At 41.9% G+C, this 576716-nt stretch overlaps 1 non-coding gene across 1 annotated transcript; it reads left to right on the top strand.

Annotated features, from left to right (window-relative positions):
• Positions 1 to 150755: 150755 nt before the first annotated feature.
• On the top strand, positions 150756 to 150830 carry Trnat-ugu (transfer RNA threonine (anticodon UGU)). The gene has a single exon. It is a non-coding gene; the product is annotated as a tRNA-Thr (tRNA).
• The last annotated feature ends 425886 nt before the right edge of the window (positions 150831 to 576716 follow it).

Here is a 576716-nt window from a genome sequence, read left to right as displayed (position 1 = left end):
CGTGAGACAAGGACGTCCTTTCTCTTCTTATAGTTAACGCTTATACGCAGTCCGTGAGACTGCTGAGGTGGAGATCAAAATTAATGAGCAGAAGATAGATTTGCTACGTTACCCAGATAATAGTACTGAGATCACGGAGACGAAAGATGATCTAGAGAACTACCTTAGCACAATGAAAAGAATTTTATACAAGTAGTATATTTTGAGAATAAATAATTAAAAGTCTAAAGTAATGGTATGTAGTGCTGAAAGACCGTATGAACCAACAAAAATAGGGATTGGGTGAGAGGAGCTACGAACAGTAGAAAAATTTTCCTATTTGGAAAGCAATATCCCAAGAGATGGCAAAAGCCCGAAAGAAATTGTAAACAGAACTCAGAAGGCTAAAACTGCATTTAATTTGAGGAAGAGCTTACCTCCAACAACATCAATCTGGAAATAAGGAAAAGAGTCGTGAAAAGCATTTGTTTTGAGTGTGGTTCTATAGGGGTGCAAAACTTCAAGAATAGGAAAACAAGAGAGAAGACGGCCAGAACGTCAGGAGATTTGGTGCTACAGATGGATGACGAAGATAAGCTGGAAAGACAGTTACTAATGAGGAAGCACTGAGAAGAGCACAGGAAACAAGATTTCGTGGAAATAAAGAAGAGACAAACTCGTAAGACACAATTTGGGACACAATAACATCATTAAAGTATCTCAAAAGGAACTATTGAGGGAAAGAATCACCGGAGACGACCAACGATGTCATTGATACAACAGATCATGAGTGATGTGGGATGCACTACATACGTGGGAATGAAGAGGAAGACAGACAGAAGAGGGTTCAAATGGTTCAATTGGCTCTGAGCACTATGCGACATAACTTCTGAAGTCATCAGTCGCCTAGAACTTTGAACTAATTAAAACCTAACTAACCTAAGGACATCACACACATCCATGCCCGAGGCAGGATTCGAACCTGCGACCGTAGCGGTCGCTCGGTTCCGGACTGTAGCGCTCAAACCCTCACGGCCACTTCGGCCGGCACAGAAGAGGGATATAACGTGCCACTGCAAACCACACTCAGGGTTGAACCCTAAAGAGAGACAGAGTTAAGAGTATAGGGTCCGAGTTTTATTATGAAATGGAGGGTCTGACACAAAAGAAGAATTAGTGACGGGCTGCATCAAACCAGATATAAGACAGATGACTTAAACAAATTAAAAGTATAATTCTGTTAACTTCGAGAAGCATTAATTTACCCACGATGACGGCACCATATAAAATTGAAAAAAGAATCTGAAACTTACAGAACAAGAGACAGCTCCAGCAATCAAAATACTGCGGACAAAAACCTGGTACTGATGCAGACGTAATGTTACTATCTCAGCTGAATATAGGTGAAATCCAGAAATCATCTTGCCATAGAATCGTAAGAAATTGGCTGGTTGCTGTATTACTACAAGGAAATCAGCAAAGCTGTAGGTGGTAGGTTTCCCAAAAATCATCTCAGGTTTCCCCTAACCTTAATTTCCGTCAAGACAGGAAGAAATCAAGGGAGGTAAATGAATTGAAAATAGTTATGATAAAAACAAATACGAGATTGATTGTACATGACCGAGGGGAACAACACTCTATAATCCATGTGCTCAGTTAGCGAAGAACAATGGAACTTTGTTGAGTGTAACAAACAAAATACAATAACAGTTTCGTGGGATGCAACTCTGCATCATTCGGCGTAATCTGACAAACGATCAGTGAAGCACTGGAATGTCCCAGTCAGTGCACGAGGATGTTAGTGCGTGGACGTAGTCCATGGTGATAGTGGCCTGCGAGGCACAGACGAGTCGGAGACGAAGCAGTGAACTGTGGTGGTGTCCAGCTGATGCATCGTTAGGTGCAGCTGGCGTAGAGCATGCGGCGTAGAGGACCCTTGGTGGAACAACCCCGACTGATGGACCCCTGGGTGCGACAGGCGTAGAGGCTGGAATGTAGAGTGTGCTCAGCGAAGTAACTCTGTCTGGGAAACATCTGTCTGCAGTCGACGTAAGGGACACTGTATGAAATGACTGCTAAATACTCGTCTTGGAGAAGGATGCTGCATGTGACTCTTCGAAGGGAGTTGTGCTGTTATGGCAGCTCTGTTAGTTGCGATTTTCCCGACACTGCCGGAGAGGCTAGCTTCCCACAGTACCAAGGCACCAGCTGCATTTCGGGCATATACAACTCAGCATATTTGTGTGTTGCTGCGGATTGTTTTCGTCTGACAAGGAGTCTGTCTGCCAATCGGATTTTTGCAGTTTTTCATGTTTACGATACGTGAAGCTCAGAACTCAGATGTCAGTCAGCGAAACCAAGGCAATGCTACTCTAAAAATTTCTCGTGAAAGTCGACTTTGAAGGTTTCCGAGCAACGTTAACTCACCAAAGTTAAGGCGGTTGGCATAACAAGCCACTTAGGTCACTTGATAGTGTTACAGAATGTTTATCAGATATTAAATGAATAGCTGTTTCAAACCTCTCTACGGTATTTTCTTTTCAGTTTTTTTTTCGTCCAGCTCTGAAGCGTACATCATTTAAATCTTAAATTCGTCAAACATATTTTAATCCAGACATATCTAATCATCACTTTTTATGGAAAATATAATTCTTGTTGCTAATTATGTGTATGTAACACACATTGCAAATATTGATCGTTAATCATTGATCAGTTAAAATTAACATCTTTTGTACAATATCTATTGACATTAGAAAACGGGAATTTTGCAGCGATCGCAGTTTGAAACAAGTACATGACCAACATTAAAAACATTCTGTCTGTTAATTAGCGCATATTTGATGAATTTTATTTTTAAATGATGTAGATACATGAAGTGAAGGAAAAAATATAACGAGTAAAAGAGCAGGAGCTAGACTTGAACCAGCAACAGGTTCATTACCAGGATATAAGTCTTAAGATGCTACCCAGTGAGCGACGCGGTACATTGCAAAAATCGTCTTAATTGTAGTAAATTACGCTTTCTCTGAAATCTTCAGAGTCGACTTTCTAGAGACTTGAACTGCTTTTGCTAAAATGGTATTTGAATTATAAACTTTATCTACGATAATCATAAAATATTACAAAAATCTGATCGCCAGGTGGTCCTCTTGTGAGCGGTGGAGACGGTTTCTTTAGGGCGCTGGAGTTGCGGCAACCCGCGTTACACAACTGTGGAGCTGGTAGCAGGGGCGCCAGGTAATACAGCACGATTCGTACTTCATTGTGAACCTCTGTTTACAGTTGTATCGCTGTACTTATATTTCAGCCTACCTCAGCGAAATATTAATATTTTTCTTTTTCATGGGTTTGAATCTGAGTCAATGTAATTTTTATTTCACGATTTTTCAGCGGCTTTCCCACCTCCCTTCGTCAAGTAAGCTGTCGATGATCAGTGCGTCACCTGTGAGCGTGAAATTAAATGATAAGATACCAACTTCGTGGTGCACGGTCCGTACTTTTACGACAGTACAATAAACAAGATTCTCTAGATTAGGGTCACGGGTAATTTCATTAACGAGGGAGATGCTTCAATGTAAATAAGGCGTCAAGTTCTTCGCTCGTTATCCTGAAATGAGAAAGTAAAATGTAGACTGTTCTTGAATTTTCTCATTTTGAAAAGACCTAAGGAGGGACCTGTTTACTTTCTACATACATTCAACAGCCTAGATTGCATGAATATATCTTTATTTAAGGCAACCGGCTTCGACATCTTTTGCTGTCACCTTCAGGTCTAATAAAATCTTATTGTTACAAAATGTTTAAATTTTGTGTTGGCCCTCACGCCAAGACAACATGACGTGAGTTTCAGCCTAAAAAGAACGCGATTTACAACAAAAAGAGTTTTTAAGACCTGAGGATGACAGCTAAGTCTCTATAAACCAGTAATCTTAAATAAAGAAATATATATGCAATTCCTCCTGTTGAATGTCTTTAACTTACCTACAAATTAGCGTATATTAAAAATTTCTTCGGTTATTTTGACATTGTCGTTAGAAAAGAGAGCAACGAATGATTAGGGTTTAACGTCGAATTAACATCGAGATCATACGAGATGGGATATTTAACATAGTTGTGTTCGTACGTAATATAATATAGAATTACTGTTACTGGAAAAACTAAGATAATCTCCTGCCTTTTCAGTCGTCAGGTAGAGGTAAAATCTTGTTCATTGGAATCATTTCCGAGCATCTTAAAAGTAGTTCATCAGCAACAAATCATTAATGGAAAAACGCTAAAAGAAAAAGTAAACTTAACAATAATTCCATTTTAACGTACCTAATCATTAGATATTTATATTTCATGTACAGGATGTCTCTCCCAATAGTCGTCAGGCACATTTTCTCGGTTGTTTCGACAGATATTTGTAAATCTGTTTTTGCAATATGTACGGTTCAACTTAAACAAATTCTGCCGAGCAAAACTTTCCTGCAGTGTTTAGTGTTAACGGAACACGTCGGTTTATTTCCGGTTACAAACAAGAAGAGTTGAGAGGAGTAGAATTTAACGAGCCCATTCTACATAGCGGTCTCAAATTAGTGTAGTGTGAGACTCGTTTTATCGATATATGTTGAGAGCGACAGCAAAACACGAAGAATAACCAGTAATACGCCAGCGAGTGACCAGCACAAAGAGCGCGGCTGTGGCAGACAGCGCGCGCGAAATTGCGGTATCCTAGTCGTGGCAATCGGGTAAGGAAGACGTGGCGAACAAATTGTTATCGTTCTGAACAAGCGCTGTAAGACACTCTCGGTCTTCTTATCGCCACACCGCGCTGCAGAATACATGTTCGTGCCTTCAGAAGCAACAGACATGGTTTGGATAATGAGTAAGTGCTGCTAAGATTTTCTTGTACAAGCTTCAATTTTAATTGTTATTGAGGTAGTGGATCTTTCTGATGAACCACCGTCCTACGAGTTGTACTTGTTTAGGCATCTGTAATGAGATCACCAAAGAGGCAGCTCGGGAGGGCGCACGAGTTGGTAGGCACTATTGTGTGGACACATTTCGGACTGCAGCATAACGAGCTGAAGAGAGATGTGACATGCGCCTGGTGAAACTTCAGCTAAGTAGGCCTGTGCGAAATGTAAATAATGCCATTACGTTGGATATGGTACACACGAATTCATACTGCAGTACAAGGATGCTCTATAGGATGATACAAATCTCACGCTGCACGGGGAATTGCATTTTCAAAGACTTAAACACACATACACACACACACGCCCCTCCCCCCCCCCCCACACACACACACTTACACACACACACCGATGACATGTGAACCAGAGTTTTCAGTGGAAAACAAGAACAATCATCTAATCTTCTGTAATTGGGCATGATGCTAATCTATTGAGATTATTTTTCTTTTTTTCATCTTGGTCATCAGTCTTCTGACTGGTTCTATGCGGCCCGCCACGAAGTCCTCTCCTGTGCTAACCTCTTTATCGCATAGTAGCACTTGCAACCTAATTCCTCAATTATTTGTTGGAGTATTCCAATGTCAATCTTCCTCTACAGTTTTTGCCCTCTACAGCTCCCTCTTGTACCAAGGAAGTCACTCATGTCTTAACAGATGTCCTGTCACCCTGTACCTTCTTCTTATCAGTGTTTGCCACATATTCCTTTCCTCTCCGATTCTACGTAGAACCTCCTCATTACTTATCAGTCCACCTAATTTTCAACATTAGTCTGTGGTACCACCTCTCACATGCGTCGATTCTCTTCTCTTCTGGTTTTCGCACAGCCCATGTTTCACTACCATACATTATCAGAAATTTCTTCCTCAAATTAAGGCCGATATGTGATATTGGTAGACTTCTTTTGGCCAGGAATGCCTTATTTGTCATAGATAGTCTGCTTTTTGATGTCCTCCACCTTCCGTCCGAAATTGCTTAGTTTATTCACCAGGTAGCAGAATTCCTTAACTTCATCTGCTTTGTAACCATCAATCCTGACGTTAAGTTCTCGCTGTTCTCATTTCTACTACTTCTCATTACCTTCGTCTTTCTTCGGTTTACTCTCAGTCCATATTGTGTACTCATTAGACCGTTCATTCCGTTCAGCAGATCATGAAATTCTTCTGCACTTTCACTCAGGATAACAATGTCATCAGCGAATCGTATCATTGATATCCTTTCACCTTTAATTTTAATTCCACTCCTGAACCTTCCTTTTATTTCCATCATTGCTTCCTAGATGTACAGATTGAACAGTAGGGCCGAAAGACTATATATCCTTGTCTCACATCATGTTTAATACGTGCACTTCATTCATGGTAGTCCAATCTTATTATTCCCTCTTGGCTGCTGTACATGTTGTATACGACCCGTCTCTCCCTATAACTTACACCTATTTTTTTCAGAATTTCGAACATCTTCCACCATTTTACATTGTCGAACGCTTTTTCGTAAAGATACCCTATTCAAAGAGGAGTCAACGTTCTGGAGAACGGGTATGCCATATCGTGCTGGGAGACGCTACTGAGTCTCCGTGAACCCCTTTGATTGCGCGAGGCAGATCATCAAAACCGAAGGACTGTCAACTGTTGGGGTGGTATTATCCGTAAATCTGTTGTTGTCTAAATATTTTTGGAGGCGGTTTGCACGGGTTAACATAGCCAACTTCCTTCGGAGCGAACTTCTTGTTTTGCTCGACGAAACTGATTTAAGAACGAGGCAAGTGAAGTGGATGCAACAGAACGGTGCACCCAGCCACTACACCGCAATTCGGTGCCAAGTACATACGATATTTTTACCACTAAAATAATAGACAGACATAGGGATGTTGAATGGACAGCGAAGTCATCCCATATGTCTGACCTGGGCTCCTATTTCTTGGCTACAATAAAAGATATGAAGTACGCAGAACGTTAAAAAAGCAGTTCGAAATGAAAAATTGCAGCAGGCAAGTCTTCTCCGCAATTGATGGGTCATACGACGTACTGCGTGCTACAGCTAGCAACCGCCCTAGACTGCAGTGGTCTCGAGAACAAAACGGCGGTTTCGGTTATAATGGACACATACGGTCAGGGACTGACCCAGTGAAATAGCAATTAATTTTGGTATCCTCCTTTTCTGTTTCCCTGTTTCTTCCATTGTTTTACTCTAAGAATTAGTTGGCTATCTTTCGAAAAGTGGTAGGATTTTTTAAATATTACGTGGGCTGTTAATGGGTCAGGGGTCCACAACGATTTTATAGTAAAGTATAAAAATAATCTCACTGATAATCAAGGAACGTAAATCAGTTACAGAAAATTTCTTAGTTAGCAACTAAACAGTTTATTGACTGTTTCGTTGCTCAGAGATAACAGTACCTCTCATTAAGTGCAGTAGCTAAGGTAAATAAAAGGTGTGTCGTCTACTTTATGTTATTAATCTCAAACCTTCGTGAAATTCCATAGATATTATTCTGTTAGGGATATGGAAACTAAAACACCTGGCTTCCATGAATTCGTCTAGAAAGTCACACTGTATTGCGCTGTATTACTAGCGTGGCTAGGTCGTATGTTCTCAACCGGTCTGTATCACATTAAATTGGGATCGTTAAACATTTGTTCGCTACGTCTTTCTTGCCCGACTTCCCCTTCTCGTTTGCTGCCCTGCAACCCGTACTCTGTTACCGCCTTGTGACAGCGCCATTCAGGCGCTTCAGGAGTACTGGTTTGTCTTCGTGGTTTACGTCCCTCTCAGTATCAGTCGATAAACTGAATATCACGCGAGACTCATTTCGGGCCGCTCTATCGAAAGGATATGTTAAATTTCACTTTAAAAAATCATGTTCATCACGCGAAACAAACTGATGTTTTCCGTTGGTACTACACATTGCAGGAAAGTAGACCTGGGCAGCATTTATCTGCGCTGACTTCCGCTACACAGTGAAACGAAAGTGCAAATATTTGTTTAAAAATCGGACAGAATGCACCCTGCGTATTTCAGTAAGAAAATACAAAAAAATTTACTAATACATTATGCAATAAAACAGTAGTAGATTTACTTGAAGTAAAAATCAACGTGAAATTATATAGAATAGTAGAGAAAATTGCATAACTAATGGAGAAAAAGGAAGGTTAAGTTACACTGTCATTTTTATTAAGGTCCCATTCTCCTCCTGGCTTACCGTAAACTTCAACCCTCTTAAGAAAATATATAGTATGGCGCTACAGTAAAATAAAATTTAAACTTAAATATAATTTGCTTAGGTGGAAATCGCCGTAATTTACGTCGGAACTGTAGGAACACCAACGTTAAGATTTCGGATAGTTTCCAAAACGAAGTAGCATTGGAAAAAGCATGAAACTAACTACTTCTTAAACAGCATCCTTAACCTGCTAGCGACAAAAAGTAAGAAAGTTATTAAAGGTAGGTAATTGATAGTTAAAACTTTAAATAAAGGAGAACAACTGAATCCTTACGATTACTTAGGTATAAATACTGCCTCTGATACACGAAAATGTAACAACGATATTGAATTTCGCGGAATGTCAGAGAACTGTTGCGAAATCGTAACAGCTGTCGTTGATTGCGTTTACGTTTGACAGCCGTGAGAGCGTTAAACAGTACGTGCAAACTGCAGCCGCCCTGGGCTGTTTCATTTCTGTGTGCTGTAATGCAGGTTCTATCAACATACGTCACGTTCGCAAATAAGCAGTGACACGATTTCACACTAACTATATATTGCCTCTCATGGTGAGGACAGCAATGAATCAGGCTGAATGAACCAGTAAACTGTTGAATTTACAGTTGGTCAAAGCACACAGCCATGATTCCAGACCAGTGATTCTAAATTAGATCTACCTGAACAACAAGCCATCTAACGTAGCTGTGAAGCGCGATTTCTCTAAGCACGCCGTTGCAGTTACATTTAATTTCGTGTCTGATCTCTCAGCCTGCGAAACCTTGACTTAATCTTAGTGATGGCTATGAAATGGGTGCTTAGAATCACATCAGTATAACGTATTTCAAAAACATTATCTTCCCATTACAGAAATTTCATTAACAGTACCAGAACAGTAAACAGCATTTTATTTAAATTTATTTACAAAAACTCTCTGCAATTAAGAAGAAGGAATGAAAGTCAGATTCAATACCAGGAATACATTACAGTAAATAATTGCCACTGAGAACCTTTACACTCTGTGTTCATTATATTGTGTTGTTTTACCTAGCTCAAGTGTTTAAAGATTTAACAAAGTAGTAAAACAGTAATGATTCATATGTGTTAGCTACTATGATTACACCAACAGCTGCACGACTTTCGAAAATTGCTGCAAAGCAAGGTTGTTAACTGGAGCAAACAGAACCAACATTTGCAGTATCATATTTTCTAATATGTTATGTGGTAGAAAATGCATTATGTAGCAGAGTGAATCGTATTTATATTTCAATCTCAGGACATCAACAGTGTGTTCCCATGAAACTCCATCTATTCTCCCACATTTAATCTAATTTTGACCTCGTAGTTACCTCTGAGACACCACCAGAAAAGTTATTACAATTTCATCTCTTCAGAAACACTATTGGCTGATTTTCCATTTATTTGGTTTTAATACAAGTTTGAGATTTATGCCGGTGTTTAGTAAATGAACGTATGGCCTGTTCGATACGAATGCTGTGCACCGCTATACTGCAGTGTTTCTACCCAGGAGAGTGTAGTAACTGTAATGATCTTGGATGGTAGGAAGTTTACTAAATAACGCTTCGAACACCCGCAGTTCATCCAGCATCCACATGAAAAGCCTTTAACGTATTTACTGAGAAGCAAGGAAACCTTCTCCTTTTCCTATGCTCATGAATGGAAATAAAATGCTCGGTCAACAATTTCATAGTTCCCTCCCTCAGGGACAGTGGTGGCGGAACAGTTCAGGGGAGACTTAGAGAAATCTTTTCGTACACCTCCTGGTCACGTTAGAAGAGCATTTTAAAGTATAGGCAAAAAACTGAGAGACTCAGATTATTAGAGTAGTAGGAGTGTAGGACATTACATTGAACAATTAATCAGAGAACCTACTCGCTAAGTTAGCATCTTAAATCTGGTCATCAACAGGACCGAATTTTTCGACTCAGAACACAAAATTAATAATCAGTCATAAGGTCCTTTCAGGATCACTGAATATGACTGTAAACAGGAAAAGATATCTGAGGGTCTGTTATATGTCGATCGGTTTGAATTTAGTAAATGTTGAGACCCCAGAGAGGCAGTTCTTTGCGGTTCATAATGGTAGCAAGACTGAAGAAAAATCAAGACATGTTCATAGGATTTGTCAATCTAGAAAGAGCGATCAACAATGCAAAACCATGCAAAATGTTCGAAATCCTGAGAAAAATGGTGGTAAGCGATAGGGAAAGAAGGGTAGTATATAATACGTATGAGAATCTAGAAGGAACAATAAGACTGGAAGACCAAGAACGAAGTAATCGGATTAAAAAGGTGTCAGGCAGGGATGTGGTCTTTCGCCCCTTCTGTTCGATCTGTACATCGAACAAACAATGACGGAAATAAAGCAAATGTTCAGGAGTCCGATTTAAATTCAAGGTGAAAGGCTGTCAATGATAAGTTTTGCTAATGACGTTGCTATCCTCGGTGAAATTTAAGAACAGCAGGATCTGCTGAATGAGTGCAGAATATGGACCGAAAGAAAATTGAAGAGAGACGAAAGTAACGGAACGAAACAGATACGAGAATAGCGAGAAAATTAACAACAAAATGTGGGTTACCAAGAAGACCAAGTTAAGGAAATCTGCTTCCTACTCAGCAAAATAGCATATCAGTTAAGAAAGCAGGGAGTAACTTCCATGGTACTTGAGGGAGCTGTAGAGAGTAAATAATTGAGGACGCAGGTAGCAAGGGTTACTCTGAGAAGAAAAAGTTGTCACAGGAGAGGAATTCGTGGCGGTTGGCGTTGAACTAGTTAGATGAATTAAAAAAATAAAAAAAATACCTGACAGGTGAACATGAAACATTCGTTCACAGGACGAAAATGTTGATTGTCAATGGATAAACTCGAAGAATACCGTACAATACGATTCGGAGTGGTAGTCTATGTGCCGAAGAAAATTGTGAGGAATGGGAAAGACCCTCTGTTGTTCGACAAATGTCTTAAAAACAAGCTCCGAATGAAAACAGTGCAACACTGTAAATTTGAACGTAGCCACAGACATAAGCTAATCGAATTAGCAGACCGAATTAGCGAAAAGAGAGCCATGTGTGAAACTTCCAACAAATTCGAAACTACAATTCTTTCTACCGCAAAAGAACGAGAAATCATGGTATAGAAATTGAAATGTAATCGCTGAACGGATACCAATTCGAAAGAACTACGAGTAGCTCCTCTTCCACAAGAAGTGTACCGTACGTAGTTTGCTGGTGGAGCGAAGAGTTCCTAGTAATTGGTAAAAGCGAAAGTCGTTTCAATTTTCAAAAAACGGTATCGAACAGGCGTACAAAACTGTAGACCCTTAAGTCTTACATCGGTCTGTTGCAGAAACATGGAATACGTTTTGTACTGATGTGTAACGCTTCTGCAGACCGAAAATTGTCTCTGTAGGAATCGAGATGGGTTCCGAAAACAGACCAATTGTGTGATTGGATTGAGGAGTTCCTAGATAACAGGACGCAGCATGTTATTCTCAATGGAGAGAAGTCTTCCGAAGTAAGAGTGATTTCAGGTGTGCCGCAGGGGAGTGTCATAGGACCGTTGCTATTCACAATAAACATAAATGACCTGGTGGATGACATCGGAAGTTCACTGAAGCTTTTTGCAGATGATGCTGTGGTGTATCGAGAGGTTGTAACAATGGAAAATTGTACTGAAAGCAGGAGGATCTGCAGCGAATTGACGCATGGTGCAGGGAATGGCAACTGAATCTCAATGTAGACAAGTGTAATGTGCTGCGAATACACAGAAAGATAGATCCTTTATCATTTAGCTACAAAATAGCAGGTCAGCAACTGGAAGCAGTTAATACCATAAATTATCTGGGAGTACGCATTAGGAGTTCAAAAAAATGGCTCTGAGCACCATGGGACTTAACATCTATGGTCATCAGTCCCCTAGAACTTAGAACTACTTAAACCAAACTAACCTAAGGACAGCACACAACACCCAGCCATCACGAGGCAGAGAAAATCCCTGACCCCGCCGGGAATCGAACCCGGGAACCCGGGCGTGGGAAGCGAGAACGCTACCGCACGACCACGAGATGCGGGCGCATTAGGAGTGATTTAAAATGGAATGATCATATAGTGTTGATTGTCGGTAAAGCAGATGCCAGACTGAGATTCATTGGAAGAATCCTAAGGAAATGCAATCCGAAAACAAAGGAAGTAGGTTACAGTACGCTTGTTCGCCCACTGCTTGAATACTGCTCAGCAGTGTGGGATCCGTACCAGATAGGGTTGATGCAAGACATAGAGAAGATCCAACGGAGAGCAGCGCGCTTCGTTACAGGATCATTTAGTAATCGCGAAAGCGTTACGGAGATGATAGATTAACTCCAGTGGAAGACTCTGCAGGAGAGACGCTCAGTAGCTCGGTACGGGCTTTTGTCAAAGTTTCGAGAACATACCTTCACCGAAGAGTCAAGCAGTATATTGCTCCCTCCTACGTATATCTCGCGAAGAGACCATGAGGATAAAATCAGAGAGATTAGAGCCCACACAGAGGCATACCGACAATCCTTCTTTCCACGAACAATACGAGACTGGAATAGAAGGGAGAACCGATAGAGGTACTGAAGGTACCCTCCGCCACACACCGTGAGGTGGCTTGCGGAGTATGGATGTAGATGTAGATGTAGATGAATGATCGAGTGCCATTCGGCCTGCTCTGTTTGTCCATGAGCCGCGGGAGTAGGACATATCGGCTTCCAAGTTGATGCTGTTATATTTTATTTCGAGTAGGCGTTCGACACAGCTCCGTACTGCTTCCTAACGAATAAAATACGTGCACTGGAGTAAGACGACAGGTGAGTGACCGAAGAGTTCCTAGCGAATAGAAAACAGCATGAGATTCTTAACTCTATGCCGTCCGGCGACACCACGGTGGTATCGTGCCCGAAATAGCCGTCAACGCCCGGCCACACCACAGTGGTGTCTGCATAGTATCGCTCAGTGGCCGGCGACACCACAGTGGTGTCGTGAGCATAGTACCACGCAGTGGCCGGCGACAGCACTTCCTTTTGCGTTCTGTTGGTGTTTCGTTTAGGTAGCAATAAGTTACACACATCAACAAGTTTTTTTTGTTTTTATAAGAACTTGTGCCCTTTCATCATGGCGGACGAAAGAGACAATAGGATTATTTACGATGAATGCGCGGACGTCTTGTCTGACGTTCCGGACGACTTGGCCGATTGGGAAGAAGACATTGGATATAAAAAAATGAAAGTGAAGCAGAATCGTTGGAAGATAGTGAAATACGCCCAAGAAGAATTTGGCGAACGCTACGGTTGCCAGCTGATTCGGCTGAATCAGACGAAGAAGACTGTGCATAGTGGTCAGACTTTGATTTACCGAGGACCGATAGTAAATTTGAAGGATCCCCGGGTCCAAACATATTTCCCAAAATTACACAGAGCGTTGAGGATATATCGTAGAATTATATATTGGGAACGATCTATTTGAATATATTAGCAACGAAACCAACAAGTACTACAGTCAAAATTGCAGTGGAAGGAAACTGGATTTAAAAAATACCAAATTTGTCGACGTTACGGGACCCGAACTTAGAAAACGGTTTGGGCTTGCTATCCTTATGGGAACTGTAAAAAAAAGCAAGGATCGATGATTATTGGTCAACGACTACGTTGATATTTCGCAAAACGTTGTCCCGCAACCGATTCAGACAAATATTATCATTTTTACATTTTTCCGACAGCAAAAATTAACCGAATAATGCCGAACGGCTTGTGAAAGTGCTATTCGTAATCGATTGTTTTTTCTAAAAAGTTTAAATAAACGTTTAATCTAAGTCAAAACATTTCAGTTGATGAAGGAATGACACCTTGGCGTGGACGGTAATATTTGAAAATTTACAATCCGTCGAAAACTACGAAATACGGCATACTCATTCGGATGCTGTGGGATTCAAGTACGGTATACATTTACTCATTCAAGATATATTCCGGAGCTGGACAGCCTATAGCAAAGACAGTGATGGAACAATTGACTCCTTCTGATGGATAGTGGCATCACCTTTGCATGGATAATTATTATAAGAGTATAAATTTGCAGAGAAGTTACTATAAAAGAAAATTCGAGTTTGTGTAACGATAGGGCAAACCACAGGGGAATGATAACAGTTCATCATATATGCCAGTTCTCGAGTGGACTGACGTGGTTCATTGTGGTTTAATGCGTTCAAACAATCTCCGAAGGTGTTCCTAAACGTGGAAAATCAGTAATGTCGAAACGACGCTCCCAGGTGACAAGCAGCTGGCGACAAGCCAGGTAATCCGAATTAGCGCTGCCGGCGTCAAGCGAATAAATTTGTACGTGACATGCGGACGGCAAAGTGTTAAAAGATAGAGATTTTCAGATGTAAGAATAAGAGTTCTTACCCCTAAGGAGCATTATAAGGTCTTTACTTTTCACAATATATATACCCGCTCTCTATCCCAAGAGTCTCAGGCGCATTTTTCTGTTGTGGCAGCCGGAATCAGCTCTGACACGTCTTTCGTGCGACGCCCATTGTGAAGAGAAAGCGTCGGTTTGCTCCCATTGCCAACAAAATGATTTTGGACGTGGACGTTTACTCGCCCATTGGATACAAAGGACCCAAAGTAGTCTAGTGTTACATTTTTTTTTGTCGACACAGTATTTTGAGAGACAGAAAAACACAAAGACTAAAATGCAGTCCAGCAACGACTCAGTAGCGCTGCATTCTTGGTGGTACACTGATGAGCCAAACAAACTGGTAGACCTGCCTAATATCGTGAAGGGCCCCCGCGAGCACGCAGAAGTGCAACAACACTACGTCGGATGGACTCGCCTAATGTCTGAAGTAGTGCAGTATGGGGCTGACACAGTGAATCCTACATGTGTTACTACCAAGTAACACTGCTCGACGAACCTTTGAGTATCTACACAAAGAACTGCTACAGTATATTAGAGAAGGTAACTGAAGGAAACTCGCAAAGATACTTTATTCAGATAATAAATTCGTGAATAATAACGCATCGTTTTCCACGTTCTTAATAACGCATAACACAGGCTTCAGACATCAATAATATATTCTCCTTCACTATTTACACGAGTCTGCCAACGCTGGTGTAACTTTTTGATTCCTCGACTGTAGAGGTCACGTGGTTTTGAAGCGAGGAACATGTAGAGCCACGTTCGGAGCGCAGCTTTATCCTTGGTGGTTGTTCGACAGGTAGTGGAACAGGCGAAAATCTGGGGATGCAGGATCAGGTAAATCAGTTGGGTGAGGGATGACTCCCCAACCCAACTATTGTATAGTGTTTTTTGTCAGCCTAGCAGAATGTGAACGCCGTTATCGTGAGGTAGCATCACTTCATGCATCTTTCCCGGTCGTTGTTCTTGGATTGCGTCTGCAACGCTTCTCAGTTGTTGACAGTAAATACCAGCAGTGATACATTTCGGGGAAGAAATTCACATTAAACCACATCGTCGCTGTTCCACCAGATGCGTAGCATTATCTTTTGTGGATTTCGCAGGCCTTCGTCGGGGAGTCCATTCTTTGTTTGTACTCTAGCATTCCATTCTTGGTATAAGGACACAATTTCTCGTTACAAGTAACGATACTGGATAGGAATTGTCGGTACTGAGAAGAGCCGACTGATGACGAGCAAGAAGAGATGCGCATATGGCTAACCGCTGTTTTGTTTGATTTTGGCTTAGAGCATGCGGTACTCATACACCCAATTTTTTAACCTTGCCTACTGCACGCAAATATAGCTCGATAGGGGAATGATAACGGTTCGTCATATATGCCAGTTCTCGAGTAGACTGACGTGGTTCATTGTGGTTTAATGCGTTCAAACAATCTCCGAAGGTGTTCCTAAACGTGGAAAATCAGTAATGTCGAAACGACACTTCTTAGAACAAGAAAACCATTATCTTGTCCTTTACTGTCCAGTGGCTGTATCCTCATTATTGCTCTTGAGGTGGTCTTAAGTCCAGAGACTGCTTTGATGCGGCTCTCCATGCTACTCTATCCTGTGTAAGCGTCTTCATCTCCCAGTACCTTCTGCAACCTACATCATTATGAATCTGCTTAGTGTATTCATCTCTTGGTCTCCCTCTACGATTTTTAACCTCTACGCTGACCTCCAATGCTAAATTGAAGATACCTTGATCCCTCATATTATGTCCTACCAACCGACCCCTTCTTTTAGTCAAGTTGTGCTACAAGTTTCTATTCTCCTCAATTCTATTCAGTAGCTGCTCATTAGTTATGTGATCTACCCATCTAATCATCAGCATTCTTCTGTAGCAGCAAATTTGGAAAGCTTCTATTCTCTTCTTGTCTAAACTATTTATCGTCCATGTTTCACTTCCATACATGGCTACACTCCATACAAATACTTTCAGAAACGACTTCCTGACACTTAAATCTATATTAGATGTTACCAAATTTCTTTTCTTCAGAAACGCTTTCCTTGCAATTGCCAGTCTACATTTTATACGCTCTCTGCTTCGAACGTCATCAGTTATTTTGTTCCCCAAATAGCAAAACTCCTTTACTACTTTAAGTGTCTGATTTCCAATTCTAATTCCCTCAGCATCACCCAATTTAATTCGACTACATTCTATTATCCTTGTTTTGCTTTTGTTGATGTTCATCTTATATCCTCCTTTCAAGACATTGTCCATTCGCTTCAACTGCTATTCCAGGTACTTTGCTGTCTGTGACAGTATTACAATGTCATCGGCAAACCTCAAAGTTTTTATTTCGTCTCAATGGATTTTAATTCCTGCTCCTAATTTTTCTTTTGTTTACTTTACTGCTTGCTCAATATACAGATTGAATAACATTGGGGATAGGCTACAACCCGGTGTCACTCCCTTCCCATCCACTACTTCCCTTTCATGTCCCTCGACTCTTATAACTGCCATCTGGTTTCAGTACAAATTTTAAATAGCCTCTCATTCCTGTATTTTACCCCTGCCATCTTCAGAATTTGAAAGAGAGTATTCCTGTCAACATTGACAAAAGCTTTAAGGCTACAAATGCTAGAAACGTAGGTTTACCTTTTCTTAGTGTATCTTCTACGATAAGTCTTAGGGTCTGTATTGCCTCACGTGTTCCAACATTTCTACGGAATCCAAACTGATGCACCCCGAGATCGGCTTCTACCAGTTTTTCCATTCTTCTGTAAAGAACTCGCGTAAGTATTTTGCAGCCGTGACTTATTAAACTGGTAGTTCGGTAATTTTCACGTCTGTCAACACCTGGCTTCTTTGAGATTGCAATTCTTACATTCTTCTTGAAGTCTGAGGGTATTTCACCTGTCTCCTACATCTTGCTCAGCAGATGGTAGAGTTTTGTCAGGGATGGCTGTCCCAAGGGTATCAGTAGTTCTAATCGAATGTTGGCTTCTCCAGGGGCCTTGTTTCAACTTAGGTCTTTTAGTGTTCACGCAGTATCATATCTTCCATTACATCTTCATCTACATCCTCTTCCACTTCCATACTATTGTCCTGAAGTACATCGCCCTTGTATAGACCGTCTATATACTTCTTCCACCTCTCTGCTTTCCCTTCTTTGCTTAGAACTGGGTTTCCATCTTAACTTTTGAATATCATACAAGTGATTATCTTTTCTCCAAAGGTCGCTTTAATTATCCTGTATCTTACCCCTAGTGTTATATGCCTCTACATCCTTACATTTGTCCTTTAGCCACCCCTGCTTAGCCATTTTGCACTCCCTGACGATCTCATTTTTGAGACGTTTGTATTCCTTTTTGCCTGATTCATTTACTGCATTTTTATATTTTCTCCTTTTATCAGTTACATTCAGTACAGCCAGCGCTAACGATTCTGGCTGCACCCGCAGCGTTACCCCTCTACCGAAATCAAACAGAAGAATATGTCGGAAATGTTCTGATTCTTCCAATTAGCACTCCATATGCTAGCGTCCACAGTTCCACTTATTATCTCCAAACGACAAAATGACAGATAACTCAGACAGCAACAGGGAACTACAAATAAAAATGACAATCCATAAATACTCACATAGTAACCGCTATACAAACGTGCAGTAAGAGAGATGAGAATACGTGGAGCACCCAGAAATGTTGTCGAACATGATGGTTTTGTAGGTGAATGTGTTAAGGCGCAGCGAAGCATAACGTTCCGTGTGCGCACTGACCTCCAAATAGTTGATCGCGGTACATTCACAGATCCACGTTTCATTACGACACTGTACTCCCTCAATAGGTGTGTCATTTCAGAAATGCGTTCTGTACAGACTTCATTTTTATGGATGACAATGCGCGACCGCTGAACGCCGTAGTTGGAGGAACTCTTCGAACGAGAGGAAGTTCAACGAACTGACTGGCCTGCCCATTGCCCTAGTTAAATGCCATCGAGCAAGTGTGGGATGCAGTGGGGAGACATACTGCACAGCGCCCACGTGCACCAATGGCCATCCATCTGTTGTGAACCACACTGGTGGAGGAATTGAAGGCCCTACCACAAGAACTCCTTACCAACCCTTTGGCGAGCATGGGGGCACGCTGCAGACCACGAATTTCTGTCCATGGTGATCGTACACCCTCTGAAAAAATCATGTCCCATCTTTCTTAGTGTCCTAGAAACCGGCATGACTCGCAATAACTTCAATATAATTATTGTACTCAACTAAATGTATCATTTCTGTATGTCGCATTGCCTATGTCTATCAGTTAGCTTCTGTACTGTACAGTAGCAGTTACTTGTCTATGTAGTCTATATTCCATCAAGCTATGTTTCTCTGCAATGGCACTACATACGAAAGTTATTTTAGTCATTAAATATTGCACACCAGTGGAATAAGGTTAGGTATTTTAGATCTGTAAACAATGACTAACAATATTGATCCACGCCAGTAAAAATGCTCCAGTGAGGGACTAAAATGATCACGGTATTTGAAGCGCTGATGTTGAAACGTGATAGATAGTCAAGGCCAGGCAGGATTCGGTTACGATTGAGGACGGGGCCGTAATCAGTTACTATTGGTTGCCTTTTACAGTAAAATACAATTTATTTTAAACCAGAAATTCCGGACTCAGCAGTAAATAAAAATACCACACGTTATTAACGAAGGAATAAACAAGTATGTAAATAAGTGACTTACAATTTAGCAAATCACCATTAAATACAGATACTACAGATAATGTTTTCAAAGCAAGCCACTGCGGTCTGGGCAGAAGGCCTTACACGCCAGGAATGGCAATTAATTAAGAAAATTAAGAATTGTTTAAATCTCGCTGCAATTTACAAATTACTGGTATTGAAATGTTAAGGGCAAGTCGCCACAAACAGAGCAGAAGACATCAGACTCAAGGAATGGCAAAAAATAAGGTTTTAAAGGCTTACTGCGTAAATACAAATACCAAATTACAGTTTTAAGGCAAGTGACCACAAACACGGCTAAAAGCCTGACACGCCAAGAATTGCAATAGTGTAAAAAATTTAGAAACCGCAAATACAATAGCAAGGGTTAATTAAAAAAACAAGCAACCCATCAACAAACGGGTGAAATAAGATGATGATAAAATTTGTAACACAACCCTTAACATCCACAGAACACTACACTGCTAGGTTTATTCCAGATGGCAACCACAACTATTAACTAGACATATATAACCTTTAATGTAGGCACTACAAGGTATTATAATAAATAATACAATAATAGAACACAAGGACCAGCACACAAGTTCCTTAAACGGTACTGAGGCAGATTATACACGCAGAAGGCGTGAAGTGAAGGAGCGTTACACTGAACTACTTGGCATCAAACTTCCCTTTAGAACACACATGTCTTACAAGAACCAAAGGGCCACAGACGGTGCTCCAGAAATCGTCCTCTAAGGAGGTCCGGCAACAAACACTTTCGCGAGCGATGAGATAAGCATCCAAGAGTTGCATTCATTTCACAAGATGGTAACTCAAACTAGTGGCAGTCTAACGAATGACTAATGATAATCTTGCTGAAGCTACCTGACGTCCAATAAACCAAATGCAACGATGGAACAATACGCCAAAGCCGGAACCGATGGACTGCACTACGTCCCCAGAATACTGTGCTTAGAGCGCCCAGAACGAGAAAGGAATCACTAACACCATAGTAGAAGAATCACCAACTGGCCCCCATGGCAGGTAACTGGAGCGTTAGCGGCCACCAGGCAAGAAAAATTACCGCTGGATAAGCTTAACAAATTGTAACAAGGTGCACGCAGTAAATAGTAATAAGAAGTCGAGGAAAGCTAACCAGATCCGCTTTCCGCAAGCACTCCACTCGCTGCTTTTCGCCTCGGTGACACTACGAGCATCAACACGAACCCAAGTTACTGGAGAATCGCGAGATATCACAACGGTGAAGGTTCCTCTACTCGAATTGAAATGCACTCATCTTAAAGCTTGCTGGATCCGGTTTACGACGAGGTAGTGCACCCTCGTGACCACAGCCCTTCCATCTGGCAGTCCATGCGTGCTGCCAGGATTCCCGGCGTATTCTCACACTGCGCGGACTTGGCTCCTCCTGGGTCGCCATCCCAACTCGCCTAACTCACACGACAAGGAAAAAACAACGTCTCCTCAAAGATAGGGCGGCAGTTACCATATTTCGATAACCGCTCCTGCTGCCACTAGCGGACAAGCAACACTTGCGAATCTGAGTGGTGCCAGTAAACACGAGAAGAAGACAAACAACCGCAAGCCATGCCAACAGCACCAACGCGAGCCGCAGCACGGCTCAACTTTATATGATGAGAATGGTTCTTCCTAACAAGCTAATATCACTTATTTACTCGAGTCAATGATAATATTTAGAACATACAGAAATATTCATTCGATTTCACTAGACATATTTTTACGTGTATAAAGATAGATGGCTTTAAAATTACGTTCCGGGGCTGAAAGTTTACTCTGGCCCGAGTTATGTGCCGGCCGTAGTGGCCGAGCGATTCTAGGCGCTACAGTCTGGAACCGCGCGACCGCTACGATCGCAGTTTCGAATCCTGCCTCGGGCATGGATGTGTGTGATGTCCTTAGGTTAGTTAGGTTTAAGTAGTCCTAAGTTCTAGGGGACTGCTGACAGCAGTTAAGTCTCATAGAGCTCAGAGCCATTTGAACCGAGTTATGTTGGCGGTTCATGCGGTTGTCTGTCGTTGTCTCCCTTTTGCAGGGCGTTCATTCTCTGTTTTATTACCCAACGCGCATCGAAAATTATGAGAAAATGTCAAAAACTTCATTTTACTATAGGATTATGTACCCCTACACTGCTTCTGGGTGCATTTATGAACAATCAGCTTCCATGACGATTGATTGGTCACAAGAACCATACGAATCTCACATTCTCTATAGGCTCCCAATGTTACCTGATTTTACAGCATGTGACTTAACTATGTCCCCTTCCAGCAACTTTGAACTCTAACTGCGACCCCATATAGTGTTAAGGCAATAGTTAAATATATATTTCCTTTCAAGTATCATCGTCGACGGAAGTCGATAATATTCTGTAAACATGAAATGAGCGTTGAAGAGACTCTCAACGTGATCCGATATCACCCAGTACTCTGAACAGTGTTCGATATGTAATTAACATTAGGCTGTAGAAAACTAACACCCCTGATTTTAAAGTGTAATATCATTTCTAATACTGAGTTAACGTTCAAACATCTGAAACTCGTGCGTTTTTTGTACATGTTTCACTAAACCAAGGAATAGTAGGTCACTGTGGCGTCTGGTTTTGCTTACTCGTAACAATCCTTTATTATATTTGGTTTAGCGTCCACCACAGTACATCGTAAGTCATGCCAAACTAGTTCTGTTTTTTACTTTTATTTTTATTGCTACCACATTCGAAGGTCTAATTTTAAATCTGTAAGCTATGACCACTGGAATTTCTATTCTTAATATTTCATCCAATAATAGTAATAATAATAATAATAATAATAATAACAGAAGTACGGAACACTCAGTCAAACAATTATAGTTCAGTTTCATAAAAATCAGTATACACTATGTTGCCTACTAGAGATACCGTGTATTATACATCAGCCCGAATTTCACAATCCGAAAATGTTCTTCCAATAACAGAAATTAATCTTAGAACCTATGGATTTCCTTGTCAGTTATCGAAATCAGGAAGAAAGACTTACTATTAGAAATTATTACTTATGATTAGTGCTAACTACCACATTTGATTAAGAGCAAAAGAGATAAATACAAGAGCAAAAGGCCTAGAGTGCTATATAAGTTTTCAAAGCCAAGTTTTAAATGTGTATCATACTGAACTACTACAAACAGTCCTTACGGCCAGTTTTTAATCAAGACAGGCCTTTCAAAGTATGTGGGTGGTTCAGACGCAAATTATCAGTAGAGACAGGAATTTAAATAAATAGTTAGGGACGGAATGGAACACGGGTTTGTGACAGTGAAGAGTAAAACTGGAGCTGAATTGGACAATAAGTAGGAAGATGGACGGTAAATGACCAATGGAAGTTGTGTTATGGAGAATGGAAGGTAGGTGGATGACATCTGCAGATACGCAGGAACAACATGGATTCGCATACTGAATATCTCAACTCATGGAAAAATCTAGAGGAGGCTTTTATCTCGCAGTAAGTGTGTAATGGCTGATGGGCATCTACCTTAATACTGACGATAGTGATTAGGTTTCTAAAACATTTGTTATCACTAACTGCTTATCAACGCCATTTCGTTTGAGCCCCTCAGAAAGTTTCATTTCACAACTCGTGACGTAATTATCCCAAGATTGGAAAACACTGCTGTAAAAAGCACTAACGTCGTATTCACTCAGTTGAAATGTTTTCCTATTTACGAAGAGTAAGGCGACGAACGCATTGTTCCGGTATTATGCAAAAGATGCCGGAAAGAGTTTGTCTGCCATTACATGACTTCAACCTCAAAAAAAAAAAAAAAAAAAAAAAAAATTCAATTCTGCCGTAATACGAAAAGCTGTAAGACAAGTGGCATTGTGACGAAATTGGAAATAAGTATCATACTGTTTCATTTGTGCAATAACACAAAATAAACAAAAGTAAAATTTTTAAAAGTTTCTCAGATTTTTGCAAAATATATTAATCATATTTTGAGGGTTTTTTCCCAGCCTTGTGTTCTGTATCTGTGATTTTACAAAACTTTGTCATTGAGACGTCAAGCAATTTGAACACAAATATTAACGATATACTATATTTGAAAAGGTACCTGCACAATAGCCAGACCATTACTGATTAGGTGAAGAGGAAACTCAACTTCAGACGTGTCCGGAAAAGTACGGGATAAATTTTGGTAACAATCTAGATCAGGGGTAGTCAACCTTATGTACCTACCGCCAACTGTTTTTTTATCCCTGATAGTAATAAAAACTTTTCTAGCCGCCACCGTTTCCACAGCAGGAGTTATTTACAATGTCGGGGAGTAGTTTTACTTTATAAAATTTATAAACTACAGTTTCAGTAACTTAAAGCATACAACAATAATTGATAACAAAATATTTTGTGCCAAGATTATATGAATAGATAATTGAGAAGTTTTTGAAACCCCTACCGCCTACAGCCCACTGTGAAAGCTGCAACGCCCTCTAGAGGATTGATTACCTTTGGGCTAGGCGTTCGTCGTGTATCCGATGGAAAGCACATCGAACGTCTCTAATGAAAATGTGAAACACATATCATTTTAAAATCGTGTGGTTATTGCGACACTAAAACCTATGTAGGCCTATCGGAAAGCTGAAACCCAACCCAAGTTTCTACATTAATTTCTTATAGGAAATGTGATCTAGTACAATCATATGAACCTCTTTGAGGAATTAAGCAGAATATGTTATTGCAGCATCTCGGCGCTCATGTCCTCCCTTTCTAACATTCCTCATGGGGCTCCTGTTATTATCGCACAGGTTGTTCGGTAGTTACAACGTATGTTACGCACATGTTGGAAATGAATCACGAGCTGCTACCGAAATTTCAACCGACTTAATTGTATTGGAAAATAGATTCAGATGCTCGGATGTGCTACGATCCTCACGTACGCAGTTATTACAGTCTCAAAACGTGCGTGGGCGATTGCGTTACACTACATATTTTGCTGCTCCGAAAGAGAAAAGACTGGTGGAATAAGATCAGGAGAGAGAGAGGGGGCGTAAATTCTTTGAGATGATACGTTCTACAAAAACTTTTCCACAGTGTTGTTAGGTGCGTGCTCAATAGCGTCCTCTTGTTGAAACCATAAGTAGATGATTTCGTCTTCCTTTACCTGGTCAATGAAATTGTGGATCATTAAAGAATAAAGTTCACTATTCCTCAAGAAATAAATGTTCAATGATGCGCCTGTGACTATTGCCACCCACATTCAAATTTTCTGATCACGAGAAGATGTTTCTAGCACATCACTAAGATTCTCCGTTGACTGTAAAATGTGTTAACATGAACAGAGAGATGGCGCCATACCTCGTCTGTACAAAAAGTGACACAAAATATCAGTCATATTACTCAGAAACCATTTACAGTATCAGATTCGCTCTTCGTCATCCTAGCCCTTCCATTCATATTGCGCTGTAACTTCCATTGTTCTGTGTTCTCCACTCCTGCACAGATGGACCAGCTCCACACCAACGGTTCCAACGGCATCAGCGAATGTAAGATCTGAAGATAATCTGTCTTAGATGGAAAGCTGTAATCTAAAAACAAAACTTAACAATTTAAATGTGATCACGACTTTGTGTATTCAAATAAGTTTTGATGTTCGCGTATTCACTTCATGCGCGGTTGAATGCTCGCTTTTTCTTCCTTGGGCCAATTTTGACTATGATTCTGCTGACTCTGCTCCATGGAATCAGAAATATCCAACAATTTCTGTTTGCTCGATTTGTGTGGTCTTCGAGTTCTTTCGGCATCTGACAGTAAGCCTGTCTATCGAAATTTCTCAGTAAGTCTACGAACCGCACTACGATGAAGTATCGCTGTTTCCGGGAATTTGTCAGCAAATGTATCTTGCACTAAATCTCTGTATTTATAGTCTAGTTGAAACACATTTACAGCCTGAAAAATACGTTCCTCTGCTGAAACAACCGTAATCTAAAAACAAACTGAACAACTAAGCCCGCATCTCGTGGTCGTGCGGTAGCGTCCTCGCTTCCCACGCCCGGGTTCCCGCGTTCGATTCCCGGCGGGGTCAGGGATTTTCACTGCCTCGTGATGGCTGGGTGTTGTGTGCTGTCCTTAGGTTAGTTAGGTTTAAGTAGTTCTGAGTTCTAGGGGACTGATGACCATAGATGTTAAGTCCCATAGTGCTCAGAGCCATTTTTTTTAACAACTAAATGCTACACATTATGATCAGTAACTCTCATCAACTGAACCAAACAGAACCGCAGGACAAATTAAAAAAAGCAATTCTTTCTCTGTGGAAAACCAGTTCTGCCAGTTTGCGCTACCTACCTTGTTTCTAACTTCCACCGCGTTCTATACCTGTAGTTCGTAGTCCAGTGCGCAACTATTTTCACAACAAAACTACAACAACCTGAGAAAGAAAAAGCGTCTAACTTTCGGAGCTATATCCGCTATTGCATATATATCCCAGTGTACTGAGCGCATTACCTCTGAACTCTCTTCGCTGCTCAAGTAAATGCGTTATCTTTGATTTGGGAAGCAAGTTGGGAACGGAGACACTGGCGAACGCGATCAAAGTTTGGCATCCACCGGGACCCCCGGACGTGTAGCAAACGAAACTAGTTTGTGTGTGTGTGTGTTTGTGTGTGTGTGTGTGTGTGTGTGTGATCAGGGGATGCGGCCGGTAACAGCGCCTCTGGGAAACGCTATCAAACTCCGCCGTGCAGGTGCGCCGGCGGAGCCTACATCTGCCATTCAATTACGCCTATCCAGATCGCGGAAGGCGGCGGGCAACAGCGCCGGCGTGGGATCGCTCCTGAAAAAATCATACGTGCGCCAGCGAAGAAAGGACAGCGCCGGCAGGGGTCGGGCCTCGGGTCCTGAGTGGTTCCATTGAGGCTGCGGGGCAACTTGTACCGAATATCGGCCCTGCGGGTCTGCGGCGGCCGATAGGCCCTGCACAGTGCCTAGCCGAGCCCTTCATCCACCGGAGGGCAAGGGCCCTGCCCCTCTCGTTCGCCAGTGAGGGTCTCAACAGGAGCACGCCAGCCGTCGTGCGCACGCAGAATCGATATTCGATTAAAGCTTACGGACTATATTTTAATGCGTCTTCCCGCCTGCCGTCAGCAGGCATGCTTGCTTCCTTTCAACCCACGCCGTACCTCCCCGCTGCCCGCCTACCAAGACTTATCACGCTCCCAGCAAATCAGAAACCCATCACCAGCCCCATGTCAGACAGCTAACGTTTTTAACATCGCTGCTGCTAGGTCGTAAATGCATAGAGCGTGCGCGCGCGTGTTTGTATGTGTGTGTCTGTACGTGTGCGTGTATGGGTGTGTGTGTGTGTTTATCTTACAACAAAACTGTCTGTTATTTAACTGTTTACAAGACAATGCCGAGTGATTCAGAAAGAAACAACAGATTTCAATACTTTGCAAAAACAGACACAATGTCTGCTGGGATACCGCAATCACTTTTTATACACTGCTACTTATAATCCGTCTTCGCTGCAAATTTTTTTTTATTCACATGATCGGTTTCGGTTCCTCTAGAACCATCTTCAGATCTGAAATGGCAATGATAATAATTTACTGTTTCACAAATGCAAGTCTGTTTCGTCCTACCCGATCAACATTAAGTGTACCATAACGTACCTGCAATTTCGGTTACAGGAGTAACCCGTCCACACTCCGCAAACTTCAGATGCTGCGGCGCATTAAATTCGTTGGCATAATGCACGACATTTATATTAATTACAAAACTCTTACCGACAGGTGGCGTCTGGTACATTTGTTACATTACATATGCACATACTGTATTAAATAGATTTTTCTAATTTGCTTTTATCTCTAAAAATACTTAGTTAAGATCTATAGTTGGCAAGGTAAATATTTGTACTTGCCAAATTTAAAATGCACAATAAAATTATCGTTTCTGTACGATCGAAAACAAAGGACGCTTTCTATATCCATGGCGCTGGTGCAGACTTGTTTTCCTCCATGGTCTGCTTCCGTGGATCCCGCTATTTCAGTGTTGTGCCGCGAACCGTTCAGTCAGCTGATGTCCATCGCCGTGGGTACGAGGGCCATGCAAGAGGGCCTCGTCAACGACGCTAGGTGCGGCACACAACTTCCAACTGTTTCACCGTGCACCATCTCCCATCCTTCGGCTTCGCCTTCTATACGCAACTGATCATTTCAGTAAGTCGTCATAAATACTAAAATAGGCATTATGATTGAACTCGCTTTCGTCGTTCAGTATTAAATCCGGGACTTTCTTTTTGTGGGTGTATATTTCAACTTCTTGTAAAATGTTAAGAAACCGTCCCTTATGAGCTCTATGTAGGATTTCTAAGTTTTATTCAATGTTCCTGACTGAGTGCTTTAAGGTAGCCAAATGCGCCCCAAACGATGTTTTCTTTTGAGAGTAGGTGTGCTACCTGAATCTAGTTTCAAAGTTCCTACATAGTCTGCCAAACGATGTTTTGTTTTGAGAGTAGGTGTGCTCCCTGAATCTAGTTTCAAAGTTCCTACATAGTCTGCCAAACGATGTTTTGTTTTGAGAGTATGTGTGCTCCCTGAATCTAGTTTCAAAGTTCCTACATAGTCTGCCAAAAGATGTTTTGTTTTGAGAGTAGGTGTGCTCCCTGAATCTAGTTTCAAAGTTCCTACATACACTCTTGGAAATGGACAAAAGAACACATTGACACCGGTGTGTCAGACCCACCATACTTGCTCCGGACACTGCGAGAGGGCTGTACAAGCAATGATCACACGCACGGCACAGCGGACACACCAGGAACCGCGGTGTTGGCCGTCGAATGGCGCTAGCTGCGCAGCATTTGTGCACCGCCGCCGTCAGTGTCAGCCAGTTTGCCGTGGCATACGGAGCTCCATCGCAGTCTTTAACACTGGTAGCATGCCGCGACAGCGTGGACGTGAACCGTATGTGCAGTTGACGGACTTTGAGCGAGGGCGTATAGTGGGCATGCGGGAGGCCGGGTGGACGTACCGCCGAATTGCTCAACACGTAGGGCATGAGGTCTCCACAGTACATCGATGTTGTCGCCAGTGGTCGGCGGAAGGTGCACGTGCCCGTCGACCTGGGACCGGACCGCAGCGACGCACGGATGCACGCCAAGACCGTAGGATCCTACGCAGTGCCGTAGGGGACCGCACCGCCACTTCCCAGCAAATTAGGGACACTGTTGCTCCTGGGGTATCGGCGAGGACCATTCGCAACCGTCTCCATGAAGCTGGGCTGCGGTTCCGCACACCGTTAGGCCGTCTTCCGCTCACGCCCCAACATCGTGCAGCCCGCCTCCAGTGGTGTCGCGACAGACGTGAATGGAGGGACGAATGGAGACGTGTCGTCTTCAGCGATGAGAGTCGCTTCTGCCTTGGTGCCAATGATGGTCGTATGCGTGTTTGGCGCCGTGCAGGTGAGCGCCACAATCAGGACTGCATACGACCGAGGCACACAGGGCCAAAACCCGGCATCATGGTGTGGGGAGCGATCTCCTACACTGGCCGTACACCACTGGTGATCGTCGAGGGGACACTGAATAGTGCACGGTACATCCAAACCGTCATCGAACCCATCGTTCTACCATTCCTAGACCGGCAAGGGAACTTGCTGTTCCAACAGGACAATGCACCTCCGCATGTATCCCGTGCCACGCAACGTGCTCTAGAAGGTGTAAGTCAGCTACCCTGACCAGCAAGATCTCCGGATCTGTCCCCCATTGAGCATGTTTGGGACTGGATGAAGCGTCGTCTCACGCGGTCTGCACGTCCAGCACGAACGCTGGTCCAACTGAGGCGCCAGGTGGAAATGGCATGGCAAGCCGTTCCACAGGACTACATCCAGCATCTCTACGATCGTCTCCATGGGAGAATAGCAGCCTGCATTGCTGCGAAAGGTGGATATACACTGTACTAGTGCCGACATTGTGCATGCTCTGTTGCCTGTGTCTATGTGCCTGTGGTTCTGTCAGTGTGATCATGTGATGTATCTGACCCCAGGAATGTGTCAATAAAGTTTCCCCTTCCTGGGACAATGAATTCACGGTGTTCTTATTTCAGTTTCCAGGAGTGTAGTCTGCCCTATGTATTGTTTACAGCAGTCATCACATTTGATCTGGTACATTTGATGTTGATAGGCTAGGACGAAATAGGCTTGCATTTGTGAAATAGTAAATTAGTATTATTCTCATTTCAGATCTGAATATGGTGCTAGAGGAACCGAGACTGGTCGTGTGAATAACAAATGCCGGCCGAAGTGGCCGTGCGGTTATAGGCGCTGCAGTCTGGAACCGCGAGACCGCTACGGTCGCAGGTTCGAATCCTGCCTCGGGCATGGATGTGTGTGATGTCCTTAGGGTAGTTAGGTTTAAGTAGTTCTAAGTTCTAGGGGACTAATGACCTCAGCAGTTGAGTCCCATAGTGTTCAGAGTCATTTGAACCATTTGAATAACAAATTTTCTGCAATCAAGACGGATTATAAGTAACAGACTTCAATACTCCATTATAGACAAACTTCAAAAGGTATAAACGCAGTGAGCATGTCACTGGATAGAGGGAGGTTCACAGTTTTGACACAGTTACGCTACTGTTTGATTCTGGCAACTCAGCAACTTGTGCGAAGCCAATCTATTATCCTAGGGCAACGTACAATCCTCCCTCAATTCAGCAAGAAGGCACCTCTGCACAAGCAGATTTATGACTGGCATACAAAGTTGTTAGAAGTTGGTTGGTTATGCAGTGGGAAGAGCACCGATAGGCCACGCACGTCTGCCGAAAATGTCGAGCGTATCCGAGATGCGTTTACATGGAGCCCCCAGAGGTCCACAAGACGGGCAGGCCAGAAACGTCAACTTCCTCAAACAGAGGTGTTGCCTTGTTATGAAACGACCCCTGCATACGAAGCCTTACGGCTGCGTATCGGGGACCATAAGAGAAAGTACAAATTTTGTATTTCACTTCTGCGGGAAAAGGCTCATCTTGTCGGACGAATCGACGTTTCGTCTATCGCATAAAGTAAACCGCCATAATGTGAGAATTTGGGAGTCACAAAATCCTGGCGTTGTCGTCGAACATGAGACTCACCGAAACTGAATATATTTTCTACCGTTTCTGTTCACAAAGTTTATGGACCTTTCGTTTTTGTGGAGGGAAGTATGACAAGAATTTCATTTCTGGACTTGCTCCAAAATCGGTCGTCTCCCCAACTTCACAAAGATTCCAATGATATCATTTCTGCGCATGTCGGCGCCCCGTCTCACATTCACCGTGAGGTGTGACGTCATCTGAATAACGTAATCCCACAATGTTGGATGGGAGGAGGTGAAAAGCAAGAGGTTCTTCATTACTTTTGGCTTCCCGGGTCAACGAACGTCATATCTTGCCATTACTTCTGCGGGAGTGCATAAAAAAAAGAGTCTTTGTCATACCTATGGCAGCAACTCTTCAACAGCTGAGAAATCGAATCATTGAAGCTGTCGGTTCTATGGAGAGAGACCTGTTGATTCCTATGTGGAATGACGTGGAATACCTTTTCGATGTTTCTCGAGCAGCGAATGGTGCTCGCTTTGAATGTATAGTTTAGTGACTGTACGGACACTAACTTTGAACATGCGCAATGTGGTTCTGTCTTTCACAGTTTATCTGTGATAGACAACTGAAATCTATTCATTATTTTGGTTTCAGCCTGTATAAGAGCGCAGGTTTCCACTAAATGTCACTTTCAATAAAATCTTGTTAGGTGTTTGGACGGCGTCATTATGAAACACTACATCAACTATAAAGCAGTCGTTTCGACCATCACTTTAGAAACTTGAAGAAGATCGCTGAAGGGTTGTTCAAATGTCAACTTTATGCTTCTTTTATTGTATCATGACTATTACAGACAGACTCAACAACTAACAAGAAGATAACATTCTACGAGTCGGAGAGTGGAACGTCAAAAGGTTTGAATGTGGCAGAAAAGCCAGGATTTATGAAAAGGGAAATGGGAAGCTCAATCTACCATAAAATTAGTGTAAGTGAGCTTAAATGGAAAGAAGAGAAGGATTTAAGGTTAGACCAATATACTATAAGCTAGTATCAACAGTAGTAGAAAATAGTGTAACGGTAGTAAGAATCGTTGTAAGTAGGAAGGTGAGACACAGAACAAATTTGCTGTGAATGGTTCACTGTCCGAGTTGGTGTCATGAGAAACAGCAGAAAATGAACATCAATGATAATATTTCCTGTATTCTTGCTGACGTCACAAGCAAAAGATGAAACGCTATAGAAGAGAAGATATAATCGTGGACTTACTGAACGGGTAATTCTGTAGACATAGAGAAATGCTAATGATCATGGTAGGTTTGATTATAATAGTGGGGAAGAAATATAAGACAGAGTTACAGGAAAATGTAGGGTAGTTAGTGGGAAGGAGCGAAAAAGCTACAGAAAATGTAATTGTGAGGATATTGAAAGGGTAATTCTGTATGCATAGGGAGATTCTAATATTCATGGTGCATTTGAATATAATAGTAGGGAAGAAATATAAGACAGAGTTACAGGAAAATGTAGGGTAGTTAGTGGGAAGGAGCGAAAAAGCTACAGAAAATGTAATTGTGAGGATATTGAAAGGGTAATTCTGTATGCATAGGGAGATTCTAATATTCATGGTGCATTTGAATATAATAGTAGGGAAGGAATATAAGACAGAGTTACAAGAAAATGTGGGCTCATCGGTCGGTATGAGGGAATGAAGTATTGAGTTGTGCTGTAAATCTGTTATTAATAGCGGATATACTGTTCAAACAATCACAAGAGTGGGAGTTTATAATTGGGGCCTTATTCGGAAGACTAGTTTGATGCAGCTCTTTATGTTACTCTATCGTGTGCAACCCTCTCCATCTCTGAATAATTTCTGCAGCTTACATCTTTACTTTATTGTCTCTTTAGCTCCCTCTACAGTTTGTACCGCACACACATACCTCCAGTACTAAACTGATGATCCCCTGATTTCTCAGAATGTGTCCTATCAACGAGCCCTTCTTTTAGTCAGGTTCTATTCTTCCCAATCGTATTCAGTACCTCCACATTAGTTACGTGATCTACCCATCCAGTCGTCATCATTCTTCTGTGGCACCACAGTTAAAAAGCTTCTATTCTCTTCTTGTCTCAACTGTTTATCGTTCCACTTCCATATATGGCTACGCTCCAAATACTCTCAGAAAAGACTTCCCAGCACTGTATTGTATATTCGATGTTATGAAGTTTCTTTTCTTTACAAACACCTTTTTTTGCCTTTGTCAGTCTGCATTTTATATCCTCTACTTCAGCCATATCAGTTACTTTGCTGCCACATAGTAAAACTCATCTACTTGTAAAGTGTCTCGTTTCGTGATCTAATTCATCACCTGACCTCATTCGACTACATTCAATTATATTAGTTTCGTTTATGTTGATATTCATCTTATATCCTACTTCCAACTCACTGTCCATTCCGTTGATTTGCTCTTCCAGGTACTTTGAACTTCTGACGAAATTTCAAAGTGTTTATTTCTTCTCTATGAACTTTAATTCCTACTCCAAATTTATCTTTTATTTCCTTTACTGCTTCCCCAGTATACAGTTTGATTAACATTGAAGATGGGCAACAACCCTCACCCCCTACTTAACCACTGCTTGCTTTCTTGCCTCTCGACAAGTTTAACTGCCTACTAATTTCTGCGCAACTTGCAAATAATCTTTCAAATCAAATGGCTCAAGCACTATGGGACTTAACATCTGAGGTCATCAGTCCCCTAGACTTAGAAATACTTTAAACTAACTAACCTAAGGGCATCACACACATCCATGCCCGAGGCAGGATTCGAATTTGATCTGCGACTGTAGCAGCAGCGCGGTTCCGGACTGAAGCGCCTAGAACCGCTCGGCCACAGCGGTCGGCAATAATCTTTGGCTTCCTGTATTTTACGATTGCTACCTTCAGAATGTCAAAGAGCGTATTCCAGTCATCACTGTCAAAAGCTTCCTCTAAGGTTACAAATGCTACATAAGAGTAGGTATACTTCGGGAAGTCCCGGAGACACTGGGAGATTACAGCTGGTGTAGATAATGGTCACACTGAGATTCCACTATCAGATATCGGATTTTAAGGCGTACCCAGGAGGTCTTTAAGGCCTTGGATACAGTGACACTGAAATATCGAAGACCACAGGAGCCAGTTCAGACGAAGAGGAATCGACAACAGTAAAAAGGGCATTAAACATATTTGGTACAAAGAAGATAATGGATAACGAAAATTCGGCAACAGAACAAATCCTTCACTTGAGTGACGAAAGAAGAAAGTAGAAAGGTGTTCCGGAAAGTACTAGCACACAGGACAGATCACCGACATTGGCAAGACCTGGAATGACTACAGAACCTGTATAAACAGGCTGACCCGCCGTTGGCGTCACAGCGAGTCGTCTGAGAGAAAACGGTTGGATAATAACAACGAGAAAACAACAAACAATGGAGGTGGCAAAGCACAACAGCAAGTCCAGCAAGTAAACCAAGCTCAAAAACCTAATAGGTAGATAGGTAGTGAGCTCTGAACCAAGACAACGTCTTGTAGCGAGATTAATACAATAGCGCAGATAAATTACGACTGACTGTAGAGCTTCTGCGACTCTGCATTTAACCTTTTCGGCAGATTTGTTCACCTTAGTAGACGATTTCATTTTCAGTCAATATAGACGATCTAATGGTTTGTAAGCCACCGGGCGCAGCGTACTTTGTGATAGACATCCTTTATTCCAGTTTCACCTTCTGACTGATTTTTGAACTTCCAAGGCATGCGCAAAGTGTCGGTCGTGCGAGGGTTGGGACTGAGTGTGACGGAACGAAATCTACCCAAGGGATCCACTTTGATCCCTTGATCATCTTAGCAGATGTAGTGCCCATTTGGTCATTAGTTGGATGAGACAGCCTCTTGAAAACTATTGAATTTAATTTTTTTAAAATAAATACCATTGAAAAAGCAAATGGGATAAAACACTTCAAACAAAAGTTCTATTGTTTTTTTGTACGTTACAACAGTGAACCCAGATTCATCGAAAAAGTAGAATTTTTTTTAGAAATCCCCATTCAACTCTATTTTGTTTTTCATTTCGACTTTTGACTTGCAACGAAAGGTGTAATATCGTCACTACCAAGTTCAGTCATATATGATGAAAAGACGCATTTGTTAGAAATAAGTTAAAAATATCTCTATATTACTGGAAGCACTCCGTGTGCGCTTTAATGTCAATTGTTATATGTAATTTTGGCTTGTTTAACGAGTTTTTCCCAGGTATATTCAGAATGTGTATTCTACACACACACACACACACACACACACACACACACACACACACACACACACATATACAACTGCAGATTTCAATGCAGGGACATCAAGAAGTGACAGCGTGCGAATCATTCAACGAAACATCGTCGATATGGGCTTTCGGAGCTGAAGGCACACTCGTGTACACCTGATGACTGCACTACACAAAACTTTACGCCTCGCCTGTGCCCGTCAACACCGAAATTGAACTGTTGACGATTGGAAAGATGTTGCTGGTCGGCCGAGTCTCGTTTCAAATTGTACGGGGCGGATGGACCTATACGGGTATGGAGACCGTAGCCCGCATGTCAGCAGGGGACTATTCAAGCTGGTTGAAGCTCTCTAATGGTGTGGGGCATGGGATCCCTGATACCTCTAGATACGATTTTTACAGGTGGCTCGAATGTAAGGGTAAGCATCCTGTCTGATCACGTACATTCATTAACGTGCATTGTGCATTCCGACGAACTTGGGGAACTCCAGCAAGACAATACGACACGCCACTACAGAGTGGCTTCAGGAACTGAAGTCTGAGTTTAGACACTTCCGCTGGCCTCAAATTCGTCAGGCATGAACATTATTGAGCGTATCTGGTATGTCTTACCACGTGCTTTTCAGAAGAGATCTCCACCCCCTCGTACTCTACGGATTTATGGACAGCCTTGCAGGAGTCTTTATGTCAATTCCCTCCAGCACTACTTCAGACGTTTGTCGAGCCCATACCACGTCGTGATGCGGAATTTCTGCGTGCTTGCGGGGTTTCTACACGATTTTAGGCAGGTGTACCAGTTTACTTAGCTCTTCAGTGTATGAAGACGTTCACCGTGAAGTTACAGTGTCGTCTGTAGTGGATGATCCATAACTTGGACAGTTCAGTCTAGGCTTCTGCTATATGGACAACTTTCTAAAAATAAGTTTTTCTTGGATAAAAAATTACAAAATGTGTATCCCGTAAATAAAAAAGAATGACTGGAGCGGTTAAAGGGAGCTGCGGGTGCTGATGGCCGGCAAGGTGGGCGTGTTCTCGCCATGGCGCATGCGGCGGTGACACCGGAGCCTACACATATAGCAGTGTTGTGAAGCCGCTGTCATCGAGTTCTATACCCTCCGGCGAATCTGCAGACTCGACTGGGTAGAGATAACAAACAGACTGCACACGCCCATGAAATAGATAGGATGCGGAAGGAAGTCAAGGAGAAATGACTGCAGGAAAAAAAATGTGAAGGACTTGAAAAAGGAAGGAAGGGTCGCTGGAAGGACTGATTCGGTATGGAGGGAGGTCAAAAGAACAATCGGTGAAGTTGTTAAGGCTTTCGTGGACACTTGTTGACAAACTGCCTATTGACTTCTGTCTCGGGTTCTTCGGCCGACATTCATCTAATGATTTTACTGACGTTTCGCCAGCACGAGTGGCTGAGACAGAGGGTGTATAGAAAACCGACTCACACGGACCGATACCTGCACAAACTATCAAACCACCACCCGAGCCAGAAAAGAGGCTCGTAACGCGAGCAGGACGAATATGTGAGCTGCAGAACCTCAGACGTGAAATGCAACACCTGGAAAGTGTTCTGAGGATCAGTTGTTACTCCACAAATTGTATTAGATGTGTAACAGAGCCAAACACTCGGCAAAGTAAGGAATCAGAAAAAGAAATGTCGGTTACGGCCTTTCTGAGATACATTCCCAGAGTGTCGGACAGAACCGGCCGTCGGAGTGACTAGATGAATCAACACCAGGATCAAAGAACATAAGCGACATTGCAGGCTAGGGCAGGTGGGGAAATCGGCCGTGGCATAGCACGCACTTAGTGAGACCGACCACGTACTAAGAGTCGCCGACACGGAAATCCTGGGTGTAGAGAAGCACGATGACGCGCGCTTGTTCAGAGAGGCTGTTGAAATACAAGAACACGAGAACAGCTTCAACAAGAACGAGGACAGCCTTAAGGTAAACAGATCCTGGCTTCCCGTACTGCAGCGAACGACCGTCGCAGGTAGAAATGGGAGAACCGCACCGGAAATGACCGTGAAGAAGCCTTCGGACGTTGGCGCGCCAGGTGCGTATAGTCTGCGGCCGCGAGCTCGGCTCCAGTTCACCACCGGCAATGGAGGGTGAAGCTTTGACAATGCCAGCCACTCGTGGTGGCGAAACGTTAGTAAAATCATTACATGAAAGTCGGCCGAAGAATTTGAGACACGAGCCAATAGGCACTTTTTCAACAATCGGTGAACTGAAAAGACTATGTTGCAAGAACGGTGGCAATAAATTTCTGAATATGACGTTGGGTCGGTACGTATATGTGACCGAAAAGACGGTCAAAGTTCATTCTGCTGTGGATAAATATTGGATTAGTACTTCGTAGTTCAGCAGTTTCTATTTACATCAGTTTAGTTACAGTATTACTAAATATTTAATAACTAAGTGGTGTATATGGTGCCACTGCCAGAGCAACAGCCAACCCGACCAGACGGAATGATACCTTACTTGTGTAAGAGGAGACTATTGGGAGGGCTTAAGTAGAGTTGGTTCTGTATCAGGAGGCTCTCTCCCATTTAGTTCCTTGCCAGTTTTCCTCAACAGGATGGCAGTGACCTGTGGTAGCCGAAAGATTGAGAACTAGTTATTTATTTCCCCAAGAAATGGCATCGTCTGTGAGTGACCGCTCAGGAACCGCGTCGTAAGCGGTCTTCAGCCCGCTCAAGGCAGCTGTCACCGCACACGTCGTCCCAGCTGCATTGGCGGTTCGCCTCTTGCGGCGTCCCCGGCACCGTCTGCACCGCTACACCGCGGCGGTGAGTGACATCAGCACGTGTATTGAACTTACACAAGCCGAATGTGTAGTTGCTCTGTTCCCTCCCACTCATGGCCCTCCTTCGTCATCCGTCGTACCGTGATGGCGGTTGCAATGTAGCGGTGAAGTTCGACGAAACTGCCTGCCATCCAGGTAGGCCCTGTACAGTCCGTCGGACTGTCAGGAACGCTGGTACCACTGGTCCTGATAAGATCTCCAGGTCTTCCAGTTTGCGACAGAGGCAGACTGTGGTGTTGAACTCCGCTACTGGTGACTAAGGCGAGGTGGCCATCTCTCCCCGTAGCAGTTGTTGTTGTCCGTAGCATGCAGGAAATGTACAACAGACTTGTGCCAGACATCACTTCGCTGCAATCAGGAGATCGAGTGCGAACGTCACGTACACCATCGATCGTCTGACCGACAGCCTCACGAGCTAAGCTGGTGGGGTATTTATGGATCTGAATGGTGGCTAATGTCTACCCATGGTCATTCCTTATGGCCGCATAGGAAGGTATCAGCGATTTTCCTTCTACAGTGCTTGCTAAAATTGTTTGTAGTAGTACTGGTTCGTAAAAGCTCCTGGTACCGTTTCTTGTATTCGCTTTATCCAGTCTTTCGTCACATAACGAAGGTAAGACGACCCTGTTTGGCTGCTCTGACCCACTACATTCTGTTGAAGTCTGCTGCCTGGCTCGCTAGAAACCCCGATGGTGTGTTTTGCCCTGAGCCAGTCTCGGTAGCGAAATGTTTTTATTGGGGCCACCTCGTGCCGACATTGCCGTAATGTAGCGAGATAACTTCACTCAGAGACTTTGAATTTTTCACACATTTTACTGACCTATACAAGGTTGGCATGCAACACCTCTATGATTTGGATGCAACAGCTCAGTGGTTCCACGTATATTGAATGCATTTAGCACGTACAAAGCAGCACAGAGACTATTCTGTTCCTGTTCCTACGCTAGTATGTGTGCCATGCAATACACTGTTGGCCATTAAAATTGCTACACCAAGAAGAAATGTAGATGATGAACGGGTATCCATTGGACAAACGTATTATACTAAAACTGACATATGATTACATTTTCACGCAATTTGGTTGCATAGCTCCTGAGAAATCAGTACCCAGAACAACCACCTCTCGCCGCAATAACGGCCTTAAACCCCTGAGCATTCATTCAAACGGAAGTGCTACCCACGCAGCTCCAACACGGTACCACAGTTCATCAAGAGTACTCACTGGCGTATTGTGACGAGGCAGTTGCTCGGCCACCACTGAGTAGACGTATTCAGTTGGTGAGAGATCTGGAGAATGTGCTGGCCAGGGCAGCAGTCGAACACTTTCTATATCCAGAAAGGCCCGTACAGGACCTAAAACATGCGGTCGTCCATTATCCTGCTGAAATGTAGGGTTTCGCAAGGTTCGAATGAATGTTAGAACAACGAGTCGTAACACATCTGAAATGTAACGTCCACTGTTCAAAAAGCCATAAATGCGAACAAGAAGTGACCGAGACGTGTAAGCAATGGCACCCCAAACCATCACATGGCGACGACGAAAACAAGCTTCCAATGTGCGTTCACTGCGATGTCGCCAAACACGGCTGCGACCATCATGATGCTGTAAACAGGATCTGGATTCATCGGAAAAAATGACGTTTTGCCATTCGTGCACCCAGGTTCGTCGTTGAGTACACCATCGAAGGCGCTCCTGTCTGTGATGTAGCGTCAAGGGTAACCGCAGCCATGGTCTCCGAGCTGATAGGCCATGCTGCTTCAAACGTTGTCAGACTGTTCGTGCAGATGGTTGTGGTCTTGCAAACGTCCCCATCTGTTGACTCAGGGATCGAGACGTGGCTGCACGATCCGTTACAGCCATGCGGATAAGTTGCCTGTCATCTCGACTGCTAGTGATACGGGGCCGTTGGGATCCAGCACGCCTTTCCGTATTACCCTCCTGAACCCCCCGATTCCATATTCTGCTAACAGTCATTGGATCTCGACCAACGCGAGCCGCAATGTCACGATATGATAAACCGCAATCGCGATAGGCTGCAGTCCGACCTTTATCAAAGTCGGAAACGTGATGGTGTGCATTTCTCCACATTACACAAGGCATCACAACAACATTTCACCAGGCAACACCGGTAAACTGCTGTCTGTGTATGCGAAATCGGTAGGAAACATTCCTCATGTCAGCACGTTGTAGGTGACGCCATCGGCACCAACCTTGTGTGAATGCTCTGAAAAGCTAATCATTTCCATATCACAGCATCTTCTTCCTGTAGGTTAAATTTCGCGTCTGTAGCACATCATCTTCGTGGTGTAGCAATTTTATTGGTCAGTAGTGTATTTAGTGACCCTGCAATGGTCCGTCGTATCGGCAGAGATTTTTACTCGTTGCCGCTGTTTTCGCAGAAAACCCCGATGCAGATTATGTCAATAGTCCGTTGAATTTACTTTTCTTTCTCCCCCCTCCACCTTCAATTTACATCCATCAGTCGACATCGATTCTTACATCTACATGTTGTTGCTCACAACTCCTGACTGATGGCGGATTCCTCGAAATGAAGGAATCCACTCTTGATAAGGCCATAGGTGAAACGCACCTTGTCCTCATTAGTTGGGTAAGGAAGTGTCTCTTGTACACCATCGATCTGGTCATAATATCAGGTGCTCCACTTACACGTAGACAGCTAGTCCGAGGTTTGGCGACTTCCTATCACTCTGTTCACCGCGTTAGTAGGAGCGCTTTTTATCCGACACTGCAGATATTTCTTCCGATTACATTAACAACAACACCAGCGCACACACAGGAGGAATAGACTTTCAGAACAGTCTTTTCTATCACCAGCTGTATATAAGTTGCAGTCATCACAGATGTAGTCCAGAAAGATTAAAATCACAACAAAGCTATTTTTAAAGGGTAGAATAGCACTAGTATGTTAGGACTACTACTTACGTTGTCGATGGCTTACGTCGAAATGGAAGCTTCTCTGTCACAAATTCGGAGGACAAAGGAAAAGTCGTTCGCTCATAACTTTCTTTGTTAACACCCACGTGTCAGACAAAATATTATTTTCACAGTGCCGCGGGACGGCAGTGCACTGGATAAAAAGAAAAATCACTACTTGGCAGGGAGTTTCGGTCTTTTACGTTTTGTATAGAGCTTGTAAGTAGCCTGCGAAGTTATTTTAATCGTAGTAAATCCTGCCAAGGTAGTCATTTATGCTAGTAGCCTGTGCCATTTTATAAATCAAAAAGAGAGAAGAAATCTTGGCAAGCGACTTAGCAATTCAATTACTTAATAACTCGATAAAGGGAACCATTACGCGGGTTGTGAGTTAAAGTAGTAATGTGTTGAGGTAAAAGCACATATACACACTTCAGCACTCAGATGTTACCTTTTTCATGAGCAGAAAAGATGAAATACGCTAACTAATGCGGTGCTTTTCAATTCGAGCGCAACATAACAAGATCGGCGTTTATTTCCGTGATCGTGCGCTATGGATTGGGTGACAAATAACACATTGGAAATTATAGTGAATTTCACTGTACAGAAATCCAACATCCTGTGTTTTTCTGATGGTTACACGATACATGATGCACACATTCACGTCAAAAGTCGTACCTTGCAACTCCTAATGCGTCATGACACTCTTTTACTAATAGTAAGGACAGACACGAGGTCCAGACGCGCAAGAATAGGACGTAAAAAAATTTGACGACTTTTTCACTGACGCAGCGGTGTTCGCAGAAGCTACCTGTTATGGTGACACAGAGGTAGGAAAGCATACGAAAGCTAACGCATTGCATGTACAATACCTGTACTTATCCAGCCTAAACCGAAGTAGACCATCGATCAGTTCAAATTTAAAATTATTTCATGTCATGGCGTTACCCCTGGCGCCCCCAGGGGCTCAGCATTCATTTGCTGAGTACGGGCTTGGCGACCCCGGGGTCCTGAGCTGGGGACTGGTCAGCGCCGCCAGTCTCCTGTCACCGTAACCCCCGGACATGCTTCAGCGACCACCGTATGGCGCGGCGGTGGAATGTTGTGTGCTTCGGGGAATGGTAATCTTGGCTTGACCGCCTGGATTGCGAGGAAGGACAACCTCTATAAAAACCCCTCAATCTTCCGGTGTGCTCCGCGCCTATGAGATGCATGGCTGTTGGGGTGGAACAGTCGCAAGCGGGCAACCTCTGGGGCACCTGCCGCACCCCAGTTGTATAAGGCTTACTCAGGCACGCGGGGCTCTGTCTGAGCGGACCTTTAGTTCCCTAGCTGCTCGTGGGACCGCGATGGACCCTTCGACCTCTACATTTCCCCCTACCAGTGGCTTGGGTGGGCCACTGGTAGGAAAACACACCCCATCGAAGAAGCGTCTTCGTGCTGCGAGTCCTCCAGCGCCTGGTGTTGATCGAAATTTATCAGACTGTCGTAACAGAGCACATGCTGATAATCAGAATGTGTTTTTGATTATTAAACGGAAGGAGGGTAGCTTTGAGAGGGTTTCTCCCTTTTACATCCACAAGGGTCTTGAGGGGATTGCAGGAACACTTAAATCTGTGAAGCGACTTTGCAATGGGACTCTGTTAGTTGAGACTTCTAGTTCCCGTCAAGTCGCTTCTCTTCGGAAAGCAACCTGTCTCGGAGAGTATGCTATCGAGACCGAGCTCCACTCCACTCTGAACTATAGTAAGGGTGTTGTGACATGTAGGGACTTGGTGGATATCCCCACAGATGAGTTAAAATCTGAATGGGCTGATGACGGTATTGTTGACGTGCAGCGTATTATGAAACGAGTCGATGGGAACCTAGTCAAATCCGACTCGTTTATTCTCGCGTTCAGTTGGTCGAGACTCCCAGAGCATGTTAAAGCGGGGTTCTTATGTTTGCCAGTAAGGCCATATTTCCCCAACCCAATGCGCTGTTTTAAATGTCAGCGCTTTGGGCATACTACGTTGGGGTGCAATGGGATAGCCACTTGTGGTAAATGTGGTCAGCCTGCCCATGAAGGAGCCGATGGTTCATCGCCTGTGAAGTGCGTGAATTGCTCTGGGAGTCACCCTGTCTGGAGCCGGGTCTGCCCCATCTATCTCGAAGAACGGAAGATACAGGAGATTAAAACATCTAAGCGCATCCCCTATGGTGAGGCCAAGAAGCTCTTTAAGGCCATGCAACCTCCTGTGTTTACTACATCTTTCGCTTCCGCTCTGAAGAAACCGGTACCAATGGCCACTGTTGCTACGCAAACGGAGGTTGCTAGTGTTAGCACTAATACCTGCGTTTGCCAGTGCACTTGTGCTGCTGCGGTTGTTTTGCAACCTGTGGCTCTCCCTGCAACGTCGGACAAGGCTGTGGTTGCTGACATTGGGGTACTTCCTGCCCCTCCCCCTATGGCGCCTTCTGCCCCGGCGAGTAAAGCTCCTCCTGTAGACAAGGCTCTGCATTCTAAGCCCTCCAAGACAAAGACGCCGAAGGTGAAGGTTTTGCCACCTGAGGAGACTAGTCAGGGTCGGTCCGATGACGAGGCCATCGTACTGTCTGACATCTCCCGTGGGTCGTCATCGGAGCTGATGGACATTGATGTCGACCGGGGGCGATCTTCTCGCCCGAGGAATAAATCTCCGGCGGGTACGGGCTCTCCTCCGAAGCCCAGAGGAAGGGTGAAAGTTCAGCCACCCTAATCACTGGCTCCCATATTACAGTGGAACCTGAATGGGTTCAGGACGCATGTGGCCGAATTACACCTCCTTGTACGAGAGTGCCCTTTGTGCTTATGTCTCCAAGAGACACATTTTCTGGCCACTGATGCTCCTTCTTTACGGGGCTATACCGTATATCGGAAAGATGATCTGACGGGGCAAAGGTCAAAGGGTGGTGTTGCGGTTTTTGTCCGTGACATGCACCCCTCATCTGAGCTCCCTCTCGTTACAGACTTGCAAGCAGTTGCAGTTGACCTTCTTGTGGGTCGGAGGATCACAGTCTGTTCAGTCTACTTACCACCTCAGGATGTGATAGACTCTGAGGCTCTCACAGACCTTATTAGCCAACTCCCCCGCCCATTTCTTCTGCTGGGGGACTTCAATGCTCATAATGTCTTATGGGGCTCTCCAACTACTTGCCCCAGGGGTCGCATTCTGGAAAGCCTCATGATGTCTGAAGAACTGTGCATCCTCAACTCTGGTGCTCCCACTCATTTCTGTACTGCTTCCGGGTCGTCATCGGCTATTGACCTTTCCTTTTGCTCTCCAGCACTCGTGGATTCTGCTCTGTGGGAGGTTGTTGCTGACCTCCATTCTAGTGACCACTTCCCCCTTTGAATTCGCCTCCTGGATGAGGCTGTGGCATTATCAGTGCCGCCTCGGTGGCACCTCTGCAGAGCTGACTGGACACTTTTCAGCCAACTGGCTCTTTTGGAACACCGTGCCAGCGTCCACGAATGGGTAGACCATGTTACAGCCGTTATCTCCCATGCTGCTGAATTGTCCATTCCACGGTCATCCGGTAATCCCAAGAGGCGTCCTGTCCCCTGGTGGACCACTGAGTGCCGCTCCGCCATCCGAGCCCGCCGTGCAGCTCTGCGCCGCTTCACGTGCCGTCCCTCAGCTGACAATCTTGCGGCCTTTCGGGTGGCAAGGGCCAAAGCGCGGCGAGTGATTAAAGAGAGCAAACGACGGTCATGGCAATTGTTCTTGAACTCCATCTCCCACTCCACTAATTCTACGAAAGTATGGGAAGCCATCAGGAGGATTTCCGGGGAACGCAGCCAACTACCTGTCACGGCATTGCTGCATCAGGGATGTCTCCTCACGGCGCCGAGAGACATTGCCCAGACACTGGCCATGCATTTTGCGGAATCTACCGCCACTATTAACTGTGATCCAGATTTCTGCCGCTACCGAACTGCCATCGAGAGGGGTCACTTGGACTTCCGGTCTCCAAATTCTGAACCCTACCACTGCCCCTTCACAATGTGGGAACTGGATTCGGTGCTGTCTGTGGCTCATGATACTGCGCCTGGTCATGATCAAATCCGGTACAGCATGCTGCAGCACTTGTTGCTGCCATCCAAGGAAGTTTTCCTGAGTTGTTTTAATATGATATGGTTATCCGGCACATACCCTGACTCGTGGAGGGAGGCGGTTTTGATTCCTCTCCTCAAACCGGGGAAGGACCGCACGCATACCAGCAGTTATCGAAGTATGGCTTTGACGAGCTGTGTCGGGAAGACGTTGGAACGCATGGTCAACCGTCGCCTGGTTTGGCTGCTCGAGACCAGGCAGCTCCTTACCCCTCTCAGTGTGGCTTTCGGCGATGTCGTTCGACTGTAGACAACTTGACCCTGCTGGAGGCGGCCATCCAGCAGGCCTTCCTACGGCACCAGCATTGTCTTGGTGTCTTCTTTGACATTCATAAGGCGTATGACACTACTTGGCGCCGCCATATCCTCAATCAACTCCATGAGTGGGGCTTTCGTGGCCGTCTCCCCATCTTCATTCAGTCCTTTCTTTCCCACCGCCTCTTTCGTTATAGGGTTGGTAATGTGCTATCTGATTTGTATGTGCAGGAGAATGGTGTTCCTCAGGGAAGCGTTTTAAGTGTCACCCTCTTTGCCGTCGCCATTAACAGTATCACGTCCACTATCCGGAGTCCTGTCCAATGCTCCTTGTTTGTGGACGATTTTGCTGTTTTCTGTTCTTCCTCCAGTCTTGTCACTGCTAGTCGGCAGTTAGAGCTTACGATACAGCGATTAGAGGCATGGACTGCGCAGACGGGTTTTACCTTTTCTGCAGACAAATGTGTGTGTGTTCATTTTGATCGTTCTCGACGTCTTTTTACCTCCCCTGAATTGCGTCTGAGGGATACCATTCTTCCTTTTAGCGACACTGTGCGGTTCCTGGGCCTCACTTTTGATTCCAAGTTGTCGTGGTTGCCTCACCTTAAAGACCTCAAGGTGCGGGCCCTGAAGGCACTGAATATTTTGAAGTGTCTGAGCCATCGGTCCTGGGGAGCAGATCGGGCGCGTCTGCTGCAGTTCTATATGGCTTTCGTCCGATCGCGTCTTGACTATGGTTGCACCGTGTATGGGTCAGCAAGGCCTTCGTATCTGAGGATTCTTGATGCAGTACACCATGAGGGTATCAGGCTGGCCACTGGTGCCTTCCGTACCAGTCCCATCCCCAGCCTGTGTGCTGAGGCAGGGGAACCGCCGCTCGCCATCCGGCGGAAACTTCTCATGGTGCGACGGGTGTGTCAATTCCTTGCCTGTCCTACCTCCCCTGCGTACCCTACCGTTGCCCGACCGCCTATGGAACGTCTCTTTTCCAGTCGTCCCAGGGCATCGAGACCATTTGGGATTCGTGCCAAGCAATTGCTTGAGTCCCTTGGTGTGGAGCGTGTGGCCCCCCATCGACAAGGTTTTACTCGCCTGCCTCCCTGGTTGCTCCAGAGGCCCAGCGTCCTTTTAGACTTGTCAGAGTACCGGAGGAGCTGCACTCCTGCGTTTGTTTTTACCTCCTTATTTTATGATATTTTAAACCAGCATCCCGACCATGTACCAGTATTTACGGATGGCTCTAAACAGGGGGAATCTGTTGGTTGTGCTGTTGTTATCCCTGATCGAATCGTCAAGTAACGGCTTCCTGCGGCGTTTACCATCTTTGATACCGAATTGTTTGCGATCTTGCGGGCATTGGAGCAGATGAGGTGTGTTCCCAGTCTTAAGTTCCTCATCTGTGCTGACTCCCTGCGTGCCCTTCAGACCATGCAACACTTGTACCCAGCGGATACGGTCGTCCACAACATCCATGATGCCCTCCTCCACCTGCAACGGCAGGCGAAGGAGGTGTCCTTCTGCTGGGTGCCGGGGCACGTGGGTATTAGGGGAAACGAACTGGCGGATGTGGCTGCCAAAGATGCATGTTCCCTCCCTCACGTTGTTGAATGTTCCGTCCCCCTCCATGCTGTTACCTCCCTCCTGCGTTTTCGTGTTATGCGTCAGTGGGAAGAGGAGTGGCTGTCAGTCGGTGACAATAAGCTGCGTCTGGTCAAGGCTACCACGCGGCCATGGCGTACGTCCTACCAATCATGCAGGCGGGATGAGGTTCTCCTCACTCGCCTCCGCATCGGGCACAGTCCCTTAACGCATGGTTTTTTACTCCGGCGGGAGGACCCCCCAATCTGCAGTTCTTGTGGCGTCCAGATTACTGTCCGCCACATTTTACTTGACTGTCTTTTATTTTTATTCTCTGACCAGAGGGCGGTGGTTTCTTTGCCACCGGATTTGCCCTCTATTTTACAAGATGACGCAACGACTGTAGTTAAGGTCTTACGGTTTTGTGTCCTGTCCAATTTGTTGCCTCGGATTTTAGGGAGAGGGTTTTAATGTGCTGCTGGGTGACTGGCTCATCCAGGTTTTAGGTAAGAGGTCAGCCAGTCACGATTACCTTCTAATTTCCCTTCGGTTTCTCTTTTCCTTGTGTTTCCTTTCCTTTTTAGTGTGTTCCTTCTCCTCTTGTTTTGCCTCTGTGTGTGAGGATTTGGAACTGCGTCAGGTCTGTGTCTTTTAGCCGTTCTCCTTGTTCGCTGTTTGTCTTAGTCCCTTCACTGCATGTGTTCCTGTTTTTATGCGTTTGGGCGCTGATGACCACGCTGTTTAGCGCCCTTAAACCTCAAACACACACACGTTACTCCTGGCCCGTCTAACATGGTACAGTCAACTTGTGTTTTCAAAGCACACCGCCAGATAATAATCAATTAACCCAATAATCTGTACTAGAATGGCGTTATATGACATCCAGAGAAGAAAAAGGAACTTCCTGGAAATATTCATTCAGTCTGCGAGGTTCCTAACTGGTTCAACACGCCCGTGACTTATAAGACAAAGAAAGTACCCGAAGACAAGCAATTAGTTTAGCAGACTACGTAAAATTATCAAACCAACCCTTCCTCCAAGATTGTAAAGAGAAAATGTCATCACTGTAGAAGCAAGTATCCTACTTGTAGTGTATCAAACTCACACAAAGCCAATGTAGTCAGGCACACAAAATTTAACAAAATCATTGAGCGATCTGCGTTAGAAAAGCAAGTAAAACCGCTTCCCAAATATTCTGAAGAGAGAGAAGGACACTACGACAATATATAATCGACACTCACTTGCCCACAGTTCCCGTGGATCCTCCCACAATGAAAGCATAACAAAATTATGTCATCATTCTGTATTGGTATAACAAGCGAAACACTTCTTTCGTATTTTGAAAGGAAAAGAAGACATTATGAAATCACTTATTCAGCATATGGTACATCTGACCTAGAAACCACGTGGTCCATAACGTAAAGAAAGAATCATAAATTGTAGAATTGCCTCGTCATCTGTGTCAAAATAATTGTCGAAACAAAGTTTTCATCACATTATAGAAAGATAATTTCGTTAAAGAATTTTAGACAACACCATGATATAACCGCAAAAGACACATCTGCTTCTTACAGATCCTGACACACGAAGCATGTGGCCGTATGGACGCTTCCTTCTGCTCCCAGTAGCCCGTAAGCGACAGCCCGTCTTAAGTGTTCACGGTCCCTGTCTCTGTCTTTACCATTACAACTCAGAAAGTTTTCCCAGATTCGATTACTTTCAACCTTCGCTGAACGATACAGCGCAACGTCTCTGATCAACGACTACGAGCGAAAAACACGTGACGAAAGACACACATGTCACTTTCTTCCAGACTACTGCTGTGTTAATGACTGAAATATTTGCACAGAAAATATACCGAAGCTAGCTAATTTCGTGTGTGCGCTGATAATCTTCTCATTGAGCACCTCCAACTCAAACACACACTAAACACAGTACGCGACAGTTGACAGCAGCCTACCTGTATTATTGTTTTAGAAATTGGTCTGAGTTCTGAAGGAGATAAACACCAACAAAAGAACTTTAATTAAGCATAACCAAATTAGGTAGCCCAGGAAATTAAATTAAGAAATGAGACACTTAAAGTAACAGATGAGAACAGCTGTTTAGGCAGATGAGTATAAAATGTGTAATCTGGCCATAGCAAGGGAAAGTATCCCGAAACAGAAAAGCATAAGACAAAATACAAATTTAACAGGAAAGAAGTCCTAACTTGAAGTATTTAATTGATTCGTAGTGTCATAGGAAAGGGGAAAGAGGAAGATAAATGGTAAAGATACTGAGAGAACTGTTATACATAAAATGAAGATTACAGGAATTGATGTAATGATTATTGAATTGCTGAATGGGAACGGACCAAAAAATTGCACAAATTTAACCAAATGAAGAAACAGGTTGTTAAGATATATCCTGAGGCTTCAAAATACACTGAAGGACAAAAAAGTGCCATACCAGGAAATAATTAATTTAGAGAAATGAAGTTTTTGAGATACATTTGTATAGGTAACATATTTAAGTGGTTAACACTGCAAGGGCACAGGTTAACTCACTCGCGAGATAAACCTCTGAAAATGTGAAATGCTGGTACATTGATAACCAGTGTAACCGCCGGAATGTTGAATGTAAACATGCAGACTTGTATGCATAGTGTTGTATAGATGCCGGGTATCAGTTTGTGGGACCGAGTTCCATTTCTGTTGTACTTAGTCGACAGAGGGGCGGTTAATACCGTTTGTGGATGACACTGGAGTTGTCCTCCGATTGGAAACAGATCTGGTGATTGAGCAGGCCAAAGCAACATGTCGACACTCTGTAGACTTAGAGCATGTCTGGTTACAACAGCGCTGTGTAGGCGAGTGTTGTGCTGTTGTAAGATACTCCCTCAAATGCTGTTGATGAATGGCACCACAACAGGTTGAATTACCACACTGACATACAAATTTGTAGTCGGGGTGTGGGGGATAACTACAAGAGTGCTCCTGCTGTCATACGAAACTCCAGGGGTAGGTCCAGTGTGTGTAGCACACAGGTTGGGTGCAGATCTCCAAATTCCGTCCTTCTGACCAATACACGGCTTTCGAGACAGAACAGGGTTTCGTCATAAGATACAACAGACCTCCATTCTGCCCTCCAAAGAGCTCTCGTTTGACAACCTCCGAAGTCACGTGAGGTGGTGCTTTGGGGTCTACGAAATGCACGCTACAACGCGTCTGCCTCGGAGCTGTCCTTGAAGAAACCTGTTCGTTGTGTCGCTGTGTTGTTAACAACTACTCTCATTGCTGCTACAGCTGCTGTACGATTAGGCAATCCTGTCGATAGTGCCACGCGGTCGGCCGGAGCCCAGGTATTCTTGTGGGCGTACATTCTCGTGTAGAAACACGCCTTCCAACTTCCGTCCATGTCATGTTCGCGTTGCAATATTTTTCTATCAGTGTAGTTTGGCAGTGGAGAGTAGTGTGAGCATTATAAATTTTGAAGAAATGGATGACGGTTGCAGTAGCTACGTAAATACGAAGAGACTAGTACAAGACATACTCGTGAGGAGATGTCGCCGACAGCAACAAATGATATCATCCCCGTTGTGACATGTTACTATGTCGTCATCTGAAGTCTTTATAAGTAGAGTAAAAGGGGGAAGATAGGTCCCTGGAAAACTAACTTATAGGTACTAAAATACGTTACAGGTGCTGATGAGCCAAAACACTATGACCACCTCCTTAATAACGTGCTGGTCTGTCTTTGTAACACAGTATAGCAAAGATTTTACATGGATGGATTCAATAAATGGTTGGAAAGTTTCCAGTGGTATGTGGCACCAGATGTCTACGGAGAGATCATGCAATTCCCGTAAACTACGATTCATTGGTTTCCGGACGGCAAGCTCGCGCCCAATAGCATCAGACATGTGTTTCATCGCCTTAGAATCAAGCGAATTTTGTGGCCAAGACATCAACTTCGAATGCGCTGTTATGTTCTCAAATCACTGTAGCACATTTCCGGCAGTTTGACAAACAGACAGTTATCCCACTGGAAGATGCCGTCGCCGCTGGGGAAGACATCAACCACGAAGGAATGCAGATGATCCAGTCATATTCTAGTAGTGTACAACTGTCATGATACTTGCTATTACAGGTTCCATCAAAGCCATTGAATCTGTCTCCCATAGGGCAATACTGTCCCCACCGTCCTGCATCCGTGGCGCGGTGTATGTTCTGGAAACAGATCGCTTAAATGGCACCATATCTACACACGATCATCAACTTGATGTAATAATAAATATGATTCATCCGACCAACCGGCACGTTTCGGTTCATCCAGGCCCAGTTTCGACGATCCCAAGCGCACCACAAACGCAACTGTCACTATCCAGTATAGAAAGGATCGACTCCCTGGAAACCTAGTTCAACAACAAACGCTGAACGGTGTCCTCCAGAGTACTTGTGCCTGCACCCCAGCTTTTTACTCTGTCATCACATCTACCACGCTTTGTAAAGGGGCTTCAGTGGACACCTTGCCACTTAATAGTGGTCGAACTGCCCCTTAGGCATTTTCCAGTGATCTTCGCGGCAATAGCGAGCCAACAGCGATTTGCAGGATGTTAATTCCCATGCTCCAAGCAATAGTAATTTGCGCTTTTTAGAAGTCGCGTACGTCATAGGACTTCCCCGTCTGTAGGCCTCATAGTCCCTACAATGATTCCCAATCGGTCTTTGGTCTTCCTATATACTTTCCTCAACGCGTTACGCGTCCGTATGGCCACCAAACGGCATTCATCCTTGCTGTGGGCGGTGGTCGTTACATTTATTTATTTATTTATGCATTTATTTTACTTGCCAAGATTAAGGCCTTCAGGCCCTCTCTTACACCTAACCAGGCATACTCAGATTGAACGAGTTACAGTTTCTACAGAACAATAAGGACATATAACGTGTTATACAGTATTAATGTTAAAGAAAAAAGAAATAGAAATTATAACAGTAGTACAATGATAATTATAACAGTCGAAGAAATAATTATAACGATCAATAATAATAATAATAATAATAATAATAATAATAGTAATGACTATGTATATAAAAGTAAACATACTTTTCTTTTATGAATGTCAGTCCTATTGCTAGTTGAGAATTTCTCGTTATGTTCTGCCAGCTTGTGAGTTATTCTCTTCGAGCAGAGATATAAGACGATAGAATGGGGTGAAAGAGATATAGAAGAGGTAGATAGATTAGAGGAAGAGAAATAGAATGGTAAAATTCGACGCTATGATGGAGAAGAGAAAGAAAGAGATGAGAGGGGCACAACAATGGTGGCTATACCGTCCCTAATATGTAAGTTTTGAGTTCCCTCTTGAATGTTGAGTGGTTCTGTATAAGACGCAGATCACAGGGGAGCGCGTTCCATAGTCGTATGGCTGTGATGGAGAATGACACGATGAAAGATTTTGTGTTATGTAAAGGTACAGCCAAGATGCTAGACGTATCCGGTCTGGTATTGCTGTTGTGGAATGATGAAAGGTGATTAATGTGAGAAGATAAGTATTGGGGGCACCAGTGGCTAAGAAATCGATGAAGTAAGCACATCGTGTGGAGATCGCGTGCCTTATGTGGGCGTATCCAACCTAGCTGGGAGTATGAAGGACTGATATGATCATACAACCGTATAATGCACACGTATCTAACGCAAGCATTCATCACTAGCTCGAGGCATCTCGAATTTTCACTATTGGTGCCGTGTTGAACTACATCACAGCAGTAAAGATTAGGCAAGACTAGTGATTGGACTAATTTTTGTTTAACATGGGTTGGAAATATTTTTCTAAATTTTTGAATTGCATGGAGGGAGGAGAGCAATTTCCGGCAAGCTGTGACTGTTTGTTCTTCCCATTTTAGGTGTTCATCCAATATTATTCCAAGGTCTTTTACTGTTTTTTGGTATGGTAGTTGGGTACCATTGAGGAGTATTTGAGGGACTGTTTCGCGAAAGTACCGGCTGATTAACTTTGGATGCGATATAAGTATGAACTGGGATTTCTTGGGGTTTAGTTTCAGACCTAGGTTCTGTGCCCATCGAGAAACAGAGCAAAGATCTGTGTTCATACTCGCTACTGCGTCAGCAATGTTCTTAGGGCTTGCACTTATGTACAGTTGGATGTCGTCGGCATATAGATGGTAGTTGCAGGAGTGAATCACTGAAGAAATATCATTAATGTACAGTGAGAAGAATAATGGACCAAGGACGGAGCCTTGGGGAACTCCAGAGCGCACGTTTTTCCATGATGACTTTTCCGACCCACAAATGACTTGTTGACTTCTGTTTTTGAGGTAGCTGTGGAACCAGTGTATTGCGCTGTTTGAGAAATTCAGCTGTTTCATTTTAATTAGTCATACACTCCTGGAAATGGAAAAAAGAACACATTGACACCGGTATGTCAGACCCACCATACTTGCTCCGGACACTGCGAGAGGGCTGTACAAGCAATGATCACACGCACGGCACAGCGGACACACCAGGAACCGCGGTGTTGGCCGTCGAATGGCGCTAGCTGCGCAGCATTTGTGCACCGCCGCCGTTAGTGTCAGCCAGTTTGCCGTGGCATACGGAGCTCCATCGCAGTCTTTAACACTGGTAGCATGCCGCGACAGCGTGGACGTGAACCGTATGTGCAGTTGACGGACTTTGAGCGAGGGCGTATAGTGGGCATGCGGGAGGCCGGGTGGACGTACCGCCGAATTGCTCAACACGTGGGGCGTGAGGTCTCCACAGTACATCGATGTTGTCGCCAGTGGTCGGCGGAAGGTGCACGTGCCCGTCGACCTGGGACCGGACCGCAGCGACGCACGGATGCACGCCTAGACCGTAGGATCCTACGCAGTGCCGTAGGGGACCGCACCGCCACTTCCCAGCAAATTAGGGACACTGTTGCTCCTGGGGTATCGGCGAGGACCATTCGCAACCGTCTCCATGAAGCTGGGCTACGGTCCCGCACACCGTTAGGCCGTCTTCCGCTCACGCCCCAACATCATGCAGCCCGCCTCCAGTGGTGTCGCGACAGGCGTGAATGGAGGGACGAATGGAGACGTGTCGTCTTCAGCGATGAGAGTCGCTTCTGCCTTGGTGCCAATGATGGTCGTATGCGTGTTTGGCGCCGTGCAGGTGAGCGCCACAATCAGGACTGCATACGACCGAGGCACACAGGGCCAACACCCGGCATCATGGTGTGGGGAGCGATCTCCTACACTGGCCGTACACCACTGGTGATCGTCGAGGGGACACTGAATAGTGCACGGTACATCCAAACCGTCATCGAACCCATCGTTCTACCATTCCTAGACCGGCAAGGGAACTTGCTGTTCCAACAGGACAATGCACGTCCGCATGTATCCCGTGCCACCCAACGTGCTCTAGAAGGTGTAAGTCAGCTACCCTGGCCAGCAAGATCTCCGGATCTGTCCCCCACTGAGCATGTTTGGGACTGGATGAAGCGTCGTCTCACGCGGTCTGCACGTCCAGCACGAACGCTGGTCCAACTGAAGGGCCAGGTGGAAATGGCATGGCAAGCCGTTCCACAGGACTACATCCAGCATCTCTACGATCGTCTCCATGGGAGAATAGCAGCCTGCATTGCTGCGAAAGGTGGATATACACTGTACTAGTGCCGACATTGTGCATGCTCTGTTGCCTGTGTCTATATGCCTGTGGTTCTGTCAGTGTGATCATGTGATGTATCTGACCCCAGGAATGTGTCAATAAAGTTTCCCCATCCTGGGACAATGAATTCACGGTGTTCTTATTTCAATTTCCAGGAGTGTATATCAAAGTCAACTATATCAAAAGCCTTGCTAAAGTCAAGCAGTGTTAGGATGGTAGCTTCACGTCTGTCCATAGCATGTTTAATGTCATCAGTTATTTTGATTAATGCAGTTGCTGTACTATGGTGCTTTCGAAAGCCTGACTGATATTTGTCATGGATGTTATGAGTTTTGAGGTAATCCATCAGCTGTTCATGGACGATGTATTCTAGGGCTTTAGATATTGCAGGTAGTATGCTGATCGACCTGTAGTCACCTGGCGACTTACGGTTGTCAGTCTTGGGTATAGGTTGAATTAAACTTTGCTCCCACTCAGTACGATATGTACTACTGACAAGAGACAGGTTGAAAATGTCTGTGATAACTGGAATAATAGTGTCTACGACGTTCTTGATCATGCCAATGCTCACTCCATCATTTCCTACTGTCTCGGAAGAGATTCGCATAATTGCCTTGTGTTCTGTGTCGGTAGTGACATGTTTTAGGAAAAACTTGTCTCTCGAGAGACTGATATCTTGGGGCTGGTAATTTGTCGCTGCGTGGCTGTTTACAGCTGTTGAGAAGAAATCGTTTAATTCTTCTGCAGACGCTTGATAAACAGCGTCATACTGACTTATCGATGTGCGGATATAAAAAACTACAAGACGATTACTGTGTTTCCATAAGTCAGAATGTCCTACGTATGTAAGAAATTGAAGGAAAGAAAGAACTTCATCAACAACAGCAACAGCAGCAACAACAACAACAACATTAAAAACAACCTCAACGACGACGAAGACGACGACGACGACGATGACATCGAGAACAACAACAAGAGAGGGATATTCAGTAGGTTGTGTAGAGGTTAAGACAGAAGACGATAAGGATGACTCTCATGTACAAGTAAACAACGTAATACCACCAAATTAACTAACATCATTAAAATTCAACTATAACAACTGATAACCCCCAATCGGAAAGCACATCTGATGCTAAAGGATTATCACTTTGGTTACTTTGCTACTAATGAGAAAGACGCACGTTCCGCTTCCAGCGATGAAGACACTATAAATGTACAGATAAGTTCCTTAGGACATCGAGATCTCGCTCTAAAGAGTAAGTGTCCGTTTTAAATATGAAACTATATCTGTGCACCGGTCTATAAGTTACTCTAAGAAATATGGTGATGGAATGGGTAAAACAGTAGTCTGGTTTTTGGAGGACGCCGATACAAGCCACTGTCCAGCCATTCGAGATTTGGTTCTACGTGGTTTCAGCGGATTAATTAAGCAAAATGCCAGGAAGGTTCCTGGAAGAGTGGTAGAGCGAGATCAGTTAATGTAGGCGGCAGCTTACCACCCGAGGGGCACGAAGGTGTCGCAGCAATAGCCCGCGAGCGGGCGCAGCGCGGGGAAGCACATAAAAGGTTTTCAGCTGCGACTGTAAAAGTCTTATGGCGCTCGTGGGGCGAACTGCGCATATTTAGGTGGGAGGCGGCCGTGTGAGGGAGACAGGGCCGCCTCTCTTGACTGGGACTGCCCGGCTGCGGCTAGAACCCCTCGGCGCTACGGAAGTCTGCCGACAGACGGCTGAGTGAAATCTCGTCATAAAACGCAAGCGCTTTACCAGCAAAAGCGCCAACCTCGAAGCGGACCAGTGAAGGTCGGAGGTAATCCGAACATAATAAACCATCTCAGTAACGTGTATTCCTCTACGGCTGTAACAGACCTTCTTCCTATTCCCTATTACACTACTGGCCATTAAAATTGCTACACCACGAAGATGACTTACTTACAGACGCGAAATTTAACCGACAGGAAGAAGATGCTGTGATATGCAAATGAGTAGGCTTTCAGAGCATTCACACAAGGTTGGCGCCGGTGGCGACACCTACAACGTGCTGAAATGAGGAAAGTTTCTAACCGATTTCTCATACACAAACAGCAGTTGACCGGCGCTGCCCGGTGAAGCGTTATTTTGATGCCTCGTGTAAGGAGGAGGAATGCGTACCATCACGTTTCCGACTTTGACAAAAGTTGGATTGTAGCCTATGGCGATTGCGGTTTATCGTATCACGACATTGCTGCTCGCGTTGGTCGAGATCCAATGCATGTTAGCAGAGTATGGAATCGATGGGTTCAGGAGGGTAATACGGAACTCCGTGCTGGATCCCAACGGCCTCGTATCTCTAGCAGTCGAGGTGACAGGCAACTTATCCGCATCGCTGTAACGGACCCGTGCAGCCACGTCTCCATCCCTGAGTCAACAGATGGGGACGTTTGCAAGACAACAACCATCTGCACGAACATTTCGACGACGTTTGCAGCAGCATGGACTACCAGCTTGGAGACCATGGCTGCGGTTACGCTTGACGCTACATCACATACAGGAGCGCCTTCGATGGTGTACTCAACGACGAACCTGGGTTCGCACTGACGGCACTTTGAACAGTGGACGTTACATTTTAAATGTGTTACGACCCGTGGCTCTACCCTTCATTCGATCCTTGCGAAACCCTACATTTCAGCAGGATAATTCACGACCGCTTGTTGCAGGTCCTGTACGGGCCTTTCGGGATACAGAAAATGTTCGACTGCTGCCCTGAACAGCACATTCTCCAGATCTCTCACCAATTGAAAACGTCTGGTCACTGGTGGCCGAGCAACTGGATCGTCACAATACACCAGTCACTACTCTTCATGAACTGTGGTATTGTGTTGAAGCTGCATGGGCAGCTGTAGCTGTACACGCCATTCGAGCTCTGTTTGACTCAATGCCCAGGCGTATCAAGGCCGTTATTACAGCCACAGGTGGTTGTTCTGGGTACTGATTTCTCAGGATATATGCACCCAAACTGCGTGAAAATGTAATCACATATCAGTTCTAGTATAATATATTCGTCCAATGAATACCCGTTTATCATCTGCATTTCTTCTTGGTATACCAATTTTAATGGCCAGCAATTTACTGAATAACTAAATTTATCTTTTCCCTCTACCACCAAGCCCATGTTTCCTTACAATGGCATTTCAATTCCCCGTGTTTATTAGATTTTAACTCCACTTACGCATATTGGATTATATTAGATTTCTGGATGCAGTCACGTGTTTATTTTAAACTTCATTTTGTAGTTGTTCCAGCAAAAGAACACTGAAATTAGTCATAGAGTTTTGTATCAATGAACAGCAGATGAAAATGGTTCAAATGGCTCTGAGCACTATGGGACTTAACATCTATGGTCATCAGCCCCTAGAACTTAGAACTACTTAAACCTAACTAACCTAAGGACATAACACAACACCCAGTCATCACGAGGCAGAGAAAATCCCTGACCCCGCCGGGAATCGAACCCGGGAAACCGGGCGTGGGAAGCGAGAACGCTACCGCACGACCACGAGATGCGGACGAACAGCAGATGAAACACAGTAAACAGGTACTACAGAGGTGGAAATTTCTGCTCCCGTCAGATCTGTAGATTGGTTTTGTTCTTGTTTTTCCTTTTGACAGTAACAAAAACATTTATTTACAGCAACCCTCAGTGGCCATTTCCTGCAACATTACGTTAATGATGGTTAACACAAACAGCTGGTGAAATCCAGAAAAAAGTTCTTGAGGACGCAATTCACCCAGTTGAAGACAAGGGCGCCGTGGAAGAAAATAAAAGTGATTGACACAGTTTACTGCTTTAGTTGCACGTATTGCCTAATGTGCAGGGTGCTTGCTCGCGAGACACGGAGCTGCAACAGTCCGAGTTTGAATCTGCTTCGCGGTATAACGACCGTTCATCTGCAGAAATTCTTCACGGACTTCATGCCAGATGAGATTTTTATGTAATACAATAGCCTGTAAAAGTTAAGGATGCGCTAGATAAAATAACGTAACGTATTAAAAACTCGGTGGAAATGAATGGAAGTGTGGGGTCGTGTTACCAGATGTATCGCAGTCGCGCACAAAAAAGCTGGACGTCAAATGGAAGGAGATCAGCGTGACTACAGCACGAAATACGGCTCACATCACAATACGATGTAACTGAAGAAACTGGAAACGATAGTGCGTGCGAATCAGCGAGTAATTGCGGTGCACTGTGATGGAGTTCTACGTTACATCATGAACCGGAGACATTTGCATAACTCAGCCAGGAAGAATCATATGAAAACGGGAAGAAAGACGAAGTGTTTCGAGCATAGCTCAGGGCGTTCGGTATTGCTCACAGCACCGTTTCACGCGCATTGGTAGCGTTCGGAATCACAGGTACCGCTGCCCAAAAGGGAGGAACTGGCCGACCACGGTGAACTAAAACACAAGGCGACCGATACGTTGTGCGACAGACAAGAAGAAGGCCACGTCGAACAGCGGGTGCAATAGGATCCACAGTTAACACGACTGCAAGGCAAGCAACCTTACGCTCCATATTTATTTTATTTAATCGTATGGCTCGGGCCCCCCGTCGGACAGACCGTTCACCGGTTGCTGGTTTTTCAGTTTGACGCGACTTCGGCGACCTGCAGTCGATGAGGATGAATGGATCATGTTGAGAATAACACAACACCCAGTCCCTGGGCGGAGAGAAGTCCCCGACCTTGCAGGGAATCGAACCCGGGCCTAGAGGATTGATAACCCGTCACGGAGACCATTCAGCTACCGAGGGAGGACTACGCTCCATAGCGGTACAGCGACTGCCTGGGGGCGCTTCTTTGTCCGACAACCAGTACTTTGTGTTTCGTGGTCTTCCGCATATCGCCGGAAACGTTTGCGACGGTGCCAAGAGTATAGGGGTAAGAACAACCATGAGTGGGGTCGCCTGCTCTTCTCGGTTAAAACAGATTCAATCCGAGTAGTGATAATGGACGAGAAAGGTAGGTACGACTAAGGCATCTTGAACGCTGTCGAATATGATCGTCTTGGTTGGCCAGGTATTATGGTGAGGGAATGCATAGTGAAGCGTGGATGTACTGACCTCGAATGGCCCGTGTAAGTGCATGGACAGGAATGGCGAGTATAAGAGCAGACATAATATTGTATGTGGTACCTTAATATGAACACACATCATTGCGTTGGTTGGTTTTTTCTCTACGTGGAAAATGTTTCCCACAAACACGTCATAACTTACTGCCTGATGTTTTCTGCACGATCATAAAAGCTCCACTATGTGGACTACGCCTGTGAGTATAGGCTGTTTTGCGTCCATGTGTCGACTCTTCTACATCTGACATGGCTTGATTTTGCCACATGTAGCTAGAGGTACTGCGAGCTAATATCCCAAAGACGTTCGGGCTCATATACGGTTCCTCTTCGTCTAAATGTCTTGGCTCAGACTCGTCTGGGGGTTGAACCGCACACGTCGCATTACATACACTAATTTAGACGCTTGTGACCCATTGGTTAAATTGTCTAGCTGAGGGCAAGTTTGCGAAATACAAAGTCAACATAAAATATAATAACGGTAATAATAATATCGGGAACTAAATTAAAGACCCATAAATGATGTAGATCACACAGTTGCGATTTGGTCAGAATACTGTTTATCCAGAAAGCAAAATAATAGCGAAAGTGGTGGTATTTAAAGTTACTGTTACATAACCATTTGACACACAGTTCGATCATTCATAATCTCATCTCAAAATACAAGCCATCTACGCGGAAAGTTAAGAGTTCACACCAAGCGCGCGGCTGCTTACAGCTCAGAGGCTATGTACCGCGATACCACACAACGCGAAATTTTCTAAGACGTTTCTTTTCCTAACTGCCTAAAGACCGACCGTCTGCTTTCGCGTCTGCATCCGAACTGTCCACTTTGATGTCTCCAGCCGAACTGCTCTCTTTGGTGTCTCGACCAGAACTGTCCTCTGCCCGTCTCCGACCGCGTTTCCCGCGCGCCGAACATCTTCGCTCAACTGACTTGCGCAGTTCCCTTTCCTGGAGCCGTCCATCTAATTGGTTACCGCTTATTCTACATTACTTTACATTTTAACATATTTAAATAATCAAAGCCTGACAACTTTCACGCTATAAATGAAGTAACAATAATGTCCATTACATAGTAAACTTCAAATTCTTTTACGTAAAACCAATATAATTTCCTTCTTAACTTTGAATGTCACGGCTAGTAGCCTTGCACCAATGTGCTTTCTGGTAAATAAATAAAAAACAAAATTAACTATTAGGCACTAAACCTTACAACTAATATTCTATTTGCTAATGTTTCATTTGTCATGCTATCATCGTTCGATGTGTTTTATGTGGAGAAAATGATGATCTGACACTTAACTGAAAAAACTGATAGGTGAAATTTATTATATCTTTTAAACAAATAAAGTTACAGAGTTGAAATATACAACGTTCGTCTTTTTAATGACTCTCTTCTATATGAAATATTGATCGTTAAGGTCGAACAAGGTATTCAGATTTTGGCATTCAGGACTTTTGTTACAAATTCTGTTAATTTCAGTTTAACAGTAAATACTGAACTATTGTAGATATGAACGATATTGACGTTTTATTGGGATTACCATGAAAATTTATGAAGGATGTCAGATTAAAATTACTGGGGCTTGATTTCCTGCACTACTACTGAATTGAATAGTTTCCATATATGTTTCCCTTTATGGTCGATCTTAGATCCGCCATGTTTAACACTGCTACGTCTCCTTGACCACAAAAGCCTTCTGCTGGGTTTCCCTATGAAGTAGGTTCTCGTCTGTCTCACTTGCACATTACAGGGTTTAGGCCTCAGTCGACAATAGACGACTGTGAGTTTCCCAATCTCGTGGTGAATCTGCGTCCTTTATGTCCTGGACGACAGAGTTCGTTTCACAGTTCCTGAAGACTGACTCTTTCGGCCATATACTTAAATGAGAGCCAAATGGTCGTTAGCTCACTTTTTTTTTCAGTCATCTGTCTTCTGACTGGTTTGATGCGGCCCGCTACGAATTCCTCTCCTGTGCTAGACTCTTCATCTTAGAGTAGCACTTGCTACCTACGTCCTCAGTTAGCTGCTGGATGTATTCCAATCTCTGTCTTTCTCTACAGTTTCTGCCCTCTACATCTCCGTCTACTACCATGGAAGTCATTCCCTGATGTCCTCATGTCCTGCCATCCAGTCCCTTCCCCTTTTCAGTGTTTTCCACATATTACTTTCCTCTCCGATTCCTCGTTCCTTACTTTATTAGTCCACTTAAATTCCAACATTCGTCAGTAGCTCCACATCTCAAATGCTTCGATGGAGATACTAACCAACCAATAACCATACGACCCCTAATAACTATAATTATTAGTTTACAAATGAAGTAAATTCTGTTGCAGTGTTTTTCAGTACGCATTTGCATGTCACCAATAAAATTTATTGTGCTGATACCTGTTACACACTGTGTACTGTATGGGCACTATTGGCTGTACTGTGACACTGCTAAAACATAGGACCGCACACGCCATTTCAGTTTACTTGGACGGATGATGTGGAAGTACATTCTAAGAACACATGGTTGCAAGGGAAGTGACCACCAAATTTTAGTGTTTTTATCTATATTTTTATTTTCTTCTGTGGTATTAGAGTTTCTTGTTCAATAATTCCCATGTAGGTTTGACTTCGAAACGCGTCAATTTTCGTGATTTTACAGTGTGAAAAGGTAGTCGAGCAGACATTTGAACATTAATAGTACTTCAATTTATTCAGCATTTCCCTTGCTTTCAGATGATCGCACGTTCCTGATCGCTGGAGACGGGTAGCGTGGACTACCTCGCGACGTCCACGTTGCCCTCGGCTGCCGGTTGAGCAGCATCACTGCAGGAGAACTACGAACGACGTTCGTCGCCGCAAATTACACTCCGCGGGGCGGACACCGATTTATGGACAAGCAGCATTAATTACGCAGTAATCGCCTATTGTAGCGTCGGCGACGGAACGCCCGCAGCGCGCTATTATTGCGGGCTTCACTCAGCCCCAATAGCATCCCTATAGGGCAGACGCACACACACACACACACACGTAACCCTGACAGGAACACGTCCCAATACAACGGCCAGGGATGTGATAGGTTAAACGGGTACCCTGATAGGGTGCCGCAAAACAGGGTCCGATTACATTACAGCCTACGTCCAGCTCAGTACTCTCAGCACGAAACTGTGATTAATGGTCATCTTTATTCTAATGCGAACCAAACGTAACTCAGCCACCGGTGAAGTATTTTTCTCTTTCGGGCTACGCGTTCCGGTCACTTATGCACTGCATCATGATAAGACAGAAATTAAGACATTGAGCTACTACAGTGTTTCTTAAGATCCTAATCTATTATTTTTCACACTGCACGGTGAGATACAGATACGTACCTCGTTCGGTCGAATGATAAGTTTCTCAGCACTGTATAAGAGAACTGGTTTAACCACTATATGAAACTGAGATGCAAACAGTCTCAATATATACGTCAGTAGGCTTCTACATAAGACAAAAGTTTTTTCAGGTTTCAGAGGCGCGTCATATTGTAAAATAATTGTGCATCTACGAAGGTCATGCAGGAAATAATGCTTTACAATTATTTTTCTTAGAAAGTACACTTTGGTAACAATATCAAACAACATTTCTTTTCACACTTATTAAAATAATCCGGCCTTTCGAGCCGTTGTTGGATGAGCTTCATAATGAAATCCAATGTTTTGCCCCCATCTGCGGAGAACATCTTCGAAGACTGTTGTTAGTCCGGTGCACACGCTGGCTTGCTGCTAATTCAAGGGAAATTCCGTTTCCTCGTGTTAGGGCACAGAGGTGTGACATCGTGTGTTTCGAACGCTCGAGCACAATTGGGCGCTGTCGGTAGCTGTCGCCCGCTGTTGCTGCCACACCTTGGTGGAACACTGCTGCCATATTCTTCAGCAAAGCAATCCACACATCATTCACTGTCCTCCTTACAATTAAAATTACTGGTATGCTTAGCAGTTTCTGTGGCCTCTCTGTGTTCTTTTTCGTGGTACTTTCTCGTGGCTGTTTGTGCCTGAGTTTTAATAATACGATGGTTTATCGGCTGTAAAGGACTTTCCACAACACATGAGCTATACGTTTCTCCCTTTCTAGTTTTTGGATCGTTATTTTGGTAATACCCATTTACCGGTCGTTACAGGTATACGCAGTCCTGTAAATTCCTGCGGTTTCCAGCAATCTGTGAGTATCATTGGCCGACGTTTGGTGTCCCTCTGTCATTCAGGTGGCTTTTTAGATTACAGAGATATTTCGTTTCGTCAAGATCTCTCCTATGCTCTCACTATCGTCTTTAATGAGTGGATGATAACCTTGGATTTCACAGACGCTTTGATATTCTCGTTATTGCCTTAACGCAATGGAATATTCGCCTGCTGACATAAAAAATAAGTGTACTCATAAGTTAATTCTACATCTGTCGATCACTCGACAGCCAATATAACATACTTCGTTCTCCCTATCATTAAATCGTCAATACAGTCACAAAATCCATCTTGTACCCCATATGATCATACTTTTGTTGAAAGGAATCGGCGTAGGACTGAGTTAAATGCATGATGAACATGAAATGTACTCGCAGTTTCGAATATGAACCAGCTGCAGTTATATAATGGAATGACAACAGTGAAACTTTCTGCTGGCCGGGACTCGGAAGCGGATTTTCTGCTTTGCACGAGCTGTCGCCTTAACAGCTTCTTACTGTTATGAACATGGCTGTTATCAGCACCAGTTTACTAGATTCACTGTATGATTATACAGCCAACCGGTTGCACACAACTGGTATGTACATTGACCTAGGTATCAACGCCTACTAGGGATGTCTCTATCACAATGAAATTTTGCTAAATGGTAAAATTACATTGCCAAAAAGCAATGGTCACAATTTAGAGCAGCTATGCTGAAGTCAAAAGTGAAATAATACGTTCTAGCCATTTTTCACTTTTGACTTGAGCATAGCTGCTCTAAATTCTGACAATTACTTTTTAGCAATGTAATTTTACGATTTAGTAAAACTTCACTCTTATGGAGACACCCATAGTAAGCGTCGAAACCTAGGTCAAAGTTCTTACCAGTTATGTGCAACCAGTTGGCAGTATAATCCTATGTTGTTAACCGGTTCTGCTATACTAGAACGATCAGGGCGAGACCCATGTTCCTTACGTTGTCATACATGAATCATATCTGGAGGAGGAGATTAGTGTTTAACGTCCCGTCGACAGCTAGGTCATTAGAGACGGAGCGCAAGCTCGGGTGGGGGAAGGATGGGGAAGGAATTCGGCCGTGCCCTTTCAAAGGAACCATCCCGGCATTTGCCGGAAGTGATTTAGGGAAATCACGGAAAACCTAAATCAGGATGGCCGGAGACGGGATTGAACCGTCGTCCTCCCGAATGCGAGTCCAGTGTGCTAACCACTGCGCCACCTCGCTCGGTGAATCATATCTGTACGCGTACATACCATTAACGTCATTCCTGTACAGGAGAGGCTTATTAATTTAGTACTAATCGGGAGTTAAACGATCTGCGGAAGTTAAGAAATACTACATCTACTTGACCGATATTTTTGGAATCAATGCTGCTTTAAGTTTAGTTGCTCATGCTGTTCGAGATACCTCGTTATGCATGAGCCCAGAATATGTTTCAGTATTCTACGACAAAAGGGTTCCAGTGGCACAGGGACCTGGTTTTGTCAATCGCTTCGTTTCCTTTTTGTGGACGTTCGTAACTGTGCTTTCCTCTCATTAATAGCCACAGTTTTGTATTCGTTGGCACTACGGTACGCTATTGTTAAAATAAAGACTAAATTGGATGAAGGTTCTGAACAGAATCTGATAAGTATACCATCGAGCTTTGTTGCCTGCTTCAATTTTAGCGATTTCAGCTGTTTCCCAACTCCGCTGTCACTATAATCGATTGGAGATGCGGCAAGAAGTCGTAAATGAAGCATGAGATCCTTTTATATAACTGTAACAGTGCTGCACAAATGCTGATGGGTCACTTATTAAAATCATCAACATCATTAAATTTATTCATTCAGCAGTTGACGAAGTTTTATTTAGTGATGTGTTGAGTATTTATTCACTGCTGTTCCGATTAATATCCGTTTTACTCATCTCGGCAGTGAGGCGCGAATTAAACTATGGAAGCCCTCTTAGATTTTCAATTGATAGGCACCATTTGAACTGATTACCCATTGTTTATGATTTTATTTGCTATTCTCGATTTTAGTTTTTCAGTTCCTTTGTCATCTACAGCTGTTTGCATATTAACATTGGTGCTACTGACAGCCTTTCCTTATAACTGGAAGATCTACGAATTTTTTGAGAGGTCTTTCAGAAAGATTTTGTACGGCAGTTAGCGGCTTCACGATTTGTCTTTTTGAAAGCGAAATACGATTTTCTTCTAGCTACAGCGTTTTGCTTTGTTTAAGACATTTTATGCAGTAGGTACAATTTCTTCAAAATTTTGCTTTACACACACTGTATTCCATAGAACATCTCCGGAATCATGAACTCTTCTACGAGGGGGGCATGCATCCTATACTTTCTCATCATGTTGCTTTAATCTTGAGCCACACTTCCTCTGCATGCTACTACCAAGATCTATATATTTCAATTTCATCCTTGATATATGCCCGTACTGCAGTTTCCTCTAATTTAGTTGCACTTTATACCATTGCCACAACTGCCTCATGTTCACTGACACCAGTTTCAATGTGAAAATTCTCAAAGCAGTTAGGTTTATTTGCTACCATTTCCGTCACGAGTACGTTCAATAGCGCAGCATATCTTCGCCACGCTCACCGCTTACAAAACGGCATCCCAGTCGAATGTCAGATGACTGACGTCTACAGTATCATTTGGGAACATACATACTTAGGAGGTTAGATTTTCATCAAATCACTAGGATATATCTTGGCGTCAACCTGGCATGCGACAGAACAATCAAGTTTATACATACACTTTTGCATATACATGTAAGCCTTCTACATAAGCTCGAGAATGAAGTCTTCCGATAGACCTTTCCATATGAGTACCTTATTGTTCCAACCGGGAACACACTTTTATCGGTCTGAAAGCCTAATTTGATGGGTATAGTCTGCATTTGTACATATATCTTTCAGTTCACAGTTTTTCCTCAGCTGCGGATTCCCCATTTCCTTTTATGTATAATCAGTTGCACGTGTAGTCTGAAAATTCCTTCACTTCCAAAATTTTCATATTGTAAAATACTGGAAACCTGTGTCCAGTACTATACTTGCTAAAGCCTCAATAGATCCTATTTTTTTCTACGTGAGCGACGAAAGTAGTCGTTAATGTACATATTGTTTCGGTAATGTTATCAGGCGATTACAGATTGGGAAATAAACAACACGATGTGAAACGTTACCATGCAGTGCCCACGAGCACACACAAATTTCGGCTGCGTTTTAAGCTGAGCGTGTCCGTCGTAAATCAGTTAAGATAAAAGGTAAATGGAACGTCATGTCCTGTGGACCGTCCGACAAGCTAATGTGCCTTTCAGTCAACATATGTGTTCAGCACACCCGCAGTCGGCGCTTCGTTGGATGATTTATAAAGTCAGATTCTCATTACAACTGTGGGAGTCGCTCGCAAATTTTCCTCGTCACACGGTGCCACATTAATATTAGTTGGCGCTCGCCAGTGATCGAATACTCTTAAATCTAGAAACCAACCTCGCTGCTGACGAAATACCGAATTGTCATTTGTGTAATCAGTAATTGAGAAATATACTTTGGTGTCGAATATACGATTATTACATTAGCTATGTCGTCTCACTAGCCCTTTATTCACTTATGCTAATGGTCATAATACGCTACACACCGGCTTTGTTTCCGCAAGGTTGGGAAATTAATACCATTCACATAATATCTTTTCCAATGAGTACTCTTTTTTTCATTAATAATTCTTCAATATTCATATAGGAACATAGACTGAAGAAACAAGGAGAACGCTTCAGATTATGAGTTGATGATTTCAAATGATACTAAAGTAGGTAACTCCGTGACCAGGCCAATTGGGTCAAGCAGTGAAACATTTTCTGAGAGCATTATAGTATGCAGTATTGGAGAGATACGACGTGTGTGAACCCTACCAAAGAAATTTAATAAATAGTTATCAAAACTGATGCGCTATCCGTATAGTTCTGAAATGTCAACTTGTAGTGTGCAATTTGTTGATACAGCATTATATGTGCTAGCCATGAAGTACATACATGCCTTTTCCCCATGTTACTTGATAACCATCAGGTTCTCTTCTTTTAGTTATTACTTTTAGACAAGCAACACACTGTCAGGCATATTTTTACTGTAGTGCTTTAATGCATTCCATTACAATGTGTAGCACTGAAGGCGTCCATACTGCACAACCAGACAAAAACAGTAATTACGAGCAGTGGCCAAACTCAAAACAGCGCCCTGTGGTCTCAAAAGCCTCTCAGTAATAACATTGCTAGATCTGTGTCATTTGTATCTACGACAAAAATCTAGTACAATCTCACAATGTGCCCCACATGAGTCCTTGCGGCCAAATACTGAAGTGCCTCTCTCTCTCTCTCTCTCTTCCTCCCTGCCAACACTGTGTAAAACTCTTTTGGTGTATCCATATAGTGGATTCGTAAGCTAAGATTCTTCATTTCATTAGTCGAGTTACTTTTAACTTCTCTTGCTATTCCGTAACACACGCTTTTATTACACTAAAATTAACTACTACATACGAAAAAGATTGTTCTAATATAATTCAAATACAGTGTTCATCCTGCCTGTATCTCCTGCAGTCTACATTCTCTGTGTCATACAGGGACTTAAATCTTAAACTCCCCCACTTCCTTCTCATGCCTGCCCACTGCACATTATCAGCGGCAAAGAAGGCGAGATAAGATCTGCATTGACGACGACATGCTCTGGAAAGCACTTCTGGCATAATTGTTGGTACTTTCTCTCTGTTTTGTCACACGGACGCTACGAATATACTCACACTAGTAATTAGATCTAAGTTTGACAGAAATAACTTCTAAAATCTAGAGGGTCACATATTATAACGTAAATAACGACAAGACTATAAACCTTAAAGCGAATCTTGTGCTAAGCAGACCTCTGAATGTACATCATTTGACAATGACGTGTAGAGGAGGACAGCTGACAAGAATAGTAATGCTGAACTCCGCCTCTTGGAAAGAACATACAAGCAGACTACTCAAGTAACGAAATGACTAATGACATTGGAACCCATTGAAACTCAAATTCCAGATGAAAAAGATAAATTTTCAAAATCTTAGTTCACTGCATTTAATATGGGCATATAGTGCCAGCTGTTCACCACAAAATATTGCCAACATATAAGCTGGATCGCACTGCCAAATCGATATATTGATTTCGTGACTAGAGCAGACAGTATATGGGTCAGTGCATCGAAACTCAGCCTTTTCTTCAAAGGGCTTCACGCTTAATGACTGAACTTCTCAGGCACGAGCCACTAACTGTCCTTGTATCTTCAGTTCTGATAGCACGTCTCTCTCTTACTGTCAAATGCTTCGCAGCAGCTCACACTTCCCTACAGGGTGACTGATTCATTTGGAAACCATCCTTTAGCCCGTGGCCAAGCCATATCTCTTCCTCCATGAAACCTTGTCCTTAAGCGTCTATAGAAGGGGTACTGGCGAATTTAGAACTATGGGAACGAATGTTGATCCTAACATTTGTTGAAAAATCGCTAAGAAAATAATCCGTGGGTTCGAGTTCTGAGCCGGTGCATGGTTTTATTGATCCATGCCGTTTCAAAGCAGTGCACACTCCATGGTAGTGTAAAGACGCTACTGCATGTACACGGAGTGCGACAAGGATGAACGTTGCGACACTACCATTCGTTCTGCTGATTAATAATCACCTTGTGATGACAGTGAGGTGTTGAACAGAAACAGCCGAAATCGCGTGTAATAGCTAGTCGCAACTCGTCAGTATTCAAAAATCATGGAAGTAAGGGACCAGTAACTTCTGGCACTATATCTTGTAGTTTAACCATAAACTGACTATGACTAGCATGACACTATACCATAGTCATACACATATCGACACTCCTGTCTGACTTCGCACCTTCTCCTACACCAATACAACATGCACAGTACATAATACTAACCAAAATTCATAGAAAAGAGACGCACAGTAATTTCTAGTATAGCTAACATGCTGACAGAACAATGCATACTGTGACGACTTGTTAATAATATATTTGTGACTGAACATTCAACAATAGGTGAAAGTAAATTTAAGAATTTTGAGTATTTGCTGTATCAAAGATAAGTGCGCTGAAACGTTGACGTTGAATGTTAAATAATGCAACTACAACACACGTAACAATATAAAGCTGCTTTCACTCTTATAAGTTTTTACCACAATACTTCTTCTGGAAGACTATGAAATTGAGTCGTTACGCCGGCCGGAGTGGCCGAGCGGTTAAAGGCGCTACAGTCTGGAACCGCACGACCGCTACGTCGCAGGTTCGAATCCTGCCTCAGGCATGGATGTGTGTGATGTCCTTAGGTTAGTTAGGTTTAAGTAGTTCTAAGTTCTAGGGGACTTATGACCACAGCAATTTAGTCCCATAGTGCTCAGAGCCATTTTTGAGTCGTTACTTGTGATAGATGAAGTCGTAGCATCGATCGCAGCTGGTCCAACAAATCTCGAAAAAAGCTGGTTACGTCAACTTTGAAGCAACCTCATTTTCTGATCACAGTATACATTACTTTACTTCTTCCGTCATTATCATATTCGACTGTGAAACATAAGACAATCTTAAACCATTATATATGTGGAAGGTATTTACATGGTACCTACAAAACAAAACGTATGACACCATAAACCCCTACCACATAAGAGATTATTTGTAGTATTTCACAAAAAAGGAAGGAGGGAGAGAGATAGAGAGAGAGGGAGAGAGAGAGAGAGAGAGAGAGAGAGAGAGGGAGACCAACTTTACAGGAACATTGACCAATATGACACATAACAGCGATTTACTTTCACTGCATATTTGGTGTCTCCATCGTAATATTCAGTGTAATAATAAATTTTATACCATCTTCATTCACTTTGTCAGTGGCTGCTGATTACAACGCCAAACAAAAGAGTGTTGAAACACCGGCCTAATAAACTGCTTCTTGTTCTGTGGTAATGCCCACAAAAGACATCTGTGGCTTCCCTGTTAGCTTTACTCTCCCTATAATACATTTGTATCGTTTAACAATATTATTTAAGTCATGTGGAAAGATACATGCTTTAAGGGTTTTTAATATTAGTGAGGAAACTAATGAAAAGAAAGGGGAAGAGAACAAATAATACGATAATAGGTTGTGATAACAGATTGTGATTCCTCACAAAATACATTAAAAAATTCCACCATCAGTGGCAATGCATTTTGCGGTTCGTGTAGACAGCTGCTGTTTCGCTGATCTGAGCTCATTCGTACGGTCCTCTACTTCAGTTCATGCATGTATAGTGAGAGCCGGTAGTTCCTGCGCTCGTAGACTTCGCTGTTAAGCCGATCGCGCAAACAGTAATGTAGTCGAATTAAGTCGAGTGATGCTGAGGGAATTAGATTAGGAAATGAAGCACTTAAAGTAGTAAAGGAGTTTTGCTATTTGGGGAGCAAAATAACTGATGATGGTCGAAGTAGAGAGGATATAAAATGTAGACTGGCAATGGCAAGGAAATCGTTTCTGAAGAAGAGAAATTTGTTAACATCGACTATAGATTTAAGTGTCAGGAAGTCATTTTTGAAAGTATTTGTATGGAGTGTAGCCATGTATGGACGTGAAACGTGGACGATAAATAGTTTGGACAAGAAGAGAATAGAAGGTTTTGAAATGTGGTGCTACAGAAGAATGCTGAAGATCAGATAGGTAGATCACATAACTAATGAGGAAGTATTGAATAGGATTGGGGAGAAGAGAAGTTTGTGGCACAACTTGACTAGAAGAAGGGATCGGTTGGTAGGACATGTTCTGAGGCATCAAAGGATCACCAATTTAGTATTGGAGGGCAGCGTGGAGGGTAAAAATCGTAGAGGGAGACCAAGACAAGAATACACTAAGCAGATTCAGAAAGAAGTAGGTTGCGGTAGGTACTGGGAGATGAAGAAGCTTGCACGGGATAGAGTAGCATGGAGACCTGCATCAAACCAGTCTCAGGGCTGAAGACCACAACAACAACGGAGTAAGATCAGCTGACCTTGGTGGCCAAGAAATGATCAACAGTGACTGATCCAACGCTCAGAATTCATTTCGTTGAGGCACTGCGTCACCAAGTGCAAGCAAAGTGCGCATTGAAATGCTAGGTAAAGACAACATTAAGTACCCTAATGTCGTTATGGTTGTATTCGTATGTAAGCGCTGGGGAAAATGGACACGTGACTGGCGGCAACGATTTTCAAACAGTTGTATGTCGGTTGCGGTTAAGGAAAAAAGATATGTTCATTCGATGTTTCTTGTTCAGAATCATCAATACTACCACTCCTCAAAGCTTATAGCTTTCCTCCTGATTCACCAAGTGTAATTTGCATACTTTACCGTTGATAGCTGTTTACATAATTAATAAATATTTATATGAAATGATATTCTTCTTAGGGAAACAGATCAGCTGATAGTTAACAATAATTACCGCTAGAGATTAGATGCTTATATGTTCGTCTGCTGCGACTGTGTTCTCTCCAGTTAACTTCAGTGACAGTCACCAGTTGGTGCAGGCATGCGCAAATCTGTTATTGATGATAACATTTGCCTTGAGAGAACTTATCTCGCTGGTTATTAAAATAAATATTTAAAATTCTGTCACAATCTAGTCATTAATGTGTATATCTCTAGTTAAAGGATTAACATGATAAACAAAGCATTAAGGTTAGCATCTCATGAGGCAGCGTAACTCATAGCACGACAATTTCGCCAACTACGTTAATCCAGTATTTGGGAATGAGAGCTTTTAGCGACTTTCACCGCCCTTTACACGAAATTTAAAACCTTTTCTAAACGTTTGTTGCCTGGCACCCGTATAAAATAATGAAATGAAATACGTTTCTCGAGGACTACATGTTCTCTGTTCATGCAATAAAACTTTCGGCATGATAATTATTACCTCGTTATTACTAAATCTATTCACAGCACATTTTGCAGACATTGTCCACATACACCACAGTATGTGTAAGGTGTCAGACAAATAACACACCGTACACTGAATTCCTGAGACAATTCTGGTTAAATCGGTGTGTCACACGACATAGTTATGTGAAAATGTACAAATTTTATTTTTAGGCAGTTACAATAGGCAAGCCGGAATTTCTTGCATATAAACACTAACACTCACACAAGTAAAAAGTAGTTCAAATGGCTCTGAGCACTATGGGACTTAACTTCTGAGGTCATCAGTCCCCTATAACTTAGAACTACTTAAACCTAACTAACCTAAGGACATCACACACATCAATGCCAGAGGCAGGATTCGAACCAGCGACCGTAGCGGTCACGTGTTTCCAGAATGTAGCGCCTAGAACCGCTCGGCCACTCCGGCCGGCACACACAAGTAATTGCACGCAACTAATTTCCCAAAACAGAGTTATGAGACCCAGTTCTGAAAAAGGGAGAATTTCAAAATGGAAATGCCTGTGCCATGTTAGGCCGAAACCTTCACAGCTAGATATCCGGCAGACATAATACGACCCGGAAGCAAGGCACAGGCTGGCAGCAAAAGCTTTTAACGACGGCTCTTTGGAAAGTCTTTCTACAGGAACATGGCTGGAGATGGCTGATAAACGTCTGGAGAAATCCAACTCAAAACATTGGTGACTCACTGTGGCCAACTGCATAAAACGCCGCATGGATAGAAGCTGTTTATCTCGGTATCATGTTGCGGACGTTAACTCTGCCCTACGAAAGAAACGATGCTTGTGATAGGCCACAGAAACTCAATTGGGCGGAGTTATAACAAGTACGAAAGCTCTGACCAGAAAGAAAACGCTTGGCCACCAACTTTGATATAGGCAAAAGGCAGACAGAAATTAGCTCTCCTCTTGCTGCAAATCGCCGAGTGTTTGAGTAAGGCGACTCGCGTCGTGCTGAGACGACTGCGAGAGTAATGTGAACACTAGTTCACAGGCGCATCTTAACTCTGAAGGAGTTAAGCTGCAAAGTCTCCTAGTAGGAGAATTGCACAGAGCACAGCGAGAGATTTGAGGGTAGCGACGTATGCGGTATTCCAGCCAAATAGCGTGTACCATGCCAATTGACTTCGCTAGGGAACACCTAGGAGTCTCGGCTTCACCGAAGACTTAGTAAATATATCAGACTGCTGTTTAATAGTCGAGAGATATTTAGAACAGATTATGAGCTTCACAGCTCGTGCCGACAGTAGCCACAGCCACTGCCGCCGCCGCCGCCGACGAAAGGTAAACATGCTCGATCGTACTATGCCAGCAAGTGACATTCAATTGACATTTAGGACTGCGGTCGTCTCCGACCTATTTGTTTGTACATTCAACCATGACCTTTAGTTAAACATATTACGATTGTAAGCCTAAACTGAAGCAGAACCACGAGATATCCGATTTAACGAAAAGAATTGATCAGTCACTATAGAGTGTTTTACACTCTGAAGTTACTGAATTGTCTCTTTGTGTACTTCTTTTTAATTGCTCTTTACCGACCACCAATCATTAATTGGTTTCTTTAACTGTGCATTTTCAGCTCAATTGATATCTCTGGCTCCCACTGTATTTAAGTTGTTTGTATTTTATCGCCCCCCCCAGACATGGTCATCAACCATCTTGCTATTAAAGAACCTTAGAATAGTTAGGAATTTCACTTCAGAGTTGTGAACACACAAAATCAATTTTTACCATCCTGTATGTATTAAAATTGTGATTGATATGTCATAAAGTCATACATGGAGTAAAATATAAACCTTAATGCCAAAAATCTAAGATATTCATATCTGGCTAACATACAGCTGGCCGCGGTGGTCTCGCGGTTAAGGCGCTCAGTCCGGAATCGCGGGACTGCTACGGTCGCAGGTTCGAATCCTGCCTCGGGCATGGATGTGTGTGATGTCCTTAGGTTAGTTAGGTTTAAGTTGTTCTAAGTTCTAGGGGACTCATGACCACAGCAGTTAAGTCCCATAGTGCTCAGAGCCATTTGAACCATTTTTTGAGCCAACATACAGCTACAACCGATGGTGTACAGTAAAATCTGCTAACGATAACGTCCCTTTACAAGGAGTGTAGTGGAACCGACATTGAGATTATTGTCTGATTACATCACTGTCCATACTGCTGGACTCTTCTGAACTCTGTATGGTGAGCTGGTGCGTCTTACCTTGCAGGCCGTAAGTTCGACAGAAATTCTTCAAACACTCTCAGAGCATACTTGCGAACTGTGGTAGGAACATACATCAGAACCAGTCCCACACATGTTAGACATGTACCTACAGAATGCATGACACATAGTTCCAGAGAGACTGAATGGGTACTCTAACAGACTCCTTTCTAGTGATACTTAGCTGGAGTATTTAGTTTCCTTTCTATTAATCTAGGAGGTTATTGGCCTGCTGTTTACATAATTAACAGATGCGTGAAAGATTACTATGACAACACTGTGTGTTGTTTTCGGTTTACTATTTTTCAGATCAACATGCTGTGCAATCCTTTCACGATATTTCCCTTCGAGAATAAGATGTATAGTGTGTAGATAAGAGAGAAATTGGACGTGCATTGGTAACTAGAGAATCAGAGTACCTTGGCTTTTTCCTTCTTTGCTGAGGCACGGCAATGTCTTTCGGCTATACCACTATGCCATTTAGCCATCATAAAAACGTTGACAGAACCGGAAAATCTGTGAACCACTGCAGCTTGACGCAGAATTAGAACACCTCACTAATGCATTGCTCAAGATTGGTTATTCGTTCGCTGAGGTGAAGAGAGCTTTAAGTTTACCGCGTAGAAATCGATAGTGATGCACAAGCGCCGGTGAAATCGAACGTTTTCCTGGCATTGAGGAAGTGATTGACCGCATAGAGAAGATCTTGAAATAGCGGATCATCGCAGTAATTTATACACCCACACGGAAGATACAAGCTTACGTAACATTGGCCAATGATGCTCGCCGACTGCTGCAAAAAGCTGGAATTTTTAAGCTTCCGTGTAGTTGTGGGGAGGTGTACGTGGGTGTTACAAAGAGAACTGTCAAAAACAGACTCGAAGAGCATAAGGGCAATTACAGAAGAGGGAAAACTGACAGATCCCCTGTTGTTGAACAATCTTTACAGCCTGGAGACCTCCACATTCATTTTGATGACCTGAGGGTCTGTCAGCTAGAAGCGGATACTACGAAAGACTATACAGAAAAGCCATAGAAATGGCGAAACTCCACTGGGATTTCCGTAGGGAGGAGAAGTACGTGAAACTGAATGAAATTAGAATTCCGGTCTGAAGGAGATGTGTACCAGTAACAGCAGTCGACAACGGCCAATTGCGCTCACTTGTTCAAAACATGTGACGTCACGCCACTGTGCGAAAGCTCGCGGAAGCGGAATTTTGCTTAGTCAGTAGCGAGACAGCGTATGAATCGGACATTCAACAAAGCAACAACAAGCCCCCTTGAAAATATCCTCCGCAGAATGGGACGAAACGTCGCGTTTAAAAGTGAAATCCCTTCGACCACGGCATAATAGCCCGGAATATTTTATTGATTCTGACCGCCATGTTGTAGTTTTTTCCGCAGTTCTTAAGCATTATGTATGCAGGCGTGCCAGGAAAGACATTAGCAGTTTGGGAATCGTTCGGGATTATTAGAATCTCTCCAGTATTGTGAAAGTAGTTCGTAGACCTTTTTCATTCTCCTGTGACTGATTTTGGTTGTGTTCTTTGCTCTTGTAATTTACCTGTCTAACTGGTGTAAATTCTGGGATGTTACAACGGTAGAGAGCTTATTCTGTTTCCAAATGCATCCCTGTAATGGTCCTTGTCAGATGTCGATGTTTATTGCAAATTCATTTCCTTTAAGGAACCATAGTGGTATATTTGTTCTACCTCTGCTTCATAATGAGTCAGTTTGATAATGGGAAGCTTAAAAGGTAATAAATGCAAAACCTCCTAGAAATTAACTCACCACGTGCATTCCGCCGTTTTCCTGCACCCCCTGATCAGTCGCGAGAAATCGTAATCCACATTCCGTCGCACTTTTAATATAATTTAATGGGTCATTTTCTTTTCACGATTTCACACGGCATTTTACATCACTGTAATTAAGACGTAGAGAGGCTCTGCCTACTGGCCAAAAGGAGTAGTCTACATGTGCCAAGTCCATGGAATACGGAAAAAGGGCAAAAGTAAAGTATGTGGACACCTTTGAAATGACCTCACAAACATTGAGATGCGTGAAAAATTAGACACTTGAAAAACTGGATTTTGTTAGAACAGAGCCAGACTATGCTCATCCAGTTTGGTTTCGAATTTTTCATTAGTCTATAAGTGAATAATCCGAAATTAATTCCGGCCGCTGTGACCGAGCGGTTCTAGGCGCTACAGTCTGGAACCGCGCGACCGCTACGGTCGCAGGTTCGAATCCTGCCTCGGGCATGGGTGTGTGTGAAGTCCTTAGGTTAGTTAGGTTTAAGTAGTTCGAAGTTCTAGGGGACCGATGACCTCAGAAGTTAAGTCCCATAGTGCTCAGAGCCATGTTGAACCGAAACTAATGAAACGAAATATAATCAATATTTTGCGTCTTCTACCGTAAAGTTTCTACATTCTTCAATACATGATGTCCAATACTTAGCACATTTACTCATTTACAAAGTACTCAGACGCTTGAAGTTGTTTTATTCATGTGAGTCCGAAGGTGTAAATTTTGAGGGGTGGGGGATTACGTTATCTTCCTACTGTGCTTTATTTTTGCAGGAAAGAAGAATTATTGAAGCCTTAAGAGTAGGCTATGCCTTGCAACTATGGTCCTTAATTGCTTTGTGGTGTCAAAACCGACGGCTGTACTGTGTGTCATTGATGAATCCGACACCACTTGCAGAGGCCGCAACTCATCAATTAATTTTGTCGGTGGCGCCCCAATCTCATCCATTATTTTGTCAATTAATAGCGGCTCTGACAAACAGAGATAGCGGACATCACAGTACAGTTTCTCTCAGTTGACACACAAAACCTCTGTTCCTGGTTTCAGCTGCGTTGTCCTAAGTTGCCGAAATAGTCTCTGTATTTCCATCTTTTTAGCGATGGTCGCAGGATTCAGCTGCTCGATTGAGGATGTCAAATTAAACACCTTTTAGAACCTCAGTTTTCAACGTCGTTTTATTAGGCAACGAAGTTCAGCGCTTAATACGCCATCTTCAGGCCCCTGACCGACGTGTAGGAATAATCTACCGCGCTTTTGATCGAAGAATTGGCCAGAAATACTGGTACTAGTAGATATCTACTTGCTACAATGACCACTTCAAACATCACTTCAAACATCATACCAATATTGCTGGACACTGCTTCAATCACGAGCGAGGTAGATTATTCTTTCACGTCGGTCAGGGACCTTAAGATGGCGTAATAAAGCGCTGGAACTGGTTACCTAATAAAATAAGATTGAAAATTGAGGGCTGAAAGTTGTTTTACATCCTTAAAGCTGCTGAAATAGGTTCCCTTTAATCACAAGATCCAGATAATCTCTTGAATTGTTGATAATGAATCAATTAAATACATTAATTTGACCCGTTTATTTTCTTGTGTGAATCAATTCAAGTACAAACAGGAATGCAAAAAAAATTACAGATAATCATTTTCTTAAACTATAGATATTGCACAAAATCCCAATACGAAGTGACGCACATACCCCAGGCAGAATGCTATTCAGAACTCATCTTTGGTTGCTGCGGTGGCATCAATTTTTTCTTGCACCGCGGCTTGCTTACACTTACCGTGGCTGAGTTAACTAACAAGCGACATCATCACAACTTCATGCCATATGTGGCAGGCAAGCTGATCGGGGAGGGGGGAGGGGGGGCAAGAATAGATAGTAGAGCTGATGCAGCAAGAGTCGCCGCCCAAGCTATGCGAACTTGAAAATACACAGATGTTGGACAAAAATATGGAAACACAGCAGGAATTGCGGGCTACAACATAAACCCAAATGGTAGCCAAGCCCACGGCTGGCGCTGTCGTATTACGACTGTGAGCGGCACTTCTTGAAAATGTTTGAAATGCCAGCTGTGGTCACAACAGTGTTCTGTGAAGGTGTGAGTGCATTACGTCGGAGCCAGGTGAATTTGAACGCGGGCAAATCGTTGGGGTGGTACGGTAAGTACTTCCGAAATGAAGGTAGTCCAGGAGTGTGATGTTTCAAAATGCTCTATATCGACGATTTATACCTCACATGGAGAGCGGAAAAAAACCATCCACTAAGTTACGACGCTGACGGAACGTTGTGTAGAGTGACGTAGCAGACGGTCACTGAAGAGGATTGTGACGAAAAATAAGAGGACGAAAGTTGCAAACGTTAAGGCAGAAGTGAATGTCTTAATCGGGATCCTTTGTTGTTGTTGTGGTCATCAGTCCTGAGACTGGTTTGATGCAGCTCTCCATGCTACTCTATCCTGTGCAAGCTTCCTCATCTCCCAGTACCTACTGCAACCTACATCCTTCTGAATCTGCTTAGTGTATTCATCTCTTGATCTCCCCCTACGATTTTTACCCTCCCCGCTGCCCTCCAACACTAAATTGGTGATCCCTTGATGCCTCAGAACATGTCCTACCAACCGATCCCTTCTTCTGGTCACGTTGTGCCACAAACTTCTCTTCTCCCCAATCCTATTCAATACTTCCTCATTAGTTATGTGATCTACCCATCTAATCTTCAGCATTACTCTGTAGCACCACATTTCGAAAGCTTCTATTCTCTTCTTGTTCAAACTATTTACCGTCCATGTTTCACTTCCATACATGGCTACACTCCATACAAATACTTTCAGGAATGACTTCCTGACACTTAAATCTATACTCGATGTTAACAAATTTCTCTTCTTCAGAAACGCTTTCCTTGCCATTGCCCTTTCTGCTGATAACGACATCCTCTTGAGTAGTCCCCGCCCGGAGATCCGAATGGGGGACTATTTTACCTCCGGAATATTTTACCCAAGAGGACGCCATCCTCATTTAATCATACAGTAAAGCTGCATGCCCTCGGGAAAAATTGCGGCTGTAGTTTCCCCTTGCTTTCAGCCGTTCGCAGTACCAGCACAGCAAGGCCGTTTTGGTTATTGTTACAAGGCCAGATCAGTCAATCAACCAGACTGTTGCCCTTGCAACTACTGAAAAGGCTGCTGCCCCTCTTCAGGAACCACACGTTTGTCTGGCCTCTCAACAGATACCCCTCCGTTGTGGTTGTACCTACGGTACGGCTATCTGTATCGCTGAGGCACGCAAGCCTCCCCACCAACGGCAAGGTCCATGGTTCATGGGGGGGGGGGGCGTCGGGATACTTTCCAACAATTAAACAATCGGAAGGGGGCTCCAGAGGGAGGGAATTCCAGACCGAGCTGGAATTCCGAAGCAAATCAGTGACACAAATGCCCATAATAGGAAAACATAGCCGGCCGCGGTGGTCTAGCGATTCTGGCGCTGCAGTCCGGAACCGCGGGACTGCTACGGTCGCAGGTTCGAATCCTGCCTCGGGCATGGGTGTGTGTGATGTCCTTAGGTTAGTTAGGTTTAAGTAGTTCTAAGTTCTAGGGGACTTATGACCTAAGATGTTGAGTCCCGTAGTGCTCAGAGCCATTTTTGAAAACATGGGTCCAGAGCCATCAGAGCTGGACCTTTGGACCAATAGAAGAAAATCATTTGTGTACAGCTTCATACACAAGGTAATGAAAGGTGGACTATGGAGATGTGCCGCAATTGACGTAGTAACTGGACAGGAGTAAAAATGATTAGCGAACAAGATAACAGAAAAAACAGGACATTTACTTTGCATGTATTTCTCTATCTCTATGAAGACTCATCACATGTAACGCAGCAAGAAATAGAGTCATGCTGTCACAAAGTCAGCAAGAAAGAGGCTACCTGTAGTAAGCACAAATGAGAGAAGTGCGAATTGGTTGAGTGGCTGCTGCCGATCAACCTGTATTGTGGCGGCAGAGGTAGCTCATGGTACCTAGCCGCTGGAGGTGTGACTCAGAGCACATGCACCATTGGGTACGCCAAATCATGCACAGCTATTGTCGGAAGCTTGCAATGCTATTGCCAAGTGTGACGCCTGTGGGATGGATGATATCGACATGTGATACCACAGGTAGAGTCTTATTTCACACTGTTTCTCCCCTGCCCCCACCCTTCCCCCCTGCCGAAGCCAAAGATCAGACCTCTTGGTGCCAAGACTGAAACATGGTGGGGCTTCGGTGACCATTTGGTCAGCCACAATGTGGTTTACCACAGGCCTTGTGAATACTCTGCATGACTGTATTACTGCCAAAGATAATGCTTCCATTTTTGCTCGTAACATCCTTCCCATGATACAATATTTGTTCCTGAATGGTAACGCTGTGTTCCAAGGCGACAGGTGTCCCGTCCAATGTAATGTCAACGCCAGTATTTTGTGTCACCAGTGTATGCGACAGTGTTCGAGATTTAGGAAGTGATGAATATTTTTCTAGAAACGACTTTTAAGTCTATATGTCAGTACTGAGAAAAGAGTTATTATTATATGGTGACTTACTATTATATTCTGAAACATAATTAATTTCCAACAACCATACGTATTATTATTTTTATAACTTGTTGTCTACCAAGAATAATCACGTATCAATAGATAGTATCACTAAAAGAGTGTGTTGGCATTGTATTGTCCGTGAAATTTTCATTCTTCTGTAGATCTCTACGATGTATGAAGCGGCTGAGTTCTAAGATAAGATGAGGTCTGTTGTTTTAAATACACTCCTGGAAATGGAAAAAATAACACATTGACACCAGTGTGTCAGACCCACCATACTTGCTCCGGACACTGCGAGAGGGCTGTACAAGCAATGATCACACGCACGGCACAGCGGACACACCAGGAACCGCGGTGTTGGCCGTCGAATGGCGCTAGCTGCGCAGCATTTGTGCACCGCCGCCGTCAGTGTCAGCCAGTTTGCCGTGGCATACGGAGCTCCATCGCAGTCTTTAACACTGGTAGCATGCCGCGACAGCGTGGACGTGAACCGTATGTGCAGTTGACGGACTTTGAGCGAGGGCGTATAGTGGGCATGCGGGAGGCCGGGTGGACGTACCGCCGAATTGCTCAGCACGTGGGGCGTGAGGTCTCCACAGTACATCGATGTTGTCGCCAGTGGTCGGCGGAAGGTGCACGTGCCCGTCGACCTGGGACCGGACCGCAGCGACGCACGGATGCACGCCAAGACCGTAGGATCCTACGCAGTGCCGTAGGGGACCGCACCGCCACTTCCCAGCAAATTAGGGACACTGTTGCTCCTGGGGTATCGGCGAGGACCATTCGCAGCCGTCTCCATGAAGCTGGGCTACGGTCCCGCACACCGTTAGGCCGTCTTCCGCTCACGCCCCAACATCGTGCAGCCCGCCTCCAGTGGTGTCGCGACAGGCGTGAATGGAGGGACGAATGGAGACGTGTCGTCTTCAGCGATGAGAGTCGCTTCTGCCTTGGTGCCAATGATGGTCGTATGCGTGTTTGGCGCCGTGCAGGTGAGCGCCACAATCAGGACTGCATACGACCGAGGCACACAGGGCCAACACCCGGCATCATGGTGTGGGGAGCGATCTCCTACACTGGCCGTACACCACTGGTGATCGTCGAGGGGACACTGAATAGTGCACGGTACATCCAAACCGTCATCGAACCCATCGTTCTACCATTCCTAGACCGGCAAGGGAACTTGCTGTTCCAACAGGACAATGCACGTCCGCATGTATCCCGTGCCATCCAACGTGCTCTAGAAGGTGTAAGTCAACTACCCTGGCCAGCAAGATTTCCGGATCTGTCCCCCATTGAGCATGTTTGGGACTGGATGAAGCGTCGTCTCACGCGGTCTGCACGTCCAGCACGAACGCTGGTCCAACTGAGGCGCCAGGTGGAAATGGCATGGCAAGCCGTTCCACAGGACTACATCCAGCATCTCTACGATCGTATCCATGGGAGAATAGCAGCCTGCATTGCTGCGAAAGGTGGATATACACTGTACTAGTGCCGACATTGTGCATGCTCTGTTGCCTGTGTCTATGTGCCTGTGGTTCTGTCAGTGTGATCATGTGATGTATCTGACCCCAGGAATGTGTCAATAAAGTTTCCCCTTCCTGGGACAATGAATTCACGGTGTTCTTATTTCAATTTCCAGGAGTGTACTTTAAAAGGTAGTCATAAGTGATCAAAAGAAAAATATAACGTACAGTTTACTAAGTGGAAAGCTAGTGTACGAACCTTTATATGTAGATAGATAAAAAAAATGAATGTTTTAAGTTTTGGGTCAGCAGCAGTCCATATTGTGCTTTGTCTGCTGACATTACGTGAGCGTATGGAGTGGTAATTTCGAACTGCAGAAATAATCAGACATTAATTCTTTCGATCTGTATTACAATATTTGAACTCCGAGGAGAAGAACCCACAGAAATTTATTGTTTTTTTTATTTTAATGTCACTTACAGAGTTAGTGAAACAGCATTTCATTATTTACGTGTTGTGATAAGGTATGACAAAATGATTCATTACAGTGGGCCCCGGCAGCCCAGAAATAAGAATTATTAGAAGTTATTTATTTCCTTCAAATAATACTGTTATTCTTCCTGCTAAATTTTCATACATTTTACATTAACACATACACACCACCACAACAACTTTAAAGAACCAAACCCTGTTACATCACACAGCTCGCATCATCCAGAACTGGTTTTGTTAGCACGGGGACAAATATACTGTTTCCCCTGGGCACCAAAGACCCCAGGTCTCAATATTATCGGGCCTTTGTTGTCTACTTTGGAGAGACGGATATCTGATCACTGTCTGTCGTCGTTACCTGAATTTTTTACTTTTTTTCTGGAAGAATTGCATAAGATTCCTTTCAAAGCCCTACAGTAGCTTTATTTATCCACAGGGGAGGCCACTGAAAGTTGTTTTCAAGAGCAATGGTTTTCCAACACAGTATTAGGCATGGTTATCCATATATTTGTCTACCCCCTGTACATCTCACCACTGCTGACAGTACCGTACACTACTGATGCAGCCGAGGTACACCGATTATGGTTACAGTACTGACTAGCCTGGCAACGGACCTGTCTCTGTCCTACGTGACAAGGGTGCTATGTTTTCAAAATAATGGTGTGATAATAAGCCATAAACACTACCAAATTTTACCCAGGCAGTGATAGTTACTCTCTTCAGTCAGAAACAACACGAATTCTACGACAGTCATCGTTCTGAAATGGGATATCTATATGCTGCAGGTGGATGCCATCTTTACTAGCTGGTTCTATGTCCGGACGGTGCAGGTGGAAGAACACTGGCCAACTGACTTCCCTAAACTGTACTTGGGGGACTGTGGTTCACACCTGAATAGCTGCCTCGTGCGTGCGTAATCTAATACCACCTTGTGCCTGGAGCAGACATTATCGCTACTGGTCCGCTATTTAACACCGCTCGCTCAGGTGCGTCCTGCACTGACCCGTAAGCCAGCGCCCACTAGGGCGATCGCCTTCCCAGAAGCCGTCACAGCTGCATGCTGCGCTGACATTGTGTTTCCTCGTCACCGAATTACCTACGGCAGGGAGCCGCTGCGCAACGGCTTGTGTATGCCGTGAGCTGATGGCTGCAGCCACGGCGGCATGTTCGCCAGGGCCATCATCCGACATATGTCACTGTCTGCGACACCATGCCCTATAATGGGGCAACAAAACTCATGGGATACCGATATGCACACATAAAGGGTGAAGAAAAATTGTGTCACGAAATTTTAACCCTGTATAGCTGATGACTCTAGGAACCAAAACTACTAACGTGGTGTAGGTCGACAACGCACAATTTTTAAACTACGCAAACTTGGCACCACGCGCTCCGAATGGGCACGGGATTTCTCCGTTGCCGGACGCTCTGGACAACGCATGACCGCGAATGCTTTGCTTGCCGGAGATCGCGATGCATGTAAGGCGGTCAGCACGCTCGGTGATAGCACGCCCGCTTTCCACTCTGGGGGCCTGGCGGCGAATCCACCGGGGTCCCGACACATCCACTTTAGTCTTATGATAAAACGTACCGCGAACAAAACCGTCAGCAGCTGTTAGCATACAGAAAGTCTCTTATAAATTGTGTCGGCTCTGAAAAGGGTCTTTCTCGTAGCTAGGACATTGTTTACTTAAAACAGGCGATCGAACTGACAACCGCCTGACGAAACACTAGCTTGGTAACGCAGAACGGTGTTTTGTCGAACTCTTTCAAAGATTCCTAGCATTTCCCTGATGTGACTGGTGGCATGTTGAATGCGATCCATTAATTCCTTTTGTTCCTAGGTGATTCGAGTCTGGGTGGGTGAACTAGAATCCCCACAGGAAAATGTCTGATGGCGTTAGGTCTGGTGACCGCGGGTAGCATGTCCTACCTCTCCCACTTACCCTGCCGCCGAAGAGTTCATTCATATATCCGCGCACAGCACAACTATTATGTGCGCGTGCCCCATCATGCTGCAACCACACGCGTAGCCGTACGTCCAGGGGAACATCTTCCTCGCTGGGTAGAGTTTCTTGCAAAAGTGAAAGTAATTTGACCAAGTAAGTCGAGGACATAGAAGGACCGGCGCAATCAGATGGTCACCGACAATGCCTGCCCAAATGTTGAGCGAAAATCCTGTCTGGTGTCCGTGGACGTACGTGACATGTGCATTTCCCCTTGCCCAGTAATGAACGTTTCGAGTGTTGTAAAGGTCATCCCGATAGCGGGGAAGTTGGGATCTTTAGCAACACGTCGCAGAAACCATCGAAAAAACCCTATCCTGTGTTCACAGTCTGTCACAGGATTTAGGTCTTAGACAGGGTGGAAACTAAATGGATACTGGCCATCGTCCCTCAAAACCTCCCAGACTAACCGATGAGTGACCCCCACGTCGTGTCCAACCGCTCGAGTACTTTTAGCAGGTGCTCCCTTGAATAGCTCGAGAACGGCCTCTTCAAATGCAGAGTCCTGTCGTGTTCGAAGTCTTCCAGCAACACCTTGATATCCACCTAACGAGTCTGTTTCGCCAAGACGCCGGTGAATTGCTGTAAACGTCTGCGTGTGTGAGTGTGATTTTGCTGGGTACCGTTCCTCATACAACCGTCGAGCTCCATGCGCATTACCGTCGGCTAACCCATAAACAGAAACCATATCTCGTTGTTCTTCTAACGAGTACTGCGCCGCCAGGCTTACTGTATAACTAAATCATAGGTGACGTGTGTGTGTGCTCCGAAGTGAAGCATACGTGAGGCGGAGACAAACAGCAAGATCTATTGGACACGTGTGCGTATACGTTGGGGCAGTGACGGGGCGAGCGACGTTTGTATGTGTGAACCGACAACCATAGCGTTGCCCGGCAACCAATGAACGGCAGCAGGTCAATTGGATCGCGTGGCGCCAAGTTTCCGTTCTTTAAAAATGGTGTGTTGTCGATCTACACAACATTAGTAATTTTGGTTCCTACTGGCATCAGCTATCCAGGGTTAAAATTTCGTGACACAATTTTTCTCTATTCTGTATAAGTGGCGGTAATATCGCGTACACAAGGTAGGAAAGGGCGGAGCATTGGCGGGGCTGTCATTTGTATTCATGTGATTCATGTGGAAAGGTATCCGATGTAATCATGGCCCCAGACTTTGAACACAGAATGGTAGTGGGAGCTAGAAGCATGGGACATTACATCTAGGAAATCGTTTGGGAATTTAGTATAGAGATCTACAGTGTCAAGAGTGGCCGAGAATACAAAATTTCCGGCATTACCTCTCACCTCGGATAAGCACTAGCTGACTGCCAATAATTTGGCCACCTAGGTCTCCCGACATGAGTCCCGTCGAACATTTATGAGGTCTAATTGGGAGATCAGTTCGTGCACAAAACCCTGTACCGGCAATACATTCTCTAACATAGACGCCTGGGGAGACAGCGTGCTTCAATATTTCTGCTGTGGACTTCCAACAGCTAGTCTAGGGCAAGAGTCCAGTAAAAGTAATGCATCATTATCTGTAAGTGGTAAAAAAACGTATCGGATTTGATACTGAACCATATTCTCTCAAATTTCTCCAAATTTTCTACATCTACATCAACATACATACTTCGCAATCCACCATACGGTGCGTGGCGGAGGGTACCTCATACCACAACTAGCATCTTCTCTTCCTGTTCCACTCCGAAACAGAACGAGGGAAAAATAACTGCCTATATGCCTCTGTACGAGCCCTAAACTCTGTTATATTTGTGGTCTTTCCGCGAAATGTAATTTGGCGGCAGTAAAATTGTACTGCAGTCGGCCTCGAATGCTGGTTCTCTAAATTTCCTCAGTAGCGATTCCCGAGTTGCTGAAGCATTTCCGTAACACTCGCGTGATGATCAAACCTACCAGTAACAAATCTAGCAGACCGCTTCTGAATTTGTTCTATGTCCTCCCTCAATCCGACCTGATAGGGATCCCAAACCCTCGAGCAGTACTCAAGAATAGGTCGTATTAGGGTTTTATAAGCGGTCTCCTTTACAGATGAACCACATCTACCCAAAATTCTACCAATGAACCGAAGACGACTATCCGCCTTTCCGCAACTGCCATTACATGCTTGTCCCACTTCATATCGCTCTGCAATGTTACGCCCAAGTATTTAATCGACGTGACTGTGTCAAGCGCTACACTACTGTAGGAGTATTCAAACATTACAGGATTCTTTTTCCTATTCATCTGCATTAATTTACATTTATCTGTATTTAGAGTTAGCTGCCATTCCTTACACCAATCACAAAACCTGTCCAAGTCATCTTGTATCCTCCTACAGTCACTCAACAACGACACCTTGCCATACACCATAGCATCATCAGCAAACAGCCACACATTGCTATCCACCCTATCCAAAAGATCATTTATGTAGATAGAAAACAACAGCGGACCTACCGCACTTCCCTGGGGCCCTCCAGATGATACCCTCACCTCCGATGAACACTCACCATGGAGGACAACGTACTGGGTTCTATTACTTAAGAAGTCTTCGAGCCACTAACATACTTGGAAATCAATCCCGTATGCTCGTACCTTAGTTAGGAGTTTGCAGTGGGGCACCGAGTCAAACGCTTTCCGGAAGTCAAGGAATATGGCATCCGTCTGATACCCTTCATCCATGTGAAATAAGAGCGAGTTGCGTTTCGCAGGAGCGATGCTTTCTAAAGCAGTGCTGATGTATGGACAGCAATTTCTTTGTCTCAAGGAAATTTAGTATATTCGAACTGAGAATATGTTCGAGAATCCTGCAACAAACCGATGTTAAGGATATTGTTCTGTAATTTTGAGGATCCGTCCTTCTACCCTTCTTATATGCAGGCGTCAGCTGCGCTTTTTCCCCGTCGCTGGGGACTTTACGTTGGTCAAGAGATTCGCGATAGATGCAAGCTACGTAAGGAGCCAATGCAGTAGAGTACATGTATTACAAGATTTTTGCAACTGAAGAGTCATTTATTAAATTTTTGGTGCTTATTTATCTTGAGGTTCCTGCAGAAAGATAAAAAGCTGCGGAAACAGTAATCCACGAAAACCTGTCACTGGCATTGTTGTATACGAATCTTTCATAGCAGCCACCGACTACAAAGCAACTGTGTGTCTTTCCGCTTAAAATGATAAGGCCGGTTTACAAGCAGTTCTTGTACGAAACCTGCCTGTTGGAAATATTTACATTATTTTGGGAGGGTGGTTAGAAAATTCATGTCCATATCTTCACGTCCTCAAATCATCTACGAATTTATATGTGTTGTGAAAAATCGGTCTGATTTTAGATTAAACGTTGACGAAATTAGAGAAATATTGTTTGGTCAGTATTGCCCTAAAACTTTCTTCGCATGAGTTTCTCTGTAAAAATTCAAGTAATACACCTTTTGTAGCAGCTTTTCACGGAGTCAAGGCCTAGACGTCGACTAACATCTTCAATAGCTATTACAGTGATAAATGTTCGTGGCGGTTGGACCTGATGTCCTGTCGAAAAAGGATAAAATGAAAAGGATAAAATGCATAATAGGTAATATAAAAAAAGTAAATAGAGTTTTTTCGTACGTAGTTCGATGTTTGCACCAATCAGTACTCTAAACAACTGTAGAATGAAAGAATTGCTAAAGGAAAGAGTAAATGTGAGCCTACAAGGTAAATTGCTGAAGACGTGGGATGCAGCATACGTGTGAAAACAATACGGGTAGCTGTTCAGCGACAGAGGGGGAGATTTATATCGCACCAATCCCAAGGTTTCCCACTGAGCTGACAGGAAAAAAAGTAGGCACGAGGTCACTAAGCAGGTGGAAGACTGTGGTACTCAGCTCACGCAAAATATCCTAATATCCTTCTACCAGAAACCAAAAGTTTAAAGGTGATCATTGGTTTGGTGAAACAAAGTCATCCTTTCGGGTGATTATGTAAAGTGGGAAGGGCGCAAACACAGAGAAGAAGACACACACTGGGAATATTACTAACGAGGCCTTAAGCTCTGAGGGTAGCAGCATGGTAAGCGTGGTCTGGTGCGCTGCAGCCAATAAACAGAGCGACTGGCAAGAACCCACGGCCAGTGTACAGCCGGCCTTTGTAATTGACAGCGAAAGACAAAGCGTGTAAGCGAATGCTCTGCATCAACAGTGACCGAGCCGTTGGCTCCGCAGATAGCTCCGCACGCGCTCCGCCGGTACCGGGGGTCACGGAATTATGCACGCAGACAAATACCCTCCACCGACCAGGCTTATTGGCGCGTTCCACGATCCCAGCTCTCAGCGCGAACAATGGCATCGGCCGTCAATGGGAGCGTGCGAGCCGGATGCAGAGACGCGTAACCCCCATCACACCCCACCCCCACCTCATCCGTCTCCCACCCCCTTTCCGAGTACCAGCGTCCGGCAGATGTTCCTTCCTTCCGTCTCTCCCGCCCCTCTCCCCACTTTCTCTGTTTTCCTGTCAACTGAGAGTGCTCGTTTTCTGGCATATCAAATGAAGCGCAGTCCCTGCAACGGGAAATAAAATGCAACGAAATTGGCTCCGATTTATTCTGTTTATTGTTATTTACAGTTTTCCATTACGAGAATCGACGTAGTGATCCTCGCTAGTGGCTGCAGCTTGAGACGTGACGCATCTTTTTAGGCCACCGAAGAGAATGAAGCCGTCCTTATCCGAACAAAACTCTTGTGCAATGCCAGGTTGCATCAAATTAAAGGAGCAAGCTTTCCTTACTAAGGAATTATTTGTCATTCATTCTTTTTCTGCTGTTTGCTTTATAGCTAAAGAAGACTTACTGTACCTTTGAACGTCCATTTCATTTATTGCACATTTGAAGGTCTGCTTGCGGATATTTGAAAAGCAGGTAGTAGATATTACAGTTTTCCGTGTAATAGTACATTATTCCTTCTTACTAGCAAAATTTGTCTTGAGGAATAAGAAAAAGAGTAATAATAATCTGTTACTAAGAAAATTTAATTAGTTGTAGGAAACGGAGTGTTAAAACAATAAATGTTAGTTATTTAGAAGAAAGTTACAGAGAAATGGGAAACAGAGGATCTGCGGAGTGGTATTGAGCACATAAATTACGTGTTGTTCTTGCTACAGGTGGGACGGCCTCAGCAGAAACATCGAGTAGCCTTATCATGCCGCTATGTCTGTCCAACGCTGAGCATGTTAAAATAAAGACACAGCGATACAAATATGTAAAAGGGGAACATTCTTTCCAATAATATCGAAGAGTTCTTCACTGATTTATTTAAAATTTTTGCACTATACTCTAAGAACAATCGTACGGACATACGCTATATATTATTTTAAACAAAAATGTAGAGGTGTTCCGTTAAAACGGACAATGACAAGCAAAATAATCTGCTGCACTGTGGTTTTGTTTTCTTTCTTGCAGCTGGCTATAAATACGATAGCAGGGCATTTAAAACATTAGACAAACTGTTAGCTCTCACATCAATTGTTTCCCGTACATATAATTTTAAAAAATGGTTCAAATGGCTCTGAGCACTATGGGTCTTAACATCTGAGGTCATCAGTCCCCTACAACTACATAAACGTAACTTACCTAAGCACATCACACACATTCATGCCTGAGGCAGGATTCTAACCTGCGACCGTAGCGTATATTTTTAAATAAAAATTGATTGCATCAACGATTGGCTGTTATTTCGTTATCTTCGTCGCAGTCGATACTGGCAGAAAAACTGTTCAAATGGTTCAAATGGGTCTGAGCACTATGCGACTGAACTTTTGAGGTCATCAGTCGCATAGAACTTAGAACTAATTAAACCTAACTAACCTAAGGACATCACACACATCCATGCCCGAGGCAGGATTCGAACCTGCGACCGTAGCGGTCGCGCGGTTCCAGACTGCAGCGCCTAGAAACGCACGGCCACTCCGGCCGGCAGAAAAACTGTATATCACGAAAGTTATATTTATGACTTATTGCCTTATGATCAGAACTGCCATGCAATTTGAATCGTCCGAGACCTTGTAATCCTATCCTTTCACAGTTCAAAACTATGGGAAGTAATACCGTCGAAGCTGCTATCCCTACAGGTACACTAGCTGGCTAGAGCTCTCTACTATCCTTTATACTGATGATACCAATCGATTTTCCCATTCAGTGGAGTCGAATCAAGGTTTCATTTGCAGTAATAATAGCGATCACTCAAGACTGGATGGTCATATACACTGGAATTTGTTTACGATCAAGGTATTTATATAACAGTCTGTTAGCGCCCTTTCACTAATTCTCATCACACGGTTTTCCGAAAACTGATACTGTACACTGTACTATTAGGATGTGGGCCACATATTTATAAACAACAATTTTATGTACTGTAAAATTATATATATATATATATATATATATTATGTACTGTAAAATTATATATATATATATATATATATATATATATATATATATGGTTTTAAACATTTCAACAGGTTTTTCGCATATATATGTGTGTGTGTGTGTGTGTCTGTGCGTGCGTGTGCTGCGCTTAAAATTCCTTTTTTATTTATCCTTGCAGTCGGCTTTAATTATGATAGCAAGGGATGTAGATATTCAGACAGGTTTTTTTGCGTTTTCAAGTGATAGTTGCCTTTTCAAGAACTGCTAGTTCAGAAAACCGATTAATGCACAGTAACCAGGATCGAAATTCGTTGCATATTCTGAAGCTTTGAAATTGGATGGCGTATAAAAAAAATCAAACAGGAAATTAAAAACCACAAACGAAATTAAAGTAATCTTTATCATTCAAATTCTGTGATTTATTATAATTTCTTTTCTACCCAGTGATCAAAAAGTCAGTATAAATTTGAGAACTTAATAAACCACGGAATAAGGTAGATAGAGAGGTAAAAATTGACAGACATGCTTGGAATGACACGGGGTTTTATTAGAACAAAAAAAATGCTAGGTGCGTGAAAGACCTCTTGTGAGCGTCGTTTGGTGATGATCGTGTTCTCAGCCGCCACGTTCGTCGTGCTTGGCCTCCGAGGTCCCCATACCTCAGCTCGTGCGATTATTGGCTTTGGGGTTACTTGAAGTCACAATTGTATCGTGACCGACCGACATCTCTAGGGATGCTGAAAGACAACACCGACGCCAATGCCTCACCATAACTCCGGACGTGCTTTACAGTGCTGTTCACAACATTATTCCTCGACTACAGCTATTTCTGAGGAATGATGGTGGACATATTGAGTATTTCCTGTAAAGAACATCATCTTTGCTTTGTCTTACTTCGTTATGCTAATTATTACTATTCTGATCAGATGAAGCGCCATCTGTCGTACATTTTGTGAACTTTTGTATTTTTTCGGTTCTAATAATACCCCACGTCATTCCAAGCATGTGTGTCAATTTGTACCTCTCTATCTACATTATTCCGTGATTTATTCAGTTTTCAAATTTATGCTGACTTTTTGATCACCTGGTATATGTTCACAGTATGCGAAATCACAACAATGAGCTGAAATTGCATTCTGACACAATTCCCAGAGATACCCCAGATTATGACGTATGTCCAGTCCCCATATGTATATACAGTGAAGCGCCAAACAAACTGGTACAGGCATGCGTATTCAAATATTGGAAATTTGTGGTAAGGTCTTATGGGACCAAACTGCTGAAGTCATCGGTCCCTAAGCTTACAAACTATTCTAATCTAATGGAAACTAACTTACGCTAAGGATGACACACACACCCATGCCAGAGGGAGGACTCGAGCCTCCGGCGGGGGGAGCCGCACGGACCGTGACAAGGCGCCTAGACCGCACGGCTACCCGCGCGGCCGTCTTCAAATACAGAGATATTTATGGCATTTATTGGCTGGGATATACCCTTCGGAGTTCGGCCGCCGTATTGCAAGTGTTCTTGTTGTTGACGTTACTTCGGCGGCTTGTGTGTCATTCATGAAGAAAATGATGATGAACACACAACACCTCGTCCCCTGCCGGCAATCGAACTCGGGCCCCCTTTCGTTGCAGGCGGTAACGCACAGAGATATGTAAACAGGCAGAATACGGCGCTGCGGTCGGCAACGCCTAAATAACAAAGCAAGTGTCTGTTGCAGTTGTTCGATCGATTACTGTTTCTGCAATGGCAGGTTATCAAGGTATTGTAGCCGGCACACGAGTGATGGAACACAGCTACTCCGAGGCAGTGATGGAGTGGGGATTTTCCCTATGACCATTTCACGAGTGTACAGTGAATATAAGGAATGCAGTAAAATATCAAATCTCCGACATCGCTGAGGCCAGAAAATGATTCTGCAAGAACGAGACCACCGACGACTAAAGAAAATCGATAAACGTGACAGAAGTGCAGACCTTTCGCAATTTGCTGCAGCTTCAATGCTTCGCCGTCAACGAGTGTTAGCGAGCGAACCATTCAACGAAACATCATCTATATAAGCTTTCGGAACCGAAAGCCTACTGGTAAACCCTTGATGACTGCACTACACAAAGGTTTACGCCTCGTCGCAGGCCGATCATTCAAACTCAAGTTGTTTGGAATTGTATCGAGTGGATGGATGTTCACGGGTATGGAGACAACCGCATGAATCCATTTTACCTGCATGTCAGCAGGAGACTGTTCAAGCTGGTGAGGGCCCTGTAATGGTGTGGGGCGCGTGCAGTGGGAGTGATTGCGACTCATGATACGTTTACATATGACTCTGACAGGTGACACGTATGTAAGCAGCCTATCTGATGGCCTGGGTTCTTTCATGCCCATTGTGGCTTCCGACGGACTTGGGCATTTACAGCAGGACAATGCGACACCCAAAAAGTCCAGAATTTCTCCAGGAACACTCTTCTGAGTTTATAATTTCTCTGGCCACCAAACTCTCCAGTCATGAAAATTATTGAGCATATCTCGGATGCCTTGCAACGTGCTGTTCAGAAGAGAGCTCCATCTCCACCCCGTCGTCCTCTCACGGGTTTATGGACAGCCTTGCAGGATTCACGGTATCAGTTCCAACCAGCACTACTTCAGACATTAGTCCAGTTCATGCCACGTCGTGTTCCCGCACTTCTGCGTGCTCGCGGGAACCCTACACGATATTAGGCAGGTGTACCAGTTTTATTACTCTTCAGCATATATATGTGTGTGTGTCCATATGTGTGTGTGTGTGTGTGTATTTTAAAGTATGCAGCTTTGAAGAGACGTTAGCTATTTAGTGTATCCTAATTAATAATGAAAACTTACACAGGTGGAAATATGCGATGGTAAAAGCAGAAACGTCTCAGTAAATATGGATATGTAAAAGAATAGTTTTTGAAATAATGAAGACAGTTTGGTTACAGGCCGCCAATGACTTCAGTATGAAATGACGTTATAAGTAGTACAGATGTGTTCGAAACGTAAACATTTCTGTTAACTTCCCATCTACGTTGGCTCAAATTTCATTCATTGACGCCTACCTTCTTTGCGTATGTTCAGCATTCTCTGTTCCTCCTATCTGGTAAGGATACTACTCACTTCAGCAGTACTATAAGGTGGGACGCCCAAATTATTTTGTTAGCTTCTCCTTCGCAGTTTTGTTGGATTACCCAGCAGCGTGGCATTATACTGTCTGTTCCTACCACTGACATATGCGATCATTCAATCTCAAGTTGTTACATTCAGGTATTTGTGCGAGTTAACTATTCTAATCGTCATCAACAGTAGTCATAGCCAAGCACTCGCGAAGTGCGTAATTTGATGTTTCTGTACTTTCAAAGCAAGTTGCTGTGAGCACCTGGAAATTTTACCAGTATTAGACTAAATGTCTGAGCAGATTTTTTCGGACCGTAATTCGTTAATCATAACTACATTAGTGGCGAAAAATCTGAGGTCACAAAGATATATAAAATCAGCGAGAAACCAGCGTAGATCACGATGGTACTGCTGTTTCGGTCACTAAAATCAACTGGCTGTTTTTCGCTTCATCAACTTTAGCTTATGGTGCTGTCTGAAAACGGCCTATGTATAGGCTGAAACCGGTCATTTTAACGAAGTATCGTCACTATCTACACTGGTTTCTCGCTGATTTTATGGAGATTACAAGATCGCTGCTTCCCGAAAATGTACCAAAAAGTTTGACTATTAATATTGTCTGACATTTCATTACGTACCAGCGTGACTTCAAACACTTTGTTACAGGGAATATTCAAAATGTCCTCCGTTAGCGAGGATACATGCATCCACCCTCCGTCGCATGTTGTGTCGTACTTATAAAGGCACATGTTCAACATTACCTTCCTTCGATTGGGCCAACTGGTGGTGAACCGAGGAAGTACAGTACATACTGACCAAACTAAAATGAGCTCTAAATGGAAATTAAGCGTTTCCGGACACATGTCCACATAATATATTTTCTTTATTTGTATGCGAGGATTGTTTCCGGAAAGTTTGGCTGTACCTTTTTGTAACACCCAGTATATTTCCGTAGGAGCTCTGATTTCCCTTGTTTTATTGTGCTGATCGTTTCTCCCTATGTAGGTCGGCGTCAAAAAATATTTTCGCATTCCGAGGAGAAAGTTGGTGATTGGAATTTCGTGAGAAGATTCCGTCGCAACGAAAAACGCCTTTGTTTTAATGATGTCCAGCCCAAATCCTGTATCATTTCAGTGACATTCTCTCACATATTTCGCGATAATATAAAACGTGCTGCCCTTCTTTCAACTTTTTCGATGTACTCTGTCAATCCTATTTGGTAAGGATCCCACACCGCGTAGCAGTAATCGACAATAAGAAGGACAAGTGTAGTGTAAGCAGTCTCTTAGTAAATCTGTTATATTTTCTAAGTGTCTTGCCAATAAAACACAGTCTCTGGTTAGCCTTTCCCACAACATTTTGTATGTATTCCGTCCAGTTTAAGATGTTCGTAATTGTAATTCCTAGATATTTAGTTGAATTTACTGCCTTTAGATTTGACTGATTTATCGTATAACCGAAGTTTAACGGATTCCTTTTATCACTCATGTGGATAACCTCACACTCTTCGCTATTTAGGGTCAACTGCCAATTTTCACACCATTTCTAAATCTTTTTGTAATTGGTTTTGATCTTTTGGTGTCTTTATTAGTGAACGAACGACAGAGTCATCTGCAAACAACCTCGGGCGGCTGCTCAGATTGTCTCCCAAATCGTTTATATGGATAAGGAACAGCAAAGGGCCTGTAACACTACCATGAGGAACGCCAGAAATCGCTTCTGTTTTACTCTATGAATTTCTGTCAGTTACTACTAACTGTGACCTCTCTGACAGGAAATCACAATTCCAGCCACATAACTGAGACGATATTCCAGAAGCACGCAATTTCACTATAAGCCTCTAGAGTGGCACAGTGTCAAAAGCCTTCTGGTAATCCAGAATTACGGATTCAATCTGAAACCCCTTGTCCATAGCACTCAGCACTTTCTGCAAATAAAGAGAAAGTTGTGTTTCATAAGAAATAAAGAGCTAGTTGTATTTCACAAGAACGATGTTTTCTAAATCCATGTTGGCTGTGTGTCAATAGTCAGTTTTCTTCGACATGCCTTCGACAGCCTTTACATAACATCAGATGTTCTTTGAGTTTTCTGAGACATATTTGGCTTAAATTCTGCTATGGTTGTCACTGTGGACATCACGATATAGCATGGAGACTTTTTCATAGGGTAAAGGGGTGATCAAAACGTTTTCGTTGGATGACCATTTTGACAAACAGGCAAAATCGCTGTGAGCATTGAGGCAACCATGCCACCGACGTCCTAGGTTGAAGATACCCTTCTTGGTAAAGTACCGTGTCCTACTGGGTGATGAAGTCCATAACTGCCTGCTGCACATCCTGGTCTGAGAGGAACTGTTGACGCTTCAGGACATTTCCTTAAGGGACCGAAGGAGTGATAACTGCATGGGAGAGATGAGAGATGAGGGCCACGGGTAGGGCGCTCAAGTGTTTCCCACATGAGTTGGCGTAACTTCTTCGTTAAGACATTTACAATGTGTGGACACGTGTTATCATGAAGCAGTACCACCCTTTGTCGCAGTTTTCCCGGATGTTTCGCCTTATTTGCACGTCGTAATCTCTCCAGCATTGCGCAGTACGGTTCCCCACTGTGGACAAAACAGAGCTATGAAAGTCAATAAGCATGTGCCCCTGTCATCAAAGAACGGAACGAGCATCATCTTTCCAGCAGATAGTTAGCTCTTGAACGTCTTGGGGGGAGTGGGTGATTGATGACAACAATGCATCGTCGACGCTTTCGACTTCGGTTTCCAGTGGTGGGAGCAGATTTTGTTGTCCTTATTGGATGAGGCTGGCCTCCAAGATCGTGTCATCGCGACTAGCACGGAACATAGCACACTCTGCAACGGTAACTTTCGACAGACATGATGCTCCAATATACACCCTTCACTGTCCGACCGATATCTACTGGTGTTTGTCCTTCGGCAGCCAAGAAACGAATAGCTGCACGGTGGTCCTCTCTGGAGACAGTCGGCGATAACGTCGACATAGTTCACGTTTTTCGCGTGTTGCACAACCACGTCGGCGAGACAGGAATGTCACCATAATCTGTTGCCCATTTATTGGTGGTTATCTGCCCTCATCAGAATCACGATACATTGCTTATCGCTACAGCAGTAGTCGCGAGCACAAACTTTTTGATCACCTTTTTCATAATGTGTGTTGCGTGGCCACAGCGGCTGTCGGTAACAGTCCACACAGATAGCACTTTAAAATTTATTTCATAATTCCAAACACAAATCCGTGTTACTTACAAAATTCTGAGCTTATTGATGACAATTTCAGACCGATCAATAATCAAGATGCCATAATAGTTATTCGGTTCACGCAGTTCCATTAGTTTTCCGCAGCCACCAAATACCATCAACGCAACGCCTACATGGATGGCCATCAAATGGAGGCAAAGCAGTTTCCCCTTTCTCCACTCGTTTCATGCTTTAGAACCCAAATCTCTTAAAAGTTCCTGGCCATTATGTTTAAACCTATTTCTTAAATGCAAGTGCACATCACTGTGCATCGTCTGAGTTTACAAAAAGCATGGAGAGCCACTCTGCAACGATTTGCTTACTGATCGTGGGTGAGTATACATTGCAGATAGTACGAGTGTAGCAGCTACCGCCAGTTTGGCTCTCATGCGCTGCCTTCCACAATCCTGGGAGAAGCATCGTGTTATGATCGTCCCGTCTGGTCAGCACGTTTCTCGTTAGGAAACACACGGAAACTACAGTGGTTGCTTTAGTGAGATCACGCTGTGTTTAGGCGTGACAATTTGGCATGGCGGTTCCATTGATCACAGTGTGGTAAGTCCTGACGTTCAGCCCCTGCCTCTGTGCACGCAATATTCCATTTATGGCTTGCAACTTTTCGTTTTTCAGTTAAACATTCCTCGCTTAAGATTAGTGGTTTATTTTTGGTATTCAGTGATAATGATGTGAGCTCTCTTTTCTTTATTCGATGTGTCATACTTCATATCTGTACACTGAATATTTTTCGAACAGTAACCTTCAATAGGCGATACGTTACGCCACAGAGATTCTGAGTACAAGCAACAGTGTCCTTCACTGACAGTCCCATTATCGTAACTAGTATACTATTCAATGAAAAGTAAGTGAGAGGGTCTGGTGTTAGTGACGCTGCTGAGCGGTGGAAATAATTACCAAACCACAGAATTGCAACCACAGAAAATGTTTCTTTTTGGAGATAACATTTTGTAAAAACTGATTTGAGGACTGTGAAGATATCCAGGTAATAATATCGCTGCATAGCTTGCTCATGTATGAGGTATGTTGAGTTTGAGAACGCCATATTTTAAGCACGATTTTACTGAATTTATCGAAGTCATTCAATTTGACTGTCGACACGTGATCAAAAAAAAATTATCTGCTCCCGTGGCTTGCATTCAGAGTTATCGTTTCACCAGTCCTTTACCATCTCTATTATACGGCAGAATAATATTTTTCAATAACAAATGAGTTTGGTAAAGATTTTTGTACTTGTTGAGGAATGAGCTTCATTATCCACAATAGAATTTTTGAATGCTAGTCTCCTCTACATCATTCAGTAAATTTCGTTTCTACCGCAGTCCCTCATAAATTTTTTATTTCCTAATTGCGTGTTTGCCGCAATGCACTTAGCGGAACACAGTTGCTCAAAACATAATGTATGATGTGCTTATAATAACTATTTTTACTTGCTCTGCACTTGAACGAAGCATTGTCTTTCCTTTAGCTGGTTTTCTGCAGCGCTGCGTTTCAATTTCACCACTTTCAAGCACTACAGAATTTCCACTGCCAGAAGGTAAGTCATCAAAATTGGTTAGGGCCAGTTATTCATCTCAGTCAGGATACGATTTACAATTATGCCTTGCCTTTCAAAATTATCTTCAGGGACAGTTGAGATAATTATATTTGGGTATATATCATCTGACACTTGGAAATTTATTTAGTCAATTTGGCTACGAAAATTTTCAGGGAATTTTAATAGAAGCGTTTTGTACAGTTTGTCCCTAACAATCTAATGTAGAACTCTTACTGAGTTAGTTTATTCTGTTGGATATGCAACACACGCACTGTGACGTTGCTCATTGTAGAACTGTTCACTGCACTGCACAGTACAGTATTTCACAGGAGAGCTATTCAGTGTACAGTTTTGGATTTCCTAATTATTTTCGGTAAAATGTTAATTGGAATACACTTTTTCTCATGGAAAGATAGCGTCTATATAAGTACACAATTTGTACTGTTCAGGGTCACATTATAACACAGACATACACGAAAGTAAAAAACAGGAAACTAGTTTCCATTAATAAATAAAATAAAAAGAAGCCAGTTACACCTGCTCTCGCTGATGACGTCTCTCATTCGGATTTACCTTTGTGTTTACTGTTCTTTTTCTATATAGCACAATGACTGGCTACTCCGAATTTTTGTATGTTTTCCGGCAATATGTATTGTATTGAAATTTAATTGCATTTACTGACTGGCCTTGGTTTTTAACTTTTCCACTGTCATTTTTCTATAAATTAATCAATTAGACGATGAAACACGTGCCAAATCAAGAAGTCTTCAGGTTATGGGCACAGAAAACTAGCAGGCGGATGCCTCTACCTGTCTTATATGAAAACGGCGATAGGCAGCGATTTCAACTGTTTTATTAGTATCACTCATCAACTACAGACCAGTCGCTACAGTACATTACTCTCTTGACATTCAAACACCTTTCATTCACTATCTTGCCGTCAGCTTAATGTTCCATCTGTCATGTCGATGCTTTTTCAGAAGGTTCTTTATAGTAACGGTATTCATGGAGGGTTGCTCCATTGGGCATATATAAATCCACTGCAAGGTCAGCTATTCTTTTAAAACTGAACCACATGTTTCTGTCTAGAGGTAAACTGTTTTGAGGTTTTCTTTGAGATGTGACGCTGCAGTCTCTTCATCTAGCTCACTAAAAATGTAAACCTTTCAATTTTTTTACCTGGCCTTTTTATTTTAATCAGTACCCAGAACAGTTTGTAAGACGTCGTGGTCTCCTGACCTTCATTGCTTACATATTCCGCCCTCACAATCATATTTCGCACATCAAGACACTTCATTTGAACCCAAACTCGATAAGATAAGATCAATGTTGTATGAATTCATGTAAACGATATGCAATTAACAAGTAAGCGCACCATGGTTGAAATACTCGGAGCTGGTGTACACACATACATTGCAGACACGACGGTCACAGAAGCTTTTAGTTCGGGAGAGAAACCACACAACAGGACGCCGGTCCCTTCAGAGTATGACCCAGCCTATGTCGGCCGGAGACCGCCCGTGTAGCGGACAGTGTGGACCCAAATGAAAAGGGGGAACAACCCCGTGTTTGGCTTAAAAGCAAATTCAGCTACATTGTGTGAGAGCAGCCAGCCTATGCATTCTTTACTCATGTCACGCAGTTTCAGAGATTTTCACATGGAGACAGCAAACGCCAAACGCCATTGCTACAGGTTCCCGGATTGGTCGCCTTAAACGAAACGTCATTCTCCCGTTTTAGAAGAGCAATGCTGATTGGCAAACGATGTTTCTGATGCCTAGAGCTGAAGGAATAATGGAAGAGACTGAAAGATATACCCCTTCACATCCGGTGTGGAGAGGCCGTTCCGTTGTTGCTCTTGGAGCGAGGAACAAGTCTCTCCTCAGCACTTCACTGGGAAAACAACTCTGTGGAAAGCGAATTGAAGTGCTACTCTATATTGAGTCCTTGCAATTAAGCGTTGTTCACTGTGTTGGCCGACACACTTATTGTGCGGTGTGAATGGACAGAGTTATAGTTAAACACCTGCGAGCGAAATTTGAGTGGCATGTGGTGGACTGGTTATCTGACCGATGTACCACACCAATAGTTAGACTAGGGGCGAATAGGAATCCTTGACTTCATCAAGGCATAGGGACAGTTTCATTGGCGAAGGTCAATCCAGACAGAATGAGAGTTATCTCATTTGTCAGCAGCGAGCGGCGCAGACAGCAGTCATCACAGCTTACAGTATTGTGCGCTACAGCTATTGCGAGCCCCACATTTCCTCCACAACAGTACACTTCACTGCATTTGACACGCGACAGCCTCGACCGTACCTAGCAACATTCTAACGGGTAATTATTCAAGTTGAGTAGGCGCGTCTCTCAGCCATTCTGCCAAGTCAACAACCATCTTAAACTTTGTATAGAAATTTCATTAGCGAATCCTATCCTTGAGAGGTAACTTCACATTCCGAAAAGAACCACCATATAACTTGTTCAATTAATAACTAAAAGTGCCATTGTGATTTCTGAGAATTTTTGCAAAATAAATAATAACGTTCGTTAGTTTCATGTTTTTCTTACACTAACTAGCACTACTCCAGTACCCAAGTATCCCACTAGTTACGTAAGAAATTTTGTGAATTTTTGTGTCATTTCTTTATAGTAGATGACACCAGAAGATATTTATTGCTGAAGGTTTCTCAGGCATCTCTCTTTAGATCGTTAGGAACGTCTGTCTGACTTTGTAGTAGTGTGAGGGTGGAAATTGCATCTTGCAGGAGCCACAGGGTAAAGGGTACGTCTCAGATTAATCCGTTGCGCAGAATAACAGAATAACAGATCAACCCCACACCTCAAAAGCTATGAATACCACTTCCCCTAACTGAATTCAAGAGGAATGATATTTTTAAACTAATGAGAAATTAGGTATTTCGTGTTGTTCTACTCTCTACCTGTGACTATACGGTCAGCGAGTTCATTGAACTTTTCTGCATCAGGAGACTACGTTTTATTATATGCAGAAAACAGAAAAACAAACGAAATTATGGTTGTGCAGTTTTCGACCCATTTAGCTTCACTTCTGAGTTTTTTTATTAGTTACGTTTAACTTCTGAAAACTACTGTATTAATACTGAAAGCTGTTGTAAATGTTTAATATCTGCACACCACTGCTTTATACTTGATGGAGGCCATTAACCGTAACGTATTTCCACTTCATGAACGCAAACAGCACAGAATGAAAGCAACGTATCACTAACTCTGAAACCTAAGGCCTGTAAGTAAAAAATTAACCTCTAATACTAAATAATGACAACGTTTCTCGTGTACTAAAGGCAGACAGAGACCAAGAGTACATCGTAGGTCAGTATAGGGGAGAGGAAACGTTCAGCAGCTTGATGAAGGAGCAGGAGGACGTTGATCTGGAATCAGAATGTAAACCACTAACGCAGCAAGAGTTTCATATAGTATGCAGTGATCTGAGATGAAACGAGTCTGCAACGGTCGATGTGAAGCCTTAGGATACACTGAAACCTCTGGGAGGAGTAGAGATTTATATGAATTTTTAAAACATATTAGTTAGGGGCCATACTATCAGTTTTTGAGAAAATGATTATCATTAGATTATGAAGAAGGCACGCAGGGGTAAACGTGGAAACAGGATGTTGCGTGGTTAGTCAGCGACGTCACACTTGTAAACGACCAAACTAAAATACAGACGAATAAGTAAAGAATATGAAGACATACTGGAGTATGATTATTATATGTTCTAAGGGAAGAAAAATGCCAAAAAAGTAATATGTGGACCTTCAGAAGGCCTTCGAAAATGTAAGATGTGCACAATGCTTATAAGATTTGCATTCAGCACAGAGGCAGAGGAATCAGCTACAGATACTCGTATTTTGCTAAATTCTACTGACAGTAATAAAAGAACAACTGCAAAAGAGAAAAACGCTTTTAAATTATTGTGTGTCTGTGTTGTTAGTTAGAGCATGTGAAACCGATACCAGTGCTGTGGCTCTCAGATTGCATGGCCCTTACGGTGGAGGTTCATCAGAGCACCTATTGAAAGGAATGAACAACACCAGTAGCTCACAATATGCATTATGGCTTTTAAAAAAATCTCTAAATCTAGATTTAATGGTTTATAGGACCAAGATCCGAAAGAGTTAGGAATAAGAAACGCATAGAGAACAGACATGAATTCAAAGATAAGGTACAAAAACGTTATGGGTCCAGAAGAAAACCCAAAAGAGGAAAGGATGGACATGGGCTGAAGAAAGGGGATAATAGTAGGGAGCAAGAATGGTTTAGTGTTGGAAGCGAAACCAAGCAAAAGATCATTTCTTTCCTCATTCTGGGCACCATAGTAATGAACCTATCACAAGAAAGTGTCATTTTCATGCAATAATTTTATTCGTTCACGATTAGTTTCAGCCTTCTAAGTCATTCTCAAGTGATGTTGCAAACCTCTACAAAATATAAGTTATTATATTAGTTCTGGGAATATAAACGTAATGATGTGAAGTTAAAGTTATTGCAAATACTAAAACCAGCAGCAGAAAAATATGTCTTATGTGTTGAAAAGGCAGCATTATAATTCTGTTGTATTCGTGTTGCTTTGACGGATTGTCATTTACAAAAGTATTACAGTAATCAAAGAGTAAAGCTAGCCATGGAATAAAGCAAACAATAATTTCAAATGCTATTACTGTAATTTGGAAGCGCAGTTGAATAGAGTTAAAAAGTAGCACAAAATAAAATGGTATGGAAAATAAAGTGTATAAAAATATTAAAATATATGGCAAGGTAAGATTAAATTTTAAATTTTGTTTCGTTGTATGAGTGATTTTTGATTGGCGTTTAACAGAATATGAATGTAGATGCTGAGAGAAGTTTCTTGTTCTGTATATCTTTTTGCTCACTATGAAGTGCACGACTGGTTTTTTAAAAGTCTGAAAATTTCGACTTCTTCTAAGACATTAATTTTTTCCCTTTCTTGATGTAATTCAAAATTTCGAACGTTTCTTTAATTGTTTGGATGTGTGTTGTTTATGAGATGTAGTGCAGAGGCATTTGTATTGTTATCAGTAGGTTTTAAGTTTTTCTGACATACACATTCTCACAATCGTTACATTGATTTTCTTTCATTCCTGGTATACTAACTGGATCTGTTCTACTGGTGATGCGTATATAATATTCCTAATACTTTTATCAGTATGGAATCGAATTTTGATATTTGTCTTATTTAAAAGTCTCAGGTATTGTAGCTGGAACTACGACTTTGGTTTTCTGATTGGCTTCTCTTTCTTGAGTAATCTAATTTGTATGTGAATTTTAATTAAGTTTCTTTATGAATCTGTGCCTTTCGTTGGTTACTTGTGGTTTAAAATTTTTACTTACTTTGGCTATATTTTCTAGTAATACTAATTACTTGTTGATATAACTGTTTTCCAGTTGAAAATTCATTAATCTTCATATCACTGAGCGAAAATAAGCCTTTTAATGGATTTATGAGTGCATTTTATTTTCAATAATATTTTATCTCTTACTGTTTTTATCTCTATTGAAACACACTCATAAATATACAGCCATAGTATATGAAACTGTTGTTTCATTTACTCCCTGATTAGCTGTACTCTTTTATCAATGTAATACCTTCGTAAGTGTCACTCCTTCAAGCGGTTTAATCAGAGAGATAGCAAGTGTGAAACATCACCAATACAAGACACAAATTTAAAGACACCGGCATTCCAATAAATATGATATTAGATTCTACTGCAGATCACTGTATTTCTAAAAAGTCTGCATTCACATTGATACATTTCTACTCCTATAGATAATATACCATGTGATACTTTGTAGAGAATCGTACAATCACTGAGAGTAGCCATGAAGGCTGAAATTAGGTGTGAACTAATAAATTATTACAGCAAATGTGAAATATGCCACTTTGCTTCAAAAGGAAAAGAATACATCACAAATAATCTGCTTCCCGTGGTCCTGAGTCGGCCAAATTAGAAAAATAATAATAGTGATACTAATAATAATGATAGTTCTATGGGGAGAAAGTTCCGCAACGCGTTCATCAGAGGCATAGAGTTGTCAAGCGTAGACTCTGGAAAAACGGACAAGGATAAAATGGAACCGTCTGAACTTTGTACTATGTTGTGTTACAAAATTGACAGTTAAGGAACAAAATGAAGACGCACTTTAAGCGACAGGTGAGAGAGAGATCGATGGGAAACCCTTACCAGAAAAATCGAGAGTTCAATGAGGGATCTACGCAAGCCTAGAATAGTTAAGTGAGTACTATAAGTAGACAGGGAACAATACTTGCAAAAGAAGACTGGAATAAGCTAAACAGGTTATCGAGGATCTTGGGATTAGCAGTTAAGAGAGAATGAAAACAAACCTGGGTGATGGCATGCATGCAACGTAAAAATTACTCCCGCTCAGTTCCAAATAATTTCTGCACTGTTGTAAACAACTACGTCGGCTATTAATCTGACATATGTGTATTATAGATAGATATACAGTACCTTATTAGTAACCGATGGCTCTGAACTGACACAGTCCTCTTTCGGAAGGAAGGTATGAGCGTCACCTATTGTCGGAGATGAGGTTTAGAGAGACAGATTAGAAGCTGGTGTTTTGGATGATGAGTGAAGGATGCAGCAGTATCGTAGTTAACAGCGAATTATGGCACACAGCTGTAGAGCCTTAGGACCACTACTAGATTTCGAAAACAAGATGGCCTGACAACGTTTCAAAAGCTACAACCCCCCATAACACCTCCAGTGTCTTACGAATGCATCATTCGCTTGGTAATGCAGATCGAGCATTGTGGTACATATTTTGTTTCTGGCATTATCTTACATTTATAAACATTTCACTAGAACTTCCACTTATTACACCAGGTGTAAATTCCACCCCAATCTTCCTGCATTTCTTAACTGTATTCCAATGACAAAGCTGTCCTGTAGATAACACCATCTTCACGTACATAGTACTTCTGATCGTATTTGGTAAATGGTTCACCTTCATCCATCTTTGGGGTTCACTCCATGTTACTTTCATGCCTGTAGAAAATTCGCTCTCCAGTGAAACAAACTGGCTTCTATTAGTCATATGTTCTTCTAGTTAATCACATTTTTGCTAAGACAGAAATTAGTGATCGACGTCAAGGTACAGTGTCCAAGACGAAATTACCTGAATCGGTAGTTACAGATATAAATATATGAAGAAACTTTGGAAGAGGAGATGCTTCTTTATAACTGTTAGTGCCGTTTATTATACCCCGCTAATAGCCGGCCACTTCAGCTTCCGGCGTTACACGTCCGAGCAGCGGGTAGTCTAGCCACAGTGTCGCAGGCGCTTCTCCAACAGAGACAGAACACACACAAAGGAACGCAAGTTCAATACGTTTGCAACCCATAAACTATAGCACGCTTGTTGGCACAAGAAATTCCAGCAGGCACCATTGGAGGCTCCAGCCTCGCCCCAAAGCTACGCGTACATCGACGACAGCGGCACTGAAATCGCGGGTACTATGTTGGATCTGCGCGTCACGTGCTCATCAAACGCTCCGCTGATAATCGGCAGACAGATATTTCAGGCACAGACCGAGTGTTTGAAAACAGCACATGAGAGACACCGCATTATATTTTGGAGGACTGTCATTTGCCGGAAATGTCGGCGCAGACCAACCTCGTACACGGACCGAACCGGCTGGTCGTCAACATCCAGTAAAAGACGGAGACCTTCGCTGAATTTTGGAACACCAGTTTAGTACTTCTATTTCAAAAGGTCAGCACCAATGACCATGGAGAGTGAACTAACTGGCGGTTCCCTCATCGGCCGCACGCTTTGATTCCGACTGTGTTTACTTCTATTTACTATCAAAAACACTCTTGATCACAATTTATTTATTATGGCGATCGGTTTCGACCACTACTGTGATCGTCTTCAGACCAATGAGTAATAACCTCCTTCTGCTGGAGAGTCACTAGTAGTTATCACTGTTCACTCCCATAATGTATTCAAAAGTAATGTGTTTCCTTCAATTGCTCCTGAGACAAACTGCATTTTCATTAGAAGGCTGCACTTGGCCCTGATTCAGTAACCCCATCACATTTTTAGCACTTACCCCTGCTGCCATCGAGTACGTCACAGGCATCAACAGCGCCTGTCTTACTGAGCACAATCGCAAACCATGGAAATTGGACAAGGTGATCACTTTGCATGAAAGTACGTACAGTTTCTACAAAAATAAAGTCCTATATCTCTTCTCTGCTGTCCCGGAAAAATTCTCGAACTTATCATTTTACGGATTATTATAGATTTTCTAACGGCCTAAAATGTACTCATCACTCAGCAATTCAGTTTCCGTGCAAATCACAGCACGGTCCACCAAACACTGCGTTCGGCTGAACTCATCTGTTTGGCACGTCAAATCCAGCACAGTGCAGGAGCTGTTTTCTTGGATACAGAAAGTCTTTGATAAGTCTTAGCAAGTCTGCCTTACCCACAAACTTCGACCTCTAGATTGGTCTCTTCATATTGTTAAGATCATTTTCTCCTTTCTCGCCATATGCTTTCCTTTGTCTCTACAGTGTCGTAGTCATCAACGTAACCATCGACGTTGAGGTTCCTCAAGGCTCTTCCCTGGATTCCACGCTTTATTCGGTGTACATGAATGGGATTCCTTACTAGCTGTGGTGACTACTTGTTCCTCTTTGCTGACGACATTACGTCCTACAGGAGCAGCTCTAACTGGAACTGCATTGTTCGGCAACTTCAAGATCATATTCATGGTGCCGTACATCATTGGACTTATCTCTGAAAGATCATTATCTGTAGTTCTAAAACACAGGCTGTTCTCTTCACGTATACCGCAGGATTTCCATCTGACAGCGAACAGAATAGTTACACCGTAAAACACGCAGATACCTCACCATCATCACCAAATCTCTCATGACGTCCCGCCAACATTTCGACTCCATCTGATCCAAAGGCCGAGGCCTAGCCTACAAACTCTACACGTAACTTCAAGAAGTTTGCCTATCCCTCAGGAACGAAAATCCTACTGTTTCATACGCTGTTGGTCCCACTCGTAACTTACAGTTGGCAGATTAAGGATTTCGTCGCGGACAACAATAACAAGAAGTTACACGTCCTTCAGAACCGCTTCCTCCGCATCGTGACGGACGCTCCTAGCTTTCTTTCAAATGTACACACATAAATTGAATTACCAAAGAAATTGATACACCTGACTTATATCGTGTAGGGCCACCTGCAGCACGCGGGAGGGCCGCATCACGACGTGGTATGTACTCGACTAATGTCGGAAGTAGTGCTGGAGGAAACTGACACCATGAATCCTATAGGGCTCTCCGTACATCCGTAAGAGTACGAAGGGGTTCGGTAGGAGCTCTCTTCTAAACAGCACGTTGCAAGGCATCACAGATATATTCAACAATGTTCGTGGCCGGGGAGTTTGATGGCCAGTGGAAGTGTTCCAAACTGGGGAGAGTGTTCCTGAATCGATTCTGTAGCAATTCTGGACGTGTGGGGTGTCGCATTGTCCTGCTGGAATTGACCAAGTCCGTGGGAATGCACAATGGACATGAATGGATCCAAGTGATGGGTGGTTACGTACGTGTCACATGTCAGAGTAGTCGTATCTGGAAGTATCAGAGGTCCCATATAACTCCAACTGCACTTGCCCCACACCATTACACAACCTATATCAGCTTGAACTGTCTCTTGCTGACATGCAGGGTCCATGGAGGTCCCATATAACTCCAACTGCACTTGCCCCACACCATTACACAACCTATATCAGCTTGAACTGTCTCTTGCTGACATGCAGGGTCCATGGATTCATGAGGTTGTCTCCATATCCGCACACGTCCGTCCCCTCGATACAATTTGAAACGAGACTCGTCCGACCAAGCGACACGTTTCCACTCATCAACAGTCCAATGTCGGTGTTGCCAGTCCCAGGTGAAGCGTAAAGCTTTGTGTCGTGCAGTCATAAAGGGTACACGTGTGGGCCTTCGGCTCCGAAAGCCCATATCGATGATGTTTTATTGAATGGTTCGCTCGCTGATAGTTGTTGATGGCCCAGCATTGAAATCTGCAGCAATTTGACGAAGAGTTGCACTTCTGTCATGCTGAAGGATTCACTTCAGTCGTTGGTGGTCCTGTTCTTGCAGGATCTGTTTCCGGCAGCAGCGATGTCGTAGATTTGATGTTTTACCGTATTCCTAATATTGACAGTACATTCGTGAAATGGTCGTACGGGAAAATCCCACTTCGTCGCTACATCAGAGATGCTGTGTCCCGCCGCTCGTGCGCCGACTGTAACACCACGTTCAAACTGCCATTGTATAACACGCTCCACATCCACATAATCGACTATATTGTTAAGCAAAAGGGCGTGACCATCTACGAACGCTCCGCAAGTCACCCTACGACGTAATCCAAGCCTTAGGTACTCTTCCGCCTGACTCTCGGACAAAATTTCCACCTATGCTCACCCCTCGCTAGTTTGATTTCTAACGGCAAATTATCCGCCCACTCTTTTCTCACTGTCGCCTATACATCTTCATACAAGGTGCACCTTCTTCATACCCGTCACATTTCGACACAAGACTGGGTATCCCGGGTCTTGATCTTACATGAGAGTTATACCCTTCAGCCACCGCGGTCGGTTGGTCGAATGGTCAGTAGTAACCAGCCCAGAGGCTGCCCAGAGGCTGCATCTCTACAAGCTCCTCAGCTCGTCCAGTCGAGCCCTGTCTCTGGGCCCATACCGCGCTGAGAAGGCGCTGCAACAGCCGCACGTGGAAGATTCTCAACAGCATCCCGACCGAGACGCCAGCCATGACCCTCGGAGCGTTTGCCTACTCCGACACTGAACATGCCAGAACTCGTTGTCCTGGGACCGGGATTGTTCCGTGGACTTTACAATGTGGCACTGTGTTTAGTATCTACTGTCACGACCGACATTAGCGGAATAATAGACCAGGAGGACCACAGTCTGTGTCTATCTGTGTAGTGTTATGATTATTGCTCTTTACATGTTGTACTATGGTAAAATGTGACTTACGCACTACCTGGGAATCGTCTCACCGTATAGGCGCCAACCACTGGATGACACAAAACTAAGCGATGAGCGAATTACAAAGGGAATGGACATCGGACCGAGAAGTGTAGCTGAGCGACTTGATCACTGTCAGAAGGTTTCTTCTCGTTCGTGTGCACCCACCGTGTGCCTTAGGAGCGACAATTTCCTAACCATGAAGTTGAGAACACACTACAACACACGGCTAGTTTAGCTCCTGTCATTACGTTTATAGCCCTGCTTGTCGTCTCAGTCATCCTCACCGTCCTCGAGAAAACACAGAGGTCTCGATTACTCTTCAATCTCAACCAATTATACAGTATACGATCTTCTTTTTTCTCATAGAACTCGCTTTTTATCTTCCTCCGCCTCCTTCTCAGTTTTAATTTACTAGTATATCATTCCCTTTTCTAAATCGACATCTTATTTCACCGTATATTTGCTGCTTTCCTAGAGTTGGGTGTAGCGGTACTTCATAACACGAGGAAGGCACGATTCGTCAAATATCCTCATCCACGCTTCCAATATTCTCGAGTATCAATTTCGCATAGTCAATTGTTTTCTGAATGGAGATATTCCACCCTCAGTGTTCCTTCCGTTCCCAAAATAGTACTGTTCATACGACCTTTTTTGCTTCAGACGTTTTTTTTAAGGAATTTATTCCTAGGGTATGCATGTTACATAATATTGTGTCTACTATTTTATACGTAGCAGCCGACTGCTTTTTAAAAAATCGGATTTTCATACATATTCCAACGGAAAAATTGTCTGACTGTGATACAGACTAAAAAACTTCATGCACTGCTGCTATGGGTATTCAGTTTTAAGGATAACGAACTTATTATCCTTTATATCACTCATCAACTGGTTCATCTTTTCTATTTTGGCGCAGGTCATTATTTATCAGCTTTCTATCACTAAGCGCGTTCGAACGTTACCGGATACAGGTTGCAAACTATTCGCCCTAACATTACTTGGCAACGAGAAACAAACCGTTAAGTAACTTCCTGGCAGATTAAACTGTGTGGTGGGCTGAGACAAAATCAGGACCTTCGCCTTTCATACGCAAGTTCTCTAACGACTGAGTACTCAAATACGACTCACAACCACTGCTGACAGCTTTACTTCAGTCAGTACCTCATATCCTACCTGCCAAGTTTTCTTACCTGCAATTTTCGAAGGACAGCTTCTGTGAACTTTGGAAGGTAGGCGAAGATCCTGAGTTCGAGTTTCGGTCCGGCGCACAGTTTAATTTTGCCGGCGCACACGCCGCTCCAGAGTGAAAATTTCATTCTGACACTATTAAGTACATTGGGCTACTAAGTAGACTCAGTATGCAATATTCATGTTACAAAGCAACAGGCCAAATGTCTAAGCAAAGTTGCCTCCTCGTGAATCCTGGGGTTATAAACTGATCTACGGAACTGTAATTGGGGACTTTAATCATCTTCGGTATATCTGTCTTATGGCGGTTGCCACTTTCTTGTGTCTTCTGTACATGAATTTATTTAGTTAGTTATGTCATGTCTTTCGCGGTACCAGTTCATTTATCACCTTAGCACCGACGTTTAATTTCTACACTTTCCCACAACCTGTTGCATCACATTTTGACTAAGACCCTTTCGCAAGTCATGTGGTAAATCTGTCAATTAACATAAATAAATTAAATATTGTGCAACTGGGTTTCCATTAAGTTCTACTACCTACAACAGAAAGAAGTAAGTTCTGTTACTCTTCATGTGTATGTCAGAGCAGCGAATCAGTTATCATAACCACATGTTGACAAGTGCATGAACATACAGGTTATGACACTTTATAACCATGAAACGCATCGATATTTAAGTTGAAACAATTTATTACCTGTACTCACAAAAAATCTTCTGATAATTAACTAGCAGGAATCTTCTGCACGTGTAATCTTAGATATGGTATTTCTAGTCAGCCTCAACTTTTCTCAGTTCATATCGCGGTGCACCTACTGTACAACCTTTCCTGTCAGATAGCAACTAAGAACGAAGTCCTGTTCCGCTTGCGTCCACATCGCGATCAGCTGCAATATTTTGAGTTGAACCAATCACCAATCGGCAAATTTTCCACCACAAACCACATTCCATCGTTGTAAATAACGAGTTATTATGTTATTTTCATAAAATATACATCAGACTTTAATAGGATCATGTGTCTTTTAGAAACTTTTTATTACTCTAGATCGCTCATTGGAGTAATAAATCATAATTCACTGTCAGCTGTTTACTATGGTTTCTCTGTTCGTTCAAAACCTCTCTCTTCTTGAGGATTTAGGAAACAGTAACGACCATTCAGAAAAAAAATCATTGCCACGCTGTGCCTGCCGATGGAGGTAGCTTCCCGAGATTGCTGTTATCTTGCAAAATTTTGCGTCATGTTACCTAGCTCAGTGTTTCGTCCTCAAACTGCTGATAACATTGTCGTTTTTTAGTGTCATGCATTATTGCAAGTCTTCGTCTTCCTCTCCTTTCCTGCAAACACCCCTCGTGTAGGCAGTTTCCCGCAGTTATAAGACGGCTGTCCGAAACACTCTGAAAGCTTGTAAGTGTGTTGCACGATAGATTGCGCTGAGAAATAACTGATAAGAAAGTGCTTCGATACGTTGCACCGCTTCCCAGTTAATTAGTATTCATGTTAACCATTCAGACCATTGCGCGCGCTAATTAAAGCGGCACGCCACACATTCTTCGATTGGTTTCCTAAATCCGAAGAGAGCGCTACAAAAATTCTACATGGAACGATAGCGAGGATGAAACCGAAGCAAAAGTCTGAGCAGTCTCGTGCGCTCTCATTTACGCTATGAAAATAACTGACACCAAATGTAACTGGCGAGCCTCTTGACTTTTCACATGGAATGGCCTGATTGGTTAACTTCAGGAGTAATTAAACCGGAAACGGTGCAACATAATTTCTCAGCACAACCTTCCCTGCAACACCCTTAAATTTTTTTCAGACTGTCTCTGACTATCTTGTATGTCCCATATAACATCATTTCCTCATTCTCAACGTTAAGATTATTCTTCTTTCCTCCACTACTCTTAGTAGTACTTAATTCGACATTCACTTTTAGCATTTTTCTCCATTTTTGTATTTCATATCTATCCAAGAATTTCTAACGTTTCTGTTTGATCATTATTCGCAGGGCAACTAATATGGCTAGCATAATAACAACTAAGTAATAGTCATGTAAACATAGGTTTTTTATGTGTGCCTATATGAACTGACTTTCTATACTTATGCCTCACTGATAATAGGTTTCGTTCGAAATCCGTACAGACCAGAATCGGTGTGCCAATTAGGCAATATCATCGTGCGAATTGACGCAATTTATCCCAACTACGATCCAGTTTGAAGATACCCGTTTGGTAAAACATTACGTCAAGCTGCTTGAAGAAGCCCGTAAGAGCCTATTGCGGTTCCTCGTCCGACAGGAATCGTGGACCTTTCAAGGCCCTTCTAAGGAGATCGAAGGCGTGATAATCGCATGGGGAGAGATAGGAACTATAGGGAGGGTGCTCGGGCATCTCCCACTTACGCTCGTGTAACTTCTACATTCCATTTTAGAGAGAGAGAGTCCTCTTTTGTGGAATGGTGCCCGCCACGGATGTTGGCGTATCTTTCGACAGTGGTAGTTTTCTACAGACATGATACCCCATACACATTTTTCGCTGTCCAATTAGTGTCTCCCGGTGTTTGTTCTTCAGCAGCCAAGAAACGAATAACAGCATGTTGGTCCTGTTTGGAGGCATTCAGTGTTAACGTCACGATAGTTCAACATCCTGCATTTACCGTACGCACGTCGAAAAGACGAGAATGTCCCACTAATCCCTAGCCTACACGTCGATGCTTCTATACCTGCATCGGAATCGAGCCACGATGCGTATAAACTGCAGCAACGGAATCTATAGATCGCCCCTTATATTTTAATGGGATCCTACGTTTTTTCAAGTTTTTTTCTGAACAATTTTCACTTCAAATCCTTTACGATTGCGTGTCACTCATTTCTTCACTTCGAAATCTTATGAAGATTTCGCAGCTTCTTCAGACAGTATTTTACATGTAATTTCGTCACGTGTAAGATTCAGATGCCTTCCCACCACTGAGTAATTTTTGTCGATTTCTTATTCCGTAATCATTTATTTCAATAACTGCCAATTCGGTGTTCGTACGGTGACTAAGAGGATTTACCGTAATCAGATAGTTTAGGAACATCGAATTGAATATTTTCGGTTTCGTTCTGTCATCTTACATTTAGGTACCAGTATACCTATAGTAAAACTACAACGAAGCCAAGAAGCTCCCCTTGTGTAGTAGTACATAGAAATTGAGCAAGACATTGCTAACAGGAAACAAACCTGATAAATTTAATAAATCTCCTGGCCACTGGCAATCGGTCCCACCACTTACTAGGCAGAAATGGCGGTAGCTCAAGCCATACAGCAGACGGATATGGTGCACAAAGACAGAGGTTTCTACGAACTAGTATAATAAATAGCCAGACATAAGAAATAAGAGCACCTTTGTATTCTTCAACATCATACAGTTCAGTAGAAGCAGAAAAGGAAACACAGACAAAACATAGTACCATTTACTGTACAGAACAGGAACTGCTTTCTAAGGATTCATGGAATAATCTGACAGGAAAACAGCCAGAAATGGAAAATTGGGACGTCCCTCCCGCAAACAAGGTTCAAAAAATTCAAATGGCTCTAAGCACTATGGGACTTAACATCTGAGGTCATCATTCCCCTAGACTGAGAACTACTTAAACCTTACTGACCTAAGGACATCACACACATCCATGCCCGAGGCAGGATTCGAACCTGCAACCGTAGCAGCAGCGCGGTTCAGGACTGAAGCGCCTAGAACCGCTCGCCCACCTCGCAAGCAAGGCTTTAGGCGAACAGTCATCGTTCCTGAGTATTTTGTCCCGGGCATGAAGAACAGTTGGTCACAATGAGATACTAATTCACAAAGAAAGAGGTATTTTTAAGAGGTTGGAAAGAGCAATGGTATGCAACGAGATCTGGAGTAAAGGCGGCACTGTAACAGCGTGTCGCATTGTGGTGAATCGTTAGTAAAATCGTGATACTATTTTCAATATTAATCTTCTGTAAATTGTTGATCAGCACACTCAGGAATGCATGACTTCCTCTGCTAGCCAAACCTGCTAAGCGTGGGCGTTTGTATCAGAAAACAGACCAAGACTGAAAGCGTAGTCTAATGGCTACTCAACTAACGGGCCATGTCCTTTGTCCCACTCAGTACGGCTAGCCTCCAACAAGATCTAACTCAAACAAAGAGCAGGCACAAATAGAGAGAGAGAGAGAGAGAGAGAGAGAGAGAGAGAGAGAGAGAGACATACCGGGTGTGTTCGCTGTTTCCCGGTTACCTAACAATAGGAGACAGCCTCAGTCCGCACACGACAAACCCGCTAGCACCCCAAAGGCACCAGTTCCTATACCCACCCACCAGACCAGGATGGTAACACTGTAATTGCATTCGGATTGTGCGTGGGGGAGATAAGGCTCAAAAAAGAGCGATGTTCAAACGAACAACTGCCTGCAAGTTATATATTTTAATGAATTACTGAATTAACTACTAATGCGACCAAAGCAAAACTTTGGGTACAATGTCTATTGTACCTGGAGCTGTTACTAACAGTTCACATAGTTCAGTCCCGCAAAATTTGGCCATGAGTTCTGGTTAAATCTAAACTGATTAACACACTAATATTTAAATTATTTCACCACTCTTTTTAAGTTTGGTTAATTAAACGATATTCTAATCTGTAAGGTTACTTACAGGAGTTTTAAAGCGAAGTTCTTTATTTTTGTGCTGCTTTCTTTTAATCATTCATCTGAGGAGCTAGACGTGGCCCACCACCAATTTCTCTCCGGTCCTAAACTCTTCTTATGAGTGTAACTTTTGTATCCAACCTCCTAAAGCATTTGTTGGACATACTTCATTCTTTGCCTTGCCTTCTAGTTTTTACCCTCTACAACTCCTTCTAGTACCATGGAAGCTACCAAATATATGAGACTAATAGACTTCTTTTGCCTGGCAGTGCCACCTTTCCCAGATAACATATTGTGTCAATCTTGGTTCGTCAGTAGTGTGTTATTTTCCTTCAGTGCAGCAAACTTCCGTCACTTCGCCCGAAAGTTACGATCTTAAGTAAGTGGAACTAAGATTTAGTATTGAACAAGATTCCATGTCATGTGTTTCTCTTATATATAGGTGCGGTAGAGGAGCGAAATGATATGGTGCGAGAGAAATCACAAAAGCAAGATTTTTTTACGATTCTTGTTACGAATTTCTGCTTCGGGTTTTGTTGTCATTTCGTTTTCATGTATCAGGTTAAGTGTATAATAACTTAACACGTGGATGGTTTCGTTACTTAGTTTAGACAACAGGAGACTAGTATTTCGGGAAGTCTTAGACAATACAGTGTCTTTTCTTTCTATCAACCACGTAATGGCAGCAAACGTACAAGCGTCTTGTCCATCATTTTCAGGTGAGATGACAATTCTTTCTGCGGGTGGGGGGGGGGTTGCTTTCCTTGGTATTTCGTGTTACTTCTAGGCATTGGTTAGATCTCTCTTTTTTCAGGAACGTCCAGACGTTAACAAAAAAAATGTAATCGGGGCTCGTGGACAGAAAGTGATCGCAAAAATGCTTGTTCTGCTGTCAGACAAGATGGGATGACTGGGTATAAAGCAAGTGAGACATACAATACTCTGGAAAATGCTTTAAGAATAAGGCTACGATTAAAAATACGTGGGCTGGGACCTAATGGTGTTTTAGGTGCATAAATCGAAAAGAAGCTAGCTACGCACATTTAAAAACTGCATGCTGCGTCATTTTGCCCGACAGTGACTAAGCGTACTACCTGAGTGCTACAAGTTAAGCAGAATTTTAACATCGACCAAAAGATGGCCTACAGGGAAACTCCGACATATCTGCAAGAAAAGTTGAGAGCTTTCTCTCACTTAATGAGAAAAATTTAATGAATAAACCAGCGACAACTTATAATGAAACATGTTTGCCTCTTAATAATAAACCTGGCTTTGTTTTTGCTGGTAAGAGCAACTGTGATCTCCAGAAAACGCAGAAAATATCAAAGTTATTGTTGGTTGTTCTGTAGAAGGAAATTTTCCTCCCCTGTCTCCATTTCCTAGGGAGTGAATAAAAAGACAGAAAGGGAGGGTAAGGTGCTTCCTGGATCCTACAAAGCGATGTCGAAAAACTTGTCATGTGTGACTACAGACTTTTTTCTGAGTGTCTAGAATAGCGGTTTATTCCTAGGAAGGCACAAGAAAAATTGTCTTTTGTTACTGTATGGACAGATAATTCGTAGAAGTGTTGACACACTTCTTGATCTGGCTTCAAAAATTAATATCAACTTTCTGTGTTTGTCAAGTAATTCTACCCGCTTTCTTCAACCGTTAGATCGATGTTTTATAAATCACTGAAACATTATTGGTACCGATCATGCCTAACACTCACTCTTTTTCCGACACTCCTAGAGTATTTGATCGAGCATAGTTTGGAGAACTTCTCAATTCAGCATGGAAAAAGACTGGCACTGCACTAATTGTGTCCTTTGAGGCAACGCACACATTTCCGTTTGATCTGAAAGTTATTCCAAGTTGAGCTTTCGTTGGTCCAATCACAGTCCGAGTGTTTTGAACGAACTATTCTCCAATTCTTTACACCTAGATAAGAAGAAAATTTGGATTTTCCTACAGAAGAAAACGCATACATCAATCCAACAAAAATGCTTTAGAAGTTTTCAGTTTTTCCTGTTCATGACAAGCGAAAACCTAGAAAAAAAGGCAAGAAGCTCAACATCCTACATCGCCTGGAGTTATGAAAGAAAAGAAAGCGACAGAAAGAGAAGTTAATGAAGTACGCAGGAACATTTTTAGATTAGAAAGAAGCTTAAGGCAAGGAAAACTAACAAGGCAATTATACTCAAAACTATAGAACAGGAAGACAGTAGCAGCTATCTTTTTCTAATTGTCAGCTGTTTCAAGCACTTGTGGGCAAAACGTGCCTGAAGAGAAGCCACAGAGACCAGGACGGAAGAATCCTCGTCACACGAGAATGTAAATGTAGACCAAGAATTAGATAATAAAGTCTTATGGAAGTTAATGAGAATGACTGTCAATAGTGTTCGGAAGTGAACCTGAGAAAATGTGACTGGATCAAGTGGTTCAAATGGCTCTGAGCACTATGGGACCTAACATCTGAGGTCATCAGTCCCCTAGAACGTAGAACTACGTAACCTAACTAACCTAAGGACATAACACACCTCCATGCCCGAGGCAGCACTCTAACCTGCGACCGTAGCGGTCGCGCAGTTCCAGATTGAACCGTCTGGATCAAGTGCATAGTGTGCATTAGGTAATTACATGAAACATGGTCAAAGTTCGTTTAGAAATGTGCCAAGTAATACGGCTTCGAAGGGAAATCAAGAAAAATGTAAATCACTGATTGGAATGTTACTTGAAAAAGTGCTTTGTAATAGTTATATTATCAATACACTGATCAGGAAAGAACACTATGGCCACAGACCTACAATTGATATAAAATCGTCTAGGCGTTTGGAGCGTCACCTGGCGAGGAATGACTGCTAGTCTAAGACACGCACACTGCATGTAGAATCAGTGAGCGTACTGTCAGTGTGTAGTATGGCCAAGGCGCGTGATCTTTAGCCGAGGGCAAATTATGGTGGCCCAAAGACTTGGCACAAGCGTTTCGGAAAGTGCACGGCTTTTCGGTTGTTCGAGGAGTGCTGTGGTGAGTGAAGACAAGGTGAAACCACGCCCAGACGCCTTGGGATTGGTTGGCCACCTCTCACTACTGATGTCGGACGTCATATGTTGGGAAGGCTGGTAAAATAGTTCAAGCGGCGAACTGTGGCGAAACTAACATCAGACTTTAGTGGTGAGCAGACTGCAAGTATGAACATACAGTGCACCAAAACGCTCCTAGCGAAGGGACTCTGCAGCTGACGGCGTATGATTGTGCCCCTGTTAACGCCACGATGTCAGCAACAAAGGCTGAAACGGATACGTGACCATTGGCACTGTGAAGTTGGCACAGTGACAAAGCGTTGCATGGTTAGATAAATACCGATACTCTCTTCGTCTTGCCGTTCGGAGTGCGCGAATCCGTCACTTGCCAGGGGAACAGCTCCTTGACATTGGAGAAAGGCGACAACATGCGGCGGCTCCAACATGCTCTAGGGAACATTTCCATCGGCGTTCATTGGTCCAGTGAAGCTCGCGCAAGATATAATGACAGCTAAGGAGTATAGCACAGTGGATGCAGACCACGTACAACCCTTCAGGACTGTCGTGTTTCGCGACGGCAGTGGCCTCTTTCAACATGATAATGCCCAATCTCATAAGTCCAGGAGTTGGTGGACTGAAGGAACACAGTGGCGAGTTCCAACTGATATCCTGGCCCCGTAATTCAGCAGGTACGGATCCAATCCAACAGGGATGTAATTAAACGTGGCGTCAGAACTCATCACCCCCTTCCCGGAATTTACGGGAATTAGGTGACTTACATGTGGAGATGTGACAACTCCCTCCAGTTACGTAGGCCTCATTGGTTGAGAGCTACGATGAGTTGCCTCTGTTATCTATGACGAAGGTGCGCATACTGGCTACTAGGTAGGTAGTTATAATGTTGTGACTGATCAGTGTATGTGTTTTAAGTAAATGTGATGTGTTTCACAAAGATATGTGTTTCAGATTTAAATCCCATAAGGCATCTCATCCCTAAGTTTAAAGTCATCTTGCCAGCCAGCGTCGGGGGTAAGACGCAAGAAATAAGCTTAGCGATGATTCTTTTCATCATTTTTAAGTATATTTTTGAAGTTAATTGTATTTTTAATTTTGTGCTCAAAAATGCCAATTTTAAGAACATATCAATGAGATAAAGGCTAAACTAAGTGTCTATTTTTGAAAACGATTAAACGACTATAGCATCTTCATCCAGTGTGCCGCAAATCGCTAATCTCATTTCTGTTCTACCTCATTACTTTGGATTTTCTTCGGCGTTCCCTCACATTATGGTGTGTTCCAATTACACGTCGTTCCTCCCAAAAGGTCCTGCTATTGTTTCTCACTTACGCTGTGGATAGATTTTCCATCATCGAATCTTATCAATGACAACTACACACTGAATTTTATAGGCACTCCTGAACTTTTTCTGTCATTTCCGTCATTAATTTTTCTACGAATAAACTGGAAAGAAGGGACTAAGGACTGCATAGTATTTTAAACCTTCTTTGTCTTTCACTGTTACTTTTCCCTCTTGTTTCTTGTACATATTATATATTACCGGTATTTCCCCTTAGCTAACAACCAATTTTTTGAGAATTTAGAATATCTGGGACGATTTTACACTGTTGAACGTTTTCCTTTCTAATCCACAAGTCCCATGAAGGAATGTTGATTTTTCCTAAGCCTAAGATCCACTGAGTGAAATGCACTTGTCTCACAAACCTCGCCACTTAGAATAAAACACACGAGCTTTTGACAGTTCTCTTTGCCATCATCAACAAGTGTAAAAACCATTGACTTAGTGTTTTTCAAAATGTGTCCGTTAATTCCTAAGGAACCAAACTGCTTAGGTCATCGGTCTGTAGACTGCCTTAAACTAACTCCATCATGCCCTAGGGAGCACTCGAAACTCCTGCGGTAGTGTGCGCGCAATCCTTGACATGATGCCTCAGATCGGGCGGTCACTACCCATGGCACATAGTGTTTTATTTGAGGTGCTGTGGTTAGTATACTGAGGAGGTTTTATTCGGGCAAGCCGCTCCAAATATATGAGCAAACACATCTTAGTTACGTCATCAAGTGCAGCGTTAGTGCTGAGAATCTGATGCCATTATATATCCTAAACGGAACTGATCATCACCTAACAGCTCCTCAACTTTATTTATGTGTGTCACATCCGCCAAATCGCAGACACTTACTTATTATCCAGTGTTGCACATTTTTTCATCTAGTTGATAACCAAATGTCATTAGGAGTTCTACGGCTGTACTCAGCACTTTCATGCAAATTGCCGTGTCCACAGCGACCCTGGAGTGGACGCAGGTTTGAGTGGTGGTCCTAGTGCCGCCGCCGCCACTGCTCAGTGTACGTTAATGAACCTTCTCACTGCTACACGTGTGCTCTCTGCATTCTGTGACGTGGTCGGCTTTTGTTATGGCTGTACTGCTAGGCACGTGGTGGTGTCAGCGCTGATTTTTTGCACGTCTTACAATACGATATCTTCGCTCGATAAACAATTGAATTTCCATTCGTTATTCATCATACTTCCTGTCCTGCATCAAATTAAGTAAATAATTGCACGCAATTCTAAAGAGTTAGCGGAAGTAGAAATGACTTGTGTAAACACTGTATATGATTAGTTTTAGCTCAAGCATTGCAGAGAATGTACACTCCTGGAAATGGAAAAAAGAACACATTGCCACCGGTGTGTCAGACCCACCATACTTGCTCCGGACACTTCGAGAGGGCTGTACAAGCAATGATCACACGCACGGCACAGCGGACACACCAGGAACCGCGGTGTTGGCCGTCGAATGGCGCTAGCTGCGCAGCATTTGTGCACCGCCGCCGTCAGTGTCAGCTCCAGTTGGCCGTGGCATACGGAGCTCCATCGCAGTCTTTAACACTGGTAACATGCCGCGACAGCGTGGACGTGAACCGTATGTGCAGTTGACGGACTTTGAGCGAGGGCGTATAGTGGGCATGCGGGAGGCCGGGTGGACGTACCGCCGAATTGCTCAACACGTGGGGCGTGAGGTCTCCACAGTACATCGATGTTGTCGCCAGTGGTCGGCGGAAGGTGCACGTGCCCGTCGACCTGGGACCGGACCGCAGCGACGCACGGATGCACGCCAAGACCGTAGGATCCTACGCAGTGCCGTAGGGGACCGCACCGCCACTTCCCAGCAAATTAGGGACACTGTTGCTCCTGGGGTATCGGCGAGGACCATTCGCAACCGTCTCCATGAAGCTGGGCTACGGTCCCGCACACCGTTAGGCCGTCTTCCGCTCACGCCCCAACATCGTGCAGCCGCCTCCAGTGGTGTCGCGACGGGCGTGAATGGAGGGGCGAATGGAGACGTGTCGTCTTCAGCGATGAGGGTCGCTTCAGCCTTGGTGCCAATGATGGTCGTATGCGTGTTTGGCGCCGTGCAGGTGAGCGCCACAATCAGGACTGCTTACGACCGAGGCACACAGGGCCAACACCCGGCATCATGGTGTGGGGAGCGATCTCCTACACTGGCCGTACACCACTGGTGATCGTCGAGGGGACACTGAATAGTGCACGGTACATCCAAACCGTCATCGAACCCATCGTTCTACCATTCCTAGACCGGCAAGGGAACTTGCTGTTCCAACAGGACAATGCACGTCCGCATGTATCCCGTGCCACCCAACGTGCTCTAGAAGGTGTAAGTCAACTACCCTGGCCAGCAAGATCTCCGGATCTGTCCCCCATTGAGCATGTTTGGGACTGGATGAAGCGTCGTCTCACGCGGTCTGCACGTCCAGCACGAACGCCGGTCCAACTGAGGCGCCAGGTGGAAATGGCATGGCAAGCCGTTCCACAGGACTGCTTCCAGCACCTCTACGATCGTCTCCATGGGAGAATAGCAGCCTGTATTGCTGCGAAATGTGGATATACACTGTACTAGAGCCGACATTTTGCATGCTCTGTTGCCTGTGTCTATGTGCCTGTGGTTCTGTCAGTGTGATCATGTAATGTATCTGACCCCAGGAATGTGTCAATAAAGTTTCCCCTTCCTGGGATAATGAATTCACGGTGTTCTTATTTCAATTTCCAGGAGTGTACATCCATAGCGCCTGAGATATGGTGTAGCATGACATGCATACACATCCAAAGCAGAAAACTGGTTTCCCTCCTCGGTCCTTGTGCAAACTGTATATTGCACATATTCCTCCCTAGCTAACATTCAGTTTCCTGAGAATGTATAATATCTTGCAGTGTTTTACACCGTGGAAGGTGTTTTTCTGTTCCACAAGTCCTAAAGCGAGTTTTGACTTTTGCTAGCATCCATTGAATGACATCCACCTGGTTTATAAGTCTCGTCACTCAGAACAAAACATTGGAGCTTTCGATATCAGACTTTGCAATCGTCATCGGGTGTGAAAACTACTATCGGTGTGTCTTTATTTGACGTATAGGTGTCACACTTGAAAAATAACACCCAAACCGAAAGTATCAAGTATTTCAAATATTCTTTTCAGTCTAGGGGTGAAGCTCAACACTTTCAGGCAGATTGCTGTGTCAGCAGCAACTAGGGAGTGGACGCTGGATTAAGTGGTGGTCCCGATGCCGCTGCCCACTGTCTGCTACAGACTTCTTTAGTTTATTTTACACATCTAGTTCCGTAGGGCAAAACTGAGGAGCAAATCTCCAAGATCACGGGACGTGTCAAAATGGCTCAAATGGTTCAAATGGCTCTGAGCACTATGGGACTTAACATCTGAGGTCATCAGTCCCCTTAGAACTACTTAAACCTAACTAACCTAAGGACATCACACACATCCATGCCCGAGGCAGGATTCGAACCTGCGACCGTAGCAGTCACGCGGTTCCGGACTGCGCGCCTAGAACCGCTAGACTACCGCGGCCGGCTAGGACGTGTCGGTACATGAAATTACAACTTAAAGGTAATAACAGAGAACATGCCGGCCGCTGTGGCCGAGGGGTTCTAGGCGCTTCAGTCCGGAACCGCGCTACTGCTACGGTCGCAGGTTCGAATCCTACCTAGCGCATGGATTTGTGTGATGTCCTTAGGTTGGTGAGGTTTAAGTAATTCTAAGTCTAGGGGACTGATGACCTCAGCAGTTAAGTCCGATAGTGCTCAGAGCCATTTGAACCAGCTTAAATTTTTAAGGAACTGTGCATCCTGTGCTGATGGTGGCTTTCGTTTTGGCAACGAAGCTTGCAAAATGCTGGTACCTGTGCTTAGAGATGGCATTCCAACCGATATGAAACACTTACCGTATGATTTTTGGAAAACGATTAGGAGAAAAAATTTTATTTTGTATAATTTACATTCTGATATCTACACGCAATGAAGAGCTGAATTTCTTTTCGTTAACCATTACACTTCCTGCGATACATCAACTTAAGTAAAATATTATACGTAATTTTAAAAAGCTTGCAGAGGTAGAAGCCCACGGTACACACTTGGTGTGTGGTTGGTTTTAGCTCATAAATTGCAGCAAATTAAATGAAGATAAGATATCAAATTTAATTTAAAACTGAGAACAGAATATCTCATTTCATCCGTGGGTTATTGGGTTTTATATTCAACAGACAGTCACGCTCGATGCATCCAGTTCCATCAACGCAGACTTGTGAGCTGCTACGGAAAACGTTTCATCCGATTTTAAGAAAACTTTTAGGTGAAAAAATTTTGCACACCTTATAGTCTGGTATTTTTGCTAGGCAAAGGACTTAATTTCTTACTGTTATAAGCAATAGTTGCTGCGCTGAATCAAATGAAGTAGAGTATCCGTGAATTTCTTCAGATTTTGCACAGGTAAAAACTCATTGTGTAAACTTTGTAATGGCTGTTTTCAGCTCATAAACTGCAGTGAATGAAACGTAGAAATAATATCAACATTTTATTTAAAATTGACAGCAGAACCATATCTCATTTCAGTCTCGAGTTATTGGCTTTTATATATGTGGCAGACTGTCGAGTTAGACTCTTCCATCCATGTCCTTGCAAATCGCCAATCATGTGGTCATAAAATTCATATATCCTAAACGATTCCAGATATCGAAAAGAGGTATTTTGTAAAAAAAAAAGGCTTATGTGTTGTAAAACAAATACACGAAACGTTTTATTCACCGGGATATGGAAGTAACTCGTGGGCAGCAGTGAGTGGTTGGCAGCTCAGGACTCCTACAGACATACCTAACACTGTAGGAAAACGCAAGCGGCGCGCATGTACGCCTCCGCAGCACCTGGGAAAGGCGTAGCAGGATTTGTACACACGTCCACATCAACAAAATCTTTTCCCCGTGGTTCTTATACGTATTGCATTTTTCACCTATTTCTCCTTAGCTAATACCCAATCTGATAAGAATTTGTTAACACCCTGGATTGTTTCACACCGTCAAACGCCTTTTACAGTTCCACAGTTCCTTAAATGTATCTAGACTTTTCATAACATTCATTGAACGAAATCACACAGTTTACAAGGCTCGTCACTTAGAATACAACACCCAAGTTTTTAATAGTTGTCTCTGCTATCGTCTTCAGGTGTAAGAATAACTAACTAGGTCTACTTATTTGAAGTGCCGTGACTTGTAACCCGAGAAGGTGTTATTTCAGCAAAGCACTCCGAAGACTCCAGGAACGCACATCTTATTTCCATCAACAAGAGCAACGTCAATACTGCCACTCTGGTTCCTCTCCGTATCTAACACTTCCTTAATTCTATTTTGGGATTCACACTTGCTCATTCTCAGCCACATTCAAAGTATCCAGCATTGCACATACTGTTTTCAATCTTAGGGAGGAACGGAATGTCATTCGAAGTTCTGCGACAGTGTTTAGCACATTCATGCAAATTAATGGACCAACAGCGATCTTGGAATGGATACGGGTTTTAATGGTGACCTCTTTCCGTTAGTTAACCTTTCCGCTGCCACAAACAAGCTCTGTTCATTCTGTACTGAGGGCGGATTCTGTTATCAGTGTACTGCTCGTCAAATGCTGGTGCCTCTGCTGATGGATTATGTTCCAACCGACATCAGGTACTACAATCGCATCTTTCAAAAACTGTTACGTGAAAAAAAATGATTTTTGCTCATATCATAGTCTGGTATCTTCCCTCGATAAAGGACTGAATTTCTTTTCATTATATGTCACAGTTATTGTACTGTATCAAATTACGTAAAACATTGAGCGAATTGTTAAAAATTTTGCAGAGATAAAAACGCATTCCATAAACTATGGTTGATTGTAATCATACATTGTCGTAGATGAAAGGTAGACAAGATATCAGAATTTTATCTGAATTGAGAGCACAACGATATCTCATTCATTCTCGAGTTCTTGGGTTTCACATTTTAAGAGTAGTCATAATCGACGCAGCCATTCAGGTTCCCGAGGATCACGAATGATGTGGTCTTAGCAATCGTCATATCTCATAAACCATTCAAGACATCGAAACTAGGTTTTTTTGCAAATGATAGCTCTCAATGAGACACATACGTTGTATGATAAGTTCTTCATTCATTGAGATATGGAGGTAAATCGTCCGCATCGGTCAGAGGGTGGTGCCCCACAAGTCATAAGATGGCCTTAACTCCGTAGGAAAACTCAAGCGGCACGCGATTGTAGGGCGCGACTGTACACGTCCGCAGCACCTAGAGAGCGGCATAGGAGGACTATACACACACCCACAGCATCAGGTGGGTTTTACCCACTGGCATTTTATATTCTGCTTTCCCTTAGGTAACACCCAACTTCCATAAATTTAGATTTTTTTGGACTGCTTTATATTTTTTAATGTCTTTTCTCGATCCACTACTCAATGAAGGTCTCTTGATTCGTCACAAGTTTAACATCCGTTGAATGGAATCCAAGCCTCGTCACATAGAATACAAAGCTCTGGGTTTCGATAGTGGTCCCCATCTCTCTCAGCAGGTGTAAATATCGGTTGATCAAAAAGTCAGTATAAATTTGAAACCTTAATAAACCACGGAATGATGTAGATAGAGAGGTAAAAATTGACACACATGCTTGGAATGACATGGGCTTTTGTTAGAACCGAAAAAAACAAAGTTCACAAAATGTTCGACAAATGGCGCTGCACAGCAAAACGTCAGTGACTGCGCATGACAATCGTGTATAGAAGGAGCTGTAATGAGAGAGAGAATCAGATGCGCCAGCAGTCGCAGCATGTTGGCGTTATCTGAAAAGGCGCTTTTAGTGAAGCTGTGTTATCAGAATAGGGAATGTGCTAGTTCAGCGTTACGATCCTATCTCCATAGCAAGGGGATTCGAACGGGTAAAGGTCCGTTGACAAATGCAGCTGTGGCGAGAATGATTTCGAAGTTCGAAGCCACGGGTTGTTTAGACGATAGACCCCGTAGTGGCCGACCGAGCACAAGGCGTAATGCTGCTGAGACAGTTCAGGAAGAAATGGAGACTGTAGCGGGTTCGTCTATGCACGGGGAAGTCAGCGCTCGTGCAGTGGTCTTGTAACTGCTACTGTGACGGGTGAGAGGTACGCCGATATGTTACAGAATCGCATCATCCTCAGCCTGGTTGATAAACACCTGCTGGAACGTACGATGTTTATGCAGGATGGCGCTCCACCCCATATTGTTAGACGCGTGAAAGATCTCTTGCGCGCGTCGTTTGGTGATGATCATGTGCTCAGCCGCCACCTTCGTCATGCTTGGCCTCCCAGGTACCCAGATCTCAGTCCGTGCGATTATTGGCTTTGGGGTTACCTGAAGTCGCAAGTGCATCGTGATCGACCGACACCTCTAGGGATGCTAAAAAGACAACAGCCGACGCCAATGCCTCACCATAACTCCGGACATGCTTTACAGTGCTGTTCACAACATTACAGCTATTGTTGAGGAATGATGGTGGACATATTGAGCATTTCCTGTAAAGAACATCATCTTTGCTTTGTCTTACTTTGTTATACAAATTATTGCTATTATGATCAGAAGAAGCGCCAACTATCGGACTTTTTTGAACTTTTGTATTTTTTTGGTACTAATAAAACCCCATGTCATTCAAAGCATGTGTGTCAATTTGTAGCTCTCTAGCTACATTATTCCGCGATTTATTCAGTTTTCAAATTTAGACTGACTTTTTGATCATCTGGTACTAGTGACTGAGCATTTTATTCCAAATGAGACGGCTTGTTAGGCCAGAAGGTTTTATGCAGACAGGCGACTACAAAGACTCCAAGCACCCACATCTAATTTCCATCATCAGCGCCAGTCTCTTGGTGCCTTTACGTATCTGAAAGTTGATGTGATTGTCAGCTAACAGTTCCTCAGTATTGTTTAGGGGTCTCACACTTGCTAAATCGTGCCCACATTGAAACTATCCAAGTATTCTTTTCCATCCGGGGAAGATGGGAGTGTCAGAAGGTCCGCGGCTGCGCTCACCACTTTCAGGCAAATTGCTGTGTCAACGGCGACCTTGTAGTGGACGTACGTTTAAGTTGCGGCCCCGGGGCGGCCGCGACTACCTGCCACCTCTGCCGCTGCCGCTGCTGCTGCCCGCTGTCCGTTAATTAAACGCGCCGCGGCGCCGGAGCGGCTGGGCCGCCGATACAATGAGCAGCCGTAAATGGGATGCAGGCGTGCCAACCTTGCAGCCGCAGTTATCGCCTTAACGCGCCGCTGCCTTCCAATTACCGAACCTCGGGCTTTTGGCGGCCGCAGGGTTTATCCGGCGATGGGAAATGGATGCAGCAAAGTGGCTCAAGTGCGGGAAATTTACTTGCAAGTACTAAGTGCAGTATAACGTCGCGGGAAGTATTCTGAATAACAAGCGTGTCGAGTGGATGCTACGACGTATCGCTGGAAAAAGAAACAGGAAACGTTTGACCCGTATCAATCTATTGCCTTATCCAGTAAAAACAGTTGGCAAAAACAATTGTCTTGTTATTTTGGTGGCAAGTCTTACGATAGATATTTAACACAAAGTACTTGAAACTGGTTAGATCTCGTGCCATGATGGAGCGTGAGATTTCTTGCAGTCTTCCTAATGTGATTGCACTTGCGCCTACTGTTTGACATGGGTCTCTTCACAAGGAGCCGTCATCTGTTTCTTTATTCTACTATCTCCAGTCCAGCAAAATTTGAGGACGAAAGAGAATTTCGCATGATTTTTCACTTCCTTCTGACATAACCCGGCGCAACTTGGAGCACACATACAAAGAAAGGCACCAGAAAGAAATAGCAATGAGACGAGCAGACAGTAAATCCACGTTTTACGGTCATGAGTCTTCTGACTGGTTTGATGACGCCCACTACGAACTCCTCTCCTGTGCCAACCTATCATCTCAGAGCAGCACTTGCAACCTACGTCCTCAATTATTTGCCTGATGTATTCCAATATCTGTCTTCCCCTACAGTTTTCGCCCTCTACAGCTCCCTCTAGTACCATGGAAGTCATTCTCTCATGCCTTAACAGATGTCCTATCATCCTGTCCCTCCTCCTTACAAGTGTTTTCCACATATTCCTTTCCTCTAAGATTCTGCGCAGAACTTCCTCATTCCGTACCTTATAAATCAACCTAATTTCCAACATTCGTCTGTAGCACCACATGTCAAATGCTTCGATTCTCTTCTGTTCCGCTTTTCCCACAGTCCATGTTTCACTACTATACAATGCTGTACTCCAGACGTACATTTTCTGAAATTTCTTCCTAAAATTAAGGCCCACATTTCACATTAGTAGACTTCTCTTGACCAGGAATGCCCTTTTTGCCATTGCTAGTATATGTTTGATATCCTCCTTTCTTATGTCTAGTACTTCTCATTACCTTCGTCTTGCTTCGATTTATTCTCAGTCCATACTCTGCTCTTATTACACTGTTAATTCCGTTCACCAGATCATGTAATTCTTCTTCAATTTCACTCAGGATAGAAATGTCATCAGCGAATCGTATCATTGATATCCTTTCACCATGAATTTTAATTCCACTCGTGAATATTTCTTTTATTTACATCACTGCTTCCTCGATGTACAGATTAAACATTAGGAGCGAAAGGCTACTTCCTTTTCTTACACCCTTTTTAATACGAGCACTTCGTTCTTGGTCGTCCATTCTTATTATTCCCTCTTGGCTGTTGTACATATTGTATATGACTCGTCTCTCCCTATAGCTTACCCCTACTTTTTTCAGAATTTCGAACATCTTGTACCATTTTACATTGTCGAGCGTTTTTCCAGATCGACAAATCCTATGAACCTGTCTTGATTTTTCTTTAGTCTTGCCCCCATTACTAACCGCAACCTCAGAATTGCCTCTCTCGTGCCTTTACCTTTCCGAAAGCCACACTGATCGTCATCTAGCGAATCCTCAATTTTCTTGTCCATTCTTCTGTATATTATTCTTGTAAGCAACTTGGATGCATGTGCTGTTAATCTGATTGTGCGGTGGTTCTCGCACTTGTCAGTTCTTGCTGCCTTCGGAACTGTGCTTTTCCTAAAGTCAGATGATACGTCGCCAGATTCATACATTCTACACACCATCGTGAATAGTAGTTTCGTTGCCACTTCCCGCAATGAATTTAGAAATTCTGATGGAATATTATCTATCCGTTTTGCCTTATTTCATCTTAAGTCCTCAATAGCTCTTTTAAATTCTGGTTCTGATGCTGGAGCCCCTATCTCTTCTAATGTGACTCTTGTTTCTTCTTCTATCACTTCAGACAAATCCTCCTCCTCATAGAGGTTTTCAGTGTACTGTTTACACCTATCCGGTCTCTCCCCCGCATTTAACAGTGGAATTCCCGTTGCACTCTTCTACATCTACATCTGCATGGTTACTCTGCAATTCACACTTAAGAGCCTGGCAGAGGGTCCATCGAACCATTTTCACACTACTTCTCTACCATTCCAGGTGCGAAAGGTGCGTGCGAAAAAGCAACACCCAAATCTTTCCATTCGACCTCTAATTTCTCTTATTTTATTATGATGATCATTTCTCCCTATGTAGGCGGGTGTCAAAAATTATTTACGCATTCGGAAGAGAAAGTTGGTCATAGAAATTTCGTAAATAGATCTCGCAGCAAAAAGAACCGCCTTTGTTTCAGTGACTGCCACCCCAACTCGCGTATCATATTAGTGACATTCACTCCCCTATTTTGCTATAACACGAAACTAGCTGCTCATTTTTGCACTTTTTCGATGACCTCCGTCAATCCTACCTGATAAGGATCCCACGTCGCGCAGCAATATTCTAGCAGCAATATTCCAGCCGAGGACGGACAGGTGTAATATAGGTTGCCTCTTTAGTGGGTTTGTCCCATCTTCTAAGTATTCTGCCAACAAAGCTCAGTCTTTGTTTCGCCTTCCCCACGATGTTATCTATGTGGTCTTTCCAATCTTTATGTTACCATCCTTGCTTTTAATGTCCCCGAAGGTTGTTTTGACTGTCCATGTGCGGGGTCTGTCCTTCCGACAATCATTTCTGTTTATGTCTTCACATTTTTCCTGCAGCGATTTCGTCGTAGCTTCCCTGCATTTCCTATTAATTTCATTCCTCAGCGACTTGTATTTCTGTACTCCTGAGTTTTCCAGAATATTTTTGTACTTCCTCCTATCATCGATCAATTGAAGTATTTCTTTTGTTACCCATGGTTTCTTCGCAGTTACCTTCTTTTTACCTATGTTTCCCCTCCCAACTTGGAAGAGAATGTGGTGCTAAGGACATAGGAAGACGTAAGAGTGTGCATAAAAACGTCCTCCTGTTTCGTGTACAACGGCCAATACTACGATCAGACAGACGGCGTAGCAATGGGTAGCCCGTTGGCTCCAGCTGTTGCAAACCTCTTCATGGAGAATTTTGAGGATATAGTCATATATACTGCGGCATTGAAGCCGAAGTGTTTCTTTCGATACGTTGACGACACGTCCGTCATTTGGCCACACGGACGCGAGAAACTAGACGAGTTTTTGGAACATCTCAATGGCATCAACAGTAATATCCAGTTCACCATGGAGGTGGAAAAAGATAATGCATTGCACTTCCTCGACGTCCTTGTCGACCGTAAACGAAATGGGTGCCTTGGCCACAGCTCCTACAGAAAACCCACCCACACAGACCTGTACTTGCACGCCACCAGCCATCATCATCCAGCACAGAAACGCAAAGTATTACAAATATTGGTGCATCGTGCAAGAGTAATATCAGACGACGATAACCTGCCCCAAGAAATGTTATTTCAGGAATAACGCCTACAGCACCCATCAATTTCAAAAAATATTCAAATGTGTGTGAAATCTTATGGGACTTAACTGCTAAGGTCATCAGTCCCTAAGCTTACACACTACTTAACCTAAATTATCCTAAGAACAAACACACACACCCATGCCCGAGGGAGGACTCGAACCTCCGCCGGAATCAGCCCATCAAGTGAAACAAGTAATTTCTGGGAAATATCAGAATAAGACCACCGATGAAGAGCAGGAAAAGAAACTTGCTTTGGTGCCATTCTGTCGCTCTGTGTCGGGAAAGATAAGCCGCTTGTTGAAAAGACACAAGATCAAATCAATCTTCAGGCCTCCAACGAAAATCCGTCAATTACTGTGACCAGTTAAAGACGCAGTAGCTCTCAGAACAGCTGGAGTCTACGAAATACCTTGTGAGTGTGGCCATAAGTACATCGGACAAACAGTGCGCACTGTGGAACAACGCAGGAAAGAGCATGAGAAGTATTATCGTCTAAGCTATCCAGAGAAATCTGCGTTAGCTGACCGTGCGTTAGAAAACGATCACCACATAAAATTTGACGATACTTCTGTCGTGGCTCGCACTAACGGCTTCTGGGGCAGTCTAATAAAGGAAGCTATTGAAATAAAAATTACCGCAAACACCCTGAATAGAGACGGTGGCTTGCAGCTCAGCGCTGCGTGGGATCCAGCGATCGTGCGGTTGAAGAGGGCACATCGAACACCGACTCAAAACATGCCCATATATGGCAATATCACGGGCACCAGTGACGTAACAGGCGGCAGCTAACGTATATAGGGCGCACTAACAGCCCACTGGCAGTCATACCACTTGACAATGGCCAAGGAATGCTTGGCCGAAATCTCGTGTCGTTTTAAGCAATTGACGTGGTTGGAAAATCGAGAACATTTTATTCAATGTTATCACCGCGAGACTCTACATTCATACATCCACAGGTTTGAATTCTCGATTTGGAGCAAATTGCGAGGGTCATTGAATAATTAAAGAGGCAAATTGGTCTGGGGTAAAAACTGTTTGTAGGAAAAGTTTGGTACTTTTATGGCTTTAAGCTGGCATCATTGGGATGAGCCCTGATCTGCTCATGTGAGCACTGTTTTGTTTATAACCTCAGGAATACATTTCAAGATGCCAAATCCCCTTGAAATGTTCACATTGTTGAGAAAGGTTTACTTGCTGAAGGCGAGAAACCATTGAATATATCGTGTAGAATATCTAAAGTTTATGGTGATGGTTGTATGAATCGTGAAAAATTTTACAAGGAGTTCAAAAATGGTTGCGACTCAGTGACTGACGAACACCGTTCTGGCCGACCAGTTGCAGTTTCAACTCCCTCACTTGAAAGTCGAATTGATGCCATTATCTGCCTGTGGAAATGATAGTTGATAAGGTTGAAGTTAGTACTGGTACAGTTCATAACATTATCTGTAACAAGCTGGGGTACCGTAAAACATGTGCAAGATGCGTCCCAAACGAGTTGACGCGGCTGCACAAGGAAACAAAGTTGAGAGTGTGGACAGAGTTAAAGTACCGTTGTGAAAGAGAAGGTGAGCACTTCCTTAACAAAACTTTAACTTGTGATGAAATTTCTATTATGAGCCAGAATCAAAAAGACAAAGCATGGAGTAGAAGCACACCAACTCACCGGTCAAGAAAAAATTCAAAACCCAGGCATCAGCAGGAAAAGTCTTGTTGACGGTGTTTTGGGATGCTGAATGTCCAGTTTTTGTGATTATCTCGAAGAACAGCGTACAACGAACAGCCAATACTTCTAGGATTTGCTTTTGAAGAATGCGAAGCCAGCCATGAGAGAGAGACGTGGATCTCAGAGGAGAGGTGTGATTCTCCAGCAAGACAAGGCACGACCTCATATTGCTCAACTGACCCGTGAAACCGTCGACAAAATGGGTTGGTTGGGAAAGACTGCCCTTTCACCCCCTTACAGTCCTCATCTAACAATTAGTGATTTCCATTTCTTTGGTGCATTGAAGGAGGCATTACGTGTGAAGAGGTTCCAGGACAACGAGGATGTGAAAAAGTTTCTAGGAAATTGGTTCAAACATCTAGGTAAAGAGTTCATTGTAGCCGGGATGAAAGAGATTGTAGCCCGTTGGAACAAGTGCATAAAGGTTCAAATGGATAATGCTAAAAAGTAGAAAAAGTATTGTTTTGTAAAAATAAACGCTTTTGTCTCTTAAATTATTCTGGAAAGCGAAAAAAATATTTGTACTAGATGTGCCTAGTTGAAAGAAGTAATGGGCAATAGTTTCGCGGATGATTCTTACCACATTCAGAGAATATATGCAGTCAGAGCGACAGCGAGTGGCTAGGCAGCGTCCAGTGGCGACCATGTTGCAGCCTCACTGGCAGTACGTGGGCGAACCACAGGAGCCGCGCAGCATTACGGGTTGGGGAATAGCGCCCGCAGCCAGTCCTGCTGGGCAGATAATGACGTCCCGCCAGGCCATCGCGTGGGACTCATTTCGAAATGGACCACGGAGAGCTGCTGCTAATGGAACTGCATGCTCCGGCCCCCACATTACCACCAGGTCTCCCGATCGCGTAGACCGCTCATTTCACACCTGTCGTTCATTACATATGCCTGAAGTAATATGTTTCTTGCTTGGTCAGCTTTTACCGCTCCTTAGCATTTCGTGAAAACTGTTGCTAGGTGTCCATAGCCCGTGTAGATATTTGTGTTGTAGACATATTTTATTTGATTACTTATTAACATATGCATGTACACTTTTGACTTTAAATAACTTGATAGTTGACACTTCACGCGTTGGAGCTGGTTTCCTCCAATCAGAGCGCTCAACCTCACTCCAGAACCGTTCGACGTTGCTGAACTGCCACGACAGTTGGTCAATTCACTTCAGTTCCTTGTCAGGAACTTTTATTTCGTATTTCGTCACACAGTTAAACCACAGAAATAACAAAACACACACACACACACACCCACACACACAACGATACTAACGAAATACAGACGTTTCACACACGACACTAACCATACACTTCTGTGTACATCCACACAAGACACTATTCAGCATCACATATACAGTTACAGTTGTAAGTAGGCCGTTTAGCTTTTTATGTTGGTAACGCCACGTAGCGCTCTGTACAAAAATCACTGACTGTGCTGTGTGCAGTCTGTGGCTGGTTTGCGTTATTGGAATATTTGCTATTATAGTGTTGGGCAGTTGGATGTGAACAGCGCGTAACGTTGCACAGTTGGAGGTGAGCGGCCAGCACTGGTGGATGTAGAGAGAGAGAGAGAGAGAGATGCCAGAGTTCTGAGAACGGGCGATCTGGACGTGTGTCGGCCAGAAAAAGGAAATTTGTAAAGATGGATGTCATGAATTGATAGATATATATATTATGACTTTTGAACACTATTAAGGTAAAAAGTAATACATAATTGTCCAAATGGGACATTTCACAGTCACAGAGATCGGCTTACGTTAGATAAGCCCAGCGTGAGATTGCGTGAAGCCAAAGTTCTTAAGGCTTCAACTCATCACCGCGACTTAGACATCACCTTCACAAACAGAACTACGTAACCGACCGTAGTCTAGCAGGACAATGGTTAGTGCATAAACGTGATGAACAAAATGTTGTGGCTTCGAATCTCATAAAATCTAATCAAAAGAGTCTAATTAAAATTTTTATTCCGTAAACTGATTTAAATTCTTTTTTTGGTTCTGATTATTTGCCGCTTCATTTTCATCTTCGTATTGATTTTTTTACTTGCTCTTATTATTATTCTTATCATTCTTCTACTTTTTGCAATCCGCTTCTATCACCTATGATCTGCAACTAAGTGCCATCGAGGACTCCGTTGTTAAAGCGGCAGCTCGTGTAGCTAGAGCGAGGATAGTTTCAGGTAACCAATGACAGCGAGAAATTACAGTTCGCTTTTAGCCTCGAAAATAATTTTTTTGTGTTTTGAGTTTGTCCTTAGAGGTTAGCTTTAACGATGACGATTTCATTTTTTCCGCAGATTGTTAACCGTCGTCTTCTCGGATTGCACAATAGGAGGTTGAGGTTACGTAAGGAAATGAGTTTAAATTCAGGGGTATATAGCGCGTCGTCTGCTGCAGTTCGTTCATTGGTCACTTAAAATGAGCTGTCGACAGAGCATCTCCATTTCCTGACATACGGTACCTCTGCGATGGTCCATGGCTACCTCCCGCTCGACCAGGCGTGAGAGGTCAACCTCGGTGTGAGCAGTAATTGGCTGGCCACCGCCGCGGACCGATCGGTAGATTCGTGAGTCGTGCTGGGACGTCCGTTGGATTCCCACAGCCCGCCCGCAACAGTGATAACGCGTCTCCTGCATTCTCAAGTTGCGTTAACTGAAGCCATCACAGACTGGAACTGGGAGCGAAGTGTCACCAACTTGGCTAGCATCCGCACACAGTAATCACAGTTCCTTTCCTCATTAAAGACCTTGGAAAGCTACACTACACAGACAATCGACACATATCACAGAACTCAACTGCAGACACTGACCAAAATGCGAAAACTCTATCTAATAAAGATTAACACGCAGAGTTTCAAAAGCTAAACTACCAAAGAACTCAGGTGAAACTACGTACTTTGCTCCTGATTACGAACTTGTAATATGTCACAAAATTGGTTTACTTTCCAACACCAGCATAAACGCGAGAACTTTGTCTATTAAATACTAAATTAACACCCATAAATTAAAGAAACTATACCACTAAAGCACATAGATGAAACTATATAATTTGCATCTGGTTAGGAACTCGTAAAATGTGATAAAATCGGTTACTTCCCTGTTACATCTTGTGTCTCAGCCGGCTGCTGCTACCAGACTGTAATTAAATAATAGTGTAATAAAGTAATAATGATAATTTTTTTCAGTAAGTTTCCTTTAATTTACGTCAATGGTCACAAACTTTTTGTTAACAGATTACCGGTTTCGATCTATAATGACCATCATCAGATCTACAGCAAAAAGTAGAAAGGAAACTAAACTACAGTGCGCACATTCTTTAGGAAAAGTACTTATAGGATAATGGAACTTACAGGATAATGGAATGTAGTCGAATTTAGTCGGACGATGCTGAGGGAATTAGATTAGGAAATGAGACACTTATAGTAAAGGAGTTTTGCTATTTGGGGAGCAAAATAACTGATGATGGACGAAGTAGAGAGGATATAAAAAGTAGACTGGCAATGACAAGGAAAGCGTTTCTGAAGAAGAAAAATTTGTTGACATAGAGAATAGATTTAAATGTCAGGAAGTTTCTGAAAGTATTTGTATGGAGTGTAGCCATTTATGGAAGTGAAACTTGGACGATAAATAGGTTAGACAAGAAGAGAATAGAAGCTTTCGAAATGTGGTGCTACAGAAGAATGGTGAAGATTAGATGGGTAGATCACATAACTAATGAGGAGGTATTGAATAGAATTGGGGAGAAGAGGAGCTTGTGGGACAACTTGACTAGAAGAAGGGATCGGTTGGTAGGACATGTTCTGAGACATCGAGGGATCACCAATTTAGTATTGGAGGGCAGCGTGGAGGGTAAAATTCGTAGGGGCAGACCCAGAGATGAATACACTAAACAGATTCAGAAGGATGTAGGCTGCAATAGGTACTGGGAGATGAACAAGCTTGCACAGGACTGAAGACCACAACAACAACAACAACAACAACTTATAAATATGGAAAATCGCCTACAATATATTAGGTAAGATTCGTAACGGCGTTAGGAGCACCAAAGTTTGACCTAAAATGTGTCATTGAACGATAGACTAAACACTACTTGTAGCAAATTAATAGAAAATTAGTGTATGGGCTAAAATATGTAAGACACTTTTCCAAAGAATCAGGAGGTAGGTACACTATATTCTTCCATGAATTTCATTAGCTGAAAATGCTAGAACTTTGTGACCCTGGAATTTATTTTTTGATGAAATTAATAAATTTAGCCTTCGCAGTAAACACCAATCCTCGCCTTGCACGCTGTTTTAAATAGTAAATGAAGAGAAGGTTTGTCTTTGAGTAGGCAACCCATTGGCAGCCCACATTCCTGACGTGTGCTTGATGCTTTGTTTCAAGCGATTTACAATTTGAATTAATTTATAAGGGAAAGTAAAATCAGACGGTTGGGAAAAAGTAAGCAAACTGGGTATTATCTCAAGTGTAATAACCGCAAACGTTAATACATTTATCCCACTGTAAGACAAGATCATCAGCGCCATCACTTAAAAATATTTACGATTGAAATCGAAATAGAATTGCATACAGGCATGCAACTTTTTGTTTGAATAAGTCGAAGGCCGCGAATGTCTTTTTTCCTGGCTCCAAAATACGGAAAGTGCATGGGGAGAGTTCAGGACTTTATGAAGGATGGGTAGGGCTTCCCAGCGAAACTTCGGCAACTTTGGCAATATGTGGTGCCCTGGAGAAAGACATTCGTGGCAGTCGATTTGCTTCGGACGAAGAGATGCAAGCCTGGGTGCATTCATGGCACCGTAGGCAACAACAAACATTGCGCTGACCGTCTTGTCTCATAGTTTGATAAATGAAATAACAGTTACGGCTATTACTTTTGAAATAACAAACAGTTTACTTACTTTGTTTCACAATCTGTCTCTTTGTAAGTTGACTGTCCCTTCTACGTCGACACCTTTAAGAACACCAACGTCCACAAAGTATAATGTATCACTGTACTGTTAAGTTCCCCACCTCAAGTACACCCCGGAACGTCTAAGATAACGTTATTTTCTGACGCAGATGAACTGAAAGATCATTGTTCAACTATTTGAGGCCTCTTGTTGTACCGAGCAGGCGTTCCAGCACTGAAGAACTATTCATTGCCAACTGGCGTCACTGTTATTATCTGTAGGTGAGTCATTCCGATTCGAAATGGAGACTGCCCGGTAAGCACCATGTTTTCCAGGCCTTTGTTTGCTTCCCAGACGTACCTACCAATCAAGCTGCCCCTCAGTAGACGTAACTAGGCTTACTATATCACATTTTATTTAGCCAAATCTCCCGTGGCAGTACCAAGAGCTGAGCCTATGTCGACTCAGCTCTTACCTAAATTAATTACGGAATGTAATTGTTAAACTTGTCTTCTCAAATTGAACAACAGAAGTTTCGGTTATCAGTCTGGAGATCTATGCTTAAATCTCTGAAGTGAGATATGTAGTTTCAGAGAATTGACAGTGCGTTGAACTTAAGTGTTACCCCTTTTAGCATCAAACTGATCACAGTCTCCTGCTTGTGATTTCATGCTCAAATAAGTAAATACGTCTGGAAAGGAGCTGTTACGCCGCCACAACATCGGTATAAATCGGCACATAGAAAGTGTATTTTCCTGTTCGCCGGTGCACTTCGAGTGGACTGAGTTTTGGTTATCCTAAAAAACTTTCTTCATAAAATTTTGCAGTTAAACTACCGACTTACCGATTGAACAATGCTCTCGTATTACTTAAATTATCCTTTAGACTTCTTGTCATACGACCCGAGCTCTGTTCTTTTTTTCCATTCGTTACTGAAGCTCTTCTGAACCCAAAGCAAAGAAGCAAAGTGATGTACAAACTGAAGTTTGCGAAGAATTACCCTTACAGAATTTTTCAACCTGTTTCGCATCATCCACGCACACAGTCATTAAATGTACAGCTGCAAAAATGTTTATTTTATCATTTGTACCATATTTCCATTCTTTCCAGATGTTTTACCTCTTTCCTTGCGGGGAATTGCTTTCTCTACTGCTTCTGGTTCTGTTTCCAGAACGTACTCTCATTACCACATATTATTGACGACCACGTTTCGGGTTGCACATTTCTTGGCAATGATTTTGTAAATCCGAATCTAGCTTGAGTAAAATTATTGAGTTATGAAATTTTCAGGAAAACCTTAATGTATGTTATTGTGTAATAAGTGCAAGATCACTCAGTCAGTCACGCAAAACAACTGTGATTCACGGACTGATATGGCGCAACGGTAAGATACTGGATTCACATGCGGAAGGACGTCGTTTCATAATCTCCGTCTGGTTATCTAGATTTAGGTTTTCTATGTTATCCCAGAATTAGTTAAAGCGACTGACAGAATGGTTTCTTTAACATGATACAATCGATTTTCTTGCTCATCCAATTAACAACGGACCACTGGTTTGCCTCTAATGCCCATGCCGTCGACGGAACGTTAAACGGTATTATTCCTTGGTAACACGTAGACTTCCGCTGCGCGAGTGAGTTAATAATAGTTTCCTGGTTATTGAGCTGCGCTATATTAAAAGTAAACGTCTCCGAATAGAAGCGACGTTTCAGCCAAACTTACAGTGGCCCACTCATAATTAGTCGTTGTCGTGTCACTTAGCGCCAAAATGACACCACAATTAAAAAAGACCTGTTTACATCATTAGGTCACTGCAACGGAGGGAGTGGGAAACTACAGGGCTATTACAAATGATTGAAGCGATTTCATAAATTCACTGTAGCTCCATTCATTGACATATGGTCACGACACACTACAGATACGTAGAAAAACTCATAAAGTTTTGTTCGGCTGAAGACGCACTTCAGGTTTCTGCCGTCAGAGCGCTCGAGAGCGCAGTGAGACAAAACGGCGACAGGAGCCGAGAAAGCGTATGTCGTGCTTGAAATGCACTCACATCAGTCAGTCATAACAGTGCAACGACACTTCAGGACGAAGATCCACCAACTGCTAACTCCATTCGGCGATGGTATGCGCAGTTTAAAGCTTCTGGATGCCTCTGTAAGGGGAAATCAACGTGTCGGCCTGCAGTGAGCGAAGAAACGGTTGAACGCGTGCGGGCAAGTTTCACGCGTAGCCCGCGGAAAATTGGCTCATGCCACAACTGGAGACCGACAGCACCGACTTCATCTTTCAACAGGATGATGCTCCACCGCACTTCCATCATGATGTTCGGCATTTCTTAAACAGGAGATTGGAAAACCGATGGATCGGTCGTGGTGGAGATCATGATCAGCAATTCATGTCATGGCCTCCACGCTCTCCCGACTTAACCCCATGCGATTTCTTTCTGTGGGGTTATGTGAAAGATTCAGTGTTTAAACCTCCTCTACCAAGAAACGTGCCAGAACTGCGAGCTCGCATCAACGATGCTTTCGAACTCATTGATGGGGACATGCTGCGTGGAGTGTGGGAGGAACTTGATTTTCGGCTTGATGTCTCCCGAATCACTAAAGGGGCACATATCGAACATTTGTGAATGCCTAAAAAAACTTTTTGAGTTTTTGTATATGTGTGCAAAGCATTTTGAAAATATCTCATATAATAAAGTTATTGTAGAGCTGTGAAATCGCTTCAATCATTTGTAATAACCCTGTATTAAATTCCTGGCGTGGAAGAGGTGGGGATCTGCTGCTGTATGTTGCCCTATTCAGTATGAGCCATGGCTGACAGTCATCATCGAATGAATGTAGATTGCTGTCTTTGTCGTGTGGGACATCGGGCGCTTTTACGCAAAGTAATCTTCCGATTTTTCGATGGTGGTAATTAAAATATCGAAATTAGTACGAGAGTGAGGCAAAATATATTTTTGTAATTTGTTAGAACAACAGCATTAAATTTAGAGTGACATCATTTATCAACATAATGACGTTACCTTTCAGTGCACTTGGACCATCATTGCAAAGGCTTAAGAATACCTCGAGAAGGAAAAGAAAGGTCTTTTGTTGAAGAGCAATCACTGAATGTATACCATTTCCATCAACTCTTCTTCGTACGTGAATGTGTTCCGAAGGACGAAGGTCCAAGTCGTCCTGCCATCCACATTTAGGTTTTCCGTCATTTCTGTAAAGTAAGAGTAATTCCAGGATGGTTCCTTTTAACCCTTCACTGCCGTGGACGTGTGTGCATACCTCGCTGCACCATTTCCCATGTGCTCTGCACATCTATCCATGCAATGCTTGCGTTTTCCTACAGCTATTGATGTCTGTATGCGTCCTGAGTTGCCAGCCTCTCACTGCAGCAGTTAATAAAAATGTTTCTAGTATTTATGGTACATCAGATGTCGCTCATTTCGTGTTACCATGTGCAAACAATCTCATTTCGATGTCATGAATTGTTTATGGAATGTGACGATTGTTATGACCATGGGTTTAAATTTCTCTCCGTTTCATTCACAGTTCCTTATGTCCACTTGAAAAAAACACTTCATGTGTAGAAGTTTATCTTGCAGACAGCTCTCGTTAGTAATGCCGTGTGCTCTGTGAACCAAATTACGGAGAACTTTCAGAACCTGAGTATGATGGTGACAGTTACATTAAATATATGTTTTAGTCGATTTCCTATACACTGTGTGTGTCCCAAGGAGCCATTGTCTTTGCGACGAGCCAAGACATCCGAAACTGGAAGGCATCGCTTCTTTTTGACTTCCATTGCAAACTGACTTCTTCTGTGGATGGAATATAGAAGGTTTAAATATTCCTCCAATTTATTTTCACCGGGGGCCACACTACACACGTTTCCTCAAAATCTCTCAAAAACAACTGTGTGCTCTTCAAACTAGCAAATCGCAGTGGCAACTTCCTCGAATTACTCCTTAAACAAATTGACCCCCAAGGGTGGGAACAGTCTATCAATAGTGAGACCGCCAGTTTGTCCAAAAAAATTCTTTGTTAAATAAAAAGTAAATCGAGGTCATAACAAGTCTAACCAAACTGAAACCTCTTAATTAAAATTTCTGGCAATAGGAGATCCGGATTCCGAAGGAGGAACGTTGGTGAATGAGGAGTGTTTACCAATGAAGTTGCATATGTGATGACCACATTTTGCTCCAGAGATCATAATAACGAGGCCAAGTGTTTGGCACAGTCTAGTTTGATGACCCATGTTATTCACTAATGCTCAATTTATAATAAGACATCGGTATACCTGTATGGATTGACCTAATAGTCACAGATTAAATTTAAACATACTTCTTGTCGCCTTTTAGTGTCTCTGGGGCTTTATGGCCGGATGTGGGATGGTGTTTCTCGCTGGTATAAAATGAGGAGCGAGTGTTGTAGCTCCAGTCTGGCTGTTTAGTCAGAATATTGACAAAAGCATACGACCGAAATATTAGGAGGAATAGGTTTTATGCAATTTCAAGACCGAAATGTAATTCAGCCCTTCTTGTTATGTAGTTCAACGAAATTTCAAGACAGTTACCTTATGTTTCCTACCGCTCAGTATGCAGGTAATAATACGGATTTTATAACCTGTATTATACGTGTACGACGTTAAGTATTTAGTTGGATTATCTTCAATGTCACTTGTGTTGTTGAAAAGCATGATTCGTAACAAACGGATTTTTTTATCTGTTTCATTTTGAGGGAGAGCGCCTTAACACGATGTCTGGGAATCTTCGACACCACAGCAAACGACACACGGCTGAACTCTGCTGTTCACCAAGCGTAAGCCATCGCGCGAGACCTGTCGTGTGTTATCGTCGCGTGATTTCCAGAAGATATAACAGATGTAACTGCCCGTAATAAACATAAAAGTGGGCGATTAGTGTTGTAAATGAAAAAGTGATTATGAATATTTAGTTCCTGTCTTGACCTCGACTAGCATCGATGTTAACGTAAGTCTTAAGTTATAATAAAATCGATCGGTAGAAGTGGAAAGTTGTTTGTTTATGTATCACTTTATTCTGAAGTGGTTGCATGTGTGCAGACAGTAACATAAAATTAAATCCGAATTCATAATGAGACGAATGACTTTCTCATGGTCGACTCTTGTTGAGACTTTAAGAATTGTTGAAGTTGAAATGAATCGGCAGCCGATTGACTTCAGACAAGAGAAGAGATAATGATCCAAATGTAAATTTTTGGCAAGACAAGGATCTTTTATGGAACTGTTGATACGTAAAATGATTGGAATTGTGTGTCTCCCTCTTTACTTTCGAGCTCGCAGAAACTTAATAAATTTCACTGAAGTAATTCAAATTCTTTGCGACTTGCCCTCAGGAAAGGATGTCTGAAACGGTCAAGCAGAATACGTACCTGCAGAATGTTTTAGTCAGCTAGGTGTTAGGTACTACGTTTAGTAATGCTGTATGTTTAAGTAATAATATTAAAGGAAGGGACGCTGCAGTTTGTAGTATAAGATGTCTGATAGTATGAAAGGTCAACCTCGTATCCACTTCGTACAACTGCAGACAAAATATGTATCAAAAGAGGATTAACTTGGCATCCTGTTCTTTCTTCGTCCTTCACGCTTTTGAATTGTACAGTCGACAATGTGCCACGGTAAAATATTGTCTCCGTATTGTGCACAAGATCTTCTGTGGATTTTAGTTCTAAGTACATCTTCGTACCGAAAGATGCGTTTTACATAACGCTGTTCTGCATTGGTGCTAACGGATAGTGGCGCAGCTATATTTCCATCGCAAAAAAAAAGACTGACGTGACAACGCTGCAATCTACTACGAGGGAAGCTGACGAGCGCACCAAGCCGAATTATCAATCTAAATGCGATTAGAATGGAAGCACAGATACCTTCATATTTCGGTATCACAGAAGGAGCGATACGAAAGTACTGAGGTCTCGTGCTGCTGACATGGTTCTGAAATGCTGAACGACCTACATACAGATCGCGCTGCGGCAAGAGCTGACTTACGCCGCGCTTCCACGTACATGCAGAGGACCCGTACCATTTCAGTGGATTAGCGCCCATTCCCACGACACATACACACACACACACACACACACACACACACACACACACTGCCGCGGCCAGAGCAGTTTGAGGGAACGCGAGATGTCGCCATAACGACTGCACGGCTACCGGCCGGCGGCACCCGTCCCAGTATCGAAAATGGCGCCGCACACAATAAAAAGCGCAAATTGCTTTGCGCTGTGTTATTTCAGGCGTTAACGCTGTAAGCGTGTGACGTGTTGCGAAGTGCTGAATATAAAAATGAAAAAAAAAGGCCCGGAAGCGCGGTACAAATTCCATCGTTCCCAAAGGAATTATCGCGTGCGCTGCGAGCTGTCCCCTTCAGTGTTATTTACCTAATCGCTGCTAGTGCACTGCAGCTCCCGTTTACGGAATCCGTTTTTTAGCGTTTGTACTTGATAACTGCCAATGCACGTTTTATTTTCACTGTGGCTGATTTAATTTATTAATTTTAAACATCGTCAGTGGTCTCTAAGGGGAGGACCGTATTAAACAAGCTTCAAAAAATAATTAACGTAAAAGCTATTATTTCCACATGCGCTGTGCAGCCCTACTGTGAAAAATATTGAAATTTCCGAGTTATTGAAACTGAAATATTACATCGTAGCGTTGATCCCTGTAAGCCTACTTTAAAAATATTAATATTTATTGAGACAGACAAGCAAGGAACATCGTGTCTCAAAACCTTGATTAATTTAGCAAAACATTCTGCGTGACATTAATCGTAAGTGGTATTCATAAATAGAAGGCACGACTAAATACATAAATAATAAGAGCTTCCACTGATACACTCTCGTAGTATTTGTCGCTCGCCTAATCTACATAATGCCTCCTATTTATTAGAATATGTTAATGTTGTAAGCCTTCTCTAATTTGATGTCTTTGTTACCTAATCAAACGTGATGATCTGTATTAATCTCCCTCCGCTTTCAGTACGAAATCACATGTTATTAAAAAGAGTCATCAATTTTTCGAGAGGATGATTTTCTTCTCAATACTTCCTTTGACTGGAATACTCTCTTTCAAATTTTGAAGGTAGCAGGGGTAAAATAAACGGAACGAAAGGCTATATACAATTTTTTCAGAAGGCAGAGGGCAGTAATAAGAGTCGAGGGACATGAAAGGGATGCAGTGGTTGGGAAGGGAGTGAGACAGGGAAGTATTTGTATGGAGTGTAGCTATGTATGGAAGTGAAACGTGGACGATAAATAGTTTGGACAAGAAGAGAATAGAAGCTTTCGAAATGTGGTGCTAAAGAAGAATGCTGGAGATTAGATGGGAAGATCACATAACTAATGAGGAGGTATTGAATAGGATTGGGGAGAAGAGGAGTTTGTGGCGCAACTTGACAAGAAGAGGGGACCGGTTGGTAGGACATGTTCTGAGGCATCAAGAGATCACCAATTTAGTACTGGAGGGCAGCGTGGAGGGTAAAAATCGCAGAGGAAGACCAAGAGATGAATACACTAACCAGATTCAGAAGGATGTAGGCTGCAGTAGGTACTGGGAAATGAAGAAGCACAGGATAGAGTAGCATGGAGAGCTGCATCAAACCAGTTTCAGGATTGAAACCCAGAACAATAATAACTTCCTACCTTCTGCTAGTATTTTCATCTCTGTATAACTACTACCGATAATTTGTGCAATTATACCTTTCATATTCTTGTCTTCCTTCGCTTGTAGTAATTTTGGCTTCTGTTCATCCTTCAGACTCTGGAGTGCAGCAGCAGATGCTCCATTAACCTATCATTCTTCAAACAGTTTTCAATAATCATCATTCCTCATATGTTCTTTTGATTATTTCATCATTTCAAGTTTCGTGTGTGCGGCTAATTGTTAACATTCTACGATGACGCCATATTTAAAATGTTTCAAATGTTCTTCGCATATCGAATGGTCCTCGCTTCGTGTTTGATTAAAATTCAAAGATTGTTTTCACCTTTCATAAACGTTCAGTTGGCTCAACAATGGACACTCAAGGAACATCGAGACAGTAGAATCACCCCTCACTCCCGTAGTTACATGCTGGAAGTTAGTGGGCCCCTGTTGATGGTAAAAGGCATCAAAATTAGCTCATAAAACGAAACCTGATTAAAAAATGATTGGAGTGATTTTTTAGCAGAGATACAGTGCGAGCCTTCTCTCCATTTTCGCTATCCGTTCACCTGCCGACCCCTCAGCCGGGGCGTGGGCTTCCCTTCTGTCAGATCGTATCTTTGCACAACGTCGGAAAAAGTGCTTACACGTACTGCTTTGAAAGAGCACTAAGTAAATGCCAAAATTTTAGTGAAACTTGTAAAGTCCGCCACAAATGCCCATTATTTACGGAAACAAGAGAGCGGTGATGAGTGTTTTTAGCAGACTCATGTTTTTGGAGTGGTTTTATTGATTCAGAGGGAGATGGGAGCAGATTGGAGGCACATCTACGGCGACCCCCAACCTCTACAACAGACGAAAACATTGAGAAAATTTCAGAGTTAATATGAAAACGACATCGGTTGAGTGTACGTGAGGTTACTGGTACTGTAAGAATCGATGAATAAACAGTACTGTAAACTTTACTTTAAGATTTGGAGATGAGGGAAGTTTTTAGGGAATTAGTGGTTGAGGACCTGACGCCTGTCCTCTCTTATTTGTCTAACAGCAGGACCGTACGAACTTCCCCTCATCGATTTGATTCATATTCATAGAGTGTGAAGGACACGACTATGAATTCAACATTCGTAAACAGGAAGACGCAGCAATCAAAAACTTTTCGAGAAGTTCCAGTTTGATAATTTGAGTCTTGCTTATATATTTTGTATTGTCGCTGGTATTGAAGGAATCTGCAGCTGATCGAGAAAGAGTTTAGTTTCGTTAGAGTGACGTCTCTGGACGAAACCCCACTCCCTGTGTTTCGTCATTTCCGTTTTCATTGCCATGTATTTGTAACAATAAGTATGTGTTCTACAAGAAATTGTGGAATGAGCAAGAACCGATTTTAAGGTAAGACAAGTCTCTTTTGCAATAGAAGAATGGAAATAAACACATACAGGCAAAAATTACTTATTCATCAAATGTGCTGTATGTCGTGGTAACTAAGGTTTTCCGTGTTTCTATGATTAGTATCATACTGAGTTGTGGAGTGCCCTGTGGGTTACACATTATACTCGTCAAAAATATGGATACAATAACAAAATTACTGTACTTATTTGATTCTTACGTATCGTATTTCTATTTCCACACTCCTCTACAAGACACATTTTTCTCCTTATTTCGGGATAAATATTATGAAAATAATAAATTTGTTGTGAGTGAGAACGAAAAAGAGAGGCCAGAACTACCGCACGCGAGATTCGATCCGATACAGAGACACAACGCATATGAAGCCCAGATCTTGCACGTTCGGCTGCGGATCCCTTGAACATGCAACGTATGCAAGTACGCCTAAAACTTTCAAACCTGATTTTTTTCGAAATCGGCTGAGCGTTGTCCACATATGTTGGAGCCCCAGTCGTGCTCTACACATCCTCGCAATATGACTCAAATTGGTGGGGGAAGTTCGCATGATCCCGTTTTAAACATATCGGTGTTGGAATATTAACTCTATGTATGAGGTGTCACCCCGTGTGACATTTTCTATTCCCCAAAGTGATATATGCGCTGAAACAAGAGGGAAGTTCAAGAAGTGAAAGAATAAGCTACGGAGACCATGGATGTGCTTTCACAAGCTAACTTCAAACTCTGCTTTGAGCAGTGGAAAATTCGCATAGAACGCAAGGATCGTGAAGGGGCGTACTTTGAAGCAGATAACGTAATAGTTGTGAAGTATAGTATAGCCGTTATACTTTTATTTGTTTATCCAACCCTTGTTTTGAAAGGGCAGACAATAACGAGCCAATAATCAGACTCGTCCATACATTAGAAAACATGGCTAGAGTGTCCTACATTCGCTGCTGATGATATGTGACGTTAAACGTGGCTCACACCCAAACTTCCAAATGACAGACACTCATATCAGTATCAAACATTGTACCAAACACACTGTATGTCGACAGAGTACCAGCCAGAACTTCGATCTAGTTCGTACTTGTGCTGTCGCCCAGCAAAGCGGGCGTAAATATTAATTAAAAGTAACACCAGAGCTACGAGCAGAGGAAAAGCCTATCTGTGAGTAACAAATGTTTGCTGATTCCGTGGGGAAGCATGTAGAGCATTACATCGTCTTATCAAAGGTCCTGGTTTCGTACCCAAATGACGACTTTTTCAGTATATTATGTGTGAATCTGTTATATGGAACTATTAATACTTCCCCACGTGTAATGCAGTTGTCTCTGTATTCTACTGCTTTTGTTTATTCTGTGGAGTTACAGATGCAATAGCTGCTTTATCACGATTGGAGTCTGTTCTGTTGCACATGTCTGACAGAACACCGCACATATCTGTACAAATTTACTCTATAGGTTTGCTACTTTCAACTAACGAAGCAAAAGCATGCTTCTAAAGAACATTGCTATAAACACCGAAAAGTCTTGTTACGTGTCCGGAAGATGTTCTCTCATTTACAGTTTTACGCTTAAATGGTTAAAACACGACGACCACATCCTTTATCAAATCACCCACGCGCTATCTACAATACTGTCACTCGCATTTCCTCTGCTCCGTAGCTCAGGTGTTAGTTTTAATTGCTGTTTACGCATGTGCTACCGGACAACTATATCAGTGTTTTGTCTGATACTCTATCTACATACAACAATTGGTTCCTATATAAGTGTCTGACATCTGGAGATTTGAGTGTCAGGATTGTTGAAAAGGGACGCACACAGAGGGAGCATGTCAAAAACCTCACAAAAAAGTGAAGTACCTTGGAGAACAATGGTGCAGTTCGAGATCGATATCTGTCTTACGTTCGATCCTTCGTTGAGGTCTCACTTTCAAAGAATGTCATGCCTCACAATTGTAACTCATTCCATCTGTTTAAATGGAGAATGTGAGACGCAATTTGGCTCACCGCGTTATGGCTAACGAATGAGCGAGCTGCACCGATAGGACGCTTACTTGCGACCACAGAAATCAGCATCTTACATCTGGCGCCAATGTAAACCTTCAGTTCCGTTGCGTAATTAAAAATTCACATCCAGTGTCTATTTTCATTCTGGTAGAAGGTATCATATTCTGAAGTCAAATGAATCTTCTTGAAAGGCTCTCTATAGCAGAACCACGAGTAAATGACATTTAATTAACCATTTCCTCTGTTTTTACAGTTCGACACCTTTTTCCAAGTGTGAAGACGTTAGCACCGAATAACCTTGAGCACATGCCAGTTGTAAAACCGAATGCAGACTTACAGATTCTTTAAAAATTTTCTTTTAGTCTGATGTACTCTTTCGATGCCATTATCCTGCGTCCAGAAGGAATGAGGAACAAATTAAAAGTGGTATGAAGTTGGCATCTGTTCTTTCGGACATGTCCGAAAGAACAGATGCCATCTTCATATCGTTAAGGCTAACCGGCTGATGACCTTCTTCAGTGAGGATGCACACGAATTTCCTGAACTCTTACTGGACTCGGTGGATTATGTGCCGCGAGTAATGGGTATAATGGCATGGACACTACGAATGTAGTGTGTGGACAGCAAGTTGCGAATGTCGGTCTCCCGGGGAGTGTACCAGCGATAAGTCCCTGCAGTCCGAGCATCCTCTGTGCCCTCGGTGGCTCAGGTGGATAGAGCGTCTGCCATGTAAGCAGGAGATCCCGGGTACGAGTCCCGGTCGGGGCACACATTTTCAACTGTCCCCGTTGGTGTATATCAACGACTGTCAGCAGCTAATGGTATTGATTTAATTGTAATTTCAAATTAAAAGTGCGCTTAGTAGACATTACCACCCACACAGCAAGGCAACAAGTGTGAATCAACACTTCGCCGTCTACAGCTTCAAATAGATTTCATGAAAGAGAAAAATTTAGTGGTGGAAGGGCGAGTCAGGCAAGAAGATCAAGTGTCATCAAACTCTTTTCAGCTCCACTGCCCGAGGCCTTTAAATCTGTAAGTTGGGAAAACTTAGAAAATCTGATAAACGACTATATTATCTTAACCACATTCGTCTTGTTGCTTACGTTTCAGAACACTGGGACCAATACACAGCGTACCCCCTTCCAGCAGGAACTCGGCTGTATTTTCTCGCACTCAAATGATCATAAAGGTGCCGAAAGTCCTGCGATAGAGAGTCACAAGTGTTTTGCGCCTTTTGCTGCAATACTGCAATGGTTCTTGCACCATACGTATTCTACTGTCAAGAGATCTGGTGATATTGCTGGCCAAGGCAGATGATATTCACCATGAAGAGCACATTGCGTCGTAGCAGCTATGTGTAAACATGCTCTGTCCTGCTGTATACGAAAGTCACCTTCCTTTTGAATAAATGGCAGAAGCACGGCGATACAACTTCTACCTCTACCATGTAGAAACGCTAAATACCACCGTGAGCTCTGATACTCTCTTCCTCCCCCCCCCCCCCCCCACGACCCAGGCCACTGCCACACACACACTATAAACCCTGTGCGGGCGATGCACTGTGGAATACGCATCTCACTAGTTGTACACCATACACGTGTGCATCCATCACTCTCATACGTACAGAACTGGTGACAACAGAGAGCCATACCACTCTCCTACCAACTCTTTCACGACAGCAGAATAGTCATACTTGGCGGTGTTGTGGGAACAGTGGTGCCACTGTCGAGGTACACGTAATTTGAATTCTGCTGCAAGCAGACGGGTCCTTGTGGTCCCTGATGATACAGCAGGAGCTACATGTGTCTGGATTTCGTCGCACAGTGCGTCGATCTTGAAGGGGTCTGTACTAGGCAGACGTCCAGTGCACATGCAGTTAAATAACAAAAGGAAAAACCTTTACCCATCAAGCTTCCTGCACGATGACTTTGGATAGATGTCTGCCTATTACACATTACACATTACACATTACGACACTCTTCAACTGTCGACGGTCTCTGTTACTCAACAGACGAGGTCAGCCTGTACGCTTTTGTGCTGTACGTGTGCTCTAACGTTTCCACTTCGGTATTACATCGGAAACAGTGGACCTAGGAGTGTAGACAGACATATGACACAAATGACACCCAATCATCTGACCACGTTGGAAATCCATGAGTTCCGAGGAAAGCCCCATTCTGTTCTCTGACGATGTCTAATGAGTACTGAGGTCGTTGGCAGTAGGTGGCAGCACAATGCACCTAATATAAGAAACCTATGTCTTTGTGGGTGTCGGGATACTTTTGACACACAGTGTATGTGTTTCTGAAGATCATGATAAATGGAGAAGTGGAGGGGGAGGACGGCTTTTATCCACTGCTGACGACGGCGACCACTACGACGATGTTGATGGTAATAATGATAGAGCTGTTTGCTAATGAACGTTTCGTACGTTTCAGAACAAAATTAATTTCCTTTTCAGACGTCATTAGAGAAGAAAATTAGACAAATGTGTGTTTGTCTTCTTGGCATAAAATCCTTAATAGTGTGTCTGATGTCAGTACTAACTTAGGTGCACAGTATGTGTTTCATTAATACCAGTATGTAGGACTGTACTTTGAAATTTTTGACAGGTTAGTCATATTACTGAAAACTGAGGGTGCAACGTTGTCTATTTTAGTGCTTCACAGAAGGAAAATAGCGGGGTGGGACATCGCCAGAAATGCGCGCTTGTATATAAATGAGTTCGTTTGCAGTGTTGTATTTGACCACGAACGACGCCTTACAATCTCATCAACACGTTGCAAGTGTCAGTCGTTGTGAGAAGAATCTCTGTAGTTGTGAGTGTATGACGTCACAGCTGATTGAAAGCGAACATGGGCACATTGTTGGGGCTCTTATGGTAGGTACTTCCGTAACCACAGTAGCCAAAAGTGTTTGGTGTTTCAAGAGACACCGTATCGAATACAGGCAAGGGGGTAAAACTTAATCCTCTAGATCAAATTAGTACGAAATTGTAACTGTTGAGTGATCGCGATGACGGTCATTGAAAAGGATTGTGACGATAAATGAGGAAACGACTGAGCCGTGCGCGCCTTGCGTTTATCCCATTTATTGTGATTCTTCAGTTTCTCCCGTCCTATTCGTTGCTCGAACAGTCCACGGGTATACTGCCGGTTCATAGTGTCCAACGGGCACAATATTTCGGCGATCCGACATGTCGCCATCGTCAGGTGCGCTGACGAACTGACACTATGAACCGGCAGTATACCCGTGGACTGTCCGAACTATCCCATTTATTGTTTGTCATCTTCTATTACCGTACTGCCGCTTCGTTTTCTTATTCCATTTACCGGCCTCACAGACTTCCTGCCTTACTTGCCCGTGAGTGGCAGCAGCAGTGCGTATCGATAAGTGCACTGTCGTCCCATTTCTGGAGCGACGGCGACTCAGCAACAGTGAATTCGGGGGACGGAGCGCCGTTGAACTGTCCAGAGGGGGATATTGGAGCGGGACGACCGTTGGTTGGTCGTTCGGTTGGTCGTCTCATCGGCCGACGTATACTTGGTCCTTTCACAGTATCCGGGCCTGGCCACTTGGGTGGTTGGCGTGGACCAACGAGGAAATACCCGCGGCGTGTAGTTTGCCTGCACTCGCTAGCAGCCTCCATGCGGTGTCGAAGTGTGTGGTGCTGTTCCCATTGCTACGAGGTTCGTGGCTCACCGATCCTGGACATGAAATTTAAGTTCTGACTTAATCTACCAGCAATTCACGACACTTCACATTGTGTCATTTGGAGTTAGTTGTCGGCTGTTGGGATATTATCGCGAACAACAACGTGTGTTTTCAAGTGGATAAATTTTAGCCACCCTCCGGTGGAGTTTAACTGTGCTAGGTTATTTGAACTGAAGTGCTCCAGCGGAATCTGCTGCCTTGTGGCCGTTAACGTTCCGGTTACCTGCCCTGGCCGTTGACGTAAATTCAGGCAGTGTATTTTCCTCATCGTGTTGTCACTGTCCAGCACGGTGTGTAGTTTGACAGCTCAATGTATAATTGGTTGTGGGCGCCAATACCTTCTACGTTGTTCCATTGAACTCCCTGCTGTGTGCTGGTCGGGTGAAGCAGACGTTAGCTTGTCGGTGGGTCCGTTAACTGTCTGTCAGTTGGGTTGTCGTTGGGTCCACAATCATGGGGCCGACTGCCTGTCTTACCTAAGCAAGCATTAGTGTTTGAATTCCAGGCCAACCCTCGGAACTTCTGAACGCGCTTGGGTGTACTGCCTTTTCTTGTTTGTTCTTGTTGTTTGTACTTGTATGGCTTCTAGCCGATTTTTAGATTAAGGTTGTTTTGCCCTTAAGGCATCAGATGGTTTGGGCCTTCAGCCTAGTTTAAGAAGTGTTTTACGTAAAGCCTTAGGCATTTTTAAAATTAATGTTATTGAGTCTTTAGTGTTGGGCCTTCAGCCGATTTTGAATTTAAGTTGTTTTACTCTTTAAGTGTCTGATTCTTTGGGCATTAAGCCAATTTTCAATTAAAGTTGTTCTGTTCTTAAGATGTTAGATGGTTTAGGCGTTCAGCCTAATTTAAGAACGGTTTTACATAAGGCTTTTGGCATTTTAAAAATTAATCTTATTGAGTCTTGTTAAGTGTTGGGCCCTCAGCCGATATTGAATTGCTCTTAAAGGGTCAGATTCTTTTGGCCTTCAGCCTAATTAAGGATCTGTTTTAAGATAAGGCTTTGCCTTTTAAATTTCTGATTTTGGTTGAGCTTTAAGTTACTTGACGTTACACTATTGTTCAGGTAAAATGGTTTAAAATCCGCATGAAGACTGTAGAGGACGTGTATTTGTTCATTCCAAGAAGACTGGAATCTGTTTCCAAAGACAACGTTCTTCTGCAAAGTGTTATGCATGGTAATGGGTTTTGAGTGTTGTATGTCTTTTTGCCCATACCCTGTATTATTGCAGGACACTTTTACCTGGAACAGGTATAAGAATTCAAGCTGAATCCTGTTAAGAGTATTTAGTTCTTCCCTTGCCGCGGGAAGAAGACAAATCCATTAGTGTGCCCTATACTGTATTATAAAGAGTATGAATGCTGGATGAAATTATTCATACATCACAGGAATTACGACAGTAGGTTTACTTCAACAAATAACTTACCTACCAATCGAGATCATGGACCTCGTAAGACATTACACAACTACTTTGGTTGATGAGATTTAGGGATGACTGTGAAATGGAAGAGTGAGTGGTATGAAACGTTACTTTCGCTAAGTATAAGGTCACCCACAAATTTAATTTATTCTCCTTCCCCGATAGTTTATTTCTCAAAACAATAAAAATTTTAAGGAATGTACAGATAAGTATTTTACAGCATGGCAGACGGTATAATGGAAAAATGTATGAGCCAGGCTGTAGTCAGTTGTAAGGTAACAGTCTCATGTATCACGTTTTTTGATGACAATCTGTGTGAGTGCACTCAGGCTATTGAACTTTTGTTTCGTTTAATTTTGCTTAACGGAAACTTTAGAGATCTGCGTGAAGCTGTCGAGCACCTTCACCAGTCTATAGTAGTTACACAGTATTAGCTTGTGGATTTCAAGTAGATCCTTTGACGATTCATGAACCGTATAAGTAAGCTCAAAGCTATTATTTTCCATGAAATTTTGCATTACTTAAGATGCATCGTCGTGCAATTAACCTGGAGAACAACTGTATATTTTATCAATCATTGCCGGAAGCTGAACATTCCTTATCAGAAGAAATTTTCGATTAATTAGGTAGTTTTTGTCTGTAACATGAGCTCAGTCAGACAAAAAGTCTTTCAATCCGTTGGGAACAATACGTAGCATTACATTTGCTGTAACATAAACGAAAGACTTGAGACCTTACAGGTTTTACGTCATAAAGTGTACTATCCAAACGTAACAACAACAAAAAAACTACAAAAACTACAGTTCAGCATGATTGAGACGTACTAGATACGCTTCTTAATACACAGCTCTTCTGTATGTCCATAATTTAAGAGGACGTTACCTTAGGAGGAAAATACCTTAAGGGGCTACTTCAGTGGAACACTTTTTTTGTTGTAAGTAACTTGATGCTTCTGCAAAGACTGAACCTTAAGCACCAGACTATATATAAAATTATACTTCATTATTGGGCTTAACACTATGTAGGCCGATGGCTTTCTTATAATCTGTCAAAGCTGTGGTGACCACAAAGTAGAAATATGAATCTGATACAAAACGAAATAAAGAGGAGGCGGAAATAGTTGACAGCACGCCAGTTTAAAAATTGAAACGTAGTCAATAAATCATTCAACATTTATAGCGAAAGTTCCACACTTAATGAAGCAAATATTTAGAATTCTTGGGCAAAAGCAATCTGTATTCAAGATCTGTAATGAATTAGACCATGAGTAATGTAGGAAATTTAGGGTTATAACATGCGTAAGATGATCACAACGTTACTGTAGCTGACAGTGCTAACGGTTAACACAATAATATTTGAATTTACTCCACACGTATCTATGAATGATGGAATAGCTTTCACCGTCTAGTAGGACAGTGATATGTGCTCATGTGTGTCAACATAAGATTTGAGTTTATTCAGGATTGAGGATGCACTTAGCCAGTCATCACGCTTTATGTCAGAGGTTAGAGCTGCAGCTGTGGAAGATACACCTTCATATTATTCTAATATTTGACTGCCAACAAGGGAACCAAGACAAATTAAACATTATTCATGAAATGTTCATGAAATTATAAATGTCTAAGACATAGTTTTGCACAAATATTAGATACTTAGTTAAAATATCAGATACCATCGTAAACCATAATTTAGAGAAATTACATTGAACCCTCCGTTTAGATTTACTATTGCTTCGTAAGGAAGTAGTTATTCTAGCTTTTCGTTACGTCGATGTGACAACAGATAACACGAATGCAAAATTTTGCGATAAAAACCAATTCACACACGTTGTAGTCTTTCTACTATAAGCAAAAACTGTTCCTTGAATTTTTTCCAACTAAACATTTTTCATAATTATAAAAAGAATAATCTAAAAATGTGATAAAACATGCGTCAATGAAATTATTTACTTTTAATTGAATTACCAAACCTATTCGCAGAAAGTTATTTAGTAAACTTAAAAATATGTTTTCTTGGCGAAGGAGAGAAAACGTATGAGAACTTTAATGAATACAGATTTGACAATAACTATTAATACACAATTATAGAAGCAAAACTCATTTACTTTGAACGAGATGTTTTCATTTGCATCCTAGAGTTTGCATAACTATTTATATTTATCATATTTTATACCTTTAGGAAATCCTAGGATTTGGAATGGTGTATGAAATGAAAATCTAAAGGACAGATTTTGTACTCATTGATCTGAAAATAGAAGTTACAATAGTAACATAGTACTATTAATCTCATCATAATTTCTTTTCCAATAACATGTACGTAACAAAGAAATTTCTAATGTTACTGCGATCCTAAGGAAGGAAAGTCATTAAGCTAAAAACATAGACTTTCGTAACCAAGTAATTATTCTAGCTTCTCGTTTCAATGACGTGACAACAGTCAACATGAATCCAAGATTTAATCACAAAACTAACATATTTTCTTTTTTCCCTTCTGCCCACTGGAGAAACACGAAAATAACTTTTCTTATGTGACGTACCCATTAACATACCGATCCAAGTGACCAGGGATGAAGAATGGAGATACTCGAATTCGTTAACATAACCTGTATATTTAGTACCTACAGCGGCATTAGATACGTGTTCCTGAATATATGAAACATGAAATGTGTAATATTTATAAAATAGCAATATCTGAGGAGACTAGAAGAAAGCACAAGCACTAAATTTTAATTATGAGATATGAGATAGCATTCTTCAAAATTTCGCTGCCATGTCCTCAACAAGTACTGAAAATGAGTTGCAATTGGAAGGTGTTTAGATCGATTTCTGGAAAACAGACATTCATGTGTAGTTCGATTTGATAGACAGTACGAACAATTAAATGTGATTTGACAACCATGCAGCTAAAAGAATTTTGAAGCTAGTATTGCAGTGAATTGGTGAAGTGCAAAGAAATCAGCAGGGATGTACTTCAGGAAACTAAACCGGTACGCGCCCGAGACATATCCGGAAGTCACGAAGAGAAATTTGAAACCAATTCCTTTATAATTTTGCAAAGTGTTTTATCACTGTGGCACTTCCCTCCATGTAGCATTGTAAACAATAGCACCAGAAATGTCAATATCTAGTTTACACAACTGGACTACAGGTAATAGTTCCTAGCACGTGTTAAGAGAAGTTCTTCAATTTTATCGACATGTATGCTCGGTTGTTCTTTACTAATATAAGTCTCTTTATATTGGTTTAAATGAAATTACTATATTTTATATATTTCGAAAGGATGAGATCCTAATGTAAGCTGTACTACACTTCTTTTCATAAAATGTGCTGGGAATTTGATGCTGACTTACGGAGATGAAAAGAAAATTCCCGTGTGTGGCTAAAAAGGCTGAAAAATTGACGGATATGTTGCAAAAGACACATTGACTTGAAATAAAGCGATGTGAAAGGCATTTCATTATAACTAAGGTCACAAGGAAGGCAAACAAGAACACAAGAGCTGATCCTCTTCCTTCAACTTTGTTTAATAGAAATCAATACGGATGTATTTTATTAAATTTCGTTTGAAGTACTTCGCTTTCGGTTCAGAAAATTTGCTATTGTCCTGCTTGATTTCAGCTTTAATAGTATCAGTATTCTGCATTCCTGTTTACTGTTGGATCTGAAGGGAACTCTTCTGTCGATTAATTAACGCTTTTCATTTCCCATCGCAGCCGAAGATCTCTCGTCTGAGAGAAGCAGCTGCTTCTATGCTGAGTCGGGAACGTAACGTGATGGCTACGCTGAAATTACTGTTTCTCTTGGATGGTGGCATTTTTTCTCCTTAAAAGATATATATTTATTTTAACGTTAAATTGATTGACACAACACGTTGAATATTTCACAAGGAGGACATGACAGTTCAACTGCCGACCCAAGGCTATCATAAATATCGCTGATACAGTTTTTAGTACAATCTCAGCTGCAACTGCGGCATTGGAGTAGTTACGTCAACATAAAAATTATCAAAATCAAAAAACTGTACCAGGGGTAAAAAATGATGTTCTTACTAATGAACCATGACGCGAACACCAAAATGGTAATTTCGTACATCTGTTATCACCAGTAACTTCACCTGTAACTCCTTAATCGCAAAATATGTATGCTCACAGGGAACACGTGATCTTGTAAGTTGGTAGGTATTTTGATTTTAAGTAAACATTTGCAGTAGTGTGAGTTCCATTCAAGAACGATCTGGGATACCTGATCGAACAATTATATCATCGTTACGCAAGAAACTTTTTTTCTGACCTTAGAATGGCCTATGAATCATTTTTGTGTACTGATTCATACAGTTCTCGGTCTTTCCTCCGGATTTACTAATTCGGATCTCATAGTATCATCGATTTTTCTCTTTTACCCAAATTAGATTGTGTAAGTGTACTAATACTCCTTTCTGTCTGTCAGGTGAATACGCTCAGAGAATGCGGCTGCAGTAAACGTAGCACGTTTCTGACGAAGTTCTCGGATCATTCTCTACCGTCGATCTATATCTGATGGCCGCGGACATAAATTCTCTTTAATAGATTGTATCATCTGCAGGTCTGTCAGTATGCAACGGACTTCAAGTGAATTTTTAAACAACTGTTGCAAATTTTTGCACATTATCGTATTGCATTGGTCATCGTATCTCTTAGAAGTAAATATTCAATTATGAATAATTTTTTTGATGTTGACAAATAGATGTTAATCTTTTTTCGACTATTCATAATTGACAGCTACATAATACTGAAATAGCTGCTGACAATTCAATTGTAGTTACACTTAGCATCTCTAATCATTATCCTGGACGTACAAACCTATTTCGGTGTCACCTTTTTGTTTCCATAGCTGACTTAACTTTATTGTGTACTTTAGTGGTAACAGTCATCAACTTACGAAAATATCAACTTTTATTGCAGCGCAACACAGCTTCGTGGTATCAGCAACACTTTCTTTCAACGTTGAATAGTAGTATCTTTTAGACTGTATTGGTTATCGAGAGAAATTGCAACTTTGTTCGCATGGAGTTCATGAAATTACCTTCCGTGTTCGCTAATTGTGTTTTGGTCAAGTAGAATGACAGTTCCATAACCATTCCAGACCATATATTCAAGTGTAGTTCTAAATAATTTCACCAACTGATTATTTTAATTAAGTACATATTTAATGCATAATTAGTTTTCATCAATTAGATTAAAGGCCGTTATGATACGAAATGTATTAATTACTAGGGAATAAGCTACATGGTTGTAGAAAGGCTGCGGTGACTATATATTGCACTCGGATGGACGAGAATATATTTGGAATATGTGAAACTAATAATTGATAACGTTCTGATTAAGCATAACGCTGATGCGAAGATAAAGACGCAGGAGTGGAAATCGTGTGGGACAACGTCGGAGCAGGCAGAGGACTGATTGAGAAAATTGTCTTCCTAGAGTTACGAGTTCGCATTCCGGAAGGGCACTTTCTATGTACAGCGCTCGATATAGGTCCCAATTGTTTTTTAAACTTGTCTCAACTTACTATGCTGCCTATGTTAAAGGAAGATGTTTCGAAATTTTAACATTTAAGATTATGTTAATAATTACTGTTAATTTACAATATTTCCATATGCAGGCTCGTTACAATACCGAAATACAGTTGCAAATTTCGAAAATGTGAAAGGAGAATCAGAAAAAAGGAAAACATACACTAAATGAAACATACACACAATTATGACCTGTTCCAATACCTCATGGGCCTCGTTATAATACCCGTTACCTGTGCCTTGAGGTTCACAGGAAGTTGCCGATAGCTCTCCGATTATGAAGTTTTACTACTACATACCTGATATAGAAACTAAATTATGTTGCAAACCCTAAATAACAATCAAGCAGCGGAGATCAACCAAATTATTCTTTCTGCTGTGGGCTCATATGGAATGAATATCCGAGAAATCGGCGAGGCAGGCTTTTGTAAATGTTCATATATTCCATGTGTGGCTACAAATACAGAAAAAGCTGGTTCACCATACCGAAAGATCTCAAGGGAATGCGTGCATGCTACAACTTCAAAATCAGTAACGGTTTGCTTTAGGCCCTTATTGTTATCACCATCACAACTAATGTTGTATAGCGAACCTAGGAACAATATATGTTCGCGTTACCAAAGATTTTTTCTTAGACCTGGAATGCATAATCATTCAAAAACCTCTCGTGGGAAGACACGACGTTTTGAATTGTAAATGTTTCATACCACAGTTTTGGCACGAGTGATTTCTAGCCCTAACCATTTTTTCGTGTACCTCTAGCGTTCGAAGTCATGCACTTCACTTGTAAGTACCAAATACTGTAACATGAACGGAATTGATGTGTTTCTTTGTTGACGAAGATATTTTAACAGAAAATATTTCATTACTTTAAATTCAGATTTATACAGAATGTTGGAGACTACTTTTGTCAGCAACTGAAAAAGGTATATAAATTTTCGCTTTGGGATAACAGTCTTCTTTCGTAGTAGAACAACATAATGAAAAATATCTGATTCGTCATGCGACCTTCTAAAAGTGTCACGATAACAGAGGAAACAATAAAATGAATATTAAGATTATACGAGAGTTTAAAATCCACTACCATGAATGAGCACGACAAAATTAATTTGATTTCCGTATTATCACACGCCAACATTTCCCACCTACCAACGTCATTCTCAAAATCTTCTTCCCGAGAATCCTAGACATAAGCGTCCTGCTACAACCCATTCCGTTGACGGTCTGTATAAATGCCGCCATTGGAAATGTACTGTCGTATGTTTTAACATTCCGTTCCGTCCCGGTTGGTAACATCCAACGTGAATCGTTCTTTATGCAGCGCACGTGACTAGGAGACGTTACTGCCACTGGTTTTGGGGCCCAATTTTACGGTAGTGCCATCCACCACCTCCTCTGTAAATAATCCATGCCTCTAGCTACGCAGGCACCACCGTTACCTCCGACTTGTATCAATTCCCGCGGTCGTGAGAACTGCATGTAATTTAATAGGCAAGTTAAGCGAGAATTAAGCCAGCTATCTCGCCCCGCCGGCCATATCTTTGGCTGCAGCGACCCGGACCACCCGAAAACAAGCACGTCAGGCATGGCAGAACGTGGAAATTAGCACGCGGATAATTGCGTTATCCAGGCTACGGCCGACGTCTGTTGCTTCAGTCTGAGTGAATAATGCGATCCCTCGCTAATGCAAACGCGTCGCTCACAGAACGCCACGAACACGAAGACGACCTAGCGTAACTGTCCGAAACAGTTCCTGATTTTTCGACGTTACACTTACGAGTGACTCCTGATACATAATAAACATCTCGCTTACGCAAATACGGCAGATGGTAGCTCCTGAATAAACCGCTAACACAACTGCTTCTGTCACTGTGTTTCTCGTGTTACGTAGCTCTTCGATACAGCAATAACACGTCTGCATATTTTTTCATGCTGAGTGGCGTGCATATTATCCAACTACCATTCATAAGTCACGTGTGCGGAATAACATCTCAGATTATCTACAAAATAGTGAGAAAACACGTAGAAGACGACCTCAGGGAAGATGAATCTTTCACTAGAAATGTAAGGAAATACGAGGCAACACTGGACCAACGACATATCTCAGAAGATGATAAAAAACCTGCATTTAAATGATTTTGTGTTTAGAGGAAGCTCTTGACAGTTTTCAGATGAATATAATATTTGAAATGCGGAAGTTATCAGAGATGAAATATGTGAAGTGTAAGGTTCCATAACTTGTAAAGAGAACACACTGCTGTTACAAGAGTGGAGTGAGAGGAAAGGGAGACAGTGGTTGTGAAGGTGGTGAAAAAGGTTGTATCAATATAATTAATATTCTCTCTGTTATTCAATCAGCATTTAAAGATAAAGGAATGGAAACCCACAAGAAACATGGAAAACAATTATTACTTAGAGGGAAGAAATAGAAACGTACCCTTGCCATAAGAGTTTTTTCAGTATAGTGCCGCGTCATAGTGTTAAAAAGAAATAACTGGAAAAAGCACGTTTCGGCCACGTTAATGATTGCTGAAACTTTGGTTTTTCCGGTATATTTTTTTTATTTGTTACGTTACCGCATGATACGCTACTCAGAAAAATTGTAAGTAGACTGATCAGCTGACTGGGGCCGTGAAAGCCTACGTAGTTATGAGAACGTAAATGTTTGCCAATGACACTTTAGTATTTTACAGACATCTAAGGACTGGTAATATCAGGTGAGCGGAGAAACAACGAAGTCATCGGTTTCCAGACGACAACAAAAACATTTGTCGGACAGTAAATAATTTGAAATGAGCAGTATCCGGCTGCAACATATTGACAGAGATGTTTTTTCGAGCTGCTTTTAACGTAGGATGGATTTTGCCGGTTAGTGGACTTACAGTGTATAAAACCTCGCTCCTTTTGTCAACAATATTGTCACTTGATCTACACATCTGTTAATGGTGTGTAACAATCAGAAATACTTCACGGTGAATTGGGGTTAATTTATAGACGTAAAGAGAAACACGTTTTGAGCTTTACTAAAATTAGATTTGAATTTCACACGTGTTGCGACGCAGAGCTGGCGTAGCATTTGACAGGTATGAAATTCATAAACCGCGCCGATTGAATACTAATGTCAGCGAAGCACTATTAATTAGTTTACTTTTCATTCATGGCCAAGGTGAGTTGTGTGTGAAACAGTCAGTCATGCAATATTTCAAAGTGTGGTAGCTAAATCACTTGGAAAGGGAATATTTTTGATGCGCCACCATGTGAAATTAGTCAACAGCACAGTCCAAATAAAAGATACGTCTTTAACGATTTTATTTCAGCATAGTAAGCGCCGCCATACACAGTCAAGAAGCACTGTGTATCGAAGAAAAGGTGTTTACAATCACTCGTGTTCGAATTAATAGTATTTTCTAACAGCAACAATGACACACATTGCTGTGGAAACTGAGTAATAACGTAACAAACAGAGCATGAGATCCCACCGACGCGAAGATGCGTCCGACAGTGTATTCGTAGATACTGGGTGTGGGACAGTTAAAGCATGCAGGTTACGAAAGACACATAACAGTTTTACAGGAAGTAATGGGAATGAGTGCGGATATTTTTGTATATTGATATGTTGTACACACATACTGGCATATGGATGCTGTTTTTTTTTCTCTGCGTCAAACAGTCTATCAACAAACATGTCAAAAACATTACGTCATGATGTTTTCCGCGTGGTCACACTGAAGCACTTAACAGACTATGACTATCATTATAAAGACCATCAATTTTGGGGCTTCGCGTCAACACTTCAACACCTGATTTGCTGCCCAGGGCAATGTAAGGATTAATGGTGTGCTGTCGCCGAATGTACTTGGAGGTACTAACCAATCTAAAAACAAACGACCTCTAACGATCATAATTACAAAGTATTTGTTTGCAAACACTGATGTAATCTTGTTTAGTACACCGTCCTGATTCACCAATAGAACTATCTTCTCTTACACCAGGAACACTCTGTATATCACGGTACTCAACCAGTAGTAGGAGAGAATCAACTTCTGATCATTAGATCTCTCACCACGTAGCAAAACTGAGGTTAACCGTAAACTTGACACTAAAATCGTCGGATACGAAGCTCACGAAGTACAGAAATACTACTACATTGGAAGGAAAATAGCGGATAACGGACGAAGCTGGAAGGATATAAAACGTACCACCATGCGCAAACAGGGAATTGCATGAATGAGATTTTCACTCTGCAGCGGAGTGTACGCTGATATGAAACTTCCTGGCAGATTAAAACTGTGTGCCCGACCGAGACTCGAACTCGGGACCTTTGCCTTTCGCAGGCAAGTGCTCTACCAACTGAGCTACCGAAGCACGACTCACGCCCGGTACTCACAGCTTTACTTCTGCCAGTACCTCGTCTCCTACCTTCCAAACTTTACAGAAGCTCTCCTGCGAAACTTGCAGAACTAGCACTCCTGAAAGAAAGGATATTGCGGAGACATGGCTTAGCCACAGCCCGGGGGATGTTTCCAGAATGAGATTTTCACTCTGCAGCGGAGTGTGCGCTGATATGAAGGTAGGAGACGAGGTACTGGCAGAAGTAAAGCTGTGAGTACCGGGCGTGAGTCGTGCTTCGGTAGCTCAGTTGGTAGAGCACTTGCCCGCGAAAGGCAAAGGTCCCGAGTTCGAGTCTCGGTCGGGCACACAGTTTTAATCTGCCAGGAAGTTTCATATCAGCGCACACTCCGCTGCAGAGTGAAAATCTCATTCTGGAAACATCCCCCAGGCTGTGGCTAAGCCATGTCTCCGCAATATCCTTTCTTTCAGGAGTGCTAGTTCTGCAAGTTTCGCAGGAGAGCTTCTGTAAAGTTTGGAAGGTAGGAGACGAGGTACTGGCAGAAGTAAAGCTGTGAGTACCGGGCGTGAGTCGTGCTTCGGTAGCTCAGTTGGTAGAGCACTTGCCCGCGAAAGGCAAAGGTCCCGAGTTCGAGTCTCGGTCGGGCACACAGTTTTAATCTGCCAGGAAGTTTCAGGGAATTTCATGTTAAAATATGCCTACAAGTAAGAAACATAGGCTTCCGGAGCACGGTGTTAATTGAAAAGTTGAAAAAGAAGGAATACGAAGCGTTTGAGTCTTAGTGTTTCTGAAGGATAATTAAAGTATAGTGTGCTGAAAAGAAACGAGGGAGTTCGTTGTCGAATCGGTGAGGGCACAGTGATTACAATAAGAGACGGGATGGCACGATATACGTTAAGACGTCAGAGAATATCTGGCGTCATAACAGAGGATGATGTAAAGCGCAAATACTATAGGGGAAGACAGAGATTAGAATATATCCAACGAATAATCGAGGACGTTGGGTATTCTGAGAAGAAGAGGTTGGAAAAAGAGAAGAAGATGACCCACAAGAAATGGGGCTAATAAACAAAGTAATATAATAAACAACAAAGAAGCCTCTCACAAAAAAGAGGGCTATGGAAGTATGCGAAACACTATATGGAAACTGTCAAAGTTAGAGAATTATCGTAACTAAATATATTTAGCGATTAAAGTGGTGGACTGCATTTCCTATAAAGCTAATGCTGTTCCCTTCTTCATGATATAACGTCGAGATCATAGTAATGCACAACAAGAAGTAATTACTGGGTAACACGCCGCATCAAGAGATGTAGTTAAGAATGTATGTTGATGACATAACAGTCTTTACGCTACAGCTGATTGTGATTCTTAATAAAATTTGAAACATTGCCGGAAAAGTGAAATAAGCGGCACTTTCTATTTATGTACGTTTGCAACAGCTTCATCTGTCTTGCTTTTCGTAACAGATTGCGATTGTATTTACAAAACATTTGACTGCATATAAGTTTACAGTAGTAGTAATAGGAAAAATATATTGGGGACTATCAGGTTTTAAAATTCTGTCAGCAGTGAGATCATTAGAGATGACTGAAGATGGAACAGTCACAATTGTTTTTAATTACCGATTGCTCCCCCCTCTCGTGCTGCCCCCCCCCCCCCCCCACACACACACACACCAAACAGTGAAAGTGCGTTGTAGAAACGATGTAAAACCATAATTTGAATGTTCAGATGGTATGTTGATCAGTATTCGTCCCAAATCCAAGGTCATTATCCACTGTGCAAGTTCGTGTGTAAGTAATAATAATTAAGTGCTAAGGGAAGTCGAAGTGTAGAAACCTTGGGGGTATATTCCATAGTAAAATAGAGGAAAATGTTGCTATACCATTTTAGTAAGAAATATTACTTCTGCGTCGTTAATGAATATACTTATAAGTCGCAAATGTTAGTAAATATGACAGATGCCAACGCTTGTGAAGCTAAAATATTTATTAGACGTATGAATTTATCGAAGATATTCAGCTACCCAGGCACAGAGTTTGTTGTTAAGCTAACGATACACATTCTGTATCCGTTCCTACTCTCGATACATGAGAGGTACCTCAAGTAGCAAGAGATTTGCTTGATCGTTTTCAGCGATAAAAACTAAGTGTGCATGCTCCATTGCAAGCCGGGACGCTCTTCGGTCCAGGAAACCTTATTCAGAGAATTATCAGGGGATACGATATTTTAACAATACATTAAAGACCAGCATGGAATTATTGGCAGCCAGGCTCCGTCTGGGGTTGTTCGGCACCGAATTCACATACATAGGAACTTCACAGTTTGTCAGTGAAACTGGAAGGTATGATGGAGACATTAGGAAACGCGATATCTGTAACAGGGCCATTGGGAACTAATTGCAAGTGAAGACATGATACAACGCACGACTTCATTTGCGTCCCACTGAATGTTGTGTTTCTGCAAACGAACAGCGCACCTGTGACGGGTGTTAATTCCTTACGAAGCCGGATGGCTGCATGCAGGAACCGCGTCGGTATAAGTCGGAAGGTATTTGAAAGAGTAGAAAGACATTAGGTATTTGGGGCAGTTCGAATAGTTGAAGTTTGTACACAAAAGAGATACGTTAGAGTTTCCGATCATTGACAAACTGCCTACTGGCTTCTGTCTCGGGTTCTTCGGCCGACGTTCATCTAATGATATCATTAGATGAACGTCGGCCGAAGAACCCGAGACAGAAGCCAATAGGCAGTTTGTCAACAAGTGGCCACGAAAGCCTTAACAATTTCCGATCATTATTTGCTAGGAAGTGTCATTTTGTCTTGAATTCCTAGCAGGTTATGTTGCCTGAAGGGTTTCAGAAAGATCAAAGAATAACTATGTTGTTTCTCTAGGGCTTGTTTCATCGGCTGATGGCGAACTTCAGCGAGATGCCACAAATGGGTTTTAGGTTAGTTGATTCAAAAAGTACCTTTTCTGGCTTCTAATTAATGAAGTTCATCAGATTTCCTTGAATCTTTTGGCAACAAACATGTTACTTTAGTTCAATAGTGGGTTTTTGTGAAAAGTGACATCTGTTTTGGTGAAAGCATGTAAGCCGTAACCGTAATAATTTGAAATAGGCAGCAGTATTTTTTGAATAAAGTAATGTAAAACCAGATTGTGACTGGCTGCTGCTGTATACCAATAATTTGTTTTAGATTTCAGCCACTATTTCCGACAATGTCTTTATTTGATAAAATTCATCAGGCTCAATTGGTGTCACTAGAAAACTAGCGTCTTGCATCATGTGCACGGGCTGTTCTTAAAATCCAGAGTTCCTGTTATCGCTAACGAATCAGTTGGTTACTATATCAAGCATGACAGAATTGAAGATTCTGATTGTGGTAAGTGACATAGAACTTGTTTTAGGATATAGAGCACCACAAATTAATACAATCATACTTAAAAATGTAGACATTCGCTGCTCCACATCTGTTAAATATGAAAAGAAAGTCATTCAGGAAGCATTAAGATTCATCATTTCAATTTATCAGTTTCGTTCACAAATTATCATCATCAAAAAGCGCTCAATAGATAAACAATCACGACGGAGATAGAATATCTACAATCTGTGTTCAAAAAAAATTGATACCCTTCTTGAGATGTTCAAAAAGCACTGCTCCCTGTTGCGCGTTAGAGGTTCCTGAAGAGACACAAGGTGAAACGCAAGAGGTTGCACATTTGCCATATGTTGGGCCGATATCTGCCAAAATTAGCAGAATTCTCCTCATACTTAACAGTAAAAGCGTATTCCATTCACCCACCAAGATAACGGTTCTGCTAGGGAATGTGAAGGATGACTTGCGTCTACAGAAACCGGGCGTTTACCGCGTACTATGTGAATGTGGTACGTCATACATCAGCCAGACGACCAGGACCGTTGACACCAGGTGCAAAGAACACCAAAGGCACACACAGGCAACCAAGTCAGCTTTTGCCTAGCATTTTGTAGAACTCAATCATTTTATGAAGTATATTGATGCCATAATTTTAACACAAACGTCGAGATACTGGGACAGCGTCTTCAAAGAATCTATTGAGATTAAGATCGCGTAGAACAGCATTAACCGGGATACCAGTTTCCAGCTGAGCTCGGCTTGGAACGCAGCACTCGATCTTCTAAAGACGCAACGTAGGCAACATCCAGGCCCCATGGGATACAAGTATCGAGATGGAATTAAAAATAACAGCCCAGTACACGTAACAAAGGACGTACGTGAAACGGTACCTCAGATAACAGACACAATCTTCCGAGGCTCGAGCGACAATTTGAACACAAGCTGCCTGAAAATAGCACTGCAGCCGCTCCTGGGAGCAATAACTTCGGACGGAACGCTTAACACGGCACACCACCGTAACAGAACGTTCTAATTCACAGAAGGACTCAAATGACGACAATCGGAAGATAAAACGTCTAGCTCAGCTTGGACGCCATTCAGAACTTTGTTCAGATATACTGACAACGGGTAATAACCACAAAGAACGCTCGCAGCCTTTGGAACAGCCGCGGCTAGAAGAAAACGCCACAGCCCTTGCTATTGGTCGGCCCATACAACGGACAGAGCGCCAGACGAGGCGCGGACCGCAGAGGGAACGCCTAGCGCAACGTAGGCATAAATACCAGACACGTTACACACTGGAAGACTCGCACACGCACAGTGAACATTCGCGCGCCGGAGGTCATTGCCATCAGTGTCTCGTGTGTGTGTGCGCCTTCGTTTGTGTTTAGTGTATGTTCGCCGTCACGCCGCGACTGTTCACGTGTACCGTCGCCGTCATCCATGTCTTGTGCGCCGTGTCAACTAATGTCAGTGATGTTTTCTCGTCCAGCGTGAACGGCTCCGTGTTTTTTTTTTTGTTTTTTAGTGTCTACATTGTTTTGCCCGCCGTTTTCAGTGTATTCTCAGTGCCCCCTCTATGTATTACTTATTGTAAACCTCAAGGCTGAAGAGCGGCGTACTCAGCTGCTGACAGCCCGCCTTGTGTAAGGTGATAAAAATCACAATAAAGAAAAAAAAAACACACTGGAATCAGTATCGGGCAGCTCCTGAAGAAGACTGTGAGTCACGCAGGAAAGACGCGAATAACCGGCAGAAACCCGATTAATCAACATGACAATTTCTCGCCGGGAAAGCCTGAAGAATTTCAATACCTGTTGTGCGTATACTAACTTACTATAAAACCAAATCTGTTTCAAAAATTTTAATTCGGTATAATAACATTTGTTAAGCTAAATTTATTGAAGGACACACGTAATTCGTCGCAGAACGATTATTTCCAATGACACAACTGTCTATGCCTTGAGATGTTAAGGATTGTGACTCTGAGGATGACTTTATGAACGAAACTGGTACCAATGAAATTGATTGTAGCTATTGTGGATATTCCCAGCATGGAATGAGTCGCGAAACCATTAAAATTGGTAACAAACCTGAAGCAGGAAGCGTCTACTACACAACACAGAAGGTGGATCGGCAAGTGAAACTTCACGAATGTTTGCGGTTAGCTACTGTTATGAGCAGGTAAAACTATAGCGGAGGTACACCAGAGATTCGTAGGTGGTTTGTTAACGGCTGAACCAGCCGCACGTGCATTACGTCTCCAGTCTAGGCGTCGACTTGCATCTGGAATCGGCAGTAATCAGAATCTTTCCGTTGGTAAGTCATGCGCGACCATGCGATTTAACTGGAAGAGAACGTGAGCCTGAAGGGCATGCATCCTGTTTCCAAAAAAACAACCAGCACCTTACTTCAGCTCCCCTTAGATCAGTTAGTCCTCTATGGAGAACACTAACATTCAACAACTCGTCGGGGCAAGAAATGAATTGAAATTCGAAAAATCTCTAAATGACAATAGTGTCCACCAAAACATAAATAAGTCGCGCTGATTCAACAACTGAGGCAGAATTTAAAAAATGGATTTAAAAGAGCCTTGACAGCAACAAAATACTTACTTGCAAAGTAATCTTTACATATAAATATTTTATTGCTCTCAAGACTCTTTTTAATCCTTAGTTTAAAGTATTTTAATGAGACAGCTATTTTTATACACGAGAAATATCCTGAAAAAGCTCCGGGGCTGGATTGCTTCGATGATAATTACCGTAGTACCTATCGAGCTCATATTGGTCCTTTGCGCATCAAGGACCCATGGAAATAAGTGTATTTCGGAGTAAGCAGATCTTTGGGGCACTCTTACGATCACTCACGTATTAAAAACTCACGTAATTGCTTACATAGCACCAGCTGCTAATTATGTGGCGATAATGGTGTGTGAGGCCCACGAAACATCTTAAGTATGGGAAATTCAGGGCATTCAACATTTTCTTGCCCTCTCTCTTGCTTCATATGTCACCCATACACAGCTGAAATTTATATACATGGCACTCTGCGCTTTAAGTGCTGCAACGTAAATCCTCCAACAATACATCAGGTATACTATACATAAGTTCAGCTGCCCCTAACGATCGATTTTATGTCACCCGCAGCGCCTTCATATGCCATCTACGAGAGTTTGATATTCTCTCACTTGCAATGCCCAAACTATTATTTCTAAAAAGAAAAAAATAGACAGCAACTTTTGTTGAAAATTTAACGTAGTTAAAGTTTGTAGTGGGATACGTTTCCACTGGAGACCACGTTTTTCGAGTTATTCGAGACAAACGTCTATGAAGGTCAGTTTCATACGTTTTCTTCAATGATTTGAAAACTACGTCCTCTGGAGAAAAGTATCACAGCATAAAATTTAACTACATTACATTTCCTGTAAAAATGTTCCGTTCATTTTTTTCTTTAGGAGTAATATTTTGGGGGTAGCGAGCAAGAGAATATGAAAACATTGAGCATGGTATTTGAAGGTGTTGCGGGTTGCTTAAAATCCAACATTAGGGGCAGCTGAATCAGCCTGTACATTATAAAACGAATTACAAAAGGTTGTACATATTTTTCAATTAGCTAACCGCTGTAACGATCATCGTCTGTGACTCATACGTCCGAGTCGCACAGCATTTATGCAATCTCGGAATAAACCATTTGGAATTGCTCATTGACTCAGAGGATTGACACAGTTTCCTCAAGACTACACTACGATATAGCGCGTGATTTTCCCACACAATTACCGCTGACGTAATGATTTTCTGGTTATACAGTGCATGGTACTGCTTTTCATTCGAGGCCATCATCGCTTTAGTGTTTTCACAACCAATAGTTCAGGGAATATTACTTCAGATGAGTTCAATTACAGGTAGGTTCTGTGAAGGTGTGGACCCTTTTACGTTTGTAGAGTGTCCCAGAGTTGGAGAGTCTCAAATGGGGAAGAACGCCAATCAATTATGTACATTCTTGTTTTCCCTCTGTTGGATTCAGTACCAGTTTAGGTTAACATTTTATTGCCCTTCAAGCATTATGAGATATCCTTACAGGACTTCAGGGTTCCAAACTGTAAATGATGAATACGTCACAGTGTAAATCAGTGTTTGTATCCCCACAGTGAATCGTTTATAGTAAAATAGCAATCCTAAGCGTACCTCTGGTGCCGGACTGTTCTTATTCATGTGACAAAGAATAAGTTCGAAGTTAAAAGTAGATGTTCACACCTGTGATCATGGCTCAAGAGGTCTTCGCATAGGTCTCTCCCGTAAGATCACTGTCGAAAAAGTTTCCCCCGTCAGGTTTTTCAGTCTCATGGAAGAGCCCAACTCAGTTTTCTGTAGTTTAGCAGGGGATTCAAGGCCAAAGTATACTGTTATTTTTATCTCATTAATATCAAGTCTGAATCGGGACTGCTGCTTACATCGTAACAATCCTTCTGCGAGATTGTCGTTCTAAGTGCGAGACATGTTTAATGACAACATTTTATATAGCATTTACTAATTAAGTTAATGGAAATTAATGAAAAGGAAGAGTATTTTACCTCTGTATCCCGAAATGGAGATGCTGCACCAAAGGAGTGTCAGTAGGTGATAGTTTTACTCGATAACTGTTCCACTTGTATATCTAAAAAACGAGTTGATATATAGAGTCAGATTATACTTTGTTGTTCTTAGACGCTCTTTAACAGTAATCACTGATGTAGACGAGAATAAGTGTCATACACACGAAATGGTTCATTGCTACTATCCGAAATACGTGAATGGGTATTTTAAAGTAAACTATAGGAGTTGTCTCCAAGGCCTGAAAGTCACTAACGACTTGTGGGCAGAGCGGCAACGAAGTTGCTGCTCTGGTTGATAATGTTTGCCGACTGATCTCGTGGACACGGCTGTTAGTCAGGACGTGTTTACTCGCAGAACTAGACCAGCCACAGCCGCGAGGCGCGCGCGATCACAGCCGCTCTACTCTGCCGTCTGTCAGACGACCTGCCGGCGCGGCGCCACCGTTACGGCCTGAGCAGCGGCAGAGCCTTGCCTCCTGAGGCGGCGATGGGCGTCGCCTGGCGGAGGCGTCGCGGGTGCAGGCGCTGAGCGGCGGTGCCAGCCGGGCGAGCGTCGCGGACGCACTGCCGGCAACCGCCGCAGCCGCCGCCGCCGCCGCGGCGCCACCGTCGCCTCGCCTCGCCTCGCCTCTGCTCTGCTGTCGCTGTCGCCGGTCCCCGGGTGCGAGCAGGGGCCCGGACGGGCCGCACCGCGCGGCTGCATCTGCCTGCCCCGCTGCCTCCCAACTCTGCATCGGCTCTCAGTCACAGCAGGATGGTCCAATCTGACATGCAGAAAAAAAGCACTCCGTCTTCAGACCACGAGTGGCCTACCGGGACCATCTGACCGCCGTGTCATCCTCAGAGGAGGATGCGGATAGGAGGGGCGTCGGGTCAGCACACCGCTCTCCCGGTCGTTATGATGGTATTCTTGACCAAAGCCGCTACTATTGGCATCACAAGGCTGATTGCACCCCGAAAAATGGCAACACCACATGGCGGCCTGGATAGTCACCCATCCAAGTGGCGACCGCGCTCGACAGCGCTTAACTTCGGTGATCTCACGGGTACCGGTGTATCCACTGCGGCAAGGCCGTAGCCCGACATGCAGAAACACGTCCCAAACGGCCGGCCGGAGTGGCCGTGCGGTTCTAGGCGCTACAGTCTGGAACCGCGAGATCGCTACGGTCGCAGGTTCGAATCCTGCCTCGGGCATGGATGTGTGTGATGTCCTTAGCTTAGTTAGGTTTAAGTAGTTCTAAATTCTAGGGGACTGATTGTAACGTCCCCTTAGAAGAACTGTATACGAGACTGTGCTTAAACTGACACAATATTTTTAGCGCAACGCAATCTGACTTTCAAAAATCCCTACAAAAGAATGGCCCTGACTAACATTAACCTATACGTTTCACAAATCACTTACCTCACCAAAAATCTTCCTTACTCGAACTACTGCAATACAGCGAGCGCCACTACTGCCAGCTAAATAAAAGATTCAAACTACAGAAGGCACTAACTACTGATAGGGATAGTTAGCAAATGAAAGATTTTAATAGAGGACAAACAATGTTTTTACCTTAATATCATCACAAGTCATAATATATGTAATTTCAAAACTCCGCCATCTCTCTCCTCGCATCCACCACTGCTGGCGGCTCACCTCTAACTGCGCAACGCTACGCACTGTTCACATCCAGCTGCCACTGCCCAACACTACAATGGCAGACAACAATGCAAACTAGCCACAGACTGCACACAGCACAGCCAGTGATTTTCATACAGAGCGCTACGTGGCGTTGCCAATAAGAAAACATAAACAGCCTACTTACATAAAGAAAACATAAACAGCCTACTTACATAGCCCCCATGCTCCCCACAAAAAATTTTACAAATTGTTTTGGGCAGTGGCCAATAATGATTTGATAAAATTTTTCATAATTACAATAACAAAGAAATCAAATGCACACACTTATTGATACAATGTTGGTCAAAAGCTAAAATTTTTCTCACAGTCCATAAAGACAGTCCTCATCATTCATCACAGAAAAACTGCCGTTTCTTTTCTCAAAGTCTGAGCAGTAAAAGACAATGCACACGCAAGTAGTGGATTTCCATGGAGCCTTGAAGAAGTAGTGTTGTCCTTCCAACGGAAAGACAGTGCTGACTCTTGACATGCTGACAGGTAATGGGCCATAACAGAGCAAACCCACCGCAGAGTCAGTCAAAGTTTTGAAGCATATTGGTACGTAGGTCATCACAGAGTAGACCCACTGTAGTCCTGGTAGAGATTACGGTATATGGAAATCGCCTGGTGCAGGTCTTTCGATTTGACGCCACTTCGGCGACCTGCGCGTCGATGGGGATGAAATGATGATGATTAGGACAACACAACACCCAGTTCCTGAGCGGAGAAAAGGGCCACCAGAGGTGCAGACCCACTGCAGTCCTTGTAGAAATTGTGGACAGGCCCACTGTAGTCCTGGTAGAGATTGTGGTATTGGTGGGTCATCAAAGATGCAGACCCACTGTAGTCCTTGTAGAGACAGCCAGCAGCCATCTGTTGCGACTGTGCAGGTGCACAATCACCATCGAAGAGTTTTGCGGAGAATATAGCAAGTCCATAAACCACCACTTGTGCACGCACAAAGTTTTTGAAATTGTCCTTAGAACCAGCAATACTGTTATCCAGTTCCTTGCTGAATTATTAACACACGTGCAAACACTAACAATCCCTACTTCTCACATATTGTCCATATACTATGACCAACAGAAACGTGTGCAGTGAAATGGAACTTACAAGGTAATAATATGATGAACTGGTGTCAATTACAATTTTATAACATAAGAATACAATTACAAAGGTACAAAATACATCATTATAGAACATAACAATACAGATAACATTTGTAGTAAAACAGGCTTTACAAAAGAATAGAAATAGACATATACATCAGTGTTACAGGAATTATGAAATAAGTAAATATTTAAAAGATCAGAATAACTTTCGAAACATCAACTTCACACATGAGCATTAAAACAGAACAGAATAAATAATGTCTAACATCTTTACAAAGAAAATAACATAGTATTTGAAAAATTCTACAACATAAATCTTATTAGCTAAACACATAAAGACAGGAAAAAGACAAATACACAAGGATACATAAACACATAGCGGAATAATACGAAAGGAAAGACAGGGTTCGTTTTCAGAGTAACATTTGGTACTGCAGTCCAACCCAAAACTTCATTCCATAGATCTTTCGTCTTATTTCAACATTTGTTTCCACCAAAAAAAATCCTATCCAAGCCTGCTTTCTGTATTTATATGTTCACATATTTCTTACCTCATTATTTATTTTCCATTATCTTACCTCATCATTTATTTCCAAGAAAATCCTACCTAAACCTGTTGTCGCTAAACCCTAGTTTTTTTTGTTCATATCCTCATTCAAAATACATTTTTGGCCAAACCATTTTCTTACAGCTTCTCAATGCATTTCTTCCAATTCGTCAAACTCATTCTCTTATATAGTCTACCCCCTCTTAAGCTAACTTAAATATACTGAGCTCAGATGCTAAACTAAGGGACGAGGCAATGCAGCAGCACAAAACAGCAGCGGCCTTATCAGTACCGATTACGCAACCGCAACTTGATTTTCCAGCAACACGGTGCAAGTAATACTAGGCACCATGTAGCGCGGCTGCCTCGCTCAGCGGCTAAGTCCCAGTCAAGATCACGCGGCATACGCGGCTACATACATTAAGTGCTACATGCAGTCAATGCACAAAACAATTAACACAAACATCAATGACAAAAAATTCAAATTGTCAAAGCAATTGCAATATTATAACTAATATAAGGCACTCTGCAGCAAACAAGAAAAATAAATCCGTAGTAAAACTGGCTTAGCAGTGTAACACAAAGTCAAATTCAATAACACTATGCCAGGCAAACAGCAGCAGCAAATAAAATAACTTATATCTAAACATGACATAGCTCAAGCAGAAAAAAATATTACACTAAAGACCACACATCAGACAAGGGAAATGTATATTCACATCTTAATGTCTATGTAATTAAAGTGGTGCACCACAAAAACTAATTCTACAAAAAATTACCAAGTACTCAAAAAGAAAATTATATATGCAATTCCTGTTATTAGTCCCTTCTTATTGTTCTTTCCATTCCAAGAGCTCCTTTTTCGAAGAATGTGGATCATAAAATAATTATTTAATAGACCTGTTGACAGAAAGTGTTCACATTAGCAAATGCATTTAATTTTATTTTATTAAACTAATGCTGCAAGACAGCTGGAAACCAGATATCAAATGAAATAACCAACTATGTACAAAGTAAAGCATAAGAACATCATTCAGTAGTCATGAGGCATTTCATAAGTTAGTAGAAAAATCTCTCAACTAGAAAGACAGTAGTCATAATCAGGTGTATAGACATAAAAATATATCTCGTCATTTCATTAGGCATTTCAGTAAATATCAGGAAGTACGATATATTTCCAAGTAATGAGCGTGTCGTATTTGCGGTGCTTTCTATAAAGGAATGTCAATAGCGAGGTTAATGGCCTCCATTTTTTTTCTACCTGTGCCTCTGAAAAGGCACACACTAATGGCTTTTTCTCCAGCCATCTGACACAGATGGGTGCCCACAACGCATTACGTGCAGGTGGTCACTTAACTTTCTTACGGAAATATTTACGACAGTAGTTTCTGCTACAGTGGCAGTCTCATATAAAAATATTTCACAGGTCAAGAATTTGCGTTACAAATCTGTAGAAACAAAATGCTATTGATATAACAGTGTCCAAAAAATTTTCCTCGGCATTGTGATACATTCACGCATATACACACACATTTCATAACTCTTAAAGTACGTTTCTTGGTTTCCAACATCCTTTTCATAAATCAGAGTCCCTAATCACTACTCCTTACTCCTTACCTTACTACACATATACATATTCGTCGACACTTCTTCAATATTTCATCTTAATAAATATGTAGCATAAACAAATTCCTCATTTAACATCGGCTTATTGATCATAAACATACCTCAACAGCATAATACACATCGTCATCGTAATAATATCATAACACCTCAGTCAAATCTCAAAAACATCGTAGCTTTCTGCAATAATTTCAAAACCTAAAGAAAATTCTCTGCTCATTTCAGTAGTGTCATCTTCCTCAAACGTACTTTAAAAATCATGATCTCATACCAAATACATCATGCAAAGCTCTCATAGTATCACAATGGTTCCGAAAAATATGAAGGGTTCACACATTACAGACAAAATACAATTTCATAAGTGTGAAGTTATCCAGCTGTGTAATTGCGTAAACATCTGTCACTGATGTAGTAAAAAAAATGTTTATCTCTCAGTTAAATGATCAGATAGCTGTGTAATTTATGTATTAGAGAAATATGGTACCGATGTGTAAAGTTGTATAAGCAAATACCATATTAGCTAGGGCTCCTTGTGCTTGCCAAACACATGGTACACAAAGTAGGCGTGTACCCCCTGAGGATTAATGTAATTATAACATCAGGTGTAACAGATTACAAGAATGGAATGAAATGTATTACGGAAAACCTTTGTATCATTGTACTTCAAATATCTTTAAAAATAAATGACTTAAGTACAAAATTAATCACTCAAATGCGTGTCCTGTATCGCTAAATGTGTGTCTTGCTGTAAGATAATCTCTGTGGAAGTGTCGTAGTTATTTTCCTCCGAAAGCTAAGTTCTGCAGAAGTCAATGTACTTACCTCATGATAAACAAAAGTGAAATGCTTTGCGTATAGATATCTTAGTTATTATGCTTATTGTTCTGATGAAGAAATTACTGCGCTGTAACGTATTGTTGTGCTACGGAAAAGGCTGTCTCATTGTAGCTATACCACAAAAGTTACTACTAAAACATGTTTTACTTTCCAGAATAATACATAAAACTGTGCAGACATAAAACAGAAACACCGCAAAAGCAACATTGTAAATTGTCACTCATTAGTAGCGTCATGATAAAATCGTGTAGCTGTTACATAAACTAATCACTGTGTCATCTGGTATCTCACATAAAGTACTTTAAATCCAGAATGTATTTTCAAGTAAACCAAAATGTTGCATTAAAATCTCATTGGCAGTATATGTTCTAAGTATGTAAGCCTGATAGTCGTTACATAATCGTGCAACTAACAAGCAAGAATGTACACACACAATAACACTGTGACGTTTGTTCACTATAACAATGCATTCGTAATTTCTGTTTAAGTAAATTCTCTTGGTTCTTGATTTTATATTTAACTTCCAACATTGTTGCATGTTAACAGATTCTAAGTCTGACAAAGCATACTAGCAATGTAAAGTGAAAAGTTATATGGCAAAGACAAAGTTAAAAGGCAGATTATCTTTCAATAAACGGTTTCACATGTGAAATGTGGTGTAAACCTTTACTCTTCCTAGTACGCAGAGTTTCAACTTCAACGCAATTATCATGTGGTATACGTCGGATTCTGTAAGGTCCATTGTAAACTAGAAAGAATTTGTGACTCAAGTGTTTCTTCTTATGTGACAATGAATGAGCTTTAATGAGAACTTTCTCACCAATATATAATTTCTTTGCATTTGCTTTACCGTGTGGTTTTGTCCTATTGTCTGCTGCAGATTTTATATTTTTAAGAGCCAAATCAATTATGTCTTTGTGTCAAAGTTTACGTGTATTTGGGAAAGGTACAAGCTCTCTGATTCTGTTCGGTGGTTCTTCATTCTTTAGTACAAGAGTAGGTGGTAAAGCAGTGGAATCATGAGGCATTTCATTCAGCACATTTTGAAATAAGTGTAAATATCTGTCCCAATGCTGATGCTTTCTGTGACAATAAAGTCTGCAAAGCTTATTGATTTCTTTCATAATCCGTTCAGACGGGATACAATGTGGTGAGTAAAATGAAATAAAAACAGGTTTGATTTTATGATTCCGAAGCATGCGTGACCAAACAACAGATCTGAATTGCGGTCCGTTATCTGAATTGACTTTAGCAACGTGGCCTACTTCACGTAAGAAACTTTTAACAAAGGCGTTGGATACAGACCGTCCAATGGCTTTACGTAACGGAGTGAAAGAAACAAATTTTGAAGTAAGTTCAACAGCGACTAGAACGTACGAAAATCCATTAGATGTTCTGACAAGCGGTCCCAAGAGATCAACAGCAGCAAATTCTTTTAATTTAGAAGGAATGATAGGAAACAGCGGAGCACGTTGGGAGATAGTAGATGGTTTCGCCTTTTGACAAAGTTTACAAATAGACAAGACTCTTCGAATTCTCTTTTCCATATTGTTAAAATAACAAGTCGTCCGAAGAATATGATAACATTTTCGTGGACCAAAATGTGCGTAGCTGAAATGAATGTACCAAATGAGCTTATTAACAAAATCGTCTGGAATGCAAAGTACCCATAGCTTGTCATCAACAGTGCAGCGTTTGAACAGTATGTTGTTTCTCACCAGATAATAATGCCGAATCTGTGTGTGTGTCTTTTCATGCCATTTGCTCTTGATGTCTTTCCAAATCGGATCTTTATCTTGTTCATGAGCAATGTCCTTTAAAGATGTGGTGATGAAGTTTTCAAAGGCGACTTTCTGAATGTAAAGAATACTTAAATTTTTTTCGATGTTGCCTTCTGTGTTACTTTTCTCAAGCCCAGCCGGTGCGCGTGACAGCGCGTCCGCAACAATGTTCTCCTTGCCGGGAATGTAGACTATTGTGAAGCGGAATTCTTGCAGAAACAGTGCCCAACGTTTTAACCTGTCATGATTTAATTTTGAAGACATAAGAAATTGTAATGCACGATGATCACTGTATACTTTTACGTGCTTACCAGAAAGAAAGAAACGGAATTTGTTAAATGCCCAAACGATAGCTAAAGCTTCTAATTCAGTAACGGAATAATTTTTTTCAGATTTTGTTAGCACTCGGCTAGCAAAAGCAATGGTTTTCTGAACAGTAGTGTTATTTTCTGTGGCTTCTTGAAATAAATGAGCACCAAGACCGACTTTAGAAGAATCCGTGCTAAGGCAGATATCTTGTGACAGATCTGGATGAGCTAGTATTGGCGCGTGAAGTAACGCTTCTTTCAAAGAATTGAATTCCAACTGTGCTTGTTCGTCACAGTTCCAAATAGTATTTTTTCCAGTGAGAGAACTAAGTTTTGGTGTAACAAGAATTTACATATTCAGAAAACGACGGTAAAAATTTACGAGACCTAGAAAATTGCGGACTTTTTTTTTTGTGGATGGAACTGGAATGGCTCTGATTGCTTCTAACTTTTCAGGATCCGGCTGAATGCCTTCAGAAGAAATAATATGTCCCAAAAACTTCACCTTTGACCTACCGAATTCAGACTTTTCCAAGTTAACTGTAATTCCAGATTCTGCAAAAATACGTAACACGCTGTTGAGGATGCGATTGTGTTGTTCCCATGAGGCTTCTGCTATCAGAATATCGTCCACATATAAGGTGATGTGACGTTTTAAGAACTCAGGTAATATAGAATTTAGCCCGCGAATGAATGCTGCCGAAGAAATGTTCAAACCAAAAGGAAGTTTTCGAAACTGATAACAAACGCCGAAACAAAGAAAAGCTGTGTATTTTCTACATTCTGGATGAAGTTCGATCTGATAAAAGCTGGATCTGAGATCAATGGAAGACAACACTTTTACACCATTAAAATTTTGAAGAAGTTCTTCCATCGTCTGCGGCCTGTCTGTTTCAGGAATAATGATAGTATTGATTTGTCTCGAATCTAAGACAAGCCTGATCGATCCATTTTTCTTGTCAACAACATGTAACGGATTGTTGTATGAGCTTACTGCAGGCTCAATAATGCCTCGTCAAGCATAGATTGTATTTCTGTTCTAACACGGTCCTATTATGTGCTGGAATTACGTATGGTCTAACACAACATTTAGTATGCTCACGAACACGAAATTGGTATTGAAATCCCTTGGTTGTTCCTGTTTTGTGAGTAAAAACTGTGGAATGTGCTTGTAAATTCTCAAAAAGGTCCTGCCTATCAGTGTCATTACAATTCTCAATTGTTTGAGTTTTATTCTGAATTAACTCATTAATTTCAAATATGCCGTCGATATCATCCCTGTCAGTACTTGCAGAGTGATTGTTAGTGTCTAGTTCCGTAGAAAATTCCGAACTGTTGTCTAACAGAAGGTAAAGCCGATTAATTTCCTCGTCGTGGTTTGAGAGCCAGTCTTCAAATTTCAAAGCTATTGACTTACCTTCTATCTCTAAACTTATTTCAGCATCGTGAAAGCTTAAGATTGCTTTGTATTCATTCAAAAAGTCTACTCCCAGTATAATTTCCGTCGACAATAATGGAACAATAAGAAAGTTCATAGAGAAGCTGTGGCTTTGACAAAAGAATTCTAAGTTGGTTTGTTGGCGTACATCTACACTTTTTCCAAAGATTGCACCTTGTAATTTAATCTTACGTAACGGAAGTGTGGGGCAATCGTTCGATTTGTTGCATTTGCTAAAAGCTGTTTCACTAATTACTGAAATGGGACTGCCAGAGTCAAGTACTGCCGTAAATTTTACGTCATTTACAGTAATGTAAATCACAGGATACGCAATGTTGTTATGTTTTACGTCGTATTCCTGGAGTAAGATGTCCCTAATGTCTTCAATTTTTACGTAATTGCTAGCTACGGCAGCTGCGTCGTCAGTTTCATAAGCACGTTTTGTGGCTGCCAGCGGTATGAGTCATTGCCTATTGTGTCTTTGTTGGCGCGCGTCGTTATTGGGATTTGGAGACCTAACTTCTACAAATTCACTGTGACGAGAGGGCCCTGCTCTGTTTAAATCCCGCCAGTTCTGATGCAGTTCAGGTCTGTCGTTACGATCATATCGTCTGTCGTCATGTCGGTAGATTCCGTAGTTTCTTTCTTGTCCGTCACGTGGTGGAGAATTTCTCCCTGAGTCGTAACTGCGCGCTGGACCGTTGTGTCTAAAGTTATTCTGTCTCCTTTGATAATAATTATTTTGGTTCCCATATTCTCTGTTTCTCTGATTGTTTCTGTGATAGTCATTACCGCAGAGAGGTGATCTTTCCCTGTAATTATTACTACTCTGCCAACGGTTGTCATACGGGTGGTATCTGTTTTGGTCACGATTTACGTTATAAGAATAGCCTTGTCGTGTATTATTTCTGTCATCGCGGAATTGTCACAGATGTGACCTGTAATTGTTGTACTCCTGTTTTCGCGTTCCGCAATTGTCAGTGTCAATTTCCAGTTCTTGTAACAGTCCCTGAAAAGCTTCAATGTCGTCTTTGCAACGTCCTGCTAAAATAATATGTCGTGAATGTTCAGGTAATTTGATTAAGCAAATGCGGATGAGTTTTGAGGGGTTGTATGGGTTTGACAGGTACTGAGTCTTGTGCTACATGTCTTCAAAATATTTCACAAGACTGGAAAATTCAGATTGTTCGAAATGTTTCATCATTATGATGCTATGCTTTACTCAGTCTTGTGTAGCTTGAGACCAATATGCTGAGAGTGAGAGGAAGGCATGATAAAATTCTCCTTCACTGTGACAATCGTGAATGACCGATCGCATTCTTACAGCTGGTTCATTCTCCAAGTAGCCACACATAAATTCTAACCTGTGCTGCAATGACCAGTTGGGAGGAAAACAATGAGAAAATTGATGAAGCCATGCTTGTGGATGAATATCGTTGATAGAATTCTTAAATGTTTTGAATTTACGTGTAGTAATGAACAGCTTATAGTCGAAACCATCGTATCGGCGAGTCGCACATCGCTCATTATTACTTCGTTTCGGCGGTTCCATCTCAAAATCCAATGCGCCTTGCCAATTTCTTTCATAATTTCCGAAGTGTCCTGTGTTATTATTTTGTGGTTGTTCCGTATTTCTATGTCCCTCTTCCCGTACTGGAGCGCGAGTGTTCTCTGAAATATGTAATTCTTGTATTACCTGCGTCAATTGATCTTGTACTTCCCGGATTTCTCTTTTGTACTGTGTATTGATTTGATTTTGATTTTGTTTTAATTTTCTAATGTGTTCCTACTCTTCTGTGTCAGTGAAGGCTACGGGTCTTGTGTCATTCAGATCATCATCTACCTTTGTAGATAAGTTAGTGACCTGATCCGAAAGTTCGGCTACTTTCTCCGATAGTGAACACATTTCCTCAGTGTGTTTTTCTGAGCCAAGTTTCAGAGTGTCCATTTGTGTTGAAATCGAATCTACTGTGTCCTTTAAGTTTTCCTGAGTTTTTGCAAGTTGCGTAACCGAATCGGTAGATGCAACTGAGTCAATTTTAGCCCACAAGGACTCATGATTTTCATGAACAATGGTTTGCAGTTCTTTTATGGCTGCTTCATGATTCTGTAATGCATTTTCATGCCGCGAAAAAATAGGTTGAAAATGCTCACAAATTTGTGTTTTTACGTCATTACAGACTTTTTGACATTTCGATTCAATGTTATGTAACTCAGTAGTTAAATCTTCACGTGTTTGTTCAAGCGTGATGTGAATATTTTGTTCCATTGCGTCTAACTGTTGCTGTGTTTGTCTCTGGTGTTGTTCCATTGTGTCTAACTGTTGCTGTGTTTGTCTCTGGTGTTGTTCCATTGTGTCTAACTTTTGAAGCCTTTGTCCCATTTGTCTCTGATTTTGTTCCATTTGTTGCATTAATTGCAATAATAATGTATTAGTGTCTGGAATCTGTTTCTCTATGCTTTTTGGCAGTGCATTTTCACCGGAAACATTCACATTTTGACAAGCAGAAAATGTGTCTTGACTCATTTGAGAAAACGGTGAGGACGCAAAACCTGAATCTACAGTATTTGCAAAATTGTGTCCTATCATTTCGGATTCCTGAGGCGAGCTGTTGCTGAGCGATCGATCGATAATGCTTCCCTGTTCACTAATTGTTGCACTACCTACGCCATTGTTTACCGCCCGCTCCATTTCCCTATGCACAGTTACCAAATTACTATGTTGAACATTAGTTAATTCATTACATGGTGGCGCTAACACACTACTTTCATCTTCACTGTCATATCTCAGTTTACTTTGGAGCCTAGTATTACGTTTTTCACACACCATTATTGTCACAATATTTCACACAACAACACAGAAAAACTCAATTTGAAGAGCAAAAATAGGGGAATACATTAACATAGCACTGAAAATAATATCTAGTTAATTGCAAGCGCAGCTGCGAAATACTTGGTGCAAATCTACATTCATGCCACAACTGTTTTACTGTACAACAATGAAAGACTGCAACTACAAAGGAGATTCTCAATACAATTACGCACTAGCAATAAACAAAATCTACACTAATTACACAAACTACAAGAAAAAATCAGAAGATTCCAGTGAGGTATCCTCGACTAAGGGTCGACATATGTAACGTCTCCTTAGAAGAATTGTATACGAGACTGTGCTTAAACTGACACAATATTTTTAGCGCAACGCAATCTGACTTTCAAAAATCCCTACAAAAGAATGGCCCTGACTAACATTAACCTATATGTTTCACAAATCACTTACCTCACCAAAAATCTTCCTTACTCGAACTACTGCAATACAGCGAGCGCCACTACTGCCAGCTAAATAAAAGATTCAAACTACAGAAGGCACTAACTACTGATAGGGATAGTTAGCAAATGAAAGATTTTAATAGAGAACAAACGATGTATTTACCTTAATATCATCACAAGTCATAATATATGTAATTTCAAAACTCCGCCATCTCTCTCCTCACATCCACCACTGCTGGCGGCTCACCTCTAACTGCGCAACGCTACGCACTGTTCACATCCAGCTGCCACTGCCCAACACTACAATGGCAGACAACAATGCGAACTAGCCACATACTGCACACAGCACAGCCAGTGATTTTCATACAGAGCGCTACGTGGCGTTGCCAATAAGAAAACAGAAACAGCCTACTTACATAAAGAAAACATAAACAGCCTACTTACATTATGACCTCGGAAGTTGAGCCCTGTAGTGATCAGAGGCATTTCAACCATTTGAACGTCCTATATAGAGAAAGGAAGATGCTGTCAAAATTTTAGCTGCTAATACGCAGCATGTTTTTTTTTTAAACAATTGGAAGTTGTCATATTCGTAGCTCGCCAGGCGACTAAGGAAATATACACCCCAAATGGAGTTGTAAGGTACTGAGCATACGCGACATAGTCGGCGCATACCCTTGGTTGATTGCGCATAGGTAAACAGCTCAATGCGAACGTAATTCGTAAAGCGGATTTCAGAGTTCGCTGATAGTTTCTCTGAAATAACTGTCCACAGTTACTGTTCACTAAATCTGGCAACTCATCTAATACAAAAAACAATTATAAATTGCTTATGTCATAGCATAAGTTTTAGCAATGGGGATGTTGTTGTTGTTTTGGTCTTCAGTCCTGAGACCGGTTTGATGCAGCTCCCCATGCTCTTCCATCCTGTGCAAGCTTCTTCATCTCCCAGTACTTACTGCAACCAACAGCCATCTGAATCTGTTTAGTGTATTCATCTCTTGGTCTCCCTCTTCGATTTTTACCCTTCGTGCTGCATTCCAATACTAAATTTGTGATCCCTTGATGCCTAGAATAATGGCACTAGAGCATATGTCCTACCAACCGATCCCTTCATCTAGTCAAGCTGTGACACAAATTTCTCTTCTCTCCAATTCTATTCAGTACCTCCTCATTGGTTATGTGATCTACCCACCTAATCTTCAACATTCTTCTGTAGCACGACATTTCGAAAGCTTCTATTTGTAAGAGGTCCGAGCAGATGTAATTTCGATGTATTGCTCATGCGCTACCTGCGATATGCGAGGTCTCTGACCAGAGAGCAGTGTTGGCTACAGTAGGAACTGTGTAGCTGTAGCAGTAAGTTGTTGCTAGTCTGGACTTTGCTCTGGTCTGGTGTGAGGCATCGTGTTGTCGCGGTCGCGGTGCAGCGATGTTGGGGCCTGGGTATTAATGTATAAGGTAAAAAAATCAGCCTCGCGCATATGTAGTAATGTTATCTAAAGTCCCATGTAAATGTTTGAAAACTGTCGTAATAATAATCTTCCTCATAAAAAGTAACTTTTAACAACCATTCATTTCAATTTAAAGAATTTACTAATTTCTGCCATCCATGATCATCCCGATTATTGCAATAGAAAAATCAGTTGCTTCCTTTCATAAATGACAGATAGGTCGGCCAACATTGCACAGAGCTATGCCGGAAAAATTTATTGTAAGAGCAGATATATCCGGCGACTTTATTGAGGTAAGAATTTTTCCGTTTTTTATTCGGAATGATCTTTCAGGGCCATGACGTAGCACCAGGTTAAATTCACAGTGATTTATTGAAAAGTCATAAGTGTGCAACAATTTAATTGAGATGTTAGTTACATTGTTTAATTACAAGGTTACTGAATGTGTTTTTTTATTGGGATGTTTTACTGAATGTGAACGACATAATTATAGTTTTTACTGTTGAGAGGTTTAGGAATTTTTCTGTTTTGAGGTTACGCTAAATGTGAATGAATTTTGAGCTTAGATTAAATCAGAAAGAATTTTGTGGGTATAATAAATGTAAAGAATTTTGTTTTGAGGTTACACTAAATCAGAAACCTTATCTATAATATTTATTTTTATTTTGTGGGGAGGTTACCGTAAATTAGAATAATTAACCAATAATATTTATTATTTTATTTTCTGGGGAGGTTACACTTGGCGACAACCGGCCAGGATCGTATTTTCTTTGTGAAATTCTGAGAAGTAGTCACATATCTGCTCTTATTTACTTAAATCTAGTTTGCATCTGGCGCAACGCATTTACTAATTTGTTACTTTTTTTCACAGATCATCGGCAATTTCTTGCTCTTTGTTGTAATTGTGTTTGTTCCGTTTTTACTTCGTCTTTGTTTCATTTTTGTGCTTAATTTTGATTTGTGAAAAATGCCGCGAAAAACTATTAACAGTACATCGCGATGTGCAATGAGTGAAATAGCCGACTCGAATTATTTGACCGATGATACTTGCGACACTCAGTGTAATAGCAATAATCCTCTAATTACTTATAATCAGTGCGTACCGATGACTAGTAATGATTTTAATGCTAATGATGAGCAAACGATTTCATTTGTGTCCTCTGTTAATTTAACGACAATTGATGACGCGGCACGTTCCGTTACAATGAACGCAAATTTTGGCTGGGATCAAGTTATGGCAGTATTGCTACAAATTAGTGAATCGCGTAAACAACTTAGTGAAAATCTCAAACCACAACTTCATGAAAATAATGAAAATCTCAAACAACAACTTAATGAAAAACTAGACAATAATTCCAAACAGTCGAATGAAAAACAAGACAACAATTACAAACAACTTAATGAAAAACTAGATAACAAATCCAAACAGCTTAGTGAACAGATTACAGCCGTTGCCGTGATACTAAGGAACAATTACGTGAGGAAATTAAGGCTTGTGCTAGGAACAGTAGTGAAGAAATTAGATCTGTGACACAAGAATTAAGTAATACACATGCAGCCACAACAAAAATACTTAGAGATGAAATTAGTGCAGTCGCTAAACAATGCTCTGAAAACGCAACACAGTTGCGCAACGAGTTTAAATTAATGTCAGCAGAAGTTTCACGCACACTGGATGCAAAAGTAGACGCGAAATTTGACCAACAGAACAGCCAAATTGACGAACTTTTAATCACCACCTACAAAACAGTGAAACGCGTTACAGTAAACTTATACAGGAACAGAATAAAGTAAAGAACAAGTCATGGAAACAATTACTGCACAGAGACCGGAAGATAAGCGTAAATTGTTTACGAAAGCAAAAACATACGTAGACAACAATATTCCTACAGTATCAGACGAAATCAAGCAATTGAACACCGAAATGCATGATGAAATCTCCGATCTTAAAACAAAAACTGACACACACACATTAGACTTTCAGACAATGACCAACAGACTTGAAAAGTTGAAACTAAAACCGGATCCCGATGCCATCAAAGCAGACGTTAAAAAATTGAACAAAACCACACGTAAAAAACCAAAACAAATTAAAGCTTGCAACACTAAAAACGATGATCACGTAAAAGCACTGACTGAGAAATATGATGAATTGAGCCGGCCGTGGTGACCGAGCGGTTCTAGGCACGTCAGTCCGTAACCGCGCGACTGCTACGGTCGCATGGGCATGGATGTGTGTGTTAGTTAGGTTTAAGTATTTCTAAGTTCTAGGGGACTGATGACCTCAGATGTTAAGTCCCATAGTGCTCAGAGCCATTTGAACTATTTTCCATGATGAATTGGCCAGTCGTGTTGATGTTGTCGAAAATAATACTGACACCAAATCAGACGATACGTCACCGGTTTCGCTTAATCAAACACCCGAATTCCAAAATTTACAGCAGACTATCAGTGAGATAGGTTCGTCCAATAATACATTACGTAGAAAATTTTCATCTTTACAGCAAGAAGTGACGGAGATGAAAAATATTTCAGTCTTTAACTCATCACGGCATATGCCACTTTCCGAACATATGTCAGACTCACACAGCCACTATAATTTAGGTAATTTAGAGAGAGTACGTGAGTTAGATTCCGAACACTCACAGACAAAAAGATTCTCATACAATCCTGAACCTATTCAGACATACAGAGACGATAATTTTGGTTACAAGCACTTCTTATCCGTGAGAAAATTTAAAGTACTTAATAATGACAGAACACAGATTCACGCTTTGGACTGGATACGACAATTTGCTTTTGTATTTTCATCAGCTTGGCCTGTAACGCAGAAACTAGAATTGGATTGGATACAACAACTCGCTTTTGAATTTTCACTGATATTGCCTGTAACGCAGAAACTAAAATTTATTTGTAGCGCGTAATTCACCTCAGGGGATTCATTACACTTCGATCAATATGTGCCGTAGCGTGCACAGGACCCCGAGCCGTAGTAGTGCTATTTCATCTTTAGTTTTCTGCACTGCTGCCTTCTCTTCTACTATCCTTTATATCTATCAGAACAACTCTTCAACTATCGAACTATCTAGGATTACGTATGAGTCAGGAAAACCTGATATGACAAGTTTTACCGAAAGTGACAATTTTCATTAGACACTCCCGAAATGGCAAGCACTATCAGTTTAATCTTAATAAGAAACAAAATTTTAATCATCAGTATGTACAAAATTTTCAGCTATCGCAGACGCATTTTGGTAACAATAGAGGTTTTTCCCAGCAACAGCAACAAAACCAGCTGGTTAGCATAACTAACCAACAATGGAGTCTGCAAGGTCAACCAAGCTATAATGTTTCGCCGCCTACACGTATAGCGTCGGCTCCACCAAACAGTAACGCACAGCAACAAGGAAATCAGTACGTACAGAAAGCACACCATTTCAACTCATATCGCAATGCACCGTATAGAAATGACTATCATGACAGACGTAAAAGTAATGAGCACAATTTTCAGCGTATGTCTAATAACAGTCGGTCTTACCAGCAGCATAATCATCCGCAACAACAAATTATCATGAATGAACCAGACAGTAGATATCATCCCGAACGTAATACGTCAGGGCGAAATAACAGAACAGTACAAATAGTCGAAATGCCACAGCATCCTCCCGCAAATAATAGCACGTCACATAGAATTTGACTAGATACAGTACAGGTTGCATCTTCCAGCAACGCAAGCAATACTTTTGACAAGAGAATCGTGTTCACGAAAATATTATTACTTTTGACGACACCCGAGACACTCTTTTGCGGGAAAGACCAGTTATTCAAAAAACCATTTCACACCCTGTCCCTGTAGTAAAGATTTGATCATCCTAATTTTCAGCAGTAATCGATTCTCGATCACCTATGTCAGTTATAAATGAGAAAACTTTCAACGAATGTATCAAAGAGAATACCTATCCTACGTTACCATTAGGCAAAACTACAGTAAAAGGAGCAGTATCTGGTAAAGGAGTAGACATAAAATTACAGACACACTTATCATTTTGTATTGCAGTTCATACGTTCCACTCAAATTTTTGGATTGTTCCTTTATTGACAACAGACGTTATTTTAGGTACCAATTTTCTGGTACAACACGACGCAATTATTGACTTTCAAAATTCCTATTTAATGTTAAAGGATGAAAATGTACAACTGGCATTAGAATTTCAGCATTCTTTATCTGCAGAAGAAAAAACAATTAATCGGACAGAGGTCATTTCTGCATCACGTAACATAGACTGTCATTCCACATTGTTCACAGATACGTACGTACACAACTATAATACTCCAGACGAAGCCGACTATGACGTTATGCAAATGATTTCCGATAAAATTAAACAGAGCAGTGCAAATACAGACGACGAACGCACGCAACTAAGCATAATTCTTTTACAGCAAGCTCCAGTTTTTGACAACGTCCCTGGTACTATGTTCGGTTTTATGTATGAATTTGAAGTTAAACAGCACGACACATTTGAAGCCAAACATTATCCCATTCCATATATTCATACAGAACAAGTTAAGAATGAATTGCAAGCTATGCTTGACCAAGGAATTATTGAACCGGCAGTTAGTCCGTACATATTGTTAAGAATAAGGATGGTTCACTTCGCCTCGTACTTGATTCGCGTCACATCAATGACATTATTATTAATGAAGCAGATCGCCCTCAAACACTAGAAGAACTTCTACAGAAATTTCATGGTACTGCTATTTATTCCACACTAGATTTGAAATCGGGATTTTGGCCAATTCAGCTCCATCCGAACTGCAGAAAGTACACGGCTTTTCTCTGTTTTGGTGACTGTTATCCATTTTGTAAATTACCCTTCGGTTTATCTATTTCTTCAGCAGCATTTTTTCGCGGATTGAATACTATACTTTCGACATAATTAAAAGACAGAATCACAACGTATGTAGACGACATTTTTATTGCAGAAGCTAATTGGTTTGAACATAATTTGATTCTAGAACAACTGTTACAAACCTTTCGTGCACAAGGACTCACAGTTAATCTTAGCAAATCGCACTTTGGCAAAACTTCTATAAAATTTCTTGGACATGTAATTTCAGCAGAAGGCATTGCGCCTGACACGGAAAAACTTCAAGTTTTACGTCACATTACTGTTCCTACGACGAAGAAATAACTACGCAGCTTTTTTGGTTTAATTAACTTTTTTCGTAAATTTATTCATTACTCTGCTTTAGACACCTCTAGATTATGTCAATTGACGGGTAAAAACACTATTTGGTCCTGGGATAGACAAGCACAGTCTGAATTTGTCAATCTGAAACAAGTTTTGTTGAATGCACCACTTTTATCACATCCAGATCTTACTAGAAATTTTTCCATTGCCACCGACAGTTCTAACACCGCTTTAGGCGTACACATTTTTCAGGAAATTGAAGAAGATGGCTCTACAGTAATTAAAAACATCGCCTTTGCGAGTCGCATTCTGTCACCTGCTGAACGCAATTATTCTGTTACAGAACTTGAAACATTATGTGTTCTATGGGCATTTGCGAGATTTCGGCATTTTCTTTATGGAAGACATACGACCGTTTACACAGACTATAGAGCTATCCAGTTTTTACTTTCAGCAAAATTTACAAATGACAGGTTAAGCAGATGGAAACTTTATTTACAGGAATTTAATTCTACAATTGTTCACATTCCCGGTACACAAAATGTTGTAGCAGGCGCACTATCCCGTTCTCTCAGCAACAATCAGCAAGACATCAGAACAAACTTCTGCCAAGCAAATTTTAGCGTCATGTATATTCAACAAGTTGCATTTGAAAATTTCATTTCGTCGTCATTACGAGATATAGCACAGGAGAAGAGCAAAGACAACGCATGGAAAGAAATTAAACACCTTTGGCAAGAAAGTCATAATGTTACCATTAGAAACCATTACACTGTACGCAATAACATTCTGTTTCGCCGCTGTTACCCTGACAGCAACAATTGGTTACTATGCATTCCTGACAAGCTTGTTAACAAATTAATTTGGTATACTCATTTATGTTACGCACATTATGGAGCCAGAAAATGTTTTCTTATACTGAGACAGAAGTGTTATTTTGCCAACATGGAGAAACGTATTCGACGAGTTTTAGCGTCATGTAAAATGTGCCAGAAAGCTAAGTCAGACACTACTTCACATATTCCTCCGTTACATCCCATTGTACCTGTTAAATTGAGACACATTGCCGCTGTAGACATTTTTGGTCCGATTCCCAGAACTAATAGAGGTTTTTGTTACATCTTTGTCGCTGTTGAACTCACTTCGAAATTTGTTACCTTCACTCCGTTACGCAAAGCTACTGCTAAATCTGTTTCGAATGCATTTGTAAAACATTTTTTATTCCATGTAGGGCATGTATAGAAAGTAATTTCCGACAATGGATCACAGTTTCGATCTGCTATATGGACACGTATGTCACGAACAAGAAACATTTCCCCGATTTATATATCCAAGTATCGCGCTTCTTCGAACCCTTGTGAACGACTAATTAAATAAATTGGTAAACTATGTAGAATATACTGCTATAAAAAACATATTGATGGGACACACACATACTGTCATTCCAGGATGTAATTAACTTGATACCAAATGAATCTACTATGCTATCTCCGACTGTTATACTGAAAAATGTTGAACCACCTAACAAAATTAAAGAACTAGTATCCTTTCCTGCATCTCTTCGACTACGCCACCATTAAACAATTGACATTGCACTCAACAACATCCAACGTGCCGCAGAGCGCCGGAGAAGCAGCAAAAACAGGTTTGTACACGCCGTGACTTTCACATTGGACAAAAGATATTAGTACGCACACATTATTTATCCAACAGAGGAAAGAGTAGATGCAGTAAATTTGAGCTTCTATAGGCAGGTCCATACAGAATTCGCAGCATTCCTCACCCCAATATAGTACACGTCGAAACTCAGAGAACCAGAAAAAGTAAAGGCAATCACCATGTCTACAATATGAAACTCTTTATTGAATGAATATACTCTATGATTTACCACACTGTAATGCCATTTCCTGATTTTTATATGACCAATTATGCAATTATATTTATATGACTACTTACTGATGATTATCACATTTTTTATTGGCAAGTGCCCGGCAAGGTATGGTTAGCAGGTCGCTTTTTCTTGTCGTTATACATCAGACCGTGCACATTTTCCATTTTTCGTGTATGTATGATCGTTTTCCTGTTTTGTCTGTATGCACTATGAAATGTTTAAGATGTAACATACACCAGTTGACTTTGACATTTTTGCTTGTGATATCCCAAGATCTTGACTATTTGACGTTTTTTTGCTACTACATTATGATACTCTGTGTACATTTTTGCACCTGAACACTGTCTATGTTTTTGATATAATACGTTTTCTGTCATGCTATGCTGTATGCTTAGTTATATCACTAGAAACAAGTTTTTATTTCATGGGTATATGATTTAAATGCAAGATATTAATCCTTATTCATCATTTTCAGAAAGCAATAACGTGTAAAAGAAATAAATTAAACAAACCACAGTGGATTACTATGAAATGGGAATTTCACCTTCGGAATGAACGAAAGAAAATGGAATACGTAGTGATGAAGATTAAATGGATCAGAATTAACAAGCATTAACTAGAATATACTATACACATCGTATGATAGTAGTCTTAACTAATTATTTTTCTTTCAGAACACAAGGCGATTGATGCAGGCTGTTAGACAGAACTACATATCTTAATCTTAGTGATGAAATATGCTAGAAATAAGAAACTCTATACTATGAATAGTATTATGAAGTAAATGGTAATATGAATAATGAATAGTGCAGTGTCTATTTTTTGCAGATGATAATAAATGATGATGAGTAGCTATATGAAGAATATGGTAAAATGAATAATGAAGTTTTTCTTTGCAGGTGATGATAGAGATGAATTTTATATGGCCACTTAACGCACCACTTTTAAGTTTTTCTTTGCAGATGAGAATAATGATGAAGTTTATATATTTACTGTTAGTTAAGAAATGCTATGTAGTTATTTTAGTATTTGTTGCAGTTCGTTTTGACAGTAAGTCTTATATCGCATGGTTTAATGACTGAATGTTTTGGAAAGGACAGCTAGAGTACACACATTTTTAGTACACGTTTCATTACCTGTTAATTCAAAGTTCACTACTTTTCAGCATAATATGCGTTTCTTCTTTCAGCTTAATAATCCATTTTGTATTTTTTCCAGGAGAAGCTATTCATGAAATTAATGTGCTACAAGCAGTTAGTTATTAAACCTGTTCTAGTACTTAAATTTTTTTTACTCATTTGTGTGTGTCATTCATGAATGTGATCACGTATACTCTGCTTGTTTCATAACCTTGCTACAGCTGACTAATGACGAATGACGTTATTAATCCTTACTTGCAGCAATAGGTCAAAATCAAATATTTTCATGCCCCAGCAATTAATTATCGATCCCTACGCAATGCATTGCTGGCACAAAAATAATGTATTACCAGTCCCAAATAATGCTACTAGTTTAAGAGATATTTATAGTACTAAATATAATGCAGATTTGTTAGATGTATGGAATCCATTATATCTATGTATTATTGGAACGCAGACCTTGAGTAATAGTTACAGTGTGTTACATTTTAAATATGTCTTATGTCACTTGAATGATGAGTTCTGAGTGATACTGAATGATGTTTTGTAAAAATGCATAAATGCTATGCCAATAAATTCTGTAAATAATATTTTTGTTATACTCTATAAATGCTATGCCAATAATTAACTATCATTTTGAATGATGACTTCTGAATAATACTGAATAATGTTTTATAAAACTATATGAATACTTTATAACTGGCCAATGAATGCCACTGTTTCTTATATTTTAAATTTATGTCACTTACATGCTATTATATATGAATACCAGTAGCTTGATGCTACACTCATTAACTCCTGTTCTGAATGATGACTTCTGAACAATGCATAAAAATGTTTTGTAACTGCTCAATGAGTGCCAATGATTACTATAACTAGATGAATTATGTAAATGGTATGCCATTAATTAACTCTTGCTTTGAATGATCACTTCTGAATAATGCATAAAAATGGTTTGTAACTGGCCAATGAGTGCCAATGATTACTATAACTAGATGAATTATATAAATGGTATGCCATTAATTAACTCTTGCTTTGAATGATCACTTCTGAATAATGCATAAAAATGGTTTGTAACTGGCCAATGAGTGCCAATGATTACTATAACTAGATGAATTATGTCAATGGTATGTCATTAATTAACTCTTGCTTTGAATGATCACTTCTGAATAATGCATAAAAATGGTTTGTAACTGGCCAATGAGAGCCAATAATTACTATAACTAGATGAATTATGGTAATGCAATGCCATTAATTAACTCTTGTTTTAAATGATGACTTCTGAACAATGCATAAATATGGTTTGTAGCTGGCCAATGAGTGCCAATATTTTGTGTAATCGGATGACTTATGAATAATGTTCTGTAATACTCCATACATAGTGCAGAAATATTTAGTAACTAGGCAATGAGTGCCAACAATTACTCAAATAGATTGATAGACTAATGTAATTCTCAATGATGACTAGCATAAGACTTAATGTCCTTCACCTTCTGACCTAATTACCAGAAATTACTGCAATATCCGTTTGTCCTGTCCATCTTCATGATCATGGAGCACTATATTTGGATTTTGCACTAATTCTACGTTGGTGAAAAAGTATCAATTCTGCAGGAGTGTGGTGTTGACACATTATGCTGTCCACCACCTTGAACGATGGAGATGTTATTATGGTCCCACTGTTTGATGTACCTAATGTACTACCAAAATGATAACATTGAATATTAATACGACATTTCAGTGTCTTGTCTACACTGATTAATACTTCAGGTAGAGAACTTCAGATTGTCTCACTTGGTGTTGTGCTTCTGTAGAAAGATATGGACTTACAGTTCAGCTACGTGCAACCTACTGTGCTACACCCATGATGCAATCCTTCCCTTTCCTTTCCTAGTTCTTGTAAAATGGTAGAGACTTATACTGTGCGTGTGCACTTTATGTCATTTATTAATATGTTTTGTACTCATTGCGTACCCTAGTTCTTGTAAAATAGTAAAAAATATATACAGTGTGTGTGCACTTTATGTCATTTGTTAATATGTTTTGTACTCATTGCTTATACATTTTGTCATTGATTGATATTTGTCATTGCTTGATATGTTCTCTACACAATGCATGTGCACTCTATTTCATTTCATGTTCTGCACTTATATATACATATGTATATGTATATACTCTGTGACTGTAAACTTAGTTAATTAAGTAGATTTTAGAAAAATTTGCTGCTCATGGCAAGTCCAATTGACTCACCATCGCTGCCAAATTTTTACCCCCCCCCCCCCAGTGGAGGGTTATGTAAGAGGTCCGAGCATATGTAATTTCGATGTATTGCTCATGCGCTGCCTGCGATATGCGAGGTCTCTGACCTGAGAGCAGTGTTGACTACAGTAGGAACTGTGTAGCTGTAGCAGTAAGTTGTTGCTAGTCTGGGGTCTGCTCTGGTCTGGTCTGAGGCATCGTGTTGTCGCGGTCGCGGTGCAGCGATGTCGGGGCCTGGGTATTAATGTATAAGGTAAAAAAAGCAGCCTCGCGCATATGTAGTAATGTTATCTAAAGTCCCATGTAAATGTTTGAAAACTGTTGTAATAATAATCTTCCTCATAAAAAGTAACTTTTAACAACCATTCGTTTCAATTTAAAGAATTTACTAATTTCTGCCATCCATGATCATCCCGATTATTGCAATAGAAAAATCAGTTGATTCATTTCATAAATGACAGATAGGTCGGCCAGCATTGCACAGAGCTGTGCCGGAAAAATTTATTGTAAGAGCAGATATATCCGGCGACTTCATTGAGGTAAGAATTTTTCCTTTTTTTATTCGGAATGATCTTTCAGTGCCATGACGCAGCACTGCTGTCGTCCAAAATTTACCAGGTTAAATTCACAGTGATTTATTGAAAAGTCATAAGTGAGCAACAATAGAACTGAGAGGTTAGTTACATTGTTTTATTACCAGGTTATTGAATTTATTTTTTATTGGAATGTTATACTGAATGTGAACGACATAATTATAATTTTTACTGTTGAGAGGTTTAGGAATTTTTCTGTTTTGAGGTTACGCTAAATGTGAATGAATTTTGAGCTTAGATTAAATCAGAAAGAATTTTGTGGGTAGATTAAATGTAAATGATTTTTGTTGGGAGGTTACACTGTGAAAGAATTTTGTTTTGAGGTTACACTACATCAGAATCATTGTCCATAATTTTTATTTTTATTTTGGAGGAGGTTACCGTAAATTAGAATAATTAACCAATAATATTTATTAATTTATTTTGTGTGAAGGTTACATATTCTCTTCTTGTCTAAACTATTTATCGTCCACGTTTTACTTCCATACATGGCTACACTCCATACAAATATTTTCAGAAACGAGTTCCTGACATTTAAATCCATACTCGATGTTAACAAATTTCTCTTCCTCAGAAACGCATTCCTTGCCATTGCCAGTCTACATTTTATATCCTCTCTACTTCGACCATCATCAGTTATTTTGCCCTCCAAATAGCAAAACTCCTTTAGTACGTTAAGTGTCTCATTTCCTAATCTAATTCCTTCAGCATCACCCGACTTAATTCGACTACATTCCATTATCATCGTTTTGCTTTTGTTGATGTTCATCTTATATCCTCCTTTCAAGACACTATCCATTCCGTTGAACTGGTCTTTCAACTCTTTTGCTGTCTCTGACAGAATTACAATGTCATCGGCGAACCTCAAAGTTTTTATTTCTTCTCCATTGATTTTAATAGCATTTTTTTCTTTTGTTTCCTTCAGTGCTTGCTCAATATTCAGACTGAATAACATTGGGGATAGGCTACAACCCTGTGTCACTCCCTTCCCAACCACTGCTTCCCTTTCATGTGCCTCGACTCTTATAACTGCTACCTGGTTTCTGTACAAATTGCCGGCCGCGGTGGTCTCGCGGTTCTAGGCGTTCAGTCCGGATGCGCGCGACTGCTACGGTCGCAGGTTCGAATCCTGCCTCGAGCATGGATGTGTGTGATGTCCTTAGGTTAGTTAGGTTTAAGTAGTTCTAAGTTCTAGGGGACTGATGACCACAGATGTTAAGTGCCATAGTGCTCAGAGCCATTTCTGTACAAATTGTAAATAGCCTTTCGCTCCCTGTATTTTACCCCTGCCAGCTTCAGAATTTGAAAGAGAGTATTCCAGTCAACATTTTCAAAAGCTTTCTCTAAGTCTAGAAATGCTAGAAACGTAGGTTTGCCTTTCCTTAATCTAGCTTCTACGATAAGTCATAGGGTCAGTATTGCCTCATGTGTTCCGATATTTCTACGGAATCCAAACTGATCTTCCCCGAGGTCAGCTTCAACTAGTTCTTCCATTCGGGTACACTGCTTAATGGGAACGTATTTTGTAAAGCGAATTACAGTGTTCGTTGATAGTTTCTCTGAAATAACTGTTCACAGTTACTGTTCATTGAATCTGGCAACTCATTTTATGTAAGCAATTATCATTAGCTTTTGTTATAGCATAGGTGTTAACAATGGGGATGAAACTGACTGTGCTCAACGCTATTTTTTAAGTAGTGTGAAAACCCACTTTTGCTTCGCAAAATCTGACTGTAAAAGGCATAAATGGATGATAGACTTTAATGAAGTTATAAATACAAGCCAAAATAAAACTCACCGAGGAAGAAACATTGTCTGAAAGATCTGCAGGTTAGCCACCAAGTCCCGTAACCAATATGAACCTCGAAACTTAAATGTTACATTAGCACATATAGATCTAATAAGTTTTCTCTAATTTCCGCCTATGGACACAAACTTTTTGTTAACAGATTACCGGTTTCGTTCTTTAATGACCATCATCAGACCTGCAGCAAAAGTGGGAAAACATAAATACACTCGCAAGCAGTATACAGTGTAAGAACAATACATAGACCATAATAAAAAGTAGTACTGACAAAATTTACATTTGTGTGCTTTAAATATGAAGAGGCACACCTGTTTCATAAAAACAAAGTCCTAATGTACTGCAGCCATAGTCGCATCGTCAAAGGTTAGATGCGGAATCAGCACCAACGTCGTCAAATACATATAAATAAAATCACATGCAAGAGTCATGTTGTCATTAGTACTACTCTTTAGAACAAGTTGGCTTACAGTAGCCAGAAGATGTTTGTGTTGTAAGTTCACCAGATGCGCTAATGTCGGCATACACTAGTTTTCAATAATTAGTTGAAATAGCGGGAATAAAGGGGGATACAAAAGTTGAAGTCTGTAATAAGCTTATAACGTATAAAAGTCATCACAGCAATAAAAAGAAGAACACGAAGTAATATTGTTAAAAAGAGGAAGAGTTAAGAAACGGTGGTTGACACATGCTCTAGTGCCATTATTCTAGCTAATGACATAAGTATTAAAACCCGCTGATAGTGTAAACAACCATAAAACAAATCGCTAAAGGGGCCACAAATGAAAGAAAACTTCGTGGTGCACATAATCAGCGACCTCTGTTAGCGCTAACGGCGGGATTCCGCACAGGCGGGAAGTGGTTGGAGGAACGTGGCCGGCAGAGGGCCCCTCGTACCCTGCGGTACACAGTTGCAAGAAACGAATGACAAAACTTATTACATATATGGGTCACTGTTGTTTCGCGACGATGTAGCAGCTTGTGAAACATGTAGATCTGCTCGTGAGAGGCAATCCACCATTACTGATGGAGCTCTACGAGTCTGTGGCCTCCGAATCACAGCTGAGAAGAACCCTGCTGATTTCAAGTCTTCTTGGACCTGTCTGAGGAGATGCAAAACGCAGTGATTTGGGTCATGTGAAAGGGTAGAGGTCATGCCGTTAGTTAAATCGTAGCTGACATGGAAACGAAGCTTGTTGATGTCCCTATATCTGTTGTGGCTAACGCCGATCAGTCAGGTTCCGTGAAAGAACAGCCAACAAACACACTTTATTACACTCCTGGAAATGGAAAAAAGAACACATTGACACCGGTGTGTCAGACCCACCATACTTGCTCCGGACACTGCGAGAGGTCTGTGCAAGCAATGATCACACGCACGGCACAGCGGACACACCAGGAACCGCGGTGTTGGCCGTCGAATGGCGCTAGCTGCGCAGCATTTGTGCACCGCCGCCGTCAGTGTCAGCCAGTTTGCCGTGGCATACGGAGCTCCATCGCAGTCTTTAACACTGGTAGCATGCCGCGACAGCGTGGACGTGAACCGTATGTGCAGTTGACGGACTTTGAGCGAGGGCGTATAGTGGGCATGCGGGAGGCCGGGTGGACGTACCGCCGAATTGCTCAACACGTGGGGCGTGAGGTCTCCACAGTACATCGATGTTGTCGCCAGTGGTCGGCGGAAGGTGCACGTGCCCGTCGACCTGGGACCGGACCGCAGCGACGCACGGATGCACGCCAAGACAGTAGGATCCTACGCAGTGCCGTAGGGGACCGCACCGCCACTTCCCAGCAAATTAGGGACACTGTTGCTCCTGGGGTATCGGCGAGGACCATTCGCAACCGTCTCCATGAAGCTGGGCTACGGTCCCGCACACCGTTAGGCCGTCTTCCGCTCACGCCCCAACATTGTGCAGCCCGCCTCCAGTGGTGTCGCGACAGGCGTGAATGGAGGGACGAATGGAGACGTGTCGTCTTCAGCGATGAGGGTCGCTTCTGCCTTGGTGCCAATGATGGTCGTATGCGTGTTTGGCGCCGTGCAGGTGAGCGCCACAATCAGGACTGCATACGACCGAGGCACACAGGGCCAACACCCGGCATCATGGTGTGGGGAGCGATCTCCTACACTGGCCGTACACCACTGGTGATCGTCGAGGGGACACTGAATAGTGCACGGTACATCCAAACCGTCATCGAACCCATCGTTCTACCATTCCTAGACCGGCAAGGGAACTTGCTGTTCCAACAGGACAATGCACGTCCGCATGTATCCCGTGCCACCCAACGTGCTCTAGAAGGTGTAAGTCAACTACCCTGACCAGCAAGATCTCCGGATCTGTCCCCCATTGAGCATGTTTGGGACTGCATGGAGCGTCGTCTCACGCGGTCTGCACGTCCAGCACGAACGCTGGTCCAACTGAGGCGCCAGGTGGAAATGGCATGGCAAGCCGTTCCACAGGACTACATCCAGCATCTCTACGATCGTGTCCACGGGAGAATAGCAGCCTGCATTGCTGCGAAAGGTGGATATACACTGTACTAGTGCTCGACATTGTGCATGCTCTGTTGCCTGTGTCTATGTGCCTGCGGTTCTGTCAGTGTGATCATGTGATGTATCTGACCCCAGGAATGTGTCAATAAAGTTTCCCCTTCCTGGGACAATGAATTCACGGTGTTCTTATTTCAATTTCCAGGAGTGTATTTCAAGGCGAAAAATATTATCTTCTGTAGTCGATTAATACTCCGACACATTCATATTCTACAGTGAAAGTGACAATTGAGAATGGATTATTGTTAGCGCAGTTTTATATCTGTCTTCATGGACCGACGGCCGGAGTGGCCGAGCGGTTCTAGGCGCTACAGTCTGGAACCGCGCGATCGCTACAGTCGTAGGTTCGAATCCTGCCTCGGGCATGGATGTGTGTGGTGCCCTTAAGTTAGTCAGGTTTAGGTAGTTCTCAGTTCTAGGCGACTAATGACCTCTGAAGTTAAGTCCCATAGTGCTCTGAGCCATCTTCAGGGACCTCAAGGCGTATTAGGACCAAAAAGAAAGAATGGTTCAAATGGCTCTGAGCACTATGGGACTTAACATCTGTGGTCATCAGTCCCCTAGAACTTTGAACTACTTAAACCTAACTAACCTAAGGACATCACACACATCCATGCCCGAGGCAGGATTCGAACCCGCGACCGTAGCAGTCGCGTGGTTCCGGACTGAGCGCCTAGAACCGCTAGACCACCGCGGCCGGCGACCAAAAAGAAAAATGGACTGCTTAGTGGAAAAAACCTTATTGTCGACCTATCAAAATCTGGTATAATAGGGAACAAGAATTTTTCTACTTTTTTCGAAACGGTTTTTAATCAGTTGCAGACGTTATATCAATGATTTTGCTGGGCTCTTGGCCTGTACATAAAGGTACCTCTGCCTTTCAGGAGGACGACAAAAAGACTATTGATACAAATCAGATCCCTTGGTGAACAACCAAGTTGACACTAGACAAAGGGAAGGCAAGTCTTTTTAAGGAAATTGTCGGACAATATAATTTCCGACAGCTCCGTGCCACTTGAGATTTATCAAAAGAACTGTATTTTTAAATTACAGCTATTTGTGCTTTGTCAGTTTGCATTGGTACTTTTTACGAATATTTTAAGTATGCTCAGTATGCAGTATAATAAACAGAGCAATGGCAGGATCATTTATTACTCCAACGCAATAATATCTAAATAAAACTTGTAACACGGTGCAGTGCCAGAAAGCATTAATATTTCTTTCGTCAGGTATACCTTTTGTAGGGAAAGTGTTTGTTTTCGTCATTGTCATTCAGATGACACTTGCCTTTGTTGTATCGACTATAGGGAATAAACAAGAAACTCATTGTTGTTAACATATACATTATTTAAAATTATTGTAAGAACAGTGCTACAGGAATGCTTATAAAATGGTGTACCTGTAAGGAATTAATTATTTCGATAAATCAGAGTGAAGACAGATAGGTCACCATTCGTATCTCTGGGAGAGGACTGTCAAGGGGGAGGTGACCATGAGAAAAAGATTGAATTATCAAGGAAGGATGACGACCTACGAGTAGGAAATAGGGATGTCAGAAGCTGTAACGTGATGGGGAAGCTGAAAATAAAAATGCAAAGAGTCAATCTAGATAAAGTAGGGTCAGTGAAGAAACATGAAAAGAACACAGGATTTCTGATCAGATGCGAACAGGGTAGTATCAACAGCAGCAGAAAATAGTATAAAGGGCGCCTGCCGGTGTGCCCGAGCGGTTCTAGGCGCTTCAGTGCGGAACCGCGGGACCGCTACGGTCGCAGGTTCGAATCCTGCCTCGGGCATGGATGTGTGTGGTGCCCTTAGGTTAGTCAGGTTTAGGTAGTTCTCAGTTCTAGGGGACTGATGACCTCAGATGTTAAGTCCCACAGTGCTCCGAACTATTTGAACCACTTATAACGGGAGAAGGATTCGTTATGAACAGAAAGATAGGGGAGAGAGTGCGTTGTTGTGAGTTGTTCAGAATCGACACCAAACCAATACCGGCAAAGATAGTTCAAATGTAAGTGCCGACGTCGCAAAATGAAGATGAAGAGATGGAGAAATTATATGTGGATATTGAAAGGGTTAAACAGTACGTAAAGAAAGATGTAGGAGAAGGAGTTGAAGAAAAGGTTACAGAAGATTATGGGCTTGGCACAAGGAATGAGACGAAAAGAATAATTGAGTTCTATAATGAATTTCAGCGGCTGATAGCGAATACTCTGTTCAAGAATCATAAGACGAGGAGGTCTACTTGGAGGGGACTGGGTGATACGAAAAGATTACATCATGGTCAGAGAGAGATTGTGGAATCAGATACTGGATTGTAAAGTGTATCCAAGAGCAGATACAGATGCAGATCACAATGTAGTAGTGATGTAAACTACGCTGAGGATTAAGAGCTTAGTCAGGAAGAATCAATAAGCAGAGAAGTGGGATATAGAAGTACTGAAGAATGGCGAGATGCGCTTGACGTTCTCTAAAGCTATAGATAAAGCAAAAAGGAATAGATCACCAGGCAGTACAGTTGAAGAGGAGTGGACAACTCTAAAGAGGGCAATCACAGATGTAGGAAACACATGTAGAAAGAAAGTAACTTTGAAGAAACCAAGCTTTTTTTTTTTTTTTGAGTCATCAGTGTTGTGATTGGTTCGATTCGATCCGCCACGAATTCCTCTCCTGTGCCAACTTCTTCTTCCAAGAGTAGCACTTGCAACCAATGTTATTTGCTGGATGTATTCCGGTCTCTGTCTTCCTCAACAGTTTTTGCCTCCCTCTAGTACCATGGAAGTCATTCCGTGATGTTTCAGCAGATGTATTATCACCCTGTCCCTTCTCCTTGTCAGTGTTTTCGACATATTCCTTTCTCTACGAATCTTCGCAGAACCTCCTCATTCTTCACCTTATCAGTGCATCTAATTTTCAACATTCATCTATAGGGTTAGTTTGCATTTGATGTCGTCCTCGCTCCGTCGGCCATTAGCTGTATTGCTACCTAAGTACTAATACTGCTTAACTTCATCAGAAGAAATACTTCAATTGATCGATGAGAGAAGAAAGTACAAAAATGGTCAGGTAAAGCTACGAATACTGAAATACATGCCGCTTAGAAAAGAAAAAAATAGGAACTGCACGTAACCTAAGATGAAGCGGCCCATGAAAAATGTGAAGCTATCGAAAAAAGAAAAATATTTGTCGGAAGGACTGATTTAGCATATAGGAAAGTCAAAACAACCTTCGGTGGAATTAAAAGTTGTGATGATAACATTAAGAGTGCAACGGTAATTCCACTGTTAAATGCAGAAGACAGAGCCGATAGGCGGAAAGAATACTTTGAAGGCGCCTATGGGGGTAAAGGTCCGTCTGAGGTGATAGAAGAAGCAACAGGAGTCAATATAGAAGAGATAGTTAGAATCAGAAGAGAGCTTTGGAAGACTTATGATCAGATGAGGCACAAGGAATTAATAACATTCCATCAGAATTTCTAAAATCATTGGGGAAGTGACAAAGAAACAATTGACGTTGATGTGTAGAAAGAATTCGCTCTAGCGATATACCATCTGCCATACAAAAGGCCCGATTTCGATTCCCGGCTTGGTCAGATATTCCCTCCGCTCGGGGACTGGGTGTTGTGTTGTCTTCATCATCATTTCCCCACCGACGTGCAAGTCGCCGAAGTGGCGTCAACTAAAAAGACTTGCACCACATTAACGGTCTACCCGACGGGAGATCCTAGGCATAGAACATTTCATTTCGCCATCTGACTTTCGGAAAAAAAAAATCAACCACACAGCTCCGAGGAGTGCTAGAGCCGACAAGTGTGACAATTACAGCATAATGAAATTAACAACACATGCATCCAAGCTGTTTACAAGAATAATATACAGGAGAATGGAAAAGAAAATTGAGGTTGTGGTAGATGATTATCATTTCGGATTTTGGAAAGGTAAAGGCACCAGCGAGGCAATCCTGATGTCGCTGTTGACAATCGAAGCAAGATTAAGGTAAAATCAAGGCATGTTTATAGGATTCGTTGAACTGGAAAAAGAGCTGGGAGGTGTAAAATGGTGGAAGATGTTCGAAATTCTGAGAGAAAATAGGGGTAAGCTATAGGAAGAGACGTGTAATATACAATATGCACAAGAGCCAAGAGAGAATAATAAGAGTAGACGACCAAGAACGATGTGCTCGGATTAAAAGGAGTGTAAGACATTGATTTAGTCTTTCGCAGCTACAGTTCAAGCTGTACATCGAAGAAGCAATGATGGAAGTAACAGAAATATTCAGGAGTGGAATTACGATTCAAGGTGAGGGGTCATCTGTGATTCGATTCGCTGATGACATTGATGTCCTGAGTGAAAGTGAAGAAGAACTACACGATGTGCTGGATGGAATGAACAGTCTAATGAGTATAGAATCGAAGAAAGACGAAAGTAATGAGAAGTAGCAGAAATGAGAACAGCGAGAAACTTAACATCAGGATTGATGGTCACGAAGTAGATGAAGTTAAGGAATTCTGCTGCCTAGGCAGAAAAATAACCAATGACAGACAGAGCATGGAAGACAAATGTTTCAAATGGCTCTGAGCACTATGGGACTTAACATCTGAGGTCATTAGTCCCCTAGAACTTAGAACTACTTAAACCTTACCAACCTAAGGACATCACACACATCAATGCCCGAGGCAGGATTCGAACCAGCGACGGTAGCGGTAGCGCGGTTGAAGCCTGAAGCGCCTAGAACCGCTCGGCCACTCCGGCCAGCCAAGGAGGACATCAAAAGCAGACTAGCATCCGCTAAACTGGCATTTCTGGCCAAGAGAAGTCTAGTACTATCAAACAAAGTCCTTAATTTACGGAAGAAATTTCTGAAAATGCACTGTATGGTAGCTGAACGTGGACGGTGGGAAAACCGAAACAGAAGGGACTCGTAGTATTGGGGACGTAGTGGTAAAGACGAATGTTGAATATTAGTTGGACTGATAACGTAAGGAGTGAGGAGGGTCTGCGCAGAATCGGAAAGGAAATGAACACGTGGAAAACAGTGACAAGGCTAAGGGACGTCCTTTAAGACATTAAGGAGGACTTCCATGGTGCTAGGGCGCAAAAACTGTAAAGGAAGAAAGAGACTGGAATTCGCGCAGCAAACAACTGAGGATGTAGGTTGCAAGTGCTAATCTGAGATGAAGGGATTGGCAGAGGAGAGGAATTAGTGGCGTCTGCATCAAACCAATACCAAGACTGATGACTCAAGAAACAAAAACAAAAAAAGAATTGTTGAATGAAAACGTTTTCTTAAAACCATGTGCACTCAAGTTCACGACGTGCCTTCTGGCCGGACTTCTTAGAACTACAATGGTAAGATGCACTGACTTTTTGGTCACTCTGTATTTTTCCCTGTACTTGGACATCCCATTGTTCCGAAATGACAGTGTCACCGGCGGATGTTTTTACCACACTGGGGATTACGTTTAAACTTTAAACGAAATGAAAGTTGAACTGAAACTACAGATTCCCTCCCTGCAGACCGCTGAATATAAAACGCTTTACGCTCAGGACTCGACGTTTTCCATACATAGCGCTGCAAGCGGGACAACAACAGAGCAATACTCACCCACGCACTTATCCATCGTCATCATCATCGTCATCGTCATCGTCGTCATGGTCTAGGTCACAAGCCTACTCCGTTTTCCTTGCACTCAGCCATCTTTTTCTTAGTCTTCGTACGGATCTCTTAGCTAAAGGTCAGAAATTAAGGGCTTTATTTGGTAGTGGAAGATGTTCTAGCCAGCCTTGCAGACTAGACTTGATCTTCTCATTCACAGCATATATCCCAAGCTCTGCTTTTGTGTCTTCGTTCCTTAGTTAGTTAGCCTTGTGGAGCCCTTCACTCCTCTTACAAACTTCATTTCTGTCGCTTTGATACTGCTTTCTTGATATTTAGTAGTTGTCCAAGTTTCACTTTCAAATAGCAATGTGGTTGCGATCATTTTCTTATAAAACTTCATTTTGTGTCTTTCCTCACTTGGTTTCTCCATGTTCCGTTGACTGCTCTGCATATCATTTGAAGTTTCTGGAGTTAGGTGAATGACATACGAAAGGCTAGAGGAAGAAACCGTAATCAAAAATTACTGGCAAGATATGAAGCCAAAAGATGGCCGTGTCTGGCTACGCTGTGGCATTCCGTATTGGGGACTTTAATTTTACTCTTCTCCTTCAAAGAAACTAGTAGGAAGGATTAAACAGAAGACGATCGAAACAGGAAAATGACAAACCATTCGGAATAGTGGTAAACATCAACATTACGACTTGGAATATGAGAAGCCTGCACCTTAAATAAACATTGTTGCGTAGGTACCTGAAACTAAGAAACCTTAATGTTACAAAAATTACAGAAACAAAGAAAAAGCTGATGGGAAATGCTGATTTAGATGGATACCTAATAATTTACAGTGGTTTAGGAAGAGACAAAAGAACGGTATTATAAGGCAACAAATTGGAATCTAAAATCGAAAATTATACGTAGCTACATAAATGACAATCATAACATCAGAATCGATAATAGACCTGGGGCATCTTACTTGAGGGTAGTACGCTCCGGGAAGAGGGGAAAAGAAGAGACTAAGTTTCTTATGATACCCTACAAAAAAGTACATAAATGCAACGGAACGGATCACCTATTAATCTGCGGATATTTAAATGCCAGAATAGGAAATAATACAGTGCCTCTAACAGCGGAATATTTGACGAACAACACATAAATGGTAATGGTAATTCTCTTCTACATTTTTCCTCAAGTAATGGACTGGAAGTTCCTTTTTTTTCAGAGAGATATACGTAAATATGGTTAGGGTGCAACAGATTATGTGATGGGCAACATTAAAACTATTTGAGTTTTTTGTGACCATGCGCCATCCTCTACAATGCATACAGTTGATACTATAAAAATTTTTTACGGGGACATTCTTTTAGACACACACTGTGCCTTAACTTCCAGACAGATCTACTTGTGTGAGAATCGTTTTGACTTGTTTCTAAGAAGTAAATCAAGAGCCTTCGTTATTCCGTTAAGCATCTCAGACGTTGACATTGCTGAACGTGGCATAAGAAGAGTCCGAGAAATGGACTCAATCTGTGGTGCACCACATCACGTTTATTTTTTCAGGCGAAATTTCATTTTGGACCGGTATTATTTACGAGGATATCGTCCTTTTGCTTGTTTCCTACGAGAAAAAACAAAAACACAAAAAACTTATGTTACAGGTAAACCCAAAGCGTTGTGAGGCTATCGTAGAGACCTGCAAACTTCTCGTGTGTCACATACTGTATATAACTGAAGTGTGTCACCGCGATACAGGAGCGCGCTTGCGGGTAGCGGTCTGGTCTAGTGGGAGCACAATGCCACCACCGCGTTTAATTACGGCATCCTCATCGTCTGGCGACGCTACGCGACGCGGCCCGCATACTTGCTGTCAACTATTTGCTTCATTACTGCACGTGGTCTTGCAAGAGAGACGCAGCCACGATTATCACAACCCGGGCTGTCCTCTTAGCGGACAGCTACAGCAGTTTGCTGCAATGTGCTCGCCCTACAATAGGAGCGTATTGTGTGACCCATACCGTACGCGTGGTATTCGATTTGACTCTCGATGTAATTAGGAGCAATTAACCAAATATAGCTTCCGTAGTGGAATGTGTTGTGTCTGTAGAGGCTGAGTACCGTAATAACACACGTTAAGAGAATTACATTTGCAACCCTAGCTACGTGGCACGTCTTGTCAGACGACTGCGTATCACTAATCCCTCTAGTATTCCTGTAACGTGAATGTACACTACAGGCCATTAAAATTGGTACACCACGAAGATGACGTGCTACAGATGCGAAATTTAACCGACGTGAAGAAGATGCTGTGATATGCAAATGATTACCTTCTCAGAGCTTTCACACGTGGTTGGCGCAGGTGGCAACACCTACAATGTGCTGACAAGAGGACTGCAGTTTATCGTATCGCGATATTGCTGCTCGCGTTGGTCGAGATCCAGTGACTGTTAACAGAATTCGGAATCGGTGGGTTCAGGAGGGTAATACGGAACGCCGTGCTAGATCCCAACGGCCTCGTATCACTAGCAGTCGAGATGACAGGCATCTTATCCGCATGACTGTAACAGATCGTGCAGCCACGTCTCGATCCATGAGTCAACAGATGGGAACGTTTGCTAGACAACAACCATCTGCACGAACAGTTCGACGACGTTTGCAGCAGCATAGACTATCAGTTCGAAGAACATGGCTGCGGTTACCCTTGATGCTGCATCACAGACAGGAGCGCCTGCGATGGTTTACTCAACGACGAACCTGGGTGCACGAATGGCTAAACGTCATTTTTTCGGATGAATCCGGGTTCTGTTTACAGCATCATGATGGTTGCATCCGTGTTTGGCGACATCCCGGTGAACGCACATGTTGTTGGTTGGTTGGTTTGGGGAAGGAGACCAGACAGCGAGGTCATCGGTCTCACCGGATTAGGGAAGGACGGGGAAGGAAGTCGGCCGTGCCCTTTGAAAAGAACCATCCCTGCATTTGCCTGGAGCGATTTAGGGAAATCACGGAAAACCTAAATCAGGATGGCCGGACACGGGATTGAACCGTCGTCCTCCCGAATGCGAGTCCAGTATCTAACCACTGCGCCACCTCGCTCGGTAGGGAACGCACATTGGAAGCGTGTATTCGTCATCGCCATACTGGCGTATCACCCAGCGTGATGGTATGGGTTGCCATTGGTTACACGTCTCGGTCACCTGTTGTTGGCATTGACGGCACTTTGAACAGTTGGCGTTACATTTCAGATGTGTTATGACCCGTGGCTCTACCCTTCATTCGATCGCTGCGAAACCCTACATTTGACCAGGTTAATGCACGACCGCATGTTGCATTTCCTGTACGTGCCTTTCTGGGTACAGAAAATATTCGACTGCTCCCCTGGCCAGCTCATTCCTCAGGTCTCTCACCAATTGAAAACGTCTGGTCTGTGGTGTCCGAGCAACTGGCTCGTCACAAAACGCCAGTCAACTCTTGATGAACTGTGGTATCGTGTTGAAGCTGCATGGGCAACAGTACTTGTACACGCCATCCATCCTCTGCTTGACTTAATGCCCAGACGTATCAAGGCCGTTATTACGGCCAGAGTTGGTTGTTCTGGGTACTGATTTCTTAGGATATATGCACCCAAAATGCGTGAAAATGTAATCACATATCAGTTATAGTTTAATATGTTTGTCCAATGAATACCCGTTTATCATCTGCATTTGTTCTTGGTGTAGCAGTTTTAATGGCCAGTTAGTATATCTTCATGTTACGACTACATTCGTAATAGGAAACGAAATCTCACAGATACGTAACACGATAAAAAAGACAAAATCGAAATCGAAAGTAAAATACTGACCTATGCCTACATCCACATAAATATTCCACAGTCCACCGCACGCTGCCTGGCGGCGGATACCTCGTACGACTATTAGTCATTTCCTTTCCTGATACACTCGCAAATGGAGCGAGGGAAAAACAACTATCTATATACCTACGTATGAGCCCTACTTTATCATATCTTACGTTCATGGTCCTTAAACGGTATGTATGCTGCTGGCAGTACGATTGCTCTGCAGTCAGATTCAAAAGCCGGTTCTCTAAACTTTCTCAAAGGTGTTCCCTTTAAAGAATTTCGTCTTAGCTCTGGGGATTCCCATTCTAGTTCCAGAAGCACCTATGTAACATTTGCGTGTTGTTTGAACCTACCGTTAAAAAATCTAGCAGCCGAACTTTGAATTACAGCGGTGTCTGCCTTTAATCCGGGATGGTAAAGATTCCAAACACTATAAAATAAATAAATAAAAAATAAAATAAAATATTAATTATTGTATATGTATGATAGTGATTGGTTTTAATTAATATTTGCTTATCTGGAATGTGGACGTTTAATTAATTGGTGCCAGACGTTTGACAATGGCTTTTTCGTAAATGCAATGTTATTCGTAGTTGACCGTGAAATAAGACTCAGATAACCGGACTTCGTATTTCAATCGTTTCCAAGAACTGGTGCGGTAGGTGCGGACTCAAAATCTCAATATTAGAATAATTTGCCAGCCATGTCAATACGTCGTACAGAGGTGACTGTCTACTAAACATAAAAAAGTTTACACAGTTAGTTAAATCAGATATATTCAACGAATAAGACTACAGTTAAATAATTCAACTTACTTTCCTAAATATAGAATCTTTACGTGGTCGAGTACCGAGTCAGATTGCAACTCGCAGTGTTCTTATATAACATCAAATATGGCGGTGTGCCAGTTAATAAAATATACGTGCTTCCCGCACCAGCTATTCTACTCGACCTACTTCTTGTTAATGAAACATAAGAGTGTCATAATTGTATTTTGTTTTATCAGCGGCATAGCTCTGCAGTTCTGTGCCATAGGCTTTATTTATTAGTCAGAGATTAATAATTTAATTAAGATTTCGCGTTTCCGAGGAAACTCACGCACGGCATGCAAATGTGCCTTTATATTGCCCCCTGAATTGCGAGGCGAAAGCACACACCTGCAGGCCAGCGATACACCTAAAGGCACAAGAAAATCTAAGTTATCTACAACTATTTACATGACATACATTTTACAGTATATTAAATACAAAATTTGAATGATGCGTGTGCGCCGTAAAAGATCTTATGTTGGAAAAATAGAGTGCGTGCATGCGCAGAAGCGTCTATGTGACTTCGGCACTGCCGTTATATCGTAAATTTAGATCACGCGGCACAGTATTTCAGTTCATATTGTTCGTGTGCGTGCGCGTTTCTTAGTCGTTGCGTAAAGAAAAATATTCCACCAAGATTACATATGAAGAGTACATTCTATGACAGGTAACTTAATTTTAAAATTACAATATTTGTTATAATACAATACAACTTTAGATTGTTGAATGTTCTTAGTTACATAGTATTGCATTGAAATCTTCAAAGAAAAATGTCTTTTTGTTTCAGGTGCGTTGACCTACACACATCGTGTCGTTATTACAGTTTATATTCATCTGCTGCACAGTAATGTTTCACAGGGTAGTGTCGCCGTAGTAAAGTTTTTTGATCACAGTAACATAGCTGTATAGCAACGTAATTGATACATAAGCATGTCCATTTCCTGTTTCCATTATAGTCGTTGTGATGCAGTTCGTTGTGACAAAAAGCATTGTTTATTACAGATCGGACGTGACCGGTCGAGTAATTGGTCCATATGCAGTTCGTTTTCGATATTCCGTGGAAGCTTGGTTGCAGAACCTCGGACGGCACATAGCTGGCGTCGATCCTTGGACCGTCCAGGTAAGTGTGTCCGTCACGTTTCGAGAACATTCCATTTCCTGAAATTCGAACCAAAATTCTTCCACTCGTCGTGTTGTTTTCTGGACAGACACTTTGTGACCATTTAATCGAGTTAACATCTTGAAGTTAGATACTGTAGTAATGTCAGTAGACGATGCACCAGTTATGCACTTCACATTTTCAGTTTTTTGCTAAATATAGCTCACCTAAATGTTCGTAGTTACTTATCAAAGAATTCGATCGTCGCGTTTACAAAGGTACGATGCATGATGAATGTCATTAACAGTTTCTTTCACATAGGTTTCTGCGTAGTTGCAGACTTAGTAATGTACGTTAATGTCCGTGAACAGTGGTTTACTATGCAATTTTTTTAAAAGTTTTTCGCATTTTGGCACTCGTTATCGTTCAAATTTTCACATAGCAACAGTTACATTATACATCATTTTTAAAAAAGACATAAGTAATCATACATATACACGTCACATATTTTCTTAGCATAAACATAATACAGTTACACACAACATGTTTACATCATCATTACATAGCTATAAATTATTACGTCACATTTGATTACATGAATTGCAGATATTTACGTTCTCTTTAACGGTTTTGCTGGGATTTTATCGGTGTTTTTTGTGATGTCATCTGAAATTAAGGTAGGTTAGACACAACATTCATTACATCAGTAGGCAAGACCAGGTGTTTTCACTACTCAATAAATATTCAAAATAATAAGAGACGGAAAACTGTTAGAGTCCTCGCGTTTTGTGCGTGTATGTATAGCGTCCGTGTGGCCTTGGCTACTGGTAGATGCTTTTCATGCTGAGAGATGCGCGTCTAATCTATTTCTCGATATAAAGGTCCCTTCACAGATGACGTCTGTCGCTTCGTCAGGTGTCATACCAAGTCAGTGGTACCTACAGTCACAAATGTTCCGTGAAAAATTAATATGTCATTTACTGCTATGTGATCATAAATTTTACCTTACTATTCAGTCTTCTTGGTAGTGCCGCGGCGTTGAAAGGAAAGTTCTTCCGTCTTCAACTGCGTCACTGGTACAGCTGAAATGAAAATTTCTATACTACTTATTATCTATGTTGTAGCTAACAGAGTTTTGCGAGTTGCTTAGCAATGTTTTCATGTATATGACTGACATTATTTAGCATGAAATACTCTAAGATCTCGGTGTGCGTATATAGTTCTTGCCACGTTGAGATAACGGTACGTTATATGTCTTGTGGTAGAAGATCTTTTGAGGCTTAACTTCAGTCTTGTAGACATATGTGTTGATAACACCTAATCGTTTGGTAAAAACTTGTAAATATTTGGATAACACTTCCTGTAGTTTCATACGTTCATGTACACTGAGAGCTGTAGCTTCATTTATCTTATGATCAATCAATGTTTTCAAGTCCATTAGCTCTCTGTCAGATGAGTGTGTGTGTGCGTGTCTTGAATGTCATTGTCAAGTACTAACTGAACTTTGTACCCTGTACAGTGTTTGTCATGCTTTAGAGTTCTCCTGTCCAAATCTATAATAATTACACTGCCTTTATCACATAAAATACATTTACCTTTGGAGAAGTCTATAATGCAGTCCTTCTCACTCATAATATCTAATCCTAATATGCAATTTGTCACAAGGTTTTGTACAACCAGGAATGGCCATTGTACGGTTCCACTACCTATTTTAATGTTTACAAAAACTTGATTCTTAACCCTACATGACTTATTACCTAGAGCAGTAGTTATTTTACAGTTTTGGGCGGGAAACTCAGGTACAGGCTCCAGTTCACACATCTTTTTATGGAAATTAAAAGACAAAACGCTCACAGTTGCATCTGTATCTATGATAACAGTAGTTGTAATCCCACCTACTACACCAGTAGTAGACGCTAAAACAATTTCATTTGTGTTTGAACGACATTGTGTACTGTCTTGCAAAAGTTCAGCTGATATATTCTCATTGTGGTTGTATCTTATAAATAAAAAAGGTAGTTTTTGTTTACAATTATTTGGCATAACAATATTTTGTTGTTCAATGGTGGTGTCAAATAACTGATTAACATTGAAGTCGCCCCTCAAGTATTCTTCAGCCACGACCGGGGGCATAGAAGTGACTGTTTCTAGTTTGTTGGCCTAGCATTTGTCTTAGGAACTGACACAGATTGAGGTTGTGTATCAGGTGTCACTTCTATTACATTCACATTCGGATATTGCCTGTTGTGATCTCCAAACTTTTTCGGTTGTTGTTGCTGTTGCGCATTAATACTTACCTGTCGGTCGTAAGGTATGCTCCAATTTGTCCTGGTGGCTGCTGTGGTATAGCAGTGTTTGAATGGAAGTATTGATCGCTACGAGTTCAGCCTTGATGCTGTCTTGGCTCGTAGTTATTATTGTTTCTGTTTGTGTTTTCGTTGTTATATCTGTATCCGTTGTTACTGTTGTTGTTATTATTATTATTATTATTATTATTATTATTACCGCGGTGCCTTTTGTATGGATTGCCGCATGAAGTGTTATTACTGTCGTAACTGTTGTTTGTAGTGAAATACGCGTGTTGATTTTGATTTCCGTATTGAGACGGCATGTGAGTTTGCTGTTTTTGCTGTAGCGCGCATCCAACTGTCGGCGCGCCAGAATTGAGTTGGCAAGCCTGCATGTTTTGCATACCACTAGTATAAACGTTGTGGCTGCTGTTTTGCCGCGCGAAGCGCTGATCTTCTAGTAACATGTCAACCGAATCTAAAGCTGTTAAAAAATAATCTGGATCGTCATCCGGAATATGTAAGAGTTTTTCTTTAATGTTGAAAGGCAATTTGGCCTTCAACGCACGGAGTATATCACGTGTTGCGACTGGTTCGTCCAAAAAATGTCCCATGTTCAAGTATTTTTCAAAATATCTGCGTAAGTTACCAGTTTTACTGTTAAACGTTTCAGGTTCTAAAATTTGTCTTCTGAGTCGCTCCTGGACGGATTGCGCCCATAATTTGTTCAGAAAGGCACTCTGTGTACGTGGTACATACGTCAGCTTGACTGTATGCCCAGACAGCTGCATCGCCTTGGATGTAACCGACAATATATGAAATCTTTTTCCGGTCACTCCAAGTGCGTGGAAATGCGTTACTAAAAGATTTTTCTTAAATCACCGAATAAATGGTTCGTTTTTCTGGGATAAAAGTCTGAAATTGCCTGTGTTTTATTAAGCTTTCTTCTTCCTTTGCATTATAATATGGATTTGTTCCACTGTAATTACTGTAATGTTCAGATGGCGAGTAATTACGATAATGTTGCTGTGGTTTACCATGATAATAGCTTGTGTTTGTGTTTGCACGACGTGGTATGTGTTGTTGTCGTGGTGTGTTTTGTTCTTGTGTGTTTGTTGTGTGCGGTATGTGTGCGTCATACTCGTATGTATATTGGTTTCTGAACTGTACATTTTGACTGATATTTTCGTTACATTCAGACTGTGGTTGATCGGTGAATTGTGTCATTGGTGCAGTGACAGACTGTACTGCGTCACTAATCAGCTGATTGTTATTAGTTATGTATTCCGCTACGGAGTCGTGCACAATTGTTGGTGAGTTTTCACGTATGCGTCTATCGAAATATTTGTCTTCGTTCTCTACCCAATCATGAAATTCCTTATTAATATTTTGAAAATGAGCTGTGGCATCAGATTGTAATCTGTCAGTCAGGTGTTGTTCAACATCGTCAAATTTATTCTGCACGTCAGTAATTCGTTTTTCAAGGTTGTCATGTAGTGAAGGATATGTTTGAATTTGTCCAGTAAGAGCTTCACACGTGACATTAAGGTTTTTTACTTGTATCTGTAAAAGTGCTACGTCATTTGTAGTCTTTTCTTGTATCGTATTAAGCTTGGAAAATTTCGTACTGAGTTCAGTCATCTGTTTGGTCAGTGTGGCGTCTATAAGTTCCACACGTTTACATAAAGTGTCATTACCTGTCTTGATTACTATGAGATCAGATTTAATTTCGTCATTTTGTGTCTTTAACTGTTCATTTTGTGTTTTTAAGGTTGCCATATTTTCTGCGTTTCGTTTCATTAGCATTTGTAACATGTTGGCAATGTTTACTGTTTGCAAGGCCATTGCCCCCACCGCGTCATTAGACGTAACGTCATGTATTAACATGTGCTCTGACTGAGGCTTTGAAATTTTTGTGGTGGACGGCCTATTGTCAAAATTTCCGTTAACACTTGCGTCAATATTTGATGAATCGTCACTACAGGTTGCTGTCGTAAAGTCATTTTCTAACATTTGTCTCTCGTCCGAGTCGGATTGCGTCTGAATAGTATGTCTTTGCTGTTCCATCTTTGCGTATTGTTTCCTAGTTATGACCATGCCACACGTAAGATATGCTTCAAGAAAATGAAGTTTGACACTGGTTTTAAAATAAAATGCAGTTGAACATGAATCGCTCGTAGCAACAATGGCTGTTTGTTAATTTAAAAATGTAACTTGAATATGGGATTATTGTTAATGGCTGCTGGCCATGTTACAACGTATCGTGTAGAAAGCGGCCAAATTGTACACTCGTGTATTGGTATTGTTGCAGAAGTTATTGTTTAAGGAAAAGCACTGAGAATGAAATTTATCACTGAAAACTGCTACGCGCGAAAGAAATACTACAGAATCTACTAAAGAGCTAATACACTGAATTATGCGTCTGGTCAAGCCTGCCAATGCAAAGATGCTGCGTCTTACCTTATTTTGCTGGAAGCTTCATGCGTCTTCCAGCAAAATTTTAGAATTGAAAAATATCTTCAGATTTTTGTTATTTCTCATATATTCACGTCCAGGTCCAAGAAGTTGATTTTTCACATGAAACAAAGAGAACAATGTAACAAATGACAAAATAACAAAATAACAAGTCCGACACACAGTCGCCAATATAAAATAAATAAATAAATAAATAAAATAAAATATTAATTATTGTATATGTATGATAGTGATTGGTTGTAATTAATATTTGCTTATCTGGAACGTGGACGTTCAATTATTTGGTATCAGACGCTTGACAATGGCTTTTTCGTAAATGCAATGTTATTCGTAGTTGACCGTGAAATAATACTCAAATAATCGGACTTTGTATTTAAATCGTTTCCAAAGACCGCTGCGGTAGGTGCGGACTCGAAATCTTAACATTAGAATAATTTGCCAGCCATGTCAATACGTCGTACAGAGGTGACTGTCTACTAAACACAAAAAAGTTTACACAGTTAAATCAGATATATTCAACGAATAAGCCTACAGTTTCATAATTCAACTTACTTTCATAAATATAGAATCTTTACATGGTCGAGTGCCTAGTCAGATTGCAACTCGCAGTGGTCTTATATAACTTCAAATATGGCGGTGTGCCAGTTAATAAAATATACGTGCTTCCCGCACCAGCTATTCTACTCGACCTACATCTTGTTAACGGAGCATAAGAGTGTCGTAATTGTATTTTGTTTTATCAGCGGCATAGCGTTGCAGTTCTGTGCCATAGGTTTTATTTATTAGTCAGAGACTAATAATTTAATTACGATTTCGCGTTTCCGAGGAAACGCACGCACGGCATGCAAATGTGCCTTTATAACACTCGAGAAGTACTCTGGAATAGGTCGCACTAGCGTCCTTTACAGATGAACCATAGTTTCCCAAAAATTCTCCCAATAAACCGAAGTCGACCATTCGCCTTTGCTGCCAAAGTCCTCACTTTGCAACGTTACGTTCAGATACTTAAACGACGTGAAGTGACGATATGAAGCAGGACACTAATAATGTCATCTCTGAGCATAAGGGTTTGTTTTTCATACTCATTTCTCTACATTTAGAGTCAGCTGCCACTCATCACACCAACTAGAAATTTTATCTACGTCATCTTGTACTCTGCTAGAGTCACTCAACCTCGACACCCCCCTATACAGGAGTCTTCTGCTCAAGTAATTACACTGCTTCATTACCGCATCTATATGAACTCCCTTACAAACGACCGGAACTACACTTTTCACTAAACTGGCGAGATTCAACCAGAAACAAGTAAAAACTTACTAGCAGTCATTTTAAGGGAAGACATTATACAGACTCAATTTCAAAACGATCATGTATCGGGTGGTTACAATTAAACTTTCCTTGTTTAACACGTTGTACCATAGATACTAATTACCATATGAGGATCAAACTTGGTAGCATTAATTTCAAGGACTTGGGAAAGAGAAATAATGCAGAATCAATTTAATTGAAATACTCCTAATGTGCTGCTACAGTACATAATATCATTACGGACCGGTGCCATCACTGCTACAAAAGGGGCTCAATGTGGCCCCCATCAGTGTCCAGAACAGTCTGAGACCGCAGGCTTGCATTCTACACAGCAGAACGAAGCATGTCCATAGGTATGCTGGCTACCTTTCTCGACATGCTGCGCTTCAGATCAGCACATGTGTGAATGTTGCTATGGTAAACCCTGTCCTTCACGTATCCCCACAACCACAAACCAGAGGAAGTGAGTACAAGTGCTCGTGCCGGCCAAGCATTTGGAAACGATCGGCTGATAATTAGATCGTTTCGAAGTGTGTTTCGGAGAAGCAGGTGAAATTCACGAGCGATGTGCGGTGGGGCCCCATCTTGCATGAAAACTGTCGAGTTCAGTGCGTCTCTCTCCTGTAACGACGGATGTGACATGTTAACGAGGCATATCGCACTGAAGCTGGAGAGTCACACTGCACGTCTTTTGTCGTTGAGACTCAGCCTGTTCAAAAAATAATGGGCCAATGACGAACGTAGCCGTGAAGCTACACCATACGGTGACGCATTCACCATACAGAGGAACTTCATGCAGAGTGACTGGAGATGAAGATCGCCACACTCAGCACTTCTGTGTGTTCACCTCACCCGTCAGAGAAAAATGAGCTGTGGCTGTCCATAGGATGATCCAGAGTCAGCCCTCGACAACTTCAGTCCTTGCGAAGTCAAGACATCCTCCGGTGCCCTGTGGTGCAAGCTGCTATAGGATTACGATCTTGTACAAATACCGTTTGAGAATGGTTCGAAGCACCTTCCGTACAGTGGACCAGGCGATGTTCAACTGTCGTGACACAGCACGCACATTGCCTCACGATCGGGAATTGCGTGTAGCGCTGTCTGCCATAGCAATAGAGATTTCATCAAGCACCTTTCGAGCAACCGGTCGTCGGCCTCTTCCCGGAGAGACCCTGTTTTCCAGTTTACTCGAACATCATGCCCCGCAGAGCAGGTGGAGATAGGTGACCCTTCCGTAATCCTTTCAAAAAAAAAAAAAATTAAAAAATGGTTCAAAATGGTTCTAAGGTCATCAGTCCCCTAGAACGTAGAACTACTGAAACCTAACTAACCTACGGACATCACACACATCCATGCCCGAGGCAGGATTCGAACCTGCGACCGTAGCGGTCGTGCGGTTCCGGACTGTAGCGCCTAGAACCGCTCGCCCACCCCGGCCGGCCATAATCCTTTCAGCCGGCGATATTCTCGAAATGCAGCTGCAGCTTCACTATTGTTTTGATAATATACCTTCACCAATAATGCATTCCCCCTTTTGTCCAAGCTCATGTCGACACTTCAACAAGTGCACTGCGAGTGGTTAGGCGTGTCAGCCTACGAATCACGGACCACAGTCACTGGTAGTTATAATTGAAACTGGCCAGTAGCGCTATGACGCATGGAAATAATGCATCCCATACTCTGGACATTAATGTTGCCAAATTTGGTATTCGTACGGTAATTAGTTTCCGTGTGTAAGTAGGCTGTTTAGGGTCTTATATGTAGGCTGTTTAGGTTCTTATATTGGTAACGCCGCCGCCACGTAGCGCTCTCTGTATGAAAATCACTGGCTGTGCTGTGTGCAGAATGTGGTTAGTTTGCATTGTTGTCTGCCATTGTAGTGTTGGGCAGCTGGACGTGAACAGCGCGTAGCGTTGCGCAGTTGGAGGTGAGCCGCCAGCAGTGGTGGATGTGGGGAGAGAGATGGCGAAGTTTTGAAATTTGTAATGCTGGATATTATGAACTGCTATGTATATCATGATTTTTCAACACTATTAAGGTAAATACATTGTTTGTTCTCTATCAAAATCTCATTTGCTAACTATGCCTATCAGTAGTTAGTGCCTTCCGTAGTTTGAATCTTTTATTTAGCTGGCAGTAGTGGCGCTCGCTGTATTGCAGTAGTTCGAGTAATAAAGATTTTTGTGAGGTAAGTGATTTGTGAAAGGTATAGATTAATGTTAGTCAGGGCCATTCTTTTGTAGGGAATTTTGAAAGTCAGATTGCGTTGCGCTAAAAATATTGTGTGTCAGTTTAAACACAGTCTTGTATAATGTTTCTAAGGGGACGTTTCACGTGTTGTAACGAGTTAAATAGGGAAAGTTTACTTACGACCTCCCGGTAAGCCGCCATCTGTGGCCGAGCGGTTCTTGGCGCTTCAGTCCGGAACCAAGCGGCTGCTACGGTCTCAGATTCGAATCCTGCCTTGGGCATGGATGTTTGTGATGTCCTTAGGTTAGTTGAAACTGGTAGCGACAAAATAAATTAAAATCTGAAGGATGGCTGTAGGTGTTTTTAATTTTTGGTCACGATATCTTACATCTGCATCTACATTTTTACTCCGCAAGTCACCCAACGGTGTGTGGCGGAGGGCACTTTACGTGCCACTGTCATTACCTCCCTTTCTTGTTCCAGTCGCGTATGGTTCGCAGGAAGAACGACTGCCGGAAAATCTCCGTGCGGGCTCGAATCTCTCTAATTTAACATTCGGAATCTCCTGGGGAGGTATAATTAGGGGTAGCAATATATTCGATACCTAATCCAGAAACGCACCCTCTCGAAACCTGGACAGCAAGCTACACCGCGATGCAGAGCGCCTCTCTTGCAGAGTCTGCCACTTGAGTTTGCTAAACAGCTCCGTAACGCTATCACGCTTACCAAATAACCCTGTGACGAAACGCGCCGCTCTTCTCTGGATCTTCTTTATCTCGTCTGTCAACCCAAGCTGGTACGGATCCTACACTGATGAGCAATACTCAAGTAAAGGTCGCACGAGTGTTTTGTATGCCACCTCCATTGTTGATGGACTACATTTTCTAAGGACTTTCCAAATGAATCTCAACCTGGCACCCGCCTAACCAACAATTTTTTATGTTCATTCCACTTCAAATCGATCCGCACGCATACTCCCAGATATTTTACTGAAGTAACTGCAACCAGTGTTTGTTCCGCTATCATATAATAATACAATAAAGGATCCTTCTTTCTATGTATTCGCAGTACATTACATTTGTCTATGGTAAGGGTGAGTTGCCACTCCCTGCACCAAGTGCCTATCCGCTGCAGATCTTCCTGCATTTCGCTGTCATTTTCTAATGCTGCAATTTCTCTGTACGCTACAGCATCATCCGCGAGAAGCCGCATGGAACTTCCGACACTATCTACTAGGTCATTTATACATACTGTGAAAAGCAATGGTCCCACAACACTCATCTGTGGCACACCAGAGGTTATTTTAACGTCTGTAGACGTCTCTCCGTTGAGAACAACATCTGTGTTCTGTTTGCTAAAAACTCCAGCCACACAGTTGCACTGATATTCCATAGTCTCTTACTTTGTTTATCAGGCGACAGTGCGGAACCGTATCGAACGCCTTCCGGAAGTCAAGGAAAATGGCATTTACCTGGGAGATGTATCTAATATTTTCTGGGTATCATGAACAAATAAAGCGAGTTGGGTCTCACAGGATCGCTGTTTCCGGAATCCATGTTGATTCCTACGGAGTAGATTCTGGGTTTCCAGCAAAATTCTAAAATTCTACAACAGATCGTTGTCAGAGATATAGGTGTATAGTTTTCCGCATCTGCTCTACGACCCATCTTGAAGACTGGGACTACCTGTGCTCTTTTCCAATCACTTGGAACCTTCCGTTCCTCTAGAGACTTGCGGTACACGGCTGTTAGAAGGGGGGCAAGTTCTTTCGCGTACTCTGTGTAGAATCGAATTGGTATCCCGTCAGATCCAGTGGACTTTCCTCTGTTGAGTAATTTCAGCCTTTCTGTTAGGTAGTCTGAAATCTGTTCACAATTTTGGTTACCACTCCTGTCGCTAATTCTCCAAAGAGCAACAACTTTGTTCAATGGAAACCTTAACGTCCAATAATCTCTCTGTTCACTTTAATATTGTCATTTTTCAGAAACCTTTTACCTTCTAAAATGTTGATACGTTTCATAAAGTGGGAAAGACGTACGATTTTGATGTGTATTTGTTTTGTTCTGTTTGAGACATATCAATAGAATTGCGAATATACACTTAAGAGCCAAAGAAAATGGTATACTTGCCTAACATCGTGCAGGGCTACCGAAACACGCAGAAGTGCCGCAATACGACGTGGCATGGACTCTACTAATGTCTGAAGTAGTGCTGGAGGGAATGACACGATGAATCCTACAGGGCTTTCCATAAATCCGTAAGAATACGAAGGGGTGGAGATCTTTCCAGAACAGCTCGATGCAAGGGATAGACAGATTCGCCCAATGACGTCCATGTGTACGTGAATTTCTAAGGGACCAAACTGCTGAGGTCATCGGTGCCTACTGTTCCTGTCTGGAGAGAATGGTGGCCAGCTGAAGTGTTTAATCTCAGAAGAGCCGCTCTGTAGCAATTCTGGACGTGTGGGGTGTCACATTGTCCTGCTGGAATTGCCCAAGTCCGTCGGAATGTATAAAGGACATGACTGGTTGCAGGTGATCAGACAGGACGCTTATGTACGTGTCACCTGTCGGAGACGCATCTAAACGTATCAGCGGTCTCATATCACTCCTAATGCCCACAGAGATACAGAGACTCCAGCTGCTTGACAGTGCCCTGCAAATGAGCGGGATGCATGAATTCATGAAGTTGTCTCTATAGCCATACACGTCCATCCGCTCGGTACAATTTGAAACGAGACTCGTTCGACCAGGCAACACGTTTCCAGTCATCAGTATTGCAGTGTCGATGTTGACGGGCCGAGGCGAAGCGTAAAGCTTTGTGTCGTGCAGTCAACAAGGGCACAAGTGGGCCTTCGGCTCCGAAGGCCTATACTAATGATGATTCGTTGAGTGGTTCGCATGCTGACACATATTGGTGGCCCAGCGCTGAAATCTGCAGCAATTTGCACTTCCGTCACGTTGAACGATTCTCTTCAGGCGTCGTTGTTCCCGTACTGTAAGGATCTTTTGCCGGCAACAGCGATGACGAAGATTTGATGTTTTACTGGATTCCTGATATTCACGGTACACTCAGGAAATGCTACAACGGAAAAATCCCCAATTCATCGCTACCTCCTAGATGCTGTGTCCCGTCGCTCGTGCACCGACTATAATACCAAGTCCCAATTCACTTAACACCTGCATCTACATGGATACTCTGCAAATCACATTCAAGTGCCTGGCAGAGGGTTCATCGAACCACCTTCACAATTCTCTATTACTCCAATGTCGTATAGCGCGCGGAAAAAATGAACAGCTATCTCTTTCCGTACGAGCACATATTTCTCTTATTTTATCGTGGTGTACGTTCCTCCCTATGTAGGTCGGTGCCAACAAAATATTTTCGCATTCAGAGGAGAAAGTTGGTGATTGAGAAGATTCCGTGATTGAGGAGATTCCGTCGTAACGAAAAACGCCTTTCTCTTAATGATGTCCAGCCCAAATCCTGTATCATTTCAGTGACACTCTCTCCCATTCTTCGCGAAAATGCAAAACGTGCTGCTCTTCTTTGAACTTTTTCGATGTACTCCGTCACTCTTATCTGGTAAGGTTCCCACACCGCGCAGTAATATTCTGAAAGAGGACGGACAAGCTTAGTGTAGGCAGTCTCCTTAGTATGTCTGTTACATTTTCTAAGTGTCCTGCCAATAAAACGTAGTCTTTGGTTAGCCTAACCCACAGAATTTTCTGTGTGCTCCTTCCAGTTTAAGTTGTGCGTAATTCTAATACCCAGGTATTTAGTTGAATTAACGGCTTTTAGACTGATTTACCTTATAATCAAAGTTTAACGAGTTCCCTTTAGCACTCATGTGAATGACCTCACACTTTTCATTGTTTAGGGACAATTGCCACTTTTCGCACCATTCAGATATCTTTTCTAAATCGTTTTGCAGTTTGTTTTGATCTTCTGATGACTTTATTAGTCGATAAACTACAGAGTTATCTGCGAACAACAGAGGACGGCTGCTCAAGATTGTCTCCAAAATCGTTTATATAGATAAGGAACAGCAAAGGGCCTATAATACTACCTTGGGGAACGCCAGATATCACTTCTGTTTTACTCGATGACTTTCCGTCAATTACTACGAACTGTGACCTTTCCGACAGGAAATCACAAATCCAGTCACATAAATGAGACGATATTCCATATGCACGCAATTTCACTACAAGCCGATTGTGTTGTACAGTGTCAAAAGCCTTCCGGAAATCCAGAAATACAGAATCGATCTGAAATCCCTTGTCAATAGCACTCGACACTTTATGTGAATAAAAAGCTAGTAGTGTTTCACAGAAACTATGTTATCTAAACCCATGTAGACTGTGTATCAATAGACCGTTTTCTTCGAGTTAATTCTTAACATTACAATGAAATGAACACCCTTAGCTGCTTACAGGCGTTGAAATACGTCAACGGTGACAGATGAAAATGTGTGCCCCGACCGGGACCCGAACCATGGATCTCCTGCTTAAATGGCAGACACTGAATCCATCTGAGCCACCGACGACAGAGAGGATAGCGCGACTGCAGGGGTTTATCTCTGGCACGCCTCCCGCGAAACCCACATTATCAACGTAGTGCCCCGCCCATTGTATAATGGCCGTTGCCGATTCCCGTAAGAGTTCAGGCACTTTGTGCATTCGCACAGAAGATGGTCAAGTGGCCGGTAAGCCTGAACCATATACAGGGTGTTACAAAAAGGTACGGCCAAACTTTCAGGAAACATTCCTCACACACAAAGACAGAAAATATGTTATGTGGACATGTGTCCGGAAACGCTTACTTTCCATGTTAGAGCGCATTTTATTACTTCTCTTCAAATTACATTAATCATGGTATAGAAACACACAGCAACAGAACGTACCAGCGTGACTTGAAACACTTTGTTACAGGAAATGTTCAAAATGTCCTCCGTTAGCGAGGATACATACATCCACCGTCCGTCGCATGGAATTCCTGATGCGCTGAGGCAGCCCTGGAGAATGGCGTATTGTATCACAGCCGGCCACAATACGAGCACGAAAAGTCTCTACATTTGGTACCGGGGAAGCGTAGACAAGAGCTTTTAAATGCCCCCATAAATCAAGTCAAGAGGGTTGAGATCAGGAGAGCGTGGAGGCCATGGAATTGGTCCGCCTCTACCAATCCATCGGTCACCGAATCTGTTGTTGAGAAGCGTAGGAACACTTCGACTGAAATGTGCAGGAGCTCCATCCCGCATGACCCACATGTTGTGTCGTACATGTAAAGGCACATATTCTAGCAGCACAGGTGGAGTATCCCGTATGAAATCATGATAACGTGCTCCATTGAGCGTAGGTGGAAGAACATGGGGCCCAATCAAGACATCACCAACAATGCCTGCCCAAACGTTCACAGAAAATCTGTGTTGATGACGTGATTGCACAATTGCGTGCGGATTCTCGTCAGCCCACACATGTCGATTGTGAAAATTTACAATTTGATCACGCGAATGAAACCTCATCCGTAAAGAGAACATTTGCACTGAAATGAGGATTGACACATTGTTGGTTGAACCATTCGCAGAAGTGTACCCGTGGGGGCCAATCAGCTGCTGACAGTGCATGCACACGCTGTACATGGTACGGAAGCAACTGGTTCTCCCGTAGCATTCTCCATACAGTGACGTGGTCAACGTTACCTTGTACAGCAGCAACTTCTTTGACGCTGACATTAGGGTTATCGTCAATTGCACGAAGAATTGCCTCGTCCATTGCAGGTGTCCTCGTCGTGCTAGGTCTTCCCCAGTCGCGAGTCCTAGGCTGGAATGTTCCGTGCTCTCTAAGACGCCGATCAATTGCTTCGAACGTCTTCCTGTCGGGACACCTTCGTTCCGGAAATCTGTATCGATACAAACGTAGCGCGCCACGGCTTTTGCCCGTGCTAATCCATACATCAAATGGGCATCTGCCAACTCCGCATTTGTAAACATTGCACTGGCTTCAAAACCACCTTCGTGATGAACACTAACCTGTTGATGCTACGTACTGACGTGCTTGATGCTAGTACTGTACAGCAATGAGTCGCATGTCAACACAAGCACCGAAGGCAACATTACCTTCCTTCAATTGGGCCAACTGGCGGTGAATCGAGGAAGTACAATACATACTGAGGAAACTAAAATGAGCTCTAACATGGAAATTAAGCGTTTCCGGACACATGTACACATAACATCTTTTCTTTATTTGTGTGTGAGGAATGTTTCCTGAAAGTTTGGCCGTACCTTTTTGTTCAAAAATGGTTCAAATGGCTCTGAGCACTATGGGACTCAACATCTTAGGTCATAAGTCCCCTGGAACTTAGAACTACTTAAACCTAACTAACCTAAGGATATCACACACACCCATTTCCGAGGCAGGATTCGAACCTGCGACCGTAGCAGTCCCGCGGCTCCGGACTGCAGCGCCAGAACCGCTAGACCACCGCGGCCGGCTACCTTTTTGTAACACCCTGTATATACTAAGGTGTTATGGTGGTATCTGTTCTTTCGGACATGTCCGATAGAACGGATACCATTTTAGTATATTGGGTACGGATCTTTCGTCGAGCGAACGGTTGTATATGACTGTTAAGTATGGAGCTAATGAGTCAGCATACTCCGAAAGGAACCTAATTGGTATATAGTCTGGGCCAGAAGACTTGCTTGTATGAAGTGATTTAACTTGCTTCACTACTTCGAGTATATTTACTTCTACGTTACTCATGTTGGCAGCTGTTTCTCGATTCGAATTCTGGAATATTTAGTTCGTCTTCTTTTGTTAAGGCATTCGGAAGGCTGTGTTTAGTAACGCTGCTTTGCCAGTACTGTCTTCGATAGTACCTCCATTGCTATCGCGCAGAGAAATCTTTGATCGTTTCTTGCCGCTAACGTACTTCACATACAATCAGAATCTCTTTGGATTTTCTGTCAGGTTTGGAGACAAAGTTTCGTTGTGGAAACTGTTATAGGCATCCCGCATTGAATTCCGCACTAAACTTCAAGCTTCTGTAAAAGATCACCAATCTTGGGGATTTGGCGTCTGTTTAAATTTGGCATGTTTCTTTATTTCTGCAACAGTGTTCTAACCCGTTTTGTGTACCAAGGAGGATCAGCTCCGTCGTTTGTTAATTTATTTCGTATAAATCTCTCCATTGCTGCCGGTACAATGTCTTTGATTTTAAACCACATATGGTTTACATTTGTATTATTAATTTGGAATGAGTGGAGATTGTCTCTCAGGAAGGCGTCAAGTGAATTTTTATCTGCTTTTTTGAATAGGTATATTTTTCGAGGTTTGGGGGATTACAGTATTCAATCTCGCTACGACAACTCTGTGTTCACATATCCCTGAATCGGTTTTGATGCTCGTTATTAACTCAGGATTATTTGTTGCTAAGAGGTCAAGAGTGTTTGTACAATCTTTTACTATTCGCGTTGGCTCATGAACTAACTGCTCGGAATAATTTTCAGACAATGCATTTAGCACAATTTCAGATGATATTTTATGCGTACCTCGGGAATTAAATATGTATTTTCGCCAACATATCGAGGGTAAATTAAAGTCACCACCAACTATTATCGTATGAGTCGGATACGTTCAAAAATGGCTCTGAGCACTATGGGACTTAACATCTGTGGTCATCAGTCCCCTAGAACTTAGAACTACTTAAACCTAACTAACCTAAGGACAACACACACATCCATGCCCGAGGCAGGATTCGAACCTGCGACCGTAGCAGTCGCGCGGTTCCGGACTGAGCGCCTAGAACCGCTAGACCACCGCGGCCGGCTGTCGGATACGTGTTTGAAATCAAACTCAAGTTTTCTTTGAACCTTTCAGCAACTTAATCATCTGAATTGGGAGGTCAGTAAAAGGATCCGATTATTATTTTATTCCGGTTGGCAACAATGACCTCTGCCCATACTAACTCACAGGAAGTATCTACTTCAATTTCGCGACAAGATAAACTACTTCTGACAGCAACAAACACGCCACCGCTAACCGTGTTTAGCCTATCCTTTCGGAACACCGTTAGGTTCTTCACAAAAATTTCGGCTGAGCTTATATCCGGCTTTAGCCAGCTTTCTGTGCCTATAAGGATTTGAGCATCAGTGATTTTAATCAGTGCTTGGAGCTCTGGTACTTTCCCAACACAGCTACGACAATTTACAACTGTTAGACCAATGGTTCCTGTATCTACGTTCTTCCTGGGATCAGCCTGCACAGGTTGTGACTGAAGCCCATCTTTTGTTTGCCAGAGACCCTCTAGGCTAAAAAATCGCCCAGTCCACGCCACACAGCCCGTGCTACCCGTGTAGCCGCCTCCTGCGTATAGTGGACACCTGACCTATTCAGCGGAACCCGAAACCCAACCACCTTTTGGCTCAAGTCGAGGAATCTGCTGCCTACACGGTCGCAGAACCGTCTGAGCCTCTGATTCAGACCCTCCACTCGGCTCTGTGCCAGAGGTCCGCAATCTGTCCTGTCGACTATGCTGCAAATGGTCAGCTCTGCTTTCATCTTTCAAGCAAGACTGTCAGCCTTTACCACTTCTGTTAGCCGCTCGAAACCAGAGAGAATCTCTTCTGATCCAAAGTGACACACATCATTGGTACCGACGTGAGCAACCACCAGCAGTTGGCTGCACCCTGTGCTCTTCATGGCATCCGGAAGGACCCTTTCCACACCTGGAATGACTTCACCCAGTATGCACACCGAGTGCACATTGGTTTTCTTACCCATCTTGTCAGCCCAGTCCCTAAGGTGCCCCATAAGGCGCCTAACGTTGGAGCTCCCAATTACCACCCTTCGCGATTTCCCGGATCTTGCAGGCTGAGTGGTTTCCTCTGAAGCAGGACAGACGACAGCATTTGGCTCAGCGACAGTGTCAGCCACAGACAGCACCAGGAACCTGTTTGTCAGACGAACCGTGAAGGCCATGCGTGCGGCCGCCTGGGAAGTCTTTCGCCGCCTGCTTCGCCCTGGGCCTGGTGCGAACTCCCACTCGACCACAGGTGGAGGGTCAGCCGCAGTGCGAGCAGTAACTGGTTTGGCCACAGGTGAGAAACGATCGGAGGACTGGCGTGCTGGACGTCCGTTGGATCCCCACGGCAGGCCCTCAACAGTGGTGCCCATCCACTGCAGCCTCAAGCTGTGTAACCGAAGCCATCACAGCCTGAATCTGAGAGCGAAGTGTCACCAACTCGGCTCGCATCTGCACACGACAATCGCTATCCCTGTCCATACCAAAGACCGTGGAAAACTAAACTATGCAGATAAAGGAACTATCGGCACGTGCTGCGCTACTCTACTCTAGACCCTGACGGAAACGCCCGAACTGTGTCTAGTAATACGCAGATATTCGAAAACCTAATTACCGAAGCACTCAGGTGAAACTAAATTTGCCCTTGATTATGAATTTGTAATACGTCACAAAATCGGTTTACTTTCCAACGCAAACGAAAATGCGGCTACAACTGTTGCTATTAAATATTAAATATACACGCAGAAACTCAAGAAACTGAACTATTAAAGCACACAGATGATGCAATAAAATTCGCTCCTGGTTAGGAACTCGTAAAAGACACAAAAGCGGTTACTTCCCTGTAGTTGCGTCTGTCTCAGTCGGCTACTACTGCCTGACTCTTGATAACCTGCTATTGTAGCAGCAGTAACCGATCTAACAACTGCGCCAGACACTTGCAGTCTTACATAGGAGTTATCGACCGCAGCACCGTATCCGCTTTTTTATATATGAATACGCATGCCTATACCAGTTGCTTTGGTGCTTCGGGTATATTCCTCAACGATCAGCTTCGTTTATCGACAAGCCTAGCAGGCCTATTTCTCTCACAAGATTAGCAGTAGAGTGACCATTTTATCTGGGATGATAAGAATCAACAACGAACTAGAAGTAAGTTCTCTTATCTCCAAACAATTTTGACCATCTCTGGAGATACATCATGTACGAAATGAAGTGCTAGCGTATATAACGCGGATACGTTGTCTATTTGTCTGCAGTGTCTCTCTGACTTACAAGGAAGTTCAAGAGATTTACGTAAAAACATCTAGGTTTCTTGCATATCCTTTAGAAAAAGCATTATCGTGGTTGAAGCTGAGTGACGTTATCTGTAAATTACCAAAAATTTTACTCGCTGCCGCAACTTTCCTATGCGTATCTCCACGAGAAAACGTGAATTCATTCAGCTGCAGTAATTGGACATACATCAGACGGTATTGTGGTTAATTACATCGCCAATTTTTGCAGTTTTGAAACTGCAGGATTGCGTTAGATTGCTCCAAAATTGCCAATAAAATGTTTCGCCGCTAATATTTGGTGCGCGATATTATTTCCCTATTTTAACGTTAATTAACATATCCTGTCATCTTTCTGAGGAAATTTACACCACGTTACGAGATTGTATGCATGTTGCATTCTGCTGAAAATAAATATCTTTCCTTTCGAATCTATTACTTGTTACGCGCTATTTTCTTCTGTGGGACATTTCCAGTTACATGACTGTTTCGTCAAGTTATTACAAACAGCAACGTTTCCGCCATTATTCCATGTGGCCGGCGTCAGAATGCTGCATATAAAAACTACACTTGGTAAAACACACGTAAACTTCTTTGTAATGTTGGCAGCACCGGCAGAGGTCTAAGTGTGATCTCTTATGGTGTTTAATCCCTTTTGGTCAAGAATCCCTCATTCTAATCATCAATAGACAATAGACAGCAAGTCTGTCCCATAACAATTTCGCTTATTAGCTGATATCTTCACTACGTTTTTATCTTTCTTCCATTCAAAGCTCCTTCCGTGGGAATTTGTATTTGTCGTGTAACTTAGACATCGTTTTTGCTTGTAATAGTTTTTGTATTACCTTTATTTTTGTGTCATCACTCTTCTGATTGGTTTGATGAAGGCCAATGCTCCAGTGCCAGCCATTTCGTCTCAGACCAGCAGTTGCCCCTGCAGCGAGGCGGGGTTCGATTCTCTCCATATTGTTGTCACATTCACACAGTTAAAAACCACCTGCCTCGATCGGCTTCTTGTAACCCCGTTGTCCCTTCACTCTTTTGTAGCAGGTATTGTCTAGGTGGTACAAAGCAGAGAAATCATTACCTATACTTACCAGATAGAGATCGCAAAACTCTAGTTAAAAATCAGATCCTGAAAGTTCATAATAAATATAAGGTTTTCGGGTTCTACCTTCTTGTGGCAAGATGATTAAAGTTATATAGACTATTTATTCCCGCTAAGACTCATCAAATGTCTGTTGAGTCTGTATTTACTTCTGAACTCATATTGTCTCTGCAAGTTTACACGAAAGCAGCCAGAAGTTTGGGAAGCTCGGCCTGGATATTATTCATGATCTAAGCAGTCGCATACCCAAAGCTTTACGCGAGTTGACCCTTCGGTGGATTCAGTGGTCTTCCGTTACAGAAGTGCTCGCCAAAGTGTTTCTCCACGAATGCTAAACATACCACGCGGAGTTTCTAATTTCGACCAGAACATTTCAAACACCGTTATCCTTCACACGAAGAACAAAAATTACGAAATGTTTACTAAAATGCTTCTCAAAGAAGTCGCTTTCTGTTTGCGATAGCCTAACCGAATTTAGGTCTCTTATTCTTCATTTGTCCGACTGTTTTAGGGAAGGAATCCAATGTCACATGTACTGTACGATGATGGTTCGGAAGCGCCTCTCCTAGGCTAGCTCGGGAAGCTCTTGCTTCTGGCTAGCTGTTGATCAGAATGACCAATCACAACACTCTTAGTAGATCATTCTTGCGTCAAAATCCTGTCTGAACCTGTCACAGTTTAGAAAGTAATATTACGTATGGTGTGAAGATTAGCATCTCCAAAACGAAAGTAATGTCAGTGGGAAAGAAATATAAACGGATTGAGTGCCAAATAGGAGGAACAAAGTTAGAACAGGTGGACGGTTTCAAGTACTTAGGATGCATATTCTCACAGGATGGCAACATAGTGAAAGAACTGGAAGCGAGGTGTAGCAAAGCTAATGCTGTGAGCGCTCAGCTACGATCTACTCTCCTCTGCAAGAAGGAAGTCAGTACCAAGACTAAGTTATCTGTGCACCGTTCAATCTTTCGACCAACTTTGTTGTATGGGAGCGAAAGCTGGGTGGATTCAGGTTACCTTATCAACAAGGTTGAGGTTACGGATATGAAAGTAGCAAGGATGATTGCAGGTACTAGTAGATGGAAACAATGGCAGGAGGATGTCCACAATGAGGAAATCAAAGAAAAACTGGGAATGAACTCTATAGATGTAGCAGTCAGGGCGAACAGGCTTAGATGGTGGGGTCATGTTACACGCATGGGAGAAGCAAGGTTAACCAAGAGACTCATGGGTTCAGCAGTAGAGGGTAGGAGGAGTCGGGGCAGACCGAGGAGAAGGTACCTGGATTCGGTTAATAATGATTTTGAAGTAATAGGTTTAACATCAGAAGAGGCACCAGTGTTAGCACTGAATAGGGGACCATGGAGGAATATCATAAGGGGGCTATGCTCCCGACTGAACGCTGAAAGGCATAATCAGTCATTAATGATGATGATATTACGTATGCAAATCTTCAATTAATTGCATTACATTTCATTACATACCAAATAAAGTATGAAATAATTCTAAAATCAAATAACAATCTTATTCGTTCTTAACTTTTTTTGTGGCTAGCTTCTACAAAAGCACGATCACTCAAACAAATGTCACATGACTCGCCGTTCTTTACAGGATTTTTACCCGTGGTTGGGAATTCACATAGCTATTCACAAAATGGAACACTTCGAACATCGTATGTTCCTCATTCACTCTTAATCACTCCCACGCACACCCCTAACAATACGAACTAAATATTAATTTTAAAAGGTCCTAATATTACGTCAAATAAAATTTACAAATCTTGGAAAATGAAAGATTTCATTGATTTTCGGGAGCTGAAATTTTCATAATAGCTCCATATGAGATTGAAAGTTATCTGCTGCCTTAACTAGATCAATTACGAAAGACCTGAATGGTTTTGGGATGTTTAGGTATATTTTCGGTCTTAGAAACAATGAAAAAAACGAAATGAAATTTGGAGAGTTTCATTTTAGCAATAACAAAAAAACAATGTGCAAAGTTTTGACAAAATCGGAGAATAACTAATGTAGTTTTTTTTAGATTCATATGGAGTATAAATATTCGTAGCGTTCTACTGGTAGGCTGCGTCACTACCACAGGCGGCATCTGATGCGCTGTGTTCTAACTAAAGAAAACAACGAACGGTTCTCTTGCAGCTACTGGACTAGAGGATTTCACGGCTCCAAACTCCACTGCACCTAAGATAACACTGAATAACTTGCTGCATTACAGAATTAGCGTCACTATTAGCCAGGTATATTTCAAACTCTGTCTTCCCCCTACAGTTTCTGTCTTGCTTTACAGTTTTACTCTCTACAAATCCCTCAAGTACCAAGAAAGTTACTCTCATATGTACGCCGCCTCCTTGTTAGTGTTGTCCACATGTACCTCTCCCCGCTGATTTTGCGGAGATACATCTCATTTTTTATATTATCAAATCAGTAAATTTTCGACATTCTGCTATTTCACGACATATTAAACGTCTAGGTTATGTTCTATTCCGGTTATTGCCGATTTCATGGTTCACTTTTTTTAGTTTTTCTTGAGTTACTAGTTTGATGCGGCCCGACACGAGTTCCTCTCCTGTGCCAACCTATTCATCCCAGAGTAGCACTTGCAATATACGTTCTCAATTATTTGCTACATGTATTCCAATCTCTATCTACCTTGACACTTTTTTCCGTCTACAGATCCCTCTAGTATCTAGGAAGTCATTTTCTGATGTCTTAACAGATGTCCTGTCATCCAGTCCCTTCTCCTTATTAGTGTTTTGTACATATCTCATTCATCTCCCCTTCTGCTCAGAACCTCCTCATTCCTCACCTCATCAGCCCACCTAGTTTCCAGCATTTGTCTGTGGCACCACAACTCAGTCCATGTTTCACTACCATTCAATGCTGTGCTACCAACGCACATTCTTGGAAACTTCTTTCTCAAATTAAGGATACTAGTAGACATCTCTTGGCCATGAATGTCCTTCTTCCCAGTGCTAGTCTGCGTTTGACGTCCTCCTTGCTCCGTCCGTCACTGATTATTTTATTGCCTAAGTAGCTGAATTCCGTAACTTCATGTCCTTCGTGACCATCAATCATGATGTTAAATTTCTCGCTGTTATCATGTCTGCTGCTTCTCATTACTTTCGTCTTCCGTCGATTTACTCTCAGTCCCTATTCTGTACTCATTAGATTGTTCATTCCATTCAGCTGATCATGTAATTCTTCCTCGCTTCCACTCAGGACAGCAATGTCATCAGCGAATCAATCACTGATAACGTTCCACCTTGCATGTTAATTACACTCTTGAACCTTCCTTTTATTTACCTCATTGCTTCTTGTATATACAGATTCAACAGAAGTGACGCAAGATTGCATACCTGTCTTACACAGTTCTTAATTCGAGCGCTTCGTGTTCAGTTTTCCACTCGTATTACGGTCTCCTGGTTGTCGTACACGTTTTGTATTACCCGTCTTTCTCTATAGCTTACCCCTATTTTTCTCAGAATTTTGAATATGTTGCACCGTTTTACACTGTCTAACACTTTCTCCAGGTCGACAAAGCCTATGAACTTTTCTTTATATTTCTTTAGTCTTGCTTCCATTGTCAACCGCAACGTCAGAAATGCCTCACTTGGCCTTTACCTTTCCTAAAGCCAAACTGATCGTCGTCCAACACATCCTCAATTTTTATTTTTGCATTCATCTACGTATTATATTTGTGAGCTTCGATGGATATGCTGTTAAGCTGATTGTGCGATAATTCTCACACGTGTCAGTTCTTTCAGTCTTTGGAATTGTGTGGATGATATTTTTCCGATTGTCAGATGGTATGTCGTCAGACTCATACATTCTAAGAACCAACGTGAAGAGTCGTTTTGTTGCCATTTCTCCCAATGACTTTAGAAATTCTGATGGAGTGATGTATCCCTTGCGCATTATTTTATCTTAATTCCTGCTAAGCTCTTAAATTCTGATTGTAATACTGAATCCTCTATCTCTTCTGAATAGACTACTACTTCTTCTTCTGGCACATCAGGTGAATCTTCTCTCCCCCTCTCCCCCCCCCCCCCCCAATAGACACCTTCAATGTACTCCTTCCACCAACTCCCTCTCTCGTCTGCATTTAACAGTGGGATTCCCGTTGCACTCTTAATGTTACCACACTTGCTTAATTTGACCGTAGGTTGTTTTGACTTTCCTACATGCCGAGTCAGTCCCTCCGACAGTCATTAATTTTTGTATTTCTTCACATTTTTTCAAACACCTATTCCGTTTTAGCCTTTCCTGCGCTTCGTGTTTATTTCATTCCTCAGTGACTTATTTCTGTATTCCTGAATTCCTGAATTTCCCTGAACATTACTGTAAGTTCTTCTTTCACCCAGCAACAGACGTATTTCTACTGTTACCATGGTTTCTTCGCGGTTACTTTCTTTGTTCATATGTTTATCTTTCTAACTACTGGATCGCACTTTTCAGATATGTCCATTTCTGTTCAACTGTACTGCCTACTGAGCTGTTCCTTATTGCTGTATCTGTAGCTTTAGAGAACTTCTAGCGTATCTCGTCATTCTGTAGCACTTTTGTATCCCACTTCTTTGCGTATTAATTCTTCCTGACTGGTCCCTTAAACTTCAGCTACTCTTCATCATTACTACCATGTTATCTGAGTCTATATGTGCTTGTGGGTACGACTTACAACCCAGCATCTGATTTCGGAATCCGACCATTATGTAATCTTCGTTTTTCACCCTGCCTTTTTCAAGTATACCTGCTCCTCTTGTTATACTTGAACAGAGTATTTGCTATTACTAGCTGAAATTTATTACAAAACTCTGTGAGTCTTTCTCCTCTCTTATTCTTTGTCCCAAGCCCATATTCTCCCGTAACCTTCTACTCCTTCCTCTGAACTGCATTCGAATCCTCCATGACTATAGATTCTCATATCCCTCCACGTACTGCACTGTCCTTTCAATATCCTCGTATACTTTTTCTCTTTCTTCATCTTCAGCTAGCGACGTCAGCATGTATACCTGAGGTACCATTTTCGGTGTTTGTTTGCTGTCAGTTCTGATAAGAACAACCCTATCAATGAACTGTTCACAGTAAGAGACTCTCCGCCCTACCTTCGTATTTATAACGAATGCTAATCAGCGTTATGCATTTTCTGCTGCTGTTGAAATTATACTGTTCTTATCGCACCAGAAATCCTTTTCTTTTTTCGATTTCACATTGGTGGTCCCTACTACATTTAGATAGAGTCTTTGCATTTCCGTTTTCGGATTTTCTAGCTTCCCTGCCATGTTCAAGTCTCTGATATTGAGAGATACAACACGTAGAACGTTATCCTTTCGTTGGTTATTCAAGGTGCTTCTCATGGTCAGCTCCTCCTTGGCAGTTCCCTCCCTGAGATCCGGATGGGGGACAATTCTGGAATCTTTTGCCAATGGAGAGATCGTCATGACACCAGTTGTAGGCAACATGTCCTATGGATTCACGTAAGTCTGAAACGCAGTGGTTTACGTTCCCTTCTGCAACCTCATGCCGCTGATCATTGCCGATTCTTCTGCAGTTTCCTACCTCAAAGCCAAGAGAGTGCTCTGACCTTTTATCAGCTCCTCCGCCTTCTTTTACAAGGTCGTTGGCTGAATGAGGATGACTTATTATGGCGGACGTCTTCCGCCGACAATCATAAATATTAATCAAAATGTAAGTGGTGGCGAGTTTCGAACCTGGGACCAAGCCCGGTTTGGTTACTTCAGCTTTTTCTATTACAGAGGGCAGCTAATCCTCTGGCCGAACACGCTGAGCTACCGTTCTGGCTCCGTAGACAACCGGGCCTTACTGAGCGGCAAAGGTGTTTTCTCCGGAACTTCTCAAATTAAGACAGATTTTTATATTGCATTCCAATTCAAACTACTCTGCAACTGACAGATTGCAGTGGCAAGGGCAGTGTTAACGACGTGTAGGCAGTCATGCTTCACAAAGCGCCAAGTGCCTACAAAAAGGCAACAGGGCAAGCACGTGGTGCTCCAAAATTGCAATTGGATGGCAGTTGGACCCTACCCATCCTTTTCTGGGACCTTTCTCTTATCTTTGTCATTTCTTGTTCGATGAATAGCTTAAACAATACAGGCAAAAGTTTTCATCCCTGCTCAAGCCATTTTTAATACTAGCATCTCGTTCTTTTATTCTTTTTGTACCCTCTACATTCTTGTAAATATCGATTATTACCTGTTTTTCCCATAGGTTACACATAACTTCCTCAGAATCTCGAATGTCTGTACCATATTAAATTGTAGAACCCTTTTACTAGGTCGACGAACGATATTAACGTTACTTAATATTTCTTAAGTCTTGCCTCCGTTATCACGTGTAAAGAGATAATTTTCCTAATATTTTTCTGCTTTTAATACTTTGCATATGAAATTTATCAATAGGTTAACATTCTGATGACATGATATTTTTTATTTCCGTGAATATATATATATATATACATACATATACATATACCTATACCTATACCCGCCTGGTTAGCCGAACGCGTTAAGGCGCTGCTTCCTAGAATCGGGTAGACGCGCAGGACCTGGATCCCATCCGCCCGGCGGATTAACGACGAGGACCGGTGTGCCGGCTAGCCTGGATGTGGTTTTTGGGCGGTTTTACACATCTTCTAGGTGAATACCGGGCTGGTCCCCACGGCCCGCCTCAGACGGCTCGCAGGCATCTAAACACTTTCGCACTTGTCAATGGATTACACTCGTCGCAGGCACTGGGGGTACACTAATTCCTTCCCAGGGTGTACGGGGTGGTAGCAGGAAGGGCATCCGGACACCCCTTCAACTAACATCGCCACATCTGGTTAACCATGCCGACTGTGCGTATCGGCGGAAAAAACGGCACATGGAAAAGAAAGAATTGTCCATTGATACTGACTGGGTCTAATATCTCACGAAATAAGCATCAAATGAAAAATCTACAAAGAACGAAACTCGTCTAGCTTGAAGGGGGAAAGCAGATGGCGCTATGGTTGGCCCGCTAGATGGCGTTGCCATAGGTCAAACGGATATCAAATGCCGTTTTTAATATAGGAACCCCCATTTTTATTACATATTCGTTAGTACGTATAGAAATATGAATGTTTTAGCTGGACCACATTTTTCGCTTTGGACAGATGGCGCTGTAACAGTCACAAAAGTATAAGTAAGTGGTATCACGCAACATTCCGCCAGTGCGGACGGTATTTGCTTCGTGATACATTACGCCTTTTAAAATGGACTGTTTACCAATTGCGGAAAAGGTCGATATCGTGTTGAGATATGGCTATTGTGATCAAAATGCCCAACGGGCCTGTGCCATGTAAGCTCCTCGGTATCTTGGACGACGACATCCAAGTGTCCGGACCGTTCGCCGGATAGTTACGTTATTTAAGGAAACAAGAAGTGTTCAGTCACGTCCTTCAAGCTAGACAAGTTTCGTTCTTTGTACTTTTTTCGTTTGACGCTTATGTCGTGAGATATTTGGCCCGGTCACGATCAATGGACCACCCTGTATGTATATATCACCATGTGACAAATGCATACATGGGTGAAGCTGCACTTAAAAACGATACACTATGTTTTTAAGTGCCACTTCACCCGTGTATGCATATGTCACATAGTGATACTGGACTTATCTCCTATTGCTCCATTGCTCCTTTCTCTGCTCGGCCATAGCCGTAAGCACGCATATCACTAATTCATACTGATCCTACCCACACAACATGAGACTCCCGTAGGACAGCCAAAGGTCAAGTGTTACATATCTCGCACGCCCCCAGCCGCTATCCTACAGAAGAAAGCGAGTTAACGTTGCGGTTGGGAGCTATGATTAAAGTTTCAAGTCTCTAGCTAATCGGGAAGTAAGTTTAAAGCCGACTGAAAAATTAGTACCAAGCAGATAGACCAACAGAGGAGAATGTTGCCAAACAAAAAGATGTTAAATACGAGGCCTGTTCGGAAAATAGGGTCCGATGTGACACTAAATGGAAACCATAGTGTAAATGCTACTAAAATTTTCACAGCTGCCTTGGGCTGTGTTTCTAGTATGCCTGTATATCGCCTCTCGTTGCCCTTTTCAGATCTGAGCACACAGCGAGCATGTAAAGATGCCTAGATACTTAATGTCTTCAACCAAAAATGAAGGTCTGGTTAGCCGGCCATGGTGGCCAAGCGGTTAAAGGCGCTACAGTCTGGAACCGCGCGGCCGCTACGGTCGCAGGTTCGAATCCTGCCTCGGGCATGGATGTGTGTCATGTCCTTAGGTTAGTTAGGTTTAAGTAGTTCTAAGTTCTAGGGGACTGATGACCTTAGAAGTTAAGTCCCATAGTGCTCAGAGCCATTTGAATCATTTGAAGGTCTGGTTAGAGATTTCACCTGATGTCATGCAGCCCACATAACATATAATTGTCATGTGGTTCCTTCTTCATGACTGTTCTCGGTTGCATTTTGCAGTCGTAATGGTCCTCCACTGTTTTCTATGGGAATTGTTTGGTTACCTGCCATACATTCGGACGTGACTTCCTCAGACTATCATCCTATTGCTGACATGAACCGCTTGCTATGAGAACAACATTTTGGCACAGACAGCGAGCTGCAGACCAGCATAGAGAATTGGAGTAAAGTGCAGAGGGATGCCCTCTCTGACGGGGCTATTGGAAGGTGGTTACAACCCTACGTCATAGCGATGATTATTTAGAGATGCAGGAAGGCGTAGCTGACTGTTGCATACAAAAAATTTTAGATTTTCGCAGTGGTTTTCATTTCGAGACCGATCGGACTTCACTTTCCGAATAGACGTCCTACGTGATAGTGCTGTTAGCGAAAATGATGATGATGATTATACTGCTGATGATCATGATGATGGCAGTACACACTCGTAAAGGCATACATGCAGAGAAAGTCTCACTGACTGCGAGAGGAGAAATGTGGTCTGTGTATTTAGAAATGTGCACTGTAGGATTCAATGCGGAAATTTTGATTCTTGATTGCATCATTCCGTTTCATCTGCACAAGGATTTTGCGAACACGCCCTGAAATGGTCTTACTCGTCATTTGAAAATTTTAGCACAAGCAAAATATTCAGATTCGTTCGTGTAGAGTACACTGAGTTTGGAACCAATACTGGAAATTTCCACTTTGCAGAAACAGCAGACGGCCAGGACAGTGCCTTCTTCCCTGCCAGACAGCTAGCCAGCCCTAAGTGTAAACAGGAGGCTCAGCCGCTCACAGAGGATCAGCAAGTGTCAACACCCCAGGATCGGTGCGGTGACACTCGGTTATACCCCGCCGCGGTACATATTGATAGAAGGCTTACTCCGTGCGATCGCTGTCTAAACGCAGACCTTGCCGGCATGGACGATTTTTCTAAGATTCACCACGTATTTTTCCAGCAATCTTTGACATGTTTCTCGTGTGGGGAGAGAAGGCCCGTTCGCTGAACGTACAGTTATCTGACTCGTCCTCGATTGCATGAGACCACACAGCCTCCAATTTTAGGCGATGAAATCCTGTCAACGCACTTACCACATGTGTTGATAATTTTGAGACAATGTGTGTAGACAAAATAAGACGTCTACAGCCTTTCTTACGATATTTTACTTTTTTGCGACCGGTTTCAATGCTTCATGGCGTTATCTTCAGGCTGCTGTTGATGCGGTACGGGTTGATATCATTCCTATATATAAAACATCAGTTGCCAGCATTACTGGATACGGAGATAAGCTGAACCTTGTGTCAGCACTCCAACTTCCAAATGCTGGCAACTGATGTGATATATATAGGACACATATCAACCCGTACCGCATAAACAGTGGTCTGAAGATGACGCAATGAAGCGTTGAAACTGGTTGCAACAAAGTAAAATAAAATTATAAGAAGAGCTGTAGGTCTTTTTTGTCTCAGCAGTAAACGGCCGTAGTCCCAGAGACCTCCTGCCAAAAGGATGGACGCACAAAAACTAAATGTGTATTAACATTTAGTCTCTTTACTACATTAAGTGACTTATTTTTATTTTCACATACACTTTTAACAGACAACTGAAATATCTTTCCATTTAACAAACACAAGTACGATATATAATTAATTTATAAATTTAATAAGACAGTATTTTATTACACAATATTTAACAGCCTAACACTAGAGCTCTTTCATATTCGGTCACAACACGTTTGTCAATACAGGAGTAATATTGAAAATCGTTGTATTGTATGATGTCCATTCTGCTCTGGTTAGCTATTAGCATATACCCTGCTGAAAGGAATTATGGGAACATGACTTTGGGTGTCTGCGACACTCCACTGAGCAATAATTGAGGACTTATCAAATTATACCTTTATATTTCATAAATTAAGTGCACAACAAAAATCATTACGTCTCCTATTGCTTACATAAAAGAAACTGAAATGTCCGACAAGTGCCGAAAAAATGGAAGCAATCATTCATCCTGTCATCTTGGGCGCTTTTCATTGGACTGAGAGCTTCCGTAAAGTGTATGCCCTCTGTGAGCGTTTATCAGTGTCTGGCACTTAAGTTGTACACTCGGTGTAAGTCTACTGTGGTCACCCTGCCGTCCGTTCCCATTCCTTAATGAGAGCCCGCTGGATCTCTTGTAGAGTATATGGTGGAACAGGACGGCCACAAACACATGTGTCAAGCTTCATCTACTTATGCATGATGCGGTTAGGTCGGGACTCGCTGCCGACCATTCCAATATTTCAATGTCCAGGCTTCGCAGAACATCCCTGCTGATGCGTGCCACATGGACGCTGGCACTACAAGAAATTCTGGGCCACCGCCACATGCACCATATGGTTGAACACGATCTGTTCGACGCATTTCCCGGTGGTAAGGCGACCGTGAACAACGACAAGATCAACACTGAAGCCTCTCCACAACAGCACAGAATCTTTTAAATCTGTCGATCTCTGGGAAAACGTTTGGAAGGTACCCCTCACCACGGGTCCCACACAGAAACACGGCAATTACTTTGTGTCAGATGAAATCAGGATTCGTCTATGAATAAGATGTTTTGCCAATGTCAGTTGACAAGGGAATGGCAGAATTCGAGCCCAGCTGCAAGATGTTGTCGTGTCACGCAAGGTACTCTAACGGAAGGTCTGGGTCATACGAACCTTTCTGATCGGACACATCGGCTCCACTGTCCCTCCGGGAATCGTCTTGTGCTCTGGCGGTATCAGTATGAGGCCACAACCCAGAGTCAGCCGGATATCGGTCTTCACGTGGGGTTGTAATGCGTCGAAGACTTTATCCAACTTCGCCTTGTGTAGTGTCCTACCCACTGTACCGTGTCCACAACCAATGGATGACAGTGAGAGACTATGACATCTGCAGATACCTGACACTAATGCATAATATGGCCAGTATATGGCGAATGATGTTGATTGTTGCATATACTAAAAGCGTAGATCTGAAGCCTTGCAGTAAGACCACAGGTACCGCCTATATCAAAATAGATTTAACAAACCGGACGTTAATTCACGTGTTACTGTAATTCTTTTAAATAGTGCGTTATTGCGGAGTATTCAGGCCCAATTACTTTCCATACGTTCTTTGGCTTCTCTTTTTAGTTTGTTTTAGAACAGTTTTCTCTTGTCCCTTCTACGGAATTCATTCCGAAATTTCTGTGCAGGAATGAGATGAGGTGCCTTTTATGCTGTGTGAATGACCTTAAGTCACTTTCAGAAACATTATTCGTTTACTAAGCGGGGTGTACGACTTTAGTTTTATGACGTTCAGATATCCTCCTTGTTTAACCAGATTTAAAACGAAGTAGTCTTTGCATCATCACTCAAGCCATGCTGATGATTTGAAACCAAAAATCTTACATATTCAGAAAAGTTGTGTGTCCGTGACTCCATCTGCGACCAGTAAATAATGCCGCTGTTCACTGGAACTTGGCGCCAACACTTCTTACAAAATTTAATCCTCGGGGTCTTAACTTAAATTGCTAACGAGACGAAAGGCCATTACGAAGCTAGAGATACTTCACTTCTATTTTTAACAAGGTTGTGCAAGTGCTTTACATGCAACCAATTCAAGACAGCAAGAGGTCGAATTTACTAATAATTAGACAAGCAAACTTTCTTCTGCATTTCGTACGACAGACGAGCGTAGGCGCCTTGTAGGGGTAAACATTGTCGAAGACACCGCCTTAATAACTTCTATGGGCATCAGCGAATATGATGGGAACATAATGCGGAGATGCGCAGTCATACATGAAAAACTTACTCAAAATAAGGTACAGGCAAAAGAGGAGACGTTACATTTCCCACATACAACATACCAAAACGCTCCTCCGTGTGATTTGCAGTGGCTTGCAAATACGAGGGCATGAAGGAAGATAAAGCCTCCGATTTAAGTGAAAACTTAAATTTTTGAAATAAAACTAACTTTGTTAACATTCTACATCTTTATTCTTCGTATCTACGTATTTTGCTCGCAACGTAGTCAGTCTTTTGCCCGCATCTCGTGGTCGTACGGTAGCGTTCTCGCTTCCCACGCCCGGGTTCCCGGGTTCGATACCCGGCGGGGTCAGGGATTTTCTCGGCCTCGTGATGGCTGTGTGTTGTGTGCTGTCCTTAGGTTAGTTAGGTTTAAGTAGTTCTAGGGGACTGATGACCTCAGATGTTAAGTCCCATAGCGCTCAGAGACATTTGAACCATTTTTGTTGCACATATCGCAGCTCTCGTGTTTAGTGTGGCATTGCCGTGCTGAAGAAGAGCGTGCTTCAAGTGTGGACGAACACCTCTGTGACTACGATGTCGCTTACAGCCCGCTGTTTCTCACGCACCTGCAGCGTAATGTTACAGCCCGCTGTTACACCCTAGTATTCGCAACTCTTTGTAGGCGGCCGGTATCAGCTTGCGTCAACGAAGCGACAAAGTCGACCAAGTAATACGCATGACATTCATACCGATACTGAGAACAGCATAAAAAATTCGGAGACATTTTTCAGCACGCCCTCATAATTAGCGTGCAGCGTGTCATTTCGCTTTTGCACTACCAGAGTTCTTCCGTTTGCTGCAAATGGCGTATAATATTTAGAACATGCTTCCATCAAGAAGTATGAAATTCATCCCTTGGAAATTTTGTTAACCTGTGACCATCGCGGATTACAGCTTTTTGCCTCAGACTGCTTTGTTCATGTACTATAAGAGCTATTCTTCCCTCTCTAACAACCGTTTGTACAGGTGTGTTATTCACTTGCTTATGGTATTCTTGTCGCGGATACAATGTAGTTGCAGGTGATTTTAATCGAGACTGACGCAATCGTGACTCGTTAATGACACCAGTCTCGAGCAGCTTCATGATGCAGTGTAGAACGAAGATCCACTGCGTTTATCTTTCATTTAGCTTCCTTAGTCACTCTCAGAATTCAGGGTTCCTTCCTTCTAAAACCGTCTTACAGCACCACCAACTTTACTTCGAGCTAACTAACAATACGCCTGTGACTGATATCCCTCGCACCGTGAAAGATGACAACTTATCCTAGTTCAAATGTCGTCCTAGGCCCTATGCCTCCCACTGGTATCTTGTAGCCAAGCGGCAGGACGAAACAATAACAAGTGTGCGGACAGGAAAAAACAGCCCATGTCATACCACGCACGACGAGTATTCACACAAGGAAACTCAAGACATGTCGTTACTTGAACTAATATTAAAGATACATTTGTTTACACTCCTACCAGGTAAACTTTTTAAAATATACGTTTAGTAGCATTTTGCAGTGATAAAATGCTTTATTTTACAACTACTATATGTCTACTGATCAGGAACATATTTCTATGCGTTTGATGTGTAGCGACTGCGCTGACAAAACAGTGTCCGACTGAACATTAGTGACAGCATCTGAAGCTCCAGACTATAATGAGCCGCCTCATTGCTGAATAGTTAAAGACAGATGAAGTTTGGCTCTGCTTAATGCAAAGTTGCAACATACAGGGCATCCTATTTATCAAAATAATACCAAGTACCTTTGAATAGAATTGGGGAGAAGAGGAGTTTGTGGCACAACTTGACAAGAAGAAGGGACTGGTTGGTAGGACATGTTCTGAGGTTTCATGTGATCACAAATTTAGCATTGGAGGGCAGCGTGGAGGGTACAAATGGTAGAGGGAGACCAACGGATGAATACAGTAAGCAGATTCAGAAGGATGTAGGTTGCAGTAAGTACTGGGAGATGAAGCTTGCACAGGATAGTGTAGCATGGAGAGCTGCATCAAACCAGTCAGGACTGAAGCCCACAACAACAACAACAACAACTTTTTCTAGAGACATTATACAAAAATGTTTCATGATAATATTATTTAGCTGTCCGGGGGGCCATTAGCCTGAATGACTGCCTTTCTTGCAGTTTTGTTCATTATAAATATGTTAATTATAGTATGTCATTTTTAAATAATTCGGTATTTTTGCACCAGTGCAAATGTCCAACAAGAGCTGTTAACTGTCGTGGTTCGACAACACTGACTGGATCGTGTCTCGAAATTTTGCTCGATTTGTTTCGCTTTGACACCTTTTCTGGTCTACAGAGATTAGCTTTACGGCTGCTTACATGCAGATGCTTGAAATTATCATGCGACTGAAATCGGGCAGGAGTAAATAAAAGTATTACATGAAGTTATACCCTCAGAGGAAACATGTCTTCACCTAATCTGTAATTGTTGACTGGCAACCCAGTTGTGTAGGGGATTATTGAAATAAAAAAGTTCCAGTGGTGACTTTTTTCCATTACGAAGCAGCGTCTCCTTTATTTCCTGTTACTGATTTGTAGATATCAGAGAATTAAATGTTGCAAAACACTGGAACACGTGTCCTAAAACGATCCATTTCTATGTTAGAAGACATTCAGTATCGTCTCACTCTGACATTGATATTTCGTATGTAGTTTTATACTATGATAGCGTAACTACATTCAATACTTTCATGACTTCATCATCCACTGTTACGCTCTAACCTTACTTCAGAAGTTGCCTTGCCGAATCGGTTGCTACTATTAAGCCACTAAGAGTGATCGTATATATTATTTCTCAAACCAACATCTCTTATTCAACATGCACTAATCAATAAGGGATTAATGAGGTATCGATAGAAATTTTTTTAAACGGCTTCTGACACTGAATGCCGATTTTTTGCTAAAACTTACTACTTGTGGAAAATTTTAACGTAGAAGAGACTGTTAAATAACATAGGAGAAAGGCATCATAGATACACAACTTCATAACCGGATTTTACGTTGCTAAGTAATTAATCACGATTAAGAGACTCCATTTTCATATTATTTCATTACGAATACAATTTTATTTGTGTCAATGTACCTGTTAAAGTGATCATTTGTATACAGCATTATCATAATTACAATGACCACAACGGTAGTTGACTATCTCTGCCCTTCGTATAAGTTCACTTTTCTAAATGAATGTACTTCTCGAAACGAGAAATATCCAGCAGAGTTCTTACATTCATTAACTCCATCAGGGTTACCACCACATAAACTAATACAAAAAGAAAACACTGTCGCTACGTTGATAAGAAACCTGAACGCTAAACAGGGGTTTGGCAACGGAGCACGCGTGGTTGTAATAAAACTCAATTAGTTTACAGTTAACACTCAGCTGACTGACATCGAGGAAACTCTTGTAATACCACGGATAAACTTAACACTATGTTATTCATGTACGCCCCTTCAGTTGACAATAAGTCGCCTATTAAAGCTGCGTTTGTGAGTCTCAGGAGGAACGCTTCAAAGGGCAGGATTGTATGTATAAAGTCCTGTCTTTTTTCACGAACTATTGTATGTAGCCTTTTCAAGAGAAACTATATTAACCAACATTGTTGTATGCCTTAAACAAAATGAAAAACAATAAGTACACGTACATTACTTTGTTACTTCAAATACATGATACTGTACTGCTCTGTTAAGAATTTTGTTTAAAATTATGTGCATGGAATACAAGGATGTATCAAAAATTCGTGGTTATTATTTCACGTGGCTTGGTTCATTTTTTACAGATGTTTTAGCTTCATTTCCACAACTACCCTTATTCCAACGACTTCACATATTCCAGCTAACGTCATTATTTAAAATCATAGAAGTGCGAAAATTTCTCATGGGTGCCCTGGTTTTTCATAGTTAGAATTAAAACCCCAGAATACTCATATGGCGTCGGACGCGTTTGTCAATATGGCTAAATCTAGTCTAAAGGCGTATAACGTGAAATGAAACAGGTGATTGCCACAAATGAGACCCACATTTTCCTTGCGGCGTTAAACGATAAGCGGCCTGGTTGCCGACACTACACTGCACGCAAAATGTGTTTGACTGAGGGTACCCAGGCAATTTCCATAACAAAAATTGTGGTCATTACAGAGGTGCCATATTTTTGCGTAACATAAATCGATACTAGTAATCATCATCATCTTATTCATCAGTGCCTGACAATAGCTCTCCGTAAGCTCAGGTCTTCTCTAGATGATTATACCATTATTTGTTGAGTACTGAGCTCCTCTATTTCTTAATTACAGCTTTCCTTACGTCCTTCTTAACGCCTTCCTGCGCCTTACGTTAGATCTGTCACGCCTTTTGGTTCCTTCGGGAAACTGCCCGGAATATCTTCTTAATCATTCTGTGGTTAGCTCATAGCACATATCCTGCCAGTTCCAGTCTTTTAATATTAATGCAACGGACAATATCTAGTTCATTATACTGTTTCTATAATTAATCGTTGATTGTAATCCTTCAGCAATCAATTTCTTGCGTCTCAAGATCTTTTTTCAAAAAATACCAGGTTGCGTTTCTTCACATTCGAATAGTGTCGCGTTTTCAGCATATTATGTTAGCATCGGCTCCTCCCAGATGTCTGATGATCTATAAACCGGTAAACTGTTTTAGACAAGTCCAGTGCGATCGATTCAACTGTGAATAAAATATAATGACTATTTTTTGTATCAGTATATTACTAATAAGGAAAATATTGGAGGAAAATACTCGTGTTTGGATTTCAGAGACGACGTTCTTATGATTGACTTTTGATGCAAAGTAACTGAAACTACGCATGACATCAAACTGTTGTGAGCGAGTTCTTTTGAATGCGGGTCACAAGGACAATTTTTCTTAGTTAAAGGCGCGCACATAATTTTCCCTGCATTTAACTGTAGGTTCATCTTTCTAGCAGCACAGTCAAAACTTAGAAAGGATTCAGGCATTGTTATTGGTATTCTTTCTGTTATAACAGTACTATATACATTTGCCAGTACCTGAACTGATCGCTGTAGAATAACGATCCTCGCATTTGTAAACTTTTCTACGGATATATGTAACAGAGAACTGGGTAATGAACCTCTCTGTTTTACTACATTTGTTTGGTCATAGCATAACATTAATATCGATAAGAGCGATAATAACGTGGGTCGAAATCTTTTCCCTTTCATTACTAAAATGGGTCAACATACATCACCACGAAAACATTCTTCTGCTGAGCACCCTCTACAATCCACAAGTGAAATATCACTTGCTAAACGAATTGTTCAATGAAATTCGACATTGCCAGATTAGAATACACGAAATATTTTCGAAAGTAATGTTTTATTCAACATTACTGTGTTGATCATGATTAGTCGACCCACAATCTTTTATCATTTTATTAAGAGGGTTTCCCGTCCTGATCATTTATAAAACGGTTAGCTGTTTTGGGAAAGTCCAATGCGACCGAATCAACTGTGAATACAATAGAGCGACTATTTTTAATATCAATATCTTACTAATGAGAAATATATTTCCCCTGACAGTCCATCACTGTGAATATTTGGTCAGTAAATCATGTACGCCGCTTTAAAAAAAATTTCTTTGTTTATTGCGTCCTTTCGACTAATGCCGTCATCAGATACAATGAGTTTAGAGCTTGAATAACGAGATGTGTGTGTGTGAATTCCGAAGGGAGCAAACTGCTGAGGCCATCGGTTCCTAGACTTACACACTACTTAAACTACCTTAAATTAAATTATGCTAAGAACAACACACACATCCATACCCGAGGGAGGACTCGATCCTAAGGCGGGAGGGGCCACGCAATTTGTATAACAAGACTGATATCCGATTAGTCATACCCGATTAGCCGTAGGTTTGTTAGAAATAGGTTTTTAATACTGACACAACCTTTTTTGCTAGTTCTAGGTTATTTGATATCTGGCTGGCCTAGCTGAAGCAACATAATAAATATAAAAAAAATATTAAGCGATGTAGATGATGTTATTCACCAGACATAATTTCCACCATCAGCTGTACTACCTAATATAATTTACAGAACTGTAACTTCGCCAGTTAAGTCACTTTCAAGTGGTTAGAGTGCTGACAAAGTTTTAGTTGGCAACTTAATAGAACAGATAAGTATGTGAGTGTAGGTGGTTCGTGTCATCATTCATCACATAAACCATTGGTATGTAACAGATGGAAACAGATCTCTTGGAACTCGATTCGTGTTTTCTACACATGTCGGTAACGGACACAATAGTATCAAAAACCAGATGGGAATCAGACTGAACTGATTTTTACATTATTTAAAAGTACTAGAGTACAGTCGACGGCGAATGTGGTTGATACGCCCTGATAATCCTGCAGGACAGGGAAGATATTATAAATTGTGGTACGGGGCAAAATAAGGGGCTGTCAGTTACACTGGAACATACAACTTTATTATTTGGTCAAACATCACAAGAGAACAAAAGAACTTTTTAAACACACAGCTTTAATCTTTGGGACTTAATTACCGGCTGAAAACCACTTTAATTTAAAAACGGCTGAAGGCCAATAAGTTAAAAGGAAATACGGAAGCGTCCGATCCCGCCCGTCTGCTTTGACCCATGACGTCCCAGATATGGCGGAAACGACCATAAACAACGATTCCAATATGGCGCATATGAAGTCGTTATGTACACATTGTGAGGACGAAAATACATCGAACAACAAACGCACACACACTTTACACAAGAAGCCTAATGACACTAACGGGACAAGCGTGGGAAATAGGGTGTTTTGGGTGGGGGGCAAACTAAATATAAACAAATTTAGACACCCACCCCCATACGAAACCGCACAAAAAGACGAAAAAACCGACATCACAAAACTTCACAGATACCACTAAACAGTATCATCTGGAATCGGACACTTCCCTTGACCTATATAGCTCAACAGCAGCTCCCGATCCTATACATTAGGATCAAACACTTCCCTTGGCCTATATAGCTCAAAACATCTCCTGATACCAACATACACAGCCACGCATCGGGATCGAACACTTCCCTTGACCTGCGCACTTAATTTTATCGGTCATATCCATTCCTGAAAAAAAAACGACCGATTACTTTTACTAAAATTACCACATGACGTACAGCGAACACTAAATTAACCTTCACACAAAATCGTTAACTCACTGAAACGAATTCCACTACAAACACAGCTGACACACTAACAACTTTGGATAATGAGCAAAAGCAAACTGAACCCATTACACCACACGAACGAAAACCCTGAACATACCACCAGAGAGCACAACAAACCACAACACGACATCTACAAACACGCCACACTCAAACCAAACTCCGCGCCGTCATGACGTCACACAACACCCTTACGTCACGGGTCAAAGCCGACGCGTGGGATCGGACGCTTCTGTCGACCGAGTTAAAACGCAAGCGTAATAAGAAATTTAAAAGGCAAGCGTTATCCTAAAACAGTTCTTTAGTTAGGCTGAAGTAAACAAGTTCAATTCAAATCAGCTGAAGGCCTAACACTTAAAACTCCATAATATTAACCCTTTTTTTAATACCAAAAGGCCTTATGTGAAACAGTTCTTTAATTTAGGGTGAAGGCCTAAAGAGCAGACAACTCAAATTCAAAATCGGCTGAAGACCCAAGACAAAGATTCAACTACATTAAATTTTATAAATGCCAAAAGGCTTACGTGAAACAATACTTTAAACTAGGCTGAAGGTCTCAAGAGCAAGACAACTCTACTTTAAAACAAAAATCGGCTAGAAGCTATACAAGTACAAGCAACAAGAACAAATTAATGAAAATGAATCTGTAGATCTGAGGGCGCTCAGATGTTCGAAGATCGGCCTGGAATTCAAACACTAACGCTCGCTAAGGTGAGACTGGTAGTCGGGCCAACCATTCACGATCCGATGACAACCCAGTCGACTGACAGTCAACAGACCCACCGACAAGATAACTTCCACTTCACCTGCCCCAGGGCACAACAGGGAGTTCAACGCAACAATGTAGAAGATATTGGCGCACACAACCAATCATAAATGGAGCTGGACAGCAACAATGCTATGAGGAAACTACACTGCCCGAAATTTACATCAACGGCCAGAGCAGGTAACCGGAACGTTAACGTCAACAGGGCAGTAGAGATGGGGAATCCGCTCTTGAACTAATGCATAGAGTTGCATCTTTCAAAGGAGTGAACAATCAGTGATTCAGAAAAAAAGAACGGTAGCTCCAAACGTTTCCCATGGCAGAGAGAGAGAGAGAGAGAGAGAGAGAGACGGAGCATATCAGCAGCGCCTCTGCTGGTCAGAGCACAGTGCACGCCACACAACACAGCCAGCGCCGGCCTCTGCCCTGCTTCTACCTTGGCTGCCTGCATTGTGCAGTGCCACATTGGATTTTGTGTTTCACATATGCCGTGCCGTCTCTGTGCGTCGTCTGCCGCCTGCAGTGTCTGGCGCAGCGTAACTTTGCATCGCACTCTGTCGGCGATCGTTTCAGTCGCATGTCCTGCCCTCTGGGCAGTTGATGCGAGCAACAGGTCAGAGAGCCACCTAGCGGATAACATAGGAACTACTTGCAACAACCTGCTCGCAAGGGAACGGACGATTTGTCTCGGAGCGGGTGAATTCACCGCTCCCCCCCACCCTCGGAACTCGCCCGCTCAACGCTCGCCCCACCATCTCGACTCTAGCCAGAGCGTTGAGAAAAGCGACTCAGGTGTTACTCTGGTCTCTGCGGTCTCAGCTCATGCAGTAATACAGCTCGCAGCTCGACCTGCTCGACTCATCGCCTCTGCATCGGAGTTCATCTCTACTGGATATTGTTCTTCATAGTAATACCGCTATGTATATTACATTATTATGTTATGTATACATCAATTGTTTTTATTTTATTTTTCTTTGTTTAAACTGATTAGATTAGGTTCCTGACGACTCCTCTTACTATAGGATTTTTATTATGGACACTCGAATTTACGCTTTAATTACGAGCGAACCGATAAACGTATCGCAAAATGTGATACACCAATATTTTCCTTGTTTTATTCTGCGTAAGGCTATATGCAGCACTTCCGTTTTACAGTCAAATTTATATTTTTTTTTCTTATTCTGGTACGGATTTTGCGATTTTAGGCGTCTTCGGAAGGAAACGTTCACTTTAAAAATATATGGCTTGCGATGTATTTGTATGAGGTTAATGAAATTTTAATACATTATAGCCAAATATATTGTTAATGTAAATCTCAAGTTACAACATTTTCCGATCACCCAAAAAACCATGATAGTGCAAAATAAATCAATAATCCAAAACTTTGTCATATCGTGGAAATTTCAATAAACAATACAAAATTCTTACTCATTATCTGTGTTACTTCAAAATAGGATCAAATAAGATCAAAATACAGGTATAGTACTGGAATAAACCAAGTTTAAAGGGCAATGTGCCTTCCATTTATTTTCTATTGTAAATGAGTGGTGAGTCATGAAAAAGAGCTAATTCATTTCAGGGAGTGAACAGTTCTGATCCAATCTCTGAAAAGAACAGTTTTGCCCATCTCTACAGGGCAGAGGATTCGGCTGGTGCAATTCACTTCAAATAACTTAATACAGTGAAACTCCACCGGAGGGTGGCTAAAAGTTTCCAACTTGAAAACCACATCGTTGCTCGCAGGATTAGCCCAGAAGCCGGCAATGAACTCCAAACGACACAATGTGGGCTTGACTTGCTAGTGGGTTAAATCAAAACTTAACTTTCGTGTCCAGGGTCAGTGAGCCACGGACCACCTCGTAGCAACGGGAACAGCGGCACACACTCCTACAGCTCGTAGTGACCACCAGCGGGCTCGGCCAGACTTGTCCCGTGCAGAAATCCTCGCCACTCCACGCCAACCGACTGACTCCAGGCCCGGATACAGTGAAAAGACCAAATATACGTTGGCCGATGAGGCAATCAACCGAACGACCAACCAGCGGTCGTCCCGCTCCAATCATCCTCGGTCGGCGAGCACTGGCTGTCGGCGCCTCACCGGCGCTCTGTCCCAACTTCACTGCTACTGCATCCCGACCGTGCTGCTGGTCCATCTCCAACTGACTAGCAGACACTCGACGACCCGGAAGTACTATCGGTCGATCCAGAGATGGTGCAACAGTGCATTAATCGATACGCGCTGCTGCTTCCGGTCACAGGAAAGTAAAGTAGGAAGTTAGTGACGCCAGTAAATGGAATACGAAAACGAGACAGCATTACAGTAATTGAAGATGACTAATAATAAATGGCCCGAACACGAGCCGTGCAGGCTCAGTGGTGCAATTTAAAAATTGAATGAGCTGAAGAGTGATACTAGGAACGATTATGAGTGCTATATCTCACATTTGTCAGGAGATCCAATTGGAAATGTACCCCTTTTGTACATAAGTTTACTGTGTTAAGAGTGCCCCTATTTAGTTGAGTGGTAACATGTATGCCTGTCATACAGTGGGTCCGGGTTCGATTTCCGGCTGGGTTGGGGATTTTCTCCGCTCGTGGACTGGGCGTTGTGCTGTCGTCATCATCATTGTCACGTCAGTCACCCAATGTGGCATAGACTGAAATGAGATATGAACGCGGCAGCTGAACTTTCCCAGATGGAGCCTCCTGGCCAACAGTGGCACACAATCATTTCTTTGTTTTTTTCTTTTTTTTATTCAGAAACTGAGAACATGTAGCGATATCACAGAATAATGTCTTCCACCTCATCATAGCAAAAAATAATTGGACAAATAAGAAAATAAGTAATGTCCTAACAATGGTGTAAGTGATTTACCAAGAAACTTACTGGTTCTATGTATAAATAAGAAAGTTTTGTTTCAGTTGCCTTAATACAGAGGCACAACGTTTTGTTTGTGATAACCCAAGTATAGAAACGCGGAGGGGGAGGGAGCGGAGGGTATACTTAAGCTTTTACTACTTTAGCTACTGTAGACAGAAAACTATTTATCTTACTGCGTTCTGCAGCATTTGCAGTGTTAGTAGTGTTAGTGTCATGACCTGCAGTTACGTGCCGGTACTGCTACGGGGGCGTTGCGTTAAAACACGCAGATCAGTGTTCATTACAGTTGGAGACAGTCATCGTGGGTCTGCACAGGGTGAAAAAGCCTATTTCGGTACCGGGGTTGAAGAATATCATTCGGAAGCTCGAATTGATTGTCGATTTGGGAATCGCTCCTGTGAGAGGCCAACGGCTAATTGCACCTCTAATTTTGGAAGATGTTACTAGTTCCAGTGTGCTATCTTCCAGCATGCAAGTGCTGTGTCACGAAGGTTCAACATTCCATTGTTCGCCGTTTTGAAAGTGCAGCAAACAGTTGTCAGATGGAATGCTTACAAAGTTTCAGGCTTCAGTGAATGCAGATGGTCGTCGCATGGAACCATGTGTGTGACCTGGAACCCAAAAATGGTACACAGTCAAAAAGTGTGACACTGTCACATGGGAATTAAGATGTGTTTCTTTGAATGGTTTATTCGTTATCTCTCTTCTGTGTGTCCTTAAAAAATTTTTCCCCAAGGTTCCATTGTCCGACAATTTATCATGATGTCCACCTCAAGTATTGCAAGTTTCATTGTTGCTAACCTGTGCTATAGTAATATCCGATCCACACAGTTAAGACGATAGCAAGAGCCGACAAGTGCCAGAATTACCACATAATCAGCTTAAGAACTCATTCATCGAAGTTGCTAACAAGAATAATATACAGAAATCTGGGAAAGAAAATAGAAGATCTATCAGGTGACGAAATGTTTGGCTTTAGGGAAGGTAAGGTCACCAGATACCCAGTTCTGAAGTTGCCGTTGATGATAGAAACAAGACTGAAGAGAAAGCTGGACATTATCATAGGATCTATCGACCTGGAAAAAGCGTTCGAAATTGTCAAGTGGTCAAAGAGATTCTAAGTTGTGAGAATAATAGGTGTAAGCTCTGGGGAAAGACGGGTAATATACAGTATGTTCAAGAACCAAGATGTAACTAAAATAGTTGAGAACCAAGAACGAGTGCTCAGATTAAAAATGGTGTAAGACAGGGGTATGGTCTTTCACCATGACTGTTCAATATATACACCGAAAAGGCAATGGCGGAAATAGAGACCGTTTCAAGAGTGACATAAAAGTTCAGGGTGAAAGCTCGATGATGTCATTGCTATCCTGAGTAAAAACGGAGGAGAGTTACATAATGTATTAAATGGAACGGACAGTCTCATGAGTACGTTAAATGGATTGAGAGCAAATCGAAGAAAGGTAAAAGATCTGCTACCTACGCCCACGACCGACGGAAGACATAAAAAATAGACTAACGCTGACATTAAGAGGTATTCCTGGCCAATACACGCCTACTAGCATAAAACATTGATCTTACTTTGAGGAAGAAAGTTCTGAGAATGTACGTTTGGAGCACAGGACTGTATGGTAGTGACACATGGACTGCGCCAAAACATGAGCAGAAGAGTACCGAAACATTTGAAACATGGTGCTACAGAAGAATGTTGAGAATTAGTTGGACTGATAAGGTGTAAGTAGGCTGTTTAGGTTTTTTTTAATGGTAACGCCACGTAGCGCTCTGTATGAAAATCACTGGCTGTGCTGTGTCCAGTCTGTGGCTGGGTGGCGTTGTTGGAATTTGCTATTGTAGTGTTGGGCAATTGGCTGTTAACAGCATGTAGCATTGCGCAGTTGGAGGTGAGCCGCCAGCAGTGGTGGATGTGGGGAGAGCTATGGCGAAGTTTTGAGAGCGGATGATTTGGACGTGTGTCCATTAGAGACAGTAAATTTGTGAGACTGGATGTCATGAACTGATATATATATTTATATTATGACTTTTGAACACTATTAAGGTAAATACATTGGTTGTTCTCTACCAAAATCTTTCATTTGCTAACTATGCCTATCAGTAGTTAGTGCCTTCCGTAGTGTGAATCTTTTATTTAGCTGGCAGTAGTGGCGCTCGCTGTATTGCATTAGTTCGAGTAACCAAGATTTTTGTGAGGTAAATAATTCATGAAAGGTATAGGTTATTGTTAGTCAGGGCCATTCTTTTGTAGGAATTATTAAAAGTCAGATTGCGTTGTGCTAAAAAATATTGTATGTCAGTTTAAACACAGTCACGTATAATTGTTCTAAGGGGATATTGCATGTGTCGACCCTGCCAGGATACGAACCTGGAATCTTCTGATTTTTTTCTTGTAGTTTGTGTAATTAGTGTAGCTATTGTTTATTGCTAGCGCGTAATTGTAGAGAGAATCTCCTTTGTAGTTGTAGTTTTTCATTGTTGTACAGTAAAACAGTTGTATACATGGAAGAACCTTGGAGATACTAAAAGGTATCAGATAGATTATATAATGGTAAGACAGAGATTTAGGAACCAGGTTTTAAATTGTAAGACATTTCCAGGGGCAGATATGGACTCTGACCACAATCTATTGGTTATGACCTGTAGATTAAAACTGAAGAAACTGCAAAAAGGTGGGAATTTAAGGAGATGTGACCTGGATAAACTGAAAGAACCAGAGGTTGTACAGAGTTTCAGGGAGTGCATAAGGGAACAATTGACAGGAATTGGGGAAAGAAATACAGTAGAAGAAGAATGGGTAGCTTTGAGGGATGAAGTAGTGAAGGCAGCAGAGGATCAAATAGGTAAAAAGACGAGGGCTAGTAGAAATCCTTGGGTAACAGAAGAAATATTGAGTTCAATTGATGAAAGGAGAAAATATAAAAATGCAGTAAATGAAGCAGGCAAAAAGGAATACAAACGTCTCAAAAATGAGATCGACAGGAAGTGCAAAATGGCTAAGCAGGGATGGCTAGAGGACAAATGTAAAGATGTAGAGGCTTATCTCACTAGGGGTAAGATAGATACTGCCTACAGGAAAATTAAAGAGACCTTTGGAGACAAGAGAACCACTTGTATGAACATCAAGAGCTCAGATGGAAACCCAGTTCTAAGCAAAGAAGGGAAAGCAGAAAGGTGGAAGGAGTATATAGAGGGTCTATACAAGGGCGATGCTCTTGAGGACAATATTATAGAAATGGAAGAGGATGTAGATGAAGATGAAATGGGAGATACGATACTGCGTCAAGAGTTTGACAGAGCACTGAAAGACCTGAGTCGAAACAAGGCCCCCGGAGTAGACAACATTCCATTGGAACTACTGACGGCCTTGGGAGAGCCAGTCCTGACAAAACTCTACCATCTGGTGAGCAAGATGTATGAAACACGCGAAATACCCTCAGACTTCAAGAAGAATATAATAATTCCAATCCCAAAGAAAGCAGGTGTTGACAGATGTGAAAATTACCGAACAATCAGTTTAATAAGCCACAGCTGCAAAGTACTGACACGAATTCTTAACAGACGAATGGAAAAACTAGTAGAAGCCGACCTCGGGGAAGATCAGTTTGGATTCTGTAGAAATACTGGACCACGTGAGGCAATACTGACCTTACGACTTATCTTAGAAGAAAGATTAAGAAAAGGCAAACCTACGTTTCTAGCATTTGTAGACTTAGAGAAAGCTTTTGACAATGTTGACTGGAATACTCTCTTTCAAATTCTAAGGGTGGCACTGGTAAAATACAGGGAGCGAAAGGCTATTTACAATTTATACAGAAACCAGATGGCAGTTATAAGAGTCGAGGGGCATGAAAAGGAAGCAGTGGTTGGGAAGGGAGTGAGACAGGTTTGTAGCCTATCCTCGATGTTATTCAATCTGTATATTGAGCAAGCAGTGAAGGAAACAAAAGGAAATTTCGGATTTGGAATTAAAATCCATGAAGAAGAAATAAAAACTTTGAGGTTCGCCGATGACATTGTAATTCTGTCAGAGACAGCAAAGGACTTGGAAGAGCAGTTGAACGGAATGGATGGTGTCTTGAAGGGAGGATATAAGATGAACATCAACAAAAGCAAAACGAGGATAATGGAATGCAGTCGAATTAAGTCAGGTGATGTTGAGGTTATTAGATTAGGAAATGAGACACTTAAAGTAGTAAAGGAGTTTTGCTATTTGGGGAGCAAAATAACTGATGATGGTCGAAGTAGAGAGAATATAAAATGTAGACTGGCAATGGCAAGGAAAGCGTTTCTGAGGAAGAGAAATTTAACATCGAGTGTAGATTTAAGTGTCAGGAAGTCATTTCTGAAAGTATTTGTATGGAGTGTAGCCATGTATGGAAGTGAAACATTGACGGTAAATAGTTTGGACAAGAAGAGAATAGAATCTTTTGAAATGTGGTGCTACAGAATGCTGAAGATTAGATGGGTAGATCACGTAACTAATGAGGAGGCATTGAATAGGATTGGGGAGAAGAGAAGTTTGTGGCACAACTTGACCAGATGAAGGGATCGGTTAGTAGGACACGTTCTGAGGCATCAAGGGATCACCAATTTAGTATTGGAGGGCAGCGTGGAGGGTAAAAATCGTAGGGGGAGACCAAGAGATGAATACACTAAGCAGATTCAGAAGGATGTAGGTTGCAGTAGGTACTGGGAGATGAAGAAGCTTGCACAGGATAGAGTAGCATGGAGAGCTGCATCAAACCAGTCTCAGGACTGAAGACCACAACAACAATAACAGTAAAACAGTTGTGGCATGCATGTAGATTTGCACCAAGTATTTCGCAGCAGCGCTTGCAATTAACTAGATATTATATTCAGTGCTATGTTAATGTGTTTTCTTATTTTGCTCTTCTAATTATGCTTTTCTGTGTAATTGCGTGAAATATTGTGACAATAATGGCGTGTGAAAAACGTAATACTAGGCTCCAAAGTAAACTGAGAAATGACATTGAAGACGAAAGCAGTGTGTTAGCGCCACCGTGTAATGAATTAACTAATGTTCAAAGTAGTAATTTGGTAATTGTGCATATGGAAATGGAGCGGGCTGAAAATAATGGTGTAGGCAGTGAAACAATTAGTGAACAGGGAAGCATTATCGATCGATCGGTCGGCAACAGCTTTCCTCAGGAATCCGAAATGACAGGACACAATCCTGCAAATACTGTAGATTCAGGTTTTGCGTCCTCGCCGTATTCTCAAATAAGTCAAGACACATTTCCTGCTTTTCAAAATGCGAATATTGCCGGTTCAAATGCATTGCCGAATAGCACTGAGGAACATGTTTTAGACACCAGTGCATTGTTATTACCATTAATGCAACAAATGGGACAAAAGCTTTAAAAGTTAGACACAATGGAACCAAATCTGCAAAAGTTAGACACAATGGAACACAATCAGAGACAAACACAGCAAAAGCTTCAAAAGTTAGACAACACACTTGAACAAACACGTGAAGATTTAACTATTGAGTTACATAACATTGAATCGAAATGTCAAAAAGTCTGTAATGACGTAAAAACACAAATTTGTGAGCATTTCCAACCTATTTTTCGCGGCATGAAAATGCATTACAGAATCCCGACGCAGCCATAAAAGAACTGCAAACTATTGCTCATGAAAATCGTGAGACCTTGCAAGCTAAAATTGACTCAGTTGCATCTATCGATTCGGTTACGCAACTTGCAAAAACTCAGGAAAACTTAAAGGACACAGTAGATACGATTTCAACACAAATGGACACTCTGAAACTTGGTTCAGAAAAACACACATAGGAAATAATTTCACTATTGTATAAAGTAGCTGAACTTTCAGAGCAGTTCACTAACTTATCTACAAAGGTAGATGATGATCTGAATGACACAAGACCTGTAGCCTTCACTGACACAGAGAGGTATGAACAAATTAAGAAATTCAAAGAAAATCAGAATCAAATTAATACGCAACACAAAAGAGAAATCCGGGAAGTACAAGATCAGTTGGCACAAGTTATACAAATATTACATATTTCAGAGGACACTTGCGCAACAACACGGGAAGACGGACTCAGAAATACAGAAAAGCCACAAAATAATAACACAGGGCATTTCGGAAATTATGAAAGATATTGGCAAGGTGCACCGAATTTTGAGATAAAACCACCGACACGACGTAACAATGACCGATATGCGACTCGCCGACATGATGATTTTGACTATAAGCTGTTCATTACTACACGTAAATTCAAAACATTTAAGAATTCTGGCAACGACATTCATCCACGAGCATGGCTTCATCAATTCTCTCATTGTTTTCCTCTCAACTGGTCATTGCAGCACAGATTAGAATTTATGTGTGGCTACTTAGAGAATGAGACAACTGTAAGAAAGCATCGGTCATTCACGATTGTCACAGTGAAGGAGAATTTTATCATGCCTTCCTCTCAGCATATTGGTCTCAAGCTACACAAGACCGAGTAAAACATAGCGTCATGATGATGAAACACTTTGAACAATCTGTATTTTCCAGTCTTGTCAAATGTTTTGAAGACATGTTGCATAAGAATCAATATCTTTCAAACCCATACAGCACTTCAGAACTCATCCGCATTTGCTTAATCAAATTGCCTGAACATTTACGACATATTATTTTAGCAGGATATTGCAAAGACGACATTGAAGCTTTTCAGGGACTGTTACAAGAACTGGAAATTTACTCTGACAATCGCGGAACGCGAAAACAGGAGCACAACGATTACAGGTCACATCTGCCACAATTCTGCGATGACAGAAGTAATACACAAGAAGGCTAATCTTACAACGTAAATCGTGACCAAAACAGACACAACCCGTATGACAATCGTTGGCAGAGTAGTAATAATTACAGGGAAATATCACCTCTCCGCGGTAGTGACTATCACAGAGACAACCTTAGAAACAAACAAAATGGGAACAAAAACAATTATTATCAAGGGAGACAGAATAACTTCAGATGCAACAGTTCAGCGCGCAGTTACGATTTAGGGAGAAATTCTCCACCACGTGACCGACAAGAAAGAAATTATGGAATCTACCGACATTCCGACAGACGATATAATCATAACGACAGACCTGAATTGCATCAGAACTGGTGGGATTCAAACAGAGCAGGGCATTCTCGACAAGGTGAATTTGTAGAAGTTAGGTTTCCTAATCCAATCGATGCGCGCTAGCAAAGAGAGAGACAATGACTTGCATCGCAGGCAGCCACATGCGCCGGCTGGCTCAGTGAAAAATAACATAGACACTAACCTTGAGAAAAATTTTAGTATTCCTTACTGACGTATACCTCATGATAATTGCGTTCAAGTTGAAACTCTGCGTACTAGGAAGAGTAAAGGATTGCACCACATTTCACATGTAAAACCGTTTATTGGAAGATAATCTGCTTTATAACTTAGTCTCTGCCATAAAATTTTTCACTTCACATTTCTAGTATGCATTGAAGACTTAGAAACTGTTAACATGCAACAATGTTTTGAAGTTATCTATCCAGTCTAGAACCTAGGCAACATTTTTAAACAGAAATTACGAATGCATTGTTATAGTGAACAGACGACACAGTGTTGTTATTTGTACATTCTTGCTTGTTATCTGCATGATTACGTAACGACTATAAGGCTTATATACTTAGAACATATACTGGTACTGCTAATGAGATTTTAATGCAACATTTTCGTTTACATAAAAATACATTCTGGATTTAAAGTACTTTCTGTGAGATACCAGATGACACAGTGGTTAGTTTATGTGACAGCTACCCGATTTTATCACGACACTACTAATGAGTGACAATTCATAATGTTGCTTTTGCTGTGTTTCTGTTTTACATCAGCACAGTTTTTCTGAATTATTCTGGAAAGTAAAACTTGTTTTAGTAGTAACTTTTGTGGTATAGCGACAATGAGACTGCCTTTTCCGTAGCACAACAATACGTTACAGCACAGTACTTTCTTCATAATGGCAATAAGCGTAATAACTAAGATATCTATATGCAAAGCATTTCACTTTTGTTTATCATGAGGTAAGTACATTGACTTCTGCAGAACTTAGCTTTCGGAGGACGATAACTACGACACTTCCACAGAGATTATCTTACAACAAGACACACAGTTTAGCGCTACAGTACACGTATTTGAGTGATGAATTTTGTACTTAAAACATTTAATTTTAAAGATATTTGAAGTACAATGATACAAAGGTTTTCTGTGATACATTTCATTCCATTGCTGTAATCTGTAACACCTGAGGGTATAATTACATTAATTCTCAGGGGGGTACACTCTTACTTAGTGTACCATGTGTTTGGCAAGCACAAGGAGCCCTAGCTAATTTGGTATTTGCTTATACAACTTTACACATCGGTACCATATTTCTCTAACACATAAATTATACAGCTATCTGATCATTTAACTGAGAGAGACAAATATTTATTTTACTACATCAGTGACAGATGTTTACGTAATTACACAGTTGGAGAACTTCACACTTATGAAATTGTATTTTGTCTGTACTTTGTGAAATGTTCATATTTTTTTGGAACCATTGTGATACTATGAGAGCTTTGAATGTTGTATTTGGTATGGGATCATGATTTTTAAAGTATGTTTGAGGTAGATGACACTATTGAAATGAGCAGAGAACTTTTTAGGATTGGAAATTATTACAGAAAGCAATGACGTTTTTGAGATTTGACTGAGGTGTTATGATGTTATTTTTACAACGACGATGTGTATTATGCTGTTGAGGTATGTTCATGATCAATAAGCTGATGCTACCGTATGAGGAATGTGATTACATGTTTATATGTATATGAATAATGAATAAAATTTAGGGACTCTGGTTTGTGAAAAAGGATGATGGAAACCAAGAATCTTACTTTAATGAGTTATGAAATGTGTGTAAATGCGTGAATGTATCACAATGCCGATGAAATTTTTTAGTACACTATTATATTTAAAGGATTTTGATTCTACACATTTGTAACGCAAATTCTCGACCTGTGATATTTGATATGAGACTGTCACTGTAGTGCAAACTGGTGTCGTAAATATTTTGGTAAGGAAGTTAAGTGACCATTACGTAATGCATCGTGGGCACCCAGCTGAGCGAAAGTCACCTGGAAAAAAGCCACTAGTGTGTGCCTTTCAGAGGCACAGGTGGAGAAATAAGGAGGCCATTATCGTCGCTATTGACATTTCTTTGTAGAAAGCATCGAAAATACGACACGCTCAAACTTGAAAACATATGATTACACTGTGGAGCTCGTAATTTCTGATGGTCACTAAAATGCCTAATGAAATGATGAGAAACATGTCACATCTATTGCCTTGCTAGTTGAAAGATTGTTTACTGCATTATGAAATGCCATATGGCTAGTGAATGACGTTTCACACCTTGCTTTGCCTATTTTGTTTAATATTTAGTTTCTAGCTGCACTGCTGCATTGGTTAAAATAAAATTTAATAGATGTACTAATATCACTATTTTCTGTCTACAGACCCAGTAAAGAATAATTTTATGATGTACTTTCGTAGGAAAGAGAGCACAAATAGACATTTCCCTTCACAGGAATTGCATAAATAATTTTTTAATGACTTGGTAACTTTCTTGCAGAGTAAGTTTTTGTGATGCATCACTCTAGTGTTAAGATGTGACACAGGTATTAGACATGGCCATCTTTAGTGTAATATTTTTTTTGTCATGTTTAGATATAGGTCATAGCATTTGCTGCTGTTGTTTTCCAGGCATAGTTCTACTGAATTTTACCTTGTGTTAAGCCAGTTTTTCTACCGATTTATTTTTCTTGTTTGCTGCACATTGCCTTATATTAGTTGTAATATTGCATTTGCTTTGCTAATTTATGCTGCTTGCTTTGCCTGTTTCCATTTTTGGTCATTGCTGTTTGTGTTAATTGTTTTGTGCTGCTGCATTGCCTTGTCCCTTAGTTTAGCATCTGAGCTCAGTAGATATAAGTTAGCTTAAGATGGGGTAGGCTATATGAGAGAACGAGTTGTGATGAATTGGAAGAAATGCATTGAGAAGCTATAAGAAAATGGTTTGGCCACAAAAGTATTTTGAAAGAGGATATGAACAAAAAAGTAGGGTTTAGGCACAACAGGTTTAGGTAGGGTTTTCTTGGAAATAAATGATGAGGTAAGACAATGGAAAATAAATAATGAGGTAAGAAATATTTGAACATATAAATACAGAAAGCTTGCTTGGATAGGATTTTTTTTGGTGGAAACAAATGTTGAAATAAGAGGAAAGATCTACAGAATGAAGTTTTGGGTTGGACTGCAGTACCAAATGTCGCACTAAAAACAAACCCTGTCCTGTATTTTTGTGTTATTACACAGCATGAATTTGTGTTTTTCCTGTCTTTGTGTGTTTACCTGATGGGAGTTATGTTGTAGAATTTTTCTAATACTATGTTATTTACTTCGTAAAGATGTTTAGACACTATTTATCTGTTCTGTTTTGTTGCTCATGTGTGAAGTTGATGTTTCAAAAGTTATTCTGATCTTGTATGTATTTATGTATATCATAATTCCTGTAACACTTATGTGTATGTTTATTTTTATTCTTTTGTAAAGCCTGTATCACTACAAATATTATCTGTATTATTATGTTTTAATGATTTTTCTGTATCTCTGTAATTGTATTCTCATGTTATAAAATTATAATTGACACCAGTTTATCAAATTAAGTAACTTGTAAGCATGCATTTCACTGCACATATTTCTGTTGGTCATAGTAATGCACAATATGTGATAAGTTGGGACTGTTAGTGTTTGCACATGTTTTAATAATTCAGCAAGGGACTGGATAACAGCATTGCCGGTTCTAAGGACATTTAAAAAAAAATTTTGTGAGTGCACAAGTAGTGGTTCATGGACGTGCTATACTCTCTGCAAGACTCTTCGATGGTGATCGTGCACCTGCACAGTCGCAACAGATGGCTGTTGGCCGTCCCTACAAGGTCTACAGTGGGTCTACACCTCTGGTGGCCCACTCATACCATACTCTCTACCAGGACTACAGTGGGTCTGCCCTATGATGACCTACCTACCAACATTCTTCAAAACTTCGACTGAAGTTGCTCTGTTGTGGCCCATTACCTGTCTGCATGTCAAGAGTCAGCACTGACTTTCCGATGGAAGGACAACACTCCTTCTTCAAGACTGCATGGAAAACCACTACTTCCATGTGCATTCTCGTTTGCTGCTCAGACTTTGAGAAAAACACTGCAATTTTACTGTGATGAACGATCAGGACTGTCTTTACGAACTGTGAGAAAATTTTAGCTTTTGACCAACACTGTATCGATGAGTGTGTGCATTTGATTTCTATGTTATTGTAATTATGAAAAATTTTATAAAATCTGTATTTGCCACTCCCCAAAACAATTTGTGAAATTTTTTGTGGGGAGCATGGGGGATATGTAAGTAGGCTGTTTAGGTCTTTTAAAATGGTAACGCCACATAGCGCTCTGTATGAAAATCACTGGCTTTGCTGTGTGCAGTCTGTGGCTGGGTGGCATTGTTGGAATTTGCTATTGTAGTGTTGGGCAGTTGGCTGTTAACAGCGCATAGCATTGCGCAGTTGGAGGTGAACTGCCAGCAGTGGTGGATGTGGGGAGAGAAATGGCGATGTTTTGAGAGCGGGTGATCTGGACGTGAGTCCAAAAGACACAGTAAACTTGTGAGACTGGATGTCATGAGCTGATATATATATATATATATATTTATATTATGACTATTGAACACTATTAAGGTAAATACACTGGTTGTTCTCTATCAAAATCTTTCATTTGCTAACTATGCCTATCAGTAGTTAGTGCCTTCCGTAGTTTGAATCTTTTATTTAGCTGGCAGTAGTGGCGCTCGCTGTATTGCATTAGTTCGAGTAACCAAGATTTTTGTGAGGTAAGTGATTCATGAAAGGTATAGGTTATTGTTAGTCAGGGCCATTCTTTTGTAGGAATTATCAAAAGTCAGATTGCGTTGTGCTAAAATATATTGTGTGTCAGTTTAAACACAGTCATGTATAATTGTTCTAAGGGGACGTTGCATAAAGGTAACTAATGATTAAGTTCTCCACAGAATCGAAAAGGGAAGCAATATGTGGAAAACGCTGACAACAAGAAGGAACGAGAAGATAGTAAATCTGTTCAGACACTGGAAGATAACTTCCATGGTACGGGAGGGAGCTGTTGAGGGTAAAAACTGTAGAGGGGGGAAGAGATTGGAATACATTCTGCATATAACTGAGGATGTAGGGTGCAAGTGCCACTCTGAGATGAGAAGGCTGGTACAGGGGAGGAAATCGTGGCCGACCACATGAATCCAGTAAGGTGAATGATCACTCGAAACAATTCTAATAGAACTGTATAGTCAAAAACTTCTATTTGTCATTTCCTTTGGATTTTTCTCAAGAGAATAACAAAATAAAATTTAAAAATTCGGTGAGTTTTGACTTCTGTTTCATACACAGCTCCACACCTGGGATCAGATGTTGCAAACTTTAGACCTCTGTGTTCTGTTGCGGAGGTTTGCAACAAACATACCTCGTCTTTCAGATGAAGTATGGCATGGCGTACATCGTCCACGGTCTTGTCTCGTTCGCATATGTTCACGTTTTTCCGTTCATCTGCTTCGGAGGAAGAATTCTTAATAGCTACGTGTAATGGAGGAGTTTGAAACACTTTGATCACACTACTTTTTACTTTTTAAAACTATTTTTGAAACCCATATTCTGCCCTTCTATTACAAAGATTTTTTACCAGAACAAACAAAAGCTTACATGCACTCCGCTTACGGGCAAAGTTGGCATCAACGGCAAGGGGCGATGAAAAAATATCCATTGGAGGGAGTTTGCTGCAGCATATATGCGACGTAGCGCAGTTCAGATGCGGATTTACGGACTGTTCCAGAAATAATGGTCAATTATTCGTACACTGAAAGTACAGGACGAATGTAGCTACAAAGGTCCAATAAATGTGAGTCCCCAAATCAACGGTTGTCGAGGTACAACACTTTTCTGTTGCCGTTCAGCAGTGTCTAGGATCACGTGGCATCTCTAAACGTGAACGTAGGTGTTAGAAATGTTGTCCATGCTGGTGAATGCCTTATTGAACTCGTCTCTGAAATGAGTTTCGGATCCTCTAAGGCAGTCCCGAGAAATTCTGTAAATGCTGGAAGACTACATCAATTCGCGAGCGTAATTCCTCAAGAGAGTGAACCTCGGTAGTATAGCCCAGGCTTTTGACACGACTCCACACCCGGAAATCCACGAGATTTAAATCCAGAGACCAAGGCGCAGGTCGTCCTCAACCTATCCAATGTCAATCACACATCCGAGTTAGAAGCTGGGTCACTGGTAAACGAAAATGTTCTGGAGCACCGTCATGCTAGAACCATGTGATCAGGCGTTCGTGCAGTGGGATATCATCGTCTACATCTGGAAGTACAGTCCGCAGAAACTGCATGTGCATGTGTTCTCCGTGGAAGGAGGTGTGGTCCAACTACGTGGTGTCAGAGCAGTCCAGCCTAGACGTTCAGTGAATAAGGCGACTGTTGCTGTCATACTCGTGTTGCATTAGGTTTGAGATCTCCCCAAATGTGAGAGTTATGGTAGTTAAAAGTACCGTTAAGGGAAAATTCAGTCTCATCCTTGAACAGGGAATTCAGGGTACACTGTTGTAGTACCCATTGGCAGAAATTCTCTCTAGAAGGGAAGTCTGCTTTGTTGACGTCTTGCAGTTTCTGGAAATGATATGGATAACGTACTCCGCCGCACGCTGCCTTGAACAGGACACGCCCTTGGATAGCAGTCCTGCTTGTTGAAGTACTCGAATGGTCGTGCACAATGCGTAATATGCTTTTCTCAACATCGAGTATTATGGATCCGAGTCGACCTTCTCGTACGTGGTGTACGAAGCTCCCGGTTTCTCTGAGGCGCTGATGTAACAGGCTAAATGTACGTCAGTCGGGGTGCCTGCGGAGAGGAACAGGTTCTTCGTACAATCGCACAACCTTAAGTGCACTGCCATTGGCTTTGCCATACATGAAGTGCATATCAGCGTATCCTCTGTCCATGGTGCTATAAACCTTGAGGTAACAACGTAAATACCGATGTATCCAGGAGCGTTTACAGTTGCTTCCCAACTCGAATTACGAGGCGTGTTTTTTTAAGTAAGTACCGTTTTGAAATTAAAAAAAGAGGTGCTAAGGTAGCTCAATAATTGTATTTTTACATGAAAGCCTGTACCTTAATCTATGCGCTGACGCCGTTACAGTCTGATTGTTCCTTCTTTACGTTGTGTACTGAGTTTTTAAGATGCCTCCGATAATCGTGAGTCCCGCCGACTGTGAAGTACGGGCTGTTATAAAATTTACTAGTGCTAAAGGCCTAAAAGCGATTGATATTCATCGTGAGATCTGTGCAGTTTACGGGGAAAAAATTACGAGTGACGGAATGGTAAGAAAGTGGGTGAGACCATTTAAAGATGGCCGCACAAATGTGCATGATGAACAACGGAATGGCCGTCCATCGGTCGTTAATGGAAGTCTAGTGCAGGAAGTGGACAATAAGGTGAGAGAAAACAGACGCTTTACGATTTCCTCCTTGCGGGATGACTTTCCTAATATTTCTCTTAGTGTTTTGTATGGCATTGTGACCGAGCACTTGAATTACCGAAAATTGTGCGCACGTTGGGTACCGAAAATGTTGACGGATTTCCACAAAACCAAACGTTCGACTTTCCTTGACCGGTACCACAACGACATTGATGATTTCTTAAGCCACATTGTTACGGGTGATGAAACGTGGGTGGCCTAGGTCACACCAGAATCATAGCAACAGTCCATGGAAGTTGAGCAAGGGCATCGTTTTGTTGCAAGACAATGCCCGCCAGCATGTGGCGAATCAGACCAAAGATCTCATCACATCTTTTCGATGGGAAACTCTAGATCATCCGTTCAGCCCCGATCTTGCGCCCAGTGACTACCATCTGTTCCTGCGCTTGAAGAAACACCTGGGCGGTCAGCGTCTTCAAGACGATGACGAAGTCAAAACAGTAGTGATGCAATGGTTAACAAGTCAGGCGGCAGACTTCTATGAGGAGGGTATTCAAAAACTGGTACAACGTTATGAGAAGCGCCTCAATATTGACGGAAATTATGTAGAAAAGAAGGTTAAGGTACAGGCTTTCATGTAAAAATAAAATTATTGACATATCTTAGCACGTCATTTTTCAATTTCAAAACGGTACTTACTTCAAAAACACGCCTCGTATAACTCGGCAACGGTGGACCCATGTGAGCCGTACACGGCTCGTGTTCATCCCATTATCATCTTCTATTACGGTAATGCCGCCTCGTTATATTACTCCATTTACTGGCGTCACTAACCTCCTGCCTTACTTGCCCATAAGTGGCAGCAGCAGCGCGTATCGATAAGCACACTGTCGTACCGTCTCTGGAGCGACCGATAGTATTTCCGGGTCGTCGTGTGTCGGGTAGTCAGTGAGTGGGAGAGGCGCCAGCAGTGTAGTCGCGACGAAGCAGCAGCCGCGGACGCACCAGCAGCAAGCAAGCCCCCGTCGCACGGAGTCGGGCTGGTGCCGCTGGATGCGTGCACGCGCAGTTGGAGTGTGAGGTGCTGCTTGCGAGTGCTACGAAGTTCGTCGCCCACTGATCTTGGTCATGAAAGTTGAGTCATCACTTAACTTACTATTAAGCCTCAACTGTTTACGTTTTTTCGTTTGATCCTGGTTCTCGCTTTTGGGACATTAACGCGAGCAACAACGTGTCAGTATTTAAGTCGGCTAAAATTCCAGCCGTCTCCCAGTGAAATTTAACTTAATCTATTCCCTGTTATGGAAGTTCACCAGCGGTATCTTCTGTCTTGTGGCCGTTGACGTTCCGGTTACCTGCCCTGGTCGTTGACGTATTTCAAAAATTGTTCAAATGGCTCTGAGCACTATGGGATTTAACATCTGTGGTTATCAGTCCCCCTAGAACTTAGAGCTACTTAAACCTAACTAACCTAAGGACATCACACACATCCATGCCCGAGGCAGGATTCGAACCTGCGAACGTAGCGGTCACGCGGTTCCGGACTGAAGCGCCTGGAACCGCACGGCCGTTGACGTAATTTTCGGCACTGTATATTCCTCGTTGTGTTGTTGTTGTCCAGCGCGGCGTGTAGTTCGACAGCTGAGGTGTTGCTGGTCGTTGTGGACGCCAGTATTCTGTGTCTCGTGTGTTGAAATCTTGTGGTCGTTTTGCTGGTTGCATGGAGTGGAAATGATTTAGTTGATTGGTCGGTCGGCTGTCTGTCGGTTGGGTTGCCTCCAGATTAAGAAGTCGTTGGACAGGCCGCCTGCCTCGCCTGAACGGCCGTTACTGTTACAATCCCAGGTTGATCCTTGGAAACTTCTCAGCGCCGTTCCTTGAGTGTTATGTAGCAATTTCCCTGTTTGGATTTTAGTTATTTGTTTGATGTGTGGCTTTCAGCAGAGTATCAATATCTCTTAAATTATAAGGCATGAGATTGTTATATTTTTATATGGGGTCTTCAGCCGAATTTTACTGGAGAGGTTTTAAGATAAGGCCTTTTGCCTTTTAGATTGAAACTCTTTCTAGGCCTTAAGCCGTTAAACATATTTTGTTGATATGTGGCCTTCAGTGGAGTATTATTTCTTTAATTAATATCCTTGTCTTGCCCTTAGGGCATTAGATTGTTATTCTTTATTTTATATGAAATGTTTCAAGATACGGCCTGCCCTTTAAAACTGAAACATTTCTTCCAGGACTTAAGCCGTTAAATTATTTGTTGGTGAGCGGCTTCATCTGGGTTTTAATATCTCTTAATTTAATCTTCTTCTCTTGCCTTTAAGGAATAAAATTGTTATGCTTTAGAATGGGGCCTTCAGCCGAATTTGCATGAAACGTTTTAATATAAGGCCTTCTGCCTTTTGATTGAAACACCTCTTATTGCTTAATATGCGACCTCCACCCTAGTTCCATTTAAATTAAATTACTAAGGCTTTCAGCCGATTAGATTGAAGATTTAGAATATATTCTTGGGTGAAACCTCCAGAAAAACCTTGTATTTCAATTTTGCTTAAGCCTTGTGTCTTGGATTTTGAATGTGGCCTTCAGCCGATCTAAAGTTAATCAAAGGATGTCGATTAAAGTTTTGCATCCTTGTTGTAATGTTGTGTGTTGATAAATAAAGTTTGTATGTTGAGTGCAACTGACAGGAACTCATTTTGTGCCCTTTCCACAACCTAATCCGCTCTGTCCTGCTTGCCCAGGCATTTCACCACGTTTACTGGAGCTTTCCAGCTGCATTGGGCCTGTGCTTTCCATGTGTGAACTATTGATCATCACTTCCGAAACATCTTGTATAAGTAATGATGTGTAGGCGAGGGATTAGTGCGGCATTGGTTCTTTCGGCGCCATTGCGGTAAATTTGGAATCGTGCACTAGTACGGCGTTATTACTGAATGACTCCAAATAGGGCCAACGTGCTATCGTACTTTCCTCAACTTGCGAAAGACAAACACCGGTAGACATCCGTCGGAGAATGTAGACTGTGTACGGGGCAGCATGTCTGTCGAAAAGCGTTGTGGAATGCTGCGCTTAGGGGTGCTGCTGCTTAATGATAACGCACTTCCCTGTACAGAAAACGTCACAACGGAGAAATTACATCGAGTTAGTGGGAGAAATCGGAGCGGTCACCCCAGCGTTCCCTCCCAACGAGATTATCACGCATTCGGTCAATTAAAAACAGGCATTTGGAGGGTCGACGATTCTTGTCGGACGAGAATGTGCAGCAGGCATTTACAGGCTTCTTCACGCAGCAGTGCACGATGTTTTACCAATCGGGTACCGTCACCCTGGTGCGTTGGTGGAATTATTACATGAGTGGTCACCCCGGTTTTGTGTGAGTGGCATACCGACACTGGACTAAAGGCTCAAAGTCTCTGAGCACTATGGGACTTAACATCTGAGGTCATCAGTCCCCTAGAACTTAGAACTACTTAAACCTAACTAACCTAAGGACATGACACACATCCATGCCCGAGGCAGAATGCGAACCTGCGACCGTATCGGTTGTACGGTTCCAGACTGAAGCGCCTAGAACCGCTTGACCACACAGGCCAGCGACTCTGGACTACAGAGTCTTGTAACAGAAACTTCCTGTCGCCTCTTATAGAAGGAGGCGACCTTGACGCATGACACTTGGATTAGATTAGATTGGGTTACATTAGATTAGTACTTGTTCCATAGATCATGAATACGACACTTCGTAATGGTGTGGAACGAGGTGGGTTAATGAAAGGTGTCTATACAAGATATTACATTACAGGAAATATTACATGAGACTTAATATTTTTAATTTTTTTGTGGGGGTTGGGGAAATTACCCACTTACTATATCCAAAAAATGATCTAATGAGTAGAAGGAGTTGCCATTATGAAATTCTTTAAATTTCCTTTTAAATGCTGTATGGACTATATATAGCGTGCTTGCCACGAAGACTATGCCATGTCTAATATTGAGCTTTTCAAACTTCTTTCACATTATTTGGGCCTTGGAAGAAGTTTAGCGACATGCAGCCGAGTACCGACAACAAAAACGTACTGAGGACGCATTTTTGAACAAAGAGAAAACAGAAAACAATAAGGCAGTTGGAACGTTTCACACTTCCACTCTCCATGTCAACATGTCGTTCTTGACGCCGCGCTACGTACTGAAGTTACGGCGCCAGCCGGGGTAAGTGGGGCCGCGTGTTTGCCCACTCGCGGACAGCGGCCGTTCACACGCGGACCGGCCGCCTAACACGGCGTACACGGGTGTCGGGGGCGCAGGCAGCGCACCGGTGGCGGCTGCGGTGGGGCCGGGAACTAGGCGCGCTACGGCACTGTGCGTTTCGCCACGACAAGCAGCCGGCCATTAGTGGACGGCCTAATGGTCGGCCAACTTGCCTCCGACACGACGGCCGGCGGCGCCACGCCCGTGTCCGGCACTCGCCCCCAGCGGTCGCCGCGAAACGAGGAACGGTCGGGCCCCAACCACCGCCGCAAACACTGCACGCTACGCTCGCGTCGATCAAACTTACGTGCTCGGGACCTGAGGACCGCACCTGTTTCCTTCCATCACGAGAGAATTTTCTTTATTTGTTGAATGCACGGGATTCAGACACATTAAATTATATGTAATTTTACAGGGTATTTCCGTAACCGCGTGCAAAAATTTGACAGAATAGAGGATGCTCCACTGAATAATTTGAGGTCGGGAACCTGGGGTCGCAAAAGCCAGTTTAAGGAGATAATATGAATGAAGTCGCACTAGTGTGTACTTTATTGCCGGCCTGAGTGGCCGAGCGGTTCTAGGCACTACAGTCAGGAACCGTGCGACCGCTACGGTCGCAGGTTCGAATCCTGCCTCCGGCATGGATGTGTGTGTTGTGCTTAGGTTAGTTACTTTTAAGTAGTTCTAAGTTCTAGGGGACTGATGACCTCAGAAGTTAAGTCCCATATTGCTCAGAGCCATTTGAACCATTTTGTACTTTATTATTTACATTAGCTACAGTTAACTGGAAATACCGTCCTTCACACAATTAACCTACCTTTTGTATTGTCAGCCAACAAGTTTCTGGAGCACCCTTACAACTATCCCGGGTGTATTTCGAAACACATCACAGGCAGCTACAATTCTGGCAAGTAATTCATCTGCGTCTCCACTGGAGTTTCATACACAAGTGACTTTAGGTATCCCCATACCAAATAATGAAGTCGATTCAGGTTAGGTATAGCACTCCCCTTTCCAATCAAGCCATCAGGAAATACAGCATTGAGATGACTGCGGACGTCCACACTTAAGTGAGGCGGTTCACCGTCATGTTGTATCCACATCCTCTTGAGAACAGCCAAGGGCACTTTCTCCAACTCAGGTAGAACTATGTGCACGAACTTCAATACATGTGGCCATTCAGACGGGCAGATACACTTCCTAGTAATTAAACTCGTCCTCCTTCTTTCCTACCGTGTTTATTGACTTCCGCAAGGCGTTCGATACAGTTCCCCACAGTCGTTTAATGAACAATGTAAGAGCATATGGACTATCAGACCTATTGTGTGATTGGATTCAGGAGTTCCTAGATAACAGGACGCAGCATGTCATTCTCAATGGAGAGAAGTCTTCCGAAGTAAGAGTGATTTCAGGTGTGCCGCAGGGGAGTGTCATAGGACCGTTGCTCTTCACAATATACATAAATGACCTGGTGGAAGACATCGGAAGTTCACTGAGGCTTTTTGCAGATGATGATGTGGTGTATCGAGAGGTTGTAACAATGGAAAATTGTACTGAAATGCAGGAGGATCTGCAGCGAATTGACGCATGGTGCAGGGAATGGCAATTGAATCTCAATGTAGACAATACTCTGCGAATACTCTGAAAGGTAGATCCTTTACCATTTAGCTACAAAATAGCAGGTCAGCAAGTGGAAGCAGTTAATAACATAAATTATCTGGGAGTACGCATTAGGAGTGATTTAAAATGGAATGATCATATAATGTTGATCGTCGGTAAAGCAGATGCCAGACTGAGATTCATTGGAAGAATCCTTAGGAAATGCAATCCGAAAACAAAGGAAGTAGGTTACAGTACGCTTGTTCGCCCACTGCTTGAATACTGCTCAGCAGTGTGGGATCCGTACACTCGCCTCTTTCCCTGACGGCCTGCATCATGAACGTCTTTACGAAAAAATGATTCAAATGGCTCTGAGCACTATGGGACTCAACTGCTGTGGTCATAAGTCCCCTAGAACTTAGAACTACTTAAACCTAACTAACATAAGGACATCACACACATCCATGCCCGAGGCAGGATTCGAACCTGCGACCGTAGCGGTCGTGCGGTTCCCGACTGTAGCGCCTTTAACCGCTCGGCCACTCCGGCCGGCTGAACGTCTTTACGTTCTGCTGCAAGGTACCTGCAGCGTTGCCGCACTTTGCTGTCACGCATGGCAGTTGCGTCACTGCATGAAATTAGGCGGATACCCTCAGTATGAAGCAATATAGCTCGCACATCAGAATTAGCAGGAGACTCATGTGTTTTAAGCATATTTACGTGCTCAATTTGTGCTCTCAACTGGAAAGTGCGTTGGGACGCGATCAGCATTCTTACTGGAAACGTTGACCAAAACCATGCGAGCAAAACATTATCGGATTTTCACTTCGGTTTTAACTTCGCTCTCACCTTGAAAAATGTAGCCCCCGTATATGCAGAAATGTTCATTGGTACTTCCGGAGATTCAGAAGAAGACTACGCTAAAACAACAAGACATACATAAAACTGACACGCGTCAGTGGGGAGAGAGAATGTTTCGATTTGTAATGCAAAGCGTAGCGTAGTTGCAGAGCACACCACTACGATACATGCATAACACAAATCGGCATATAATACAGAGAGGGGTGCATTTTTTGTCCCTGAATTCGCAAAATGACTGTCAGTTTTGACGGTTCATTGGCGATTTCGTACCAGATACTTGGTAAAAGCTTGAACAAAATAACATACAGGGTTCGAACAACGGATTCAATGAAATTTGCTGCCAATGTGTTGTGAAGAAAACACGCAGGTCAGGTCCGTCAGCAGAGAACATGCAGCGCGTCAGTCATCAGGAGGCTGAGGACGTATACGACACATGTGAGCAGGGAACTCCAGATACTGCATCCAACCGCTGGGCGCATGCTGCGCAAACGTCTGCGTCTAAAACCATACCAGCTACACTTCTAACAAGCACTGGCTACTTGGTGAATTCTCTGCTGGAGCAAGACACCTTTTCACAGAAGTTGGTTTTCAGTCACGAAACTACGTTTTATGTGCTTGAAAGGGTGTGTCGTTGTACAATGAAGCGCCATAGAAAGTGGTTAGGTGCGTATTCAAAAACAGAGATATGAAAAGAGGCAGAATAGGGCGCTGTGGCCGGCAACGCCTGTTTAAGACAACTACTGTATGACGCAGTTCTTAGATCGATTACTGCTGCTGTAGTGGCAAGTTACAAAGATTTTAGTGGATTTGAACGTCGTGTTATAGTCGGCGCACGAGCGATGGTATACGGCATCCCTGAGGTAGCGATGAAGTTGGGTTTTTCCCCTACCACAATTTTACAAGTCTACCCTTGATAGCAGGAATCCAGTAAAACATCAAGTCTCCCACATCACTGCGGCCGGAGAAAGATCCTGCAAGAACTGGACCAACAACGAATGAAGGGACTCGTTCAACATGACAGAAGTGCAACCCTTGCGAAAATTACTGCAGTTAATCTGTCGGTAAAGAGGGAGGAAAGGGTTGCATCTAAATGAAACGAAAAATGCAAATGAAACTGGTGGAAATTAATTTTGAAAAGGGGTAAAGTTAATAAAGAAAGTAAATGTGCGGCCGTTACGTTAACAATTAACTAGCGGTAATTAGGTATTTGAGATTTGGGGAAATTATGGTCGCCAGTCCTATGGACAATTACTGTAGTAACTGAAAAAGAAAGGTTATTACACATTTAACTAGCACTAGAAGCGTGGCAAGTGTAGTGTGAAAACTGAAAGTTTGTCAGAAGTAATAAATTTCGCTACTCTCTGACTTAATTTAGTGAAAGAATTAATCAAACCGGAAAATTGAAAATTAATTTAGTGACTGAAAGTAATAGTGAGCTTTGTTTGTGAAGCACATCGAAATTCAGTAAAATACGGTTAGTCTTGGGCTACCTCAACAATCATTTCAAAAGCTACTTGAATCTACGCTGTTTACAAATAAGAGATTTAACTTTGAACTGGAATTAAATGATTCTGGACAATTAACAATAGTAACATTTTGTACATACCAAGCTGAGCTGCAGTCACAGGTAAGCTAAAATATGCTAACAAAACTTGCACTCTTCATTTGCGCTTGTGTAATCTAAATATTGTAGCCAACTATGAATAACGTAACTTAGCTTTGAAATTAAAGCAGTGAAATCGAAAGATATTACTTTAATGCTGGCGTTTGAATTTCAACGACACTCGGGTTCATTCCGGAAAAGGAAGGGACCCTGCTTGGTAATGCAATTGGGACAATGAGCAACAAAGGTTCATGCTACGTTGCTGTAATTTAGTGCGAAAAATTTAACAGTTTGAAAAGCTGAGGTCTGCCATACAGTCCTAAAACTTTACGTGCTACCAGTCTTCCTTGTTGGTTGATTGAAGGTTTGAAGCCGTAGATCGAGGAGGTGGCGACAGTCACTCATTGTTGGCTGTCGTTGTTGCAGAAGCTGGATGTTGGCGCGCCTTCTTCTCGACACAGTCTCCAGCCGATACGGGCTCTTGATGTGTGCCAGCTAACGCTCCCGTCCGCGACACCATGTCAGAGGCTAACATATCAAGTCGAGCGCAATTACATGCTGCCAAACCTCGAAAGCGCGGCAACTCACGGGAGCGTCACACAGCACACCTGCTCCACTGCCCTACTCCAGCTAGACTCACCTCTGCCCGCGCTCCACGCGGCCGAGTTCACACTACCATAAATCCTAAACACTTTGGTTCTCCACTCGACCTATCGATGTATTCGTTCGATAGCATGGTTTTCCGTAGGCAGGACCCAGCGTAAAAATACAAATAATATTTACAAAAGAAACCAATTATACGTCGACATAGATGCATAAATATAAATAAATAAATAAATAAATATATATATATATATATATATATACAAATATTAAAACAATTACAATATATAAAGACACAGAAATGTCTTATCTTCAGGTAACAAAATAAGGAAAAAATTCATAGTACAATAGATGGAAATAGGAGGATGTGCATTTCCGGCGTTACACGTGCCCCACATTGTCTGAGGATGTTGGTGTAACCTAAACAGACTCAGAAAATGTCCCAAAAGGAAAAAAAAAGCAGAGGAAATGCATTTGCTCAAAATATAAAGAAAATTTAGCATTAGGCTAATTAACCATAAACCAATTTTTTGACAATAATAATTGAGTGGGGACACTCCTAATCTTAAAATTTCCTGGCAGATAAAAACTGTGTTCCCGACCGAGACTCGAGCTCGGAACCTTTGCCTTTCGCGGGCAAGTGCTCTACCATCTGAGCTACCGATGCACGACTCCCGCCCGGTACTCACAGCTTCACATCTGCCAGTACCTCGTCTCCTACTTTCCATACTTTACAGAAGCTCTCCTGCGAACCTTGCAGAACTAGCACTCCTGAAAGAAAGGATATTGCGGAGACATGGCTTAGCCATAGCCTGGGTGATGTTTCCAGAATGAGATTTTCGCTCTGCAGCGGAGTGTGCGCTGATATGAAACTTCCTGGCAGATTAAAACTGTGGTCCCGACCGAGACTCGAATTCGGGACCTTTGCCTTTCGCGGGCAAGTGCTCTACCATCTGAGCTACCGAAGCACGACTCACGCCCGGTACTCACAGCTTTACTTCTGCCAGTACCTCGTCTCCTACCTTCCAAACTTTACAGAAGCACTCCTGCGAACCTTGCAGTACTAGCACTCCTGAAAGAAAGAATATTGCGGAGACATGGCTTAGTTACAGCCTGGGGGATGTTTCCAGAATGAGATTTTCACTCTGCAGCGGAGTGTGCGCTGATACGAAACTTCCTGGCAGATTAAAACTGTATGTCCGACCGAGACTCGAACTCGGGACGTTTGCCTTTCGCGGGCAATTGCTCTACCATCTGAGCTACCGAAGCACGACTCACGCCCGGTACTCACAGCTTTACTTCTGCCAGTACCTCGTCTCCTACCTTCCAATCTTTACAGAAGCTCTCCTGCGAAACTTGCAGTTCTGCAAGGTTCGCAGGAGAGCTTCTGTAAAGTTTGGAAGGTAGGAGACGAGATACTGGCAGAAGTAAAGCTGTGAGTACCGGGCGTGAGTCGTGCTTCGGTAGCTCAGATGGTAGAGCACTTGCCAGCGAAAGGGAAAGGTCCCGAGTTCGAGTCTCGGTCGGGCACACAGTTTTAATCTGCCAGGAAGTTTCATATCAGCGCACACTCCGCTGCAGAGTGAAACTCTCATTCTGGAAACTCCAAATCTTATTCCATTCTGTCATCTTACACAAAAGAAAACAGGTAGACAGCATCTTAAAATTCATAGAAAACATAGAAAATTGTTTAGCTATTCTAAACTCGTCAAAATTCCTAACTGTATCAATAAATGCAATTCTATTTACAAAATTAACCAGAGTACATGCTCATAAAAATCAGGTATACCAAAATAGGCAAATTAATAATTAATTACATAGAATACACATTTTATAATACCTTTTTGTAATTAGTATTCTCGTCATGAGAGTCCACTTAACGCTAAACAAGAAAATGATATATAGCAGATCGACAAAAACATAAATATTGACAGCAGAATTCCTTCGCATCAGCTGTCCGAGAAGAAAAACAACTCCGCCTTCCGTACCCCCAAGTACAAAGAATGCCGACAACGGCACAAGAGCCGACAGCGGCACAAGAGCCGACAGCGGCTCCGCCTAGCCTGTGTAACGGCAAAGAGCCGACAGCGGCACAAGAGCCGACAGCGGCTCCGCCTAGCCTGTGTTACGGCATTTCCAGAACCTCCGTTTCACTGAATCCTTTGGGAAAAACTCACTCCCGAGTAATCTCAAGCAGTCCATTAATACTATCAAAGTGGATAACTCAACACTGTCCATCATCACACGCATGTACTAGCCTGAAACTTAAAACAGCGTCTAAGTACATCGGCAGTGAGTAGTAAATCACATATTTATGAAATCTTACAGCTAGTTAAAAAATCATATTTACATTCCTTAATCTACTGTGACTCAACTTCGATTTTTCAATCGATTAACAATCAGTTACTCTTAAATCATTTAATCAAAATTAATTACCTATTAATTACAACTTCTTTCATGTCCTCTTGGTCAGGCAAAAGCATGGCAATCTAGCAAATCGTTAAATCTTACACTCTATATTTACATACCGTACAAATTACCCATTCTGTAGCATTAATCAATCCTAGGTTGGTACAATTTCAAGTCTACAATGTTCCGTATACCTAATAGTTTTCCAGAGCTTGAATACTCTAAGCAATAAGCAATTGTGTGAGGTGTACCAGTGACATTATATGGTCCATTATAAACAAACTTAAATTTATAAATTTCATTGTCTATCTCGCTCGATTTCTCATGAGCTTTTACAAGTACTAAGTCTCCGATTGCAAACTTAGCAAAATGAGCTTTAGCGTCATGACGACGTATGCGAGCATCGGCTTTTAGCTTCATTATTTCTCGCAAACGATCTTTTTTCACACCAATACTAATGTCAATCCGTGGAGGGAATTTGATTATCTCTTCCACTAAACTTTTACTTCTGTCATCTAACAGGATTTCCTCTGGAGAAAATCCCGTAGACTCATGTGTCAAGGTGTTCATAATCCTCTCAAATTCTGCTACATATTTGCCCCATGCCCTATGGTTGTGGTGGCAATAGGTACGGCAAAGTCGGCCTAGCTCGCGCATATACCTCTCAGCGGGATTTCCAGCCGGACAGTAAGCTGATATATGGATCACTTCGAACCCATTATTTGCCATGCCTTTATTCCACAACTTAGAAGTAAATTGTGCCCCTTTGTCTGATCGAATCGCCTTTGGCTTACCAATATGAACAAAATAATCGTTCACAAGCGTGCTATAGACAGCTTTGGCTGTAGCTTTCCTAATCGGGTATAGTTTTATGATCTTGGAAAAAGCTTCTAGCACTACTAAAATGTAGGCAAAGTTTCCTGATGTCTTGGGCAAAGGTCTGTACAAGTCCACGCACAGTAATTCAAAGGTGTCGTTAGGCCTTACACTTTGCATACGATCACGACTCGTACAGTTGGTAACCTTCACCTTCTGACATAAATCGCAAGTTTTCACTCTGTCAGTAACACGTTTTAACATGTTGTTAAAATGCACTACTTCACTCAGCTTCTCCGTACATTTCTTTGGTCCACAGTGACCATACGCCAAATGGTAGTAGTCTATTATTTCCGTGACGTATTTGGTGGGCCAGCATTCCCGCCAAATATTACATATGTACAAGATATGATCGTATATCTTGTAATACTTCCTTAATTTCTCTCCTTCTGGACTCCTTTCGTCATATCGGGTTTTCACCATATTTAAACAACCGTCCTCATTCTGATGGCGATGTAGATTCTTACAGATTTTCACTATTAATTTACGTCCCTCAACTTCTTTCAAATAGTATAATTTGACCACTCCATCTGACTCATCTTTCAATACATCTTGATTAGACTCGGGAAACCGCGATAGCATCCGCTACGCAATTGTCGGTCCCTTTTACGTAACAGATGTCATAGTTAAATTGGTGTAAATACAGCGACCACCTAGTCAGTCTTTAGTGAAGTAGTTTACAATCCTTCAGATAAGTGAGCGCCTTATGGTCCGTATGAATAATCAGCTTACGGAATCGTGCAGTTTCGCTCACTGTTTGAAAAAGTCTGACTTGCGAACGCTATCGTCCTGTGTTCCTTATCCTCTCCTTCACCAACTTCTTATAACAGTTCTACCCCCAGATGGAAGGGTAGCGATAAATCAGGATGAAATAGTATGTTAGATCTTAACAACTCGTCTTTTAACCTCTCGAAAGCGGACTGACACCCGTCAGTCCACACAAACGGAACATTTTTGCTTAAGAGGTTATTGAAATTCTCATCATTAACCACCTGTCCTTTTACGAATTTACGGTAAAATCCTGTGAGCCCTAGAAAACTCTTTAACTCTTTCCTAGACTTGGGTTGAGGAAATTTCCTTATTGCCTCTAGCTTCTCTGGGTCCTTCGTAATATCAGCAGTGGTAATTACATGCCCTAAAAATTTCAGTTCCTGCTTCACAAATTCGCATTTCTTTACCTTTAGAGTCATTCTGCCACGGCGCAATGCTCTAGAAACATCATCTAACAGGTCACAATGGTCATGCCAAGTGGCATTGGCCAATAATAGGTCGTCAACATATACAGTTAATTTTGAACTTAAAGCCGGCCCTAGCACTTTATCCAGGGCCCTGATGAATACGGACACAGATATATTAAGTTCAAACGGCAGTACTCTATACTGATAACACCTGCCCGCAAACAAGAAGGCGGTGTATGGCCTAGATTCTTCTTGGAGTTCTATTTGCCAGTAACTAGCCGTCAAATCGAGGCTAGTCATGAACTTAACGTCATGAAAACGTTGCAAAATCTCCTCCATACTCTCTGGTCTGTCTGTTTCGCGTTGAACGATCCTATTCAGCGTTCGTGCGTCAATCACAATACGCACACTACAATCCCGTTTTTCTACAGTGACCAAACCGTTATTGTATGGACTCGTACTTCTTTCAATCACTCCCCACTCGATCATCTTATCTATCTCCCGTTGCACTGCTTCCTTTTTGGACAGCGGTATAGCATACGGTCTCACGAAGAATGGTTCGTGCGGAATTACATGCAACTTGCATTTATATCCTTCCACAAGTCCCGGTTTGTCTGAAAACACACTCTTATTCCTCATTATTACTTCATACAGGCCTCGTCTTTGTTCGTGTGTTACGTTTGACACACCGTCTACAATAGCTTCCAATTCACTTTCTACACTATTGTCAATGCCGAGATTCCTCACGTTACAGTAGTTCAAATTCATACCTACGTCAATGGCAACCGGCCAGTTAACGGTGGGTAAAGGCTGGTATTATCTATGCACACCATCTCCTGCCTCGTCAAAACTAACTACTATTGTTTTATCTTGTGACGTTTATGTCAAAGTTTTGCTTTCGCAATTAATCCCTGCACGGTACTTTACTAACCAATCCAACCCGATAATTTCTTCCGTAATTAAGTCTGGCACGACGACAAACTCTTGTTCAAATCGTGCCCCACATTGACAAAAATCTGTTTTGTGACCGGTTTACTGCCCTTCCCAGTAGCACCGATAATTTTCACTCCTGTTACTGGCATAACTACGATACCAGGTCTGTCTTTCAGTAACTCAAATATTTTCCCAGATACAGCACGCAGTTCTGCACCGGTGTCAATCAACACGTTTAGTTTACGCCGTGCATATTAACAGACACTACTATCTGTCTACACTTGTCCTCGACTGTTTCTTTATTTTCCCACAGTAAATCCTCGTCTATATCCAGGTCATTCCAGAAAAAACCATCTGGCTTTGATCCTAAATCCGGCTTATCTGATGGCTTTTTCAGCCTCTGTTCACATACAGTTTTAATTTCAACATGTTTGTCCTGAGGCTTTGTCTGTAGCTCCAACTTCAATACCGAAACCTTTTCCAGTAACTCGTCAACTGGTGAGTGATGCTTCGCTATCAATTCACTAATTTTCACCTTCGTTGATTCCTCTTTGGTTCGATTGATCTCATCTGCCAATCTACCTGGTGGAATGTGCCCAGTAGTATCTGCAATTACTTCCTCTGGATCTGCGCAACCCGCACTGCTACCGTCTGACCGTATGTCAGCTCTAAGCTCATACACGTTGTAATCTACGTGCTTTTTTACCAATCGTGTCCGGCTATCACTAAAATTCTCGTAATCTTTCTCCTCAATACCTTCGCAATGTTTAAACTGGAGTTTTGCGTCGGATGGGTCGGCCACTTCCAACACTATAGCTTTCGGTAAAGTCTGCCGGTCAGGGCCAGAACTTTCCGTTACTACTTCAACATCCAACTCTCGCGGTATGAAACACGACTGATCTTGCTCGTGCTCCCCTTTAACATCAACTATTCCTGGTAAATTCTGCCGGATAGGCCAGAACTTTCTATCATTTCACAAACACTATCTTCCTGCTGGACGAGGCGCGGAAAATCCTGCACGCACTCCCCATAAACACTTCTCCAATTCAGGCCCCTATAATCTCTTAGTTCGTCGTATAAGCGACCGAACTGCCTTAACCAGACCTCATCCCTCTCTGCAGCCCCTCGCTCGATGACGGACGTTTTATCCGACATCTGATCTTCTCTCAACACTAGCGAATCATTCTTAAACTCAATCTCCAGTTCCGCTGTGGGTGTAACAGCTGCCACTTTATAATCGTTTTCCGGAACACTGCTGAAAGTGTTTTCACTGACAGTGAATGTATTTTCTGCTGCCGTGTCTACAGCTGATCTACTACTTGTGGACGCACTCATTTCTCATAACACTGGCACAATCTCCCGCCATTGATTATTCCATACGGAATTTTCATAACGACGACACCTCGGTTTTCTACTGTTATTGGGCCGCCAAAATTTCTCCACGCCCGGTCGGCCCCTCAGCGGTGCGGCTAATGGTTCCCCTGTCTCGTCCCAACAGATACACTCCCCGGATGCTGCTGAGGCGGCTGATCACACCCTCTGGCGTTATTACTATTCTGCGAAGCCCGTATCAAGCTAGTATGATACTGGTTTCCGTCATTCCAGTTATTATTTGCATTGTATCAATTGACATTACGGCCCGAACCACTATTGTTATTGCGGCCAAGATTGTGGTATGCATTATTTCCATAGTTATCTGTGGTGCCACTGCCAGACACCACACTTGCTAGGTGGTAGCCTTTAAATCGGCCGCGGTCCGTTAGTATACGTCGGACCCGCGTGTCGCCACTATCAGTGATTGCAGACCGAGTGCCGCCACACTGCAGGTCTACAGAGACTTCCTAGCACTCGCCCCAGTTGTTCAACCGACTTTGCTAGTGATGGTTCACTGACAAAATACGCTCTCATTTTCCGAGACGATAGTTAGCATAGCCTTCAGCTACGTCATTTGCTACGACCTAGCAAGGCGCCGTTACCAGTTACTATTGATACAGTAAAACATGTACCGTCAAGAGCGAGCGACGTTCACCATTTATGGATTAAAGTTAAGTATTCCACCAGCTACGTCAGTATTTTCTAAGTCTAATTTCCTTGTCCTGTTCCAGACCTCACGCCAGACTGCGTGAGCTAAAACGCGTGCCTTTTGGCTTCCTCTAGTAGTACCGGGTTGGCTCTCTTGCCAACCCACAACATTATCATTGTTATGGTTGCTGTGGTACCCGTTGTTGTTACGACGGCCTCTACCACTGTCGCGATTATTGCGCCAATTGTCCTCGTCCTCAACTCTTTCCAGGAAATCATTGATTGTTCTGTAATTGCTTCCAACGTAGCGTTTTGTATCATCTGGAAGCTTCTTGTAGAGTTCCCAGACTATTTCGGATTCCGTGCGGCGATCACACAAATATTCCAACTTGCGGATCCAGCCCTCACAAGACTCCTTCATCGGGCCGCGCGAATTCGCATCGAAAGGCCTCGATACGACAAATTCGCACCAGACACTTTGTTGTTTTTGCTCTGACCAGTATTCAGCCAGAAAGAAATTTTTAAACTCGTCAAAAGTCAGGTTCGTAATGTTGAGGTTTAAGCCCCAACGTTTGGCATCACCAGTCAACAAATCAATAACCGCATTAATTTTTTTCTCATTAGTCCATGATCTGGGTAAAACTCGTTCACAAATTTTAATGAAATCCATCGCGTGTGTGCCACCTTTTTTCAAGGAGTCGAACCGCTCCTCTTTCGTCAACAATTCCGAACTATGTGCAGAGATTGGCACATAGCTCTGTTTTTCGTCAGGTTTCTTTTCTAATTCTGAAATTCTCGTAATTACTTGGCAAGTGGTTGTCGCAAGCATTTCCACTTCCCTCTTTTTCTCATCGCAGGTATTAGCCTGCTTCCTCACTTTGCTATCTACTTCGGATAATAAGGCCCTTAAAGTTTCCACCTTCTGTTGATCCTCTTTTTTCACTAATTGAATTTGTTCGGTCACCTTATTCTCGATGATCGGAGCAACTGCTTCTCCTACACTACTCTCGATTCTGCTAATTTCGGAATCAAAACGAGTATTTATGCTTGCAATTTCTGCCTGATCGCCCATCATTTCCTGTTTAAGATTACCGATTTCGGTATTAATTACAACAATATATTCTTTGATTTTATCAACTTTTGTGTTAACAACTCCAACATTGTTGTTAACAACATTAATAGCTTTGTTCTGATTGTCTAGCTTCCTGTCAATTTTTTCAGACTGAGCTTTAATTTCTGCCGATTGACTCTTGATTTCGTTAATCATAACATTCAATAAATCAGTTAAATTCCCGGAAACTACCGGTTTTACTCCCGTAGCGGCTTCCTCTTTAATTGTTCCCCCGTATTCGTCATTAAGGGGTTCAGATTTGGTTTTCACTTCCGATTCCGAAACATTTTCTAAAGTTTGGAATTCCATTTCTGCTCTTTGTTGCGTTTCGGCGGTCGCATCTTTCATGCTAGCCGCCTGCCCCAGAACAAGGGGTTCGGCGGTGCGCGTTTCCCACTGTTCGACCGATTGTTCCGTACCCAAGTCTACCGAATTCTGGTAATTGTTGCCTTCACTCATTTTACCAATTTTAAATATAAATGCCAAATCTCAAATCTAATTTGGATTCCTCCAACTACTTATTCTCGTTGACGTAACGAGCTGATCGTAAACAGTACTTTGTTACGAGATTTGCACAATGCAAAATTCGTGTCTAGAACAACCTCAAATCCGAAGATTGTCTTGTCACGGTCGCCGCGTATATCCTCCCCCTCACTTATCGACCTTAATTACAGTGAAAAATTAAACCGCGTGTACCTAATGGAAATTGGGGAAAAGCAATCGTCACCGAAGTTAATCTGTCGGTAAAGATGGAGGAAAGGGTTACATCTAAATGAAACGAAAAATGCAAATGAAACTGGTGGAAATTAATTTTGAAAAGGGGTAAAGTTAATAAAGAAAGTGAGTGTGCGGCCGTTACGTTAACAATTAACTAGCGGTAATTACATATTTGAGATTTGGGGAAATTACGGTTGCCAGTACTATGGAAAATTATTATAGTAACAGAAAAAGAAAGGTTATTACACATATAATTAGCACTAGAAGCGTGGCAACTGAAGGTCGACACGTGTAGTGTGAAAACTGAAAGTTTGTCAGAAGTAATAAATTTCGCTACACTCTGACTTAATTTAGCAAAAGAATTAATAAAACCGGAAAATTGAAAGTTAAATTAGTGACTGAAATTAATAGTGAGCTTTGTTTGTGAAGCACATCGAAATTCAGTAAAATACGGTTAGTCTTGGGCTACCTCAACCATCATTTCAAAAACTACTTGAATCTACGCAATTTACAAATAAGAGATTTAACTTTGAACTGGAATTAAATGATTCTGGACAATTAACAATAGTAACATTTAGTACATACCAAGCTGCGCTGCAGTCACAGGTAAGCTAAAATATGCTAGCAAAACTTGCACTCTTAATTTGTGCTTGTGTAATCCAAATATTGTAGCCAGCTATGAATACCTTAACTGAACTTTGAAAATATAGCTGTGAAATCGAATGATATTACTTTAATGCTGGCGTTTGAATTTCAGCGACACTCGGGTTCATTCCGGGAAAGGAAGGGACCCTGCTTGGTAATGCAATTGGGATAATGAGCAACAAAGGTTCATGCTACGTTGCTGTAATTTAGTGCGAAAAATTTAACAGTTTGAAAAGCTGAGGTCTGCCGTACAGTTCTAAAGCTTTACGTGCTACCAGTCTTCCTTGTTGGTTGATTGAAGGTTTGAAGTCGTCGTTCGAGGAGGTGGTGACAGTCACTCATTGTCGGACGTCGCTGTTGCAGAAGCTGGATGTTGGCGGGCCTTCTTCTCGTCATGGTCTCCAGCCGAAACGGGCTCTTGATGTGTGCCAGCTAACGCTCCCGTCCGCGACACCATATCAGAGGCTAACATAGCAAGTCGAGCGCAATTACATGCTGCCAAACCCCGAAAGCGCGGCAACTCGCGGGAGCGTCACACAGCACACCTGCTCCACTGTCCTACTCCAGCTGGACTCTCCTCTGCCCGTGCTCCGCGCGGCCGAGTTCACACTACCAAAGATCCTACACACTTAGGTTCTCCACTCGACCTATCGATGTATTCGTTCGATAGCAGGACCCAGCGTAAAAATACAAATAATATTTACAACAGGAACCAATTATACATCGACATAAATGCATAAATATAAATATAAATATATATATATATATATATATATATATATATATATATATATATATATACAAATATTAAAACAATTACAATATATAAGAACACAGAAATGTTATTTCTTCAGGTAACAAAATAAGGAAAAAATTCATAGTACAATAGATGGAAATAGGAGGATATGCATTTCCGGCGTTACAGTTGGAATTCTGCTGCAGATATATTCAATCATGCTGTCACTACAGCTGTCCAGAACTGCGAAAGTGTGACTGGTGCTGCATTTTGTGCACGTACTGACCTCTCAATTATAGCCCATATGTCTTCGAAGGGATTCATGTCGAAAGATCTAGGTGGCCAACTCGAGTTGTCGAGAGTCCTCTTCAAACCAATCACGAACATCTGTGGCCCAGTAACATGGCGCGCTGTAATCTAATCCCGTAGTTGCTTGGGAACGCGAAGTCCATGAATTGTTGATGGTTAAACAATTCCAGTCAATGATCGGTTTACTAGGACGAGACGACTGAGTCTATTCACGCAAGCAAAAGCAAGCCTTTATGGAGAAATTAACTGCGTGCACAGTAATTTATTGTTATTGTTAAAATTCATGGTAATACCTCCAGCTGTCATTTATTTTGCACAATTCTCCACTAGTTTCAATGACCATTATCAAGTTTACCATTTTGCATGCCTTTGTTATTCTAGTTAAGATGCAATGTTAATCAGAACAACACAGGCACTGCAATATCGTACTTATCTGCTGACACCTCGCAAGCGACATTCAAGTACAACTCCTGACATGTACGGGATTATACATAGTGGATAGTTACGAGTACAGATCGTATACGCATGGTTGACGACATATGGAAGTTTGGGTGGGATTGCGAGTAGTGCACGGATAGCCGACCGGTAAGGCGACATCTCGCTATTATAATCCTGGTCCAGCACAAATTTTCATTGTCATCATCCCATTCTGAAGCTGATGATAGTCCTTATTCGCAGTTGTGATTTCATTTGATGGTGTTATCAAGGTTAGCTTAAAACGAATAAATGAAACTGTTAGACATTACAGAATTTGCAAGGAACTATAAGGTTAGATCTTGGGATAGCGTCTTCTATTAGTAATCAAAACGTTCCTGGTCGCGTGTTCGAAACCCGCCACCGCTTAAATTTTGATTAATAAATATCATTGGCGGCGTTGTCAAAGAGGGTGGCGGAGGACACAGTGGCTCATGGCACTTTCTTGTCCTTGGGGTGGGATACTGCCCCTAAAGTCGGAATAATCAGCAATGAACAACGGTATGAGGATGCAGAAGGCAATGCAAACCACTGAATTAAAGACACATAAAATATATCCACAGGACATGTGGTCTGAAATTGAAAAATTGTCATGATGATCTCTTGGTTGGCAAAAGATTACGGAAAAGCCTCCATTCGGATCTCTGGGAGGGGACAGCCAAGTGCGAGGTGACCATAAGAAAAAGACTGAATAACCAGAAAGGATCATTTAGCTACAAAATAGCAGGTCAGCAACTGGAAGCAGTTAATACCATAAATTATCTGGGAGTACGCATTAGGAGTGATTTAAAATGGAATGATCATATAATGTTGATCGTCGGTAAAGCAGATGCCGGACTGAGATTCATTGGAAGAATACTAAGGAAATGCAATCCGAAAACAAATGAAGTAGGTTACAGTACGCTTGTTCGCCCGCTGCTTGAATACTGCTCAGCAGTGTGGGATCCGTACCAGATAGGGTTGATAGAAGATATAGAGAAGATCCAACGGAGAGCAGCGCGCTTCGTTACAGGATCATTTAGTAATCGCGAAAGCGTTACGGAGATGATAGATAAACTCCAGTGGAAGACTCTGCAGGAGAGACGCTCAGTAGCTCGGTACGGGCTTTTGTCAAAGTTTCGAGAACATATCTTCACCGAAGAGTCAAGCAGTATATTGCTCCCTCCTACGTATATCTCGCGAAGAGACCATGAGGATAAAATCAGAGAGATTAGAGCCCACACAGAGGCATACCGACAATCCTTCTTTCCACGAACAATACGAGACTGGAATAGAAGGGAGAACCGATAGAGGTACTCAAGGTACCCTCCGCCACACACCATTAGGTGGCTTGCGGAGTATGGATGTAGATGTAGATGTAGATGTAGAAGGATAACGTTTTACGACTTGGGGCATGGAAAGTCAGAAGCTACAACGTGGTATGGAAGCTAGAAAATCTGAAAAGGGAAATACAAAGGCTCTACCTATATGTAATAGAGCTCAGTGAAGTGAAATCGAAAGAAGACAAGGATTTCTAGTTAGATGTGTATAGGGTGATACCAATAGCAGCAGAAAATGTTATAATGGGAGTGGGATTCGTTACGAATAGGAAGGTAGAGCAGAGAACTTGTTACTGTGAGCAACAACAATGATGGTTCAGGCATAAAAGTTGACGTCGCAACCTAAAGATGAAGAGATAGGTAAAGTATATGAAGATATTCAAAGGATAATACAGTACTTTAAGGAAAATAAAAATCTAGTAATCATGGTGGACTGAAATGCAGTTGTAAAGGAAGAAGTAGAGGAAAAGGTTACAGAAAAATATACCCTTGGGACAAGAAATGAAAGAGGAGGAAGGCTAATTGAGTTCTGTAATAAATTTCAGCTGGTAATAGCGAATAGCATGTTCATGAACCATAAGAGGAATATGTATGCGTGGGGAAAGCTAGGTGATACGGGAAGATTTCAGTTAGATTACGTCATGGCCAGATAGAGATTCCGAACTAAGATACTGGATTATAAGGCGTACACAGGAGCAGACATAGACTCAGATCACAATATAGTAGTGATGATGAGTAGGCTGAAGTTTAAGACATTAGCCAGGAAGAATCAATGCACAAAGAAGTAGGATACGGAAGTACTAAGAAATGACGAGATGCGATTGAAGTTCTCTAAGGCTATAGATACAGCAATGAGGAATAACTCAGTAGGCAGTACAGTTGAAGAGGAATGGGCATCTCTAAAAAGCGCAGTCACTGAAGTTGGAAAGAAAAACGTAGGTACAAAGAAGTTAACTGCGAAGTAACCATGGGTAACAGAACAATTACTTCAGTTGACTGATGAAAGAAGAAAGTAGAGAAATGTTCACGGAAATTTAGGAATACAGACCTACAAGTCGCTAAAGAATAAAATTAATAGGAAATGCACGGAAGTTAAGTCGATATGGTTGCATGAAAATGTGAACAAATCGAATAATTTATGATAGAATGACTAACTCACCGTATAGGAAAGTAAAATCTACCTTTGGTGAGAGTATAAGCAAAGATGGTAACATTAATAGAGCAACAGGAAGTCCGCTGTTAAATGCAGAGGAGTTGTAGATAAGTCGAAAGAGTACATTGAAGGCCTGCTGCGTAAGGGGGAAGATTTGTCTAATGTGATAGAAGAAGAAATAGGAGTCGATTTTAAAAAAGTAAGAGGATCCAGTATTAGCGTCACAATTTATGAGACTTTGGACAACGTATGATAGAATAAGGTGGAAAGGATAGGTAACATTCCATAAGAATTTCTAAAATCATTGAGGGAATTGGCAGCAAAAAGGCTATTCATGTTGGTGTGTAGAATATGTGAGTCTGGCGACATACCACCTGACTTTCGGAAAATATCCTCGCAATTCCGAAGACTGCAAGAGCCGAAAAGAGCGCGAATTTTCGCACAGTCAGCTCAACAGCTCGCTGATAACATTAATATACAGAATAATGGAAAAGAAAGTTGAGAATTTGCTAGATGACAATCAGTTTGGCTTTAGGAAAGGTAAAGGCACCAGAGCGGCAATTCAGAGGTTGCGGTTAGGAATGGAAGCAAGACTAAAAAAAATTCCAATCTCACTCATAGGGTCGGTCGACCTGTAAAAAGCGTTCAACAGTGTACAATGATGCAAGATGTTCAAACTTCAGAGAAGAATATGGTAAGATGTATGGAAAGACGGGTAGTATACAATATGTACAAGAGCCACAAAGGAATAGTACGTGTGGACGATCAAGAACGAAGTGCTCGGATTAAAAAGTGTGTGTGAGAGGGATCTAGTCTTTCGCCCCTGCTGTTCAATATGTATATCGAAGAAGCAATGATGAAAATAAAAGAATAATTCAGGACTGCAATTAAAATTTAAAGTTAAATCACATGAACGATACGATTCGCTGATGAGATGGCTACCTTGAAGGAAAATAAAGAAAAATTACATGACCTCTTGAATGTAATCAACAGTCTATTGAGTACAGAATACGAACTGAGAATAAATCGAAGAAAGTTGAAAGTAATGAGAAGTAGCTTAACATTAGAATTGATACTCACGAAGCAGATGAAGTTAAGGAGTTCTACTACTTGGGTAGCAAAATAACCTATGACGGACGGGGCAAGGAGGACGTCAAAAGCCGACCAGCATTGGTAAAGAGGGCATTCCTGACCAAGAGACGTCTGCTAGTATAAAGCGCATGCCATTATTTGAGAAAGAAATTTCTAACAATGTACGTTGGTATCACAGCATTGTATGGTAGTGAAACAGTGACTGTGGGAAAATCGGAACCGAAGAGAATAGAGGCATTTGAAATATGCTTTATCTGAAAACTACCTTGAGAACCGACTCGTGGCGATAACATATTAGACCTTGTGGTGACAAACAGACCCAACTATTGGAAACAGTTAACCCAGAACAGGGAATCAGCGATCATAAAGCGGTTACTGCATCGATGATTTCAGCTGTAAATAGAAATATTAAAAAAGGTAGGAAGATTTTTCTGTTTAGCAAAAGTGACAAAAATCAGATTTCAGAGTACCTGACGGCTCAACACAAAACTTTTGTCTCAAGTACAGATGGTGTTGAGGATCAGTGGACAAAGTTCAAAACCATCGTACAATATGCGTTAGATGAGTATGTGCCAAGCAAGATCGTAAGAGATGGAAAAGAGCCACCGTGGTACGACTACCGTGTTAGAAAACTGCTGCGGAAGCAAAGGGAACTTCACAGCAAACATAAACATAGCCAAAGCCTTGCAGACAAACAAAAATTACGCGAAGCGAAATGTGGTGTGAGGAGGACTATGCGAGAGGCGTTCAATGAACTCGAAAGTAAAGTTCTGTGTACTGACTTGGCAGAAAATCCTAAGAAATTTTGGTCATATGTCAAAGCGGTAGGTGGATCAAAACAAAATGTCCAGACCCACTGTGACCAAAATGGTACTGAAACAGAGGATGACAGACTTAAGGCCGAAATACTAAATGTCTTTTTTCAAAGCTGTTTCACGGAGGAAGACTGCACTGTAGTTCCTTCTCTAGATTGTCGCACAGATGACAAAATGGTAGATATCGAAATACACGACAGAGGAATAGAGAAACAATTAAAATCGCTCAAAAGAGGAAAGGCCGCTGGACCTGATGGGAAACCAGTTCGATTTTACACAGAGTACGCGAAGGAACTTGCCCCCCTTCTTGCAGCGGTGTACCGTAGGTCTTTAGAAGAGCGTAGCGTTCCAAAGAATTGGAAAAGGGCACAGGTCATCCTCGTTTTCAAGAAGGGACGTCGAACAGATGTGCAGAACTATAGACCTATATCTCTAACGTCGATCAGTTGTAGAACTTTGGAACACGTATTATGTTCGAGTATAATGACTTTTCTGGAGACTAGAAATCTACTCTGTAGGAATCAGCATGGGTTTCGAAAAAGACGATCGTGTGAAACCCAGCTCGCGCTGTTCGTCCAAGAGACTCACAGGGCCATAGACACGGGATCCCAGGTAGATGCCGTGCTCTTGACTTCCGCAAGACGTTCGATACAGTTCCCCACAATCGTTTAATGAACAAAGTAAGAGCATATGGACTATCAGACAAATTGTGTGATTGGATTGAAGAGTTCCGAAGTAAGAGTGATTTCAGGTGTGCCGCAGGGGAGTGTCGTAGGACCGTTGCTATTCGCAATATACATAAATGACCTTATGGATGACATCGGAAGTTCGCTGAGGCTTTTTGCGGATGATGCTGTGGTATGTCGAGAGGTTTTAACTACGGAAAATTGTACTCAAATGCAGGAGGATCTGCAGCGAATTGACGCATGGTGCAGAGAATGGCAATTGAATCTCAATGTAGACAAGTGTAATGTGCTGCGAACACATAGAAAGAAAGATCCCTTATCATTTAGCTACAATATAGCAGGTCAGCAACTGGAAGCAGTTAATTCCACAAATTATCTGGGAGTATGCATTAGGAGTGATTTAAAATGGAATGATCATATAAAGTTGACCGTCGGTAAAGCAGATGCCACATGGAGATTCACTGGAAGAATCTTAAGGGAATGCAATCTGAAAACAGAGGAAGTACAGTATGCTTGTTCGCCCATTGCTTGAATATTGCTAAGCAGTGTGGGATCCGTACCAGATAGGGTTGATAGACAAGATCCAACGGAGAGCAGCGCGCTTCGTTACAGGATCATTTAGTAATCGCGAAAGCGTTACGGACATGACAGATAAACCCCAGCGGAAGACTCTGCAGGAGAGACGCTCAGTAGCTCGGTACGGGCTTTTGATGAAGTTTCGAGAGCATACCTTCACCGAGGAGTTAAGCAGTATATTGCTCCCTCCCACGTATATCTCGCGAAGACACCATGAGGATAATATCAGAGAGGTTAGAGCCCACACAGAGGCATACCGACAATCCTTCTTTCCACGGACAATACGAGACTGGAATAGAAGGGAGAACCGATAGAGGTACTCAAGGTACCCTCCACCACACACCGTAAGGTGGCTTGCTGAGTATGGATGTAGATGTAGATGCAGATGGTGCTACAGACGAATGTAGAAAATTAGGTAGACTGATCAGGTAAGGAATTAGGAAGTTCTGTGCACAACAGGAGAGGAAAGGAATATGTGGAATGTACTGAAAAGGGGAAGGAACAAAATGGTAGGACATCGATTAAGATAGAAGGGAATGACTTCCGTGGTACTTGAGGGGGGGGGGCAAAAACTATAGATGAAGAATGAGATTGGAACACATCCAGCAAATAATTGAGAACCTATGTTGCAAGTGCTACTTTGAAATGAAGAGGTTGGCGGAAGAGAGGTTTTCAACGTGGGATGCATCAAACCAGTCAGAAGACTGACGAGTCGAAAAAATAGAAGAGAGGTTAAATAGTATTTCACTTACTGTCATTAATAATTTGCTCTTTTAAACCCGGCATGGTGTGTAAGAAATATCTCAAAACTGTAACTGTATACAATAATTTTCGTCAAGAAGCAAGTTTACGTCGACAGCTTGTAACACACTGGCGGATGTAACTATGTCAAACAGTCAAAGAGATAGTCAAAGTCAATGCCACATCAGACATAACACTGTAGCACATGGTAGCAATTGCAGCATCAATTTACTAAGACGTTCATTACAGTCCTTGGTTGCAAGTACATTAGTGAGCTAGATCATGAAACTCCATATACACTAACGTAATACGCCAAGAAAGCCAGACTGGCAACCTTGGTGATCTAAAATATACCGAAAGTAAAATATAAAATATGCCGAAAATAAATCAGGTTAAGCCTTAGGAAACCATTTAATGACATCAATACACCACCCAAAGCCACACCTGCGAAATTTTGTATATTACAATACATCATAATTGCCGAAAAATGAGTTAGCTAGGACATATTATTGAGCTAGTATGTTGTTAGATAAAAACCAGAATCGCTTATACAAGCAAGAAAACATCAGCTCACAAAATGCTGCAACGTAAAAAAGAAAGCCAGCCTCACAGAGTATTCTAAACCAAAATATTCCGGGAACACGCATGCCTCTTGAACATAGAGGTTAAAACTTTATTACGCTTTGGTTCCACATACCGAGTGAAGATGAATGGCGGCGGGCTCGTTGGGCGGTGGGGATGGCGGACTTGGTGAAGTAGTAGAAATTTTTTGAAGAAGAATGTGTACATAGAAATTCAAACTTTATCATATAATTAATTCCACATGTTCAGTTGTGGTAATAGTTGGGGGGAGGGGGGAAGGAACTCTCTAAAAAGAAGAAATTCATCAACGAATATGATATAGAACGCACTACAGACAGTGCTTGGAAAAACAGTCATAATTTTAATTATATATGCTTTAACTTTTAATTTTTTACTCTTTTATCTTTATGTTGTTGTTGACAACCAGGGTCCATGGCTTCGTAGCGTCTGCACCACATTCGAACCCTACCGTCAGCTCTTACGAACTGAATTTGGGACTCATCTTACCAGTCCACGGTTTCACTGTTTAGCAGTCGTGTAGATTTCAACCGACATGGTCACGAGACCAGGGGAGGCGCTGCAGGCGATGTCGTGCTTTTAGCGTAGACACTAACGTAGATCGTCTGCTGCTATAGCCCATTAATGATAAATTTCACCAAATAGTCCTAACGAATACGTTCGTTGTATGTCCCACATTTATTTCTGCAATTATTTAACGTAGGATTGCTTATATATTTTAACGCCGCTGCTCTCGGCCGATATGTGAAGGCTGTCGGCCACTGTTTTGTTCTTAGTGAGAGTTGATGCAAGAAATATGGTTTTCTCGGCACACTCTTGGCACTGTGGATCTCGGAATATCCAATTTCCGAAAGATTTCCGAAAAAGAATATCCCATGCGGCTATCTCCAAATACCGTTCCGTATCCAACCTGTTAATTCCCGTCGCACGGCTATAACCAAGTCGGGAAACTTTTCACATGAATCACCTGATTACAAACGGCGCCATACTGCCACCACCTGTATATGTGCACATCGCTATCCTCTGACTTCTGTCACCTCAGTGGGTGGTACGTGTAGTGTTTTGAAGCTACGTATTGAGTTTACATCCGTCGCGTTTATTATTTACGTGCAAACAGGAGGTGAGTTGCTGGTTTATGTCTGTAGCATAAATCTACATGTGCACCCTGGGTAACGGAGAATAAACTAGCAAGCATTGACTCTTCGATGATCTTGCGGCCTCCTGACCTTAAGACACGATATGCGTAGCTCAAAATGCAAACATGCTGTCAGAAGAGACTAACTGTCACCTCGGAAGCTACTGACCAGAAAACTCAGACCCTAGATCCCAATTTGACATATAACTACAAAAAAAATAAGTTGCTGAAAAAGAAAAAAATCTCTCAAATGTTCAAAGTTTGTCTTCGATCTCGTCTCCATGTAGGAGACAGTTTTAAAATTTATAGGGAAGGGTTGTCATTGAATGAATCTTAAATTTTCAGACACGTAATGGTATGAGTTTGGAGCACAGCAGTGTATGGTATTGAAACATATACTATGGGAAAACAAGACTAAAAGAGATTCGAATTATTTGAGATGTGGTGCTACAGAAAAATTAGGTAGACTGATAATGTAAAGAATGAGGAGGCTCTCCGCAAAACTGGCGAGGAAACGAACATATCGAAGACACTGACAGGAGGAAGGGTCAGGGTGATACGACATGCGTTAAGACAGTAGGGAATAACCTCCATGATACTAAAGGTTGCTATTGAGGATTAAAGCTGTAGAAGATGACAGAGACAGGAATACATCCATCAAATAAATGACGACATAGAGGTATCAGCTACTCTGAGATGAAGAGGTTGGCACTGAAGGGGAGTTCGTGGGTGGTACATCAAACCAGTCAGAAGACAGATGATGATGATTATTTTTGTAGGTCGTTTAAAAGTATAGAGGATGCGAAAGTTATGGCTCCGCTCCGCCTAGGTATTGTTTGCAAGACAGACACGGGTGTGTCATGCCTTGCAACTCCAACTCTGTGCGGAAGTTCGTTAAGCGCAGGAAGGATCAGGTGGACGTGCTGGCTAGGCTACAGGCGAGCTCCCTCTGCATACAGGTACGTTAGGGTAGCATGAGCATCATGCCTCCTTCACATCACGTTGAGTAGCGTCATCGAGACCTCGATGATTGAGCACAGCCATGTGCCTTAACACGTCCAAATGTAGTGGATACTATCTAAATAATCGTCTATGTGAAGCAGAGGCGATCGAGCTTCGTACTCCGTGGCTTCTCATACAAACACGCCACATGTTGGGTACACGTCACGTTGGAAAATGCGATCTGTCAACATTCGGATTTCCTCTGAGACTGCATCGTGGTCCATTGCGCAAAACCGAAGCTCATCTGAGAAGACGAGATGGTGCGCACCTTTTTCTGCTTACGCGAAACGTATTCGAAGTTGTGAACCATTAGTTGTGTAATGGAATGATAAAGGTGAAAACTGGTTCCGAACCAGGACTCGAATCCTGATTTCCCGCCCATCTCGAGCGGTCCTCTTACCGTTAGACTTTCCAGAGCACGACTCACAGCCAGATGCCAACTTCCATGTGTCTTCAACCATGTGTCTCTACAACCTGTACTCGTGCATTCATTCCTGTACAGGGGAGAAACTGTAAATCAAAGTCATTAGCCCGTTGTCGGCGAATAAATACGATATTTCAATGCCTGTGTTGCTCAGAAGAACGATGAAATGCTCTTGCGCACATTCATGTACGCATGCATGCATGCTCCAACAGAGAAATCATCACTGAATTTAATGAAATCATTCAAATAAATTACGTTCACACTAGTTAGATTAAAACTTAACTAGAGTGTCAATGCCTGAGACTACAACAGTTGGGAACCATCCACTCGTTTCAAGAATATCACAAAGGGCGACCATTCAAATTCTCTTCCATAAGCAAATAAATAAAGAAAAAAACAGGATTGCTCGGCCTTTCAACTCCTCCTTAGCATATACAGACCTTTAAGAAAACGGCTCTGCCAGTGGTGTGTAACACAGGCAAACACACGCACAAATAAGAACTTATTCTTTATTATAACATTTTATAAGACGTGAATCGACGTGTTGCTTAGGCAACGATACATTTTACAACTCTCAAAAACAGCACAATCTTCATTTGTCTCTTGTGATATCACAGAACATATAGCTCTGAAGCCAACCTTGTCGATGTCAAAATACTCTCTAACGCATCAACACTCTATGGAAGAGCAACCTGCTCCCACAAATTAATGAGTTCTATCACTAAGTTAGGTACTCTTATATATGATTCCGAAATCAGCACAAGAACTACTGCCACTTACCACTGCATCCCAGCAACGAGTGCCGGCGTGCAGAAACTAGAAACTGCACGTCATTCAAAAGAGAGAAGGGGAGGAGCTAATCGACCCGCAGTGACCAACTACCACAGGTCAAAGTTCTACCTCAGTGTTTAACTTCGCTCCTACCTGTAATCTCTGTTGAACCTACCCAAGAAGTTAGGCTGGCAATGAATCTACCATGGACATGAATCTGTGGCTACACTCAAAAACATGGAAACACGATATTCACATGTAAGCATTCACAATGGACATTAAGGGAACGGACAGAGAAGCAGGTGGAATTTGTATTAGCAAATTGCCCATTCGATCTCCACAGACCGTTGTTCTGCAGATTAGGTAAATTCATATCAAAAGGCATGGCAATCAGAAAGTCCATCAAACCCGAAAAAACGCAGTCAGCCATATAGTGGCCAATATGGTAACCTTTCAGTGTGTTCCTATACCTTCATCTGCATAGATAATCCGCAAGACACCGTACGATGCGTGGCGGAGGGTATACTGTACCACAACTAGTAATTTCCTTTCATGTTCCACTCGCAGATATAGTGAGGGAATAACGACTATGTGTATGCCTCCGTATGAGCCCTAATTTCTCGTATCTTTATGGTCCCTACGCTAAATGTGTGTTGGCGGCAGTAGGACCGTTTAGCAGTCAGCCTCAAATGCCAGTTTTCTACACATTCTCAGTAATGTTCTTCGAAATGTCTTCTTCCCTACAGTGATTCCCACTTGAGGCCCCGAAGCTTATCCATAAAACTGGCATGCTGATTGAACCTACCGGTAATAACTCTAGCTGCTCGCTCTGAATTAATTCAATGTCTTCTTTCAATCCGACCTGGTACGGGTCCGAAAGACTCGAGCAGCAGTCAAGAAAAGGTCTTACTATCGTCCTGAATGCGGTCTCCTTTACAGATGAACCACATCTTCCTTGAATTCTCCCAATGAACTGAAGTCACCATTTCCTATCCCGACCACAGTACTCACATGCTCGTTCCATTTCATATCGCTTGGCAACGTTACATCCAGAAATTCAAATGACTTAACTGTGTCAAGAAGGATATTACTGATGCTGTATCCGAACCCCGTCTGGTTTTCCTACTCATCCGCATTAACTTACATTTTTCTACATTTGGAGCCATCTACCACTCACCACACCAACTAGAAATTTTGTCTAAGTCGTCTTGTATCAATCTACAGCCACTTATCTTCAACATTACCCTGCACACCACGGATCATCAGCGACCAACCGCAGATTGCTGTTCACCCGATCTGCCAGATCATTTATGCACCATGTGGTTATAATTAAATTTTCCCTATTTAACAAGTTATAATATGAAAACTATTTCCCGTACGGGTATCAAACTTAACAGCATTAACTTCAAGCACACGGGGAAGAGAGATAAAGCAGAGTCAAGTCAATTGATCACTTTTTATGTGCTGCTCATACTATTTGATATCGTTATTATTACTGCTACAAAAGAGGCTCAATATGGCGGTCCATCAGTATCCAGTGTCTTGTGTCCAGAAGAATCTCAAAGCGCAGCACAGCAGAACGAAGCATGTTCATAGGTATGCTGGCTACCTCTCCTGATATTCTGCGCTTCAGATCAGCATTTGTGTGTACAGGGTGATTCAAAAAGAGTACCACAACTTTAGGAATTTAAAACTCTGCAACGACAAAAGGCAGAGCTAAGCACTATCTGTCGGCGAATTAAGGGAGCTATAAAGTTTCATTTAGTTGTACATTTGTTCGCTTGAGGCGCTGTTGACTAGGCGTCAGCGTCAGTTGATGCTAAGATGGCGACCGCTCAACAGAAAGCTTTTTGTGTTATTGAGTACGACAGAAGTGAATCGACGACAGTTGTTCAGCGTGCATTTCGAACGAAGTATGGTGTTAAACCTCCTGATAGGTGGTGTATTAAACGCTGGTAAAAACAGTTTACAGAAAATGGGTGTTTGTGCAAAGGGAAAAGTTCTGGACGGCCGAGAACGAGTGATGAAAATGTAGCACGCATCCAGCAAGCATTTGTTCGCAGCCCAGGAAAATCGACTCGCAGAGCTAGCAGAGAGCTGCAAATTCCACAATCAACTGTATGGAGAGTTCTGCGAAAAAGGATAGTTATGAAACCTGAACGTCAACTACCCGAGGCGATGGATCGGCCGCCAGGCAGCCCGTGACAGAGCACTTCATCACTGGCCTCCAAGAAGCCCTGATCTTACCCCCTGCGATTTTTTCTTATGGGGGTATGTTAAGGATATGGTGTTTCGGCCACCTCTCCCAGCCACCATTGATGATTTGAAACGTGAAATAACAGCAGCTATTCAAACTGTTACGCCTGATATGCTACAGAGAGTGTGGAATGAGTTGGAGTATCGGGTTGATATTGCTCGAGTGTCTGTAGGGGGCCATATTGAACATCTCTGAACTTGTTTTTGAGTGAAAAAAAACCTTTTTAAATACTCTTTGTAATGATGTATAACAGAAGGTTATATTATGTTTCTTTCATTAAATACACATTTTTAAAGTTGTGGTATTCTTTTTGAATCACCCTGTATATTCCCCTGCTATACCGAGTCCTTCGGGTAGCCACACAACCAGAAATTAGAGGGACTGAGATCAGGTAATCGTGCTGACCAAGCTTTTGGAAACGATCTGCTGATAATTCTGTCGTTTCCTGTGTGTTCAAATACAGAGATACATAAACAGGCGTAATAGAGTTGCAGTTGGCAACGCCTGTATAAGACAACAAGTGTCTGGCGCAGTTGTTAGATCGGTTGTTGCTGCTACAATGGCAAGTTATGAAGATTTAAGTGAGTCTGAACATGGTGTTATTGTCGGCGAACGAGCGATGGGACGCAGCATCTCCCAGGTAGTGATGAAGTGGGGATTTACCCATACGACCATTTCGCGAGTGTATCGTGAATATCAGGAATCAGATAAAACATCAAGTCTCCGACATCGCCGAGGTCGGAAAAAGTCCTGCAACAACGGGACCAACGACGACTGAAGAGAATCGTTCAACGTGCTGGACGTGCAACCCTTCCGAAAATTGCTGCAGATTTCAATGCTGGGCCATCAACAATGGTCGTCGTGCGATCCATTCAACGAAACATCATCGATATGGGCTTTCGGAGCCGAAGGCCCATTCTTCTACCGTTGATGATTGCACGACACAAAGCTTTACGCCACGCCTGGGGCCGTCAATACCGACATTGGACAGTTGATGACTGGAAACATGTTGCCTGGTCTGAGAGTCTCGCTTCAAATTGAATCGAGTGGACGGACGCGTACGGGTATGAAGAGAACCTCATGAATACATGGACCCTGCATGTCAGCAGGCGATTATTAAAGCTGGTTGAGACCCTGTAGTTGTGTGGGGCGTGTGCAGTTGGAGTGATATGGGACCCCTGTTACGTCTAGATACGACTCAGACAGATGACACGTGAGTAAGCATCCTGTTTGATCACCTGCATCCACTAATGGCCATTGTGCATTCCAACGGGCTTGAGCAGTTCCAACAGGACAGTGCGACACCCCACACGTCCATAATTACTACAGAGTGGCTCCAGGATCAATCTTCTGAGTTTAAACACTTTCACTGGCCTCCAAACTCCCCAAACTAGAACATTATTGAGAATATCTGGGATGCCTCGCAACGTGCAGTGCAGAAGAGGTCTCCATCCCGTCGTACTCTTAAGGATTTATGGACAACACTGCTGGGTTCATGGTGCCAATTCCCTCCAGCTCTGCTTCAGACATTAGTCGAGTCCTTGCCATTTCGTTTTGCGGCGTTTCTGTGTGCTCGCTTGGCCCTACACGATATTAGTCAGGTGTACCTGTTTCTCTGTCTCTTCATTGTAGTTCGGTAATATTCACTGCTGCTTTCTATGAAATTGGAATTCTTACATTCTTCTTGAAGTCTCAGGGTATTTCGCCTCTCTTATATATCTTGCACACCAGATGGAGTAGTTTTGACATGGCTGGGTCTCTCAAGGCTATCAATAGTTTTGACAGAATGTCGCCTTCTCCTAGGGCCTTGTTTCAGCTTACGTCCTTCAGCGCTCTGTCAAATCCTTCAATTCCTATCTCGTCTACATGTACGCCCTTTTCCATTTATTTGCCTTGAAGTCCATCTGCCCGTATAGACCCTCTCTATACACCTTTCACCTTTCAGCAATCCCTTCTTTGTTTAAGACTGGTTTTTCATCTGAGCTTCCGATTTTCATACAGCTGGTTGTGGTTTCTCGTAAGTTCTCTTTAATTTTCCTGTAGGTGGTATCTTTTCCTTGTGATAAAAGTGTGTAAAATCTTACATTTGTCCACTAGCTATTCTCGCTTAACCATTTTGCACTTACTGATAGTCTCAGTCAGACGCTTATTTTCACTTTCGCCTGCTTCATTTACGGCATTTTTGTGTTTCCAATTTCCATCAGTAAAATGCAATGTCTCGTGTTTTATCTAGGGATTTCTGCTAGGTTTGCTACCCATTTGCTCCTTTCCTACTTTCACTAATTCATCTTTCAAAGCTATCCATCCGCCTCCTACGGTATTCCTTTGCCTTGTTCTAGTCAATCGTTGTCTAATACTACCTCTGAAACTTTCGAAAACATGTGGTTCTTTCACCTTATCGAGGTCTCACCTCCTTAATACCCGACGTTTCCGCAATTGGATTTAATTTTAATCTACAATACATAACAAAGAAATTGTTGTCCCTGTGCACACCTGCCCCTGGAAATGTCTTACAGTTTAAAATCTGGTTCCGAAATCGCTGTCTTGCCGTTATATAGTCAGACTGAAACCTTGTGGTGGCTCCAGGTCTCTCCAACGTATCCGACCTCCTTTCATGATTATTAAACGAAGTGCTAGCAACGGTTAAATTATGATCTGTGCAAAATTCTACGAAGTGGTTTCATAATTCATTCTTTACCTCTAGCTCATATTCTCCTTCCATTTTTCCTCAAAAATGGCTCAAAAGGCTCTGAGCACTATGGGACTTAACTTCTAAGGTCATCAGTCCCCTAGAACTTAGAACTACTTAAACCTAACTAACCTAAGGACATGACACACATCCATACCCGAGGCAGGATTCGAACCTGCGACCGTAGCGGTCACGCGGTTCCAAACTGAAGCGCTTAGAACCGCACGGCCACACCGGGCGGCTTCCATTTTTCCCTCTCTTCTTTTTCCTGCTATCGAATTCCATTCCCTCACCACAATTAAATATTCGTGTCCCTTAACTACTTCAATAATTTCTTTTTCCTCAACAGTCTGTTCATCATCTGTAGAGCTAGGTGGTATATAAACTTGTACTACTGTGGCGGGTGTTGGCTTTGTGTGTATCTTAACAAAGGTAGTGCCTTCATTATGCTTTTCATAGTAGCTTACCCGCACTCCTGTTTTCTCATTCATTACTGAACCTACTCCTGCGTCCCACCCGTTTCATGTAGTCTTTCTAACCCTGCATTCATATGATCCTGTTCCTCCTGCCACCCAGTTTCACCAACTCCCACTATATCTAGCTTCATCCTCCTAATAACTTCCTCCTGAGTAGTCCCCTCCTGGATATCCGAATGGGGGACTACCTTGTCTCTTGAATATTTTACCCAACAGGTTGTCATCATCATTTAACCCTACAGTAGAACTGCATGCCATCCAAAAAAACTACTGGTATAGTTTCCCATTGCTTTCAGCCGTTCACAGTGCCTGCACAGCATGGCCTTTTGGTTAATGTTACAAGGCCAGATCAGTCACACATCCAGAATGTTGCCTCTGCAAGTACTAAAAAGGCTGCTGCCCCCTTTGAGGAACCACATTTTTGTCTGGCCTCACAACAGATGCCTTTCCGATGTTGTTACAACTGATGTATGGCTGTCTGTACCACTGGCAGACGCAAGTCACCCATCAACTCAAGGTGAGTGGTTCATGAAGGGTCTTAAATTAGCTAATCTTTTTTTATTAGGCTATAAAGCCAACATGGCAGCACTATTTTCTTTATATGTAAAAATGGAACTGTAACAAGTTTCAAAACAATTCTTGAAACGCAGGACTTAGGGAAAGCACGAAAGGTGTGGACAGGGCCTAATCAGTTACCGTTGGTTGCACAGAAAACACATAAACTTTATTTTTAAACAACAAAACACTCAACAATTATTTTGAAAAGATTTTACTACACTAGCGGCTGAAAGCCTTATTAGAAGAATTGCAAGTTATTGTCGGCTGAAGCCCACAAGCAATGTTACCCACAATCAACAGCTGAAGGCCTGATTAAGAAGGTTCAAAATTATTCGTCGGCCGAAGGCCAAAGCAAGTTCAAGAACAAAAAACTGCTGAAGGTCTGAATTACGAGTAAGGAAGGCCCTTGGATGCGAAAATACTAAAACCTTTTTAAAACAATCTTAACTAACTGTAACAGGCTATAGTGACGGCTGCAGGCCTTATGAAGAGAAAATTGAAAATAAATTTGTCAGCTGAAGGCCACAAGCAGTGTTACAAACATTTAACGGCTGAAGGCCGTAATTACAAGTGGGGAAGGTAATAACATGTTAAATCATTAGTGTAATGTAGTGGATCGACCTGAGGAAGTTGACTACAGCTGTGTAAGCGGTGAGGTCACTTCGACGGGCAGACACACACACACACACACACACACACACACACACACAGGTGAAAGTAGCAGTACGCTTGTATCACTGTCCATTGAACTAGAACTCGGTGAATCCAGTCCTTGACGTGCACTCTCGCGACCACATCTTTCCGTCGGACTGCGCATGTGTGTTGCCAGCGGTCGAGCGAGTACTAGCTGTCCAGTACTGGCTATCGATAACCGCTGCTGCTGCCACTCACGGACAGACAAGGCCAGCAAACGTAGTGGCGCCAGTAAACACACGAAGAAAACGAGATGCCACTATCGCTATAACAAGATGCCAAGGTATTAACGGCATCAACACGAGCCGCACACGCCTCAACTGTAAATTGAAAAGGTAGAAAATAAAAACAGAGGTAGTTCAGAGGCCACCATCTACCATCGTATCAGTAGGGAAAATTGTGGAGTTGAAAATTTAGGGTTATCAGGCTAACGATATTGTAGAGGATAAATAAAGTACAGAGGTACTAACAGATATATTGTGCTCGTTACTAGTTTTTAATTAACAATGATATAAAGAATTTTGTAGTAATAAATGGTGCTGGTTGGGCACTGCTTCCAAAGCTAGAAGCAGTTTTGGGGCAAGCGTTCACTTCGCCGACCACGCTGAGGATATATAAGTAACGGCGTGTCTGCAGATGGAGGTATTTCCATCGTTATCAGTCAAACAAGAATGTACTACGCTCAGCTGTAAACCTGTTCACGTCCTAGTAAGCCTCGGGTGGCTTTAAAGTGGCTGACATCATCGTGTATCGGTCGAATGATATATTACTTATACCTGGTAACCGTTGTAAAAGTGAAAGTACTTGGATTACGAATTTATCTGGAAAACCCGGGTTTTGTTCTCCATGTTACGTTTTTTGTGCCCCTGTTATGTTATAGAAATCCGCGCGGCAAGTGTCCAAGATCAGTCTCCACTTCTAGGGTTAGTAATTAATTTTCCGTAAATGGGAACAACCAGTAGAAATCTTCCATGAACTATTTCGAGTGCTGAGTACGATAGACAACCTATAATGATGTTCATACTTCTTAATGTATGTATTAACACTGATATTGTTTCGTTAAAGGACGGTGTAATTTTATTTTCTGTCGTGGTTCCTGACTCCCTGGCATTATTTTTAGAGGGTCAGAACCATTTGTTTCAGTTGAAGTGAGTTGAGAAGTGAGCCTGTGGAATGAAATGTTTGTGCAGTGCGTTCTCTGCCGCTTTCTGGCTCTCCGCACCTATAGTTCTTGGGCTCTTGCAAAAGGCTGTGGTATCTAAAAATCGCACAAAACTGCAAAACATTTCAACCTGTCAAATTACCCGCAGCCCCACAATAACGACTATTTTTACTAAAGCTAATAAAGCTATTAAGAAGAGCAGGAGAGCATTTATGCCAGAAAAAAAACAGATAAACTGTTGTAAGCATCCCACTTAGACGATGAGTGGATATCATTTAGTTCCAGTACAATGTACATGGATGAATTATGGGAAAAGTCGAAACTGATTGTTAATTGAGCTCAGGAGACGTATGTGCCAATTTCGGAACAGAAGGTGCAAATGCCGACAGACAAAGGTTAGTAAAATTCAGTGCATCAGCGAGAACATCTGTGCACGAACATACAACTACCAGAGTCATACCTTAATGAAAGACGTTGCTGGGAACCCTAGAGAACTCCAGCCGTAGGTAAAATCACTCGGGAGGTCAGCAGTTTCCACGCAGTCACTCTTCGACCAGTGTGGTGTGGCAACAGTTAACAGAGAAAGGGAAGCTGAAGCTCTAAATTTCGCGTTTCAGAAATGTTTCATGTAAGAGTATCGCTGGAGTAGAGAAGTAACTGAAACAGTTGAGAACAAATAAGTTGTCAGAGCCAGACGCAGCCCCAGTTCGGTTTTACAGAGAGCGCTCTGTGGCATTGGCCCTTTACTTAACTTGCATTTATCGCGAATTCTCTCTCCCTGGGTAATGCCTCAAGCGACTCGAAAAATGCGCAGGTGACTCCTGCATGCAAAAAAGGTTAAAAAAAAACGACCCGAACAATTGTAGAGCCATATCCAGAACATTTGTTTCCTGCAAAATTCTTCAACACAAACTGAGTTCGAAGTCAATAAATGACCTTCAGACAGGAACGCGTCTGTCCGTAAATCAGCACAGATTTAGAAAGCATTGCTCTTACGAAACGCAAAATGCCCTGTTCTCATACGAGATCCTACAAACCATTGATGCAGGGCAGATTTCCGGAAAGCGTTTAACACGGTGCCTCACTGAGGACTGTTTACGGAGGTCCAAGCATACGGACTAGTAATGTTACTTAAAATCCGTCTTGATTGCAATTTTTTTTATTATTCATATAACCGGTTTCGGTTGATTCAGAACCATCTTCAGATCTGATATTTCAGTTGGACGGGTTACTCCTGTAACTGAAATATCAGATCTGTAGATGGTTCTGAATCAACCGAAACCGGTCATATGAATAATAAAAAAAAAAAAAAAAATTGCAATCAAGACGGATTTTAAGTAACATTATAAAATCAGTGATTGCTGTTATCCCATAAGACATTATGTCTGTTTTTGCATACGGACTAGGTTAGCAGATATGATGGTGGCTAGAAACCTTTTTGAGTAATCGAACCCTATACGTGCTCTTCGACAGCGGGTATTCATCAGAGACAAGGGTATCATCCGGAGTTGCATGGGGAAGCGTCACCTCTATTTACATAAATGGTTTGGAAGATAAGGTGACCAACAATACTACTGTTTGCTGATGACGCTTTGTTGTACGGGAGTGATCCTTGAGTGGTAGTGTGGAGACAAAAGATGAGTTAGACAACTGCTATATGGTTTGATGTATGAGAGCTTACTCCAAATGTAGAAAAATATAAATTAATGTTGATGTATAGGGAAACAAATCCTTTAACTTTAAAATACAGTAGTAATAGTTTGATGTTTGACGGAGTCACAGCGATTAAGGGGAGATTGTACGTGAAATTCGCTGAAGATTTTGGTGTATAATACATTAAAATCAGACAGTTGGGAGACCTTGCAATAATATTTTCAATGTTGACGTCTGACTGTCAAATTTCGCGGCTACGCATATACCGCCACAGTTGCGCACTCATATCTTGGGAATTACACAGTCTAGAAGGCTGTGAATTGCTTAGTTTTGTGCCTACTGCTACGTCTCAGAAATTGACATTACGACTAAACAAATCAGTCCTTTGTTTCTGATACTGGTTTTCGTTGAAAGACAATTAAATGCTCTGGAAGACTAACGGACAAAGTAATTGGTGAATTACAGGAATATTATGGGAAGGCCATTACAGATAACTGTAACAATTTAGAGAAGATGAAAAGCGCTCTGTGGAGCACTTTCTTTCATCGAATATCAACCCATGAAAAACCATGTCATGTTTTGTGTCCACCTCTACCAAGCAATTGGTGTAGATATAGGCAAGCAGAATTTTCTGGCACCCTGCATGAATTTACCACATAAACATTCTCTTCCTTTGGCAGCAATGGAGTCAATCAAACCTGTTTACAGATATTTGGCAAATCCTGAGCTACTAAATAAGTGTTTACATAAGAAGACCCAGAATTTGAATGAGTCCTTCAGTAATGTGCGGTGCCGTGTGCCTCTTAATGTATTTGTCGGCATTATGACTCTAAAGTTTGCAGTGTCTGATGCTGTAATAACTTTTAATGGTGGAAACTATGAAAGACTTAGGGTTCTGGAAAAGTTAGAGGTAAGATTTGGACAAAACGCAGTTAAAGGACTGCGGGAACTGGATGATTTTCGTGTACGTGGAACAGAGTTAGTTGCTCAGCAAATGACAAAATAAGCAAGAAAGAGAAGGAGGAGGCAAGCACTGGGCTGTTGTGACACTGAAGAAGACACATACTTTGGGTCAGGGCAATTGTAGTGCATAAAAGACCCAGAAATGTAAGTCTGTATATGAATGTGTAATAAAAAAGTTTTAAACCTCAATGTCTCTGAACAACAATTTTTGCAATAAGTGACCCGTTTTCTAAAGCAGTTCTGATGGTAGAGACATTAAATTTTCACAGAATGCCAAGTGCGAGATTCAACACGTATGAAACTAGAATAATTAAAATATCCTGAGTAGTTTTGTCTTTTAGTTCATTTGTTTACAAAATTCTGTCAAAAAATTGACTGTTTGAAAAATATCATGCCCCACAATACAATTTTAGTAATAATTCCAGTTCAATGTATTTAGAAAGGTGTGTTGAACTATCACGGAGAATTGTAAGTTGGCGTCTTAAAACATTTCCAAGATAATGGGTGTCAAAAAACGATAATTTGACATTTGCGGCATAGGACATGTGATGTTCTCTTAAATGGCGAGGCGTTACGTTGCAGTGCGAAACGAAATGGACTGAGCATGTCGGATTAGTAGTCGGGAAGGCGAATGTTCGACTTGGTTTTATTGGTAGGATTATCGTAAAGTGTAGACCATTATTAAAGGCGTTAACGTATAGAACGTTAGTGCAACCCGTTCTTGAGTACGGCTAGGGTGTTTGTGATTCCCATCCGATAGGATCTAAGGAAGACATTTCAGAGGCGGCTACTACAATACTGGTTACTGTTAGTTTCGATCAGCATGCAAATTTTGCTGAAATGCTTCCTGAACACGAATGAAAATCCAAGGAGAAAACACGAAGCCCTTTTTGCTAAGCACTATTGCGGATATTTTGAGAACCGGCAGTTGAGGCCAACTGCAGATCGATTCTATTCCCGTCAACGCACTTTTCGCCTAAGAACCGCGATGATAAGATGACAGAAATTAGGAGGCCTGTAGATAGTAGTTTCTCCCTCGCTCTGTTTGCAAGTGAAACAGGAAACGAAATGTTCCTCGATCCGAATAGGAATTACCGCTGAGCGTGTAGTTTAAACATTCTTCGTTATGCGAAGAACTAGTAACTGTCTATATGCATGAATGAATGATGTTACCTCTCCATGGAGTTAAATTTTTTATTTTCTTGTCATCTGTAATTTCTACGTATTTCAAATTCAACATCGGCAGCAAATTCTTAGGAGACTCAAGAAAATAATTTCACGTATACGGGATGGTCTTAGAAGCCTGTAAGAGTGTTGCCCGACATCCCATCTGTCATTCGTCCTGTGATTCATAGTGAAGGTGTGGAAGTTCCTGTTCCCTCACATGTGCCACGATCAAGCAGTGATAGCGAAGACGCTGAACTGAGATGTACAGCTGAAAAAAATGCAGTCATCTGCGAAGAGCACTTACCCTGTATTTGTACCAACACCGTTATTTAGAGAAACACACAAAATCACAAAATGTGAACTCAGTGATCTGGAGAGAGATTTAGATCTACCAAATTGTAAAGCCAAACTTTTGGCCCCATGACTGCTGCAGTGGAATTTACTAGATGACACAGCAAACGAGTCTGTGTTTCGGAAGCGTCAGAAAAAACTTGAGTGTCACTTCAGAGCTGATGGTGACATTACACTCTGCAGGTCCATTGACTTTTTCTTGGGTACCTGAAAATTAGATACAAACCAGATGAGTGGGGACCTTTTACAGGTGTCTCAAAACCCAACCTGAGGCTGTAATTGATTGTTAATTGTGTTAGTTACAGTAAGCTTAATTGGCTGGTGTGTGAAGATTTCAAAGTCATTGCAGTGCTGTTGGGTTTACAAGAGGGTTAAATTGAGTATTTATGTCCCCTGTGTGAATGGAACAGTCGCGCAAGGGAAATAAATTCACACAGAGGGAATGGCCTCCACGAACACCCTGGTGCATGGGTCAAAAAATATTGCCGAAGATCCTCTACCGAATGCGAATATAGTTGTTCACCCACCGTGGCACATTAAGTTTTGACTGATGGTAGAATGAAGCATCATTTCGGTATTTGTATAAGAAGTTTCCACAACTAATCACACAAAAAAGGACAAAGAGGCGCTAGATGTTGGGGCAAACACTGAGTCTACTGTAACCCCTGCTCAGCTGCATGTATGTCATCGTTTTCGCAACGTGGCAACATTGTTCTTGGAAAACAGCAGAACCGAAATTTACACGGACGTCATGGACGAATTCATTCATATTTATAAGGTCACTTGTTGCCACTCGACCCTGACGATGCATTTCCTTTACTTCCACCTCGATGTGTTTCCAATGGTGAGCAGGACGAGCGGTTCCACAAGGAAACTACCCTCATGGAGCAGTCGCACACATAATGGTGGACTACAGATATGTTGACGAGTTCTGCTGGATGCTAGAGACACAAACCACAAGACGAAGGCAAAGAAGCGGCGCAAATAAGCTAGGTAAGTTCATTTAATATATATATATCCTATTTATTACAGTAGTTAAGTAGCAATATACGTGAAACATAAAGTCCTAATTCGCTTGTTACCCAGAGATATCAGTTTTAATTGAGATATTTGAGCTCAAAGCATCGGAATCTATAATGACAGTCTACTTTAGTTTATACAATACGTCCACAGCTAACTAGTGTTATTTAATCATGACTGTTTATCGCTAAGCGGTCAAATATGTTTAAGCGATCATTCGCTCCTCATATCTGTTTTTGAACTATTTGCTCAAAATAATTTTCGGGGTAATATTTAGTGCAATTTTGGATCTTCTTTTATGCCTAAAACCGATCTTAAACGCATATTTTCGTCAAAATATTAAGTAGGATTAATGTCACAACCGTACCTACCGCAGACTCAAATTTTATTTGAACCCTTGGGAAACTACATCACTGGGGGAACTTTGGTGAAAGAAAGTAATTATTAATTTATTGTGTTTGTTGAGCATAACCTGTACTCACACGAACTCACAGCAACTACCTACTCTAATTTCAATACAAGGTAAACTACTTTGAATTGAAATAAACACGTGCCAGTCAGTTTAATTTACTCTGTTCTTTCTGAAAACCATTGGCCTTGGTCAAAACTTCGGGTGTACGTATCTTTGACTTTAGGTAGCTTTCACTGCCTACAAGGATTTCTACCTTAGTGTTTAGCATATGGCAGCCTTGTTCTTTCTCTACACTTCTATGACAGTTTACAACTATAGTACAGATGTTTCCACGGTCCATCATCCTGCTGTGTTTGCTAAGGTCCCTTTGAGAAGTACCTCAGTAATTTCCGGAGATACTATAACCTAATGAATTGTGCGTATAGCATAATTCGACAAGAATCCCCATCTGGGGAGACTAGCCATCCAGGGGAAGTCCTTTTATTTGATGCAATGTTGGCGCTTTCGGCACAGATGATGATGAAATAATGATGAGGGCGACACACACACGTAGTTTCAAGCAGTGAAAATCCTCGACCCGTCCGGGAATCGAACCCGGAGCCCATCTATCGAAGGACAGCAGAAGACCACAGGCTGCTACACTACAGCCTAATCGTAAAAAACCGCCCAGGTCCAACCCACAAAGGCCTCACTACCCGCGTGGTCACACCATGAGTAATGGACCCCTGTTCAATTCAGCGAACACTCTCCTCTCCCAATGGTGCAAGTCAAGAAATGTGCAGCCTACACGGTCGCAGAATAATCTGATTCAGACACTCCAATCGGCTCTGTATGAAAAGTCAGCAAATGGGCATGTCACCGATGCCATAAATGGTGTATAGCACCGTCTTGCAAAAGAGGCTGGCTGTCTTCACCACTTCAGATACCTACTGTACATCGAAAGGACCTCTTCTGTTACTAAGCGACACACATCGCTGGTTCCGACTAGAGCCACCACCTGCAGTGCTCTTCGCGGCATCGGAAGGGACAAGTTTCACTTCTGGGTTCTCCCCTTGTTGTGCACGTGGAGCGTGCGCTGGACCTCTCTCTTCTCGGCAGCGTGCAGACCCCAAAACTCTTCTGTAATAATTAACAACGACTTTGCAAACAGCAGTCTTCATACATGTGACATGGAAAGCTATAAATAAGTGTGGCCTGGTTGACACTGTGGTTCTTAACTTTTGACAAGCGTTTGAGTTGGTAAACTGTACAAGTTTTGGTGCATTGTGCTTTCTTGCCAAATTTCCGATGACATCATGCACTATTTTCAGATTTCCTCTCGTCTCATTCCTCTCCTTCACACCCTTCTAACTAAGGCCCATTGCCCTGTGTCTAGAATTACGGGAAAGCAAAAATTGTTGTAAATTCAATAATGGCAGAAAATTCAAAACAGCACAGTCGTGCTATAGGTTTTTTCCCACTAATATGAAATCATAGGAGAAGCTGACATGTTGTTCTAAGTATAAATCGTCAGGAAATAAAAAAATCCAAGATGTTGCATTGTCACCTTGCTGGGAAATGAAAAATATTCTGGAAGACTGGAAAAGAAAACTAGTGTAGTTCAGTGATATCAAAATACAAGATGTCGATCCAGGATGGCTGACCAGGGAAGGCACAGCTCTATGACATCAGAATCCAAGGTGGCGATCCTACATCCCTCAGATTTCCTGGGCTTTCTGCAGCTCTCGTGTAAGCTTTAGCTACCATTCACAGCCAGGGTAAATGATGTTTCTTTTCCCTACAGGTCCCAACTTACACAAATGACGTATTTTAATGATTCTGCATTCAAAGATCCATATGTTGCAGAAAGCGGTGCTGGATTAGTCTGCAGCAGAAATACCTTTAAGCACTGTATAACCACCTTTAAGCACCTGTCCTTTTCCATACAACATAAAGGGATGTATGTGGCAGGGAATACGAAATATAACCCCCTATAAGAACACTCACACTAGGCATTATAAAGGTTCTGGATGTTCTGGCAACAATAATACATCACAAATGTTCTCTACCACACCTTTAAGTTTACAAGTCGCCAAGTCCAGTGCTTGTGCTTCGAAATGTTCCATGAAGATTCGTTGTGTGGAGTTGTCGTGAAGAACAGCTCGGTGACTTCCTAAGACACTAGAACAGCATCCACGACAACATAAAATCTACCGTGGGAGTAGAAAAGGACAAAAAACTGCAATTTCTGGATGTGCTGGTCACAAGGGATGGCGAAAACCTTGGACACAGCATCTACCGAAAACCGACACACAGGGGCCGATACGTGCACTTACTATCAAACCACCACCCGAGCCAGAAAAGAAGCATTGTTAATACGCTCGTAACGCCAGCAGAACTAATACGTGAGCCGCAGCACCTCAGTCGCGAAATGCAACACCTGGAAAGTTTTCTGGGGAGCAATGGGTACTCCACAAGCTATATTAGAAGTGTAACACAGCCAAACACTCGGCGAAGTGACAAATGAAGTGAGAAGTGTCGGGTACGGCCTTTCTGCCATACATTCCCAGGAAAACGAACAGAATCGGCCGTTTATTGCGCAAACTTGACGTAAAGACGATTTTCAAACCGACAAAAAAGATCATGGGGAGTCTCAGATTGGCAAAGGAGAAAAGAGACCCACTTGCAATTTGGGGAATATACCGCATACCATGATCATGCGAAAAAATTTTGTCGGAATGACTGAACGCTCAGTCAACACCTGGAACAAAGAACATAACCGACATTGCAGGTTGGGGCAGGTGGATAAATCGGCTGTGGCAGAACATGCACTGGGTGAGACCGGCCACGTAGCAAAATTTGCCGACACTGAAGTTCTGGCTTTAGAGAAGCACTGTCACACGCGCTTCTTCAGAGACGCTATAGAAATAGGAAAACACGGGAATAGCTTCAACAAGAAAGAAGAAAGCCTTAATATAAACAGATCCTGGCTTTCTGTGATGCAGCGAACGACCGTCGCAGGTAGCAAGGGGACAACCGCACCAGAAATGACCCCGGATAAGCCCTCGTACGTTGGCGCGCCAGGTACATATAGTGTGCGGCCGCGAGCTCAGAAGATGAACTTTGACATTGGCAGCCACTCATGCTAGTGAAACGTCAGTAAAATCATCAGAAGAAGGTCGGCCGAAGAACCCCGAGACAGAAGCAAATAGGCAGTTTGTCAATGTATTCGCTGTTATCAGCTGGCATTAACTGCTGAAATTTTGCCTGTCTCCTATCTCATTCTAACTACCAAGCCCATATTCTCCCGTAACTCTTCTTCGACCCTTTCTTCTACAAACTCATTCCAATCCTTCATGGTAACTAGATTTTTACTGCCCTAACACACTTAATTACCACTTTAGTATCCTTCTTTTGGTATCCGCATCTCTTGGCGTTCTGCTTCCCACGTTTGCATGTACACCTAAACTGTCGTAGTCGGCGTTCATTTGCTGTCGAACCTGATGAGAAAAACATTATCAGTGAACAGTTCCCAGTAGTTCATTCTCTGCGTTACTTTCCTATTCATAACGAATCCTACATGCATTATACCATTTTCTACTGTTGTTCTTATTACCTTGCACTCATGTGAAAAAAATCGTTATCTTCAGTCCATTTCACTTCGTCACAATATGAACAGTGTCAATTAGATTTCCTTTCTCAGATTTTGTAGCCTTCCTGCTGCTTTCAGACTGTTGACATTCCCAGCTTTAATTCGTAGCATGATATCTGGTCGTTGGTTAATCCATCTTTTTCCCAGGGCTATCGGCCTCTAGGCAGGCCTCTTCCACAGATGTGAATATGTGACTAATGTGTAATCTGTTGCCAATAGAGATATCATCAAGACACTTTTTCAGTTGTAAGTCATATGATCTGTGGATACATGTAATACATATTTAATGCAGTGGTTTTCGGTGCCTTCTGAAGTGTTTGGAATGACATATTGTGAGGCTACCTTTTATAAAAATGGTCAAATGTATTTGAAATCTTATGGGACTTAACAGCCTAGGTCATTAGTCCCTAAGCTTACACACTACTGAACCTAAATTATCCTAAGGACAAACACACACACACCCATGCCAGAGGGAGGACTCGAATCTCCGCCGGGACCAGCCGCACAGGCTACCTTCTAGAAAACTATTTATAGATCTTATATTATGACATTTGTCTTTTGATATAACACCAGCTATTTAATAAAAATTATTTGTATTGTTTACATTTTCGCATTAAAACTGTCCTGTATTCATAACGTTGTACAACAGGTACTGGAAAATGGTTTCTGACTGAAACCGATCGTAAGATCGTAAAAATAAATTGTACAGAAGCTTCACGTGTTACGCTATGTCATTTCTAACATTTCACACGATTCAGAGACATCAGCCAAACCAGATCAGTGAGGCCGCTGGCTTTTCTTTTGCCTGTTAGCGGTCACGCCTCCTACTACGACGTGTTTACTGTCGCGAGAGGAGGAATTGAGCTGTAAACGCTTTTAGGACGGGCTATTCAGCAGAACCCGCCCACAGCCGCCACTACGTGAGCTGTCTGCGTCGTCCACGTCTTTTCGTTCGCAGGCCAACGCTGTCTTTGCTTATTTACGAATGTATTAACAGTTATGGAAAACCAAGCTAAAGCCAAGGCATAGGACGATGTGGAGCAGTTACTGCGTGGCAAAGTGACAGTGTGAAAATGCACAAATGTTATAAAAATGTATATGTGTGTGTTCCACATCTCCACCCTAACCACAGGACCCATTCCAACCAAACTCCATATACACATCCCTTATAGTCAGACATCACAGGATAACAAACACTTACCTATCACTCAGATGTGTGAAAAATGCTTCATCATGCATGATGCTTTGATACATTTATTCTTTACTACGAAGAAACTCCTACAGTCCAGACGAGGAAATCAATGATACCTGGCAGTGACTTTCGCAGGCATCAACTGCGAAGCGCAAACAGCTGTAGACGAAAACAGTAGCTTCTGTAGAGTATGAAGAGCTGTTGCTATAGAGACGTCTACAGTTCGCATTGTAGAAACTATCTGGGATCATCTGACATCGCGTCGACTGCATAAATTGTAAGGGGAATAAAGGAAAATGAAATTATTTGGATATTACACTACAAACAAAACTCATTTTGTTTTCGATTCTAAGGGAAAATTGGCAAAATGAATACACGGTTAGTGCCGGACTTGTCAGCTAGTTGTAGATACGTCAGGTTCATGATTGTGTCATACCGGTATAACACAAAAAGCGTTAATCAGTCACATCATCATCTTATTACAGTAAATAACTTGATAGGCTAATCGGCGAACATAAAATGTAGTGCCTGTTCTCTTAATGTGATAGCGACTGTAGCATGAACCAACGATAGGAATCAAAGATGCTTTTATAATAGATTGTATTTAACAGGACTCAATGCTTTTCCTTGAACGCCGGAATGTGTAAACAAACATACTGAAAGCAAAGGAGCCCAAGAAATGGTAGAATTTTTGGGACAGTAGTAAAATCAAACACAGAAAATGTAACAAAACACCTAGTTTCACTCCGGCTGGTAAGTGATTTAAAAATAAATTTCCCCACAAATATGAGTTGATTAATCAGCAACAGAATCATTTTTAGAAGAATTTGACTTACAGGAATATCATTTTTACAAGAAGCATGTTGAAGTAACAGAGAAGCGAGTTGAAGTGTGCGAGCACCTTATGCTGACATGAAACCTTAATTTTATTTTCCTGATTTATAAACCTAGCTCTGATAATAAAGAGCTGGCACTGAAGCCAAGCAGCACAGTCGAGATACATGAATAAGGCAATGTTTACGTATGAATGGCATCAACAGTATTCGTTGCACTTCGGACAGAAAGTATGTCAGAGCGCAGCGATGGACTTCTAAACCGTCAGGAATGATAGCTCATTTTATTTGACACGTAGTTATCATCACGTCTCCTTTCCGCGTTGAATTTCACTATTTTGTTGAGTTCTGTTTCCTGCAATAGTTGATCATAACAAATATTATATACGGTTTTTGTAGCCCATATGGTAACTTCCTTATTAATGTTGTTGTTGTGGTCTTCAGTCCTGAGACTGGTTTGATGCAGCTCTCCAGGCTACTCTATCCCGTGCAAGCATCTTCATCTCCCAGTACTTACTGCAACCTACATCCTTCTGAATCTTCTTAGTGTATTCACCTCTTGGTCTCCCTCTACGATTTTTACCCTCCAAGCTGCCCTCCAATGCTAAATTTGTCATCCCTTGATGCCTCGGGACATGTCCTACCAACCGATCCCTTCTTCTAGTTAAGTTGTGCCACAAACTTCTCTTCTCCCCAATCCTATTCAGTACCTCCTCATTAGTTATATGATCTACCCATCCAATCTCCAGCATTCTTCTGTAGCACCACATTTCGAAAACTTCTATACACTTCTTATCCAAACTAGTAATCGTCCATGTTTCACTTTCATACATGGCTATGCTCCATACAAATACTTTCAGAAACGACTTCCTGACACTTAAAGCTACACTCGATGTTAACAAATTTCTGTTCTTCAGAAACGCTTTCATTGCCATTGCCAGTCTACATTTTATATCCTCTCTACTTAGACCATCATCAGTTATTTGGCTTCCCAAATAGCAAAACTCCTTAACTACTTTAAGTGTCTCATTTCCTAATCTAATTTCCTCGGCGTCACCAGACTGATTTTGACTACATTCCATTATCCTCGTTTTACTTTTGCTGATGTTCATCTTATATCCTCCTTTCAAGACACTGTCCATTCCGTTCAACTGCTCTTCCAAGTCCTTTGCTGTCTCTGACAGAATTACAATGTCATCGGCGAACCTCGAAGTTTTTATTTCTTCCCCCTCGATTTTAATACCTACTCCAAATTTTTCTTTTGTTTCCTTTACTGCTTGCTCAATATAGAGATTGAATAATATCGCGGGGAGGCTACAACCCTGTCTTACTCCCTTCCCAACCACTGCTTCCCTTTCATGCCCCTCGACTCTTACAACTGCCATCTGGTTTCTGTACAAATTGTAAATACCCTTTCGCTCCCTGTATTTTACCCCTGCCACCTTTAGATTTTTGAAAGAGAGTATTCCAGTCCACATTGCCAAAAGATTTCTCTAAGTCTACAAATGGTAGAAACGTAGGTTTGCCTTTCCTTAATCTTTCTTCTAAGATAAGTCGTAAGGTTGAATCACGTATTCCAACATTTCTACGGAATCCAAAATGATCTTCCTCGAGGTCGGCTTCTACCAGTTTTTCCACTCGTCTGTAAATAATTCGCGTTAGTATTTTGCAGCTGTCGCTTATTAAACTGATAGTTCGGTAATTTTCACATTTGTCAACACCAGCTTTCTTTCGGATTGGAATTATTATATTCTTCTTGAAGTCTGAGTGTATTTTGCCTGTCTCGTACATTTTTCTCACCAGATGGTAGAGTTTTGTCAGGACTGGCTCTCCCAAGGCCGTCAGCAGTTCTAATGGAATGTTGTCAACTCCCGGGGCCTTGTTTCGACTCTTGTCTTTCAGTCTCTTTAATTTTTCTGTAGTCTGTATCTGTCTTACCCCTATTGAGATAAGCCTCTACATCCTTACATTTGTGCTCTAGCCATGCCTGCTTAGCCATTTTGCACTTCCTGTCGATCTTATTTTTGAGACGTTAGTATTCCTTTTTGCCTGCTTCAGTAACTGCATTTTTATATTTTCTTCTTTCATCAATTAAATTCAATTTTATATTCTGTTACCCAAGGATTTCTACTAGCCCTCGTCTTTGTACCTACTTGATCCTCTGCTGCCTTCACTACTTCATCCCTCAGAGCTACCCATTCGTCTTCTACTGTAATTCTCTCCCCCATTCCTGTCAATTGTTCCCTTACGCTCTCCCTGAAACTCTGTACAACCTCTGGTTTAGTCAGTTTGTCCAGGTCCCATCTCCTTAAATTCCCACATTTTTTTCCAATTTCTTCAGTTTTAATCTACAGTTCATAACCAATAGATTGTGGTCAGTGTCCGCATCTGCCCCTGGATATGTCCTACAATTTGAAACCTGGTTCCTAAATCTCTGTCTTACCGTTATATAATCTAGCTGATACCTTTTAGTATCTCCAGGATTCTTCCAAGTGTACAACCTTCTTTAATGATTCTTGAACCAAGTGTTAGCTATGATTAAGTTATGCTCTGTGGAAAATTCTACCAGACGGCTTCCTCTTTCATTTCTTAGCCCCAATCCATATTCACTTATTATGTTTCCTTCTCTCACTTTTCCTACTGTCGAATTCCAGTCACCCATGACTATTAAATTTTCGTCTCCCTTCACTACCTGAATAGTTTCTTTTATCTCATCATACATTTCCTCAGTTTCTTCGTCATCTGCAGAGCTAGTTGGGATATAAAGTTTTACTACTGTAGTAGGCATGGGCTTCGTATCTATCTTGGCCACTATAATACGTTCACTATGCTGTTTGTAGTAGCTTACCCACACGCCTATTTTTTATTCATTATTAAACCTACTCCTGCATTACCCCTATTTGATTTTGTATTTATAACCCTGTATTCACCTGACCAGAAGTATTGTTCCTCCTGCCACCGAACTTCACTAATTCCCACTATATCTAACTTTAATCTATCCATTTCCCTTTTTAAATTTCCTAACCTAACTGCCCGATTAAGGGATCTGACCTTACACGCTCCGATCCGTAGAATGCCAGATTTCTTTCTCCTGATAACGACGTCCTCTTGAGTAGTTACGGGCCGGAGATCCGAATGGGGGACTACTTTTCCTCCGGAATATTTTACCCAAGAGGACGCCATCATCATTTAACCAACAGTAAAGTTGCACGCCCTCGGGAAAATCTACGGCTGTAGTTTCCCCTTGCTTTCAGCCGTTCGCAGTACCAGCACAGCAAGGCCGTTTTGGTTAGTGTTACAAGGCCAGATCAGTCAATCATCCAGACTGTTGCCCCTGCAACTACTGAAAAGGCTGCTGACCCTCTTCAGGAACCGCACGTTTGTCTGGTCTCTCTACAGATACCACTCCGTTGTGGTTGCACCTACGGTACGGCTATCTGTATCGTTGAGGCACGCAAGCCTCCCCACCAACGGCAAGGTCCATGGTTATTATTACACTTGAAACCAACTGTATGTAGGTAACGTGACCAACAACAGGTTTTATTAAAATTTCAACCTGCGTGAAAAAATGTAGCCTTCATTTACTTGCAGATAACTGGTTAGTGCAGTCGAGTGCTGACACATGGTCATGTTGTGGAGAAAGTGAAATAGCGGTGTGCTGTGTGCGTAAATAGATACACAAATGTGAGAGGTGGGCCTCTCATTAGTTTTTCCGTGCTAATTAGTGTCTCTGCAGCTAGCGTTATTACCGTAAATGCACGCATTACATGTCTGACGAACACACTCGTTGCTGGCCTGCTGCAGATATATTTTCCACTTGTTTAACTAAAAATATAAGATGGAGCTAATTATCAATTAAAAATGCGGATACCTGACAAATGACAGCAAATACATAGCTACACAAGGGATTTTTTGTTAATAATAATTACATTTCTGATTATTACGTTAATTTTTTTAATGAAATTCAGGAAAAACCGACCGACTCTACGATTAATGTCCTATATTTCAGTAGTAAATAACGAATAAAGGAATATTTCTTAACTACTGTATTATTTATTCGAGTAAAGATAGAGGATATTCTCAGTCATTTATTGGTAAGTCTGAGGCAGTTCAGATATCTGGTCATCAACGTGAAATGAATTTTACCTAATTATACACTTTAGCTAGACACAGGAACATACTTTACGATTCACAAGATCTTACTTCGATCCCTAAAATACCAATAATTTAAAGACGTTTTCTGATCATTACTTGGCAGAAAAGCCACATACAGATAAACACATAGCAATGAACGCCCTTCAGCTCATTTTTCTAATAACTTACTCTGTCTTCTTGAATTAAGGACTTTTAAATAATGTTGACAGATACCTCCATTCTGTGACGCGCAATGCAGTGCAGCAATAAATAAAAGATACTGGTCAAAGAAGATACAGTCAAGAAGAAAAACAGTTCTCCTTCGAACCATGAGGAATAAGAGAAAGCATATGCACGTAGTAGTGAAAGACCGTATATCTTAGATTTTTATTTATTTCATCGTATCGGTAGGGCCCCACGTCGGGCAGGCCGTTCGCCGGGTGCCGGTCTTCCAATTTGGCGCCACTTCGGTGGCCTGCAGTCGAAGAGGATGATAGGATGATGGTGAGGACAGCACAACACCCAGTCCCGGGGCTGAGAAAATTCCCCGACCCAGCCGGGAATCGAATCCAGGCCAAAGGATTGACAATCCGTCACGCTGACCATTCAGCTTTCCAGCATCTATACTCCACCACTTTATGTCGAAACTGGGAAATACGGACAGTACGGCTCTGCAACCTGTTGACCAAGCACAAGACATTTTGCCTCTTTTTTCCGAGTTTAATTGGAAGTCCTACGAAACAAATCTAGAGAATATTGTGGATGTGGTGTCACCGCCAGACACCACACTTGCATGGTGGTAGCCTTTAAATCGGCCGCGGTCCGGTAGTATACGTCGGACCCGCGTGTCGCCACTGTCAGTGATTGCAGACCGAGCGCCGCCACACGGCAGGTCTAGAGAGACGTCCTAGCACTCGCCCCAGTTGTACAGCCGACTTTGCTAGCGATGCTACACTGACAAATTCGCTCTCATTTGCCGAGACGATATTTAGCATAGCCTTCAGCTACGTCATTTGCTACGACCTAGCAAGGCGTCATTACCAGTTTATATTGAGATTATAAATCATGTATCAACAAGAGCGATGTTCACCAATTATGGAATAAAGTTAAGTATTACATCGACTACGTACTTTTTTGGCTATATTAATTACATTGTCATTTTCCAGACCTCACGCTAGCCTGCGTGAGCTTAAAAGCTTGCATTTCGGCCTCCTCTAGCTACACGGTGTTGGCTCTTCTGCCAGCACAATAGTGGATGTTCGAACAATCTGAACTACAAATACTTCATCTAACTTAATAAACTGCCTCAAAATTTGGTTCTTCTTAAAGCGTCCATTTTCGATAAATTCGTTACGTTAGCATTAGACAGCTACGGTACAAATCTTTCTCACAGTTAAATGAAACGTACGGAAACGTCAAATCCGCGGTATTCATTCTTTCTTTATGGCCGTCGGATCAACTCTGTCATTCACCGTTAGTCGTCAATTGTCCAAATGTCTATTAAGCTTTCCATTTCCTTATTTGGATGACAATGGGAGCACGGTCTTTACGAAATTATGTCATCCTTCCACAAATTGATGACGACACTGAAGACAAAATAAAACATTTAATGATGTCGCCGTATTATAGTTAATCCTTTTGGCCGAAACAGTTATAAAATGAATATCTTACAAAACAGTGAAAACTAAGAGATTCTGCATCTACATTTGACGCTTGACAGAATATACCAAAATATACAAGAAAGGTCGGGGCTATGAACATCTCTCCTACGCTGAATAACTTTCGTCGTCCTCTTGTGTACTATTCGCGCCAGGAACAGGAAAAGGGGAAACGATCCTGGTACACAAAGCGCACTCCACCACACAACGTAAGGTGGCTTGCGAAGTATAAATGCAGATGTAAATGTATTTTGTTAGAAGCAGTAGCTTCCTATTGTAAACGTATAAGTCTGCCAACCATTTCCCCTGTTCCTAATAAATTCCGACAGCTGTTTAGACGGTAACATGGAGACCATTTTAAATTTATGTGTATTATCTTATTGTCTCTTTATTTTTCTGTCTCAGCTGCCGTCAGAACTTGGGTTAATGGTGACTGGTTTCTTTCTGTTAATCAAAATATGAAATAAACGTCGTTCTTCCCAAATTTCATTCGGTATATCTTTAGTAGTTATTTGATCTGCCCCTCCTCTTAGCAGAACTGTTTATCGTAGACGTTTCAGTTCTGTAGAACGCCACATGCAATACAAATACCTTCATAAAAAGCCTTCCTGGTACTAAAAGTTATGATCGATATTAAAAAATTCATCTTTTTCAGAAACGATTTCTTGTTGTTGCCTATCTGCATTCTACAGTTCCGTCACCACGGTCATCGTTACTTGTTTTGCTTCATAAATAGCATAACTGGTCGACTACTTTTGAGTTCCATTTCGTAATACTGTATAATTATATCGGTAGAAACTTACTTTATTCAATTACGTTCCATTATTCGTGTTTTAATTTTCGTAAACGATAACATAAACACGGTAGTAATAATTAAATTTTCGTTACTTGTGAGGGCTACAATTAAGAACGAGCTACCGTTGGACAATGAAGCTTCGTAGAAACATTTGTTACGACATGGAGAAGAGAAATAACGAATAAACCTATGAATGAAACATAATTTAATTTTCGCATCAGAGGGTATCATTTGTTAACTTCGTACCATGTTCACTTCCCGCGTTTCAAATGTTATTCAATGTGCCCGCCAACTGAATCGACTGCTGCCTGTAACTTTGTACAGATATCATTTGACAATTATTGTTCGCAGCAGTTTTGGAACAGTGGACTACGGAATGTTAAGCTGTCCTGACACATCTCATGCACTCTCTCAAGATGGCACATTGCGTCCAGCACTCTGGCGGTACCTACGGTTACTGTTAAGACGCTCTTCCCGTAGTAGTCCATACCAGCAAACTACTAGCGTCTATATCTCTGATTACTCGTTCTTTAGGTACTTGCGCTATGCATGACTGTATTTAAAAAAAAAATAGCTCCATGCATTCGTAAAGTCGAGCGGCATGCATGATTTCATGTTCCCGCAGCTAATCCGCTGTAAATAATAACTAGTAGCTGCCATCCTGCAGTCGAATAGCCTATGCATTGGCTATAACTGCACATTAATCTATTAAACAGAAATATAAAATAAAAGATAGATGATTAAGTGTTCTATTGTATAGCCTGTGATTGATTTGAACGGCAGAGTTTTGTTTATTCAAGTAAGGACATCTCAAACAAACGGAAAGTGGTCCTACAATATTCAGTTCAAATACAGACAGAAAATACTGTTATCAAACGCAGTAAAGTTATGTTGACACCGTTGCAATATTGGTATCAATATCCGTGAAGCAAATAGTCATCAAGGATACGCAAAAACTAAGTCTATTTTGTAATCACTGTACACGAAATATTGATTAGCTCAAAGCAGTTCAGGGTTCAACGCAATGATTCAAAAATTATAACATATGATACAAAGAACAGTAACTCATACTCTATCTTCCATTGTGTAATACTAGCAAGGGTTATAGTTCGACACCATAGCAGATTGTGGCCTCTCATGATTTAGAGTTCCTTCAAAAGTTATTGTAGCAGACATTCACCACCCACAATCAATCATCCGTCCATAATCGCCCCCTTAAACTCTTCACTCAAACTGTTCGGTCTCCACTTCATTGCTGTAGTGTTGCAATGCTGTCTGCTTTTCCACTGGCTGTAGGCCATCCCCATTAAAGATGCATCGTTCTTATGCACTGCAGACATGATCTAACTCATCTTGATCACTTTCTAGAATAAAATATTACAAGATTACATAAATAATGTTATAAACATTCTGAGACACTCAGATAATTTATAATAATTATAAATAAAACTTTGTCCATTTATAAATATGACAGTATCCTTGTTCAAGTACACTCACCTTAAATGACAACCAGCTGTCGTTAAATACTGTTTAAACATTTATGCCTTCTTGACAGAAGCGACACTCACCTTAAATGACAACCAGCTGTCGTTATTTGTTTAAACATTTATGCCTTCTTGACAGAAGCGACGTTTTGCTCTTTAATTGAATCGTTTGTTTCAGAAACCACCAAAGTGACACTTTTAAGAAAGTGGGGATTGAAGTGGGATCAGTTTTAATCTGCCAATAAGTTTCATATCAGCGCACTCTCCGCCATGTCTCCGCATTATCCTTTCTTCCAGAAGTGCTAGTTCTGCAAGTTTCGCAGGAGAGCTTCTGTGAAGTTTGGAAGGTCGGAAAGGAAATACTGGCAGAAGTAATTCTGTGAGGGGGGGGGGGGGGGGGCGGCAATGAATCGGGCTAGGGTACCTCAGATGGTAGAGCACTTGCCCGCGGAAAGCAAAGGTCCCGAGTTCGAGTCTCGGTTCGGCACACAGTTTTAATCTGCCAGGAAGTTTCAAGTTTCATTTTGATGGGATATTGCTATTTGGAGATAAATGCATAGTTTATCGCAGGCAGCTCTGTAAATAATGTGTTTATTTCAGAAAGAACGAAAGCACCGTCACTTATGTTCTTTCTGAGGTTAATTCATTCCTCCAGTCATGACGGTTGGTGGCCCTGTTAGGATTACGTTTTTCGGGACCCTTGTTTTTTTTTTCATTGGGTTTATTGTTGTTGTGGTAATAAACACTGAGTGATGGAGTGTGTGTTTGTTGTGGAAATAGAGGTGTATTCAGTGATTATTACGTAGTGTGCAGTTCTTAAACCATGTCGGACAGTTCAGAGGATGAACCTGCTCCTAAGCGTTAACGTGGTATGAGACATGAGGAAAAATACAAGCGGAACCTTGTCTGGAAAGCTAGCGTCCTTGGACTAAGGTATGTGTCCCACAAAGGAAAAGATGACACCCAGAAAGCCCCACCGACCATTGTAAACTCTAAGTGTAGCTATAAATGTCATCATCAACACTTACTGAAGAATCTGTACAGGCACTCCGGAATAAATTTTATTCCTTGGAGAGTAAAAACACGCAAGATAACGACTTGCAAACATTGGTTGAGATTATGCCAGTAAGACGTAGGTGTAACAACCCTAACGTAAAGGAACAAGGTCCAGATGAGAATCAAGAAAACGCTGACATGCCTATTAATGGATTACGTAACAACAAAAAATCACACACTTATAAATACAATTTAAAATTGAATGGTGTTCTAACTCCAGTATGTAGAAATGTTTCCCTGCAAGTTTTTGGCATTTCTGACAACAGAATGAAGAAAATCAGTATGTGTTCTGTCCTTAATAAAATCCCAGTGGACAGAAGGGGAAGTCAAGAAGTGGGAACTGTGTTCCAGGTGAGATTTGTGTACTCATTCATAAACAAATTGAGAAGTTTGATGTGAAATTCACCCATTATGTAGGCAAACCCAAAAAATTCCTTGATGCACTACTTGATGTTGTAAAAAATGTACAATATGTTCATTCTAGATAACCCTGATCTACAAGACAGAGTTAAGTATAGTTTCTGCTACAAATACTTCATAGAGAACTTCTCATATTCATTTGGTCGGCCACAAGTTGACGTTTGCTCAATGATAATCCGTAAAACTGAAAGACAAAGCTCTGAGGGAAAACGCTTAGAGGAATGTAGCAGCTGAAATGGTTTTGCATAAAGGAAGATCCAACAAATATTATTCAGCTATGAAAGAAGCGTCTTAGAACAAAGACGATGACACTGTGGCATTGGCATTTGACTTCATGCAAAACCTGCCTTTGCCTGTACAGGTGATATTTTATATGAGACAGCTCTGGTGAAATGTTTTTTCGGTACAGGACTTAAAAACTAATCGTTCGGAACTGTATGTGTACCATAAGGGAGAAGCGCACTAACGTCCAGGTGACGTCTGTTCTATGCTGCAACATTACTTTGACACTGAAATTCCATCTACTGTCAACCACCTCATATCTCTGTGATGGGCCAACGGGTCAAAATAAGAACCACACAGTTGTGCGATTCTTCTTGAATCGGAGTGACAGCGGTCGGTTTGAGACGATTACGCGTAACTTTCCAGTCCGTGGGCACTCTTTTTGCCGTGTGACAGGGATTTAGGAAGTATTAAACTGCTCTTTATACACCACAACTGTATTCTGAGCTCATCGTTAAGGCAAGTGCGTCCGGACGCTTTTCCGTTTATCATCTTACATCGGACGACGTTTTAAGTTTTAAACATTGGTAGCCTACGTCGTACAAGATAACCACAATCTCTGATGAAACACCAGGCAGGGATGTACGAAGAGAACTTAACCTGTCATTCAAGGCATCTAGTTACAAACAGGTCCTGTACTCGAAAAGTCGCACGGAGTGGCCGCGCGGTTAGAGGCGCCATGTCACTGACTGCGCGGCCCCTCCCGCCGGAGGTTCGAGTCCTCCCTCAGACATGGATGTGTGTTCTGTTCTTAGCATAAGTTTGTTTAAGTAGTTTGTAAGTCTAGGGACCAATGACCTCAGCAGTTTGGTCCCTTAAGGATTCACACACATGTACTCCAAAGATACTCAAGGAAACGTTGTGGCAAAGGAGTTTATTGGAGGATTTTCATCTACTTTCACTCTATTGAAAATCGACAGGCCACCTGAACTATCTTCTGAGAAGGCTTATCCATTGGGAAAGGTCTGTTGATTACAGTAATGTTGTAAGTGGGATATAAAAAAAAAACAAAAAAAAACAAGAGGAAATAAAAACAATATTTTGAAGCATTACGAACAATTACTGAGTTTTGCACAAAGTCATTTTTGTTTTAAGGTTCCAGTCAACAAAAATAAACTAGATGACCTGATAAAATTAATAGATTATCCGGCTGGCTGTGAAGAATTTTATGACAGCATCATTCAATGGCCAACAACCGAGAAAGAAACTATCGAGGACATGCCAGAGGATTGATAAAGGTAGAAAGGCGTTTACTGTAAAAAAAATTGTTTTGTGGTTCACTAATGTATGCTTGTTACATGTTTATAAATGGAACTGTGTTACTTACTCAAGCTTTCATCTTAATACATGCAAATATTAATCTATTTACCTGTCTGTTTCTATTTCATAGCTACAGATATTAACAGGCAAAGTTGTTTATTTCAGAAACAACCTAAGTTCAATATTAAAAAAAACTGTTTATAGCGTAGTAAATTTTTTTAAAATTATTTCGTGTTTCGTACACATTTCTAGCACCTTAAAGATTCGTTCAAAAATATTAGAAGGGGATCAGATTTCAACTTACAACGCTACACAGTATTTTTTTTAAATTCTCAACATCCTGGAGAAGCGTACTTACGTGGTTTCTGTAATAAGCGATTCAACTGTGGTGTCCGCTAACACATGCGGTTGACCACTGTTAATTTGGCACAGGTTATCAATAGCATTTCCCCGTGACATTTAAATAAAGTTACTAGCAAAATAGTCAATTTTTCGTTAAAGAAAAACACAAGTATGACAAAAGATGAGGTATTCAAGCTGTATTTACTAGCTGTCTAAATGTGGAGAATACGATGTTCTGACCAACATTTGCGTAATAAGAAATATATAAAAAATGTAAAAAATCAGTAAATAAAACAGATACATAGCTTTCAGGGATGATAGGAAATATGCAATCCTATTACCTGAGATATCATATGCTGAAATAGCATAAAAAGATTAAAAATTGTTAATTCAGAGGTTCAGTGTGTAAATGTTTACTCGCTGTGGAATATTATCTTTTACAGTTTTAAGTATATTGAAATATTGCTGTGTGAGTGGATGCGTCTCATTTATTTCAAACATATTCAGGTAAGTATTAATATTTTATCTCAGCTATTGTTGAATCCCAAATAACTGTAACTTAGCCATCTTTAAGATTGCCTGACACTCCACCATTTCTTGCAGCATCTACTGCTCAAAATACAGGTGACTCACACCCGTCTTACAGATTTTCCCGTTTCCTGTCGCGCGCTCCTAGTCTCTGCATCTTCGCTCGCCTGGGGTCGTGGCGCGACGTCCTCGTCTGCCCAACTCGTACCTAGCCAAGCAAGAACGCCTCAGTACGGATTTGGGTGGAGGAGTAACTCACCTACATACACGTAATATTACAGTTCTCAGCCATGGCAGTAGTAAAGTCTTTAATAATTTGTGGCACAATTGCCCTTCAGCCTCTCCCAGCAGGTATTCCCAAATGGCCAGTAATATGAAGTACCGAATCATGTTTTTCAGTACCAGTACGGGAAGAGTATCCCCTCGTATTCCTTTAATGCATTTGTTCAGGCGAATGGCAGCAGCACTGTTTCTGGTGTTTTGATAGAACAGCCTTACGATTAGCTGCTCATCTTGTCCAGACCCATGTTGACAGTCTGCGACTGTAATGCACACTGATGCTTATGTTTCAGCGCTAAGTCGCCATACCAGTGCCGCCGGCTAGCGGCAAGTCATGACACTAACACTTCTAACAATGCAAATCCTGCAGCACACAGCATGAACAACAAACCTATAGAGTTGGATAACTATTCGGTAAATAATTTTCCTTCTCCCTGGATCCAGACGTGTAAGTTTAATTAAAACCACACTGTAAAATGTACTGACATTATCAAAACGTTCGTTACAAAGCATTGTAGTTCGTAGATGGTTATTGTGCTTATAGAAATATGTTCGAAAAAGGTTCGTTTGAATAGTAGCACCTTTTAAATGTGGAGGAAGGCACAGGCAATATGGACAACACATGCTAGGCAAGGAGTAAAGGGAACAGAGAGCCAGAAAATAGTACAATTTACTTAGAAGGTGCTGTATACGACCGCCACCAGCTTCGATATCTTTTATGTATTGGCTTACGGTATCTTTCCGTACCCTTTGAAAAAGTCACGACATTAGGATGAATCTAGCTGATACTTGTATTCGTGCTACAATATCTCATGGTGACACCATGGGTATCTCTTATACCATCGTTTTCATGTACACACAGAAATGAAAACGCAGTAATGTCAGGTCCGGCGAACGAGGGGGCAGGCTATTGGGCCTCCACGTGCAATCCATCCGTTACAAAAGGCTGATAAAAGGAGTAAAGGGACCAAACTAAGGGTCATCAGTCGCCTAGAGAAGCTGTCATTCAAGTGGCCACATACCAAATTGTGAAAGTGCACTGGAGTTTCTTCCTACTGGAACAAAATGGGACAAATGATCTCCAAAGGCAAAGACCTCTTGATGAATTACAATTGGGACCATCAGAAGCCACACGCATGAGGTTTTGACATGATCAGGAATGAGATCTGCCCATACGTGGCAGCAAAGCAAAGTTGGTCGCCTCGGATACTCAGCCTGTGATTATTTTCTACCATCCATACATGGCTGTTTCTGGTGTTAAACATGGCTTCCGTGGTAAAGGTGTAACATTCTCACAGACAGCACAGTGGTATACATTTTGTAACAAAGATGTATTCAATAGATAACAGGACACTTCATAGGAAGTGAAGATTCTGCCCACTTTGTTGACGTAGCCATTGGTAAAACTCGACGCGACAAGGAAATTCATCCTGAGTCATCGTGTGAGCATTCAGGTGTTTAACCTTTCTTGGGCAGTGTTCGGAGTCATGTGCAATTTTTAAAGGAGGCAATGCTGTAAGTTGTCTGTTGAAATTATTTATTTCACTATTACAATTTTGTTCTTAGGACCATTTGTAAATGGTGCAACAAAAGATTGTGCTTCATCACATGTCATACTTCAAAATCCTTCAATATGTATGTATGTCACCGTAAACAATATGTCTTTTCACTGTGGAAAAAGGACTGATTTTAACGATGACATCTATTCTTGACGGATGATTTTAACTTCTGGCGTATTCTGAAACAAAACCTTTTGCAGTACCACTTGAAAGAGGCACAAAGGCCGAAATGGCAATAGTGAAGTAGGTAATTTCTGCAATAAAAGGCAAATGCAATTCCTTTGAAAAAACTTTATTATTGTATACGGATGAAGGTGCTCAATGTGCAGAAAATTCAAAAACTGGTGTATAGCATGTCTGCGGGCATCCATTGATGAGACTGTGGGAACGCAAGCTACCCGTTTGGCGTAAACGCCACTCCAGTCTTGCAAACATGATGTGGGATGCGTAAACCCTGTTGAGGTAACGTTCTTCACAGAGCCAGCAAGTCTCCCTTGCATTTCTTTCGCCTTCCCCGCGCACTAGAAGCACATCTGTGTACTCTGCAGCTCTTTACACAAGCACCATTGCTCTTTCCCTTTTTGCGACAGCCATAAAGAAGACTGAAAGTCACGTACAGTATGAAACTACCTAAGAAGGCAGCACAGTGCTCTACAGCTTTCAGCTTAAAACTGTGGAGAGATTTGTGTGTCCTGTAACAAGTGAAGTAGTACCGTAACACTGTTAAACAGTACAACCTCATAGTACACAATACACGCCCTCTGGTGCTTGTCTGTGTTGGTTTGTTTATTCACATTCCGTTTCCGAGAATCTGTCAACAGTCCTAGAGCGCTGACAATTTACACTGTTGGCCACCAAAATTGCTACACCACGAAGAGGACGTGCTACAGACGCGAAATATAACCGACAGGAAGGATATGCTTTGATATGCAAATGATTAGATTTTCAGAGCATTCACACAAGGTTGGCGCCGGTGGCGACACCTACAACGTGCTGACATGAGGAAAGTTTCCAACCGATTTCTCATACACAAACAGCAGTTGACCGGCGTTACCTGGTGAAATGTTGTTGTGAAACCTCATGTAAGGAAGAGAAATGAGTGCCATCACGTTTCCGACTTTGATAAAGGTCGGATTGTAGCCTATCGCGATTGCGGTTTATCGTGTCGCGACATTGCTGCTCGCGTTGATCGAGATCCAATGACTGTTAGCAGAATATGGATTTGGTGGGTTCGAGAGGGTAATACGGAACGCCGTGCAGGGTTCAAAATGGTTCAAATGGCTCTGAGCACTATGGGACTCAACTTCTGAGGTCATTAGTCCCTTAGAACTTAGAACTAGTTAAACCTAACTAACCTAAGGATATCACACACATCCATGCCCGAGGTAGGATTCGAACCTGTGACCGTATCGGTCTCGCGGTTCCAGACAGCAGCGCCTAGAACCGCACGGCCACTTCCGCCGGCGCCGTGCTGGGTGCCAACGGCCTCGAATCACGAGCAGTCGAGATGACAGCATGTTATCAGCATGGCTGTAACGGATCATGCAGCCACGTCTCGATCCCTGAGTCATCTGCACGAACAGTTCTACATCTACATCTACATCCATACTCCGCAAGCCACCTGACGGTGTGTGGCGGAGGGTACCTTGAGTACCTCTATCGGTTCTCCCTTCTATTCCAGTCTCGTATTGTTCGTGGAAAGAAGGATTGTCGGTATGCCTCTGTGTGGGCTCTAATCTCTCTGATTTTATCCTCATGGTCTCTTCGCGAGATATACGTAGGAGGGAGCCATATACTGCTTGACTCTTCGGTGAAGGTATGTTCTCGAAACTTTGACAAAAGCCCGTACCGAGCTACTGAGCGTCTCTCCTGCAGAGTCTTCCACTGGAGTTTATCATCTCCGTAACACTTTCGCGATTACTAAATGATCCTGTAACGAAGCGCGCTGCTCTCCGTTGGATCTTCTCTATATCTTCTATCAACCCTATCTGGTACGGATCCCACACTGCTGAGCAGTATTCAAGCAGTGGGCGAACAAGCGTACTGTAACCTATTTCCTTTGTTTTCGGATTGCATTTCCTTAGGAGTCTTCCAGTGAATCTCAGTCTGGCATCTGCTTTACCGACGATCAACATTATATGATCATTCCATTTTAAATCACTCCTAATGCTTACTCCCAGATAATTTATGGTATTAACTGCTTCCAGTTGATGACCTGCTATTTTGTAGCTAAATGATAAAGGATCTATCTTTCTGTGTATTCTCAGCACATTATACTTGCCTACATTGAGATTCAATTGCCATTCCCTGCACCATGCGTCAATTCGCTGCAGATCCTCCTTCATTTCAGTACAATTTTCCATTGTTACAACCTCTCGATACACCACAGCATCATCTGCAAAAAGCCTCAGTGAACTTCCGATGTCATCCACCAGGTCATTTATGTATACTGTGAATAGCAACGGTCCTATGACACTCCCCTGCGGCACACCTGAAATCACTCTTACTTCGGAAGACTTCTCTCCAGTTCGACGACGTATGCAGCAGCATGGACTATCATCTCGGAGACCATGGCTGCGGTTACCCTTGACGCTGCATTACAGACTGGGGCGCCTGCGATGGTGTACTCAACAACTGCGGGTAGTAATCTACACGATTTGATGCGTGAGTTTGCGAGTGTCAAAATATTTTACTTGAATGGCCATCTTCGCAGGGAAAGGTAGACGTCTCAAGTTGAAATTTATGTCACGTATTAAGGCCTATAGGCCCTTGGTGGCGTCATAAATGTAAGCTTCTAAGTCAAAGCAAAGATCATTTAGATAACATGTTCTGGTACTCGTGAACTCACTCATCACAACCTCTAGGATACTTTCGGTGGACCAGAATCATCAAGTTTGGCAAAAGGTAAGGTTTCACAGTAAAAGTAGAGGAAAAAGTCTGAAAATTGTTGATCTTTAATTATATCATACGAAAATATTTCTTCTGTGTTTCTTATCCGACGTCAATTTGAAATTAAAACACTCAGTAGCTCTGCATTCAGGTTGACTGGGTCCCAATGGTTAAAGTCAAAGTCAGGCAAGGAACGACTTACCGCTCGTATGACGCATTTCGGAATTTATCCATCATCAGGAATCCAGGAGAGTCTACTGCACATAGATATGTCATTTCAGTTGTATTTGAAACAAACATTCGCAGACCAGTCTGCGCATGAGTAATAAAGTAATTCCTTGCTGATGTTTGACTTTTACCATTGTGACCCGTCAGCCGGAATGGAGAACTAATGATCATTATAAAAATGGTCGCCTGCGTCCTGCATGACTTTACGTCGCATTCCTATTACTGAAATTACTACACTCTCGAAAATGTTGGAACTCTGTACCGCAGTCGATCACAGGCAAAACTGGTAGAGATTTTCCGTTGCCGGTCTGGCTGTACTATCTATACACGTAAGTTTGTACGCAGCCCTCAGTGCCCGAGTTCTACTAACACCTGACCATTTTTTTCCATCGGTCTCCATTTAATTTGACTGCCGCTGATACACTGGTAAGCCAGAACATTATGACCACCTACCTAATATCCGGTAAGTCCACCTTTGGCACGGATAACAGCAGCGATACGTCATGGCATGGGAGCAATGGCTGGAGGGAGGTGGCACCACATCTGCACACACGACTCATCTAACTTGTAAGAGGTCCGAGCAGATGTAATTTCGATGTATTGCTCATGCGCTGCCTGCGATACGCAAGGTACAAGAGAATCGCTGAATGACTCTGAGCACTATGGGACTTAACAGCTGTGGTCATCAGTCCCCTAAAACTTAGAACTACTTAAACCTAACTAACCTAAGGACATCACACACATCAATGCAAGAGGCAGGATTCGAACCTGCGACCGTAGCAGTCGCGCGGTTCCGGACTGCGAGAATCGCTGACCAGAGAGCAGTGTTGACTGAGTAGGAACTGTGTAGCTGTAGCTGTAAGTTGTTGCTAGTCTGCGCTTGTCTGCGCTAGTCTGGAGTCTGCTCTGGTCTGGTATAGTCTATCGTGTTGGTTGGTCCGATCGTGGTGCAGCGATGCCGGAGCCTGAGTATTATTGTATAAGGTAAAAAGCAGCCTCGCGCATATCTAGTAATGTTATCTGAACTCCCGTGTAAATGTTTTAAAAATGTCCTACTAATAATCTTTGTCATATAAAGTAATTATTTTACAAGCATTCATTTCAATTTAAAGAATTTACTAATTTCTCCAATCCATGATCATTCCGATTGTTGCAAAAGAAAAATCAGTTGCTTCCTTTCATAAATGACCAATCTATCGGCCAGCGTTGCACAGAGCTGTGCCGGAAAAATTTATTGTAAGAGCAGATATATTCGACAATTTTTTGAGGTAAGAATTTTTCCTTTTTTATTGAGAATGTTCTTACAGGGCCATGACGCAGCACTGCTGTCGTCCAAAATTTACCAGGTTACTGAATTTATTTTCCAGTACGAGGTTTAGGAATTTTTCTGTTTCGAGCTTACATTAGATGACAAAAGAATTTTGTGGGTACATTAAATGGGAAACAAATTTTGTGTGGAGGTTAAATGTGAATGAATTTCTCTAGGGATGTTATAAATGGGAACCAATTTTGTTCTGAGGTTACACAAAAATTAAAATCATACTCATATTATTAATATTTATACTAAGTTGTGGGGAGGTTACACTTGGCGACAACCGGCCAGGATCGTATTTCTTTGGGAATCTCTGAAAAGTAGTCATATATCTGCTCTTATTTACTTAAAAGTAGTTTGCATCTGTCGCAACGCATTTACTAATTTGTCACTTTTTCTTTCACAGATCTTCGGCAATTTATTGCTCTTTGTTGTAATTGTGTTTGTTCCATTTTTGCTTTGTCTTGGTTTCATTTTTGTGCTTAATTTTGGTTTGTGAAAAATGCCGCGAAATACTGTTAACAGTACATCGCGATGTGCAATGAGTGAAACAGCTGACTCGAATAATTTGACAGATAATACTTGCGACACTCAGTGTAATAGCTATAATCCTCCATTTACAGACAATCAGTGCGTACCGACCACTAGTAATGATTTTGATCCCAATGATGAGCAAACAAATGCAATTATGTCCACAGTAAACGTAACAATTGATGACGCGGCACGTTCCGTTACAATGAACGCTGCCCAGTTTGACACACCCGGTTTGCAAAATTTACGTAACGAACAGTAAATGTTTCTAACGAAAATGAACAGTGTAGTCAAAATATGTCAGATTTATTTGATTCGAATGTAGCGACCAACAGTGCACATCCGATGGGCAAACCATTTTGTGAATCAGAGAATGACCAAATGGTTACACAAAACGTGACAAATGCAGACACACCAACACACAACATAGAAAATAGAGCCGGTAATATTGGCTGGCAGTATGGCAGTTATAGCAGTATAGCTACAAATTAATGAATCGTACAAACAACTAAATGAGAAACTAGACAACAATTATAAACAACTTACTGAATCGTGCAAAAAACTTAATGGAAGTTTCAAACAGTCGAATGAAAAACACGACAACCTTAACGAACAGATTAAACAACTTAGTGAACAGATTACAGCCGTTGCCGTGCAATGTCATGATGCTAAAGAACAATTACGTAAGGTTACTAAGACTTGTGCTAGGAGCAATACTGAAGAAATTAGATCTGTGGCTCAAGAATTAAGTAATACACATGCAGCCACAACTAAATTACTTAGAGATGAAATTAGTGCAGTCACTAAACAATGCTCTGAAAACGCAACACAGATACGCGACGAGTTTAAATTAATGTCAGCAGAAGTTTCACGCACTGTGGATACGGAAGTCGATAAGAAATTTAAACAACAGATCAGCCAAATTGACGAACATTTTAAAGTGACAGAAATCAAAAATGTTTCAGTCAGTAGCACGTCACAGCATACGCCACATTCCGAACATTTCTCACACTCGAGCAGCCAGTGTAACTTAGGTAATTTAGAGAGAGTACGTGTCTTAGATTCCGAACAGTCACAGACAAACAGATTGTTACACAAACCTGAACCTGCTCAGTCATGTAGAGACGATAACTCTGATTATAAGCAATCTTTATACGTAAAAAAATTTAAGGTGCTTAATAATGACAGAAGACAGATTCACGCCTTGGACTGGATATGACAATTTGCTTTTGTATTTTCATCAGCTTGGCCTGTAACGCAGAAACTAAAGTTTGTTTGCAGCGCCTAATAGACCTCAGGGGATTCATTACACTTCGATGAACATGTGCCGTAGCGTGCACAGGGCCCCGAGCCGTAGAAGTGCTGTTTCATCTTTAGTTTTCTGCACTGCTGCCTTCTCTTCTACTATCCTTTATATCTATCAAAACATCTCTTCAATTATCGATCTATCTAGGATTAAGGATGTATAAAGGAAACCTGATATGACGAGTTTTACCTGAAAGTGACAGTTTTCATTAGACACTCTCGAGATGACAAGAACTATCAGCATAATTTTAATCACTGACAAAATTTTTAATTATCAGTATCGTGAAAATTATCAGCAACAGCAAACGCATTTTGGTAACAATAGAAGTATCTCCCCATGACAGCAACAAAACCAGCCGGTTGGCATACCTAAGCAACAATGTAATGTGCAAGGTCAACCAAGCTTTAATGTTTCGCCGCCTGGACGTATAGCGTCGGCTCCGCCAAATAGTAATGCACAGCAGCAAGGAAATCACTGCGTACAGAAAACACACCATTTAAATTCCTATCGCAACGCGCCGTATAGCAATGACTATCATGCCAGACGTAAGATTAATGAGCATAATTTTCAGCGTACGTTTAATAATAGTCGGTCTTACCAGCAGCAAAATCAACCACAACAACAGATTATCATGAATGAACCAGACAGCAGGTATCATCCCGAACGTAATACGTCAGGAAGAAATAACAGAACAGTACAAATAGTGGAAATGCCACAGCATCCTCCCGCAAATTATAGCACGTCAGATAGAATTTGACTAGATACAGTGCAGGTTGCATCTTCCAGCAAAGCAAGCAATACTTTTGACACAGAGAATCTTGTTCACGAAAATGTTATTACTTTTGACGACACCCGAGACACTCTTTTGCAGGAAAAACCAGTTATTCAAAAAACCATTTCCCACCCTGTCATTGAAGTAAAGATTGGATCATTCAAATTTTCGGCAGTAATAGATCCTGGATCACCTATGTCAGTTATAGATGAGGAAACTTTCAACGAATGTAACAAAGAGAATACCTATCCTACGTTACCATTAGGCAAAACTAAAGTAAAAGGAGTAGTATCTGGTAAAGCAGTAGATGTAAAATTACAGACACACTTATCATTTTGTATTGCAGGTCATACGTTTCACTAAAATTTTTGGATTGTTCGCTTATTGACGACAGACGTTACTTTTGGTACGAATTTTCTGGTACAACACGACGCAATTATTGACTTTCAAAATTCCTATTTAATGTTAAAGGATGAAAATGTACAACTGGCTTTAGAATTTCAGCACTCGTTATCTGCAGAAGAACAAACAATTAATCGTACAGAGGTCATTTCTGCATCACGTAACATAGACTGTCATTCCACATTGTTCACAGATACGTACGTGCACAACTATAATACTCCAGACGAAGCCGACTATGACGTTATGCAAATGATTTCTGATAAAATTAAACAGAGCAGTGCAAATACAGACGATGAACGTACAGAGCTACGCAAAATTCTTTTACAGCAAGCTCCAGTTTTTGACAACGTCCCTGATACTATGTCCGGTTTTATGTATGAATTTCAAGTTAAACAGCACGATACATTTAAAGCCAAACATTACCCCATTCCGTATATTCACAGAGAACAAGTTAAGAAAGAGTTGCAAGGTATGCTTGACCAAGGAATTATTGAACCGGCAGTTAGTCCGTACATAAACCCACTCCATATTATTAAGAAAAACGATGGTTCACTTCGCCTCGTACTTGATTTGCACCACATCAATCACATTATTATTAATGAAACAGACCGCCCTCAAACACTAGAAGAACTTCTACAGATATTTCATGGTACTGCTATTTATTCCACATTAGATTTGAAATCTGGATTTTGGCAAATTCAGCTCCATTCGGACTGGCAGAAAGTAGACGGCTTTTCCCTGTTTTGGTGACTGTTATCAATTTTGTAAATTTCCGTTCGGTTTAACTATTTCTTCAGCAGCATTTATTCGCGGTTTGAATACTATACTTCCGATAGAATTAAAAGACAGAATCACAACGTATGTAGACGACAATCTTATTGCAGAAGCTAACTGGTCTGAACACAATCTGATTCTTGAACAACTGTTACGAACTTTTCGTGCACAAGAACTCATAGTTAATCTCAGTAAATCGCACTTTGGCAAAACTTCTATAAAACTTCTTGGACATATAATTTCAGCAGAAAGCATTGCGCCTGACCCGGAAAAACTTCAAGCTTTACGTGACATTACTGTTCCTACGACGAAGAAACAACTACGCAGCTTTTTGGGTTTAATTAACTTTTTTCGTAATTTTATTCATTACTCTGCTTTAGACACCCCTAGATTATGCCAATTGACGGGTAAAAACACTATTTGGTCATGGGATAGCCAACCACATTCTGAATTTGTCAATCTGAAACAAGCTTTGTTGAATGCACCACTTTTATCACATCCAGATCTTACTAGAAATTTTTCCATAGCCACCGACAGTTCTAACACTGCTTTAGGCGCACACATTTTTCAGGAAATTGAAGAAGATGGTACTACAGTAAATAAAAACATCGCCTTTGCGAGTCGCATTCTGTCACCTGCTGAACGCAATTATTCTGTTACAGAACTTGAAACATTATGTGTTGTATGGGCATTTACGAGATTTAGGCAATTTCTTTATGGAAGACACACTACCGTTTACACAGATCATAGAGCTATACAGCTTTTACTTTCCGCAAAATTTACACACGACAGGTTAAGCAGATGGCAACTTTATTTACAGGAATTTAATTTTACAATTGTTCAAATTCCCGGTACACAAAATATTGTAGCAGACGCACTACCCCTTTCTCTCAGCAACAATCAGCAAGACATCGCAACCAACTTCTGCAAAGCAAATTTCAGCGTCATCTATATTCAACAAGTTGCATTTGAAAATTTCATTTCGTCGTCTTTACGAGACATAGCACAGGAGCAGAGTAAAGAAAACGTGTGGAAAGATTAAACACCTTTGGCAAGATAGGAATAATGTTACCATTAGAAACCATTACACTGTACGCAATAACATTCTGTTTCGCCGCTCTCACCCTGACAGCAACAACTGGTTACTATGTATTCCTGACGAGCTTGTTAACAAATTAATTTGGTATACTCATTTAATTTACGCACATTATGGAGCCAGAAAATGTTACCTTATACTGAGACAGAACTGTTATTTTACCAATATGGAGAAACGTATTCGACGAGTTCTAGCATCATGTAAAATCTGCCAGAAAGCTAAATCAGATACGACTTCACATATTCCTCCATTACATCCCATTGTACCTGTTAAATTGAGACACATGGCCGCTGTAGACATTTTTGGTCCAATTCCCAGAACTAATAGAGGTTTTTGCTACATCTTTGTCGCTGTTGAACTCACTTCGAAATTTGTTACCTTCACTCCGTTACGCAAAGCTACTGCTAAATCAGTTTCGAATTCATTTGTAAAACGTTCTTTATTCCATGTAGGGCATGTATTGAAAGTAATTTCCGACAATGGACCACAGTTTCGATCTGCGTTATGGACACGTATGTTACGAACAAGAAACATTTCTCCGAACTATATATCCAGGTATCACGCTTCTTCGAACCCTTGTGAACGTCTAATGAAAGAAATTGGTAAACTGTGTAGAATATACTGCCATAAAAGACATATTGATTGGAATACACACATACTGTCATTCCAGGATGTAATTAATTCCATACCAAATGAATCTACTATGCTATCTCCGACTGTTATACTGAAAAATGTTGAACCACCTAACAAAATTAAAGAATTAGTATCCTTTCCTACATCTCGTCGACTACGACTCCATGAAATAATTGACATTGCGCTGAACAACATCAAACGTGCCGCAGAGGCCGGAGAAGACAGCAAAAACAGGTTTGTACACGCCGTGACTTTCACATTGGACAGAAGATATTAGTACGTACACACTATGTATCCAACAGAGGAAAGAATAGATGCAGTAAATTTGAGTTTCTATACGCAGGTCCATATCGAATTCACAGCATTCCTCACCCCAATGTAGTACACGTCGAAACTCTGAGAACCAGAAAAAGTAAGGGCAATCACCATGTCTCCAATATTAAACTCTTTATTATTTGAACATCCTTTATGATTTATCACACTGTAATGCCATTTCCTGATATTTTATATGACCAATGATGCAATTATATTTATGTGACTACTTACTGATGTTTATCATATTTTTTCTTGGCAAGTGCCCGGCAAGGTAAGGTTAGCAGGTCGCTAATATGAATAATGAAGTTTTCCTTTGCGGGTGATGATAGTGATGAATTTTATATGGCCACTTAACGCACCACTTTTAAGTTTTTCTTTGCAGATGAGAATAATGTTGAAGTTTATATATTTACTGGTAGTTAAGAAATGCTATGGAGTTATTTAAATATTTGTTGCAGTTCGTTTTGACAGTATGTCTTATATCGCATGGTACAATGACTGAATGTTTTGGAAAGGACAGCTAGATTACATACATATTGAGTACATGTTTCATTAGCTGTTAATTCGAAGTTCACTACTTTTCAGCATAATATGCGTTTCTTCTTTCAGCTTAATAAACCATTTTGTATTTTTTCCAGGAGAAGCTATTCATGAAGTTAATGTGCTATAAGCAGTTAATTATTAAACCTGTTCTAGTTCTTGCATTTTTTTACCCATTTGTGCGTGTCATTCATGCATGTGACCACATATACCCTACTTGTTTCATAACCTTGCTACAGCTGATTCATGACGAATGACGTTACTAATCCTTATTTGCAGCAATAAGTCAAAAGCAAATATTTTCATGCCCCAGCAATTAATTATCGATCCCAACATAATGCATTGCTAGCACAAAAAAATGTATTACCAGTCCCAAATAATGCTACCAGTTGAAGAGAGTTCTGAGTAATACTGAATACTGGATACCAGTTCAATTTTACACAGAGTACGCGAAGGAACTTGCCCCCCTTCTTGCAGCGGTGTACCGTAGGTCTCTAGAAGAGCGTAGCGTTCCAAAGAATTGGAAAAGGGCACAGGTCATCCCCGTTTTCAAGAAGGGACGTCGAACAGATGTGCAGAACTATAGACCTATATCTCTAACGTCGATCAGTTGTAGAATTTTGGAACACGTATTGTGTTCGAGGATAATGACTTTTCTGGAGACTAGAAATCTACTCTGTAGGAATCAGCATGGGTTTCGAAAAAGACGGTCATGTGAAACCCAGCTCGCGCTATTCGTCCACGAGACTCAGAGGGCCATAGACACGGGTTCACAGGTAGATGCCGTGTTTCTTGACTTCCGCAAGGCGTTCGATACAGTTCCCCACAGTCGTTTATTGAACAAAGTAAGAGCATATGGACAATCAGACCAATTGTGTGATTGGATTGAGGAGTTCCTAGATAACAGGACGCAGCATGTTATTCTCAATGGAGAGAAGTCTTCCGAAGTAAGAGTAATTTCAGGTGTGCCGCAGGGGAGTGTCATAGGACCGTTGCTATTCACAATATACATAAATGACCTGGTGGATGACATCGGAAGTTCACTGAGGCTTTTTGCAGATGATGCTGTGGTGTATCGAGAGGTTGTAACAATGGAAAATTGTACTGAAATGCAGGAGGATCTGCAGCGAATTGACGCATGGTGCAGGGAATGGCAACTGAATCTCAATGTAGACAAGTGTAATGTGCTGCGAATACACAGAAAGATAGATCCTTTATCATTTAGCTACAAAATAGCAGGTCAGCAACTGGAAGCAGTTAATACCATAAATTATCTGGGAGTACGCATTAGGAGTGATTTAAAATGGAATGATCATATAATGTTGATTGTCGGTAAAGCAGATGCCAGACTGAGATTCATTGGAAGAATCCTAAGGAAATGCAATCCGAAAACAAAGGAAGTAGGTTACAGTACGCTTGTTCGCCCACTGCTTGAATACTGCTCAGCAGTGTGGGATCCGTACCAGATAGGGTTGATACAAGACATAGAGAAGATCCAACGGAGAGCAGCGCGCTTCGTTACAGGATCATTTAGTAATCGCGAAAGCGTTACGGAGATGATAGATAAACTCCAGTGGAAGACTCTGCAGGAGAGACGCTCAGTAGCTCGGTACGGGCTTTTGTCAAAGTTTCGAGAACATACCTTCACCGAGGAGTCAAGCAGTATATTGCTCCCTCCTACGTATATCTCGCGAAGAGACCATGAGGATAAAATCAGAGAGATTAGAGCCCACACAGAGGCATACCGACAATCCTTCTTTCCACGAACAATACGAGACTGGAATAGAAGGGAGAACCGATAGAGGTACTCAAGGTACCCTCCGCCACACACCGTCAGGTGGCTTGCGGAGTATGGATGTAGATGTAGATGTAGAATGATGTTTTCCAACCACAGACCTTGAGTGATAGTTACAGTGTGTTATATTTTTAAATATGTCCTATGTCACTTGAATGATGAGTTCTGAGTAATACTGAATGATGTTTTGTAACAATGTATAATTGCTATGCCAATAATTTCTGTAAATAATATTTTTGTTATACTCTATAATGCTATGCCAATAATTAACTCTCATTTTGAATGATGACTTTTGAATAATACTGAATAATGTTTTATAAAACTATATGAATACTTTGTAACTGGACAATGAATGGTACTGTTTCTTATATTTTAAATTTGTTTTATGTCACTTGCATGCTATTATATATGAATACCAGTAGCTTGATGCTACACTCATTAGCTCCTGTTTTGAATGATGACTTCTGAATAATGCATAAGAAATGGTTTGTAACTGGCCAATGAGTGCCAATAATTACCACAATCAGATGAGTTATGAATAGTGTTTTGTAATATTCAATATTTGCTAAATGCTTAGTAACTGGTCAATGGATGCCAAAGATTACTATAACTAGATGAATTATGTAAATGATTTGCCATTAATTAACTCTTGCTTTGAATGATCACTTTTGACTAATGAATAAAAATGGTTTGTAACTGGCCAATGAGTGCCAATGTTCACTGTAATCAGATGACTTATGAATAATATTCTGTAATACTTCATACATAGTACAGAAATGTTTAGTAACTAGGCAATGAGTGCCACCAATTACTCAAATCGGTTGATAGACTAGTGTAATTCTCAATGATGACTAGCATAAGACTTAATGTCCTTCACCTTCTGACCTAATTACCAGAAATTACTGCAATATCCGTTTGTCCTGTCCGGCCTTATGATCATGGAGCACCATATTTGGTTTTTGCACTGATTCTACGTTGGTGAAAGAGTGTGGTGTTTACACATCATGCTGTCCACCACCTTGAACAATGGAGATGTTATTATGGTCCCACTGTTTGGTGTACCTAATGTACTACCAAATGATAACATCGAATATTAATACGACATTTCAGTGTCTTGGCTACACTGATTAATACTTCAGGGAAGAGAACTTCAGATTGTCTCACTTGGTGTTGTGCTTCTGTAGAGAGATATGGACTTTCAGTGCAGCTACGTGCAACCTAATGTGCTACAACCATGATGCATTCCTTCCCTTTCCTATACTAGTTCTTGTAAAATGGTAAAAATATATACAGTGCGTGTGCACTTTATGTCATTTGTTAACATGTTTTGTACTCATTGCGTATACTAGTTCCTGTAAAATGGCAGAAATATATACAGTGCGTGTGCACTTTATGTCATTTGTTAATATGTTTTGTACTCACTGCGTATACATTTTGTAATTTCTTAATATGTTCTCTACTGAGTGCATATGCACTCTAATTCATTTTATGTTCTCTACTTATATATATGTATATACTCTGTGACTGTAAACTTAGTTATTTAAGAAAAATTTGTTGCTCATGGCAAGTCCAATTGACTCACCATCGCTGCCAAATTTTTGCCCACCCAGTGGTGGTTATGTAAGAGGTCCGAGCAGATGTAATTTCGATGTATTGCTCATGCGCTGCCTGCGATACGCAAGGTACAAGAGAATCGCTGACCAGAGAGCAGTGTTGACTGAGTAGGAACTGTGTAGCTGTAGCTGTAAGTTGTTGCTAGTCTGCGCTTGTCTGCGCTAGTCTGGAGTCTGCTCTGGTCTGGTATAGTCTATCGTGTTGGTTGGTCCGATCGTGGTGCAGCGATGCCGGAGCCTGAGTATTATTGTATTAGGTAAAAAGCAGCCTCGCGCATATCTAGTAATGTTATCTGAACTCCCGTGTAAATGTTTTAAAAATGTCCTAATAATAATCTTTGTCATATAAAGTAATTATTTTACAAGCATTCATTTCAATGTAAAGAATTTACTAATTTCTCCAATCCATGATCATTCCGATTGTTGCAAAAGAAAAATCAGTTGCTTCCTTTCATAAATGACCAATCTATCGGCCAGCATTGCACAGAGCTGTGCCGGAAAAATTTATTGTAAGAGCAGATATATTCGACAATTTTTTGAGGTAAGAATTTTTCCTTTTTTATTCAGAATGATCTTACAGGGCCATGACGCAGTAGTGCTGTCGTCCAAAATTTACCAGGTTACTGAATTTATTTTTTATTACGAGGTTTAGGAATTTTTCTGTTTCGAGCTTTCATTAGATGACAAAAGAATTTTGTGGGTACATTAAATGGGAAACAAATTTTGTGTGGAGGTTAAATGTGAATGAATTTCTGTAGGGATGTTATAAATCGGAACCAATTTTGTTCTGAGGTTACACAAAAATTAGAATCATATTCATAATATTAATATTTATACTATTTTGTGGGGAGGTTACAAAGTCCAAGAAGGGCAGCGATGAGCTCTGACGCCATGTTCAATAACATCACAGATGTGTTCGTTCTGTTTCATATCTCGTGAGTTGTGCGGGTGTGGGTCAGCGTGTCAGTAGGAGCGCGACACTGTGTTCCTCGAACCACTCCATTACACTACTGGCCTTGTGACATGGTGCATTATCATGCTGAAAAATGCCACTCCTGTCGGGAAACATGATCGGTCAAACGTGGTCTGCAATCGATGTGCGATACACCTAGGTCGTCGTGGTGCCTTGCACGAGCTCCACTGGACACGTGGATTCCTACATGAATGTTCCTCAGAGTGTAATGGAGCAGCCGCCAGCTTGTCTCCATCCCACAGCACGGGTATCAAGGAGACATTCCTCTGGATGACGAGGGATTCGCTCCCTGCCATTGGCTCGATGAAAATGGTATCGGGATTCATCAGACCGTGCAACGCTCTGCCACTTCGCCAGTGTCGCTTGTGAAGTGCCCATTTCAGTCGTACGGCTACAGAGGCCCATCACTAGGAGTGTTGGGTACACTGTGTGGTCAAACACACTTGTACTCTGCCCAGCATTAAAGTCTGATGTTAGTTCCGCCGTAGCTTACCGCCTGGCGTGTATTACCAGTCTGCCCAGCCTACGACGTCCGACATCTGTAATGAGGGACGGCTGCGTAACCGCACGACGACTGAACTTGGTTTCGCCACGTGTTGAAGACATTCACCACAGCACCACTCGAACATCAGACAAGTTGTACAGTTGCCGAAATGCTAGTGCTGAGCTCCCTCAGTCAAACATGGATAGATCGCGCGCCTTCCCCTTTCTACACATTGACAGAACGCTCACTGATGCCACATAAATCTTGTGTATGTAATACTAGAAGTCATCCCTTGTCTGGACGGGTTTATATCGACAGAATATTGGTGGTCATAATGTTCTGGCTGATCAGTGCACATACAACCCAGAGTAACGCCGTAAGAGCCAGTCAAAGGTGGCAGCACAGTGGGGTTACTGCAGCGGATGCCGCCGTATTCCGCTGAACAGTGCCCAGCCTAGGCAGGCGCAGAGCACCAGGGCGAGCGGCAGAGCCGCCAGATAGGGGCGGCCATTTATTCGTGTCGGCCGCTGTTTGGAATCGGCTGTCATGTCACGCGTCCTATCGATGCGGCCGCCACAGCCACCACCACCGCAGCCCAGTAACAGATGACCGGCCTCCGGGGGACGCGAATCCGCGAAAGCCTATCGACGTTGCGGAAAGCGGCGCCTACTCTGGCAGGGGCTAAGCCGGTGCTCGCATCCATTTGCACAATAGCTGACGACTCGGGCAGCCACTTTCCCGTCTGCGTCGAATTGTTACTAAAAATAATTCTGTCGTTCGTGATACGAAGCCTTGTTTTAAAACGGCTGTTGCGCCATCAGATTGTGGGGATAGCTCTGTTAATTTCGGGTACTAAAAACGCAGAGTCGGTTTACCTATACTGCATATGATGAATGCGCTCAAAGTAGCTCAGCCCAGGCCTGCGCGGACGGGATGGTAAGGGAGGAGACAATGGTAGTGGTGAGGGTACGGCTGTTTGCAGCCATCACAGTTCGGTGTCGTATTCTTTCCTGTTGGTTTTCCGAACAAAGGATGCCACATCAGTGGCCGAGGCTACGCCGATTGATTTGTAATAAGAACATCTCTTCAGTTTTATGCAGCCTTAGAACTGGTTGTGTACATAGTAAACATGCCAGTTTATATTCTTTTAGTATTATTACTAGTGAACTCCACAATGCTTTACATTTGTTAAAACACTGACAGGGAAAAAACGCAAAACCAAAAGTAAATAACGTAGAGTAATGAAATTTCGGGAATACATTTGTCTCGGTAACATATTACAGTGATTAACCTTTAAAGATCACAGACTAATGTAATCGCGAGATAAACAATGACAGATATGGAATACTGATACATTAATAACCAGTGTAACCACCAGAAAGCTGAATGCAAACATGCTAGCCTACACGCATTGTGTTGTACAAGGGCATATGCCACTTCGTGGAATAGAGTTCCGTGTCATGTTGCACTTGGTCAATCAGTACAGTGACGGTTATTTCTGTTTGCGGATGGTGTTGGAGTTACCGCTCGATGATTTCCAACATGGGCTCGATTGGAGACAGATATGGTGAACGATCAAGTAAAGGCCACTTGTCGACACTCAGTGGACCATGGCGAGTTTCTACAGCGGTATGTGGGCGAGCGTTACTCTCTTGGAAAAGATCTTGTAGTAGTATTCCAATAATAAACCAATGAGGTGTGTTTATAGTTCCCTATTTCCTGTTAAAATCGACTGCGGGTAAGGGAAAAACAGCACATTGTTGTATATACAGTTTTGGTTTCAAATTATATACAAGGAGAAAAACTTTATGGGAGAAAGTGTTTGGCTAATTGTTTAAATGCACTGCAGTCATAGTTAAACCTAAATGCGAGAAAGAAAAATAAGCAACGCATTTTTCAGTACAGCACAGCATTTTCTTTCTCGCAGTTGGTTTCAAAACGAAACGCGGACATAGTTGCTTAAATAAATACCTGCACTGCGTCTATGTGAACGGTTATCAGAGATTATCGTATAAATATGTAAAGGAAATTGGTCACTATCTTTACGTGGTTTTCCCTCTCAAAGTTTTTGATTTATATCTTACTATTGTTTTAGTGTTCTGGCAATTTACTTATTGTAATTCGCTTTCTTGCTCCCCGCTACAACTCTATTAACTACGAACTGCAGTAACTTCATTTTATACACTCCTTTAGATATTCTTTTTTCATGATTGAACCACTCTTGTGACAAGGAACTTATGCACACACACAGATGGACAGACAGACAGACACACACACACACACACACACACACACACACACACACACACACACACACACAAACGTCCATTAGAATGTTTGTTACAGTCTTGCGTAAAAATTCGAAATAAATCGGTCAAGCACTTTAAGAGATTTTTACTACCAGAGTTTTTCTTTTACATATTACATACGTACTTATATACAATAAAAGTGTGTGCCTCATATCAATCTGAATGTTTATTAGAGTACTGAGTAAAAATCTGAAGTAAATCAGTCAAAAACTTTTTCGAGATTTTTGCTAACAACTTCTCCCAAGTATATGTTATACATATTTATGGACTATAAATGTATGTAGCCTAGGTCCGTCTGGATGTTTGTCAGGGGATTTGTAGAAATTGTAAGTGCATTGGTCAAAACTTTGAGGGGTTTTTTGTAACTGGATTGAACAACACATTTTCATTATATAGTATTAAGAATTTTATGAACATATACTTAATTATCATATTAGTTATTCTCATGTAGCCACTGACCGTCGGAAGGTTTGTTAGAGTATTTTATAAAAATGTGCTGTGTATTGGTCAAAAACTTTTAGAGATCTTTGGTAACAACATTAAAGTATTTATCTTTAAATAGTAGTTTGGGTAATTACAAACAGTATTTCTTTCAATTTAATTATTTTTTATTTTTATTTATTTTTAACCATTTTGCTTTCTGCAACATTACTGCAGCAAATGACTGAACTTCGTGCAGTATATTATGAATTTTATTTTCACATGCAATTTTTTATAAGAAACTCAAAGATTTTTAACATCTTTGATCCCCTAGACTTTATGTGTTCTTTTTCTCCCTCCGTTGTTACCAGCCATGCTTCATCAGGACTATTTGCCGGAAAATGTACCGCTGGAGCAGAAATGCGGTAAAACAATCTGACCTTTTCTCTATCCTAGCAGTCCTCTACTAGTGCTGATTCACGTATTTCCGCCCACGGCAATCAGTTACACATTAAATTTAAACTTGACGGATATGTTTCAAGGGTCTCTGTTTTCATATCTGTAATTTCAGCCATTTCAAAGCCTAGCACGTCAGTTTTCAACGACCAACCAGTCATGTTATCTTTCATTTACGCAAAAAAAATCTTACATATATGTTGTGAATTTCGTCTGAGAGCAAAGCAAATGAAACAGGAAGTACCTTCGTTTCTGCGTCTGTGCTACCAATGTAAACGTGTAAGATCTACAGTTTTTTGAACTGCTTCAAAAAACTGTCAAAAGTCACGTCTTTAACTACAGTTCCATTTTCACACACGATTTTTTCGCTTCTTATCAACCGAACAGAGGCCTATATTAAGTTATCAAAATCTGTTATCTCCAGATAACTTCACAATTTTTTTCGCTCAGATGGATCTCCGACTATTACCTCGGTTCTGGGTCGGCCCGTAAATTTTTTCTTGTTTTACACAGTGAAATCTAGGGGTTCTCATAATAAGAGGTGTTTGAGACATCATCTAAACTTTTATCTTTCGTGTATTGTAGCTCCTCTTTAAAAATTTGGGAAACTGGCACTCTGTTTTCTTCGTGTACTTATTTCCTTCAGTTTGGATTCATGTCTTAATCTACACTTTATTGCGTTATCTACAATGTTGATATTCAGTCATTATCTAGCCACCTGCAATGTTTAAACGGCCTCAGAACTGAGACACAACCAGTACCTGTGACACTTTCTGGTTGCCCGGTAGCGATGACCGTCCTTAAGGGGGCATGTAATGGATTCTGGTCAAACAAATCGATATGTCAAAAATATTATTTTCTTGATTTACACAGTTAAATCTACGTTTTGTGTGAATTTTGTAGTGCTAGCAGCTTTAGAAATGCCTGTAATTGTCAAATTGCATAGCTCTTCACTTGCAGGCACTCCCACCTTTTCCGACATTTGGGAAACTGCTTGCTTTCGCGGAATTTTTGTCAGTGTTGAAACGTGCACTTAGAAAAATTATTAAATGACTGCTTAAACTGACACACAATATTTTTAGCGCAACGCAATCTCACTTTCAAAAATCCCTACAAAAGAATGGCCCTGACTAACATTAACCTATACCTTTCACAAATCACTTACCTCACAAAAATCTTCGTTACTCGAACTACTGCAATACAGCGAGCGCCACTACTGCCAGCTAAATAAAAGGTTCAGACTACTGAAGGCACTAACTATTGACAGGCATAGTTAGCAAATGAAAGATTTTGATAGAGAACAAACAAAGTATTTACCTTATTAGTGTTCAAAAGTCATAATATATATCAGTTCATGACATCCAGTCTTACAAATTTACCGTCTCTGATGGATACACGTCCAGATCATCCGCTCTCAAAACTCCGCCATCTCTCTCCCCACATCCACCACTGCTGGCGACTCACCTCCAACTGCGCAACGCTACGCGCTGTAAACAGCCAACTGCCCAACAATACAATAACAAACAAGAATGCAAACCAGACAGAGACTGCACACAGCGCAGCCAATGATTTTCATACAGAGCGCTGCGTGGCGTTACCAATAAAAAAAAATCCTTAACAGCCTATTTACAGCGTGCAGGCTATTTTTCTTAGATATCTTTGGCTGACATCTATACCTCTGGTTAACATCTATATCTTTGCCTGAAAACTTCCTTGCATGTAGTTTATTTACGTTTTGACAAAACTGATGCAGCTGATCCCAGCGGAGGTTCGAGTCCTCCCTCAGGCATGGGTGTGTATGTTTGTCCTTAGGATAATTTCGGTTAAGTAGTGTGTAAGCTCAGGGACTTATGACCTTAACAGTTAAGTCCCATAAGATTTCACACACATTTGAAAACTTTTTTTTTACAACACTGACACATATTAACCCGCCAGGTTACCCTAGAGCACTAACGCGCTGCTTCCTGGACTTGGGTAGGCGCGCTGGCCCCAGATCGAATCCGCCCAGCGGATTAACGACGTAGGGGCGGTGTGCCGGCCAGCCTGGATGTGGTTTTTAGGTGGTTTCCCACATCCCCCTAGGTGAATACCTGGCTGGTCCCCACGTTCCGCCTCAGTTACACGACTCACAGACATTTGCAACACATTCGCACAATTCAATGGCTCACATTAGACACATACAGCTGGGGTACACTAATTCCTTCCCAAGGGGTACAGGATGGTGGCAGGAAGGGCATCCGGCCACATTTTAAACTTACCATGCCACATCAGATTAACCATGGCTGACCCTACGTAACTGCAGAACAAGGCTCAGACAAAGAAAGAAAGAGAAATTAAGAATACTGACACATATTAGTTGGTGGAAGGTTGAATTCCCAAACTTTTACGTGGAAATCAATATTTATGCATAATTTTTGGTGGAAAATCTGTGTTTGGGAAGCGGAGTTTTCATGGAAAAGGTTTAACAACGGGAAAGAGGAAGCAGCTCGAATTGAAAAACACAACCTCTCAGCTTCAGCATCAAAACTTGGGATGGGAAAATCGTACAGGTACGTGCATGACGTTGATATGGATTCCGCTGGATTCAGACTTATTGATTTAGAGCTTCTCTGCCAGGCTATAAGGTTTTCTTGATCATTCGGTAGCTCTAAAAATACGGAATGCATTATTGTTTTTGAAGAAAGAAGTGTGGGAATATTTCGTGATATTAAATTAATTTGTAATTGTTGTGGCTATGAATTTTCATTTTCCTCCTCCAAAGAAACTGACACTGGGACCTATGAAAGCAATTTTAGGTTATCATATGCACAGGGATGCCTTGGAGAGGGCAGGGAAGAAGGTAATTTATTGTTTGGTTTCCTGAACATGTCTCCACCTTGTGCAAAGTTTGAAAAAATAAAGAAAGAAGTGTGTGATGCTATATGCGATACTGTCAAAGTTTCTGTGAAGAAAGCAGTCGAGGAATTGGTGGAAATAAACCAAAAAGAAATAGATCCTGGGTTGGATATTCATGACAGTGAATCTCCTACAAATGTTACTGACCTATTTGTCTGTCAATGGGACCTGGATGAAAAGGGGTCACACTTCGCTGTACGGAGTCGCATATGTTATTGGTAATGACACAGATAAAGTTTTAGATGTAGAATTTATGTATAATTACTGCCAACAGTTTGAAACAAGGGAAATATCCAACAGTGAAGGCAATGAGAAATTGTGGCAAGACAAGCATGCATTAACATACTGTAAAAATCATAGCGGCTCAAGTGAGGGGATGGATGCTACTGCAGTTGTGAGGATGTTCTCCACATCTGAGGACCAATATGGTGTTAGATATCCTAAATACCTTGGTATTTCAAAGGTATAACAGATAAAAATTCGTACAATATAACAATATAAAAGTTACAATGTGTTGTCCACATCACAAAGACGCTTGGTGGTAGACTTCGTCGCTTGTTGAAAGAGAAAAAAGGTGAGGTACTTGAAGATGGATAACCATTAGGAGGAAAAGGCAGGCTTATTGAGAAAGAAATTGACTCTCTTCAGTTATTTTATGGGAGAGGTATCAGGAAAAACACACGTAATTTAGAGGCAATGAGGCGTGCTGTGTGGGCAGATTTTTCCAGAAACAATCGACTGACCAAACACCAATGCACAATCCGTGTCCGAAAGACGATTGGTGTAATTTCAACAACAGAAATGAGACGTATTCACATAAACGCGCATTATCAGAAGCTGCCTCCCCCCCCCCCCCCCATGAACCATGGACCTTGCCGTTGGCGGGGAGGCTTGCGTGCCTCAGCGATACTGATAGCAGTACCATAGGTGCAACCACAACGGAGGGGTATCTGTTAAGAGGCCAGACAAACGTGTGGTTCCTGAAGAGTGGCAGCAGCCTTTTCAGTAGTTGCAAGGGCAACAGTCTGGATGATTGACTGATCTGGCCTTGTAACACTAACCAAAACGGCTTTGCTGTGCTGGTACTGCGAACGGCTGAAAGCAAGGGGAAACTACGGCCGTAATTTTTCCCGAGGGCATGCAGCATTACTGTATGGTTAAATGATGATTACGTCCTCTTGGGTAAAATATTCCGGAGGTAAAATAGTCCCCCATTCGGATCTCTGGGCGGGGACTACTCAAGAGGATGTCGTTATCAGGAGAAAGAAAACTGGTGTTCTACTGATCGGAGCGTGGAATCTCAGATCCCTTAATCGGGCAGGTAGGTTAGAAAATTTAAAAAGGGAAATGGATAGGTTAAAGTTAGATATAGTGGGAATTAGTGAAGTTCGGTGGCGGGAGGAACAAGACTTCTGATCAGGTGACTACAGGGTTATAAACACAAAATCAGATAGGAGTAATGCAGGAGTAGGTTTAATAATGAATAGGAAAATAGGAATGTGGGTAAGCTACTACAAACAGCATAGTGAACGCATTATTGAGGAAAAGATAGATACGAAGCCCACGCCTGCTACTGTAGTACAAGTTTATATGCCAACTAGCTCTGCAGATGACGAAGAAATTGAAGAAATGTATGATGAAATAAAAGAAATTATTCAGATAGTGAAGAGTGACGAAAATTTAATAGTCATGGGTGACTGGAATTCGGTAGTAGGAAAAGGGGGAGAAGGAAATGTAGTAGGTGAATATGGATTGGGGCTAAGAAATGAAATAGGAAATCGCCTGGTAGAATTTTGCACAGAAGATAAGTTAATCTTAGCTAACACTTGGTTCAAGAATCATAAAAGATGGTTGTATACATGGAAGAATCCTGGAGATACTAAAAGGTATCAGATAGATTATATAATGGTAAGGCAGAGATTTAGGAACCAGGTTTTAAACTGTAAGACATTTCCAGGAGGAGATGTGGACTCTGACCACAATCTATTGGTTATGATCTCTAGATTAAAACTGAAGAAACCTCAAAAAGGTGGGAATTTAAGGAGATGGGACCTGGATAAACTGACTAAACCAGAGGTTGTACAGAGTTCGGTTCTGGCTCTGAGCACTATGCGACTTAACTGCTGAGGTCATCAGTCGCCTAGAACTTAGAACTAATTAAACCTAACTAACCTAAGGACATCACTCACATGCATGCCCGAAGCAGGATTCGAACCTGCGACCGTAGCGGTCGCTCGGCTCCAGACTATAGCGCCTAGAACCGCACGGCCACTCCGGCCGGCTGTACAGAGTTTCAGGGAAAGCATAAGGGAACAATTGATAGGAATGGGGGAAAGAAATACAGTAGAAGAAGAATGGATAGCTCTGAGGGATGTAGTGGTGAAGGCAGCAGAGGATCGAGTAGGCAAAAAGACGAGGGTTAGTATAAATTCTTGGGTAACAGAAGATATATTGAATTTAATTACTGAAAGGAGAAAATATAAAAATGCAGTTAATGAAGCAGGCAAAAAGGAATACAAACGTCTCAAAAATGAGATCGACAGGAAGTGCAAAATTGCTAAGCAGGGATGGCTAGAGGACAAATGTAAGGATGTAGAAGCGAGTATCTACTAGGGGTAAGATAGATACTGCCTACAGGAAAATTAAAGAGATCTTTGGAGATAAGAGAATCACTTGCATGAACATCAAGAGCTCAGAAGGAAACCCAGTTCTAAGCAAAGAAGGGAAAGCAGAAAGGTGGAAGGAGTGTATAGAGGGTCTATACAAGGGCGATGTACTTGAGGACAATATTATGGAAATGGAAGAGGATGTAGATAAAGATGAAGATGAAATGGAAGTTACGATACTGCGTGAAGAGTTTGACAGAGCACTGAAGGTCCTGAGTCGAAACAAGGCCCCGGGAGTAGACAACACTCCATTAGAACTACTGACGGCCTTGGGAGAGCCAGTCCTGACAAAACTCTACTATCTGGTGAGCAAGATGCATGAAACAGGCGAAATACCCTCACACTATAAGAAGAATATAATAATCCCAATCCCAAAGACAGCAGGTGTTGCCAGATTTGAAAATTACCGAACTATCAGTTTAATAAGCGACAGCTGCAAAATACCAACGCGAATTATTTACAGACGAATGGAAAAACTAGTAGAAGCCGACCTCGAGGAAGATCAGTTTGGATTCCGGAAGGGAAGCAGTGGTTGGGAAGGGAGTGAGACAGGGTTGTAGCCTCTCCCCGATGTTATTCGATCTGTATATTGAGCAAGCACTGAAGGAAACAAAAGAAAAATTCGGTGAAGAAATAAAGACTTTGAGGCTCGCCGATGACATTGTAATTCAGTCAGACACAGCAAAGGACTTGGAAGAGCAGTTGAACGTAATGGACAGTGTCTTGAAAGGAGGATATAAGATGAACATCAACAAAAGCAAAACGGGGATAATGGAATGAGTCGAATTTACTCGGGTGATGCTGAGGGAATCAGATTAAGAAATGAGACACTTAAATTAGTATAGGAGTTTTGCTATTTGGGGAGCCAAATAACTGATGATGGTCGAAGTAGAGAGGATATAAAATGTAGACTGTCAATGGCAAGGAAAGCGTTTCTGAAGAAGAGAAATTTGTTAACTTCGAGTATAGATTTAAGTGTCAGGGAGTAATTTTTGAAAGTATTTGTATGGAGTGTAGCCATGTATGGAAGTGAAACGTGGACGATAAATAGTTTAGACAAGAAGAGAATAGAAGCTTTCGAAATGTGGTGCTACAGAAGAATGCTGAAGATTAGATGGATAGATCACATAACTAATGAGGAAGTATTGAATAGGATTGGGGAGAAGAGAAGTTTGTGGCACAACTTGACTAGAGGAAGGGATCGGTTGATAGGAGATGCTCTGAGGCACCAAGGGATCACCAATTTAGTATTGGAAGGCAGTGTGGAGAGTAAAAATCGTAGAGGGAGACCAAGAGATGAATACGCTAAGCAGATTCAGAAGGATGTAAGTTGCGGTAGGTACTGGGAGACGAAGAAGCTTGCACGGGATAGAGTAGCCTGGAGAGCTGCATCAAACCAGTCTCAGGACTGAAGACCACAACAACAACATTAGAAGCTGTTATAAATGCAATTAAGCCCACATTCAATTTTCTTGCTAACCCTGATTTCTTGAGGAATTGTCTTCACGGAGAGACACAAAATGCAAAGTAAAGCCTCAATAATTCAATTAGGATTCGATGCTCCGAAACGACTTTCCTTGGACTTGAAGTATTCAAAATAGGTATCTATGATGCAGTCTTAAGTCACAACAAAAAACAATGGCAGGGTTGAAGTGCTGAAAAGAGTTTGTATAGATCCTGGTGATGCCTTAGAACAGGAGAAGGCGAAACACGTATGGGATAAATAAAGTGACTAGCAGCAGGAAAAGGCAGTTTTATTTACAAAAAGGTATTTATATGCATGCTGCGGAGAATGGACACACAAACAAACTTGTTAGATCCTGGTGTGTTTACAACAAAATCATTTTACACGAGAGCAGGGTCAAGAAAACTAACAGGTCTGTGTCTTATCTGCAAATATAGGCTAGGCAGATTCTAAGAGGAGAGAACAGAAACCTGGAGGATGAGGAGTATCAGAATGGAGGATTTTAAATTTGAGGTAAGATTATTACATGTAGAACTATAAGAAGAAAGCGTTTGAACCTCACTTTCTCTGTTTTAAATTTTTTATGTTATTAGAAGTCTTTTCTTGAAAATGTACATGGGTTAATGCTATGAAATTCTCAGGAATTGTTCGCTACGTGTTGCTGTCTCCATAGAATTAAAAAGTACAGGATCCTGCAATTACATTCTGATTTATAGATGACAGTATGTAGAAAAAAAAGTTAATTTTAGTCGTGCAAAATTTAAAACTCTGTTAATGATAAAATTTCCACCATAAATTAATAGCTGTTGTTCAATGGTCTTATAACCTTCGCAGACACAACAGTAAGATTTTCAGATTAATTGCATGATTACAATTTGAGTTATGGGTTTTTATAAAAATGACAATTAAAAATTAAAAATTCAAATTTCTGGCAATATATCAATCCTCCTTCTTTTATTATATTTTTCCCTAAAAATACAGCTGTTTTGGTTTGCACATGCAAAATTATAGATTTGTACATTAAGAAATATTGCTCTAAAGGTTTTTTAAAATAAATGTTTACATTTTCAGTTACGTCTCCCCTTAAGAAGACATGGGCTCAGTTTCGTTGTTGTAATTACTTGCTTTACACGGAGAATGTGCAGCTTACACGGAGATGAGGAGTGTCAAGATCACTCTCTCCGACGGTGACAACAAAATCGCTGCTGATAAACGACGCGTAAATGAGATGTGGGTGACGCGCTCATCGGAAGACCCACAGTGCCAAACTTCTTCGTTGCAAGTCCTACGATATTTGCTCCGTTTGCAATAGAGTAGGAAACACCATCGTCGGAAAGCCCACATAGCCCACAGCTCGACAGCTAAACCCTGCTCAAAGGCAGAACTGTGTTACAGCTAAATGGTTTGATAATTATCGTATTAAAAGGTTATGCGATTAAAACCAATAATTAGACAAGGCAGTAGCCAGTGACCTGTTAAGAAAATCGGTGTAATGACTTGACCACTTCCAATAGACGAAGCGCACAGTTCAGCAGGTGACATGAAGCTAATGCGGGTGCCTCTCGGAAAGTAAGACGTACACTCGACCAATGGTGAGAACGAGAATGTTTTCCTTCATGTTGGTGAAGCTACTTTGTGAGAGCTGTAGCACATGTTACGGGTCCCCCGTTGCCAGGGGCTCACAATTTCGAGACAGTCTGTACAAGTGAGTTCACCTCTGAAGCTGAGTGTTTAGCGCGATTGACTGTCGTGTTTGGGGGGAAACGGGTCCGATTCCCGGTACTGGCATTGATTTTTTTGTGTGTGTGTGTGAGGACTGGAACGGATGCACTCACCCTCGTGAGACCAGTTGAGGAGCTACATGACCGAGTAGCTGCTGCGTTGCTACTGCTATCCCGACGACGACCAGGGAGTTGCGTGGCGACACAACGCATCTTATTGCGGCCTCTCGGTGGAGCCACTGGCTGAGGATGACACGGCGGTCAGTCGGTACCGGTTGACTCGTCTGAGGCCAGAATTGCGGTCCTTTCCAATTCCACCTTATCTTACAGGGTGTTCGTCCAGTAAACATGGGACCGGAAATGCATGCTTTCTGAGATAAGTCCGAAAATCCATACATTCTGAGATAAACACGCATTTACTGCAGGTGTTCAACGCGGCATTCATTCATGACAATGCATCCCTCTGCCCTCCGGGGTATCGAATGACCCATCGTTTGAACAAAGTATTTTATATTCCGTGCAACCGCAGCTGTTGAAAGGCATGACGTTAGAATGATCTCCTCTCATGGCTGATAAAACTGTTGTTTATTAAAGCACGACCAGTTTCGCGGCTTTAACCCGCATCATCAGTTGAACAGTGTTAAAAGATCATAGGCATACCCATCGCTCCTTGTAACTATTCTGATTACTGTTCTCTGAATTTATTTTTTTATTTAATCGCATTCCTATGGCCCCCCGTAGGGCAGATCGCTCGCTGGGTGCCGGTCTTTCAATCTGACGCCACTTCGGCGACCTGCAGTCGATGAAGATGATAGGATGATGATGAGGACAGCACAACACCCAGTCCCTGGGCGGAAAAAATTCCCCGACCCAGACGGGAATCGAACCCGGGCCCAGAGGACTGACAATCCGTCACGCTAACTATTTTTTTTCAGCTACCAGGGGCGTACATTCTCTGAATAGTAACATTTGACTAGGAGTGACGGGTATCGTTATGATACTGAACATTGTTCACCTGATGATGAAAGTAAAAGCCGCGAAACCGGTAGTGATTTAATAAACGCCAATTCTACCAGCTGTGAGCGGAGTTCTTACTAACATCATGCCATGGTTTTAAGTGTACACAGTTGTTTTTGTACCTGCTGGCACGCAATGAAGACGCGCCCCTGTACTGTTCGCACATCTTTGATTGGCGTGACGTGTAAAAATTCTTTGAATTTCCCTATAACGAAAAGTATAGTGGATTGAGGTCTGGGGAACGAGAAGGCCACAAGGTGTGCCTTCCTCCCTCCCCCTTCCCGCCCCCACCCCACACCACCACTATTCCAGCGATCCTGAAATATCTGCGTCGCACATTCGCGCACATTGTGCCGAACGAAACCACACTTGTGCATGCATCAACCACATTTGTATTCGCTGGTGCAATGGCACGACCTCCAGCAACGTAGGCAAAACATTAATGAGAAAGTGCTCATAATGCCCCCCCCCCCCCCAGTTAACGTTTATGTTAGCACGTTTTAATCCATCGCCAAGTACGCCTGCCCATACGTTGATTGAGAATCGGTATTGATGCCCTCTTCCCTGAATTGCTTGGCGATCTTCATCTGCCCATACAAGCAGGATATGAAAATTCCCAACACCATCTCTTTCAAACCCTGCCTTATCGGAAAATAAAATCTTTGATATGATCAATGGTTTTGCGGCACACTTCTGCAACAGCCACTCCCAAGATGATCCTGCGACCGTAGGAACTGAACGTGCTGTAGGTGATATGGGTACAGCAACTGTTTATGAAGTACCCCTCAGTTAAGAAAGTGAGACAGCTGTTGATAATGATCGCACATGGCCCCATGGTTTTCTTCCACCTAATGTAGATCACGCTCCTCCATATCGGGCGAGCGGACTGCTTGGGGTCTTCCACAGTCAGTTGTGCAATGGTACCGGTGTTCTTTAGACGCTGTAAAAATCCACCGAACAACTTATCTGATGGTACCCTGCACTGTGGATATTTTTCAGCGTACAGCGCAAGGGCTCACAGGCTAGGTCCATTTGCTAAGCCATAGCACAACATGTCCGCCCCCGGTAGCTGAGTGGTCAGCGCAATAGATTCTCAGTCATAAGGGCCCGGGTTCGATTCCAGGCTGGGTCGGAGATTTTCTCCGCTCAGGGACTGAGCGTTGTGTTGTCCGTATCATCATCATTTCATCCCCATTGTCGCGCAGGAAGCCGAAGTGGCGTCAGCTCGAAAGACCGGCACCCGGCGAACTGTCTACCCGACGGGAGGCCTTAGCCACACGACATTTATTTATATAACAGAATATCATAGCCGCCGTATCACTTGCCGAGTAGTAGGCTTCCATTGCTACCAAGTGGTGGAAGAGAGAAAGTATGTCTACTACACCATATATACGTACAAACAACGCAATAACAGAAAACACATAAGGAAATCCGCGTTTGTAAGAAGGTAAAACACCGTGATATGTATCCACGGTTGACAGTACTCTACAAAAAGGCACACAAAAACGACGGAAAATGAAGTAGCCTACAAAACAGCTCTAAGCACACAACTGACTATAGACCATCTAATGACAGGTGTAGTACGGTGAGTAAGATATCATAATACCCTGCCGACACATTGATGGAGCGCCAGTGCCACGACTGTGCTAATATTCACAACCTATCGTCGCGTAGCTCCTCCTATAAACACGTGTTTATCTCGGAAAATTAGGCGTTTTTTGGATCTATGGTTTTAGGACTTATGTTTCTTGTTTCGATGAGTACTACCTCCTCCCAAAATATTCAAACTTTTCTTTGAACACCTCGTTCAAGTCAGCAAGGCAATGGTGGTCAACTGTCTATTCTACTTTCCAGGAACCTGTCCGGTGGTAGAAATCTGGAATAGTTGTTAGCTACCCATACACTTCTCATAGCAAGATTAAGAACAACTTGGGGACATGGTAAAATGACTGAGAACCAAATCTATGTTGTTAATAGTAATTTCTATTTTTATTTCACATCTTTGAATATACACTAAAATCGATCCGAATAAACTTCTTAGTCTTAGGGCAGTGGTATTCTTGCCATAAGCAACATGAGGGAAGATAGTGATTGTCTCCATTATTTGTCAGACCAGAATCTATGTGGATAAATATGCACTCCTGGAAATTGAAATAAGAACACCGTGAATTCATTGTCCCAGGAAGGGGAAACTTTATTGACACATGATCACACTGACAGAACCACAGGCACATAGACACAGGCAACAGAGCATGCACAATGTCGGCACTAGTACAGTGTATATGCACCTTTCGCAGCAATGCAGGCTGCTATTCTCCCATGGAGACGATCGTAGAGATGCTGGATGTAGTCCTGTGGAACGGCTTGCCATGCCATTTCCACCTGGCGCCTCAGTTGGACCAGCGTTCGTGCTGGACGTGCAGACCGCGTGAGACGACGCTTCATCCTGTCCCAAACATGCTCAATGGGGGACAGATCCGGAGATCTTGCTGGCCAGGGTAGTTGACTTACACCTTCTATAGCACGTTGGGTGGCACGGGATACATGCGGATGTGCATTGTCCTGTTGGAACAGCAAGTTCCCTTGCCGGTCTATGAATGGTAGAACGATGGGTTCGATGACGGTTTGGATGTACCGTGCACTATTCAGTGTCCCCTCGACGATCACCAGTGGTGTACGGCCAGTGTAGGAGATCGCTCCCCACACCATGATGCCGGGTGTTGGCCCTGTGTGCCTCGGTCGTATGCAGTCCTGATTGTGGCGCTCACCTGCACGGCGCCAAACACGCATACGACCATCATTGGCACCAGGGCAGAAGCGACTCTCATCGCTGAAGACGACACGTCTCCATTCGTCCCTCCATTCACGCCTGTCGCGACGCCACTGGAGGCGGGCTGCACGATGTTGGGGCGTGAGCGGAAGACGGCCTAACGATGTGCGGGACCGTAGCCCAGCTTCATGGAGACGGTTGCGAATGGTCCTCGCCGATACCCCAGGAGCAACAGTGTCCCTAATTTGCTGGGAAGTGGCGGTGCGGTCCCCTACGGCACTGCGTAGGATCCTACGGTCTTGGCGTGCATCCGTGCGTCGCTGCGGTCTGGTCCCAGCTCGACGGGCACGTGCACCTTCCGCCGACCACTGGCGACAACATCGATGTACTGTGGAGACCTCACGCCCCACGTGTTGAGCAATTCGGCGGTACGTCCACCCGGCCTCCCGCATGCCCACTATACGTCCTCGCTCAAAGTCCGTCAACTGCACATACGGTTCACGTCCACGCTGTCGCGGCATGCTACCAGTGTTAAAGACTGCGATGGAGCTCCGTATGCCACGGCAAACTGGCTGACACTGACGGCGGCGGTGCACAAATGCTGCGCAGCTAGCGCCATTCGACGGCCAACACCGTGGTTCCTGGTATGTCCGCTGTGCCGTGCGTGTGATCATTGCTTGTACAGCCCTCTCGCAGTGTCTGGAGCAAGTATGGTGGGTCTGACACACCGGTGTCAATGTGTTCTTTTTTCCATTTCCAGGAGTGTAGTTTAAAAATTTGCAATGATTACAGGAAGACCTTTATTCGGTTCGTTTCTTCTCTTTTAACTAGCAGCACATACAAACCTGTAATTGATTTGGTTGTTCTTACTTTGTTCCAGAATAGGCTTGCCCCAATAAACCGATCTATATTTCCTTTTATTAAAATTGTACGACACTCTTTCGTTTCTTGGAGGCATGCTGCACTTTTCACTGTTGACAGCCTTGGCTAATTTTTTTTTCTTTTAGAGTTAAGCATAAGATGAAATACACTTTATAGTACTTTACTAACATTACAGCCGGCCGCGGTGGTCTAGCGGTTCTGGCGCTGCAGTCCGGAACCGCGGGACTGCTACGGTCGCAGGTTCGAATCCTGCCTCGGGCATGGGTGTTTGTGATGTCCTTAGGTTAGTTAGGTTTAAGTAGTTGTAAGTTCTAGGGGACTTATGACCTAAGATGTGGAGTCCCATAGTGCTCAGAGCCATTTGAACCATTTGAACTAACATTACAGTCATGATCTATAACATATCACCCAAGGTATACATTCTTTTTCTCCAGGTCACTTCTCGTAACTTAGAATACAATTGCGTAGTAATGTCGACATGTAAAATTAAAATGTGTTTCCACGTTTTCGTAAGTACATTTCCTCACCTCCTGGCATGGGTGAATGATAACACATCTGTGAAACAGGAGAGGCGAGTTCTGTATCAACTAATCCCAGGTCGTTCGCGCTCGTTTCTGCAAGCCACTTTGACATGGGATGTGCGTAGTGACAGAGCTAGGAATCGGAGAGTGAACGTACTGGTGACGTAGTTTGAGGTTCCTGGTGTCTCAACCCAAAGACGTTCACCCTTGTGCGCTTTCTGTCAGGAAATATCGTCCTTGAAAAGTGGACAGGATGGTTTTCTCATCCTTTGAAATTTTGAGATATCCGCATCAGCACGTTTCCAGGATAGTACACAGTTGTTCATGGGTTCGAGATTTGTTTCTTGTATATCTTTTTCTTTATTCCCCCTTTACATTCAATTTTGATATTAGCTGGCAACTGCCCGCATTGCCTTGATTAAAAATTATATGACAAAGAAGCAAATTATTTTCGTGCTTAATATTCCGCAGGTTCACGCAAATATATGAATTGGGTTACGATTTACAGATTTTATGATCTTAGTCATAACACCAACGTTGCATGCACGAATTGTTCTTGAGCAATGAGCATTACATAAAGATACGTACTCGTAGTGGTATTTAGTTCTCACTAATACGAAGGGAAGACTTATTTTATTAACATTCCGGAAATAGGCTATTTATCCGAGCTGTAGGCGTTTACTGCGAGCGCGGGGCCGCGTTGACACGAGGTGTGAACAGGCGACGTCAGCGACCACTGTCGCCTTCGGTAAATGCAACACATTGAGCGAACAAGCACGTGTAAAGTTCGTAGAGAATATCTCGCTATAAAACAGATTTGTTTCTTCTATATATCTTTGTCAGTGGAAAGATAGAAAAAAGAGTTCTATAGTGACGGCTAGCAATCGTTTTGAATAAGCGAAGCAGATTAGCTTTACAACCATGCAACAGAGTCTAACAGTTCAACAGTCTGCTGCACTGTATTGAACAAATAACAAACCCCACCTCATCATTACCAAAGGATAGGAGGGCGGTATATTCTGAAAGAATGCGTGCGTGTTATAACTGGCGCCTTAAACTATATTACCATTCGCTATGTATTCTGATCTCCGCCCCTGCACCCTCCCCTTGTCAATGTATGTTTTTGTCAACAGCTATCAGCAAAGTATTTTGGAATGTGGTATCCTCCGAATAATTTATAAACCTGTAGCTTAGACGTCACAGCCATTGCAGTTGTCGAATTTTTTCACAGTGTGGAAATTAGGTATTCATAGTATTAGATGTATTGAATTTCTAAGTTAATGGATGATCATTTCTTTACAGGACCGTAGCCCGATTCATAATATCAGAGCCGTCCAGAACTGGTTCCAAGGTCAGCTGAGAATAAAACTTCTTCCTTTCATGCCAAAATCACCAGACCTCAACCCCATTGAAAATATGTGGGTGGAGGTTACAAAGTCGTTACCACCTGGGTCAAGGTATTCAGAAACTCTGTGGGAAAATATAGAGATAAACGACCATCACAATCTCTCGAGGAATTTAGCCTTATCACTTCCCAGACGCCTTCGAACTAGTATAGAAAACGAGGGAGGATGGGTAGAGCACTGAAAGAAAAATTAATGCCTTACCAGTTGCGAGGTCCTAAAGTGTTCCGAAAACCTACTAAAGCGAAATGGTCTCTGTGTATTCTCATTAAAGGTGTCACTGCGTGATTCTTAAACATAGCAATTACTAATTAAATTCTTTACTCAAAGAAATGAATAAACAAATATATGCGCAACAGGTAAATGTTTGATTTTGTAGTATTAACCGCAAATTTGGTACACTGTTGATCACCCGACTGTGTTTCAAGAAAACGCGTAAGTAACCGGAATCGTAACTGGACCAGCATAATAACGCCTTCTCCGTTCTGTAAGCTATTTCTTTTCTTCTGTCTTACTTTCATATTTCAAAACATAATAACGGTATTAGCAGTAACATACAGGATTAAATTGCCTAACAGATGATCTTGAAACAACACATATAAACATACACTCCTGGAAATGGAAAAAAAAAAACACATTGACAGCCGGCCGAAGTGGCCGTGCGGTTAAAGGCGCTGCAGTCTGGAACCGCAAGACCGCTACGGTCGCAGGTTCGAATCCTGCCTCGGGCATGGATATTTGTGATGTCTTTAGGTTAGTTAGGTTTCACTAGTTCTAAGTTCTAGGGGACTAATGACCTCAGCAGTTGAGTCCCATAGTGCTCAGAGCCATTTGAACCATTTTGAACACATTGACACCGGTGTGTCAGACCCACCATACTTGCTCCGGACACTGCGAGAGGGCTGTACAAGCAATGATCACACGCACGGCACAGCGGACACACCAGGAACCGCAGTGTTGGCCGTCGAATGGCGCTAGCTGCGCAGCATTTGTGCACCGCCGACGTCAGTGTCAGCCAGTTTGCCGTGGCATACGGAGCTCCATCGCAGTCTTTAACACTGGTAGCATGCCGCGACAGCGTGGACGTGAACCGTATGTGCAGTTGACGGACTTTGAGCGAGGGCGTATAGTGGGCATGCGGGAGGCCGGGTGGACGTACCGCCGAATTGCTCAACACGTGGGGCGTGAGGTCTCCACAGTACATCGATGTTGTTGCCAGTGGTCGGCGGAAGGTGCACGTGCCCGTCGACCTGGGACCGGACCGCAGCGACGCACGGATGCACGCCAAGACCGTAGGATCCTACGCAGTGCCGTAGGGGACCGCACCGCCACTTCCCAGCAAATTAGGGACACTGTTGCTCCTGGGGTATCGGCGAGGACCATTCGCAACCGTCTCCATGAAGCTGGGCTACGGTCCCGCACACCGTTAGGCCGTCTTCCGCTCACGCCCCAACATCGTGCAGCCCGCCTCCAGTGGTGTCGCGACATGCGTGAATGGAGGGACGAATGGAGACGTGTCGTCTTCAGCGATGAGAGTCGCTTCTGCCTTGGTGCCAATGATGGTCGTATGCGTGTTTGGCGCCGTGCAGGTGAGCGCCACAATCAGGACTGCATACGACCGAGGCACACAGGGCCAACACCCGGCATCATGGTGTGGGGAGCGATCTCCTACACTGGCCGTACACCACTGGTGATCGTCGAGGGGACACTGAATAGTGCACGGTACATCCAAACCGTCATCGATCCCATCGTTCTACCATTCCTAGACCGGCAAGGGAACTTGCTGTTCCAACAGGATAATGCACGTCCGCATGTATCCCGTGCCACCCAACGTGCTCTAGAAGGTGTAAGTCAACTACCCTGGCCAGCAAGATCTCCGGATCTGTCCCCCATTGAGCATGTTTGGGACTGGATGAAGCGTCGTCTCACGCGGTCTGCACGTCCAGCACGAACGCTGGTCCAACTGAGGCGCCAGGTGGAAATGGCATGGCAAGCCGTTCCACAGGACTACATCCAGCATCTCTACGATCGTCTCCATGGGAGAATAGCAGCCTGCATTGCTGCGAAAGGTGGATATACACTGTACTAGTGCCGACATTGTGCATGCTCTGTTGCCTGTGTCTATGTGCCTGTGGTTCTGTCAGTGTGATCATGTGATGTATCTGACCCCAGGAATGTGTCAATAAAGTTTCCCCTTCCTGGGACAATGAATTCACGGTGTTCTTATTTCAATTTCCAGGAGTGTATTTCTACTTCCTATGGTCTCTTACGAAGATAACCTTTTTATCACCCACGGTAAAGAATGAAGGATAGCCCACAATGCTTGATTCGTACCGCCACAGCCAGACACTATCACTCTTATTGCCATTGGGCAAAGCAATGATCGTATCTCCACGCGGACTAGTACTAGAAAAATTCTCTAACTTCTTCAGTCACTGCTGATCCCAAAAACACCTTCCACTTATTGACGTGCCTCGATGTTAACTAAGTCTCGCGTGGTTGGAAAGTTCACGCGGTCGCGATTCTGAAATTTAGGTTCCCCTCATACTCGTGCGCGGCACGTTACTGCAACTGAAAAAGAAACCTCCAGAAGTTACTTAGACTGATTTCCTAATTATATCTCGGCACCAATAAATAATATACCATCCAAAACCTCTCCTCCAAAACATACATAAATACACACACAGAACTTTTCACAGTACTTAACAGTTCGTGTATAGCGTGAAAAGCATGGCTACAGGAATTACTGTTATGCAGTTTCCCCTTTATTTATTACAGGAAAGCGATCTCACTGATCTTTCAAATCTCGTTGTACTAAAAATCAGCTTCACACGTTAATATCACAAAAGGTGACTTCTTATTCTTTCATATTAAATTAGCAACCTTGCCTTTATCCAAGAATTTCTGAAACTCGTCAAATTACAAATTGAAACACATGCAAGCTACAAATATCTTCTTTGAAAACTATTTCTTTCAGATCAAAATTAAGAGCATTACTTTCTACCATGAATTTCTGTTAGCAGCTCGATTAGTAATAGCCAAGAGATAATATTTTCCTGCACTTCCACAACAGATTTTGAAACAACCTAACCAAAATCATGAATTTAAATTGACCATTAATGAAAAGAATTACAATAAGTCAACACATTCCTACATATAAACTAATGGTTCCTAGCACTCAGTCATCCACACTTCACCATTTTCTTCGTGAGCTCCATGTGGTGAGTGCCAGGTCTTTAGGCTATAATAGTTCATCACATGCATCCTATCTGTGTCGTACCTGCTTTACAATTGAATTGTAACACTTCCCTGTTCACCAAATTACTCATACGAAATATCAAATTTCGTTAAATTCCAAGTTACTCTTCAAGGTCGCGACATAATATTCTCACATTCGCCTTTTACCTGTCTATAAACAATTTGATTTCCTCCAAAATATTATATTAAATTAAATCTACGCTGAAAGACAAGGTTTCCACGTAAGGTGGAACATTAAAGCCTTAAACAACTCATTTCCTTTCCCTTTGCGGAGAGCATTTTGCTCCGCCACTTCCTTAGTCCATCCGGCTGCTTGAGTCGTCCCCAGGCAAGTGCCGTTCTCTTACCACGCTACCGCTCTCTCCCTACCTACGACGAGGGCGGTGTGCATCCTGGCCAATGAAGGCTCCGGAATTTTAAGCATTTGAAACTCCCGGCTGTCTTCTCCCCAGCACACAATGAAATCTGCCCTCGCTTTTCCACTAAATGAGCTTAACGTAAGAATACAGACAAACCTAGCCCCCTTCTCTCCAATGTCAGAGACAGACCTTTACCACAGAAAACTCTCATGCATATCGATACATCATTGCCTTCCCAAGACTCTAATAATTTCATTTCAATATTCACTCGCATTCTATCCCCATTGCATACCATTTACCTTGCTCTCTACCCAATCGCCGACTATTTAGGATTTGATAAGTGAGAAAAGTGGGTTTTCATAAATTATACCAAAATAATAAACTCATCCAGTTGCTCTGATCAATTTCCTTAAGACAGCAGGTAGGATCAATAAAAATTAACAGCTCAGGTCGAGCGTCTGATACATATTCTGATACCTGACGTAGCATGGTATTCTAGCAATTACATGTGGATAGTAATTCCCGTGTGAATATGCTAATATTTTTGTAGTGACAGCACCTTTGGGTTATCTGGAAGTAAATTCGGAGGAATATGGCCAAATTCAGGGCGCTGCGTTAATCGTGCCCACGCTCAATATGATGAGCCTGTTTCTCAACCTGTTATTTTGTTTCTTTCGTTCTGAAGTGCACCACGAAATAAAATTCTCATCCGCTAAACAATTTTCGATTCTATTCGAGAAGCTTCTCGAGTAACACCGCAGTGAACCTTACATAGAGACGATACTTATAGTTTTTGAAATATGGGCATATATCTAAGGATAACGAACAGTAGTCGAAATTAAACCAGATAATGCTGAAAGAATTAGGGTATAACATGCGACAGTGAGAGTGGTAACCATCGTTTGCTATGTGAGAATCAGGAACCCTGAGGCCTTCAGTAGTAAAATGTATGTAAAATGCAATAATCCTTTTTGATGGGGTAAGGATGCTAATACCATATATATCTAAGGTTCAGGAAACCTTCTCTGAAAGTTATTGACAGGCTTCCTGCTATTATGTAATGTCGCTTGTTTTCAGTAGACATATAGATAAACCATGGCAGGGCTTTCTCGTCATCCGAATCACATAAATGAGAATAACTATCAGAGGGTTATTATTAAATTTTAGGAACTTGGCCACACCACATCAAATTTGGAGAGCAGAATCTCTCGTGATAGATTGGATGTCTGGATCCAATCATGAAATATTCAGGCTCCGAAAACATGTTCTTCTTGCTGTCAGCGTGGTCCAGACTGCAACGTTGCAGGCATCCTTTGGCAACCCTGTTGGCATAACAATGATTTGCAGCTGAGCGACAGATTTTTCCTGCTAAATTCACCTGACATTTTCTTGTCATCTGTATGAATTATTCTGAATATTTTGTGAGTATAGTTTCATGCAGAATCTACCCCTTGTCTCATCCTTCAAGTTGCGAGATATCATTTATCTACGGCAGCCGCGATTATGACAATGACAATGTTTATTCAGGAATTCCTTGGCAGCGTAGTTGTAAGGTAGTGACTTTATAAAATGGTAGTTGCCTCCGAAAGCAGTTCCAGATTTGCTGCAAAAGATGTATCAATTCCTTTCGGTAAGTTTGAAATCAGGTGCTACCTGTCACCTGTCCTAGCAAGCTCGAAGGGGTTGCCATGATCGTAGACCTCACTAATCTTAAGTCACATCCAAATTACTGGCAAAATTACTCAACAGATTCGAAGCATCTGTAAGAGTCACGAATTTTTAATCAACTCGGTCTGAAACAAGAGCGAAAAAATTACAAGGACAGTGACCAAGTTTGTTAGTATGCACTATCTGTGGTAGATCTGGAGGTGAAAACGTACGGAAATGCACAATTGTACTTTTGCGAACTTCTGTTTTATTTTCGCATAAATAGTGTTGTGAACCCACCATCTGGTATCAATGCATTACATTAGCATGCATTATACATAATCCCTTTAATAGTACACCTGAAGGCCTTCCATTGCATCGGAAACTTAGTGCAGCTCCACCGATGGCTGTCTGGAGTAGTGTGGAGATAGCAATGTGAAAGCTGCGAGCTGTCGAAGACGATCTTCATATTCTTAGTGCGTTTGGGACTTCGTATATTCTTGACGACCTTAAGCACCTGTGCGGTCAGTCACCCAATTTCAGATTTCATGTTGAGTAATCCTGCTCAATTCCCATAATACTGTCTTTTTATAATCATGAGTAATCTGGATAGTCGTGACGTTCATGTGCCATCTACATCGCAAATTTAGTATTACGGTCCTAGGAACTAACCTGCAGTACGTTTGGTATTTCATAATCGGAACTATCTGCATTAACCATCATCAGAGCAATGTCAGGGAACAGAATGCAGCAGATCCTTGGTAGCTACTTGGGCACCTGCCTGAGGCGTGTTCGAAGGAAAGGGTAGTTACTGGTTCACATTATATTACACTAGCGAGAAGTACCGACTTTTCTTTTTACGCTGCAATCATCCAGAACTAAAGTCAGTAACAAAATTGTAAGAAGATATTTGCATTGTGCCAACTCAACGATCAACCTGTTTTTATAGATTTTTACTTTCACAACCATTCTCGTTCTGCATTGCAATAAACTTCATTCATTATATGCTTGTTGTTGTTACTATTATTATTGTCATTCTCTCACTCGCAAGAGTTTTCACATCCCTATTTGGTATCGATGCCCATGAAGAGTTGCTATGAAAGAAGGGAATATTGAATGTTACGTCATGCAGAATACACTCATTTACTTCGGCTCCTCCCGAACAACGCTACAGGACAAGTGAGATACATAATGTTGACAATGGGAGGACAGATATGTTGGCACAACTCTGCAACTGCTTCTGTTGTTTTAACACAGTGTTACCAGACAAACTGGTGCTGCGGAATCGAAAATGTAGTACGCACATTGCCACAGTAGCAGAGAGCTGGTAATTTCGGACCATTACCGTGGGTTACCCTTGGGTCAGCTGCTGGTTAGAGTGTGGCAACTGTAAATGGAAGACTTTGTTTGATATTCTCGTGCTGTTGCTGTCTGAATAAATTATGACATTGGATAAAAAACGGTTTAGTTTTGAGACCTAACCCTCGAGGGGGGAGGCACACTGGTCTGCTTCATGAATTCCCCGCAAAAAAACACGTAAAACAACGCAGGAAGGATTCAAACAACTACTTTCATGCAGAGACATGCATTTGGAATCAGTTCATCGTTAAGGGGCCAAACAAGAGGGTAACATTATGGAAACAATGAGCAGTCTACTTAGTATATTACAGAGTATACAGATTTCGAGGAGGAAACGTATGAAGACACAGACTTCCTCATTACCCATATGTGCGGCATATCTCTCGTGTTAACGGAAGTAATATCCCGCTTTACCTCTTCTTACATCTCAAATGAAATGAATGCCATGAGGAATCGAATATTTGTTGCTTGCGTCTCTTCTTGCTTCCATCCCTACCAACATATTTCTTCATTCTCGTGGTAATCATGACATTCTACATGAATACTGCTAAAGATTGCAGGTGGACACAGTCGACATCTAGATGCAAACCGTTTGATATCTTACGTTATATTCAATTCAAATAAGCTTGCGATGTATTTTTACTTCGTATGTATTTTGAGATGATTATGAGCGTTACGGAATATTATCTCACATGCTTTATGCTGAATGAGAAACACTTAATCATCCGTTTTGCCTTCCCTAAATTGAAATGATGTAATGTCGGCGTCAACAGCCACCTTCCACACCGGAAGCTGAAACTTGTATCATTCTGGGCTAACGATAATTTAATGCCTCAAATGTATACGTAGCCCACAAAGGGACGTCAGAAACTATCAGGGGAGAACGCCGCATAAAAAGCAAACGTGCGCGCGCGACTGCCCTCTGAATAACCGTATCGGACAATCATGACAAGCATTTCGCTAAAAGAGCTGCCTCGTAAGAGAGCCGAGAATTGGCAGCGTCATAACAAGTATTTGTCAACACTGTGATAGTGCATTTACTTCCGGGTGTAGCCCGGCATCACCTCACTAAATTCACTTGACATTCGTTTTCCACATCGAAGACTCACACGATATAATCCACTGTAAGATGAGACACTTAGAAAGTATATTTAATTTCTGGACTCCAAGAACGGCGTTCTTTACATAAGCAATAGCTGTTTGTGTGTTTAAGGTTGCCTTTTTAGGCTCAGGTAATATCGTAATTACTATAGTCCGCCCGTTGTCGCCCGTGTGTCGATACTCAGTGGTTCCTTTGTGCGTTGCGATGCTAGTGCTGTTTAAGATTGCAGTTCCAGTATCGGTGAAAGCCCCTGAACACAGCCTTTTATTTTTCATTTTAATTAATGGAGTTGCAAACTGCTAGAAAAAATTCCTTATACGAAATCTGAAGAATGCCTTTACACATCAATCTTCGTGCAATTTCGACTTAGTAAATTATGTTAATGTCATGGAAGTCTGCTTTGCTAATGCCAAGTTGCTTTACTGTAAAATGTTTCCTGAAATGATTCAAACCCATTGTCAACGATACGAATTTGAGCTTTGTTCGTCATATAGGTCTAACGTGTCAGGAGGTTGTTTATGAAGTGCACATGTTGATTAATATAGTCCCTCTCTTCTAACTTTTTGCAGTAGCATTTAACGGCAGACGTTTTCTGTCACCGGCGTTGTCAATTCCTTTCCGTTCTCTGAAACCTCCAAAACGATAAATTATTCTGGTTTAAATCTGGAGACCTTAACTATCATTCCGATCAACGTTAAATACTTCATGAATCCATACATGGAACTCCAAATGTGCAGTGTTCCTGCACTTCTGCAGAGCATGCATTGCAAGGTATTCACACAGTTTATCTCATAGACTTACCATAAGGAATGAAACAAAAACTGTAATACATTTTACAGTACAGGCGCTGACTCTGGCTTGACGAAAACATCTGAATATTGGCCAAAAGTTGCACAAAAAATTGACTTTGAAAGGAAAAGAAACGATGTATGACGCAATTATAAATTCATCGAATGTAGTGAGGTGGTTTAATTTCGTCCCAGTCTATAAAATTAATTTCGGTCCATACTCAGCTCTTGCCGATTAATGTAATATAGTACGCACCTACCAATCTGGGCATCTGTCTCCGTTGCTTTCGAGCGTGAATGGAAATCGTAGAAATTTTCTGTGGAGCAACATTTAATAATAAAGAGTTTTAAATTATCAAAAGCGATGAGCGGTGGCAGGTGCTTTCGATAAAGAACGGGGAAGAGCAAGGCCACTGCTGTCGCCACGGCCGCTGCCAGTAGCCAGCAAATGGATCCCGGAGCCTTGCCACATACGGCGTCCAGAGGAGGTCAGTCTGCAGGAAATCTGCCGCAAAATCGTTACTGGATAAAATTTTGATATCGGTGTGTCAGAAAGCGAAATAGATTGAATCTGCGCTACCATTACATTCACATCTGCAGCATTCAGACTGAAGAGGCTATAAATAATATTTCGTGCCAGCTGCTCTCGATCCACAGACATTGTGAACGGAAACAACGCACGCTACCGCTAGACTTTTTTTTTTTTGTAGGGGGGTGGCGGAGACAAGGTGGGCTTGGGCACTACCCGAGGCCTGGCCACTAAGTCTCCTCCCTCCCATTCTGGGGATGTGGTACAAAGGATGCAGTTGGTGTATTATTGTGAATTTTTTTTGTTATTTTCTTTGTTCATTTATTTTAAAAGAATTTTTATTTTGTAATATTTTTTTAACAGTAAGGAACTGAAAAGTAGTAAGTGCACTAGTTGCGTCTAGTTGGGGACGCACATAACTAAAAACATGCTAACAGTTGTAGAAAAAGGCATAAAGAAAGAGAGCAAAGCGCGGGGCTAAGGAAACCGTGAAACAAAACTGAAGGGTGGAATCCATACCACCATTTACCAGTGCTACATCTTGCACCGGATGGGAAACAAAAACTGCGAAGACTTTTTCGCACCGGGGACAAAAAGAGGCAATGGGGAAATGGCACTGAACACTATGGGACTTAACTGCTGAGGTCATCAGTCCCCTAAAACTTAGAACTACTTAAACCTAACTAACCTAAGGACATCACACACATCCATGGCCTGAGGCCGGATTCGAACCTGCGACCGCAGCGGTCGCGCGGTTCCAGACTGTAGCGCCTAGAACCGCTCATCCACTCCGGCCGGAAATGGGGAAAATACTGCTACAGAGTATGAGTGTACACAACTAAACTCTCCATCTGCTGTATCATCCGGGTATGACTTCTCGTAATGACCAAGGTAGATCCCACGTTGTACCGTGTAGTGTTCTATCATCGTCTTGTAAGTTTAGCTTCTCATACCCGTGATGTTCCAGCTACGTGGAAGGTCGTGGATCGCACTCCACAAGTAATTGGAATAATATTCTCGATACTTTGGGTTACGGAGGATCTTGCAATGTCATTCCTGCAAATAGTTCCAAAAGTCTAAAGTGTCCTTAGTGCCGTCTTGAAACAAATAATGCACTGCATGTCCACGAAGCCACGTCATTGCATTAGTTTTAGGGCGTGGGTAATACGTCTCATCCGGGAAGAAGATAGTCTTGGGGTCAATATGATTTGGCGTTACTCGAAGGAAGTATGCTGACATTTGCCTCCCTAAGTGCCATACTGCCGCAGACTCGCCACAGCTAAGACGGTGTTCATCGTTGTCTTGAACGCCACAGCTCGTGCACGTGGATGAGTCTACCATGTGGATCGCATGTAGCCTTGATCTGGTCACCTGCTTACCGTTGACAGTGATATACTACATCGCCGTGACGTCAGTGTCCAGCGTTACGTGGTGAATTGTCCTCCATACTACTCGCCAGTTGACGTTCGGGTGCTTCCTCTCCACGACGTTATCTGGTCGTCCACGTTGCAGAACCCGATAAACCGTCTTTGCCGTCGCCAGTTGAGTCGCTGGTAAGGCAAGTCGAACGTAACTTTGTTCGAGGTAAAAGACACCGATGTAGAAGAGCGAGGAGGGGACGTGGTGTGTCGGCACAGGTGGCAACAGGGAGGGCGGTGCTAGTTCTTCTAGTAACAAACTCGTCAGACTGTCCGGACGGCGGTGCCATAGTGTGACTAATGTGCTCACAAATAGGGCGACCGCTCTGTCATGAACGTGATAAAGTCCAAGCCCTCCCTGATGCGGGGCAAAGGTGAGAGTCTCATATTTGATCTTGAAAAGCATTCCTGAACTCACAAAGGACCCAAAAACCGCAAGTATACGGCGAGCTGCCATCACCGGTATAGGTAATATCTGGGCGATGTGAGGAATGCGTGACGCTAAATGTGTCCTTTGGACGATGTCCAGGGCTCGTAGGCGGCTGTTGGCAATTCCAGTCCGAATATTTCGTAAAAGCCGTCGAAAGTTGTGAGCAGCGATCCGTCGTATATCGTCTGTGAAATCAATGCCGAGACATTTCAAACTTTCTCTGAGCTGTAAGGGGGTGACACTGTTCTCAGACAATCCGACCACGATCTTCATCGCCACCGATTTGCGACGTTGATACGACTACCAGTGGCCATGCTATATTTCGCTATCCAATTCAGTGCGCTAGCGGTGTCGTCACCATTGCGGATGACTATCACCAGGTCGTCAGCGTACGCTTTACATCGAAAAGTGTGGCCTCGTAACGTCATACCCGTTAGTCGTTGGCGCTGGCCGCAGAGGAGTGGTTCCATGGCCACAGCGAAAAGTAAAGTGGACAGAGGGCAGCCTTGGCGTATCGATCGAGAAATGGTGAGGCGCTGCGTAGATCGGCCGTTGACGATCACATTGGAAGTCGCGCCACGGAGTAGTCGCATGGCGACAGTGACGAATGGCTGTGGGTACCGCATATGTTGGAGGACCGCTTCCAAATAGTCTTGGTCCACTCGGTCGAAAGCTTGACTAAAATCGATTGCTGCCAGTGCACCCTTCAGACGACATGCCCTCGCCTGTGAAATCAAGTCACGATATTCACTCAGTGCTGTTTGAATATTATTGTCGCCTCCTAATGACTTTTGATCGGGTGAGATAACATTTCGTAAGGTCTGGCGTATCCGCGCCGCCAACAGTCGAGAAAAGATCTTAAAGTCGCAGTTCAATAGCGTCAACGGGCGGTAGTCCCGCATTCGTGAGCCATCGGACGGTTTGTGGATAGGAATAATCATCCCTTCCACAAGGGCCGCAGGGAGCGGCACTTCCGGGGATAGTAGTTCGCGACAGATGTCCGTCCATAATAAATATTGAAAAGTCCGGTAAAATTCCAAGGGGAGGCCATCAGGACCCGGAGACTTGTTGACAGCTCCTTTTCTAATGGCGTAGATCACTTCTTCTTCTGTAATTTCTTCCATCAAGGCCGCTTCCATTGCCGGGGTGACGGTGCCGTAAATCGTCTGAGAGATGTCCTCCAGTGCTGTCGGATCAGGGGTTTGAGCCGAATAGAGTTGGGTATAATGATTGTAGAACGCTGTGTTTATGTCTTGTCGCGTGGTGAGGCGACGACCGTCCTCCGTGTCGATGAAGCGTATCAGCGCTCGTTGGCGTCGTTTACGTTCACGAAGGACGTGGAACATTGACGGGCGTTCGCTCGGTAAACCGATCCTGCGTCCTCGAGCGGATGACTACCCCCTCTAGGTGGCGTCGCATATGAGCGATGATCTGAGCCTTAGCACGGTGGACCGCCGTTTGTCGTTCCTGAGACGGCGCCATAGCATCGCAGTCGCGCAGTACCCTGAAGTAAAAGTCGAGTGTATGTCTACGCCAAGTAGCGTGATCGCGACCGTAGGTTATCAACGTTCGCCTCAGTTCCGGTTTGGCGCAGTCCAACCACCAGTGGATCGTTGTGGGATATGCACGGAGGCGATTTTCACACGAATGCCACGTATCCTCAACGGCTTGGCGGCAATCCGGTTACGACAGGTGAGCGATGTTTAATTTAAACGGGCTGCGGCTTCTCCACACTTGTTGCGCCGTAGGGTGACGGCACAAATGTAAGCTGAGTGGTCCGAGAAGACTGCAGGCCACACTTTCGCATCCTGTGTTTCAGCGACGAGAGAGCGGGAGACATAAATCCGATCAATACGACTGGAAGAGTGACTCGTGAAGTGTGTGAATCACGGTCGGTGGCCGTGAAGATGTTCCCAAGTGTCCACCATCTGCAGGTCTCGAATTAGTGTCTCGAGTTCCGAGCACGGATTATGTCGTGGCCGTTGGTCTCTGGGCGCCAGTACGCAATTGTAGTCACCTCCAAACACCAGATGGTATGGCGGCCATGGAAGAGCGGGACGACGTCTTCCGCAAAGAATCGTGAACGTTCGTACGTTTGTCCGTCCCGGAAGGTGCGTAGATATTGATAAGGCGGACACCCAGTATTGTGAGTGCCATTCCTCTTGCCCCAGGCAGAAACAGGATATCGTCCGCCACTATCCCTTCCCGAAGAAGTACAGCGACACCGCTGCCTGTAGGGGAATCTGGAGAGACGCAAGCATCGTAACCATACATGCCTGGAAAGTCGTCGACGTACACTTCCTGGAGAAGGGCTATATCGATGGAAGCAGAGTTCAACATATCCTGAAGCAAGGATAACTTAGCGCGCGTCCATATAGTGTTGATATTTATAGTTGCAACGCGATACGTTTGAGGTCTACCCATAGCACCCGTTTTGGCCACCAATACCCTTGTAAGGCTGTCTCGTCACTGTATCTGATGGCGGAAAAGGATCAACACTGGTGGGGTAAATTTCCCCGCGTGTCGTCCGACACGGTGGGCAAGGAGTTTTCCACAGAGTCGTCCGCCCAGTCGCCATGAAATACCATCGGCTGTTGGTGGCTGTTAGTGGCTGCTGCGGCTCTCGGAGCTGACTCCATCGGCTCTACTGGCTGAGAATCGGCAGCGGCTGTCTGCTTGTGATCCTGCTGTTCTGTGGGGTCGGAGGAGCTGAAGCCGTCACCACGGTGAACTGTTGAGTTTGATATTACAGCGGCCTCTGTACCGCCGGTACCGTCGTCGGAGTGTCCACAGTCCATGTCAGACGATCGCTGCAAACAGTCGTCAGATGGAGCACGCCGCCGTCTCTTGTGTTTTCACGGGGAAGGCTGTTTACGGACGTGTGTTTCAATATCTGAATGTGGGTGGATTTCTGCAGCTGCTCCGGTGTCTGGAAGAAAAGCCGCTGTCGGCACAACCCGTGGGTCAATGTCCATCCTCGCATCCATGCCTTCTGGCAAGGTCGGTCGGTGATTATCTTCAGGTGGGGGCGCCGTTGTAGAGGCTAGATCCTGTACTGCAGAATCCATCATGGTTTCGCTATCGGGGGCGGCTATCGGACTAATGTGGTCAGCATCGGAAAGAGTTGCTGCCCGTGCAACTTTGGCGTAATTGAGAGGAAGGGTCGTCAGCGTAGAAGGAGTCATAGTTTCACCTGTCGGGATTTGAGTTAGCCGTCGTCGGAGACAATCCGACCGGACGTGCCCTTCTTAGCCACAACCAGAGGAAGTGCGTGGCTGACCGTCATACATAATGATCGCCCTACATCCGCCGATGACAAGATACGACGGTACATGTTCGATCAGTTCAATTCTGATCTGTTGTACCCCGTTAAGAACGGGGTACGTTGTAAAGGTGGTCCATTTTTCGGCCATATGGCTGATCACTCTGCCGTAGGGCTGGAAAGCCGCGGTGACTACGTCCGGTGGTACTTCGAAAGGGAGTTCGAAGAAGCGTATCGTACGGAGGCCAAGCCCCGCGTGATCGATAGAGACTGCCCCAATATGGCCATCACAATGTTTAAATTTAAGATCGTTTGCATGTGCGCGCACGATTCTGTTGCACACCTCGTCACTTACTAACTCGACGTAAACAACACTACTCGTGATGGAGAGATGAATACCAATTATGTCTCGCGGTGCAATTTTAACGTCGTCACGTAGAAAACGTTCCACTTCAAAAGCTCGCGGTCGTGCAAGATCGGGTTGAAAACTGCTCTTGATGGTGGTTTGTCTGTATGAATGTGCCATGTTGCGTCGGTAGTGATGGACTCTAAACTAGCGACAACGCAGTAGTAAACAACTACGGGCACTTGCGACCGCGCGGACGGGACGTAAACAAGACGTCCTCGCCTCAGCGCTGCGGAAAGCAGACTAACCTCCAGCGTCCACAGTCTGCGGTTTCTGTATCATGGGACAAGACTTCCTCCAGGAAGTGCCGCAGTCTACAGTGTTGCCCGATTGTGCAGATAATAGGACTTAGAGAATTAGCAAGTCGGTCAGTTTATTTGTCCCATGTCGCGATCGGCGCGGGCTTAGCCTCTGCCGCGGCCGCCCGCCGGTCAAGTTTTATGTCAAAGAGTGTGCCTTCTTGTTCTACACAGTCTGTAGTTAAATATCCTCTATTCAACAGCCGAGTGAATGCCAGCGTAAGGTCTCAACAAATGTTTATGTAAGCCAAATGCAGTGTCAGCAACCAAGAAATAAGGTACTTTCGGGCTTTCTATTCCTGGTAGGCACATCTCTTCCGGTAGATTATGTGAACTTCTTTCAACTGATTTCCAAAGCTTAGTGTTTTTGAAAATAAAAGAGTCTCAGTCTTTTCTATAGCTTCCAATGTTCACGAACGTAAATCGGTACGAACTGTCAGAGATACCCATTAACACAATTGAATAATGATCTTTACAATTGAAGAACATATAGCTGGACACACTAGACGAATGTGCTTTCCATCTATGGCACCCATACAATGAGAGAAATTTGCTATTGATTCAAATCCCTTTTCTGATTCCTCCCAGATTTCTTTGGTGGGTGGTGGTACGCACTCACTTTGCAAAACTTGTCACAGAGCTTGAAAGACCTCTTTAACAATCAGTATTGCTATAGATATTCCAATTCTACACGAATAATGGCGGTCGGTAAATGTGCATCCACTGGCCAAATACCTAAAAGTAAAAGCATTATTTCAGTGTCAATGCACCACTTACATTATAGTTAACAAGTTGTACTTTTTAAATATACTTCCTTATTTCGTCTTACAAATATATTATTTTCAAGTAGAGAAGTCACGAAAAGGTGGAAACACTTACGCGATGATTTTATCAAATCACGAAAAATACAGAGAATCAAAAGCAAGTGGTTTACATGCCTGCAAGAAACAGATCAGCAGGCGACTATGGAATTATAGGCAATATTTTACTTGCTAATTCTCAACAACCAACAAGAGGCACAAATTATACGATCGTCTGCCATTGCCTCCGAAAACAGACTTTCCGCTGTCCTCTCGACCCTTAAGCCTGCCGAAACAAGGCAGCTCCTCCGTCGCTCGTTTCAGCCAATCCTAGCCTTACTCAGCCAATATAAAGCTTCAGACGTGGCTGACGCCGTGACACCAGGCCATGTCTGCAACGTGCCACGCTACAACCTCCACGTCATTCCAACGCTGCATTGTCCCGTTATGTAGACAGAAAGCTTTGCGCAGTATTGTAAAATCTTACAGTGTCAGATTCTTGTTATATAACATAAATGTTGTAACCTGTATTTAACGCCAAAACAAAAGCTTCTGGCTTGTTCTCTTCCCCAGACAAAAAAAAAAAGAATCAGTCAGCTTTATAAGTGCACTGTATGACCCACAGTCAAAATTTTGCCACGAGTGTAGAAAACAATATACTATCACATCCTGCCTACCATATTGAGCGAGACGTGGTATCAAGTCACCTACAAAAAATATGCGACGAGACGCCGGCTCCGTGCTCTCGGATTAACGGACCCCCCACTTTGCTCCGACTGTCACATCCTCGACACCGATGAACATCGCTTCACATGCATGTTGTCGTCCGGCGTTTGGCGACTGACAGAATATCTTGGTTTGTTAACTTCGTGTCAGATCTGACGTGATTGACCCTCACTCCCTATTGGGTATGGGTGGCTATTACTTTCTCTTCGCGAAATATAATGCGATTAAATGGTTCAACGGAATGGCTATCGACTACATCTTCGGCTAAGGGGAAAAAGTGGACCTCGATTACAAGTGGTATCTGCCAAACGCTCATAACTTTCTAGAACGCATGCGGAAATACCTTATACTGGTTGTAAATTATTCACGCAGTGTTTTCGAAAACCCGCTCGCTCGATGGGGACTGCCAGGCTCAGTGTAACGTAGCGCGCAACGTCACATCGAAGACAGAAATGGTTCAAATGGCTCTGAGCACTAAGGGACTTAACATCCGAGGTCCCCTATAACTTCGAACTACTTAAACCTAACTAACCTAAGGACATCACATACATCCATGCCCGAGGCAGGATTCGAACCTGTGACCGTAGCAGCCGTGTGGTTCCGGACTGAAGCGCCTAGAACCGCTCGGCCACCACGACCGGCTCGAAGACAGAATGACCTGAATTGTAAGCAGTGCGAAACGACAGCGACCGGCTGATTCGAGGAACGCTGCGTTGATTGAGGCGTTAGCAATGCAGTATGAGTCCGTTGTAGATATTTCAGATATCTTTACTGATAATTAAAAATGCCAGCGCTATTGGACAAGAAAATTCCAGTTGCACCATATCTTGAAGACAGATTCTTTTAGCTGAAATAGCGCAAGTAGTATTCAAACATGTTTTACTTTATTCTTTAAATCATGTTTTTATTTCTTTTACAGCACTTTCATTTAGACACATTGACAAATTGTAATCACGTAATTAAAATAATGCATCAATAAGAAAACAAATTATAGAGCCATAGAGCCTATTACCTTGGGAGAATTTTTATTAATAGTTAGGGGCAATACCTTGAAGAGGGATAGTTCATATTTTTATGGTAGGATTAAAGTGGCGGTGCCAAGTAGGGGTAGAGTTCATTTTCCTTTTTTTTCCTTTTTTTTCTTTGAGATTAAACTTAGTTCGGTATACGACACGACAAAAAGAGTAATCAAAACTTCCATACTCTGTTCGGGGTTAGAATACCCTCACTGCTTAAATTTTAAATAAATATAATCAGCAATGGCGTCGTAAGACGTCACCCTCATTCTGCCTACAGCCTTGTGAAAGAGGCGGAGGCAGCGACCAGAGATTAAGGGCACTCTCTTACCCCGCCGCCAAAAGTCGGCAGAATGAGCAGTAGCCAATCGCATGAAGATGCAGAAGGAAATAGAGACCACTACGTTAAAGATACATAATGTGTATCCACTGGACACGTGCCCTGAAACTGAAAAAAAATCGTGATGATGTCTCCATTGGCACCTAAGAGAGAGACACCTAAGTTGGTTGGGTTGGGTTGTTTGGGGAAGCAGACCAGACAGCGAGATCATCGGTCCCATCGGATAAGGGAAGGATGGGGAAGGAATTCGGCCGTGCCCTTTCAGAGGAACCATCCCGGCATTTGCCTGGAGTGATTTAGAGAAATCACGGAAAACCTAAATCAGGATGGCCGGACGCGGGATTGAACCGTCGTCCTCCCGAATGCGGGTCCAGTGTTTAACCACTGCGCTCTCCATTGGCTAAAGATTCCCAACTAGCCACCCTGTCGGGCATGAGGGGGATGCTACCGACGGGAAGCTGACCATGACACAAATACTGAATAAGCAATGAAGGGGTAACGCTCTGCTAGACGGAAAATGCAATCTCAGATGTGTAAAATATGGAAACCAGAAAATCTGTAAATGGAAATGTTAAGGCTCATAGATATAGTAGGGGTTAGCAAAGTGAAATGGAAAGCAGGGTTTCTGCTCAAATGAGTATAGTGTAATATCTATAGCAGCAGAAAATGGTATGAGTAGGATTCGTTATGAACAGGAATGTTGGCGGAGAGTGAGTTACTCTGAAGGGTTTAGTGACACAAATGGTTCAAATGGCTCTGAGCACTATGCGACTTAACTTCTGAGGTCATCAGTCTCCTAGAACTTAGCACTAATTAAACCTAACTAACCTAAGGACATCACACATCCATGCCCGAGGCAGGATTCGAACATGCGACCGTAGCAGCGTGGTTCCGGACTGAAGCGACTAGCTAGTACCGCTCGGTCTCAGGGGCAGCTGCTGCACTTGTAAAGGCTGCACATGCGTTTCTTTTACTACCGCATTTCATGTGGATTAAAATATTCAACGATTTGTGTTTTAGTATTCATAACAAATGAAGCGATATAAGTGATTTTCGTAAATATACTATTATGTGATTATTAGGAGCGAATCGGTATTGTCTTAATGTTGTTCTACAAATTGGAATGCTGTGTTGTTAGGCTTATTGCCAAAACCGGTAATACTAATAAAATCCGTTTAATGCAGTTGAAGGTCAGGAGTTTTTTTAAACATATATCGAGCACTGAAAATTGCCTGAAAAAAATCTACGACATTCTGATTGTCTTTCGGAAAAAGTTCGTCCAAATTGTTCCGAAGACTACATGAGCCGACACGTGCTAGAATTAACTCACAGTCGGGTTAAAAATTCAAGCATCATAGTTGCTGACAAGAATAATATGCCGGTAAATGAAAAAGAAAACTGAGGATCTTATGACGTCGGTGCCAATTGTCACGTTATATGCACGTTATATTAATTTATCAGCATGAATCTTTCTCTCAGGGATATTGTCTTTTCTTATCACTTTTACTTACGTGCATAAATAAATATGAACCGGGTTCTTGAAGGGCCTCAGTTATTCCTGTTCCAGCTTTAGATTTTGAACGTGATGACTAAAATATAGTTGCCGTTAACTGAATTGAATGTAATTTTGTTAATTTCTATTTATTGGTTGCAAAGCAAGGCTCGAGAGAATTTCGATTGTTGCCGTGGAGCGGCCAAGAAAAAACTTACTGAACTCATGGAATCTGTATAGTTTAAAAACATTAACTTTAACGTAAATTAATTATCTGTTGCAATTTAAAAAGGTTCTTATAACGAAATCCCTCGCATTTACAGTTACTGTTAACACTTTGGAAAATAAATTAATACTTCGGCGCGTAATGGCCGACCTGAGGCTGCATCGGAAGATGAGCTTCTCGCAGCGCATATTACTAAAAATTGCTTATGAGAAATAGTTAGCCACTGCGAGCATTTGAGCTGACAACTATTACAAAGAAATTCATTTTGTGATAATAATAACAATTTTATTTTAGCAATAAATACGAATAGCTTACATAAAATATGTGTAGCCGCTCAATGGCTGCCTTCCGTACTACGAAGCAAAACAGCGTGTGTGTCATAAAATACTTCCTTCCTCCTCGGCCGTACAATCGCGTCTCTTTTGATCCTTTTTTATTTTCATACACATTAAATAATGATGCTACTCTTAAATTATCGCTGCATATCAGTTGTTTCAAGAACATTAACTATATATTTTACACTAATTATATTCACAAAATACTTTAGTATGGTTTACAACCGATAAAAATGTCAATATTTATGTGATGTACCGTCACAATCTGATGGATGATGATCAGTTTCACTTTAGGAAAAGTAAAGTCACCAAAGAGGTAGTTCTAACCTTTCGCTTGATAATGGAAGTAAGACTAAAGAAAAATGAAGACGTGTTAATAGGATTTGTTTGTCTGGAAAAAGCATTCGAATGTGTAAAAAGGTGCAAGGCCTTAGACACTCTGTGAAAAACCTTGGACTATTTCACCAGGAAAGTGGTTCAGCAGAGCTGGCTTTGAGAATTAACCTTTGGTGACATCAGTACAGTCCGTGGAAAACTGACAGTGAAAGTTTACAAGGTCGTGATAAATAATACTGTGGAGCCAGACAGCAAGGGACACGGGCCGCAACAAGTCCGCGAGGCGGCGGGCAGCCAGCAGGTAGCAGGTAGGGGCTAGCTGCAGGTAGCAGCCCGGCCGGCGCTACGCGTCGCGCCGGTTAATTACAGCGCGGGACGGATCCGGCGTGCGGCCTGCAGCGCTCTGCCGGCGGCGCGATTAATCCTGCGTGATTGTGCCGCGCGCGTCCCACAGGCAATCTGCCGCCGGTGCCCGCTGCCGCTGCCCTGCCCTGCTCTGGCGTGGCCAGCTGCGGCCGGCTCGGCTCTCCTCGCGTGCCTGCAACCCGCAGCGCAGCACACCTTGCTTACCTATGCGGTAACACGACAAGCCCCGGGCCCCGCCGGGGGAGACGCGGAATTACACCGCTCGTGTGCGGTGGCTGTACCGAAAGTAATGCCGCGGTAATAATTCCGTCATTATCTTACGATGATCATCCTGGTCAAAAGAAAGTCTGCTGCACCCTCATGACACGCATGCTTTCTTTAGCAGATCTCTTTTAACCACAGGATACCACTACATACCGGCTGATCAAAAACGCAGTGTAATTTTGAAAACTGCATAAATCACGGAATAATGTAGATAGAGAGGTACAAATTGACACACATGCTTGGATTGACATTAGAACCAAAAAAATTCAGAAGTTCAAAAAATCTCCGACAGGTGGCGCTTCATATGACCAGAATAGCAGTAATAAGACAAAGCAAAGGTGATGTTCTTTACAGGAATTGCTCAATATGTCCACCATCATTCCTCAACAATAGCTGTAGTTGAGGAATAATGTTGTGAACAGCACTGTAAATCATGTCCGGAGTTAGGGTGAGGCATTGGCGTCGGATATTGTCTTCCAGCATCGCTAGAAATATCGGTCGATCACGATACACTTGCGACTTCAGGTAACCCCAAAGCCAATAATCGCACGGACCTGGGAGGCCAAGCATGACGAAAGTGGCACCTGAGCACACGATCATCACGAAACGACGTTCGCAAGAGATCTTTCGCGCGTCTAGGCAATACGGGGTGGAGCGCCATCCAGCATAAACATCGTACGTTCCAGCAGGTGTTTATCAGCCAGGCTGGGGATGATGCGATTCTGTAACATATCGGCGTACCTCTCACCCGTCACGGTAGCACTTACAAAACCAGAACCACGCATTTCCTCGAAGACAAAAGGCCCGATAACGGTAGATGTGGTAAATCCAACCCATACCGTGACTTTCTCGCCGTGCAATGGAGCTTTCACGACAGTTCTAGGATTTTCGGTTGCCCAAATTCTGCAGTTGTGGGCGTTGACAGACCCTCGGAGCGTGAAATGAGCTTCGTCGGTCCACAACACGTTACTCAACCAATCGTCATCTTCCGACATCTTTTGAAACGCCCACACCGCAAATGCCCTCCGCTTCACTAAATCGCCAGGTAACAGTTCATGTCGCCGATGGATTTTGTACGGATAGCATCGGAGGGTACGCCTCAGTGCCAACCAACCGGAATGCCGGTGCGACGTGCGACTGCACGAGCGCTGACTTCCCCGTCCATAGACGAACCCGCTGCAGTCTCCATTTCTTCCTGAACTGTATCAGCAGCATTAAGCCTTGTTCTCGGTCGGCCACTACGATGTCTGTCGTCTAAACAACCCATGGCTTCGAACTTCTAAAATCATTCTCGCCACAGCTGCATTTGTCAACGGATCTTTACCCGTTCGAATCACCTTCCTATGGCGATAGGATCGTAACACTGAACTAGCACATTCCTCATTATGATAAGACAGCTTCACTAAAAGCGCCTTTTCAGGTAACGTCAACATGCTGCGACTGCTGGCGCATCTGATTCTCTCTCTCATTACAGCTCCTTTTATACACGATTGTCATGCGCAGTCACTAACGTTCTGCTGTCCAGCGCCATCTGTCGGACATTTTGTGAACTTTGTTTTTTTTTTTGTTCTAATAAAACCCCATGTCATTCAAAGCATGTGTGTCAATTTTTACCTCTCTATCTACATTATTCCGTGGTTTATTAAGTTTTCTAATTTATACTGACTTTTTGATCACCCAGTACATCCACCTGAGTAATGGAGTTATGAACAAGCACTCTCAGTTGACTCGGCGTTAGTATTTTGTTTTTCCTTTTTTATTTATATTACCTTTAGGCGAAGTGGAGGCTGTTTTGAAGGAGATGAGGAGAGTGAAAGTCACTGACCCCCAATGGTCTTCTAGCGGAGCTTCGGTATTTTCAACAGTGGAATGTCGTAGATCGGCTAACAACATAAAACAGCAACAAACTAGTGGCGGAGCATCACTGTACCAATCTTCAAAAAGAATGGGAGCTCTGCTAAGTGTTCTAATTACTGCCCGATAAGATTACTGAGTCACGTAATGACCATTCTTTCGGCAAAATGATTCCAGAGAGAGCTCAGATCACAAGGATCAGAACAGGATTTGTGAGAAACTGAGGCACAGCTGGCGCAATCCATTCTGTTCGACCGCTCTTTGAAAAGTACCGCGGAAAGAACAAGCCACTACAGCTTGCTTTTCTAGACGTCTAAAAGGCTTCTGATATGTACCACATGACTCAATACGGTTAGTGCTTCGAGTTCATGACATTCCAGTGTACCTTTTAACTGGGTACGGCTTGTGTGTGCAGAATGGAGGGGTTGTGTCCAAGCTGCTGCAGAAGCATCTAATGACTTTCACATGATAGTAGATAGAGTCTACCATTGCTCGGCCTTATCACTACTACTGTTTATTATTGTGATGGTCTTTGTCCCATAAGATCTACACTTGCCACTCCATTTCTCTATGCTGATGATATCATTCTAGCTGTGGAGAACAGAATTGGAATGGCGGACCAGACCAATATGGCCTGAGGCTAAACAAAGAGAAAACTGAGTACATGACATCAGATTAGCGAAAAGTTATGGCCGTCAACGTTGACGGATAAGATATACCGAGAGCACCCAACTTTAAGTATCTCGGTTCTACAGTATCTGGCGAGTGCCAACTTGCAGACTAAGTTACGCAAGGATGTAGGCAGCCTGGATGACGTTGCCAACGACAAAAGTCACCTGTGATCATCTGCAGTCAAAGATCTACCGGACTGTTCTGTTGCTCTCTATGGACAGAGTATTGGCCAGCTATGAAAGAAGGAGAACGACGATTTGGGGTCATGGAAACTGAAATGCTTCTGTGGACAGGTGCCATCACTCGCCTGGATCACGTTGCGAACCGCACTATAACGAAATACCTTGTGGGTAGCATCTCTCCAGAATAAAATGCAACAAAGCAGCCTGTGTCGATTTAAATACGTCCTGTATGCCGAAGACGATGTCCTTGCAGAGGCAGCACACACGTTGGAAGCCATGGATAAGAGACCCAGGGGACGACCTAGAGAACCAAGGGCAGACTCTCTGCACAACGACTGAGGACTGTAAATCTTCATCCAGACATGGTCAACGATCGAACAAAATGGAGACAGCGAATTCACTCAGCGAACATTGCCGCAAGGTAAAACAAGTGCTAAAGAAATGAGAGGTCGTCTTTAAGCAAAATTTGCAAAACTGCCAGCAATAGTAATAACTACGGAATTAACATAAAACTTTCATTTAAAGTAAAATAATGGATTAAGTGTAGCTCTGTGGATGGTACACTGTACTTAGGATATTAAACTTGCCACGAGCCTCTTCTTACGGTAGTTTTGAAGGGACAACGTTATTTAGGACATTGGAAGCCTACATATAGACAGCCAAATTCGTTATTAAAATTTATTTGGAAAACAGTAACTTGAGACTTTTAAAAACAAATATATGTCCTTAATCCACACATATTTAAAAATGTATATTTATCCCACATCTTCACACACACACTCTCTCTCTCTCACACACACACACACACACACACACACACACATATATATATATATATATATATATATATATATATATATATATATATATATATATATATTGGCTAGGAAGAACTACTGTGGGGGTGAGACCCATCGACCTCTGCAAGCGGAGGGTGTGGAATTGAAAAAGAAGAGTAGTCACGACGTGCAGATAACCAGATCGTATTCATTCAGTATTTGGGAATGAGTGCAGTGAGTAACATGCAACTAACTTTGTACATAATTTCAAAATTTTATGACTCATTTTCTCTCTCCCATTCCCACAAAATGGTGGAAAGAAGAATGTTTATCGCTTGCTACATTTTATCTGTTAATGCAGTAAAATTACAGCATCGGCCATAATGGTTTAATTGATTACTTCATTCCTGCTACCTCATTTGCAGAACATTTTACAGTCAGTATTAACACATAACACTGGAAGAGCTAGGAATAATATATCTGTGCAACCATTCTTCTGTACATACGACGCCACAAAAACTACGATGCCTGAGAAATCTCCGCATCATGCATGACGTTTTAATTAAATATTTCTCTACAACTAACGCTATTAGCAAAACATTTCGCCAGCGGTACATATGTACCACTGGATGTATCTGGAAAGTAATTTCATTGTACTACATATAGCTCAGGAAACTGAGCTGCGTGGAAACGAAACTGCTGGGTGAATTTCTCACGGATACATGTGAAAAATGTGTACAAGTACGTAAAATATACGTGAATTGTATTTGATATCTGTGTAAGTGGGCCAACCTACAGGTAAAAAGCTCCTGATAAACCCCAGAATCTATTTCGAGCATACTTGGTACACACACAATTTACTAAAATACTTTTGGGAATTCAGGCAGCAAATCCTTATTGGTTTGGGATCGATCATGTCGGCAGAGGAAATTGGAGGCGGAGATGGACAGAAACGGAGAGGGGAAAATGGACAGAAAGCGAAGAGGAGAAAATGGACCACGTCTGGGGCGAGGAGGAGATTGACAGGGAGAGTGGGGTGGAGGGGATGAACACAGTGAACAGGGAAGGAGATGGAAGAGAGAGGAGTGAGGAGAAAAAGGAGGAGAGGCAGATGTACTTAGAAGGGTGGAGGTAGGCAAAAGAGAAAGGAGCAGAAGTGCAGAGAGGGTTGGAGCAGATAGACAGAGAGTGGTGGTGGAACAGATGGACAGAGAGAGCGGAAAGAAGTAGATGGGCAGAAAGAGGAGGGGCGAGCAGATGGGCAGGCAGGAGAAGACGAACAGAGGGTGAGCATGATGGGGAGGAGATAGTGAAGAGGGGGAGATGGACAGAGAGGTGGTGAAGAGGGTGGTGGACAATGAGTGAGGGGGAGGGGGAGATGGACTGTTAGAAGGCTGGAATAAATACATACCCGCGCAACGTCTGGTATTCAGTTAGTTTAAAATATTCTTAAAAAGGTATGACGTATCATTCTAACCAGGCTGTTTCCATTAGTTCATTTGAGTTGTAGTGCGTTTCAAATTAGTTGCAGCTCTTGACATTAGGCTAACAAGAGAGAAAATGACTATGTTACCCGGTTAATACCAACCACAAATCGGCTTTCCTTACCAATCCGCAAGCGGTTCGGTTGGTAAGGCAACTCTGTTGATAAGCTGTGGGCAAACAGTACAACGTGGCGTCGTACATTAGAAAAACTTACGTTCGTCAGCTCTAGTTATAATGTGGTATTTTCCGACTTTGAAGGGTTCTGCAGTCGTTTGAAATTGTGAACCAGTGTTTTGCGTTATCGTTATATTAATAATAACAGTAAAACGTGTCTGAACACGAGATTCATAATAACAGTACTTGTCCAAAAACACATTAACCTGCTGTCAAGATCTGCTGCAAGATATTTCTCCAAACTCGACAACAGTAACGGACAACGGCCATACTACTGTGTTGAGATGGAAAAGGCTCGAACAATGCAGAGGAGAAAAGTGGATATATTGACAAAGAAATGTTCCATTGGGTAAAGTTGAATCTAGCATGTATAAGGTGGAGCTAATGGAACTTATCATCACATACTGCTTCCCTTAGCACATGCTGGCAACTACGCTTCCGTCCAGTTAATTTGTACTGAACTGTCAGTTCAAACGAAATCTAGCATCGAGTTTAAATATAAGTATGACCTTGACTGTGGGTAGTATGCTACAAAGTTGTACTTGTTTACATCGAAATTTTAGAGTAGCAGAGGTAACACTTGTAGGTGTACAGGATTTCACATGCATCCTTTGACTTAGTGTATGCCTGTTTTACATGCTTCGTGGTTACAATGTCCATGAACTAAAATTTTTATTCAATGTAAACGTGTAGGGTAATGTTTTTCCTTCTGCAGATTGCTGAAGAAATGAGATTGCTTAAGAAGATCCCAGTAGAGGGCTCGAAACGTCGATTATTTCGGAAGGAAATACGACGCACCCTAATAACGCTAAAGACTCTATCTTTAGTGACAACGGCCACGAAAGCCTGCTGATCCTTGTTCCTGTCCCATACAAACGATGGACATCACATGACGTTTACTTAATTTCACATAGTCGAATCAAGGTCAAGAAAATGTCCGGCTACAAGGTCACTGGCTGTCTACCCTTATGTCACTGAGATAGGTGCCACTAATTTATGGCAGACAGCTCTCTTGGTTTAAGTTTGAAAGCAGTGCGAGCGATTAGCGTTAGCTGGAATCGTTCTTCAGTCATGCTCTTCTATACTTGGTTGTCGACTATTTTGATATGTAAAATTCCATGATGTCCTTTCATCCACAGTAAGTGGACGTCAATGTCTTTTTCCCTTGTTCTGCAATGGGCTCCAATCCATACTAAAGAAATCTCTTAATCTGCTTATGGACCTTTGGATAATTTATTTTCTGTATAAAGATTGTAGGTTTAAGCGCAGTCATGTGATGGATGCCGTTAGACAGGTGAAGCATGTGTATCCCACTCCTGCTTCTGTTTTAGAACTGCTTTTGTATACACAAGCGTACTATGGCCAATCTCGTTCAATAAATGGCTCTAGTTTGTTACTGATATCCTCCAGGCATCTTAAATCGTGTGTCAAGTGTGGCAATGGGGCTGTATTACAGAAAACATCAAACACTTATCGAAAGCGAGATAGTTTCGCCTGCCGTAGACTTATTGGTAAAAGATTTTGGCATTTCTAGACAAATGATTCTTCGTATCTTTAGTGGCATTTCGGATGCTGTCACTAACGATGCCTTCGAGGGAGCTGATTTCAGGTCTCCATCTGCAATCGGAAAATGCCTTTGCTAACAGCGGCGGTGAATTCATTAAATGTTTTGACGATGAGAGGGGCAGGGGAGTGACAGTGCACACAGAAAATTTCACGGAACGTGCAAGCAAAACCGAGTTGAAGAGGTTGATGTGTAAAAATCAAGGCTGTAATGATATAATGCTGAGAGGAGTAAAAGAAGAAAAGTGCACCCAACAAACACGATACCATAGATGTCGATAACGCCTAATTAGGCACCAATTTGTTCAATGTTATGAACAATAAAACAAGGACCTATTAAAATCCCGAAATCATGACAATTATTTTCTGTTTACATGATTTGGTTTTCAGAGATGTCAGAATAAACTACTTATGTGAGAATGAGATAGCACATAATTTAAAAATGGCTTACTATATTAAACTTTTTTGTAGAAATGAAGCAACAGAATTCAAGCAGGCAATGAAACATCGACGCATACAAATTGCGCTGTTAATAAGCGGTATAAAAGTGAACCTAAGATGATAGAGTTAATGAGCAATATTTCATTGTTGGGGTGCGCAAGAGATTGGAGTGTAGACGTGTAGAGTCTGTCAGTGATCCACTGGTAAGGAAGCTGCAGTATGTTCTGTTAGGCAACTTTTCTCTGTTTTTCGAGTATAAGCAAAATGGCGCTGCCTCTCTGAAAAGCTCTTAGGTTAGGCTGGTTATATTTCAGTACAGAAATCTCTGTATACATTCATGAACGAGGAAACGCATCTTGTGCGTACTATTCACTGTGTTAGTATTCATCAAAAGATCATTTCGAGTACGGACCGCGTGCCAACTTTCACTTTACGGTAAGGAGGATTAATACAGTAAATTGTCCGTTGAAGTACGTATGCCACAGAGACTTCACTGGTTCATTCATATTCTAAGCCTGATTATAGTTACTTTCCTTGACGCAGAAAACCTTCTGCCCACAAACCAACACGAATTTAGAAAGCAGTCTCCTACAGAACTCAGATTACCGTATCTCACATGTTATCCTACAAATCATGTGTTTAGAGCAAATAGAATAATAGATTCCGGGAATCCTTTGATACAGGTCCGAAAATACGGGTTAATATAGGAAATATATCCACTGTTGCGAATATGAACCACCTATGGTGGTATATAGGAATAAGGACATTTAAAATTAGTGTTGGACTGGAACTCGGACCCATATATCCCGCTTTAGGCGAATGGTCGTCATCTGAGACGAATCACCGCCACACCCAACCTTCCATTTGTCATCGTCCATGTATCACAACCTGCAATCGAACATTAAATACATTCGCGTCCAGGAAGGACGTATTTATTGAGAGTCGAGTGCCTGGTATTGTCAAATAAACACGAAGTATAAGTGCCTGTGTTATCAGGAAGTGCATGCATGTGTGTATAGAGGGCGCTAGTTCAACTTGTGCCACCATCAATGTCAACTTGGTGCTGTGGTGAACAAGCAACTGATTTGACGCTTGCCTGGATGGGACTTTGGCCATGTTTTCTTCCTGTTCGTTGAAGCTGATCAAGGTGAGGCTGCAGTTATTAGCCAGTGACAGCTGCGAGTTTGAGCGCTGTACATGGGAGAGAAGACCACTGTGGAACCGAGCAGCATGATACAGCAGCAGTCTGCAACGGACAGTATGGCGTGCTGCTAGCACGCTACTAGCATCGTCCAGTTGGTTGGTAAATGGTGTCATCTTGCTGGTTCCATGAGAGGACAACAGCTCACAACCAGTGAGGAAGAAGGGTTACGAAGTTGGTTACAGAAACACGGTTCAGAGTATAAAGTGGCTTGAGCTTTTCTGAGCCATATATGTCAGTGTCTAGCATTCCTTGTATATAGCCAATTGCTTTACTGTGTGGCAAAGAGGGCCAGCTTGCGTCTGATGTGGTTGAATAGAGACATGGAGAAGGCCTGAAGAATATTGTCAAGTGAACTGCTGTATATAACGTAGGGGAAAGATGTAAGAGGGTGTAATATTTTCAATGTGAAATGCATGTACACTATAGTTGTACGCTAGTGATAAGTTATGGTGTGCGTACTGTTAGACCTTCGGTACACACACCATCAGATTATTGGACTTGTCGCTCTAACGAAGTAGGCGAATGTCAGCAGTATGTCTCGTGGTCTTATCGTGGCGTGTTTATATTCTGCCGTTAGGTCAGACGATAGAAATGCCACTTGCACGCTTAGAGTAGCAGATTGACGGAGACCAATTTTAAACAGAACTTGATTAATTTTCACATACATTTATGAAAATAATAACAAGCATAAAATTTACTTAACTTGGTTCTGGATGCTATTTACAATTGACATTCTGAAGTTCTTTTGGTACTAGTACGTCAATCTTATTCTCACATATACCTGTGATACTTGACAAAAGTGTCTGTACATTTATCTTAATGGCTATGTACAGGAAAATGTTAATCTTATTAGGCGCAGACTGAATCTTGACTATAGACTGGTACAGACAAATGTAGAAGTCGTACGGGCTGGTACAGACTAATGCAGACTGGTACAGACTGGTGCAGACAAATGCAGACTGACTAATCGGAGGCCTGTACACTTGTTATAATACCTCGCACGTTCATGTAACACTGCGCGAGTGTGATCTGCGAGGAGAAAAGGTTCTATGTAAGCAGCAATCTCATTGGCTGCCTTACATATTAATACGCGGATTGGCGGAAGCAGAATTTGGTCCGTCTCTATGGCAGCGCCATCTTGTAGTGCGGAGACGGACGAGCGCTGCGTCTGCGCTGTTGTGCAGAACTTGTGGGAAAGTTATGTACGAGCTGACTATGCGGAACTATGTACACAACATAAGATATTGCATATATGCTCCATTCCCTATGATCGATGTAGCAGTTAGTTCTAAGCAGTCATGTTGTCATTTGTTGTCGGTCTAGCAGATAGTGAAGACCATAGATACCACACTGAGCTGGTTGTTCTTCTCAGTTATTCACTGTGCTTACATATTGGCCTTGACTAATTGAACAAATCAGTTCCTGTTAGATTACTGAAGTCAAGCAATGCCAGATATGTCTGGTAACTGGACGTGTAACCACCTTGTTGCATCACACACTGCAGGCAATTTATCTTTTGCCTTTCTAGCGAGGGTATGTGGGGATCAGGTGTAAGGTTCCTTACCAACAAACACGAATATTATGGTTTAAATTACAACCTCTCCTCAGTATGTCATGGAGTGAGTAAGAACCTGTGCCATAGTCGATGGTGATCCATTTGTCTGATGGGGACATTAAGCTTGGCTTTTGGAGAGGAGTACGCTTTGTGCCAGCACTGAATTTCATCCTCCCCATTCTCTCTCCATTGTATAATGCAGACATGACGCCACACTACACACACACACCCATTACAGACATCTACGTGTATCAGATACTCTTAACACAAATCGCACTCTTTGTGGAGGAAAAATGGTACTATGCATGGAAGACAGTAGAAAATCGTAAGTTCGGTCGATCGCGGACTTGGCTCCGATTTCGGACGCTGTGCCTGCTCTATCAACCAGTCAGATTTTACCCAAGTCCCATCAAAAGAAACACAAATTGGCGCCTAATTAACGCAGAAATTCAGAATATAGTACAGGAATTTTGCCAGATATCTACCAAGTAGAGCACAACCTTCTGAAAATCATTACAGTCATGTATAAGATTAGTAGGAATACATGTAAAATAGTGTCCTCACTGAGAGAGACTTAATTAAGATAAAGAGAGCCCACCCACACGAAAAAGACAGTAACGCTTGACAGCATAAACACCCTGTAAGACAATAACTGAATTTGTGGGCTCCAATAAGAGTAAATGCTGGGAGTGGGACATGAAATGAGCCCAGCTCATATATAATCGCTTGCTACCACAAAGCCGACGCCTGACGGCAGCCAACTAGGAAGTTGAGATCAAACTTCCTAAGTAACACACATAGCCTGAAATAATGAAAAAAAATTCTATAGTTTTATGAGAGCGCACACGCAATTTTTCCTGCCTAGAGGCTGAAGCGGGGTCAATAACCTTAAGTCTGATATGGAACCGGATCTGAACCTCCAACAAACAACCTGAAAACTACAGAACCTAACAGCACAGTACTGGTACAGGAAATGACAATTACACTTGCGGTTGCTGCCGATGCTCACCTCACTCGCGTCCGATAAACCAAATCGGAACCTCACCAGACATATCTCTCAACAATCCAGGAATATCAGCAGGGTGTCGACACACAACTTCAACACTGAAGAGGTCCGCCGCCCTCCTCGAGGTCCCGTCGGTGATTGAAGCGCACAACACGTTCCTTCCCTCGGTAGGCCCCCCACACGCCCAAAGGTTTGCACCCGGCCGCAACCGAGGTCAGATTGGTTCACAATCCTGGAACCCACCTGAGTGTCTCTTCCTGGTATCGCTGTTACGCTCAGAGCCGGTGACTGTTAACTTCCGAGCCTCTACTAACCATCAACTGTCGGCTCATTACTGGCCTCGCCGCCAGGTTAAAACTCGGACGCCTCAACCCGAGCGAACGGCTCTACCTTGCCCGTCTCACTGCCTCTGCCCTCGCACCTCCGATATCCGTGCGAACCACGCCCTCTTAAGGTAGAGATGTTTCAATAGAGACCTTCCGATCTTCCAAGGCTTCAGACATGAGATCAATGTCATTAAACGCCAAAATTGGACACCACTGCACTGATCCCAGAATGAGATTTTCACTCTGCAGCGGAGTGTGCGCTGATATGAAACTTCCTGGCGGATTAAAACTCTGTGCCGGACCGAGACTCGAACTCGGGAACTTTGCCTTTCGCGGACAAGTGCTCTAGCGTCTGAGCTACCCAAGCACGCCTCACGACCCGTATTCATAGCTTTACTTCCGGCAGTACCTCGTCTCCTACTTTCCAAACTTCGCAGAAGCTCTCGTGCGAACCTTGCAGAACTAGCACTCCTGGAAGAAAGGATATTGCGGATACACGGCTTAGCCACAGCCTGGGGATGTTTCCAGAATGAGATTTTCACTCTGTGCTCTGGAGCGAAGTTTGGAAAGTAGGAGACGAGGTACTGGTGGAAGTAAAGCTGTGAGGACGGGGCGTGAGTCATGCTTGGGTAGCTCAGAGGACGGAATATATAACGCCATCGCTCCTCCTGAAACCAGACGTGACGTACTTTCCGAAATTAAAAACCAACGCCATTAGCTGGTTACTGGGTAAATTTGTTAGTTATGTCATCAACAAATGTAGGTCGGACAACGAGATAGAATTCCGCCTTTACATGAAGTGTGAATACCCAAAAATCAGCACGTATCGCAGCCACAAGAAGCAGTACGGCAACATGCTGAATATCATTTTTGAAAGAATGGGTGTCGGTTAAATATGTGGAACCACTATATCACCTTGAACGAGAACGAACAGAAGATAATTAAAAGTCACTTGTGTTATTATTATTTACTGTTACCTTGCTTCCGAAACTTTTATGTTACACGAAGAGTTTTTTCAAAACATTTTGTTCAGAATTACTAGTGTTCGACTTCCAAAGTATTTATGTGATTCAACAAGAATTGTTTAGTTTTATCAGTGTTCAGTTTCTACTCAGAGAAAAGGTTTCAAAGAAAAAAAAACGGTAGAGCACTTGCGCGCGGAAGGCAAACGTCCCGAGCTCGAATCTCGGTCAGGCACACACTTTTAACATGCCAGGAAGTTTCATTACTGCACTGATATTCGACCGGAAGTCCTAAACGCTTCAGACACTCTTACGGTAAACAAGAAAGGGCTGGCGAAGAAACTTGATGCCAAAGAAAGATAAATTGTGAAGGAAATCATGGGCCACAGCAAAGAAAACAGAGAGAACAGAGAGCGCCTAATCACGAACTATATAACCGCATGGAGGAGGTAGATGACACAATTCGGAACAGAAGGATTTCTACGTGACACGGATGGCCCCTGGAAGGACACTTAAAAGGATATCAACCAATTTTCAAGATAAATAAGACAAAAGGGCACGATTAACAGAAGTTTTACTAGAGACGTTCCGAAAGTAACTTTCGTCATTGGTTTTGAAAGAGAATGTGGTATACCAGGTGACACAAACAAACGTCATACAAATCCACATCCGTTGCGGGTTTAAGGATTAAAGGAGCGTCAGCGGAGTCAGGAATGACGTGTGCACAGAGCGCGGAAGAAGGGAGAGCAGCAGCAGACCGGCGTTCCCGATGTCAGGATGGCAGACGGACGTGTACTGATAACGTGGTCGCCAATGGAAGTGCACTCTGTCATCCAGTATGAATGGCCACTTGGGACTAGTGTGTCTTTCCTCCATGATCGCATACAAATGTGTTGGACTAGTGTGTCTCTCATCCATGAACGCATACAAATGTGTGTGGTGAAGAGATCACGTCTCGCCAAATGGTTGGCTACTGGTGTAGCATATTCAAAGAAAGAAGGCAGAATGTTGAGGATGAAGGTCGAAGTGGGCGCCATTCCACATACACGAATGAAAGTGACACTGACAGTCTACAGGGTGTGGTGTTAGCGGCCAGGCGCATAACAGTGTCAGATGTCTTAAGACACCGAGTTTCTTCGAACTGATTGGACACTATGACAAAAGTCTCAATGTCGGTGGCGGCTACGTCGGAAAATAGTGCAAGTCCATGATGTCAGTGTGTATTTGTTTTTGGCAGAACTGGAAATTTTTCCAAAAGATATTCACGAGTTGGATCGGCTTAATGAAAAAATATTAACACACAAAGAGAAGCCGAAACTGATGGCGCGACCGAAGACAGAAAACAACAATGCGTAAACGAATGCTGGAGCATTGGGCGGCAATTAGTACTCGGGAAAAGGAAAGAGCTGGATTTATATGGTTTCCAATTGGTGTAACCTATGCAAGAAGACGAACAACAAATGCAGCATTTAGTTCGACGAAGGAAACAGACTAAGTCCATGCTTTCGCATCTCTTCATTTGAGCATTACCACATCACGGAACAGTTACCGATAGAGAGCGTGTTACAATTCGCTAAGGTTTCGCAGAAAGGAGAGAGACAGAGAGAGAGAGAGAGAGAGAGAGAGAGAGAGAGAAGACAGCGAGAGAGAGAGAAAGAACGAACTATACGCTGGAGTATCAAAAAACGAGGCAGTCACATTCTTGACATGCTAGGAAGAACGCGCAACGTGCTCAGTACCAAAGCACCTACAATGTACGCACAGTTGCGACAGGCATCCGGATAACAGTAGGTAGCCAGAAAAAGCTTATTAGTCCCTTCCGATGGAAACCAGAAGAGAAAATAATAGAAATGTTTAAAAAAGAATTCCGTAAACTACGTGGACTTACATGAAATTAGGTCCTCTGTAGGATGAGCTAATAGCTGTATTGTTTATACTTTATTAATATGAAACTTCCGTTAGATGTCTGTGTATTGGTGAGTGCCACAGTACAATTACTATCAAATTGAATGAAATGATTGTATGGCATTGATGGCCGGGAGTCTCTACCTGGGGAAGTTGGCCGCCGACTTGCTAGTCCTTTCAGTTGACTCCACGTTAATGTCGACTCCCGTGTCGACGGCAATAAAATGATAAAGTAGGCAACACAACACCCAATTCCTGAGAAAAAATATTCTCCCACCGCACCGGGAATCGAACACGAGACAGCTGCGTGGCAGTCAGACGCACTGACCACTCAGGTAAGGAGATGAACGTCCAATTGTTATGTGACCGTGTAACTGTGATCATGCTGTATGCCGGAAGACCCTCTAGTACACAATTATCCTGAATAATTATGTTGTAAGTGCCGGACGGAGTGGCGGAGCGGTTCTAGGCGCTTCAGTCTGGAACCGCGCGCCCGCTATGGATGCAGTTTCGAATCCTGCCTCGGGCATGGATGTGTGTGATGTCCTCAGGTTAGTTAGCTTTAAGTAGTTCTAAGTTGTAGGGGACCGATGTCTTCAGATATTAAGTCCCATAGTGCTCAGAGCCATTTGAAACTTTTTTTTATGTTGTAAGTGGTGTGTATGTTTGTATGTCCTATCCAGACAGTCTTGCAGTACAATCACACAAAGTCCGCTTGATCTAAAATAATATTTTAGATCTCTTCATAAAATAAATTACAGGATCTCGTCGTTAATTACGATCGTCACTGTTAAGACAATATAGTATGTACCACCAAAGTTAGTAACCTTCATTAAATTAATTTCAACTGCATTGATTCAGTCACTCGCTACCACTCAGTAATTACACATTCACTTCCAACGTCTGACAATATCACCAATCTGAATAAATAATCTGATCGTCGTGCTTTCATACACACAAACCGACACTCAGCTGCGGCAGACCAATCATCCAATTTCTCGTCTCTGAAACTTCGGTGATCCTATTTCTTTTCTTTTATGACAATTTTCCACGCGGAATACATGAAATTGTGAGAATCGTCGTAGTGCAATTACTTCTAACAGCGAAGTTATTTGTAGGCTCATCCACCTAACCAAGAGATAAACACACCTGTTACTGCGGCGAAGTCACAATATCTAATACAATCAGGTGAAATGGATTCATAACTATTTTCATTGACTTGTTTTCAGTGAATATAATATCAGTCTTCAATTAATGATCTGAAAACAGCATGTAGTTGGTTACAAGTTGACTATATCTTAGCAGATCCATGAAATAAGCAGTTCTTTTCTAATGGCACCCAACAAAGCGCTAAAATCTTCTGAAATTCACATCAGGTTTTTCTTGTACAAATCTTCACACGATCGTCATTAAGGTTGAATAACTAAGGCACGTATTTCTATTAATTCAAAAGAATGGTCATCCTGTCAGAGAGGTCTTTGCATTGATGAGCGTCTATCTTATTGCAGACGCTCACTGGCTGTGTCTGCTCCGATCAGTCACTTCCGCACCCAATTCTCTTCATTTCACTGTCTTCTTCATGCTGTGGAGAGCCTCCAACTGATGCAATATTTACAGCAGCTACAAAGTACGCACTGTGGTCCAGACATACGTCTAACTGGAAGAAACAAAAAAAAAAAGCTTTTCTTCTGATGGACACGGGAAGAGAAAAGATGCTGTAAATTACGTGAAATTATATAAAAAGCACTCCAAAGAATGTACTGATGGGCGAGAAGTAATTTGGAGGAAGACTGATGAAAATAAGGGATTGGGTAATAGTACATGCAATTTAACATCGGAGAATAACTGCCATGTTACTACCTAAATAGTGAGAGCCATGCGTCCACACACACACTTACTTTTACGACCTATACTTACGTGATGTAACGGTCCATAACGTTTTGGAACTCTTGCCGTAACGTATATACAGCACTCAAATGTATATTTACTCCGAGAAAGTTAAACATTACCAGACAGCGAAGGAACTTTCCTAATTTGGCCGAACACTTATGTCTAGGAAAACAAAACCAGTTGTGTGTAGGAAACCTGCACACCCGTTCAATAGACAAACAAGCAAACATTCGTATTAATGAGTTTTATTACAAAATGACAAATGCAAATACTTAACATTGATCTGAGAATTCTTTCAGTGCTTTGTACAGATGTGTGGCAACCAAAGGGCAGGGTAAAATAACAGGTATTCTTCAGAATAGACAAATACAAGTAACACTTGTTGTTCTAGCGACCACTTCTTGCAGTCTGTCATCCCAACAACCATGACTGCTGATCTCTAACTTAGCTACGTCGAGATTGCTAAAGGAGAGGCTGCGATGCGTCGCCTATTGGACAGACTAACGTTGAAGCTGCCATTGAAGTGCGCTGCCACCAGTCGGGAGTGGCGCTTCCGTTGTCTTCACCTAGAGGCCGCTGCTGTCACGCTGTCGCCGTGGTAGGATGTCGGTCAGTGTGCGACTGGAGTCAGCCAGCATGAGATTTTCTTCTCACAGCCTTCTCTTCTCTGTCGTTCCCCACTGGCATGCTACAGTGACCTTACGCCCCTCCCCCACCCCCCAAAGCGATGGACAGTCGTCGTATATGGAACGCGACAACGGTTGGCTGTTGGGGGGGGGGGGGAAATCAGGTGTGCGGACGCACTGCTGGCTGCAGGGGACGCCACATTCCCGGTCATACCCCGCCATCCAGCCTTCGCTCTGGTGGAGACGTCCCCCGGAAAAGGATGAGAAGGATACATGTCCACCTCAGGAGGCCCATATGAAGGTGTAGAAGGCGTCTGATGCTGCAGCGTGGATGGGTCCTTCTACATGGGACGGACGAGAGGAGGTGGAGGAGGCGAAGACTCGGTTTCCATGGGGGCGTCCCTCAGGTGCTGTGGCCGCCTTGTCCTCAGGGTCCGTGTATCTGGGGTAAGAGAACAGAAGAATAACCGTGCACATGACAGTGGCGAATTTGATTGTGATGTCGGCGCTGCAATCCGTCTATGCCTGAAATGAGATACATGTAAGCCCCAAGACGACGAAGGGTTTCGCCTCGCCCACTGTCTGCTGCTGCTGAGAGGGATGGACCAGGTGGAGCAGTGTCCGATGTTACCGGCCATGAAGCAATCCGCCGGCGATGGTCCATCTCGTGGATGAGAACGATAGGAGCCGAGGAACATCTGCAATGCTTCATCCCTGGTGTGAACGGTGTGAAGTTTGCCCATCTGCTGCTTAAAGGTTCTGGCAAAACGTTCCACTTCGCCGTTTGACTATGGATGCTACGGTGCATTAGTTAGATGCTGTGTGCCATTGCGTTCATAGAATGTTTCAAATTCATTTGACGTGAACTGAGGGACATTGTCCGACGCCACGACTATGACTTGCGACGCAACAAACAGACGACAACGCCTGAACTGTGCTACGTGGCGTTGTCGAGTTCACTGGCACGCAAAAAGGAACATTGCTGTAAGTGTCTACCACTAAACGGATGTTCCAAAAAGGGCCTGCAAATTCAATGTTCATGCATTGCTATGGTGATTAAGACTTACGCCAAGCAGAGAATTTTTATGGCGGAGCGGACTGATTTTCCGCACATGCGTGACACTGTGATGTCATCTGTTCTATTTGTATGTCCATAACCTGCCAAGTACAGTGTCGACATGCTAATTGTTTCGTGCGGACAATCCTCCAGTGTCATTGGAGACACGCCCGGGTTCCCGGGTTCGATTCCCGGCGGAGTCAGGGATTTTCTCTGCCTCGTGATGCCTGGGTGCTGTGTGCTGTCCTTAGGTTAGTTAGGTTTAAGTAGTTCTAAGTTCTAGGGGACTGATGACCATAGATGTTAAGTCCCATAGTGCTCAGAACCAATTGAACCATTTTGTCATTGGGGAAGTAACTGCAACACTCCTTTTTGCAACGCTTTGTGGATCAACACTCGTCACTGTCCACTGTCATTTTGAACAAGAATCACACCTTGCTGTATAACGAGGCTATGCTGACGTGCAAAGTATCTGCGCATACGGAGTTCCTCATATTATGCAATGAGCGAGTCCAAGATGTGGGAATATATTTTAGAAAAATGTTCAACTCTGAATCAGCTTCCTTGGCCTATGTAATTTTCCTACAGTCAGAGGAAAGGACTGAAGCAATTCAGTATCGTGTGCATCGAAGTGACAAGATCCAGCAGAAGCGTCAAAATCTGTATCAGGGCCAATTCGAAGACGTGAAAGTGAGTCAGTATTACGATGTTTAGCTGTCGGACGATATACAGGATGTTACAAAAAGGTACGGCCAAACTTTCAGGAAACTTTCCTCACACACAAAGAAAGAAAATATGTTATGTGGACATGAGTCCGGAAATGCTTACTTTCCATGTTAGAGCTCATTTTATTACTTCTCTTCAAATCACATTAATCATGGAATGAAAGCACACAGCAACAGAACGTACCAGCGTGACTTCAAACACTTTGTTACAGGAAATGTTCAAAATGTCCTCCGTTAGCGAGGATACATGCATCCACTCTCCGTCGCATGGAATCCCTGATGCGTTGATGCAGCCCTGGGGAATGGCGTATTGTATCACAGCCGTCCACAATACGAGCACGAAGACTGTCTATATTTGGTACCGGGGTTGCGTAGACAAGAGCTTTCAAATGCCCCCATAAATGAAAGTCAAGAGGGTTGAGGTCAGGAAAGCGTGGAGACCATGGAATTGGCCCGCCTCTACCAATCCATCGGTCACCGAACCTGTTGTAGAGAAGCGTACGAACACTTCGACTGAAATGTGCAGGAGCTCCATCGTGCATGAACCACATGTTATGCCGTACTTGTAAAGACACATGTTCTAGCAGCACAGGTAGAGTATCCCGTATGAAATCATGATAACGTGCTCCATTGAGCGTAGGTGGAAGAACAAACTAAAATGAGCTCTAACATGGAAAGTAAGCGTTTCCGGACAGATGTCCACATAATATCTTTTCTTTATTTGTGTGTGAGGAATGTTTCCTGAAAGTTTGGCCGTACTTTTTTGTAACATCCTGTATAATCATGCACTGGTATTGAGTCAACAACTTAGCCCACCTTTGCAATTTTTGGGAGGTTCATACAGGAACCGGCTTCATCAGATGAAACAAGGTCTGCTATGGCTTGTGATTCGTTACTAAGTAGAATATCCTGCCATACAAATTATGATGGAAGAGCCAATGCATCTTTCTCTATTTGTGAATAGTTACACTGACCTGTGTACAAGACTTTTGATGCGGAAACAATAAGCCTGTCTTTATCACCAAATCCAAGCGAAAGCACTGCAGCGATTCTGAAACTTCTAACACAACTAGTTTGGCAGGATCAAAGTGAAACGTGACTCGATCACTGAGCAATAAATCATTAAGTTTTTGAAAAGCTTCTTGGCACTCATCTGTCCATACAAAAGGGACGTTCTTGCGATGCAAGCGAAGCAAGGGAGCTGCGATTTGTACAGTGCATTTTTCCTAAGGCTAACTGCAATTCTGCGACAGTGCGAGGAACTGGCAGGTCTCAAAAAATCACATTTCTCCAGTGTACACTTTAGTCGAGCATCAAAAACCACGCGAAACGAAGTACACAAAATTGCAATGTGTTCTTCAGGTGAACGACCTGATACGACAATATCGCCCAAATAGTTTGAACAGTTTGGTGCTTGGGCAATCAGCTGTTCCAAATACCGTTCGAAAATGGCCGGTGCTTAAGCACTGTCACAAGGCAAATGCAAATATCTAAACAAGCCCAAAAGGGTGTTGACAACACACAGGGTTTGAGATTCTTTATCAAGTAGTATCTGATAATGCGTCGCGCTAATCAGTTTTTGAAAAGTAGTCGCCAGCGCCTAATCTGTCCATGAGATCCTCTTTGCGTGCCAATGGATATGTATCAATTACAGTTTGTGTGTTGACTGTAGACTTAAGGTCAACACAGAAGCGAGTGCGACCTCAACGTTTGGGGAGCAAAACCAGGGACTTGCCCATTGACTAGCTTGTATGGGCGCAATAGCTCCGCTATCTTGCAATTATTTAAGATCACCAGCTACATTGTCCCGGAACAGTTCAGGGCCAACAAAATTTCGGCTGGGCATTGTCTTTCATAGTAATATGTGCTACGTAATTGTTAGCCCTAACTAAAACTTCAGAAAAGAGTTCAGGCAATTCTCTCAGCAAGCCTGCTGCACTGTCTTTTAATGCAGTCACTGACAACACATTGTCATGAATTTAAAAGCCAAGCAAAACAAACGAAACAAAGCCAAATATGTTCTCACAATCGCGTGATTGGAGCACAGTAAAAGTCACAGTTCACGTATGCGAGCGATACTCGTACATAGCAGGCAAAGTACATTTTCTGAGAACGGAATGTCTTGTCCGTTCTAAGCCGTCAGCTGCGTGCTAGTTTTAACAGGCGCGGTGATGATGATGATGATGATGATGATGATGTCTGGTTTGTGGGGCGCTCAACGGCGGGGTCATAGCGCCCGTACAAAGTCTCAATTTCTACGCAGCCAATTTTTAAACAGTCCAATCTAGCCAATGTCACGAATGATGATGACGTTGAAATGATGAGGACAACACAAACACCCAGTCCCTGGGCAAAGAAAATCCCAGGCGCGGGGAACCTAACAGTTCATATGCGTTACGATACAGCAATGTGACAGAGTCACCCGTGTCGAACCGACATTTCATACGTTTTCCACTAAGTTTGAAATGAAGAAAAATTTCGTTGGACTGGCGTAACAGTGAAGAAACTATTTGCCTGCTAGTTTTGCTAATGCCTGTAGGAGGCTCTGAATACACTGCTTTGATTATATTGGCATTTTGTCTAGATTCTTATAGGCGTGCAGAATTCTTATGTTTGTTCCATTGCAAACGTGACCTTTCTTTCCACAAGCGTAACCCTGCGCTTGTCTGCACGGGCAATCTTGGCGTTTGTGCCGTGACTAGTACCGAAGGCATGACTTAAGTCTATTCACTGATGTAGCTGCCTGGTGGAGAATTGTTTGCGTGCATTAGTGCGTCTGTGCTTTTGCTGCCTACTGTGCTGGTCGTGAGCAAGGGACGACTTGACCCGACAAATTGGTGGCTGCTCAAATTTATTGACGGCTGCGGCACCTGAATCACACTGATCTAGAATTTGCACTAGGTGATGAAATGATGGATGCGACTGTTTGAAAATCTGTTCTCTAAGTCTGTCATCAGTTACATCGTACACGATCGCATCACGCCACATAACATCTGAATATAAAGCACCATAAGCATATTTGAATTTGCATACCCTGCAAATATGTTACCCACTCGCAATAAGTTTCTTCCGACTTTTACTTGTAACGAAAGAATTGGTACCTAGCTGTTATCACATTCACTTGTCGCTCATATCAGGTAGTTAGAGAACCTTACTTGGAGCTGCGTTAGGGAACCATTTCTGAATTAGGCGAAAGACTGTACTTCCTACCGTTGACAAAAAGTAATGTAGTTTGACATTACCTGATACTTTGTGGACAATGTTTGGGCTTGATACTGTTGCAACCACTTAAGCCATTCCTCTTCTTTTTCGTTAAAATGGCGAAAAGGCAGTATGGCACTTGCAGCCACACTTGCTGCATGTTGGCCAGGTGGTCGTGTTGCGTTTATTGCTTGGTTCATCAGTAACTGCTGTACTGTGTGTAGAAGGGATGCAATCAGCTGCGTCAGAAACTGAAACATCTGTGTTAGCGGCGTTGCATCTATCACTTGCAGCTGAGGCGCCTGACCAGGGGGTTGTTCAGATGGTTCAAATGGCTCTAAGCACTATGGGACTTAACATCTGAGGTCATCAGTCCCCTAGACTTAGAATTACTTAAACCTAACTAACCTAAGGACACCACACACATCCATGCCCGAGGCAGGATTCGAACCTCCGACCGTAGCAGCAGAGCGGTTCCGGACTGAAGCGCCTAGAACCGCTAGGCCACAGCGGCCGGCCAGGGAAGGGGGGGGGGGCGGTGTTGGAGAGGTGGGTTGCCCATTTTGGAATAGGCAAATGCAACGGACAAACAATGCGACCGATAAAATAAGCACACATGTTAAGAAAATTTGTGCAACGCCCACCTGGGAACACTGTAAGAGACATTGTTAAAACATGTAAACACACCCCTGCAAAGAAAAGACAAGGTAAAAGTAATGCGTCAGCAAAACACAAAAGTATAAAAGTCCTCGATAAAACAAAACAGAGACAACCTTTGGCAGCTGGTGGCTCTGGATTCTAAATGTTAACAGGTTTTCGCTATATTATTGTGCCTATGTCGTCGGCACCGTGTTATTCGTACATCTCGTCACATTGTTGTTGTCTCTAGGAATCCTGCATGTTCGGTTCCCTAGACAAAGAATCAAACAACTCGAGCAATAAAAATACGCCCACGAGTTAATAAAAGTTCTGCAACGCCCACCTGGGAACACTATAAGACACACTGTTAAAACATGTAAACACAACCCATAAAAAAAAGACAAGTTAAAAGTTTCATTACAACAAATACTTAACCTTGATCTGAGAATTCTTGTAGTCCTTTATACATGACCATCCACAAATGCAATTATACAGATGTGTAGCAAGCAAAGGGCGATATACAAAATAGTCAGTCTACTTCCGAACAGACAAACACAAGTAACACTTCTGGTCGTAGTGACCGCTACTAACAGCTGAACTTCAGTGACTGCTGATTTCTAACTCAGCGACCTAGAGATTGCTAATGAAGAGGCTACGATGCGTCGAAAAACGAAGTAGGATGTTGAGGCTGCTATCGAAGTGGGCTGCCACCAATCGGGGGCAGCGCTTATGTCGTCTTCACCTAGGGGCCGCTGCTGTCGCGTTGTCGTCCTGGAGGGAGGTCAGTAAAGATGCGATTGGCTGAACTCTTCTTACAGCCTTCTTTTCGCTGTCGTTCCCGACTGGCGTGCCGGCGGTGATTTTACGCCATAACATTAAGAATCTCAACATTTATTTTCTGATGACAGCAATCCATTTGACCATCAGTACACAAATAAAAATGGTCCTGGTGGCGCACACTCGAATCATAGTGGTTTGGAGGCTTACTTGCTGTGGGATCATCTGCTCTTTATCGTCGTTGAATAGCGATACCTCTGGGTTGTCGTGATATTGGCGATGACGAATAGATGGCCTGTGTCGTAAAATATAAGTGGCATGGAAAACTGTTGGATCCAGAAAATAATGGAACAGGTTCTCTGAATCTTTTAGCGGCGTAGGCTTTAAAAGTGCCCGCCCCTCAGGCACACAAGCCACGTACCTTCTTCTACGCACTGCCGAAACGGATTCTGCCCCAACATGCAGGGACATCCCTGTTTATCCCCTCCAGTACATCATCCTCATCATAATCATCACAAATTTGAATGGAGTTTGCTTCAAGGACTACAATTTACGAAAGATTGTCCTAGCGCAGTTTCGTTGATCCCATGTATTATCCCTTAATTGAGGGTTAAACTCGAATTGAGGACTTGCGCACAACTCCCTGTCTTTTCTTCTATTCGGAGATGGTCTCATTACGAGGTGCTCACATAAGCATACTATGTACTCAGATAAAAGTCTAGTGGAAATATGTTCTAGAAACTTTTATGCCTGAAAACCAGACCTGCATCCTGTTTCGCGTGCCTCAGCGAGAGCAGAGCTTGTACCGGTGCTTCGACAGTTACATCAGCTAATAACATTATCGAGTAACAATTTCTAGCAAGAAACAGTGTAATGGCGCCCATTTCGCCTCTCAGTGTGTTGAGACTTTGTGCAAACATTTCTCCATACCTCGAGTTCAGTGAAGCTAATGGAGACAACATGAGACAAGTCAATTATTCATAGTAAAGTTTCTTTTAACACAACAGTTTTTTCCAACTAACGACATTTTTCCAATGTTCCTTAATTTTGCCATTACTACTCAAGAACTTATAATGGAGCGGACTGACGCGGAATTTAGCTTGGACTGAATTATACTCGTGCTTCAATGATCTTTTCCTCAGAGAGTCATAGAATTTCATGGTTTACATAGATTACTCAAGTTCTGAATTCGACCCAATTCGAAGCTGGTGTTTTTCACACTGTCGCACGAGGCACAGATTGGATACTAACATTAACATTTATTTTACGGCTGAAAGTTCGTTTTAGTTGAAATTAAGTCTTTGTCTTTCCAGAAAGTATTATGTGTGGTCCAGCATACGAGTAAATTAAATATCTAAGGTCGATGATTTCGTAAAACGATCCCACTAAATTGGGGAGAGAATCAAGGTGAGATTGATAATGTGTATCCATCGTGTTACTGGCATCCCGTTCTCTGCGTAGTTCAAATACATGCAGAGCAAGAATGCATCCCGAATTCTCCTGCATTGGTTCATACCGATTTCCAGAACTCTGAACATTAAGTTACTAACATCTTAGCTGTCTACACAGCCTAAATAATACGGTTACTTTAGACAATCTTGTTACATTCCTGGAGCGCTCTCCGTGAAAGTGAGGAGATAAGTCTGTTTTATTAAGCTCTTAATAGCGACCACTGGGACTACTTCGCGCGGTGGCTGGAGTATTAGAAACAATTGCCGCCATAAGTTGAAACTAAATGGGGCTCAGCGAGAGGAGGTTGGGACGATGATGGGCGCAGCTAAGGCTTCTGGTGGCTCTGAGGGTTCACTTCTGCCTGCAGGCAGCGATTGGCTATGACTATGAAGTGGTGCCGCGAGTGCTCATATTTGTTCAGTTTGTAGCGTTATTTCCCTGGAGAATCCACTTGAATCGTAATTTATTTCCTTTTCTTATATCTAATTATATGATATTTAATTATTATTGCTGTTGCTTTTAATGTCTGCTGGTACATGTGACGCGCCACAGAGTTACAATGTCGAATAAGTTATCTTTCTTACGAGAGCATATCCAAGAATGAAGAATTAATATTGTTCATCCTCAGTAGTCGGGCGCGGGGGTTTGTGACAGAACTGCGTATTGTAAAATAAGGTAAACAGAAGCACTTTCTGCATTAAAAGAAAAACAAATGGGGTTTTAGGGAAAGAAGTATGAAAACCATAATTATTTGGAGCTGTATAGCTCGCTCCTAACTTTAAACTTAAGTTAGGGAAAGAGCATGCGTTTGTAAAATAAAAAGATAAAAGCGCGGTGTTTCTATCCATCCCGCAGTGAAGGGTGAATAAACACATCGGTGCTAGATTTATTATTTGTTTTGTTTCATTGCACTCTCACATGCAAGAAAGGTTTTGACATGTTCCAAAGGACACATCAAAACCTGTACTGGATGCAGGAGAATAAGAAACAAAATTTGCCTGGCTCAAAACAGAGTTCCATTCATCACAAAAACTGTTTTCCAAATACACATTGTTGCATCATTCATTACTCAATTGTAACATCACACTGATGAATTCGGTTAGTTCGTTAGTATATTAAATCGCTGACATCACTCTTCAAAATGTGTCTTTGGATCTACAGGTCGAATCCCCAAAAATCAACAAAAATACATAGAACATCTTCTTGATCAAAAATGATACTTCATTTCTTAAAATAAAAGTGTTTAATCGACCTCGTTTTTTCAATTTAAACCAACATAACATTTACCGTCTAAGTGACTAGTTTTACATGTATACAACCTAAATGACTGCTTACTTTCTCCGCAACTTGCATCAGAGCATAAATCTCGGTTGAGAACAGTGCCATGTGATTCTTCGTTTCCGTTAAGCTTTTAGTCTTCTTTCAAAGAGATACCGATGATTACTGTTTGTATTTGCCTTATTTATTCCGAAAAAACAACCCTACATTTCTAGTTATTCGAACCTCAACTCAGATTAAAGTATACATTGACACTGAAATTTCGCTTAATTTAACTGAACTGCAAACTTGTGTACCATGTTAAATGAAAACAATACGGTTTAGACTGGTACACTCTCTTACAAATAAATTTCAAAGTAAGCAAACTGAGCACTACATCCGATGTTTTTCATAGAGGCAAAAAAAAAAAGACGACAATTAACTGCCAGTGTCGCCAACTTTAAATTCATAATTTCACTTTTAGACTGGTTCATTTCCAACCCAGACAAAAAAATCTTTTAATAATGTTTCATTTGTCTTTCGATACGATAACATAGAACTTTTTTGGAAGTTTCGTTTATGTTCGCCCCAGTGTTTCTATTTACTACATTTTACTGTACTTGCGAGCTGCTATCATGGTATCCTGACTCAGCTTAAACGTTGAAAATATTGCCCTGAATTAATATGGACAGCAGGAGGACAGCGATTAGCTCTTAATTAGCAGTGAGCCGCCTCTATCAACCTAATGGGCTTTAATGGGTTGGCGGGTGCTGTGAACTGAATCGTATAGTTGCGGCTGAAACGATGTGTGAATGACAATATAGGTTGTATTTTAACACACAGCGCTAGAATATTCGAGTGGGGCAATGTACAACATCTGGGGGGAAATAAGCAAAAATGTAGTATAGTGGTAAACAGGGAAAAAAAGAATAATTGCAAAAAAATTGAATCTTAGAAATCGTCACTCAGTTAGGTAAACGGAAAAATAAGTTCACGCATGTAACTACATTGCAATAATGCAAGCGTTTTCGAAATCAAAAGTAATAGGGAATTCCACTGCTTCGGACCGTTTATCTTTTCGTATCCCGTGTGGACGATGTATTTAGAACCTCATTATACTCCAAACCCTGCGGAACAGCACCTTTAACTCGTTCTCCTGTGCAGTTGCGCTTCCTCAATCTTAGTGGAAGTGTATCTGTTAAGTAAAACTTAGCTACATTAACATTTCAGTTCATAGTGTATGTACCACAAGGGCGTAAATTGAGCGACAGAGTCCTCTAAAAACAAATGAAAAGTTATAGTGAATTCATGCTGGATGAATTCGGTGAGAAGATTTCGACAAAAATAAAGTTTCAAGATCAGTTATCCTACTGTCAATGGATAGCTAAGAAAATTTCACAGTAATGAATTCAAATGTAGATGTGCTGAATGTAACGTGAATATATGGTGTGAAAAAAGTGAACTATACAAGCACACTCGAAATCAGAAACCTATAAAGTCAGTCAATAGTTTCATGGTTATGCCATCCATAATTGTATACATACAGAAATAAGTGAACGTTCATGTAACATATCACTTCAAACAAGCAGATACTAAATTAGTAATTTTTTTTTTTTGCGGAATGTAATGGTTCATTCAAGGCTGTTAATAATTTAATACATATAGTGAAGAATTTATTTTCTAATTCTAAAATAGCCTAGAAAACTGAAGTGGAGAGGTCAAAATATATCAACATGGTAAAGCAAATTGTTGACATCGTAGAAAGAAATAAAGTTTTGGATGATAACAAAACTACACCCTTTTCAGTGTTGTTGGCTGAAATTTCAGACAATATCTCACATAAGTGCCAGTATATTCTGGACAGGTTTGTTCCTCTAGCTTTGATTAGAATCATCACACAACTTCCAGAACTCATTAGTTTAGACGCTGGAGACTTTTCTGGCGATAAACTTCATATGGCATTTGTAGAATGCTTACTGGCAAAGCCCAATTCAATGACGAGTATTGTACATATTTCGTGTTATGGCGCCAATAAAATAGTCAGAGTTAGATATTCTTTTGTTTATCGCCTTAAACATGAAGGAAATAACGTTATTTTAATACAATGCACCTGACATTCAGCAGCCTTAGCTGCTAGTAGATCTGTGACAAACTCACTCGTGCACCAGAAAACTTTATACGAAATAGACCATCTTACTGGTATCATGGCTCCAAACACAAATCCCCGTTCGTTGAGATCAAAGCGTTTATGAACGTGCGAAAGAGTAAGAAACAGCATCTACTAGATGACAAGAAGTACACCAGTTTGTACGCTGCGTAGTTGATAATTAGTCTGCATTACAGTTCTTTGTCATGTAGCTGCATTTGAAGATAAACAAAAAGCTGCAGATTTCATCTTGAATGAACTAAATAACCTTTACAAAAAAGTTTACCTCTTGTTTATGAAATATAGTCTTAATTTTCACAGCAGTTTAAGAGTTCTCTCCCACAGTCGAAAGATTCTTATTTACTCCCAGCTCGTGTTGTAGAGGTAGGATCCTTGATCAATAATCAGAACGACCTCAGTTCTGAGTCCGAACCAGGCCACAGCTTAAATTTAGGAAGAAAAAAGTCGTTATCAATGATGGCGGAAGACTTCCGACATAAGATATCACCCTCATTCAGTCAACGGGGTATGTCAAAAATGGGGGAGGAGCGAACAGAGGTTCAGGGCACTATTTTGCTCTTGGCGAGGAAAACAGGCCTAAAGGCGGAAGAATCACCTATGATCAAGGGCAATGGGGTGTAGAAGACAGTGGAAACCACTGTATTAAAGTCACTCAACGTGTATCCACAGGACATATTGCCTGTAATATGAAAAAAAGTTCACGATAATTTCTCGATTGGCAAAATACTCGGGACTAGTACCCCAGTCAGATCTTCGGGAGGGAACTGCAAAGAGCCGGTGACAATGAAAAGAAGATTGAATAACCAACTAAAGGATGAAGTTCTGCTAGTTGGGGCGTGGAACGTCGGAAGAGGAACGCGTTTGGAAAGCTAAAAAATCTGAAATGGGAAATGCTAAGGCTCAGTCTAGATATAGAAGGGGTCAGTGAAGTGAAATGGAAAGAAGTCAAGGGTTTCTGATCAGATGAGTACAGGTTATATCAACAGCAGCAGAAAATTGTATAACTGGAGTAGAATTCCTTATGAAAAGGAAGGTTTGACACAATGTGAGTTAGTGCGAACAGAACAGTGATGCGGTTGTTCTTATCAGAATCGACAGCAAACGAACACCGGCAACAGTAATCTAGGCATACATGCTGACGTCGTAACCCGAGGAAGAGGGGATAGAAGAAGTACATGGATACTGAGCACGTAATTCACTACGCACAGTGAGATGAAAATCTTATAGTCTTGGGGTATTGGAATGCAGTTGTATGGAAAGGAGTAGAAGAGAGGGTTACTGGAATGTATATGTTTTGTACCAGGATTGGGAGAAGGGAAAGACTAAATAAAGTACTGCGATGAATGACAAATAGTAGTAGCGAATACCCTGTCCAAGATTCACAACAGGAGGAGACATACTGGGCAGAGGCCGAGAGACATGGCAAGATATCGGTTAGTTGGTCAGGCAAAGATTCGGAAATAAAATACAGGGTTGTAAAGCGTACCCAGTATAAATATCACTGTTTAGTAGTGATGCAGAGTAGCCTAAGTTTAAGACATCAGTCAGGAAAATCAGTGCGCAAGGAGGTGGGATATGTAAGTACTAGAGAGTGAAGAGATACGCTTCAAGTTGTCTGACGTTGTAAATACTGCGATAAGGCATTGCTAAGTAGGCAGTTCATCTGAAGAGGAATTGAAATCTCTAAAAAGGTTAATCACAGAAGACTGAATGGAAAACGTAAGTCGTAAGTACAAAAATGGTAACTGCGAAGGAAACATGGATTACAATGAAATACTCCAGTTGACCGATAAAAGGTGGTACAAATATGCTCCGGGAAATTCAAGAATACGAAAATACAAGTCACTGCGAAATGAAATAAACAGGAAGCGCAGGGTAGCTAAGGTGAAATGACTTTATAAGAAAAGTAAGTCAGCATACAGAAATGTCAGAACAGCCCTGTGTGAAATTAAAACTAAGGGCAGTAATATTAGGAGTTCAACGGAATTCCACTGTTAAATACAGAGGAGAGATAGGATAGGTGGGAACAGTACACTGGAGGCCTCTATAATGGTATGAACATGCGTGATGACGCGGAGGAGGAAGAAACATTAGCTGACAGGGAATAAATAGTCGATCCCTTACGAGAATCAGAATTTAAAAGAGCTTTGCAGACTTAAGTTCAAAAAGGCTAAAGGGATAAATAACATTTCATCACAATTACTGAAATCATGGGTGAACGTAGCAAAGAAACGACTATTTTTAACGGTATGTGGAATGTATGAGAATGTCGATGTGCTATGAGACATTTTGGAAAATATCAGCCATACAATTGCGATGACTGCAAGAGCCGACAGTTGCGAGAATTTTCGCACGATCGTCTTAAAAGGTCATGCATCCAATTTGCTGCAAAGAATAATACACAGAAAAGTAGAAAACGAAATTGAACATACGTCAGATGAAGATCACTTGGCTTTAGGAGTGACAAAGGTTTCATAGAGACAGTTATAACCTTATGGATGACGATGGAAGTAAGACTAAAGATAAATGAATACGATGATAAGATTTTTAAACCTTGGATAAACGTTTGACATTGTCACATAGGGCAAGAAAGTCGAAATTGTGAAAAAATACGTGTAAGCTAAAGGGAAAGACGGGTTCTCTACAATATGTACGGGGAGTATTCGGAAAGTAAAGTCTGATTAGGTGCGAAATGGAAACCACTATGAAAATCCGATGGATCCTTGCACAGATGTGGTGGGAAGTGTCTTTAGTGTGCTTGTCGATCGCTTCGTGTCACTCTTTTCAGTTCAGATCGCAAAGTAATCACATAGAAATACCTAAAACAACAGTGTGTCTCGCCAAGTATGTGGATCTGGCGAGGGATTTCGCTCGGTACTATGCAGCCCACTTAACATAAATGTCATGCACTTCTTTCTTCAGCACAATTTTCAGCCGCATTCTGCAGGGGCAATGAAGACGCTACTGAAACATTTTCGGTGGAAAGTATTTAGTCATCCACAACACAACACTTAATTGGTGCCTCCATTGTTCATCTCTGCTCACATGAACCGCTGGCTACGAAGACAAGATTTGGGCACAAACAACGAAAGGCAGATCAACGTAGAGTATTGACGCAAAGCACATGCGGCTGCTTTCTGTGACGAGACTACTGGAGAGTTTGTACAACGCCACGACAAATGTCTAAGTCGGAGCGGCGACTATTAAGAGAGGTAGCTGAAAGATGTGGCTACCCATTACGAATAAAAATTAGTTTGATTTTCACTGTCGTTTTCATTTCACGACGCATCGGATCTTACTTTCCAAACAGCCCTCGTACAAGAGCAAGACCAAGAACAAAGTGCTCAGTTTGAAAAGAGTGTACGACAGGGATGTCGTCATTCGCTCCTACTGTTCAATATGTACATCGGATAGGCAATAACGGAAATAAAAGAAAGTTTCAAGGGTGGGATTAAAATTCAGTGTAAAAGGACATCAATGAAAATATTCGCTGGTGACCTTGCTATACTTGGTGTGTTCGAAGAAGAACTACAGGATCTGATGAACAGAATGAACAGTCTAGTGAGTACAGAATAAGGATTGAGAGTAAATCGAAGAATTACGAAGGTAATGAAAAGTAGCAGAAATGAGAACAGCGATAAACTTAACATGAGGACTGATGGTCACGGCACAGATGAAGGTAAGTAATTCTGCGACGAAGCACGGAGGACATAAAAAGCAGACTAGTCCTGGCAAAACGACATTCTTGGCCTAAATAAATCTACTAGTGTGAAACATAGGCGTTAAATACAGGAACAAATTTCTGAGAATGTTCATTTGGAGCACAAAAGCGTATGGTAGTGAAACATGGACTATGGAGAAACCGGAAAAGAAGAGAATTGGAGCAGTGAGACGAATGTCAAAAATCAGGTGGACTGATACGATAAAGAATGAGAAGGTTGTCCGAAGACTCGGCGCAGAAAGAAATATACGGAAAAAACGAACATGAAGAAGGTACAGGACGTTAGGACGCATGTTAAGACTTCAGGGAATGACTTTAGTAGTACGAGAGGAAGCTGCAAAGGGTAAAAAATGTCGTGAAAGCCAGAGAATGGAATACATCCAGCAAATAGAAGAGGTTATCTGGTGAATCGGCGAGGAAAGGAATTCATGAAAAACTCTGATAAGAAAGAAAAGGTTGACATGGCCTTCCCCCTCATCTTACCCACCACTGGTTTACTCACATAAAAGCTGAGTAAGTACTGGCCAATCTCCTCGGTCCGTATAAGGCCGCTGTCAACATCAGAGTAAGAATTCAATCGATTTTACCGGGCAAAAGTAACCGTATTGGACTCTGAGAAGGGGAAATTATGATCAGTTTTTCTGTGACTGTTCTTTTTACAAATGTGCGTTTTAAAGACTCACAGGAACTTTGAAAGTGACGTGAACGAACTGCCTAGGCACTCTTGTCATCTCAATTTCTAGACACATACCTTATATCACTTTCGGTACAATGGCTAGTATTATGATTAAACGGACGGTGATGCGATGAGAACCTCTTTAGCTCGAATTGTTGTATGAGTAATTTGTATTTTAACGGGTAGCTGACGATGACGAATCGTCATTATCCCCATGGACGTGAAAACTTTTGGAGTTCTTGAACGTCTCATCAACGTGAACAGTCACATCCATTTCCTTTCCTTGGCGTCCTCTTCAACAAGAAACGAAATTGATGCCTTGACTACGGCATCTACAAAAGCACACTCGTGCCAAAGTGTACTTATAAGCATCAGCCAGCATCACCCAGCAAAGAAATACCTGTGTTACAAACTTTGGACTAACGTGTAAGAACGGTATCAGAAACCAATAACCTGTCTCGTGAACAGAGCCACCAACGCGAGGTCCTCAGGAACAACGGCTACAGCGGTCACCAAGAAAATGAAGTGATCCCAAGAAAGAATAGCAGTAGTACCACAGACGAGGAGCAGGTAAGGAAATTTGCTTTTCCATTCTGAGCCTCCGTGTCGGGAAGATTGAGACGCGTCCTCAAAAGACACAAAGCTAAATCAATCTCCAGAACTCCGTCAACAATCCTAGCATTAGTGAAACCAGTTAAGAATGTGGTGTGTCTCAGGACACCTGTGGTCTGCAACATACCTTGCGAGTGTGAGTAGCCACTGGGCATTTAGATTGCACTGTGGGACATCGCCGTAAGGAACGTTATCTTATGTTAGCGTGAAAATCAGTCTTACCTGGGCATGTCCTAGAAAACGGTCACCGGATCAAATTCACGAAACCTGGTCAGCGGTACTGGCTTCTGGGATTGTGTAATTAAAGAATCCAACGAAATAATAATCACTGATAACACCCATAACACAGACGATTGCCAGCAGCTCAGCGCGGTGGTGGATCCAGCGACGCTAGGTTAAAGGAGATCAACGTATGCCCGTTTGTGGCGATGACGCCAGCACCAGTGACGTCACAGCCGGCAGCTAGCACACATAAAGGCTTACCACCAGCCCATCTACTGTCATTTGGCTTGCCAACAGCAAAGACGGTCTCGGTCGAAAGCTCGCGGCATTTTAAGTACATTCAAACGCTTGACTTGGATGGAAGACCAAGAACATTTTTTTTTTTTCCAGTGCTACAGCCACAATACTATATTCTCGCAGACCTGACGAGATGTGACTCAATCATATGCTTTGGTCATACCGCGTGTAAGTGACTAACCTGGAAAGCACACATAACCAGTGCAGTCAATAAAGATGAGGACCTGTTTAATCAACTGAAACCGCTTCTCAGTAGTGACGTAGTATCAGGTAATGCAGAGCTGGCAGTTTTGAGTGCCATCATACTCACCTGGTAATGTTTCTAAAACTATGGATAAAGGTCACCAACACACACCAACACACACCAACACACACCCAGAGTTATAATGAACGCTTCCCATTGCCCTGTCAACACAAACATTAGCAGCACTTAAGGCATGTTATCCAGGGGAAATTCATCAGGTTTGATATGGAAACAATATTTGAGCGACAGTGTCATTAGTTCACTAAGCCAAGAACTCCCAAATTCACTTCACAAAAAACAAGAAATGACCCTCACACTTCATTGTAGCGACACATTTACAGGTCACTTTGTTACAACATACATAGCTGATATCCCCAATTCTTCTAATCATTTATAGCACGTTCTGTAGACAGACAGCATAGTGTCCTGTGGAGTTTCCATTAGTTTACGTACCCAGTATGATTATCTGATAGACAATTCCATTCTCACCTGTGTGACTTCGATCTTCGCTTCTTTCAGCTGTCGTTCTTGGACGTTGTAATTTCAAATATGCTTCTTTGGTTCGCCTCTGGATTGGTTTTGCCAATGATTGATATCCTTGATGTTAACTTTACAGGGTGTTAGTTATTATTTCCCTACAAACAGAGCAATCTGATTTAGTGCAATTGATTACCAGTCTGCACATAGCTAGTGCCTCGTCATCAAACAACTCATGGGTTTCAAGTTTTGGATGTGGCATCAGTTATTTAAGCAGTGTACATTTGAAACGGCTCCTTTCGTGTAAACTGACTGATGTTCAAGTTCATCAGGCATCAAAGTCTCAAGCAGAAGGATACGCTCCAAGGGTGATAAAAAAAGAGAGATTGCTACTATTAACAATGGTAAATGAAATTATTGCAAATGTTGATTGTTGTTATGTCAAGTGAAATTATTCTCATTTACTTTAACTGACCGAATGAAAATTAGCTCCAGGCCAAAATGTCGTTATTGATTAGTGGCGCACTTCGTGACAAATGATTCTGTAAGTTTATTAAAAAACTAAAAATCCACCTCGATTGCGAAAAAAGCACCTAGTGTTAAGTGTTAACCCAGGTTTCGGCGTAGATAACTACACCATTTTCAGAACAACAATAAAACCCACAAGTGCCTAAGACGACCTTTGTCAGTTTATTGTGGGTCATGGCCCATCGAACATAGGCCGGTGTGAGGTCGAGCGTACACCATTAAGTTAAGTGGTGGGTTTGACTTTGTACATATGTACTGTTTGTGTTTTCCTTTCCTTTTCGTTTATAAATGTGTAGCTATGGTGTTCTTTTGATCATTGACAAAGGTCTTCTTAGGCACTTGTGGGTTTTATTGTTTTCCTGAAGAAGGTGTAGTTATCTACACTGAAACCTGGATTAACACTTAACACTAGGTGCTTTTTCTCAAACGAGGCGGATTTTTAGTTTTTTAATAATTTAACCAACGATTGCTGACGCGCTGCCATGTTGAAGGTTCTAAGATTGTGTAAGCAATGTTCAGACAAACTACATTATCTTGTGAGATGTTAATCGGACTTCGAATTAAGATACAGGCTTGCCTTTTTAATTATAAAACAGCTAAGGATGGAGCGTGTAAGGGACTCGATCGTTGTGTCAACTGAAAATTCGCTTCCAACTTAATTTAATCGGCCAAAAGTAAAATATACGATTTAGTTGAAACAGGAAAACGGAGAGGTTTGTCGTTTTCCTAAACAGAAACAAATTTGAACTGCAATATTCCAATTATTATTAACAAAAATATACTAGTGCAACTTACATCTGTGTCTGGTCGATACTCTTAATTGCATCATACCTCACAGAAGTAACAGGTACCAGAAAAAGAATATTGGTATAGCATTAATATGTTAAATATGTTGGTTTTTCCAAGACTATACGTCTGTATAGGTATATCTCAAATAAATTGTTTTTTTACTACTCATTCAATATAAGAAACTCTGAAACATTTTAAACGCAATAATAGTAGTAACTATTATGTGACAGTCCACAAGCAGATCTTGTTACTATCATGTCGCTTCAGTGTCATTTACAGAAGTATAATAACTCACCAACGTGTTTTTATCTAAAGATCTATTGTAGCTATCTCAAACGGTGTAGGCAGCGTTACTGTGACGTGAATACCACCATTCCACTATGTACAATTCACTTCAGTTGTTACCAGAATCTTAAGAGAGATGTAATAAATATTAATCACTTAGGTATTGTAATTCGTTACACAGTACTCGTTACACAGTAATCAAGATGGAAAATTAGGAATGGATGACGGTGAACGACGTACTCGCATTAAGAAGTATGTAACACAGGGCTGTATCCTTTCCCGTATATTGTTCAACCTCCAATCAATGACGGATAAAAACCGTAGGTCAGGGAGTGGTAACAAAATACGAGTTGAAAAAATGTTAACGATAAGATTTACTGATAACATTGCTAGTCTCAGTGAAAGCGAATAAGAACTACATGGAATCCTGAATGAAATGAACAGCGCACTGTGGACAGAATAGGGATTGAGAGTAAACAGAAAAAAGTCGACTTTAAAAAGTAAATAAGATTTGGTATGAACTTAACATAAAAAATTGGCATCGAAAATTAGACGAAGTTGGTGAAGGAACCAAAGAAAAATATGACCGACGAAGCAAGGAAAACGTAAAAAGCAGACGAGTGGAGGCAACGAGGGAAGACCTCTCAGCATCTACGAATGACGAGGTCAGGCAATGGCGAGCGGCTGTCTCCTCCTTAGCGCCTCCTTAGGTCCAGAGAGGAGGTCACGTCTACAAATTGGGGATCGAGAGCGCCTCGTTACGTGACTTGCCACCTCAACCGGACAGTTGAGAACACTGTGTTCGTTCTTGTTATGAGGTCACAAGAGTTGGTCACCACTGAAATACTGGGAAGAGTGGTTCTCAACGGGCGAGAGGTATAGTTATTTCCGTACCTCACACAAGAAACAAAAATTTATCTCGCGCCGTGGTGTAATAATGCTCTGCTAACATTCGTACGTCAATACTAGTTCGTCTTAGAGTTCTGAGTTTTACCTTAACGTAACTTTTGTTAGGATGTAGTTATAATAGTAGTAGTATGTACGCAAGATATATGACGCAATGATCAGATTGTAGATTAATTATATGTCAGCAAGGAAGTATAAAATTACATATATTTTAGTTTTGCTTTAGTTCTTTGTAACTAGTATACAGACTTTGAGATTCTTCTCACACATATATTATTTTTAGCTACATACAGTCCTGTGGAGCTAACTCAGTACTGTGTGCTTAAAGTTTAAGCATGGTGTTTATTAGGTACCAGCTTTTGTTTTACATTATATAATAAGATTCAAGGTGGGGAATCTTATTACTGCAGCTGTACCACTGTTACAGTAAGTACAATTTATTTTTTGTTACAACCACCAAGGAAACAATTTTACTGCTGTGTTCACTAGCGAGTGATTTGCTTTCATTGCTGCTATCCCAAAAGAGTTCCTATACATACACTACAATCTTATTGTACTTTTATTAATTTCCAAGCATCTCTTTATATTATTCTTTTACATGGGCAGTATTAGCAGAAAATTGTGGAATACATCCCTTACCAACGATCCATTTATTTTTGAGATGATGAGAGAAGTGAAATCCATCGAATTCCTGTGATATACCGAATATTCTGCACTACAATTTTAGAGCTAATTCCGCCCACTAAATATTACCATTCAATGCTTTTCTGCCAGTGATGTGAGTTGGCTACCGGAATAACGCAATGTGGGGAGTAGTGCAAGATGTCAGTATTTATAATGGGATACGATGTTTCCAGCTTGAACTAGTAAACATTTGCCCCTGAAACAGGTTTAAAAGGGAGCTACAAAGCACGTTTTTAGGTGAGAAGTAAAGTCGCGCGGCTCGTATTTGCTTGCATCACTGTTTAATTAATTAGAGCTTTAGTAGGGAATTAACCTGGAAGTTCCCTGAAATAACCACCAACGTCTATTGGAGAACAGTGTAACAGTCTTTCGTAAAAACTAATTTTTGCTGCTTTTATAACGTGTGGGTACGTAATTTGTAATTTGTAATTATACGATGACGTTTCGTAATAATCTAAGTACTGTACTCATACCATGTCACAACTACAACTGGGATTTAATTGTTCTATAAAGTATGACTATACGTAAGCACCTGCGCACTAAACATCTGATAAATAGACACCAAAAACTTTAAAATATGCATAAATATAAATAACATTATTTAAACTTTCTCACATTTATTAATCTTGATGGAGTAATAGAACTGTAACTTTACCCTTAAACTCACTCATTAGCAAAGTTAATATTTATCACTCTCTGTCTCTCTGCCCCTCAACCTGTTTGAGAACTAGTTCTTTTTATTGCGATAAACAGTTAAATATTTTTCCACAATTTCGTGGTAGAAACGTTTCCTCTAGTCACTTAATATTTTTTTATTTGAAGAGAAAGATATCTCTACCTTACACGAATTCACAGGAAACTACCCAAATGTGGCTCCGTCAGTTGTAGAATAACCATTAAGGCATTAAGCTGCTTTTTTCGGATTCTCCTTGTAGCACTTTACTCGTATTCCAAATAAACACTTAACGGGGCTCTTTGCTTTAATTTTCTCGATTTTGTTACTAAGACAATTTACTATTTCTGCTAGTATGTCTCCAGTGACAGTCGTGCCGTATACGTGCGGAGCAGAATATAGAGGCATCCAATATTCTTGCAAGCAGCTGACTGAGGCTGGGAGTTTACTAAAATAGGTCTTAATATGGTCTAATTTGTTCTGGAGACTCCCATTGCTGCAGGCACTAACTATAGCAGGGGTAATTGCGGTTTTCATTTTTGTCCGTCGCGTCGAGTCCCCTCTTCACATCTAAATTATCATTGTAATATAGAGCTGCTGCGATCTATGTTCCCTATTTAGTGAGAACTGGTACTGGAATAAACGAGTATCGTGTAACATATCAGTAAATAATTTCACTCCCGATGGGTCAGATACGAACACTTTTTTCCACAAAGGGAATTAAGGTATTTGATTCTGGAAAATTCGCTCGAATTTCGTCTGCCAACCGGTGAAGAACATGTACTAAACAAGTCAAATGAACTGCATTAGGATAAAACAACTGCGAATCATTACCAGCCTTAACCATGTATGCTGCTACATCTGTAACTATCACCAAAATCTTTTCCTAATTTGTTTTTAGCAGGACGTTGAACACATACTCCATAACGAACAATGCTAGCAATCGCTGAATGTTTTGTTCCTTCTGGTACTCTGGAGGCAATGAGATAAGGTGTCCCTGGTTCAGACTTCATCATTTTCCCACTAGTAGGTAGTTTCATCTCCAGACAACCACAAGTTTGAGTCACCGATATCGTCTCTTTTTTTGTATTAATTGACGAGAATTATTTTACTGAATATTATTAAAGTTCAAGAGTGTAATTTTTGGCCTCAGTTTCGGTGGGAAGAAGTAAAACACATTATAAAAAAATTCACTTTTTTGATCATAAAGTAAATTCGAATGCCGTTGCCCCACTGGCCATATTTAATATCATATTTAAATTTTTAAATATTTTTATATGAGACCTTTAGAAGCTCTAAATCATAGGCAAGTTTTTGCAAACCTCAAAGTGGAATGGGTGGGGAGGGGGAGAACTCGTTAACGCTTGAAATTTTGTATTATTTCAATTATTAAAAGTGATGAAGACTGAGGCTAACGCTTCTCAGATATCTTTAGTTTTTGGATCCAGGACACAATTTTATTGAAAGCATTTTTATGAGCTAATGTTTTTAAATGTTGAGTAATCTAGAATTTTTTGTTGCAGAATACCCATAACAAAGGTAAAATAATAATGTGAGGTATTCTAGTTAAATAAAAACAATATTCACTGACTTGAAAATAATATTGATTTTAAAATATTCTGAAAATACAGGAGTTAAGCTTTCTCTCACACTTGGCATGATACTGTATTTCCGTCTGCTGTTATAGTAGAGTTTCCATTAATCCACTGCTGAAGCAAATCAGTTTTACTGCTCTTCGCTTCTGAATTGTAATACTGTCTCCTCCTGCTCACACTTCAGAAATTACGACTAACGGCATACTAGTTACAAAATTTAAAAGTCAACTGAATACGTCTCCTTTTCATTCTTGGAAATGTTATCGTTGTGACGGACAACTTTGATTGAAACCAGTGGTGACTGCTGTATAAGAGGAAGGAGCATGTGAAGAACCTAGCTTTCGAAACATTGCGAATTTATTGGTTATATTTCATTGAATGCTTTTAAATGGAACATAGATGCTGCTATCTGAAGGATATGGCACTTAAATCTACCACACTACAGCTCTTCTAGACTTTGTGAAACTTGGCATCAAGGTCGGGAGTACACCTTTAGTTGTGCGCATATTAAGGAGCTTTCGCACATGCGCAAATCGCTAGACGTAATTTCATTAAAGGCCAAATACATAAGGATTTGATAAACAATGTGCACGATCCACGATTTGCACAGCTAGCCCTTGCCACTGCACTAGAAGTTTACGTCTGTGCCACCAGGTTGTTGCACACTGCCGAAGGCTTTAATACCACTTCGCTCGGCATGAATAATGCTAGATGATAGCACATTCCTCAGATATGCTCAATCACCCACTATATAATACAGTGAAATTAGATCGGTTGACAGTATATACTGTATTAAAGCTGTAGTGGCAGTAAACATATTTTATGGGTTTTATCATGTTGTTGAGGTTGCTGTTGTCTTCAGTCCTAAGACAGGTTTGATGCAGTTCTCCATGCTACTCTATCCTGTGCAAGTTTCTTCATCTCCCAGTACCTACTGCAACCTACATCCTTCTGAATCTGCTTAGCGTATTCATCTCTTGGTCTCCCTCTACGATTTTTACCCTCCACGCTGCCCTCCAATGCTAAATTAGTGATCCCTTGATGCCTCAGAACATGTCCTACCAACCGATCCCTTCTTCTTGTCAAGTTGTGCCACAATCTCCTCTTCTCCCCAATTCTATTCAATACCTCCTCATTAGTTACATGATCTACCCATCTAATCTTTAGCATTCTTTTGTAGCTCCACATTTCAAAAGCTTCTATTCTCTTCTTGTCCAAACAGTTTATCGTCCATGTTTCACTTCCATACATGACCTACACTCCATACAAATACTTTCAGAGACGACTTCCTGACGCTTAAACCTATACTCGATGTTAACAAATTTCTCTTCTTCAGATACGCTTTCCTTGCCATTGCCAGTTTACATTTTATATCCTCTCTACTTCGACCATCATCAGTTATTTTGCTCCCCAAATAGCAAAACACCTTTACTATTTTAAGTGTATCATTTCCTAATCTAATTCCCTCAGCATCACCCGACTTAATTCGACTACATTCCATTATCCTCGTTTTGCTTTTGTTGATGTTCACCTTGAACCCTCCTTTCAAGACACTGTCCATTCCGTTCAACTGTTCTAACAAGCCCTTTGCTGTCTCTGACAGAATTACAATGTCATCGGCGAACCTCAACATTTTTAGTTCTTCTCCATGTATTTTAATACCTAATCCGAATTTTTCTTTTGTTTCCTATACTGCTTCCTCAATGTACAGATTGAATAACATTGGCGACAGGCTACAACCCTGTGTTACTCCCTTACCAACCACTGCTTACCTTTCATGCCCCTCGACTCTTATAACTGCCATCTGGTTTCTGTACAAATTGTAAATAGCCTTACGCTCCCTGTATTTTACCCCTGCCATCTTTAGAATTTGAAAGAGAGTATTCCAGTCAACATTGTCAAAAGGTTTCTCTAAGTCTACAAATGCTAGAAACGTAGGTTTGCCTTTCCTTAACCTATTTTCTAAGATAAGTCGTTGGATGAGTATTGCCTCACGTGTTCCCACATTTCTGCGGAACCCTAAGTGATCTTCTCCGAGGTCGGCTTCTAAAAGTTCTTCCATTCGTCTGTAAATAATTCGCATTAGAATTTTGCAGCAGTGACTTATTAAACTGATAGTTCGGTAATTTTCACATCTGTCAACACCTGCTTTCTTTGGGATTGGAATTATTATATTCTTTTTGAAGTTGGAGGGTATTTCACCTGTCTCATATATCTTGCTCACCAGATGGTGGAGTTTAGTCAGGACTGGCTCTCCCAAGGCCGTCAGTAGTTCCAATGGAATGTTGTCTACTCCTGGGACCTTGTTTCGACTCAGTGCTCTGTCAAACTCTTCACACAGTATCGTGTCTCCCATTTCATCTTCATCTACATCCTCTTCACTTTCAATAATATTGTCCTCAAGCACATCACCCGTGTATAGACCCTCTATATACTCCTACCTTTCTGCCTTTCCTTCTTTGCTTAGAACTGGGTTTCCATCTCAGCTCTTGATATTCATACAAGTGGCTCTCTTTTCTCCAAAGGTCTCTTTAATTTTCCTGTAAGCAGTATCTATCTTACCCCTAGTGACATAAGCCTCTACATCCTTAAATTTGTCCTCTAGCCATCCCTGTTTAGCCATTTTGCACTTCCTCTCAATCTCATTTTTGAGATGTTTGTGTTCCATGTTGCCTGCTTCATTTACTGCGTTTTTATTTTTCTCCTATCATCAATTAATTTCAATATTTCTTCTGTTACCCAAGGATATCTACTAGTCCTTGTCTTTTTACCTACTTGATCCTCTGCTGCCTTCACTACTTCATCCCTCAGAGCTTCCCATTATTCTTCTACTGTATTTCTTTGCCCCATCCCTGTCAATTTTTCCGTTATCCTCTCCCTGAAACTCTGTACCACCTCTCGTGTAGTCAGTTTATCCAGGTCCCATATCCTTAAATTCCCATCTTTTTGCAGTTTCTTAAGTTTTAATCAACAGTTCATAACCAATAGATTGTGGTCAGAGTCCACATCTGCCACTGGAAATGTCTTACAATTTAAAACCTGGTTCCTAAATCTCTGTCTTACCGTTATATAATGCATCAGAAACTTTCTAGTATCTCTATGTATACAACCTTCTTTTATGATTCTTGAACCAAGTGTTAGCTATGATTCAGTTATGCTCTGTGCAAAATCCTACTAAAGGGCTTCCTCTTTCATTTCTCTCCCCCAATCCATATTCACCCACTATGTTTCCCTCTCCCTTTTCCTACTTTCGAATTGCAGTCACCCATGACTATTATATTTTCGTCTCCTTTCACTACCTGAATAATTTCTTTTATGTCATCATACATTTCATCAATTTCCTCATCTTCTGCAGACCCAGTTGGCATATACACTTGTACTACTGTAGTAGGCTTGGGCTTCGTGTCTATCTTGGCCACAATAATGAGTTCAGTATGCTGTTTGTAGTTGCTTACCCGCACTCCTATTTTTTATTCATTATTAAACCTACTCATGCATTACCCCTATTTGATTTTGTATTTATAACCCTGTATTCACCTGACCAAAAGTCTTGTTGCTCCTGCCACCGAACTTCACTAATTCCCACTATATCTAACTTTAACCTATCCATTTCCCTTCTTAATTTTTTTTTATCATAGAGTCATCCATAATTTGGCGCTGAGAACCATAAGGGCCTAATGCACGTCACCTTCGACTGTGAGAGTGTAGAAATTATTCACACTTCTGAAATTTGTTGATCTTATAGTGAGTCAGATTAATCCGTGCTCTAGGGTCACAAAGCATGTTACGAAATACATGAACAGCTGTGTCAATGGTTTATCTGATATTCACTTAACTGTGGGCTCGATGCCGGTGTGCTTTAGGTCTTTATGGATCTCAGCACCTCATTTGTATTCTAGCCAAGTGGCTATGTTGGTAGACATTACTACTTGAATTTAATCATTTCCATAAATGGCAGTTTGTGTTTGGAGTTGGTTGTTTACTGTGCGGGAAGCTGCTTTTGTTTGCCATGTAAATATGAACTATGTGAATCTATTTTAAATACTAACAGAAAAATGAGGCTGTAAGACGGATCTCTAGACTTGCTTGGGTAGAGCAGTCCGTAGAGCACTTGCCCGAGAAAGGCAAAGGTCTCGAGATAGAGTCTCGGTCAGAAACACAACTTTAATCCACCAGGAAGTTTTGTATCAGTGCACACTCCGCTGCAAAGTGAAAAATAATTGTGGGAACAGAAAAGTAAATTACGTGGAAAAGTTAGTCCAAAGGGAACTAGGGCCTCCGAGAGCAGATTCTTCGAGTAACAGAGTGATATCAAATATGTGCGACTACATGCGAACATTTAACTAGGAAGTCTGTACAGATAGCGAAAGCTTTCGTATGGATGCAGCGTAAGAAAATGTGATTATATGCCCATACTTAAATTCGTGAACGAATACATCTGTTAGGTACCTGGTACATGTGTCCGAAAAATGGAAGGGCTCGAAAACTTACACTTACAGTGAAATGCGAAATGAAGATCTGGGAAAGCTTACACATTATCTCGTAAATGTCCTAAACTGTAAACAATTATGTACAAAACAACAAAATTCCACTAAAACAGTTCTTCCTTTTGTCTGATAAATTTTGCACATTATTATTATTATTATTATTATTATTATTATTATTATTATTATTATAAGTCCTGTTATTGTTATTGGCAGTGGCTGTAGTTGTATAAACTTGTTGGTGAGCATAACTGTTACACAGCAAATGCTATTAATTTCACACTCTCAAATTTATGACTCAAAAAGTTTGCGAACTCCCAGAATGTATACTCACCAGCCGCTACTCACTCTAACGTGATATAAATCGTATATAGTTTTATGATGGAATGTTTGCAAGAAACTTCAGATACTTGCCACGTGATTGCTGAGCGCTATTTAGCTTGTTATGTTCTTCAGCGCTATATTTGTTAAACTACACTCCTGGAAATGGAAAAAAGAACACATTGACACCGGTGTTTCAGACCCACCATACTTGCTCCGGACACTGCGAGAGGGCTGTACAAGCAATGATCACACGCACGGCACAGCGGACACACCAGGAACCGCGGTGTTGGCCGTCGAATGGCGCTAGCTGCGCAGCATTTGTGCACCGCCGCCGTCAGTGTCAGCCAGTTTGCCGTGGCATACGGAGCTCCATCGCCGTCTTTAACACTGGTAGCATGCGTGGACGTGAACCGTATGTGCAGTTGACGGACTTTGAGCGAGGGCGTATAGTGGGCATGCAGGAGGCCGGGTGGACGTACCGCCGAATTGCTCAACACGTGGGGCGTGAGGTCTCCACAGTACATCGATGTTGTCGCCAGTCGTCGGCGGAAGGTGCACGTGCCCGTCGACCTGGGACCGGACCGCAGCGACGCACGGATGCACGCCAAGACCGTAGGATCCTACGCAGTGCCGTAGGGGACCGCACCGCCACTTCCCAGCAAATTAGGGACACTGTTGCTCCTGGGGTATCGGCGAGAACCATTCGCAACCTTCTCCATGAAGCTGGGCTACGGTCCCGCACACCGTTAGGCCGTCTTCCGCTCACGCCCCAACATCGTGCAGCCCGCCTCCAGTGGTGTCGCGACAGGCGTGAATGGAGGGACGAATGGAGACGTGTCGTCTTCAGCGATGAGAGTCGCTTCTGTCTTGGTGCCAATGATGGTCGTATGCGTGTTTGGCGCCGTGCAGGTGAGCGCCACAATCAGGACTGCATACGACCGAGGCACACAGGGCCAACACCCGGCATCATGGTGTGGGGAGCGATCTCCTACACTGGCCGTACACCACTGGTGATCGTCGAGGGGACACTGAATAGTGCACGGTACATCCAAACCGTCATCGAACCCATCGTTCTACCATTCCTAGACCGGCAAGGGAACTTGCTGTTCCAACAGGACAATGCACGTCCGCATGTATCCCGTGCCACCCAACGTGCTCTAGAAGGTGTAAGTCAACTACCCTGGCCAGCAAGATCTCCGGATCTGTCCCCCATTGAACATGTTTGGGACTGGATGAAGCGTCGTCTCACGCGGTCTGCACGTCCAGCACGAACGCTGGTCCAACTGAGGCGCCAGGTGGAAATGGCATGGCAAGCCGTTCCACAGGACTACATCCAGCCATCTCTACGATCGTCTCCATGGGAGAATAGCAGCATGCATTGCTGCGTAAGGGGGATATACACTGTACTAGTGCCGACATTGTGCATGCTCTGTTGCCTGTGTCTATGTGCCTGTGGTTCTGTCAGTGTGATAATGTGATGTATCTGACCACAGGAATGTGTCAATAAAGTTTCTCCTTCCTGGGACAATGAATTCACGGTGTTCTTATTTCAATTTCCAGGAGTGTATATCACGGACCGCTCATTTGTGATAGCTATGTTCTCCTTTTTTGTCGCCCGTTTTTGATTTATAAACATAACAAATAACAGTCCTTCTACACAAACAGAGCAATAAAATTGGAATTCCTACATATCTTTCTCTTCTTCTTCAAGTATCGTTGTTAAATATTCAAACCACAAGAAAAATTGTTGCAATAACTAAGCGCAAATTAGTTAAATACGCAGTAATCTGGTATATATGCATTTACAAGCACTATCAGCAAATATACAAAAATCCGACCTATAGTTATAACGAATCGCTGTGTTTGTAACGTCAGGAATTGCTTCAGATTCAGTTTATAGTACAACATATATGCTTGGAAATTTACACACCTATGTTTAAATTTCGTTAGTCTCTCGTTTTGTAAAAACAGTGTAATGCCCTAAATCTTCTTCTTGCTATCCTATGATCTCCATGCCTCAGCCTCAAAGTGCTCTATATATATGTTTTTTTATAATTCGATCTTAATAATGAACATAATGAATTTAAACTTGTGTTGATTCATGGAGGAAATAGTCTAGTCTTTTGCCTAACAATATTTGAAAATTTTATCTGACTGTTTTTGCTAATGAATATTGGATGTTATTGGAGACGATAATCATGTACCATCAGCGTTCTGTTGGGTGTACATTTAGTTCTTTCACGAGACAAACCTGCAAACTACTTTTCCTTTTACGAAGTACAATTGTTATTGATCTTGTCATGAAAATAATTTATTATATTGTATTTAAGGTAATCGCGGCCTATGTCACCAAGCTGCTCCATTCTCTAACGATGATTTCTGCGCCAGACTTTCACCAGACTAGAAGATTTCAGGTAATACCTTGTACTCTCCATGATAGGAAGCTCCATGTTCTTTTTGTACTATTCCTGCTGCTTCAACATGATGTGTGCCTCTTGTTGGCCAGTATCATTAAAAATTTCATTTTATAATTGTGTTCATCTTGAGGGACACGTAACAGTTGCGGCAATTTGATAGCAGGTTTTGTAACTTGTTTTATTTCTTGTCTGTAAATTTATTACATTGATATAACTTTACTCGTATTTCCTACATTTTCCACAATAAACCGAGGAGAGCAGAAAGAGGTAACAGCAGATGTAAAACCAGAGTACAAAATAGACATTAGAGAAATATCATTGTTTCAGAAACGCTTGAAAAAAAGGACACCAAATTCATAAATTTGATGTTTACCGTTTGTCTAAGTTACGCAGTAATACAAAGAGTAAGGAGAACATTGCTTGCTTCCTTCGCCTGAGTACAGAGCAGAATTGCGACATATCTTTGCTCACTCCAAGCACTAAATTGCGCTTCGCTTCTTTACTGTTTCATCACATTAAATTCGTATTTCTAGAATATTCTTATCAGCAACATTGTTGTTTGCATTCAGTATTAAATTGGGACGTGTGATTTCATACACGTGACTCCAGTCTTAATACATGTTATTGTGAAAATAGGAAAAGTCTCAAAATAAAAACTGGAACGAGAGACGAGATAGAATCCACAGCCTGTGACAGCCAGTTCGCTGACATAGCAAATGAAAATGCTGAAACGTCTCCTCTCGAAAGTGAATCAGTCACTCATAGTGGGGAAGCCAATTCAATCTAATTATCTGAAGAGGCTGTAAACAGTTTGCTGTTTTAGACTAAGCATTTCACTGCAGCTGAACTAATTTACAAGACCAAAGAGAAGAATGAGTGAATAGATTTGTATCAGAGAGAAGAATGTCCCTTGGAGGAAAAAGATACGATAACATTTAATATCACTCGCTGAGCAAGTACATTTGAGAAAAATGTAGTGTGGTAATTACAGTAAATGAAAAGATATCAAGTAGGAGGAAGTATTCTATTGAAACCTCACTCAAAATCTTGGCTCCTTCGTAAAAGGAATTGTGAGTTGCAGTTTTTGTGTACAGTTCCATATAAAATAGTCAAGATATTGCATGAAGGGCGTAATTTCATAACCTACCTCAAAACCAATCAAACTAATGGAATCTGTGCCCACCAGGATCTTAAAAGATGTCTATGTGACTGATTAAGCTTATTTATGTTGCGCGAGATGTTTTTTACTCAACTAATTATTAAATGTATTATAGTAACAGGTTCAACTTGTTATTTTAGGCTAACATTTTGGAGCAACGTATAGGCACTGTACTTACATGGACTGAGAGAATACTATGAGACCAGTGTTACTGGTATTTGGACATTAATTACAAGGAGGAAACTTCGGCCAGTAGCATTTATTTGAAGTTATTTGTCACTCACTTGTTGTATATGTTTAATGAATTGATTGGTAAGCATTGTACAGCCCAGATTATTCAAACACTTATAGAAGTATGTAAATAGCAGTCGTTAAGACCATAAGATTGAAAGGCACTTTAGCATTAGTATGAACACAACAAGGACAGTGTGCTATAAGAGTCAGAAACAACACGTTACAGTGATAATCAAGGTAGATACCATGACACATGAACTGAGCGAGAAGTTTCCCTATTTCTAGTTCAGTGACTGAGATGAAGTGACTCTATTCCAAGGAACGTTAGCATATTTATGTTCCATAAAATAAGGAAGACGTGCGTATTTTTATGGGTTCACACCTCTCTGCCTTAGCATATCGTTATTATGTTTGAAATATTAAATATATAGCTGTAAGTACTATTTCTTTATGTATTCTAGCAGTACTCCTGGACCCGAGGATATAAAAAATTAACACATGAAGAACGTACTTTCACTGCCCCTTCCTGGTACCCCACAAGTGATATTACTATAATCATTAATTTACATCGATACAAATTAATTTGCTAACAGTAGTGTTGAAACTAAACATGCTACTCACCTCTGAGTACAGATGTTCTGCCTCCATATGACTTCTAGATATGTGATGTGCTCAGCTTTGAACACTTTTTTTGTTCTACATGTTCATCTTCTCGAGTTAAACATGTGGTTATGATCAAACATTCTATCTTTAGCCTGATTTTTCTCCTACTAATAGGCAATTATGTCCTGGCTTGCACAAAATGTGGTCCTTTCACAATGCATGATTATATAGTGTCAGGCTAGAGTCACGCAAAAAAAATCTATTTTAGTGATTGTAAACTTTGTTCTCCAGTGAATTATCGGCATGATTCTTAGAAAAGAATGTACACATATGTTGTATAAACATGGTTCTTATCCTTTCTTCATGAAGACGCTTGAGATTCATGTGTGTGACATGTCTGTAGGAAATGTAAGTGATTTACATTGATGAACTGTGAAAACAGGGAACCAAGGTTTTGAACAATGACTGTGTTAGTGAATATGCAACGAACATATCGGACAGCGATGAACACATTTTGTCAACAGTTGTGGCACAAAGTGCCTCTATGTCAGGGCGTGCTGAAACGGAATCGAAAGCTCAAAAACAATTTTTGTGCTTACATAAGATGAACTAAGCAGCCTGCGATACACTTCTGGTGTGATGCAAAACTGTGAACTTTGTGAGTGAGAGATGGGTTGCCTTGTCGCACCATTACGCACACGTTAAGGGGTGTAATGTTTGATGCGCTTGAGGCACAATGACGCAGTGGAGTGAGCAACCCTCTGCAGGTGGAATGCAGGACCTGATAGTCTCGGCAACTACTCGGGGCGCCATCATTGTAAATTTGAACCGTGTATTTTAAGTAGACTATAAAACAGTACAGCAGAGAGACTCATAGTTGTTGTTGTGGACATTAATTGCAAAGATTTAGACTTCTTCACCACAAGCTTATGTAGTTTAACAATATAGTTTATTGAACGATGAGTGATGCTTTGTATATGAAAGATACACTAATACCCCTATTCTAAGCACGGATGTATATTTTATATCTATGAAGATATGCTGATAGTTTTTAATTTTGCACCCATCAATGACAACTGAATCAATCACAGTTTCCGTGCCAGATGTGTTTAACCTTTATTTTTTTACAAAACACCTTCAGAAACCTGGACTAAAAACACATAGTTTTGTTTATACTATTTAGCTGACATTTTGGGGATATGAATACAGGGTGTTTCAGAAATGATGGTCAGTATTCAGTGATACGACGAATGATCATCCGAAACAAAAAAATCAAGTAAACGGGGGCTCTAAAGCGTATACCTTAAAAGCTATGAGCAGTTCTTGATCTCCTATACTATGAAATAATTCTCTTCTTCTGCAATCTATTTGCTTCCCATAGTTTGGGAAGTGGTAGTATGTCTAGTAAACATGTGCTCTAAGAAGCATATCTTAAGACCTAAGAACACTTGTTCATCTTCAGTACATTGAAACACAACTCTGTGAATGAACAAGTGCCCATAACTTTTATTGCACCCATTTTAGACCACATTACTGAATATTTTCTTCTTGTTCTTTCTCTTAGTATCCCTTCCAAAAATATGGGAACCAAAGAGCTAGCCACAGATTAGATTTGTCTCACAGTATTGAAGATCAGGATTTGCTCATACACCTTAAGGTATGCCTTTGTTTGGAATGTTCATTCCTGTCATATTCCAGAATATTGCTCATCACTTCTGAAACATCCTGTATATTGATTATAAACAGTTTAGGTAGTTTATTTTTCTATGAAGTAGTAATGACTTACAGCTCTACTTACGGGTTCCGTGGATGCCATTCTACATGTTGTAATTTTGTTCCTTTTATGGCTCATATTTGTCATTTTGTCTTTCAGGCTCCAGAGCTCTAGGAACTAAATATTTCTTTTGATATTATGTTGTGGTAGGTGTTGGCAACTATCGACAGTCCAAAAGTAAAAATAAACAACATACCGTGATGCCAGAACGAGATTTTCGCTCTGCAGTGGAGTGTGCGCTGATATGAAACTTCCTGGCAGATTAAAACTGTGTGCCCGACCGAGACTCGAACTCGGGACCTTTGCCTTTCGCGGGCTTCGGTAGCTCAGTTGGTAGAGCACTTGCCCGCGAAAGGCAAAAGTCCCGAGTTCGAGTCTCGGTCGGGCAGACAGTTTTAATCTGCCAGGAAGTTTCAACATACCGTGATATTATAAGCAACTGAGGACGACTGTACTAGAAATGTAGAAGATGATAATTATGTAATTTATGCTTTGTTACTTTTACTTGTGTAAAAAAAGTACTTTCATCCTAACAAATAATTTTCTTTCAGTACGACCCACTGATGTCTTACACTATGAACAGTAATTGTATCGCATAACTGTTTCGCATAACCTATTAGCCGTGCGAGGTAACCGCGTGGTCAGGAGCGTTCTGCACGATTTTCGCGGCTCCTCCCGTTGGAGGTTCGAGTCCTCCATCGGGCATGTGTGTGTGTGTATGTGTGTGTGTGTGTGTGTGTGTGTGTGTGTGTTGTCCTTAGCATAAGCTAATTTAAGTTAGATTAAGTAGTGTGTAAGCATAGGGACTGGTGACTCAGCAGATCTTACCACAAATATTAAATAAAATAACCTAATAATTCTGAGGTCTCTGAGGCAACCCTGAGATGCAAGCTGGACAATTCCCTTCTACCGCTCCAACAGAATCTTTTCTGTCACCGAACCTAGAAATTAAGATGGCACTCACCACAGCCGAGAACCTACCTGGAACTTAACCGTGGGTACTTTGCCTCTAATAGTCACCTAAAGACGAAACCAAGCAATCCTACAACTGGGCATTTCATGTACTTTAACGCTTATTCCTAGGAAATAGAAGAGAGATTATAAAATCTTAACTGCTGTTACCATTTAGTGTACCATACCATAGTAATTCTATATTGTTTACGGAAGCTATTCAGCTCTCGACACTCATCTTGATGAAAAAATACAAAATACTTACTGTAAACGGCGAATTAATAACAATAACATAAACTTCCAAGAACACGCAGTTACAAGATAATATCAGTTTTAGTGAATCGCCGATACTGACAAATGGTTTGCAACTGTATTCAGCAGTCTTTTAGCTCTGTAAAATCCTATTTTTTAAAGTTTTTGCCTACAAATAGTGACTCTGGTGACATCTGAAGTGTTGAAGTCTGAAGGCTCCATCAAAGTTTTCTCAGTTTTTCTGTCGACTACGCCAAGATGGAACGGCAAATACTTACCTACGTAGCCCCGGACACTAAGTCATGACGTTAAAAATTTGTTATCATAGCGTAAAGTGATTTATTCGTGGTTTCCTTAAAATAACATGACAAAATAAAAGCCCTTAAAGAGGTGTCCAAACTGCAACAAACGGAAAATCCTTTAAAATACATAAATAAAAGTTTTCTTAAAAATGCAGTATGTCAATAACTACCCTATCAGAAAGGCCATTATTCGTTAATGCGGTGTTCCTGTTGTATATTACACTAAATCCATATGCCAGTACTCTGCCATATTTGATTCTTCAATTATGCAAAAACTGAGTCCTATATCAGTTATGATCGAGTGGCGAAAACAAATTATTTTCAACTTTGTCTTCATCATTCAAGGGGGCATTATAATAAATCACTGAGTTCGCAAAGTCAGCGATGGGGTCATTTAGAATTTATGGTAGATCTCACCTATGTTACTTTTCGTTTAGCATGTGTTTTGTAAAAACAATGTCAAGCGTTAAGTCTATCTTCTTGCTACCCTTTGCCTCCAGACTATCACCTTGAATGGGGTTCGTCATTTGTAATTTCGTATTGATAAATAGCAAAATGAATTGAAACATGTTTTCATTTATGGAGAAAATAGTCCATTCTTTACGCTAATTATATCTGAATGTTTCAGCTAACCAAATCGTTGGAGCTGGACGGTATGGTGACGGGATAAAGGCACGCCCTCAGCGCGTTGTTGGATGTACATTAACGTCTTTAACAAGACAAACCTCCTGTCAAAGTTTACTTTTACGAAGACTAATTATTACGACTTTTCTCATCCAAATTATTTACTACAGTGCACTTTAATATAATGACCTTCCAACGTTACCAAGCTGCTACGCTTTCTAACGACGTGCCTGCCTTTCACGAGAATAGGAGAATGCAGTGTATCATTTGTACCTGCCGCGGCACCAAGTTTATTTTAATCACTACGCTAAAAAGTTACAATTTCATGTTATTTTTGTCCTACTCCTGGAGTCGTGGCTGTAATTTGTCCCAACTGTTGGTGATTTAATATTCAAAATTTCACTTCATAATTTTATTCATTTTAAGCGACACTTTACAATGTACGCCATACTTGTCTCCAACATAGATAAAGAAATAGTCAGTGCTGAACAAATGAACTTCAATGCGCTATGCATTGGTGGGTAGATACACCATATCTGGCACACAAACAGACTGAATGTGGAACCAAAAAGCAGCTGTATTGTGAGCTAGATGATGTGCCATGCCATTGAGCGATTTTTCTGTAGATCAGAGTGACCCTTAGGCTGGATAACGTGAATTGCTTCACTGAGCTCAGACCGCGCTCACAGAACATTTGTTTTTTTGTCTGTGCTTGTATGCATGAGATTGTGCAGGCTATGTTTTTGTGTGTATATCAGACATTTGTTAACTTAGATAGTTTGGATCAGCCTTGAGGCTCACTCTGCAGATGGCTGAACGTTATACAGCCGAAATATTAAAAGAAGAAGGAGAATTCTTGCGCCTGCACACCCGAAACTTAATGGAACAGTCTTTCCGCCAGCGTATTATCAATGCGAAATTAGCAGAACCAGCTTTTGTTAAAATAGAATTCGATTTTATAAAATGTACTAATCTAGCAAACTTCGGAATTATGCCCTAGTCACGGCACCTTAGTAAAAACTTAAAGACCTCAGTAATCTTGCTGTCAAGTGTCATCGAAGGTTATCCAGTCGTCGAACACACAAAACCATCTCCCCCTGCAGAGATACTTGATGTGAATCTTCAGGTCTGTTGTTAAGGAGAGGATCCACTTTACTCGCCGAAAATTAGACCTGGTTTCTGAAGAACATTATCGACTTCACTTGAAGATGCCTATGGTGATACCCTATGATTCTTGGAATTGGATTGATGGTACAACTTGGGCCAAATCAGACTGGATTCGTGAGGTGGCCACATCCAGACTGCAAAATTTTGTCGACTGAAGACGAAATCGCAGCGAGAAACTGTTATTCGACGCCCCGTCGTTAATATAACAGGTAGACATCTGGACGATGCTACGATGATGGTTTTGAGTAAGGGACTGAATTTTGCACCCACGCCACAGATTCGGCCATTGCAATCGTTTATCAGCGCTATTGAAGATTCGGTTCGACCACTTACCACGGATTCAGCAGAGGAAATAAGACGTGAAACATATCGTGCAATTATGAAAGCTCGCACACAAAGGAGCAATTTATCTGTTGCAGAGAGGGCTGCACTACTTAAGCTTCACCAGGTGGAGAAGACGGTGGTACTCCCAGTGGATAAAGGTAATGCTACTATTTTATTGTTTTGGGACGAATACCATGATAAAATGTACAACTTATTGAGTGACAACATGTACCAAAAATCAGCAGGGATCCCACTAATCGAGTGGCGAAGAAAACTGCTTCGCTTCTGAATGATTCTCCCTTCCCACCTGAAGTTGTTTGGAATTGAAACCAAGTCGTGCGGTGCCTCCTAGATTTTATGGACTATCAAAGGTCCACAAGAAAGATGTTCCTCTCTGCCCCATAGTGAGTAACATAGGCTCTCCTATCTATGACGTTGCCAAACACCTGGCATCGTTGTTGAGGCCTCTCGTGGGAAAATGTGCTCCCCACATAAGAAACTCTGCTGATTTCATTAGTAAACTGAAATCATTGAGAATGAACTCTTCTGATATATTAGTTAGTTTCGATGTGGTGTCTTTATTCACAAAGGTTCCCCTTCAAGAATCTCTACAACTTATTGAAAGAAGTTTTGACAAAGAGATTTCAGCATTATTCAAACATGTTCTGACCGCTACATACGTCTTATTTAACAACGAATATTTTGAACAGACGGACGGAGTCGCCATGGCTAGTCCCTTATCCACTCCTGGTGGCCAATTTATTTATGGAAGACTTCGAGGAGAAGGCGCTTGCATCTGCGGACTTGAAACCCACGGTATTCTGGAGGTAGGTTGATAATACCCTTGTAGTTTGGCCCCATGGTGAAGGTAACTTCGTAAGACATCTGAACTCCCTCCACGATCAAATAAAGTTCACAATGGAAAATGAAAAGAAGTGTTTCCTTCCATTATTGGATGTTCTGGTTCGGCGCAGAGAGGATGGCACTTTGGGACATGAGGTGTACCAGAAGCCGACGCACACCGATTTGTATTTACGTGCAAATAGCTCCCACCATCCTGCCCAGACGAGGAGTGTTCTCCGAACTTAGACCCACAGAGCGCATATTATTTCTGACGAAAGCAGTCTGCAAGTGTTCTGAAGGCAATGGGTACTCCCCACAGCAAATACAGAAGGCACTGAAAATGAAACCGAAAGAGGCCACAAAGAAAGCAGAAGAAAACGAAGAAACCTCAAAATCGATTGCCTTCCTGCCATATGTGGGTAGCCTCTCATCAAAAATAGGACGGATTCTCAGCAGACACAAAGTAAAAGTGATTTTCCGTCTTCCACCCAAGACAGCTGCACTCATGGGCTCCGTCAAAGATCATTTGCTGCTCCTAAGATCTGGAGTTTACAACATTCCATGTGAATGTCGCCTTTCTTACATTGGACAAACAACTCGCACTGTCCAATAAAGATATACAGAACACCGGAGGTACACACGACATTTACAACCTAACAAGTCGGCAGTGGCAGAGCACTGTATTGACACTGGTCACAGTATGTTGTATGACAACGTGGAAATTTTGGCAACTACATCATCGTTTTGGGACGCTATAGTGAAGGAGGCAGTTAGAATTCGTTTGACAACGAATTTAGTTAATAGAGATATTGGTTTCGCCCTTGATAAATCATGGAATCCGGCACTTGCTGTAATAAACTCACAAAGCCGTCGTCACAGTGTGGCTCACAATGATACATCGACATGTCAACACAGAGCGACTGTGGAGTGATAGATGTAACTCGCACATTGTGCACGTCTCTGCCACCGACCAACGTCTCTGGCGCACTTGTATCTGTGGCTGCATGCGCAGTTGCGCGGTACACGTGTATAAAGGGACGAAGCGAGCACTGGAGCGGCAGTCTTGCGTCTCACTCTGAAGATGGCTGAACGTTATAAAGCCGAAATGTCAGAAGATGAAGGAGAATTCTTGCCGGTGCACACCCGAAACGGAACAGTCTTTGCACCGCCAAAACCTGAAGATTCACGTTCATAGATTTGTTCTAATGGTGGCGTGTTCAAGCAAAAAGCAAACATCTCAACCTTCTCATTTGGAATAGGAAACTCATTACATCTTTACCCGTGTATGAGTTGAGAAGGAAGGGAACGCGGAAAGGCACTTAAAATCCGTTCACACGGTGATTGAAAACGATTTTACACTGGATCTACTTAATGGAAAGAAAAGGCGATTCAGATAAAATCCAAACTTCTTGCTCAAAAGTCGGCTTTTCAAAACCAGTTGAGCAATAATGAAGGCGTCATTCCGAGTTTCAAAAGATAAATACGGAATAGTAAAGCCTACACAGGTTGATGAATTAACCAAATTCCTTGTTAAAAGCTTTACATCATTATTTGTAGCTTAAAAAACGAAATTTTATTAAAAGTCATATCATATTTACTAAAAATCTTAAGGTTACAGACAATAGGAAAGCCTCTTGGTACTCTCCTAGTTTCTTTTAATAGCTCACAGAGGGATTAAAAGGTTCAAACCCGGGTCTGGACTTGTTGATTTACGTTTTCCATAAATCACTTAAGGCAAATTCCGGGATGGTTCCTCTGAAAGGGCAAGGTCAATTTCCTTCTCCATCCTTCCGTAATCTGAGCTTGTGCTCCGTCTCTAATGACCTCATAGTCGATGGGACGTTAAATACTAATATCTTCTCCAGTAGGATTTAAAAAGGTTTAGCGCCCGATGCCACAGACACTATGTACGTAAAATACAGTTCTCAACAATTTTTCTATTTGTAGACTTACACACATCCAAAGTACTAAAAGGGACAAAACATACGGTTCCTAAAAAATAAATACTGCACGTTTCCAGTTCACTCAAGAGATATTGACGCGACAGTGTATACGCAGTACACGAAATTATTAATTTACAAATGAATAGCATAAGCGGTTCTGAGGAACCAGCCATCGACCCATGCTGAAACACTCACATTAGTACGTGGTGTATCCTCCAAGGTTGGCAATGTGTTCGCTGATTCTGGCATCCAGTCGATCATACTGATGCGAATACTGTCCTCGTATATGTCATACCATGCCTGCTCGACCTGTTCACGTAGTTGTGTAAGATTTGTTGATTGACGAGTCACATGAGTCATTTCTCTTCACACACGGGCTCGATTGCAGACAAGGCTGGAGATCGTGCTGGCCAGGGAAGATGCTGCGCGTCTTGCAAGCACTTTTTGCTTGACGGACAGTGTGTGGGCGACCACTATCCTGTAGGAACAACACACAAGCTTCCTGTAGCAATAATGGCAAAAGAACAGGTCTAGCAACATTCTGCATTTACCGAAAGCTCGTTAACATCCTCTCCAGTAACACCAAAGGTGAAAGAGAATATTTCGCAACCAAGACCATAAGAGCTGGGGTGGGGTCAGTGTGACTAGAACCAATACGGTCCCCAAAAAAGTGCTCACCAGGTTTACGTCGTAAGTGCAGATCACCATCACTTGCGTACAGCAAAATCTACTTTCATCATAGAAAACCTCAAAGCGCCATTCCCTCTTCTAGTCGATCCTCTGACGGTATCAGTCGAGTCATGCACGTCAATGGTGTGGAGTGTGTGGAAGACAGGGCAGAAGTGTGCGAGTAAGTACTCCTACAGCTATTAACCGATTCGTAATAGTTTGTGTTGACACACCTGGGTTCAAAATCCATCTCTGCAATGGCGGCTGTACGATACAGCACTGCCACATCTACTGTGTGACGATCCTTGCCGGCGTCTGTGCTGGGCGGACGCCCTGAAAGTCGTCTATGGGTGTGAGAATGTTCACGTGATCACTGACACCAGCATCATTGCACATCTGATGCAACTTGGCCAACTTGTGTGGCAATACTGGGGAAGGACCATCCCGCCTCTGGGAAGGCCACAGTTTGATCCCTTTCAAATTCGTTCAGTTTGCTGTAGGAAGCGCGATTGTGTCTGAGTGGCATGATACCCTGCCTGCTTCATTGCTTCACACGTCTGCATCTCACTGAGCCTTCTAGTTTTGAGCATACCCTGTTAAACGGTAGACACAAGTAATGTTCTGGTAGCTATGCCACTACGCTATCTGTTGGCGAACGACGCTGAAACCTTTCTCAGTGTATCTGCTGTCCCCTTCGTGGCATTAGCCGTCATCAGATCAAAGCTGAAGACGTCTCTGCAGGAGTACAGTTTTTTACATGTAGGGTATTTTAAAATTATGTACACGTACGGACCATTTCACTGTCTAAAGTAAACGCTTAATTATATAAGAGGATTGTATTATTACGTATGCCGGTTTCGTTAATTAAAAATTTGAAAGCTCATATGTGTAATGTCCACGTCTGCTACACAATGAAATATTGCAGTAACTAGCTGCAGCATAATAAGGATTTTATCAGGTCTGTGTTGCTAAACACAGAAACATGTTTCGTAAAGGATTTGTTGCACAACATAAAGAGTAAATAATATTGTATGTGCTTGCTGCATGTCTGCAAAGGAACATTAGACATGTCAGCCTAATAAGACTCTAACACTGTTCCGTTTGGCTGGAAGGGAGTCGAAGAACGGCGGCGCGACCACACGCCTTTATTTTATTAAGTATTGGGCTACAGTGGGAGCTTGGGCCGAGAGAGTATGACACGAAATTGACAATGATCTGTTTCTAGAGTTACAGAACCGGTACAATTCGTGTTCTACTTCTGCGTGCATAATCCGTAAGGCACCATACAGCGCATAGCAAAGTGAGCCTTTTACCATTGCTACCCATTTGCTGTTCTGTTCTCAAATAGAGCGAGGAGAAAAAGAGTGTCTGTATGTCTCCGTAAGGGCCCTAATTGCCTTTGTCTTCAGGTCGCGCGAAATGCACGTTGGGGACAGAAGAAGCTTCGGCAGTCAGCTTCACATGCCAGCTCTCTAAATTTTATGAGTAATGTTTTACGAACAGAACGTCGTCTTTCCTCCAGGAATTCCCATTTTTCATGAAACGTGTCCGTGGCACTTGCGTGTTGATCGAACCGACCAGTAACATAGCTAGCAGCACATTTTGGAAATGCTTCGATGTCTTTTCTTAATCCGACCTGTTGGTGATCCCAATCTCTCGAACAGTACCCAAGGATGGGTCAACCCACTGATATATAAGCGGCCTCCTTCGTAGGTGAGCGACACTTCTCTGTAATTCTTCCAAATAATCAAAGTCGACCACTAACCTTCCCTACTACCGTCGTTACGTACACGTTCCATTTCCAAACTCTCTGCAACGTTACGCCTAGATATGTAATAGACGTGACTTTGCAGACAGTACACTAGTGATACAGGATTGTTTTCCTACTCATCAGTATTATAATTTTACACATTTATAGGTAGCCGCCGTTCATCACACCAACTACAAATCTGGACTAGGTCCTCTCGCATGCCCCTACAGTTGCTTAAGGACGACACCTTCCAGTACACCACACAGTCAGCAGCAGACATTCGCATATTTCTCGTCACCCTATTCGTCAGACCTTATATGTATATAAATTAGTCGTATCTCACTTCCATGAAACACTCCTGACGATGCACGTCCGAAGTGTTTTCAGTTGACATGATTCGAAAACCTTGTCTTTTACTATTTTCTATCCATACCAGTCAATTAGTGACTCTAATTCTACGTTGTGAAAAATCATGGTTCGGAAAAATACTTGCCTGTCAATTTATTGAAACTACCAGTTGCCGTCTTATAAATGATGATTCTCAGATGTCTACGTTCAGTTAAAAAGAATACAATTACTAAAACTGAACAAAAATTTAAAAAAATCATTATAAACACATAGGAAGTACCTCATAAAACACTAAATTAGATGAAAGTTACGCTACTTACTGGATATAAACCAGTCAGAACTATTTTTATCTGTATACACGTTATGTGTTAATTACTTAATACCACAGAATTAAGGAGAGCATAAGAATTACAGTTTAGACACCACCTTCACAATATGATTCACATGGCCAGATCGAATAGATACAAACATTTCAAAGGTTGTAGAAGTCATTTCAGAGATTCTCTCTAACTTTGTGTGTACTTTACGTTTGGCGCCGTTGCACCATACGTGTACTTCCCTCTATAATAAGTCATCTTATGACTGTTGATTTATCAATCTTTGGAATGACTTTGGCAAACTTAGGCAATGTTTATGCGTTGGTAGAGTGTGCGTCACTTTAGTATGGCCATGTGTGTATTCCTGTTAACATCTTAGCTGATGTGTAATTCATGCATTCTGGAATTTTCATGCAGTTAACGTATTACATTAATTCTGATATAAATGGCTATCAATGAAAGCAAATCCTGTAACTGTTGTGAACTCTTAGGTAGTACAGTTAATGTGACAAATGTTTCGTTTATACATGGTCACTGCTTTTCTCCATTGCATATACACTGTAGTGACAGAAGTCATGGGATATCGATATACACATATGAAAATGGCGGTAGTATCGTGAATACAAGGTACTAAGGGGTATTGCATTGTCAGAGCTGTCATTTGTACTTAGGTGATTCATACGAAGGGCTTTGCGACATGATTATGAGCGCACGACAGCAATTAATAGTCTTTGAACGAGGAATGTTAGTTAGAGCTAGGCTCATCGGAAATTCCGTTTCGGAAATTGTTAGGGAATTCAATATTCCGAGATCTACAGAGTCAAGAGTGTGCTGAGAATACCAAATTTCAAGTATTATCTCTCACTAAAGTGGACACAGTGGCGGAGGGCCTTCTCTTAACGAGCAAGAGCAACGACATATGTGTAGAGTTGTCGGTGCTGACAGACAAGCAGTATTGGGCCAAATAAGCAGAGAAATCAATGTAGAACATAGGACGAACGTATTTGTTAGGACAGTGCGGTGATATTCGGAGTAAATGGGCTATGGCAGCACACTATCGAGTTTAGTGCCTTTGTTAACACTATGACATCACCTGCAGCATCTCTCCTGTGCTCGTGACCATATCGGTTGGGCCAGAGTTGACTGACAAACCTGAGTCCTCATATCAGGCGGTAAAGGCTTGTGCTAGAATTAGAGTGTGGCGCACACCCCACAGAGTCATGGACCAAAGTTGTCCAGAAGGCACTGTGCAAGCCCTTGGTGGCTCTGCATAATAGCGCGGGCTGTGTTTGCATCTACATCTACATCCATACTCCGCAAGCCACTTGACGGTGTGTGGCGGAGGGTACCTTGAGTACCTCTATCGGTTCTCCCTTCTATTCCAGTCTCGTATTGTTCGTGGAAAGAAGGATTGTCGGTATGCCTCTGTGTGGGCTCTAATCTCTCTGATTTTATCCTCATGGTCTCTTCGCGAGATATACGTATGAGGGAGCAATATACTGCTTGACTCTTCGGTGAAGGTATGTTCTTGAAACTTTGACAAAAGCCCGTACCGAGCTACTGAGCGTCTCTCCTGCAGAATCTTCCACTGGAGTTTATCTATCATCTCCGTAACGCTTTCGCGATTACTAAATGATCCTGTAACGAAGCGCGCTGCTCTCCGTTGTATCTTCTCTATGTCTTGTATCAACCCTATCTGGTACGGATCCCACACTGCTGAGCAGTATTCAAGCAGTGGGCGAACAAGCATACTGTAACCTACTTCCTTTGTTTTCGGATTGCATTTCCGTAGGATTCTTCCAATGAATCTCAGTCTGGCATCTGCTTTACCGACGATCAACATTATATGATCATTCCATTTTAAATCACTCCTAATGCGTTCTTCCAGATAATTTATGGTATTAACTGCTTCCAGTTGCTGACCTGCTATTTTGTAGCTAAATGATAAAGGATCTATCTTTCTGTGTATTCGCAGCACATTACACTTGTCTACATTGAGATTCAATTGCCATTCCCTGCACCATGCGTCAATTCGCTGCAGATCCTCCTGCATTTCAGTACAATTGTCCATTGTTACAACCTCTCGATACACCACAGCATCATCTGCAAAAAGCGTCAGTGAACTTCCGATGTCTTCCACCAGGTCATTTATGTATATTGTGAATAGCAACGGTCCTATGACACTCCCCTGCGGCACACCTGAAATCACTCTTACTTCGGAAGACTTCTCTCCATTGAGAATGACATGCTGCGTCCTGTTATCTAGGAACTCCTCAATCCAATCACACGATTGGTCTGATAGTCCATATGTTCTTACTTTGTTCATTAAACGACTGTGGGGAACTGTATCGAACGCCTTGCGGAAGTCAAGAAACACGGCATCTACCGGGGAACCTGTGTCTATGGCCCTCTGAGTCTCATGGACGAATAGTGCGAGCTGGGTTTCACATGGCCGTCTTTTTCGAAACCCATGCTGATTCCTACAGAGTAGATTTCTAGTCTCCAGAAAAGTCATTATACTCGAACACAATACGTGTTCCAAGATTCAAAAACTGATCGACGTTAGAGATATAGGTCTATAGTTCTGCACATCTGTTCGACGTCCCTTCTTGAAAACGGGGATGACCTGTGCCCTTTTCCAATTCTCTGGAACGTTACGCTCTTCTAGAGACCCACGGTACACCGCTGCAAGAACGGGGGCAGGTTCCTTCGCGTACCCTGTGTAAAATTGAACTGGTATCCCATCAGGTCCAGCGGTCTTTCCTCTTTTGAGCGATTTTAGTTGTTTCTCTATCCCTCTGTCGTCTATTTCGATATCTACCATTTTGTCATCTGTGCGACAATCTAGAGAAGGAACTACAGTGCAATCTTCCTCTGTGAAACCACTTTGGAAAAAATACATTTAGTATTTCGGCCTTTAGTCTGACATCCTCTGTTTCAGTACCATTTTGGTCACAGAGTGTCTGGACATTTTGTTTTGATCCACCTACCGCTGTGACATAAGACCAAAATTTCTTAGGATTTTCTGCCAAGTCAGTACATAGAACTTTACTTTCAATGGACTTGGTTCTTTTATCCAATTGAACCGATCATCGACTGGAAATGCCTGTATTGGACTACTTGGAGACCATTTTCAGACATTCATTTTATGGATGACGAGGTGCAATGTCACAGAGTCAAAGTTTTTTCACGACTTATTTGAAGAACGTTCTGAACAGTTCTAGCGAATGATTTGGACACACGGATCTCTCGAAATGTATCCCATCTAACGTTTATGGGACATAATCTAGAGGTCTGTTAGTTCACAAAATCCTGCACCGTTGACATTTTTGCTGCTGTGGACGAATATAGAGGCAGCATGGCTCAGTATTTCTGACGGTGGCTTCTAACCATTTGTTGAGTCCATGCTATGTCGAGTTGCTGCACTACATCAGACAAAGGACTTCCGCCAAGAAATTATGGGGTGTCCGATGACTTTTGTCATTTCAGTGTGGATATCAGAAAAACATCTGTTCTTTGACTAAAAAGAGTTGTTTTAAAGAAAATATTATGAGTTTTCTAAAATATTTAAAGTCTGTAAGTCTTAGATTCTTTAAAGCGATGTGTATCCTTTGTAACTAGTAAGGCTGAGTCGTGAAATTTATTGATCGAAATAGCGGTACGTTCGGAACAGCCGCAGGAAAACGTTAATATATGACGACCCTGCATGACGCGCTCGCGAAGACCTTCCCAACGTCATTGTGGGCTTTCTTAACTACTTTGATAACAAAACTCAACAGTTTTGTTTAGTACATGCAGGAACTAACATTTCTCCACGTTTACTGTCTTTGGTTTTTGTGTGAGACACCTACAAATATCGCGAAAAGGCTACAAACTATGAAAGACTGAAATTAAAAATATTGTTTGATGTAAACCAACTGATTTATACACACATACAATGGGGCAGATGGAGTATGAGAGATGCAATGGGGTATATACGAACAGAAAATGTATATGAAGTACATCAATAGGAATTATCGATAAGACTCCAGGTATCTGGACGCTTAGAGAATAGCAGTTTCATGATCTCGAATATTCGAGCTGTGTTGCCATCAAACAGAATTAACGCTGCACCCCAGCCGTTTGGACAAAGGAAACCCTGTTTGCGTCTGCGGATACCGTGGAAGTGGGACGCAGACATGTCGAGGTGTTTTGCTCGCTACGGGCGGTTCATCAATTATGAACAGAGATCTACGCATCTGGGTGCGCCGCGTACTGGCGTGGTAGCAATGGCGTTAGTTGGGCCGTGTATTTATCGCTGTCATTAGCAGGGTGTGGAAACGGGAACAAATTACATCGGGCGCTGTTCAGTCGCACAGTTAATGACAGCAGTTTTCCGGGCTGTCAGGCGAGTTTAAACTGATACATCCCGATAAATTAATCACATACGCTGCCCGAAATCTCCCGAAATCATGTATTCAGATAAAAAGAGGCGTGGTGTGAAAAATAAATTTCGTATATTTCACCCCTAGTGACAAGCACTCGGTGGAATAGTGGTTCATGGGGACGCCATTCTAATAGAGGAAGAATAAAGTTGTAACTTACAATCACGAACACTTCACGTGGCCGAGGCACGTGCCAAACTTTTCACGTTATAAAACAGGAACATGTTGTTGGAACTCGACAGCAGCTGACTCTTCCACATCACGATAATACATGCAGTTCGTTGTAGGCTTTGAAACTAATCGCTTACAAAGATAGTTTGAATGGTTGACGATGGTCAATAATTTTGGGACGAACCACCATCAGCTTCCACTAGATGAACCAGTCTAATAATGTATGGCCGTCCTATCCAACTAACTAACACACTACTTTACACTGAGGCGAGAGAACTCATGGGACAGTTATATGTACATATACAAAGGGCGATAGTATCGCGCACACAAGGCATAAAAGAGTGCCGCTTGTACTCAGATTCCTGTCGAAAGGTTTCCGAAAGACGTCAATTAACAGGCTTTGAACGTTGGAGCTAGACATACGGGATATACCATTTCGGAAATCGTTAAGGAATTTAGTGTTCCGATCCACCGCGTCAAGTTTATGTCGGGTATGCCAGATTTCGATCATTACCTCACACCACGGACAACAAAGTGGCCGACGACCTCTCTTAACGACCAGGATCAGCGGAGTCTGCTTAGAGTTGTCAGTGCTAACAGATAAGGAACACTGCGTGAAATAACCGCAGATATCAATGAGGGACGTACCACAAATGTATCCGTAAGGACAGTGCGGCGTATTTTGGCGTTAATGGGCTGTGACAACAGACGACCGACACGAGCGCCTTTGCAGACAGCGTGACAACGCCTGCAGCGCGTCTTCTGGGCTCGTGACCATATCGGTTGGACCCCAGAGGACTGGAAACCTTGATTTAGTCAGATGTGTCCCGATTTCAATAGGTAAGAGCTAAAGATAGGGATCAAGTGTGGCGCAGACCCTTCGAAACCGTTCAACAAAGATGTCCATAATGGTGTGGGCTATGTTTACATGGAATGGAGTGGGTCTTCTGGTCTAACTGAACCAATCACTGATTGGTAATTGTTATCTTCCGCTACACTGAGACCGTTTGAGGACTTCATGTTCCCAAACAACAATACAATTTTTGAAGGATGACAGTTCGCCATGTCATTAGGCCACTATTTCTCGTTATTGGCTTGAGGAACATCCCAGAAAACTCGAGGGAATGATTTGACCACTGAGATCACCCGACTTGAATCCCATTCGGCATTTATGGGACATAATCGAGAGGTCAGTTCGTGCACAAAATCCTGCACTGGAAACTCCTTAGCGATTATGGACATCATAGAGCCAGCATGGCTCAGTGTTTCTGCATGTGACTTCCAATGACTTGTTGAGTCTGTACCATGTAAAGTTGCTCCACATAAGGCGGCGAAAGGAGATCCAGCACCACCTTTGGAGGTGTCTCATAATTTTTGTCACCTCAGTTTAGTTCGGAGTGATCGATAGCAGTAAAATTAACATCTTTACTACACCTTATCTACTACTCAAAAGAAAATCTACATAATACCTGAGACCAAGTGACATAACCTTGGGATCGCAATTTTTAAGAAGATGCAAAAAATTCAGAGTATACCAAGGGAAAGGGGCGTCCTATCAGGATATAGGAAACTCATTGAATTTATTGCAGTTTTCTTCAACCATCAAAAATACAAAAATTAATAAAATAACAGTACAAGTCAACAATAAAATTAATATTTTTTAAAAATATTTACCAAAAACAGTCAAGTACTTATGATCAGTAAACAGTAAATACAGCAGGGCTACATAAGGCGAGTATAATTTGTAAGCCATGTTGGTGTGTAAAAATTATTAATTGTGAACCACATTAGTATAGGACATTAAAAAACTTTCGTCACCTCCAGACATTTACAAACAGACGAACTTTATCATAGCAAACTTCACTTTATGAGAAGGAAAAACATTTCTCTTTCTAACATGTCCCAATTAAAAACAAATATTAAACTACAGAAGTTTTCTCACAAAGCACATAAAATTTACTTGCCATCCTGCGGAAGACAGACCGTAAACATGCTCTTGGGCGTACAGGGTGGGAGTCGGGTTGTAGAGGGAGAGGGGTAAGGTGAGGAGATAGGGGGTGAGGATAAACGGATGGGAAACGGGATGGGGGCGAGAATAATGAAGATGAAGGACGACAAGAAGGGGGTGAAGTGGACTATGGGAAAAGAGTGAAAATCATATACTGTCATTACTAATAAAACAAACTTACAGCTATTGGACTGGAAACGACTATTTGCCATTTTTATAATCAAATAAAGAAGAACTACCACAGACTAATCGATTCAACGAAGAAACCATCCACATAAGTTACTCAGGAGTAATCGTACATACAATACATGTTAACAAAAAGGAACCGACACAATTTTTTTAAATAATTTAGTGATGAAGGCGCTTCAGTCTGGAACCGCGCGACTGCTATGGTGGCAGGTTCAAATTCTGCCTCGGGCATGGATGTGTGTGATGTCCTTAGGTTAGTTAGGTTTAAGTAGTTCTAAGTTCTAGGGGACTGATGACCTCAGATGTTAAGTCCCATAGTGCTCAGAGCCATTTGAACCATTTTTTTGATGAAGACCATATAATCAACCAGAAAACCGAACTTCATAGTCGACCATATACCTCGTACCATATATGAGGCGTAAGGGAACAAAAACACAGAAACCTTACTATCCAGCCAGCATCAGTACATGGGCACTTCAGGCAACAGTGCACATTGAAATCAATTATTCTACTTCTTAGTTATTTTCAACAATGAAACATAATGATGAACGGCAGCATATGACAAACCAATGTTAATTATAAGAACCGCACTAGAGATAGAAAAATGCGCAATGTCCTTTTCTGAAATGGGAGAGGGAACGTGTAATGGACGAATTGCGGGCGGGCGGGGGAGGGGAGGAGGGGGACGGGGGGTGAGCGGGTGGTTGTGTTTGAGGGTTGGGGGGGGGGGGGGGGCAATAATACGAGTTGCTCGACGAAGTCTGATGTATTAAAGAGTTGGAAACTGAAGGCAATACGTGACAATCAACTTGGGGAGCAATATGTCATTACGAGAGTATTGTGGTCAAGTGGTTGGCGGAAATGACAACAGGTTGGTGGTAGAAAAAGAGAGTATGTACATCATTTGGAAACATAGGAAAGAACCGAATAAACGTGAATGGACTTGTTCGTTCAAAACCTCATCCCGACCATTTATTTTGCTAAGGTTTCTCCAAAATATCCTACTGTATAGATTTCGATGTGTGATGCAAAACCTTCAGTGTGTTACCTTTAGTTGATCCTGGATGATTTTAACAACAAAATAAAGGGGCTGGATTAAGTGTTGAACAAAGAAGTCGATTTTAGGTTTAGTCGGTTTCCTTTTTTTAAAGAACGAAAATTGTATCGCCTCCTTTTTGTTAGTATATATTACCTGTACTTTTACTCCTGAGTAACGTATGTGTATCGTTCCTGTACTGAATGCGTTAGTCTGTGCCACTTCTTATTTATCTGAATATAAAAGAGACAAATAATCGTTTCTGGTTAATTGCTGTAAGTTCGTTTTATTGTTTTTGATAATATATGTTTTACTCTCCTGCCATATTACCTACTTACCTGACCCTCTCATTTTGTGCTCCGTGGTTTAATACCTGTTCTTATCTGTGACTTGTTAGAAGAAAATAATTTATCATCAGATATAATGTAAAGTTTGTTATGGTAAATTTTTTATGCTTGTAAAAGTCTGGAGATGATGACGACTTCTTAACGTCCTATTATTTTGTTTTTTTCTTATTCTAATGTTGTTTTTCATATATAGCGTTATATACTTGCCGACATGGCTGGCAAATTTATAATACGCAGCGTGGAGCTGCTGTGTTTTACTGTTCAGTGATTTTAATTTTTGGCTGTCATTCGTAAAGATTTTAAAAGTTATTAATCTTCAAGTTGAGTTGTACAGTTATTGTACTAATAGTTATGTTCTGGATGGTCGAAGGACATTTTAAAAAAGGCAAAATGTTTCCTATATGCTGATAGAGCAGTCCCATCCCGAAGTTTCCTTACGGCTGTGAGAGACTGCCAGTTACCTGTATGCACTGTAACTGCCAGCTTATAGTTCATAATAAGAGATTAATAATAAGAGATTAAGACTGAAATTATGGAAATGGAAGAGGATGTAGATGAAGATGAAATGGGAGATATGATATTGCGTGAAGAGTTTGACAGAGCACTGAAAGACCTCAGTCGAAACAAGGCCCCCGGAGTAAACATTCCATTAGAACTACTGACAGCCTTGGGAGAGCCAGTACTGACAAAACTGAGATGAATGTCTGTGGTGACCTGACCATGAAGAAAAGATGGGATAATCGAAGAATGGATAAATGGATGGGGCGCGGAATGTATGAAGTTTTAACACGGTAGGGAAATTAGACAATCTTAAAAGTGAAATTCCAAGGCTCAATCTAGATGTAGTGGAGGTTAGTACAGCGAAATCGAAAGAAGACAAAAATTTCTGATCAGATGAGTATAATGTCAACAGCAACAGAAAATGGTATAGTGGGAGTTTTATTCCTTATGAAAAGTAAGGTAGCGCAGAGAGCGTGTTACTGCGAACAGTTCAGTTACAGGATTGGTCTCAGCATCGACAGCAAACCAGCACCGCCATCAGATATACATTTCGAGGTCGCAAGCTGAAGATAAATGAATGGTATATGAGAACACTGAGCTGGTAATTCAGTACGTAAAGGAGATGAAGATGTATTATTCATGGGGGATTGGAAGGCGGTTGTAGGGGATGGAGTGGAAAAATGGTTACAGGAGAATATGGGTTTGGTACAAGGAATGAGAGAGAAGAAAGACTAATTTAGTTCTACAACAAATTTCAGCTAGTAAAAGTGGATACTCTCTTCAAGAATCACATGATGTGGAGGTGTACTTGGAAGGGGTCGGAGACACAGGAAGATTTCAGTTTGATTACATCATGGTCAGGCAGAGACTCGAAAATCACATACTGGAATTTCGGGTGCACCCAGGGGCAGATATAAACTCGATCACAATTTACTAGTAGTGAAGAGTAGCTGATATTTAAGAGACTAGCCCATGACCCTCCAAACGTTCTCAAAAGGGGAGAGTTATGGCGATCTTCCTGGCTAAGGAAGGGTTTAATAAGCAAGAAGCCAAGCAGTAAAATATCTTACTGTGTGCTAATTAGATTACATTAGACTTACTTTCATTCCAATTGTTCCATAGTGAGGAGTTCTCCAGGATGTAGAACATGCAAGAGAAACAATAATACATAACAAATATTTACAACTGAAAGAAATAAGCTAATGTACCTTCAAAAGGTCCCAAGTGGAATTATGGTAATTTTTTTAATAAACACTACATGAAAGGATCGTTTTACAACACTCACTTACTAAAATCACATTATTGCACTGAATTTAAAATTATATTATTATTTATTTATAAGCTAATAAACATATAATATAACTACTACAATACTTATTTACAATGAACACATTACTCCACTGAAATGGTCCAGAAGTTAGGTGGTCCATCTGAAGTTACGGATGAGATTTTCTCGAAAACTATACATCGGGTAGAAATATCGGGCAAAAATAGTGGGTAAGACAAGTTCGTAAGCTCAAAGGGGGACATTAAATGTACTACACATGACCTCCAGCCCCCACCCCCTTAGGTGGGGCGGGGGACAGCTTTCAAATCTGAAATGGAATCACCAATTTTTTATTGCAGATCCTGATTCTGCATAAAAAAAGTTTTGTCTGAAACATTTTTTAAACCAGTGACAGATGTAGCTGAAATCGAGAAAAATGTAAAATTGGGGAAGATTTCTGATTTATTTAGAATTATCCGGGAAATACGCATCAAATCGATAAAAAATGTGCACCAATCCTTTCTTTAGGCCAAATTAAGCTATTTTAGTACAAAATGTACTGTATTCCACTTTCAGCGTTACCCGGGAACAGCGACAGCATGTAGTAGAATGATGTTCCCATGGGATGCTTCATTAGTGTGAGACCCTGGGCCTCTCACTAGTTGGGGTGCTTAATTAATGAAATTAGCCACGAAGAAATTGTTCAAAATTGTCCCCATTTGCTCCAATGCATAAAATCAATCGTCTGCGAACGTTGTACGCAGTTTTGAGCAGCACATCCCGTGGTATGGCTGCACACGCTCTTCGAATGCATTGCTCCATATCGTTTCGGGTTATGTACTGTCATTATCAATATCTGTTAAATATCCCCAGAAGAAAAAATCAGGAGATGTTAGGTCTGGTGAACATGGAGGACACTGAATTGGTCCACCGCGTCCTATCCTCCGACCAGGGTACCGTAAATTTAAAACGGTCCGCACATTTTAAGCGTAATGGGTAGCTGCTCCGTCTTGTTGGAACCACACTCGTTGCCTAGTTTCTAAATCAATATCTTCTATTCGCTCCAACAAATCATCTCAGAGAAGTGTAAATAAGATTCCCCAATAACGATTCAGTCAAAAAAACACGGTCCTATCAAGTAACCGTTTAAAATTCCACGTCAGACCATTAACAACCCTTTGTGTTGGTTTTCAACTGGTCTGTCCAGCGTGGATTGTCAGGGGACCAATAATGACAATCATGACGATTTAATTCTCCATTGTTTTTGAATATGGCTTCATCGGTGAACATAATGTATTGAAAAAAATCATGGTCACCTCTTATCATTTCCAAGACCCATTGTCAGAAATGCACGTGTATTTACAGACCTTTGGGCGTTAATGCCTGTGTCAGTGTGATATGATACGCATAATATTTATGTCCCTTCAAAATCCTGAAAACAGAAGGTTTCCGTATTCCAATTTGTCTCTGAATCGCACGACTGCTATTTCGGGATCCAGATGAACACAGCTGAGAATAGGAAGGTTACGAGCGTCATTTTCATTGTATTCTCCATGACGAGGTGAAAGGTGCATTTATCCATTTCGAGCTCGTTGAGTACAATTTCGAAAAAAATTTTCTCTTGGATGTCGTCTGTTTGGGAAGCGACCCACATACAATTGCGCAGCTGCTGCGTAGTTGTCATGGCATTCACCTAAAATTAACATCATATCAACAATCTCTGTAGGAGGATAGTGAGCCATGTTTCGCTAAAGATTAATTTACTTTCGTCAGTTGACGTTTACGGTTTCCAATCTGAAAGTGAAGTGACGTCTGATCGCTTTGCACCGATTTTTATTTTGAGCCAAAAGGTCGCAGTTTGGCCACGGTAGCGCCACAGTCGTGTGAATAATGCATTTGTGAAGAGTTTCCTAACGAGATTTTAATACCATTCCGCCTCCCTCCATCAAAACCTGTGGCGGGTAGGATACATTTTGTAAAGAAATAGGCTTTCTTAATTAGGCTTAATGAAAGAATTAGTTCACAATTTGTAGCGATTTGATGCGTCCTTCTCAGATCATTATAAAAAAGTCGTTCTTACAGAAATTTAATTTTTCTCTATATCAGAGCCATTTTTCAATCTTTTAATAAATGTTTCAGACAAAACTTGATTACCTTTTTATGGAGAATCCGAATCTGCAACATAAAATGGGTGTCTCCATTTAAGATTGAAAAGTGGCTCCCCGACCCACTCAGAGGGCCTGGGGCTGGGGGGGGGGGGGTCACGTGTGGTATCATTTGATTTCCCCCTCTGAGCTTGCGAACTTGTCTTACCCACTATTTTTACCCGATGTTTAGGTTTGAAGATAATTTCATCCTAAACTTCAGATGGACCACTCCATATTTATAAAATTAGTTGGTTCTTCTTAGAAAATCATCAATGGAGTGGAAGGCGTTGGCCACCAACAAATCCTTTAGGTTTCTCTTAAACTAAATTTCATTCGTTGTTAAGCTTTTTATGGCTGCTGGCAAGTTATTGAAAATGTGTGTTCCTGAATAATGCACACCTTTTTGTACAAGATTAAGTGAATTTAAATCCTTATGAAGATTGTTCTCATTTCTATTTCTGATTCCACGAACTGAGCTGTTGGTTTGAAATAGTGATATATTTTTAATGACAAATTTCATTAAGGAATAAATGTATTGGGAAGCAGTAGTTAGTATCTGAAGTTTCCTAAAAAGGCCTCTACAGGATGTTCTTGAGTTCACACCACATATAACTCTTATTGCACGTATTTATGCCCAGAAAACTTTAGCTTGGCTTGATGAATTAGCCCAAAAAATTATCCCATATGTCATTATGGAGTGGAAGTAAGCATAGTATGCCTGCTTTTTCATTTTTATATCCCCTATATCTGACACAATTCGCATTGTAAATAGAGATTTCTTTAAAGGCTTCAGCACTTGTGTGGTCAAATCCTCCCAGATGAATTTATTATCAAACTATAATCCAAAGAATTTAAGACTGTGCACTTCCTCTATCTGCTTGTCATCATATGTTAGGCATATACTCGTGGGTCACCCCTTACAAGTTATGAACTGCATGTGGTGTGTTTTTCAAAACTTAGTGACTAAGAATTGGCTAGGAACCAGAGATTAATGTCTATAAATATTTTACTAGCCAATCTTTCTAAGAATACACTTGATTAGCTTTTTATTGCAATGTTTGTGTCATTGGTAAACAAAACAAACTTAGCATCTGGTAATGTTACTGATGAAAGATCATTGATATACTCAAGAAAAAGTAAGGGCCCTAAGATGGAACCTTGTGGGACCCCACATGTAATTAGTTCCCTGTTAGATGATGCCTGATAACTTAATATATGCCTCTTTCCTAACAGCACCCTTTGTTTGCTGCCGGAGACATAAGATTTGAACCATTTGCAGCATTTCCTGTTGCACCATAATATTGTAATATACTTAAACGGATATTGTGATTCACACAGTCAGATGCCTTTGGCAGATAACAAAATATATAAGCTGCCTGCAAGCTTTTGTCTCATGAATTAAGTACTTTTCACTGTAAGTGTAGATAGCCTTCTCAATAGCAGAACCCTTTAGAACTCAGAACTGCCACTTTGACAGTATTTATTTGTGATAAGATGGTTATAAATCCGATTGCACATTATCTTTTCTAAAATTTTTGAGAATGCTGGCAAAAGTGATATTGGACGGAAATTTGATGCTATTTGTTTGTCTGCCTTCTTAAACAGTGGCTTAACATCTGCATATTCGACCATTCAGGAAATATTCCACTGATAAACGACTTGTTACACAGATAGCTTAATAAGGTTGTAATGTCTCTTGCAGCGGTCTCTCCGCGATATTTTCAGAAATTTTATAAAGTATATAACTCAGTACATATCTCGAAATATCTGTTCTTATCTTACCGATCATCAATACAAAGTAGTTTCAAGCCCAATTATTCCATGGAGCGTCCATTTACTCCATGGAATAGCTTCTCTGCTATCTATGTTTTCTCTTATGAAGAGAATGAAGGACTTCTTGCCGATTAGTCGTGAAAGAAGGAGGATGTATATTTATGTATTGTTGAGCTAGTCGCCATCTTGATGAGATTCTGTATGAGAAGGAATTTAATACATGAACTAAACTAAAGTAACTGTGTTCGCGTATTATGTAACTGATTATTATTGACAGTGTCTGCTTACTACGCTGTGTTGCACGGGATCAGTGGGGAACGTCTGATTTACACTGGACGAACCTGCCGTTTTGTATGCTCAAGATATATAGTTACTTCAAGTAAATAGGCTAACACGGTCTTACGAGCAGATCTCCGGTCTTCCCCATGTGATCACCGAAAGTTAATAATTATTACAAATGTTTCCAGGAGATCGACTGACAATTTTCGTCGCACCGAGACTTCGAAATTGCTTCACTGCCTTATGGAATTTAAGTTAAGCTCAATTTAATCAGGATAGAACAGTATTAAACAGTATGAATGTGATAAGCCTGCTTTGTGAATGAAAATTCCCTTAACATACGCATGTTTTTACTATCCTGATCAGTGAAGCTAAATCAGGCCGGTGTGAGAGAGTTTTTCAAATTTTAGATCCCACAAAATATATATATATATTAAATTTGGCTTCTCTGTGACAGGACACATTTTTGAGCATTACTTAAACATTTTGTGAATTTTATGTGGCATGTGCACGAGAGAAAAGAAGACGAGGCCTGTTCCAGAAGTCACAATTTCGCCACAACATACAATTAAATTTTTGTGTATAGAAATTTAAAATAACTATTTAAATGTCTATTGGTTTGAATCAAATTGATTGAGTGACTGTTGGGTTATACTTTAGATAGGAAGTGTTTATTATAAGTGAGTATTATGCAAAGTTTAGGTCGGTGACATTATTAACTCAGATGCGAGTGACTTTATACATTTGTTGTTCTGTGTATTAATGGTTCTTACTAGGGCGGCTTATAAAATGGCAATGCAACAGCAGAGCGAATCACAACAGCCCTCAGCTGTTTCTGAGGTCAGTGAAACATTAGACTCTAGCTTAACTGAAGTAGTGCCTAGCGGCAGCATTAGTCAGACCCCACAACAAAGCTTAAGTGTTTCGATGTCATCTGAGCAGGACGAAATAAACCCATTGATTGTAATCATGCAGCAGTTAACACCGTTAGCCAAAAATGTAACAGACTTAACTAAAGCACAAATAGAGACTAAAAGGGAAATGAATGAACAATTAGCAGCCAATTAAGTGAAAGTCCGGGAGCAATTACAAGCTAATCAGGCGGAACTGAATAATAAATTAGTAGAGAGTTTTCAGAAACTTGATGACAAATTAAATAAAACAGCGGAAGAATTGAAAATTCAGAATGAAAAGAGAGAATTAAAATTAGCAAGTAACTCAGCAGTCTAATGAAAATGCGAAGAAGTTATGCCTAGAGGTAACTGAGTATCTTGCTAATAAGCTTGATTACTATTAAAGAGCAGGTCGAGTCAATCCCACAGATAGTTCAAGCACAAGAACAGATGCAATGTTCTATCGCGGTAATTCCGGTATTAGTTGAAGTTCAAGATGAATTAAAGCAACAAGTAAATGAGATGTCAGCAGATATGCAGGATTTGAGACAACCACAAGACAAGATCCCGAAGGACATCCAAAATTTGGATAAATCCATAAATAACATAAAGGAGAGACAAGACGAGGTTGATCGTAAGGTCACATTCTGGCGGGAAAATTCTCGCAGTTAAGTTGGGAAAGGCAAAGCATTTCTTCAGACCATATTGTAACCGATCAAGTACAGACAGGGACATTGATGCACACGTTCGTTTTTGCAATCAACATCAATCACAACACTATGAGGGTAGTCATAATGACTGTAATTGTAAAAGCAATAATGAGGAGTAAAATGCTGAAACAAATTGAATTCCAGATCTACAACCCAGACAAGAAAAATGTTCATCCCATAGTGATTGTAAGAAGTATTAGGGGAGAATTGCCAAAAAATTGGAGTGAGTGTCAAAAGGTTAGTTTCGTGACCGGTTATATTCAGGGGCCAGGAGCTATATGGGCATCTGATATGATATCAATTTGGGACACATATGAAGATTTTGAACGAACATTTTTATCCAAATACTGGTCCGAAGGAGTACAAGAACGTTTAAGGCAGGACACCCGGAGCATTTTTCCTTTTCACGTGGGTCTTTAAAGAAATACTTTGAGAAATATATAAAATGTCGCGGTATTGGGATAAGCCTATGCCTCTAAAAGACAAGATTGGCATATTAAAATCTCGACTTCCGGCCAGCATCAGAAACAGAATGCTGCATATTAATGAGCATGACCTTGACTCTTTCATGACTACACTTGATACTATAGATATCGTCGAGGAAGATGAACATCGGCCAAGACAACCGGTTATGCAGAGGAGAGCGATTGAGGCGCCAAACGCAAACCGGAACGGAAACGGATTTAATAATTATTATGCTAGGAATAGTCAGAGATTCAACGGAAACAATTGCAATGGAAATGGAAATTTCAATAACAGTGCTGCGAGGGGCGGATTCAGAGACAATCGAACAGGTCGCAGATACAACCCAATGTTTGGAAATGCAAGAGATTATCAGAACCAGCAGTCTTCAAATAATAATAATGCGTACAGAAATTCTGACCCTCGATTTGAAGCAAATAACACAACCAGTCATCAACAACAACCAGTCATAACAGAAGTAGTAGATGATTCAAGAGGAAATAATAATCGACATTTAAACTGAAGAGGGCCGCTTTATGCTCCATAAAGTCGGCTCGGGAATGCAAAAGGGGCAAACCTGTTTTAAATTAATTCCGTGACAATGTTGAGATATAATGAAGGCGAATTAATAACAGATGAATTGACGAGAGACTTAGAGGCCTGTGTAGTCGAAGATAAAAGGGTTTCTGCGTCTGAGATCATCACAGAAGTGGGAGGAATTTTAACCAATGTTGTATTGGACACAGCTTCATCTACAGACGTAGTATCCGTAACTTTGTTTTGCAGAATTAATAAAATTAAGAAAATCCCTGTCCTACCAGTACAAAATTGCCGAGTTATAGGTGCAGTGGGAGCAAAATCCCGGAACGTCAAGATACAAACACTTATAGAGATAAAATATTGGAACTTTGAAAGCCTGCAATTGCAAGTTGGACTTGGTAGAAGGAAAGGTGCATTTTAAAATCGAAGATCAATTTGTTACACTGATCTTACTGAGAAAGGAGGCAGTGTATGAGCGAAATTTCCGTGGTGCTGCTGTGCAGTTGATTTGTACTGAAAATAATAATATGTACCAACTACCGATCAAGTCAATTCAAGAAGAGGATTTCAGACAAACAGTCGAACAGAAGATTGCTGAGTCAGATTGCCTAACGGATAGTCAGAGGGAACAATTATTCAATATATTAAGAGAATATGAGTCAGTTTTCGATGAAAAGCCCGGAATTATTAGAGGATATGTTTGTACATTACAGATTAAACCCCATAAGACATTTTGCCGCTCACACTATCCCATTCCCTGGCGATTAAAACAACCAGTTCAGGAAGAGATACAAAAAAATGTTAAACTGGAATTTTATTGAACCGTCGAGCAGCCCATATTGTTCTCCGTTGCTTGTTGTACCAAAGCCAGGAGGAAAAGTTCGATTGGTATGAGATGCAAGGGAAATTAACAAAATTATAGTACTTGTGCGCACACATCCGGAGAACATCTATGAGTTAATACAGAAATTTCAAGATGTATCCTATTTAACCAGTACTGATTTGAGAAGTTCGTTCTGACAAGTCCAGTTAGACAAGGACTCAAGAAAATATACTGCTTTTATATATGGAGGGAGAAGCTATCAGTTCAAGGTCGTTCCGTTTTGTCTCAATATCAGCTCTGGAGTATTTATTTCAGCGTTGGACTGTGCCCTAGGACCAGAACTACGTAGTCGAATAACAATTTTTGTGGACGATCTATTAATTGCCTCTAAAACTTGGGAGGAACATGTACAACTTATTAGGAGGATTTTTGCTGTGTTCAAAAAAACTGGTATAACTGCAAATAAAAAAAAATCCCAATTTTCTCTACAGAGAATTAAATTCTTAGGACATATGATTAATGCAAAAGGCATTTTCCAACAGAAGCGAAGACTAGTGTGATAAAAAATTTTCCAACTCCAAGAAACAGAAGACCACTGAAAGGCTTTATAGGCTTGGCTTCATTTTTTCATCGATTTATTAAAACTCAAGCAATGAACTCTGAAGGACTAAACCGGCTCCTGAGGAAAGATGTACCATGGCAATGGTCTAACGATTGTGATAAGGCTTTTTTTGAAATTAAGGATCACCTGATAAACGCTCCGTTATTACACCACCCTGATATGAATGTCGGATTCTGTTTAGCCACTTATTCATCAGATGTGAGATTAGAATCTTCTTCATTTCAAATTAGGTACATCGATGGTGTAAAAACCTTTTATCCAATTGCATTTGCTAGCAGAGTTTTATCCACCTGTGAAAGAGCATATACCACTGCGGAATTGGAAGCTTTAGCAGTTATTTGGTCTTTGAAAAGGTTTAATTATTATGTATATGGCTCAAGGATAGCCGTTTATTGTGACCACCAATCACTAGCCTTTTTACAAACTTGTAAGTTGCTGCATCCTCGCTTGTCAAGGTGGACGCTGGCGCTGCAAGAATATCAAATTATTCATGTAGCCGGAAAAGAAAATATTATAGCTGACGCGTTGTCAAGATCTCCAGAAGGAGTAACACCTGAACTGGATGTAAATAATAAGGCAGAATTTCCAGTGCTTCTTCTTCAAGAAAATAATTACAAGTTATATTATATTCATTTATGTAAGACAATGGCTCAGCTTCAGAAGAAGGATCGACAATTCAATCAACAAAATCCTATGGTCAATTTGGAATACTACCGGCTTGTGAATAAAATTTTATTCTTTAAATCTGGGAAGGCTGAGAATCCAAAGTGGTGTGTCTGCATATCCGAAAAATATGAAGAACGATTAATTTGGTTTACACATTTGACCGGGGGTCATGTTGGTGTTGTAAAGTGTGTTAATAAGATTAGTTATTATAGTTACTTCCCAAATATAAGGCGGAAAGTGCACAAAGTCATACAGAAATGTATTCTCTGTCAAAAGGCTAAGCCGGACAACAAGGGAAATAAAATTGCGCTTCACTCAATAATACCTGAAGCACCAAGATCACTTATATTATGTGATATTTGTGGACCACTTCCTAGAGCCAGAGGTGGTGTTAAGTACATTATTGGATTGTGTGATGTGTTTACAAAATATGGTAAACTATATCCTATAAAATCAGCAACTGGAAGAGCTGCCTCAGTAAAGTTTGTAAATGACTACATTCCTCATGCAGGGATTCCAAAATCTATAATCTCTGACAATGCGAAGATATTTACTGGATATTTATGGAGAAAATTAGTATCACAACTAGGAATAAAACAGATATTTACATCTTGCTATCATCCTCAAGGGAATTTAAATGAACGGGTTTTTCGAGAACTAAACAGATTCATGAGAACGTACTGTCATGATAAACAAACTACCTGGATAAACTATTTGACCGAGTTTGAGCAGATTTATAATAATTTACCTCATACTTCTACAAACTTTACCCCGAATGAACTGATGTTCAGAGATAACGAAAGAAACTTTTGGGTAGATAACTTGCCTAAACTCGAGGACACAAAAATGTAATGGGAAGGAAAAACTCGCAATGCTCTCCTTAATATTACGGAGAAAGCAAGACAGCGAAAGGAACTCCATGACAGAAACATCAAACGGATTCAGACTTTCAATATCAGACAGAAAATTCTTTTAAGAAGACACATTAAGTCATCAAGGTTGAAGAAGACCATCAGAAAATGGAATCTAATTTATACAGGTCCCTATATAATAGTTGATATACCGAATCCTGGTGCGTATTTATTAGCATATCCGGATTTTGGAAGAATAAAAGGATTATTTCCCCATGTAGACCTAAAGAGGTACTTTTCAGGAAAGTGTTTCATATTAAATGAAAAGTCTATATGAAGTATTGAAGTGCGAAGGACAGTATGCCTCAGCTACTGTGACAAGTTAAATGACAGCTTGACAAGCATCTGTGATAGTTTAATGAACAGTAAGCGATTGCTTCTGTGATAGTACAGGAATATTTAGTAAAGTGAGTGGAACTGTAGCTATTGCTGCTGTGAAGACTTACGGATTATCTATCTACACGATGATCACCAAAGAAGCTTGTGCGTGTAAAATAATATACATTCAGGGAGTGTTAATCTCCAGTGAGAATAAGTTTACTGAAACTATATGATCGAATACGGCGCTTGCATGTGAAGTTAGTGTTTGTAAACAGACAGTTCACAAGAGAACAAATGAACCGCGTTAGGAAATTAGAATCGATTGCTACTGTCCACAGATATAAAGACTCGCTGTTTTTTTTTTTTTTTTTTTTGCGCGAGCTAAATTCAATTCAAGAGAATTTAATTAACTAGCTTAATGTGAGTTTATAAAATTAGGGTTAATAAGAAAGTTCTTCATTGAATTTGTAATAATGTGTCATTTTCCAGTTGGATTTGTTTATTGTTATATTGCATTCATATATGTTCATGAGAAAATGCGGCATTTGGAGTATAAAAGAGAAAAATTTGATCGTCAATAAATACTAACAAAGATTAATTTCAGCTGGAGAGGTCATGCAGCAAAACTTAATTAAACGTTCTCTTTCAGCAAAATTTCATTGTAATCATGTATGAGTAAGATATAATTTTTATTTGGAAATTGTCTCAAATAATAAAGTTTTTAACATTCTGACATGCTATCCACATTCGTACTTGAAACCAAATTAGGAAAGATTCAGATCTACTTCCACCTGGAAAAGGCAACGAAAAAATAAATAAATAAATAATTAAAACCGGGATTAGAACCTTTCGACTTACTCAAGAAGATGGATGAAATTATCCATGTTTTCAAAACTGTTTTCCGATCTGGAGTTGTGATATTCTGCAACTACAGTATCGATTAAGACACCTAGGTGTGGAACGTGTAAGACGAATGGATTTTCCCATTCCTCAGATGGAAGATTGGATGGATCAGGTTCATATTTGAGTCCAAAATGAATCTGGAGAAATTCGACTAACCCTTGTCTCCCAGGAATCTTTAATAGTTGACCATTCCTTAGTCGATTTCGATTGTTTCATGCCACAATCTTGAGTACCTGTTCCTGAGGTTCCTTCTGGTCTCTCAAATCCGTTACGTATGCTGTCCGGTACGCCAATGCGACGCATGTCCTCCATGCCGTGTTCCATGTTCCTGTTCGATCAGTTTCACCGCAGTTCAGCAGGACATCGATGAAGAAAATTTTTCAGAAGATTGTAAAAAATTTTTATGTGTAAAGTTTTTTTTTTTTTCTGCTGTGAGGCAGATTTTATCTTTCCTATGAATTCTAGAATATCTCTCAACTTTCTAAATTATTCTGTCTTTCCTATCATCTGTGATACCTAGTTGGGGTCTAAGCCTCCAGGTTTTCCGGGGTTTCCCTGTGAAAGCCAGTTAGGTAGACATGATTAACAACTATAGAAGTCCATCTTCCCTGGTTGAGTACGTGGGATGCGGGTATGCCCCAGTACACGTGAAAGCAAAAACTAGGTATCTAGGTAACGAAGATACCAAGTCTCTCTCAATTCTTGTAATAAAGAAAAAATCTTACTAACTTGTTAAAATTTACAAATTCTAACGAATTAGCTAAGCCAATAGTTAGCTCGCAAAGTGGATACATATCAACTTTGCTCGCTGCGAGGGGCGTTGTAATGTCTCTTGCAGCGGTCTCACCACCATCTTTTCAGAAATTTTATAAATTATATAACTCAGTACATATCTCGGAATATCTCTTCTTATCTTACCGATTATCAATGCAGAGTAGTTTCAAGCCCAATAATTCCTTGGAGCGTCCATTTACTCCATGGAATAGCTTCTCTGCTATCTATGGTTTCTCTTATGAAAAGAATGAAGGACTTCTTGCCGATTAGTCGTGAAAGGAGGAGGATGTATATGTATGTATTGTTGAGCTAGTCGCCATCTTGATGAGATTCTGTATGAGAAGGAATTTGATACATGAACTAAACTACAGTAAGTGTGTTCACGTATTGTTTAACTGATTATTATTGACAGTGTCTACTCACTACGCTGTGTTGCACGGTATCAGTGGGGAACGTCTGATTTACACTGGACGAACCTGCAGTTTTGTATGATCAATATATCCAGTTACTTAGAGTAAATAGGCTAACACGGTCTTACGAGCAGATCTCCGGTCTTCCCCATGTGATCACCGAAAGTTAATAACTATTACAAATGTTTCCAGGAGATCGACTGACAATTTTCGTCGCACCGAGACTTCGAAATTGCTTCACTGCCTTATGGAATTTAAGTTAAGCTCAATTTAATCAGGATAGAACAGTATTGAACCGTGTGAATGTGATAAGCCTGCTTTGTGAATGAAAATTCCCTTAATATACGCATGTTTTTACTATCCTGATCAGTGAAGCTAAATCAGGCCGGTGTGAGAGAGGTTTTCAAATTTTAGATCCGAAAAAAAAAATGTTAAAAGGTACCTAAGTCAGAAACACATTCTATAATTAACTTTTAAAGATTTTATGATGGACATGACTTCTGCTGGGGTAGTGAGGGTCGAATTCTTATTATGGAAGTTACTTGAAATGCCTGGTCTAAGTATCCCACAGCAGCATCTACAGAAACTGACAACCCCATGTTATCAGTAAGAGTTATAAAATGTTTCTTAAATAGTTCTGCAACACTTTACACATCTGTCAGCAATGTTTCATTTACTCTTAATGCTGTTTGCCCCTCTTCATGTCTGGTTCTACCGATCTCCTCCCTCACTATATCCCATATTGTCTTTATTTTATTATCTGATTATGACTATCTTTTCCTTGTAGTATATTTGCTCTGATATCTGTATTACAGTCTTTAATATTTAGCTGTATTTCTTGTGATGTGGTATAGCATTAACATCTGAACTGTTTCGGATTGACAGATACTGTTTTCATTTTGTTTTACAAGATACCTCTATTTCTTGAATAATCCATGGCTTCTTTGTAGACTTTGTTCTAACCTGGGTTAGTTCTGGGGGAAAATAGTGTTCAAATAGGGTAAGCATTTTATTAGGAAATGTGTTATATTTTTCATTCATGCCATAAGCACTGAAAAACATCACCCCAGTGAATGTCTCTGAGAAGTGTCCTAAAATAATCAATTTTAGGCTTTGTGATTACCCTCTTGAGTTCAGATGTCCATTGACTATTGTTTTCATAATGTATTTTTCTTTTTTCTTTTTTTTAATTTGCTGCTGAAAGATTGTTACTTCGTGTCTACACCTGCAGCTGGTTGAGGCTCACCAGCTTCTAACCGAAACAACAGGTCAAATCTATTTTCCACATTCATCACGAAGCTGTCAGACAAAGTTCTAGGCCTTCTCCCTCCTTAACCTGTAAAGATCTCCGTTGGACTTGTGTAACTCAGCCTGAAGGGTGACAGTTTTGCCCTCCTGTTCTAGTATCTTCCTATCTGTACTACATATCCTACAAAACCACTGATAAATGTCATTTACTTCCCCTACTTCCACGCCGCTTAAGTCACCCACATGGAAAAAACTACTGCACCCTTCACACCAAAGCCCCAACTTAAAAATTCGACGGCAAGTCAAGGACTTTTCACTTATGATAAACGTAATAGTTGATTAAGAACAAGTCAGTTAAATTACAGATAAACATGAAAATAATGATTTCACAAATTTGGCCTACACGCAATTGTATGTAAACAAAAACCACAGTGCAACGTTTCTGAAACAACAATTTAAACTTCACACTACTCTCCGTAAATGTGAGTCAAATAATGAAGAGGTACGCTACAGTTAAATTGCCGGAGAGAGCAAAGAACAATTAAACAAAATTGTATAGATTTGCTGCGGCAAAGTGTAAACAGAAAATACGACTATAGCCCAACTGAACGATCTTTCCGAGTTTTCTGCTATATTACCTAAAGAAAAACGAAACCTTTAATGGTACGCTTAAGAAGCACACCAATACACCTATTTTCCACGTAATCAGTATTAAACTTATCTTTACGAGAACACCAAAATTTGCGCTAGTCGCCTGGCTGCGGCTCATTACGTTGCTGAAATGTAATCCCAGGATGGCTCGCCATGAAGGACAACGAAACAGGGCGTAGAATATCGCCAACTTGCTGCTGTGCTGTTTGGGTGCAGTGGATGACCACCAAAGTGGCCCTGGCGTGAAAAGAAGTGGCACCAGTACTACCACACGGGGGTGTGGAGACGTATGACGGGGGACCGTCACGTTGATATTTCACCACTGTCCGGAGGTCTCTATACCTGTCTTCGATCTGAAATTCACTCACTGGAACAGAGCTGCCTTCGCTGATGAGTCCCGCTTTCTGATGAGTAGTGATGAATACCGATGACGCGTCTGGAGACGCTGCGAATAGCGGCGGGGTACCAACCTGGCGGTCGTCCGCGATGCGACCCAACAACCAGGATTGATGGTCTTTGGTGTGTCATTTCTTTCCATAGCAGGACTACTTTGGTTGTCACCAGCGTCGCCGTCACAACACAGCGGTGCGTCAACGATATTCTACCTCTCATTTTGTCTCATTCTGGCAGGCCTGGGCTTACCTTTCAGCAAGATGATGCCTACCAGCACATTGCAAGAGTTTCTATTAATTGTCACATTGCTTGCAGGCTTTTTCTTGTGCAAAAATGTCGCCGGATCTCTTCCCATTTGAGAACGTTTGGAACATTATGGGCGGGTACCTCCTACCATCTCAGGATTCTGACGGTCAATCTGATCAGTTGGGCAGAATTGGGCACATTATCTCCAAGGAGGACATTCGACAACACTTTCAATCAGCTTAAAGCCTAACAAACAATTGCGTAAATCCCACAGGTGGACCAAACCATTATTGACCTGCTTAGTTTGTGAGTGTTTATCTCTTGAAGAAATCATCCAGTTTTGGTCAAACTGTGATCATTTATTTGTCTGTACATATGACTGAAGACCACAACAACAACATATATCTCACATGTACAGATTTCGGTCCCACTCGGGTAATTTCTTCGTGGTGAGTAGTTTTTTGTCTTAGAGTGCGTCCTCTATGTCACAAAACATCAGTCGTCCTTCAATTAAAACAACGAAACGCTTCTGCAGCTATAAATGTCAACTTTCCAAATCTGCTTCTGTTAGCATCGCCTGATTTAATTCGAATACAGTTCATTACCGTTGTTTTACATTTGTTGGTGTTCCACCTTGCAACGTTTCAGGCAACAATCCATTCCTTTAAACTCATCTTCGAACTCTTTTATTGTCTGTGATAGAATTACATCACCGAAACTCAAGATTTTTCATTCCTCTATGTGAGCTTCAATTGTATTTCAAAATTTGTGCTTCGTTTCCATTATTGCTTGTCCAGTGTGCCGACGTGATAACATCGGAGATAGGACCCTGTCTCATTTATTCGGAACTACAAACCGAAATAGTAATTGTGACATAGTAGCTCACCACTAAATTTGTGCAAACGAAGAAGAATCAAACCATGTGAAATTTGCAGGCCTTAATCTGATCACATCTACACTTGTTTTCGGCTTCTCTCTATTGCATTTCTCTGTAGCAGATATTATCATCTGGAATCGGAATGCATGCTACGACATGCGTAGCTAATACGTGCCAAAACGCCGTGCATTAAATCGGGATTTTCCGATGCTCACACCTAGGGTGTTATTGACGATAAAATTGTAGGGTCAGATGATTCGGAGAGCACTTTTGGGGAAGGATTATTTATGCCCGACATATGAATCGTCTTAGTGTCATTATCCGACAGTACGGGGTCAAAGTACGAATGTCACACAGGTCATCAAGTTTAAGCAAATAGGGCAAATCGGTTTGTTCTTTTTGCCTTTGATGTGGTCTACGGTGAGCTTGGTGGGACTAATCTAGGCATCATTAGTTCATTGACGCTTCCTCGGTAACCCCAAGGAAGGTGACTTTTAACTACGATCGAGCAGCATACCAAGATGACTACGAGCAGGAAATGGCTGTGATTTGTGCAATGTATTACTAAGATACCGATCTCGAACAGTCTTAAGAATTTTGTTTCTATCTTTATCCGTTTCGTAGATGCAGAGGTTGAAAGTTACGGTACCTGTAAACGTAAAATACGCATGTAAAATCCGGTGTGTGGAGAAAACGTAGTTTGTAAAGCGACGTAGCACGGAAAAATGTGTTGAAAGTAACTTCGTTATCAACTGTGAACTCCATGTTGTACAAATAAGGCAAATGCAAAATTTTTTTGCTCTTAAAATCCGTGCTGAGGTGTAAAATTAGTTTCGTGTTGTTTCAATTTGAGATAAATAAGCTATCTAAATTTTACTGACCAATACATTGTTTTAAAAAATATGAGTTACATCAATTACTGCAGTGGGAAAATGAAGGGAAACAGGGGAAAATGCTCCTTTCGGAGCACAAAAAATGCGAATAATATCTTGTTCACATAAAAGACTCTGTCTCAAATGTGGGGTACCAGTCGCCTCATTCCACCCTCCGCATAAACTTTAAAAATATTTCCAAAAATTTTGGCATGTGAATCTATTCACGCTCTTTTATGCTCACAGACAGGATGATAATGGCAGTGGCAATGATACGGAAAAGTAATAAATACTGAAAGGTTGTAGACAGTTTTCGTTTTACAGAAAGAGCAGAGGAGACAATGACAGTATGACAGAAAGCGAAGGACACAGTGGCAGTGTATCGCAGGAGTCAGTGACAGAACAGTGCTAATGAAAGACTAAAGGTGACAGTGCCAAGGGGGAACAATAAAGAGGAAGAGAAAATAGAAATGCTTGAGAGTTATTGATAATGAGAGGCAATGAGAGCAAGGAAGAGAGAGATAGTGACGGTGAATAGACATAGAAGCAGTGGGAAGAGGGGTTGGGGAACGAGATGTTAGCATTAGGAAAGCGGAAGAGGGAGACAGTGACAGTGAGAGGAAACTGTAGTAGTAACATAGAACGAAGAGGATTGTGGCTGACATGGGAACCAATGACAGAGAGGCACAAAGAAATAATTACAATGAGATGGGCCGAATGAGTGAGTGAGAATGGGCAACTGCGAGAGGATGTATATGAGGGATTTACAGCTATAGACTAGTGCGTGCTAGTTACAGCTAGGGGAACCTGTGGGAGTTTGAGGTGAGTTGTATGTTACAAGAGAGCGCGAATACATTCGTGCTCAACAATTATTTTGGGAAATTTTTATAGATACTGATGAAGGTAGAAAGAGTCAGCTGGTACCCCATTTTTCAGAGTCTTTTAAATACACAGGAACCTATTGGCATTTTTGTGCTCCGATAGCAGTGGTTCTTCACAGTTATTAGAATGGATTGTAAACATGTCTGGATTCCAAACATTTGTCATTAAATTCGCGCCAGAGCGTGCCGGTCCCGCAACCTGAAGCGCGTCACCGAAACTGAGCGCTGCGCCGCGCGGCCGACACGCGGTGGCGCTGCCCGGAGACCACTGACACGTGTCCACGGCCGCCAGCGACTTGGCCTCGGGCCACAGCTGAGGCGGCAGCGCGTCCAGCCAGCGCGAGCTGCATCAGCCCGTGCAGCGGCGCCTCATATTGGCGGAAGCTTGCTGACGCCGGCAGCCTGCTCGCACCGCTGCCACGTCACCGCTCCCCCACCGCTGGCTAACCACTTCCAGTGTTCTGCTTGCTTCGAGCTTTACAGTTATAGAATCCAGGGATTGTTGGTCCTCAAGAAGTTCTCCGTGTCGGTGCCAAAAGGAGATTTAAAACAATAAGCGAGAATGCCCAATGCATTTAGGATCCCATCACAGCATTGTTCTGTCGCCAACAATTTTGCTTAGACCACTGGAAATCCTAACACGAATCAAACCACTGTGGTACCCAATCTAGAAATAGAATTAATCTCAACACTGTAATAAGCCCAACAAACTTCCACAACTGAATACCCAATCCTCGTATTGAACAGTCTGTACGCTAAGCTCCACTCTCTTCACAGTACTATTACTGATCAACTCAATAATACCTCCCTAAAGAGTGCGATAATCCTGATGCCTTCCTTTCTGGATTAGAATTGATCACTCATCTGCATCCCTTTCATACATTACAGGAATTCTAAAACCTCTTACCTTTACCGAAGGAAACATTGTTTATGACAGTCTTCCAACAAAGCTCACAACTTTGTGAAAAGTTAGTGTACGAGCACATGACATTCTCTAACGTTGTAGTGAGAAATGGAAGGTACCTCTGGGAAATCAGTTTTAGCCGAGTACGTATTTAAAGATTGATCAGCATCGCTAGTTTTGAGCGCCCATCAGCGTCTACTGCAACGTTTGGCCGGCCGCGGTGGCCGAGCGGTTCTAGGCGCTTCAGTCCTGAACCGCGCGACTTCTACGGTCGCAGGTTCGAATCCTGCCTCGGGCATGGATGTGTGGGATGTCCCTAGGTTAGTTAGGTTTAAGTAGTTCTGAGTTCTAGGGGACTGATGACCTCAGATGTCCCATAATGCTCAGAGCCATTTGAACCGTCTTCAACGTTTGTTAGTGGAACGTCTATCTTAGTCGGAGTGGAATACTTGCTTTACTGCCAGGGTTGTTAGGATGATTCTACACTGAAGAAAAGTCTTCATATACATCTACATTTACATATCTAGGTACGCAACAGCACGCCACAGCTGTACAGTTGATAGTGGAGGGAAAATGATACCAATATTATGAAATACCCTATCCTGTTTCAGTCGCATAATGAATAAGGTAAAAAGGACTGTCCGTACGCTCCATTTGCATCTTTTATTGTCATCACTCCTCTGGATTGATGCTGCCCGCCCCAACATCACATCCAGTTTCAACTTCTTCAATCCAGAGGACCTTCTGCATCAGCGCCCTCCAATCTCTGTCATCCTATACAGTTTTTGCCTCCAGTACCATGAAAGTTATTCCCTGATGTGTTGACTCTTGTCACTCTTAATCCACGTCTAGCATTCTCCACCAATGCTGAGCAGAACCGACTTATTTCTTACCAGTCCTCAAAACATGTATAATACTACACGTCAAACATACTCGCCCTTCCTTTGTTCCAGAGACTCCACAGTCCACATTTCACCTAGATACAGTACTGGGTTCCAAACGCATATTCTCAGAAATTTCATCCTCAAGGCCAGTGATTGATACTGTGTATGGACGACATAGTAATATGTATCCCTGACGTAGAGAAGCAACAGAAAAACTTGAAATCAAATAAATTACCGAGTCAAGGTGGAATCCCAGTTTGAATTTACAGAGAGTATTCTAAGACATTGGCCCCTTACCTAGCTTGCACTTATCGATAATCCGTCGCCCAGCATAGAGTCCCAAGCGACTGGAAAAAAGCGCAGGTGACTCCAGTATATAAGAAGGATAAAAGAACAGGCCTACAAAATTAAGACCAACATCCCTAACTTCTGTTTGTTGGAGAATCTTTGAATGTATTCTCAATTTGAATATAATAAACTCTCTTGAGACTGTGAAGTTTATGTTCACGAATAATGGTTTTACAAATCGTAGCTCGTGGGAAACTCAGCTTGCCCTTTTCTCACGTGATATACTGGGAACTTTGGATGAAGGGCAACAGGCAGCTCCCATATTTCAAAATTTCCGGAAAGTATTTGACACGGTGCCCCAGTACTGCTTGTTAACGAAGTTACGAGCATATGGAATAAGTTCATAGCTATGTGAGTGGTTCAAAGACTTCTTAAATACTAGAACCCAGTATGCTGTCCTCGACGGTGAGTGTTCATCAACTGTATCGTTAGGAGTGCCCCAGGAAACTGTGATAGGACAGTTGTTGTTCTCTATATGAATAAATGATTTGGTGGACAGGTTGGGCGATTATTTGCTGATGATGCCAAGATCTACAGTAAGGTGTCGAAGCTGAGTGACTGTAGTATGATACAAGATGCCATAGACAATATTTCCAGTTGGTGTGATGAGTGGCAGCTATTCCTAAACGTGGAAAAATGTAAGTTGATCCGGATGCGTAGGAGTACCAAACCTGTAAAGTAGGGTAAAGCCAGGTCGTTTAAATATCTTGGCGTAACGCTGCAGAGCGAGATGAGATGAAACGAACATGTGAGAAGTGTTGTAGGGAAGGCGAGTGGTCAACTTCGGTTCAGTTGGAGAATTTTAGGAAAGAGTGATAAAGAAGACCGCATGTAGGACGTTGATGCGACGTGCTCGTGACTACTGCTCGAATGGTTGGGATCTGTACGCGGTCGGATTGAAGGAAGACATTGAAGCAATTCAGAGGCGGACTGCTATATTTGTAACCGGTAGATTCGAACAGCACGTAAATATTACGGAGGTGCTTCGGGAACTCAAATGGGAATGCCTGGATGGAAGGCGACGTTCTTTTCGTGAAATACTACTGAGGAAAGTTAGAGAACCAGCATTTGAAGCTGACTGCCGAACAATCCTACTGCCACCTACATGCATTGCGCGTAAAGACCACGAAGATAATTTACCAGAAATTCGGGTTCATACGGAGGTATATACAGCCGTTTTCAACTCGCTCAGTTTGCGAGTGGAATAAGAAAGGAAATGATTGTGGCTTTCAGAGTATTTGTGTAGATGTAGCTGTATGTAGATGTAGATACTAACAAATATGTTTTGGCTAAGAATTTCGTCTTTACTTGTGCTTATCTACTTCTTATGTTATCCTTGATTCTTCAGTCACACGTTATGTTCCACCCGAGGTAGAAGAATTCCTTCAGTTAATGTATTTCGCAGACCTCCCTTTCGATTACACTGTTATCACTAATATCATACCTTCTAGTCCTAATTACTTTGGTCTTTCTTAGGTTTGCCTTTAATCTATACACTGCGCTCAGTTAATTGTTCATTCCGTATAGTGTCTCCTGTAATTACTTCTTCGTGTCACTGACGATAAGAATGTCAACATCATTATCATGTCACTCTCTGTATATTTTAATCCCATTCTTAAATATGCCTTTTATTTCCATCATTACTACTTTGATGTGAAGTGCCCGAGCTGTGAAGTCGCAGGCTACGAGGTATGAGGCCAGATATCCCTATCAATAGATGTCAATTAACAAACAGATCAGTTGTCTCTTGGTGCGTAACTGGATGCTTAGTGAATAAGGAAACTGTACTCTTAGGCGGTTAGTTTGGTGCCAGCATAAGAGTCGGCCATACACTGGGACGTTCTTGGAGATGTTGAGGTGATGGCCTGCGAAGCTATTGTTGGGAGACGGAGGATAGTTCGTTGTAACTGGGTTGTGATGGTACCTATGATGGTCTCTAAGATGCTGAGCCGGGGAAGCGCATTCTCGCACGGGCGAGACTTTTGAAGCTACGACTGATCTGCGTGACGCAGCTGGTGCTGTCGGCAAAGAAAGATTCATACTGAGGGATGGTGGACGGTCGGCTCTTGGCCATGGAGCGGCTCCCGATAAACAACTGACACCTATGGCGAAGGTTACGCCACTAGGGGGTGTGGCGGTTGCTGGAGGGAAAACTGTCCTGTGTATGGTTCCACAATATATGTTTCCCTGTCGTTGCCAGAAACCACGTAGCAAGCAGGCGAAGGTGGCGGCAATTCGGGGTACGCGGCTGTATGAAAGGTAGTGGGCTCGTAGGCGCCAGTCCCACGATACCGGATAATAGACAGCTTGAATAGTAGAGAAGACAGTCTGCACCCCTGTCTTAGCCCTATTTTATCCGAGAACTTCATTCTTTGTCTTCGATTCTTACTGTTCCTTCTTGGTTATTATGCACATCGTCTTTCACTAAATCTTACACCTTTCTTCGTGAGAATTTCGAACTTGTTGCACCACTTAGGTGGACAAAGCTTAAATCAACAAATATTAAGAACCTGTCTTGACTTTGTTAAGTTTTGATTCCATTATCGATTGCTTCATATGTGCCTCTATGATTCGTTATACCTTTCCTGAAGTCAAAATGATCTATACTTAGAAGATTTTCAATTTAGCTTTCAGGTTTTCTCTCTATTATTCTTGTCATCAACTTCGGTATATGAGCTGCGTAGTGTGCCAGTAATGATCTCACATTTCTGCCCTTGCCAGCTTTGGAATTTCTAGAATGATATTTTTCGGAATGTCTCTTGTTAGATTTCCAGATTAAGATCCTACAATTCGCACACTCATTTTAGAAAATCTGAAGAAATATGATCTAAGTCTTCAGCCTTATTTTGTCGCAAAGCTCCATTCTGTCTTATCTCGCTCTCATGATGTCTACGGGAAACAATCTATGGTGCGGGCGAAATAGCCAGACAGTCTTCTTCGTTCATGAGGTGTGTTCTGCCTATACAACTGAATGAAAGTCTGGTTTTTGCCATACGCGTTTCTCTTCTTTTATTTGTGAATCCTGTAATATATTTTTCTTTTCATACACCTAACAAATGTATTATGTAGTAGTTACAATAACTTTCAGTCTTACCTATTGTCATGTTTTTATTTTTTTATTCAGGTCAGAGACAACTTTTGTAGCACAAATATCGTGATGTTGAATTATCGTTTGTTGTTACTTACGATTCGCAATGTTGTTAGTCCATATCAGTCAATATGTGTGGTCACGGAGATGGGTTCATCGTGTTCTCATGCTCCAGCTGGCCGTTTTTAGGCGTTTTCTCACCCACACTTACTATAATACATCACTTGCTCTTCTCATTTTGTGATCTATGTAAGTGTGCTTATAGAGTGTAATTTTCATAATTGTCGCTGCGTGTTTATCTTTCATCTTTTGTTAGTATTGTGTGTGTGACTTGACACTTTGACAGTTCTGAGTTGTTTTGGGTGTATTTTGTTACGTGTCGCTCCTTGTAACTGAGGCGTTACTCTTTCTTTTAGTAAATACTTGTGTACGTATGTGTGTGTGTGTATGTGTGTGTGTGTGTGTGTGTGAGAGAGAGAGAGAGAGAGAGAGAGAGAGAGAGAGAGAGGGAGGGAGGGAGACAGATAGAGACAGAGACAGGGGGGAGGGAGACAGAGATATGTGGTGTCACCGCCAGACACCACACTTGCTAGGTGGTAGCCTTTAAATCGGCCGCGGTCCGTTAGTATACGTCGGACCAGCGTGCCGCCACTATCAGTGAGTGCAGACCGAGCGCCGCCACACGGCAGGTCTAGAGAGACTTCCTACCACTCGCCCCAGTGGTGCAACCGACTTGGCTAGCGATGGTTCACTGACAAAATACGCTCTCATTTGCTGAGATGATAGTTAGCATAGCCTTCAGCTACATCATTTGTTACGACCTAGCAAGGCGCCATTGCCAGTTACTATTGAGATTATGAATAATGTACCATCAAGAGCGATGATCACCATTTATGGATTAAAGATAAGAATTCCAGCAGCTAAGTACGTAGTCTAATTTCCTTGACCTGTTCCAGACCTCACGCCAGTTTGCGTGAGCTAAAACGTGTGCCTTTTGGCTTCCTCTAGTAGTACCGGGTTGGCTCTCCTGCCAACCCACAACATTTGGCGACGAGTCCAATTCGCGTTCGTATCGATATTGCCCTGATTTACTTGTGTAATGGCTTCGCCACAATCTCCAGATGTACTGTCCGAATTTTATCGCTTACAGAATCAGCAGATGCAGGCCTTTATGGATGCCCTTGGACAGCTCGTCCAGGGTCAACGTGCAATGCAAAACGATGCAGCAGCCGCCGCTCCACTGCTAACGCAGCCACAACACGCAGTTGCACCAACTTTTCGTCCTTTTGATGCTGCACTGGAAAGCTGGACAGAGTGGTCACGCCAATTTGGATTCCATCTCGCCGCCTACAGAATTCAAGGTAACGAGCGGCAGCCTTTTTTATTATCTTCCATTGGGGTGACCATGTACCATGTGATAGTCAAATTATTTCTCCGACGCGACGTAGCAACTCTGTCCTATGACGAAATTTTGTCTGCATTAGATGCATATTTAAAAGAATCAGTCAATGAAGTTGCGAAAAGGTATACCTTCTTTCGTACAAAACGTACGGCAGGTCAGACTAGTAGAGAGTGATTTGCAACCTTGCAAGGCCTTACTAGGGATTGTGCTTTTGAGTGTCAATGTGGACTCCCTTATTCAGATACTATGGTACGTGATGCAATTGCACAGAACGGTTCTGATGTTCGTAAACGGGAACAGATTTTGAAACTAGTCAATCCCTCCCTTCAACAAGTGATGGACATATTGGATCGGCAGGATGCACTTGACTTAGCGCAGGAATCATTTGAAACTTCGCCACCCATGTGTCAGGTTAACCGGCTCGCCGGGCGAGCTGCACGGCACAGTAAACAGTCCTCGCGCCCGATCACGCCACTGCCGCCAAACTCTCAGCCACATGTACCGCGCCGGCAAGCAATGCAGTGCTAAAATCTCGCCCGTGATGTGCTACTAGACATTCACGTGAGAATTGCCTGTCACGCCAACTATTTGCTTTTTCTGTAATAAAAAAGGACATGTTCAAAGTGTTTGCCAGATAAAGCTCAGATCGGAAGCTCAAAATCATTCCAGGCCCTTTGCTTCACGCCGGAATCAGAATTGAACCAAGGATACTCAGGCTCGTGACACTTCGCCCATGGAAATTCATATAGTTCATGCCACTCCGCCTAGTGCCACTCTCTCTAACGGTGACTGTGTTCGTCCCACAAATGGTGTGCGTCGACATCGCAGGAACTCCCGTCAAGTCGCAAGTGATTTTGTACCAGTGTCAGTTCACATTGCATGAGACAGTCGCTCTTGTCGTCAGCAGGACAATAAAATTTTTGTGGACTTGGACATTAACGGCAAAGTGATACCGTTCCAGCTCGATATTGGGGCGGCAGTTTCACTGATCAATCGAGACACGTACAAACAGCTGAGCACACCTCTGGTGCGTGCCGCAAATGTTAAGCTAACTAGTTATTCTGGTCAGCATATCCCTGTGTTAGGACAGTGCAGTCTTCTTGCAACATACAAGGTACAAATAAAACTTATGTCATTTTATGTCCTTCGTTCTTCTTCTGCAGTGAACTTGTTTGGTTTCGATTTATTTCAGTTGTTTAACTTGTCTATAGTAAATCAGGTCCTATCAGTGAACCAGATTGTGCCTTCAGACAGTGTTTCTCGTCTCTGTGAAGAATTTGCAGACATTTCTGAACCGGGCCTCGGTTGCGCGAAGAACTATAAAGCGCATTAGGAACTGAAAGTAAACGCGCAACCGAAATTTTTCAGAGCGCGCAATGTTCCCCACGCATTGCATGATGAGGTCGCAAAAACATTACACGATTTGGAATCACAAGGTGTCATTGAACGTGTGCAGGCTTCTCTCTGGGCATCACCCTTAGTAACTTTGCAAAAACCTTCCGTAAAATTGAGACTTTGCGTGGACTTCAAGGCAACAGTGAATCCACAACTAGTGACTGCAACTTTTCCTTTACCCCGCCCGGAAGTTCTTTTTGACAAACTGTGCCCTGGTAAATATTTATCGACGTTGGACCTAGCAGATGCGTACTTGCAAATACCGGTGGACGAAGAATCCCAGCGCGTTTTGGTGGTTAACACGCATCTGGGTTTGTATCGGTTCAAACGACTGCCATTCGGGTGTGCATCCGCCCCTGAATTGTTTCAGCAATATCTACAAACTATTTGTGCGTCGGTCCCTACTGCAGCAAACTATCTGGACGATATTGTGATCCCCGGAAAGGCGGAAGAAGAACATTTAGCCAATCTCAGAACATTATTTCAGGTCTTGCGACAAAATGGTCTTCGCTTGCGGAAGGACAAATGTGTGTTTTTTGCTCGTGACTTACCCTATCTGGGACATATACGCAATTAGCAAGGCATACATCCCAGTCCAGAGCACCTCCGTGCCATACAAGACTTGCCTTCGCCGCAGAATTTGAAGCAGCTACAGTGTGTGCTTGGAAAAACAAATTACTATAACAGATATGTGCCACATGCCCCTTCCATTTCAGCTCCGCTTCATCGCTTACGCCGTAAAGGGGTTCCGTTCGTCTGGACGACGGAATGCGAACGTGCCTTTCGCCAGTTGAAATCGGCGTTGATTTCCAATACTTGCCTTACGCCATTCGATCCCCGGAAGCCCCTATTGTTGATGCTGGATGCATCGGATTTCGGGATCGGTGCTGTGCTTGCGCACAAAGATGGTTCCCGCTATCGCCCTATTGCCTTTGCGTCCAAATTGCTCTCGTCTGCGCAAAGACATTATTCACAGATCGAGAAAGAAGCATTGGCTCTCGTATTTGGTGTTACAAAGTTTCATGATGGTCGTCACTTTACCATCATCACAGACCACAAACCTTTGACATCGCTTTTTCATCCGACCAAGCCTGTACCTCCACGTACAGCGCAGAAATTCATTCGCTGGTCTATTTTCCTCTCGCAGTACCGCTACGATATCTTGCATCGGTCCACTGCTCAGCACGGAAACGGCGATGCGTTGTCCCGTTTGCCTGTTGCTGAGGATAGAGCATTCGATTCCTCCGAACTTGCTTGCATGTTCATTGATTCCGAAACCGATGACGTGGTCGAATCGTTTCCGATTGATTTTCGTCGTGTACCTACAGCCACAGCTGCCGACCCTGTCCCTGCTACCGTTCTGCGTTTTGTTGCTACGCAATGGCCCTTGTCAAAGTCACGGATCGGGGATCCGTTGGTTGGCCGATTATTTGCTCACCAGGAGAGACTTTTTTTACGACGTGGTGTTTTGCTGTTGCGTTCAGATAATGATCAGTCCACGGTCGTGGTACCACGTTCGTTACAGTCCTCTGTCTTACGGCTTCTCCACCAAGGGCATTGGGGTATAGTGAGAACAAAACAACTTGCTCGTCAGCACTCTAATTGGTTCGGAATCGATGCCGCGATTACGAATATGTGCTCTTCTTGTATGGTGTGTACCGAACAACAATCAGCACCACCGCGGAAGTTCTTTGCGTGGCCAAAGGCCACTTTCCCTTGGCAACGCTTACACATCGATTTTGCTAGTCCATTCTGGAATGCTCGATGGTTGGTTGTGGTAGATTCATTCAGTAATTTTCCTTTTGTTGTTCGGATGTCTTCCACGACGTCATCTGCCACCATCATAGCGTTATCCGCTATCTTTTGCATTGAAAGTCTTCCACAGACTATTGTTTCCGACAATGGCCCACAATTCATGTCCGCAGAATTTCAGTCATTCTGCAAGGCCAATGGTATTCAACATCTGACGTCCGCGCCGTTTTCGCCACAGTCAAACGGTGCCTCAGAACGATTGGTCAGGACTTTCAAGTCAAAGATGTTGAAATTGAAAGCGTCGCATTCGCGGGAGGACGCGTTATTGCTCTTTTTGTCCTCGTATCGCTCTCAGCCTCGAGATGATCGCTCGCCGACTGAGTTGCTTCGCGGTCGCCCTCATCGCACCTTGATGTCTTTGCTACATCCGCCGCATCAGGTTCCTGTGCAGCGGCAGACACCTGCTTTTGCCCCAGGCGACGTTGTCCACTACCGCAACTATCGAGGTTCACGGCGTTGGCTCGAAGGGCGCATTATTCGCTGCCTCGGCCGCACTATGTATCTGGTTTTGGGGGACTCTGGTGAGGTGCGTCGGCATCTCAATCAGCTGCGCCTCTGTCGTCGCATGGGATCTGCCGCTCCCCGTCTGCTTTCAGCGATGGTGCCGTCCGGTCAGCGCCCTGGGGACCCATCTACTGGCTCGCCTCAGCCCTAGGTGTTACCGACGCTCCCTTCCATTTTGCCCCATGGCGACGCGCCGCCGCCGCCGCCGCCTGTTCTCCCGCCGGCGACGCCCGCAGTGGACGCGTCGTTGCAACCGCCGGGCGCCTCCCTTGGTCACGCGCCGCCGATCGCTTCCCGTGACCAAATGTCCTCCGACATGGAACTCTTGCACGCTCCGGACCATATGTCGTCTTCGCCCGTCGGGTGCCCCGGCCCGATGGAGGTCGACCCTTCGGCCCCTCCTGTCTCTCTACGGGCGCATACACCGCATGTTGGCGTGCACCCTGGAGCAGGTTTTCAGGCATCTCCTCGCTCCCCTCGGTCCGAATGGCAGGGTGTGGGTGGCACAGCCTCGCCTGTTGTTAGGCTCTCCACCTCGTCGCATACGTCAACATGGGGTTCTCCCCACGGCGGGCGGAAGCCTTATGCCACAACCGTCCGCCGATTTGCGGGGGAGGAATGTGTTGTCACCGCCAGACACCACACTTGCTAGGTGGTAGCCTTTACATCGGCCGCGGTCCGTTAGTATACGTCGGACCCGCGTGTCGCCACTATCAGTGATTGGAGACCGAGCGCCGCCACACGGCAGGTCTAGAGAGACTTCCTAGCTCTCGCCCAAGTGGTGCAACCGACTTTGCTAGCGATGGTTCACTGACAAAATACGCTCTCATTTGCTGAGATGATAGTTAGCATAGCCTTCAGCTACGTCATTTGTTACGACCTAGCAAGGCGCCATTACCTGTTACTATTGAGATTATGAATAATGTACCATCAAGAGCGATGATCACCATTTATCGATTAAAGTTAACTATTCCAGCAGCTGCGTACGTAGTCTAATTTCCTTGACCTGTTCCAGACCTCACGCCAGTTGCGTGAGCTAAAACGCGTGCCTTTCGGCTTCCGCTAGTAGTACCGGGTTGGCTCTCTTGCCAACCCACAAGAGAGAACGAGAATGACGGTGGGGCGGGGAAACCATTCATTGATTATATATTCTGCTACGTTTCAAATGTCTGTTTCTTGTAGCTAACATGGTCAGGAAGTTTCTACTTACGTTGATTTGGTCATTAATGATTTGCATTTTCATTGCAAGAGATCTTTTTGGGTGAAAGTTATTTTGATATGACAGGAGTTTCTGTTGTGATTATTCACTCTAATAATTTAGATGTTTTGCTCCACGGTGGATAGTTCATGTTCTTGTTTTACGAGATGTTTGGCAAAGGTAGAATTGCATTATCATGCTTCCAGCTTCTTATATGATCTTTATACCTAGTTTTTAAACACCTGCCTGTCATCTCCAGGTATACTGATTCACATTCTGGCATATACCTGTTACTTGATATTTATCTGGTTTTTCTGTCGTTGTTTGTAAATGTGGCTGGAGTGTGTTTCATCTTCTGTAAGCAATGTGTAATATGTGTTTCTTTAACATATTTGCTATACTATGTGCTCACATGTGTTTGTATGTTGAAGTGTACAATTTCTCTCTGTTATTCATGTCATGAGTGTTGTTGTTTTGAGTTTCTGTGGGGTCCTTTGGTGTTTGTGTCCTTTGTTCGTTTTCATTTTTCTTTAGTAGTGCTTTGATTTTTTTGGTTGAGCCATTGTTTGTGGCTATGATTTGTATTGTTCGTAACTCTGTTTTATATTTTTCTTGCAGAGTGGGATATTACACTACTGGCCATTAAAATGGCTACACCAAGAAGAAATGCAGATGATGAACGGGTATTCATTGGACAAACATATTATACTAGAACTGATATGTGACTACATTTTCACGCATTTTGGATGCATACATCCTGAGGAATCAGTAAACAGAACAACCACCACTGGTTTCTACGCCTAGGCATTGAGTCAAACAGAGCTTGGATGGCGTGTACAGGTACAGCTGCCCATGCAGCTTCAACACGATACCACAGTTCATCAAGAGTAGTGACTGGCGTATTCTGACGAGCCAGTTGCTCGGCCACCATTGACCAGACGTTTCAGTTGGTGAGAGACCTGGAAAATATGCTGACCAGGGCAGCAGTCGAACATTTTCAGTATCCAGAAAGGCCCGTACAGGCCCTGCGACATGCGATCGTGCATTATCCTGCTGAAATGTAGGGTTTCGCAGGGATAGAATGAAGCGTTCATCACGATTCCGCCAAACACGGATGCGCCCATCATGATGTTGTAAACAGAACCTGGATTCATCCGAAAAATAACGTTTTGCCATTCGTGCACCCAGGTTCGTCGTTGAGTACACCATTGCAGGCGCTCCTGTTCGTGATGTAGCGTCAAGGGTAACCACAGCCATGGTGTCCGAGCTGAAAGTCCATGCTGCTGCAAACGTCGTCTAACTGTTCGTGCAGATGGTTGTTGTCTTGCAAACGCCCCCATGCTGGACGATCCGTTATAGCCATGCCGGTAAGATGCCTGTCATCTCGACTGCTAGTGATACGTGGCCGTTGGGATCCAGCGCGGCGTTCCGTATTACCCTCATGAACCCATCGATTCCATATTCTGCTAACAGTCATTGGATGTCGACCAACGCGAGCAGCAATGTCGCGATACGATAATCGGCAATCGCGTTAGGCTACAATCCGATCTTTGTCAAAGTCGGAAACGTGATGGTACGCTTTTCTCCTCCTTACACAGGTCATCACAACAACGTTTCACCAGACAACGCCGGTCAACTGCTGTTTGTGTATGAGGAATCGGTTGGAAACTTTCGTCATGTCAGCACGCTGTAGGTGTCGCGACCGGTGCCAACCTTGTGTGAATGCTCTGAAAAGCTAATCATTTGCATATAGCAGCAGTTTCTTCCTGTCGGTTAAACTTCGAGTCTGTAGCACGTCATCTTCGTGGTGTAGCAATGTTAATGGTCAGTAGTGTATTTAGGCTGTATGACATGTGTCATTTTTCTTCGCTTACACGTTCTGTTAATGTACCCAACATGGTTCCGTGAAGATGATGTCGTCTCTCTTCCCGGTGCATTCCTGTTATACCTTACTATGTGCTATATCGACCTGTTACGACGCTAGCACCGCATCCCTGAATTTGTTTGAAATCTGTTGACGTGTCAACTGGGTAAGGACTCCTACTCTGGAACAACAGTGCGGGTAATGCTAGCGCCTTGCATGAGATCTCCTTTACGGATACACTGCATCTGCCAAGGCATTATTGTAAACACTGGCTTATATTAACCTATATTTAAATATAGTTCGCATTCAATGCAGCAAGTGGAAACTTCGTCCAAATTTCTTTGCAGTCTCTTACTTTCGTCAAGCAACGATACTTTTTGTGCTCGAAAGCGTCGATAACGTTCCACATTATTAAATAGTTTATATGTATTGAAAACGTTAGAGCGTCCCTGGGATCCACCCTATCATCATCATGATTTTTTGCACTTACGCCCCTCGAAGGCCTACAGCAGGACAGAAAGGGTACAAATCACAACATAAAAATAATACAACAAACTGCACGATATAAAAATTTGCAGAGATACGCATTACAAAAAGGAAAAAAAAAACACCACTCCGTCACACTCTCATAATGGGAGACATTCTCTGCAAATGGCGGTCCATCGCTGTCGGTCCGCAGACTCATCTTCTACCGCTGTCGGCTCCGCTTATTTGAGTATCCGATCCTTCCATCGCATCCTCGGTCGTCCCTTTGGGCGTCTCGCAGCAGGTTGAGAAGGGAGACACGGTTATGGAGGGATCCACCGGCTCAGAAGATGTGGCCAAATTGCTGTAGTCTCTTCTGCCCCAATATTCGGCCGACGTATGGCTTTCCATAACGGTGGTATTCTTTGTTCTTCGTTCCCATTTACCTTCCGTGACATTGTACATGGGTCCACAGACTTCCGAAGTACCTTCCTCTCGAACGAACAAACTGATTCTTCAATTGCTCCTGATGTAGCCTAGGTTTCACAACCATGCAAAGTACCGGCCGTATTAATGTCATGTACAACCGAATCTTGTTTTTTAGCGGTATGAGCCGGGATTTGAATAGATTGTGTAGGCTGGAGAAATCGCTGTTAGCTTTTCTTATTCGTTGCTGCACCTCTTTTTTCAGTTCACTCTTATTGGTCAGTATGAATCCCAGGTATCTGAATTCTCTTACTCTTTCTAAAGCATGCCCGTCCACAATAATGGAGGGGAGAGGAGCTTGATGTCGCGAGACAACGAGATATTTTGTTTTACTCTCGTTCAGTACCAACCCTATCTGTTTGGCATTGCGGAGGAATCGTGAAGTTTCAACACCTACTTGCCCCTCAGTGTCGCCAAGGGTCACAACATCGTTAGAAAATGCCAGGATTGCGTCGGCTCCACCATCTCATTTCTTTCTTTCGACCAGTGTCGCGGCTTATTTTTTCCAAGGCCAAGTTGAATAGTATTGGCGACAATGTATCTCCTTGTCGCAATACATTCTGAATACCGAATGGTGATGATAGTTGGCTGCCGAACCTTAGCCGAACCTTAGCCGAACCTTAGCCGAACCTTAGCCGAACCTTACATGGCACTTAGGTTGGAAGTAGCAAACTGCTATTCGGATGTATTCAGGTGGAATGTCGAGATTTCCTAACTTTTCGATAGCATGGGGAGGTCAGTGCTGTCATACGCTTTGTCTAAAATCAATGAAGATAAGTTGTAGTTCCCGATAAATCTCATAAAACTTTTCTGTTAGCCGCCTCGAGGTAAATATGTGATCCATGAGTCGACTGTCCAGGGATGAAGCCACATTAATAAAGGCCTATAATTTCTTCAGCCAACGGTTTCATGTGGTTTAGGAGTAGCATTATGTATATATTGTACCCAGTCTCAAGTAGTGAAATCCCGTGGTAGTTGGATACCTGTGTGTCATCTCCCTTCTTAAAGATGGACATATAACTGCGCCCTTCCATGCTTCAGGTATTTTTTCCACTGTCCAGATGATAGATATTGGCAGCTTCAACACCTCCATCAATGCTTCACCTCCCAGGTGTTACTTCTCAGCTGTGATGCCACTATCAACTGGAGCCTTCTTGTTCTTGAGGGCCTTTGGCGCAACACAGATTTCTTCCTCTGATGGTTCAGAGATTTTTTCTGTATCAAATTGGACCCGTATCTGAGTTGTCAACACTGGTACAATACCACGGTTGGTTCAATAAACTCACAAATTTTTTAAATAGGTTTGCCTGTTCTAGTGGTAATACCACTTCACCAGTCTCACCCATTAAAACCAATGTATGTTGCTGGTAGACATCTCTGGCAAATATTGAGAACTGTCAAAAAGATCATGACTCTAATTCTTCTACTACTATCAACAGATTTTTTTTTGGCGTTCCCGTTTCTTCCTCCTCATGAGCTGGTCAGTGCTTCGCCTCGCCTCACAATAAGCTATCCTTCTACGTCAGAAGGTTGCTTTAGCCATTTCAGTCTTCTCACTGATCTGGTGGGAATTTAAGGAGATGGGACCTGGATAAACTGAAAGAACCAGAGGTTGTACAGAGTTTCAAGGAGAGCATAAGGGAACAATTGACAGGAATGGGGGAAAGAAATACAGTAGAAGAAGAATGGGTAGCTTTGAGGGATGAAGTGGTGAAGGCAGCAGAGGATCAAGTAGGTAAACAGACGAGGGCTAGTAGAAATCCTTGGGTAACAGAAGAAATATTTAATCTAATTGATGAAAGGAGAAAATATAAAAATGCAGTAAATGATGCAGGCAAAAAGGAATACAAACGTCTCAAAAATGAGGAAGTGCAAAATGGCTAAGCAGGGATGACTAGAGGACAAATGTAAGGATGTAGAGGCTTATCTCACTAGGGGTAAGATTGATACTGCCTACAGGAAAATTAAAGAGACCTTTGCAGATAAGAGAACCACTTGTATGAACATCAAGAGCTCAGATGGAAACCCAGTTCTAAGCAAAGAAGGGAAAGCAGAAAGATGGAAGGAGTATATAGAGGGTCTATAAAAGGGCGATGTACTTGAGGACAATATTATGGAAATGGGAGAGGATGTAGATGAAGATGGAATGGGAGATATGATACTGCGGGAAGAGTTTGACAGAGCACTGAAAGACCTGAGTTGGAACAAGGCCCCCGAAGTAGACAACATTCCATTGGAACTACTGACGGCATGGGAGAGCCAGTCCTGTCAAAACTCTACCATCTGGTGAGCAAGATGTATGAAACAGGCGAAGTACCCTCAGACTCAAGAAGAATATAATAATTCGAATCCCAAAGAAAGCAGGTGTTGACAGATGGGAAAATTACCGAACAATCAGTTTAATAAGCCACAGCTGCAAAATACTAACACGAATTCTTTACAGACGAATGGAAAAACTGGTAGAAGCCGACCTCGGGGAAGATCAGTTAGGATTCCGTAGAAACCCTGGAACACGTGAGGCAATACTGACCTTACGACTTATCTTAGAAGAAAGATTAAGGAAATGCAAACCTACGTTTCTAACATTTGTAGACTTAGAGAAAGCTTTTGACAAAGTTGACTGGAATACTCTCTTTCAAATTTGAAAGGTGGCAGGGGTAAAATACAGGGAGCGAAAGGCTATTTACAATTTGTACAGAAACCAGATGGCAGTTATAAGAGTCGAGGGACATGAAAGAGAAGCAGTGGTTGGGAAGGGAGTAAGACAGGGTTGTAGTCTCTCCCCGATGTTATTCAATCTGTATATTGCGCAAGCAGTAAAGGAAACAAAAGAAAAATTCGTAGTAGGTATTAAAATCCATGGAGAAGAAATAAAAACTTTGACGTTCGCCGATGACATTGAAATTCTGTCAGAGACAGCAAAGGACTTGGAAGAGCAGTTGAATGGAATGGACAGTGTCTTGAAAGGAGGATATAAGATGAACATCAACATACGCAAAACGAGAATAATGGAGTGTAGTCGAATTAAATCGGGTGATGCTGAGGGAATTAGATTAGGAAGTGAGACACATAAAGTAGTAATGGAGTTTTGCTATATGGGGAGCAAAATAACTGATGATGGTCGAAGTAGAGAGGATATAAAATGTAGACTGGCAATGGCAAGGATAGCGTTTCTAAAGAAGAGAAATTTGTTAACATCGAGTATAGATTTAAGTGTCAGTAAGTCGTTTCTGAAAGTGTTTGTAATGAGTGTAGCCATGTATGGAAGTGAAACATGGACGATAATAGTTTGGACAAGAAGAGAATAGAAGCTTTCGAAATGTGGTGCTACAGAAGAATGCTGAAGATTAGATGGGTAGATCATATAACTAATGAGGAAGTATTGAATAGGATTGGGGAGAAGAGAAGTTTGTGGCGCAACTTGACCAGAAGAAGGGATCGGTTGGTAGGACATGTTCTGAGGCATCAAGGCAGCGTGGAGGGTACAAATCGTAGAGGGAGACCAAGAGATGAATACACTAAGCAGATTCAGAAGGATGTAGGTTGCAGTAGGTACTGGGATATGAAGAAGCTTGCACAGGATAGAGTAGCATTGAGAGCTGCATCAAACCAGTCTCAGGACTGAAGACCACAACAACAACAACAACAACACTGATCTGGTCTCAACGGATTTCCAATACTCTTCATCAAACCAAGGTTTACTTTTGCGTTTTGGAAGGCAAACAAGCTTTTCATTTGCTCTCAGTAGCACAGCATTCCGCAGTGCCAGCCATTCTCCTTCTACATTGTTAGAATCTTCCGATGTTGTGAGATGATCAGCAGTTTTTTCTTGGTAGCGTTGTACCACGGGTTAATCTTTTAATTTTTTCTTGTGAAAGTGGGCCACCGTCTCCGCATTATTTCTCCATTTAGTGGATAGTTTCAGACGTAATTTGTCTACAACCAAAATGTTGCCGGAGCTCATATCTGCCCAGTGGAAGGTTCGACATGTTCGAGGCTTCCACGATTCCCTCAGTCAACTAGAACATGATCGATCTGGTTCTTCGTACTTCAATCTGAGTACATACAGACAACCTTATGCTCCCTGTTGTTATTTTCAGTCCTACAGAACATTCGCCGTCCTATGTAACGTACATGGTTCTTCTCTCTCTCCCTCTCAGTGTACTTATTTATTCTTATTTATCGCTATTATTTTTTGAGCCATCAGCCTTCGCACTGGATTAATGCGGACCGCCACGAATTTCTCTCCTTTGGCCACACTTTTCATCTCAGAATAGCATTTGCAAAATACGTCTCCAGCTATTTGCTGGATGCATTCCATTCCCTAGCTTTCTCTACATTTTTGGCTCTTTACAGCTTCACGTAGTACCACTGAAGTTATTCCTTGCTATCTGAACAGATGTTCTACCATCCTGTCCCTTCTTCTTGTTCGTGTTTACCGTATATATCTTTCCGCACCGTTTCTGTGGACAACCTTCCCGTTCATCTCATTATCAGTACATCTAATCTCCAAAACTCGTCTGCAGCACCACATCTGAAATGCTTCGATTCTCTACTGTTCCAATTTTCCCACTGACTATTTTTCACTACCCCACAATGACACCATTGTGGTTGTGAAGTCTATGTTTGATACGGCGAGGCCGACTCAGCCAAGCCCAAGACAAACCCATTGTCTCTGGGGTCTGTTTGCTGTGCACGGGCGTGCTCTCTATAGCCTTGACGGAGTGGAACTACACTCCTGGAAATGGAAAAAAGAACACATTGACACCGGTGTGTCAGACCCACCATACTTGCTCCGGACACTGCGAGAGGGCTGTACAAGCAATGATCACACGCACGGCACAGCGGACACACCAGGAACCGCGGTGTTGGCCGTCGAATGGCGCTAGCTGCGCAGCATTTGTGCACCGCCACCGTCAGTGCCAGCCAGTTTGCCGTGGCATACGGAGCTCCATCGCAGTCTTTAACACTGGTAGCATGCCGCGACAGCGTGGACGTGAACCGTATGTGCAGTTGACGGACTTTGAGCGAGGACGTATAGTGGGCATGCGGGAGGCCGGGTGGACGTACCGCCGAATTGCTCAACACGTGGGGCGTGAGGTCTCCACAGTACATCGATGTGGTCGCCAGTGGTCGGCGGAAGGTGCACGTGCCCGTCGACCTGGGACCGGACCGCAGCGACGCACGGATGCACGCCAACACCGTAGGATCCTACGCAGTGCCGTAGGGGACCGCACCGCCACTTCCCAGCAAATTAAGGACACTGTTGCTCCTGGGCTATCGGCGAGGACCATTCGCAACCGTCTCCATGAAGCTGGGCTACGGTCCCGCACACCGTTAGGCCGTCTTCCGCTCACGCCCCAACATCGTGCAGCCCGCCTCCAGTGGTGTCGCGACAGGCGTGAATGGAGGGTCGAATGGAGACGTGTCGTCTTCAGCGATGAGAGTCGCTTCTGCCTTGGTGCCAATGATGGTCGTATGCGTGTTTGGTGCCGTGCAGGTGAGCGCCACAATCAGGACTGCATACGACCGAGGCACACAGGGTCAACACCCGGCATCATGGTGTGGGGAGCGATCTCCTACACTGGCCGTACACCACTGGTGATCGTCGAGGGGACACTGAATAGTGCACGGTACATCCAAACCGTCATCGAACCCATCGTTCTACCATTCCTAGACGGGCAAGGGAACTTGCTGTTCCAACAGGACAATGCACGTCCGCATGTATCCCGTGCCACCCAACGTGCTCTAGAAGGTGTAAGTCAACTACCCTGGTCAGCAAGATCTCCGTATCTGTCCCCCATTGAGCATGTTTGGGACTGGATGAAGCGTCGTCTCACGCGGTCTGCACATCCAGCACGAACGCTGGTCCAACTGAGGCGCCAGGTGGAAATGGCATGGCAAGCCGTTCCACAGGACTACATCCAGCATCTCTACGATCGTCTCCATGGGAGAATAGCAGCCTGCATTGCTGCGAAAAGTGGATACACACTGTACTAGTGCCGACATTGTGCATGCTCTGTTGCCTGTGTCTATGTGCCTGTGGTTCTGTCAGTGTGATCATGTGATGTATCTGACCCCAGGAATGTGTCAATAAAGTTTCCCCTTCCTGGGACAATGAATTCACGGTGTTCTTATTTCAATTTCCAGGAGTGTAGTTAGATGCCTGCGAGTATCAGGCTAGCAGGTACTATCAGGCCCGTGACTGTGTCTTGCAGCCGGAGTCTACTCTTGACACAACTGGCTGCCGCTCAGGCTGCATCAATGCTGTCGCTGAAGTGTACCTCAGGAACAGAGCTGAAGCGCAGCTGTGACAGCTCCGGTGACAGTCACGTGAGAAGCCTTGGCTGATGCCGGTGCAGGACTGTTCTAACGTCGTGTGACGACGGGGAAGCCCCTGTGCAAGCGCTCTTCTCTGGGCTGCAGCAACAAAGCCTGGACAAGAGGCCTGCGCGCATCCTGGTGACGTCACACGCTTGGGGCTGAAAGTGCATCGCTACTGCACTGTGATGCATGCTGCAGCTATATGGAGTAAGAATTCTAGACCTGAAACGTCATTGGTTTTTTCGCGCTTTGTGTTCCTACGAATTTTATACTACTACATAAAATAGCTGAAAAAACCGTCCCTAGGACTTTTGAGTACGTAAAATAGTTTTGAAGTTCACTGCAAAGACGCACCTGTAATTTTAAATTCGTTCTTTCCTCGCGCATTGGAGTTTGACTTTCCCCTCCAGTAAGTAGTAAGTCAAATGGAACAAGAAAAACGCGCTTCTCTTTTAAAATCAAGCAACAAGGGTGCTATAGAATATAAAAGTTCATTTTTATGGTTATTTTTAGTAAATTTTCGTCTTCACGTACGCTTCAAAACTTTCTAGCTGCACAAGAAACCCGTATCATTCGTCTGAATGGAGCATCACCTGAAACAATGTTCATTAAATCAAATGACGTGACAAATATCTTTTATAATCCTGATTTTCCAGGCCTGTAGGAACTTTAATGACGAGAAATTTATGTGTATTTAATACTGAAAAGCCTGTTGGAGAGTGCTATTAATTTCATCCCTAGGCAGCATTCTTCGCACGTCTTTCTACAGTGCTGAATCTGTGAAACTGTGAATAAAGAAAAACAAATTTCAAAGGTCATTTAACTCCAAAATTAATTCGGGAATAACTATAATAGTGTAAGTGACCATAATTATTTTGTAGATGTCTACATAATTGTCCAAAATGAGCCTGTGGCTGCTTGATGGAAAAACCTTGGAAACACAAAATATGGTAGAAATAATAATACTATTTGATTTTGAGCCACAGAGTGAAATAAAGTTCACTTTTTAGCAGTGAAAAGTTGTATGACAATAAGAGTCAGAAAACCATTACAATAAGCTAGACATGTACGTAACGCACACAGCAATACATAGAGCTTAGTGTGTGCCGGTATGAAACTTCCTGTCAGATGAAAATTGTGTGCCGGGCGAGGACATAAATCAGGCATGGCATTCAGTTTGAATCTGCCAGGAACTTTCATATCAGCGCAGACTTCGCTGCGAAGCGAACATTCTTTTTGGAAAGATACTGAGTTGATTGTCTCGCGGCAGAAATAACGCCGTTTCTTTATATCACAACATAGTTAAAAGGTAGAGAGAATATTTTATTTCTTGAATACTAAAAACATAAATGTGATTATGAGTTACTCGACAGACACCTAAATTTAGTTTGTCACCAGTATCCAAGAAATCAGGACCAAGAAGTAACTATTCAATTTCTTGCAACTGTCCTAGAACACACATGATGCTAAAACAGAAATACTTAATTTAGGTAAATCGCATAAAAACCGTTGACGCCACAATGAACAATGAACAAGCCTGTATATATTGGCATGTAATTTATTAAGGAAACTTTACACACATTTCATTGTCAGGCACATTATTAGTTAAAGGAAGTTGTGAACCGGTTACAATGCAAACTTCACTGGTATAAAACTATGCACACTCAAACTTTTTGGAACACATATCGAAACACATTTGGACTACGTAAAAATAACTAGAAAGTCATTGTATGAGCGTATTTCAATATTAACTTCATCCTTGGCAATACTGATTTAACTCAAAGCACTTATTGACGACAATGTTGTTCAACTTTGCTTCTTTCCCCATTACAATATTACCAACTAAAAGAGGACAGAGTGCACATGTTACTGATAGTTTATTTCTAATTTCAGCTCTCTTTCATAAAACAAGTGTGAAGTCCGTAGTAAATGATTTGTCAGGCAGTTATCCTCATATGGAAGCAATAAAGCATCTTCATCAACCATCTTCAGTTAAGGAGATGTACGTTTACTCAGAATCGTAAATTCTAACTCAGCTGCAGCATTCAGTAAGAATTTACTACATGAACAATGGGAGGAAATTTATTAACGCCACGGAGAAGATGAGAATTAAATGCCACCAAAAAAAAAATTATTAAAATGTCATAAAACCAGTTTTCCTTTCAAAAGTTCAAGAGATAATTGAACTGAAAACAGAGTAAAGTTTCTAGTATGGTCTCACTACAATGTCTAAGACGTTATTGGGGGAACTATGGCGGAATACCAGAAATACCAAGATAATCAGAGCCAACTAAAACAATACATTACTAGCCTCACCCACATTTTATCAGAATATTTGGACTCAGGTATGTAACAATTATTTTAAACTATTGCTCCTATTAACCCGTTTTTACCCATTTCCCAGTATACAGGGTGTAAATTGTAAATTTACAAACTAGAATAACTCGAAAAGTAAGCTTCACACGAAAAATTCTGTAGAATTCAAGGTTTTTTCGAGGGGGACATTAGCTGGTGCTAAAATTAGCTCTCCACCCCAGCCACCTGGGAGTGGGGTGGGAGAAAACTTTTAAATTTCAATTTGGAACCCCCAGAATCAGATTCTACATAAAAAACTACGTACATTTTGTCTTAAACATTTGTTTTCATTCTTGGTAGTTGGCACTGTTTTTCAAGAAAATCCATGTTCCAATTTTTGCGTGGAAAATGGTTAGGGATAAATAAAAATTACTTATTTACTTCATAAATTTTGATGCGCTAAAACTAAAACTCTCCCTCATTCCCCATAGGGAGGTGTTTGAGAGAGAGGAATTAGAGCTTGACAAATGTTGACCCAAATATTGATTTTTTTCCGCAGATTCGGATATTTTGTGGGTCAACATCTGTCAAGCTCTAATTCCTCTCTCTCAAACACCACCCTATGGGGACAGAGGGTGAGTTTCAGTTTTAGCGCATCAAAATTTATGAAGTAAATAAGTATTTTTTATTTATGAGTAACCATTTTCCACCCAAAACTGAGAACATGGAATTTCTTCAATAACATCGCCAACTACCAGGAATAAAAACAAATGTTGAAGACAAAATTTACGTAGTTTTTTTATGTAGAATCTGATTCTGCAATAAAAAATGGGGATTTCCATTTGAAATTTTAAAGTTGCCTCCCGCCCCACCCCCAGGGGGCTGGGATGGTGGGCTAATTTTAGCACCAGCTGGTGTCCCCCTCGAAAATAATCAACTTTGGATTGTACACATTTTTTCGTGTGAAGCTTATTTTTCGAGTTATTTTCGTTTGTCAAATTTACATCCTGTAGACAAGTGATGATAGTCTCTGAAAAGAGTAAGGCTGCATAAATGCTTAGCACTAAGTAGTTGATAGAAACTCACTGGGTGTCACAGAAGGAATGCAGTGACCTTTTCTTCACGGCAACTATGTTTTCCTGCCATGATTTGTTGTTAATGTAAAGCTTTACTTTTTCAACAGTATAAGATTTATGGAATATGGCATGTTAATAAATGATTAAAGTCAGTAGTAAAAATCTCAGACAAAATTACTTAAAACACAACAATACAAGGAAACAGGTTAGGGAAAGTAACCCTTCCGTCCCTAATCTATTATCATCACAGCAAGATATAGTGCAACCGCATTTGTTCCATTGAATCCTGAGCACAGAACACTAGCTATTGAACTTCGAGCTGATGATCGTCCAGCGGTTTCCTGGTATTCTAATTATGTAATAACAAAAAAATGAATCATAAAGAGGGAAGCATTAAATTCTTTTCAAACAGCCCGACCTGCAATAGAGTGGGAACCTGGATTACGGAAAATGGCAAGAACTGATGCATTTTAAGAATTCGTCCACACTGTCAAACCCAAATTTTAGTACATGTATCCATAGAATACCAAAAAATATCTTGAAAACATATCGTAATGAAATGAGTGAAAGAAAAAAGTAACTGAAACGCTTTGTGTGACTGTCATATCATCGCTTCAAAGCAGCAAGAGGTGTCAGCTGAGAGGAAATGCATTACAGCATATATTTGCTGGCAGAAAGGATTTTTAGAATGGATGAAATAGAACCCAAGAAGGAATGCAGTGATAGGTTCACTGAAGGAGCTCACAACCCAGTTTCGGTTTTACGTCAGTGTTCATCTCAATGACCAAACTCCATTCCCAAAACTCTGTAGAAATATACTACCAAGCGGAAGTCATAGTGAAAAGTCAGTTCCTCGAAAGTTAGCCAATCAGGACTTCTTAATCCTAAAGTCTTCAAAAGTCACTTTGAAAGAGAAAATTATTCGAAAAATCTGACCGACGTGGGTTGTCGATGTAAGCCCCTGACGGCTCACCTGAAGCACGCGACCAGAATACAAGGTGTGTGAATGCGATAGCTACAGTCCTGAAACATCATCGAATATTCAGTAGGCAGGTATAACGCCAAGACGTAATGGCTGCTTATACGTTAGTACCACATTAGGAACACTTAAGGATTCGTACTTTTCATTTCCTTCATTCTTGAGTCTTACTTCGTGTGTCCACGAGTCCGCATTATGGGGTATCATACCCTCGTGGAAGGTTTCTTGCACTGTATTAACTATGCGTTGCCTATGCTCCCTTCAAAATCAGTGATTCATAATTTTCATTTACTTGTTCATCAGAATCAGGTGCCGAGAGGCCGTGCGACATGAGTACAGATCGAGTAAGTACAGCGCCAATTATAAATTTTGTAAGCAAAAAAAGGAAGAAGAAAAAAGCAAACAATTAATAAAACAAGCAAAAATTTTGTCAAGGTATGTGGATAAGTAAGCCATCGCACAGAAAAATTCTGAACTATGTCGAGGATCTCTATAAGAGAATAGACAGTTTTTCAGAAGAAATAAGTTCTACTTAGATTTGAAGTCTGGGGCACGGTAGCCTATTATAAATTGGAACATGCAGAAAATAATGCATGTACTAACCTAAGGAAGTGTTATTAAGAAGCAAATCACTTTGACGTCTAGTGTCTACTGATTAAGTTTTGCAGATTCTTTCAGTGAATCAGTATCAATTGATGGAGCAGATTTGAAAGGATGACAAGGCTACGGTTCCAAGACACCTGAAGAATGGCGTACGTTAAGTAACCAAATTGACACAGCAGATCTTCCTGACTATCCTCTACAGAGCTAAGAATATGCAGATAGTAGTCCCAAATATCATATCTCAGGTGATAATAGGGTGTAAGTAAGCAATAGAAGCCTTCACGTAGTAGAGACATAGCCATATTCGGTGGAAGCACATGTTTTGCACAACGAGTTTTACCTGTTATTTTTATCTTTCTATGTGTCTTTGACCTTGTTATGACATCGATCTGCATGCTGTGTGTCTGGTTGCCTATAATGGTGTTATACAATGTGTATGTAAATGAATATCGGGGTTTTAACGCTTTATAATATTTATTATATTAAACTTACAGTTAAATGATATGTCAAATGAAAGAGCAACTCAAACAGTTTTACCAAGAACCTTATAAATGATCAGTGTGAACACCTTTTGTCACACGACACACATCAAGTCTTTACCGAAGCGTTTGATAGGCCACAAGTGGCACAATGACATGGCTTGCTTTGCATGGCCTCCACGTTTACCCGACCTGACGCCATGCGACATTTTCCTTTGGGGCTTCATCAAGGATCGTGTGTACGTGCCTCCGCTACTATCAGACCTCCCTGAATTAAGAAACCGGATTGAAGCAGCTGTTGCTACAATCACTGAAGACTCACTTATCAACGTTTGGAAGAACTCGGCTGTGTACTTGATGTGTGCGTGTGACAAATAGTGCTCACATTGACCATTTATAAGGGTTCTTGGTAAGAGTATTTGAGTTGTTCTTTCATTTGACATATCATTTATAACTGCAAGTTTAACATAATAAATATTATAAAGCGTTAAAACCCCGATATTAATTTACAAACACCATGTATAACGCTGCCATCGTTTTCTAAAGCATACTCTGGCTACACGTCTCGATTCAAAATTATCCCTTGGTTAATAATTTATTGCTTCCATGGACAACTTTAATGTGAGTACAAAGTCTGTTCCTTCAATGGTCAGATACGAACTAACGTCAGGATGTCGCCATCAGTTCTAAACATCATGTGTGAACCACATATAGTGTGTTTTATAAGGTGCACGTTCGTCTCTAGTGCAGGGTTAACAAACACAGTGGAACTCCTAAAAAGACTGTCCGAAGTGCTGTAGCTCTGTGACGTAACTAAATTACTGGGTTAACAACAGAGAATTGTTTCTCGAATTCGTTCGTAAAGCTGCGAAACACGAGGGGAAATCGAATAAGAGCTGCGGAACAATCAGGAAACCGTGTCAGTAATGGGCATTGCTATAGCCCTACGATGTTATGCGCAATCGAAATGGCTACATTTGCAATTAACACGCAGTTCCTACTAACGGAAGCGATCGACACAGCTAAAAACAGTAGCTGTGGCGGCTGAAAAGCGAACGCTTCGCAAAGAGCAAAAAAACCCTAGGGTCGGACTGCCAGTTTTAATAGCGGCCGTCGTGGCGAGACAGACGTTCGAGGACGGTGAGTCTAGAGTCAGTAACGCGGCACTGCTATGCATGTTTTACACGCTAAATGCGTTCCATTCAACCAGCGTCAATTAACACCGAATATCCACCGAGTCACTGATTGAAAATAAAAGGGCGCTACAGCCAACAGCTTAGCGTCTCTTTCTCATTTGGACAGTTGTGCCTATCTGCAACTGCAATGCACCTGCACTTGCGCACCAGTGAACAACAGACAGCTGGATAAGGGATTTATATCACTGTATAGAACAGGATGCTGCGGAAGTCTGTAACTATGTGAGTCCAGACCCGGACTTGTCGTTAACTATCACAGCCATTTATTCAATCTGCGTTTGTCCCACCCATTATGAGAAGAAGACATAAAATTTTATTGTTGACACGAGATTAATTCTTGTTCGTTTGCTGGTATACTTCTGCAGTCTCAGTAAACGTTGAAATACTTGCTCCACAATACAGTAGCGCACCTCTAGAACTGCGAAAGGAAAATTAAAAAAAAAGCACTCCGTCATCAGGCCACAAGCGGCCCATCGGGACCATCCGACCGCCATGTCATCCTCAGCTGAGGATGTGGATAGGAGGGATGTGTGGTCAGCACACCACCCGCCCGGTCGTTACGATGGTTTTCTTTGACCGGAGTCGCTAATATTCGGTTGAGTACCTCCTCAATTGGCATCACGAGGCTGAGTGCACCCCAAGAAATGGAAACAGCACATGGCGGCCCGGACGGTCACCCATCCAAGTGCCGGCCACGCCCGACAGCGCTTAACTTCGGTGATCTGACCGGTGTATCCACTGCGGCAAGGCCATTACCGAAAGGAAAATTATGTAGCCTATTACTGATCTCAAGAGGAACAACGTAGCTACAGTTCATGTTGAGTAGGTGGACTCCAATGCACCATCATACATATTCAAATGTTTGTGAAATCTTATGGGACTTAACTGCTAAGGTCATCAGTCCCTAAGCTTACACACTACTTAACCTAAATTATCCTAAGGAGAAACACACACACCCATGCCCGAGGGAGGACTCGAACTTCCGCCGGGACCAGCCGCACAGTCCATGACTGCAGTTCCCTAGACCACTCGACTGATCCCGCGCGGCGCACCATCACACATCAGGTGGCGCAGACGCTCCCAGTGTCTTTTCCTTCTTTGCTTTCTTGTAGCTTTGTCCCGTTTCGGAAAAAGGTCGGCTGGAGTATTAACGGATTCGGTATTGTCAATTTAATGGGTGTCAAGCCGGACACCTTGTCACCATCCCGTTACACCTGGAGACGGAGTACGTGTACTCCAAACGCCTGATGGTAGTGTTTTACGTCTGGAAGTGAGTGAAAGTTTTGTAAATGTTTGCGAATCGCGTAACAGAGATGGGGCTTGGATTCTAGTCCGGTATGGGGAACAGCCTAAAACAACATCCATCTCGACTGGCACACATATCGCCTTCGTTAATCCGGCGGGCGGTTTCGATCCTCGTCCCGAAAGCGGCTGTTTAACACACACGGCTATCCACCTGGGTACAGACGCTTCCAGTGTGGTCAAATAAATCTGAGTTGCTAAAGACAAGAAGAAGGGGAAAGCGTAGTACATGTACAAGATCTGGCCCTCCTGTCTTTAGGTGAGTGGGCTCTTTAGGCATCTTGCCTAGAACTGTGTACGAGTGTTTTAAGCACGCTGATAGTTGCAGCTTGACTCTTGCAAATATAAATTAGTATGAATGGGCTTACGATAATCTGAACGCCCCAGGGATTCATCATCATTCCTTTGTGTAAGCAAAACATCAAACAAAGGCAGATAACAATCTTTCTCTACGTCCACAAGGAACTGAATTGTTATGAATGGAGTTAAGGTGATGAAGAAACTTTATCAGTTTATCTTCTCCATGAGCCCACACTGTGAATGCACCGCCCACATGGTAGGTTTAAGGGTAGCTGATTCAAGAGGTCTTTCCTCGAAATCTTCCATCTGTCAACTTGACTTTGACGCATGTGTGGGATACCTGCAATGTACTGTATATTGTGGAAGGAGCAATCCTTCATGAGTCTTCGATGCCTCACTTGAAGATGACTCGCAGGTGCTGAGTGGAAATATTGTGGGAACAATTGAACGACGACGGGCAGCAAGGTCGATATTTGTTTGAGCACTAGTTGAATCTGTTTGTTCATTTCCAAAACATACTGTTAGTCTGTCGATGCCTTTATGGCACTTGATTTTAGTCTTATTGTGAACGATTTTCTTACATATTTGCAAAGTGGCTGTGTTAAATGCATTCATTAGATGTTGTAGTTTATGTCCACAGGAGCAACCACAACAGTGTCATCATTAAAAGTATTCTGTTTGAGACACTACTTCGGAAGTCTGCATTTTCACCTTCATGACTGGCTTACTTAAGCAGTGCAGGAGATGTTATCAGTAAGTAACATTCAAACCGGCATCAAAAGTACTGGTGAGCCAGCAAGGTTAAAGTGTTGTGTCGATGACACAGTATACCAAAAAGTCTTCTCGATCGAAATAATTATTTGAAATTATCATTTAATTTCAAAATAGACACGAGCTGTCTCGATGGTAAAAATATTTATTTTGCTCGTAATCGGTTTCGGTCAGTTTCTGACGAACCTGAGACCCTCGTACCATGATGGTAGCGGTGGTGGTGAACGGGGCAGGTGTTGTAACACGATGAACGCCAAGGTGCGTTAAAAAGGATTCAATGGGATCCGATCATCTCCCAACAGAGTTTCACATTAACATCAACGTCGATACTACGCACATCTGTTACCCTCATAGAACGTGGAAAATCAAGGAAGCCAATTGGGCCTCGTTTACGGAAACGGTTCGGCGGGCACTCGCAAATTCGAGACGTGACTTACGGGACGAAGATGCATACCCAGTTATACTCAATGCTATGAATTTCGCAGCTGGCATCAGCATCCCTAAGAAAAAAGAGTTTACGGTAATGAAGCACCGTTCTCCTCCTTGGTGGAATTCTGAATGCTCTCGGGAAGTTGCGAAGCGACGACTCGCCTTGAAAACCTATCGTCAGAATCATTCATTGGACAACTTCTTGGCTGTGCAAAAAGTGAATGCGCGAGTTAACAAATTCCTGAAGAAAACCAAGAAGGACAGTTGAAATCAATTTTGCCTGTCCCTAAATAATGAAATGAGTATGGCAAGCATCTGGCATAAAATAAAAGCTTATAGAACAAGAAGACTGTCTTCCTCCCCTCCTGCTACCACGGCCTGGTTAGAGGAATTCATAGATACAATCGCTCCCCCCACAGTGCCATTTTTAAACCATCGGTTCCCTGCTGAAGAAGACCGCTATCATGTTCTCCTTCGTCCTTTCTCTAAAGAAGAACTCAACGAAGCTATTAAAGTATAGAGCGACAGTTGCCCTGGCATTGATCATATACACTAAACTATGCTTGCACACCTGCCTATAGAAGCGAAAGACTTTCTCTTTAATGAGTACTGGATGAAGAAAGACCTCATACCATCATGGAAGACGCAAGTAATAATTCCAATTCTCAAAAGTTGTAAAGATCCAAATGTCGGTACTAATTATAGACCTATTGCCTTGTCGTCGTGTGTTGCAAAAACACTGGAACGAATGGTAAAAAGGAGACTAGAATGGTGGCTTGAAAAAAGTAATTTGTTGTCTCGGAGTCAATACGGCTTCATAAAAGGCAAAGGGGCCATGGATAACCTGTTTTTGCTTAATATGGATATCACGTCAGCCTTTCAAACGAAAGAGACAGTAGTGGCAGCTTTTCTTGACGTTAATGGTGCATATGATCACGTACAAATACCGATACTCTTGGACAAGCTGGCAGGATTCGGAATTCCTTGACGGATGATCTACGGTATCAGTACCTTGAATTCTCAAAGAACGATCTACGTCCGTTTCAAAGGTACCATGATCGGACCTCTTTATGTCTCCCAGGGCTTGCCGCAAGGTGCAATTTTAAGTCCTCTCGTGTATACTCTAAATGTAAAACAGATCACTCACTCGTGTCTCGTGGGAAGCGCACCAGAGTGTTTTACTCACCATGTACCAAGGGATAATTGGATCTCGATTAGACTATGGCTGTCAATTCTACTACACTGTGTCAAAGATTCATCTCTCCAAGTTAGATACTCTTCAGTATAAAGCCATTCGTACCTGTCTTGGAGCCATGCGATCGACGCCCACCAACGCCCTTTTAATAGAAGCAGGGTAGATGCTCTTAAGCATTAGGCGCCAAATGTTATCGGACAAATTCTGCATTCAAGGCATGGCCATTATGGACAATTCCGTCTATCAAAGTAGAGACTGCATTTATCGACTGTGGATTGCATCCCACAGAAGGAATAAAGTGCCAGCCGTTTGTGCCAGCTTTGACACTTGGTCACCTGTCATACATTCTATACGGCGTTCAGCGCATCTACCTGTTTTTGAATATGATCTTCAAACGCTCTGCTCCCAGATCCCAGTCCATTATTTAAGTACGACCTGGCTGGACAGTACTAATGTCAACGTTGGCTTCAGTCATTTCGTTCAAGCGCAATGGCCGGGTTTTCTCTGTGTATATACAGATGGCTCCAAAATTCCGCAAGAAGAGTGTACAGGATGCGCTTTTTTCTGCCCTCAGATCCAGATCCGCAAAACCTTCAAACTGCCTACGAGCACTTCTATTTTTACGGCGGAGACAGTGGCAGTTTTGGAAGCACTTACGTTTGTATCTAGCACTTCTTTCCCCAAGATATTGACAGTACCTGACTCGCAAAGCGTTCTTAAAAACATTCAGTACAGTCGATGGTACAAAACAACCAACAGTGATATCTTGGATGTGATATCTGAATATATTCGCAACACACGCACGGGCCGGACGATCCATTTGTTGTGGGTACCTTCCCACTCTGGTATCCTCTATAATGATGAAGTTGATGCATTAGCCAAACAAGCGGCAACCTTAGGCACCGTCCTGTATCTGCACCTTCCTTATTTAGACTACTTACGTGAAGTCAAGGATCACGCAAGACAACAATGGCAGGAAATGTGGAACGTTTCTCAACAGACAAATGGCGGTTATTACGCAGCGCTACAACCTCGGATTCCTTCACAGCCGTGGTTCATGAGGACACATCTGGACCGATCCACGAATTCTACCATCTTAAGACTCCGCTTCAATCATGCCTCTTTCCCGCAACATCTACATCGGATCAACGTTTACAGTTCACCAACATGTGAGTGTGATCCTGAGTCGGAAGCTGATGTCAACCACATCTTATTTATGTGCCCCAAATTTGACCGTGAACGGTTGGTCTTTCTGAGTACATTGCTGAGTATGGGCTACCATCTCCCTCAATCAGCTTCTTCTCTTTTGTGTACTAAAGATGTTCGTCTATATAAAGTGATAATTAACTTCATCAAGAGTACTGGTTACTATCTGTAGGTTTTAATGGTGTACGTAAATTATAAATATGTCTTGCTGATGAAGATATTTCAGAATTGGTGTCAATTGTTAGCCAAGACACTTTAATTTATTTTCCAATTCAATTCAATTTTTAAAACATTATGTACAAAATTGTAACAGTTAAGCTTTTTATTCTTGTAAATGTGCATTTCTGTATTTGTTTATTCAATTATATGTAAATTGTCACTATGTGTAGCCGATGGCTAAATTGAGTACACACTCAAAGGCCAAATAAACAAAAAAAAAAGAAAAAAAAAACGTCAAGGTGGTGTTACAACACCCACCACTCCATTCACCATCACCGTCAACCATCATGGTATGACTGTCTGACGCCTTAGGCAGCGCTTCCTCATATGGCTACAATTATCCTCATATGGCGAGAGAAGAAATCACGCAATTCACCCAGCAATATTTTCAAACATGCCCATTTGGTAGTCCAGATGCTAAGATGTGTAGCGACATAATGTTCCTCGGGCGTACTGTTCAAATGTGTGTGAAATCTTATGGGACTTAACTGCTAAGGTCATCAGTCCCTAAGCTTACACACTACTTAACCTAAATTATCCTAGACACACACACCCATGCCCGAGGGAGGCTCAAACCTCCGCTGGGACCAGCTGCACAGGCCAGAACTGCAGCGCCATTGACCGCTCGGCTAATCCCGCGCGGCCGGGAGTATTAACCTCAATACCATTGAATACCAAAGACTCACCGTTTGATGTTTCCATGACATTGTACTACTTCCTTAAGTGGTCTCTTCAGGGGTATTTTTAGTCCGGGCTTTATTTTTATGGATGACAGAGCATGACATTCAGCGAATGAGCAGGATTACCCGTTGCCATCGGGAACTTTTGGGATGCTTTGATTCACTGATCTCGATTACTTCATTTGGTTCTACGCAATGGAATAGGTCCGTGATGTATTCCACCACCTTCTCCCAAACATTTTACCTTCCGTTAACACTCTTCCATTAGCATTTTTATGAATTTCTGTTGATAGGTGAGCCTCCTTTAAACCTTGTCGCTTCCCTTGTGTTGTTCTTTATACCTCTTCGTATGAAATTCTTGATGAGCTTACCATAGCGAGCTGGCCTCGGTGGCCGTGCGGTTCTAGGCGCTGCAGTCCGGAACCGCGGGACTTCTACGGTCGCAGGTTCGAATCCTGCCTCGGGCATGGATGTGTGTGATGTCCTTAGGTTAGTTAGGTTTAAGTACTTATAGGGAACTGATGACCTAAGATGTTAAGTCTCATAGTGCTCAGAGCCATTTGAACCATTTACCATAGCGATAATATTTTAATAGTAGATGAACTTCGGGATGTTATCGAATAATCGAGCAATGTGCAACTTTATAGACAATGAGCTTCTTTTTTCACTAATATTATCGTTGCTGGAGAAAACCCTTGCCACCCCTCCAACCTTTATGTATTTCCCCTCCCTTCCCCATTTATTATCTTTACTCTTTATTGAGATACTTAGCATTCCCAATTTGTATATACAACCTATAGTTATATACAACCTTCAGTTCAGTATGGATTATATTCTATTATCATTTTGTCCACGTACATAGCTTATGTAGTGGTGTACTTGAACCAGTACTTAGACATTAATTTGACATTAAAAATTCGGCACTAAACAGTTGCTCATGAAACCGTTTCTATGTTTTCTTGTGTCTGGGGTCTTTTTACACCCAAAGCGCTTTAAACTACAAGGAAACAGTTTTAATGTGGCCATAGGGTTCTCATCCCGAAGATGTGCTTCTTATGGCATATTCATTACATCTCGGCAAAATATTTATGGTTACATCAAGGTTCGTTGTACAATAATTTGAAGTTTTCTAGTAGGGGTCAGAAAGTATCTAGCATGTATAATATTTGATTTTCAAAGTTATGTTTCAACGTTATTATGAAAGTAAGAACTTGGCAACAATGTTATTTCTGAACCTATATTTATGTGTCCATTGTCGTAGCCAATTCGTAGGAAACTCAGATGCATGCACGGTTCAACAAATTCACAGTTAATAATTGTGTTTTAATGACGTAAGGTGTGGTGTTATATTGCATACATAATGACATAGGGGAGCGACGTGTAGACAACCTCCACGATGGTGCTCCCTTGGCAACGCTGCAGTAAAATGCAACGGCAAAAAGTCTACACAATTCCGGCGACCGGACGCTCAAATGCCTCCCGGCCCACAATAAGGCAAACGATTCAGAAGCGGAATTACTCCACGATGATTGTGAGAGTGTGCCACTTCAATATAGAAGGCTACACAAGGACGAAAGGCGAAATCCTTGAAAAAATTGTAACAAGAGATAGAGTAAGTGTCGTACTCTTGCAGGAGACACACCTGACGAATGAAAACATCGAACGATTATGCATACCAGGATTCACCAATGTTGGATACTCAGGACACGATAAACATGGTATGGCAAACCTGGGGAAAAATGAGCTTCTAGGAAACCTCGAGAACAATGTGGAATCAGTTCCACACGCAATTAAACTTGGCATTAAACTTGGAGAGATGACGATCTACAATGTGTACAAACCACCTTCGTAGCAATGGCCTATAGGAATCTTACCACAGGCTAATCATCCAGCAATCTATGCCGGCGACTTTAATTCCCAGCACACCAGATGGGGATATCAGAGATCCACTCCGGAAGGCGTTGGACTAAGTGACTGGGCTGACAACCGGGACCTACATCTCCTGTTTGATCCCAAGGACAGAGTGTCCTTCAATTCAAAGGTATGGGGCACAAAGACGACACCTGACCTGACCTTTGTCACACGTGGCGCAACGGGTGTACCAATGCATGCTACAAGAAGAGTCCTCGAAGCTTTCCCACGGAGCCAACACCTCCCGATTATTGTGGAGATCGGCCTTTCCATCCCGATAATAAAGAGCCCCCCGATTCCACGGTGGAATCTGAGAAAAGCAGACTGGGGGAAATATAAATCTTTTATTGACAAGACAATAATCGAATACCACCGAGTCCAGAGAACTACCAAAGATTTGTAAACCTGATATATAAAGGGGCCCTAAAGGCTATCCCCCGAGGGGCCCGGAGGGAATACATTCCTTGCTGGTCAGAGGAGTGCGAGTCATTGTTAGAGCAGTGTGAGAGGAGTGGGGAGGACGAGACTGCAGAACGACTGATCAACACTATGAACGAGGAACGTAGGAACAGGTGGAAGATGGCAATGGAGAATCTGGACTTTACCCATTCTAGCAGGAAGAGCTGGGGTCTACTACGGAAACTGGGTGGTGCCACAATACCACGAAGATCGGCCGCGGGTGTGGGCCCATCCGAAATAGCGACAGCAATGAAACGGACCACCAAAATACGCCTGAAGACTGAGGAGAAGAAAAGGATCTCCAGGAACCTAACCAAGGAATTAGCCAATAATCCAACTAATCTACATATTGTCAAAGCAGTGGACGTAGAGGTGATTACCCAGGCCCTAACACTAATGAAAACAGGGAAAGCAGCTGGACCCGACGAAATCCTCCAAGAATTTATGAGGGGGCATGGGACCCATTGGGAGGAAATGGATGGCCAAGTTCTTCACGGAATGCATTAAATCAGGTGCACTCCCGAAGTTATGGTAAGAAGCTAAGGTAATAGCGGTACTGAAACCAGGGAAGGATGGAGATAATCCTAAGAACTATAGACCGATCTCACTGCTTTGTACCTCTTACAAACTATTTGAGAGAATATTACTGGCCAGACTAGCACCATACATTGAGGCGAACCTCCCGGACTATCAAGCAGGGTTCCGTGTGGGAAGGAACTGCTGTGAACAAGTTTTGTCCCTTACAACATATATAGAGAAAGGCTATCAGAACAAGCTGAAATCAGGCCTGGTATTAATAGATCTTACATCAGCCTATGACACTGTCTGGGCCGAAGGACTACTGCTCAAGCTTACTCGAATTATCAAATGCAATCAGACGTACACATTACTAAAAAATATGCTGACAGGCAGGAAGATCAAGGTCTATCTCCATGGAAAGAGCAGCAAAAGCATGGTCATAAACAATGACCTGACGCAGGGGTCAGCACTGGCGCTGACCCTTTTTAATTTATACATATCTGATATGCTGAGCACCAGGTCGCGTAAATTTGCGTATGCGGATGATCTGGCCATCGCTTACCAAAGCAACAATTTCGAAGATCTTGAAAAAACATTGAATGCGGACCCTGAAGCGCTGAACACCTACTACCTTAAGTGGCATTTGCATCCCAACCCCAATAAAACGACCAGTACCATAATGCACCTTAACAACAGAGCTTCAAGCAAGAAACTACAGCTTTCCCTGAATGACCGGTATATCAGACATGAAGATAAGCCCAAATGTCTGGGAGTAAAATTAGACCGCACACTAACGTTTAGCTCCCATCTGGAAGACACCAAACAGAAATTAAAATCTCGAAATGCCATTATGTCTAAACTGGCCGGATCATCATGGGGGTGCGGAGCTAATACACTAAGGACGTCAGCATTAGCTCTCGTGTACTGTGTGGCTGAATGTTGTTCACCAGTCTGGGCGAAAAGTGCGCATGTAAATAAAGTAGACACCCAATTGAAACAGGCGATGAGAATTATCTCAGGCACACTTAGGGCTACCCCATGTGACTGGCTCCCAGTCCTTACCAACATAGAACCCACTGATGGGCGACCTCAAGAATATATAGGAAGATCGTACACAATCCAGAACTCCCTATACACCAAGACTTATCACCCATCAACAGGCTAAAATCTAGGTCCCTCTTTTGGAAGATTGGCAGGGAATTACAGGACTTCGACCCAAAGCTAGCCTGAGGGGAATCATGGCGCAAAGGGACACACAAGAAACAAAAGCTTATCGATGACTCCAGCAAGAAGATCAATGGTTTTGATCTCCCTCGGAAGCTCTGCGTTGCCTTAAATCGCCTTAGAACGAGCGTGGGAAGATGCAAACATCTAATGAATAAGTGGGGACTTGAGGAGAGTCCCGTGTGTGAATGTGGTGAAATCCAGACAATGGACCACCTACTGGTGTATGAAGTGGTAGGATATAGTGGTAAACTGAAGGACATACATTACCTGCCTGACCTAGCCATAGATTGGCTCAAAACTATATGTAGCATTGTGTAGTACCGTAATTTCCTGGTGTATTGTAAACACACTGTAATATTTGCCTTGTATATGCCGAACTAATAAATAAAAAATAAATAATGACATAGTACCACCTGACGTATGCTTGCAGGTCACGTGAGAATAATACGTAGAACTGCACATATTACACGTAACCTTAGACTGCAAATACAGACAAGGGCAGATTGTCTCAAGCTTTTCATCACATTTCACATGCACACTGAAAATATAATATATACCAACAATCAAGACAGTAAAATTCCACACCCATATCTTCAACGCTCGATTGAACATTGCTCTACAGAACTACAGATATTCTTTGGTCCACTAATAATAGCTGGTTTACACAAAGAACGTGGGAAACCTTTGCACGAATTTCGACCAGCCACACTGAGCTTTTCAAGATATCATGATATTTTGAGCACTTCTGGTTCGACGATAAACTTACAGGAAAAGAAAGAAAAGCAGTTTCTGGATCAAAAATCGAACATGTATGGGCTGTGTTTGAAATGTTAATTGATTCATGCATATCGTTTTACGTCCCTCGGCCTTATATTTCAGTGGATGAGCATCTTTCTACTTTCAGATGATTGTGCCCATTCAAGGTGTACATTCCTTGAAACCCTGGACAGTGCAGATAGGAATTAGCGCTCCTGTAAATTGTCAGACAGTTACTTCGTAAATGCACAACTGCATACAGGAAAATAAATCAAAGGAAACGCGTGGCACGTGATTTAGTTGAACTCCGGAGGAGAAGTGGTAGGAACATTTCCACTGACAATTTCTTTAAAAGCTAGCAAATAATTATAGTATGTGAAGATGGAGCTTTTATTTTAGCAATGTGCATGGGTCTCACAATAATTCACTATTACTCTTGTGGAAATAATTTAAGTTTTGTCGGTGTGTAGTAGCTAGCGTGATTTTGACGTAAAAAGAGACCCTGTATAAAAAATACCAGAGCTGATATCACGCGACGGTTAAACTCCGCAATATAGTCGCATACCCATTTATTTATCATTTTAGCAAAGTTATTTATTATGGACGTTGTTTTTAAAACTTCCTGGCAGATTAAAACTGCGCGCCGGACCGAGACTCGAACTCCGGACCTTTGCCTTACCAGGGAAAGGCAAAGGTCCCGAGTTCGAGTCTCGATCCGGCACACAGTTTTAATCTGCCAGGAAGTTTCATATCAGCGCACACTCCACTGCAGAGTGAAAGTTTCATTCCATAAACGTTGTTTTTATTTTAATTAAGTATTATATTGTGTTATTCAATGTCTCTAAATCCATCCTAATCTTATAAATGCTAAAGTAACTCTGTTGCGCTTTCACGACTAAACCACTGATCCGGTTTTGATAAAACTTCGTGTGGAGATAGCGTGAACGCTGAGGAAGAACGTAACCTACTTTAGTGAGTGTGTAGAACAACATATTTGTTGATATGAAGAATATAAGGCGAAATATGGAACAATAGTTGCTCAGTTGAAAACTATTTACTCTTTCACTTTCGAACTTTACCCTATTTGTGAAAGTGCTTATATTGTTTTATACGTTCTACATAAGACGATTCAACGTAATATATGCAATGCTTATACAATCCTCTGTTTAATTCATAGTTCCATACTAATATTAGTCACAAAGCCATCACATTTTAGCCGCTGGGCGTCTTGCGTCTCTTATAACTTCTTCGTTGCTTTGAAATTTGCGGGAACAGCTTGTGGTCATGCGGTTAGCGTTACTGTTTTCACAGGTTCAGCTCCCGTCCGGGACCGTTTTTTTTTTCTGCTCGCGTCTGGATGTGTGCGTTGTCCTCATCATTTTTCCATCATCCGCGTGCAAATCATCAAAATCGCCTCAAAAAAGTATTGCACCTAGACCCCCAACATCAGGTGTCTCTTTGCCATTAAAGTTATACACACGTTTCATTCCATTTTACTGACATATGAGAGCAGCCGAGGGAAGCAATAGAATGTTTATACATTGCTCACTGTGTCAATCCCGTGCCAATTCGCACTTCCAAGCTAATACCACAAATGCGAAAGTGTCTCTGCTGTCACGTTTACACGACTAAACGTGTGAACCAATAACTGTGAAATTTGGCGTGAGAGAGTTTGGTAATGGATGAAGCAGGTATACTACTGCACAAAGTGTTCAGACAAAATGTTTATTGATGGATATTACGCAAATTAAAGAAAAATATTTACTCTTGAAAAAGCTATCTGCTCTTCCACTTTTGAACTTAATAATATTTGCGGAAATGCTTTTATTGGTTGATTTGTCCTATGTAATATGATTCACCGTAACCCTTAAAGTGATTATTGAGTTCTCAAGGTGTTTGATCCGTACTTCATATTATTACCAACATTATGAATTGCTAAAGTAGAGCACTCTGTTCGGTTTTCAAGGCTCCATCGCTGAATCGATTCCGATGGTATTTGGTATGGAGGTAGCTTGAACCCTGAGGAGAACCACCGGCTACTTTAGGAAACTGTGTATTTTTTGAATATTATTAATATTTTTAAATCTTTTGTACTTGAGTGACATGCAGACGACGTCGGCGACTTTTAGTGTCTATACTTATTTCGTGACAGTGCGAATCAAATGTTATTGTGCACATTGTTTAAGATATTTCCCATTCACGTCTCAGCCCACTTGATTTTACAGCTAACCTCGAGCAGCACTGTAATGGAATAGCACCACAGTATCGAACGAAATTAAAACCGAGATGTAAGTGCATTGATCAAATGAAGCCATATAGTAGCAGAGGCCTTTTCAAGTCTCAGATACCCGTGAGACATATACATCAAAGATGTTTGAGGTTTGAAAATAACTTTAGAACCATACAGTTTCATTTGCTTAAAGCACATATTTCTTGATTTCAGGTAGGATCCCTCCGGTTTGTTCGATGGTGAGGTGTTGTTACTGTGAAGTAGGAGAGCCCGCTTGTGTTTAGGGGGAAATCCGGTAGAGACTAAACAATCAACTGCACAGCCAATGGCACAAAAATGCTTTTCTTTTTAAAAAGGAATTTAGATTGATGATGGAGGCGTTCTAGGACAGTACACGCAGTAGTACCAACCCACTGTGGCAAGGTGGTGGGACCGTGTGGCTAGTGAATGGGAAAGCCAGATTCAGACCACGGCCTTGGTTTTAATTTTCATTAATCACTAAAGTTTCCCTAAACACAGGATAGATATATGGAACTTGAAGAGGTCTCTCCAACCATACTGAGCCGTGGCGCCATTGAATTAGTAGATTGTTCTGTCCAGCGCCACTGCCTCAGGTGTAGTTTCAACTATACCTCTTGAGGCCCCATTGCCAATACCTATGAGGAAGAGTTGGTACCCGTGGGATGTGCCCTTAGAAGGTCTTTGCTTGCCAATATATTTACGGTGTTCAAAGGTCCAACAGGAAGGCACGAAGTTTGGACATTGGCGCTAACGTTGCGACAAGACGTGACCACAAGGTCCTGGCAGCCGAAGCCATGAGCTGCACAAGGGGGACCTGCGCAGAGCGAAGGTACCGGGGTACTTCACTGGGGCCAGCGCTGACTGCAAGCAGCAGGTCGACACCCCATCAGTTGGATGGCTACATTTGTGTTGGACTTTGATTAATTGTTTTGGCTCATTCGTAACTGGATCGAGACCATAGAATGAATTATAGCAGTGTGGGATTAGCCAAGTGGTCTTAGACAATACAGTCCCAGACTGTGCGGCTGGCCCCAGCGGAGGTCTGAGTCCTCCCTCGGGCATGGGTGAGTGTGTTTGTCCTTACGAGAATTTAGGTTAAGTGGTGTGTAAGCTTAGGGACTGATGACCTTAGCAGTTAAGTCCCATAAGATTTCACTTACTCTAACATTCTTCCACATTATTCTCAAAAATATGTTTATATTGACAAGAGAAGAATATCTTTATGCTATTATCATTATTAATTTTTAATTATTTTCTTTCTTTATTTAAGTAAAAAGTTTGTTTTTTTAAGAAGTTTGTTATCAAAAGTGAGGAGTCTTTCACATCGATTTTCTTAGAAATATTTTTTTTATAAATGTAGTAATAAAGTAAAATCTATTCCTAACACATTTTCTAAATATCATGTACAAGTAAAATGTTTTTGTTTCTAGACACTCATTTCAACATTGTTACACTAACAAATAAGAATTATTTACAAGAATTGCTTTTACAAAGAAATATACATACACAAGTATTGAGATATTATCCTAACAAATGATACAAATGTTAAAAAAAGGGAAACATCCAACAAGATAATTTTTTATTCTTCGCTTATATAAGGAGAGAATAAGTAAAATATAGTTATTCCTTTATTTTTATGAGGATAAAATAAGTGGCATATATTTTTAGTGTTTATTATGCATTACTTTTGTTCTTTATATACTGTCCATTTCAGAACTAGTGACTTATTTTTATCGATAGTCTCTTTTTACTTAAGTCCATAGTCAATGACTGTTATTTTGTAGTTTATTAGCTGTCTGGTGTGCTTAACTTATTTAGTTTTTCACACATTTCTTTTGCACAATTCCTACAGCACATAATTTGGTTTCACACATTCACACAATCCTATGAAAGTTTAAGCATGAGGTTGGCGAATGTTTTTGCACAAAGGTGATGGACTTGAGCGAGATGGATATGGGCAAGTATTTGATGTACAGCTTCGTTCGTCGTTCCTTGTTGGCTTTGCAACGGTGTGTTACTGTTGTGGAGGTCCCATAATGGAATGGCGCCGTGAGTGCAGAATCTCGTGGTTTACTGGCTTTGTATGCGTGAAAGTAATCGTTATGTGTCGCTGAAAGTGGTCGTTTTTCGTTGTGATACTTCACAGACGACTAGATTACAATAGGATAGGGATTTGGGAATGTATGTCGTCTATTCTTCACCCATCTTCTTTCTTGGGCTCAATCTTACAAATCTTCAACTTCTGTTCTTCCTGCTTTTTCTCTGCTTCTTACTTGATTCTTGGTTCTTCTCTGGGCAGGATATGGGAATATTTATTGATAACTAGTCGCTTTGAAGTTCTCCTCTTAGTAACAGTTCGATAAATTATTTGGACATGTCATTTTTACGTCGTGGAAGTTTTCTTCAGTTTCGTACTGCAGCATGCTGTTTAATAGCAGTAGTGTGACTTTTACACAAATTATTTGCTGGTAATGGCTTGCCCAAGCCATCTTCTTGTCGGGCGGTTTTTTGCTCTGCCCTGGGTCAGGGCATCCCGGGACCCTCCTCGCCTTCCATGTGTCTCTGTAGGGTTCTGCTTAGCAGCAGATTTACTGCCCACATCGGATACAAGGGCCCTCTGTTGGTATCACTGCCCTTTCCCTTTTCTCGACGCTTCTGCCTTGTAGGAATCATGTCTTGCTAATTATGTCCTTTTCTTTCTTGATACTTCTCTCGTTGTAACTTGTGGCTCGTTGCATCTGGTTTTTGCTGGAGTTTTTACAATGGTTATTACAAAAAGTTTTACTTATATTCATCTAACATATGTCTGGTACCTACATTGTTGTACGCCTTTTTAAAAAGCTTTACAAATTTCGGCACCCTTTACATGTTACAATTCTAAGATATTTTGAGTCTTAACTTCTACAAGAATCCCCAAATTCGTTTTTTTATTTTTTTGTGTAGTGTCGAGGTTTATAGCATTTTAGTATTTCATACTGTTAGACTATCTACGCTTTATCCCTTCACCTTAATCTATGGTACTGTTGGTGTTATTTTTGTTTTTGTTTTTATTGAAACTACTTTCTTTTCCCCACCTTCCTCTCTCTTCATTCTTCTTTCTCCTGACGATCTCATCTGCAACATAAACTTGAAATATTGTGCTGATTATTTACTTGAACTTCTTGAAATTTTGGTCAATTTCTTTATGGACTTCTAACATGAGTTGAGGCGATTCCCCCCTTTTGTGCATACCATTCTAATTCTTCATCCTCTTTATCTCTCATCATTCTTAATTGTTTGTTTATAACTGATATTTCTTCTAATTTTAGCTTTTGCTCTGAGAGAAGTGTTACATTCCCGAATGTTACACTACCTTTCCCCATATCTATTATTGCTCGTCTCTCATTTAAAATATCGGCACCTATAATCAAATCTACAGTTAGTTTAGGTATAATCACGAAGTTGGCTTCGAGCTTTTGACCTTGGCACGAAAGAGTTAACCCTGTTTGTCTTGTAACTTCCACAGCATTGTTTCTAATAGGACCTCTTATTTTAATCTTACGTGTTTTCGGAACTGGCAATCCCTCATTGGCATTACACTGCATGAATAAATTTTCTGAGATCGCAGTCAGTTCACTTCCGCTATCTATTACAATATTGACTGGGATATGCTTTACCATAGCCTTCACAATTGGTTGAATTTGAATGGGTTGGTTCTGTTCTTCTTCTTCTTGCATCAACAAATCCTCCACTGAATCATACATGAGACTTTTCAGGAATTTTCCTTGTGAATTCGAACTCTCTATAGGATAAGCTTTGACTGCTACTTCTCTCTCTTTTATTTCCTCTTCACTATTTCTGCCTTCATTTACACTTTCTTCAACATCCCCTACTTTTTCCTCATCCTCGTCTATCTTCTCCTTCTTCGTTGTTACTTCCACATAATCGCATTTAAATGCTCGAATTATCGCTTCATAACTTCCTTCATTATATACATTGGGTTGTGTGCCCACTAGTAACTCATTTTCAACTTCTGTCAACTGTGCATTATCCTCATTGAATTCGCTTTCCCTGGTTTCCATCTCAAATAGCTCTGCAATACTCTTTACTTCGCCCTTTCCTCCTAGATTCGTAGTGCATGCTTCTGGTAATTCATCTTCCTCGTCAGTATTCCCCCAATTAATTTCGTCCCAACACGATATTGTTATTTTCCTGACTTCGTTTTCATCTGGTCCCTGCGGTTTTGTTTCTTCCTTCTTCTCTTCTCGTGACAACGTATTTACTTCTCTGTTCAAGGTGCTGCAATTATCCTGGATCGGTGCATCATTCTCTTTGGCATGGGCGCTTAGCTGTCAATTCGAACGTTTTTCGGGGTTTGGTGGTCTTACCTCCACCTCTTCTATCTGTATTCTCTTTTCTTGTTCAGCTTGTTGTTATTGGTTTCTTTGTTGATAATTTGTCGGTCTATTGGTTCTCAAATACCCATTCCGGTTGTAATTATTCCCTCTGTAATAGTTGTGGCCGCTCCTGGGTGAATTATAGTTGTTGCCATATTCTATTCTAAATCCATAACCTTTTTTTTTTGTTGAAATCTGTTGTCGTTTCTTGGTGCGAAGTTATCATGTGGTTCGTAATTATTGTTTCTTGGTACTGTGTCTTGTCGATTCCACAGCTTTTTGCTTTCGTTTTCACGTGCGCTTCGTCTTTTTCTTGAGTCATCTTCCGAAAATATTAACTCTAGTTCCCTTAGAATTCCTTTAAATGCTTCGACGTCATTGCCCTCGCGACCTATTAATGACTGCTGGTATTTCAATGGTAACTTCATCGCGCATAATTTAATCAACCCTCCGTCACTGTATGGTACATCTAAGCATTGATTTTTCTTTGCCATTACTTCGAAAAATTTCACGGGACTCTTCTCTCCTGAATTTTCAAAATATCGGTTCTGTAATAATTTGTACTTGACTCTGTTCTGTGCTTCGCTGAACCAATATCGTGAGACAAACTCCTCTCTGAAATCTTCGTACTATCGGCACGTCGCTGGAACATTCTGCCTGCTTTCTGCGACTGTTCCTGACATGTGTGCACATATAAAGTCTAATTTGTGTGCTAGCATCCAGTGTTCTGGTAATCCTACTCGGAATTGATCAATAAAAGTTCGTGGATGTAATGAGTTTCCTTCTCGAAAGTGTTGAAATTTTCTGACTCTGAGGAAATGATCGTTGTCGTACTTCGTCATAGTTCCATATGAAATTCGCGATTCTTCGCCACTTTTGTTTCTGATCATTTCTCCCGTCGTTCTTTCCGGTTGTGGTAGATCCATTGGATAAAGTCCTCTGTAACTTTCGCCTACCCTTGCGTAGTATCGTTGGAGTGGTACGCAATAACTTTGTTCTATCGGTTGCGAACGTGTAGCTGAATGCATTGCACTGAACTCTTCGCGACCTGGCATTCCACTGTCACGTATTGGTTCGGTATATTGTCTGGCTAACCTTACCGCTTCATTGCACGATCCAGACTGTCTTGAAACATACATTTGTGGTTCTGCATGTGTTTTTGGTGCCGTTTGTTCATTAAGAATTTCGAAACGTGTTTGTTGCTGTGCAGGCTGTCTGATTTCAGGTATGTTACTTTCCGCCTGTGATTGGAATAGCAAATGCGTGATATCTTCGTTAATTGCTTGTTTTTCCGGTGCTGTTACATATACGGATGTGGTTGCAGACTCAGTGCTTGTTCGATCTTGTTCACTATGCTCTTCAATGGTTTGCAACAACTCTGCTCGCAATTTCTGAAATTGTTGCTTCGTTTGCGCTTCTATTTTCACTATGCGGTTATATCTTTTCAGCGCTGCTTTTGTGATACGTTTGTGTAACACACTGTTTTCCAGAATTTCACTCACTGTACCTGCTGCTTGTCTAGTAATTACGTTTTTCGGTTTCTCTAGTTTCTTGACTTCTCCCTGGGTGTTGTTACGTAATGTTTTGATCTCGTCCTGAGTGTCATTACGCATTGTTTGTATGTCCACTTGTACCTTGTCAATGTCTGTTCTCATTTGATTGTGACCTGTTATTAAGTTTCCTATCACTTCTCGAGATTCTTTTGCCTCGTCTTCAATATGACTTACATGTAACTGATTTTTTTTGTTTTGTTTTGTTCTTTAATCTCACGCATTTGTCTCGTGGTTTCTGCATTCTGAATTTTAATTTGGTTCGCTATTTCTTTATTTTGCCTTGTCATGGTTTCCGTAATTTGTTGTAAATATTTTGCCAGATTGGTGGGTCCTTTTGCGTTTTCTTCCGACGTCCTACGCTCTGTACTTTCACCCAAGTGTTGGTTTGCAATCGATTGCATTGAACTGTGCAGTGACACGTTTCTGCTCGAATTCCTTGTACTCTGTGGTGAGGGAGCTCTGATTACTTGTACTGTGGGTTCTCCATATTCAAGACGCAAGTTAGAATACTCATCGACTGTCTCTCTACTTTCCTGCTCCTCTGTCGTATGCTGACCTACGTTTTCTATGCCTTGGCGTACATTATACTCGTTATGGTGCGTTATCTGTCCTATTTCTCGCGACACTGCATCGTCTATTGTATTGTCCTCTATTCTCTGTCCATCTTCATGCTGGGTCTCTACCTCAATTCGGTCAATGTCTCGATCTGCCATTGCTAATCTTTCCGAATCCCTTATTTTCTGTTTTAAACGCAATTCACGCGCCCTACTTCACGTCAACATGCGCCCATACGATCTCACGCGTTTCATAATCTTTTTGCTCATACGACTTGACACTTATTATACCCATGACTGACAATCCATTCACTTACTTGTTAGGTCAGAACCAACTTGTCAACGATGTATCCGCCACCTGTGCGCTTGCATTGGACAGAAAACTTAATTCTAACAATATTAAAATTCATAACTTTATTATGCTATTGTCTCTGCTAGAATGTCTCACTTTCTATTGAATACTTTCTTACTATCTATCACTGTAGCTACTGTTTTCAACTATAAATGCCTTTAAAAAAAATTTCTTTTATTACGAAAAATTTTTAACAGGATATTTTTCTGACCTAGTTGGATATGTGGTCGACCTTCAATCATGGTATTTTACCATCCTGGCAGGGTCGCCATTCTCTAACATTCTGCGTGGTGTCTGTTTGTTCTAAGTCGTGTCTCCCTATCACTTTCGCGCAACGACACTCTGAGCGTGTTTTTTTAGGGAATTGACTAGTTTGAACCTGGGACCTGTTGCTGGTAAGGAGACGCCAGACCACACATGACATGTAGAGTTCAGTGAGACTGACGATGATATAATCAAATACTTAATGATTTCAGCGTCAGCTCCACTGGACTCCCTGTAAAAGAATCTTAATACTAACAAAATTAATGGAAGGGGTTCAAGGCTTTCCTATTTTTAGTTAGCTGGTAAAATAACGTCGAAAAAGAAGTTAAGTTTACCATTGGAAATTTTACTCTACTCACAAAACATTGTTTATAAATTGCACTATTGATAAAAGGAAATATTTTAATACAGGATGAAAAAAACTAACTGCATTCAACAAAAATGTGAACGAATATTTCCTGAATGGGTTTCCAAGTTCTACAATGGATCGAAGGATGACCCTTGCCATATTACATCTATAATCTAGATTTAAGTTAAGTTTAATAAAAGAGAAAACTATCAAAATGGTCTACAGTGACCCTCAATTATCTAGAATTACCTATCTAACTAGTCGTAAATTACAGTGGCTGATGTGGCTTCTCAATTATTATATACAGAAAAATCATTGACGATCGACACTAGTATTACGCAAAAAAAGGGGATGTAACAGATGAGACTTCTCCAGTTCTTAGTGAAGCTTTATGTGGTGTTATGCGGCATCACGTGCATTCATTATCTTGTCATTAGTTAGGCAGTGTCAGGGGGTGGCGGGCGGCGCAGCTCTAACATCTCGCCGTCTTGGAAGCAGCTCTCTCCTAACTTCTCCTTACTACAATTTACCAAAGTTGGTTTAAAAAAGCTATCTGGCTGTGTTTTTAACTCACCAATCAGGGTCTCAATGTTAACCTTAAGCTCCAGCTACAAAATTCTGTCCATCCAATGAGAAACGTTATACTTTCCGTGGTGGGGCAATGTTTTTAACGTTTGCAATGTAACAGAGACGCGAAAAAGTCTCACGCTAAAACTTGCAGCTGGTGTGGCCCTTTTAGTGTTATCATAAGATCTATACTGTTCATCTGGAGGGCTCTATCTTTTAAAATGGGCTGGGGTGTGGTTTTGGCGGTCAGCTGGTGACGTGGGTGTCCGTCCCTTATCGTAGGGCCTGCTAGCCTACACGGTTCTGCTCTCGGATTCTGTTCTCGTTTCTCCCTTCGGAACTGCGTCTGTTTCACGGTGGGAAGGTATGACATACATTTAGGCGATCTTGTGTTAGTCTGTGGTATTCCATTTGCTCACTCGTTGATCATATTACTTTGGTTAATTTAATGTCAGGATTTATTTGTAGCTATGTGACATACTGCAGGATTTGCTACCATGTCAGTGTTTTCATGGAAGTTGTTGGATTTCCCTGACACCTTACAATACATTTGAACATTCTTTTGAATTATAGTAATTAATATAAAAAATTATAAAATTTCTCGGTTCTTAAATATGGCATTTTTATTACAGGTCCGTTCATGTATTTTTAATCGTGTCTCTTCTCCCTATGATTTCTCTAAAATCGGACTTCGCTATCAAACAGCATCTGAAGACGCCGGTGGATCGAGCCAGATGACTCTTGGCTTGAAAGTATGGGACCTTTTGCTGTGCCAAGTCAACCACTAACTTACATAGACTAAACACACAAAATTAAACATACATTGCTTAGTAATACAATATATTCTGAAATAAAAATAAACACAATATAAAAGCACACTTACATTATGTAATTAAGAGTGGCGTTATGTAACATCTCGTGAAGGCATACAAGCAGGACCTCGGACGGCGTGATGCTGACGTCGATCCTCGTTTAGACCGTGTAAGAGTGTCCGTCATTTCCGAGAACATATTGCTCCCTGAGGACACGTCCTTAATTCCTCCACCTGTCGAACGCTCTTCCTCGTTTCGGAAGAAAGCGACCGTAGGTGCAGTAGGGAACCAGTTGTTGCCATTCAGACTCGCAGAGATACAGATATACAGAGATGGAGCACAGTAAATGTCAATTTGCGATGCACTCAGAAGTGTCGGTGCACTACAATATGACGGTTTTTCACGTATTCAGTTTGTCAAGTGATATACAAATATTCGTTCACAAGTAGCTGTGACTTCTTCCTTTTTTTTTTTTCGTCATCAGCCTACTGACTGGTTTGATGCGGCCCGCCACAAATTCCTTTCCTGTGCTAATCTCTTCATCTCAGAGTAGCACTTGCAACCTACGTCCTCAATTATTTGCTTGACGTATTCCAATCTCGGTCTTCCTCTACAGTTTTTGCCCTCTACAGCTCCCTCTAGTACCATGGAAGTCATTCCCTCATGTCTTAGCAGATGTCCTATCATCCTGTCCCTTCTCCTTATCAGTGTTTTCCACATATTCCTTACCTCTCCGATTCTGCGTAGAACCTCCTCATTCCTTACCTTATCAGTCCACCTAATTTTCAACATTCGTCTATAGCACCACATCCCAAATGCTTCGATTCTCTTCTGTTCCGGATTTCCCACAGTCCATGTTTCACTACAATACAATGCTGTACTCCATACGTACATCCTCAGACATTTTTTCCTCAAATTAAGGCCGGTATTTGATATTAGTAGACTTCTCTTGGCCAGAAGTGCCTTTTTTGCCATAGCGAGTCTGCTTTTGATGTCCTCCTTGCTCCGTCCGTCATTGGTTATTTTACTGCCTAGGTAGCAGAATTCCTTAACTTCATTGACTTCGTGACCATCAATCCTGATTTTAAGTTTCTCGCTGTTCTCATTTCTACTACTTCTCATTACCTTCGTCTTTCTCCGATTTACTCTCAAACCATACTGTGTACTCATTAGACTGTTCATTCCGTTCAGCAGATCATTTAATTCTTCTTCACTTTCACTCAGGAAAGCAGTGTCATCAGCGAATCGTATCATTGATATTATTTCTCCTTGTATTTTAATTCCACTCCTGAACATTTCTTTTAATTCCATCATTGCTTCCTCGATGTACAGATTGAAGAGTAGGGGCGAAAGGCTACAGCCTTGTCTTACACCCTTCTTAATACGAGCACTTCGTTTTTGATCGTCCACTCTTATTATTCCCTCTTGGTTGTTGTACATATTGTATATGACCCGTCTCTCCCTATAGCTTACCCCTACTTTTTTCAGACTCTCGAACAGCTTGCACCATTTTATACTGTCGAACGCTTTTTCCAGGTCGACAAATCCTATGAAAGTGTCTTGATATTTCTTTAGACTTGCTTCCATTATTAGCCGTAACGTCAGAATTGCCTCTCAAGTCCCTTTACTTTTCCTAAAGCCAAACTGATCGTCACCTAGCGCATTCTCAATTTTCTATTCCATTCTTCTGTATATTATTCTTGTAAGCAGCTTCGATGCATGAGCTGTTAAGCTGATTGTGCGATAATTCTCGCACTTGTCAGCTCTTGCCGTCTTCGGAATTGTGTGGATGATGCTTTTCCGAAAGTCAGATGGTATATCGCCAGACTCATAAATTCTACACACCACCGTGAATAGTAATTTTGTTGCCACTTCCCCCAATGATTTTAGAAATTCTGATGGAATGTTTTCTATCCCTTCTGCCTTTATTTGACCGTAAGTCCTCCAAAGCTCTTTTAAATTCCGATTCTGATACTGGATCCCCTATCTGTTCTAAATCGTCTCCTGTTTCTTCTTCTATCACATCAGACAAATTTTCACCCTCATAGAGGCTTTCAATGTATTCTTTCCACCTATCTGCTGTCTCCTCTGCATTTAACAGTGGAATTCCCGTTGCACTCTTAATGTTACCACCGTTGCTTTTAATGTCACCAAAGGTTTGTTTTGACTTTCCTGTATGCTGAGTCTGTCCTTCCGACAATCATATATTTTTCGATGTCTTCACATTTTTCCTGCAGCCATTTCGTCTTAGCTTCCCTGCAATTCCTATTTATTTCATTCCTCAGCGACTTGTATTTCTGTATTTGTGACATAGAACACATTTACGTCACCAAGTCTTTACGTGAGCAATTCGTAACAAGATTCTGCATTAACAGTTTGTAAACATATTTGAAACACAAAATGGTCATGACGTCTATATATATAGCAATATATCATGAATAGACTTTTTCAATTATGCCGTTTGCACACCCGTTTCCTCGTAGTTACAAGTTCAACGACGTATATTAACGTACAGTGAACGTCCACAAATAGTTTCAGGTTATGCAAGTCTCATAACTTTTCCCATATGGGCACATGTAACAAGTACAGATAACAGATACAAGTGCACCTATATCATGTAGCCTTACCCAAATACAGATAAATACATAGAAAGATTTTACATATAGGTTTTTACATAGGTTTAAAAATGGTTCAGATGGCTCTGAGCACTATGGGACTTAACATTTGAGGTCATCAGTCCGCTAGAACTTAGAACTACTTAAACCTAACTTACCTAAGGACATCACACACATCCATGCCCGAGGCAGGATTCGAACCTGCGACCGTAGCAGTCGCGCGTTTCCGGACTGAAGCGCCTAAAACCGCTCGGCCACCGCGGCCGGCTTTTACATAGGTACTAATACATACTAACATATTATGTATTGGCTTTACATAAACATAGAAACATATTTCTTTTGTCTTCACACAAGTATGGTTGGTCAGATAGAAACATTTTTCATATAGCTTTATATGACTTTAAAATACTTACAGTATTTACAATTTTTATAAATTTAGATCTATGTTTAGCTTTTGCAAATGATGTCACCTGATATAGACGAGGATTATACACGACATCCCACACCAGCAATAAGACCAAGCGCACAACTACAAATAAGCAAATAACAAAAGCAATGAACTAACATCAAACACAAAAAATACTCGCGACACGAGTGTAAGTGTGCTCTAGCTACTCGTAAGTGTGTGTTCTCAGTGGTGAGATGCGTATTCAGTCAGTTTCGAGGTGAAAGTGTATGGTTGTAGAATGATTAATTACTGACGTAAATCAGTCGTTAGTACTCGAAGACTCACGTTGCAGATAGTCACTCTCGTGGGCTGAAAGTATATCTTCTTCACAGGTGTATAAAAGTCAATATAAAATGTGGTTTAAAATTTTAAGTTGCTGCTGTAAGCATTCAGCAAAGGCGAAACTCTTCTTTCTCCTTCCGCTGCTGACAAGAACAGATGAAATAAAACTCTTACACTAGGTAGCTTCTCTGTAGAAGTACTGTGAGGTATATGTGTTTGATAGTTGCACACAACTCAAGCATGCTCCATAGATGAGTTTATTGTTGAGCATTGTATACTCTAAGATCACTGTGGGCATATAGTCCAAGAATTCTGTTTGTTTTAGGATGCTGCAGAAGATATGCACCATGATGCGTTATGCTGTCAATGATATAAGGACAGTCGTACAGCAGACGCCCTTCGTGTTTCCCCATTGAAGAGCAGACGACTGACGGTGAGTGCGCAAAAACACTAACTTTCCAACTTTAAATCCCTGCTTCCTCTTGACAGTGAGGACATTAATTTGGTTTTAATGTAACTTCCTGGCAGATTAAAACTGTGTGCCGGACCGGGAATCGAACTCGGGACCTTTGCTTTTCGCGGGCAAGTGCTCTACCATACGACTCATGCCCCGTCCTCACAGCTTTACTTCTGCCAGTACCTCGTCTCCTACATCCAAAACTTTACAAATGATCTCCTGCGAACCTTGCAGAACTAGCACTCCTGAAAGAAAGGATATTGCGGAGTCATGACTTAGCCACAGCCTGGTTCGCAGGAGAGCTTCTGTAAAGTTTGGAAGGTATGTGTATATATATTTGCCATTTGAAGCGGTTGATTCTGTTGGCTTGCGTATCCGACGGCAGCCGGAGCGCCTAAATTGGGTTGCCCTGCGTGTTTTTCATGGCGCTGGTGTAGACATTGTAGCAATTGTTTTGCCGTACGGAACGCAGGTTCTCGTAAAGCTTATCAACAGAATCGAGGACTCTGAGAAAATACTCTGCGTCGTTGTTTGGGATGTGCAGTAGTTTTTCTTTGATATTAAAAGGTAGTCTTGCCTTGCCTGTAACATCTTTGTGTTTTCTTGTTGTAATGAAAGCTCTGAAAATTTCGCGTTATGGTCGGACACTTGTCCAGTCAGTCTGTTATTTATCTCCTCAACATGGCTACACACGGTGTCGTTTGACGTTTAAAGTGCAGCTAAATCTGATTTAATTTCGTAATGTCGTGTTTTCATCTCTTCACGAGCTCTTTTCGAAGTGGCGTCAATGTCCTGTTTATGTTGTGTCCCTTCTTTCATTATAGCAATACTGGCAATACTTGTGATGTGCAAATGTTCCGCCCCCGGAAAGTCGTTAGACATGACGTCAGACACCAAAATGGCTTCGGAACTAGATGTATGCATACTACTGGTAGACGATCTTTTTTCTAAATTTACGTCACCAGAATGGTCAATAATATGTCGCTCATTAGTATTCGAGTCAACAGTAAGGTCACTTTAATTATTTAATGGCATGTCAAAGTCGGATTGCGTCTGTGTTTGCAGTCTCTGGTTCTCCATATTTGCTAATTGTTTTCTGGTCTGTACCATGCCACACGTAATGTGTGACCAGATAAAAATTTTGACTCGTATGGGTACTCAGATTAAATGTAAAAATTAATCTCATTGTGCGACAATGTCTGAACAAGAAAATTAATTGTCGAAAGTAACGGTGGAATTTTGAATACTAATGGCTGCACGCGGTATTACGTCGCACAGATCTAAAATCGTCCATATTGTCAACTGATAAAACGCCATTATTGCAACGTATGAATAATGAAAATAATTTTGGAAACCGCGATGTAGCTTAAACTCACTGCTACGGAAACGTAAAATTGTGATGGATCTACCAAGCACCGCGCGACTGCTACGGTCGCAGGTTCGAATCCTGCCTTGGGCATGGATGTGTATGATGTCCTTAGGTTACTTAGGTCTAAGTAGTTCTACGTTCTACGGGACTGATGACCACAGTAGTTAAGTCCCATAGTGCTCAGAGCCATTTGAACCATTTTCTACCAAGCAAGCTACGACAATACAAAGCGCTTGGGCAAGGTTACTGATGTAAAAATGCGGTGCCTTACCTTGTATCCGCAATTGCAGCGTAATTTAAGGTGTCGACATACATTCCAGTAATTGGTCTTACATGAATTTATTCCGGTCTCTTATCCTGTTTGTCGTTTCCAATAAACACGTAACAAAATGAAGACAGTATAGTACCTACAACAATACGTCCAGACACGATGTCCCCAATTAATTTTTTTATTTTTTACACATTCGTAACTAGATCGAGACCATACAACGAATTATAGTAATGAATATAAAAAAATATACAAACTCTCAGCAGTCCGTTCATGCATATTTAACCGTGTTTCTTCTCTCTGTAATTTCTCTAAAATCGGACTTCGTTATCAAACAGCACTGGAAGACGACGGTGGATCGAACTGCACGACTTTTTGCTTAAAAGTACGTAAGCTTTTGCCATGCCAAGTGACCCAACAATCTTACAACGACTAAAGACACAAAATGAAACGTACATTGTTAGTAATTACAATATATTCTGAAATAAAAAAAACATAATTTAAAAGTACATTTACATTATGTTATTACCAGTGCCGTTTGGTTGCAACTCATGAGTAAAATATTGAATCAATGTGGTGTTAGTGGCGGTCTGCCTCATACGTCCGATCTGGACAAGACCTAGAAAACAAAAGGTGACACTTAGTCTAATCAGATGACGATCAAAAGTCTTAAAATGTTTCCAGCGGCTGCATACAATATTTATTCAGCCGTGGACTATATCTATGGCTCAGGTTAGTCGTTTCATTCCTTATAGTTACATTTTTATTAATAAAAGCTCAGCAGGCAAATGTGCCTTTAAAGGAAAACCACACGCGGCCTGCCTGCCCTCTTGTCCCTGGCTTTCAACGGCACCACTCAGTAACCGTTGCGGCCCACGGTGAATCCATGGAGCTGGTTGCTGATAAAGGGGAGTAACATTCTGCAATCCTCGTGGTGAATTGTGCCATATTCTACCTGTCCTCTTTATTATTTTCTGGTTTGCACCCAACTCTCACAGTTTCACTCGATCGGCTCTTTGGTCGTAAATATAGGCCGTAGTATTGCACTGAGACACTAGTTGTCGTTTGAAAATTTGTGCCGCCTTTCCTTTCTGGGTTGTATCCACTCATTAATGTTCTAATGAACCAGCTCCTGGTCGTAAATACAGCTGGAACAATTGTACTAAGGCACAGGTTGGCGTTAAACAAAGAGGGCCATTGTGGTTGGATTTAGATGTTAACCGGTTCAGTTTTTGATTGTAATTGCATTTCTCAGTCATTAGTTATTGTCTGAACAACCTGTTGTACTAAGCTGTTCGTTGCTGTGTTCATAAGACCGAGTTGTTATTCGTGGCCGGCCGGTGTGGCCGAGCGGTTCTAGGCGCTTCAGTCTGGAACCACGCGACCGCTACGGTCGCAGGTTCGAATCCTGCCTCGGGCATGGATGTGTGTGATGTCCTTAGGTTAGTTAGATTTAAATGGTTGTAAGTTCTAGGGGACTGATGACCTCAGATGTTAAGTCCCATAGTGCTCAGAGCCATTTGAACCATTTGTTATTCGTGTATTTTAGCTGGATCTTGTGCGAGTTCCCTTGTAATAAGTGTTCACAAGTAATATTTTAAGACGTTCCTTCAGAGCGGTGTTAATAACTAACAATTAGTTTAAATTAGAAAATATCAAGACGCAGCTGTCACCAGGGCTTTAGTCAATACAAGATTGTCAGAAGGGAAGACTTGGGAACCAGTCGCACCTTGGTTGTCGACTGACATTGATAGGTTGGTTGGTTTGAAGTAAGCTTTATCATTGACGCATTTTTTCCTCATCTGCTTAATCTTTAAACCCAGCTGCGCATCTCAATCCCGAACCTTTCGACATACATCTTTCTAACTAAAAGTTACGTCATCTGTTTTGAGTGATTGAAACACTGTTGTCATCAATGGTGCTTATATGGTTTTCATGTGTTGCAGAAGGGTATTTAATAAGAGAGACTGTTTCCAGCGCTGTAGTAAACACCGGTGTTTCACACGATAACGGGCTGGCTCCAGGTCAAGGCTCCTTATAGTCATTGGCAAATTGTTTGCTGGTTTGTTTTCTTTTGCAAAAGCTTATTTAACTTAAGGTTTAAGGTCAAAAGAATTTGGCAAATTTGTTCATTTTGTAAAAAAAAATTATGATTATATATTGTTAAATAAACTGGTTGTGTGAAAAGTAAGTTATATTTTTGGGTCCTCCCTTCCACGTTTTCCTTAATTCCAGTAAGTACCACGTATCACATATAGTTTCATGTAATATTGCATCTGTATGAGACTTGTCGTATGCATTGATTGCTGCGTTGTGCTACTATTTACGCAATGTAGTGGCCATGTTTGTTACTTTGTACGCATCATCATATTTTCTCATTCAGTTATACTCTAATGTTGGTAATTTACGAGTACATAACGACATTTTGTGTGCATGAAACTCCCTACCTCCTTTTTAATTTATTTTTTAATTTATGTGCTTCTAAGTATTTGTTAACCTTATTATTTGATATTTACTTTGGGAAAAAGCTGTGTTCCTCATGACATTTGTAACCTTTCTGCAGACACACTGAAAATGGGTTTCACTCAAAAGGGCTCAGAAAGTTGATTTGCTGAATATCAAGTCAACAATGTTTTTCCCTGCGAGGTTAGCAGCACTGTACAGATATAGCTTCAGATTTGGCTCAGACGCTCCAAGGCAGAAAAAACTGAAGACTCCGAATGACCCTCGTTGCTCCGGAAACATAGTCCAGACTGACACCTTGTGCTTCTTGGTGTGCATCTGGACCGCGTCCAGGAACGTTCCGGAGGCGGCGTGGTGCCGGCCCCAGCGGTCCATGAGGGGCCCCAGGGTCCCGTAACAATGAGGGTAATTGCGGCCCCGCCCACTACGAGAGACGGCCGCTCCCTTGTGTGTGGGAGTCTGGAGCGAGGTGGATGTGTGGGTGGAGTGGGCAGGTGAATTGCCTACGCTGCCCGGGCGGTACGGAATACGGCGGAGGGCGCGATGGCTCTGCGTGGAGCCGACAGCAGGCCCCCAGCAACATCTGGGAGGCTGATGGCGTCTGTAAAAACTTAGTGGCCACGCCTGCGGAAACGTGCTCTCACAGATCTGCAGCTCCTGATGTGCAGGACGCGAAGATAAAGTGCGGCTTCGCGCAGTATACACCGCTATCACACACACTCCAAGTGCCAACAGCTCTGTTACGAACGTGAGAAAACGTCCTTAGGGAGACATTAAAGGCACCGAGATTCAAACAGCACAGTTTATTACTTTTCCGAGACGAGTCAGTGGAAACAACCTCGCAGAATTTCTTTGACCTTAGGAGATCTGGAGTGAAAGCTGTACAGTTTTTCTTCAACACATCGCAGTAATAGAGACTTATTACTCAAAGTACTAAAAACCCCTCTTTGTAACCACTAAAAGATGCGTGTCGCTTTAACATACGAGTATAATTTTATTCCTTTTAAACATGCCCCTTTGAGACCTGCTGGTAATCAAGGGAAAGCAGGATTCAGTTACGACTGTGGACGGGGCCATAATCAGTTACTATTGGTTGCATTTTACAATTACACACAAGTAATTGTAAACCAGTAATTCCAGACTCAACAATAAATAAAAAATACCACACGTCTTTAATGAAGAAATAAAGAACAACTTGAATAATAGTGTTTTCAGTGAGTTACAATTTAGCAAATCACCATTACATACAGATACAACAGATAATGTTTTAAAGTCAAGTCACTGTGATCTGGGCAGAAGGCCTAACACACCAGGAATGCCAATAAATTAAGAATTGTTTAATAACTCGCTGCAATTTACAACTTACAGGTACTGATATATTAAGGTAAATCACCGCAAACACTGCAGAAGGAATCAGACGCTAGGAATGGCAGTAAAAAAGGTTTTAAGGCTTACTGCTAAAATACAAATACCATATTAGAATTTTAAGGCAAATGACCGCAATCAAGGCTGAAGGCTTTACACGCCAGGAACGGCAATAATATAAAAAAATTTTGAAACCTGCTGTAAAACAGCAAAAGTTAACTAAAGAAACAAGCAGTGATCCAGACAGTGCTCCAGGAATCGACCTCTGAGAAGGTCCGGCAACAAACTTATTCGGGAGCAATGCGATAGGCAGCCAAGAGGCGCATTCACTTCACAAGATGGTAACTCAGACTAGTGGCAGTCTAACGAATGTCTAATGATAATCTTGCTGAAGTTACCTGACGCCTGATAAACCAAATGCAACGATGGAACAATACGCCAAAGCAGGAACCGGCTGTCAGCACTACGTCCCAAGAATAGTGTGTTTAGAGCGCCCGGAACGAGAGAGGAACTACTACCACCAGAGTAGAAAGCACTCCACTCGCTGCCCTTCGCCTCGGCGACACTACGAGCAGCAACACGAACCCAAATGACTGGAGAATCGCGAGATATCACAATGGTGGAGTTTTCTCTAATTGGATTGAAATGCACTCAAAGCTTGCTGGATCCGGTTTACGACGAGGTCATGCACCCTCGTGACCACAGCCCTTCCATTCGGCAGTCCATACGTGCCGCCAGTGGCCCAGGCGTAATCACGCACTGCGCGGACTTGGCTCCTCCTGAGTTCCCAACCGAACACGCCCACACACACACACACACACACACGACCCGGAAAAACAATGACGTCGCTCCAAACATAGGGCAACAGTTACTGCACATCGATAACAGCCACAAGTGCACAGGCAACGCTTGTAAAACTGAGTGGCGCCAGTCAACACGAGAAGAACACAACCGCAACCATGCCAAGTAAACGATACCGTCTGGCCTCCAACAGAGGGCAGAAACCGACAAACAGCACCAACGTGAGCCGCAGCACGGCTCACCCTTATTACATTGTACAATTAAATTTGTAGACCAGAAACTTCTTTACGGTGTGTATTGGGAGATACTTATCCTATTGTTATTAATTCCCCCTCCCGCTTTCCATATTCCATTCGCGATTAGGGTTTGGGAATAACGATTGCCTTAAAAACTGTAACACTGATGTGAAAAGCAGGGTTTCGGCAAAATAACTTTACATCTTCAAAATTTCATACGAACGACATTTACAACTTGCTAGCTTATTAGACTATCGCATTAAGAATGTATCTCTAAAAATGTTTTACGGACAACAGGAGCACCATATGTGCTCTTCGAGTCACAAGGCCAACGCTGAGACGGTATTTAACTCTTCTCAAACTTTGTGGAACATGTCTTTGATGATGGATTCTACCTCGACCGTCATTCGTTGCCATCGGTGTGGGAAACATTGTGGCAGGGTTGGGACAAACACACAATCGCATAAACATTTGTGGCTTGTGTGGTGATCGCTGTGGCCACCTGCACCTTATGTCATCGTCGGCACCTGAACTTCCAGCCATCGTCCAGACATATGTACATTTAGGTGCTGCGATGCATTCACGTTCAAAATGGTTCAAATGTCTGTGAGCACTATGGGACTTAACTTCTGAGGTCATCAGTCCTCTAGAACTTAGAACTACTTAAACCTAATTAACCTAAGGACATCAAACACATTCATGCCCGAGGCTGGATTCGAACCTGTGACCGTAGCAGACTGTAGCGCCTAGAGCCGCCGGGCCACACCGGCCGGCACTTCATTCTACATCTTCATCTACATGATTACTCTGCAATTCACATTTAAGGGCTTGGCAGAGGGTTCATCGAACCACAATCATACTATCTCTCTACCATTCCACTCCCCAACAGCGCGCGGGAAAAGCGAACAACTAAACCTTTCTGTTCGAGCTCTGATTTCTCTTATTTTATTTTGATGATCATTCCTACCTTTGTAGGTTGGACTCAACAAAATATTTTCGCATTCGGAAGAGGAAGTTGGTGACTGAAATTTCGTAAATAGATCTCGCAGCGACGAAAAACGTCTTTGCTTTAATGACTTCCATCCCAACTCGCGTATCATATCTGCCACCCTCTCTCCCCTATTACGTGATAATACAAACGAGCTGCCCTTTTTGCACCCTTTCGATGTCCTCCGTCAATCCCACCTGGTAAGGATCCCACACGGCGCAGCAATATTCTAACAGAGGACGAACGAGTGTAGTGTAAAGCTGTCTCTTTAGTGGACTTGTTGCATCTTCTAAGTGTCCTGCCAATGAAACGCAACCTTTGGCTCGCTTTCCCCACAATATTATCTATGTGGTCTTTCCAACTGAAGTTGTTCGTAATTTTTAACCCAGGTACTTAGTTAAATTGACAGCCTTGAGAACTGTACTATTTATCGATTAATCGAATTCCAACGTATTTCTTTCGGAACTCATGTGGATCATCTCACACTTTTCGTTATTTAGCGTCAACTGCCACCTGCCACACCATACCGCAATCTTTTCTAAATCACTTTGCAACTGATACTGGTCTTCGGATGACCTTACTAGACGGTAAATTACAGCATCATCTGGGAACAACCTAAGAGAACTGCTCAGATTGTCAAGTGCAGGTGCACCATCTTGATTGAAGATGGGGGTCTCATGCAATGGATGCAGAAGCCATGAGGTAGTCATGTAGAAGCGTCAAGTGAGTGAGATACATTTCTACACAAAAAAAGAGAGGGAGTAAGTCTTCTACCTCGACATTGCACAGAACACACTGAACGTTTGTGAATCTCGGTCATGTTCATCACAGCATCGGGTTTTCTATTCCCGGGAAACGAACATTTTGCCAATTAACTTTACCATTAGTGTGAAAGTTTCCTTCATCACAAAAAATTAACTTTATTGACATCTCAGCTCCATCGTCCAGTGCTGCACAATCTCCTGAAACGACTGCCTGGAACAAATGAAATATGCACGGTTGCATACACAACGGCTTACATGAGATTTTAGAAGTCGTTGTTTGTGCGATCTAAAGCTTATGGCTTCTTTTCTGTGGTATTCGCTGGAACGCTGCTCGAATGCTGCCAACATTTTACTCCGACACAGGAGGCTGACCAAGATATTTACTTTAGCAGAAGTAACCCTTCCATTCAAACTGTTTGTACGAGGTAGAAATGGATACTCTCTTGGGTGGCTCCTGTTGGAAGCGTGTGCAAAGTGCTCATCGAACAGCAGTTACAGACTCAATTTATCCTAACTGAAGGACGCCAGAACGCTTCTTGTTTGGTGTTATTAACAGCTTAAGGTTTTTGAAAGTTTAAAGTTCTTATGAGCTGCCGGTCTGAGTGGCCGAGCGGTTCTAGGTGCTACAGTCTGGAACCGTGCGACCGCTGCGGTCGCAGGTTCGAATCCTGCCTCGGGCATGGAAGTGTGTGACGTCCTTAGGTTAGTTAGGTTTAAGTATTTCTAAGTTATAGGGGACTGATGACCTCAGCGGTTAAGTCCCATAGTGCTCAGAGCCATTTGAACCATTTTTTCTTATGAGCTCATACTGCATTTTTTGACCCTTCTGCTTAAGTGCGGTAGGTCCGGGATGTATGGACCATCGGTATAAACCGACCAGTCGAATATTTGGCTGGTCCGCCACAGAAGTTCTGCAGTTGGTGTCTGTAGCTGTTCTTTTTGAATAGACGGATGTTCAGTTTTGCTCGTGCGTTTCATGTGTATATTAGAAAAACCTTTTTGTTTATTTCTTTTGGTGAGTTGAAATATATTTTATGCTAAAATTAATTGTTATGTGGTTAAGTTAGCTTAAGAGATTTCGAAGTAAGATCAGTGCTAATCCTCAAATGTATACTTGGGTACAATGTAAACCTAAAATGGTGTGCCGGTAGCACTGTTTGTCTGGAAGGGCAGCTGGACTATCTGTCCCCGACAATACGGTTAGATGGACCAGAGGAATTAGGGATAGGTGTCCCACTTCAAAACCCTGAAATAGTCGGACCATATCTTCTGTTAGAGCTTTACTTCCTCTATCAATGAAATAATACTTATAAAAGAATTATTATAAAGGCGTTTCTTGGTAAGCTGGAGTTTCTTCTGTTACAGAATAATACCTACTTTTTATAAATGAAAAGGTACGTCTGCAAGAAGAGAATGGTCTGATGAAGGATAAAAAAATGAAATCAAAACTGTTGAAAATAAGGAAATGGGAATTAACGCTGCAAGAAAAGCGTTTGCATACCGAACACTACTTTAAAAAGGCGCCTTCAGTCACTAACATTTAATAAATATTCCATGGGGAAAAAGTCATTGTTAGGAATTGAAAACGAAAAATAAAAATCGTTAGACACATTAAAAAATTACAATCAAGGAAGTTTACTCCAATTAGAAATGCAGTACTATCCATGGATCATTATTTAGCAGGAAGCCTGCAGTGAAACGAAACAAGCAGGCTACGACTGGCAATCCTGATCCTTCCATCCTGCAATCTGAAGAGGCATCTATTGCAAGAGCCAAGGATCTCGCTAAAATAGCTATGAAAGTGTACTTTGACGCACTAAAAATGTTTTGGAAGAAAACAGTCTTATAGATACAATTGGAAACATTTTCAACATACATGAAATTTGTTTAAAACTGACCAACAAACGGGGAAAAGTAGTTGCCTTGAAAGGTTCTAAAAATATGACTTCTGTTATTTCGGGAGAGGGTACATTCTTTCCTCATTTTTGCAAAATGAGTGGGAAGAATCTAAAGCAGTGGTTCTGTGACGGTTTACCACCTGCTGCCGAAGGAAATACTTCTACAACGTCTGGCTGTGTAAATACTGAGCTATTTTTTGATTGGATGAAAACACATTTCAATGAAAAAAAGAAGGAAAGGTATACTCCTTCAGATAGATGGACACACATTGCATGTTAGCTGCATTGAAGTGCTGGAATTCGCAGAAAATAACGAAATAATCTGGTGAGTATTCCCCCCCCCCCTCCCCCCAACACACCGTACATTGGCTTCAGCCATTATATCCTGCTTTCTTCAACTCTTTAAAAATTAACTACCATCCTGACTGCTCCAACTACTTGATCAATATCCCCTCAAGAAAGATTACCTGACTTCAGTTTGGTACGCTCCTTAGCTTACCTCAGGGGAAGTCAGCAAACTTAGATAAGGGAATTAGTTGTTTTAGAACATGTGGAATCATTCCTTTTGAACCCGATGCGGCACCAAACTAGGCTTTTCTGTCAGAGTCCGCAGACTCCAAGCCTTTAGAAACATCTCTTGTTTCCAAAATGATTTGGTCACTGTCGCTGTGGCTGATTCAGTAGATCAAGAAATTATGTCACGGTTACTGACCCTAATTGTTCAAGAAATGATGTCATTGTTATTGATACCTAATAGCTCAAGAAACGATAATCATGCTGGTACTTCAAGATGCTATGAAGATGTTCCTGTGCCAGGATCGTCTGAACAATTCAAGTATATACCTGAAAACGCAACCTCTTCGAAGTTATTGGACACAGTACAACCTGTGCCTTGTGCCAATAAAGATCGGAATCTGAAGAGAAACTTTCAAAGTCAGCAATCTTAAGATCTCCGGAACTGGAGAAAGAAAAAGATGAAAAAGGTTTAAAAATTAAGATAACAGAAGAAAAAAGGAAGGAATTGAATAATAGAAGGCAGACAGAGAGGAAAGGAAGAAAGACGGAGAGGAAAAGAAAAACGGCAGGAAGAAAACGAAATCAGAGGGAGAAAGTGAGGCGTAACAACCAAACAACAATTATTAAAAAGAAGAAAGAACGTGAAAGAAGAAAGGACCTATGTCATCATCAAAAACTGAAGATATTGATATTAATACAATTTGCAACGATTATCTTTATGAAACGGACTGGGATAAAGATTATTGTGTATGGTGTTCATATAACTAGGGTGAAAAAAAATCGAGGCGATGCTTGGATTAACACTGTGTCATGCTCTCGTTAGAAACATGAAGGCGGCACAGGACTAGAAAATAAACGTGATTGTTATGAGGAGCGGAATTCTCGAAACATGATGACTGCAGAATGATTAAATGTTCTGAACTATGTCAAAATGAATTAGACTACATACATTTTTAAGTATACTGACTATCAAATTTACTTTTTTTTCAAATAGTTTATAACTCTATACTTACCACTTTTAAAACAGTTTATAGCGTTATATTTCAAAGTAAACAATGTTTAAGCCTTTCGTAAAATTTATTTTTTGTGTTACACCCTGAGTTTGTTACGTATACCACAGGTCGATCAATGCGCTGGAGGTTGTCCACCTTACCAGAGTACCCCAGGATAGATGGAGCACCGACTAAAAAAGAAAGGATCGAATCTTACCTGTAAGTGTGATCAGTGTAACAGCTGAAGAGGTGCATACAACTGTACAACGTCATATATGCATATTATAAAAATATGTATCAAATCCTCTACATTGCAGAGTTTGGGAAAAAATGACTTCGAATAATCATGTTCCAACTGTCCTAGACTTAGCCTATTACATAATACGGCACACATGAAAACGTTTTCCTGTTGCTCAGAAGCTTCATTTTTGAGTGAAACCCAAAAAAAATTTTTGTATTTGACAAGTATTTAATAAAACTAATTTTAAAAGACTTTGTGATTCTATAAGTCGGGTGATGCTGAGGGAATTAGATTAGGAAATGAGACACTTAAAGTAGTAAAGGAGTTTTGCTATTTGGGGAGCAAAATAACTGATGATGGTCGAAGTAGAGAGGATATAAGATGTAGACTGGCAATGGCAAGGAAAGCGTTTCTGAAGAAGAGAAATTTTTTAACATCGCGTATAGATTTAAGTGTCAGGAAGTCGTTTCTGAAAGTTTTTGTATGGAGCGTAGCCATGTATGGAAGTGAAACATGGACGATAAATTGTTTGGACAAGAACAGAATAGAAGCTTTCGAAATGTGGTGCTACAGAAGAATGCTGAAGATTAGATGGGTAGATCACATAACTAATGAGGAGGTATTGAATAGAATTGGGGAGAAGAGGAGTTTGTGGCACAACTTGACAAGAGGAATGGACCGGTTGGTAGGACATGTTCTGAGGCATCAAGGGATCACAAATTTAGCGTTGTAAGGCAGCGTGGAGGGTAAAAATCGTAGAGGGAGACCAAGAGATGAATACACTAAGCAGATTCAGAAGGATGTAGGTTACAGTATGTACTGGGAGATGAAGAAGCTTGTACAGGATAGAGTAGCATGGAGAGCTGCATCAGACCAGTCTCAGGACTGAAGACAACAACAACAACATGTAAATTATTACTAGATGGTGTCATATCAGTTGGGAGACGTTATGGGAAGTTAGATGTTTTTATACTTTTTTCAGGGATTGAACAGTACTTGGTGGCAACGCCTCTGAGCTTTCTTTTATTGAGCCAGAATGCACGCAAACATTACCATTGTACTAGCCTCGATATAGAGGTGTGTGTGTGTGTGTGTGTGTGTGTGTGTGTGAGTGTGTGTGTGTGGGCGTGTGTGTGTGTGCGTACTTCATGCTAGACGAGAGGTTGGTCAGTGTGACTCCAAACAACATTTTATGTGACACAGTGGTAACGACGTATATAGGCAGATGGACCAAGCACCAAACAGCGTTGAAGTTCTGTCCCAAGTTACCTATAATTAATTTGAGTTCTCATAAGGACTGGAGCAGACGGAACACTGTCGTAGACGCCAGCATTGTTGTCTCAACAGCGTCTTCAACCTGTTATACTGATCACATAACATTAGATCAGACCTTTTTAAGGCGTAGCCTGTTAGTTTGCCGGTCGGTGTGGCCGAGCTATTCTAGGCGCTTCAGTCTGGAATCGCGCGACCGCTACGGTCGCAGTTTCGAATCTTGCTTCGGGCATGGATGTATGTGTCCTTAGGTTAGTCAGGTTTAAGTAGTTCTAAGTTCTAGGGGACTGATTACCTCAGATTTTAAGTCCCATAGTGCTCTGAGCCGTTTGAACCATTTGAACCTGTGAATTTCGTATGGACCTGAATAATAATGCAACACATTTAACGTTCGAACTAACTCATCATATTATTAACCTCATGCATTTTCACGTAGAGTAGGATTCTGTAACTATATTACTGTAACAGAACCGAGTGCTGTTGATAAATATATAACCTGTCAATGAAAGACACAAGTCTAAAAGGTTGTGGCAAGTCTATTTTGGTTGGAAAACTATCTGGTGTTCAGTAATTACAGCCTATGTGCTGCTTTGGGGATGACATAGAACAGTTATTTATAAAAAGAAGGGTCGCCATTCAGAACACACTGTCATGAATAAGTAAGACGTGGAGTTACTACATTTGAATTCCATTTTCGTCTGAGTTGCTGTCTATTAAATATGAAAGGTGTTCTACTAGAACAAACTGCTGAGAAAAGGGATTTGATTGATGTCCTACAATAGAAAAGACTTTGCTTTTAAATCCTTAGAGCCTCTGGAGATAACACTCTGAATATTCACCCGGATGATCATTGGTACGATTAGGGTCCTATATTAACATTACTGTACCAAAATCCAATGTATTCAGATAACTACGGATTCAGTATTAAAGTTACTAAAATGTGGTAGTGATTGGATTAAGTAATAATGAAACAGCAGTCAGGGATTATAATGAACTCCCACTTGTGGTGTGTTTCTCGTTAAGGTGAAAAACTGAATTAGACAATTAACAAACATATAAAAGAAAATAAAACTGGTTCCTCCTGTTAATGTAAGTAAAGTGCCACAGCGTTACATAGGAGAAAGGAACATGTTATCATTTCGATCCACAAGGATGGCCAGTATCGCAAGGATGATTGTGGTACGGGGGTAAGGAAAATTCCAAAAATAAGACAAAAGACTTGTTTGGTGAGTCATTCGAGACAGTCACTCTATTATATAACGTTCGATCAAGAAGTTTCCGATGGAAGGCCGTCAGTCCTGAATCGATATGACAGTCAGGTAAAAACGCCGTGAGCATTGTGAAATCATCAGGCTGAGGACGTCTGTTTCGAGAACTACCTTGTTCTTCTGCGTGAAGAATTCCGCAACTGCCTGCTGCACATCACCGTCAGACAGGAATCGCCGACCCCTGAAGGCTTTTTTTCCTTTTTTTTAAGAAGCCAAATATATGATAATCGAATAAGTAGAGATAAAGATAATTGGGCGAGTGCTCAATTGTCTCCCAGTTGAACTGTGTAACTTCTGCGATATGACATTTGCGATACGGGTACGTGCTTATCATAAAGCAGCCCCGAGCTACAAGCGCCGTTTCAAAGTGATTTTCGTTTCCCGGCCGCCCGCGTCCGTGGAGAGGGAGAGATGCCGCAAACAACCCATTGTCTACATTGTCCAACGATTTCTAAAGTTAATATCTCTGTCCACGCATACGAACGTCTAAAAATGAGACGGACAGGAAGCCAAGGGGGAGGTTACCATGAGAGAAAGATTGAAAAATCAACGAAATAATAACATTCTACGAGTCGGGGTGTGGAACGTCAGAATCTTGAACGTGGCAGGGAAAGTAGAAAATCTGAAAATGGAATGCAAAGGGACAATCTTGACATACACTCCAGGAAATGGAAAAAAAACACATTGACACTGGTGTGTCAGACCTACCATACTTGCTCCGGACACTGCGAGAGGGCTGTACAAGCAATGATCACACGCACGGCACAGCGGACACACCAGGAACCGCGGTGTTGGCCGTCGAATGGCGCTAGCTGCGCAGCATTTGTGCACCGCCGCCGTCAGTGTCAGCCAGTTTGCCGTGGCATACGGAGCTCCATCGCAGTCTTTAACACTGGTAGCATGCCGCGACACCGTGGACGTGAACCGTATGTGCAGTTGACGGACTCTGAGCGAGGGCGTATAGTGGGCATGCGGGAGGCCGGGTGGACGTACCGCCGAATTGCTCAACACGTGGGGCGTGAGGTCTCCACAGTACATCGATGTTGTCGCCAGTGGTCGGCGGAAGGTGCACGTGCCCGTCGACCTGGGACCGGACCGCAGCGACGCACGGATGCACGCCAAGACCGTAGGATCCTACGCAGTGCCGTAGGGGACCACACCGCCACTTCCCAGCAAATTAAGGACACTGTTGCTCCTGGGGTATCGGCGAGGACCATTCGCAACCGTCTCCATAAAGCTGGGCTACGGTCCCGCACACCGTTAGGCCGTCTTCCGCTCACGCCCCAACATCGTGCAGCCCGCCTCCAGTGGTGTCGCGACAGGCGTGAATGGAGGGACGAATGGAGACGTGTCGTCTTCAGCGATGAGAGTCGCTTCTGCCTTGGTGCCAATGATGGTCGTATGCGTGTTTGGCGCCGTGCAGGTGAGCGCCACAATTAAGACTGCATACGACCGAGGCACACAGGTCCAACACCCGGCATCATGGTGTGGGGAGCGATCTCCTACACTGGCCGTACACCACTGGTGATCGTCGAGGGGACACTGAATAGTGCGCGGTACATCCAAACCGTCATCGAACCCATCGTTCTACCATTCCTAGACCGGCAAGGGAACTTGCTGTTCCAACAGGACAATGCACGTCCGCATGTATCCCGTGCCACCCAACGTGCTCTAGAAGGTGTAAGTCAACTACTCTGGCCAGCAAGATCTCCGGATCTGTCCCCCATTGAGCATGTTTGGGACTGGATGAAGCGTCGTCTCACGCGGTCTGCACGTCTAGCACGAACGCTGGTCCAACTGAGGCGCCAGGTGGAAATGGCATGGCAAGCCGTTCCACAGGACTACATCCAGCATCTCTACGATCGTCTCCATGGGAGAATAGCAGCCTGCATTGTTGCGAAAGGTGGATATACACTGTACTAGTGCCGACATTGTGCATGCTCTGTTGCCTGTGACTATGTGCCTGTGGTTCTGTCAGTGTGATCGTGTGATGTATCTGACCCCAAGAATGTGTCAATAAAGCTTCCCCTTCCTGGAACAATGAATTCACGGTGTTCTTATTTCAATTTCCAGGAGAGTAGTATGTGTCCGTGAAGTGAAGAGGAAAGAAGACAAGGATTTCTGGTCAGATGAGTACAGGGTAGTATCAACAGCAGCAGAAAATGGTATAACAGGAGTAGGATTCGTTATGAATAGGAAGGTGGGGCGGACAGTGTGTTACTGCGAACAGTTCAGTGATAGGGGTATTCGTGTCAGAATAGACAGCAAACCAACACCGACAACGATAGTTCAGGTATACATGCCGACGTAGCAAGTTGAAGATGAAGAGACAGAGAAAGTGTACGAAGATACTGAAAGCATAATACAGTATATAAAGGCACATATAAATCTAATAGTCATGGGAGTCTGGAATGCTTTTGTTGGTGAATGAGTAGAAGAAAAGGTTACAGGAGAATATGGGCTTGGGACAAGGAATGACAGAGGAGAAAGATTAATTGAGTTCTGTAATAAACGTCAGCTACTAATAGTGAACACGGAAGATTACAGTTAGATTACATCGTGGTCAGACAGAGATTGTAAGGTGTACCCAGGAGCAGATATAAACTCAGTTCACAATACAGTAGGAATGAAGAGTAGGCTGAAGTTTAAGATATTGGTCAGGAAGAATCAATACGAAAAAAAGTGGAATACGGAAGTACTAAGGAATAACGAGATACGCTTGAAATTCTCTATGGCTATAGATACACCAATAAGGAATAGCTCAGTAGACAGTACAGTTGAAGAGGAATTGACATCCCTAAAATGGGTGGTAACAGAAGATGGAAGGAAAACGTGGGTACAAATAAGGTAGCTGCGAAGAAATACTTCAGTTGATCGATGAAAGGAGGAAGTACAGAAAGGTTCCAGAAGACTCAGGAATACAGAAATACGAGTTGCTGAGACATGATATAAATCGGAAGTGCAGGGAAGCTAAACGAAATGGCTGCGTGAAAAATGTGAAGAAATCGAAAAAGAAATGATTGTCGGTAGAACTGGCTCAGTATACAGGAAAGTCAAAACAACCTTCGGTGACAGTAAAAGCAAGGGTGGTATGATTAAAAGTGCAGCGGGAATTCCACTGTTAAATGCAGACGAGAGAGCAGATAGGTGGAAAGAATACATTGAAAGCCTCTATGAGAGGGGAAGATTTGCCTGATGTGATAGAAGAAGAAACAGGAGTCGATTTAGAAGAGATATGGGACCCGACATTATAATTCGAAGTTAAAAGAGCTTTGGAGGACTTAAGGTCAAATAAGGCAGAAGAGATAGGTATCATTCCATCATAATTTCTAAAATCATTTGGGGAAGTGGCAACAAAACGACCTTTCACGTTGATGTGTAGAATGTATGAGACTGACGACATACCATCTGGCTTTCAAAAAGCATCATCTACACAATTCCGAAGACGGAAACAGCTGACAACTGCGAGAATTATCGCACAATCAACTTAACAGCTCATGCATCCAAGTTCCTTACAAGAATAATATACAGAAGAAGGTACACGAAAATTAAGGGTGCGCTAGATGACGATCAGTTTGCCTTTAGGAAAAGTATAGGCACGAGAGAGGCAATTCTGACATTGCGGTTAATAATAGAAGCAAGGCTAAAGGAAAATCGAGACAAGTTCATAGTATTTGCCGACGTGGAAAAAGCTTTCGACAATGTAAAACGGTGCAAGATGTTGGAAATTCTAAAAAATGTAGGGGTAAGCTATGTGGAGAGACGGGTCATATACTGTGTGTACAACAGCCAACAGGCAACAGCCAATGTGTATGGGTTGAGAGTAAATCGAAGACAGACGAAGGTAATGAGAAGCATTACAAATGAGAATAGCAAAAAACTTAACATCAGGATTGATGGTCACGAAGTATATATAGTTAAGGAATCCTGCTACTGAAACGTCCCCTTAGAACAATTTATACAAGACTGTGCTTAAACTGACACACAATATTTTTTTTTTTTTTTTTTTTTTGCGCAACGCAATCTGACTTTCAAAAATCCCTACAAAAGAATGGCCCTGACTAACATTAATCTATACCATTCACAAATAACTTACCTCACCAAAAATCTCCGTTACTCGAACTACTGCAATATAGCGAGCGCCACTACTGCCAGCTAAATAACAGATTCAAACTACGGAAGGCACTAACTACTAGTAGGCATAGTTAGCAAATGAAAGATTTTAATAGAGAACAAACATTGTATTTACCTTAACATAATATGCATGTTCATGACATCCATTTTTACAAATTTCCAAACTCCGCCATCTCTCTCCCCACATCCACCACTGCTGGCGGCTCACCTCCAACTGCGCAACGCTACGCGCTGTTCACATCCAACTGCCCAACACTACAATGGCAGACAACAATGCAAACTAGCGACAGACTGCACACAGCACAGCCAGTGATTTTCATACAGAGCGCTACGTAACGTTGCCAATAAGAAAGCATAAACAGCCTAGTTACATAGCCCCCATGCTCCCCACAAAAAATTTTACAAATTGTTTTGGGCACTGGGCAATACATATTTGTTAAAATTTTTCATAATCGTAATTACAATAACAAAGAAATCAAATGCACACACTTATTGATACAATGTTGGTCAAAAGCTAAAATTTTCTCACAGTCCATAAAGATAGTCCTGATCATTCATCATAATAGTAATTACAGTTTTTTTCACAAAGTCTCATTACTAAAAGAAATTGCACACAGAAGTAGTTGATTTCCATGCAGTCTTGAAGAAGTAGTGTTGTCCTTCCAACGGAAAGACAGTCCTGACTCTTGACATGCAGACAGGTAATGGGCCACAACAGAGCAAACCCACCGCAGGGTCAGTCGAAGTTGATGAATATTGGTAGGTAGGTCATCACAGAGTAGACCCACTGTTGTCCTGGTAGAGATTGTGGTATTGGTGGGCCACCAGAGGTGCAGACCCACTGCAGTCCTTGTAGAGATAATGGTATTGGTGGGTCATCAGAGATGCAGACCCACTGTAGTCCTTGTAGAAATAATGGTATTGGTGGGTCACTTCAGTCCTTGTAGAGATAGCTAGCAGCCATCTGTTGCGACTGTGCAGGTGCACAATTACCATCAAAGAGTCTTGCGGAGAATATAGCAAGTCCATAACCACCATCTGTTGCGACTGTGCAGGTGCACAATTACCATCGAAGAGTCTTGCGGAGAATATAGCAAGTCCATAACCACCACTTGTGCACTCACAAAGTTTTTGGAATTGTCCATAGAACCAGCAATGCTGTTATCCAGTCCCTTGCTGAATTATCAACACACGTGCAAACACTAACAGTCCCTACTTCTCACATATACTACGACCAACAGAAACGTGTGCAGTGAAATGAATGTTTACAAGTTACTTAATTTGATGAACTGGTGTCAATTACAATATTATAACATGAGAATACAATTACAAAGGTACAAAATACATCATTAAAGAACATAACAATACAGATAACATTCGTAGTACAAGCTTTACTAAAGAATCAAAATAACATATACATCAGTGTTACAGGAATTATGACATGAGTACCTACATAAAAGATCAGAATAACTTGTGAAACATCAACTTCACACATGAGCATTAAAACAAAACAGAATAAATAATGTCTAAGCATATTTACAAGGTAAATAACATATTATTAATGCCAATTATATTTGAGGATAACAGTATTCCTCATCATAGTGAATGTAGCTTAGTATTAGAAGAAGAAAAACTTCTATGAAACTACACAGAGACAGGAAGAAAACAAATACACAAGGGTACACAAAAACATAGTGGGATAACACAAAAGGAAAGGACAGGGTTTATTTTCAGTGTAACATTTGGTACTGCAGTCCAACCCAAAACTTCATTCCATAGATCTTTCGTCTTATATCAACCTTTGCTTCCACCAAAAAAATCCTATCCAAGCATGCTTTCTGTATTTTTCTCGCATAACCTCTCAGTGCTTTTCTTCAAATTCCTCACAACTCATTCTCTTATAGGCTACCCCCTCTTAAGCTAACTTAAATCTACTGAGCTCAGATGCTAAACTAAGGGATGAGGCAATGCAGCAGCATAAAACAATTAACACAAACATCAAGGACAAAAATTTTAAATAGGCAAAGCAATTGCAGTACTACAACTAATATAAGGCACTGTGCAGCAAACAAGAAAAATAAATCAGTAGTAAAACTAGCTTAGAAGAGTAACACAAGGTCAAATTCAGTAATACTATGCCTGGCAAACAGCAGTAACTTATACCTAAACATGACATAGCTCAAGCAGAAAAAATATTACAGTAAAAACAACAATGCAGATAGGGGAAATGTATATTCACATCTTAATGTCTATGTAATTAAAGTGGTGCACCACAAATTATTCTACAAAAGAAATTACCAAGTACTTGAAAAGAAAATTATATACGCAGTTATTGTTATCAGTCCCTTCTTATTGTTCTTTCCATTCCAAGAGCTCCTTTTTCGAAGAATGTGGATCATAAAATAATTATTTAATAGATCTGTTGACAGAAAGTGTTCACATTAGCAAATGCATCTAAGTTTATATTATAAAACTAATGCTGCAACACAGCTGGAAACCAGATATTAAACAAAATGAACAATCTCTCAACTACAAAGACAATAGATGTAAAATGTTTCTCATTATTTCATTAGGCATTTTAGTAAATATCATAAATTACGAGCTCCACAATATGCTTTCAACAAGGAAATGTCAATAGCGAGGATAATGGCCTCCCCCTTTTTTTTTCTGCCTGTGCCAGGAGGCGTCTGACACAGCTGGATGCCCACGACGCATTACGTGCAGGTGGTCACTTAAGTTTCTTACGGAAATATTTACGACAGCAGTTTCTGCTACAGTGACAGTCTCATATAAAAATATTTCACAGGTCAAGAATTTGCGTTGCAAATGTGTAGAAACAAAATGCTATTGATATAACAGCGTCCAAAAAATTTTCGTCGGCATTGTAATACATTCACCCATTTACAAACATTTCATAACTTTAAAGTACGATTCTTGGTTTTCAACAACCTTTTTCACAAACCAGAGTCCCTAACCATTACTCATTACTCCTTACATTATTACACATATACATATTCGTCGACACGTCAATCTTGCGACGACTCTTCAGTATTTCATCATAATAAATACATAGCATAATCAAACTCCTCATATAGCATCAGCTTATTGATCATAAACGTACCTCAACAGCATAATACACATTGTCATTGTAATAATAACATCACAACACCTCAGTCAAATCTCTAAATCGTCGTAGCTTCCTCCAATAATTTCGAAACCTAAAAATATTCTCTGCTCATGTCAAAAGTGTCATCTGCCTCAAACGTACTTTAAAAATCGTGATACCATACCAAATATATCATTCAAAGCTCTCATAATATCACAATGGGTCCGAAAAAATATGAACAGTTCACAAAGTACAGACAAAATACAATTTCGTAAGTGTGAAGTAATCCAACTCTGTAATTGGGTAACCTGTGTCAATGACGTAATAAAAAGTTTGTCTCTCTCAGTTAAATGATCAGATAGCTGTGTAATTATGTGTTAGAGAAATATGGTACCGATGTGTAAAGTTGTGTAAGCAAATACCATATTAGCTAGGGCTCCTTGTGCTTGCCAAACACATGATACACAAAGTAAGCATGTACCCCCCTGAGAATTACTGTAATTATACCCTCAGGTGTTACAGATTACAAGAATGGAATGAAATGTACTACGGAAAACCTTTGTATCATTGTACTTCAAATATCTTTAAAAATAAATGAATTAAGTAAAAAATTAATCACTCAAATACGTGTCCTGTAGCGGTAAATGTGCGTCTTGTTGTAAGATAATCTCTGTGGAAGTGTCGTAGTTATCGTCCTCCAAAAGCTAAGTTCTGCAGAAGCCAATGTACTTACCTCATGATACACAAAAGTGAAATGCTTTGCGTATAGATATCTTAGCTATTACGCTTACCGCCGTGATGAGGAAAGTACTGTGCTGTAACGTATTGTTGTCCTACGGAAAAGGCTGTCTCCTTGTAGCCATAGCACAAAAGTCACCACTAAAACATGTCTCACTTTACAGAAGAATTCAGAGAAAACTGTGCAGATATAAAACAGATACACCGCAAAAGCAACATTGTAAATTGTCACTCATTAGTAACGTCGTGATATAATCGTGTAGCTGTTACATAAACTAACCACTGTGTCATCTGGTATCTCTCAGAAAGTACTTTAATTCAGAATGTATTTTCAAGTAAACCAAAATATTGCATTACAATCTCATTAGCAGTACTGGTAATTGTTGTAAGTATGTGAGCCTTATAGTCGTTACGTAATCGTGCAACTAACAAGCAAGAATGCACCCACACAACAACACTGTGTCGTCTGTTCACAATAACAATACATTCGTAATTTCTGTTTAAATAAGTTCTCTTGGTTCTTGACTGGAAATTTAACTTCAAACATTGTTGCATGGTAACAGTTTCTAAAGCATACTAGTAACGTGAAGTGAAACGTTTTATGGCAAAGACAAAGTTAAAAAGCAGATTATCTTTCAATAAACGGTTTTACATGTGAAATGTGGTGTAAACCTTTACTCTTCCTAGTACGAAGAGTTTCAACTTCAACGCAATTATCATGTGGTATACGTCGGATTCTGTAAGGTCCATTGTAAACTAGAAAGAATTTTGTTACTCAAGTGTTTCTTCTTATGTGACAATGAATGAGCTTTAATGAGAACTTTCTGACCAATACATAATTTCTTTGCATTTGCTTTACCGTGTAGTTTTCTCCTTTTGTCTGCTGCAGATTTTATATTTTTAAGAGCCAAATCAATTATGTCCTTTTGTCGAAGTTTACGTGTATTCGGGAAAGGTACAAGCTCTCTGATTCTGTTCGGTGGTTCTTCATTCTTTAGTACAAGAGTAGGTGGTAAAGCAGTGGAATCATGAGGCATTTTATTCAGCACATTTTGAAATAAGAGTAAATATTTGTCCCAATGCTGATGCTTTCTGTGACAATAAAGTCTGCAAAGCTTATTGATTTCTTTCATAATCCGTTCAGACAGGTTACAATGTGGTGAGTACAATGAAATAAAAACAGGTTTGATTTTATGATTCCGAAGCATGAGTGACCAAACAGCATATCTGAATTGCGGTCCGTTATCTGAAATGACTTTAGCAACGTGGCCTACTTCACGTCAGAAATTTTTAACAAAGGCGTTGGATACAGACCGTCCAGTGGCTTTACGTTACGGAGTGAAAGAAACAAATTTTGAAGTAAGTTCAACAGCGACTAGAACGTACGAAAATCCATTCGATGTTCTGACAAGGGGTCCCAAGAGATCAACAGCAGCAAATTCGTTTAATTTAGAAGGAATAATAGGAAACAACGGAGCACGATGTGAGATAGTAGATGGTTTCGCCTTTTGACAAAGTTTACAAATAGACAAGACTCTTCGAATTCTCTTTTCCATGTTGTTAAAATAACAAGTCGTTCGAAGAATATGATAACATTTTCGTGGACCAAAATGTGCGTTGCTGAAATGAATGTACCAAATGAGCTTATTAACAAAATCGTCTGGAATGCAAAGTACCCATAGCTTGTCATCAACAGTGCAGCGTTTGAAGAGTATGTTGTTTCTAACCAGGTAATAATGCCGAATCTGAGTGTGTGTCTTTTCATGCCATTTACTTTTGATGTCTTTCCAAATCGGATCTTTATCTTGTTCATGAGCAATGTCCTTTAAAGATGTGGTGATGAAGTTTTCAAAGGTGACTTTCTGAATGTAAAGAATACTGAAATTTTTCTCAAGGTTGCCTTCTGTGTTACTTTTCTCAAGCCCAGCCGGTGTGCGTGACAGCGCGTCCGCAACAATGTTCTCCTTGCCGGGAATGTAGACTATTGTGAAGCGGAATTCTTGCAGAAACAATGCCCAACGTTTTAACCTGTCATGATTTAATTTTGAAGACATAAGAAATTGTAATGCACGATGATCACTGTATACTTTTACGTGCTTGCCAGAAAGAAAGAAACGGAGTTTGTTAAATACCCAAACAATAGCTAAAGCTTCTAATTCAGTAACGGAATAATTTTTTTCAGATTTTGTTAGCACTCGGCTAGCAAAAGCAATGGTTTTCTGAACAGTAATGTCATTTTCTATGGTTTCTTGAAATAAATGGGCACCAAGACCGACTTTAGAAGAATCCGTGCTAAGGCAGAAATCTTGTGACAGATCTGGATGAGGTAGTATTGGCGCGTGAAGTAACGCTTCTTTCAAAGAATTGAATTCCAACTGTGCTTGTTCATCCCAGTTCCAAATAGTATTTTTTCCAGTGAGAGAACAAAGTTTTGGTGTAACAAGAATTTGCATATTCAGAAAACGACGGTAAAAATTTACGAGACCTAGAAAACTGCGGACTTGTTTTTTTGTGGATGGAACTGGAATGGCTCTGATTGCTTCTAACCTTTCAGGATCCGGCTGAATGCCTTCAGAAGAAATAATATGTCCCAAAAACTTCACCTTCGACCTACCGAATTCAGACTTTTCCAAGTTAACTGTAATTCCAGATTCTGCAAAAATACGTAACAAACTGTTGAGGATGCTATTATGCTGTTCCCATGAAGCTTCTGCTATTAGAATATCGTCCACATATCGTTTTAAGAACTCAGGTAATGTGGAATTTAGCCCGCGAATGAATGCTGCTGAAGAAATGTTCAAACCAAAAGGAAGTTTCCGAAACTGATAACAAACGCCGAAACAAAGGAAAGCTGTGTATTTTCTACATTCTGGATGAAGTTCGATCTGATAAGTTTTTGCAAGTTGCGTAACCGAATCGGTAGATGCAACTCGGTCAATTTTAGCTTGCAGGGTCTCATCATTTTCATGAACAATGGTTTGCAGTTCTTTTATGGCTGCTTCGTGATTCTGTAATGCATTTTCATGCCGCGAAAAAATAGGTTGAAAATGCTCACAAATTTGTGTTTTTACGTCATTACAGACTTTTTGACATTTCGATTCAATGTTATGTAACTCAGTAGTTAAATCTTCACGTGTTTGTTCAAGTGTGGTGTCTAACTTCCGAAGATTTTGTTCCATTTTCTCTAACTGTTGCTGTGTTTGTCTCTGGTGTTGTTCCATTGTGTCTAACTTTTGAAGCTTTTGCTGTGTTTGTCTCTGATTTTGTTCCATTGTGTCTAACTTTTGAAGCCTTTGTCCCATTTGTCTCTGATTTTGTTCCATTTGTTGCATTAATTGCAATAATAATGTATTAGTGTCTGGAATCTATTTCTCTATGCTTTTTGGCAGTGCATTTTCACCGGCAGCATTCACATTTTGACAAGCAGAAAATGTGTCTTGACTCATTTGAGAAAACGGTGAGGACGCAAAACCTGAATCTACAGTATTTGCAAAATTGTGTCCTATCATTTCGGATTCCTGAGGCGAGCTGTTGCCGAGCGATCGATCGATAATGCTTCCCTATTCATTAATTGTTTCACTGCCTACGCCATTGTTTGCCGACCGCTCCATTTCCCTATGCACAGTTACCAAATTACTATGTTGAACATTAGTTAATTCATTACATGGTGGCGCTAACACACTACTTTCGTCTTCACTGTCATTTCTCAGTTAACTTTGGAGCCTAGTATTACGTTTTTCACACGCCATTATTGTCACAATATTTCACACAACAACACAGAAAAACACAATTTGAAGAGCAAAAATTGGGGAATGCGTTAACATAGCACTGAAAATAATATCTAGTTAATTGCAAGCGCAGCTGCGAAATAGTTGGTTCAAATCTACATGCATGCCACAACTGTTTTACTGTACAACAATGAAAGACTGCAACTACAAAGGAGATTCTCAATACAATTACGCACTAGCAATAAACAAAATCTACACTAATTACACAAACTACAAGACAAAATCAGAAGATTCCAGTGAGGTATCCTCGGCTAAGGGTCGACATATGTAACGTCCCCTTAGAACAATTTATACAAGACTGTGCTTAAAATGACACACAATATTATCTTTTTTTTTTTTGCGCAACGCAATCTGACTTTCAAAAATCCCTACATTAGAATGGCCCTGACTAACATTAATCTATACCTTTCATAAATCACTTACCTCACCAAAAATCTCCGTTACTCGAACTACTGCAATACAGCGAGCGCCACTACTGTCAGCTAAATAACAGATTCAAACTACGGAAGGCACTAACTACTAGTAGGCATAGTTAGCAAATGAAAGATTTTAATAGAGAACAAACATTGTATTTACCTTAACAGTCATAATATACATGTTCATGACATCCATTTTTACAAATTTCCAAACTCCGCCATCTCTCTCCCCACATCCACCACTGCTGGTGGCTCACCTCCAGCTGTGCAACGCTACGCGCTGTTCACATCCAGCTGCCCAACACTACAATGGCAGACAACAATGCAAACTAGCGACAGACTGCACACAGCACAGCCAGTGATTTTCATACAGAGCGCCACGTAACGTTGCCAATAAGAAAGCATAAACAGCCTACTTACACTACTTAGTTTGTAAAATAACCAGTGACGGACAGAGTGAGATGGACATCAAACGCAGACTGACAATGGCAAAAATGGCATTCCTGGCAAAGCGAAGTGTATTAATATCAAATATTGGCCTTAATTTGAGGAAGAAATTTCTGAGAATGTATGGCTGGATTACAGCATTGTATGGTAGTGAAACATGGACTGTGGGAAAACCGAAACAGAGGAGAATCGGAGAATTTTAGATGTGGTGCTACAGAAGAATGTTAAAATTATTTGCAGTGATAAGGTTAGGAATGAGGAGGTTCTGTGCAGAATCGGAGAGGAAAGGAATATGTGGAAAACAGTGATAAGGAGAAGGGATATGATGATAGGACATCTGTTAAAAATTGAGGGAATGGTACTAGAGGGAGCTGTAGACGGCAAAAAGTGAAGAGGAAGACAAGAGATTGGAATACATCCAGCAAATAATAGAGGACGTATGTTGAAAGTGCTACTCTGAAATGAAGAGGTTAACACAGGAGAGGGTTCGTGGCGGGCCGCATCAAACCTAAAACTCTGTTAGTCAATACCAAGCGGAATAAATGTTTGCATCAGGGCCGAAGGGGGAGCACAGAGTTACAGAGTAGCTTAATTTGTTAAGTTCTTTCTCTTGAATAAATCATCTAGTTTTTCCGTAGTTGCAATCATCTGTTTGTCGGAACCAGCACATCACGTCTTCCCATTTCCGCTTCATTCGGATAATTCCTTCACAATGCACAGTGTTTATGTCTTACAGTGTATTTTTATGATATTTGACCTGTTTGCATCTTCATCAACTGGTCCACTACGCCTCGGGTGTCTCGTCAACATCATTAACTTAAACTGTCTCAAGAGGGTAATGAGCGAGAAAAGACTTTTGTAAAATTATGTAAAAACTACTTGAGTTAGTAATTAGATTTATATTTAACCGTTTCAAGCACAGAAGTTTCGTAGTAAGAAGGCTAGGTAAATAAAATTATTTAAATGTTAATTTTGTGCTGTTACAATTCACAGAATTACGTAGATGTCAATCTCACAACTTCCAATTGGACGACTAAGGGGTGGCTTAAAAGCCCAGTCCGTGACAAAAATAATTCCAATATGGGAAATAATTAATGTAGTCGATGATTTTTGTACAGTGGCAGGACGGAGTGCCATGAACATGGTACTAAACGTCGTGATCTGTGCTGGTGAATGTGAGGGGTCGAAGTACTTTTGGAGGTCACTTTTTAACGCATTTTTTTTCGAATAACTCGAAAATCGCAGCATCTAGTGAAAACATATCTCAATAAATAATTAAACTACATCAAATTTCCCAAAAACAGGTCCTGTTCATTTTTGCTTCAGGAGTAACAGTTTGCTCTAGTGAAAACATATCTCAATAAATAATTAAACTACATCAAATTTCCCAAAAACAGATCCTGTTCATTTTTGCTTCAGGAGTAACAGTTTGCTCGAAGAGAGCGAGATAACCTCACGCGACAAGAATGCGCTGGCAGCTTACGTGGTTTTTATACACCAATTCGAGGAAGACAGAGCACCAGTGTCTGCTAAATCATTGTCCACAATGCAAGCAGTGGTCGTTTGTACTTTGTTTGAATTCATGGATATAGCTCCGTATGAGAGAGCACACCTCAATTTGGGGCATTTCGTAGGTTATCCGTTTTAAAATGTAGACATGGGGCTTACAGAATAACATTGCATAGTAGTGTTACCCCAACGATCGGAAATCGGGGAAGCAGAACCGGAAGCATTTCAAATGAAGTGCTGTCGAACTACGTTATAAATGCAGAGGGGAAATAAAGTACCACATAAGGATGCACTAAGTGAGGAAACAAGTATATGTAAGACTGTTACAGTAACAGAGCGCCTGCTACACTATACAAGGAGAATGCACGTGGCACTGGAAATTATTGTGGAAGGCAACACTCTCAAGCATATTATAAAGTCAACCCATCCCATGATTTAGTAAACCGAAAATATTCACAAAATCTATTCCTTTTTCTATACCAGTAACTTTGGATTGATACTGAAAATTAAGAATCTGAAACATAACAAAATCTTTTCGGATGCTGAAACAGTATTAGATAGCAACTAAAATGAACAAAAATTCCACTGATTAATACTCGTCAGAGTGAAGAAACTGGAAGCTTTAATAAGTATTGACTCCATCCATCTGTAATACTGTTTTATTATTACAAAACGGAAATATCGATCATGATAAAAGACTGAGTCTTTATTTTCATGTCTTTGTTTCTTAGGGCGGGCTGCCAAAGTAAAAATGAACTAAATGTGTTTCGAACGTTTTACTTTTCTGCCTCGGTTGGGTGAAGTTTAACACAGTACCGGCAGTCGACGAGATGAAAGTGGGGAACCTTCCAAAACAACTGTTAAGTTGGCCGGTACAACCGGTACTTAACGGATATGGCCAGAACCGACATAGTCTTCATATTCCATTTTCTACCCTTATTATGAGGTCATGCCTAACGGACTGCAGAATTTGAAACTAGAGGACTGAAATGTTGTGCTGTGTTGCACCACTAACAGTTTACAACAGTTCCAACTTTTACAGATGTCATCTTTTAGACCTCGATGTTTCACACTCATTTTATTTTTCTCTAGCGCATAAAGTGGTACTGATTTTGATCGCTATATGCATTATACACAAGTTCACCGACAGTATAACATGTTGGCATCCTTCAATCGATTTACCGTTATTGAAGTCGCAGCGTGACTAAACTGATCTTCTTTGTCTATGACCAACCGTAATCTAAAGTTCTGATTAAAATGTGCAGCTAGATATAGAAAAAAATTACTTTGTGATTGATATTGAACTGCCCCTTATAGCAACTTAATAATAGATGTGTGAGGAATCGACAAACACTGGGGAACTTACTTCGGCTAATTTCTGTAAAGGTCTACATCCATTGTGGTTAAACAACAGAACCAAAGCCGCGGAAAAAAGGACGCTATTGACATACCGAAGTTCTGAAGCACATGCTAAAGCCACAGTGCTTCCCACTGCATTCGGTGCTGCTAAAATTTCGGATCGAATCCCAAACGTTTCTAGAAATTCGCAAGTATCCAGCAGCGAATTAAGTTTGTTCCTAGATTCATGGAGTGCCACTTCTTCTCCCTCCCCCCTTCCCCCGCCTCTTCCGGCGGCCTGTGGATGGAAGTTAGAACAGAGCAAGACGGAGCTCTGCGTAATTAAACTAGCACGTGGTTATCATTGTTAAGTGTGTTTTAGCGCTCTACGAGATTCATATTTACAATTTAAAAGTATTAGCATGGAGACGTATTACACACTGCTCACATAATGGCCAAGAGAGATGTTATAATGTATAGCCATAAGATTTTAATTATCAGTTCCATGTAATGAAGTTCAGAAATCATTTGACATTTGCCTGCAAATGCAGGATATTTGTAATTAAAATGCATTTACTCACAGAGGTCCAGTCTGAGATATAAATATCATATAGAAGCGAAACTTGGTAGCTATGCTAACGCGTTATTGCGGAACCGATTTACTCTGGAAAATGGATTAGTTCAAATTTTTGCCACAGTTGGAAATCTGGCGCTGTACGCGGTTTGTATGACGGCATACGTCCACGCTGAAATACACTACTGGCCATTAAAAGTCCTACACCAAGAAGAAATGCAGATGATAAACGGGTAGTCATTGGACAATTATATTATACTAGAACTGACATGTGATTACATTTTCAAGCAATCTGGGTGCATAGATCCTGAGAAATCAGTACCCAGAACAACCACCTCTGGCCCTAATAATGGCCTTGATACGCCTGGGCGTTGAGTCAAACAGAGCTTGGATGGCATGTACAGGTACAGCTGCCCATGCAGCTTCAACACGGTGCCACAGTTGATCAAGAGTAGTGACTGGCATATTGTGACGAGCCAGTAGCCCGGCCACCATTGACCAGAAGTTTTCAATTGGTGTGAGATCTGTAGAACGTGCTGGCCAGGGCAGCATTTTCTGTATCCAGAAAGGCCCGTACAGGACCTGCAACATGCGGTCGTGCATTATCCTGTTGAAATGTAGGGTTTCGCAGGGATCGAATGAAGGTTAGAGCCACGGGTTACATTTGAAATGTAACACCCACTGTTTGAAGTGCCGTCAATGTGAACAAGAGGTGACCGAGACGTGTAACCAATGGCACCCCATACCATCACGCAGGGTGATACGCCAGTATGGTGATAACGAACACACGCTTCCAATGTGCGTTCACCGCGATGTCGCCAAACACGGATGCTGTAAACAGAACCTGGATTCATTCGGCAAAATGACGTTTTGCCATTCGTGCACCCAGGTTCGTCGTTGAGTACACCATCGCAGGCGCTCCTGTCTGTGATGCAGCGTCAAGGGTAGCAGGAGCCGTGGTCTCCGTGCTGATAGTTTGCTGCCGAAAACGTCGTCGAACTGTGGTTGTTGTCTTGCAAATGTTCCCGACTGTTGACTCAGGGATCGAGACGTGGCTGCACGATCCGTTACAGCTATGCGGGTAAGATACCTGCCATCTCGACTGCTAGTGATACGAGGCCGTTGGGATCCAGCACGGCGTTCCGTTTTACCCTCCTGAAACCACCGATTCCATATTCTGCTAACAGTCATTGGATCTCGACCAACGCGAGCAGCAATTTCGCGATACGATAAACTGCAATCGCGATAGGCTACAATCCGACCTTTATCAAAGTCGGAAACGTGATGGTACGCACTTCTCCTCCTTACACGAGGCATCACAGCAACGTTTCACCAGACAACGCCGGTCAACTACTGTTTTGTGTATGTGAAATCGCCAACCTTGTTTTAATGCTCTGAAAAGCTAATCCTTTGCATATCATAGCATCTTCTTCCTGTCAATTAAAGTTCAGGTCTGTAGCGCGTCATCTTCGTGGTGTAGCAATTTTAATGGCTAGCTGTAACCTGAGTGAACAGTATAGCTGCCTAGGAAAGATACAGTGCATTGTTAATGAAACTGTTTGATGCGAACGGCGGGAATTACGGTGTTGCATTGAGAGAATATCGCCTTCTGAAATGTCTGAGGAGTGGATCGATGTCATTAAATTGGTTATAGAAGACAATAATGAAAATCAGAAACACGGCCGAGCTTGGCGTGACACCTGGAAGAGGAACGCATTCTTGTGCAAGTGCTCGCGCAGTGTCACGAGAATGATCCCTCCCATAGTCAATAGAACGGAAATTTTTGCGGCGTGTTTTACAGTGGTACCTCAACAAGATCCAGACGGCACAGTATCAGAAACCTCAGGATCCGCAGCAAATGTTCTGAATTTGCTCTTCCGTTTCCGGCACGGATGGAAGTAGATGACATGTACCTGGTAATTTTCTGTGGAGTGACGAAGCACATTTTCACGACAGTGTGCAGTGAAAATCCAGAGCTGGCGAATTTGCCATTAAACCACGTGTTGGGTACGAAGAGTAATTGCACTCGCTTTATGACTTTATTGTGTGGATTTACAAGCACTTAATTCTCGGTCAGTTCTTATTTTAAAAGAATACACTCAGAGAATATGAGAGGTGTACCGTGACGTCTGCGCATTATCGAGACCTCCTTGAACACCTCGTGATTCCTGCTTTGAAAGGACGCAAGGTGGGATCATATGGGGCTGTAGATAATTTCATTGGCATTTCTCTTGTATTTGGATGCCATGAACGCGTTAGTGCCTTTTTACTGTTCGAGATTATGTGCGCGCAGTGGCATCAGAGATGCTGTGTCGCCTGGAAGTTTGCGTCGACTCTGCAAGATGTGCGGAAGGTGGTTCAATTGGCTCTTAGCCCTATGGGACTTAACTACTGAGGTCATCAGTGCCCTAGAACTTAGAACTACTTAAACCTAAGTAACCAAAGGGCATCGCACACATCCATTCCTGAGGCAGGATTCGAACCTGCGACCGTAGCGGTCACGCGGCCTCAGACTGTAGCGCCTAGAAGCACTCGGCCATCCCGGCCGGCTGCGGGAGATGATGCGCGCTGTTAATCGCTAGATGAGGAAACACACCAGTCGGCAGTGGTGTGTGATGAGTAGTAGCACGGCATATTCTCAGAGAGTGGAACATGATGATCTGCTGATTAATTATTTAGATGAGGAAAAAGAATGAAGCATTGTGAGAAGAGTATTTTCTTATTTTTATTTTGATGAGTAATGGAAGTGAATTTAAATTAAGGTAATTAATTCAGATTTTATACTTTATTATGGCTGCTTGTAGTTACGTATTCTTGTTTCAGTCTTCCGGAGACTTAGACTAAGTATAGGAAACGATAAACGGCCATGCATAATTTTCAGTTTGAATTTGGGGATGGGAATAACAATTGCATATTCAATGTCGTTTTTACGAGTTGCATTTTTGAAAAGATCTCATTTGATGTTAAACACTACTTACTCTTGTCCACTCTAGCACTATAACTTTTTGTGTATTAATGTCTGTGAAGTAAAGAAAGAAATAATTTTTTCAATTTAGAACTTTTCTAAGCAGAAAACTAATTAAATTTGATGTTAAAAACTATCCCAAATGATTGCCTGCATCCAAAGTCCATGCCAGAATGTGAGTTATCATGTTTACTAGTTTGTGCAACAGATAAGCTAAAATTAAATAGTAAAAGAAAGGGAACATTGAGTTTTTCCAGGGTCAGTTCATCAGTTGAAATGTTTGGTGAGTCATAGTGCCGAATTCAGGCAGTATTCTTGCCTTAACGAATGTTGAAACAGACAGGAAATGAAATAGACTCTTTCAGTTTCCTTTCTCGCAGTCAGATATTGTAGCACATTCTCGCAGTCAAATTATTATGTTAAAAGTTTATGAATTCCGATGTTCAAAATTTACGTAAGGTTAGAGAGAGCGTACTCTGGCAGCATGATAACTTACGATATCATGTGGACATCTACTAGAGAGCGTACTCTGGCAGTATGATAACTTACTAATGAATAACTTTCTGTAGAAACCATTGCTTTCATGAAAGGTGGCACAACATTTCTTGTCACTCGCTCGGCAAACGATCTGCTCAATGCAACCTTCCAGAGGCTTTTCAAATGCATGGCAGGCAGAATTACCCGATCTGAGTTCATACGATATCATGTGGACATCTAATAGAATGTATTTACCAGGGACACGTCCTGAAGGCCAACAGCAGGAACACTTTGGTGAGATTCCACTGGAACTGCTGCGAACAACTGTTGAAGTTGTCGTTTAACGGATGCAGCATATCGTCCACATCTTCAGTGCTGATACTGAACGAATTCATACGATCTCATGTGGACATCTAAGAGAATGTGTTTATCAGGGACACGTCCTGAAGGCCAACAACAGGAACACTTTGGTGAGATTCCACTGGAACTGCTGCGAACAACTGTTGAAGATGTCGTTTAACGGATGAAGCGTATCGTCCACAACTTCGGTGCTGATACTGAACGAATTGTGTTAACTAGCGGTTAATAATAAAATCAACAATATGACTTACCCACTTGCTTGAAGTTTTCTATCCACGTTCCGTTCTTAATCAATTACACATTGGATCGGCTCTCATTATCTTGATATTCCTCGATTGATTGACAGTGGTTAATATTGGTTTCTTTCTGATCTGAGGATCTCAGTGCGCGGTAGCTGTTAATTTTCTTTGCGAGAAGACAACACAATTTGGGGTCTTTCAAATTCGGCATAAAACAGTGTTCGTGCAATAAATGAATATCTCGCAGTATATCTCTGTCTTTAATTTCGGTGAATCAATCAATGAAGAAAGACGATGATGCTGAAGCAAGTTCTGGCCAAATTAATTGCACACTCTTGCAAGTGAGTTAAGTTGTCAACAAAAGTTGGTTTTGCAAGTTATTGTAAATTTAATGTTCATTATTGCTGGCAGTGAAGATCCCATGCGTGTCTTAACATCCGTTCCATCTGATGAAAAAATGACGATCGCTGTCCTGCGCTGCATAACGTAGCAATCGAAAATAAAGTTCTACCAATTTCAGCTTTTAATTAAAACCTATCCAATGAAACTCCCCATATCAAGTCTCCGAAGTTACTATAGGAAAATAATTTATCAGTTCGTTTAAATAATAAAATTTTTACCTCTCCCAAAGGTATATACTTTCAGGTAAAGTAGAAGGTATCTCTGAAATTAAATTTTTGAATATTTTCACTATATATATTTACACAATTAAAAGTCATAACCACTTACATGAGTTAACACAATAGAGGCAACGTGAGACATGATCGGCTGAGACAAAATGACAAATGACGACATTATTGTCTCGACTATTTATAGAGTTATTCAAAACAAAAGTGGACTTAACTATAACTTCTTAAGATTAGTGGTTCTAAGTGTACTACTTATTCTTCTGAAACGGTTATTCTTAAATAACTCACAACTATACACAAATATTAAAGAAGTTATTCAAAATTATGGCTTGCGGCCCTATGAGAGCGGCTTCTACACGTCTTTCTTGCACCACGCGGCAGTAACTGGAATTAGTTTTTTCCAGCGCAAATCGGTTCCGCCTTACCGCCTTAGTATATTACATGATCATTACAGCCCACTCTGTTAGCAGCTCCATTTCGATTACAACCACCTGGTACTCCTCTCCAGTCTTGGTTCACATTGAAATCCCCGCGCCAAAATACTGTAGCACGGCGTCATAGCAGCCAAAATAAAGTAGTCCAGTTCATTTATCATAAGATGGAGTTCATCGTTGCCACTTTCCCTTGTCTCTGGTTGAAACTTTATGGCAGACCCTTATAGGTTGAGGTAGGGGTGTAAATGTGGAAACCCAGTTTGTTTTTGCTGTATAAAAGAAATGTTTACTTCTCTTTCAGCTTCAAAAATTAGCCAAAGCTAATTCATAATATTTTAGCAACGAATGTAATATTATGAAACAGAAAAACTGAATATCTTAGAAATTAAAGAACATATTCAGCTTGCACAACAACTTATTAATTTTTCAAGAAGTGCGTGTAATGTGGAAACGCCTTAAAATTGTGGGAAACTGACTACTTCAAACGAAAACTATTGAAAATGATAGAAACTATTTTATTTTATACTACATTTAAATTATACAAAATATTTTAAAACGCCACTGTATTAGAGAAATGCTTCATTAGCGAAGTTCACTTGCAAAAATCGCATATGTAAATATCTCCTTTGTAAATATCTCCTTAATTTCCGGCACACAAACAATGACTCCACTCCTCACTCACCACACGCGTAATCTACAATGCTCCCCGAATGTCTTTGGAAAATGCGCCTGCACAAAAATTGCAAATCGCATCTTCTTCAGCAGGTTTCTCTTCCCCAACTGCGAGATCCAAATGTGACTCCTCTGAAGAGACAGTTGGTGCATTGGGCTCTTCAACTGAATCCTCAGGTAACTTAAGCCGTTTTTTGCATGGTTTTCTAGGAGGAGCTTCATGTTTATTCTTGCTTTTGGCAGGAGCCTTACGAAGCTTCTGTTTACGCTTCGGTAAGGAGTGTTTAAGGCGTGTTTTATACGGCGAAGATGTCAAAACAGCTGATGAACCAGGCTTACGACCTCTGTTGGAAACCGTCCTCTTTAGAGGAGGGACTGGCATGATATCTTGTGGACACACTCACGTATTTGATGAGGTATTTGACAACGATGTTGACCTGGTTTATCCATTTCAATGAGATACTGTACCAACTGTTTCTCAATAGCGTCAAGTAGTACAGACGTACGACCAAGTCTCAAGGAAACACATTCTTCAGGTGACATATCACTATGCAAAAACCTTTGAAGTGCCGTCTGAGGTACACTGAAAGCTTTTACTGCTCTTCTTAACCTCACCTGATTTTCCCTTAAGGCTATTATAGCCTTAATCGTGTTTTCAGCATCCCACTTCTTCACAATAGCTCTTGGTTTCCGGTCAATTAGCTTTCGTGGCATCTAGAAACAGACGCAAAACGTATTAGAAGTAATGTATTTGATGTTGGTATCGTGGAAAAGTTTCCACGGCGTCATCGTATGTATGCTTCCACATTACCTACACAATGGCCATTTTAAATGTTAGTAGATTACATTAAGCAACTATCCATTGAAGGTCGACTAAGGACTGCTAAAACCATCTATGCACCTCCATTTATAAGCTATCGGACGTAAAGAAAGATAACTACAAAGTATGTAGATAAATGAAACTTCCTGGCAGAGTAAAACTGTGTGCCGGACCGAGACTCGAACTCGGAACCTTTGCCTTGCACGGGCAAGTGCTCTACCAACTGAGCTACCCACCTTACTTCTGCCAGTACCACGTCTCCTACCTTCCAAACTTTACAGAAGCTCTCCTGCGAACCTTGCAGAACTAGCACTCCCGAAAGAAAGGATATTGCGGAGACACGGCCTAGCCACAGCCTGGGGGATGTTTCCAGAATGAGATTTTCACTCTGCAGCGGAGAGTGCGCTGATATGAAACTACCGATAGATTAAAACTGTGTGCCGGACCGAGACTCGAACTCGGGACCGTTGCTTTTCGCGGGCAAGTGCTCTACCAACTGAGATTGACGGCACGGTAGCTCATCGTGTTCGGTCAGCGGGTTGCATGCCCTCTGTAATAAAGAGACTGAGTGAATCGATCAACAACGAAGATAAATGGATGTCTTACGACGTCCGCCCCGAGCAGATGCAACGAACAAAAGCAAACAAAATGAGATAAAAAAAAGAGAGATAAATATAATACAACTTACCTCGAAAAAGGTTTAGAAAATGCGCGAACGTAAATTGCACCACTGTCACGGCGCCTGTTGCTCAACTGACTTCTAACCCTCTACCGTGACAAACAGGAACTATTGCAACAATTTCTGGCTGCCCCACTACAGTGCAGCAATCTGCAGGCCAGATACTAGACGTTCCATACTACCCACACGCTTCCACATTTACATCCGTACTTGTATTTGTAGGCAATTAGTATAATACCTGCCTTCAAGTCACCACAGACTAACGACTTAGCTTTTTTCATTACAAGGAGTGAAAGAAAAAGATAAAAACAAACTTAGATTTGAGAAACTAAGAACGAAAATTACCTTTATATGCGAATACAGCCCTAACCCAGCGTGATTTCCTACGTTGTGCAGCAGCTCGTCTCTGCTTTCGCTTTGCTTTGCTTTTGCCAGCTGGCGGCGGTAACAGGGACTGCGTGGATCGAAGCGACACCGGAGAAACCTGCAGCGAGGCGGCCCACGCAGGGCCGTATCTTTCTGCGCCTGTCACCTAATTGAAATGTCAAACGTAATTAGAGAGCGCGGTGCGCTGCTGTAAGCTGCGCGAGACCACCGTTTCCTGGCGGCACGACGACGCCGGCGCCGGCGCCGGCGCCGACGCGGACGAGCTGACGAAATGCGATCCGGCCGCTGCGCGCCAAGCCGCACGCCGGGCCCGTTCGTAATTGGCTTCTCAGCGATCGGGAGTGCGGGCGGACGAGTGCCGAATTGAAAGCGACGTGACGCGAGGGCGGCCGCAGAACGCGCGAAGCATTTGCGTGTCTCGCGAGAGAGCTCAGCACGGTATCAAGCGCGCTACGGTCCAATTACCGGTGGACACAGCTGTTCTGTGCGATTTAGCTCACAAAAACGAGCTCGGAAAGCATATTACGTGGAACTGCCGTCTGGCTTAAGTGACGGTGGAGCAACAAGGTGAGGAAAATGACACACACTTTGACATCAGTTGTCTTCTCAAGCTCGACACAACTTCTAGCGTCATAAGGATTTTCAACACTGCATACTCAGTGAGGAAGCTTATACAGGGGATAGATATAATAATGTGATCACCTGTACTTGCTTGGGAACTATTTACTAATAAGAGGTTGGACCCCCACTGGCCCATGATTTTTGCTCGCGTATCATGTCATTTCTGGTAACCCAGAGTCTACTCTGTGGGAATCCGGAAACAGCGATCGTGTCAGACCCAGCTCGCTTGTTCATGAGACCCAGAAAATATTAGATACAGGCTCCCAGGTAGATGCCGTTTTAATTGACTTCCGGAAGGCGTTCGGTACAGTTCCGCACAGTCCCCTGATAAACAAAGTAAGAGCCTACGGTATATCAGACCAAATGTGTGGTTGGACTGAAGAGTTTTTAGCAAACAGAACACAGCATGTTGTTCTCGATGGAGAGACGTCTACAGACGTTAAAGTAACCTCTGGCGTGCCACAGGGGAGTGTTATGGGACCATTGCTTTTCACAATATTTATAAATGACCTAGTAGATTGTGTCTGAAGTTCCATGCGGCTTTTCGCGGATGATGCTGTAGTATTCAGAGAAGTTGCAGCATTAGAAAATTGCAGCGAAATGCAGGAAGATGAGCAGCGGATAGGCACTTGGTGCAGGGAGTGGCAACTGACCCTTAACATAGACAAATGTAATGTATTGCGAATACATAGAAAGAAGGATCCTTTATTGTATGATTACATGATAGCGGAACAAACACTGGGAGCAGTTACTTCTGTAAAATATCTGGGAGTACGCGTACGAAACGATTTGAAGTGGAATGATCATATAAAATTAATTCAAAAAAATGGCTCTGAGCACTATGCGACTTAACTTCTGAGGTCATCAGTCGCCTAGAACTTAGAACTAATTAAACCTAATTAACCTAAGGACATCACACACATCCATGCCCGAGGCAGGATTGGAGCCTGCGACCGTAGTGGTCGCTCGGCTCCAGACTGTATCGCCTAGAACCGCACGGCCACTCCGGCCGGCTAAAATTAATTGTTGCTACGGCGGGTGCCAGGTTGAGATTCATAGGGAGAGTCCTTAGAAAATGTAGTCCATCAACAAAGGAGGTGGCTTACAAAACACTCGTTCGACCTATACTTGAGTATTGCTCATCGGTTTGGGATCCGTACCAGGTCGGTTTGACAGAGGAGATAGAGAAGATCCAAAGAAGAGGGTTATTTGGTAACCGTGATAGCGTTACGGAGATGTTTAACAAACTCAAGTGGCAGACTCTGCAAGAGAGCCGCTCTGCATTGCGGTGTAGCTTGCTGTCCAGGTTTTGAGAGGGTCCGTTTCTGGATGAGGTATCGAATATATTGCTTCCCTCTACTTATACATCACGACGAGATCAAGAATGTAAAATTAGAGAGATTCGAGCGCGCACGGAGGCTTTCCGGGAGTCGTTCTTCCCACGAACCATACGCAACTGGAACAGGAAAGGGATGTAATGACAGTGGCGCGTTAAGTGCCCTCCGCCAAACACCGTTGCGTGACTTGCGGAGTATAAATGTAGATGTAGATGTAGAATACAGCAGCGATTCTCCTTAGAATACTGGCGTATAATGATCGTATAATCTCCAGTGGAATGTTATGCCACTCTCTGATCAGAATCTGTTCTAACTCCTTTATTGGCGAGGGAGACGGAAATCTGCTTCTATACCGCCCACAAAGTTCAATAATCTTCAAGTCTGAGATTGTGCTGGCCAGAGAAGGCGTTGTAGTTTAGTTGCATGCTCCCCATACCACGACTGTGCTGTCATGGCTGTGTGAATGGGTGCATTATCGTTCTGAAATATCGCATCATTATTGAGGGACAACATTTGAATCAAGGGATGCACCTGGTCACCTACAATGTTCAGATAATCGTTGGCTGTAACACGGCCTTTGAGAGTAATAATGGGGCCAGTAGGATATGGCTGCGCACACCATTACCGTGCACCATTCGCTGTTTTGTTTGTGGTACCTTGAGAGATAGATTCATCCAAAACCTGATGATCAGTTGTAATTACCATGTATACTTGTGATCAGTCATCATATATCCCAGAAGTAGAAACCGTTTTCTCTGAATGGCGATACAAACATAATAAAGCGAAAATGAGAATCTTATATTCAGTTCTGTACTGCACAACGAGTACCCAAAATATCAGGAAAATACGCATGAAGATATAGCAACGAACGAAACATAAAATTCACAATTTTTATGGGTTGGCAGTGTTATGAATCTCAACTCGAAGTCAAATGTTCCAGGTCTAGGATATGCAACTTCTGCCATACGGATAATGGCAGATTCTGGAGTTGAAAATGTGAAACAGTTGGCTTACTTTTCCTCTGTTCACTCACTAATGTCATAGTGCGTCATATTCTGGAGAAGGAAGTGTTTGATGCACAAAAGCCTCGTAATGATGAGAATATGTGATTTCTTGTCAAGTAAAAACCTTTTTCAACAAGGGACCATGATGAATACAACTTCACAACACATCATCATTCGGTCACAGTTAGAGAACAATAAGAGCATTATAAAACGTACCACTGGGAGAGTGGCTAAAAATGTACTTTTTCGGCCTTTTGACACAAAAAGCAATTAGATATCCTGTGGCAAAATCTTTGAACACCTGCTCAGTGATGCAAACAAAAAGACCAGATTCTGTAACGTCCTTTCTTTAATAAAATTATGAGAAAGATTACGTTAAGTGAACGTCTCAACTGTGGAATGGATACAGAACTCGAATTGTCGTGTGGCTGATAAATTAGAACATTTAGAAAATTCATCTTCTTTAAAAAAATATATGACCTGGACTGGGAGGCGGTACTGATTATGGTGAATTAATAACACTCAGTTTTTTAGCAAAAGCACATTGCAAGTTAAGTTTGTCTTTTCGAAAACAACTGACAATTGAAGTTACATTACCGTCAACTGATTCACAAACATTGAGAGGTTAACAGTATTAACTAATTTCATAAACCCGACATAAATGCAAATCCTCAAATTACACGTAGCTCTGTAAACAAATCTTAAAAGCATTACAAAAATGAAATATCTAACTACTCTTTTTCTCAAAACAGTTTACGTTCATTCTGGGGTTACTCAACAATTATATATTATCAGCCAAACCATCTATACTAACGCCCTGGCAAAAACTTAAATCATAATTATTTAAATCTTTACCCTGAAGACTTCTGCTTCCATGTTCAACAGTATTGTCACACCTACATTAATGTAACTCTTGGTGGCTTCACACAGCACACCACAGAGACTGCCTGCTCCATCGTCTTTCTCTCACAGACAGCTACCTACAACTGTGTGCCAAACGCTCTCTCACTCCAACACTAGCAGAACAGTATGTTTGGCTCTGCGGTCGCGCACCGCCAGCGATCGGCATTATCGAGCCTATCAGAGACATTCATCGTTTATAGTACACTTTTAGTACAGTCTCATTTTTATTTTTTAATATTCATATCTTATTCTGATGCCACAGTATACTCCTTTCAATACCACTCCTTGCATTGAAAAGAAGAATTTCTGAATACGTAATAACAGAATTTGTACGTGTCTGTGAAAGAGAGAGATAGAGATAGAGCGAGCGAGAAAAAGGGAGAGAAAAAGTGAGAGAAGGATATTGGGGATAGTGTGTGACCGAGAGAGAGTGAACGTAAGTATAAACCACTGCACTTGAAAAACGGAAATGTACGTCAATGATGTGAATTATGAGCACAGTTCCATAAGAAAGTGTCTTGTAGTTATAAAATCGACAATGCTCTGCACCATATAGGAATATTACATTTTCCATCCACGGAACTTGCAAGTAACTGAACTAACTAAAACTTTTTTATAGCCGAGGTGTACTCATTACAGTAACTGCTACTAGTAGATATGGAGGTACAGCTTACATGCACCTAGAGATACTATTTGCATTCGTATTAGCAAAGAAAATTTTCTACTGTGATTCCCTGACGATGTTACAAATTTTCATAGATGATAGAGAAGTTAAATGTATCAATCTTAGATAAGGTCCATGGTCCGGATACGAGCGAAAATCTTTCAGATACCTTGGTACTGGGCTGTGTGCATTGTTTAAAATTAGATTAACATTAAATAATATATCCTTTAAAACATTGTGGAACTCTTCAGAATTATTTTATAACGTTTAAAAAGCTTATAAACTAATTACATGTACGATGGTCGTAGTCAGCAGCAAATAATTAGACCATTTAATCCAATGACGAAAGAGGTGAGCAGTTCTTTCCACATCGTATGGGCAGGTCGCAAATGAAGAAGTCAGCAGTTACTTTAGTGAATGTATTTACCATCATTTCCTTGCACACTATGTCACTTCTGTGCTCGCTCTGTGGCACAATATGCTGTGACCACTTTTTAATAAAAATTAATCTGATAATTGATGCCCTCAATCAAATAACACTACTAATATGAAGAGGTATCTAACCTTTAATGGCTTGTAAGACTGCCTGCCATCTAAAGCAGTTCGTTGGACCTTAGTCATAGATTTATATTTTAGTGGGCTTAAAATAGGCAGAACTTAAAAGAGAAACTCTGAGTAGTTTCTACCAGCCTGCCTTCCAATCGTGGTGTTCCAGGGCCAAGAACCAAAGCACGCTGGGACAGTGTGAAGTTTGTATTTGGAAAATTTGGAATTTTGTGGTAAGGTCTTGTGGGACCAAACTGCTGCGGTCATCGGTCACTAAGCTTACGCACTATTTAATCTAACTGAAACAATCTTACGCTAAGGACAACACAGACACCCATGCCCGAGGGAGGACCTGAACCTCCGATGGGGGGAGCCGCGCGGACCGTGACAACGCGACCGAGACGCGCGGCTACCCCGTTCAAGGAAGTGGTTCGTTGCAACAGATATCACGGAAATAGCTGTTCTAAGCTTTAATAACTTTTTGTAGTCCTTGACCGTCATTGGACAAGTCTTCCGTTCTTGAACACCCTACTAGACGCTAATTGTTTTTATGTAACAGTAGCCGTTGCACCGCAAGTCAAAAGCTTTCTCAATTGTCGCTGTCTTTCTCGACATCCGTTGCACCGAAATTATGAACACTAGTTACCACGGATACAGCGTATCTGTGCTTCCCCTCCACACTTCACCCATTCCCATATAGTCCATTTTACCTTTTCAAGATAAATTCTTTATTCAACTGCTCATCTTCTCGTCGTAAGACTTAAGTGTTTTGATCAGCAGATTTTCATAGAATATCAATTTTTCTAGGTAGTACACAAAGCTGCTCTGGCCAGCTTTCTTATTACGCAATGAAAACTGTAATATATAACTTATGTCTGATGCAGAGTAACTATCGGAGAGTGTGGGATTATAGACGCTATCTGCTAAAGTCATTGCCGAGTTACTTTTTGCGGTTATTCAAAAAGAGGAACTAGATTCGATCCTGTAATAATATAACGGATTCATGGTATTCATTACTTCGCAGGTATTCACAGAAATACAACTGAGATGACCCTCGTCTCTTTTTATTGACATTTTTGTGGATACATAAACGTCAAAGACTCTTATTCATCTTTTTGGTCGGCGGAAATATTGACTAATAGAGACTATACTGTCGAACACATGTTAATTGAAAGATACAGCTTTTAATAATTAATTTAAAATCTGTAACTTCAGTCATTAAAAGTGTAAAATGTTACAAAGTATATAAGGTCATGTCTTAACACATGTCCTATCAAACTATCCATTCTTCTTGACAATATATTCCGCAAACGAATACCCTCAAACTATGAAATCAACCTCGTTCCTTATGAGTTCACCTAATTTTTAGTATCCTTCCCTAGCACCATATTTCGAACGCTTCAGTTCTCTTCTCTTGCAGCTTTTCCAAAGTCTATTATTCACATGCATACAATACTGTGTTCCAGACGTACATTGTCTTTATGTAGGCAACTATCAATATTGGACATAGCAATATTGTTACACTCTGAAGAAATTATCCCGTCACAAATGAGATACTACGACATGGACAAACTGGGAAAGAAACATATTTAGATAAAACTGCCACTGCGGCTACTCTGGTAATTGGCAACAACCAATTAACAAATTGTGATTTATTCACCTTTGCATTAATCCACCATTAAAACTGAGTACGCTTTCACCGTTTGCCGTGTAATTATTACTGAACGATGCACCAAACCTAATAATTAGTCATGTGTCCTCAGCAATGAACATATTACTAAAAATTATGCCTACTGTCCATGTGTACGCAGAAGAAGCAGAACTGCGAGTGTCGTTACAGCTTGACATACTTTGTTTATGTCGTTCCTGCATTGTTATTTAAATATTTTAACATAATGTGTGAAAATACCAGTTACACAAAAACACACTCACTCACACACAGACACACACACACACACACACACACACACACACACACACACACACACACATAGAAAGAGAGAGAGAGAGCGAGAGAGAGAGAGAGAGAGACGGAGAGAGAGATAGGTGTTTTTCTCAGTAACATAAAAAATAATAATATTTATTTAGGTAGGTACACGTAAGAACTGTTGCCCTTTCTGCGCTTTTGCGAACATAATTCAATTAGTTATTTTCCAGAACGTTAAAGTAGCGAGCTCTGATTTGGTACGTAGTAGCTGAGATAATTGAAACAACTGTGTACAAATTAGTTGAAACAACATTTGTAGCAATTTTAGGTAGGGATACACTAAGCTGTACATAATGTCCTCCTGGCCGAATCTTCATTTAAATATTATGTTCAGACGATTGACCAGTTTCCTGAAGTCTGTTTCATAATGACGTTTCACGACGCCTGTATTGATAGTTGAGTAGCTGTCAATACAGCTGTCACGAAACAGCATTATGAAATAGACTTTCGTAATTCAACAACTACATAATAACTGCCCTAGCAAAAGTTTAACATCTACTACAGCTCCAACAACATCACAGGAGCAAACTTATACAACACTGTGACTACAACTGAAATATTGGTGTCATGTAAGTATCAAGACCACCTAATATAAAATGAAGATCGCAATCACGCATAAATAGGCCTCTACAGATAAATAGTACAATCAGACACAGGACCGTATTTGTCTCTTTGTCTCATAACATAATTTATAATATATTAGCATCTTAAAATTTCACCACTGTATGATTTATGGAATCCAAAAGCAAAATTCACTTTCACTCTCCTCTGTTACCAATGAGTGCAGGTACCTGGGGTTACGTGACTCATCAGCTTGTTGGAAATGACAGTAAACTTATGGAAATATAAGGAAAATCTAGACCAGCCATTATTGCCTTGTTAACTTAATTCTCCATAAGTTTTATCTTCTCTTTATTGCTCTACATTGTACTCACTTCAACCTTCAGCTGAAGAAGACTGACTGAATATCCGCTGTACGTGTTTCCATTTGTTTACTGTCATTTCCACCAGTTAAGAACCCAGGGTACGTGCATTGTGTGCTAGTAGAGGAGAATAAGAGTGAAATATGTGTTACGCTTTTCATAACATGTTTAAGTGAATGATAGTGACAAATTGAAGTAATGGTGGTAGAGGTGAATAGAGATCACACACTTTTATTCCCAAACAACAACGGCTAAATGGCGTCGAGATCCGGTGACTGTGGCGGCCATGGGAGATGCATCCTCGTGTTCACGAAACCAGTCTTGAAAGAAGCGAGTTGTGAGATAAGAAAGAATGTCGTCTTGAAACACAGTGTCAATATTAGAAAGCCCACTCTGTATCACTGAACAGACGTGATCAGCCAAAGCCATCACATATTCC

Source organism: Schistocerca cancellata, chromosome 7 (genome assembly GCF_023864275.1).
Source record: "Schistocerca cancellata isolate TAMUIC-IGC-003103 chromosome 7, iqSchCanc2.1, whole genome shotgun sequence".
In the NCBI taxonomy this organism is placed as follows: Eukaryota; Metazoa; Arthropoda; class Insecta; order Orthoptera; family Acrididae; genus Schistocerca; species Schistocerca cancellata.
The sequence above is the reverse complement of the archived record's forward strand: the minus strand, read 5'-3'. Positions and strand labels throughout refer to the sequence as shown.